This window comes from Phascolarctos cinereus, unplaced genomic scaffold, assembly GCF_003287225.1.
Source record: "Phascolarctos cinereus isolate Bilbo 61053 unplaced genomic scaffold, phaCin_HiC Scaffold_4;HRSCAF=312, whole genome shotgun sequence".
NCBI classification, from domain to species: Eukaryota; Metazoa; Chordata; class Mammalia; order Diprotodontia; family Phascolarctidae; genus Phascolarctos; species Phascolarctos cinereus.
The window spans coordinates 63511242-63964087 of record NW_027555847.1 but is presented as its reverse complement, the minus strand read 5'-3'; the positions used below and the strand labels follow the sequence as shown (position 1 = coordinate 63964087).

Below are 452846 nucleotides of genomic sequence, written 5' to 3'. Positions count from 1 at the left end.
CATTTACTAAGGACTTGTGCTAAGCACATTTTGCAAATATCATCTCATTTGAGACTCAAGAGGTAGGTACTACAATTATCCCATTTTACAGTTGAGACAGCTGAGGCAAGCAGAGGTTGGTGACTTTCAGGGTCACGCAGCTAATACGTATCTGAGGAAGGATCTGAATTCAGGTCTTTCTGATACCAAGCCCAGCACCACCTAGCCACCTCTAAATGTGAAGTGAAACCGGGCTGATCTGAACAGATCCAGGAAATCAATTTATTATTAAGTGTTGTAGATAAAATGAAAAAGTAAAAACTATCTCTGCCTTTAAAAAGCTTACATATTGATAATTTTCAAATGTCCCTTTTCTCTTCCCTCTCCCTCTCCCACACCCCACCAAGTTTTAACCAAGCAGTCCCTATCAAGGGTCACCAGGTGGTGGAATGAATACAGTGTTGAGCCTTTAGTCAGGAAAACTCATCTTCCTGAGTTCAAATCTGACCTCAGACAAGTAATTGTGTGACCCTGGGCAAGTCATTTAACCTATTTGCTTCCTTTTCCTCAACTGTAAAATGAGGATCATAATAGCACCTACTTCACAGGGTTGTAATGAGGATCAAAAGAGATAATATGTACCTGGCACATAGTAAGCACTATGTAAATGCTTACTCCATCCCCTTTTCCTTTTCAGGACCAGTCAGCTCTCTCCACTGCTGAGCAGTAAAATTGGGGATCAGCCAGCTTCCAAGGAATCCAAGTGAGGGGAAAGACCAAAGTCATCCACAGCTCTGGTCCTGCTGTTTGCCCAGCTGTGGGAAGCACAAGACCTTCCTGACTTCTCTTAGTACATCAAATGCTTTCCCTGCCACCACTCAAGGTGGCACTTTGCCCAGCCTACCTTGGTTTCCATGAAAGAGAGGAATGTAACATAGCTGGTTGTGAAAGAATCCATGATAAGAGCACCCTTTCAGAGGTGCTGGCTGGCACATACAATGTAATAAAGGAGTGACTCCCCCCCCCCTTTAGTTAATTGATTTGACATACACTTTCTCAGAAAAGTGCAGGGGAAACATTTTTTAAAAACTCATGTTGTATTTGGGAGAGATCAATGGAGTTAATGTGCCTAGCAGCCGAGGAGGGACTTTAGAATCAAGAATTCAGATCTCAATGACTGAACAAAATGTGGCACATGTAATAGAATATTACTATGCTATAAGAAATGACGCTGCTGGGAAAACTGGAAAAATGCATGGCAGAAACTAGGCATAGACCAACATCTTATACCCTATACTAAGATAAAGTCAAAATGGGTACACAATTTAGGTATAAAGACTGACACTATAAGCAAACCAGGACAGCAAGGAATAGTTTACCTCTCAGATCTAGAGAGAAGGGAAAAATTGATGACCAAACAAGAGATAGAGAACATTATGAAATGCAAAATGGACAATTTTCACTACATTAAATTGAAAAGTTTTTGCACAAATAAAGCTAATGCATCAAAGATAAGGAGGGAAGCAGAAAACTGGGAATGAATTTTTGCAACCAGGGTCTCTGATAAAGGCCTCATTTCTAAAATATGTAGAGAACTGAGTCAAATTTATAAGAATATAAGTCATTCCCCCAATTGGTAAATGGTCAAAGGATATGAACAGGCAGTTTTCAAGGGAAGAAACTAAAGCCATCTATAGTCACATGAAAAAATGCTCTAAATCACCACTGATTAGAGATACAAATTAAAATGACTCTGAGGTACCACATCATGCCTATCAGATTGACCAACATGACAATGCTGGAGAAGATGTGGGAAAATTGGAACACTAATACATTGTTGGTGGTGTTGTGAAATGATCCAACCATATTAGAGGGCAATTTAGAACTATGCCCAAAGGGCTATAAAAATGTTCATGCCTGTTGACATAGCAATACCACTTCTAGATCTATATCCCAAAGAGATCATAAAAATGGGGGGGGGGAACCTACATGTAAAAAAATATTTACAGCAGCTCTTTTTGTGGTGGCAAAGAATTAGAAATTGAAGGGATGTCCATCAATTGGGGAATGGCTGAGCAAGTTGTGGACTATGAATGTAATGGAATACTATTGTGTTATAAGAAATGATGAGCAGGCAGATTTCAAAAAAACTTGGAAAGACATTCATGAACTGGTGCAGAATGAAATGATCAGAACTAGGAGAACATTGTACACAATAACAGCCACATTATGGGATGACTGACTTTGACAAACTTGTCTCTTCACAGCAATGCAAAAATCTAAGACAACTCCAAAAGACTCATGATGAAAAATGTTATTCACACCCAGAGAAAGAACTCTGGAGTCTGAATGCAGATGGAAGCATACTATTTGCTCTCCTTCTCCTTTGTTGTTTTGTTTTATTGCTTCATTCTTGTGGTTTCCCCCCCCCCATTAGTTCTAATTGTTCTTTACATCATGACTAGTGGGAAAATATGTTTAATATGAGTGTAAATGTAGGGCCTATATCAGATGGTAAATTGTCTTGTGGTGGGGGAAGAAGTGAGAGAGAAAATTTTAAACTCAAAATCTTAAGGAAGTGAATGTTGAAAACTTAAAATAAATTAATACTTTTTTTAAAGATGTTTGTTGACTGATTGCCTGACCATGTATCTTATGAATATCTCTACCAATTGACTGGCCCTTCCACCTAGATCAGCTAGGAGGGTTCTCTCCCTCTCTCTCTCCCTCTCTCTCTCTCTCTCTCTCCCCCTCTCTCTCTGTCTCTCTCTCTCTCTCTCTCTCTCTCTCTCTCTCTCTCTCTCTCTCTCTCTCTCTCTCTCTCTCTCTCTCTCTCTCTCTTTCTCTCTCATCTTGCACAGCCCACTCTTCTGGCAGAGAATATTGTGCACAGGTGAGGTAGCCATGAGGCATCAACAGGTAAGTCAGCCTTTCGCCAATTGACTGCCCTGTTTCCCATGTGACCTCCTTTGTTAGTAAGTTCCCTAAAGCAATCTGTTTTTCCTCCCTCCCTCCCTCCCATAGTACATTGCCCAGGTAAATTAATTCAAGTACCCTCATTCAGACAAACAAAAAAGTATGCATGTCCCATTTCTAGAAATGAGAGATTCAACATGGCACCAGACTTTTCAAACTCTACTTATTTTCTGTGGTCACTCCCATAGACAAGCCAAGGTGGGTTGAAGCTGACTTCCCTCAGGCAGAGCTTGCTGGTCACGGGGCTTTTCATCCGTAGTGCTCATGGAGGTGGGGGCAGGATTGTTCTCTCCCGCTCTCCTCCCACGATGCTGACGGTGCTGTTTAACTTGTCTTGTGAGGGCTAACAAGCTGAACTCAGAGCTTGGACTGGCATCTTGGCCTCATCAACTCTCAGGCCTGGGCTGCTGTGAGTGGTTCTTGACTGGAGGACTGTGTTGTGAATTTCCTAAACCTCCTCTTAAACTCTAAGCTTGCTCATTCCCTAAGGCCAAATTAAGCTGGACTGAAATCTCTACTTCCATTGTTAAAAGCCAAGACCTCCCTTTCCGATGCTGGGCTTTATATTTTGTAAGGGTTTATTGCCCCCAGTACATTTTCCACCAATATCTTTCCAGCTCCCACCAAAAAAAATGGCAACAACAAAAACAAAACCCTAACCAGTATACACAATAAGATACTCAAGCTTTAAAATTCACTTGGCTATAGGAACCAAGGACTTATACCTTCCTGTACCTAGAATCTACAGACTAGCCCAATGTGCTCCTTGCCCTTAGAAGGATTTTTTAATGGGAGGAAAAGGTCATCCAGACCTGTGATAGAGGTAGTTATGTGACTCTGGTACTTACTAGCTGTGTGACCCTGGGCAAGTCACTTAACCTCTGCCTCAGTTTCCTCAATTGTAAAATGGAAATAATAATAGCGCCTACTCACAAGGTGATTGTGAGGATGACATGAGATAAAAATATACATAAAGCACTTTGCAAACCCTAAAATACAATATAAATAAACCTCCAGAGTAGAAACTCCCTTCGCTGATGCAGATCTGCACCTTGTCTTTGACTTACCATCTTAAGAGAATTATTTGGGATACCAAGAAATGATTTGCCCATAGTCATATGGAGAGCAGGAGTCAAAGGCAGGACTTGAACCCAGGACCCCTGGATTCCAAGTCTATCAGACTGATTTTTAAAAGACCACCTCCTATATAAGGCAACAGAATCTGTTCCCTGAGATCTCAGCCTTCATCCCCAGGAAGTTAGTTCAGTTTTACATTTCAAAGAGTAAAAACACAGCCTCATGCTACTTAAATTGAACTATAGGATTTAAGATACAAATTACTATAGCATTTCATAGACAAACCAATGGCTATACATATATATAAAGGAAACAAGCATTGATTAATCACTTAATATGTGTCAGGCTCTATGCTAATACAAATGCTTTTCTGCTTTACAAATATAATCAATTTGATCCTCACAACAACCCTGTCAGGTAGATGCTGTCATTATCCACATTTTTACAGATGAAGAAACAGGCAGATTGAGTAAGTACCTGAGGCTGGATCTCAACTCAAGTCTTCTTGACTCCAAGTCCAATGATCTATCTACTGTACCATCTACTAACCTACAAAAAGAATGCAATGATACATTCACTAATAAGCTCCAGCAGCTCTTCAGATCAGCTGGCTGTGGTCTATAAGAAGTGAAGTAGCATATGTAGCAGTTCCAGAAAGCCAATCCTTCCCAGTACTACAGATTTAGTCTTAGAGAGCCAAACACACACACACACACACACACACACACACACACACACACACACACACACACACACACACATTTGATGCTAGCCCTCTTTTATACACAGAGTTGGAACCTTTTTCAAAAGCACTGGTCTAGGGGAAATGGATGCCTTTCTACCATTTCCTTCTCCAGCTCATTTTACAGATGAGGAGACTGAGGCAAATAGGGTTAAGTGACTTGCCCAGGGTCACACAGCTAGTAAGTGTCTGAGGCCACATTTGAACCCAGTTCTTCTTTACTCCGGGCTTGGCACCCTACTGCATCACCTAGCAGCTCCTTTGAATATACCAATCATAGGTAAGCAAGTTAAAGATGCATATGAGGATGCTAGAGTCCATTTGGTGATAGGTTTCAAGGGCAATAATTACAGATTCAGCATCAGTCATTCTAGCTCTTTCTATCTGTCTGCCTTCTGAGGGAAGGTGCTTTGCCTGCATCAAATAGATAGTGAAAGAGAACATTTCCCTGAGACCTAAATCAATAGAGAGTGAGTTTGGAGAAGATAATGTGCAAAGAACACTTAATTGCTAGTCAAATGACTTTGCTCCTAACTAGGTGTGGAATCTTGGGTAAAATATTTCCCCCATGTGTGCCTCATTTTACCAATATGTAAAGTAATGGCATTAGACTACATGATCTCTAAGGTTCCTTCCAGATCTTTCCAAGTGAAAAAGGCTTGGAATTTGGCCCTAACTGTACACCATGTGTTGTCCATGAACGAGCTAAGATAAGTTAAGAGAAGTTCATCACTAAAAGGCTGACCACAAGGGAATTATTTCTTTAGCCATGAAAACCATTTATTAGATTTAAAGTAAAGGTTCTTAAACTGAGGGTCCACTGGTTTCATGTATAGATTTTGGGAGGCCTGCCTGTGAATTTGGATGCAAGAAAAATTACAACTTTATTTTTACTAAATTTAATTTTATTTATTTATTCTATTTTTAATGTGTGGAATAAAAGAAGCATTTTCATAAAAAGATTTAGCATTTCCTTTAAATATTTAAAAACATAATTCTGAGAAGGTATCACCAGCCTGCCAAAGGAGTCTATGACACAAAAGAAGGTTAAGAACTCTTGATTTTTAAGAATTTTAGGCTCCACCTGTGGAAGATAGCTGACAGGTTTTAAGTTAGAATATACTCTACAGATGAGCCTAATCCAATCCGATTGTGGCAAGAGGACACCTGTTTTATATTGACTGGGATGGTTTGTCTTTAAGAAGGCAGCAAGGCCCAAGGGACTACGGCTTGTTTTACTGACTTGACTTCCTCGCCCCACTGGCACATAAAAGATCCACCAGCATCAGAGAGTTGGTGCTCCGAAGCCTTTAGCAGAATGTGAGTGCAGAGGTAACTACCACTTTATTTTAATTTAAATCAAAATTGTATCCTTTTTAATCCTAGCACAAGCAGAATTGTATCTATTGCATTTCTGGTTCACAAGTGCCTCATTGCATCCTACTCCCGAGCCTGAATCACTGGACTAGCCCAGACTGGGCCTTCATAGAATACTCCTTATTTTATAGATGAGGAAACTGAGACAGGACAGACTAAGTGACTTATTCAAAGTCACACAGACAGTCAGCAGCAGAGCTAGGGTGTGAACCCATACCCTCTGACTCCAAACCCTGCAATTTTCCCCCTGCCCCAAATGCCCAGGCTATTCAAATTATGGGCCCTTAAAATAAGCCCTGTTTATAGGGCAGTAGGAAGGAAGTGCTTGGGGAAATCATTTTGCTGATTTAATGATGGGTTAGGGAGGAATTATAAATGTGCTACATGGAAACCTCTGCTTATAATAATAAAACCTTAGAGCTGAAAGTGCTTTGAATAGTTAAAAAGCACTATGCAAATGCAAGGTATTATTCTTCTTCATCAAGTAAATTGCTAGTCTGGCTTCCAGAAGGGGAACAAGAAAGGAATATTTTCTTGTTAAGAAGTAGAAGGCTGAAAAAAAGCAAAGCTAGTGCTCAGTAAGTCACATTTCTGTGGTCCTCTCAGTTTTGCAAAGGCTTTTCTCCCAACAACCCTGTGAGGCAGGAAGTACAAGTATCATTTTGTCCACTTTATTAACAGGCAGCTGTATAGCACTTTGAAGTATACACTGTGCTTTATATACATGAATTCATTTGATCCTCATAGCAGCCCTGTGAGAGGTAGAGAATAGATGCATAGATGGATGGAAGTATGGAGAGAGGGAGGAAGGCATGGAGGGAGGGAGGGAAAAACCTCTTTTAAAAGCTGTGTGCTAAGCACTGGAGATAAAAATAAATATAAGCAAACAAGACAATCCTTGACTTCCTGGTGCTTACAGTCTAATAGAGTAGGAGACATATAGAGAAGAAATGATAAGTAAGACATGTTTTGGACAAAGAAGTCAGCAGAAATAGTGAATGGAGTCATGGGGCAATTGACTGACACCTGAGATAGTGAATACATCCAAATAGGGAGGTGTAGCAGTCTTTTGCAGAGAAAGGAAATGGGGGTTAGAGGCTGAGTGATGTATGCCCAGGTTCACACAACTATTAAGTATCAAAGGTAGAATTTAACCCCAGGTATGATGAATGACAGTATTGCACCATGTAATCCAAGAGTAAGACACTTGAAAAAAGGGATTGTTTCATTCTTTCTATGTGTATCTCCAGGGCCTGGACATTGCTTCACTGAAAATTCAGATTGTATACATTCTTTATGTGTATCTCCAGTGCCTGGCACGTAGTAGGCACTTAGCAGATAATGGTTGGTTGATTGATAGTAGAAAGTTGTAACTTGTTTGGGGGTTTTTTTTGGGGGGGAGGGGAGCTGTCTGTGAAGAACATGGTGTTGGGTAGTTAAAAAGTAAAGCCCCTCCCCAACTTATAAATGGTCAAAGGATATGAATAAGCAGTTTCCAAAAGAAGAAATCAAGGCTATGTATAGCCATATGAAAAAAATGCTCTAAATCACTTGGCTAGAGAAATGCAAAATTAAAACAACTCTGAGGTACTACTTCACCCCTATTAGATTGGCAAATATCATAGAAAAGGAAAATGACAAATGTTGAAGAGGAGGTAGAAAAAATTGGGACACTAATATGCTTGTTGGTGGAGTTGAAAACTAGTCCAACCATTATTCAAAGGTCTGTAAAACTATGCATACCCTTCAGCCCAGTAATACCACTACTATGTCTGTATCCAAAAGAGATTAAAAAAAAAAAAGGAAAAGGATCTATGTGTACAAAAACATTTATACTAGCTCTTTTTGTGGTGGCAAGGAATTGAAATGGAAGGGATGCCCATCAACTGGGAAATGGTTGAACAAACTGTAGAATATGCTTGTAATGATACAATGCTATGAGAAATGACAGGCAGGAGGGTTTCTAAAAAACCTAGGAACACTTATATGAACTGATGCAGAGTGATGTGAGCAGAACCAGAATATTTTACACAGTAACAGCAATAGTGTAACAATGATCAACTGTGAATGACTTACCTACTCTGGGCAATACAATGACCTGAGATAACTCCAAAAAACCCATGATGAAAAATGCTATTCACCTCCAGAGAGAGAACTGATGACGTCTGTGTGCAGACTGAAGCATATTTTTTTCCACTTTCATTTTTTTAATTTTTCTGGGTTTATTTTGCAACATGGCTAATATGGAAATATGTTTTACATGATTTCACATTTATAATTGATATCACATTGCTTGCCTTTTCCATGGGTGGGGGACAGGAGAGAGGGAGAGAATTCAGAACTCGATTCTTAAAAAATGAAGGTTAAGAATAATTAAATACTAATTTAGAAATAAAAAATGGAAACTCCTATACCTCTTCTGAGAACAACAGGAAGGAAGGAAGAGAAGCCCCTCCAACACTGAATGAAGGCAGGACCAGTACACTTGCCCAGGGCAATTCAGTATTTGGACAGAGTTCTTTTGGTTCAGAGGAAGAGTTTGCAGTTTTAAGGGATGAAATAGAATATTTTGCAACATTCCTAGAAATAGTTAGTTAGATTCAGACAAGGAGATGTATCAGGATGGGAATGAAGAGAGCTGGAAAGAGGAGAGGTGGTGTTAATAAGGTCCATTGTAAGTATTGCCATCAAGTCACTGTCAGAACTCAAGATATTTCATTGAACCGAGGGGCCCGGACCTACCCAGAAAAACTGAGGAACCTTTAGGGCTTCTCCAGACTACTGGTACTATTGACTCCCAATTTCAAACAAGCAGGATAAACAGTCCTCTCCCCAAGTGGGAACTTCTTCTGCCCTTCTCTTTCATTCTACTATATTTATACGATATAAATTGTCACGAAAACAGAGATTATGTATTATTCACCTTTGCAGGGACCTAGCCTCTAACACAGTGTACACAAAAGGTACTTAATCAAAGTTTGTGGACTGTTGAATCAAAGCCAATTTCTCTGAATTCATATGTTAACATTTTTAGCGTCTTCTTTACTCTGCTGAACACAAGGACGGGTCAGTTCAGGTGGAGGTAGGAATGACCCTTTTTGATGTTTTATTACCTTTGGAGAAGGCCATAAAGTTTCCCCATTTGGGGTGTGGTTCCTATCTGCAAACAAAAGGTTTCTGAACATAGTGCAATCATGGCCACTATTCCAATACTTCAAGTATGCATGATATTGTCAGAGTAGATATTCCCTCCTCTGATACAAATCACAACTTTTTCATGCCTTACTGAATAGTTTCATAAGTGGCTGGGGCCAAGTTAAAAAGTAACTAGTGACAAATCTGGGCATGTGTTCTCTAACCTAGGTTCTTCCTTAGATAGCAGATATCACTGGACCCATGCTCAAAGGCATAACTAGGGCAGGGGCTTTGTTGCAAGGTGCTGGAGTTTAGAGGGAGGCTGACAGCACTTTTATTCCTTTAGCAGGTAGAAACAATTGAGCTTAACACTAAGTTAGCAAGAGTAATTCATTCAAATGAGAAGCTAACAAATGATACACTTCCCTCCTTCCCCAGACTGCATCACCACTTCTTTCCTACCTAGCCTTGCTTTGCTATTCTCCCCATAGTATCCTCCAACCATGGGATCAAAGTCCTAAAGTCTCTCCTTCCCCTAAGGGTCCTTGTGTTCCAGAGTTTATGTTCTCTCCTTAGGATTCTCTTTTGCCCTCACCAAACACTCACACACTCACACACTCACACACTCACACACTCACACACTCACACACTCACACACTCACACACTCACACACTCACACTCACACACTCACACACTCACACACTCACACACTCACACACTCACACACTCCACTCACACACTCACACACTCTCTACTGAATTTGTCTTAAAAGGTTGATTTAAGAATTCTTTTGCTGCCACCTGCAATGGAGTGAATTTTGAGATACTTGCTCTGGGCACCATAATTGCTAGTTGTAACTCTGCTCATGCTACAAGCTTTTCTAGCAGAGACCGTATTATATGCAATTCACAATATGTACACTATATTAGGGAAATAGGTAATCAGAATGTAGCTTTTGGTACGGTACCATTGCTTCTATTGACAGGCTCAAATACAATATTAGATAGAATAGTGCTTTGAAAATTATGCAGCCCTATGCAAATGTCAGATGGTACTCACTGTTATTACTCTTATCGCTACTCTGTACCAATATATGATTATATACCTGTGCTTATACTTAAAGGGGTGTGTGTGTGTGTGTGTGTGTGAGTGACAGAGACAAAGAAAGAAAAGGAGAGACAGAGACAAAGAGATATATATACAGAGTATAACTAGACTTGAGATTTCATTACTATGGAGAACTTCCTGTGAAGAAACTCCCTCTACCAATACCTACCGGCTCTAGCTTTGCAGCTCACAATCTTAGACACAGTTCCTGAGGCACTGAGAACTCAGATGACTTGCCCAGGGTCAGGTATGCAATATCAACCACTTCATTTTTTCAGGTAAGGAAACCAAGTCTCAGAAAAAATAACTTGACCCAAGTTACACAGCTTATAGGTGGCAGAACTGGGACTGGAGCTCAAGACTCCTGACTCTCAGACCAATGTTCCATCTACTATCTGACTTATCACACAATAAATCCCAATGTACTTTGGAGAATGGGATTTTCTGGCATTAAAAAAACATGCAATGCATACATACATCTATGTTGTTGAAGTATATACACACACACACACACACACACACACACACACACACACACACACACACACACACACATACAACCCTATCATTGCACCCTTCTCTGTGTTGTACTTGAGGGTGATACTTAAGTCAATTCAAGAAATGTTTTTAGAATGCCTAAGGTTTTCAGCTAAGCCCCTGGGGATACAAAGGTGACAAAGTGGCATAGCCTAGACCTCAAAAAGCTTGCAGTCTATCAGGGTAGGATTAGGGAGATAAAATATGTCCACACAAATAAAGGATGAATCCAGGCAGAGCAAGAAGGGTACAAAGGGGAGATTCAGACCGAGTCTGAACGATGTTTTGTGTTCTAATGTTTGAGGTTCTCAGGTCCCTTCCATTTGAAACATTCTGTGATCATTATTTGAGGAATAATTTACATTTCTACAGTTTTACAAAGTTTTTTTTTATTTTGAAGCTTTTTTAATTTTACGTTTTGAATTTTACAAAGCCTTTTCCTCAGAGCAGGCTTAGTATTCCAATTCCCATTTAACAGATAAGAAAAATGAGGCCCACAGAGCCTATATTCTGCCCAGAGAATATAAACTCCTTGAAGACAGGGATCATTTCATTTGGTCTACATATCCCCAGGACCTACTGGGCCTTACCCATAGTAGAAATTTAATAAACGTTTGTTAAACTAAATTAAATTGAACTAAATTGGTCATAGAGGTAGCATGTGTCAGAGCCAGAACACAAGACAATGTCTTGAAACTAGTGATAGAAGCCAAGTCCTCTGACTTCAAGACCAAGGCTTCTTCTACTACACTCAACTTCTTCATGGGTACATGATTGTGCAGGCGATAGATTCAGAGGAAGAAGGGACAGCTGAAGCCTAGAAAGGTCAGAGAACATTTTGTGGACAGGGCCCATATCTGCTTTCCTGTTGCTGACGGAAGGCTCCATGGCAGAGATTATAGCTCAGAGCCATTGAAGGTAATAATTACAATGGAGATGTTGATGAGAGGTGCACAACAACGTGGGGAAAAGACCAATGGATTTGGTGTTAGAGGACCTTAGTGATGTTTATGACCTTTAGGAGTCACTTTAACTGTCTGGGCCTCATTCATCCCATCTGTGAAATAAGCATGTTGTCTGGATATTCCATAAGTTCCTCCCAATTCTAAGTTCCATGATATCCAGAACTTTGGATTTTATTTGGATGGTTTTCTCCACTATGAGCGCCAACTCTTCAACTTTCAAATACATCCTCTTCATGATAACATTTGGCTGGTATGAATGGGGATGATTTTTGGTGGTGTTTATTTTGAGGAGAGATAAGTTTTTACTTTATATATTTTTACATTTATTGATTAGTGTATTGCAAGCAGTGTCATGACTTCACTTGGAAAATGTTGTCAAGGCCAGGTGTAGTTACATACACATGGAATCCTTGCCACAGGGAGGTTAAGGCTGGTAGATCAATAAAGCTCTGGATTTCCAAATTGTAGTAGAGCTAAAGTCTATGTGTGTCTGCACTGTCTGACACTAATGTGGTAAGTCTCCAACACTGAGGTGTAGTGGGAAGGTGGAGGTAGCAGGTTAAGTAGGGGCAAACAGGCGTTGGTTGGAAATAGAGCAGGTCAAAGTTACCTTGTCAATCAGCATTGACAAAAGAAGAAAGGAAGGAAGGAAGAGATCTTGAGCATAAGCAGATAAATCAACAGAGAAAATACTAATAACAGAAGGAAAATTGCCTTCCAGATCAGGTAAAGAATCCCAATATCTAAAAACAAATATCACAAGACAAAGGAAAATTAATCAACACAATGAGGCAGAGAACCCTATGGATCCCCAAGAGAGCATGGAACCACAGAAACATGTTCCTGAATGGTAACTGAAGATGAGCTGAGTTGTGTGATCTCATGAGGCTCTCAGGAAAGCCAAAGCCCAGAATAAGCCAAGGTTTCAATAAATGTTAAGACAATGATTATGGACTTTAAAACTATGTTGCAAACAAGAGAGGGTCAAAGAAGGAACAGTATTCTTGTTGGTGAATAGGCTGATGGCAATGTGACAAAAGGAAGGCTGAACCACTCAACTTTTATTTTGTTTTTTTTTCCTACCAAGTCAGTCAACAAACATTTATTAAGTGCTTACTATACAACAGACACTGTGCTGAGCACCAGGGATACAAAGAAATACAAAAATATGGTCCTTGCTTTCAAGAAACTCACATTCTAAAGGTGAAAACCACATGAAAAGTAGGCAACAGTGGGATGTGGCAGTCAAAAGAGTTAATGTGATTTTAGGCTACATGAAGAGAAGCAGAGTTTCCTGGAATAAAGAGGTGGGAGTCCCATTGTATTCTGCCCTGGTCAGGTTACATCTGGATAATTACATTCAGTTTTGATTGCTATACTTTAGGAAAGATATTAATAATCTGGAGAAAATCTCAAGGACAACTGGGGTGGTGAAAGGCCTTGAGCCGTAGGAACACCGGTTGAGGGAATTGGAAATGTTTAGCCTAAAGCAGAGAAAAAGCAGAGGAAACATGATAGATCTCATCAAGGACTTGAAAGGCTGTCAAGTGCAAGTGGGATTAGATTTGTTCTGTTGGGTCTGTTGGAAAAAAGTCAAAAAGGGTACACGATTTAGACATGAAGGGTGATGTCATAAGCAAATTAGAGGCACATGGAATAATTTACCTGGAAGATATATGGATAAGAGAAGAATTTATTACCAAACAAAAGGTAGAGCATTATGGGATATAAAATGGGTAATTTTGATTACATTATTTAAAAGTATTTTGCACAAACAAAACCAAATGCAGCCAAGATTAGAAGGAAAGCAAAAAGCTGGAGGGGGGATTTTTTTACAGCAAGTTTCTCTGATCAAGGCCTCATGACTCAAATGCATAGAGAACTGATTCAAATTTGTAAGAATATGAGTCATTTCCCAGTTGATAAATGGTCAAAGGATATGGACAGGCAGTTTTCAGATGAAGAAATCAAAGCTATCTATAGTAGCATTAAAAATGCTGTAAGTGAGTTGATTAGAAAAAGGCAAATTAAAACAACTCCAAAGTACAGCCTTATGTCTATTATATTGGTTAATATTACAGAAAAGGAAATGATAAATGTTGGAGGGGATGTGGGGAAAACTGAGACACTGATGCACTGTTAGTGGAGTTGCAAACTGATTCAACCATTCTGGAGAGCAATTTAAACTGCGCCCAAAGGACCATAAAACTGGGCATACCCTTTGACCCAGCATTACCAATACTAGGTCTGTATCCCAAAGATATCAGAAAAAGGAGAAAGGACATATATGTACAAAAATATTTATAGCAGCTTTTTTTGTGTTGGCAAAGAATTGGAAATTGATGAAATGTCCATCAACTGGGAAATGGCTGAACAAGTTGTAGTATGTGATTGTGCTGGGATACTTTTGTGCTATAAGGAATGATGAGCAGAATGATTTCAGGAAAATCTGGAAAGACTTACATGAACTGATACAAAGGGAATTGAGCAGAACCACGAGGACATTGTACACAATAGCAGCAATGTTTTAATGATGATCAATAGTAAATGGCTTAGCTATTCTCAGTAATACAATGATCCAAATAATTCTGAAGGACCTATGATGAAAAATGCCATCCACTTTCAGAGAAAGAAATAATGGAATCTGAATTCAGACTCAAGCATTCTTTTTTTTTTTACTTTTTAAATTTTTCTTGGGGATTTTTTTTTGTTTGCATTTTCTTCCACAGCAAAACTAACATGGAAACATGTGCATAACTGCACATGTAAAACCTATATCAAATTGCTTGACTTCTCAATAAGCGGGGAAGGGAGGAAAGGGGAGAAATAATTTGGAACCCAAAATCTTAAAAAAGAATGTTGAAAAATTTTACATGTAAGGGGAAAATATAAAGTGGGAGTGAAAAAATTAAAAAAAATTGTATAAATACATACACACATACATGCAATATATGTATGTATGCACAAACACAAAAGGTTTGTTTTGTTGGGCTCTAGCAGTGGAACCATAAGCAATGCATAAAAAGTTCAAGGAAGAAAATTTAGGGTTAAATTCAGAAAAAGAATTCCTAAAAACCAGAACCCGTTAAAAAATATTATAGGCTGCCTCAGGATGTAATGAGCTCCCCTGTCATTGCAGGATTTTAAATAAAGTCTAGATGTTCACTTTAGGAATGTTTTAGTGAAGATTCCTTTTTGGACACGGGTCAGATTGGATGACCCCTGAAGTCCCTTCCAATTTTGAAATTCTGTGATTCTTCAATTTTCCAAGTTGGAAAGCCAAATTAAAAATGAGAAATTGAAATCCAGGATAAGTCTAGTTATGGAAATAAAACAATTGTCTTGTTTTTCTATTGGTATCCCTAGCACACAGTAACTGCTTAATAATTGCTTCATTCATTCATCCATTCGTTTTCCTTGCTACTTACTTTTTTTTGTTTTGTTTTTTAGGCAATTGGGGTCAAGTGACTTGCCCAGGGTCACACAGCTAGTAAGTGTCAAGTGTTTGGTCTGAGGCCGGGTTTGAACTCAGGTCCTCCTGACTTCAGGGCCGGTGCTCTATCCACTGCGCCATCTAGCTGCCCCACTACTTACTTTTAATAAGTCAATTTCACCAGGCCAGGACAAACTTTACACTATGGTATCTAAAAAATCTTGTGGATATGATTGTGGGACTGTTACTAATGAATGGTCTCTGAGGGAGCAAAGTAAATGAGAAAGCTTGCTGTAGGATTAGAGATAGACAAATCATGACCTGATTATCAACAAAAGGGATGGTTCTTCAAACTATTAGCCATGATGTTTGACTTTGTTTTTTGGCAAAATTCTCAGATGCATTATTAAAAGATGGTTTGTGTAAGCATTTAGAGTGTGAAGTGGTAATCATTAGGAGTCAACATGGGTTAATTAAGAATGCCACTCCAGACTAATCTCCTTTTTTTCTTTTTTTCTCTTTTTGACAGGGATATTAGACTGGTATCATGAGAATACCATAGATAAAATATAATTGCATTTCAGTAAGGCATTTGACAAAGTCTCTATATACACTTATGGAAAAGATGAAGAGATGTGTACTATGTGATAGTACAATTAGGTCATTCAGTTACTTCCAAATATATCTATCTCCCCCTCCGCCCCTACCAAAAGTCATGATTAATATCTATCCAGACACAAAGCTTTACTCTGATGCTTCATTGTGGTATAGAGGTGGTCCTGGAATCTGTATGTAGAATACAGACTCTAGCCTATTCCATCATGCCAGAAAGATTTAGGACCATCAATGATACAATTTCTGCCTGTGAAGGACTATTCCTGGATAAAAATGGAAAGACTCATTACCAATAGGTTGGTACGAGGTGACTAACTAGGTGAGTATGACAGCTCATGAAACAGGACAGAATTCAAAATGGCTGCAGTCCTGTGCGGCCTCTTCTGCTTCTGCGGTGATGGTGGCAGTGGCAGGAAAGGGACCACAGAATAAAATGCAGTTTTCAGACTTCCCATAAGCATAAACTGAATTGTTGGCCCTCTAAATGTGAGATCCCTGCCCAGTGATGAGAATCGAACACGATACTGGGAAAATGAAGTATATCAGTATTTATAAGGGTAAATGGAAGACAAAAGGAAGTTGAAGCTAAATGGAAATATAATCAATCAATAAGCATTTGTTAAGTGCTTCCTCTGTGCCAGGCACTATGCTAAGCACTGGACAGCTCATAAGCTCTCTTTGGAGAGGTCAATAAAGGAATTGGTGAACTTGCATATCCAAAGGTAACCAGAAATTTCATTTCATGGGACATTTGGTCATTTCATAGTGCAGTGCTTATAATGAGCATTAGTAAAAAAAAAAAAAAAAAGGCTCCCAAGAGGTTAAATCCAGCTAATACCCCAATATCTGTTGCAGAATAAAAGGAGATAGAGAAATGCTCTAAAGAACTCAATGTTGTTGTTCGGTCATTTCAGTTGTATCCAACTCTTTATGGTAATTGGAGTTTTCTTGGCAAAGATACTAGAGTGGTTTGCCATTTCCTTCTCCAGCTCATTTTACAGATGAGGAAACTGAGGCAAACAGGGTTAAGTGACTGACCCAGGGTCACACAGCTAGTAAATGTCTGAGGCCAGATTGAACTCAGGAAGATGAGTCTTCCTGACTGAAGGCCTAGCACTCTATCGAATGCACTACCTAGCTGTCCCAAAGAACTTAACAGAGACTCTCAATTATATCAATATTCTTCAGTGAAAAATTTGGACATAAGGGAGGATGACAAAAAAGATATTGGTAAAAGTGATTCAGAAATAAAAAACAAGAATCTCAAGTCTGTGGGCTATACAACAGCCTAATGCCTATATATTTTGAGAACTTTCTACAAAAAGAGATTTAGGAAGTGCCGATCATGGCAAGTACCAAACGGCATCACATAAAATGAAATTGATTATATCGTTATAGGCAGGAAATGGCAGATTATCAATGAGTCATTTCAAATCATCTGTGAAACAGTCAGACCATTGATTTGTTATAGCAAAGACTAAAATCGACATTGTTAGAAGAAGTAATAAAAACAAAAATTTATTCTATGAGTAATTGAGGCAATGACAACATTACCCTTTTCAACAAAATGCTGAAACCAAAAATGGGAATTGGATACAAGAATAGACATTGACATAGACTCTTCCCCACTTCCTAAGAAAAATTATTAGATAAGTCAATTGCCTCAAAAAACCCTAAAAATCTAAAATTTTCCTTAGTCAACACACACTTTTTCTCACAAAAAAATAAGGTGCCAAGAGTAATGTTGTTTTAGAACATAAATTTGTTTGTAAAATCTTATGGAAGAGGATAGCTCAAGATTATGAGCAGTATCATCCCCATAAAACAGCAAGAGGCAGTGGAGGGAAAAATAAATTTACAGATACCTTGGCAGAAGATCCAATTAAGCCACATCATGCCAAGAGCATTTAAGGATAAAACTGGAAGGATGACAACAGATAAAAATGGAAATGATCTGTCAAGAATACTATAATAAACTATTCTTTTCATCAATGGCAATAGAACCACAACATTTGGACTCTAAGGATATTTATTCCTATATGTTCTTGCTGAATAAGGAAATAGAAATGACACTAAAGAAAACAAAGATGGGCAGAGCAACTGGATAGACCAATTATGTACAGAGAAGGTCTAAGCTGGTGACAATTTTGAGGGTGCTTAGGAATTTATTCTCAGGATATCTGAAAAAAGGGAAAATAACACTTGGGGAAGAAATCAGGGATCCTACTACTACCCAAGAATGTAATTATGAAAACATCAATAACTTCAACCTATATGCTTACTTTCCTGCCTCTATATAATTTTCTATAGCAGACCACATATGAAAAGTAGCACGGCTTATTAAAAAATAGAAGACAAGAATTCAAGTTTTGTGTGTGCTTAATGTTTGTTGGTTATAAAAAAAAATTGATATAATAGAACAAATGCCACCTTAAAGGGTTTCCTCAAACACCTCTTCAATGCAAATGTTCTAATACAAGGTATCTTGAAAGAGTCAACAATAGAGAACTGATGGCCTCTATATCAAGTAAGATATCAGACAAGGAGATATGTGTTTGCCACTGTCATGGCATATAGTTCCCAGTGTGGAAGCCAAATCAGAGAGATTCTGTTAGTAATGATATTCTTCAGATGGACTTGTTTGCAGATGAAATTATTCTTATGATATCAGGACCTGGACCATTGCAAAGCCTCCATAATCATTCAAAAGATCTTAACTACCCACATAAGAAAAACCAAATGGATGAAGCATACCTATCATCTGCACCATGATACACAGTTAGATTGAAAACCATAGGACTAGTCCTTTAGAACATGTTGAAAATGGATGATACACTAGGTCTAGAATTAAATTGCATAAGAGTGAGCTTCATTCCTCTCCAGACCGTAATCCTGACTTTCTCTGCCTTGCCACAGCTACACTTTGAAAGCTCACATCAGTGCTAGACTTCTGGTCCTGCACTCTCTCCCTCTGATTGGCTGGCTACTTCCAGAACCTCCATTTTAAGGAGGACACCTGGGTCAGCTGTGTCTTCATTCCTCTCCATGGTGCACTCTATACTCTCCAAACTTTCTCTAAGGTACCCCCTGCCATGTACCCATATCTCATTCCCCTTTTCATTTTCCTTTTATGTGTTGACTTCCCCTGTTAGAATGTAAAGCTGCTAGAGGTTAGGGACTGTTTTTACTTTGGTTGGCATTTGTATTCCCAGAGCTTAGTACCACATCTGGCCCATAGTAGGTACTTGATAAATGCTTGTTGGCTTGGCTTGACTTGATATGGATTACAGTAATGGATTATTTATTAACAATCAAAAGATTATTCCTTAAACAAAGAGCTATCTTTAAAAAAAAATCATCAGTACTCTTCTATTCATGCTAGAGAGCTGCAAAGCATGAAATATTACAGTCTCCAAAGAATTAAAGTTACAGGTTACCAAAGGTCATTGGAGTGACTTAAATTGGTTGTGAATAGACTGTGGCATACTACCAATCAAGCATCATGCAAGAAAGCAGCATAAAATTATTTGGTTTTGGCCCAGATCTGTGATGTCATGGGTATAGGGATTTCCAAGTGAAAATTAAGTTACAGTTGGGTTACACAGTCGGTATATTTCAGAAGTGGTCCTAGAATCCATGTCTTTCTGGCTCTGAGGCTGTTTTCTATCTACTCTGCCACGCTGTCTTTCAGTATAAAAGGCACTATCGAGGTGTATATATAAGCAAAAAAAGTGGATTGATCATGCAATGGATCTAGGGATAACTGATGGATGATGTATGCCATTTTGATGATAATAAAGATGATAGCATTTATATAGTGCTTTTAAGGTTTGCAAAGCTCTTTATATATGTTATCTCAATTCTCACAACAATCTTGAAAGGCAGCTGCTATTATTATGCCCAATATATGATGGGAAAACTGAGGCTGAGAGAGGTTAAATGACTAGCCAGGGTCACATAACTAATAAGTATCTAAGGCAGTGTTTGAACTGAGGTATTCTTGACTATTAAGTCCAGCACTCTATCCACTGTTCCACATAGCTACACAAAATCAAGAGAGGCAGAGAATGGCCTTCATCCCATATAATGAGTCTTTTGTGAAAGATTAGTGGGAAGATATAGACAAGAATCAGATGGAATTAAAAGGTATAGATTGCAATTTACACTGATTGAGAGTATACCCACATTGGTCAAATATAGATCCATCAAAATATTGAAGTCCACTTGGAAGAAGTTTGTCATTGGGATAACCCTTAGAGACTCTGTCCTTGGTTCTTTTTTGCTCAACATTTTTATGAATGGCTCGGATAAAGGGACACCATGCTTATCAAATTTTTGAATGGCATGAAGTTAAGAGGCATAGTTAATATGATAGATGATAGAATAGAACTTATAAAGGGTCCTGCAAGACTGGGACGACTGTAAAAAACACAATAATATATAATTTAATATGGGTGAATGAGAAGTCCTACACTTGGGGCAAAAAAAAGAGAATAACCATCACAGGTACAGGATAAGGAAGGTGTGGGTTGATAACAGATCACTGAAGAAGATCTGGGGATTTTAGTGGCATGCAAGCTCAATATGAGTGAACTGTGTGACATGGCAGTCAAAAAAAGATTTTGGGATACATTGATAGAGTCATATCATTCAGAGCTAGGCGGGCTATAGCAGCTTTGTACTGTTCTAACTAGACATTGGCAAATAGGAAGTGAGGGGGCCTAAAACCAGGCTATATGAGGGTCAGCTGAAGCAACTGATGATGTTCAGCCTGGAGAAAAGAAGACTTCAGTGAGACATGATAGCTGTCATCAAGGATCTGAAGATCCATTCTGTACAGGAATATTTGTTGTGATTGGTTGCAAAGGGCAGAGGGAGTAGAAGTGATAGTAGAGGCAGGGCAGGTTTCAGGTCTATGTAAAGAAAAACTGTGGTGGACAGTGCTATTCCACAGAGGGGTGAATCCAAATGTAGTATAGCCTTACCTGTAATCCCTGCTACCAGAGAGATGGAGGCTAGGGGTCACTTGAGCTAGGGAGTTCTGAGCTGCACTTGGCTAAGCTGATACTGTATCTGTACCAACTAGAGCACCAACATGACATGGCACCAGGGGGCCACCAGGCTGCCCAAGGAGGGGTGAAATGGCCAAGGTCAGAAACAGAATAAGTCAAAGCTCCCATGCTGATCAGCAATGGGCTTCAGCATGCAAGTGACCACTGCCCATCCAGACTAAGCAAGACGAGGAGACTTACTCTTTTTTTTGAGGCAATTTGAGTTAAGTGACTTGTCCAGGGTCACACAGCTAGTACATGTCTGAGGCAAGATTTGAACTCAGACCTTCCTGATTCTAGGACTGGTGCTCTATTCACTGCACCACCTACCTGCCCCAAGGAGACTTACTCTTAAATTAACCAAAACAACAACAACAATAAAAATCCAGAAATGGACACTTTGTAGAGACAATAGATGCCTCATGACATTAAAAGTCTTCATGCAGATGGGGGACTCTGGGTATGAAGCATCACATAAAATGTCCGAATTTTTCATTTTGTGGGTTAGTTTTGCTGAATTCCCCTCCCCCTCACATACACATTTTATTCTTTATTATAAGGAACAGCCCTAGGGGAGAAGCAGAAGAATATATTCAGAAATGATGATGTTAAAATAAAAGATAGAAATGAAATTTTATTTTAAAAATCTCTGTGCAGAGCCTGGATGATGATGATGATTTTTAGAGGAATTAGCATTCTAGAACCTTGTTCTATTCATTCTCAGTCTGGCATTCTCTGTCTTATAGTTATACTCTCTCCAATCAACCGCTTATTGCTAACAAGGTGCTAAATCAACTGATTTATATGTCTTCCTCTCACACCCTTGTAGAGCCTCTTAAACACATGGAGATGAATGAGAGGCAGAGATCAGCAAAGGGGCCTGGGTAATCCACAAACTAGACACTCATCAATCTCATAGTAAATGAAAATTGCCTGTATCCATTCAGACAGCATCAGTCACTATAACACTGACATACACTATTGCAAGTTCTAAGCTCAGTGTTCCATAGATGTGTCTTGTCTTCCTGAATAGTCTATAAGTTCTTAGAAGGCAGAAACTGTCACCTTCTATTTCCTTTACAATGCCAAGCTCAGTGTAAGCATAAAATAGAGCCTCAGCAAAGATTTGTTGAATTAATACATGATATCAAAGCCCAAAGCGGTCGATGTTCTATTCAAAATGTTGGTTGAGTACCTACTATGTGGTCCTGGCACATTATAAGCGCTTAATAAATACTTGTTGACTTGACTTACAAGGTTTTCCGCTCTGGGCTGTATAAAGAATAAAGAGATGGTGTCTGGCCTCAAGAAGACTTCTCTAGTGAGAGAGACAACACAAACCACAATAACAAAAACAATAGCTATCATTTTTATACACCTATTATGTCCTAGGCACTATGCTAAGTGCATTTCAAATATTATGTCATTTGAACCTAGCAACAGTCCAATGAGGTAGGTGCTTTTGTTATCCCCATTTTACAGTTGAGGAAACTGTGGCACACAAAGGTAAAGTGATTTGCCCAGGGCCCCATGGCTAGGAAGTGTCTAAGGTCAAATTTGAATTCAGATCCTCCTGACTCCAAGGCCAGAGCTCTATCCACTGCTCCATCTAGCTGCCCCCCTTTTTTTTTTCCTGTGGATACATTTTAAGGGATCTGTGGACCTGAATGGGGAAATACAATTCATTTTTTTATACAATTTTTTTATTACAATTCATTTCTTTATAATCCTATTTAAAAATTTTGTGCATTTAAGAACTTTATTCTGAGAAGAGGTCTATAGGCTAGTAAGTGTCTAAGGTCAAATTGGAATTCAGATCCTGCTGACTACAGGTCCAGCACTCTGTGCTCTATAGTGCCACCTAGAGGCCCATAAGCGCACACTACAAGTATAAGTAAGGTCTCTCTTAAGAACTTTGAAATTGAGTGTGTGACATGGGAGACACTAGCACAGGAGCGCTCAGCATGGTGTGCCCACATCAGAGAAGGTGCTGTGTTCTATGAGCAAAGCAGAATTGAAAAAGCTCAAAAGAAACACAAGATGTGCAAATTTAGAGAATCCACCCCAAATGTTCACATGGACTATTTGTGCCCGACCCGTGATAGAACATTCCCAGCTCATATTGGTCTGATCAGCCACAGTCAGACACACTGAAACTTGACTCTAGCATAGCGATGTCATTGTGGTCCTTTTCAAGAATGAAGGACAACCACCATGCAGATAAATATAATACTAAACAGAGAGTAATCAATCAGTGAGGTGTGAATAAGAGGTCTTGCAAGGTAGAATGTTCATTTGCCAAGGATGCTAGAGAGAGGATTCCTGTACAGACACAGTTTGGTCTAAACTTGTTGTTAAGTCTTTTTCAGTTGTGTCTAACTCTCTGTGACTCCATTTGGGGTTTTCTTGACAGAGATACTACAATGGTTTGCTATTTCCTTTCTCCAGCTCATTTTACAGGTAAGGAAACTGAGGCAAACATGGTTAAGTGACTTGCCCAGTGTCACAGAGATAGTAAGTGTCTGAGGCCAGATTTGAACTTAGGAAGATGAGTCTCCCTGATTCCAGGCCCAGCACTCTGTGCACTCTGGTGTCACGTAGCTGCCCTTGGTCTAGATTAGTGGTTCTTAATGTTTTCTGTGTCAGAGACCCCATAAGCAGGCATCTGATGAAGCCTATAGACCTCTTCTTGGAATAAAGTTTTTAAATGCACAAAATTTTTAAATAGGATTATAAGGAAAATGAATTATATTAAAATAAAGATGCAATTTCCCCCATTCAGGTCCACAGATCCCTTAAAATGTATCTGCAGGAAAAAAAAAAAGGGAGGCAGCTGGGTGGAACAATGGATAGAGCTCTGGCCTTGGAGTCAGGAGGACCTAAGTTCAAATCCAGCCTCAGACAGTTGACGCTTACTAGCTGTGTGACCCTGGGCAAGTCACTTAACCAGATTGCCTCATCAAAAAAAAAAATGTATCCACAGACCCTTGGTGGGTCCACTGACCTCAGGTTAAGAACCCTTACATTGAATGGTGTCTGAGATTCCTTCTAATACCTGATAACTCTGTGGAGATGCTGTGAGAATTCAGAGAAGAGATTGATCACTTCAGGCTAGGTTAGGGATGGGGAGAATCAAGGAAAGACTGCCTTCAGGTGGCATCTGAGTTGGGCCTGGGAGGATGGATGGGATTTCAACAGGTGGAGATTTCAGGAAACAGTATGGACAGCCTAAGTAAAAGTGTGGAGGTCATCAAGGAAAATAGCATGGGAGAAGAGCCGAGGAGCTTGGACAGAGTTCTGGGGGACACCTCCTATTAGCAGGCCTGGCCTGGATGACAATCCAGCAAAGAGAAGAAAGTTATGTCTGCTCTCAAAGAAGAGTTCTTCTCTAAGGGAAGATGGAAAGGCCCAGTAGTCAATAGGGTACACTTGAGAAAGGGAGATCGTGTGGGATCTGGGTGGACAGTGTTCAGGGTAACCACTAGGGACATGCTGTGCAATGGGCTCTCCCCTCTGGGGCTTTCAGGTTTATCTGTGTGTGGGTGGGGTGTGGGACAGGCCTAAAGTAGTATGGCCATGATGGGAATAGAAAGAAGATATAAATGTTCAGCATGGGTGTAACATACACGTATACATATACATATACGTACATGTACACAAACTCATACACATAACACACTTTCAAAATGTAACATTTACCATTACTTAATTGAACTAGATTTGCAAGTGTTCCTTCTACAACTTTTGACTTGAAAGTAGTCAGGGAAATGAAGAGGTAGAATTGAAGAGAGAGCATCTCAGGGATGGGAAACAGTCACTGCAAAGGCATAGGGGTAGGAGAGGGGGTGTCATGTATGAGGAACAATAAGAAGACTAATGTAGATAGATCCTGCCGCACATGGAAGGGAGGAAAGTATAAGACTGGAAAGGCAGGAAAGGGCCAGGGTGTGAAGAACATTAAATGCCAAGAAGAAGATTCTATACTTGATCCCACAGATAATAGGGAGCCCCTGGAGTTAATTGAGCAGGAAAGGGGCATGGACACACCTGTGCTTTGGGAAAATCCCTTTGACAACTGAGTAAAGATGGATTGAAGTGGGAAAGGACTTGAGTCAGCTGAAAGGTTATGGCAATAGTTTAGATGAAAGGTGATGAGGGGTGCACCAAGGTGGCAGCTATGTAAGTGGAAAGAAGAGGGTATATTTAAAATAAATCTAAAAAATTTCAAAAAGATGTGAGTGTAGAAATGGCAAGATCTGGCAAAGGGTTGGATGGATGGATGGATGGATAGATAGATAGATAGATAGATAGATAGATAGATAGATATAGATATAGATATACACACACATATACACATATAAACACATACATATATATATATACATATATATATATATATATATATATATATATATATATATATATATATATATATATGTAGTGTATGTGTGTGTATGAAATCAGGGCTGACACTGAGATTGCAAGCCTGAGTGACTGGAAGAATGGTAGTATCCTTAACAATAACAGGGAAGTTAGGAAGATGAGAAGGTTTTGGGGGAAAGATAATAAGTTATGTATTGGATATGTTGAATTTGAAAAGTTCAAAAGGCTTGACAGGCAGTTTGTACTGATAGACTGGAACTCAGGAGAGAGACTAGCACTAGATCTGTGGATCATTAGCATAGAGATTATAATCAGACCTATAGAATCTGAGATCACCAAGTGAGATAGCATAGAGTGAAAAGAGAAGAGGGCTCAGCACATAGCCTTGATAGACATCCATGGTTAGGTACCAGCAGATGAAGAATCAGCAAAGGAGTCTCAAGAGTGGTTAGATACACAGGAGAACCAGGAGAACAGTGCTGCAGAAAGCTAAGGAAGGAAGGAAGGAAGGAAGGAAGGAAGGAAGGAAGGAAGGAAGGAAGGAAGGAAGGAAGGAAGGAAGGAAGGAAGGAAGGAAGAAGGAAGGAAGGAAGGAAAGAAGAAAGGAAGGAAGGAAGCAAGGGAGGGAGGAAAGGAGAGAGGAAGGGAGAGAGGGAGTGGGGAGGGAGGAAGAACCAGGTGCTGTGCTAAGTGCTTTACAAATATAATCTCATTTGTTCCTCCCAACAACCCCTAAGAGGTAGGTACTATTATTACCCTCATTTTATATCTAAAGAAACTGAGGCACAGAAAGATTAAATGACTTGTCCAGAGCCCTACAGCTAAGGCTAGATTTGAACTCAGGTCTTCCTGGCTGCAGGACCAGAGCTCTATCCCCTATGTCACCTGGGAGGAAAAGGTGATTAGCAGTATCAATGCTGCAGAGATGATGAGGTTGAGACAGGGCCATTAGATTTGGCAATTAAGAGACCACTGGTATCTTTGAAGAGAACAATTTCAGTTGAATGATGAGGTTGGAAGCCACACTGCAGTTGCCTTAAAAGAGTACAAGAAGAAGTGTTACTAAGTGTGTAGGTAACTTTCTCAAAGAGGTGTGATCCCTTAAAAGAGGTTAGCTACATTGGGAGGAGAGTGTGGGATAACAGCTAGCACGGATGGTCAAGATCAAGTGAGGGCTTCGAAAGGATGAGAAAGAAATGGCCATGTTTATAGGCAATGGTGGTGGGATCAGTAGAAAGGGAGTGACTGCAGATAATGAGAGAATGTAGGAATGCCAGTAAGGATAATCTGCCGGAGAAGATGGGGAGGGGAGGTGAGATTTAAGAATGCACGTACAGCAATCATTCTTAATTCTGTTTGTGTCCTGGACACCTTTGACAGCCTGGTGAAGTCAATGGATCCCTTCTCAGAATGTTTTTTAAATGCATACATTGGTTTAAATGAAAAACTTAAAGCATATCATAGGCTTCGTATGTAATCCTATTTAATTTTGCATAGAATTATGTTGCAAACCAAATACTGTATTTTGAAATATGGTTATAAAACTTTTTTAAGTTCATAATTAAGAACCCTTAATGGATGGATTGGCCTTGGCAAGAGGAAGGGCCACTTCATTCCAGACCAGAATGGAGGAGTTTGGGGGTTTCTGCAGCTCTTTCTTTTTCAAATCTCTCTGCAGGCAAATCCTTACCTAGTTGTTTCTCCTTATCAGAGCTGAAGCAAGTCTAATAATCCCTACAGCCAACCTTCCTTGACAGCCATCTGCTCTTTTAATGATTTGAACAGAAAAACTCACTGTGCCCTTTAAAACCTCAGCGTGCCCTTTCCCCTTGTGGGCAGCCAAAGAAAGGACCTCAAATCACATGATGCTTTAAAATCAGGGTTTCTCAGGCTGTTGCCACGTCACTCACTCCCCTCACTCCTGATTCTTCTCACTCCATATCCTTTCTGATAAATAAGTCGTCTCTGTTTTAGCACCTCTATTTTCTTCTTGTGGCATTTTCCCCTTCGCCTTTCTGAATCCATTAGGGGAAAAATGCAATTTAAAGCAGGAGTATACTATGGTCTCTTCACATACACACATAGACACAAATAAATGTATACATGGACTCATAAAGAGGCATGCACAGAACAGAGTGGCATAGATAGCTACTGGGGGTGTGCTAAATCTGTGAGTGTTTTACATTGCTATTAATTATAATGGAACTAATTTGGATCTGCTCTGTCAAACACAAGGAAATTGAATAATCTCAATAAAAAAGAACAGATTAGAGTGTGTTTAGTGATCTTCTATTACTTTGTTCAGTTTTATGTTGTACATAATTAGCAAATAAAATTCTGTAGAGAATTTAATTACCAGTTACATCAGACAACAATTTTAATTTGGGGTGTATTTATTGAAAGGAGGGGGGGGAAGAAAATTTCCAAGATGCGAGAAGTTGTTGCTTAACAAACTCTCACAACCTAGGTAAATCACCACCATTATTTGGGATAGAGGAAAGAAGGTCCTTCTTAGATGAAGAATAAGTAAATTGCTTGAAATTATAGGACAGCCACAGCAGGAGGGGAATATTTCCTATTCACCCATACAAACTCTTGGACATTGAACCAAAACTTCATATTAAGAATTTATATCCCAAAGACTCAGAGATGTTGAGACTTGGAAGGAGTTAACGGAGTTTAAAGTTTTAAAGTTTAAATAAAGTCCAATCCCCTCCCTTTACTGCTGAGAAAACTGAAACTCAGAGACATTAAGTACTTACCTAGGATCACTCAATTCTTCCCATCCCATTCCACATGCCCTATTTAACAAAACTGGTCACTAGGAGCACATAGAAGAGAAATGATTTTCAAGATTCTATACAGTAAGTCAAGGCAGGGCCAAGCCTAGAATTGGGAACTCTAAGTGCAACAAATTCTTTGACCTATCTAAGCCTTCCCATATGACTCAAACTCCTGTATAAATGCTTATCTAGTCTCCATTTCCTGACTCCTCTCTGGTTTTTAATAGTATTTATACACAGCTCCCCTATTTTGACATTTTCCTTCCACCATCCTCACTCCTACCAATTTGGGATTTATTCAGGTCCCAATGGACCCAATCTATTTGATGATTTACAATCTCAAGCTAGCTCTCAGCCAATGAGAAACTCTCCTGGTTGCTGCCAGGCCGGTGATGCTATATTGATCCCCATTCCTATTTAATTACTTGCTAAACAAATCTTTTACTTCCCTCTACCTAAAGGGGGAAGGATAAAAAGAAATCCATAGAATATTACAGTTATGCCTAAATACATATGAAAAATGAAAACCAACACTTCACTCAACCCCCCCCAAATTCACAATTGATACCCCCATTTTTTCATAATCTTCATCCTTAGTTAATTTTAAAACAAAAAAATTGCCAATTAAGAGGATTCCACCTTTACTTCTCCCATACCACTGCCTAGATTTGTACCTACGGGCTTTGAGGGCTTGTGACTTTGTCCTGGTTTTGAGGGCATATTTTCAGAGGCAAGAGAGGTGCTCAGTCTCTCCTGCTCATTCCCTAACATTTAGCAGCAAATGTTCTCTAGATGGTTGGTGATGCGGTATTACTGTCAAACCATGCACTATCATACATTAAAAAGGGAAAGCAGGCTTGAGCTCTCCCCCAAACCCTGCCAAATGCCTATCAAAATGGCTCTAAACAAATTCCAAAACAGCAGACCCCACAAAAAGACAGAGTGAAACAAACTGCCAGCCCGAGACAGCCTGGATGGCTGATCAGAAAGGTGTATCATACTGTTTACATTCCCGCACGGAAAGATGAATTTGTAGCTCACGAGTTCTTTGTCAGTATTAGGGCAGCGGGAGAAAAAAAGGTGAGTTGAAGATGAAGGGGTGATATCTGGAAAATAAAATTAAGGGGTGAGAGAGGATTATACTGGGAGGAGAAAGGGAGAAGTAGAATGGGGTAAATTATCTCACATGAAATAGACAAGAAAAGGCTTTTACAGTGGAGGGGAAATGGGGGAAGGTGAGAGGGAATGAGTGAATCTTATTCTCATGGGATTTGGCTTCAGGAGGGAATAACATACACAATGGGGTATGGAAATCTATCTTACACTACAGGAAAATAAGGGGGGGAAGGGGACAAGAGGGCAGGAGGTTGATAGAGGGGAGGGCAGATTGGGGGAGGGGATAATCAGAAGCAAACACTTCTGAGGAGGGACAGGGTCAAAAGAGAGAATAGAATAAATGGGGGGTAGGATAGGATGAAGGGAAATACACTTAGTTTTTCACAACAGGACTACTATGGAAGTGTTTTGCATGACTACACCTCTATAACCTGTATTGAGATGCTTGCCTTTTCAATGAGGGTGGGTGGGGAGGGAGGAAGGGAGAAAATTTGTAACACAAAGTTTTAAAAGCATATGTTAAAATTAAAAAAATATAAATTTTTTTAAAAGTGAAAGCAGAACCCAACACATGACTTGTCAGTATGAGGAGCATTAATTATCACAAAGTATTGAGTTAAATATTGTCAAGAGAAAGGTATAACCATCTAATAGAGAAGAAGTTATAAAGTCTGCTTATTATTTCAGTCATGAGCTATTATGTATGTGTAAAATAGATTAATTTAAAAGTCTACTCAGTGTGTACAGGAATGGGAAAAAATTCACTGTGAACCAAATTATCCCTAATACTCTTCATAAGTATCAAGTAATGGGCAAGAAATGTCTCTGAGATATCAGTAGCTTCTTTAGTTGTAATGGTCATAATGGTAATTAGACAGAATGTCTGAAGAGCTTTTTTTCCTTTGAAATTCATTTAGGTTTCTTTTCTTTTTTTCCCCACTTTTTCTTAATGAACAACTCTATACTTTGGTAAATGAGTAAGGACTCTTCCTAAGGTACTTTCTGGCTTCCCAAGCAATTTCCTAGGTGGATTAAGTCTATCTAAACTTGTAAAAATAATGTTTATGGTTAGTTTTAGTTACTATTGGCAATTAGCTATTAGCTACTATTAGCAATTAGTAAACTGTGTATGAAGCCTTCATTTGGTTCTAAAAGGCCCATATCTAAATGTGGAAAGATATAAAGTTCATTTGTTGATGTCTGTGCTCAGCTGTAGGAACCACTGGTACTCTGGATTTTGCTGGCATAAGAGATGGTTTTTAGAGAGGATTGACAAGCTAGTCATTCTCTTAACAAGTTGTTGCAGTCTTATTTTGTCCTAGGGTTGGCTAGAAGTTACATTTCAATACACCCTCCCCCAAATAGATCTGCAAACTTCTCAATGCAGGTATCCTCTCCAATGGTGCAGATTGCAACCCACTCATGCCTACCCAGACTGTGAGACTCTTGTCTGCATCCTCTTACATATTCTCCATAGGAGGTTCATCCATCATGCTCATGGTCTTCCTTGAGTTCATTGGTGTTGAAGATTAAAACTAGAGACATTGATTATTTTAGGCTACCTGCTCTTAACCTGGCAAGCTACCCTCTGTCCTTAGATAAACAGCTAGTGTAGAAAATATTCTAGGGTAGTTAAAAACAAGGAAATCACTTCGTATTTGACTAGGAAGAGTTCTTGGAATGAACAGTGTCCATAGTTTCTGTAAAAGTCTTAGTTACAGGCTGTTATTTCATGGGGCTTTTTCAAAATAAATTTGCATCTGATAGAATGGATGTTACTTGAGCACAGGAACTATTTTTCTCATTCTCATTTCTCCTACACTTCCCTTCAATTCATTTTATTTTCTTTCCTCTGTTCTTTTTCTTTCTTTTCTACTTATACTTGTATCACCAACACCTAGCACGGTGCCCAGCATATAGTAGGTGATTAATAAATGCTCAGCAAATTAAACGTTCTAAAAATTTTATTGAAAACTATGTAGACAGTATTTCTAAATTTATGTTTAGTCTTTTGAGTAGCTAAGCCTTCGTATACTTTCAATACCCTCAGAAGCCTTATGCACAGGTGACTGTTATATTAAGGGGGGGATTTACTGGACAGTTTCTCATAATTAGCTAGAAGATAACACATTTCAGTAACTTTGGGAGGTGATTTTTCAGAAGGAAGAGAAAAAAAAGATGAGAAGTACATCAACCAAAGAGAAATTCATTAGCTATGGCAATGTTTAAGATGACAATTTCTTAATAAAAACTAAGAATGCATATTTTCAAATACTCTTCAACAATTCTAATGAGATATTCCAAGTTCTGGCTACTTTTTTCCATTTATGCATCTTAGCAAAGAATAGTAACAGACAAGACCATTTTCTTTCATACCTGCTCCTATTCCAGGTCAGCCAGGTCCACCTGCTCTCAGGTCTTAGCTTCTAAGCCTGGTAGAAATGATGTAAAATGCAAAATTGTGCTACTGATAGATGGACTATTAAATACTAGCCCGAGTCCTGCTGTACAGATGCACAGGGTACTGCTTGGGTCCCTTTGGTTGGGAGGACTTTTTACGGAAGCCTGTCCAATGTGGCCGATAATAATTATCCCAATATAAAAGGAGCAATAGACCCGGGCATGCGGACTAGCCTTTTGTTGAGGGACACATGCTTTACTTTGGGGTGACAAAGCGATCTCTTATTGATTCCTGTGATTGGGGACTGTTTCAAAGGCGATTGACGATTGAGTACAGGAGCCTGGTTCTCTCTGGGGAATGAGGAGAGATGGTTTCAGGTTTCTTTTCTGAGGTAGCCAGCCTCTTTGTTGTGATGCTTGGACTTCTAGCAAAGGGCTGTCGTGAATATCCCTCTTCAGCTTAGCTGGGAAATAAATAAATAGATACACATAGATACACGATGGGGTAATAAATGAATGGATAGATAGATAGATCTTCCCTTAACCCTTCTTCCCCACACCAGACTCCAATTTTCTCCTCTTAATTTGGCTCACATATTTTCAATGATCAAACAAGCTCTGACTGATAGCCATCCAGCTTTTATAACAGTTTCAAATAGCATAGAGAACAAAATTAAGCAGTAAAGAAATAACTTTTCCAAATGCTAGGCACATAGGGCCATAGTCCACAAGAGATAGAACTGACTTTTCTCCTTACCTCTTCCCTCATCCTCTCACTGCTCAGAGGGGAGCAATGGGAATTAGTTGTAACTGGTATGCAGAGTCTGACTTTGCCATTTAGGGATGAAGGAGAGACAGAAAGGTATTACAGACCAGGTGTGCACATCTCACTAGCCCCTCTACTGGCTTCACTCACTTGCAAGCTAGTCTAGTCTTCATCTCACTGCATTTCATGCCCATCAGCTTGGGGATGGCCAACAGTTATTATTACTCTGACAGTAGAATGGAGTCCCAACTGGGGCTCTGTCTAAATTCCCATCCTCTTCATCATGGCCACTATCATCTTTTCTTGGACATCCATTCTAGGTAAAAAAAAAGCCACAGGAATTTGAGGAATCTGGGTAATGTTTGACTGACATCTCAGCCTACCAAGTCTCCAACACAATGACTCTGAGGAAGGGGTGATCCTGGAGAATGTCCTTGGAAAATGTTATCATTATTGTGGGGGGAGGGTGGTTCATGCAGGCAAAGCCTGCACAGTGAAGTTTCTCACAAAAGTTACAAAGGGAATAATATATTATAAAGAATATAAATGCAACATGAAAGCAGAAAGGGCAACACTTATAATTAATATAAATGTTTCTTCTCCTTGAGAAAGGAAGCCTCCAAAAATTGGGATTATGCTAAAGGTTTCAGTATTCTATAAGTAATAAATGGACCCACCCACATAAAGGCTTTTTTTCATCACTCAGTCTTAATTCTACATGCAGAAATTCATACATTATTGGCACCTTGAACAATGAGATGAACTGAAGCATTTTCGCAAAGCGCTGACCAAGAAAAATATCACTTATGACACCCCTTCAGTATAATGAGAAGAAGACCCAGGTCAGGTTTAGGGGGAAAAACCCATGGTTATGTGTAGGGGTGGGGATTGGAGGGAGAAACTCAAATATGAGAAGGAGCAGGTGGCCAGAGAGGTAGTCGGAGACTCAGGAGAGGACTGTTACGAAAGTCAAGGGAGATGAGAGTGTCCAGGATGGGAAGAGAGGAAGGAATGGTCAACAGTGTCCAAATCTAGCCAGAAGTTGCAAAGGATGAAGACTGAGAAAACATCATCAGACTTAGCATTGAAGAGAGCATTCATTAGCTAGGGAGATAGCAATTTCAGTTAAATGGTAGGATTGGAAACCAGATTGAAAGAGATTGGGAAATTGAAGCTGAGAAAGTGAAGGTAACCAGTTTAGATGACTTTTTCTAGGATTTTGGCTGTGAGAGGGAGGAGAGATGGAGGTCAATACATGAAGAGGTATTGGAACTGAATGAAAGATTGGGGCTTTTTTTGTATTTTTTAAGGATGGAGAAATCTAGGCATGTCAACAGGCAGCAGGGAAGGAAGCAGTAGACAAGAGGAAATTGAAGAAGAATAAGAGTGTGGGGATGTACAAAGAATCAAACTCCTAGAGAGGATGGGAGAGGATGGGATCAAGGGATATAAGCAGAGGGATTAGTCTTGGAAAGGAATAAAACCACACTTTTTTACAGACTGGAGAGAATGGGGAATAATTTATAAGGACTTTGCCACGTGTTATAGGGGAGAATAGAGTTGCCAAATGATCTCCATGTTGGTTGTTTTGTTTTGTTTTTTTCAGTAAAGTAGGATGACATGCCTCCACCCAGAGGAAGAGGGAAGGGTGCTATGGGAGACTTACTGAAAGGAAAGAAGTTTAAGAATAGCCAATGTGGGAAAGGGGAAAGAGAATGTATCAGGGGAAAAAAATAAAAGGATTGCCAGACAGTTGTGAGGGTCTAGTTGAGATACCTTTGCAATGGCTGTCCTCTGTGCCTGGAATGCTCTCCCTCTTCACCTCTAACTCTTAAGAGCGTTTTGTTTCATTCAGGCCTCGGCTCCCTAATCATCTTCTACCATCCACTCCAAGCTAATAGTGTCCTTTCTCTCAAAACTATTTTATTTATGATTAGTACAGAATTATGCATATATATGAATTTATGTATATATAAAATATGTATAATGTCAGCCCATTGGTGACAGGAAGTGTTTAATTTTTCTCTTTCAAATCTCCAGTACCTAGACTAGTCAGCCAGTCAGTCTGTCAGTCATTCAGTGAACACGCGTTTATTAAGCATATGCCAGACGCTGTGCTAAGTGCTGGGAATACAAAGAAAAGCAAAAGAAGTCTCTGGCCTAAAGGATCATTTCCTCACGGAGGAGACAATGTGTAAATGACTAGGCACATGCAATATATAGGCAGTTCAAATGAAGGTAATCTGAGGGAGGAAGGAATTGCAGGGATGGGGAAGAGAACATTTCATCTGAGTTTTCCAAGAAGCCAGGGAAGCCAGGAAGTGGAGTGAAGAATATTCTAGGAGTGGGGAATAATCAGTGAAAGGGAAGGAGAGGGGAGGCGGAGTGTCACAGTCAAGGAACAGCTAGTAGACCAATGGGGCTTAATAAATACATGTTGATCAAGTGATTGCCTTGCACATAATAGGTGTTTAATAAATGCTTGTTGAATTAAGCTTTATTTTTATTATGTTGCCTCTCTTGGCAGCCAAGGTATGGATACCTGCAGTCGTTTCTGGGTGGGGCTTTACATTTTGCTTCTTGCGAACCTTCTATGCAAAGGCACCCAAACAATATTTGTTTAGTAAATTAATTGCATAGTAAAATGGACCCAGTATGGGGAGTCAGGAATCCTGGGTTTAAGCCTCAGCTTTGACACCTATGAGTTGTGTGACCATGAGGTAGTCATTTCACTTTCCACGAGACTTAGTTTTCTCATCTATTAAATGGGGATTATATGATTCTAAACTGGAAGGAACCCTAACCTCCATTCCAACCGTTCTCAGATGAGGAAACTCAGGCCTGAAAGGCGCAAATGATGCGCTCAAGGTCACACAGATGTTAAGTAGCAGAAGTAGGATTAGTAATGTTCTTGCCACTACCTGACACTCTAGTAGCGATGGCAGCATTACCTACTTCGCTGGGTTGTTAGAGAAAGTCCTCTGTAAATTACAATGTGATTATAGTGCTTTGTAAACTTCAAAATATGCATCATTACCCTAATAATAACAATAGGTATCATTATTAGCAATTTCAGTTTTATTTTAAAAGGTGGGAATGAGATAATAGCAATAATAATAATGGTGATGATGATGATAATATCATTATTATCAAGGGGAGTCTGAAGAGATCATTGGATCTAATTGATTTGACTTTTTAGGGGGGGGTGGGAAAGGAGGGATGGAACAAAGTGATGGAATATAAGCTTCTTTCCAGTAGAGATTATTTCATTTTTTGTGTTTGTATCCCCATCACAGAGCACAGTGCTGGCACAGAATAGGAACTTAATAATTATCTGTTGATTGAATGGTTGATTGACTGATTGATGGTGACAAGACTGATGATTATTAGTTTCAAAGGACCACAGCTTCCTTTCAAATGTTCTTACTTCCTCCCCAGCCTCCCAGGCTAAAGTCACTCTCCTTCTTTCCTCCTTAGCTAGAAGTTCCACCATGAGGTGACTACCACGAGATCAGGACCACTACGGCCTGGGGCCCCTCAGCTAATTGACTCCCTTGTCCCTCCTCCCCATCCCCCAAAGAGAGTACTTTCTGTAAACCTCTCTGACCTTGTAGGGCTGTTTCTTCCTCCATTGTATAAGGAGATTATGACTCACAGCTAAGCTGTGCTGTCACTCCTGAGGTCAGTGGGAGGGAGGAAAGGAGGCAGAGATACAGATCTTCCCCTGGGTACCTTTAGCTGCCAGCCTTTGTCATTTGTACCGTCCTCATTGTTCTGTTCCCCTCAAGACAGAGATAGCTCCCCTTCTTTGAGGACCCCTTGGATGTTTGAAACCATTTCAGGCCAGGCAGGGGAATAGTGGGTCAGTGGGTCTGGGTGACAGGTGGATGGAAGTGAGCTTGTGGGAGATTTTTCCCTGGCTGGAGAAGCAGTATGATGTAATGACAACTGGCATTCACATAGTACATTAAAGTTTTTACATGCATGATATAACTTCAGCCTCAAAACACAATCCAATAATGCATATACCAAAGGCACTTTAGGTTATCTCCTTTTTCCAGATGTAAAATCTCAGAGTGATTAAAAGCCTAGACCGTGGTCACACAGCCAGGATATATCAGATGCAGGTGAACCTGAGCTCCGAACAGTATCTACTACATCACGATATCTTTAGTATAAGGGAATGAACGTTGAAATCGGAGTTAGAGGATGTGGGATAGAAGACAGCTTTTCCTACTTATTACCTTGGGCAAGGCAACTCATCTCTGTTCAGCAGGACAGATCCATTTACTGTCTTGTGTCTTTGCACAGGCTGTCTCCTCCATGCCTGGAATGCTCTCCTTCCTCACCTCTGCCTCTTAATTTCCCTCATTTCCTTCATAATTCAGTTCAGATGTTACCTTCTGCAAGGAGGCCTTTGCAGGTCCTGTCAGATGCCAGGGCCTTCTCTTCCCAGATTCCCTTCCATCTACTCTGTATGTATCTAGTTATTCACATGCTGTCTTCCTCATCAGAAAGTAAGCTCCTTGAGGGAAGGGAGTATTTTTGCCTTTCTTTGTCTGGCTAGCACTTACCACAATGCCTGGCCGAGAGTAAATGTTGTTGACTGAATGACTCTCCAGTCTTGTGTCTTTCTGGATGTAATGAAGGGGTTGCTATTTGTTGTTGTTTAGTCATGACTCATTTTGACCCGATTTGACTCCTTTTGGGCTTGTTTTTTTTTTTTACAAAGATACTGGAGTTGTTTGCCATTTTTTTCTCCAGCTCATTTTGCAGAAGAGGAAACTAAGGCAAACAGGGTTAAGTGACTTGTCCAGGGTCACATAGTAAGTCTGAGGCCAGATTTGAACTCAGGAAAATAGTCTTCCTGGCTCTAGGCCCAGCACTCTATCCACTGTGCCACCTAACTGCCCTTTATATAGAGGTTAGACAAGATGATCTCCAAGTCATTCCAGCTCTAAATCTTTGATCTTGTGATTTACAACCTTCTGAGCTACTAGGCTGATATTCATGTTCCATATCTGAATCCTGGAAGAGCCTGGGGGAGCACATTTGGACCATTCCTCTGCTATTGAGAATGATCATATAATTACTTTAATTGGAGGGAGACAGTGAAGTTTTGCATTGTCTATAATATAACACAAATGCTAGGGTGGTTTTTTTCCCTGATGTATATACACAACAAAAGCAGGAATGTGAGTCTGGAGACTAAGAGCAACGGCCTCACCTCCTTTGCTCCTTTGCCTACCTCCTGCTCTTCCCAGACTCACCTTTGTCACCTTGGGCATCTTTCCTGTGTTCCTTGTCTCATCTTTCATACTGCTCTGGTGGGTTTATTTGACCAAGTTCCCTAAAATGGGTTTCAGAGGACGGGGGGGGGGGGGACCCTATAGGGATTATACTAGTATTACAAAGAATTTTTAAGTACCAATTCACATAGTTATCTAGGACAAAGGATTTTGACTCAGTCCCAAACACGGGGAGTTCAAAACACAGACATAATGTTAAACTGGGAAAATTCCACCAGCTTTTATTTGTCAGTATGATTGTTCTGAACCTCATCTATGACTAAGTTGGCCCACCTTTATCAGGGAGAGTCTTTCTAGTCTCTTCACTTTAGCATATGGAAGTCAAGATAGCCAGTAGGAAGCCCTAAGGACAAGAAGCCCAGAACCTGGTTGCCTAGAGAAGGTCATAGACCCCAAGACAGGAGGCAGTGTGGTATGGTGGATAGAGTTTAGGTTTGGAATCAGAAAGACATGGTTTAGAATCCTTCCTCTGCGTGTGTGAATCTAAACAACTCACTTAACTTTTCTGAGTTTCAGTTTCCTTATCTGTAAAATTACGGGGTCAGACTTGATGATTTTTAAGGTTCCTTCCAGCCCTAAACTTAAGACTCTATGATTCCATTAGACCAGCAAAGATGCCTAGAAGAAAGAAGGGATGCTCAGTGGAAAGTAGAGATAAAATGCCCATCAGCGAGCATCATGATGACATCACCAAAAGGCATCCTGAAATATTGAAGATGTGAGTTACCATGGCCACAGGTGTCCCTTTCTTGAGTGTCTTCCGTGAATGTGCCCTCGTTATCCAAATTCCCTTCATGTATATTTCCTGATCACATGCATTCTCTGTATGTGCATCTTCCCCCATTTGTTGATATGGCAACCAGTGTAAGTGTGTGGCAACCTTCATATGAGAGACTCATTCTTTTCTTTTTATTTGCTACATTGTTTGATTAAATGATTTTGTTTTTGAGTTAATGTGTCCTTTGGTTCACAAAAGTAAACGCATCAATGGAGGCTCACTCATTAACTATAGTTTTAAGTGGCTATTAACCCCCAGAGTTCCTAAAACTTGGGGTAGCTATTCTGGAGTCCACATGCAAGAAGGCGTACACCAAGGACTACATTTTACTATCAATATCCAACACCCTTATCTATTCGGTTAGTGTCTACCCCTCCCCCTTGGAGCAGCCAGATCACTGCTACTTTTCCTTTTGGTACCCAAGTGGTATTTCTTCCTGTCTGAGTTTAGGAAGAGATGGGAACAGGAATAATCACTTCATTTTAACTGATGCCAACTTATGGAAATTATTTCATTATTGAAAAATTGTAGCTGGAGGGCATTTCAAACATTTTGCATTTTCCTTTTTAGAGAGCTAATGGGTTTCCACCATCAATGAAGCCAATAATTTTCTAAGTAAGAAAGAATATGGAAATCTACCATGAAAGAAATACATGCTTCTGCCCTTAAAACTTAGTCTTTTCCCAGATGAGTGATAATCAACTAGGTTATAACAGCATCAATAGGATTTGCAGTGGTTATACCCATGTGGTTATGCCTATGCCAACAGGAGCAGATCATTGAGAAAAACAGTGAGACAGAGAGACAGAGAGAGAAAGCGTTAGAGAGAAAGGGAAGGAGACAGAGAGAGAGAGAGAGAGAGAGAGAGAGAGAGAGAGAGAGAGAGAGAGGGAGAGAGAGAGAGAGAGAGAGAGAGAGAGAGAGAGAGAGAGAGAGAGAGAGAGAGGAGAGAGAGAGAGAGAGGAGAGAGAGAGAGAGAGAGAGAGAGAGAGAGAGAGAGAGAGAGAGAGGGAGAGAGACTAGGGCTGGCTCCTCAATTCTACTTCCATCCCTAAGGCTCCACAGGAAATAATAGTGTCTTTTGTAGGAAAAAAAAGAAAAAGAAAAAAGACATATACAGATTTTTTTTTGTACGATCACAGAATCTCAAAGCTGGAAGGAATCTTGCTGTCTGTCAAACCTGTACCATCACCACTAGCCTCAATCGTTTCTTCTCCAGTTGAAACATTCCCATTTCCTTCAAGTGACCTTCCTATCCCATGGATTCAAGGCCCATCACCTTCTAGGCCCATCAGTCTTCTTCCTAAAATATGGCCCCCAGACCTAAATGCAATACTCCCGGTGTCATCTCCTCAGACCAGATAATAGACAGTCACTTCATTATTCCTGAACGTCAGGCCCCTCATAATCTAGGTTGAATTCTCTTCCCTGGCGGCCAAACATCCTTCTGTCTCCACATTTGCATGTAGAGCGTAGCACTGCTTGCACATGGTAGCTGCTCAGGATATATTCCTATGGCTCACGTTCATTGTTCCTTTTGATCCTCACCTGTCAGGTATGTAGGGCAGGGATTAGGATCCCCTTTTTACAGAAGAGAAAGCTGAGACCCAGAAAGCGACTTGCTTCAAGTTCCACAGAGTCAGCATGTGACCTGGGACTAGAATCTGGGTTCCTGAAATCTAGTCCAGGTTCTCTTTCAATAAGTCCTTGTTACCCAGTGTAGGAGAACCCCAAAGCCCGGGCAGCCCTGGGCAGGGAGTGAGAAGATAGAAAGAGTGGCCTAAGCAATTCTACTGACCCAGAGCTGTTGCCCTGACCTCACAGGGCCCAATTTCTCCTCAATTATCTGGAATCTTGAACAAAAGTTGTCATTAATCAATCTTTATTAAGCATCTACTATGTGTCAGGCACCATGCTAAGCACTGGGGATACAAAAAGAGGCAAAAGATAGCCCCTGCCCGCAAGGAGCTTCTAGTCTAGTGGAACCACAAGCTATGGATCCTTAGGCCCTAGAAAAGGAAAGAGAAGCCATTTTGTGGCATCATTCTCCTGACTCTGAGTGCCAGTTCATTCCACTAGAGCCCAATGTGCGATTGTAAGCAGCTTTCCATATACTTTCATATAGGAGCTGTGAGATAATTATTTAGATACATTTCATGCTGGGCTTTTTTGATCTTCATTTTGGCTGGTCCTACATCTTCTTTACCATCCACAACTACGTAGTGTGAAAACTGGTGCTTCTTATACTTTACTCTGTTGGTAACTGTATTTTAATATAATTAGAGGCAGCTAGGTGGTATAGTGGATAGAGTGATGGGCCTGGAGTCAGGAAGACCTAAGTTTATATCCCACTTCAGAAACTTACTAGCTGCGTGACCTTGGGCAAGTCACTTAACCTTAATTTGTCTCAGTTTCTTTAGTTGTAAAATAGGGATAATTACGGCGCCCGCCTCTCAGGGTTATTGTGAGGAACTAATGTGAGATAATATTTATAAAGTGCTTAGCACAGTGCCTGACACATACTAGGGGCTATCTAAATGCTGTTATTATTAATAATAGTCATTATTCTTATTAATAAGGATAGCTAACCATGTTAATAACAGTTAATATTATTCTTATTAACAATAGCTAACATTTATAATAGCTAACATTATTAATAATAGTTAACTTTATTCTTACTAACAACAGCTAAGATTTATAATAGTTAATACTAACATTATTAATTAGTATTAATAATAGCTAACCTTAATAATAGCTAATATAATTCTTATTAATAATTTATAATAAGTTATAATAGCTAACATTATTAATAATAGTTAATATTATTCTTATTAACAATAGGTGAGATGTATAATAGCTAATAATAATGTTATTAATTAATATTAATAATAGCTACCATTAGTAGTAATGATAGCTAATATAATTCTTATTAACAATAGTTAATACCAGTTAACATTATTATTAATATTAGTGTTAATGGCTCACATTATTGTTGATAATACTATTTATATATTCTATGCCACTGTGCTAAGAACTTTACAAATATTATCGCATTTAATATAACAAATTTTATCTCATTTTAAAACACTATTCTAAGAAAAGTGTACATAGGCTTCTCCAAGCTACCAAAGGGGTCTATGACATAACAAAGTCTAAGAATCCCTGGTGTAAAGTCTCTCTTAACTCTCTTGAATGAAAAAGACCACTCTTCCTTATTTATAAGTCAGGTCAATGCCTCTGCTCAAAATCCTTCAATGGCTCCCTATTGCCCAGGAAATGAAGTTCTATAGAACACAGATTGAGTAGAAAGGGTCTTTAGTTGTCATCATTTTACAGATGAGGAAAGAGGTCCAGAGAGGCTTCTTTAGGTCACACTGGGGGTAAATGGCAGAGCCAGGAGTTGAATTCAGCTCCTTTAGTCTAGCCCTCTTTCCACTGTCCCCAGAGGCTCCAAATTCCTTAGCCTGGTATTCAAACTCCTGGCATCTGGCAGTGCACTACCTTCACAGCCTCTTCTCATATTTGTCTTCACCTACTTTGTGCTCTAGTCAAACTGGTATATACACAGCATGCCACCATATTTACCCCATGCTTCTCCACCTTCACAGCTTTGCTCATGTTGTTCCTTATGCCTGGAAAGTCTTCTTCTTGCTGAATTTCTCCCCATCTTCTGAGCCTCCACTTATATACTGCTTCCTCTTGGAAGTCCAGGATCCCCTCCCCAACCCTCCCCCTAGGCAATAATGACCTTTCTCCCTTTGACCTTAATATGGTACCTGAGTTGTACCTCTTTTGCTTTCCTCATGGATTCTTTTATATTTTAGAGAAGAGGAATGATAGAGTGGGTAGAGGATTGGCCTTCATGTCAGGAAGGCCTGAGTTCAAGTACCATCCCCAATATATATTGGCTGTGTGACTCTGAGCAAGTCACAACCACTCAGAGCCCCCAGGCACCTCTGTAAGGCTAGTAGTCTCTAGAGATGGCATTGAACTTATTGGTATAGGAGGCTTCTTCACCAGCTCTCCTTACATGGATGAAATCCCATATCTTATGCAAATTATTTTTTTAAAAATCTGTGTATGGGTCATATTTCCTAAAGAGCCTATAGGTTCCATGAAGGTAGGAACTATAAATTATTTATCTTTGCATTCCTCCTAGTTTGTGGAATTGTTTAATTGAACTGCATACATGTGTGTGTGTGTGTGTGTGTGTGTGTGTGTGTGTGTGTGTGTGTGTGTGTGTGTAGGTGTGGGTGTGTAGGTGTGGGTGTGGGTGGAGGGGGAAGACTGAATCCAGATACAGGTACCGATTTGAGAGGTCTAGCCAGGAGGAACTGTCTCTCTCTTTACAGCTCTCACTTTCCATTTGACTTTGACACTTTCTGTGGGAGGATCTGGGTCATCTGGGCAATCACCTGGTAGACAAGCAGTCATCGATCTCCAGCACTTTAGTGCTTCCTCTGAGTTTACAGAGTTTGCTATTGTATCTCTGGATATTATTTGGTAGAGTTTTACAGAGAGATCAAATCACAGTGTAAATATCTTTGGTTGAATCAACAGATCCAGGAGCAGGAGGGTAATATACCCGCAAATACACTCACAGGGCCTGTCAAGTCTCTTCAACTCAAATTCGATATATATCAAATACTTATTAGCACAGCACTTGGCCCTTAGTAGGTGTTTTAGAAATCCTTATTGACTGACCAGCTGATTGTTCTCATCTGACAAGAGTATCGGTAGTAACATCTTGTCATTTACGTCAAGTAGGATGGATGTAATTGGTTGGCTCAATCAATCTCCACCTTTGAGGAGGAAAAAAAAGTCAAAAATGAAAGGGCTGTTTTCATTGTCTCTTTGGTGAACTCGATAACAGCTTCAGAACGTGATAAGAACAGCCCTTGACAAGCTACCACTTGACTGGTAAGAATTAAAGATGGACCATTAAGGGGAGAATGGGCTGAGTTGTCTTTAGGTCTTAGAAGCTTAAAGTGTCCCCAGAGTAGACTCATGCTCCTCAATATATTTTCAAAACTCAAAGATGCTGACAAAGCTTTCTAGGTACCAGAATGCAAATCAAGCTCACTGAGCATTCCATGAGAAACCAGGCATTTTTAACCCAAGAACACTAGAAAATTAGCTCTCCTGGGAGAATCAAGCCTCTACAGTGTCCTGACCTCCCAGACCTGACTCGAATTTACAAACTTTGAATAGGCCAGACTACACTCAAAAACAAGGCAGACCTACTGAATCCTACCCATCCATCAAGGCCGACATTCTTTATTAAGCCTTCCCTGACTACCTCAGTCTAAAGGGTAGGGAACCTGCAGCCTTGAGGCCAACGTGGCCTTCTAGGTCCTTGGGTGCAGCCTTTTGACTGAGTCCAAGTTTTACAGAACAAATCTTTTTATCAAGGGGATTTGTTCTGTGAAGTTTGGATTCAATCAAATGCCACACTTGAGGACCTAGAGGGCCATATGTGGCCTTGGGGCTGCAGGTTCCCCACTCCTGGGATTGACCTCTCCTTACTTTGAACTCCTAAAGTTTTGAAACTTTGAACTCCTAAAGAACTGAAGTTCATGGGATCCATAGAATCATAGACCTTAGAGCAGGAAGGGACCTCAGAGTCCAATACAGGTAAACTTGATGCACATTAGATCATAATGAGATTATACAATCATTATATATTATTATAATTAGGTTGTAATAAGAGGTATTTAAAGTGCCATGAGATCATATGAAGGATGAATTACTTCCATCTAGGAAGACTTTATGGAAAAGGTGGCATTTGAGTTGGACCTTTAAGAATGAGTAGGGTGCTAACAGGTAAAAAAAAATGAGGGGAAACCATTCATTTATACTTTTCTTGTAGGTCCCATTCACAAATCAATCAATAAACTATTTTTGTCTACCACGAAGATCATTTATAATGTTTTACCATCTTTCCAATTTCCCATTGGGCCAGTTGACTATCCACTTGGTGTAATAACAATAATTAATAACAGTCAGCATTTATATAGCTGACCCTTTGCTAAAGGTGAAAAAAAAAATTCCATCATTAGAGCTTCATTCTTTTGGCTTGAAAATAAAATCACCACTAAAATGTTTTTAAAAATACCTCTAAGATAGGTTCCTCTGTTATTAGCCACTTATACTTTCATGTGAATGAGTTTAATCATGTCTTTTCTTAAGTTAGTTATGAAAAGGGGTGTTAGGGAGGATCATCAGGTCACTGGGTAGGGTTGGAGGTAGAGAGGACAACCAGTATTCTAGAATCTTAGAGTTGTGAGAGAAAGGGCTATTTTTCTCTTATATTAATAACCAATTATTAAATTAAGATCAAAACTTTCCCTTCCTATTTACTCATTCAGAAGCCAGACTCTATAGGTTATTCAGCCAGTCTCTGAAGGACATTGCTGATAGATGAGATTGCTCAAATACTCAAGGTACATGCTTCTTGATCTTGGGTGGGACCCTGCCCAAATAGACGACCTTACAAACAGAATCCAATATAGGTGAGTTCTTGCCCTTAAGAAATAAGCCCTTGTTCTTGAAACCTTCCATTAGAATTTAGGGTGACCCGACTTAGGAAGGAGAAAACCAATCAGAGTGGTCTGGGTAGAGATGGATTCTTTTGTCCGGTTTGCTGGAGGCAGCTGAATCTCATGATCAGGTCACGTTCTCAGCAGGAGGAGCTGAAGTCTTTTTGGCCACTTCCTCATTAATATGTCCACCTTCTCATTAATTGTTAACCAATCAGAGTTGATTTCCACCCATCAGGGACAACCCCTTTTCCAAAGGTATTTAAACCATTCAATGTTCTCCAAGGTTTTTGACTTCGATTTACGGATCATCTGCTAGCTTAATCAATAAATTGATTATTAATTACCCAGAAACTGTGTATCTCAGGCTTCACTGATTTCTGATGAGTGGGACAGAATGAAAAGAGCGCTAGATTTGGTGTCAGTATATATCTAGGTCCAAATTCTGATTCTACTACTTGTTTAACAAGTATTAACAAGCTCATAGAACATATGAGACATTGTGCCTTGGATGCAAACACAAAGAAAGCAAACAAAAACAGGCATGGTCTTCAAGGAACTTGCCAGACACTCTTTTGAGCCTCAGTGTCCTCATTTTAACATGAAAAGGTTGTACTAGAAGATCTTTAAGTTCCTTTCAGGTCTGAACCCTGTGATTCTATAAGCATATTGAGAAGGCAGAAATCTGCCTGGTGAGGGTTTTGGAAATCATATCATATAAGGAACAGTGAGAGAAAATAAGAATAGTTAGCCTAGTAAAGAGAAAATTTAGAAGGAACCTGGGAATTGTCTTCACTTTTCCAAAGGGCTGTCACAGAGAACAGAGTGAACACTTTTTCTGTGCTATTTCAGAGGCAAAAATTAGGAGCAAAAAGGGAAAGTTACAGGGAAGGAGGTTTTATCTAAGCATGAGGAATAACTTTAGAATTACTATAGCTGCCCAACAATTGAATGAGCTATATTGGGAGGTAGTGAGCTTCCTTTTACTGGAAGTGTTTGAATAAAGCGGGGTCACCTCTGGTGAGAGATAGCCTGACGGAGGGAAAATTCATGTGGGACATCAAAAAGCATGTTTATCTACCGGCTCTCTGTCACTTAGTGGTATGTGCCCATGGGCAAATCATTTCATTTGATGACCTCTAAGATCCCTTCCCAGGCAAGAGACTGGCTCCATAAAATCCTATTAACACTCTAAGTCTATCACTCTGGGCCTCAGTTTCCTTATTTGAAAAATGAAGTAGTTGGATGAAATTATCTCTAAGATGTCTCCTAGCTTTAAGATTCAATGAAACTTTTGCAGATTTGGAATTTTCAGTGTCCCAGGGATATGTAGGCATTGGATTCGAGTGGGAAATGGGCATCTTGGTAGGATGGCTTTGGATTTGGAATTAAAATTCTATCTTCAAATTCTGCCTTTGTGTGGGACTTTGGGCAAAGTCATTAGCAGAAGTAGCAGTACTAGCAGTAGCAGCAGCAACAGCAGGAGCAGGAGCAGTAATAGCAGCAGCTGTGGCAGTTAATAGCAGCAGCAGTAGTATTAGTAGTAGTACTAGTACTAATAGCTAGCAATTATATAGCACTTTAAGATTTGTAAAGCACCTCACACTTCCTATCTCACAAAAACCCTGGGAGGTAAGTGCTATATCATACTTATTTTACAGATGAGGAAAATGAGTCAGAGATTTACCAAGAGTCACACAGCTAGTAAGTATTTAAGCCAGGATTAAAAATTATATCTTCTTGACTAAAAATCCAATATTCTATATACTGTGCCATCTAGCTGACTTATTGGGCCTCTCTTTCTTTTTTATAAAGTCAAATAGGTTGGACTAGATGGGCAACTGGGTGGTGCAGTGGATAGAGCACCAGGTCTCAAGGCAGAAAGATCTGAATTTAAATCTAGCTTCTAATATTTACTAGCTGTATGACCCTAGGCAAGTCACTTAAATCACTGTTTGCCTTAGTTTCCTCATCCATAAAATGGGGATGAGAGCTTCTACCTGACAGGGTTGTCATGAGGATTAAATGAGATATTTGAATAGTGGTTAACACAGTGACTGGCATATAGTAGGCACTATATAAACATTAGCTATTATTATTATTTCTAACCCTGCATCTGTGATCCTATGACTGCCAGATGTGATTGGCTTGATCAAATCATTAAACTGTGTACCAACTTTCTCAGATGTTTGAATTTAACCAAATTGACCAGTTGTTTGGGTCTCTTGGAGACATGACCCATAACAACTCATAAAGGTCTTTGCAAAGCCACTAGCCAGGAAGGTCTAGGCCCTGGAGTCAGGCTGGATCTCATTTGGTGACAGGTTCCCTCATATTCTCAGGCATCGAGTTGATCGTGGCAGAAGACTCACTGGGATGAGAAAAAGTTGGCTGGAGGCTGGATCCTTCAGTCAACCAAGTCCAGGTGAGGAGTAGGTGAAGCTTTATCAGCTTGAACTTATCCTAGTGAGAGAAAGCCTCAACTCAACTCAGCTCCTGCTGCTGACCTTCAGCTCCACAGGCAAGAAGATCCATTCATCTTCAGAGTAAATCTTGAGTCACTTTTTTAGGGCATCTGCCCAGGTCTGTGGTAGGGAGTGCAGGGATTGATCAAGAAGTGAAGAAATGATTCTTCCCCCCAGAAACATTCAGTCACTAATAGTCATCTTTTAGTGGTGGACAACTGGCATCAGAATCAATGCCAGGATCCAAGACCATCCCTGACAAAAATTGGCCCTGTGGCTTTGGGTAAATCTCTCCTCTGGTTAACATTGAAAGCTCTTTACAACCTGGATCCCAGCCCACCGGTCCAGCCTCGGTAGGCAAACTAACTTCCTCACTGTTCATCACACTAGACATACTACCCTCCATCTCCATACCTTTACACAGGCCCTCCTCAATGCCTGGAATTCCTTCCTTCCTTATCTTCTCCTCTTAGAAACCTTTGTTTTCTTTGAAACTCAGCTCAGGTACTGCCTACTCCTGATTCTTCCTTGTGGTTTTCTTAAGGGTGCTCCCCCTCCCAAAATTGCCTTGTATTTAATAGCTAATGCAGCTGACATTTAATAGAACTTTAATGTTTGCAAATACTTTACTAATATTACAAATATTATTTGATTCTCAAAACTCCAGGAGGTAGGTGCAACTATTAGCCCATTTTATAGATGAAGAAACTGAGGCCGAGGTTTAATGTCTTGCCAGGAGCACACAGCTAAGAAGCATCTGAGATAAGGTTTGAACTCAGGTCTTCCTGACTTCAGGTTCAGTGCTCTATCCATTGTACACCTGACATTTTGTCTCCTGAGAAAATATAATCTCTTTAGTGGCAGGAAACTTCTGTTTTTGTGTCTCCAGACCTCAACAGAGGGCCTGGCCTGTGGATGAGAAGTGGCGTGAAAGACCTCAGGAGGATATGTAGGACCAGGTAAGGATGTGGACCAGTCTTGCTCAAGGGCATGCTGGGACACAGGAAATATTAAAAGATCCAAAGGAAGGCTTCCAGCACACTGAGTGGATCTTAACCAGCAAATACGAGAGATGATAGGGAGGAGAATTTCATAGAATGAGAAGGTATAAATGGGCTTTGATCTGAGTGGATGAAAAGCATACCCATGGCAATAAGATGAGGCATCCATCAAAGTATCCACTGCATAGCTATATTATAAGAGGATCATCTAAAAGTCTTGCAGATAAACATTCTGAAAAAGAGAACATATAAGCAGAAGATGATCATTGCCTTAAAGGGATGCCACTTGGTAGAGACATTCAATTTATTCCACTTGACCTGGGAGGACAAAATTAAAACCAACAGGTAGAAGTTGCTGGGAGGAAGATTTCAGCTCAGCATTAAGAAGAGGTTTCAGACCATTAGCGTTGGCCAAAGATGGAATGGACTGCCTTGGTAGAAGGATGGTTGTAATGGTCCTCCAAGTGGATATTGGATGATCCTTTATTGGGTATGCTAGTGAGAGGATTCCTGCTTCCGGTAGAGGTTGGACCAAAGGGCCTCGGAAGTCTGTGTGAACAGACATTGAACTTAATGAACTTAGAAAAGTCTCTTTCCCATTCTGGACAGAAAGGAAAGAGGCACACAGCAGGAGAAATTAGATGATTCTTCATTTCCTGTGCTGAGGAAGGAATGTGCAAAGGGGAGACTGGGATTCTGAAAAGAGAGAATGAGTGAAATTTGCTGAACTCACTAATCTCTCAGTCTGGCATATCAGTTCAGAAAGCACTCCAGACTTGTATTAATCATAGATGCTGACATGCTAAATCAATACATAAATGGGTAAAATGTTTTTTCTTCTGGGCTCTTGATTTTCATATGGAAATCTAGAGAAATACTATCATCCTCAACTGGCAATCCTCTTAGCTGGGATGTGTTTGCTTATGAAGTGAACATTCACTATGGGAAGGGAAGGGGGAGTGGAGGGAAGGGAAAGGAGACAAGAGAGAGGAGGAGGAAAGGGAATGGAAGGGAAAAGGAAAGGAAGGAAGGGAAAGGAAATGCATATTACTTTGCTTTGTTAACTGTATTCTCTGTGTGTATCTTATCAATTCATTCAGACTGTGGAATCTTTATGGATAGAACCTATGTCTCATATAATCTTTGCATTCTCCAAAGCATTTCACAGCAAGGTCAGGCATGTAGAAAATATTAAAGGCTCACTGGATGAATGTTTGACTACCACCCTCCCAGAATCAATGGGGTATTTGCAAAGTTCCCTTGCCTTATACATTTGTGCAGAGGGAAGATGGAGAAATAAGGTCTGGACCTTTGATTTAAGTGGCATTGGGAATTCCCATTGTGATAATTCCCTCCCCTGCTATGGTGGGGTAATTCTTCTATAAATTACAGTCTTAGAAAGTTGCCCTTGGACACAGAATAGTTAAGTGATTTGCCTGTGAATCCACAGCTAATATATGTATCAGGAGCAGGATTTGAACTTAAGGGGCCAAAGCTGGCCCTTACACTATGATACCATGCTATCTCTCTATTACCATGCCATTGCATACAGAAAGCACTTAATACATTTGTTGACATTGTTGGTCAGTAACTTTTACTTTTATAAGGGGTGAGTATGGTATACAGAGGCATGAGTTTATCTGTGTGTCTGGAGGTAGGCAGGGGAAAGCTGTGGTATTCATTCATTCCTATATCACATATATGTTGAATACTTACTCCGTGTAAGACTCTGCACTACTCAGTAACCTGGAAACTGTGCAGAGAGTGTCTTTGTGAAATGAAAAGAAAGCTTGTGCTCCTTTCTAATGGAGGAAATAAGGAATGTTAATATGGTCCAAAGGAAAAACAGCATCAACAAGAAGAAATGAAGAAGGGGTCAACCCATCTGTCCTTGAATATTCCATCATCCTGGTGGCTGGAGCTGTGCTAACTTGGGGTATAGCAAGAGTGGTCCTGCTCAAGGTCCTGAGCCTGCTGACTGCAAGGGTCTTGTGCCATTTAACTTAGGCTAACCCAAGAGAACAGGGAAAGGTTCAGAGAGTCTTGTCAAGGATTCAGCTGTAGCCAACTTTGCCATAGTCATCGCCATCCAACTCTTTGGAATACTCTGTGTCTAACACTTCCGGGATCTTATAGGATTGCACATTGAATGAAACTTTTGAAGGGACATAGACGCACGAAGGAAGCCACTGAGGCAGGTAGTCTGTGCAAAGACGTGGCTCTTCTGTGAAAAGCTGTAACCTGGCTCCCCTACTCTTCTTCTTGTCAACATACTCTGGAGCCACAGCTTGATGGAGCCAGTTTAGACAAGTAATTTTTGCTTGTATGTGCTTTCTAAAAGGACTATCAATAGAAGAGAGGCTAGTGCCTTTATAGGGCTATTGGTGAAAGCTGCTGCTGTCCTCGTTCCCCTTTTCTCCACCAGATTCTGTTGCCCTGCTTCTGTGATAGTAATAAAATGGGGGGCATTTGAGGTGAAGATGTAGGGGTGACTGAGAGAGACAGAGGGGCAACAACATGCCAAGCTTCAGGCTGGCCAGCCTTTGCCTGCAGGGCCAGGTAGGAATGGAGTCCGTTACTCACGCTGTATGTCCAGCACCCTAATCAGTAAGGGCAATGGGGTCATGCCTGCTGTTGTGGATAATTGAATTTCCAAAAATAAGATGCCTCCCACCCACAGGCACGATGTAATTTCCAGCCTCCAAATGGCCAGTTCAGGGCAGAGTGAGGAGGCCAGCCGGTCTCTCTCCTTACTGGCAGCTCCCCTGCCGCTCCCTCTCTGCCTCTCTCCTTGGCAAAGGATGCCAGGGCAGCTGCTCAGTGCCAGGCATGGAGGGATGCGAGAACAGGGGCAGATGTCCACTGGGGCAGGGCCATTCAATTCATTCTCATTCGTGACCCATATCCAGCCAGCATTTGTTGGGTGATTGTTTGTTATCTGAAGTGGATCTTCAGAGGGGAGGAAGGCATTAACCAAAAACCTCCTGGATTTCTTCAGCATGCAGATTTGAATCATTGTGTATAATCACTCATTCATTCATTCATTCATTCATTCATTCATTCATTCATTCATCCTGTAACCTATCTATGGAGTCTGTACTTTGTTATGGCTACTGCACTAGCTATTGTGGGACACACAAAGATGACTAAGGCCCAGTCCCTGTCTTGAAATCAAGTCAAGTCAAATCAGCAAGCGTGTTAAGTGTTTACAATGTGCAAAGCACTGTGCTGAGCACTGAGAATACAAATGCAAACAAAAAGAAATACAGTCCCTGCCCTCAAGGAGCTTACATTCCAATGTAAGCTTATATTCTAACATTATGTCATGGAGGAAAGAACACACAGAGGTTAGGTGAAAGGGGAAGAAAGAGAGAGAAGTGGAACATAATGGAGAAGGAAGTCCAAAGAGAAAGAGGTTAGGTGAAAGGGGGAGAAAGAGAGAGAAGTGGAACATAATGGAGAAGGAAGTCCAAAGAGAAAGAAATGGCACCTGGAGAGGAAGGAAGGAGTGAACCTGGTTGGCCTGAAAACTTCCCTTAAAATGGAGTTTCTGGGAGAATTAATCAATCGGAAGAAGAAAACACAAGGGGCAAAGTGGTCTTTCAGAGTGAGAAGATAAGTCCAGAGAGTCAGGAACCTGTAGTGGTGTGAAGGAGTGAACCCTGAAGGGATTAGTCTAGTAGACAGATGACATGCACAAATAACTACAAAATAAGGTACGATGTGAAGGTATGTTAAGGGGAAGGGAGAAAGGGAATTAAGTACCTACTATGTGCCAGGCAATGTGCCAATAACTTTATAAATATTATCTCATGTAATCCTCACAACAACCCTGCAAGTTAGGTGCTATTGTGATCCTTACTTCACAATTGAGGAAACTGAGGCAGGCAGAGGCTTGCTCAAGGTCACACAGAAAGTGTCTGAGGCCAGATTTGAACTCAGGTCTTCCTGACCCCAGGCCCAGCATGCTATCATCTTTGCCACCTCCCTGCCTCCAAACATAATGTCATAGAATTCCAGAGGAAGGAGACATCAAATTTTTATTGGGTTTATTAGGAGAGGCTTCATAGCAGATTTGATTTGGGACTTGAAAGTGGGTAAGTAGTAAGAAATGGAGTGGATAGATATGCTAGGCCAAGAGATTAGTGTGAGCAAAGATGGGGAGGTGGGAAAGCATGTGTCAGTATTCAGGCAACACCATATAGTTTATTTTAATTGGAGTATCCAGTATGTTCCAAGGAGTGGGGGAAAATAGGGCTGGAAAGGTAAGTTGGGGCAAGAATATGGAGGGCTTTGAATGGCAGGTGAAGAAATCCAGACTTTATCCTACAGGCAAAGCTGATCCCTTGACGTTTTTTAAGCAGAAGTGACCTAGTGAGAACTATGCTTTAGGAGGATTTAATTTATAGAAGCACAGAATTTTTGAGCCAGGAGGGACTTCCACAACCACCTAGTCCAACCCAAACCCGAAAGGAATGTCAACTATAACACACCTGACAGATGCTCACCCAGCTTCTGCTCAAAGATCTCTAGTCTCGGGGAGCTCACTACTTTTCCAGGCAGAGCCCATCCCACTTTGGGCCAGCTCTAATTAGGAAGGAGTCTTATAAAGCTTAGATCTGCCTCTGCAGCTTCCTCCCATTGCCTCCTATTCTCTTCTGGGACCAAACAAAATCAACCCCTCCTCCAGGTGACATACTTTTCAGATACTTCAAAACAGTAATTCTTTTCCCACCAAGTCTTCTCTAAGCATCCTCGGTTCTTCAGCCTGTCCTCCTATGGCAGGGGCTCAAGGTCCTTCACCATCATTGTTGCCCACTTCTGCACACTCTCCAGTCTTTCTTAAACTCTGGCACCAAGAACTGAGATGGTATCTGACCAGGGCAGAGTACAGAGAATGTGGCTACTTTTGTCAGCATGAGCAAGAAGGATTGGAATGAGAAGGGACCAGCTAGGATACTGCTGGCATAGTCTGATGCTATTTAGATCCACCCACACTGGGACAGACATTCTCTCTTTTTTGTACCCTTTCCCCTAGAACTATGGCCTTGTCTCTTCTTTCCAGGAAGTCAGTGTCCTGTAGTCTGAACCCTTTTTCCACCAACCCCCATCCAAATGTGCTCTCAGGAAAAGCTCTTCCATCATTTACTTCTCAGTGTGAGTATAAACCACTCTGTTCCCTGAGGGCGAGCTAATAGCTGTCAACTTCTTGATTCCCAACATACACTGAGTTTGGCATACTGACTCCCAATATCGCTAGGTTACAACCTCCTGGCACCATTTCACTCGGGTGCATGCTGTCCCTCCTGACTGGTTTCCATCCAGACACCTGGTTAGGTGAAACTTTCAACAGCCTATCTAGGGGAAGTGGAGGCAGGCAGGGGCCATGGACAGCATGCTGAATTTTGGAGTTAGAAAACCTCAGTTCAAATCCTGCCTCTTCCACTTATGACCTGTTTGACCTTTGACAGCTCAGCCTTTCTGGGCCGCAATTTCTGCATCTGTAAAAAAGAGAAGTCAATAAAATGACTCTTAAGGTCCCTTCCAATACTAAAACTATGATCCTATTGTCCTATTAATTGGTTGTCTGTGGTCTCTGAAAGCTCTTTCTGACATCCTTAGCCTTGAGTCTGGCCTCTTCAGTCCTTTACAAACAATCTTTTGATATTTCATTGCACAATTATTTCTTCATTTTTCTTTTTAGGGACTTGATCTTTATCCTCCATATCCTCTTTATTATATGGTTTTTATAGATCCCCCTTTCTAATTTAGAAAATATGTTTCTTCTTCCTAATGGTGGCATAATATAATGGACAGAATACTTGGAATCAGTAACACCTGGCTTTGACTCTAGCCTGAGGCACTTACTAGCTGTGCAACACTGGGCAAGTCACTTTACCGCTGTCTGCCTCAGTTTCCTCAACTGTAAAATGGGGATAATTAAACGGATGTGAGGATCAAATGAGATAATGTATGGAAAGTACTTTGCAAGCTTTAAAGCATTGCCTAAATGTGATCTATGATTATTATGAAATAGCAGAGCAGTGAACATGGAATCTTTTCCCACCAGTCTTTCAACCAGAGAGATGAAAATTTGAAATCTCCCCTTCAGTGTTGCCATACCTTGCTTCTTTGATGCACACACCTGCACACGCGCATGTACACACACACGCACACACACACCCCATTAAGCTGTAAAAAAAACCCTATTCTTCATTGATCATGGCTACCCTGCCCACCCTACCTACATAAAAGCTTACTTCTAAGTCTGAACTGCTATTGCATATTATAGTTATCTGTATATTTGTCCCACCTCCTCCACTAGACCACAAACACCAGCAGAACAGGAACTATAACTTGTCTAAATTTCTATCTCCCCCAGTGCCTAATACAATGCCCCGCTCACAGTGGGCACTTTCAATACACTTTTGCTAAAGTTTGTTGAAGTTATTTTATAGGGTCATAAATGTGTTCTCCATCAGTGGGACGAAATGCACGGCCTGTTGGTAGGACATGTGTATAGCGGATGTGCAGAACTATGGGCACCAGAGACTGCTCAATTAGTCTTTCCCCATTTTCCAGTCATAAAGTAAAACATGGTGGGTTTGGGGACTCTTTCCTGTTGTTGTTTTTTAATGTCCACTTCCCATGTTCTGGCTGCATCTTTCTTACCTCCACAGGATCCACAAATCCTCACTAGCTTATCCTGTGGTTTTATACCTTCAGTGTTGCAATAGAGTACCTTCTCTCCTATTTCAGTCAATCAACAGGTGTATATTAAGTACTTACTATGTTTGCCTGGTATCCGAGCCAAACCCTAGGGATACAAAGAAAAGCAAAAAGATGGTTCCTGCTCTCAAGGAGTTTACATTTTGATGAAGGAGACAAGATGCAAAAAAATTTATATACGTAAAAGAGATACACAACGTATATGGGAGGTGATCTCAGTGCACTGTATTTACTGAGCTTTTCTGGTTGCCTCAGAGTTCTCTTCCACTGTTTCTAGTGTGAGATGATCTGTAGATGCTGAGTGGGCTATTTGTTTTCATATTTATGCCCTACTTTTACTCTTTGGGGGAGAGATAGAGAACAAAGGATCCAGTTGATGGAAAGGACCTCTGAGGCCGTCTGGTTCAATCTGTTCATTTTTACAAACAAGGAACTGAGGTACAAAGAAGTTAGACCTTGCCAACATCAATTTGCCTCTCTGGGAACTTGCTTTTCTCTTCTGTAAAATGAGGAAGACAGATTAGGTGACCTCTAACATCCATACCAGCTTAGACAGTCTATGATCTATGGTCACTCCTATTTCTGACACTCTATTTTCTGTGTCAGCTTCCCATCCCATCCAACTGCCAATCCCAGCTCTCTCACCATCTGCCTACTGCTTTGGATCTTCTCTTTATCTGGATCATCCTCTCTACCTTGGGCCTGAAACTTGGACCTCCACACCCAAGTCTTCCAGAATCCAGGCCCCAGTCCGGGGGAAGTACATACACTTCTACTTGGAACTCCTGCCACAGGAGCCAACCCAGTTGATTGATGACCAGATGGATACCCACTAGCTCACTTAGGTCACTGTCTCCACTGGCTGGCCCTAGACACCAGACTATGTTTCAGCCTCACTTCCTATCCGGCTGGGCCATCTCACCATCTGTTCCCACCTTTATACCTCTCCAGAGCAAAACAGTCCTCCTTGGTCATTTCTCCTTTGCATGTGTTGTGTCTTTTCCTACCATAATCCAAGCTCCCTGAGAACCGAAACTGTCACTCTTTGAAATATTTGTACCTACAGCACTTAACACAGTGCCTGGCCCATAGTAAGCACTTAATAAATGGGTTTTTTCCATTCATTCATTTAAAAGTCCCTTCCAGTTTTAACATCTCAAGTTCTTAGTTCCCTTTCAGCTCTCACATTTTATGTTCTGAAGTTCCTTCTAGTTCTAACATTCTGTGTTGTACGATCTCTTCTCATCAAAAGACAGCATGATATGGTGGGGAGAACACACGACATTGAATTAATCAGACCAGCTTCTGGTTGTGGCCTTGCCATTTACATTGTGTGACCATGAGTGAGTCATTTAATTTCTCTGAGACTGGATCCTTAATTGTAAAGTGCTCATGGTCCTTCCATCACAGGGTCATTGTGAGAAGAGTGCATTGTAAATCTTAAGGCGCTATAAAAATGCTAGCTTTATTATTCCAGATTGTACATCCTATGATTCTATTGCTTGAAAGAGTAAAAACTCCATGAGGACAGGGTCAATGTCTTACATAATCACTGCATCTTCTCCAATGAACTGTTCTAGTAGGTGCTTAAAAATATTTGTTGTTTGTCCTTCCTATTTTTTCTTAAGAGAAGATATATAGACTCCAAATATATTAAGAGACCACCTCCAATTGAATGGGGGAAAACTTACTGTCATCCTCACCCATTTCATGGCTGATCCACTCCAATCCTCTGTGTAGTTAAAGAGAAAATCATGTCTTGTCCAATCAATGGCCTTGTCCTGAACCAACTACAATGAATAGCCTTCCAATCCCTCTACTCTGACATGTGCTGCAATTTCTGTGAAATTGAACCGTCTAGCTATTTTCTGCCCCATTGTGGCCCACCACCATGCCTTTTTAATGCCACCCACACACCCCCTCCATTATTCTTGCCAGCCCCTGCAGGAGCAAACTTGAACAAACCCTAAAATCAGTGGTTTTCAATGCTAGTGGCCTCCAGTTTCTATCCACTTCTCCCTTTCTTTTCTAAAATGTCAGCGCAAATGTTCCTCATGTCATTTTTTTTTCTGATCATGTAACTTATGCCACTGAAAATAGCAACGGGCAGTTTGCTCAAGCTGCCCTCGACGATCTGGTATAGCTGGGCCCAATACCCAGGGAGTTAGAGGCAGGCAGATGGCAGGATTGAATGGAAGAACTTCACGACAAGAACAATCCAGAAGTCAAATAGGGTCACTCGTGAGGTTCTGACAGAAGGTGTCCCTGGAGCAGAGGCTGAGAAAGCACCAGTCGGGCTTCCCGTAGAGGGTTCATTCTGCAAACGGGAGGAAAGTAGGACAAGATGACTTATGGAGTCACTCTTGACTCTAAGGCTCTCAGATCAAGAAGCAATGTGTGGTGCTGGAGAGAGCACAGTATTAGGAAGCAGGAGACCTGAGTTTTAGCCCAGCCTTTGCCACAAATCGGTTATGTACAATCTCAGACAACTCTAGGTCATCTGTAAAATGACGAGGCTGGACAGGATCTAATGTCCCTTCTGTCTCTTACAGCTTATGTATGTACAGTTCTGTGAACTTCACCCCCGGCCCAGGGCGCCAAGAAAGACTTTCTTTGTTCACTCATTTCATGCTATTTTTCACGTGTCCAGCCATGATGTCTATTGATGAGTTATACATTCTTTCACTTCTGCTTGCTGCCCCAGCATCACATCAATTCCCATTTTCCCTCTTTCTCTCTTTCTTTTTCTATTTTTTCTTGTTCTTATAATAATGAGCTCCTTGATTACCTAAATTTTCTCTTTCAAAGTCATCATGACCCATCTTTTTATTTTAATTCCAACATCACTGTGCTCACTTCTCCTCTTTGTCTGGCACACTCTAAGTAATCATTTAATCACCAAGTGTTTGGACTGAAAGGAACTTTAGAAATCTTCTAGTCTAATATACTTCTGTTTCTCAAAGAAGAGGAAACTGAGGCTCAGAGTGGGAACTAACCTAAGAATACACAGCCAGTTAGTGACACCATTAAGAATAGACTGCAGAGGAGCAACTAGGTGGCGCAGTGGATAGAACACTGGCCCTGAAGTCAGGAGGACCTGAGTTCAAAACCTGCCTCAGACCAAACACTTGATACTTACTAGCTGTGTGACCCTGGGCAAGTCACTTAACCCCAATTGCCTAAAAAGCCCCCCCCCAAAAAAAGAATAGACTGCAGGTCTTGGATTTCTTTTCCTGTTCTTTTCACTGAAGAAGTTGCTTTCTTTTTTGTTTCCCTTCCTCTATAATTCACAGTAGTTCAAATTTTCCCTTTCTTTTCTTCATATTTCTGATGTATAGATGACAGGTGCCACACACTATACCTACACCTCTGAGCAAAGGTGGGGAAAATATGGCTCAGCAGGTCCCCTGAGCTCTTTTATCTCTAATGTTACCATTTTATTGCCCCATCGTGATCTGCGTGGTTTCTGCCCATACTAGAATTTCAGAGTAGAATGAGGAGTGATGGGTAAAAATCAGAGAGAGGCAGGTTTCAGTTCAGTATAAGAGCAAACTTCCTAACAATCAGAGCTATCAAAAAGTAGAATAGACTGACTGCCTCAGGAGGTAGTGAGCTCCCTGTCTCTGGAGGTCTTCAAGTGAGGACTGGGCAATCACTCATCTACAATGTTATGAAAAGGATTTGAAGGGATAGGAGGTAGACTGGCTGACCTCTGTGATTCCTTCTAATCCTAGTATTCCATGACCTAGGGTTCATGACCTACCGTCTAGTCTGCCTGTTTGAACTGCTCTGACACCTATCACTGTTCCTCTCTTTGTTGTAGGTGGCCATCTTGGCTAGGAGAAGCCCATTGGATCCCCCAACTTTCCTTGGATCCAGCCACAACTGATAAAGGAACTGAAGCCCAGGGAGATGACAGCATTGGCTCAACGTCGCACAATGTTTACAGTGAATCCAGGACTAAAAGAGAGGTCTCCCAATTCTCAGTCCAAAACCTCATGGAATGAATCCTTGGTTGGTATGTATGAATATGTGGCAGGGGGATTTTCCTCCCCCTTACCACAATGGATCAACACTGTCTCAGAAGGTAAAATATGGGCCAGATGGTAAATGATCATGCCCATTTTGCAAAATGCCAGTTCACTGGCACCATCTGAACACAAAAGGAGAATTTCTATTATAAACCATCCTATGTATTTATGTAGGATGATAGGGACAAGACCCGTGATTTAATTGACATAGAGAACTCTTCAGTAGCAAACTTTCTCTACCAATGCAAGCCAGCACCCTCTTTGCAACCTACAGTCTTAGAGAGATGCCTAGAGGTGCTAAGAGGTAGAGTGATTCTCCCAGGGTCACACAGTTAGTGTTTGTAAGAAGTAGGCTTTGATTCTAGGTCTTCCTTACACCATACTGTCTCTGTGTATTTGTCTGCAATTTAATAAAGGAACCTTTGGAAATGAATAGAAAGTTTCTCCAGTAAATAGAGAGGCAAGTTACTCTTAAAATTCAATTCGGCAAATTATGAGCATCTCCTATGTGTAGAACACTGGCAAGGTGCCAAAAGAGATGCAATGTGCTATGTTGAGATGAGACACAGGCTTTGACCTCAGGTGGCTTATAGTCTAGTTATTTGTCCTTCATTCTGGAAGAAGACCATGACATCAGGAAGGTGATGCCATGACTTGCAACTGAATTGGATTTAAGCGAGGAAGGGCCATGCATAGTCACCAGCCATACTCTCCTCCAGACTCATTTGGGTCCAGTGGCCAGATATAGATCAGGATGACTGGAGATGGCCCCGGATGCAGTGGGAGACCTCGACCTACTCTAGTAGGGGGGGTATGAAAAGTGATTGATAAATGGTTAAGGTCTTTGGAGAAAGAAATACATGCTATCAAGAGCCATATGAAAAAAATTCTCTAAATCATCAATAATTAGAGAAACACAAATTGAAACAACTCTGATGTACCACCCCATACCCATCAGATTGGCAAAGATGAAAAAAAAGGAAAGACATGCTTGAGGGGCTATGGGAAAATAGATACATTAAAGCACTGTTGGTGGAGCTGTGAACTAGCCCAGGCATTCTGGAGAGCAATTTGGAAGTGTGAATACCCTTTTATCTAGTGATACCACTATTAAGTATATTCCCAAAGAAATCAAAGAAAGAAGAAAATAACCCATATATAACCAAATAACCCATTTTAGCAGATCTTTTGGTTAATGGGAAAGAACAGGCACCTGAAGGAGTGCCTATAAATTGGGGAACGGTTGAACAAGTTATGGTCTATCAATGTGATGAAATACTATTATGCCGTAAGAAATGACAAAAGAGAATTTTTCAGAGAAACCTAGGAATACTTGTATAATTGATGCAATGTGAAGTGAGCAGAACCTGAAGAACAATTTCTGTAATGGTAATAACATTGTAAAGACAAACAACTTTGAAAGACTTGGGAACTGATCAACACAATGACCCATCACAATTCCAAAAGGCTTGTGATGAAACATATCATCCATCTTCAGACAGAGAGGTGATAGTCTGAGAGGGCAGATTAAAACATGTTTTGGGTAGGGAGGGGGTAGGGAACGCATGACTAAGGTGAGAATTTGTTTTTCTTGACTATATATATTTGCATTTTGTTTTTCTTGCTTTCTTAACCAGTGGGGGAAAGGAGGGGAAAATGAAAGAACTGGAACCTGAAATTAAAATAAAATTGAGCACTTTAAAAAGTAAAGTGCTTTGAAAATCTTTTAAAAAAAGGAAATAAGAAAGACTCAGTGTAAAATAATCCATAAGTACATTGAGAAAGTTCAAGCATAGTGTTGCATAAGATTCATGGTGGGGGGGAGTGGGAACAGAGTGAGCTAATAACTGAGCATAGAGACCAAAGCAAGCTTCAAGGAGCATGTGACATTTGAGAAGGATTTTAAAGAATGGGCAAGAATTCAATGAGCAAAGAAGGGCAGGGAGAGAGCATCGCAGCTGTGGAAAGCAGACTTAGCAAGGTCTCAGGGACGATTGAATGCAGAGCATGTTTCAGGGGTAGTAGTCCAGTTTGACTGGAGTGTAAAGAGCCTGGAGGGGACTGCAAAGAGAATGCAGATTATAGGGAGCCTTGAATATCAAGCAAAGGCACGTGAACTATGCTTGGTGGACATTAGGAATCCACTAAAGATTTTTGATCGGGGGCAGGACATGACTAGGTATGCATAAAGAAGATTAATTTGGCAGTGGTGCAAGGCATAGCTTGGAGGGCAGTAAGAATGGGGTTAGAAAGATCTATTAGCACCCTATGGAAATCATGTTATAATGAGAGACAGTATGGTCAGGGAGTTGTTATTGTTGTTCGGTCATGTCTGACTTATGGTCCCATTTGAGGTTTTCTTGGCAAGCATACCAGAGAGGTTTGCTATTTCCTTCTGTGGCTCATTTTACATATGAGGAACTGAGACAAATAGGGTTAAGTGACTTGCCTAGGTCACATAGCTAGCAAATGTCTGAAGCCAGATTTGAACGCATGAAGATGAGTCTTCCTGATTCCAAACCCAGTGCTCTATCCACTGCACCACAAGCTGCCCTCATAGTCCTGGAGACCATCATTCAAAACCTTCCTTGGGTATTTTCTAGGTCAAGGTCTCCCACCACATCTGGGGCCATCTCCAGTCATTCTAATCTATATCTTGCCACTGGCCCAGATGGCTCTAAAGGAAAGAATGAGGCTGATGACTTTGCAAAACCCTTCCTCACTTAAATCCAATTAATTTGCAAGTCATGACATCACCTTCCTGATGTTATGGTCCTCTTTTCCAGAAAGAAGGACAAACAACACAAGTATATAACCCTGGGCAAGTCAGTTCCACTCTCTGGGCCTGTTTCTTCATCTATAAAATGAGGAGATTGGAATAGGTTGCCTAAGAAATACATTCCAGGGGCAGCTAGGTGGCATAGTTGATAGAGCATATCTCTGGAGTCAGGAGGACCTCAGTTTAAATTGCTCCTCAGACACTTGACACTCAACTATCTTTGTGACCATGGGCAAGTCACTTAACCCAAATTGCCTTGCCAAGAAAGAAGGAAAGAAAGAAAGAAAGAAAGAAAGAAAGAAGAAAGAAAGAAAGAAAGAAAGAAAGAAAGAAAGAAAGAAAGAAAGAAAGAAGAAAGAAAGAAAGGAAGGAAGGAAGGAAGGAAGGAAGGAAGGAAGGAAGGAAGGAAGGAAGGAAGGAAGAAAGAAAGAAAGAAAGAAAGAAAGAAAGAAAGAAGAAAGAAAGAAAGAAAGAAAGAAAGAAAGAAAGAAAAAGGAAGGCCTTCCAGTTCTAAAATCTATGACTCTATGAGAGCTTGTACTGGAGTGGTGGCAATGGGACTAGGAAGAAGAGGACAACAGATCTGACATTTAAGGCTCTTCACAACATGGCCCCTCATAAAAAGTCCCCCGCCATTTTACTTCCCTCCATACTCTCTATGGACTAGCTGTATGTGTTCTTCCTTGAACTCAATTCTCCATCTCTTCTTTTGTTCTTTTGCACTAGCTATCAACCTGGAGTGCTCTCCTTCCTTGCCTTTGCCTATTGACACACCTGGCTTCCTTCAAGACTCAGTGTAAATATCACATTCCAAAGGCCTTCCCAATCCCAGTAAGTCACTTAATCTATCCCCTCAAAGATTACCTTTCCTCTACTCTGTATCTATTGTGTATGTGCCTATTTATATATTGTCTCCCCCATTAGAATGTGAGCTCTTCAGTCCTTAAAAAAGTATGATACGTAAGTTAATTGCTTAATAAGTACTCATCAATTGATAGATTGGTATAGCAAAGGTAGATGAGAAGAGAATGAGGAAGAGTCAAAGATAACACCAACCTTTTGCTCATGGAACACTAGATAAAGGGTAGTGCCAGTGATAGGAGGATCAGGGTTTTAAAGGAGAGATAATCAACTTTGGGACACCCAAGTGGATATGTCCTTTAGGCCATCTAGTTGGAGAAGTGACTCTGGAACAGGGGGGAGTGGTCAGGGCTAAATATTCAGGTAAGAGAATCATCTATGCAAGGATGATGTTTGAGGCTATGAAACTGAATGAGATTTCCAAGGGCAAGAGCATAGAAACAAAAGATGACTGAAATTTGGGGAACACCAACTTTAAGAGCTCTGGAAGAGGACAAGGGAAGTAGAAAGTGAACCAGGAGAGTGAGGTGTCTCTGGAGCCAAGGGAAAGGAGAGATGGTGTAAAATGTGCAGTCGACAGGTTGAGGAGAATGAGGACTGAAAAAAGGATCATGAATTTAAAGCTGGACAGGATCTCAGAGGCCATCAAGTTCAACCCTTTCATTTTACAGATGCGGAAAGTGAGGCTGAGAGAAGTAACTTGCCTCAGGTGACCCAGCTCATAAGAATGTGAGGCAGGTGATTAACGACAGTGTTCTACCCATTGTGTCAACTAGCTGTATCCATTGGCTCTCATAATTAGGTCATTGTGGGTGATCTTTAAGAGAGCAGTTCCAGTAACGGAGTGGATAGAAGTAAGCTCCAATGCGTTATGTAGACAGCAGGTGTACAAAACTTTGTTCAAGAAGTTTCCTAACAAAAGGGAGAAAGAGACAAGAGGCTGGTCCAGATGGGTCAAAGGGAGGCTTTTTTTTTTCACTTTTTAAGGACTAGCTAGACCAGAGTGTGCTTGAAGGCAGATGAAAAGGAGGTAGTATAGAGGGAGAGACAAAAGATGCATGGGATAGAGGGAATGAATTCTAAGCTAGGCCATTGATTCAATAAATGCCCATTAAGTGCCTTCAGGGTACCATCTTTGTATTGGACCAGGTCCTTGGGAGAGATGTAGTACATCAACACTATTTGTAGGAGCAGTGGTTTTTGTCAATGGGACCACTCCCTCTACTGACACAGCCCATACAACCCTTCTACAAACTAGCGGATGATCTTCCTGGAGTCACGGTGGCTGAAAGTTACCATGCCACCCAATGGCCATCTTTATGTTGATTCTCTCTTATGTCCAGGCTGATTCTCAATTGACAGACATATAGTCAGTCAACTACTGTACTTGTACTTGAATCCTTTACAACTTGATGGCAACTGCTAAAGATTTCCATCTGTTGGCATAGCATCTGAGATGCCATGGCCACGTCCATGCCATGCATCAGAGCAGAACTTGAATGGAGAAGTACAGAGATGATATAGACCACTATGGTCATTCAATGTAGGCTCATAGATCTAGAGCCAGAATCCATCTAGTCTAATCTTACCAATGGGGAAACTGAGGCTCATAGAGGTTAAGAAACTTGTCCAAGTTCACAAAGGAAGGAAATATGAGAGGTCAAATTTGAAACTAGCTTCTCTAACTTCCGGGACCAGCCCTCTTTCATTGTACCAATATAGCCTTTATCTTCTGCAGCCCCAACCCCACCCAACCCAGAAAGAGCTTGGAGACTCCCAACTAATTTCCTGTACTGTAAAATGGTTGGCCATGAGGCCTGAAAGTATTGGGGAAGGCTTCGTGGAAGAAAGAGGATTTCATCCTTGAAAGATGAGTGTTTATTTCTATAAATATTTTTATTCTCTCTATATATTCCTATAGGGAGAGAAGCTCCTAGATAGAAATTGTTATTCTTCTTGGTTCCCAAACGGGAAAGCTCTATAATAGTTAACAAAGGTAACAATGGTTGGGGTAGGGGTAGGAGGTGGAGAGAGACTGTTGGAAAGAGGTTTTGCTAAAAACCAATCTCTGTTTTATTCTGGGAAACAACACAATGCAACCAACTCTTCTGCTCTTGCAGCCAGTTTTATTCAAGTGCCTCACTCAAATGGAGCCAATTATAGTTGTGGGCAAAGAACTTAAATGAATTGCAGAAAATGGTGTTTTACAAAACAAAGAGGTGGGATCTGCACATTTCCTGGCCCAGGTTTAGGATTGAACAAGACTTTGTTCCTCTGCCCAGCCCCTTTCCTTCCTAGCCCTTGGTGTTGGTAACAGAGGAAGGTGACATTTTATTAAAAGTTAAACAAAAGTGGCATTTCCAAAGCTTCTCCCTAGCTGAAGTTTACACACGTTGATGTCAGGGACTACAGAGCCCACCTAAGCAAAACTAGAAGTTTAGTTATCTATACTGTTTTCTGTGCCCTCCTCATCTCGATTTAATTCAATTTATAAAAGACTTTAAAGCCCTTCACAGTGCTGTAGGAGAGATAAGGGCAAATACGACACAGTCTAGTGCTCATAGAGTTCAGAGCTGGGGGTGGGGTGGGAAGGTGGCCAGAGGAGATGCAATGAGATGGGTAAAGGGAAGGATGTTGTCAGTACAGGAACTGGTGCAAAGACAAGAAGTTAGGATAGAGTGGATTGTGTTTAAGAGGGAGTATAGTGTAATGGGACGTAGAATGAGATAAGGTATCAAATGTCAAGTATTACCCAACTGGGGATGGCTTTTAATGCCAGTCTATGGGGGTTTAGACCTCCCCTTCCAGTTTCCAGCATTCTCTTCTTAGCATCCTCATCAAATGCTTACTATTCTCATGCTGGTGTTTTCACTGTGATAGGAAACTCCTAGAGATTCGACGTCTACAGCCAAAGAAATAATTGCAAATGATGGAATTTCAGACACAATAATGGGATTAGAAAGGATAATATTTGAGGGGAAGGGTGCTTCACAGATAAGGACAGCCTTGAGTGAATTGCTGTCCTATTTGTGGACAAATTTGTGGATGATGAAGTTTTGCACCTAGGCCTCATTTTCTTTTTCTTCCCAAACTAAAATGGGCATTCTGCTTAGTTTCTTGGCCTCACCATTCCCATCTGTGATCTGGGAAGAATGACTATCACTATTCAGGGTGCTCTTCTCCTTATTGTTTTATCCATCCAAGAAGCTTTTTACAATAGGCATACCATAAATGTTGGCTGAAATAAATTTAATTGAATCTGTCTCCAAGGATAAACAGTTGAAAATTATCTGATTGTAGCATATCTATAGATAGTAAGACAACCTTTATATAACTAAGTCAATTTATGGAAGCTTAAGTGAAAGAGATACTACCCAACATGTTTTAAAAATTAGAATAAACAGATTTTACTAATTAGAAATGCAGTTGATGTTGCATGAATATGTAACACTCTTTGTTGAGTGCCTCATGAACAGGGCAGTAGGCCAAGGTCGAATACATAAATATTCATAAGCCAACTTGAAAATAATTTTTCTGTGGGGAACACTTATGTATCTAGGAGTCTGGGCAGTCATGAGCATGGATTCTGTTGCCTTGGGCATGGACAGGTCTAGGCAAAAAGTGGCACAAAAGCTTGGATCTTTCCTCTGGAACTCCCTGACCAATCAGCATAGGGCTTTCAGCAGCATCTTCCCAAGGCCTTGTTCACAGTACTTAGAAGCTAAAATAGCGAGTCACAACCATAGCTTTTATGTATTTATTTATTTGTTTTAGGCAATTTGGCTAAGTGTCAAGTGTTTGGTCTGAGGCTGGTTTTGAACTCAGGTCCTCCTGACTTAAAGGCCAGTGCTCTATCCACTGCACCACCTAGCAGTCCCACAACCATAGTTTTTAATGACGTGACTCCTCTCCCAGTTGCCCAAGTTCTAAACCTTAAGGTCCTTTTGATTCTTTCATCTCCTTCATTGCTCACAACCAAATCCTATTGACTCATCCTCTGCAATGTCCCTGGACTATAACCTTCCCTTACAATTCTCACTAAGACCAATATAAATCTAGTTCAGGCCATTTTTCACCTGATGCCTGTATTATTTTAATAGCTTTCAAAATGATCTCCATGCTTTAATATTCCCTCTTCCTCATCCCCCAATTCGTCCTACCCACTACCACCATATAAATCTTCTTAAAATACTACTTTTATTTTTTAAATAAATTTTATTGAGATTTTAGAACTCAACATTTTTTAAATGTTAAAAATTATTTTTACATGTAATTGGAAAAAAATTTTAATTTTATTGATATCTTTTGTTTTTAATTACAATTATTTCTGGAAATACTTCCCTCCTCTTTCCTCTCCCCCTCAAAACTGAACTTTCTCTAAAACAAAGAAAAACAGTAAAGCAAAAATATATGCCAAACAGTAACTGTGTCTTACAGTGTCTACAACTTTCTGCCCTCTCCTTCTCTGGGAAGAGAAAAAAAAAGAGAGAGAGAAGAGAGGTTTCATTATCTCTTCTTCAGGACTAGTGTCGTTAAACATGACTTTTATCCTATAACTCCCCTGGTTCCAAAGCCTTCAGTGGTACCCCATTGCTTATAGCGATATTTCCTCTAAACTATGTACCAGTGAGACATCTAACATTTTCTGCCATAGACTGCTCCTTTTGTGGAAGCCTCATGGCAGCCAGTTTGTGGAGTCTCAGGAACTATAGCAGAGGATATCCAATTTTCTCAGCTCATCTCAGCATCATGACTTTTTTCATGCCATTCCTAGGGCAAAATAAATACCTAGCAGTTCTGTTTATTAAGTGGTGAGATGGAAAATTTAAATACCTTGGGTGCCCCAGTAAGCCTGTTGCAGCACCCAGGGTGCTGAGGCACATGATTTGGGAATTGGAGAACAAGAGAAAATTAAGGCTATACTTGGGTGAAAGACGTAGTGTGTGGAGAGAAGGAGGAGGAGTCATTTTTATAAGCTTATCAACTGTAGGAAGGAAGAATCTTCCTTTGTAAAGGAAGTGGAAAAGTAGAAAGTTTATGGGTTCTATGATCAAGGGACCTGAATTCAAATCCTGTCTCTGATACTTCACTGTCCCACCTGGGCCAATTACTTAACCTCCTTTGGCCTGTTTCCTTATTGGTAAAGTGAAAGCGTTGAAGAAGATCGCTTCTGAGGTCCTTTCCAAATCTGTAATTCGTTAGTAAAAATTTTCCACAATTGCAAAAATCGGTCTGCAAGACAAGATCCATCCAAATTCCTTACCTTGATGTTCAAGGCCCTCCACAAATTTGGTCTACTTCCTATCTCTAGAGGCACTTTTCATTTTTTTTTACTGCCACACCTTTGCCCTGGAAGTTCCCTCTGCCTGGAAGGCCCTCCTGAACTGTTCTTCACCCATCCATACATTACTCTAGCCTCAAAATCAAGCTCAAGTACCACCTTCATACCTGGAAAGACTTACATGAACTGATGCAAAATGAAATGAACAGAACTAGGAGAACATTGTACATAGTAACAGCAATATTGTGTATGGTCTACTGTGAATAACAGCTATTCTCAGCAATGCAGTAATTTAAGACAATTCTGAAGGAATGATGATGAAAGGTGCTGTCCATTTCCAGAGAAAGAACTGGTACAGCCTGAATGCAGATCAAAGATATTTTTTCTGTACTTTCTTTATCTTTCTTGGGTTTTCATGTCTGTGTTTTCTTTCACAGCATGACATACATGGAAATACATTTTGTATGACTACACATGTATAACCTATATCAAATTTCTTGCCTTATCAATGGTGGGGGAGGGAAAGGAAGGAGAGAATTTGGAACTCAAATTTGAAAACAGAATGTTAAAATTGTTTTTACATGTAATTGGGAAAAATAAAATATTTAATTAAAAATAAGTGATTTTATTAAAAAAAAAAGTACCATTTTCATTATGAAAACTTTTCCTGACCCAATCCATGCTGCTTCTCTGTATTCCTACTGAAGTTATAGTCAGAACTACACTTATTAATGAGCAATTCCTTTACTCATGCAAGTTTTGTCTTGTGCTTAAATAGCCTCTATAGTGCTTTGCATAATGTTAGACACATGGCAGAGACTGTAAATGCTTTTTGATTGGTTGGATGTTTCTTCCTTTAAGTTGGGTAGCTAATCTACTGGGATACAGCCTGACTGATGTAGCCAAAGAATTTGTGGTCAAGTTTTAATCCTGCTGTTAAGGCCCTCTGCTCCAACATCATCTTTATGAGCCTCAGTTTCCTTATCTGAAAATTGAGATAGTATCTGTCCTAACAGCTCACAGGAATGAAGTGTGGTCTATTGGAAAAGCATGAGATTTGGGGGTCAGGACTTAGCACACTTCCTGGCACACAGTAAGCACATAATAAATGTTTATTGACTTATGAACTGGATCAGAAGACCTGGTTTGAGCCTGGGTTCTGCCAGTCACTAGCCCTGGACTTTGGGAAATTCACTGTAGCTCTCTGATTTTACTTCCTCCTATGTAAAATGGAGATGACGATAATATTTATGGAGTCTGCCTTGCTGGGCTGTGTTGAGAAGGGAGCTCTGTAAACCTTAATGCTCTCTCTACAGAAATGAGTTATTATTTTGAAGATAAAGTCAAATCATGTGAAACAGATGGGCCACCATGTTGAAAAATATAAAGTGCTAAACCGGTGTAAAATATAATTGTTATTTAAGTAGAGACAGCCGGGTGTCATGGGGACTAGTCAGGGAGATCTGAGTTCAAACAACACCTCTGATGTTAACTAGCTGTGTCACTTTGAGAGAGTCAGTTAGCCTTTAGGTGTCTCAGGGTACCCTAGTTATGCATCAGCCATAAGAGATGTATGAGGTGTTCAGAAAGGACTTGCGCCTCTAGGATGAGGGCTTGACGAGCCCTTTTCAGGGCTCTTCATCCATCTTTGGTGTCCACCTGTCATCCAACTCTCACCTGGGACTCCAAGAAGCTATAGCATGTGCAGCAGCCAAATTGGGGTGAAACCATCTCAGCATTCAGGCTAAACCAGACTGAGAGTAACTGACAATGAGTTAGGGAAATATCTTCCTCAAGCATGTGAAGACTTCCCCTGACAGAATGGGTAGATGAAAACAATTTGTTCCAATGGCCATGAAGGCAGCTGAAACAGGCACTGGGGGGTGCTTAGAGCTTGGTCAGATATCAAAGATGCTAAGGTCAGTCAACCTGACTTTTGTTTTGTTACTGGACTTAGATGACTTTGGAAGAAAAATGAGGCTGATGATTTTGTGTGATTTTGCCTCACTTAAATCCAGCTTCATGCACAAGTCAAGACATTACCCTGTGATGTCATTAGTTCTCTTGGAAAACAAAGGATGAGAAATGTCAGCTATAAGCGATGGTTAGCTTTTACACTGTTGGCAGATGGAGTTCTCATATGGGATACACTGATATCACAAGTTCTTTTAATTTTTTGAATGTGAGAGACAGAATTTCCCAGTGGATAGAGAGCTAGCCTTGGATCTATGAAGACCTGAGCTGGTGTCCCACCTCAGACACATATAGGTTGTGTGACCTCCACAGGTCATTTAGCTCTGGGCAACTCAAAGCCTATAAGTCCTAGAGGTCTGACCTGCATTGGTAGAAATGGCTTTCTCATCTGGGAGTTTCCTAGATCTACATCAATGAAATCACAGTTGTAAGCCTTCTCTCTAACATTCCTTGATAGATAGGCTGGGTGAAATGAGCTTACTAGCAGTAGCTACTTGACTACTTGACTTGGACTCTTCAGATTGGTTGATGAGTCTTGGTTAGAGGACTGTTCAATAAAGAAGGCTAAGGGATCCTTTCCATTTACCTTTCTCCATTGAAGAGAGTAACTAGGCAGCACTGCTCAGCTGCCTTCGTCAGGCAGCCCTGGAGATTCACTGCCCTTCACTAGCTGGACATATGGACCCAGGATATTCTTGGTAGTATTATCTTGAGTTACACTGGCTGCTCTTTGAGGAAAGCAACACCAAAACCTAAAGATGCATTTTCAGATTCTATGACCTAAAGATGTCTTGGAGGGATGAGGATGAAGATATCAATAAAGACGTGAATGGCCCTGATCAGTCCTTTATAAATGACAAAAAGTAGGTAATGTTGCCTTTTGATTTCTTCCCACCTTGGATTCTAGACTCTTCTCTGTTCTTTTGACCCTACCTTCCCAGTATGCTCAGAGTGTCTCACTAGAGACATAGACACAACTCCAAATCCTTTCATCAATCCCTTCCACTGCCATCAAACTCATCCATTCTGTGTCTCATTATCTTAGGCCACTGATTGGTAATGGAACCTAATTTTCCATTGATGACTGATGATTACTTTATACATTATCCATCCTATGGGTATTTGCCTTTTAATAGGGGGCAACCTAAAAGAGTGCTTTATTTGCAGAATATTATATGCCATAGCTAGACCTATGACCAACAGTGTTAGAGGGAGAGAGATTTGGGGGGAGTACCTTTTTCTCAATAATTCTCAGATCACACAACAATGATAACATCTAATTTGCCAATACGTAATAGAAGGTCATTCTTGAGTAGCCCTAGAATATTAGACATGAGACTGCCCAACTTTATTTGTGGTTGGAGCTTCAATCCTGCCACCAGGTGGCACTATCTTGGCTTTGTGTTCAGTTGTTCTCACATGTCTTAGAGCATAGGGCAGAAGGTGAAGTGTTTAGATCTCTTTGGAGGTAGACAGCAGTGCTTATTTGCAGATCCAAGTTTCTACATAGAGTTCAGAGGAGGCAGACAGCAGGGGAAAACTGAACCAAAGGCCTGAGTTCATGAACATACCTGTGTGTTCCTCCATCCAACCTTACTACCTATGAATAAAGAACATATCCACAACTATAGTTACAAAAATAAGCATGGACCCAATATAGTCCTGGAAGAGCAGGGCCTCATGAAGGAAATTTATATTAATGGGGGCTCAGAAATGGTGACACATGAAAATCTAAGTAGATTGGTGGGGAGAGGTGGAGTTGAATCCCAGTTGTCCCCAAAGAGGGCATTGTCTCCAAATATCCTCACAGGACTACAGCACTGTACCGGGTAGGTATTTCCCAAAGGGGTCACCTGATTTAGTGACTGAAATCATAAAATCCTAAACTATTAGAGCTAGAAGGGTGTAGGTCCTTGACAAAATGGTGGGATCATATAGATCATGAGTCCCCACCAATATGGTTGCCCCCATAATTTGCTATCTATTAACATCAATAGGTGGGATTAGTCTTTGGTGCCCTCCAATATTCATTTCTGGACACACAAACACACACACTTCATTTTGGTCCTACTTTCCTCCTTTTGCTCATAGCCTCTCTTTTTTTTCTTTTCTTTTTCTTTTTCTTTTTCTTTTTTAGGCAATTGAGTTTAAGTGACTTATCCAGGGTCACACAGCTAGTAAGTGTCTGAGGCCAGATTTGAACTCAGGTCCTCCTGTCTCCAGAGTTGGTGCTCTATCCACTGCACCACCTAGATGCCTCCAGAGCCTCTCTTAAAACAACCTTTTGAGAATGAAATGCCAACCATCTAGTCTGGCACCCTCATTTTATAGACAAAGAAACTAAAATCTAAAGAGAAGAAATGACCTGGCAGGATTCTAACGCAGAGTCTCAGTTCAGTTTTACCTTAGTTTATATTCTCCCTTCAGATCTTAGAAAATCCTTTTTTCATCTCTACAAAGCATTACTAAGTATAGCAAAGGTGATCTACTATGAAATGGAATAAGCATTGATTCGGGGCCAGATGACCTGGATTTGAATTTTGGCTCTGAACTTTACTAGAGCGTGACCTTAAACAAAGTTACTTCACCTGTCTGGATGGGAGCTGCTTCTTCTGTAACATGAGAGGTTTAAACCAGATGATATAGACATTCCCTCCCCTAAGTTTTCTTTCCCATTCTCTTTTATTATCTTTATCTGAGTATGTAAACTCTCAGAGTAGAGGACAGGGAACAAGAAGATTACATCTTTTCTAACCTCTGGATATAACCCCATTGACTACCAATGTGCTTTATACAAAATAGACACTTTAGAAATTTTGTGTGTGTGTGTGTGTGTGTGTGTGTGTGTGTGTGTGTGTGTGTGTGTGTGTGTGTGTAACTCTCACCCCATCCTAGGATCATAGATTTAGAGTCTTAGAGGTCAATATCACTGTAAGGGTGGGGCTGATTGAGAAAATCAAGGACCCCATCCCACTTAAAGTGAATGATGAGATGTCATCCCCTGGTATCTTAACCAGGTGTCTCAACAAAACCGAAACAATCTAAGGCTTTCCAAGTAAGTATGAAAAGGCCTTGATCAATCCGGTTGTCTCTGATGAGCTATTGGATGAAGGGGGAATGAAGTTTCATAGAAGGAGCATTCAAATGGACTGAGGAAACTTGGTAACACTCTGTGTGGGTCTCTATAAAATGAGGGAGCTGAGCTAGTGCAGAAGCTGAGAGATTTGGGGTTCAATAAGCATCTGTTGGGGGGGAGAGAAGAGGGATGCCTCTGAGAAGGGACCACTGGCTGGGAGTGAAACACTTTAGCTCCATTGGCCCTGGACTCCCCCTGCCCCCATCTTAGCTTGAGAAGGCCCTGATGAACTTTGCAGGTCTGGAGAACTTCCCATCTTCCCATCAGTGTTCTAGCAGAGTTCCTGGAACAGCTAAGGACAGTGGCTATATCAGGAGCCAAGGACAAAATAGACACACAGTCACAGCTTCACAAAGAGCCCAGCAGAAAAATAGACCACATGTAAGATCCAGCAATGGGACTTCTTGGAGTTTTGACTTACCCCCTTCATGAATATATTCTCTAAGCTTGGGCACATTTGCCCCTGGATTCTGTATGTATTAGTGGGAAATTATATTTCAGACTTAGGGGAAAATATTTTATGGAAATTGATCTACTGAAAAAAAAAAAGAAGCATTTCCCTTCCCCCAACCTTTCAGGGTTATTGCTAGAGCTCTGAAAGGACCCAGTAGCTACACTTTAGTGACCTGACTTGCCAGTGCAAAGGGAAGTTGGGATGTTCATTCCATTGCATGCAATACATATAGTTGAGGAAACTGAGGTTGAGAAAGTTGAAGTGACTGGTCCAGGGTCATAAAGCTAGTAAGTGTCTGAAGTGGAATACAAATCCAAGTATTGCCAACTCCAAGTCTAGTACTGTAACTCAGAACTGCCAAATTCAGCACCACAGAATTCCCCTTCAACTAGATTAATATATAATTGGGAAATGTTTAACAAAAGAAATTAAAATACAATTCAACACTGATAATGTTAATTTATGGTTTTCTAAGTCAATATGGCCCACAGAAATCTGTTTCTATTAGAATTTGACACCACTGTGCTCTCTCATACATTAGGCTACCTCACATACCATCCCACCTCCTGGACCCTGGAAGAAAAGTGCCCTGGCCACTGGCAAACCAAGAACTTTCTAATAAAGTTGTGTCCTCCCATGCCAGCTTCACAATCTTCTGCGGGAGAGAGATCAGAAGACCTGCGGGGGAGGGGAGGTAATGCTGGCATCCCTTGCTGAACTGTAGAAAGTAGGTGATGAGAAAGCAACTGTGAAATAACCAGAAAAATACCCCAAGCGACCCAGCTGGCACCAGCGCTGCCATTGCCACGTGAAGCTTCTCTCCTGCTGGACTGGAGAACAAAAGCCCGGACAGGCATTAATCTACCCAGTAGCTCTGAGAGCTGGTCAGTCGGTCAGTAAAAGTAGCCTATTGGAGGTGAGGACCCCTCCCTTCCCTTCCATAGGCACCAGAAATAAAAACTGGAAGAGATACTAGCTCTGCATTGCTTTCCTTAGTGCTGACAAACCACCCTGCACAATGATTTGGGAGGGTGGCACCTCGTCTGGCTTGGGCATACCCAGTGACTTCGGTGCTTCTTTGAGCAGGAGCCAGAGAGAACTGAGGAAAACAATGCGTGTGGTGGAAGTGAGAATATCCTGGAAGGAAAGAAAAGAAGAAAGTTTATGGTGAGCAAGGGGCCTTAAATCTCTTTTGATTTATAGATTTATATATTATATTATTTTATATATTTATGTGTATATACATATATATATAAATTCTTTAAATGTTTCTTAGCACAGAAAGCTGGCATCCCTAAGCATTAGGCAGGGGAATATAACCTAAGAAAAAGATTTTGCAAAACTTAAAGCACCATATAAATACCAGCCATTATCATTATTGGTGTTGTCATAGCAATTAGGAATCAGACTCTGTAAAGGGCAAAGATCCATGCTTGCAAAGCACAGAGAATGCATGGATTTAGTCCTGAAATTTAACTCTGGAAACAATACTTGTTTCAGAGGAGATAAATATGTATTTAAGTTGTGATGTGTCTTGTTGTCCATCCTACTTTTTCAAAGAGGATCAGTGACATCTTAGGTGATGTCTTGACTTGCAGGTAAATTGGATTTAAGTGAGGCAGAGTTGAGCAAAGTTGTCAGCCTGGGGTCTTGTTTTGACTTCTGACTTCTCATCCTCTAATTCTCTCTCTCTTTCTCTGTCTCTTTCTCTCTCTGTCTCTCTCTCTCTCTCTTTTCTCTTTCTCCACCTGTGAAATGGAGGTGGAGGTGTGATTCTGGCTTTCCTTACAGAGTTGTAGTCTGGGGGTTAATTAACAAATTTTGAAAACCGAAATGCATTCCTGTCAACAGATGCTCTCTACTAAAGCAATCTGAGAATCTGTGTGATGGGGGCTGGAGAGGGAGATCTAGATGGTTTTTCTCACCCTGGTGCTTGCCTGATATTTTTTATGTTAGATTCAGTGATTGAGGGCCAAGGATGTGACTCATGGTGCCTTTCTTAACTCCACTTTTTTTTTGCTCTGGGTTTTTACCTTAATGTTTCTTCATTATCATTTATAATATAAACTGATGGTCCAAGATCAGCACCTGGAAAGGAAGGTGCTCAAAGCACTAGGAGGATGTGGGGCTCCTGGTGGGAAGTTTCTGTAGACAGGATCAACATAGCTGATGGTATGACTTGAAGATCCAGTGTTGGCCTGACACCCCAAAATATTTTCTCTTCTCCCATGAATTAAGTGCAATCAATAAATATAAGTGTTCTCTGGGAGACAAAGCATATCCAACTGGGACCAGTTACCAAAAAACACTTCAGGGTGACTTTGCTTCTCAAATTTTCTTGCAGAATGGGATTCTGATACCAGGCAGCTAAGTTTCAGTTAGGACAAAGAGAGCACCCAAGCTTCTGCCTAGACTAGTAAGATGAAGCAGGGAGGCATGGGTCACTATGTGGGGGGAGGAGGGGAAAGAAGAGGCGAGGTACAGCTGACCATGAAATTAGTCTACATCTTTGTGTTTTCAACGGCTGTTCCAGAGAAGAGGTCAAATATGGAATTGTCCTAAAGCTAGAAACGCTCCATGTGCTCTCCTCACTTTTGACTGGGCATGTGGGAGTGGGGGGAGGGTGACTCTTCTTGGCTCCCTAAGTCAAGCATGAAAATTGATGCTTTAGATGAGACAGGGAAAGCACTCACATTTGTGATCCTCACAGTATAATTTATACTTTTGACTGGGTAGCTTCACACTTCACCCCTTCCTCCACCAGTCTTGGAAAAGTAAGAGGAAGTTCATTAAGGTGTTTGCATAAAATCCTTTTTGAAAACAAATATTTGAATAAATCATAGGTAAGAGCCAGAAGGTACTTTAGGGACTGTCTAGTTCAATACGATTTTTTATAGTGTGACTTGACATTTTCAGATTGAACATTCATTTTGAGCTTATTGTGGTGTTTGGTGTAAGATATTGATTTAAACCTAATTTCTGCCAGTCCATTTTCCAATTTTCCAGTAGTTGTCAAAAGAAGTCCTTTCAATTCTCTTATTTTACAGACAAGGAAGTAGAAACCTGGAAAAGTGAATTATCTTCCCATGGCCACCCAGCTAATTCTTATCAAAGCAGGTACTGGAACCTAGAGGAAAGCTGGTATAAAAGAGTCAATATTTGTGGTAGAAAGAGTATCATAACTGCAATCACAGTCAGAAGGCTCTATGTGACTGTGAACAAGTTATTTCAGCTTAGTTTCCTTATCTGTGAAATGAGGGCAGCAATATCTGTCCTATATACCTAATAGCATAGTTGTGAAGAAAATACTTAGTAACCTATAAAACACTATATAAATGTGGCCTATCGTTACTTTTAAACAAGCCTTTAGCCCATTCTCTAGGAAGAGCAACAAGAGATATTGGGCAAGAAAAGAATGTTCCTTCATTTTTGCTAGTGCCTAGAGTAAAATCAAGTAAGGATATTTGTGATGATTTGGAGTGAAATTACTAAGGTTTGAATCCCAGCTCTTCTACTTATTGCTTCTGTGATAGGGTGGGATGGGATGGGATGGGATGGGATGGGATGGGATGGGATGGAATGAAATGGGATAAAATGGGATGGGATAGGATGGGATAGGATTGGGTAGGATAAGAAAGGAAAGGATAGGACAGGACAGGCTAGGATGGGATGGGATGGGATGAGATAGGATGGGATAATATAGGATAGGGACTGAACCTATGATTTGATTGATGTCAGGATCAAAGATAAGGAAGTTCCTTTGACCTATGCTCTTTGGTACATTTCTGCAATAGAATGTTAGGGAGTTGCCTAGCATACTCGGAGGGTAAGTGAATTATTTGCCTGGGGTAATAGCCAGTATGTGTCAGAGGCAAGCCTTTTATGAGGTCTTTAGATTTGTTCTCTATCCACTACATCAAGCTGTCTTTCTATTCCCTGTGTGATGTTGGATAAATCATTCAACCTCTGGCCTCAGTTTCCTCACTTGTAAGATGTGTTTAGGCTTTCAGCTCTCACTCTGAAGATGCTATGATCTGTGTCCCTGTTTGCAAGGTTATTTTAAAAGTCACAACCAGGTCTACAACTCTGCCCTCCTTGTCAGGGATGAGCTGTTCTTTTCAAGTATTGTTATAATAGATTTTGTGTTGAAAATCACAACTCTATGTACCAAAAAGATGATCTGCTCTTCTAAAGCCTTGGTAGCCCCTGGGTTTGTGTGTTGTGCAGAAAGGTGGGTCACATGCTTGACAGAACAGTTTCCTAATATAGTGTAAGCTTGGCAGGGAAGGAGCACGTCACAGGAGCATACAGAAAAAAAATTTAAAAGAGGGTATTTGTAAAGTCTGATATGATAGTTTTCATAGTTGCTTCAGAGGGAAAATTAGAAGGCAGAGATAAGCTAAACTATTTCTTTAAATCCTAGTGAACTTTTATCTTCTCTCTGACACTGCTTGGGAGTTGATACGTGCATGTGGTGTATTTACTGGTTCCCTTTGATAGCCATCCTCCCGTCCCTGGACATGGTTCTTTGACTCAGCCCTATCTACCTGGAATAACGCACGGACTTCTGTGGGACTTAGCTCTGCCCAGGGAATTTGTACCAGCAGACCCAGATGAATGTCCCTGGGAATCTTCCTGCCAAAACCTTAATTCCAGACTTGATTAACAGCAGGATGGAAAATGTTATTCTGCTTGTAGTAGTAGATGAGCTGGCTCCTGAGGAGCAGAGGGAATTGGCTCTCCTGGGAGGTGGGAGTGTTAAGCCCTCACACCTCCAGAGGAGAGTTTTATTGTTCGAAGAGAAGATACTAATTGTTTGCTCTCTTTATGGAGCTTCTCAGTTAAATTCTCACTCGCTATCATTGCCTGAATGTCCTGCTTGTTCCCACCAGTATACAACAGTCTTTCTCTTCCCTCCGGACCTTTTCATAGCCTCCCCTCCACCATTGCCTCTGTGTCTGAAATGTTGTCTCTCCTTACTTATGACTCTTGGAAGTCCTAACTCTTTTCAAGATTCTGCTCAAATATGAAACAAGGACTTTTCTGATGTCCCTCCTCTCCCAGTAGGTAGTGCTCCCGCTACCCTCAAATTTAATATGTGTGTATGCATATGTATATATGTATATGTATATATGCATATATATACACACATACACACTTAAATGTTAATTATGTTATGTAATCTATATTATATGTAACAATATTATATTACATCACACACACACACACACACACACACACACACACACACATATTGCATCTTCATATTGTTGTTTTCCCCCAGTAGAATGTAAGCACCCAGAGGGCAGGGACAAAGTTCTTTCAAATAATAGTGTCTCCCTCACAGCAGGCACTTAAATGCTTAAAAAGAAATTGGAATGACACTCTATCCCCTATTCTCTGCACACCTGGTTCCCCATTCCCCATTCAGAGAAAAGAAGTCTAAAATAATCAGATTCCTTTGTTATCTCCTTCAGAATTTAATCATTGGCACAAGGATAACTCTAGCACAAGAAAGGGTGATGCAAGAAGCCCAGGACATCTCCTATAGGCAAGAGACCATGGCAAAGAATCCATCAGCATCTTGCTAGTTGTATATGAGGTTCAAGGGGATGGGTAAGGGGCCTAGAGTTGGAACCAATGGAAAGACAGAAGAGTGAGCACAAACTAAGAGAAGATCCTTTGCCACTGACTGGAGTAATCCAATTCTTTATTAACCAGGAGTACGATCATCCCATAGACATCAGGGAGGCAATTTGGTGTACTAAGAAGATGTACATAGGAGCAGGCATGTATTCCTCTTTGGACTCTCTGTGTGACCTTCAGTGAGTCATTTCTCTTTTTTACTACAATTTCTGCCTCTGTAAAAATTTGGAGGTTGTCTATGTGACTTCTTAGATCTTATTCAGCCTCCAAATTCTGTGCTCTGTTTCAGCAGGTATATTCAGGGTTTGTTTTGTTGTTAGAAGATGAAATAACAAAAAGAAAAATTTTAAACAACTATATCAAAATGTCTACTGTTAGCCTCTCAAATTGGTACTACAAGGTCCATTCACATAAAGGGAACAAACTACTATCAGTTAGATGAAAATGAATTTTCTTTTGAATTGAAAAACTCTGGGTTATGTATGATTTTTTTTTTAAAGCACAGATGAATGTGAGGGGTCATAGGAAGCGGAACTCTAACTAGGGCTGGGCAAACAGGGCTTTGCCTCAAGGCAACAAATTATAGAGTGGCGAGAGCATCATCCCTGAGCTTGCTTCCTCCTCTCCTCTCATCCACAGCAGCTTTGCCCCACGTAAGCTCTTCCCCTATGCGCTACACTTCTGAGTCACTCCAGACTTCTTCTATTCCCTTCCTCCCTGTGGTTCTAACTGTCCCAGTTACTCTCGTTACCTTTACTCAGCCGCATTTTCATCCTATAACCTCCCTCACTCCCTGGGGCCCTACTCACTCTGGGACATCCCTCCACCAAATGTTCTTTCTCTCTGACTGGTAAGTTCCGACAGGAGGGCCTATTTTTTGAGAACAGACCAAAGGCCATGCTTCATTCCCCTTCAGGCTGTGGTCTTCACTACTGTGGCCCACAAGGATTTGTGTGTTATCTTCCTGCATTAGAATGTAAACTCTTTGAGAACCAAAGCTATCTTTCTTTGTCCTTGTAATTCCATCTCTCAGCACAGTGCCTGGCACATAGCAGGCCTTATTAAATCCTTCTTTCCTTGCCCAATTCTCTATCCCAGGCAACAGCTAGTCCTTCAGCCACATACATCATACCAGGGCATAAATCCAGCCCTTTGGGGCTGCACCTCGGGTGAGTTCCTCATTAGCACCAACCTCCTAACCCTTCCCTCCCTTGCTTCAGATATAAAAAAGTTCCTAGTTATTTAATTAGTCTTCTCTCGGAAGTGACTACTTAAAGGCAGAAGGAAGGACCCTAGTTATTTATCAGTAGACAATGGTACACAATCGCTCCTTGTTGAATGAGCAGATGAAGCCATTTAGTTTAGCCTGTAGAAGGGCATGAGGCAAAGTAATCATATTAGCTAACATTTATCAATTGCTTTATGACTTATAAAGCGCTTTCTTCATAGTGATCATAAGGTTTGTAGCAGAAGTACCATTATAGATCCATTTTAATAATAATCATTGACATTTATATAACACTTTAAACTTTGTAAATCACTTTATACATATTACCTCATTTGAGTCATAAAAACCCTACGAGGTAAGCTCTACCCTTATTATTATTGATTGTGATAATTAATGTTATTTTTTGGTCCAGACCTGATTTCATCAGTGTGAGAACTCCCAGTGTGGAAACTCCCTCCACAGATGTGGCACAGCTACTCATCAGTAATTCATGATCTTAGAGGTGAAATGACTTGCCCATTCCATAATCACAGAGCTAATATGTGGACAGGACTCCCTGAATCCTAGACTAGCCCTCTGTTCATGCCTCACACTCCCTCTCATCTCCAATTTGTGGAGATAGTCAGGGAGACTAGAAAGATTGAATGATCTTTTCATTGTTACCTAGCTTGTAGTTGTCAGAAGTAGAATTCAGACGTAGGTCTGTCTGATTCCAAAGCCAACACTTGATTCCCCCATGGCCACAGTGCCTGTCTCCAGATACACCCATCTGTTTCCTCTTGTATCGGGAGAGGGTTTAATACTAATCTTTATCACCATATGAATTTCTTCCTAATCTACCACACAGAATGATATATGCTAATGGCCAAATACTAATTATTTCACAGGGTTATTGGGAGAAAATTGGTTTTAAAAAACCACAAACCACTATACAAAACCTAAGCTGTTATTATTTTCAGTAGGTACAAGGGCCCTTTGCATCTTATCTGGGTTTATTTCAGATCTTAATATAATACCATAAGCAGGACTAAATTGCTCACAGAATCTGAACTGTGGCCAGATTATTATGGGGTATAACCAGCTGCCCAGTTGTATTGTGATCATTTTAGGTTTTACCCTTTCTAGCACCAGGAGGATCCTTTGGTTGTGATACTTTAGCAAATCTTTTTTCTAAGAACTACTTTACAAATAAAGAAACAAGGGCTCATTGAGGTGAAGAGATTCACCAAAGCCACATAGCTAGTAAGTAGTATTAAAGCTAGGACTCTCAGGCCAGACCTTCTGACTACAAGGTCTGTGATCCTTTCTCCACTTCTGTAGTTTGCTTCTTTAAGACTCTGAGCAAATCACTTAGCCATTCTAGGCCATGGACAAAACAAACACATTTTTTTAAAGCTTGAACAAAGGGAGATTGAAGATTCTGTGTGCTGTGAACTTCTAAGAAAAGTACTGGGGAGAGTCCGATCACATGGTCCCTGAGTGTTCAGCTCTCACATTCCAGGAGCTGGTTTTGCTGTTTTATTACTTGTTCTGGGTTTGCTCATTCCCTCAACAAATATTAACCAGATGTTTAAAGTGCACAGCAATATGTAATGTGGTCTGAACAGCCACACTTACTGGTGCCATACTGGTAAACAAGTCCTTTTTCCATTAGGTTTTCCCATGTTGACTGCTTGAGTGGGGAACTCTTCTTTCACCTCTGTCTGTGCATAGGGCAATACAACTGGGGTTGCTTATGGATAGGTTTCCACCTGACTCTGAAGCAGGTGGAAGTGAGTTGTGGGGAACCGCATTATTTCTTCTTTTAAAACCACAAACAATTTATACCCCAAAGACTATACTCTGCTTTTTTCCCCTCAATAAGTTGCTGTGGCTACAGATCTTTGACTCCTGACATCATTATGCAAGCCTGTTAGGGCCTTCACAATCAAGATATTACTTCTCTTTGATTGTACACATAGATATATATGTACGTATGTGTATATATATATATATATATGTATATATATATGTATATGCATGCACATACATATACATGTGTACAATGCATGCATATACATGTTAAATATGTCTATACATACATATACATATAATCGTCTATCTCTGTATCTATCTATATTAATATCTGTCTATCTATATCTATCTATCTATCTATCTATCTATCTATCTATCTATCTATCTATATCAGGGCATTTGGCCCCAAGAAATGTCGAGGGGTCCTGGCTGAGGACCAAACATTGCCCACAAAAGGAACCAGGGCTTCTAAGTTCAGTCATCTGGCCAGTGATTTTCCTTTTACATGTGAAACTCCCTTTAATTCTGGAATCTGATCTCCTTTTTAAAGTTCAGACAATCAGAGATTTGTTTAATTTATTAAAGAACTGGAAGACAATACTGGTCAGTGTCAAGAGTCCTGGATTTGGAATCCAGGGACATAGATTCAAATCCTGGCATTGTCCATTGTTTTTCTTACAACCCCGGGCAAGTCGTTTCATTTCTGTGGGTGTCAGTTGGACTAGATGACCTCTAAAAGATCCTTCTATATCTAGTTCTTGTGAGTCAAAAGAACTCTCATAAACCATCTCAGAAGGCTGTATTGGATTGGGGTGGTTAGAGCTGCTGTCCTTAAGAATCTGTGGTCCATCTCTGAGTCATGGCTGAGGATCAAAACAAGCTAATATCCACAGCAGAGAATAACAACCTCACTAAATAGAATTTGGTTTCTTCTTCCTTTACGAAGGGCAATCATTTAGTTTAGACATTTTTGCTTATAAGGAAATACAATGTGTTAATTATAACAATAGCTATAATTACAATACAATTAATTGTATGCCATATTAATTGTATAATACATACTATACCAATATACCAATATAACTAGTGAGAACCTATGTGTAGAAGTGGATAGAGGGTGACCCCAATGGAGAAGACATGGATTCAAGCCCTGCATTTGACAGATACTAGCTGTGTGACGCTGGGCCAGTCACCAGTGCTTAGCACAGTGCCTGGAATATTATAGGTGCTTAATAAATGTCTATTGACTGACTGACATAATATCTCAGTGTCCCAGGAAATACTCCAAAACTCTATGTTACAGCCAAGTTGCTTATATTAATAATGAAGAGTATTTCAACAATGTGAATTTCCCCATTCTGATGAAAATAACCATTTCAGACCTTCATATATGTATATGTAATAGCTAATGATAATAGCTAACATTTATGTAGCACTTACCATGTGCCAGGAACTGGGCTAAGGTCTATATAATTACTACCCCCTTGATCCTCACAATAACCCTAGGAAGTGGGTGCTATTATTATCCCCATTTTACAGATGAGAAAACTGAAGCAAATAGATGATTAAATGATTTTCCCAGGATCACCAAGCTAGTAAATGGGTCAGGTTGGATTTGAATTCAGGTTTTCCTGATTGCAGGCCCGGTATACTATCCACTGTGCCACACACACACACACACACACACACACACACACACACACACACACGTATATGTGTGTATATACATGCATGCACACACATATACACATACACACATGTATATGCATGTATATATACACACATACACATAGCTTAATAATTATAAGTGCTAGTAATACAGCACTTCAAGGTGTGCAAAGTTATTTAAATGTAATCTGTGTTGAATTCCCCTAAGTATCTTTGAATTTCACTTTTGCATTTAGAATAATAAAATCTCACTTGGAAGGAATTTTGCGTGTCACCTAATCCAACCTCTTATCTGTTGTAGGAATCCCTTCTACAGAGTCTCAGACTTTGAGGCAGCTGGTGTGGATAGAAGGCTGTGTCTAGGGGTAGAATGACCTGAGCTCAAATCTAACCTCAGACACTTACTAGCTTTGTGACCTTGGGCAAATTGATTAATATCTGTTTGCCTCAGTTTCCTTAACTGCAAAATGGGGATAATAATAACATTTACCTCCCAGAGTTGTTATGTGGATGAAATGAGATAATATTTGTAAAGTGCTTAGCACAGTGCCTGGCACATAGTAGGTGCTATATAAATGCTAGTTCTTCTTCTTATTATAGTCTCTGCTTGAATACTTTCAGTGACAGTGTACTCACCACATCAGGAGGTAATTCATTCCTTTTCTGTCTTTGAATGCAAATCAACCTCCCTATAGCTTTCACCCTTAGCCCTGGTTCTGTCCCCTGAAACAACAGACAACTAACTGCCTGCTCCTTCTTCCGCAGGACGAGCCTCCTGATGTATAGAGACAACTATCAGACATGCCCTTAATTTTCTCTTCTCCATGCTAAGTATGCTTGAACTATATGACAAGGTTTCCAGAGTCCTCTGACTTTTGGCCACTCTCCTCAAAACATTCTCTAGTTTGTTAATGGTTTTGTGGAACCCCAGAATGAATGCATTATTTTAAATGTGATCTGCTCAGCACAGAACACAATAGGAATATTATCTCTCTTCATCTGAACAGCAGCCTGCTGCTAGTATAGGATTCCTCCAGTTCTGTCCCAATCTGGTGCAATCAAGGTGACCCTGGGTTTTTGAACACCATACCAGTAGAATTCAAGCTCTGGCAGGAAATATCTAGCTGAAAAGGTAACTTGGGAAAGGAAACAAAACCAGGCAACTAGGGAGCCCTCTGCTAGATAATGCAGTGGATAGAGCAATGGGCTTGGAATCAGGAAGGTTCATCTTCCTGAGTTCAAATCTGGCCTGAGACACTAGCTATGTGACCCTGGGTAAGTCACTTAATCTTGTTTGCCTCAGTTTCCTCATCTGTAAAAACAAGCTAGAGAAGGAAATGACAAACCACTCCAATATCTCCACCAAGAAAACCCCAAGAGTTATGTTGTCCATGACTGGACAACAACAAAAAGTAGCCTGGTGGGTAGAGAGCTGGGCCTGAAGTCAGGAAGACCTGAATTCAAACCTAACCACATGCACTTGCTAGCTCGGGGACTCATATACCCATATCTATAAAATGGGGATAACAACAGCATCTACCCCTCAGGGTTACTGTGAAAATCACATGAGATAATATTTGTAAAGTTTGCTTGGCCAACCTTAAAGCACTATATGAATACTAGCTCATGGTAGTATATATGGTAGTCCACTTTGAAACCAGACCTTTTCCGGCAAGTCTAGGGCTTTTTCTGCTATACTATGTTAAACCTGGAGAGGCGTGTTAGCAGAAAATTGACTGTGAAGAATTTTTTTTTTGCAGTTAACAGCTAATAAAGCCATTTACTAAGGCATAGAAAAGTTACCATCTCCACTGATAGAAAGAATATTTAACTTAAAGGAAAGATATCTTGTGAAGTAAGATTTTATTAGCCTTTTTTAAAAAAATCTATGTTACTGTTGGTGCATACTAAGCTTATGGTTAAGTCTCCAGGAGTTTTTCTTGTGAACTAGGAACAAGTTAAGTCTCCCCATCCTACAATTGAGCAATTGATTTTTTTGAACCTAAATAGTGGATTTTACCTTTATCCCTGTTCATTTTCCTAGTGACCCATCATCTCTTCGTGTCAAAATAATTTTTTTGACTCTGCCAATTGGCACATTACCTCCCTCCCCTCTTTTGGAAGTTTTGAAAGAATTTCATATAAATATGCACACATTTGACAAGAAAGCCTCCCATATATTCCTCCAAATTATTAGTAAAAACATGGAAGAGGACAGAACCAAGGATGAGGCACTGTGTCATACAGAGAGACCTCTTTCTTGGTTGACAATGAGTCATTAATCAAAACTGGTTGGTATTGATTCACAGCAGGGACCCCAGGCTCAGTCAATACTCTAATGGCACCTGTAATCAAAGCATAGGGTCTGACTCATGTTAACAAATCAAACTAGAATTGTAAACAGGATATCCAACTCTTTTTTTCCCCTTGCTGAGGATAGTTGCTAGCATTTGGCTGTTAGCAACAGTGATGGCTGTTCTAAGTCTATAGTTTATAAATATTAACTGGCGTTATTAAAACCCCAAAGCCAACTCCTATCCATGTTTGTTTCTTCCTAGTGCCCAAGAAAGCTCTTTCCTTCTTAAGAAGATAAACTTTGGATGTAAAGGGTGAAGGTGAGAGTGAGGGTGGGATGGCAAAAGGAAAGGTGATTTGTTTGGCTTCCTGTTAGGTCAGTTTTGCTTTTTACCTAAAACCCTGGGGAATCTGGAAATAATTGGAACACAACAGAATGACTATAATGGAGGTCAAGGAAAATCAGTTAGGCAGGAGGCAGATGGTGAGCCTTGGATTCTTTCTTCATTACCACTTCCCTCACCTTTCCCATTGCCCAAAGGGGTGGAGGGACTGAAATGTCTGATCGTGGGGAAGGGGGAGTGAACTGGGAAATGGGTCATAAAACTTGAAGACATTCAAACACCCACTGGCTACAAAAGCCACCTTATGCTTAATTCTAATTGTCACAGAGGCATCGTGATTCATTCCCTGCTGGTTTCTTCTCTGCTCATGAGATTAGGTGGTGCCTGGGAGGAAGGGATTGGAAAGGGCAGATCTCCTACCTTTTTTTCATCCTTCACCTCCCAAGTCTCAGATTGGGAGGGAGAGGAGCCAGTGCCTTATTTCTCTGTGTTCACACTCAAATCTGATAATAAATAAATCAAGTCTGATTTATGAGTCTTGGGGTGGGAAGAGAGAAGATAGTATGAGGAGCAAAAAAACACAGGACTGAAAGGAAATGCCACAAGTCTCAAACAGGGATTTATTCTCTGTCGCGTCTGGAATTATCTCCAGAGGATTCAGTTGAGTCCTAGAGAGATGATGCTCTGGGTCATATGGCAATGGAGCCCTATGTGAGGGCTGCTTGCTGGATTCCTGCATCAAGAGGATGGGGACAGAGTGAAGAAACCCCGAGGTCCAAACATGACACACTTCCTGCTGGTCAGACCTTGATAGGCAACCTGTTGTAGTCCAGAAATATCACTGAACTTGGAGCTGGAAATCTGGGTTTGAAGTCCATCCTTTCCACTTACTATGTGACAAGCTCCTAGGCCTACTGAGCCTCAGTTTTCCCATCTGTAAAATGGAGATAATAACTGTTGTTGTACCTACCTCTAGTGTAAAAACACTAGACAAATGTAAACTAGTACTATTCCAGACTCTCTAGCGTCTTCTCACCTTTTGTTTCCAGCTAGTTGGAGGAAAATAGGTCCTTTGGTTAAGGCAGATCCAGGCTGCGCACGCTCGCGCTCTCTCTCTCTCTCTCTCTCTCTCTCTCTCTCTCTCTCTCTCTCTCTCTCTCTCTCTCTCTCTCTCTCCTTGAGCAGCCCAAGGCTTTGGGGTTGGCTGAAGGGGAGCTAAGCAGAATGCCACGATAGTAGACTGCCAGGGTTGGAGTGTTAAATCTTTCCAGACTCACAGCTCGGCTCCCTCTCTGGTGGTCCTTTCTCCCTGGTCCCGCAGCATGCCTTCCTTCACTTAGTCCTTTCCAGGCCCCAGGAGCAGGCCCCAGGCGCTGTCCGAAAGCTGAAAGACACAAACACTGGAGTCTCGAGGGAGGAGAATATCTCGGTCCCAGGGCGCTGCCCCACCCCGCCCCACCTCCTGTCCAGTAGGAGTTGCCCAGCCTACCAGGCTGAAAGCTCAGCCTTTCCCGGTTTCCAACCTTGGCCTGATTACTGACCGCCCCAGGGAGTGAGAAAGAAATCTGGGACCCCAGCTGCCCGCCCTATTCCCTCCCCCGACCCCAGGTCTTTGCTCCCGCCGGGCTGCTGTGACGCTACCCAGAGAGGGTCCCGCCCGAGTCTTGACCCCCAGGCCCGGGAAAGGTGCGCAGCGCTGGGACTGGTGGCGCTGCTGACAAAACCGTCCCGATCCTGGGGCCCTAGGCTCTTGCCCGGGTCTCTAGCTAGACCGGGCAGCGGCGGGCGGGGGAGGGACGGCGCGCGCGCGCACACACACACACACACACACACACACACACACACACACACACACAGGCGCGCACACATACAGACACATATCAAACCACACACGCTCGTGCGCGCACACACAGATACATACATACACTCGCTTTCTCGCTCTCCACACTCACATTCGCTATCCACCTCTCGCCCTCACACCCACAGATACAGAAACTGGCACTTTGCAAAACTCCACTCCGCGCCAGGTGGAAGAGCCAGCGGCGGCGGCGACGCGTTCCGGGCGCTGCTGGCCGCGGTGGGTGCACGCGACGGTCCGGTCTGGAGCTCCTTCTGCCTCCGCCTCGCTCTTCGCTGCCCCCTATGTCCCACTCCCGCTGACAGGCTCACGCCGCTCCCGGGGCTGCCTGCAGCGGCGGCGGCAGTAGCAGCAGCAGCAGCAGCAGCACAGGCAGTGGTGTTGCCTTGATGGGGGCTTCTGCAGGCTAGGCGCTTAGCCCCAGTCTCCGGGAGGAGGAAGGAAGAAGGAAGGAAGGAAGCCAGTGGGAGAGGAGAGAGGGGCGAAGGAGCGAGCGCGCTGAAGAGCGGAGCCGCGGGCAGGCGGGCGGGGAGCGAGCCGCGCAGCCGGACTCCTCCCTCCCTACCGCCGCGGCGGAGGCAGCAGCAGTAGTTGCCTCCTCCCTGGACCAAGGGACCGAAGCTCAGCGTCGAGCAATGGCGGCCCGGAGCCGGAGCCAGAGCCCCAGCGCCCTGGCGCCTTCGCCGCCGCCCCTGCCGCCGCCCCGGCCCCTGAGCGCCCTAGCTTGAGGGACAGCCAGGGCAACCGGAGGGCTCCCCTGGGGAGGGGCGGCTTTAGCCCAGGCTGGACTCTCCTCTCCTCAGTCCTCTCCACCTCCACCCCCCGCAAGTTCCTTCTAGCTCCCCGACGCGTGGCCTCCCTCCCCGAGGGCAGAAGGTGGAGAACCGCCTAGCCCCTAGTGGCTCGCCCGCCCCAAGTCCCAAGCCTTCCGCCAACCCTCTGGCCCCTGGGCAGTCAGTGCAGGAGGGGTGGGGCGGCGGCGGCGAGGCCATGGAGAGCCCCGTGGAGAACCCGAGCAAGGCGGCGGAGTATCTGAAGGAGCTGAACCGAATCATCGAGGCGCAGCAGGAGCTGCTGGAGCGGCAGCGGCGGCGGATCGAGGAGCTGGAGCAGCAAGTGGCGCGGCTGTACCGAGAAAACGCCTGCCTGCAGGACGAGCACCAGCGGCACCTGGCCTCCTGCCGCCTCGGGGCCACAACACAGCCCGGACCCCCTTCATCGCACCCTCCCGCGCCGCCCCTTGGGGCCATCCTGGAGAACGTCCGCCACGAAAAGTAAGCGGGGCTGGGACCTGCGCGACCACGGGCACCAGGGAGGTCGGCGCCTGGGTTTGCGGGGCAGGGCGGCGGCGGGATGGTGGAGGGAGGAGGCCGAGAGGCGCTCATGGTCGCCACTCCACCGCCCGGGTGGCGCACCGGAGAGTTTGCGCCCGCGAAGTTAGCAGAGGGTTCTGAGATTTGTCCAGAGTATTTGCACAGGATGGAGAAGGTGACGAGGCATGAGAGGCATTAATGGGCTAGATTAGCGATTTGGGGCAAAGAGATGAGAGACTTTTGGGGAATCCTGAGATTCCTCCCTTGGTTGTACCAGACAAAGAGGGTTGCTGTCCCGACTGATCTCGGAGCTCGCTCCCCAGCCTCGGCGGGCGGGTTGTGAAGGGAACGTACCAAGATCCTTTTTCCTCGGTAGGGTGAAGATGGAGATGTGGAAGGACAGGGTTGAGGATGGGCTGGGAGAAGGAGGTGTTTTTGTGTCTGTGGTGGCTCTCTCTCTCTCCCCACTCCCCCGCCCCCACTCATATTGCCTACCCAGGTGGGATTTTGGGTGCGTGACTCTCCAGGGGCTGGTCTGGAATTCAGCTGGAGGGAGTTGAGATTTTTCCTCCTTCTCCCAAAATACTGTACATGCCCCAAATTTCTAACGCTACTGGCGTGGACTGTCTTGGTACCCAGGTTGTCTTGAAGAGCCCTTCTGCGTTGAGGGGGAGGGGTGGAGTAGAGAAAGGTAAGTTGATTGGACAGGTCCCAGTACCTCTTTCCCCTTAAGAGTCGGCAGAGTGCTTCTGTTCTGTTCCATTAACACTAAGCCAAGGCCACTTCTCCAACACTCCTTGTCTGCTACCTCTCTGATATTGGGCGAGGTGTTTTGGGGGGGGCGGTGAGTGGGTCTGCAACCTTCCAACTCTCCAGACCCCACCTGGCCAGGTTAATCTTTTCGTGTACTACGGGGTTGCTGTTATCAGAAAACAGCCTGGATCTAGGCTGAGGAAAGAGCCCCTGCCCCTCACTCCACAGTCAAAGACCTTATTGCACCTTCATCCCTCCACCCCACCACTGACTGCCGGGATAAGTCACCCCTCTCTGGTAAACTGAGAATGGAAAGGGGATTTACAAGCGTTATCCCCCTTCTCTGAAGGTCCTAGGGGACTGCGTGCTGAGGCCACAGCTTTGTCCCAAACCTCCTTCTTTCCTGGCGTCCAGTCTACACTCTACTACCCCACTGAAAGTCAAGGGTATTGGTTTTTCTTCTGTTTCCCCGAACCAAGAGCGCTTCCTAATCCGAGACTGAGACCAGGTTTGCTGTCACTCAGAAATCGAGAGGGGTGTGTGTGTGTGTGTGTGTGTGTGTGTGTGTGTGTGTGTGTGTGTGTGTGTGTGTGTATTCAGAACGCAAAATGACTGCCGTTTCCCGAGGCAAGCAATCTGTCCTGGTTGGGCCCCCTTGGCGTGTAGAAATAACAGCAGAAGAGCTGAATTCCAAAGCAAGTCCTGGTGTAGCCTCTCACCTCATCTCCCACCTCCCCCACCTCAATTTCTTGGTTCCTATAGCTGCAGCAACTATTTCTCTGCCTCCTTGCCCATTCTCCTTAGCACTCCTAGGCCGAGCCTGAGGCTGGACAAAACTCCTGCCATAATTCAATGCCAGATCTTCTTCAGTGAGACCTTCCTCTTGTATTGGAGCAAGTGAGAACCAGGAATCAGGCTGGCTAAGGTCTGGGAAAGTCAGGTAGGACTAGAGATGCAATCCCCTTCCCTGAGTAATATGGGCCTAGCCCAAAGCAGTTAGGAGAACAGAGCCATACTTGATCCTGAAATGTGGAGCCCTTTACTCACTTTGTGTGGGGCCACCAGAGTTCTTCCCTTCTGCCAGGCTTTCTTCTTCTTTTTCTCTTTCTTTTCTTTCCCTTCTCAGCACCAAGTTCCTGTTATTACTTGGGACAGATTTAAAAAGAAATGAAGGATGGATGGGACAGAAACTATCCCTGTATTCTCCTTGACACCCAGCTTCCAGTTTAGCAAGGAGCTTAGGACCTTCCAGCCTACTGCCCAGTTCTTGTTACATGGCTCTATGTCTACAAAGCAGTGATCTTTCCCTCCATTGCTTCCCATTTTCTTCTTGCTAGTGCTGAAATCCTAGTCTGAATTATTTCCTTTTCCTCCATTCTGGTTCTTCCCCCTGTAGTTTTTAAAAGGAATTGGGTTCTCATGCTTCAGTACCCTAAAGCCTGTAATTATTCCTCAGGCCTGAGTTCTTAGAGGGGGGGCTGCCACCCATGCTTCCTTCTGAGTTGGGGACAGAGATCCTTGAGGTAAGACCTCAGCTTGCCCCAGCCCAGACAGACTTTTGCTGTGCCTCAATCTTTCTTTATGTCAAGTGAAACAGTGTGGGCCCAACTCCTCAGCTAGCTGAGATGGGAGCTGAGACAGGGGGAAACACAAGAGCTGGAGGGGGGAGCCTGAGGTGGAGGTGAGGTGATTAGGTGACTCCTCCAAGAGAGGCACTCTCACTGAAGAAGTTTCCTTCAGGCTCAAGATCTCTGAGCAGATTTTTCCAGGAAAGAAACTACTTTCTGAGAGGTTATAGGAACTTGGAGAAGACCACATTTCCTTCCAAATACTTCTTTCTAAGCTTGATTCAGTCACCTGAGAGATGACAGAGTAAGAATCCTAGAATTTAGGTACTGGAAGGGCCTTTAGAAATCACCTAGGCCATGTGGATAAAATGCCAGGCCTGGAGTCAAGAAGACCCGAGTTCAAATCTGGCCTCAGACACTTACTAGCTGTATGATCCTGGGCAAATCACTTAACCCTGTTTGCCTCAGTTTCCTCATCTCTAAAATGAACTGGAGAAGGAAATGGCAAACTACTCCAGTATCTTTGCCAAGAAAACCCCAGAAGAGTCACAGTGTCAGACATGACTGAAAGGAGTGAACAACATGTCCTATCTCCTTATTTTACACATGAGAAAACAGAGAAACACACAGAGAATATGTGACCAGACCAGTGTTATGTTGTATTGGCAGATCCAAACCAGAACCAAGGCCTCCCAACTCCTAATTCAGGGCTTTTTCCACATCACCATGCTGCCTCAAGGTGGAGTGCTTCAAGTGTGGGTCATGGAGGCAGAAGACCATGCCTCAGTTTCTCTTTATGTAAATTAGGGGTAATAATAATTGCACCTATTCACCTCAGGAAAGCATTTTGTAAAACTTAAAGTGAAATGTAAATAGGAGATATTGTTGCTGTTTTTATTAATTCCACTCCCCACTTTCTTCCCTTTCCCTCAATCTTTCTTATCAAGCCAGATCTAGAGGATAGGGAGCCAGTTCTGGCTTATTTTGATTAAGCACAGGAAGGCTCTGATGCAGGAAAGGACACCTACCCCTAAGTTACCTTAAATCCGACCAGGAATCACACCTGCTCTCAAGGAAGGGATGGCATGTGTTCAGATAAGCTATTAGGAGGGACATCTCTGTTTGTCATATATTGTGGCATTTCATAGAGTGTTGTAACTCCTAGTGAAGGTGGGATAGAGAGCAAAACCCTCTGTTAATCAAGGGAGCCAGGACACTGGAAAGAAAAATCTGTGAAAAAAAAGTAGTAGGTTCCTGACCTTCATGTAGGAAGAACTTGTTACCACATGGAGAAATACTTAGCAGAGCAGTGCAGAGGTCATCACTCTCCTGGGTGGGTACTTTTGCTTCTTCTCAGCCCTTTCCCATAACCCTTTTCACAACCTACCTTCTATAGCCTCCAGAGAGATTGGCAGGCACCTTTGTGTGCCCAAGGCCCTTTCTCCATACTGCCAGATGAAAAAAAAATAGGATTTCCAGATGAAAAAAAAATAGGATTTCCAGAAGAAAAAAAAACTAAGTTCCTAGTTGCTTAGAGCCTGCCCAGGAGATGAAATCGGCATTACAGGAAAACCACCTTTTTTGTTTTCATAGGAAACAGTGACACATGTTGGTCGGCAAATGCCTCGCAATGCAATCTTCAGGGATCGATTTTTCTTCAAAAATCACCCTTGGTAACCAAGTGGCCAACTTTGCTGAGGAAAAGGAGTCAATAATTTCCAAATAGAATTTATATCTGTTATCATCAATAACTAATTGCTTTTACCATATTTAGTCCAGATATTTTGCCCCTGGTGAGGCTAGGACTAGGGGTGGGGAGATGTGAAAATTGCGTTTCTTTTTTTTTCCACAAACATTGCATTTCTGAAGCAACCTGGGAATCCATTGAGTCCCCCAGACTGTAGCCTGCTTCACTTGGCTCAGCAACAGCCAATGATGATAAAATCAGGCTTAGAATAAAGAAAATTCGGCTGCTAGTTTATTGTCAGGTTTTCTATGAGGTGTAATGAACCAGTATATTAACAATAACAATTGGTGCTCATCAAGGGGAAAAAAAGCACTAGTCTCATTTCCAGTGGTTCTGTTTCATTTAACATCTCACTGCTGAAAGGCCCCCCTAAAATTCACGATACTGAGCCTTCAGCTTCTGGGAAACTGTCAAGAGTTGGACAGCAACAACTGAGCCCCAGGCTAGACCCCTAGTGTTTTGCCTCCAAGCCAGGTATTCCTGAAGAGTTCTTGCAACAAATGGACTTGGATGAGAGGCTATGCCCTGCACCCTGATTGACTATTAAGATCCTTTGCCTCCTGGCTTGCTGTACTGATGGTTTGAAGCATCCACCATTGCTCCAGTGCTGGAGTAGAGTGTTGGACTTGGAATCACAAGAGACCTGAGTTCCAGTTTCACTCCTGACACTTCCCAGCTATGTGACTTTGGGCAAGTAACAGAACTTCAATGAGTCTCAGTTTCCTCATTTTTAAAATGAGCATTAAAAAAAAAAAACAGCCTAGCACCTATCTCTCTGACTTCTTGTGATGATCAAAGGAGCTAAGACAGGAAAGTGCTTTACAAACCTTAAAAACCTGTAGAAATGGCAGCTATTTTTACTACTACTAATAAATACTAACAAATGGGATTTTGGCTAAAGCCAATGATCTGATAATTGAGCTCTAAACACTAGGCATCTTGGTGAATGAGCAAGATGAGTTTTTTAAATTGCAATTGATATACATGTCACATGTTTTTTGTCCATATATACTTTAATGAAGTGTTGCAGAATGTGATCCAACTTCCTTATTTGAAAAATGAGTCAGATTAGATGATCTCTAAGGTTCCTTCTACCTCAAAATATAATGATCCAATCATCTTACTACCCTGGAAGTTCAAAGTAACCAGATTCCTTAGTTGAGTTCATCAACAACGTTGAATGATTATTGTGTATAGAGCCTAGTACTAGAAGCTGTGAGGGAGGACGAAATGAATAGAAGGCAAGACCCCTTCCCCTAAAGTGCTTACCATCTAGTTGGGTTGACTGAATACCATAAGCACTGCCCCATCTCCCATCTACGAGATGACTGAGATATGCTTCTACAGACCAGTTTATGATTGATAAAGTTCGGTATAGTACAACCTAATAAGATTGTTACAGTACAACCAAACTACATAGCCAAGAAGAGAACTGAGGTCCATGTCTCCCTCCATTGCAAGAACATCTGTACCTAACCTTCATGAGGGTAATAAGAACATTCACCATGGATGGTGTCTGAATTCACCCTTCCTTTGATGACTTAGCAAGATGATCAGAAGTCACTACTTAATGCCAATTCTGAATATGTATACTCTCTCCACCCTTCCTTAGGAGAATTGTCATTGTAGGAGTAAATATGAATTGCCTAGTTGGATCCAATGGTGTGGTCCAGGGCTGGGGAACCTGTGGAGAGGCCACATGTGGCCCTCTACGTCTTTAAGCGGGGCGTTTGACTGAATCCAAACAACAGTTTTTGGTTAAGAGGCCACAGGTTCCTGTGTAGTCATTCCTCAGATTCCTGTTTGTGTTAAAGATTGTAGAGGGGGAAATGTCCCTCCTGGGGCTATAGATAGTGAGATAGTGATCTCATCTTAGGGTAAGAATGGAAGGAGGGTTTGAAAAGTTAGATTTTTTTTTTACTCACTTAACTTCCTATATTTCAAGGCTCTTAATCCAGGAGCAATCAGTTAACAAGCTTTCAATGCCTCTTATGTGCTAAGGACTAACTTAGGCACTGGTGATATAAATGCAAATAAAAACAATCCTTATCCAGTTTCTTATGAATAGGCAAAATCCACAACTTTTTGGGACCACAGTGTCCTTATGGAGAAGTCCAACTAATATGTAGCTTTTCATTGTCTCATTCCATTCTTAGCATGGTTCATAGACCATCCACTGACATTCCTTGGGAGAAGCATTCCTGTGAAAGAGAAATTACTGGGTCAACTGGAAATTTGTAGATATGGCAAATCCACTTTAAAAAAAGAAGAAGAAGAAGATCATCTTCCTAGAGGAGTAAGAAGTAGATCTCCCAACTCCAGGGCTCCCTTTAGGGGTGCATTTCTCTTTCATTAGCTTTTACATGAACTAACAAGGAAGTAACCTCAAAGGCAGATCAGATCCTTGGTGTATTTAGTAACTTTGTTCTGAAAGTTGAGCAAAGGTAACCTCGAAAAAGCCAAAAACCTGAAAGGCAGAGTTGTGATGGACTAAACTGGTACCATCATGGCCCCTGATGGCTGAACAGGAAATGAGCCTGGGGCATTGGACTAGGTGACAGGCAAGAACATTTTGGCTCAGCTTTTGTCAATCCTTCACCTCTCTGAACCTCAGTTTCCATTTTGGAAAAGTGAGGGAGTTAAACTAAGTTATCTTTAAGGGCCCTGGCAAGCAATAATATTCTATGAGTCTACAAAATTTCTCTTAGGCAATAATAATAACTAACATTCACGTAACACTTTTCATACATTATCTCCTTTGAGGAAACTAGACAAACTCCCAGGCAAACCTTTTAATTTTGTTATGTCTCCTGCATCTGGGTTCATTCCCATAGACTTGGAGAAAAGCCAGAATTTGCTAATTTCTTTTTCTTTTAAAGTAAGTGTTTCATTGATAGTCTTTTAAAATACAGAACTGTCACTTCCAAATGCCAACTCCCTTACCCCCCAGAAGAAACCTCTTCACTCGTAAGGAAGTGTGATTAAAGTAAAACAAATCGACACTGGGCATCTCTGGAAATGTGTACCACATTCTTTACCTATATTCTACCACCTCTCTGTCAAGAGGTCAGAGGCACGTCTCGCTATTAGCCCATTCGAATCACAATTGGCCCTCCCGTTAACTAGAATTCTGATATTTGCAGTGTTGATTTCCTTTACATCATCATGGACATTGGTTAAATTGTTCTGGTTCTGCATCCTTCACTCTGTAGTAGGATATCTAAGTCTTCCCAAGTTTCTCCGAATTGTTCTATGCATCATTTCTTTTATCACAGTAGTTCCATTGCATTCACATCACAGTTTGTTCAGCCTTTTCTCAGTCAATGGGTAACCCACTTTCATCCTAGTTCTTTATTACTTAAAAAAATTCTGCCATAAACATTTTCATACATGTGAGACCTTTGCTTCTGTCTTTGATGCCCTTGGATTATATCACACTATTATTGTTGTTGATGATGATGATTTTGATTCATAGGATACATGGGTGGAGAGGGAATGTGGAGAAATAACACCAAAACTTCATCATTAGCAAACATCATTTTGAAGAGGAGATAGAGGAAAGAGAAACAAAGGGGGGGAGAGGGGAGGGGGAAAAAGAGGGAGGGAGGGAGGGAGAGAGGGAGAGACAGAGAGAGAGACAGCTCTTTGTTTAAAAAAAAACTTAGTCCTGGCCCCACCTTGGTTTTGTGCAGATGCCTTTCAAACTTCTGCCTTCCTGTTCCCTCCATTGTCTATTCCCATTGTCTATTCAATCTCTCAGACCTCCCCAATTAGAATTCTTACCTAGACCCTTTTCCCAACCCCCTTCTCTGGCCACCCAAAGTTACTTTAGCATTTAAGATCCACCTTGGCCCTCATTCAGATGCTGAGAACCTCTCATGCCCTCTCGTCTTTACAGGTGTCACCGGGTCAATGTGATTTATCACTAATAAACTTTTCCTCTGGCTGAAAAAAAAAAACTTAGTTCAGGTGGAAAGACAAGACATATTTTAGACCCTGACCAAAATGATCTCTGAGGTTCTGTACAGTGCAACCCTTTCTGTGCTTCCATGCTACTTCCAAGGCAGATTTGAACATCAATCTAAAGGAGTTGTTTATAGTCTGGAGTGGACTTTGTTCCCTCTTCCTTCTTTCTTCTAGTCCTCAAGCACTGTCAAGTAATTCAGAAGAGTCGAATATTCTGAAGATCAAAATTTATGACTCATCCTGTGGGAGGATTCCAATGGAATGCAAATATCTGTTTAGTTAACAAACAAGCTCCATTCCTAGGTCTTCGGTGACATTCAGGATAAAGATGGAGCATAAATTAGGGAGGAAACCCAGTAGCTATTGTGAGCTTGGGAGGGAATGATTTCATAGAAGAGCTTACGTTGTCAAGGTAGCCATAGACATCATTCAGATGAAGGTACACATTGGAGGGTCTCTGTAAAGAACCCATCAGGTGTGTAGCTCACTCTTTAAAGAACAGTACTTAATACTAGAATTGTGATTTAATGATTGTGAGGATTTTGAAAGCTTTTGAATTATGGGTACAGATTTATAAGGGATAAAGATTAGACCTGTGTTTTCATTCATATGGGGCATTCCTAGTTGAGGAAATACCCTCTACCAAGACAGATTGGCATCTACTATGTGATTTCTAGTTGTTATAGGGTCACCTAGATCATTGAGAAAGTAAGTGACTTGTCCAGAATCCTTTAGCCAGTATGGGTCAGAGGCAAGACTTCATTCCAGGTCTTCCTGGCACCAGGACCAGCTCTTTATTCACTGTGCTGTGAAGACACTAGGTACAGGATGATAGTAATAATTATAATAAGGGTTGTGGGGTTTAGAACGGAAGGGACCTTAGAGGTCATCTAATCCAGGCTCCTCATTTTTAAGAGAAAGAAACTGAGGCTCAGGCACATGAATTGATTTGCTCAGTCATATAGGTGGTAAGGAGCAGATTTAGGCTCCCAGTTCATGTCCTGTGACTCCAATCCCATTGTCTTTTCTGTTGGGTCATGAGCCAAGGTTACCAAACACTTTATCTGTATTATCTTATTAGATCTTAAGGTCCCTTTCAACTCAACTTTTGTGATTCATCTTGATCCTTGTAATAACCATGGACGGTGAGAGTATTATTATAACCATTTGACAGATGAAGAAACCGTGGCTTGGGAAGATGACAAGACTTGCCCAATAACTACCCAGTTCATGGCAATGGCAAGATTTGAACCCAGGCCTTTGCATCCCAAGTCCAGTGCTCCTTCCAGAAGTGCAGTGTTACATTGTACTATGTTTGTTGAATGAGGAATATTTGAGTAGCTATGTTTTGAATCAAATATCGATCTTCAAGTGTAGGGGAATTGAGGTTTTGTCTGCCGAAGTGAGTGCCGATAGATGAGGCCAAGAATCACAGTATCATGGGATTGAAGCTGGGAAGGATCATTTTACAGATGGGAAAATTGAGGTACAAAGAATTCAGGTGATTTTCCCCATTTATCTGTATTTATTATTAATGATAATAGTAGCTGTCATTTATGTGGTGCTTTAAAGTTTATAAAATTTTCCAGTAAGGAAACAAGCATTTATTAAGCACCTACTATGAGGCAAGCACCGTGCAAATATCTCATTTATTTGATCCTTGAAACAACCTTCTGAGGCAGGTGCTTATTATTTATATATTTATTATTACGATTGAGGAAATTGAGGCATTCAGAAATTAAGTGACTTGCCTTGCATCACATTCCAAGTAAATATCTGAGGCTAGGTTTGAACTCAGGTCTTCCTGACTCCAGGCTCAGTGTTCTATCCATTGCACTCTTCTATCCAGCTGCCTTTGACTTGATCTTCACAACAATCCTGGGAGGTAGGTGCTATTTATATTTACTTTAAAGATGAGGAAACTGAGACTAGGAAAGGTTAGTTAACTTGCCCAAGGTCACACAGCTGCTAAGTGTTACAGTTGGAACTCAAGGTTACAATGGCTCCAAAGTTGCCAGGTTGTGATTCTGATTCACATCTTTCTTCAAATCCAGGGTTCTTTGAGGCTGCTCACTGTGTTACGAAATTAAAACATTTAATTTAGGTAAATGGGCCCCTTTCATGCTGGCAGAACACCCTAGCTGATTAGTAAAAACCCCCCCCAAAACTCTCTTCCCCCCAGTTCCCCATCCCCATCCCTTCTTTGTGCATTCTAACTTTCATAGTCCAGCTCTTCCTGCTTCCTTTCACTACACTCCCCTCCTCTGCACTCCTCTTCCTGTATCCAGTGTATCTCTGAAAGAATTAAACTCTGAAGGGTTTTATTATCACTCTTCCCTTGGCCTTGGACACTCATTTCTTGAGAATTGTTCTTTCTCAGCTCTTCTTGATTCAGTGCACTGTCCTTAATTGCCCAGGTTGGGGATGGGGAATGGGGACACCCAGCCTCAGGGTTTAGCAGTCAGGTAATTAGGAACAGAAAGAACTCTATATATCCACATGTATGTATACACACACACACACACACACACACACACACACACACACACACACACACACATATATATCTGGATAGCCATAGGTATCTCCCTACACCTAGATTCCATGCAACTCAATTTAACATACATTTAATAATCACCAGGCACTCTGCTAGTACTAGGATTGTTTTTGTTGAATCATTTCAGCCATGTCTGACTTTGTGACCCCATTTGGGGTTTTCTTGGCAAAGTCACTCGAGTAGTTTGTCATTTCTTTCTCCAGTTCATTTTACAGATGGGGAAACTGTGGCAGAGTTAAGTGACTTGCCCAGTGTCATATAGCTAGTAAGTGTCCGAAGCCAGAATTGAACTCATGAAGATGAGTCCTCCTGACTCCAGTTCAGGACCTCTATCCACTGCACCACCTAGCTATTCTGTACTAGGATTACAAAGACAAAATTAACTGTCCCTGCTATCAAGGAACTTACATTCTGCTGGAGGGTATGAGCCAACAAATATTTAACATCTTTCTGGGAATGGGGCGGGGGATGTAAGAAAGATACATTGTAAAACTGAATCTGCATTCTTAACATTTTCTCCATCACTTTCTTAAGTTTAGACAATCAACAAAAAGATAAACAAGCTCAGATTTGTAGTGTTTACCAATTTCCAGAGTGTAAACGCTCACACCAAATGGCTACAGCGTTGTCCTCGATAGAACTGATATACAGACAGGTAAATATAAAGTCATTTTGCTAGACAGGACTGAGTACTAATGACTGGGGTGGGAGAATCAGGGGAGATCTCACATAAGAGATCTGAATTGAGTCATGAGGATAGCTTGAGATCCCAAGAGGCAGTGCTGATGAGGGCAAGTATTTCAAGCATAAGGAAAAGCCCATGCAAAGGCTTGAATTTGGAAGAGGGAATTTCACACACGGAGAGTCGCCAGCAGACCAGTTTGACTCATGTGTCTTTGTGGAGGGGAGTTGGAAAGGTAGTGGGAGGCAGACTGACTGCCAGACTGAGGATTTTGTATTTGGCAGCCGTGTGGAGATTGGAGTAGAAAGGGGAGAAGCTGGAAGCCAGGAAACCAATTAGGAGTCTGTTGCCATAGTCTAAGAGGTGATTAGGACCTGAACTATGGTGGTAGCTGTGTGAGCTTAAAGAAGATACATTGTGGAGACAGGGTCAACAAAACTTGGCATCAGATTTAATATAGGGGTGGGGAAAAAGGAAGGGTCAAAAATTATTCCACAGTTAGGAACCTGAGTAACTAGAAGACTGGTAGTACTTTCAACAGAAATAGGGATGTTAGATCTGGGGAAGGTTCTGTTTTGGACATGTTGAGTCTGAGATGCCTATGGATCATCCAGGTGAAGATGTGCAGGAGGAATGGAATTCAGGAGAGAGATTGGGTCTAGACTTAGATCTGAGAGGAATCTGGCTAGATTAAGAAGCTGATTAGATCACTTAGGGAGAAAAACTGGGAGGCCAGAATCTGCCTCTGGGGAAGCCTACACTTAGTGGGTGGGAGCAAGATTGGTAGACCAGCAAAGGAGAGCGAGAAGGAGAAGTCAGACCACAAGGAGAGCCAAGAGATACTGGAAGTGGGAAGAGGGGAGAGGCCATGAGGGCCTGAATTAGGGTGGGGGCTGTGTGCGTGAATAGAGAGGAGAAGGATAGAAGAGAATTAGTATTGACAAGACTTGATTGGACGTGCTAAAATAGGACTCAGAAGGACTCTGGATCTCAAGTCAGAGGACAATTGCAGCCCAATCACTAACTAGTTATGTGACTTTGGGCAAAGAGTTTCCCTTCTCTGGGTTCACATTTTCTCCTCTGTAACATAAAAAAGGTAGGGGGTTGAACTCGATTGTTCTCCATGATTTGTCCCGCTTAAATTTTTAGGATCAATAAGTAGAGAGGATGCCCCTTGGCCGACAATTAGCTCCAGTTTCTTCTTGAAAACTTGCCTTGAGAGGATAAAATGTATTTCCCTCCCAGGAATTCATCAGTAATAGGTGATTAATTTTTTTTTTTTACTAACACATAGTGAAGACAATGTGAAGACGAGGAGGGACATTTCTTTGTAAGCAGTCTCTTTGGATTCTGACAAGTTAGGTAAATTATAATATTTAAAACTTTCTGGTTGAAATCTAGAAAAAAAGTCTTGTTGTAATGCATGTGAAATAAAATGAAGACCTTTCTTTCCCCTCCCCTCATTTTTCATTTACTCTTCCCTAATTTATGCATTCTTCACATGTGGGAAGATTTGGATGCCAGGAGGGAAGCATTGTACATGTGGCAATTTCATAGCCTCACTGGATTTAGAGACAAAAGGAAACTTTTGAGATCTTTGAGGTTAAACTAGGTACTCAAACCTTTTGTTTTCAGGATCCCTTCATTCTCTTAAAAATTATTGAGGACCCCAAAGAGCTTTTGTGTTATATCTATCAGTATTTGCTATATTAGAAATAAAAACAATATTGTCAAAATATTTATTTATTCATTTGCAAAAAGCAATAAACTCTTTACATGGTAACATAAATGGCATGTTTTATGGAAAATAACTATATTTTCCAAAACAAAAAAATTAGTGAGAAGAATGGCATTATTTTTTATATTTTTTTGCAAATCTCTTTAATGCCTGGCTTAAAAGAAGATGGCTGGATTCTCATATCTGCTTCTGCATTTAATCTGTTGTGTTATGTTGTTTTAGGTGAAGTAATCACTAATAGTGATGCCATCAACTGCTAACTAAACAAATTTTATCTATATGAAGAAAATCTGACCTCACATTACATATAGTTGGAAAAGAGATAAGTATTTTAATAAGCAAATAACATCTTAAGTATTATTATGAAAATAGTTTTGACCTTTCAGACTCCCCGAAAGGGTATGTGAAACCCAGGGGTCCATGGACCACATTGTGAGAATTGCTGATCTAGTTCAGTTATTTCATTTTATAGATGAAGAAGCAGAAGGCCAGAATAGAGGAATGTCACTCAGGAATCAGGGTTACTTAGGGAATTAGTACTAGAGCCACAATTTGAACTCAGGCCCTCTGACTCCTAAACTTAGCCCTCATAATACTAAGCTACCCTGCCTTTTAAAATACACTCTTTTAAAGCAAAGGAAGTCATCATTTTGGCCAGGTTTGCATGTGACTGCACTGGAGTGGCTCTTTGGAATAACTTGGATGGAGTTTTAGATTAAATTGTGCAGACTGCTGATCCAGCAATTGTTTGTTGCTTTTTTTTTTTAAGGAATCCCTAAGATTTATTTGGAAAGAGCTCTAGACTTAGCTTGTCAGGGTAAATGCTGTCCTTATAATTGTGAAACTGGGAATTTGTCAGGAGAGAATAAATATGTAACAATAATAAGACAGGTGGTTTGGGAAGAGGTTAGTGCAATAAAAATCAGCTAATTGAATGTAGTATAACAATAATAATTGTAGCCCATGTTTATATAGCATTTTATCACATATAAAGGACATGGCACTGGGAGGAGGGGGACATATGACTCTGAGCTAGACATTTTTCCTGTATGAATCAAAGGTTCTCCACCTCTAAAACCTAGGGGTTGAGTTCGGTGATCCCCAAGGTTCCAGCCAGAAATCGTGTTCTGAGATTCGGTGAGTCTATGAAGTGGCTGAATGGTCCAGTGAATACAGTCTCAGATTGGGGATCTCATCAGAAAAATATGAGATTGACTTTTGCCTGTCACACTTATTAGCTATATGCCCGTGGTCATCTACTTTATCTGTACCTCAATTTCCTCATTTATAAAATGGCAATAATAAGATAAGCTACTTTACAGAGTAGTTGCAAAGATAAAATGAGAGACAGAGAGACAGAGACAGATAGACAGACACAGAGACAGAGAGAGACAGAGACACAGACACAGAGAGAGACAGAGAGACAGAAAGAGAGATAGAGACAGAAACAGAAAGAGGCAGACAGAGAGAGTTAAATTCACAAGCATTGAAGTGGTAGATATTATTATTCTATGGTTGCAGTGATTCCCTTGTATTTACTTATCCACATGCTTCTAATACAATGTAAATTCTTTGAGGGTATGGCCTGCTTCATTTTTTAGTCTTTCTATCTCCCTGTGCCTAGCCTAAAGCTTTGTGAATAGTCAGTACTATGAGTATTCTAGAATTTTCTTTCCTCTAACTCAGACTCAGCTCCCTGAGTGACTCCCAATTACTGAGATTCTGCTCTAGCTTCACAAACCATACTGGGAATCTTTTCTTTCTTCAGGTTGGCACTTCCCTGATGCGTAGTCACCAATACAAACAGTGGGGCACCAGCTTATTTGTTTAATGCCTAGATTGGCTTGTGGGTCTCTGGCATCGAGAGTTGCTAGGGATAGGTTTTTTTTTTCTCTTTTGTTGAAAATGTCACAGCATCTCTTGGCCACTTTGGAGCTGACGGTGTCACTGAGACTGAGTTTCTCTCTTTGTGACAAGTGGCTTTATCTGCCTGCTGCTACGAATGACTAAGTTCATTTAGCTATCCTGCTGCCCTCCAGATTCCAGGAGCATATGAGAGTGACTCAGAGAGCTTGCTGTGACTTCAGATTTTCGCCTTTGTAGTGGTGTGTAAAGGGCTGCTTGGTTCTTCTCAGCTGTGCTTTGGCCAAGCTCTGTCTCTGTAGGTAGAGGGCCAAACTGGTCTAGTCACTTGAAAATGCCCATCTCCTCCTGTGGGAGAAGGTGTGATCTTCTGCATAGGGATATGCGTAGGAAACGAATGTTAATTTCTACCTATGTGGAATCACAGGTTGTCAGAACCAGAGGGGCCTTAGATCTAACCTCATCCAATACTTCATTGTACAGATGAGGGAAATGAGAAGCAAATTCACTTGGCAACTAACCATATAAAGTTAGGCTTCGGATCAAGGACTGTCAGATCTTTGGAGTCCTAGTTCAATATTGCTTTTCACTGTTTCACATTGCCTCATGTAATGGTTCACATTTATATAGCATTGTTTAAAAGGTTTGCAAAATTCTTGAGAGGCAATCTGCCAGAGTGAATAGAGGACCATCCTCAGTGTTGGAAGTCCCAAGGTTATGTTCTAATTCTGATGTGTACTAGCTGTGTGATCATGGGCAAGTGACTTACCCTCTCAAGTTCCCAGGCTACCATCTAGGACTGTTAATTACAGATGAATGGTTGAATGATTTCTCCAATGGCATGTAGCTGGTAACATCAGTGCTAGGACTGGAACCCACATCTCCTGATTTCAAGACCAGCATTCCTTCTGTTACATCTCTCTATCTCACTGAGGATATTTGGTGGAATAGAATAGAATAGAATTAATATAATATATACATACATACATATGCATATATATGTATATATACTCACCTATATACAATATACAATACACATACTATATATGTGTATAGTATATGTGTGTGTGTATATATATGTATAGTATATGTATGTGTATTATGTATAGTATATGTATGTGTATTATATATAGTATATGTGTATATATGTGTGTATATATATATACATATATGTATATGTACATATATACACATACAGTATACAAGGAGCAGCCAGGTTGTGCAGTGGATACAGCATTGGCCCAGAGTCAAGAAGACTCATCTTCCTGAATTCAAATCTGGCCTCAGACACTTCCTAGCTGTATGACCATGGGTAAGTCACTTCACCCTGTTTACCTCAATTTCCCCATCTGTAAAATGAGCTGGAGAAGGAAATGGCAAACCACTCAAGTATTTTTGCCAAGAAAACTCCAGAAGTGGTCATGGAGAGTCAGAAATGACTGAAATAATTGAACAACAACAAAAATGTCCATATGTGTGTTTCATAAAAATTCTCTCAAGGAGCCTTCAGAGAGATTTCAGATGATGATATGACAGTCACCCAATCTGATGTTCTTTATACCAATTGGCTTCAGTAATCAGGCTCTTGAAACAAAAAACAACTTTATTGCCAGTTATTATCATCATTTGGATTTGTGCATCTTCTCTTTTGCAAATATTTGAGGTTTTTTTACATTAATCTCTTAGGAAACTGCTGGGAAATCTGTACTTAGATACCATACTATGTGTATTAGGATGTATTATATTACATATATTTTATATCATACATAAAAAATGATCATTTCTGTTTACTCCCTCTGCTGGCTCTTGGACACTTATCAGAACTAGCCCTATGTCTGTTTGGACATCCCACTCAGGCTTTGGCCAGCCACTGGTAAGGAGTTTAAAGCCTGATCCAAATCGGTTTTGTTTGAAAACTAGGGGGAAAAGCAATCAGTCTAATGACAAAGGATTGGAAGAGCCTCCTGTGGAGGAAATTTGCCTGTGAGCTGAGCCAGTCTCTGGTGGGCTCTCTGGAATGGAGTGGTACACAGTTTATACATAAATGTTCCCGTTTAAAAGCATTATTCCAGCTTAAAATGCCAGAATTTTCCTGAATTGGACCAAAGGGCAGGAGTGTAAAAATAAACAGTTAGTCAATAGTAAACTTAAACAAGCAAACAAACGAACAGACCCCAAACACTATACAGAGGTATGAGAAGGCCAGCTCGAATGGCCTCCTCAGTGGGGAAAAGACAGAAGGTCAAACATGGGAGTCATCTGAAGTAGCTCTGCTCAAAAATATGAATGATCCATGGTGGAGGGGGACCTTGAGTAAAAATCTGTGAATCAAATGCATTTTAAAGGTATATCTACAAATGCTTTTTTTTGGGGGGGGGAGTCAGGAGGAGATCAGACCCATGATTTTAACAGGGTATATGACACCCTCTAAAGATGCAGATCAGCAACACTTTGAACCTCTGAGTCTTGGACAATTTGAGCAGGGGCATCAAGAGGTTTAGAGCCGGAAGGGGACCTTTGAAACCATGTACCCTCTCAGTTTATAGCTGAGGAAACGACGCAAAGAGAAGTTAAGTGATTTACCCATAGTCATACAACTGAGTCTCTGGAGCAGGACCTGAACCAAAATCTTCCTTGCTCTAAATCCAGCATCTCATTGGCAATCAATACTGCCTTTCTTTGTTTTCATTAATATTATCAATCCCCCAGACTTGTCTTTGTTAGCAAATATGCACATTTATGTTATACTTTAGAGTTTGGAAAGCTCGTTCCTCACAGCTACGTGTGAAGCAGAGTGTGTGAATATTATTTTTCCCATTTTACAGATGAGGAAACTAAGGCCCAGGGACAAGAAGCAATTTGCCCAAAGTCATCCAGCTAGTACATCCAGAGTAAGGACTTAAGATATGGGTCACCTGACTCCAACAAGTTGTTAATTAGTCATTTTTCAGTTGTGTCTGATTCTTTGTGATCCCATTTGGGGTTTCCTTGGCAAAGATACTGGAGTAGTTTGCTGTTTCCTTCTCCAGTTCATTTTACAGATGAGGAAACTAAGGCAAATAGGATTAAGTGACTTGCTCAGGGTCACACAGCTGGTAAGTGGCTGAGGCTGGATTTGAACTCAGATCTTGACTCCAGGTCCAGCGGTCTATCCACTGTGCAACCTAGTTGCAAGCTTTCTACTGTAAACCAAAGGTTGTGGAAGGGTACAAAATAATTGCCAGATCACAATTCTTTCCCATTTAGGCTACCCCAAATGGAAAATTAACCAGAATAATTTTCTACCTGCTTAGAATTGATTAGAATTTGTGCTAATTAGGACGACAGTGTTAGAAAGTGGCAGGAAACGTGCGCGTTAGTCTTAGCTCTGTTGGTAACTAGTTTTGTGACTTTGGGCAATGGATTTCCACTCTCTGGACCTCAGTTTTCCCATCTGTAAAATGAAAGAGTTGGATCCAGTTTAGTCAAATGAATATTTATTAAGCCTCTGCTCTGTGCAAAGCACTTGGCACAAAAAGATGAACAATTGCACAGTCCTTTGCTTCAATCCAGTCTCAGATGGTAGCTATATGACTCTTGGCAAGACCACTTAACCACTCTCTGCCTCAGTTTCCATAGTTTTAAAAAGAGATAATAATAGCAGCTATGTCCCATGGCTGTTGTGAGGATCAAATGAGATGATCTTTGTAAATATTTAGTACAGTGCCTGGCATATAGTAGGCACTTAATAAATATTTGGGTTTTTTTCTTTCTCTTCCTCTCTCCCTCCCTTCCTCTCCTTCCCTTTCTCTCTTCCTTTCTTCCTCCCTCCTGTCCTCCTTCCCTTCTTCCCTGGGAGTGGTTAAGAGGCAAATCTAGAGGCAAAGAGAGTGCAGTGAGCCAGATAAGGAGGCTGAAGTTAAGAGAGGCAGGAAAAAACCAGGACAGAGTGACAGGGAATCTAAAAGGCGAGAGAATATCAGCAAGTGGGCATCGTCCACATCAAATGCTGTGGAAAGTAAAGAAAGATGGGGATAATATCAAAGGTTCTTACTAATTCCAACATTCTAGCTCAGGTTCTATTTTCTCCTGGGTTGTTGAATTAAAGGTAATGACTTTTTCCTGGCTCCTCCTACCAACAGTAATTGATGCTAAATGGGATCTCCAAACAAAGATGGGCTGGGATTGGTCAAAAAGAAGGAGGTTTCTGGATAGATGGAAAGTGTCCTGTAGACTCTAGTTCCTTGTTGTCTCCCTTGGGGGCACTGTTAGGAGGACCTGGTTAGCTGGTATCTAGTGGTATGAAATCATTTCCCAGAGTTCCTAGGGCACAATGAAATCATCCTTTTCTTATTGTGCATAGAAATTATCTGCACTATGGCTGTGTGTGTAAGGCTTTGTGAGAGTCTCCAAATTGTAAGACAAGGCTTTTGATAGTAGGGAAATGAGTCATGGGATCATAGATTTGAGTAGAAGGGATTGTTAGGGAACATCTCATTCAACACCCTTATAATACAGTTGGGGAAACTGAGATCCAGAGAGGTTAAGGAATTTTCTCAAGGTCACATAGGCACCAAACAGCAAAGTCAAGATTCAGACCCAAGTCCTACAACTCCAGAAATCCAAGGCTTTTACCTACATGTCACCGGTCATTCCAGACATTGGGAAGAGTGCTGTGCTGGGAAAAGCTATAGAGCATTTGTTGGACTTGGGTTTAAGTCTCTCCTGTTTTGCCAGTGGGTTAAGAGGTAAGGGCCTTCAGGTCACAAACTGGAACTTGGTGAGAACTGGGAGGATTTCAGTTTTGAAACTAGGGAAGGTAAAGGCAATTCTTCCTGAATCCTGAAAACCAACCAACCAACTAACCAACCCGAGGATTAGTTGGGGCACATGGCTTAAAGTAGCAAAGCCTGTAGGTCCATGTGGACCAAAGCCAGGTTGGCCTGAAATGCTAGCTAGAGGTCAAGTGGTTGAGTTTCACCTGAGAGAAGATCCATCCTTTCATAGCAGGCTAGCAAAATGACTGTAGACATGGAGGTGGGTTGGGAGCAAGACCAGAATTTCCTGGGCCAAGTCAAATAGGTTAATTGGAGAATATCTAGGCCTTTGTAAAGCTCAGCCTTAGGTCTCTACCACATTTTGTTTTCTTTCACAGTTCTTTTTTTTATTGTCTAGAAAAGCTTTTAAATCCTGATTTCTTCCACTGAAGTAAGATACATCCCCACATCCATACTTTTGCTCATATCCTCTGTCTGTCTATCTGTCAACCAACCAGTATTTATTCTGTGTCTGGAGAGGGCAGCGAGGTGGCACAGTGAATAGATGGAGGCCAAGTCTGGAGTCAGGAAGAGGTGAGTTCAAATCCAGCCTCATACATTTACTATACTGGGCAAGTCATTTAACCCTGTTTGCCTCAGTTTCCCCATCTGTAAAATGAGCTGGAGAAAGAAATGGCCAACCACTCCAGTAGCTTTGCCAAGAAAATCCCAAATCAGATCACAAGGAATCAAACATGACTGAACTGATTCAACAGCAAATGTGCCTGGTGCTGTTCTTATGTGGAGATACAAGGAAAGGCAAAAACAGTCTTTCTCCTTAAGGAGGTCACATTCTAATGAATGCCTAAGAGGTGCCCCATCTGCCTCTCCCCTCCTCCTCATGGAATTCCAACCCATCCTCTTTAAAACCAAGATTAAATGGCACCATCTACTCGAAGTCTTTCTTGATCTCTCCAATCAGTAATGATTTCCCGCCTTACATCTCACATAGTACTTTATTATTCTGTATCGTAGTTACTTAAGTATGTGGCATAGTCTTCTGCCAAATTGTAAACTCAAGGAGGGCAGAGATCTTGTTTTATCTAAATTTCGTATACCTACCACCCACCCAGCCACATCCCCCAGTTTCTAGCCCTGAACAGATAAGGAATTTAATACATGTTTGTTGACTTGAGTTGCTCCTCAGGATTATGTATTGATTCTGATCATATGCTCCATATCTTTTATCTTCCAAGTAGCCCTGTTGACACCTATTTTCGGTTGTCATGTGCTTTTAAGCAATTATCAATCTACTGAAGACAACTTTAAAATGATGGTGTTTGTATTCAAATGGCTCTCTCTCTCTCTCTCCCCCCCCTTCTTCTCTGTTCTCCTCTCCCCCTTCCCCCTCTCCCCCTTTCCCCCCTCCACCTCTCTCTGATTTCTTAAGAAGAGCTGTAAGTGCTTCACAGACCCAAATGCCCAATGGGAGAATTGGAACAGGCAAATGCCAGTCCAGGGCTCAAATTCCAGAGTCTCTCATTTGACTGGTTGGCAATGCTTGAACAGCTGTTACTCAGGCCAGGCATGGTGGTAGCAGCTGCTGTCCCAGTTCACTGGACCCAGTTGGAGCAGTAGGGCTGCTTGAGAGGTAAAATCCCAGCAGAGAAAGAATGGGAGGAGGGTTGGGGTGGGGATGGTGGGGATCGCTGCTGATCTTTCACTTGGGCCTTTCCTGAACAATTTCTCCTAAAAAAATGACAGCAACAGCAACAATAACGATGAAAGAAGAAACAAAGCAAACTAGAGAACTCACATATAGCAAACCATTTGAATCCCCCTTACTCTGAGCTGTATTTTTAACTTCTGCCATATGGCAGAGCAACCAAAACATTCAGGGAGAGGAAAGGAGAGCAGTGGAAATCTTCATCGCTAATATGTTTTTAATAACTACAGTAATTAAGAGTGCTGCAGTTACATCCCAATCTTTCACCAAGACATTTTGCCTAGTGATTGATCAAACATGAGAAAACTATTCCATTCTTTTTTTTGCCCTGATGGAAAGAGGTGAAAAGATAGGAACTGAATTTCCATTGCTTTTCTTCCTAATATCTCACTTTCTTACAACTAGTGCATTGTCTCACTGAAGTACAGATGAAACCAGTAAGCCATCTGATGTTCAGTTTCACCAACAATCCATCTCTGATAGAGCTACCAAGTTATAGAGGCAAAATCATGGACGAGAAATTGTTATGATGGGAGCCTGTTGTTGCCTTGTGCCTCTGGAGAGATAGTGTCACCCTAATAGCAATATGAACATGGCATCTGGTAACCATCTGCCCATCTTTTGAGATTTCTTCCTCTAAATTCACCAAGCCCTTCTTACTTTCTGATAAAAACATCAACCAAACAAATAACCCCTCCATCTTGTTCAACCAATAATTATAGAATCATAGGATGTTTGAGATAGAAGAAGCCTTAGAGTCATGTGACCTAGCCCCTGTCGTTGAACAGATTAGGAAAGCAGGGAATCTGGAAGCCCAAGCCCCCATATAACAGATAACTGGACCTGCTGGAAAGTGTGTAAACATCTGGATAAACATCTTGAGTGTGGTTTGCATCTGAAGTAAGCCAGGAGTCTAAGGGTAAACGGCATCTTCCCATGGTGGCTCACCCACTAAGAAATACACTGTTTGTGACAATAAACTGTGGAACTTTAATATTCCCAAGAGATTACCAATGAAGGGAGAAAGCTGATTTATGAGCCTATAGTCTTAAAACTTCATTCAGCAAGTGTCCAAAACAAAATGACCCCAAGCTTCTAGCAGTCTGCTCAGAAATGAAAAGCTGTTATTTTCATTGCCATTGCACTCTATGCAGAGAGCCACTGCTGAGTTTTTCCGGGCATTATCCTATTCTCATAATGACAATGAAAATAAAAGATGGTGTCTTATTATCTGTACCCGGTTTATACTTCAAGTTAAGAAAACATAAAGGGGACACATATTTTTATTTGTCACTGGAGGAAAAACGCCTTCAAAGCCCAAATATTCAGAATATCCCCCTGAACTATATGATTAAAGATTCTTCATGTGTTGGGTCCTGATTATATACAGCATAATAGTGACACATTTTTATATTCCTCTCAAAATGGAAGTTTGAAGCAAAACCTAAAGAGTTTGTATTGATGTTTTCTTTTCCTATCCTAAATTAAATGGATTTTTAAAAACCCAGCTCTCTACTCAGGTAACATGGTCATGGTAGATTGAAAAGTGCACTGCATTTGCAGTCAAAAGACTTGGGTTTGAGTCTTGGCTTGGCAGGGATGTTATTTACCTTTGGGGACCCCCAGTTTCCTTATAGTATGAGAAAGTTGAATATAACTTGAGAAGGTGGATATGTTAATAATATGAGAAGGCTGAACTAGGTGACCTATGATCTTTTGATCACAGTGACTTTTCCGTCATGTCTACCACAAATGCATCATGCCATTTATTTCTGAAATTGTCTTGTGGTGCTGTTATGTTCTGCATGGAGTGAATTGGTCTTCCTTGAAAAAATGTCAATGGGGATAGTAGATTTCCTTAAAAATATTAAATACAAAATTAGGTAAATGTCAAAAATATTTATTACATTCATCATTTGAAGGGGAATAGGAAAATAGATTAGATTTCTTCTATTTTACTCCTGGTTTTCTCAACCTCCTTTATCCTAGGGATTTTCCATGCAGCCCCTTTGGATTAGCCTTGTTGTTGTTGATGATGATGATGCTGATGCTGCTGCTGCTGATGATGATAAGGCTGTTAATATATTTCGAGCCTAGAAGTGTTCTATGAGCAAATTAGTATAGGAAGCTTGCCACTTACGTCCAGGGCTCCACCATCCTTTCAGTTACCCATGTTCAACCTCAGAATTATCCTTGACTTTTCCTTCTACCTCACCCAACATCAGTTGTCAAATCTTGTTGTTTCTCCCTCTAAAGCATCTCTTTCCTCTGTTCCCTTCTCTCCAACTACATGGCAGTTGCCCTCATTCAGGGGCTCATTAACCCTTGCCCAGGCTACTGTAGTCATTTTCTTTCTGATTGGTCTCCTTGACTACATTCTCTCTCCCCTCCAATCCATCTTCCACAGAGCTGCCATATTGGTATTCTTAAAACATGGATGTGACCATGTCACTCTGTTGCTTAAGAAGCTTTAGTAGCTCCCTATTGCTGCTAGGATACAATTCAGACTCCTTTATTTATCATTTGAAGCCTTTCACAGACAAGTCCAACTTATGTTTTTTTCGTGTCACTTATTCTGATGGACTTCACATCCTGGCCAAAATGGCCTACCTTGGTGTCCTTTGTATAGGCTTTCCCTGCTCCCTGGAATGCTGTCTCTTTTTATTTCTAGCTCTCAGAATTTCCACCTCCATCCAGGCCTCAGCTTAAATGGCTCTTCTCACCCAAGCCCTTTTCTGATTCCTTCCTTACCCATTATTTTCCTTCAGTAGAATGTAAGTTCTTTGAAGGCAACGGTGGTTTTCATCTTTGTCTTTACAAAGACAAAAATAGCTGGTATGGTGCTCTGGCACTTAGTAGGTACTTAATAATGCTTGTTCAGTTGAGTTCATTTGAATAGTTTAAATTAGAAAATGAAAAATATAAGAGGGAAAACAAAAGGGGCTATGAGATCAGACTGTGAGCTGAGCTGGCTTGGGAAATATCTCCAAGCTACACAGAAGCTTTGCCAAGTCTGCATGACCCCTTTTAAGCTGATATGCTGGGAAGCTGGTCCCCAAATCACACTGATGGAACGGTGGAATATAAACTCTTGTACAAATTAAATTGGAAAGTGGAAAAATCTTGAGAACTGATTGGGGAGGAGAGGGATTGGGAGGGTCAGCCTAGTTTTGATGGATGGGAGGTAGAAAGAGGGTGTATGAGGCCAGAGAGGAGAGGAACAAGTAGGAGAGGGGAAGAACATTGGCCCTGAATCCTGTGAAACATGGGGCTGTTTTCTGGACATGGTTTAGCATATGTACAGATGACTCTTTTGGATCGAGGGCAAGGAGAAAAAGAAGAGGGCAGAGAAACAGAGAGGGAAAGAAGGAGAAAAACCAGGAAACAGGGCCCTTAGTAAAGGAAAAAATGAAGAACTTTGTGAGGTAACATTGAAGGAAAGGAGATCACTAAGCAGTGGTATGCAAGTCTACCTCATTGGCTGAGCTTCAGCTAAGAGTCCTTCCTTTGGGGGCAGCTAGGTGGCGCAGTGCATAGAGTACTGGCCCTGGATTCAGGAGGACCTGAGTTCAAATGTGACCTCAGACACATAACACGCACTAGCTGTGTGACCCTGGGCAAGTCACTTAACCCCACTGCCTAAAACCAAAAAAAAAAAAAAGTCCTTCCTTTGCCCTGGCTAACTCATATGTTTAGGCTCTGAAAACTATATTGGGGCCCTGAAAATACCAAAGTTATATCTGAAGGCCTCTCCTCTGGTAACCTTGCTGAAGCAAAATGCTTATTTCTCCTCAGGGTTTGGATTGGCTGCTCCTGCCCACCAATCCACAGGAGAGGCAGAATTATCATGGCCGTAATACATCCACTGGGTATTTTCTCTACCTACAGCCACTCCTTCCCTTTGGAGGGTGTGTGTGTGTGTGTGTGTGTGTGTGTGTGTGTGTGTGTGTGTGTGTATGTGTGTGTACACATGCACACAAGTGCACATGTATATGTGCTATACATATATGTATGCATGTGTGTGTTTCTGTGTGCATATGTGGTGTATGCATGCACGTGTATTTGGTGTGTATGTGTAGAGCTAGATGTTATTTCCCTTCTCTTACTTACCACTCTTCTTTCTTAGCAATCTGGTCTGAAATTTGAGAAATTGTGGGAACAATTCTGTGAGTCTGTACTGTCTCTCAGGATATTATGATAGAATGCTGAGATGCTTCTAGGTTGTAAGCTCTGTGAAAGACTGAAATGTGTCTTCTTTCATCTTTATGAAAGCACCTAGCACAGGTCCCTGCCCTATACATAGTAGGTGCTTAATAAATGTTTGTTGGTGCTATAAAAATATGGGGTGTCTCTGCTGTCATCCTTGTTATGAGGTAAATTGAATGTTTTAATTTTACTGAGTCTAGTGAAATCTCCTTTGACTTGAAAATTGAATCAAGTATAGAAGGGGAAAAGAGGAGGGGGACTGAGAGGAGAGAAGAGGGAGGCAGAAAAGATACATAAAGAAGGGAGAGAAACACAGGCAATGGGGAGATGGAGATGGAGATGGAGGGGAAGAAAGACAGAGAAAAGAGAGAGGGAGAGTGATAGAGGAGGCAGAAAAAAAGAAAAACAGGCAAGTGAGAAGGGGAGGGGAGGGGAGGGAAGGCGAGAAAGAGAGAGAGAGAGAGTGATAGAGAAGGCAGAAAGGAAGAGAAAGGCAAGTTAGAAGGGGAGAGGAGAGGAGAGAGAGACAATAGGGAAGGAGAGAGGGACAAAGAAAAGAGAGAGGGAGAGTGATAGAGAAGGCAGAAAGGAAGAGAGACAGGCAAGTGAGAAGGGGAGAGGGAGGGAGAGAAGGAGAGAGAGAGAGAGACAATAGGGAGGTAGAGATGGAGGAAGAGAGAGACAGAGAAAAGAGAGAGGGAGAGTGATAGAGGAGGCAGAAAGGAAGAGAAAGACAGACAAGTGAGAAGGGGAGGGGGAGGAGAGAGAAAGAGAGAGACAACAGAGGGGGAGAGAGACAGAGAAAAGAGAGAGAAAGAGTGATAGAGGGGGCAGAAAGGAAGAGAAAGATACACAAGTGACAAGGGGAGAGGTAGAGGAGAGAAAGAGAGAGAGACAGAGAGAGGGGAGAGAGAAGATAGATAAAAGGAAGAGGGAAATGGAAACAGATATGAAGAGTGATAAGGAGGGAAAGAGGTGGGAGAGAAACAGAGGAGAATGAAGAAAGAGAGAGGAGGGGAAAGGAGAGAAGAGGGAGGAAACAGAGAGACTGATAACTCAGTATTTTTTTCATTTTTTGGAAAGCTCTGTTCTGCCTCCTAAGCACATATCATCAGCCCTTTCTGAGAGCTGTGGTCTGTATGACCTTTGGGCCTGTGAGATGTCATTCGGACTGAAGAGAAGATGGTTCGTTTTTAAGCTGGACTCCAAGGGCTTCAGCTGCCTCATCCTGCCACATCTCAGGGCTGGCCTGTCTTTGAGGAAGGACCGGGGGAGCTGTACTGTAGCTGGGCTATTTTTATCCACCTCAGCAAAGCTTTTGACCTCTCTAATCCTGTACACAGACTGGGTGGCCTTGGATCTCTGTGAGATGGGTGGATGTGTTGAGATTGTCTTCCATTTTACTCAAAACTTAACTGGGACTCATTTGTCCATATTTTCCCTATTGCCCGGATAGTACTTTACATATGGTGGGTGTGAAATAAAGGCTTGTGGAGTTGAGTTGAGCTGACACAGTTATGTTTGAATTGTATGTGTATGTGGTGGGGGGGGAGGAATTGGAGATCAGCTGATTGAGCATGAACATGAAACATCAGCCCTCTATGTATAAAACAGTTATGTCTGGCAGCATGCATAGTAAGCATTTTGTGGTGAGACCCCATAGGTGATGTTTTAGAAACCTGTTTTTATTGACACAGATCCACTGTCTTCAACACTGCTGTCATCTTAGGGTCTGCAAGTAAGAAAATCAACTGAAGAGGACTCTGAACCCTTGCCTACCTAGCAGGCACATATAATATAAAATCTCTCTTCTCAAGGGTCATACAGTTGGCACTCAAGATGAATCAGAAGATCTTGAATTTAGTGCTGGAAGGAACCTTGCAGATCATCTACTCCAATCTTGTCATTTTATAGGTAAGGAATATGAGGCCCAGAGCAGTTAAGACTTCCCCAAGACAAGATCTAGCAACTTAATGGCAGAGCACAGATTCAACCCAGCTTCTTGGACTCCAGATCCCACACTTTTTGCACTGCACCATTTGGCCTCTCAAGTGGTCCTTTCCTCCTTTCCTCTTTCCCTCCATCACTTCTTCCTTCCCTCTCTGCCTCCCTCTCTCTCTTCCTCCTTCACCCTTTCTACTCTCTCTCCTTTCCTCTATCACTTCCTCCTTCCTTCTCTGCTTTCCTCTCCCCCCTTCCCTCTCTTCCTCCTTCCCTCTCTTCATCCCTCCCACTCTCAATAATGAATTGACATTGATATTGCATTTCATAGTTTTCAAAACACTTTCATATAGACAGATACAGATAAAATTGCATTTGATTCTTACAGTAGTCCTGTAAGGTAGACAGGGCAGGTGGTATCAACTCCTTTTACAGATGAAGAAACTAAGGCTTAGAATGATTGAGTGACTTATCCAAGAACAGAAGAGCATTGATATCACCCTGGGCCTGGAATACAGGCCATCTTTTGACTTCTATTGTACCATGTTATCTGGTAGTACTGGTATAATTTAGAATTCCTCTCCAAAGAAAATTTAGTAAGGACATCCTCCTCTTCCTTCCCAAGCCCCCAACCCCCACACACACAAAATGCCCCAACTTTGTAATGCCCCAGGCCCTGTATTACCCCCTTCACTAGTAGTTACACCAGTACTAAGTAATCAGCCATGGGTTCTCTCCCATGAAACACCAGTGGTATAGAATCCCAAGTCTTTCCCCCCTACTCCTAGTTGAGGTTAGGTGGCTTAGTATAAAGATCTGTGGACTTGGAATCAGAAAACTTGGGTTCAAATCCAGGCCCTGCCTCCTATTAGCTATGTGATCTATGGTAAACCTCTCCCTTCTTTGGGCCTCAGCTTCCTCATCTGCAAAAATGAGGAGAGGTCTCTCGATGCCCTCTAAGGTGCTTTCCAGCTGCAGCACCCTACGATCTCATCCCACTAACTCCAAGATGTTGGAGGCAGATGGACATCCTATCCTTATCATTTTCTTCTGGGAATGAGGTCTTACTCATTCTGAGAATGAGTAACAAACTTACTGTTTTTGTTTCTCCCACCCTCCCCTATCATTCCCACTCCTTGAAAAGGAGATGGAGATGAGGGGAAGGAAGGCAAGGACATCATGAATGTGAAGTAGAAGGACTCCGTGGGGTATGGGAAAGCCAGAACCCCAAACTCTGGCCCAGCAGGTGAAGGAAGCTCTCTAGCCCCCAAGCTTCTCAGTGCTCCATGATCAGCATTAACACGACAGCCCTGTCAGACTCCAGGCTTGTGAGTAGGACAACGGCAAGGAAATCAAAGCTCTTTTTAAAAATGTTTTATTTTTTCTCCTCCCATAGTCTGAAGGAGACAAAGTAGCCAGCCTTACAAGGTCCCTGCCAGATACTCCTCCCTGGCAGAGAAAGCCGCCTGCATCCAGGGAGCTGTTACTAAAGTTGGTCCAGCATTGATTGGTTACACTGTTTTTCTCTTTTGCTCGTCCCTTTGCTCCAGAATAGATGACAGTGATGAACTTGCTATGACTTCCCAGGTTATTAGCTTGGTTTTCTGAGGGGAATCTTGGTGCTTCATGCTCTGGATTGTCTATTTTTTATTCTTCCTAGTTTTTGAAACACCATGGGCATTGCTTTGCAAAATCGCAATGACCAAAAAAAAAAAAGAAGAAGTTGGTGTATCATGCACCCAAACCTTTTTCCTGATTTTCCTCATCTCCAGATGAACAATAGGGAAATGACTACTTAACTGTTCCCCTTTTAGCCTCTCTGGTTTTTTTTCTTTTTAAGTTTAAGGGTTTAGATTTGGAAGGAACCTTGGAAATCTGTTTATCCAGCCCCATTATTTGACACCTCAGAAATTTCATTTGTGCTGTTGGATGGTGTAATAAGTGGCTCATCCAGGAACTGGGGGGGTCTGGGGTGTGGTTTCATTGCCCTTCCTCTCACACAAGTGTGGCATGGTGGAGAGCTCTGCACTGAGAGGTAGAAGACCTGGGGAACAGTCCCACCAGCTTTGCCACTGACTTGTTCGTTTATTTTGAACACTGTTTTACTCATACATTGTGCTTTTATACCAGTCTTTTCCTGACATATCTGGCCCCCAATATCATTCCTCCCCCAATAAATCCTCCTTTGTAATAGTTAAACAAAACCAACCAACACAGTGACTATATCTGTGAAGGTATATACCATTCCACACCCATAGGCCCTACCTGAGTCCTTTCCCACTAAGCCCTCCTTTGTTACAAAGAGTTAAGCAAAACCAATTGACACTGTAATCACATGACAGTGTATGGCCCACTCTCCCTTCCCATCTCCCAGGCTCATGAATGGTGGATAGTGCAAAGCCACCGTCACTTTAGACAATACACCTCAAACCACCATGCAGATTCCACCTTTTCCAGGAAGTGTTCGCTGAGGTCCCCATTTGGGAATGACCTTCTCCCTTGTGTCAAAGGATCATCGATGGAAAGCTAAGACTTTGTAGGTTATTGAGTCTAAATCCTGGTCCTATAGATTATAAGTGATAGGTCTAGGGGCAGCTAGGTGGTGCAGTGGATAGAGCACCAACCCTGAAATTAGGAGGACCTGAGTTCAAATCCAGCCTCAGACACATAACACTCATTAGCTGTGTGACTCTGGGCAAGTCACTCAACCCCAATTGCCTTACCAAAAAAAAATTTTAAAAGTGATAGATCTAATATTTGATCCTTGGGTATAATTTCTAGCCATGTCAATCACTTGGTTTTGACAATTCTGTAAAGTACTTATGTATTATTGCATATAGTTATTTTGACATCTCATAGTTGTCTCTATACCATATTCTACTATTTGACTATAACTCTAAGAGAGCAGGGATTGCACACTTTGGGAGTTTATATATTTATATTTCCCATCATTAGGGCAGGAAAGTGGCACCATGGATCCAGTTCTGGGCCTGAAGTCAGGGAGATGAGTCTTCCTGAAGTCAAGTCTGGCCTCAGACACGTACTGGCTGTGTGGCCCCGGGCAAGTCACTTAATCTTGTTTGCCTCGGTTCCTCATGTGTAAAATGAGCTGGAGAAGGAAATGGCAAACCAGTCCAATACCCTTGCCAAGAAAACCCCAAATGGGGTTATGAAGAATTGGACACAATGATTGAACAACAGCTTCCCATCATGCCTAGCCTAGTTTTCTATATATTGTAGGTGCTTAATAAATTTCATAAGTAAAAAATGTATGAAAGGCTGAATGAACATACTACTGCTAAGTTCTATTATTTTCATATCCAAAGGATTGACATCACAATAAAATACCTACCTAGAATGCCAGCAGTCCCATCCAAACAATTACCAGTGTTTTTCAGTGACTATCTCCTTTTAAAAGAATAATTTTAGAGAATTCTGTCATCTTAACAGGCCAAAGTTAGTATTGAGGCAATATGGTGTGATAGAATGGGTACTACATTTGGGGACAGAAGACCTTGCTTCCAACCCATCTCTGCTGGTTGTTCACTGCTATGACCTTGGACAAGTAACTTTATTTCTTTGGGCCTTTTTTTTTTAATCTGTAAAGTGACGAGTTAAGACAGGATAGTCTATATCTTCCAGCCTCGACATTCTATGACTCACAAATTAGCTTTACCATAGGTAGATGAGTTTGCCAAAGGCTTAAAGTAGCCTTAGAACATAGAACAGAATTGTAATAATAGCTCACATTTGCATATTCATTTATAGGATGTAAAAGTGTTTTCCTACAGAATCTCATTTGGTTCTTACAGGAGCCCTTGAGTTAGGTAAGGTAATTATTACCATCCCCATTTTTCAGATTATAAAACTGAGTCTAGGAAAAGTTAAGCACCTTAGCCAAAGTCACACAGCTAGCCCATGGCAGATCTTGGACTCAACCCAGGTCTTTTGACTCCCAGTCCAGAGCACATTCCACCATGTCCCAGTTGGGTGAAAGGAGGCAAGCCAGTGGTCATTTTGGACACCTCGGTAATGGCAGTTTCCTAGCTCTTGAGTGGGATTGCAATTTACCAATTGATTTGCAAAGCAGGTACAAAGAATGGGCAGTAAAAATATTGGTTTCCCTTTTTGCTCCCTTTATCTGTTATTATCTCACCTCACCTCCCCTTTTCAACCACCCAACTGTCTGTCATACTGAAGTTTGTACAGATATTTTCATATCATCCCTCCCATTAGACTGTGAACTTCACATAATAGGTGCTTAATAAATGCTTATTGACTAAATGACTGACTGATGGGAATAGCATCTTCTTAGCACTGACTTCACGCCCACTTAAAAAGGTACAGATCCCAAAGTCTGAGTTTACAACCTAAAATAAAATACGGAAGCTGCTTGATATTATAATAAAAGCTGCCAGACTTTGAGCGGTATAAAATTTGCATGATTTATCTAATTGGTATAGGGAAAAATCCTATAAATGTTTTACAAATTCATAAAACCCTGAAGCTTGAATTTTTCACATTTGCTTCTAGATAATTTAGCTGGCTCTCAATAGCCAGAGAGGGCCCTGCCTAATCAGACTTCTAGAATTTGAGCTCTGTAAATCACTTAAAGAAAGTGAATCTTTGTGTGTTAAGATTAAACTCAGAAGATTTAAGTTCAGTCCTCAATTCCTTAAGCCTTTCAAGTGTCAATGCTTCCAAAGTTAAGGCAAAAAAAGGTTTTGCTAATAAGGGTTGTGTTCAAATTGTATCTTGTTCTGGTATCTTCCTTCTCCTCCCTTCAGTCAGGATAGTAAGGGTAGTGAGTAAAAGGGGCAGTAGCAGGAAATAAGATTGCCCAGAAGAACCTGGAAGTTACGTACAAACTGTCCCAAAGATCAAAGATGCATAATTTACGAAGTGGATCATATATTAACCAAAATTCACATCCTGATAATATGTGCTGAGTCAGGGGAAGGCATCTAGGAGCTGCTGTCGAGGTTTCTGGTCCTATGATATGTAAATCTCAGACAAATTCCAAACCTCCATGGTTCCAGGCCAGCAGAACATCAAAAAGGTGCTGATAACTTTGAGATGACAACTTTGAAGTTTGATTTGGTTATAATAATGAACTAACCCCAAGATGGCACAGATAGGAGTTGGTCTGTTTTCTCAAAAAGAAAAAAAAACTATCAGAATAAGACTTCAAACTCCTGCCCTCCCAAGCCCTCTTCTATCTCCATTGGGTCCATGCTGTTTAGAGGCTCCTGATTCTAATGTATGTGAATAGGAGTGATACTTCTGCCTCTCCCCCTCCCCATCCTTCTCCTCACACTGACTGCTTTCCTCCACCATCCCCTTTCCTTTGCCTGAGCCACTTTGTCTATCTCTGTACCCTTCCATCACTTGTCTCTGAACCTTCTGTGCCTTATTAAAGTGTGGTTACCACCCCATTTCCCACTGCCAATCATGGTCTTTCCCAGTGATTAACTAAAGAGCTGGGTGTGCCTGCACTCATTCCATAATTCATAAATTAATTATCAATTCAAGGAGTGACTCTTCACATTCTGTATTAGTTTTCAAAAGGGCAATGTCTCTAAATGTCAAAGTGAGTGTGTGTCCAACGTCTCCTTTTCTGATGAAAAAGGCGGTCCTTCTTTATGTCACAGCCAATCTCTCTATTTGTGCCCTATTTGATCCCATCTCCTTCAGCATCCAAGAACATGCCCCTTCAGTGGTTTCTTCTCTCATTTTCAATCTTTCCTTACCTCCTGGATCCTCCCCTGTTGCCTGCAAACGTTCCTAGGTCATTCTCATTGTTTTCAAAAAACAAACAAACCTTCACTTAACTCTGCCAGCTCCCTCAAGCTATAGTGCTGTATGTCTCCTTGCTTTAATTGCTGACCTCCCATTAGAAGTCATCTACACTTGTTGCCTCCTATTTCTCACCTCCCACTCACTTCTCAACTGCTTGCAATATGGTCATCACTCAAATGAAACTGCTGTCCCAAAGGTTACTAAGGATCTCTATACTGTTCAGTCCCATGGCCTTTTTCACACTTCTCATCCTTCTCTACCCCATGCATCTCTGGACATAACCAACAGCTCTGTCCTTCTCATTCTTTGACCCCTGTAACACTGCTCTGTCATGTTCTCCTCTCACATATCATACTTCTCTCCAATATCCTTTCTGGATCATTCTCTTTCTCTCACCTGCTAAATGCAGGCATCCTCCAATGCTCTTTCCTGTCTTTCTCTCTATTTTCTCAATGGTGGCCTCATCAGCAGCTTCCCTGGTTCCAGTTGTCATCTCTATGCAGATGACTCCTCTATCTACACGTGCAAGTCAAATCTCCTAAATCCTTATCTTCGTCATCCACTGCTTGCTTAACGTGTATATCACAGTTTCAACACTCAGTTTCAACCAGCCTAAAACAGAAGTCATTGTCTTTTCTCCAAAACCTGCTTCTTCAAAGTGAATCATTTTAATAGGAACCACCACCATCCTTCTAGTCACTTGAGTTCACAGCCTTGTACTCATCCTCGGGCAACCAAGTGGTCCAATGGGTAGCGTGAGACCTGCATTCAGGAAGACCTGAGTTCAAAATCTAGCCCCAGATGCCAGTTTTATGACTCTGGACAGATCACTTAACCTGTTTTCTCAGTCATCCTCATTAATAATAACCATCTATCTTCCAGGGTTATTATGAGGATTAAATGAGATAGTCTTTGTAAAGTTCTTTGTAAGCCTTAAAATGACATATAAAGCTCTCATGATGATGATGATGATGTTATTGTTGTGGTTGTGATTGTTATTATTATCCTTAACTTTTCCCTCTCTTGCAGTGTCCACATTTCATCAGTTACTAAGATTTGTTGATTCCACCTCAGTCATATCTTTTATCACCACCCATGTTCATATCCTCCTCACCTTTTTCCTGGATTATTGGAGGAGTCTACTCATTTTCTTCCCTTCTTGCAGGCTCTGCCTTCTCCAGCCCACCTTCCACACACCTGCTAAAATAATCTTCCTAATGCACAGGTCTGAGCCTGGCACTCCCTAGTCAAAAGTCATCAGTGACTCTCTCTAGGAGAATTTTATCTTTCAAAATTTATTTTATTTTTTTAGGCAATTGGGGTTAAGTGATTTGCCCAGGGTCACACAGCTAAGAAGTGTCAAGTGTTTGGTCTGAGGTCAGATCTGAACTCAGGTCCTCCTGGAGGGCTGGTGCTCTATCCATTGCGCCACCTATAACTGCCCTCTCTAGGAAAATTTTACAAAATGAAAACTAACCCTCAGTCTCGGTTTTAAAATGCTACCATTCTGGCTCCAGCTAATCTTTCCAGACTGATCTTGTCATATATTCCCTTTCATGCATTCTTCATTCCACCAAAGGAGCCTATTTGCGGTTCTCCACTCAGCATCCCATCTCCCACCTGTGTGCCTCTGCACAAGCTGTGATTGGAATATGTCTTCCCTTCTTACCGTTATGTCTTAAAATTCTTAGCTTCTTTAAAAGCTCAGCTCGTATGCCACCTCCTTTATAAAGCCTTTCCTGATTCATCTAATTTGTTAATGGTCTCTTAGAGCTCAAAATCTATTGTGTTTATTTATCAATGTTCCATGTGCTTCTGTCTCCCCCTTGAGAGCAGAGAATTTTCTTATTTTATCTTTAATTCTCAGGCTAACACAGTACTTTAGCATAGGTCCTTGGTAAATGTTTGTTGAATTAAAGTAAATGGAAGGAATCGTCTGCATGTTCTTCCAAGTTCTTCCTTCTGGATAGCTAGCTACATGAATTCAGGCAAGTCAGATGATCTCTCTGGGCCTCAGTAAAAATTGAATTGGGCACAATCACCTGTAGTGTCAAAAGATCATAGGACTTAGAGCTTGAAGAGACTTGGGGGACCTCATTTTACTGAGGAAAGTGAGGTCTAGAGGGGTTGAAATGGCTTGCCCCAAGTCACACAGCAGAGCTAGGATTTGGATCTAGGTCTTCTGGGTTCTCACTCGTACATTTTATGAACTATAATGATCATGTCCATAGGGTAGATAGCTTGGGGTTGGGGAGAGGGGATGATTGTTTGACAAATAATGGATAGAAAGAATAACCCTTTTTAAGACAGAAGGAAATGGTGTGGTCCAGGGAAAATCTGTAGACTGTCAAATTGTCCCTTGGTCAATGGCCAAATTCAGGAAATCAGGAGAAGTTGACTTAGGCTTATTACTCCCTCACTGCTACTTCAGAATTTTTTCTGCTGCCACTGTCCTCCCTCCCCCACTCTCCAAAGAAATATCAGAATTGTAGATTATGTTGTCAGTTTGCCCTGGAGTCTTATTCCTAGGTTTTAAGAATCCATTGGCTGGGGATCTCAGCTCACTATCCCAATACAAATGACACATCGTGGTCCTGTTCCTGTTGCTCCTCATCTCCCTCCCTTGCCTGCTTACACTCACCCTGGCCTCAGCCACAACGCTCTTAGGTATTGAAATATGCAGGAGGTGAGCTACTTCCTGTCACTGCGCATCTGGCTTCTGTGTTGGCAGGGGCAATCTCTGTGCCAATGATTTGCGTTCTGTGCTGAAGCTTTAATGCCGACACAACCCGTCTAATTAGTCATATTTTGAAAGCAGAGCTGCTTAATTGCAAGCAGTACTAAATATTGGTATATAAATACAATCATTAATAACTGTACACACAGGAACTTTTCTTCCACCTGACAAACACAAAAATGAGGCACAACTGAGGGTCTGTTTGGAGTTCTAACAGCGAACCTCCTGAAGGGCATGCTGGTGCTTGGGTAAGAGCTGAGCGTGAAAGCAGAGGGAGAATGATTCTAGCCCACACAGGTTGTTCGGAAAGGGCCTGCTTTAAAAAACCCAGAATGGAGTAATGGGCCTTCTGTGATTAGGAAGCTAATTTACATGGCATTGAAAACATTTATGGTTTTAACCACTCATTGCATTAATCAAACCGTCTCCCTGAAAGTGGTGGCTGGATTGATTGCATTTTACGAGGTATCCCAGTTTCTTCATTTGGAAGAAAACATAATGGTAACTCCCCAGCCCCCTCTTTATGACACTATATTCCCAGCTTGACCTTGATTATAAAAGTAGAGAATCAGAGAGCCTCAGATTCAGAAGGGAAGTTAGAGGTCATCCAGTCTTCCCATACCAGTGGTAACAGCTGTAATAAAGCCATTACATAATCTTCTGATGGGCAAACTATTATCAGGTTCTTCAGTCTTGAATAAAATCAAGGCTCTGAATCTGTTGTTGTTTAGTCATTTTCAGTCATGTTCAATTCTTCTGTGACTCCATTTGGGGTTTTCTTGGCAAAGATATTAGAGTGGTTTAACATCTCCTTTTCCAGCTCATTTTACAGATGATGAAACTGAGGCAAACAGGGTTAAGTGACTCGCCCAGGGTCACATAACTAGTAAATGTCTGAGGCCACCTCTGAACTCAGGAAGACTCGTCTTCCTGACTCTAGGCCTCACACACTGTCCACTGCTCCACCTAGCTGCTCTGAATACAATGCCTTCATGTGTGATACAACCAGACTTCCCAGAATGAGAAGAATTCTGAATCTCAGTGGTGGCAGAGACTTTAGGGACAATTTAATCCAGCCCTTCACTTTGCAGCTGCAGAAATGGAGGCTCAGAAAGGTAAGGTGATCTATCTAAAGTCACAATTGTCAGAGCAATTGTAGTTTAGTGGAGAGGATGCTGGGTATGGATTCAGGGGAGCCTGGGTTCAAATCCTGCCTTGGATGCTTAGTGACTTGAGGAAAGTCACTGTGCTTCCCTGGGACCCAGATTCCTCATCTCTGTAAAGAAGAAGTTGGACTGGATCCCCTGTGCAGTCCCTTCCAACTTCAGAGCTGTTATCCTATGACTGACTATTCCAATGAGATGAGAGAATTTTGAAGATCTGCTAAGAATGGGAACTGCATAATACCAAAGTGATTGATAACTGTCACTTTGATTGTTTGAACCTTCCTACCTCCACTTTCCAGCCCATGCCCAGTCTTTATATGATTGAACATATTTGTTCCATGTCCTGTAACCTGTCATTAGGTAGGTAAACAAGGTGGTGAAGCTTTTCCTGTAAATCTCTTATACAATTTGAAAATATGCTCCATTAGGCTGATATAATTGCTCCTGAAAATAACCCAACCTAATCATAATTTGGATAGAGAAATGTCATAGGTAGAAATTCTGGGCTATCAACTTAGAAAAAAGAATTAGGAAAAACCCTTTACAAAAGACAAAAGTGCTAAGCACAGAGTAATATACATAGTAGTTCTGCATGGAAGTCCTGTACAGGTGGTACAGATGTTCCTGCAATTTGTTGCTGACACATCTAGCAATCTTTATTTACCTAATCCCAAAATCTGAGGGAATGCTGTTTTCACCACTAGTCCCAGAGAATCATAGCCCTCAACACTTGTATTGCAGAAGAACTTTAACTTCCTTCATTTTCCTGCTCCACATGACACCCCCTTCTTATTATTCTGTCTTCTGAAATAGTGCATACACTCCACCTAGCCCCAGCGGAACTTTCCCTACAATTTTAGAAAAACTTAATCCAAATTGTCTAGATTGACTTTTGAATTGGCCTCCTTTGAACTTAGAGGGCGAGGGAAGAGGCAAGATTTTGAGAGGGTGGCAAGGGGCATGGCATCCTCAGGGGAAAACCAGCTGCTGGGTAGGGAGAGGAGGTGGAGGAAATGTAGGAAGAGCTCCTTATTGAAAGTGATTTGTTGGCAATGGATGATGGGGGTGGGGAAATCAGGGCTTCCAGGGGGCACAGTGGAAGGGGGGCAGAGGGAAATGGGAACTGGGGAAAGTTAAGATTGAAATGAATAGGTATATTCATAGCTGACATTTCTATAGCATTTCAAGGCTTGCAAAGCACCTTACATACTTTAGACCTCATTTGAACGGCACAACAGCATTACTGGCATTATTATAGCCATTTCACACATGGTGAAACTGAGATCTTGAGAAATTAAGTGACTTACCCATAATCACAGAACTATTAAATGCCAGAAGTGGGATTTGAACCCAGGTTTCTGCTGATTTCAAGTATAGTACACTTTACACGGTAACAATACCCTCTCAATCAATCAACACACATTTATTAAGTACCTACTATGTGTCCTCACATCCACCTCGATTTTGCTTTCTGGTAATCAAAAACCTGCTCATTCTTTGCCTAATACTTTGAGGGATGGAACTTTTTAAAAATTAAATTACTATAAACTGTATTCTTTCAAATCTGTCATTATAATCTTTAAGAATTTCTCTCTTCCAGCAACACCATTGAGGTATAACATTTTGCTAGGGGCTAGGGAAAGAAATACAAAGAATGAAACAATCTTTACTCTCAAAGAGTTTACATTGCAATGGGGGTAGATGAGTGCCTATATAAATACGTGAGAATAAATATGAAGAGAATAAATCCAGGGAGTTGAGGAAAGCAGGGCAAAAGCAATCGGGAGTATCAGGAATGACTTCATGTACAAAGTGATACTTGAGGTGTGATTTGTGGAAAGAAACAGATGCGTGGAGATGAGTGTGAAGAGCATTCCAGGCATGGGGGTCAGCTAGTGGAAAGGCAGGATATATGAGAGAGGTCTCAACACAATGGGGAGGGAAAGGGAAGGCAGGTTTGTGCTGAGAGCAGTTGTTAAGAATGCCAGGGATCAGGAGATTAAGTTGGGAGGGCAGTTCACGTTAGAGAGAGACTTGATCGCTTTGTGTTTGGGATAGTTCCAAGTAGGTAGGAGTGTATCGAGTTAGTGAACGCTATGGTTCTAAGTGGTGTCAGCAATATAAATATAGACTGGGGTGCGACTCATTGGTTCAGATAATCTAGTTTTAGACAGATACACATAGATTTCCCCCCTCCCTGAAAGTTTTCCATTGGGTAGATAAGATGAGTGGGAGGAATATTAAGAAAGGGGATTTTAAGACCTGGTGTTGCCACGTTTTTGTTAAAATAGTTCAAATCTGTATGCACTATTGTTTAGAAATGATGATTACCCTGGAGAATAATGAAGGTGATAGTAGCCATCCAGATACAACACACCTAGAGATATCTGGAAGGTAGCTTTACATGGACAGGCATAGAAACCCATAGAAAGTTGAGCATGGTAAAGTTCCTTATCCTTGTTCTGTCATTTTTTTCAGTTGTGTCCAACTCTTCATCACCCCATTTGGGGTTTTCTTGGCAAAGATGGTTTGCCATTTCCTTTTCCAGCTCATTTTACTGATGAGGAAACAGAGACCAACAGGATTAAGTGACTTGTCACACAGTCGGTAAATGTCTGTGGCTAGATTTGAACTCAGGAAGATGAGTCTTCCTGATTCCAGGCCTAGTGCTCTGTGCACTGTGGCACCACTTAGCCGCTCCCCTGGTAAATTCAGGAAATGCTTTATTAAACTTAGACATTGTTGTTCACCTCCTTATAGAACTTGCATTCTGACCCCAGGCTATGTCTTTTCCTTTACTCTATCAAATTCTATTCTTGATCTTGATCTTGACCCTGCGTTTTTTCTGGACATGATGATTTTCTCTCTTTTGCATCTTAGCCTAAACAATCATATCCTGATTACAAGTTCTTACAATTTAGGAACTTCCCCAGCCACAGTCTTTTCTTCTACCTGGACTAGGGAGACTTCAACCTGCAAATAATAATAATAGTAACAACACTAATAATAATTTATATAGGCTTTAAAATTTGTAAAACTCTTTACATATATTACCTCCCCGAACTTGTCACAGATCAGAACACTAGTCCTGCCCAGGGATGGAGCCAAGAAGATTAGTACCCTGTTATCCTGGTAAATAAAGTCTTTCACGTTCTGTCAATTAGCAATAAAGTAGAGTTTTCAACTGCAGTTGTGTTCAGAAGATGATAATCTGATTGCGAAATTATCCATTGGTGGAGAATTTTCAAAGTTCCCCAGTGGAGTATGTTTCTATTTCTAATACAGGAAATGCAGTTTCTGTTTGATTACTTCCATTTAATCGCTTGCCAAATTCTGCAGAAGATCCCAGCATATGCATTTTAATTGATGTGCATTTTGCTTCTGTAATGTTGTGCCATTTACTTGAGGGCTCTGAATAACTACAGTCATTCAACATCATAATTTTAGTGCCCTTGGAAGAGCATGAGATTGTGTGATGCCTTTTTAGCCAAATAAGCCCAACCCTTTCACGGTAATATTTGTTTTTCCCAGATTTAGATGCAATTGACTGGCCTCCAGAGAAACTCCTTATTTTCTCCCCTACTCCATGTTCTCCCAGGAAAATTAGTCAATGGAGACTTCAAAAATAGAGTTACATTGATTGCCTCCGCTTCCACCTACATTTTGTACTCTGGCAATCAAATGCTTGTTCTTCCTTGCCTAATGCTTTGAGGGATGGAACTGTGTTTTTTTTTTTTAATTAAATTGCTGTAAATTGTTTTCTTCCAAATCTGTCACTATATACTTTAAGGATTCATCTCTTCTAACAATAATACTGAAATAAAGTATAAAATATCATTTTGAAAAGGGCACAGATTTTTTTCCCCATGCAGTTGGATAGAATTGTTCTTGAACCCTCTTCCAGTGGGTTGTTTGTCATTCCTTTTCTTTTTTTTTCTTTTGGCTAGGCAATGGGGTTAAGTGACTTGCCCAGGGTAACACAGCTATTAAGTGTTATGTGTCTGAGGCTGGATTTGAACTCAGATCCTCCTGAATCCAGGACCGATACCCTATCCACTGCGCCACCTACCTGCCCATTGTCATTACTTTTCATCATAACACTGGGGATGTGTTCGAATGAATGAGCAAAGTTCTCTGCAGGAGGGCAGAAGTCTTGGAACCCTTGTTATATCCTCACACACATCCCATGTTTAGTGTCTGCTCCAGGTAACAGCATTAGAGAAATGCTGCTTATCATCTCTAAGTTGAAGGTCTGGACTAGGAGTAAGAAGGTCTTTGTTCAAGTCCCAGTTTAATCACTTTGTATGTGATGCTGGACGAGTCACTTAGCCTCTGAGGGACTAATTTTCCTCATCTGTAAAATGAGTTCAACCAGATGGTCTCAAAGGTCCCTTTCATCCCTAAAATTCAGTGTTTATGTGATTATAATAGACTGATCAAGTGTCATTTGCAATGGTCTGTTATAAGGGCCTGTCAGAACTGACAAATCACAAGGAAAATGGTACCCTGCTTTTGAAACATTATAGTACAATACTGTCATGCTAATGACTTTCTGTCATATTCCAAAATTTAAAAATCCACAAATAAATTAGGGATGCTACTGTTTTATAAAAGCAAGAACATTCTAAAGACCCCACGTTCTAGCCACAGCTCTGCCACTACTTTTTTGTGTGATTTTTTCATATTATTTCTCTGGCCTTCAGTTTCTGTATGTATAACATAAAAAGGTTAGACTAGATGAGTGATAAGATACTTTCTGTTCTTCAAGTCTATTTAAGTAATATAGCTAAGATAATAAAGCTCTGTCTGCTGAATGACCTGAGTGAAGATATACTAAAATAATTAATTAATGTATGCAGTTAATTTTGTTTATGCATATGAAATTTTTTTTGGTTCAAAATTTTGATTTCATCTATGTTGATGAGCTCTTGGTATGCAAAGTATCTTCATTAACTCATCTGTAATTTTCAGTCGCAATGATTTGCCAGGACATGGACACGTTAAGTAATTTGCCCAAGGTCACACAAATGTCATGTGTCAGAGACAGGATTTGAACCCAGGGCTTCCTGTGCTACCTCCCAAGGAAACCTCTAATCCATTACCTCAGTGCCAGGAATTGGGAAGTGGGTTTCATTATCAGTCTTTCAAAATTTAGCATGGTCACTGCTTTGGGTAGAGTTCTCAGGTCTTTTAAATTGTTTCCCCTCACATTTTTGTTGTGATCATCTCCCGGTTGTGCTCATTGCAGTCTGCGTCAGTTCATAGGAGTCTTTATATATTTCTCTGAATCCGTAGTATTCACAGTTTCTTAAGGTGTAGTAATATTGCATTGCATTCTTACACCACAATTTGTTCAGCTATTATGCAATTGTGGAGTACCTATTTTGTCTCCAGTTCTATGCTATAACAAAAACAATGTTACTATAGTCTTGCATAGATGAATCCTTTTCTTCTGTCCTTGAGCTCTGTGGAATACATTCCTAATAGCATTATCTCTGTGTGAAAGGGTATGTACAGCTTAGTGGCATTTGGAGTATAGTTTCAGATTAGTTTTCAGAATGGTGGAACAGTTCACAGATCCACCAACCATACGTAATCCTTCCAATAATTGCAATTTTCCACTTTTGTCATCTTTGTCTATCTGATGTGTATAAAGGAGAATATCAAAGTTGTTTTAATTTGCATTTCTCTTTTTAGAGATTTGGAGCATTTTTATAGAAATGTTGATGACTTGAATTTCTTTATTTTGAGACCTGCTTGTTCATATCATTTGACTTTCTACTGGGGAATAGTACACACACACACACACACACACACACACACGCATAATGTGTGCGTATATATATATATATATATATATATATATTACACGTACACATATATCTCAACCAAATCTATATCCGTCTTGGATATTAGATTTTTATCAGAGAAATTTGGTAGGAAGATTTTTTTCCCCAATTGTTTCCTTTCTGAATCTATCTTTTCTTGTGCAAATGAGTTAACATGTAAAAGTGCTTTGAAAACCTTAAAATGCTATATAAATGTGCAAATTCTTTTTAATTCCATGCAATTGAATTTTCCATCTTATTTTTTATGATCATCTTTATTGCTTGTTTTAGTAGGAATTATGTCCCTAGTCATAGTTGTGATTACCTCATTCCTTTGTCCTTTAATTTTTAATCATGACATCATCTTTTATATTTAGCTCACGTGTGCATTTGGAGTTTATTGTGACATGGCCTAAACCTGCTTTCTACCCCACTGTTTCCCAGAAGTTTTCCTAGAAATTTTTGGGAGTTCTTCTCCCAGTGGTGGGTATCCTTAAGCTTATGGAACGCTACACTTCTATCTCTTCCGTTGCTTCCAGTGTTCCATTACTTTTGTTTTTTTACTTAATCTTATCCATTGATCAACTTTTTTTATTTTTGACAAGTATTAAATTGTCTTCATAATTATTGCTTTATAATTCTGCTTGGTCTCCTTTATACCTACTTTTCAAAACAATATTTCTCTTGAGACTCTGAACTTTTTTCTCTTCCATATGAATTTTGTTATTAGTCTGTCCAGTTGTCTTAAAATAGAGCTTTGATAGTTTATTTGAATGGAACTAGATCTGTAAATTAATTTAGGTAATGTGATTCTTGGCATAGCCCAATTGTGAGCACTTAGTATCTTTCCAGTTGTTTGTTTTCTTTTAGTTTCGCAAAAGTATTTTGCAAAAATACTTTGCTTGAAATCACAGGCTTACAACCCTCTCCATTGTGGCCTGAACTAAAGTCTAATAGGGAAATATTTAACAAGATATGGAAAAATACAAGAAGGCATAGATAATATTACATTTTAACACTAAGTCATTATGCAACTAATAGGGATCCTTATGTATGGATTAGTGGACATCAATATAAATTATGAGTGTGTCTTGGTAGGTGAAGTCTAAGATATTTCATATGTTCTGTATTTATTTTGAATGGAATTTCTTCATCTATTTCATCCTGTTGGGTTTTGTTAACATTATAGAAAGGCTGATGATTTTTGTGGGTTTATTTTGAATGCTGCAACTTTTTGAAATTATTCATATTTCTTTTAATTTTCATTGAAACTGGGGTTCTCTATTGTTAAGTCTGCAGATAATGATAATTCTGTTTCCTCTTTGACTACATTTATTTCCTCAATCTATGTTTTGTCTTATTGCTAGAACTAGCATTTCTAGAACTGCACTGAATGGTTATGGTAACAATGAAAATCCTTGCTTTACCCCTGATCTTTTTTTTAACTTATTTTTTAGGCAACTGGGGTTAAATGACTTACCCAGGGTCACACAGCTAGTAAGTGTCAGTGTTTGGTCTGAGGCCAGATTTGAACTCAGGTCCTCCTGACTTCAGGGCTGGTGCTCTATACTCTGTGCCGCCTAGCTGCCTTTTACCCCTAATCTTATTGGAAAGACCTCTAGTGTTTTTCCATTACAGATAATGTTTAGTTTTTGGATAGATACTGTTTAAAATTTAAGGAAAGGCTCATTTATTATTATGTATTCTAATATTTTCAACAAAAATGGATGCTGTGTTGTCAAGAGCTTTTGCTTTATCTACTGATATTATCACGCAGTTTTTATTATTTTTGTAATTAATAGGGTTGGTTATGATTATAATTTTCCCAGTGTTCAAATGGCCCTGAATTCTTGATATAAATCTCTGGGCAGAGAGCTGCTTGGTTCCAGGCTCTGCCTTCTTCCATAGCACTTACCTGAGATCTCAGTTCTGGCCCGGAACCAGGAGCTGGACTCAGTGTTGGAATCAAGCCCAACTCATTGTTGCAATCTGCAGCTTCCATCTGTATTCTAGGGATTAGTCTATCACTGGTCACGCTTGCCTTCTTCTTCTCCTTGTTGAGTCACTTACTGGAAGTTCTTGGCTTCTGGACCCTGGGTCAGACTAATTTCAGGCTAGGATTAATGGATATCCCATGGTGTAACCTCTTTGTACCTCCTTTCTAGTATTTTCCAAATTTAATCACCTTCTGGTGCCTTCGGGCTCTTGCTTCGGACGTAGGCCCATACAGTGAAACATGGCTCCCCATTGGGGAGACACCAGGGGAAATGGCTACAATCTCAGGCTAATCTCTTAAGGTGTCCTCAGATTCTCAGGAGTGTTGGCATTTGCCTAGGCTCTTAGTGTTATCATATGTTGGGAGTCCCCAACCACCGCCGTAGTCTTTGCTTTGGATGTAAGATCTTTGTGATGTCTTTTATATGACAGAGGTGCTCAATGGTATTTTTTCTTTGAATCTGTTCCATGTGGTGTCCTTCATTGTTAAGAAGTATTTCTCAGGAGAGTTGGGTTTGCCAAGAACAGAGGTCCTTTTTGGGTATGTCATGACCTCTTTGGCAGTGAAATTTATAGACCTCTTCTCAGAATGTGTTTTTCAAAATCATTATTGAAGGAAATGCTAAATTTCAGTCTGAAGTTGGTGAAACTAAAGATTTTTTTCCCCATCCAAATTCATGTACCCTCTGAAGTCTGCCTGTCTTATCTGTGACAAGGTGGCTGGTATCATACTGGTAACTAGATCAGGAGTCAAGAAGACCCGGGTTTAAATACAGTCTCAAACACTTATTTAAATCTAGCTCAGGTTTCTAATCTTTTGGATTAAAAAACATGACATTGTCATCCAGTGTGTTAGCTTTCCTTCCTATTTTTATGCCATCCGCCAATTTGATAAGCGTACATCGTCTGTGGCTTCATGGCATGCATTTGATAGCAGTGTTGAACAACACAGGTCCAAGGACAAATTTCTAGAACATTTCCCTAGAGACCTGCCTCCCAGTTGACTCTGACACATTAATGATGATTCTGTGGTCATTTAGTCAGTATGAGTTGACCTAACTGTGCAGAGCATCAAAAAGGATTGAGGTAGATGCTGGTTTTAGAATCAGAGAATTTCAAAAGACAGATAGTATGAGTTATTTTTAATGGGCTGCTAGTAACACAGTGAATAGAGACCCAACCTGAAGTCAGGAAGACCCAAGTTAAAATCTAGCCTCAGACACTTATTCTCTGTGTGACCCTGGACAAGTCACTTAACCCCAGTTGCCTCAAAAAAAATGTATGATACTGTGAGCTGATGCAGTATATCCTTATGCATGTGGACTGGAATGATAAGTGTGTGTGTGTGTGTGTGTGTGTGTGTGTGTATATTTGTATCTCACAATGTACATATACACATATCATGTATATATGTATTTATATATGCATATTTCTGTATTCATACATTCATTTATATATGCACGCACACCATTATATACATATGTGCACATGCATACACGTATACACATATACTACATATATGTATACATATAGGTATGCATATATGTGTACATGCTCGCTCTTAATTGAAATCATTTTTATTGGTGACACAGAGGAAGACATAGAAGGTATGCTCATCAAATTTGTAGGTGTCCCTAAGCTAAGAGGGATAATTGATATGATAGATGACAGAACTGAGATTCAAAACAATCTTGACAGACTGAAACGCTGAGTCAAAACCAATAAGGTGAAATTAAATAGCAATAGACTTAAAATCTTGTGTTTAGGCTAAAAAAATCAATTTCCTAAATATACTGTGGGAGAAACATGATTTAACTAAAGTTCATGTGAAAAGACCTGAACTCTTTGAGGGTCAGAGTCATGCTTTCTTTAGTTCTGCATCTCTCCTAGCATCCAGCATACTTCGTTGCACGTAGTTAGCAGCTAGGTGCTTGGAGTATTTAAAGTAGTAGGGGAAAGAACTAGGAGATGCTGAAATTGACAGAAGGTAAATGTGTCTGGAAGAAAGAGTTGTTCAAAAGTGTCAAAGGTTGTGTATAAGTCAAGGTAAATGAGCACTGGGAAAACCCAGATCCACTGGCAATCCCAAGGTCATTGTCAACTCTGGAGAGCAGCTACCACTGCCCTGGTGGGGCCAGAAGCCTAGGTTACAGAGGTTTAGGGAGAGAGTTGATGGTGAAGATGGAAAGCTTTAAGAAGAAGAACCAAAAGTAGGCTGGGGGCTAGGGTGGCAGGCTTGCAAAATGGTAGATTTCAAATGTGTATATGGAAGCAAGATCTTCATAGTATCTAGAGCTATTCCAACAGTGAGATAGGGATAGGCTGTCTCCAGCAGCTGTAAGCAATGTGTCAGTGGAAATGTTTAAGTAGAAACTCAATAACTATACATCAATGATTCCTGTACTGGGTGGGATATTGGATCAGATGACTGATGTAGTCTAGTTAGATCAGGGAGGAGGGTGAACTTGTAGACAGAAGTGGGCTGAATGAATGATGGGTCCATTAAATGCAGCCCCTGACAGTGAAGAAATTCTCCCAGCTCCTGTGTTTAACCTTATCTAGCCTGTTCACAGGATTAATATATTCAGAGGTGGTTGAGGATATATTTACCATAGTTTAGTGTGACTATAAAGGACTATAGCTCTCTTTGTCTTTCTGAGTATAAAGCCACCCATTGAGCTAACCACACTGAGCTATTCAGACCTTCTGGAAGGTCTCCAATGGAGTACCTCAGGGATTTGTGCTAGGTCTTGTGCCATTAAATATTTTAAATAATACTTTAAAGTCATAGATGACATGATTTTCAAATCTGCAGATGACATAAAGCTCCAAAGGATTGTTAACACATTGCATGAAAAACAGAATCCAAAAGCTTCTTGATAGGTTAGAACACTGGGCAGAATTGAATATGTTAAGCTTTAACAGGGATAAATTTTGGTCTTACAATTAGGTTAAAAAAAATCAACTTCACGAGTTACAAGATGGGAGAGAGATCACTAGTCATGTGTCTGAAAAAGATCTGAAGGTCCTATGAGACAGCAAGTTCATAATGTGTCAATGATATGATACGGCCAAAAAGTTGTTGCCATCTTAAGTTGCATTATGAGAGGCAAGAGGATCCAGAAATAAGAATGTGATCGTGCTGCTGCAGTGATCTCCCTTGGACAAACCACATCTGGGATATAATATTCAGTTCCAGTTACCATCTTGGAGGAAGAACATTGATTAGCGAGAGAATACCCTAGAGAAAAAGACACTGGTATCGTGAAAGACCTCTGGCTCATAACATGTGAGGACTAATTAAAGGAATTCAGGATGTTGAGCCCAGAGGGGACAAGACAGACTAGGGGAATATATGTGATAGCTGGCTTCCAGTATTTCAGAACCATCCTCATGGAAGAGGGAATAGATTCGTTCTGCTTGGCTCTAGAAGAGAGAACTAGAAGCAAAGGGGTGAAAGTTAAAAAGAGGCAGATGTAGGCTTGATGTGAGGAAGTACTTGAAAATTTTGATTTTGTACAATTGTGTCTGACTCTTTGTGACCCCATTTGGGGTTTTCTTGGCAAAGCTACTGGGGTGGTTGGCCATTTCCTTCTCCAGCTCATTTTACAGATGAGGAAACTGAGGCAAACAGAGTTAAGGGACTTGTTCAAGGTCACACAGCTAGTAAGTGTCTGAGGCTGGATTTGAACTCAAGAAGATGAGTCTTCCTGATTCCAGGCTCAGTGCTCTACCCACCGCGCCACCTAGAGGCTTCTCCTAACAGTGAACACCATCAAAAAGTGTGATTGACTCCTTCAAAAGGTGGTTGGTTACCCTTCACCAGAGCTCTTTGAAATAAGGTTGGATAGGGGCAGCTAGGTGGCACAGTGGATAGAGCACCAGCCCTGGATTCAGGAGGACCTGAGTTCACATCCGGCCTCAGACACATAACACTTACTAGCTGTGTGACCCTGAGCAAATCACTTAACCCAGTTGCCTAGCCAAAAAAAAAAAAAAAGAAAAGAAAAGAAAGAAGGTTGGGTAACCACTTATCAAGGGTGTTAGAAAGGAATTCTTATTCAGCTACAGGTTGGTCTAGGAGACCCCCCTGAAGTTGCTTCCAACTCAGAGATTCGGTGATCCTTTAACTCTGTGTGCTAGCCTGCAGAATTCTGGGGAAGGCTACTTTCCTGGGACTGTTGCTTTGTCTCTTCAAAATAGAACTAACTCTGAGACTAAGTTGGTAAGGCAGATGCTATGTGGGAACAGCTGATGGCTCAGAAGATAAAGCACTGGGCTTGGAGTCAGGAAGCCCTGAGTTCATATCCAGCCTCAGAGATTTACTAGCTCTGTGACCTGGGCAAGTCACTTAACCTTTATCTGCCTCAGTGCCCTTACCTGTAAAATGGGAATCGTGATAAACACGTGCCTCCTAGGGTTGTTATGAGAATCAAATGAGTTAACATTTATATTTATAAAGTGCTACGTAGATGATAGTTAATATATGCACATATTCACACAACACATATACATATATCCACATATTCTATATACATGTGTGTGCACACACATACTAATTTCTACAGACTGATTCCTGTAGTTAGCTAACCTGGGTATAGAACCGTGTCTCTTGCAATCCTAGGTCAAACAGGTACAAATTCCTCTATGTCTATCACCTCTGTGATTTTATAGAAATAGTTATGCAGCTGTGCAAACTCCTAAATGCTATGGGCTAATTAGAGATAGAAGACTGGAGGAGCAAAGAGGGCCCACAGGACTGAAGAAGGGAACTCAGTGCTTTGGGGAACACCAAGTACTAAGGTAAGACAGGAAAGGAATAGGGATAAATGAGATGAGACATTTCTGTCTCATTTGGGGAAAAGGGGATTGGAAGTATTAGCTGGAAAATCCAGATGCTATGTGGGGTGTACTTTGGTCAGAAATGGAGTTAGGACCCAAGGGAACCAAGGAGATGACAGCTTTCTCAGTTATGAGAGAGTAAGGGGGAGACGCTTCTAGCTTAGGCTGGGGGTTGAAATAGAATGCACCTAGGAAAAATACTCGTAGGACTTTGTCAACCTTCTCCTTTGCAGTATCTCAGTTATTTATTTTCATCTTCCTGACTGCAATTACATCATAATAACTGACATTTATAAAATGCTTGAACGTTTGCAATATGCTTTACAAAAATTATCTTATTTGATTCTCCTACTAACCCTGTGAAGTAGGTGGTATTATTATCCATATTTTGCAGATAAAGAAACTGAGATTAAGAGAGGACAAGCAACTTGCCTAGGGTCACACAGCAAATGAGTGCCTGAGCCAGAATGCTAATTCATGGCTTCCTACCTCCAGGTATAGTGCAGCCTAGCTGTGGGGCTTACCTCCTTGAAAGCAGTCTGTGTTAGAGCTATCTTGGAATCTCCAGCACCTAACACAGCATCCTGCACATAGCAGGTGCATAAGAAATGAGGAGCCAGGTTTCTAGGCAGTTTGGAATGACCTGGACTTGAGTGACAGGGAGGTCAGAAGAAATTATTTCATTTTCTGCCCAACAGCTGTTCTATGTCCCTGTAATTGAGATGGAGTTTTTTTCTTGGAAAATACTCACACCTGGAGTAAAGTTAATTCTGAGGTACTTAAATCCATTGGCTACAGAGAGTTCTGATGATTCACAGTAGAAGTGAATAGAGGAGCTCGAAGGGATGGGGAACCTGAGGCTTTGAAGGTACCTGTGGCCCTCTAGGTCATCAAGTGTGGCAGGGCATTTCTCCTGATAGGGGAAGACACCTTTACACAGGTGGTAGCAATGAAGGAAAGATACCTGGTGCTTTCCTATTGTATTTCCTGACTTGTGATCTTCCATTCCAAATTCCATTTGTATATCATCATTAAAGTTCTTAGTAATATTCAGTAGTTTAGGGAGCTGTATTTTGAAGTTGACGAAAGCTTCAGATCTTCCATCTACAGCAGCTGCCTGGAGACATGATGATGGTGGTCATTCTTACGTTGCATCTTAAAGTCACCAGGGATGTTTAGATTTCTATGTTGTGGATTCAGTGCAAGAAGGTGTGGAGAGGACTGACTGAATCTCCCTGAGATTTGCTTAAGATTTGAGTTTAAATAGATTTATTTTGATTCTGCAATTCTTATTCTCCACCCTGTCCCCCTCCCAATTTCATTGTAACATAGGAAATAGCATGCTTTGGGCTGGGTGTCAGGAGACTTAGTCTTGACCCAGCTCTGCTACTCAGTACCCATGTACCATGGGAGACTCCCTTTTCTCTCTGAACCTCCGGGGCCACCTCTCAAGAACAGCAGTGACAGTGAATGTCCTCCCTAGCTCAGAGGGTCATTGTAAGCATGAAGCATTATGTAAATGTGCAGGGGGGCAGGGGGCTCTAAATAGCTTCAGCTAGTATTATGCTAGGTGGTTTTCCAATTACTTGTCACATGCTTCCAAAAACTGACAAAGAATCATTTTTAAAAACTTGCCTAATCTCTATAAAAATGATTAGGGGGCTGAGTCTAAGGTTTTTTGCTAGAATCAATGTAATTCATTTGCTACTTTAATTGGCAATAATTTTGTTATTCATGCAATCATTCAGTCACTCGGTACACTTTAATTACCTCCTATGTGCTAAGAAGTGTAGGAGACGAAAAGATAAATGAGATATTCTACTCATTGAGAGTAGAGTTAAATCTTCTTTGTTTAAGCCCATCTTTTCTAATTCATCCTTTATTTCTTTGCTACTTTTATGGAGCAGTGATCTCTCCAGATGTCCAGATCCCAACTGATCCATGTCCCATGTCTTCCCAGCCCATGTGATTCTTGTCCACACCTTCCCATGAACCTATCACAAGGGGTTGGCCAGATGTGCAGTAGGCCTTCCTCAAGATCTCTTGATTTTGTGTGGATACCAGTGGAGTACTTGGGGTGGTCATTGGTTATCCCTCCCTCTTGATATGTGACTAGCCCATGTGTCTCTGCTGATAGATTTTACTCCTACTATATGATTCGTCATTGTTAATATGTTATAATGGATTCACTCTCGCCATGTGCCACGTTTGAACCCTAGTCACAGACTTCAATGTGCTGCTTGAGAGAGCAGAAATAGTACAAACAGAAAGCAAAACAAAAAAATTGGAAGTTGATGGAGTAGACTAGGTGTCTGCAAATTCTTTGGCTTACTGTTAGTGAGCTAAGAATGTTTTTGACATTTAAAAATTAAGTTTTAGTGTAGTTAAAAATGTAAAAAAAAACCATTCTGCTGACCTCTGGACTATGCCAAGTATATAAGTCTACACTGTGGACAAGACAGTTTTGAGACATCAATTTTCAAAGTAACTGGAGGAGGGAAGATGACTAAACACATAAAAATCATGGGCTTTATTCTTATCAACAATAACAACAACAATGAGGTGGCCTAGAAAATATCAATAACTACCCGTTGATATGCCTACTTTCCCATCTCTAGCAAGTCTTTATGAGAATAAACTATATACATACCAAGGCATCATTGATAAAGGGGTGAAAAAGGCTTTTTGTAAAATGATATATTATATCAGATATCGTTTTTTACAGACAGATTGAAAAGTGTGAAGAATATAGTAGCCTGCCATGCTTATTATCTGTTGAATGGAAGCTATTAGGTGCTTAATTTGCCAAGAACTCTGCTAAATGCTGGGGGGACTTTTTTTCTTTAAAGAGAACATTTCCTGCTTTCAAGGAATTTACAATGGAGAGATGGGTGTGGTTACTAGGGAGGGGTGTTTTGTTCTAGGGAAGTGAAAAGCTAAGGAAGGAGGGTAAAGGGATGGTGAGAGGGTATACAGAGGGTGAGACGGCCTCGGTGGTAGATGGATAGGATGTGAAACTGCCATGAAGTCTTCGGTCCTCTTCAAAAAATGAAGTAGAGTAACAACATTGTCTACTGTGTGTAGCGTGGTCTGATGTTGCAGCGGTTTGTGTGGAAGGATAAATATAAGGCCAGTGTTAGGTTAGGTCTGCCTTCAAAGAACACACTTAATTACTACCATCACCAGTAGGTTGTTCCCTTGGTGATGAATTCTTTGGCTATGTCAACCCATTAAACGAAGAAAAATATGCAGTCAATCTCAGTCCAGTGTGACCTCCCATCACTTCTGCAGGAATGGTGGAAAGAGGATACAGATAGTCACACATTTTTAGACCACCTATAAGCATTGACTTAATGGCTGGTTCTCTGAAAATGAGATCCTTGTCCAGTGGTTAATGAGTCAGGATACGCACTAGCAGGAAAATCAAATCATATCAGTCTCCACATTCTTGCTGTAAGTGAAACTAGAAGATCAAAGAGATTGGGGCTAAAGGGAAGGATGGCTTTGTGAGTCTCCTTGGCGAATGAAATAAAGACATCCGCAGAATTTACTTTATAGTCCAAGTGAAGCCAAGAAGCAGCACCATCTCGTAATAATTTGGTCGTCTCTTATGGTGAAAAGCATTTAAAAAAAGATCACTATGGAGCTTATTGATGTTTGTGTACCAACATCTGTTGACTAGAGTAAGGAAGCAAGGACATTTTTGGAAGAACTCAATTAAAGTCCTTCACATTAATTCAACATGAACTGAACACCCAGTGTGACTTTAATGGCAAAGGTTGTCTTCAGAGAGGATGGCAAAAGCCATATTGGACATGAGAGTTCATGAATGAAAATGGAAAGACTCCAAAGGCTTATAGATCATCCAAAAGTCTCATAAGAAAGAATATTTTCTACAAGAAGAGAGTTAGCACAGGCGGGAACACTAGACTTTTGCTTTGGTGCTCCTCCTAGTAACAGCATCAAAAGCACTAGGCCCCTATTTCTACCTGTAGATTCATAGTGGTCTCTCCATTGGAGGCCCCTCCTACAGTCAGACCAGTAAGGTTTGGAAAAGTTCGCTCCATATCCCTTCCTCAATCCCTTAGAGATTCTATCTCATAACAGCAGCAGAGATGAGAGGCTAGAGACTGATGGGCTCCCTCACCATAAGCAGCCCCCTTGCATAAGATGGCCAACCAAGGGCAGGTGCTCTAAGAGGGGATCTGTGGATTGGAGCTGGCCAAAGGGATAAAGTTGTCATCACTTAACCTCTGTATAGGAAGTCACTCTGCAAAGCAACCTAAATAATGTTTTTGGAGTTAATAGTAAAAAGAGGAAGGTGGGAAGAAGGAGAAAGAAAGAAGAGAGAGGGAGAGAGTCAGAGGGAGAAGGAGAGAGAGATGAGGAGGGAGGGGAGAGAGAGAGATATGGGGGGAGAGAGACAGAGAGAAAGAGAGAGAGAGAGAGAGAGAGAGAGAGAGAGAGAGAGAGAGAGAGAGAGAGAGAGAGAGAGAGAGAGGGAGAGGGAGAGAGAGCCAGCAGCAACTAGACGTGACAAGCACTGAGTAACATAACAAATGAAATTGATTATATTCTAACATATGGGAAATGACTAGTTACTTATGAGGAAGTCACTTTTAAATTCACTCTCCATATACAGTTGAATATCTGCTTCTTAGAGCAGAGATAAAAATCAATAGTAAACTAGAAAAAAGAGTAAACTGTAAAGAAGTGGTTGCAATGAGGCAACTAGAAACTGACCTATTTTAAAAAACATTTTGATAGAAAAATAAGCTATGAATAAAAGTATGGACACTGACACAGACCATCATCATTTTCTAGGAAAGTTTAAATTAAGACTGTTTAACTGATGCAAATCCCTTACTACATTGAGGAGAATTTTTTTTAAAAGCCGTTCTAGGAATCTTCTATGACTTTGACATACTTATGGGAAACACCACATCTGAGCAGAGACCTTAAGATGACATTGTGCTCTCTTGAATCAAAATTTTTTAATGCCTTCCTCCTTTCCTAATCTTGAACCTCTAGTTAACCAATTCAACTTTATACTATCATTTGGTCCCTTGTCCTGTAGCCATTCAATAGTTTAATATCCTATCTAGTCATTGACCCAAGTCATCTCACCATCTACCCATCACCTATGACCTTTTCCTTCCCAACTGAGCCAGGCACCCTCCATACTAGACCTGAAAGTTGGATCCTCACATATAGGGCTTCTAGAATCTTGGTTCTAGTCCCATGAGAAATTAATCCACTCAGCTTTGGAGTGCTGGCCCTAAGCCCAGTTGAGATGATTGGAGACCTGAGTGTGTGCAAGCTTGCCCACTATATCTACTAGTTGCACAGTCTGTCTTCAGACTGCCTTTCCAGCTTTATTTCACATTAATCTACTTTTTTATTAATTAATTTATTTATTTTTAGTTTTCAACATTCATTTCCACAAGATTTTGAGTTCCAAATATCAGGGCAGTTTTCCTTGATAATTATCTTGGAAGATGATGTATAGACTCTTTTTTTGATCATGGCTTTCAGGTAGTCCAATAATTTTAAAATTATCTCTCCTGAATCTATTTTCCAGGTCAGTTGTTTTTCCAATGAGATATTTCACATTGTCTTCTATTTTTCATTCTTTTGGTTCTGTTTTATAATTTCTTGATTTATAATAGAGTCATTACCTTCCATTTGCTCCATTCTAATTTTTAAGGAATTATTTTCTTCAATGAGCTTTTGGACCTCCTTTTCCATTTGGCCAATTCTGCTTTTTAAGACATTCTTCACCTCATTGGGTTTTTGGACCTCTTTTGCCATTTGGGTTAGTTTATTTTTTAAGTTGTTATTTTCTTCAGTATTTTTTTGGGTCTCCTTTAGCAAGCTGTTGACTCATTTTTCATGATTTTCTTGCATCACTCTCATTTCTCTTCCCAATTTTTTCCTCTACTTTTCTTACTTGATTTTCAAAATCCTTTTTAAGATCTCCATGGCCTGAGAACAATTCATATTTTTCTTGAAGGCTTTGGATGTAGGAATTTTGACTTTGCTGTCTCCTTCTGATTCTATGTTTTAATCTTCTTTGTCACCCAAGATTCTATAGTCTGAGTTTTTCCCACTGTTTGCTCATGTTCCCAGCCAGTTACTTGACTTTTCAACTCTTTGTTAAGGTAGGGTTTTGTTTCCAGAGTGGAAGTTGTACTGTCCCAAGCTTTAGGAGTTTTGTGCAGCAGTTTTCAGAAATACTTCTAGGGACTTGAAAATGTTCAGTTCTTCCAAGGTGGTAAGATCAAAGGAGAGGTGTTTACTCCTTTCCTGGCCTGTACCGTGTTCTATGAGTGAGCACAAGCACTCTTTTCTGCCTTGGAACTGTGAGGAGGATTCTCTCTTCACTGCCACCACAAGCTCTGCCATGCCAGTGCTCCTCCTCACCCCAGGACTGCTACTCAGAACTGTGACCCAGATCCAAGCACGGGCAAAGCAAGAGATTCCTGCCTCAGCTCCAGCAAGAGATCCCTGCAGTCCCCCTCTGATCAGCCACTCCATCCCCACACTGTCTGTGGTCCCAGAGCTCTGGAAGCAGCTGCCACTACCCTGGGGCTGCTCCAGGGCTGAGGCCTGACTGTATTCCTCTCTCACCCAGATCCGACTGACTCCTCCCACTGACCTGCTACGTTGTCCCTGTAGTCTGTGGGTTGAGAAGTCTGGAAACCACCACAGCTGCCACTAATTCAGTCCCCGACGGCCTGCTCCAGGTTTGTTGGGGCCTCATCTTTTTCTGCATGGCCCATGCTGAACTGTGCTCCTGTCTCAGTCTGGCACAACAGACTTTTCCCATCAACCATCCAGGTTGTCTTGGGCTGGAAATTTGTTTTACTCTGTCTTTTTGTGGGTTCTGCTGATCTAGAATTTGTTTAGAGTCATTTTTTTACAGGTATTTAGAGGGATTTGGGGGAGAGCTCAAGCAAGTCACTGCTTTTACTCTGCCATCTTGGCTCCGTTATGCTACACTACTATATACCAACTATATTACATCAATTCATTGAAACTGACATTCCATCTCTTTCCTTTGTACATTTACCCCCATGCCTAGAGCACACACTTGCCTCCAGTGACATTTCTTCAAGGCTCAGCTCAGCTACCTCCTCCATGAAGCCTTACCTCACCATCCTGCATTGACGCTTTCTCCCACCCTGGTTTTCCTGGAACATTTTGATTGGATGTCTTTTATCTCCATCACTTTATACCTTTTAATAGACATCTATATACATGGGTCACCGAGTACAGCATATGTTCTTGGAGGGTAAGCACTGTCTAATTTTCTTTGTCAATGTCCAGGTTTCTTAATATGGGGGTCCAGAGACTCCCAAGAGGTCTGTGGGTACATTTGAGGGACTTTGTGAATTTGGATGGGAAAAATTACATCCTTGTTTTCACTAATCTCTACTTGAAATTTAATAGGGCCTTCAAATATTTAATATAATTCGGAGGTGTATGTAGACTTCACCACGCTGCTAAAGGACTGTTGTTGTTAAGTCATTTCAGTTGTGTTCAACTCTTTGTGACCCCATTTGGGGCTTTCTTGGTAAAGATACTAGAGTGGTTTGCCATTTCTTTGTCCAACTCATTTTACAGATGAGGAAACTGAGGCAAACAGGGTTAAGTGATTTGACCAGGGTCACACAACTAGTAAGTATCCTAGGCTAGATTGAACTCAGGAAGATGAGTCTTCCTGACTCCAGGCCCAGGTCTCTGTCCAGTGCACCACCTAACTGCCCCTGCTAAAAGAGGGCCCATGACATCAAGAAAATGAACTCTTAGTCTATGTATTTCCAGTACCTTACTAGGCTATAATGTCTTGAACATTGTTACTTTAAAAAAAAAATTTCAAAACATTATCAAGTTTTTATTTTTTTTCCTTCCTACCTCCATTCCCCCATTGGAAAAAAAAGAGAAAAAAATCCTTTTAACAAATAAGTGTATTTATGCAAAACAGATTCTCATGTTGACTATCCAAAAATGTGTTATATTCTGCATATTTAGTCTATCTCCTCTGTCAGGAGGTGGGTGGTATTCTTCATCTTTAGTCTTTTGGAATCATGATTGGTCATGGAGCTGATCAGTGTTCTTAAATCTTTCAAAATGAACATAGAGCAATTTCATCTTGAATCAAATTGAGCTGTAGATAGTTGATGATGATGATAATAATAATAATAGCAGTTATAAAGTGCTTTAAGATTTGCAAAGGAAAGCATTTTAGAAATGGTACCTTGTGTGATCCTGGCAACAACCCTGAGAAATAGGTACTATTATCATCTCGATTTGACATATGAGGAAACTGAGGCACATAGAAGTTAAGTGACTTACCAAGAGTCTCACAGCTAGTAAGGACCTGAGGCTGGATTTGAACACTCACCTTCCTGATTCTAGGTCCAACTCTACATCCACTGCATGACCTTGCTTTCTGTAGCTAGTAGTAACCAACATAGGTAGCTATATTGTGTACTTGATACAGTGTGAGATATTTCTGTCTCTTTGTGAGAAATAAGTAGCTGTTTCCACATATCAAAAAATTAGATGTCAGTGTTTTTACTCACATCCTTCACCCCTTTTAAAAGATAATATTTAGCTGCTAAAATGGAGATGGGGAAGGGTAAGGAGTATCCAACAGGGATAAAGATTGCTCTAGACAGCCACTGCTGGTAGAAACCTTCTCCTCCCCTCCTCCCTTTTCTGCCCCTCTCTGAGAAGCTTCTGAGGGCTTAACCCAAGTGGTAGATAGTTGTCAACATCCCATTAAGCCTTTAGCTTCCAGCAAATGCCTTCTTGACTGCTCTGATCCAGTCTTTTTAGCAATTCTGTCCCCTGTTGCAAAATTAAGATATTCTACTATGGGGGACAAAGAATAAAAAGAAAAATCTATGTTTCCTTCCTAGTCAAATGCTTTCCTTCCTGTATATCTTCTATAAGGGTGATTATAATCTGTGTGAGCCAGACACTTAAAATGACAAGACTTTACACCATCAAAACTTGGGGAAGAGCTACTATAACTTACATGAAAATATATAGGTTTCTACATGTTGGTAGAAAGGTGACTGAGTAGAAGTACAGAATGAGATAGATGTTTTCAAATGTGGTCAGTGTAGGAGAAGGGGATAAGGACTTATTAAGTGCCTAATATGTACCACGTATGATGTTAAGTTCTTTACCAGTATTATCTTGTTTGATCTTCACAACAACCCTGGGAGGTAGGTACTATTATTACCTCCATTTTACAATTGAAGAAACCTAGGCAGACAAGAGTTAAATAACTTGCCCAAGGTCATGATCAAGGAAGTGTCTGAGTCTGATTTCCAGGCCCAGTGTGCCTATGTATTCACTGTGCCATCTAGCTGTTTCTGTTGCCTCAATGTATTGATTTATTTTGCTTCACTATACATATTTGATACAAGGAATGGTGTCTACTGAAATCAGGGAAGTGGATTAGACGTATTTTAAAGAGCATCAATAAAGCATTTTAAAACATGAAAAAAAATACTGGTGTTGAAATGACAGATGCAGATTTCAAAGGAAAAACACATGTCATGGCACTTACCTGCATAATTTTATGCTAGATTAGGAAGAAAATAAGTCTTTTTTGGAAAGAAGTTGGTTTCGAAATAGTCAAATCATTTCAACTGGTTTTTAGCCTTAAGGGACTTGTAACATCCATGAATGAAGACGTTCCACGCATCTGTTTAATTGGGCATTCTTCAAAGGAGCAAATCTGCTTCTCAGAGATGCAAAGACAAAGATGGGAGAGAGACTAGAAAAAAAAAATCCAATCAGAAAAGATTTATCCACAGAAGGAAAACATCTGTCTGAAAATCTGGGAGGCCCTTCTTTAAAATGAAAGTCTTTGTATGACCCTTTATAAATGGACATCTACATGGGTCTGGTTGATTTTGTCCTTTCTGTGCTCCATTTATTTAGGATGGTACCTAGCATCAATTAATTTTTGAACCTTCAATGAGAATTTCTTTTGGTGAGTGATGGTTAGAAATATATCTCATTAGTATGGAGACTTAATATCTCTTTTTGCTTTCCTATAGATAATGGATCTCTGGGAAGGCCACTACCCTGTTAAGGATCTGTGGGGGTTTTCGGGTGACCTGATTTGATCAATGGAGTCAGTCTTAATAATTGATGTCTGTCCCATCCCATCAGCTCTGCCAATTAAAGTGAATTGTCTTCCCTTAGTTCAGGGAGACAAAGCAATAGAAACTGTATTAGGAAGAGGTGCTCATTGGCTCTCTGTCAAGTTATCTGCCGTTCATTTTCACTGTTCCATTTGCCAGAAAGAGACACAAAACTGACCATATGCACAGAAACCATTCCCTTCCTAAGAAAAGATAAAAGTAGAAAGCTTCTCTCTTGTTTCTATTAAACTCTGAAGGTATTCAGATTCTCCCTAGCTTTTGAGATCTACTTGTAGACAAATACTTCATTCCTTTAGTAAGTCAATAAGCATTTATTAAGCACCTTTTATGTGCCAACCATTGTGTTAAATTCTGGGGATAAAAAGAAAGGTAAAAACTCAGTCTCAGCCCTAAAGGAGCTTACGTTCTAATGAGAGAGACAACATTAAAACAACTTGTACATGCATGACATATACAGTGTAAATAGGAGGTTATCTCATAAGGAAAGTCCTTTGTTGGGGGAAAGGGTGAACCAGAAAATGGTTTCCCCTGTAGAAGGGAGGATTTGAGCTGTGTCTTGGAGGGCTTTTTGAATTTTTGCCTTAAAAAAAAGTACACAAGGCTTTCTCTCCCCCACCCCAACCCCCACAGTCTATAGCTAGTTAATTGCTTTCCTCCATAAAGTATTGCTTCAGCCTGTCTTTAGGGAGCGAGCTGGGTATAAGGGAAAGAACACTGATTTTTGAGGTAGAGGACCTGCTTCCAGCCCCATCTTGGCCGTCTATAAGCTGTCTGCGCATGGGAAAATTACTCAACCTCTCTCACCCTCATGTACCACCTTTGTAAAAGTAGAAAGAATAACATTTGCCATACATGCCTACCAGAGTTATCACGAGGAATGGGTGAGATAGTTTTGTGCGTAGAAATGTAAAGCACTGTATGAAAGTTAGCATTATGATTAACTTCCTGACCCTATGAGACAATCCCATTGTGGATCATTTCCAGGCCCCAGTCCAGACTGGAAAGAAGCAGCTTGTTTCACTGAATACTAGTCATGGAAGGTCTTTGTCAATCTAAGTACATCAGCCATCTAAGAAATGTCCCAGGGACCACATTTGGGGAAGTTTTACTTCATTTATTTCATTCCCCTGTAAGCTTCTTGAGGGCAGGGACTATTTTTTCTTTGTTTTCTTTTTTATCTTTGGATCTCCAGCTCAGAAAGACAACATGGCATTGTAGCCAGAAAGCTGACCTAGAAGCCAGGAAGACACAGGTTCAAGTTAAGCTGAAGACATGCTGGGAAACTCACCATGACTTGTAGATAGGGCTTTCTTCATCTGGGAGTTCCCTGTGCTAATGAATCAATACAACTAGTCCTTATTCCAGTCTTCACAGTGCCTAGTGCATACTGGGCACTCATTAAGTGATTGCTGACTGATTGGATTCACAACATATGACAGTGTTGAATCCTTTAGAACAATGGTGATATTCTGGGCTTAGCATTTGAAATAGATTGGGTTTGTGGCCATAACAGTTTCTGTTGTAGACAGATTTATGGTCAAAACTTTTTTATTAAATTAGTATTCTTAGGTAGAATTATTGTTATAATAATTAGAGCTCATGGAAATCTCAGAGAAGGTGTCTATCTGCATTGATGAAGGGAGTTTCTTCATCTGAGACTACCCTAAATCACTGAAATTATAGGTAAGTCCCTAACCCTTCTGGGGCAGCCAGGTGTTACAGTGAATAGAGTACTGGGTCTGGAGTGAAAAAGGCTCACCTTCCTAATTTCAAATCTGGCCTTAAATACTTACTAGTTGTGTGACCCTGGGCAAGTCACTTAACTCTGTTTGCTTCTGTTTCCTTGTCTATAAAATGAACTGGAGAGGCGGAGCCAAGATGGCGAGTGAAAGCAGTGCCTTGCTTCAGCTCTCCCCCAAACACCTCCAAATACTCATAAAAAATGGCTCTAAACAAATTCTGAAGCAGCAGAACCCACAAAAAGACAGAGTGAAACAAATTTCCAACCCAAGACAACCTGGATGATTGATTAGAAAGGTGTATGGTGCAGGGCTGGGAGTGGAGTGCAGCACAGCCTGGGCACGCAGGCCACAGCAAACCTGGAGCAGGCCTCAGAGGACTGAATCGCAGGCAGCTGTGGAGGCTTCCAGACTCCTCAACCCACGAATGCCAAAGACAACTTAGAAGGTCAATGGGAAAAGTCTGTTTCTGTCAGTGCTGAGAGAGGAAGGTGGGGTCTCAGCTCCATTCCCCAAGAGCATGGCCCTGGGGCAGGGGGCGGGGCAGCTGCTTCCCGAGCTTCCAGCCCACAGACTGAGGGGGAATCCAGTGGCTGATCAGAGAGGGATTGCAGGGATCTCTTTGCCAGTGCTGAGGCAGGAATCTCTTGTTTTGCCCTCGTGTGGATCTGGGTCACAGTTCTGGGCGGCAGTGCTGGGGTGAGGAGGAGTGCTATGGAGGTGGAGCTTATAGTGGCTGTGGAAAGGAATCCCTCCTCACAGTTACAGAACAGAAAGGAATACTTGTGGTTACAGGCCAGGAAAGGAGTAAACACCTCACCCCTTATCATACTACCTTGGAAGAAGTGAAAATTTACAGATCCCTACAAGTATCTCTGAAAACAGCTGTACAAACCCCTGAAGCTTGGGACAGTATGTTCTCAGAGTTTAAAACTCAAGTAATTGGCCAGGATCATGAGCAAACAGCGCAAAAAGAGTCAGACTATATTATCTTACTTTGGTGACAAAGAAGATCAAAACATACAACCAGAAGAAGACAACAAAGTCAGAGCTCCTACATCCAAAGCCTCCAAGAAAAATATGAATCAGTCCTAGGCCTTGGAAGAGCTCAAAAGGGATTTTGAGAAGTACGTAATGGAAGTAGAGGAAAAACTGGGAAGAGAAATGAGAGTGATGCAAGAAAATCATGAAAAACAAGTCAATAGCTTGCTAAAGGAGACCCAAAAAAATGCTGAAGAAAATAACACCTTAAAAATAGCCTAACCCAAATGGCAAAAGAGGTCCAAAAAGCCAATGAGGAGAAAAATGCCCTAAAAAGAAAAATTGGCCCAATGGAAAAGGAAGTCCAAAAGATTACTGAAGAAAATACTTCCTTAAAAATTAGAATAGAGCAATTGGAAGCTCATGACTTTATGAGAAATAAGTCTTCTATGGAAGTGTTTTGCATAACTGCACATGTACAACCTATATTGAGTTGCTTGCCTTTTCAATGAGGGTGGGTGGGGAGGGAGGAAGAAAGAAAATCTGAAACCTAAAGTTTTAAAAACATGTTTAAAAAAATGTTTTCACATGCTACTGGGAAGTAAGAAATACAGGAAATGGGGTACAGAAGTCTATCCTGCCCTACAGGAAAATAGAAGGGGAAAAGGGTAAGAGAAGGGGGGGGAAGAGATAGAAGAGAGGACAGACTAGGGGAAGGGATATTCAGAATGCATGCCACCTTGGGGTGGCGGGAGGGGTGAGATGGGGTGAAAATTTGCAACGCAAAAACTTGTGGGAGTGAATGTTGAAGACCAAAAATAAATAAATTTATATTTTAAAAAAATGCACTGGAGAAGGAAATGGCAAACTACTCCAGTATCTTTGCCAAGAAAATCCCCAATGGGGTCATGAAGAATAGAACATGACTGAAACAACTGAATAATAACAACAAAAACTCTAATCCTACTTCTGAAAAGAACTCTGCCCTACATGCCTCATTGTGGAGTAGAAGTCATCCTGAGTTCTTAGGGTGTGTCAGCACAGTGCAAGTCTTCAGGTCCTCTCTAGCTGGAGCCCTATTGACTTCAGGATTGGTGGTGGCTTGTGTATCATTTCTCAGAGCATCATTTAGCTCATCACCAGGCTGACCTAAGGGTGATGAATCTTTGGCTGCAATAGCCCTATGAGAACATCTTCTAAACTGTAGAAGGTCTGCAGTCAGCTTCAGCAGAGGGAGGTACCCACACTGCTAAATCACAGATCCTTGAAGTATCATAGACTTTGTGAATGCAGCTCTCCTCCCAACAATCCCATGAGGTATTGCTTCAAGTACTCTAGTCCCTTTCACAGATGATGAGACTGAGGTTCAGAGAGACCCCTGACAATTATATGATTCAACTGACTTGTCCAGGAATCTAGAATATGTACTTCAAGTGATTGCACAAACAGCTCATTAGAGGCAGAGTCAGGGCCCCTGAATCAGGCTCTGATCCTCTTCCGACTATACATAATCTCCTCTTAGTTCTTTTATATACATTGATTGCACCATAGCTCACACAACTATGGCTCAATTTGAAGGGGAATCTGCAATTTCAATTTAATGCAAATAAAGGAAACATACAACTTACTCTAATACTCCTTTGAGAAATTAATTCAGTTGCCTTTCTTTGCCCCCAGCAGGATCACCATGGAATTAGCTGCATTATCTTGAAGAAACTTATCCTAGGATGAAAGCGTAAATGGGCAAAATTGATCTTGTAGGCTTGTTTGCACTCACAAATTATGGGGACTAGTAAAAGATGTTATTTTTTTTTCTTTTCCATTCCCTGCGATGGAACCAGAGTTAATGTGATGTTTGGGATTATCATCCCCCTAACATTTTTAAACAAGCTCAATCCTGGCTGGGGCTTTGCAATTACGTAGCTCAGGGTAATTTCTAGTCCTCCTCAAGTCTGCTCTGTCCAAAATGAAGATAACTGCATCAGATCCCCCTCCCCTCTCTCATTGATGGGCTCCACCTGGTACCTCACTGGGGAGACACGTGCTTCAAGAGGAAACAGCCGAGAGATAGTGAGATGCTGATACCGATTGTGGCTTTCAGCCCAGAGGAAGCAGCTGCTGTGCTCCATCCAGCTGGGATGCTGGGCCTGCAGACATCGTTCAGCTCGTCCTTGCCCATAGCACTTCAAGTGTCCTAGTGGGAAGGACACTGGGCTTGAAGTCAGGAGACCTGGATTGGAGTCCCAGGGCTGCTGCTTACTAGATAGACACACACTAGGCAAGGGGTTTAACCTCAAGGAGGCCCCATCATTTTGTCATCTATAAAAGTGTGATCACAATATTTATACTGTGCCAGGTCCTTCTAAAGAAAGTGCTTTTTAGCATGCTTGTAATCCTTGCTATGGGAGAGACTAAGGCTGTTGGATCACCTGAGCTCAGGACTACTGAGCCTCAGTAGGACTAATGCCAATTGGATGTCCACACTAAACCTGGCACCGATATGGTAAGCTTTAGGGAGTGGGGGGAAGGGACTACCAGACTGTCTAAGGAGATTAGAATTGGCCTAAGTCAGAAATGGAGCAGGTCAAAGCTTTTGTGCTGACCATTATTGGCATCTGGCCCATAGGTGGTCACTGAACTTTCAGCCTGGGAGACCCAATCTCAACAAAAATGCTTTTTAACCTGTAAGATGCTACATAAATGTGAGCAAGTATGCAATAATGATGATGACGATGATAATGATAATAATAAAAGTAGTTGGAGACTATATGACCCTGGACAAGTCACTTAACTTCTTAGAGTTGCAGGCAATTCCCTAAGACTGTGAGTTGCAAAAAAATGCTGATCTGCATTGGAAGAAGGAGTTTCCTCTCCAAGGAGCTCCATATCATAGCAAAATCACAGGTCTAGTCTTTGCTTTCTACCTACCTACATTGCTCAGCAATGGGAAATACTGATTAGTATGCTAATTCCTTTTGTTCCCTCTCTCCTACCACCACCAGTAGCTCTCTAGAAGAGCATGGAAACTGGAAATCATTTTTGGGACTGAATAATAATTAACCACACATTATACCACCCAATCAAAATCCTGGTAGCTGTTGTCTACAGACTTCCAGGACACTCCCCTTCCTTCCTCAATGAATTCAGAACTTGGCTTGCAACCTTTCTCTTTTCCCCAATTCTTCTCTTCATCCTAGGGGTCTTCCACGTATATATTGATACTTCTTCACATTTCCTAACTTCTCAGGTCATCAACCTACTCGTTTCACATGACTTATTCCTCCACCTGACCTCTGCCACACACAAAGATGGTTATATCCTTATCTTACCAGCTCCCATGAATGCACCACCTCCATGTTCATGAAAACAGAAATTCCCTTGCCTTTATCACAATCTGTTGGCTTTCTCTGACTTCCTCTGCCTTCTAATATGAAATCCTGCTTTTCATTCATGTTGGGACCTCCAATATCTTACCTCCTCAGCTCTCTCCCAGGTCATCACTCCTGAACTAGTCACATTCTCTTCCTTTCCCCATAGTGGTCCCTGATGGACCAGGTCAGTATTATGCTATCTTCTTCTCTTGAGTTCTTTGCTCCTTTATCATATTGCTAACTGTTTCCTGCCTTGGATTACTCCCACCAGCCTCTGGCTTTGTTCGCATACATGAACTGTTGAACGAAGATGGAGAAAATCACATAACCATCCTAACTGGGTTTGGTATGGATTTATATTACATAACTTCAACTGGGCCCTCACTACACCTCCCTAATTAATTCACTATCCTACTCTCCACAACAGCTCTTCAAAGTCTTTTGATCCCTCCAAAAACCTCTCATAGCCCCCCCCACCTTCTCACCTGAGAACCTTGCCTCATATTTTACAGAAAAAAGAGGCTATTCACCAAGAGTTCCCTCTTCTCCCTTCCTTCTTATCTTACATCATCTAAATGCCTTCTGCCACTATTTATTTCTTCACCCCTGTCTCAGATGGTGAAGTGGCTCTTCTCCTTGCCAGGGCCTCTGCAGGCTGAAGTGATCCCATTCCATCCTGTCTCCAACATTTGTCTCCTCACTTATCTTCAGTCTTTCCCTTTGTACTGATTGCTTCCCTACTTCCTACAAACATGCACGCCTGTTTCCCCTATCCACAAAAAACTCCCACTTGATCCTGCCATCCCCACTAACCATTGTCCAATGTGTCTCTTGCCTTTTGTAGGTAAACTTCTTGAAAAGGCCATCTACAATAAATGTTTCCACTTCTTCTCCTCTCACTCTCTTTTTAACTCTATAGTCTGTCTTCCAACCTCATCATTCATCTAAAACTCCTTTCTCCAAAATTACCAATGATTTCTTTTTTGGGAGGGTATGTGTGTGGAATTAATCTAATCTTAAATTTTTATTTTCAGTTCCCAAGTCTCTCGTTCCCTCCATCCATCCCCCATTCAATGAGAAAGCAAGAAATTCAATATCCATTATACATATGAAGTCATGTAAAATATTTCCACATTAATCACATTGAGGAAAAAAAGCAGGAAAATTAATTAAAATATGCTTTAATCTGTACTAGGACTTTATCAGTTTTCTCTCTGGAGATGGATTGCATTTGAATTGGATGGACTGGAACTGTTGTGGATTATTGTATTGATCAGAGTAGCTCAGTCTTTCACAGTTGATTATTGTTAAAATATAGCTATTACTGTATATAATATACTGTGTATATTACTGTGTATACTGTGTATAATATACTGTGTATAATTTCTATTACTATGTTCTCCTAATTCTGCTCACTTCACTTTGCATCAGTTCATATAAGTCTTCCCAGGTTTTTCTGAAACTATTCCCTTTATCTTTCTTACAGCATAATAGTATTCCATCATGATCATATACCACAATTTGTTCAGTCATTCCCCAATTGATAGACATCCCCTCAATTTCCAATTGTTTGCTGCCACAAAAAGAGCTGCTATAAATCCAATGAATTCTTATTTGCCAAATCCAATGTCCTTTTCTCAGTCGTTATCCCTCTTGACCTCTCTCCAGCCTTTGTCACTGTCAATCACCCTCTTCCCCTTGATACTATCTTCTTTCTAGAATTTCTCAACACTGTCCTCTCTTGATTCTCCTTCTATCTATCTAACCACTCCTCAGTCTCCTTTGCTGCATCTTTATCTAGGACTAGGTCATGCCTACAAACCATGGGTTTTCCACAGGGCTCTGTCCTGGGCTTTCTTCTCTCCTCTCCTCTTTCTCCTATTTCACTTGATCATCTCATCAGCTTCCATGGATTCAGTTTTCATCTCTATGCTGATCAAATCTACTTATCTAGCCCTACCCTCCCTCTCTGCTTACCTCCAATCTCACATCTCCAACTGCCTATTAGACATCTCAAACTGGATGTCTTCTAGACACCTTAAATTTAACTTGTCCAAAACTAAACTTAGGATCTTTTCCCCAAAACCTCCCCCATTCCAAATTCCCCTATCAATGTGGAGAGCACCACTAGTCTCCCAGTCCCCTAGGCTTATAACTTAGGTGTCATCCTTGATATCTCACTCTCACCCATATATCTGGGGAAAGGCTTTTGCTGGTGAACTGGACCTATCTAAGGCATGGTTTTTTTAACCTGTTCACCATACTGACAAAGGGCTCCATGGCACACACAAAAAATAAAGATTAAGAACTCTTGGTCTAAGACGAGAGCCATATTTGGAACTGAGTAAGAGATGGTCTATGCTGACCTTTTGCTTGAGCTGATGTCATTGGGTAGAGAACAATCTTGAACCAGAGAGGAGCCATGTGTCCTACCCCACCCCCAACCTGCAAGTGAGACAAAGAAAGACTGCCCCTCTGAAGCACTGGGTTGAAAGTGATAGGAAAATGGGGAGATGAGGATGTTAAGGGGAGTAGAGAAAGTAGGGAGGGGAGGAATAAGTGGAATTCCCATATGGAACTCAGTCCTATGCTTCCTGTAGTGCTAGCACTAAGGCTTCTGACAATGGTAACATTGGACCAGATTTCCTTTAATAGAAGAGCTTTACTGCTATAATTGAGGAGACAAAACCAAGCCAGAGAACAATTAGAGAATACAAGACAGCATACAATTAGGTGCTAAATTATGTGGAAGATTTTCATGGCTGTAGGGGTCCAGAGGAAAGGAAAATCAATGAGAGTTGGAATAGTCATTGAAGGCTTCCAGAAAGAGGTGGGTATTGATTTGATTCCCACTGATATGCAGCAAAAAATCTGAAACTCCACTAATTTCCCTGAAAACAACTTCACAAATTGCTTTTAAAAATTAGTCTCCACTTCCCCTCCCTTCCCTACCCTCACTCCCATTTCAGCTTGCTATGAGATTTCCATTAGAAGCCTATAGCTCCCCACCTTCTGTTCTTCCATATCCTGGGCTGGAAATATATGAGTATATATATGGATGTATGCCATCAACATGAATTTCTATGCAAACCCTTGGCATGGAAATGGGTAGAATGAGTAGAATGTGGTCAGTCTCTTGAAAGCCAGCTACCAGAGTTGTATCTGACCCACCTCATTTCTCTGAGACTTTTGTTTCAGTTAAAATCCTACCTTCTGCAAGAAGCTTTCCCCCTGCCCTTCGATGTTAGTGTTGTCCGTCTGAGATTAACTATAACATGTCCTGCATATAGTATTTTATTTGAACATATTTGTTTGCATGTTAGATTAGATTTTAAGTGAGATTAGATTAGATTGGACTGTGAGCTCCTTAAGGGAAAGGGCTGTTGGGGCAGCTAGGTGGTGCAATGGTTAGAGCACTGGCCCTGGATTCAGGAGGACCTGAGTTCAAATGCGACCTCAGACACATAACACTTACTAGCTGTGTGACTCTGGGCAAGTCACTTAACCCCATTGCCTAGCCAAAAAAAGGGGGGGAGGGGCTATTTTTGCTGTTTATTGTATCCTCAGTGCTTTAGCACAGTGCCTGGCACATAGTAGGCACTTAATAAAAGCCTATTGATGACTTCACTGGACATATGTACTTCCTATTATTCCAGGAGCAAAAAAAAAAAGCCAGCCTGGCTCTGTACCCCCACCCCACCCCAGGAGCAAGTCCCATAGAGCTGCTGGGGCTCCCAAAACATGTCTGCATCTCAGTGTGAAAGAAAGGGTTTCCAAGAGAAATAAAGGGGATGTCATTCCTGCCCAGGAAATCCATCCTTTTCACCCTTTCCTGCACACTGGTCACTAATTTTCTCTAAATGAATTTCCCTCTCTATGTTATTTTCCCCCTCTGTTCTGTCAGCGGGGAATACTCAATGAGGTACAATTGGGATGACTCTGGGCAGCCCCGAAATCATCATCATTTCTAAGGTCTGCCAGTTTGGAGGGAAAAAAAATTGTTTCCAGTGGCTTCTGTTTGTTGCAGGTACAGGAGTAAAGTGAAATGCCCAGCAGGCATCTTCTGGGTGTTTAATTGCTGAAATATAAAGGAAGTCATCTCATTAATCGCCTCCCAGATGTGAAACTTGCTTTCCTTTTTTTTTTTCTCTTTTTTCCCCCTGCCCTCCACAATTCTTATGCTTGGTTAAGGGCAGAAAACATAAATGCTCTTTAATTCATCCCTTGCATTTCCAACTAATGAGAAATGTATCGTATTCTTCTGGTCCTTGCTGTTTCTCGCTCCATGAAAGCTAATGAATCTCTCCTCCTTTTTCTTCTTCATTTTGTTCCCTCCAGAGCTTCACTCCATTTATTTTGAAATGTGACTTGAGTTTGTCAGCCATCACCTATCCAAGAGCTGCTTCTTCAGGCTTTAGCAAAGCTGTGGGAGAAATATTAGAGGCGATATAAATATCAGAGCAAACAGGTTATTAATGACTTTCTTTGCTTGCTGGATCATTGCTCCTGTTGACTCAGTGCCGTATTATGCTTTGTATCTTGAAGGCATCAGGTGGTAACAGATGAGAAATCAAAAGGTGCCTCATGCCACTAGGTGGTGTTTTCATTAATGATTCTCCCCTCCACCCCTACCTTAAAATTCTATCTTCTGTTCATATGCTTTAATTTCTGCACCTCTTTGAAGATGGATCTTTGTATTGGCAGACAAATATAGGACAGAGACTGGAGCTTATGAACTTCTGGCATGAAAGTTTTGCAAATGTCACACCTGCTTTCTGTAAAATGAAAGGGGTTGGACAAGAGGATCTCTAAGCTCTTCTCCACCTCTGAATCCCATAATCCTTTGATTGGGGGTTGGGAGTTCATTCATAAGAACTAGGAAGTCTGGGAGTATGTGAACACCAGGCCTGTGGTGCAAAAATAGCACTTTGGGCTGGGGGAGGGTGGGCGCCGAGCACATCCTTGAGCTCATTATGACTAACTGGGGAAATTAACACTAACCTGACACTGTGGATTTGCAAGTCACTCTGGGAAATCTGGAACACAGAGTGACTTTTAAATGAGACTGTTTGGACTCCTATTTTGCCCAGCTGACGATTTTACAGTCTGAACCTCCACTTTGGGGCATGGCCTTAGTGCTTTCTGCCTTCTCATTCATGGAGAAGCTGTTAGGCCTAGATTATTCTGTGGCAGGGGATGAGAGCAGGTGAGCATGAAGACTGGTTCCTGGAGAGAAGGAGGAGGTGACGATGAGGGGCTGTGTCCTCCAGTCCAGACTCTGTTTTGCTTCTCAGCTAGTCTTTCAAATACCTGAGAACATATAAGAAGCATTAGTGGGTAGAATGGAGGAGAGATCCCAAAGGGTTTGGGCCTTCGAGTAGATTATTATTCTGCAACCAAGAGAATGACCCTTGAATCTTCTGACAGTATCTGTGATTTGCTTGGGCTGAATTCTTGACTAAAAGAGAGACACTATTTTTCAGTCATAAGTGTTGGATTATATTGAGTCTTCATAGCCACAATGTTGATGGGACTTCACAGAGAGAGACATCGTATTCTTCACTCATCATCTTCAAGAGATATTCACATGGCACCTACTCTGTGTAAGCCCAGGAGATGAAAAGAAGTATAAGGCAATGCCTTCCCCAATGAAGCTTTCAAACTAATTAGGGAAATGAGATTTATGTATTATAACGCTGGCATTAGAAGCCTGACACAACTGGTGCTCCTGGTATGTCTTCTCTGGTCTGTTACCCCACCCAAGTTGAACCCAACTGTGGGCGTCAACATCTGGCACTCAGCCAAGACCTTAGCGTCATAGATTGAGAAATGGAAGGGCCCTCGAAGGCCAGCTAATCCAGCCCCCTCCTTCTACAGACAAGCACCCTGAGGCCTGGAGGCTAAGTAACTGCCTGGTATGTAGTAAATACTTAATAAATGCTTGCCCATTGATTGCCCAAGCTTATATAGCAGTAAAGATCACAGGTGGGGTTTGAACATATGTATTTGTATATGGCCTGAGAGCTTTTCTCTTCCCTGAGGTGAGATGAATTCCCCTAGTCTACAAGACTCCTTTTCTCTAGAGGACAGTTCCTCAGGAAATTTGTTCCTTGAGATTTCACTGAATAGTATATCCTTCACACTTTTCTTGTATCAGCACTTAGAATGTACTGCTGTTTTCTTGTAGCTACCAATGTTTTTCTGTACTAGGTACCTCGGTATTTAGACACCCCCACTCTCAACAGTATTCTCAGTCATACCTAGGTAACAATTACATGAAATGTGGCTTGGCATAGCGGACATGAAATATACCTCTTTTATGACAAACTCTGTGTGTGTGTGTGTGTGTGTGTGTGTGTGTGTGTGTGTGTGTGTTTGGGAAAACCTGGGATACCCATGAGGATAAACTGAGAAAGTGTTTAACTACCATTTAGTAGTTTCATGTTTTAACTAATCATTCTCTTTTTAAATTCAATTTCGTTTTCAGTTCCAAATTCTTTCCCTCCACATCTAGAAGACAAGAAAAAGAAAACACATTGCTACTATGAAGCCATGCAAAACAAGTTTCTGCATTTAATCATTCTTGATAAATTCATGCTAAGATTAGTTGTTTCTCTGTCATCAAAGGACTATAAGTGTGTCTGGCACCCTTTAAATCTTGGGCAATGCCCTGACTGTCTTACCCTAGTTATGGCTCTGCTGTCACTGGAGGTGATCAGTAAGTCCCTTATCTATAGGAATGGTTCCATTTTGGTCTTTTTATCTGCAGTGCCTTGCCTTTAGTATGACACTCATTAAATGTCTGAGGGATCAAATTGTATGAAATCAGTTCATGTGTTTTTTCTTTTGTATAATTTGATATAGAAGTCCCCTCTTTTTAGAGCCCAGAGGCACTGAGCTGAGAGTGGTTTGATACACATTAATAAAGCTCTTTTTAGCATGTCAAGATGTTCAAGGATGTTGTCTTATTTCAGTAAAGTTGTGACAGACTGTGGTTCGTAGCTCAGGGATCCAGTCAGAAACAAAGGAAAAAACAAAACAGCCCTACAAGTCTGGATTTCTGGGTTGTCCAGGACAAGCCTTGTCAGTCAATTTAACCAGAGGTTGTTTCCTGCCAGCTTCTGACAGTAATGACTGCGAATTTCAGACTCATAATGATAAATGACAGGAAAATCTTGGCAAGGATTGTGGATCATAGAGTTAACTGGTTACGTTCAGTTGAGAGCTCATGTTTCATTGTTTGGATGTAAGATTTCATGGCATAAAAGTATTTGAATGGCCCCTGCAGAGTCAAAGCTGGAATTTGTCCAAAGTTAAAAAGACAATCGTAAAGCTATTTGAGCAATGGAGGATAATAAATCTCTCCATCTCAGGATAAAGAGGGGTTCAGCGTTCTGCAGTGGGTTTTCAAGTCAGAAGATTCGGGTTCCAATTCTAACTGTCACTTATGTCTCTTATGTGGGACTTTGGAGCAAGTCACTTCAACCACTGAGTCTCACTTGCCTCTGTTGAGGAGGTTGAACTGGATGACTTTCAAGTTCACCTCTAGCTATAAGTTGAGGGTGCTATTCTTTGCTTCTCTGAAAGGGTGGCTAAGGTCTGGCTTTGTTGGAGGTGGAAACTGAGGGGGAAAGTCTTATTTACTGAGAACAATAAAGCTCTACTTCTATGTCACTTCTGGCAATTGTTGTATCTGGGAAAATAAGAGTGAGATGTGTGTTTGCAAAGGAAATGGATCATCTTGGTCTTTAATAGAAGGACCAGAATTTAAGAACGCCTTGAAGGGCCAAGCACATTTTTACATCAATTGAAGGTCCTGGTCTTTCTCTAGTATTAACCACACTGTTCAGGTAATTATAATGGTACAGTCTAGAATGAGGGTTAAAGAACTCAAAGTTTTAAAAACACATGTTTTAAAAAAAAATGTTTTCACATGCAACTGCGAAATAAGAAATACAGGAAATAGGGTACAGAAGTCTATCCTGCTCTACAGGAAAATAGAAGGGGAAGGGGATAAGAGAAGGGAGGGGGGAGAGATAGAAGAGAAGGCAGATTAAGGGAAGGGGTATTCAGAATGCATGCCATCTTGGGGTGGGGGAGGGGTGAGAAATTTGGAACTTGAAAACTTGTGGGGGTGAATGTTGAAAACTAAAAATAAATAAATTTATATTTAGAATGAGGGTTAAATACCTAGCCTTAGGCTTTAAGATGAAATGTATATTATACATCTTAGATAACTGAAAAGGATTAGTCCAAGTTAAAAAGACTGAAATATTAACAGGGCAGTCCTGGGTTCTTACAAGATACAGTTCCTTCGCTTGTGTGTGGATCTGGTTTTGACATTTAAAAAAAGGAAGAATGAGGGATTTGGAATATATATATGGAAATCACATATGTATATATGGAAATTATGAAACAATTTGGAGTTATATGGAATATATGGAAAATATAGAAATTACACATACACACACACACAAACACATACATATTAACTGTTTTTGTTTCTTATGATAGGCAGTATGGCAGAATGAAAAGAGTACTAAATTTGTGTTTAGGTAGACTCAGTTTCAGATCCCTTCTCTTGACACTTACTAGCTGTGTGACCCTTTTCGAGCCACTTGAAATTTCTGAACCTCAGTTTCCTCATCTGTAAATTGGGAGATAATAATACGTGTAGCATCTACCTCACAATCTTCTTATGAAGATCAAATAAAAATTATATGTAAAGTACTTTGTAAACTTTAAAGAAAGAGGTAAATATTAATTAATAAGGGGATGGAAACAATTACAAATAATAATAGCTAGCATTTATTTAGTACTTTAAGGTTTGCAAAAATACTTTATATATATATATATATATAATATATATATAATATATATATATATATATATATATATATATATATATATATATATATATATATAATTTGATTTTCACAGCAACCCTGGAAGGCAGGTGCTATTATTATCCCCAAAATCCAGATGAGGAAACTGAGCAGTTCTAGGCTATCTTACTATAATTTAGTAGGTAGCTTATATGTTACCAGTAGAAGTAGAGAGAAAGAACAATCATCAAATTAAGGAATTATCCTTTCTGACTTTATCCAGAATGTTCTGGTACCCAGTCTGTTCACCCAACAATGGTTATTCATTCGTATGTGAAATCATTAAAGAAATGAAACTGTTGGGGCAGCTAGGTGGCACAGTGGATAGAGCACTGGCCCTGGACTCAGAAGGACCTGAGTTCAAATCTGGCCTCAGACACAGAACACTCACTAGCTGTGTGACCCTGGGCAAGTCACTTAACCCCATTGCCTAGCAAAAAAAAGAAAAAAAGAAAAAGAAAAAGAAAGAAAGAAAAAAGGGGGAAAAGAAAGAAAAGAAATGAAACTGTTTTTCTTTCCACAAGTCCTTTGGAATTTCTTACCAAGAAGCTCAGTCATCCCTGGCATTTGGAAATATCTTTGGTTAAGGTACAAAGTTTGACTTTCTCATGAGAAAAAATACAAATTCAAGCAAAATTCATGAACTCTCTCATTGTTAGACCTTGGTATGGAGCTTTCCAGCTACTGCCACTACTTTTGTTAACATCCATAGCAACAGACTTTACATCTTGGCATGATGGGTCATCACAAACCTCCCTGAAGCTCCCTTCCGGAACCTATTTGTATTTTTGACCACTGTCATCTCTCAGAGTAACAAGTTCCATCCATTTACTACCTACTGTGTAAAAAAGGACTTTCTTTTATTTGTCCTAAAACTACCTATTTCATGCTTCAGGAAACCTTGACTCATCTCCCTAGTTGTCAATATTCTCTCCTTTCCAAATTATATGTTTAAGTGTATCCAGTGTCTCTTCCCCACCCTACCTTCTCTCATGTAAGCTTTGTGCAGGCAGGCTCTGTTTTGGTTCTGTCTTTGTTTTCCTAACTCCTAGCATCATGTATAATTCAGAGTGGGCAACTCAGTAAAAGCCATTCCAAATGAAGCAAATTCAGGAAGCACCCCCAAGTTCAGTTATTCTGGGAAGTAGTCGATTAGTTTATGTTTTCTCCATCCAGAAGCTTTGTAATTTTATAGACCTGGGCCTTGATCCTTCTTAGTCTTTTTTTTTTCTTGACTAAAGAATGCTTTCTATCTGCACTTTTATCTTTTGCTTTGCCCTAGAGAAATGTAGAAGATAAGCAATCTTTTAGGCAAAGATTAGAAGTTGTCTGACTCTTAGTGACCCCATTTGGGGTTTTCTTGGCAGGGATACTGGAGTGGCTTGCCATTTCCTTCTCCAGGTCATTTTACAGATGAGAGAACTAAGGCAAACACAATTAAGTGACTTTCCTGAAGTCACACAGTTATTAAGTGTCTGAGGTCAAATTTGAACTCATGTCCTCCTGAATCCAGGCCCAGCACTCTATTCACTGTGCTACCTCACTGCCTAATGTTGATAGCTCATATTATTAAATATTTCCCTCCTTTTCCCCATTAGATAAAGAGCAGAGTTAGAAATAACTAGGCTTATCTATGTTCCTAAAATGGTCAATAGAGCTCTTTTTTTAAATTGACAAAAGATAAAGTATTTACTTTGTTCTCTGAGTCTTTCCAACAATATCTTTTAGACGTCAGTGTCTTCCTGAGCTAGGTAAACCCCAGAAGATCTTTTGGGCTTTAAAAACATACACGCAGAGCAGAGATTAGGTCATTCTTTCTGGTCAGCATCTTCAAAATCCAAGCTGAAAGTCTCTAGAGCATTGTAGAACAATTGAGCTGAACTTTTCTACCCAGAAAAATAATTACTTTTTCAGAGCCATAGCTCTGTCCCATGCTTAACAAATTGGCTTCATGAAGAACTGACTGAACCCAGTTTACTCTGGTAGGAAGATGGATGCTAGCTTGAACTCTTTGGGCACTCTTAAAATAAGCCACATGTGGCTCTCAGCCTCCTAGTGTCCTAGTCCTGATGTGACCTCCTCGAGGCTTAGCTCTCTGATGTTCCAAAGAGAAGAGTTCAGGTTATTCATGGCCCCTTTACCTCCTCTTGTCCATCTCACCTCCTCCTTACTCTGCTCCTCCTCTCTCAAAGATACCTCATCTCATATCACAAAACCATTTCATCCTCGAAACCCTTTCCCTACATCCTCTGGCTTCCTCTTGGCAGCTCTGGAGAGGATCCAGAACCCTGCCAGAGGCAGATCGGAGCCAGCTGCCGGGTGAGGGCAGAAGGAGCTGCCAGCAAAAAGAAGCATTCCTTTTAATTACATTAAAAAGCATGTGGCAGACACCCTCTCCATTCTTGCCAGCTGTGGCTGTCAGCCTTACCCAAGCACATGCAAAAAGCCTGCTTGGCTCTGGAAGGCCAGCAGTGTCTTCCAAGGGGACTGAGACTATTGGGTGAAGGTTAGAGGTGAATGCTGAGGGAAGATGGCCAATTCCCTTTGGCCCTGTGCAAAGTCATTATCAGTGCAACTATTTATTAAGCACTTATAATATTCCATTCACTGGGATAGGCATCGTAGGAGATGGGCAAAAAGAGATAATAAGATAATCTATGCTCTCAAGGAGCCGACATGGAACAGATACAAATATTCACTACAATTACACAGTAATGCCACCAATTCTCCATGGAGGATTTATGGGAAATCACAGGCAAGACTTGCCCAAGATGAAAAAATAAGTACAAATTCTCTTACCTGAGTCTTGGACTATATATAGTAATGCTCAGAACCAGATGTGTGAATCCAGCTTTTCTCACTTTGAGTCAGTAAACCACAGCTTTAGCCTCTTGAAAGAAGTTAATGTGGTCTTGGAAAGCATTGAAGAGCTTCATGTCCAGGACTAGAGCTGTGATGGCTCTACTCTACTCTGACCTGGTCTGACCATATCTGGAGTACTGAGTTGGCTTCTGGGTGCCCCATTTTAGAAAGACCATTAATAAGATGGAGATTCTTTAATGGAGGGCCATCAGGATGGTGAAGGAACTTGAGTTCATGTCCTATGAGGAGCAACTGAAAAAAAAATAACGTCTTTGTTTATCCTGGAGAAGAAAAGACTTGGGGAATGAGGCAGTCAAGATATGATCTTAAAGACTGTCATGTAGAAGAAGGAAGGAAGGAAATAAACATTTATTAAGCACCAGCTATGCTCCAGGCACTATGTTGAACACTTTGCAAATATTATATCGTTTGATCCTTACAGCCCTGGGAGTTAGATGCTACTGATATCCCCAATTTATAGTTGAGAAACCTGAGGCAGGCAGAGATTAAGTGATTTGTCTAGGGTCACACAGCTAGTGAGTATCTGAGGCCAGATTTAAACTCAGGTCTTCCTGGCACTCTAACCACTGCACCACTTTCATGCCTTGTTTTGCTTGGCCCACAGACCAGAACTAGGAGCCCCAAACTAAGAGGCAGTTGTGAGTTTGATGTCAGGAAAAACTTCATAAAAATTAGCACTATCCAGAAGTGGCGGGCAGAAGTGGCTTCCCCCTAGCAGGGGTGGTCTTTGATCCAAGGTTGCAGGACCAGTTTGGGGGTAAGCTGTAGAGGAGATGGGTTAGAGTGGATGGCAGCTGAGGGTCTTTCCTATCCTGAAGTTCTGTGAACTGGCTATTTTGAGTGGATGGATCTGCACCAAGGGACTCATCGATAAAATCACAGATTCATGGAAGTGTTGAAATATATACACATTAAGTTCTCACAGTCAGATGCAACAATTTAACTTTTCTCATTTTTGAATTGTGAGCAATAATGTTGATATCTTCATAAGCAAGAGGTCTGTGGCATTGTCCTTGCTGCTTCCAAAGCCTACTTCATTCTGTAGAGGTTGAGGACTCCGTGGATACAAAACCCAGTGCAGGAACAAAGCCAAGCTTGCTGTGGAATGATACTCAATACTCCTGGGGCAATCGTTCCCCACAGACTGAGTAAGGAGTCTACTTAAAATGGTTATGATGGCTTTAACTGAGAAGAGGAAGAGAAAATTGTACCTTCCAGCAACATTTTGTGCTGCTCCCCATTTATTTCTCTCCCAGGTGCCACTGAGTTGGAAGATAACCTCGTCGTGTAAGAAGATGAAGCTTTCTCAGTATTATGCCTGTTAGCAAGTTGGAGGCATCATGACTTGTTTGTTTGCAAGTACCAGGTCCTAATCCCCATGGGCTTTGACTTTTCTTATTCATCATCTTCTCAGGGAAGCCAGCCCCTCCTCCAGTGGCTGAAGCTTACGCTTTGGGCTCCTTTTGTTCTCCTCCCCACCTCCTCCAGGACTTTGATTTCCATACTTTAGCTCCCTCCACCTATCCAGATTCTGCCCATCTTTCAATGTCCTTCAAATATTCCCTCTTCCATGAAGCTTTTCCAGACCACCTCTACCCCTAAGAACTTCTCCTTCCTCTGAATTCCTCTAGTGTTTACTATTTGTACTAGTCATGGGAGAATTGATTAACCAATAAATAAATGCTGTTATGTGACATCTCTCTTATCATCTTAAACTTTTCATTAATTCATTTCCCCAGTCAGAATGAAACTTCCTTGAGGGAATACCCTGCAGCCCTCCTTAGCTGTAGGCTTCACATTCTTCACATGGGAAGAAGCTTCACCAAGTGTTTGTTGATTGGCTGGCTGAGTCAATGCCTCACATTTCAGTGTCAATTTCAGGCTTGCCCATTGCTGTCCCCACAAATGATTGCAAAGGTTCTTATCTGTAATTTTACGGATGAGGAAGCTGATGGCCAGTGATTCAAACTGACTGGGTTTCCCACTCTAAATCTGGCGCTCTTTCCATGACACTGAACTACCCCTGAGTAATTTATTTTATTGTGTATTTTCTTCTTCACCATTTTGCCAAAGTGAAGTCACACTTCCTGCCCATGAAAATTTCTTCATTTCAATTCAATTCAACAAGGATTTATTTAATTAATGGTATTAATATTAATAAAAATTAGTAATTGGTATTATCATTAGTAACTAACATGTAGATAGCACTTTCAAGGTTGCAAAGCACTTTACAAATATTATCTCATTTCATCCTTTCAACAGTCCTGGGAGCTAGGTGCTACTATTATCCCCATGAAATATTTGAAATAATATTTGAAAAGAGCTTAGCAAAAGGTCTGGTACATAGCGAACATTGAATAAATACTTGTTTTGTTCCTTAAATGAGGAGACTGAGACAGACAGAGGTTAAGTGACTTGCCACACAGAGTCACACAGTGTCAGAGATTAGATTTGAACTCATATCTTCCCAACTCCAAGTCCAACATTCTATCTTACAATTAGAAACCTCATATTAAGTGCTTACTATGTGCCAGGCATTGTCCTAATTGCTGAGAATACAAAGAAGTAAAAATTCCTACCTTTAAGAAGTTACATTCTTATGGAGGCTAGAACATCAAGATAAATAGGCAAAAATTAGATGCATTCAGACTGTGCTCTCAAGGAGCCAAGAGATTTAGAGAGAAAGACACAAATAGTTGAAGAAACCAAGAAAGGCCTCCTCTAGAATGGGGCATTTGAGCTGAGACTCAAAGGAAGCCATGGATGAGTATAGACAAAAATTTATTGAGTAATACACAGCAATTTTGAATGTGGTCTTAAGAGTTCCAATGACTGGGAGGTAGAGAGATCAGGAAAAATCTCCCAGAGAGAGTGACCCATGTGAGCCTCTGCAGTGACCTGGTCATCTACAGCTTTTATGATTGATGCTAGTCAATGAGAAGGCCCTCTTTTCTTCTAAAGAGAGAAGGCATTTGGTTTCAGAAAATCAACTTCTTAAGCACAGGATGGGGGAGAGATGGCTAGACAACTGTTTACTGGAAAAAGATATGGGAGTTTTGGTAGATTTCAAATAAATACGAGTTAGCAGAAGAAGTTATATGGCAGCCAAAATTAAACTGTATTGTGATTTTGGACTGCTGTAAGGGAGACATCACTTCCAGGAATAAAGAGGTGACAGTCCCTCTGTATTCTGCTCTAGTCAGATGATATCTGGAGTACTGTATTGAGCTCTGGGTACCTTATTTTAGAGAGTAGATTGCTAAGTTCAAGACCATCTACAAAAAACTATCCAGGATAATAAAAGGGCTTTGAGTCTATGCCATGAGAAGATCACTTGAAGGAAATGGACAGGATTAGCCTAGAGAAGAGAAGACTTAGGTGGGAACATGATAGCTGTCTACAAGTATTTAAAGGACTGTCATGAGAAGAGTTTATTATTTAAATTTGTTCTGTTTTGCCTTAAAGACAGAATTAGCAGCAATCAGTGGGTATTGCAAAGTAACAGATTTGGGCTTGATATATGGGGAAGAAAGCTTTCTGAAAATTAAGACTGTCCCCAGCTGGAGTTGAATGCCTCAAGAGCTAGTAGGTTCCATCCTTAGAGATCTACAGGTAGAGGCTAGATGACCACTCCTTACAGTGGGCATTCCTTTTGGGTATGGCTGGCACTAGATGGTGTTGAATTTCCTTGTAATTCTTAGATTCTGACGTGGAAAGAGAAAGTACCTATGACTCTATCTTCAGGGGTCATATTTACAGAACTAATCACTCTCATCTTGCTTTACATCTTATATACTGGTTGCAGCCCTTTGAAAAGGTCTGAATCAGTAGTCTATTTCATGGTGAGAAACTCAAATCCTTCCTTGTGTGGAGTTGTTACAGTGGAGAGAGAACACTGGTTCTAGAATCAAGAGGACATGGGCTCGTATTCTGCCTCTAATATTTCTTGCCTGTGAGACCTAAGCAAATTACTTAAGCTTTCTGGGCTTGAGCTTCCTCATCTTTATAATGATGAGGTTGGGCTGGGTGGCTTCTGAAGTACCTTTCAGTTCTAGAATTAGAATCCTAAGGGTCTATGACACCCAAGGTATATTCATCTATGGGCTTCAGAGCTGTCCTGTTGTATTGGGGGGGTTGGGGTTCAGAGTTTTACAAACATGGTTCTGGCCTTTCCCTGGTGGGTTGAAGGCTTTCCAGGTGCCTCTGATTCATAGAACCGATATAAAGGAAGCAAGATATGTCTCACTGGAGGTTACTCAGCAAACTCAGTTCAGGGAAGGCATACAAACTGCTCACCCTTCCTACAGTGCCACCTCAGGTACTACTGATTCTGGGCATACATGATAGATAGAGTTGTTGAAGGAACTGGGTATTGTGAGAGAAAGTATTCCAAATGTATCACCCTGTATTTAGGGGCTTTTATGGCACCAGACATAAATGTGTTGGATTAAACTGACTTCCCTGCTGCTGCCATTTTCACAGAGATTTAGTGGGTCTGAATAGCCTAGTAAAGTCTTTTTAGGATTAGAGTCTAAGGTACTTCAGACCTTCAACTGAATCTGCATTGCAGGACTGGGAAGATGGGAAGTTGCTTGTACCATCAAATAGTCTGTGACAGACACTATTTCAGCCTCCATGCCGGACCTCTAGGGATCAGGAGAGAGCTAAGCCACTCAAACTTCCTTGAACCGTGGATCTGTCCTTGTCTTTTCATGGGCCATTTACTGCTCTTTTATCACCTGTGTGCCTCACTCCCACCATCAACTCCCTTTTCGCACTTCCTGCTTTGAGAAATATAACCAAATCAGCACTAACATTGTCTTTGGAAAAGAATGTGCCACTGGGCTTCCCTATGGTTCAGCTCGCCATAGCTGACTTCCTAAACCAAGATACCTTTTCTTTGGGTCCCACTCTCTTAACGTCTCTTTTGGCTTTCCTAGTTACAGTGTGAGCTCTCTGAGGGAAGGGACTGTCTTGATTTTGCGTTTGCTTAGTATTCAGTGTTTGGCACACAGTAAACACTTAATGCAGCTAGGTGGAAAGAGTGCTTCAGTCAGGAGTCAGGAAGACTCATCTTCCTGAGTTCAAATCTGGTCTCAGACATTAACTAGTTGTGTGACCCTGGGCAAGTCACTGTTTGCCTCAGTTTCCTCATCTGTAAAATGAAATGGGAAAGGAAATGGCAAACCACTTCAATATCTTTGCCAAGAAAATACCTATGGGGTCATAAAGAATCAGACACAACTGAAATGACTGAACAACAACAAAAGCACTTATTGATTATTTTTATTAATTCATTCACTCATTCATTCAGTCATTCATTTACTTGGGATTCTTACTTACTCTTCCTCTTCACCCCGTGGATTTGTGTCCCTTTGCAGAATAGAAGTGTTTCCAAAAACATTGTCTGTCAGGTGAATTTATATGTGTTGAAGTCTATTTTTTCATTAACTTGCCTTATAAAGCAGACTTGTGCATCCTACTAAGAAAGAATTTGGCAACAATCCATAATGAAATCATATTTAATAATGTGGTGAACTTGTGAGTCATGTTTGGAGGGGAAAAGAACATTTTTTCTCATAAACTTTTAGTAATAATAAACCATAAAATATAATGCTGAGAAATGAGGGTCCTTTTGATGTGAGGCAAATTAGCTCAGGTGTCTAAAAGAAAAATAAATTAACTGCACTGAACACAAGACAGAAAGGCCCCTCGACTTCTGTCAAACATCCTCTCTTCTAGTTGATGGCTTCAGATCACGCAGCTTTCTTAGGTGGCTCAGTCTCTACTACCTAGCTCTGTGCAGAAGACACCAGGTTTTGTAAATAATAGGTTTAGCTCAGCTGAAGGGAAGAGGAAATACAGAAGCTTGGGCAAGACAGGAGTAAATGGTCAGATGGGAGCACTTTGGGGCTGATGACAGACAATAAATGGGGAGGTGCATTTATTGAAACACATGGCCTACAGTGCCTCAAAGTCAGCGAGGGCATGCTCATCTCACCGTCTACTCTCTAGGCTTATGTTCATGCAGACCCCAGGAGTTGTGTAACTTGTGTTGGGGGAATTATCTTGTTGAATAATCCTTCCACTTAACTGTAGATTAGGAAAGCTATTTCAAAAAGGGGGGAAATAATCCAGAATTATTTTCAAGGGCCAATGAGAAGAGCTCAGGGTCTCAGCCCCTAAATGAGTTGCCAAAGAGATGGGACCTACAATGATGAGGCTTCTCAGAGGCAGGCGCAGGCCTCCCCTCCCACTAAGAGATGTATTAGAGAGCTGGCTCCCCAAATTATAAATTCTGCCTAGCAGATTTCTATATAATGTTGCAGAATTGCCCCTCCTTTCCTCTCTAGCTCCCCAGCCAGACCCAGTGTCCCTAATCAGCTAATAAAATGCTGGGATGGACCAGGGAAGTTATGTAAATGAGCATAGGCTTAAGACCTAAAATAATTAAGCTTTCTTTCTTCTCTCTTAATTCTTTCTGTTTTGGCTTCTTTTACAGACACAGCTCCCCTATATGCTCTAAGTATATCTTCAGCAGGCAGAAGCCTTAAATCATATAGCTTCACGAGATGGGCAGAAGGCAAGAGTAGAGTACTACTGGGGTACTACTTAGGTGGCTAGATGCAATGCAAAATTTGTAGTTTGGTTAGCATGTTAGATGGCAACTACGTAATACACTAGATAAAGCACTCGGCCTGGAGTCAGGAAGACTTCAGTTCAAATTTGGCCTCAGACAATTAGTAGCTGTGTGACCCTGTTTAAGTCACTTAACCCTGTTTGCCTCAGTTTCCTCATCTGTAAAAAAGCTGGAGAAAAAAATGGCAAACCACTTCAGTATCTTTGCCAAGAAAACCCCAAATGGGGTCATAAAGAGTCAGAGGTGACTGAAAATGATTGAACAGTAAACAACAGCATGTGAGAGGTCCTGGCAGGAAGTAGGTCATCGGTTCCTGGCCTTTCTGCAAAATTGGGTTTTGAGATATGAACGCTTCCTTCAACTTTCTTCCATTATTCCCAAATTCTAACCACCTTCTCATGTAGGTCTGCCTGCAACCAAAGTCCTTCTCATTCTCATCCTAAGCATCAGGAGATGAGGATGAGGAGAAGATGGGGAGGGATTATCCAAGATCCCTGTCTCTTAGACACTGCCAAATCATGAGTCCGCTACCTCCTTTATTGTGCCTCACTTCCCTTACCTTTAAACTGTGCACAATAATATTGTTGCAGCCTATTTCACAGAGCTGTACCTGGGGATGTGTTTTAGAAAGCAGTGTAGGAAAATGTAGATTTGGACTTAGAAGACCTGGATTTGAATCCCAGCTCTGCTATTTACCATCTGCATGACCTTGGCAAGGTCATTTCCATTCTGGACAGCTTCTTCATCTGTTTTGTGCACCTTAAAGAACAATATAAATCCAATCCAACAGTGTTTCTTGAGAAAACACTGCATATGAGCAACTAGGTTAGCAAAAAATAAAGCAAAAAATAGTCTCTGTGCTTCAACACCTTACATTCTAGTGCAGGGATACAATATATAAGGGAGAGAATAATAATAACTAGGAACAGGAAAGGCCTCCCATCTCCAGAGGCTGGAGATGAATTGTCAAGTCCAGGAGAAAGCTAAAATGGAGTGTGTGCCAAGAATCCAGGAAGGTTGGCTATGAAGGACTCTGAATGCTCAACTCCACAAGTCAACAAGGATTTATTAAGCACCTGCTGTGTGCCGGGAGCTATACACTGGAGATACTCCCCCAAACCCCAAAACCTGCTCTTGCTCTCAATGAACTCACAGTCTTCAGGGGAGACAACATGCAAACAACTATGTGCAAACAAGATGTTTACAGGAGAAGCTGGAGACAATCCACAGAGGGAAGGCACCAGTAATAAGGAGGATTGGGAACAGCTTCATGTAGAGGGTACAGTTCTACCTGGGACTTGAAGGAAGCCAGGGAAGCCAAGAGAAAGAGATAGGGGAAAGAGTTCCTGAGATGTCGGACAGCCAGCAAACACACCCAAAGTTGAGAGATGGACTGCTTTGCGTGCGGAACAGGAAGGAGGCCAATGTCTTTGGGTTTAAGAGTATGTGCAGGAGATTAAGAAAACTGGAAAGGTAGAGAAGGCCTGAATCCAAGGGACCTTAAGTCGCCAACAGGATTTTGTATTTAATTCTGAAGGTAGGAAGAAGCCACTGGAGTTTATTGAATGGAGTGGAATGACATGGTCAGACTTGCATTTTAGGAAGATCAATTTGACAAGCCTAGTGGAAGATGGACTGGAACAGGAAGATACTTGAGACAGGAGAGACCAGCCAAGAGTGTATTAGAGTAGTCTGGGAGTGAGATGATGAAGACCTGAGCCAGGGCAGTGACAGTGGCAGAAAAAGGAAGGCGACATATGCAAGAGATGTTAGGAAAGTAGAATAGGTTGTGATCTTGGGGGACTGACTGGGGAGTTGGTGGGAAGGTTTGGGGGGGTTTGTTTTGAACATGTTGAGTTTAATATGTCTATTAGGCATCCAGGCCATGATGTTTAATAGACAGAGACACAAGACTGGAGGGAATGGCTATATAAATAACTTACCAGCATAGACATGATAATTTTTTAAAATTTTTTTAAAAATTTTATTAATTTATTTTGATTTATCAACAAGCACCTCCATATGCTTTTGAGTTTAAAATTTTTCTCCCCCTTCCTCCCCCCCACCTTCCCCAAGACGGCGCACAATCTGATATAGGCTATACATTTACATTCCTATTAAACATATTTTCACATTAGTGATGTTGTAAGTAAAAATTAAAACCAATAGGAGGAACCATCAGAAATAGGAAACAAAACTCAACAGAAGAGAAAAAAATAGCAATTCAACTTCTGTGGTTCTTTCTTTGGATGTGGATAGCATTTTCCATCATGAGGCCTCTGGAGATGTCTTAGATCCTTATAATGCTGAGAAGGGTTAAGTTTATCAATATTAGTCATCTCACAATATGGCTGTTATTGTGTACAATGTTCTCTTGGTTCTGATCACTTCACTCAGCATCAGACCATACAAGTCTTTCCAGGTTTTTCTGAAGTCAGCCTGTTCATCATTTCTTATAGCACAATAGTATTCCATTACATTCATATACCACAAGTTGTTCAGCCATTCCCCAATTGATGGACATCCTCTCAATTTCCAATTCTTTGCCACCACAAAAAGAGCTGCTATGAATATTTTTGTACATGGGGGTCCTTTTCCCGTTTATATGATCTCTTTGGGATATAGCCCTAGAAGTGCCATTGCTGGGCCAAAGAGTATGCACATTTTTATAGCCCTTTGGGCATAGTTCCAAATTGTTTTCCAAAAGGGTTGGATCATTTCACAACTCCACCAACAATGCATTAGTGTTCCAATTTTCCCACATCTTCTCCAACATTTGTCATTTTCCTGTTTTAGACATGATAATTGAATTCATGGGAGTTGATGAGATCACCAAGTCAAACAGTGTAGAAGAAGAAAGCATTGGATAGATACTTGGGGTACACCCATGTTTAGTGAATGTGATCTGGATAAAGATCCAGCAAAGGAGATGGAGAAGGAGCAGTCAGACAGAGACATCATGGGAAGCTGCTGAAGATTCTGAAGCAGGAGAATGCCACAGTCAGACCTGTGGTTTTGGAAAACCATTTTGACAGTTTTGTGGAGGATGGCTCAGAGAATCTGAAAACAAGGAGTCTGCGTCTGAGTTACAGTTAGTACTTTTGCCCCATTTCTGCTCCATACCATGGTGGAGAGTTACACTAAGGTAATAAGCAGGAAGACTTTCTTGCTCTTCTTTGCACAAAACACTCCATGTCCTGACTTCAGGCATCTTCACTGGCTATCCCCCATACCTAGAACTCTCTCATTTCCAACTCTTGCGCTACCTGGCTTCCTTTCAAGTGTCAGCTAAAGAAAGGCCCACCTTCTTTCCTACTTAATCTTGGCACCTTCCCTGTGAGACTACCCCCAATTTGTTCCTGCTTGTGTCGAGTTAGTACGTAGTTGTTTGCACACTATCTCCCCCATTAGAATCTGAGCTACTGAAGACCAGGGCCACTTTTTTGCCTTTGTTTGCATCCCTAGTACTTAATATAGTATCTGCTATGTAGTAGGCTCCTAAAAAGTGCTTGTTAACTGACTGAATAAACAGAAAAAGGACACTTTACTTCTCTGGTTATTTATTCTAAGAGAATTTCTTCTCATGTAAAATAGGTTCATCTTTTTTTGTTTGCTGTTCAGGGCTCATTTCTGCTACTTGTGAGAAAACAAGGGGGTTGGAGTCTTTCACATATCACCCTCAGCACCTGCCACAGGGTCATGCATGTACTAGATAATGGACATTTGTTAAAAATCTGAATGAATGAAACCATATAATCTGAATGAATGAATGAAAAATACATTGTCCAAGGCACTGGGATGAAATCTTTGCAATTTAGAAAGGGCAGTAAGAAAACTATAGGCCTGGTAGTAACTACAGGAAACTACAGCCCTAGTAGTCCCTATAGCCAGGTTCTCACTAGACCTCTTTGCTCAGGATGTTGTATTATCATCAGCATGCATGCATGCCTTGTCATGTTCTTGTCAATCAAATTTTTTTTTAACTTAAGAGCAAGTTCCCCTAAATTATGGACAAAAGCCAGTTGTAGCCATAGAGGCCTCAAATCCTGAGCAGGCTGAACTGGAAAGATAAAGAAACATCCTCTGGGCTTATGGAATTGTTTTTGTTTTGTTTTTTTGTAAATCTGTAAATTACAGGCACTGTGCCTCATTTTCCAGATCACTAATTGCACGCGAAACTTTCTGAGTTTGTAGCAGATGCTTGTAACACCAACGGCTCACTGAGAAGGAAAGGGGGTGCTTTAATGTAGTCACTGTGAGAATGGACCATATGCTTTATCACTTGCCGTCACATTAAACTCTCTGCTGAGGACATGCTAGCCTCATTCTACACTTTCTAGGCGTATGTTCATGCAAACCCTGGGAGTTCCATGATTTGTGTGTTGGGGGAAGTCATCTTCTCAAATAATCTTCCTGCATAGTTGTAGGAGTGTTCAAAAAAGAAAAAAACAAGGAGAATTAATTCAGGATTATTCATGGAAATTGGTAGGAAAAGCTCGGGGTCATTATCGACCATTAAGAAGGTATGACTGTCCACAACAGCAGAATCACATCACACTCCTGAAGAATTTTGTGATTAGGAGAAGCTATCAGAGATACTCAGACACTGGCAGAATGATGGAGGTTGTTGGGCCCTAGAGACTGCCATTTGGAGATCAATGAAAGGAATTGGGATTATTCATACTGAAGAAGAGAAGAAATGAGGAAGGGTAGGAATCTAAAGAATGTGATATATATCTTTAAGTATTTGTAGGTTGGCATGGGAAAATGGGGTGAGATTTGTTCTCCTTCATCGAGGGCAAGCCTTGAAGCAAAGAGTGATAATTCTAGAGAGGCAGAGTCCCTACCTTGATGTAGGGAAACATTTCCTACTTGTCCCAAAGTGAAATAGACCATCATTGGAAGTAGTGATTTCCCATAACAGTAGGGGTGGGAAGGGGGGTTCTTTGAGCTGAGGTTTGATAAATATTCAGTTGATTTTCAACATTTGCTTGTTTAACTTTCATGTCTTCAAGCATTCACAGTTGCACGTGGCTATTCACAGTAGAAAAAAATGAGAGTCACAATATGTGTAAATTTTTGCTACTAAGAATCTCAAGGTTAAATGTCAACTGGTCTGTGCTATACTTCCATACTCCAAGACCCTTAAGGATCTCAAATGGTGCATGAATCAGAAGTCACTGACTGATTATTTCAAGCTGATGGATCTTTCATGGTCCAATACCATCCACCAGCTGTGAAGAACAGATTTTCAGAGTCTTCAGACAACAGCCACTAACATCCCAGCAATGTCTCCCTTGGTTTTCAGAGGATACCCAAGGAAGAGTAGTTAACAGCAGTATAGTATACAGTACAACACTATGACATAGACCTCTAATGTAATCGAAGGTAAGATTTAGTTTCAAAAATCATTTAGTTTTAAGAATTTTATTTGCTGTACAGTATTTGTGGTGCTGTAGATTTCATGTGTTATATAAAAAGTAAATATTTTCTGAAATCAATGTTTTTGTTTTTGAGATGTTAGCACAAATGGTCACAGAATACTAGGGAATTACCTGCAAGAAAATATGTTTTGCATGTTACCAATTTCATTTTTTTGTACTGAATTTTATGAGTTTCCTGGTTACTGTGCTAGGAAAAAAGCATATCATCAAAAATTAAATGATTTGCTATAAAGAATTGTATGTAGAAAAATGTATTTTTAGCAACCTCTAACAAAAGATTACAGTTTTTGCTGCTATCGCAATTTAACCCCCTACTTACTACAGGTTCAGTGTATCAGCATTTGCATTTTTTTACTTTTGTTCCATTTTCTGAGGAACATTACCCGTGTGAAAGTTGAGGACTGACTATATGTTGGGGATCCCACAGAGACAATTCCTATCTGGCTATAGTTTGACTCAGTGCCCTCTGAAATCCTTTCTTCGAGCCTTTGGTGAAACAGTAAATAATTGATGATGGTGATGGTGATAATAGTTAACATTTATATAGCCCTTTAAGTTTTTCATGATGTTTTACATTTATAATGTCCCAAAGGTCTTAGTGCAGTTTTAAGCTCTTAGAGCTAAAAAAAAAAGCACTAAGACTTTTGGGACACCTTACATCATCTTACTTTTGTTTTCCCAATGATATTGGGAGGTAAGTCCTATTATTATCCCCATTTTACAGATGGGGAAACTGAGGTTGAGGGAGGTTAACTAACTTGCTCAAGGCCACACAACCACTAAGTTTTGATCTGATTTAGATTTGAACTCACATCTTCCTGACTCCAAGTCCAGCATTCTATCTATTACGCAACTTAGCTGCCTAGTTTTGGGACAGTTAAAACAACTGAATTGAAAACTAGGGAAGAAGTTATCAGTTTGTTTTTTCCCCAGTGATTGTTATGTACCTGAATTACCCTCTTGAACTGGTCAAGAGGTAGCAGCTCTGGCTCCAAAGGGCCTGTGAAGCAAGAATTAAGAAAGGATTTCCTTAACAGAAAAGAAAGAAGAAGAGAAGGAGGAAGGGAGGAAGTAAGAAAGAATGAAAGGAGGAAGGAAGGAAGGAAGGAAGGAAGGAAGGAAGGAAGGAAGGAAGGAAGGAAGGAAGGAAGGAAGGAAGGAAGGAAGGAAGGAAGGAAGGAAAAATGAGAAGAAAAGAAATGGAGAAAGGAAGAAAAAAAGGTGAGGAATGGAGAAAGGAAGAAAGGAAGGAAGGAAAGGAAGGAAGGAAGGAAGGAAGGAAGGAAGGAAGGAAGAAAGGAAGGAAGGAAGGAAGGAAGGAAGAGAAAGAAAGAAAGAAAGAAAGAAAGAAAGAAAGAAAGAAAGAAAGAAAGAAAAGAGAAAAAAAGTAAAGAAGCAGAGCCATTACTTTGTTTCTGGAGGGGAAAACACATATTCTAAACCTTCAAATGAAAAAAAAATTCTTTTAAGGAAATCAACAGGTAGTTTTGAACATTTTGAAGGAGTTTTTTAAAAGTACCTCAGAAGCCAGGGAAGAAATTATTTTTTAAAAAGTGCTATTTGATGAATGATCACAATTAACTACATGGATATGATGGGAAACTGATGTGAAAGTCAAATGTAAAATATCTCATCCTATCAACGAACTTGAATTGTCTGCTAGTTTGCACCTATCCCCTGATGAAACAATTGGATTGGAGAGAAAATGTGAGAGCCATTTTAGAGCAAAGTCAAGTGAAAGCTAACTTGCCCCCTCCTACTGGAAGACCTTTCCTGATCTAGCTATTAGTACTGTTCCCCTTATCACCACTTCCTTCCTCTAAAATTACTTTGTATTTTCCCCTTATTTATTTTATTAATTCTTATCTGTGTACATACAGTTGTTTCCCGTGATAGAATGTAGCCTCTTTGAAGACAGGAACAGTTTCATGCTTGCCTATTCCACAACCACCCAGACAGTGTTCTGCTATTTATTGTATTGAGGAAACCTTAGAGGGAGGGCTAGTAACTTGGCAAAGTCTCTGCTAATTTCTGACCATCTCCAGACAGGTACCAGGAGTTCAGGAGACAGACATTTGAGGATAGAGATGTTTAGTGTATAGAGGGTTGGACCTGGAGTCTGGAAGACCTAGGTTAAAATTTGTCCCCCCAAAATTTCTAACCACGTGACCCTAGACACATTACTTGACCTTTTGTCTCCCTCAGTTTCCCCTCCCCTTGTAAAACAAGGATAATAATACCTCACTGGGTTATTGTGAGGCTCAAATGAGGTCATATTTGTAAAAGCTGCTTAGCACAGTAGGCGCTTAATGAATATTTCTTTTTTAATTTTTTATTAATTTATTTTGATTTATCAACAATCACTTCCTTAAGCTTTTGAGTTTTAAATTTTTCTTCCCCTCCTTCCCCAAGAAGGAGCACAGTTGGATATAGGCTATACATATACACTCCTATTAAACATATTTTCACATTAATGATGTTGTAAGGAAGAATTAGAACAGTAGAAGGAACCACAAGAAAGAGGAAACAAAACAAAACAGAAAGAAAAAATAGCAAATAGTATGCTTCGATCTGCTTTCAAACTCCATAGTTCTTTCTTTGGATGTGGATAACATTTTCCATCATGAGACCTTTGGAGATGTCTTAGATCCTTGTATTGCTGAGAAGGGTTAAGTTTATCAATATTAGTCATCACAAACATGGCTGTTATTGTGTACAACGTTCTCTTGCTGTTATTGTGTACAACGTTCTCTTGGTTCTGCTCACTTCACTCAGCATCAGTCCACACAAGTCTTTCCAGGTTTTTCTGAAGTTGCCTGCTCATCATTTCTTATAGCACAATAGTATTCCATTATATTCATATACCACAACTTGTTCAGCTATTCCCCAACTGATGGGCATCCCCTCAATTTACAATTCTTGGCCACCACAAAAGAGCTGCTATAAATATTTTTGTACATGGGGGTCCTTTTCCCATTTGTATGATCTCTTTGGGATACAGCCCTAGATGTGCTATTGCTGGGTCAAAGGATATGGACATTTTTATAGCCCTTTGGGCATAGTTCCAAATTATTCTTCAAAATGGTTGGATCATTTCACAACTCCACCAACAATGCATTAGTGTTCCAATTTTCCCACATCTTCTTCAACATTTATCATTTTCCTGTTTTGTCATGTTGGCCAATCTTACAGGTGTGATGTGGTACCTCAGAGTTGTTTTGATTTGCATTTCTCTAATCAATAATGATTTAGAGCATTTTTTCATATGACTATAGATGGCTTTAATTTCTTCATCTGAGAACTGCCTGTTCATATCCTTTGACCATTTATCAACTGGGGAATGACTTGTATTCTTATAAATTTGTATTTTAGAAATGTATTACTATATGTTTTATGTATTTTAGAAATGGGGCCCTTATCAGAGACACTGGTTATAAAAATTCTTTCCCAGTTTCCTACTTCCCTCCTAATCTTGGTTGCATTGGCTTTGTTTGTGCAAAAACTTTTCAATTTAATGTAATCAAAATTATCCATTTTGCATTTCATAATGTTCTCTATCTCCTGTTTGATCATGAATTTTGCTATTCTGCACAAATCTGACAGGCAAACTATTCCTTGCTCTCCCAGTTTGCTTATAGTATCAGCCTTTACATTTAAATCATGGCCCCCCAAAATTAATAGCAAAGTGACCCTAGACATGTTGCTTGACCTTATGTCTTCTTCAGTTTCCCCCCACCCTGTAAAATAAGGATAATAATAATAATACCTGCCTCACTGGGTTGTTGTGAAGCTCAAATCAGATATATGTAAAAGCTGCTTAGCATGGTAGGCACTTAATAAATGAATATTTCTTTCTCTCTTCTCCTCCCCATAACTATTGGTGTACTAAATGGCATGCTGGAACATAGAAGCCATGGGTTCTTAGAAACCACGTACCTGCTGTGAGATCCCAATAGGCCTCAAGTGAGAACCTTTCCCCGTAGGATCAAGGCAGCTAAAGCATCTTCAAGCCTAGATTGGCAAAGAGGAGCTGGTAAGGTGGAAAGAACACTAACCTTTGAGGGGGAAGATGAGCTCAAGGCCTGCTCTGCTACTTTTAACTTGTGTGACCTTGAGTGACAACCTCTCTAGGTCTGTTTTCACACCTCTAAAATTAGGGGTTAGATTAGATAAGGGCAAGCTGAGTGGCACAGTAGATACAGCACTGGGCTTGGAATCAGGAGTACCTGAGTTTAAATCCAGTCTCAGACACTCACTAGTTATGTGACCCTGAGCAAGTCACTTAAGCCTGTTTGCCTCAGTTTCCTCATCTGTAAAATGAGCTGGAGAAGGAAATGGCAAATCGCTCTAGTATCTTTGCCAAGAAAACCCCAAATGGGGTCATGGAGAGTTGGACATGACTGAAACCACTGAACAACAGCAGAGTAGATAACCTCTGATGTATGTACTCATGTAAACACACATTTTCCCCCCACAAATATAGAATTTTTACTTCTAATTGAATGTCGTCCCTTTCAGTATAGTCACTCTGGAAGATTATTAAACATAGCCCTTTCATGGGTTACAGTTTCATACAATGTCAGACTTATGGGAACATTAAGTGATGATATAGAGATGATAGATATAAGCAGTTCATAGAAACATTAGAAAATTTGCATGCTGCAGAGTGAAGTCAGCAGAACCAGGGGAATAATGTATACCATCACTATAATAACATAAATGAAAACAATATTCAAAGGCAGTTAAACTCAGATGAATTGCAAAGGTCAACTTTGGAATGGGACAATAGGTAGTGAAACAAACTTCCTTCCTCTTGGTAGAGAGGTGGGGAAATTAGGGAAGCAAAATGCTGCAAAAAGGGGCAGGTAGGTGGTGCAATGGATGGAGCACCAGGCCTGGAGCCAAGAGGACCTGAGTTCAAATCCAGCCTCAGACCAGACACTTGACACTTATTAGCTATGTGACCCTGGGCAAGTCACTTAACCCCATTGCCTCACACAAAATAAATAAATAATGTGGCATGTGATCTCAGATGTCACTATTTTGTCATTTGGTTTTGTTTAACTGTTTGGTTGGTTGTTGTTATTACCAGGGAAGAAATAGTAGAAACTATATCAAGAAATGACTGTAATATATAAAAAGCTATAAATAAAATGTTTTTTTGCAGTATCTTTGCTAAGAAAAGCCCAAATGGGGTCATGAAGAGTGGGACATGACTGAAATGAGCCAACAACAACAACAGGAAGAACTTTAAGAATAAGTCACCTTAGTCTGTCCCTTATTTTATAGAAGAAAAAACCAGGACATTGCTCAAAGGCAGCATGGTGATATGGAAAGATAACTGGATTTGGAGTTGGGGAGCCTGGGTTTGAATCCAGACTCTGACTCTAATTAGTTGTATGATAACGGATAAATCCCATTCCCCATCCCTTTCCAGACTTCAATTTCCTCATCTATTAGATGAGACAGTTGAGACAGATGACCTCTAATACATCTTCCAGCACTAAATCTATGATCTCTGAGACTCTTGGAAATGGCTTTTGAAGTTAATTTCAGAGTCCCCCAAGAAAGGTAGGTTTCCTCCTTTGGTGTCACACCATTTCAAATCAATCACCTATCTTCTCCCACCTTACTTTTCAAGCTTGATGTCACCAGACTGTCTCTGAAATTACTTTTGGTAGTTTTGTGAATAAAGTGGCAGGCCTGGAGTGAGGAAGACTCATCTTCCTTAGTTCAAATCTGGCCTGAGACCCGGATCAGCTGTGTGACCCTGGGCAAATCACTTAACCTTGTTTGTCTCAGTTTCCTCACCTGTAAAATGAGCTGGAGAAGGAAATGCAAACCACTCTGGTATCTTTGCCAAAAAACAAAAAACAAACAAACAAACAAAAAAACAAATGGGGTCACAAAGAGTTGGATATGACTGAACAAGTTCCTAAAAATTAAATCTAATTTACCCTATGGATGCTACCTTTTTAATATGCTGCAGACCCTGAAGACAGCTCCCAAAGAGCAATCCAGAAATGTTCTCACAATAGTAGCTTCCTTGACTGCTGGGGGTTGAAGGATGAAAAGGGTGTCAGTGGGTGGAAATAAGTTGAGTAGATGGAAGAGATTCCTACAAATAGAGGATGGCATGAGCAAAAGCAAGGATGTGGAGAAGGATAGGATGAATTTGAAAAATGGTTAAGAAAATAGAAGAAATGCAGCATGAATTATGTGAGAATTAAGACTTGGGATAAATGTTTGACCTCCCAAGGCATCTACTTTGAAGTGCACCTTATTCATTTCCTTGAATAACTTGTGGTCTCTTTGTAGCGGGGAGAGGACAGTCCTATCACTGTATTGCTACATCTCATATATATCTGGTTCTATTTATTCACAAGACTTGGAAATTGAGAAACTAGGTTTCTCCCCACCTGGTAGCTGAGTCAGAAATGGTATGAGCAGTTTAACAAAACTTAGAGACTAAGACTGAAGTGGCAAACAAGCAGAATTTTTGGTGGGGGCTGTGCCAATTGAATTATTCATCATTTTAATATGCCCTTTTTACAGAATCTATTATAGTGTTCTGATACTTACTAGTATAGGGCAGTATGTAGCTGATTTAATAAATATTAATTATTTATGTAACATGTTATTTGGGGAGCACTTTATGCTCATACTTAATATTCCTCTTAATCATTTAGAGAATATTACTATTATCTTTGATGTTATAAAATAATAATAGTTAATTAGTATAAGTTCTGTGTAACAGTAATGTTAACACATTTATAATGGATTTAAGATATCCAAAGCACTTTTCTCATAGTAGCCTTGTAAGATATGTTGTTCAAGTGTTCCCCATTTTATAAATAAGAACACTGAGGCACTGAGAAGGAAATGATTTGTCCAAGGTCACACAGGTCATAAATGTTAGAGCCAGGACTTGAACCCAGGCCTTCTGACTCCCAACACCAGTATACTTTCCTTTGTCAAGCAAGACATTCGATGGAGGGCTACAAACTGCTGGTATGAATGTAGGGAAACCATTTCATAAACTTTGGACAAGAAGTATGAACAACATGTTATAAGCAATGTTATAACTCTAACTCTAACCATGAAATAGATAGGTGCATGAAGTGGGGGCACCATAGCTGAGCACTGGTAAAATGACAAAAATGGTACAGTAAGTAGAACTTGCATCTAGGAAGACTGAAGGTCAAAGTAAGGAAAAACTTCCTAACAATTCAAGCTGTCCAAAAGGGTAATGGGCTGACCCCAAGAGGTAGTGAGTTCCCTTCACTGGAGGCCCTTAATCAAATGCTTTGTTGTTCAGTAGTTTTTCAGTTGTGTCCAACTCTTTATGACCCCGTTTGGAGTTTTATTGGCAAAGATACAGGAGTGGTCTGCCATTTCCTTCTCCAGCTCATTTTACCAATGAGGAAACCAAGGCAAGCAGGTGACTTGCCCAGGGCCACGCAGCTAGTAAGTGTCTGAGGCCATATTTGAATTCAGGAAGACTCTTCCTCACTCCAAGCCAGTACTCTACCCACTGTGTGACCTGGCTATCCCTACTGATTTTGTATTGTTATTAATAACTTTATTTCTATCTTTATTAGTAATAGAAAAACTATGGGTTTGGATAGGAACTTAAGTGATCCCCAGATAGGTTAATCAATGGTGGAGAACCTGGGTTAATCAGCCCCAAATAAACAAGTAGCAAGGATGGGGAAGAAGAGAAGAAAGAGACAAGGGCCAAAGTGGACCCAGGATATGCTAATTAAGAGGAGTGGTCAGTCAGATAATGCTAGGTTGAGTACCTGTGACTTGGGATCCTGTTCTCTGCCTGAGCTTTGACTCCCAATCAATCAATTAACTAAACAAAAAATAAAACCACACAGCAAGTAATGGAGTGCATCTTAGAGGTCACATTGGCCAACTCCAACAATTTGCAGAGGAAACTGAAGCTTAGAAAAGGAAAGGATTTAGCTAAAGTCACACAGGTCCAGTCATGAGGCCAGCTGGGATTCAGACCCAGATCTTTTTCAACTTTAAACTCTGTGCTCTTTCCACTGATATTAGCACTGAGGCTAATTAGATAATCAAATTCATTCTATGTTGTAAATGACTAATAATGTCTTAATGTGATATTCCCTTTCAAAGAGCAGTTGCATTTTGATGGGATTCTCTAATCGTAACCTAAAGGAATGATTTTCTCGTGATGTAGAATAAGGTATAGTGAGAAGACTCTTTCTGGGGGATATATGTAGGCATCACAGGACAGGCAGGACCAATGCCCTTCATCTTGTACCACATGGGTGGCCATCTCCTTTACCTATAAGAAAAGGTGCTAGAACATTTAGGGACCCCCATTTCTGGTCCTGACCTGTGAAAATGGCCCTAGAGGCAGATTGAAGTTTTAGCACTGATTGCAGCCACATCTATATGTGGTCCAGAAGGACATGGGTTGAACTCTCACCCTTGGTTGGACCATATGGTTCTTTCAGCTCTAGATCTATGATCCTATCCATGCCAACACAACCACACGCATGGATAGAATTTGACAGCCAAAGATCCTAAGGAAGGAATTAATCTATGATTCAATGAAACACAAATGCTAGAATTTTAAGGCTAATAGGGAACTTAGAAATTAACCCTCCCCCCATCCCATCACCACTTTACAGATTAGGAAACTGAGACCCAGAGAAGACAAGTTGATCTTCCCAAGGCTACACAGTGGGTTAAGGGTTCACAGCTGCTAAAGTAGTCTCTGAAGACATAAGATTGATTATATCACACTCCTGCCAATTTAGTGACTCCCTATCACATTCTTCTACTTGGCATTTAAAGCTCCGCAGTCTGTCTCCAAACTTCCTTTCCAGAGGTATTTCCCATTTTTCTCCAGGCACTCTGTCTTCCAGCCAGATTGGTCTACTTGGGATTCTCCAACCTTCACCTTCCTCCCTCTATTTGTAGGAATCTCTTCCATCTACTCAACTTATTTCCACCCACTGACACCCTTTTCATCCTTCAACCCCCAGCAGTCAAGGAAGCTACTATTGTGAGAACATTTCTGGATTGCTCTTTGGGAGCTGTCTTCAGGGTCTGCAGCATATTAAAAAGGTAGCATCCATAGGGTAAGTTAGATTTAATTTTTAGGAACGTGTTCAGTCATATCCAACTCTTTGTGACCCCATTTGTTTTTTTGTTTGTTTGTTTGTTTTTTGTTTTTTGGCAAAGATACCAGAGTGGTTTGCATTTCTTTCTCCAGCTCATTTTACAGGTGAGGAAACCGAGGCAAACATTCCTGGAACACGTTTTATCCTCATCTCCATCCCTTGAAAGTTTTTTCTTCCTTTAGAGTTCAGCTTGTATGCCACCTCCTCACTGAAGCCTTTCCTAAGCTCACTCCCAGCCCTAGTCCCCATTGTTAATATTCTCCCAGCCTCCAATTACCTTGTATTCATTTACCTGTATGTTGTATCCCCCAGTAGAACATGATTAGTTTGAGGACAGGGACTATTTCAGTTCTGTTTGGTTATCCCCAGCACCTAATGCAATGCTTTGTGCATATTAGGTGTTTTGTAAATGTTTGTCAAATGATAGCAGTAATAATGCCTTATGTTCTATAATGCTCCACCAAACCTCATTTACTCCCAAGCTCCTAATTTGGCACAGCAATCCAAAAGGAGAGGCCAGGAGCTTTGTCATCATAGCTAAAGTCATCAATAGGCAATCAACAAAGCTAGATATTATTAACTCTTTTTAATTATAATTTAAATTATTTTTTCAATTACCAAGAATTTATTTTATCTTTCCTATCAAGAGGGAAAATAAAATAAAAACCTTTGTAACAAATATACATAGTAGTCCACCAAAAAAAAATTCCTACATTGACCATGTCCAAAAAGATATGCCCCATTCCATACCCTTAGTCTATCTCCATCACCTTTTAACCAGGAGGTGGGTAGCACTCTTAATCATAGTTGCAAACATAGTTGGCCAAGTATTGTTCAGAGATTTTAAATCTTTCAGAGTTATTCATATTTAAAGTGTCATTATTATGTAAATTGCTCTTTTAGTTCTGTCACTCCACACTGTATCAGTTCATGCAAGTCTTTCTAGATTTCTCTGAACCTGTCCCTTTCATCATTTCATAGCACAACAGTTTTCTACTATATTCATATACCATATTTTGTTTCGCCATTCTCCAGTTGATGGGCATCCCATTAGTTTCCAGTTTTTTGCCCCTGCAAGAAGAGACATGATTGACTCTTCATCTGGTATAAAGGAAAAATCACTGGACAAAAGAGAAAGAAAGGATGGAAGGAAGGAAGGGAGGAAGGGAGGAGGGAAGGAAGGAAGGAAGGAAGGAAGGAAGGAAGGAAGGAAGGAAGGAAGGAAGGAAGGAAGGAAGGAAGGAAGGAAGGAAAAAAGGGAGGAAGGAAGGAAGAAAGAGAAGAAGGGAAGAAGGAAGGAAAGAAGGAAGGAAAAAAGGGAGGAAGGAAGGAAAGAAGGAAGGAAGGAAGGAAGGAAGGAAGGAAAGAAGGAAGGAAGGAAGGAAGGAAGGGAAGAAAAGAAGGGAATTGTGCCAATTACATAAAACTTTATAGCCTCAAATTTTTGGGTGGGCGGGGTCTATCTTTCCTTGCCCTTGCTGGAAAAATCCACATAGGCCCCAAGGGCAGGGAAAGTGAGGACTGGTACAATGTGATTTGAAAATGAGTGACCTTTTAAAGTTTCCTTCTGCTTCTGTTTATTCACCTGTAAAATGAGAAGAGTTATACTTAGACGCCTCCTAGGGATGTTCTGAGACTTGCTTAATTAATGTTGAAATTGCTTTGACGGATTCAGATGAAGGGAGGGAGCAATAGAACTGCTGGGTGGCTATTTTACCATTTGTTGTGTCATTTCTTTCCTGCACGTTCCCCACGAGCCGGATGCGCCAGGCACCCTGTGGGTCATATCCCCGATCCTGTGCTGTCGGAAGTCTCTAGGCTTGCTGAGTTGGGTGATTGGCTGAAGGCTTCGTATTTCAGCCTGCAGTTATTCTTGGCTTTGCTTCCTTTCCCAACGAAGTTTGGAAGGGGAAGTGGTGGAGGCTCCAGCGAATGTCATGAGCTCCAGAGGAATAAAAGAAGCCTCCTATTCAAAGCTGTTGAAGCAGAGGCTTTCAAGTGGGATGCTGGTGGAGGAAAGAAGAGAATTTGTACTCTCTTCTGGTTCCCGAGCTGCAGGGAATGGAGCCTTCTTCATGACTTGTTGTAGTGAAAGGGGCAGCAACTTGACAGAGAGGCACAACAAAGTTTTTGGTTTTTCATCATGAATGTTAAAAATGGAAGGCTTTTATAAGCTGATCTCATTTAGGTACATAGAATCCTAAACGTAGAGTTGTAAGAAACCTCAGATTCTCTGATTCCAAAGGAGCTAGCCCTCTTCCCATTGTATCATGTTGTCTATTAATTAATTAACTAGTTAATAAATTTATCTGTCAATGTATTTACCTCTAGTTTGTGAATTTAAAGAATGCCAACAAAAAGAATGTTTTCATATACCAAGTAGAACAGGAAAAAAAGGATTATATGTGGAACCATGACTCCCTCTAATTTATGGCTTGTTTTTTAGAAGCATATCATAAATTCAATGTATTGCTTTGAAAGCTATCCTGCCTGTGATTCCTTCTGAACCTTGAGACAGGCATTTGTTGGCATTTTGTTGATATGAAGGTAGTTTGACTCTGAGCACACAGGAAAGGGCTTCCTTGACTAGGATAGCATGTTTGCCTATATTAAATAAAGGCCATTGTCTACCATAGGACAGATGGTAGAGGAAGAGATGCTGAGCTCCCAGATTAGAGTCTTTGGTTTGGCAAGAAAATATATGAAATTTTTTGGGTAATAAGGGGGAAATGTTATGTATTTTTAAAATCTCATCTCCAAGTCTGAACCAAATTTTGCCTCAAAATGTGGTCCATCTCCTAATTCAATGTATGGTGATGTATATATGGCTGTATGGAGACATTTCTGAGTATTCTTCATTATTGATAGGACTCATCCTACCTCCTAAGGTTGTTGTGAAGATCAGTGATATAATATGTAGCTAGCTATATCAATGCTAGCTACTATCATATGCTGCACCACACAGGTTATGGAGTTGTTGTGGAGTCATTTCAGTCATGTCCAACTCTTTGTGACCCCATTTGGGCTTTTCTGGCATCACTCATTTCTCATCCTGGTTTTTCCTCTACTTTTCTTACTTGCTTCTCAAAATCCTTTTCAAGCTCTTCCACAGCCTGGGACTGATTCATATTTTTCTTGGAGGCTTTGGATGTAGGAGCTTTGGCTTTGTTGTCTTCTGGTTGTATGTTTTGATCTTCTTTGTCACCAAAGAAATATTCTATGGTCTGACTTTTTTTTGTGCAGTTTGCTCATGTTCCTAGCCAATTACTTGAGTTATGAACTCTTTATTAAGGTAGGGGTCTGCTTCTAGTGTGGAGAATGTACTGTCCCAAGTTCAGGGCTTTTGTGCAGCTGTTTTCAGAGATACTTCCAGGAACCTGTAAATTTTCAGTTCTTTCAAGGTAGTATGATCAAGGGTGAGGTGTTTACTCATTTCCTGGCCTGTACTCTGGTCTATTCTTTTCTGCCTTGGAACTGTGAGGAGGATTCTCTCTATACCACTACTACAAGCTCCACCACACCTGTGCTCCTCCTTGCCCCAGAACCACCATCTATAACTATGTCCCAGATCCAAGTACAGGCAAAGCAAGAGATTCCTGCCTCAGCATCAGTAAAGAGATCCCTGTAATCCCCCTCTGATCAGCCACTCGATTCCCCTTCTGTCTATGGGCCAGGAGCTCTGGAAGCAGCTACCACCTTGGCGCTATGCCGGGACTGGGGCTGGGACTAAGTTTCTCTCTCACCTAAGTCACAGACCTTTCCTACTGACCTTCTAAGTTGTCTTTGGCCTTTGTGGGTTGAGAAGTCTGGAAACCGCCACAGCTGCCAGTGATTCAGTCCTCTGAGATCTGCTCCAGGTTCACTGAGGCCTAGTCTTTGCCTGCACACCGATGCTGAACTGTGTTCCTCTCCCAGCCTGGTGCAATAGACCTTTCCAATCAACCACCCAGGTTTTCTTTGGCTGGAGATTTGTTTCACCCTGTCTTTTTGTGGTTTCTGCTGCTCTAGAATTTGTTTAGAGCCATTTTTTACAGGTATTTGGAGGGGTTTGGGGGAGAGCTCAAGCAAGTCACTGCTTTCACTCTGCCATCTTGGCTCTGTCCCTCGTTTGGGGTTTTCTTGGCAAAGATATTGGAGTGGTTTGGCATTTCCTGCTTCAGCTCATTTTACAGATGAGGAAACTAAGGCAACAGGGTTAGGTGACTTGCCCAAGGCTATATAGCTAGTAAGTGTCTGAGGCTGGATTTGAACTCGGGAAGATGAATCTTCCTGACTCCAGGTCCAGTGCTATATCTTCATATAATTACTGGGATAACTCAGGCTCATAAATAGCTATTAGAAGGAAAAGCAGAGTTTAAGGGATGGAGAATAGAGTTTGGCCTGGGGTGGAGGGAGAAGGCCAAAGGAGGTACAAGTTCTTCAGATTGGCTTTCTCATGCCAATTAGTTGTGGTTTCCAACCTCCTGTGTCCCAATTCTTTGGGGGGAAAATGCACTTGGGAAATCATAGTGGACAAAACATTGGTTTTAGAGTCAGAGAATTTGTGTGCAAATCGCAGCTCTGTCACTTCCTACTTCTGTGACCCTCTCTGAACCTCTCTGAGCAAGTTCCTGAAACTCTGAGCCTCAGTTTCTTCTCTGTAAAAGGAGGGAGCTAGATTAGATGACTTATAGAGTCTCCATCTGTGATCCTTTGATCAGATACATAGTGTATGACCGTGGCTTATAAATTGGGAAAGGCTGGATAACCCTATGGAGATGACTTATATCAAAAAGTGGAAAATATGCCACTCCTGGGAATCTCCTAGGAAATATGCTCACTCAAAGGAATGAGGCTTGTACACATAGGAATGAAGGCCCCAGAAGGATCTCTTTTTGTGGTTGGTATCCATTCTCTGGTTTTTCACAACTCATTTTACTGCTTATTTATTCCAGATTCAAAGCCTAAAGTCAAAGCACTGCCAGATATGTGGGTCTGTGCATTGGCCATTTTGTGCCCCACACTCAAACACTTGCCTCTAACATAGTCCCAATAGGATGTTCTAATATGGTTGGCTATGCGATGATATTCCCAGATATTCTCTTAAAGAACCAAGCTGGTGTGGCAAGAATGGGAGAAAACACGGTTACTTCCAAGAAGTATGGCTGGTTGTGCTATGTGTTGTGGTGACATGCTTTAAATGATTCCAAATTGAATTTGTTTAGTCATGAAACATTTTTGAGAAAAATCTGGTAAAGCCAAGTGCCAATAATAAATGCTAAATCCATAATGCCTTCTCTCGCCATCTGAATCCAAAGAGATTGCTATGAGGAGACTAGGCTGGGAATCAAGGTACTAAAGTTTTGGTTCTAAATACATCACTTATTAGCTGAATGACCTTAAGCAAGTCACTTCACCATTTCTACCTTAGTTCCATCATCTGTGAATTAATTATAATGGAATCATTGATTTAGAGTGATATCTGGTTCAACCCCCTTATTTAACACATGAGGAAATAGGTCCAGAGAAGTTAAGTAAGTTGCCGAAGGCCATTTTTGTAAGTGTCAGAGGTGATATTGAAATCTCTGGCTTTTGACTCCCAATCTTCATCTGTAAAATGAGGTGCTTGAGCTCCATGGTCTCTTCTAGTTCTAGATCTATGATATTATAATGAAATCCGGCGTTCTTTTCACTGTACTCTGTGGTCTAGCTCCCTCTGTTTTACAGATGAAGATACTGAGGCTCAGTGAAAGCAACTTTCCTCAAATCACACAAATGGCTGAACAGGACGTGAGCCCAGGTTGATTCCTAATTCAACATCCTTTCCACAGGACCACCCATCTAACTTACCAGACGGGGCTATTGCAAAGAGCAAATGAGCTTATGCATGTGAGAGAGCTATGTAAGCTGCAAAATGCTAGAAAATCTGAGATATTAATATTATTATAGCACTTTTAATCAGCAATGCACGATTTAACACTTCATTACATGCTATCTTCTTTTCCAGCTGCTTCCTAGATGTGAGTTTTGCTTTCCCAAACAAGAAGGTTAAACTTCCCAAGCACAGGAAACATATGACAATGGCAATAAATATTTATTGATTCCTTCTACTCAACAGCCATGCAACCTTGGGCAAGTCAGTCTCTGTGAGGCACAGTTTCCTCATTTGGACTCATTTTTATCATCTGTTTTTCTTTTTTTCCCTCCTCTTCTACCTTATAATTGTTGCTAAGGCTGTTTGAGTCTGATTAATCCAGTCTCTCCACTTCAGATCAGCTTATCCCCAGATCTCTTAAGCTCTTCTCTGAATATATAGTTTTTCTATTATTAGCCACAATAATAATAACAAACAAATAAACAAACTAGTAAGAGGTAATGGGATTATTGATTGATGTAATGCTGGAAGAGTCCCTAGAGATCAGTAATCCAGGAGTTCTCTTTTATGTCATGGACCCCTTTGGCAGTCTGTTGAAGCCTATTCTTCCCTTCTGAGAACAATGTTCTTAAAAGCGTAAAATAAAATACATACGACTACAAAAAAAGTTGTGAAATAAAGATGTTATTTTTTCCCTCTTCAAAGTTCATGGAACCACTAAAATCTATCTGTGAGTGCCTTGGAGGTCTAAGAATCTCAGGTTCAGAAGACCTGATCTAGGTCAGCTCCCCGATTTTATAGATCATAGAATGGTTGATCTAGTACTAGAAAGTACCTCAGAAGCCATCTAGTCTGACACCCTCATTTTAAAGATGATGAAAATTAGGGCACAGAGAAAATAAGTATTTTTCTTCCCTAACTTACATTTGTATAGAATTTGTTTTTATTTTGTCTTTATTTATTCTGTATGTATTTATATCTGTACCATTTGTCTCCCCCTGTAGAATATAAGCTCCACAAGATTGGGACTCTAATTGTATCCTCAGTGCCTAGTATATAGTAGGTGCTTAATAAATGCTTGTTGCTGGATTGCTTGTTTGATTAAGTGACTTCCCCAAGGTCACCTAGGTACTGTAGCAAGTAGTTGATCCAAAGTTTGAATCTATGACCTCCAACCAGCTTCAACTGGCTTTCCACTATATGCCACTATCAGAAGCATTGCCTTTCTCACTGGACTGTTATGAAGTTCATTTTCAACCACATATATGGCAGTTCTTTGTAGTGGCAAACCAACATATAAGCATAGGTTCTATTACCATTCATCCAATCAACATATACTAATTGAGTGCCTTCTAAGTATAAGGCAAAGTGCTAGACTAATTCTGACTTACGAAGTCATTCAAAATAAAAATGGAAAGCAAAATCCTGGTAGTGTTTGCCTTTAAATTCCTGAATGGGTCTGAAGGTGCTCTTTGGAACTCTTGTAAAACTATTGTGAGTGGGATATCACAGATGGCCAGGCTGCTCACTGCAGAAACCTGGGAATTCGACATTGTTCCCGCTCATGTTCATGGAGCGCAGACCTCGAGGCAATTATTTCAGATGCAAACTTAGATACTTTAATTGGTGTGTCATTCCTGATTTTATTAGGCGCTAAGCATGCAGCTCTCAGGTCTTCTGGGAATGGTCATGTGTCAGTTTCATTGTTCTTGAGTTGAAAAGGTTTGGATGCTTTTATGTTCTTTTATATCTTAAAGTTATTGGGTATTTTTTAAAAAATCATCTCTGGCTCCATGGACTGTTTTGTGTGTGCATGTGGGCATCAGGGTTCATCTTTCTAAGCTACCTAAATAATGAGGCCGACATAACACAGAATGGCTTTAGAAGGAGCAGTGGAGATAGACATGTCGAAAACCACTTTTCACTTGCTGGATGAGAAACACATTTTGACACAGAAGTCAGCAATTTGAACAGCTCAGGCCCTGCCATAGATACTCAGCCTCCTGTTATTGTCAGAGAGGTGGGAATCTTTGTGGAAGTTTCATGCTGGAGACCACAAACACCTCCACTCATTAAGCATCTGCTGACTTCCAATTCAACCCAAGGTTGGGTCTGTCATGGCCGCTTCCCTGTGTGCTTAGTGCTTATAGAAGAGGGCTTTTCATACATGGCTGTGTTCATCCCATTCTTTGGAACAGGATGGGGAAGTGTGGTCTTGGTCTTAACTGACTGAAAGGTCATTTTCACTTAGGTGTAGATAACCTTGGCCTCCAAGGCTGAGAGAGGCAATTTAGTATAATGGAAAGAGTCAGATTTGGAATGAGATAACACTGGGGTGATGGGAGAAAGTCAAAGCCAGTAGTGGAATCCAGTTGTCCTTGATTCCTACCACAGAATTCTCAAGCTCCTCCCATTTCCTATTCATGAGCTTCAGTTTCTCCCCCTGTGGATACAATATGGCACAGTGGGAAAAGCTCAGAAGTCCTGGGGGTCAAATCCCAGCTCCTAGCTCAAGTACCACCTCATACTTGAAGCCATTCCTGACCCCCTAAACCTCCCAATGGCTAGTGCCCTCTTGCCCTAACTAATTTGTTTTATTCTCTTTCTATTTATTCCGTGCATACTTATCCATCTACTTGTTATCTTGTTCATTAGGCTATAAGTTCATTGAGAGCAAGTCTTGTTCTATTATTTTTAAAATTTATTTCCCCAGTGCCTTGCACAATGCCTGACATATTTTAAGTACCTGTGTGATCTTAGTTTTACCCATATGTAAAATGGGGGTGGGGTCAGACAAACTTGTCTCTGAGATCCCTTTCAGCCTGAAATCTATGATCTTAAGACTAAATAATGTCTGAAATAAATAAATAATGTCTTCCAGCTCCAGATCTGATATCCTGTGATTAATGATCTCCCTTCTAGCTCTAACATTCCATATTTCTTTCAGTTCCTAGTCTACCATTGATGAGCTAGGTGACTGTAATCAAATCATTTCATACACCCCCAAGACCCAGTTTTTTTATCTGTAAATGGGGATGATGATATTTATAGCATAGAATAATGGAAAGGTACTGGGCTTAGAGTCAGGAAGACTAGGCTTAAAACCTGCCCATGATAGTTACTAGCTATGTCCCTGGGCAAGTTTTTTAATTTCTCTTGGCATCAGTTTTCTTATCTGTAAAATGGGTATAATAAAAACAGCTTCTTCATAGGGTTGTTGTGAGGCTCAATAATAATAGCTAACATTTATATAGAGCTTTAATGCTTACAAAGTGCTTTACATGTATTATCTCATTTAATCGTCCTAACAATCCTGTGAGGTAGGTACTATTATCCCCAGTTTACCAATGAGAACACTAAGGCTCAGAGATGGGAAGTTACTGACCCTGGGTCACACAGCTAGTAAGTGTCTGAACTCCCGAGTTCCTGCCTCCAACCCCAGTGCTCTGGATCCCCTGAGTTACCTAGCTACTTTTCAAAAAAGTTGATGTACGTAAGGTACTTTACAATTCTTTTGTTGTTGTTCAGTGGTTATTCAGTCCTGTTCAACTCTGTGACCCTATTTGGGGTTTCTTGGCAAAGATACTGAAGTGGTTTACCATTTCCTTCTCCAGCTCATTTACAGATGAGGAAACTGAGGCAAACAGGGCTAAGTGACCTGCCCAGGGTCCACACAGCTAGTAAGTGTCTGAGGCCTGATGTGAACTCAGGAAGATGAGTCTTCCTGGCTTCCAGATTCTATCCACTGCATCACCTAGCTGCCCCCTTGCAATTCTTAACTTACAATTCTGAAAATGCTATGTAAATGTGAAAAATTAACAGGGGTGTGCTGGAGCCAGCTCCAGTTGGTGGAGCTGAATGTTAGGTTGTCAGTGTGAGCATTTATCCCTCAGAAACAAGCAATGCCAAAATCAGGGCTTCATTGATTGTTTTGTTGACGGTCCAAATTTTCAAAAGTGATGGAGAAAATGTTAGTAATGCATAGGTTTAACTGAAGAGTGTGTCCTGTGCACAGTTAGGTCCCCTCCCCCACCCAGAGAGACAGTTGTTAAACATTTATCCTGCTCCTAAGCATTCATGTTATTAACCACCTTGTAGAGCACTTGGCAGGCTCAAACGAGATAGTATATGTCAAACATTTTGTAACTACTTATGGAAATGTCAGTTATTATCCTATCCGATGCTTGCATTTTGTGGTTGGTAAGGACGGGGGTCCTGCAGAATATTCCTGAGCCTTGGCAGACCAAGAGAAACCTTCTGGGACTACTCATGGATAAAACTCGCCTGCTTTTCGAGGAACAGAATGAGCAGAAAGCAAGAAAGGTTTATTGCTCAATAGCAGGACCCTTTGCTGATCTTGGTGATTGCTGGCAGGGCTAGGTTTGTAGGGAGTGAAGAAGGATGTCCTAACTGGCGCGGCTGTCTATTTCCCCCACTGACCCCCCTTACGCTTTCTCCCTTCCTCCCTATAGGAGAGTAGCTGTTAAGCATCAATCTGTCATGGCCCACGCTAATAAAATCCATCATCAAGACAGCACTCCTGCCAGCCTGCTCCTTGGCTGTGGCCCTATTGAATACTAATAGCTCCCATTTCTATAGCTCTTTACCATTTTCAAAACACTTGCCTCCCGTCACATTGACCCAGCGAGGTAGGTTGTGCAAGTTTTATTATCCCCGTTTCACAGATGAGGAAGCTGTACTCAAAGAGGTTAAGTGACTTGTCCAAGGTCACACAGACCCAGGTCATTGGATTCCAAAAGCCACGGCTCTTTCTTCTATCGTACAACACCTGTCCAAAAGCTTAGGAGCCATCCGAAGCTTAACACTTGGCTGGGCACAGGCTGGTTTGAGCTGTTCTCAAACCTAGGTGTACCTAAATCTGTCTTCTAGTAACTTCTGCACGTTGGTCTTTGTTCTGACCTCTGGAGCAATACAGAACATTGTTCCCTTTGCCACATGACAGGGATTCCCATATTTTAAAGATGCCAGTTACCTCCTCCTTTAGGCCTTCTCTTCTCCAGGTTAAATGATGCCAGTTTGTAGGAATACTTTCACAGGACCAAGCGAAAGTAAAGTGTCAGTTAATGTTCCTGGCCCTTCTGGTCTTAATGCTTCTGCAATGTGCTGTGTTTTCTGAAGCTCACTCTATTCTGACTGGTCTTCTCTGGACACACTCCAAGTCCAACTCTCTCTCAAAATGTGGTGCCCAGAACTAGATATGGTGCTCCAGCTGTGATCTGACCAGTATGGAGGAGGATGGAATGCTTACCTTCCTTGATCTAGACACTATGCTCTATGATGAATGCATGATTGAATGACTGACTCTAGGGTTAGAAGAGGGGAAATTTAACAGACTTGAGAGGAACGCCTTCCCCTCACCCCCATTACTCCCTGTGCCTGGTTCTTCTCCTCAGGACTCATGGGGGCTCCAACGGATGGGATCCTGTTGGATGCACTGTTACCCATAGCTCTCACATCCTCCCTGAGCTTGGGTAAGTCACTGCAGGATTTTCAAGGACAGCAGTGCCTATGATTCCCACAATTCAATCCTTCCAACTAGGCTTCCAACCCTGACTAGAAAACAATCCCCAGAAATCTTGCAGTTGCAGAGATCCATGAAGCAGAACATTTTTTCAGTGTTCTCCCAGCATCCCATTCCTGCTTCCCCAAAATAACAACCTCCTCCTCTGTTTCTCTTGCTTCCCATCCCACCGGGCTCAGAGGCAACCAGACTTTCTGCCAATGGCAAACAAATATTCCCATGAAAAAATGGGATACAAAGAATGGGTGGCAGATACATACATGTGCTTTCCATACCTTTTAAATTATTTACTTAATTCCCTTTAATCCTCCTCTGGGGTTTTTAAAAACCCTGGGCCAGGGGGTCCAAATCACAATTCTAGTTTCTCCAGGTTTCCCTGCAATGGTGTTGGCTTCATTCTACAGTATCAGAAAACTTGAGTTCCTAAGGAAGAGAATAAGGCTTTTGTTTTTCAAAAATCTTTCTTTTCCTTGTTCAAATGAAGCAAGGTAAGTAAGAGCTGAGTCTCCTGGAGGAAACCAGTGTTAGCACCTCTTCCTGGGGGGTGGGGAGGCTAAGGGTGGAGTCTATAGGCTGTCCAAAGTTGATTCCATTAACATGGTCTGTTGAATATGAGAAAGGAAAGAAGGAAAAGAAGAAGGAAGAAAAAGGAGAAGGAAGGAAGGAAGGAAGGAAGGAAGGAAGGAAGGAAGGAAGGAAGGAAGGAAGGAAGGAAGGAAGGAAGGAAGGAAGGGAGGGAGAGAGGAGGGGAAGGAGGAAGGGAGGGAGGGAGGGAGAGAGGAGGGGAAGGAGGAAGGAAGGGAGGGAGGGAAAAAGGAAGGGAGAGAGGAAGGGAGAGAGGGAGGAATGAAGGAAGGAAAGGAGGGAGGGAAGAAAGGAGGGAATGAGGCTGAAATTAGGCAGGTGGGATTTCTGTCCATGAGCTTTCTTTTGGATGGATGCTTGCAAGATTATTTCCAGACCTTCACTTTCAACTCAGCTCTGCCACTAGTTTTGACTGTGGGAACCCAGGTCTCTTGGTTACCAGGGCCCTGGTGGGATTCACTGAACAAATGGAAACAGAATAATGGGAACAGGGAACAAATCACAACTCTGTGCTGCCTCTCTACCTCTTTTCCCTAGAGCTGCCATTAATATGCACCTAATGAAGACTCTTTATCATGGGTTGCGGATGTGGAGAACATATGAGGATGTCAATGGAAGAAGCTTTCTAGTAAAGAAAGATACTCAGAATTTTGTATTTTAGTCACAGTGATGACAAGGAAGGCAGTAGACAGTCTGCAGTCTGTCTCTCTACTATTTTTTTCCCCATCATCAGCAAACCTAGGCCTCCAGTGACTGGTATCGCCTTCAAATTCCAAGCCACCATCACTTTTCCTTGTGAGAAGACCACATGGCTTCCTTCACCTTACTTCTTTGCCTATTCCAACAGCACAGCAAATTCTTAGGTATTTAAAGGGGATTTAGTATGAAACACTATAGAGGAACATACCTGGAAGTAGAAGGGTATTATATGAACAGATCACAGTTTATAAAGGCTATTCAAGTTTAATCCTGGTCCACCACCAGTTATAAGGTGCATAGCACTCTTTTTAGTTCTCTCCTGCCTGTTTCTTTTTCTAGGTCTGAGCCTTGATTTTTTTTTAATAATTTATTTATTTTTAGTTTTCAACATTCACTTCCATAAGATTTGAGTTTTAAATTCCCCCCCCTCCTCCGTCCTCCCCAAGGTGGTGTGCAATCTGATATAGACTCTACTTATACGTTCATATTAAGCATATTTTCACATGAGTCATGATGTAAAGAATTAGAACTAATGGGAAGAACCACGAGAATGAAGCAATAAAACAAAACAACAAAAGAAAAGGAGAGCAAATAGTATGCTTCCATCTGCATTCAGACTCCATGGTTCTTTTTCTGGATGCGAGTAGCATTTCCTATCCTGAGTCTTTTGGAGTAGTCTTCGATCCTTGCTGAGAAGAGCTGAGTCTCTCAAAGTCATTCATCGCACAATGTAGCTGTTACTGTGTACAGTGTTCTGGTTCTTGAGCCTTGATTTTAAAAACTTAAAATGTGTAATCTTAGTAACTATCAAGAAAACAAATACATTATAAAATACAGAATAAAATCCTATATAATACATATAGCAGTAACCAGGTGGAAATGAATGAACTAGCAATAAACTAACTAAAAATGTTATTTGGTTCTATGTTCCATTTCTGGTCTGTCTGGAGTTTAACTGACCCTTATTTTTTCCTTCCTTCCTTCCTTCCTTCCTTCCTTCCTTCCTTCCTTCCTTCCTTCCTTCCTTCCTTTCTTCCTTCCTTCTTACTTTCTTCTTCCCTTCTTTCCTTCCTTCCTTATTTCCTTCCTTTCTTCCTTCTTTCTTTCCCTCCTTCCTTCTTTCTTTTCCTTTTTCCTTCCTCTCTTCCCTCCCTCCTTCCTCTTTCTTTACCCTCCTTCCTCTCTTCCTCCCTCCCTCTTTCCTTTCTTCCTTCCTTCTTTTCTTCTGTCATTAAAAACTCAACTTATATTACTTTGTAAAAATCCATTTCACATCTCCTTTTATGCTTTTTTATTTATCCTTTATGGTAACATCATAATATTCCATTACATTGATAGATCATACTTTATATAGACATTTTCAGTTGTTGAACGTATAAGTCTTCTGGAGAAAGGTCTGGAATACTCTTGACAAGAATGGGCAGCATCAAATAATGGTCTCCATTTTGGGGAAAAGGACAGGATCCTGAATAGTGTCAAGGAAGTGGTGGTGACAGCAGCAGTGGTGGGCCAGGACCTGCTGGCCAAAGAGACTACAGATTACTACTCTGGTTTCTGGTTCAAGAAGCAATTTCTTTGCTATTACAAATAGAATAGCTATGAATATTTTGGGGCGGATATGTCATTTTTTAAATTTTATGATGTTTTGGGGACAAAAATCCTAGCAAAAGGATTACTGCATTGAAAGGTATGATCATTTTGGTGACTCATTGCATATTTAGGTCTTGATTTTAGTTCATTTCTAGTTCTATGTGGTGGATTTGGCTAACCCTAGCTGACCTCAGCCTTCTAGAACTTGGCTTATTTAATTCATCATATAACCCATGGAAGTCTAGCCTATTCAAATCATAGGGGATGAGGAAAGGACTGCAAGATTAGAGAAGCCTGGGTATAGTCCTGATTTTCCAAAAAAGGAAGGAGAGCAGAATGTGCAAACCATGGGTTAGTGAGCTTGACTTTTATTGTTAAAGGGTAGGTTCAAGGACTTCTAGAAAAGGAAGCATTAACCACACAGATTAAGCAGGACTTCATCAAAAACAGATCATGCCAGGTAATCTCATTTCCTTGTTTGATAAGGTTATTAACAAATAGATCAAGGACATGTTATAGATGTGTTTTACTTATATTTTATTTTCTTTATTTCAATTTTCTTTTTAAAAGACTTTTATCAGCACTTTAAAAAAAACAAAACTTAAAAATGTTTCCCAGTACTCTACCTCTTCCCAGCTAACGCTGGTTGCATTTTGCCATTGGAGTCCCCTACTTCTTTACTAAGCAGAAAGAAGTGTGTTTCATCATCTATCCATTAGGACCAAGATTGGTCCTTGCATCTTGAAGTCCTTGTAAAGGCATTAGGAGGCATGATTGTCAAAATTACTGATGACATAAAAGTAGGAGTAATATCTAACATATTGAAAGACAGAGTCAAAATCCAAAAAGGTCTTACCAGGTTAGAACATTGACTGAATCTAATTAGATGAAATTTAATTGGAATAAATATAAAATTTAATGCTTGGATTCAAAAAAATCAGTTTTACAAATACAAGATGGGAGGGATTTACAAGTAGACAACAGCCATTTGAAAAAGATCTGAGGGTTTTTAGCAGATTGTATTCTTAATATGAAGCTACTGCATGATATATCTGGCTACTTTTAGCTAATCTGGAGGCTATATTCCCTTCTGTTATTAGTGTCTTTTGTATTGGCTTACCTGCTTCCACTCAAGGCATTTAACTGAGTTTTGTTCCTTCTGAGACCTTTGCTAATTTTGGTCTTTTTTATTTTTTTTTCCTGGTGTTTTGTTTTTGTTTTGTTTGTTTTTCCGCTATTGCTCACTTTCTAACTCCTCCTTTGATTTCAGTTTCCCTTGGGGCTAGACCTCAAAGCTAGCTTAGCTTCCTCCCATGCTGGGCAATTTACATTTCACTGACTTCAGTCTCAGCCTCAAGTGATTTCTGGGGTGACATAACAAGTCCCGCCCCTCCCCACAGGAAGCTGGACTCTTTCCCTCAGGCTTAGTGGCGTGCCATACAGCTCCTCCCCCATCCCAAGTGTCATGCCACCATTCCCTCTGATCCTCAGTTCCATGACTTAGCTCACTGTTGCATCATGGAGCACTGCTGTGCTGCTTGTCCCAGACAGACAAATCTTTTGGTTTTCCCTGGATATGAGAGGAGGGAGTGGTAAAGTTGTGTTCTTTTGCAAACTCAGGGGCTGGCTCATGTAAACCTGTCAGTGAGGGAGTTAGGGGTTAGAGATTAGCCTTTTCTGCTATTAGTTAATTGAGTTATTATCTTATTTGGGTCCTTGGTGTCTTAGATCTCAGAGATAGCTGAAATTCCTTTATCTCTTGTGTTCCTATTTTGGAGAGGTTTGAGAGGTTGTGAAAATTGGAGAAAATGTCTATTCCTCCATTCAGTTGGTCATGTGACTCAGAAGTCATCAGCTGTGTGATACGGCAGCCAAGAAATCCAGTACAACATTTGCCAAGAAAACCCTAAATGGGGTCTCAAAGAGTAGGACACGACTGAAAATGGCTGAACAACAGAACTGTGCTAAGTTCTGGGGATGCAAAAAAAAAAAAAAAGACAATCCCTAGTGTCATGGAGATCACAGGCTAGAGGGGGAGGCAACATGCAAATAACTGTACAAACAAGCTTTGTATAGGATAAGATGATGTGACTTAACAGAGGAAAGGCATTAGAATTAAGAGGGATCTGAAAAAGTTTCCTTTGTAATCTTGTGATTTTGTTTTATTTGTTTAAAAGTATTAGTCTGGCTTTCCCAGACTACCCAAGGGGGCCAGGGCACACAAAAATGGTTATGGACCCTCAAATTTAGAGCCAGCCCATACTAGAGTGGACTTCCTCAGAAGGCAATGAGGCTCCCCTTGATCCTCAGTGAAAGACTAGATGACCATTTGTCCACCTTCTAATAGAGGAGATTCTTTTGTACTAGATAGCCACTGAGTCCCCTTCCCACTTGGTGATTCTATGAATTTGTGACTGAAGTTGCCTTTTCTGTGTATAGTATGTAAGCAGGGACCCATGAGACCTGGACAACCAGGGCATCCTCATTTTATGGCTAATCCCCCCAGAGAAACTTGCTCTCTGAAGATAAATAGTAGAATTCATAGGAAGAAAAATGTAGATTGGACTTTCCAAACTGTGTATGTGATTTTGTGGTCATGTACAGGGAATTATTGAGGACCATTGAATCTGAGTGCCATCCCCATCTGGCAATTGACCAGATGAAAATTTGCATTGTGGGAGTCCATCAGCTGTCTGTTGTTGAAACCAATTCTAACTTCAAGGTTATCTTTGCTATACAAAGCTGAAGAGCTGGATTTCTGCCTGGGAGTAGCCGTGTGTGTGTGTGTGTGTGTGTGTGTGCGTGTGTGTGTGTGTGTTGGCAAATATATTACCTGCCATGGTTAATTTCAGCTTACTACTAGGACTATAAAATATGAAATCCACATAATTTTCCTTCATTAGCTTCTATGTTTGTCTCTGTGGAGGTGCTCCTTTACTTAGCTTCAAAGAAATTGTAGCATGTCAGTGCTTGATTAAAATAATGCGTATATCCTGGTAGGGAGGAGGGTATTGAAGTAAATAATATGCGGTAGATACCACTTTCTTTTCAGGGCAATAAACATAATGGGACATGGAAAGATTTTCTGATATACTGAGCCAGCTCCTGTACAAAGCATCATAGGCAAAGCAAAGTCAAATAAAAAATGGTTTCTACCCTGAAAAAGCTAAGAATTTAATTGGGCAGATAGGGCATAAGCACATTCAGTTAAAAATAATATAAGAAATATAGCTCACATAATTGTTAATTGTAGAATTATTAACAACTGAAATTTATATACTGTTTTAAAGGTTCTAAAGTACTTTAAATAGGGACCAGATCCATTATTTCATTGGCATAGGGAACTCCAAGATAAGGCAACTCTCTCTACCAAGGTTGGTCGGTACCTTCTTTTTATCTTATAGTCTTAGCAGGTTGCCCAGGATGCTGAGAATCTAAATGACTTCCCTAGTTATACAACCAGTATGTGTCAGAGATTGGGTCTGAACCCAGGTCTTCCTATATATCTATCTACTATATCATGCTACATTTAAATAAAATAAGTGAAGTTTCACCATAACCTTGGGAGGTAAGTACTGAAAGTGTTATCCCCGTATTATAGATGAAGGAAACCATGAAGCATTCCTCTTAAGGCCATACAGGTAGAAAAGTATCCTCTCTTGTAAACAACAACTCCTTGGGCTAGTATTGGGGATGAGAAGGAACCACACCTGTGCATTTATGAACATTACCCCACGTTACAAAGTGCAGGTCCCATGTGGAAGATGGTCCTCATCATTATTCTCTTTTTATTTTTTTGGGTCCCAGACTTAATTCTAGGGCCCTGGACACAGAGCCTGCCTAAGGCCCTGTCCATTTTACAGAGGGACATGGATGCTACCCACAGCACCCAGATAATAGGCTGGAATTGAGTGTGCAGGAGACATGAAGCTTCAGACAATCCCAGATGTTGCTTCACCACTGAATCATTCTCTACTCCCTTTAACTTTAGCCATCATTACTCGCAGACCATGGAACCTCGCTTGACCCCTTAGTTGTGAGTGTCCTCCTCCATTGATAATTTAATGTATAGATTTATCTGCTTACATGTTACAGCCTTCCAGGAAAGTATAAGCTCCCTGAGGGCAGAGGTGATTATTTTGTCTTTTTTATCTCTAGTTTCTAGCACCTTGCCTAGCAAAGAGCAGGAGCTTCAGCAAATGCTTGCTGGGTGGGGATTAGATTGCTAGGGAAATAGAAAACATGAATAGGGACAGGGAAACTCAAAGTGACATTGTCCCAGTGGCAATTTATTGACCTCAAGAAAGTCATTCAGAAAGAAAGCAGAGTTTTATTTAAGAAGAAGCTCATGGTAGTCTGCTGCCTGGGAGATTTTTTTCGCTTTTGACTGCAGGCTTCCAGCTCGTGTGCTGTGATTGATACAGCTCCTCATTATCTCTGCCATTTCATTCCCCTCTTCCTGGGGACTTCAGCCAGCTGCGGGGATCCATCTGGAACAGGCACCTGCTAATCTCACTCTTTCACCCCTCCCTCCTTCCCTTCCTCCTCCCACCCTTCACTCTTCACCTTAGTAACTGGGAATCTGTCTCACATCAATGACCATAATGCTTTTTGTTTTATTTTTAACCTGGGAAAATGTTGGACAAAGAAGGTTCAGTGGCTGAAATTTGCAAAATGGCATGTGTGTGTGTGTGTATGTGTGTGTGTGTGTGTGTGTGTGTGTGTGTGTGTGTTGGAAAAAGAAGGTTCAGTGGCTGAAATTTACAAAATGGATGTGTGTGTGTATGTGTGTGTGTGTGTGTGGTGTGTGAGAAAGGCTCACTTATAACCTTTACCAGGTTTAATCGTCAACTTTTGTAGGCTTGCCATTCTGTATATGATTAAAATGTGGGATATTGTCTCCCTAGGACGTGTGACCTGGACCACTAACTGACCACCTAGGGAGGGTGCTCTGCAGTCCACACAGTAGAGCCCACTGGTGATGATCACACTGCTCAGATTGATCCTCAGGGCTCCCTATCTGTAGACCCATATCTGGGGCTCCTACAAAAGCAGCTACAATCAGCCTGGGCTCTTCCCTTTGCAAGATAGGAGGATTAACAAAGTCTTTCTCATTTCTCCTAGAACCTGACTTGTCACAGGTTTAAGATAGCAAAGGAAGATTCTTATCATAGAAACTTAAAGTCAATTAATGAACTCCTTGCTAAGGAAATTCCTTCTACAAATGCAGGTAGTCTTAGAGTCAAAACTGGCTTTAGAAGTCATCTGGTTTAACTTGTCACTGAAGGATGAAACCTCTGGATAAGATCCCTGAGAGGGAGGGGGAAGAGGAGAGGAGGGAGAGAATTTGGAACTCAAAATTTTAAAAAAGAATGTTAAAAATTGTTTTTACATGTAATTGGAAAATATATCATAAAAAACCCAAGATTTTCAAAAAAATGGTCACATAGCCTACACTCAAAGAATTGGGAACTCAGCACCTTCCTAAACAGTCTACAGTTTTAATTTATTATTGTATTTACAATGAGCTGAAGTATGCTTCAGTCAGTACTAAGCACCAAGACAGTGCTAAACATTGGAGATACAAAGAAAAGTCCCCCCTCCCCAAAAAGAAAATGTCTCAACAAAACTTCAGTCCCTGATTTCAAGGAGCTCACAACCTAAAGAGAGAAAAAACATGCAAATAGTTAAGTATAAACAAGATATATACAGGATAGATTAGAAGTGAAAGGCACCAGCATTGAGGTTTCTGGAGAAAGAAGTATTTTAGCAGAGACTTGAAGGAAGCCAGGAAAGGTAGGAGATGGAGACAGAGTGAGAGAGATTTCCAGGCATTAGAGATGACCAGTGAAAATGCACAGAGTAAAGAGGTGGAGTAGCAAGGAGGCTTCCTCTTGGCAACTCCATAACTATGGCACATGGGACTGAGGAGAATAAATCTAATCCTGCTCCCATGCAGTGGGTCTCTGAGCTTGGCAACACATATTCCCTGTAATGATGGAGATTGATGCCCATCCACCCCTGCTCATCTTGTGCAACTTATGGCAATGTTCCCCCATAAGTCTACCTCGGGACGTCCATATAAGTGTCAACCCAATGAATTCATGTTGTAACCCTTCTAATATTTGATGGCATCTATCAAACCCTCCCCTAAGTAATCTTTTCTTCAGGACAAACATTCCTAGTTCCTTTAATTAATCCTGATGTGATATGATTTCTATTCCCCTAATCATCCTGATTACTGTGCTTGGAAGAGTTCCTGAAATCTGATTCCCTGAACCAAATGCATTATTCCAGATATGATCCAACCAAGGCAGAATCTAGATATTATAAGAAGAATGCATTGGAGGAGGGAAGGATGAGATTAGGACTGGGGTCAGATTTCACTCTAAGAGATTAGGTGGATTAGGGAAAGACCCTAAAATACATTGTCTACAAGGAACAAACACACATTCACCTCTTCCCTCACCCCTAGAGGAAAAGAAGCTCTTTTGGGAGTACATCTCTCATCATACTAAAATATTAAAACGTAGTAAAATGAAAGATGACCAAATATTTGCCCAATGCGACATATACCCCACCTCTCTTCTCTCTCAATGATCTCATGAGCTCCCATGGATTCAATTATCATCTCTATGCAGATGACTCCCAAATCTATATATCTAGCTCTACTTTACCTCCTGAGTTTCATTTCCATATCACCAAATACCTATTGGAATTGCCACCTGAATGATCTGTTGGCATCTGAAACCCAACACATCCAAGACAGAACTCTAAAACCTACCCCTCCTCCAAGATTCCATTTTTATCGAGGACGCCACCATCCTTCTAGTTATAACCAATTCTGATTCAGCCTCGACTGCCCCCTCTCCTTCAGCCTCCATGTATAACAAGCTGGAAAGTCTTGCTGAGTCTACCTTCACACCTTTTGCATGAATCACCACCTCTCCACTCACACAGTTCATTGCTAGGTCATGGCTCTATTACCTCTTGCCAAGACTATTATAAGAGTTTCCTAATTGGTTTACCTTCATCCATTCTTTTCCTTCTCCAAGCCATACTCCACATAACTGCCAAATTGATATTCTGAAAGCCCAGATCTGACCATTTCACTTCTGTACTCAAAAGTCTTCAATGATTTCCTATGGTGTCTTGGATAAAGTACAAAATCTTCAGTCTAGGATTTAGGATCCACTGTGTGGATTCTATTAAAATTTCCGGTTTTATTTAATTTTACTTCTCTCTGTGGATTCTATTCTAGTCAGATTACCCTACTAGCCATTTCATCTGCACAACATTCCCTTTCTTGCCTCCTTGTCTTTGTATAGGTGGTCCTCCATCCCTAGAATACACTCCTTCCTCACCTCCAACTTTGACTCCCCAGCTGCCCTCAAAACACAGCTCCTACATGAACCCTTTCTTGATATTCCCAATTATCAGTGCTTTCTACCTCTTGAAATTATTGTGTTATGTATTTATTTGTATTTATTTATACATATTATGTGTATTATTTGTATTTATTTATACGTGTACATGTTATATTCTCCCAGTAGAATGGAAGGACTTTGAGGAAAAGCAATGTTTTGTGTTTGTTTTCTTATCTCTAGTGACTAACATAGTCACATTGTACATAGTAAGTGCTTTAAAAATGTTCATTGAATTCAATTGGATTGAATATGTAGAAGGTAATAGTACATTACCAAAACCACACTGTTGTTCAGCCCGAAATAGAAAGATCCAACACCCTGTTCCCACATAGGTGGGAACACAGTAGGGAGTTTATGTTGCTTTTAATTCTTCCAGCTTTATGAAAATTAACTATCCCATGTCTAAGAAAGGCATATTCTGTTATTCCAGTAGATTTACCCCCCTCAACTACAACCCCCCACCATCAAATATTATTAATTAAAGAAGCAGAATTCTAGTTCAATGCAGTATGATGCCGGCTGTGTAAATTAGCATTAATTTAAAGGTTGGGTGAATTTCTTGGCATCTCCAGGAAATTTTTGGTCTTTCCTTTCCACCCCAGGAGGGTTTAAAGCAGATGGGTAGATAAGAGCTCACTGAGAAACTGAGAAAGGCATCTGAAATACCAAAGACTCAGCTTCCAAAGGTGTGAGTCTGATGTCCTCTTAACTGTTTGCAACTAAGTGCAGAGAGTGGAAAAATCAAAACAGAAATGCCCAGCAGCCGCCTCACTCACAGGATTGCATGATTGTTGCACAGACCAGCCGGCCGAGCTGCTGCTGCTTCTGCGCTGGCAAGAGTCGTAGAACGTCTACTCTGTGGCCTCATGGTGTTAATCCAGTCAAACCAAAAATTAACCTCCTCCTCCTCTTCCCAAGCCAATGAAGGGCATAATAAAATTATTGTTAGTGATTAGCAAAATGCTCCTGTTGGGTCAGAGCTGCTGGGGGGTGAAAAGGGGATGTGTTTGGGTTTTTCTTTTCCTGGGCACCCCAGTGAGGTGCAAATTACTGGTAAGTTTTTGGAATCACCTCTCCAAGTGGCAGTAAGAGTTGGTAAATGTGTTAGATTAAGTTAGCCAATGATGCAGATATATTAATTATATGGGGGTGGAAATAGATTTTCAATTTAGCAAACATTAGCTAAGAGAAAAGGGACTGGGTATTATATTCAGGACACTAGGCCAGGTGCTGGGGATTGGAAGATGATATAAGATAGTCTTTGGCCTCAAGGAACCTACAGTCTAGTACGAAAATTATTGTTCTTTTTTTGGGAAGTGGAGTGCTCACCTCACTGCCAAGAGTTGGATTTGGGCCAGTGGGGTTCTATTCTGCCATGATGATTGATCCTCAGAGCTACCTGCCCACTTTAGGACAAAGTGACCTTCTTGTTATTAACCTTCCACTAATTAAGGAACATCCATCTACCCCCTATCCCCCCCAAAAAAATAGCCTAGAGGTAGAAATGGATCGAATTATTATTGCTATTTGCTATTTTGTTGTTGGGATAGGGATAGGGAAAGGAATGGAAATAGAGAAGAGATCTGTGATTTCACTAGTATAGGGAACTCCCTGGTGAAGAAACCCCCAACTAATGCAGGTCAGCACCTTCTCTGTAACTTATAACAAAAACACTGAAAGTTTAAATAACTGATCCAGGGACATGAAGCCAGTTTGTATCAGAGGCAAGATATAGTGTTGTTGTTATTATTATTTTTACTAAAAATAATAGCAATAATCTGATACATGTATACTGACTTAAATTTCACCAAGTACTTTAGATACTTTACTATTTGCTACTCAGGTTCTTTAATCCTCATTTTGCTTATGGAAAATCTCAGGCTCAGAAAATAATGACTTGCTCATAGCTGTTAAAATTCCATAAGCAACATTCGAACCCAGGTTTCTCCTGACTCCTAGTCTAGCGGTCTTCCCAGTATAACACTGAGATATGATGTATACAATTACAAATGAGAATGTATTACATATATATGAAGAGTCTAAAAGGGCAATGAGAAACTTTATCAAGGAAAGATCCCCTTTAGCTGGGGGGACCAGGGAAGGCTTCATGTGGGAGGCAGCATTTGAGCAGGTACTTGAAGAAAGGACAAGATTTCAACAGGGCAAAGGTGGGAGGCACTCCATTCTGGGTGTGGGGGAAATGAATTCACAAAACTAGGAAAGAGCAAGGTAAGAATTATGGACAACAGTAGTCCTGTTTTATTGGTCCATGGTGTCCATGAAGAGAAGTTAGAGATAAGAGTAGAATCCTCATTGAAATATATGCTTTTCTGCAGATTGAAGGGGTGAATGTAAGACTCATATAGTTACAACGAGTTTTATCAGTGATGATTTTTATCTTATTTATGAAAGTAATCACTAATGCAGCTAATGTGACAATGTCAAAAACTCCATCATCTTCCTTGAGGTGAATTTACATTTGACGGTTTTGACTGTTCCAGAAGAGCTCCTGAGTTTTTTGAAATGGCATTTAGCCAAATGGTTCCCAGTAATTTAGTATGAAATGTCCATTAAGGATTCAAAGTCAAGACTAATGGGGAATCCATCGGGTAAGGTCATCAAAGAGGAAAAATTCAGCCAGTGGTGCATTTCCCACTTGCTCCAATGTCATTTTATGTGCCCCAATTCCCACTCATGCATGCATGCTTTCCTCCCTTCATCAATATTTATTAAACACCTACTATGAACCTTGTTAGGCAATAGGGGGAATTTGGACTACTGCAGAGGTGGAGTGTGCTGAGGTCACATGGATTGTAGGTGTCAGAGGCCAGATTTGAACTCAGAACTTCCTAACTCCAAATCCAGTGCTGTTTTCATTTGCTACCTAGCTGTTTCCCCTTCCATTATAATGTAAGCTCCTTGAGGGCAGGGATTGTTTTGGGGTTTCTTTGTATTGCCAGCTCTTAGCACAGCACATAATGCATAGTAAGTGTTTCTAAATGTTTGCTGGCTGGCTGAAAAATAAAGTTAATTTATAAATGGCCTTTGCTATCATGAAACTGAGAGGATATGCTATGTACCCAAATACATAAAACTATAAATATACAGTAACTATATTGTAAAGTAAGATATAAAAAGAGCACTAGATAGGCACAAAAGGCCATTAGAAATCTGGAGAAAGAAAGATAATTTCTGACTAGGGTGGATTGGATAAAAAAAAGAAGAAGAAGAAGAAGAAGAGTCTGCCCAGTGCCCTGAATTGGTGAATTATGATCTAATCATCCCAGTCCAGTCCCCCAGTCTGATGAAATCTGGATGGGAGTTCCAGTCACCATACTTGGATATGGAATTGGGCAAATATGCAAAACCCGTGAAAATTGGCTTTGCATCTGGTCAGAAAATATCAGCCAGACATTTCTCTGCCTCAGGGAAAGGGATAGCAGTTTGTGTCTGGCCCCCATTCTCCCTCTGATGATATTAAACTGCATAGAAGAGATGAAGATTCAGGCCCTGGAGAAGCTAGCTCCTGCAGATTTATTTGCTGGTCTGGCCACATCCTTGGGAAGGACCAGTGGGTTCTAACTCTGGTGGGATTTAGTGTGTTAATAATTTTACTAGAGGCATGAGAGTGGAAAACAAGTATTCAGTGACCACACAGGTCAACACGCAATCTCAGCAACCAAAAAGGCAATTTTGGAAACAAGACTGAGCACTGGGTAGAATGCTTCAATGCCCAGTGAATGCTGTGCACATAGTAGGCATTTAGTAAATAGCTGTTAAATTGAACTGAACATATTCACATCCTCTAGATAATTGAGAAGAAAAGAGAAGGATTGAAAGGGTCAGTGAAGTTGATTAAACAGACAGATTAACTTTGCCTTAAAGGTTGCAAGAAAAGACAATGATTTGATATTCCATGAAAAAGATATTACCGTATTTCCTTACACAACTTCTGCCCTCTGCCTCTAAATGACCTTGTCGAAGTGTTATGTACTTATACATGCATACACTTTCCCCTCAATAGAATATAAGCTACATGAGGACAAACTCTTTTATTTTTATCTTTTTATCTCTAGTGCCCAGCACAGTGCTTGACATATATATTTAATAAATGCTCATTGATTGATTGATTCTCCACACACATTCCCCTCCAATTTTTTTTTTCAGTCTCAAATCCAGGAGGAATTATCCAAGCCCTGGGTCCCCACTCAGAGTGAGGAATCAAAGTGAACATTCCAAAGTGTGGACATGTCACTGTGTTCAGACATGGCAAGGTGTTTGCAAGATGGAAGAGGATGCAAAATGATTTTTTGGTGTGATTGAAAGCTGGTATTTACATGTGCATGGCATCCTTTCCTTTCAAGTTTCAGATAAGGAGCTTTGATATAAAGAAGAAGGACTAGGCAGTTGTTGCAGCCCCATATCCCTACTTCATTGTTATTCTTCCAGACTGTAGTTACACTGAAAATAACCCTTACATCACCAACCCAGGAGACAGGAGACAATAGGAAGAGAAAAGAGGAAAGAAGAGAGGGAGAAACAGTTGAGCTCAGGTAGATAAATGTGTGTTCACTGCCTCTCATCTTCCACCATTCCCTGTCATTGGTAAGCCACTGAGTTCAGAGACAGGAATGGCTTTTGTTTAATGGGAAGCTTTGGTGGAAGGCAGGGATCTCAGCAAATATTTGCTTTCTGTAAAATGAGGTACTCATTTCTACCCAATCATTGCTAATAACTTGAGAGTTAGTGGGCAATCCCTTTTCTCCCCAGTCTGGGTTCACTTCTTGTCAGCTAAAAAGTTATTAAATCAGATGCTCTTGAGAACATGCCCTTTCAAAGCAGAGTGTTCAGTGACTATTAGAGGCAGAACTCTGCTGTTTGACAATTTCTGGAGTAGTTATTGCTCCACAGAGGCACAGGGAGGAGGGAAAAGTGGTGGTGGGAGATTAGATCACCTGAACTTTAAATTTGGAGTTGGCCAGTAACACAGAGCGGAGAAGTGATCCTGGGCAGGCTAAAGTAAGGAAGAGAATGACCAGTTTATTTTTCCCCCTCTCTATCAGGAATTATGTCCTAGCAACTTTACAAGATATCTATCTGACATTGTTGTAATTATGTCCTGACTTTCAAAGTACTCCACAATCTGATCCCACAGGAGAGAATTTATCCAAGATTGTATTCCACTGCTCCCCAAAGCCTTATTACTAATGTGTTTTACTAGTCTGTTTTTATAGATCTAGGTAGACTTCTACTTAGATCTTTTCTAAATGATCACAAATTCTGAATCAGGGATCTGAATTCATACGATTTTTCTGTCGTCAACAAAAATTCTTCAAAATACCTGTTAGCCTTATAAGTAAGATTGAATTTCATGGTCAGTCAGTTACTTAGTTCGCTACTGTTTCCCAGACTCCCAATCCCTGTCCGGGACATTATATACATTATTCTAATGTATGTACCAATGTAAATAACTAGATTTACCAGTCAGAGAGTATATGGAAGGCATTCTCAAGATGGGAAAGCACTCACTGTTGGAGGAGTGGAGGGAAAGAAAGGGGTAGGAAAGGCCTTTAGAAGGTGAGATTTAATCATAAACTTTGAGTTCCTTTTCCAGACTTTTCATCCCTAGATTTTAAGTCCAGATATTGCATTTAAATAGCATTAAATGTTCAGATAGAGACAATAATGCATTTCTTTCCATGTGCATGTGTGCATATATGTATTATGAATATAGATAGATAGATAGATAGATAGATAGATAGATAGATAGATAGATAGATAGATAGATAGATAGATAGATATAGATATGTGTCTCTACTTTTGGACCAGTAATTGACACCAATGGTGCTTTTCAACTGTGTGCTTGAAATGTCTGATGAAGTTGAAATTGGGGAGAAAGCAAGCTTGTGTGGAGCAGTAAGCAGCTGTTAGAACTAACGGACCTGACAAACACCTTCCTGATTTTGTCTCCCTGTGCGTTCCATAAATAATTAACAGTGGAGGTGGTAGCTACATGCTTTTCTCCTCATCCTATAAAGCAGATCTCCAGAGTCCTTCATTGTTTATCCCCCATAAGAATTCCCAATAGATTGTGTTGTTGCTATTAAAGGTAATAAAAATAACCCGGGGTTCCACCCTGAAGAATCCAAGGCATGTTTGCATTTCTCTTATTTATTCTCTTATCATTATTGGGTGACAGTTTAAAAAACAGGTATGAGCCCCATTTTCCAGGTGAAGTAACTGAGATGTACAGAAAAAAATCACCTGCCCGAGACCACAGCAGAGGGTTGGAGTGGAGCCAAAGTGAGACCTCTGATGACCTAACATCAGAGTTGAGGCTAGGGTGAGGCTGTTGAAGCTTTGCCCCAGGGTGCCAAAATGTGGATGGCTCTGACAGCGCTTATACACCAACAGATAGGTACAACTGAGCTTAGTACCTAGGACAGCAAAATAATTAAAATAAGCTACCAAATGACAATATATTCCTCCAAGTGCCAAGCTAGCTCCACCCTCGCCACTTCCCATCTTGTTCCCTCCCACAGTGGTAGCTTCCTAAGCAGGCGTGAACTTTACATGTCCCTAGGTCTCCACATCCAAAGGTCTCCGTTTAACTTTCAAGGAGTCAGTGGCCAGAGGATTCTTCTCTCTATGTCCCAAAGTCAAGGGCTTACCTCCAAGAGTCTCCCTTTCACCTCTGCCAAATTTCTCTTTAAAAGTCACTTGAAGAGGCTTTTCTGCTGCTGGCCTGGAGAACATTTTGTGATTCTTGCTCCAGGTACAATTCCAACTATATAGCTCTGCCTACTGTTCTTTTCCTTTATTCCGTATCCTTTAGAAACTACTTGTAGCTAAATTCATGTTGGTAACACCAGCCCACTTCCCTAGATGCCTCTGGCTCCACCCTTCCACAGTAAGTTAGAACAGCTCCACATGTGTATGCCTACAGACAAAACTTAGGGATTGGTTTGGGGGCCAATTTTCTGCACTAAATTTGCTTTAAAGGTATGATGCAAATTCATTTACTAGGATTCCCAACAAATTGGAGTTTGAAATCCTTTAACCCTAGGAAAATTTATCTTTGTATTATCTTAGGGCTTAAAAAGGGAATTGCAAAGAAAATAATGATGTAAACAAGATTTCAGTGCATGGTGAATAGTTAATCCCTAAAATCTCTTCCAGCTTTGAAGTTCATAGGATTTTAGGATATTAAGCTAGGAGGCACATTATAAGGTCCAACATACTCATTTTGCAGAAGAGAAAACTGAGATCTACAGGGCCCAAAATAATAATTTGTCTAAGGTCACACAAGGAGTAAGGAGTAGTAGATCTAGGATTTGAAACCAGGTCTTATGACTCCGAATCCAAGCTTCTTTCTATCATACCACATTGCTGTTCTTATTCCTGAGTGTTATTCTTAACAGATAGTCGCTAGCATTGATAGAGTGCTTCAAAGTTTGCAAAACACTTTGAAGATTTTATCTCCTTTGATCCTTACAATAGCCCTGAGAATTATTATCCCCATCATAGATATGAAGAAACTGAGGCAGAGATGTTAAGTGACTGGCCTAGGACCACACAGCTAGCAAATTGTCTGAGGCAGGATTTGAACTCATGTCTTCCTGGCTCCAAATCCAATGCTCTATCCACTGCATCTGTGAAAATGCCAGGGCCAATTTCAAACAATTTTTGGTGTTCAGTTCTTCAGACCCTATTTGACATTTTCTTGGCAAAGATACTGGAGTGGTTTCCTCATTTTACAGATGAGGAAACTGAGGCAAACAGGGTTAAGTGATTTGCCCAACAGCTAGTATCTGAGGCTGGATTAGAATTCATGAAGATGAGTCTTCCTGACTTCAGGCCCTATCCACTGTGCCAACTAGTTGCCCCAATAAGCCATGGGATGACAAGGAGTTAGTTCCCTCTTCAGACCTTGACCTTACCTCTGTAGTCCAGCTCTTAAGAGGAAGATAATTCTGTGACTGCCCTCCACTGAGAAGGAGTGTTTACCTTTCACAATGATGTAAGCAATAGTACATTCTATGTGCACAGCCTACTTACTGAAATCAGCTCTGTCGAGGTTAACGAAAACATTGGCTCTCTTGGTTCTTGCTGCCTCAACCCACTCCCCCCCAACACCAAACACATCCTTGCACTACACAGTTAGGCTCCATCCTCCTGCATCTCTAATTCTTAAGGAAAATAAGGTTCTTTCTGACTGATTCCCGGGTTCACCCTCCCAGTTCAGTTTGAAATGGCTCTCCCTGGACCCCTAACAGATGAAGTGGTTGCTCTGGTCTCTCACTAGTCTCTCATTCCAACTTCCAGACTTTGTCTTTTCCCCAGGACTCTGGCTTCGGTCCAATTCCATAAACTGCTACTCTGTCAGATCCTGCTCTTGAGTGCTTAAAGAAGTCCCCAGCTTTATTTTAGCTCTCTTCCCAGATATCTCCTTTCCTCCTCTCTGACTCATCTTTACTTCCCCCAAATATCCAAGGGTTTGCACATTTTTAATCCCCCTTTCGTGCTTGGTGAGTCAGTCTCTTACCCATTACACACATCTATTTACAAAAGAACTATATTCTCATAAGGGAGCTGTTGGATGGCCAAAAAAAGAGAGATGCATAGATACATATTTAATAGGAGAGCAACTCATGGGAAGCTTAACAATGAAAGAACATTGAAGCACTTTATTGATAATAATAAAAGTTTCTATTTATAAAGTGCTCTATGGCTTACAAAATGTTTTCGACACAATAACTTTGTGAGAAAAGTAGCACAAGTATTCTTATCCAGAATATAGATGGGGAAACTGAGTTTCAGAGAAATTACAACATTTACCCAAGGTCTATGAGTATCAGTGTTGACTTTAGCCCTTCAATTCAGATCCTTTTAATCCAATTCTGGTGATCTTTCCACCAATCTAGATACTTATTAGCCAAGTGCTAACTAAAAATGCTCATTGACACATAACATAAAGAAGTAGACAGAGGCCTTAGAGTCAAGATGACCCAGATTCTAGTCCTGCTAATGCGCAGATGTTATGTGATCATGGGTAAATCATGTAACTTCTTAGTGTCCCAGGCAACTCTCTTAAGACTACAGTACTCCAAGTTACCAAAAAAAAAAATCTTTATTTGCATCAGTGGAGGGAGTTCACATGCCAGGAGTTTCCTATATTGATCTGGATTTCATTAAAAACTATGTTCACTAGCAGAATTCTCTGACCTCACTTTTGTGAGCTTTGGTTATTGATATTATATACTGAGGAGTAATACAATTGCATTTCTTTTTTAAATTTTTTATTAATTTATTTTGATTTATCAACAATCATTTCCATAAGCTTTTGAGTTTTACATTTTTCTCCCCCTCCCTTCCCAAAACGGCATGCAATCTGATATAGTCTTTATGTACACATTCCTATTAAACATTTTCACATTAGTCATGTTGTAAGGAAGAATTAGAACCAATAGGAGGAATCACAAGAAAAAGAAAACAAAACAAAACAGAAGGAAAAAAAGAGCAAATAGTATGCTTTGATCTGCATTCAAACTCCATAAATCTTTCTTTGGATGTGGATAGAATTTTCCATCATGAGACTTTTGGAGATGTCTTAGATCCTTGTATTGCTGAGAATGGCTAAGTCTATCAAAGTTAGTCATCACACAGCATGTTCTCCTGGTTCTGCTCTCTTCGTTCAGCAATAGTCCATACAAGTGTTTCCAGATTTTTCTGAAGTCTGCTTGCTCATCATTTCTTATAACACAATAGTATTCCATTATGTTCATATACCACAACTCGTTCAGCCATTCCCCAATTGATGGGCATCCTCTCAATTTCCAATTCTTGGCCATCACAAAAAGAGCTGCTATAAATATTTTTGTACATGTGGGTACAATTGCATTTCTTTAAAAAATATTCCATAATCTAACCGTTCTTTTTCTTTTTGTCTGAATTAATGAATTGAATGTATTAGACCTATTCTGAAAGCACGGTGTTCATCACTGAAAATGAACTCCTAATGTAGAGGGGCAGATACATTGTACTGAAGTTGAATTAATTGATTGATGTACTGTGCTGTTGACATGCTAGAAAGGACGCCATCTTAATGGAATTTTGAAAACTTACATGCTGTTGCCTCTGTAGACACAACTCTGGCCTTTAAACACTTGGGAAAATAATCATGGTTGAATCCTGAATGCTGGATTATCTGTATGTCTAACCATCTGTATCTCCTGGGAAGTTTGCTTAGCAGAAAGAGTTGGGAGGTATTCTTCTTATTATCATTTTTATTGTTACTACAGATGTCTGATGGAGTAAAGCTCGGATCCCAGGTTTCCTAACTATAAGGTACTTTCATTAACAAGCAAACACAGCCTTCTTGTGTCTTTGTTTTACAGGGTAAAGTGTGGGACAGGGGAAAATTCGTTAGGGAGTTTAATATGAAAATCATAGTCCCAGCTCAATATATTCAGGGCATTCAGCTGGGCCTATCTTTTAAAAATTAAATTCCCTTATGATTCTCATCCTCCTTCCCCCTTATTTCCCAATCACTATGCTAAACAAAGCCACAAGAAGGCTGTGTTTGCTCCTTAATGAAGCCCTGAGGAGTCAGAAGACATGAAATCCAGTCTTGATTCTACCAATGAGTCCCATCACTTGCTGTTATAATAAGACTTTAATCACAATGGAAGGACTCTCCATGGTGCATATATGAGAGAATGCAACCAACAATTGCGCAGGCTTAGGAGTCATGGGTGGGTTATGGTCTCCATCGAGAGAGGACACAGTCACAAATATAAGATCACAGATCCATTTGCTTTTTAAAAATTTAATTGATTCCCCTCCCCCAATTATTTGGGTAACAGGCCAATATAACACATAGAGGTTCAGCTTTAGAGTCAGGAAGACATACTAGGTGTATGATTAACACAAAACAATTGGCCTAAACTCTTGGAGTCCTAGGGAACTCCCTCTAAATCACAGGCATGTTGCACCCCTGAATAAACGGCAGTTTCTATACCTAGAGTTGCCCTACACTGATGAAATTGCAGGTCTAAATCAATCAATCAATAAGCGTTTGTTAAGAGACTGTCACCTTCCCGTCACTTACTGTACTAGGCACTGGGGACACAAAGACAAAACCTGAACAGTTCTGCCCTCAAGGAGCTTACATTCAATTTGGGGAAACAAAGTATGCATGTATGATAAGTATATACAAAATGGATGCAGTCATGTCAATGGAGAGGGCCTAGCACTTAGGGATATCACAAAAGGCCTCACATGGCATCTTAGCTGTTAAAGAAGCAAGGGAGCAACAAGGGGTGTGTGTATGTGTATGTGTGTGTGTATGTAGTAATAATGTATAATAAACCTGAAAAGGTAGGTTGGAGCCGGGTTATGAAGGGTTTTAAATGCTGAAGAGTTTGTATATAATTCTAAATGCATTATGGAACCACTAGATATGGTAGGGGACTGATATGGTAGGGATTCCTACAGTACACTGTAGGAATATTACTTTGACAGCTGTGAGGACAGATTGGGTAGGGGAAAGACTTGAAGAAGAGAACTCAAGTAGAAGGCAAGTATAATGGCCAAGGTGAGGAGTAATGGAGGCCAGTGCTAGGGCAGGGACTGTACATGTAGACAGAACGGAGGAAATGCAAGAGATGTTGGAGAGACCAACTCCTCCAGAGGCGGCAACCAATTGGATGTGAAGGGTAAGGAAGAGTGAAGATTCAGGATGATGCCATTGTTGTGAATAAATAAAGGATTTTTTTTCTTTTTTTTTCTTTTTTGTATCCCCAGTGCCTAGCAAGTGACTAGCACATAGTAGCAACTTAACAAATGCTTATTGATCAATGGATTGGTACTTTTGACAGAAAAGGGAAATTTGAAAGAAGTGTGGGTTTGGGCGGAAGGGGTAATAAGTTCTCTTTTGGATGTTCCATTTGAGATGCCTATAGAAGTCCAGTTGGAAATGTAAAAAGAACAGTTGGTGATGCAGGACCAGAGCTTGGGAGAAAAGACTGAAAAGAATTGCCCTAATGCTCAATAAATGCTTGTCCTTATCTGATCTTTTTAATGTCCTTAAGATGTGAGCTCCCTTCTATCAATTGAGGAATGACTTGTATTCTTATAAATTTGACTCAGTTCTCTATATTTTAGAAATGAGGCCTTTATCAGAGACACTAGTTGTAAAAATTGGTCCTCATCTTTCTGCTTCCCTTCTAATCTTGGTTGCATTGGCTTTGTTTGTGCAAAAACTTTTCAATTTGATGTAATCAAAATGATCCATTTTGCATTTCATAGTGTTCTCTATCTCTTGTTAGGTCATGAATTCTTCTGTTCTCCACAGATCTGACAGGTAAACAATTCCTTGCTCTCCTAGTTTGCTTAGAGTATCAGCCTTTATATCTAAATTGAGTCCCCATTTCTATTTTATCTTGGTATATGGTCTAAGATGTTGGCCTATGCCTTGTTTCTGTCATACTATTTTCCAGTTTTCCCAGCAGGGGGAGAAAATTTAGAGCTCAAAATCTTATGGAAGTGAATGTTGAAAACAAAAAAATAATTAATTAGTTAAAAAAAAGATGTGAACTTCCTGTAAGCTAGAGCTGTTGATCATAAATATTTTGAGGATAACCTTTAGTAGATATCATCCCAAGAGCCAACATATTTTGTCCTGGCTTTTAAAATATATACATATACATATAAATACAGATATATACATATACATGTATATACATGCATACATACATGTATGTGTATATATGTGTATGTACATATGTGACTATGTTATATGATATGTAATATAGCATATATAGCTAGGCTAGTATTTATATAGCATGTAGTGGTTTGCAAAACACTTTATAAATGTTATCTTATTTGACCATCACAATAACCCTGGGAGGTAGGTGCTATTATTATTATTACCCTCATCTTACAGATGAGGAAGCTGAGGCAAGCAAAAGTTAAGTAACTTCTCTAGATTCACACAGCTAGTATGTGTTTGAGGTTAGATTTGAACTCAGGTCTTCCTGACTCCAGATCTAACACTCTATCCATTGTGTTACCTAGTTGCCTACCATTTATTCGTTCAATAGACGGAAGTAACATAATATTAACAATGATGATAAGTTCTCATTATAAAATGCTTTATAGTTTGTAAAGTGTTTTCCTCACACAAGGCGATAGGTGATAGAATTATTTTTATTTCCATTGTATAAATGAGGAAACTGAGGCTCCCTGAGGTCACACAGACTAACTGTTGGAGCTAGGAATTTGAACCAAGATCTTTGGACTTCAAGCTATCACTTTTTTCTGTTGTACCATGGCTTGTTAAAATTATGATAATAAAAACCTGCCTTCCACCCACCACTTAGGTTATCATGAGAACCTTTGAAAGGGTAGAAAGTGCTATAAGGTGTTAATATCCATCTGGCTTCTGGAGCTAAGCCAGCCCCATGAACTTTGACTTTTCTCCTGGTCATTATTTCCATCATTGAGATACTTTTTCCCCGACTCCCTTCAGAAAATTCTCTGTTGTGTGTTATGGCTCTTCAACAAAACTCCTCTACACTGTGCCTGGGGAGAGGGTGTCATCTGCCTAGCTTTTCTCTAAACGGAAGGAAAACACCAGTGAGTGGAACTTTTTTCCTGAGGATTTTTCCAAACAGTCAGCCCTTGCCTGGTCGATCTGTAGCTGGGCTAACAGTAAAAATGATACTTGGAATCAGCCCTTTTCAAACTGCCTGGTACAGGAATGAGGATATGAACCCCTCTGGGTGGTTCATAAAATCAGAGCATCTCAGCAACAGTAAGGGCTTCGGAAGTCATTTCATCTAAAAGTCAGGAAGTCCTGGGTTAGAATCCCAAGCCGGACACTTACTGGCTGCATTACCCTGGGCAAGTCACTTAACCTCCTAGGCCTCAGTTTCCTCATCTGTAAAATGAGGAGGTTGGACTAAACGACCTCTCAGGTCCCTTCCAGGTCTAACTCTCTATTTCTATGATCTTAGGAAACATAAGTCTTCCTTGCACTCTGCCTAGCCTAGCATAGAGCTTTTTACCTAGTAGGCAATCAACGTTTGCTGTCTGGAATGGAATGGAATTAAATGATTGAGCACTTCCAGTGACAGAGAACTCACTCTTTCCTAGGCCAGTCCGCTTCATCATCGCTCAGTCAACCTTATTAGGCAATCCTTTCTGTTGTTGTTGTTCAGTCATGTCCTGCTCTTCATGACCCCATTTGGGGCTTTGGGGGGTTTTTTTGCTTTATTTGCTGAGGCAATGGGGTTAAGTGACTTGCCCAAGGTCTTGCAGCTAGTAAGTGTCAAGTGTCTGAGGTCGGATTTGAACTCAGGTCCTCCTGACTCCAAGGCCAGAGCTCTATCCACTGCATTTGAGGTTTTCTTGGCAGAGATACTGGAGTGGTTTGCCATTTCCTTCTGCAGCTCATTTTGCAGATGAGGAAACTGAGGCAATCAGGGTTCAGTGACTTGCCAAGGGTCACACAGCTAGTGTCTGAAGCCAGATTTGAACTCATTAAGATGAGAAGCCTGACTTCAGACCCAGCACTCTGCCTACTGCACCACCTAGCTGCCCTGATAATTCCTTTAACCGAGTCTAAATCTGCTTCCTAGTACTTTCCTGCCATTGGTTCTACACATCCCCTCTGCAGCCAAGCAAAACAAGGCATATCCTACACCAACTATCTGACAAGAGCAGTCACGCCTCACTTCTCACCCTGACCTCCCCAATCCTTGCCAAGGCTCTTACCACAAAGGATGCAGGTGATGTTGCAGCTGCCCCCAGTGAGCCCTCCTCCCAGGTAATGTGTCCTCTTGTTGACAGCTCAAGTCAAAAAAGGAAGCTGAAGAGGGAAGGTGTCCAAGGCAGATGTTACAGTTTGAGGAGGGGCTAAAAGTGATAGAGGGATGAGGAATGAAGGAAAAGGTGGTGTGGTGAAAGCTGCTGGTGGGGCCCTTTGTTTTACTGCTGTGTGTGACAATGAGTGGCCCCTGGTGGCTATCTTGGGTGCGGGTAGGGGATCCAGTCTCCCTTTCCTGGGAGTATCTGTACATCGTAAAGGAGGGAGAACAGAGGATGAGCTTTCGTTTTGTTCCCTTTCCCCCTCAGAGGTGAATGATGCTTCTGCAATGTTAATAGCCTCAAAATGTGCTTGTGTTTGTGTCCAGACCCAGTACATGATGCTCTGGGAAAGTGGGAATTCTTTGGATTGATTGACCCAGGCTTCAGAGGATCCAACCTGAGCCCTGTGTAGAGGAGGAGGGCTGCCTTTGGAAATACTTGACTTGCCCAGCTTTCTGAGCATTTCACATGGCATTGGCTTTCCCTGACATTCCTTTCTGTGTGTTATTGCTTAATATAATTAATGATATAATTAATATAATTATGATATAATTAATAATCATTTATTCAGCAAACATACAATAAGTACCAGAAACCCATACACTTTGGAGCTCCATCTTAAGGATGCCATTAGCCAGAAGTTTTGTCAACAGTCTCAGCATCCACTTAGCAATCATAGCAAAAATTACCAATCCACTCTGCTCCTTAATTTTCCATCTTTAACTACATCATGAACGATCATAAAGTATCAGAGCTAGAAGAGACCTTGGGGCCATCTAATCCACTTCCCTGCAAGATGCGTGAATGTTGGCTTCGTCCGTCTCAGGCAGCATGATAATGGAATGAGTGCTGAATGTGAAAGTGGGACATTTGGCTTCAAATCTGGGCTCCACCACTTACTGTGTAAACAAAGGTAAGGCTTCTCTGAACCTCAGTTTCCTCATCTATAAAATTTGCTTGTCTGACTGTACCTATCTGACAGAATTATTATAAGAAAGTGCTTTGGAGAACTCCAAGCCCTCAGTAAGCCATGAGATCACAGATTTAGGTCTAGAAGGGACATCAGAGGTCAGCTAATCCAACCACCTCATTTGACACAGGAGGAAACTGAGGGACAGAAGCATAAAAATTCACTCCAAGACACACATGTAGAAAGTGACAGCTGGGACTTGATCCCATGTCTTTCCTATTGAGGTATGCTCTGGGATTGTTGTGATGTAAATGTGCTTTTGCTGTTGTGATGATCACAAACAGCTATCCAACTTCTTCTGAATACCCCTCAGTAACCAGGAGTTTACTACCTCAAAAATAGTGCTACATCAAAGATAATTTGATGTTCAGGCAGCTCTCCTTTTCGGGAAGTTCCTACTAATTCCTCTGTAGCCAAATTTCACTTGGCCACCTAAGGAGAGAGCCTTCCTCTGTTACATTTATTTTAAATTATTCTATAGTAAGAGAGACCATCTGCAAGCCTGCAGTAGGAACTGCTTCCCTTGGATTTACTTGCCAAACTACGTTATCGTTTATCTATTGTTATTATGTGTGATCGCCTGTAGGTGTGGGGTGATTTGTGGTTGGGATTTCTTGGCAGCCCCAAAGCCAAGGCTCATCAATGGGGAATATGTTTGCCATAAGCTCCAGGCTGAATGATATGGAAACATTCGTTAAAGTTCCATTGTTTGCAAAGGAAGAATCCTCCAAGTTCCTCATCACCCCCTCAAAAGGGCAAATATGAATTTGGATTTTTGAACAATATGAAGTAATGGTGGGTGCTTTATTGCTCTTTTTTACATAGGTTGGAAATCTGGGGATTGAAATGTAGCTTTCCGGATTTGAAAAAAGCAATATTAAAACACTAATGAAATTCTGATTAGTTAAAAAAAAAATCCAGTGTTCTCCTCCTGACTAACCAGTGTTTGGACATGAACTGAAGTTTACTTTTCCAGTTGTAGGGACAGAGAGAGCCATCACTGTGCTCTTGCCCAGTGCTCCTTATGACCAATGGTACATATGCATAATATGAAGGATGGCTAAGGAATGTCAGGAGTATCAGTCTGTAGTTGGGGTCAAAGTTCATTCTGGGATCATGGCTAAGACTCAGTCAATAGCTGGGGTTAGGAACAAACCTATAGTTGGTATTAAAGGTCAAACTGTGGTTGGTATTATGGGTTCAGTAATAGGTTCATAGAGCTAGATCTGGCAGGGACCTCAGAGGACATCCCGCCTAGTCACCTCATTTTACAATGAAGGAAACTGAAGTTAAAAGAGGTTAAGAGATTTGCCTGAAGTCATATACATAGTAAGTGGAAGAGCTGGGATTTGAAATCAGGCCTTCTGAATCCAAGCCCAGTGCTTCAAGACGTGGGACTGAACATCCGACATTAGCATCCTTGTCAGCTAAGATCAACCAATTAATCAATAAACAGGCATTTATGAAGTACCTGCTATATGCCAAGCATAGTACTAGGCTCTAGGAATACAAATCCAAAAATGAAAGTCTCTGCCCTCAAGAAGCTTCCATTCTATAATAGGAGACAACATGTTTAATATATATGTGCATGTGTGTTATATATGTGTGTGTGTACATATGTATTTATATACATACATATAAACATGTAAAGTATATATGCATATATACATATATCAAATAGATATATAAAGTATATATAAAAATATAACTTTTATCAAAAAACATGCAAAACAGATACAAGGTAACCTTGGATGGGAAGCCCCTAGTGGCAGGGAGACCAAGAAGGGCCTTCTGCAGAGGCTGGTGCTTCAGTTGAATCTCAAAGAAAGCCATGTACTGCAGGAGATGCAGGGAAAGAGGCAAACCATCTTTGCACAGTATAAAGGCAAAGAGATTGGAGAGAAAGCATCATGTGAAGAACAGCTAGGTCAGAATGACTAGACTAGTGTGTGGAGAAGAGTACTGTATGTTAGAGGCTGAAGAAATAGGGAAGGGCTAGGAAAAAGTGCTTTGGCAGTTTTGTGGAATGTGAATTGGAGTGGGGAGAGGCTTGAAGTAGAAATACTATTTAGAAGGTCATTGCAATAGTCTAGGCAAGAGGCGGGTGATGATTTGAAGTAGGAAGATGCTCAAAGACTATTCAGTAATGATTATAAGAATTGATTCTAAGAGAAGCAGCTTGGCACAGTGGATAAAGAGCCATGCTTGAGATCAAGAAAACCTGGGTTCAAGTCTCCCCTCTGACACATACTGACCGTGTGAATCTGGGCAAATGGCTTAACCTCTCAGAGCTCTGGACAAGTCTGTAAGATATTAAGTTGTAGTTGTCTGGGGCAGGGAAGTGGGGAGGTTGGGTCCTCATCTGGGAGCTCCCTCCATCAATGAAATCACAGGTTCAGTTGCTAACTAACTTGTATAGGGACATATATAATCCAAGTACTTCATATGTTAGCAGATTTGAGCCTTGCAACAACGCTATGACATTATCCCTATTTTACAGATAAGGAAACTGAGACTTGCATTATAGGATCATAAACCTAGAGCTAACAGGGACCTTGGAGGTCATCTAGTACACCCCACTCATTTTACAGTCAAGAAAACTGAGGTCCTGATGAGTGACGCTACTTGTCCAAAGTCACACAAGTAGCAAGGGAAAAAAAAAAGCAGAATTGAGATTTGAACTGAAGTCCTTTTTTATTTCCTTTTTATCCTGCACCATCTGCTTGCCCATGATTGCAGAGCCAGTAATTGTTAAGAGGCACAGAATTGGGTCCTGGATTTTAACTCGTGTTACCTTCTACAGAAGGCCTTTTCTGGTCCCCTCAATGATGGTAACTTCCTATCCAATGTTACATTGTATCTGTTTTGTAGGTTTATCTCACACACATAGCTATATCTATAGATATATACATATGTGACTATACATACATATTACACATCTCCTCTGATATAATGTTAAAAAAAAAAAGGTACATTCTATCCATTCTGTGACATTGCTTCCATCTCTCTGGGTCATGTGATGCTTCCAGTCCCTTTTGCTCCATGATGCAAAGGCCCATCCCATTCTAATTCTGGAGAAGACAAATTTCCACATCTTATTATTTGAAATGCTTCAGCTGCTCTCACCTTTCCTCCTCGTCTTTACATGGTTTTTGAAAATAGCGTCATAGGTTGCTGGAGATGAGGAGCACCTCTGGTCTCTCTCCCACCTTGCAATTGCTCTTTTCAATTTTTTATATTCATGGGGGCATAGGGCTTGTGCTTTGCGGGGGGAAAAACCACAAACTAATAATAATAGGCAGCAGAAGCGGAGACTAAATTAACTTTTAATGTCCAGATAAGCTTGCTGACCCAAGAACTAAATTATATAAGCCCTCCAAGGGGAAATGATTTGAAATCTTTTAAAATTAGAGGGAATGGAGATGGGAGTTGACCCTTGGTTCACCTGCTCTGTGTTCTGTAATTCTCTCCACTGCCCTTGTGATCACATCCATCATAAGCATTGTTTAATAATTCGCATGTTCTCCAAACAGAGAAAATGCTCCCTAGGGGGCATGTCAAGAGCCCTTCCCTCTTAGAATAGTAGCTAGCAAATATTTGAGGGCCCACAGTGAGGGCCCTAGTGTGTATGGGCAGGGTAGAGGAAAGTGCGCAGTGAGAGGTCTCCCTTCCATCACTCCCCTGGGCATGGTCCTAAGGGTTGCTCGCTTCCCTATTCCCCAGCCCTGTATTCTGAGAAGCAGATTAATGCCAGCTGATGTTCTCAACAAGAGACCACTGCTGGGTCACAGCTGGAAAAATGGGGATGATAGTGAAAGGCACAGAGCATGCAAACTTGCAGATGCCCATGTCTTGGTTCCTGTTTGATAGAAGTGTTATAACGTTTGACAAAAGTTAGTCAGTCAGGAAGTATTTATCAAATCCTTGCACTATCCTAGGCACATGCAAAGAGCTTATATAATGTATAAATGTATGTGTTTATGTACGTATTTATTATATATTTATGTAATTCATTATGTACATATCATATGATTTATATGTGTGTGTCTGTATATATATATGTATATATAGACACACATATATAGTGTGTCCCCAAAGTCTACTTACAGTTTTAACTTCACTAAGACTTTTAGAACACTATATCAAATCATGTGTATGTCCATATAGCTGTCCTAAATTGTGTACAACAAATAATTAGCAAATGGAACATTTAGGTTTCCCAAAACCTTATTCCAACAGGACTCATTATCTTTCTCTTCTCCCTCCTCTTGTGTGACCTCCAACCCTTTGAAAAAGCAGGCAGTTGCATGCAACTTTTCATACTCTAAATCCAATTACTCTGATGGCATCATTACATCAGCACCTCCCAGTGTCCCTTAGGTACCAGTGAAATCCTAGGGGCTACATATAAGCTAATGGAAACGGTAGGTGGGTTCTGCCCTCCCATGCATACACATTTGCACTCGGTCTCTGATTATTACTCCCAACCTCTGCCCTCCACCCCACCCCCACCCCATTCCCCACGAACTTAGGCATTTGAGGCTATTTGTTTTGTTTTGTTTTGTTTACCTTATCTCCTTTATTTTCATAAACTCTGATTTACCTGGCTAAGTTACCTAGTTCGTTGGTTCTCCCTGCCCCTCTCCTGCTTGCTTCTGCTTCCTTTATTTGGTTTTAAACAATTTGTTTCAACCCTTAGTAGCATCCACAAATTGCAGAGCTGAGCAGAAGCTTGCAAATACAACCTTTCTATCTTATGCTATTTACTGCTGTGAGGTGGCCAAGGAGCTGATTAATTCTGGCCTGAAGCCAACTGCTTCAGTCTGGGGAGGTGGGTCAGAGGAAGACGAGGAGTATTGTATTTATCATTGAGTACTGAGAAGACTGGTGGAGAGTTGATGCTACTTAGAGCAGAATGTGAAAACACTGGGTGAAAAGGGTGGGCAGTGCAGCAGTGGCACCTCGATGGGCCAACCTGGGAGAGATGCCTTCCTCGAGATGTTCATGGCAGTATCATAGGGCCTTTTCTCTACTATGCCAAATAGAGTGAGCTCTCTTTGAGAGCAGGGACTGTTTCCTTTTTGTTTTTGTATTATTGGTGCCTAACATGGTACTTGGAACATAGTAGGCACTAAATAAATGCTTGTTTAGTTGAATACCACATACCTAAACTGTATTAGAATTTTAACATTTTTAAATTGTATTTGAATTTTTGGAATAAAACAAGCATTTCCATAACATAGTATGACTTAAAAAATGATTGAAAATGAAATTGGAATTTTTTGCAGAGATGTGTAAGCACCTCCAAGAAAAGGCACTATGTCATCATTCATCTTTTAATTCCTAAATATATAGCACAAAACTTACATATGGTAGGTACTTTTAATAAATGTCAGATGAATGAATGGATTGGAGGGAAATAATCTTGTATTAACTAAACACAGCTGACTCCTTGGAGGGGCAGAGGGAAGACAGGAATGCTGTGTATCAATGGAGCATGGGCATTCTATAATGGAATTTCCATAGCTAGAGAATTCCTGGAATCTTAATGCCCACCCTGAGAAGCCCCCAACAGAGTAGAAGTCCTTCAGACCAGGGATTGGTTTTCATTTTGTCTTTGTATGTCTAGCACCTAGGACAGTATCTTGCAGATGTTTGATAAATGCTTGTTGGATTGAATTGGAAACTTGGTGGAGAAAATGAGCATCATAGCCGAGTAAACCCTCAATCTGAGAAGGTCATCACTCACCAGTCTAGGTTTTTTGAGGACAGGGTGACATAATAACAGTAAGGAATCAATTAAGAGTGCAGCAAGTGGCCATTTATTCCAGCCAGGCGAGGCAGATTGGAAGGTGGATGACAATCTACCCCCAGTATGACATGTCTCTTTATATAGAGATTTTTAGGGCAGCATTCATAAGTTAAACATTATTCAAGGTAATACTGTGTGAAACAAAACAAAGAAAGATGGCCATTTATAAAATACAAGTGGTTAAGAACAAAAAGAATAGTATACTTGTTAGAGAAAAATATGTATTCTTAGCTATAGGAGACATACATAAGAGAGTTGTCGTCTGAGTATAGCTCGTCTCACTTAAATCAAAGAAATCTTGCCATCTGGCCAGAGAGGGAAGAGAACTTTCCCAGGACTCTGGAATCCTCCAGCTTCAGTTAGCTAAGTCTTTTGGTTCTGATAAGAGGTGAGAATGAGACACTGACAGACAGTAGCTGTTCCAGCTGTCCTTCCTTCACTAACAATAAAATAGCTAAAGTCAGTATGCCTTTAAACATGGCTGTTCCTAAGGAGGAGAGAGCAGAAGAGGGGGTCTTTGTGTTACACAGACATGTCAGGGAAATTCATGGTGCAATATGAAGAGGATTTGGTATGGGACAAAGGCAATGAGAGGTCATTACTTACTTCAGGATTCTTGCTGAGGTCAGTCTCTGAGGTTCATTGGGGAGGGGGTATCTTTATCCATTTCTGCACCTAAAAAAGAGTCAAAGAATGAAGCATTCCAGTCCAGACTCCACAGAAGTAGCAGATGGGCAATGGTGTTGGTTAACCTGGATATCTTATCCTTTTTCTGGATGACAACATGTCAAAGATGCTATGGAACAGAATTTTTTAACCTAGGTTCTACAGACCCCCAAGCAGTCCATGAACTTAGGTGGGAAGAAAAATATCTTTCATTTTCCTAACTTCTAGCTGGAATTGAGCATTTCTATTAATTATAACTTTTAAAAAACCTTCATTCTGAGAATTGGTCCTTAGGCTTCATCAGACTTACAAAGGGGTCTGAAGACACAAAGTAATATTTTTTTGCTGTAGAGCAATGGTAGCAAACTCAAATAGAAATGGGGGTTACTAAGAATCCCTATGGGCCACATATAGACTTAGAAAATAACATATTAATATTATCAATGTTCTATTATTTTCTTGGCAGGTAGACTCCCAACTGCATTTAAAATTTTTTAAATTTATTTTGTTAAATATTTCCTAATTATCATCCTAACAATATTGTTGTTACTGGTTGTTAGGATGGTTGACCTTGAAAGACTTAGCTACTCTGATCAAGACAATGATCCAAAACAATTCCAAATCACCTGTGATGAAAAATGTTATCCACCTCCAGAGAAAGAACTGATGAATTCTGAATGCAAACAGAAGCATACTTTTTTAAGTTTTATTTTAATTTTTTAAATTTCATTTGTGTTTTATTTTGTGCCATGGCTAATATGGAAATATTTTGCATAACTCCACATGTGTAATTGATATAAAGTTGTTTCCCTTTTCAAGGAGTGGGAGAGGCAAGAGAGAAGGAGAGAATTTTGAATTCAATTTAAAGAAATTATTTAAAATTGCTTTACGTAATTGTTCTTCCAGATGAATTTTGTTATTTTTTTCTAGCTCTATAAAACAATTCTCTGGAGTTTGATTTCTATGGCACTGAATGAGTGAATTAGTTTAGATGGAATTGTCATTTTTACTATAATGTCCTGGCCTATCCATGAGCAACTAATATTTCTTCAAGCATTTAGATCTGTCTTTATTTGTGTGGGAAAAAAAATGTTTTGTAATTGTGTTCATATAATCCCTGGGTTTTCTTGGCATGTAGACCTCCAAGTATTTTATGTTGACTGCAGTTATTTTAAATGCAATTTCTCTGTCTCTTCCTGACATGTTTTCTTGGTAGTGTATAGAAAAGCTGATGATTTATGTGGTTTCATTTTATGTCCTACTAGTTTGCTGAAGTTATAATTGTTTCAACTAGTTTTTAGTTGATGCTCTAGGATCCTCTAAGTACAGTATTGAATAATAGTGGTGATAATGACATCCTTGCTACACCCTTGATCTTAATGGGAAGGTTTCAAGTTTATTTCCATTATAGATAATGTTTACTTTAGGTTTTAGATAAATACTATTTATCATTTTAAGAAAAGCTTCACTGATTCTTATCCTTTCTAGTATTTAAATATTTTGTCAAAGTCTTTCTGCATCTATTAATTATGTGATTTTTTTGTTGTTTTTGTTGTTATAGTCATTATGCTGATAAGTTTTCTAATAGTGAAGCACCCTTGCATTCCTGATACAGATCCCACCTGGTCATACTCTATGATCTTTGTGATATGTTACTATAATCTCCTTGCTTGTATTTCATTTAAAATTGTTGCTTGGATATTTATTAAGGTAATTGGTCTGTAGTTTTCTTTCTCTGCTTTTGAGCTTCCTGGTTTAAGTATCAGAACTATATTTTTGTCATTAAAGGAATTTGGTAGCACTCCTTCTTTGCCTGTTTTTTCAAATAGTTTATATAATTTTCTGATTAATCGTTCCTTAAATGTTTGGTAGAATTTGTTTGTTGGGGCAGCTAGGTGGTGCAGTGGATAGAGCACCAGCCCTGGATTCAGGAGGACCTGAGTTCAAATCTGGCCTCAGACACATAGCACTTACTAGCTGTGTGACCCTGGGCAAGTCACTTAACCCCATTGCCTATCCAAAAAAAAAAAAAGCATTCACTTGTAAATCCATCTGGTCCTGGGAATCTTTTTTATTAAGGAGCTCATTGATGGCTTGCTGAATTTATTTTTCTAAGATATAGCCATTTAAATATTCTATTTCTTCTTCTTAATCTTTTATTAATGGTTTATTTTTGTAGATATTCATCTGTTTCACTTAGGTTGTCAGTTTTATTGGCACATGATTGGGTAAAATCACTCCTAATAATTACTTTAATTTTATCTTCATTGTAGTGCATTTGCTCTTCACATTTTTGATGCTAGTAATGTGGGGGGGTTGTCTTTTTTAAATCAAATTAATCAATGGTTTATTTTATTTTTTCATAAAGCCATCTCCTATTTGTATTTATTAGTTCAATTTTTTTTATTTCAATTTTATTAATCTCTCCTTTGATTTTCAGGATTTACACGTTAGTATTTAATTAGGAATTTTAATTTGTTCTTTAAGTTTCTTTTTAAGTTGCATGCCCAATTCATAGATTTGCTCTTTCTCTCTTTTATTGATGTACATGTTTAGAGACATAAATTTTCCGCTATGTACTGGTTTGGCTGCATCCCACAAATTTTGGAATGTTGTATCATGGTCGTCATTCTCTTTAATGAAATTATTGATTGTTTCTATGATTTGTTCTTTGACCCACTCATTCTTTAGAATTAGATTATTTTGTTTCCAATTTAATCTATGCTTCTATGGTCCTTTATTAAATGTAGTTTTTATTGCATTATACACTGAAAGGGATACAGTTACTATTTCTGCTTTTCTGCATTTGGTTGTGAGGATTTTATGCTCTAATATATGATTAATATTTGTGAAGGTGCCATGTACAGCTGAGAAAAAGGCATATTACTTTCTATTCCCATTCAGCTTTCTCCAAAGGTCTATCATATCTACCTTTTCTAGGATTCTATTCATCTCCTTGACTTCTTTCTTATTTATTTTGTGATTAGATTTATCTAGCTCTGAGAGGGAAAAGTTGAGGTTCCCAACTAGTATAGTTTTACTGTCTATTTCCTCCCATACTTCATTTAATATTTCCTTTAAAATTTGGATGCTATTCCATGTAGTACATATATATTTAGTATTGATATTTCTTCATTCTCTATAGTTCCTTTTAGCAAGATATGTTTCTCCTACTTATCCCTTCCAATTAGATCTGTTTTTGCTTTTGCTTTATCTGAGATCATGATTGCAACCCCTGTCTCTTGTATTTCACCTGAAACATAATAGATTCTGCTGCAGACCCTTATCAAGTGTGTTTCTTGTAGACAACATATTGTTGGATTCTGGTTTCTAATACATTCTGCTATCTGTTTTCATTTTATGAGTTCATCCCATTCACATTTATGATAACTATGCATTTTCCTCTATCTTATTTTCTTCTGTTTATCCTTCTCTCTCTCTTTTTTTTTATCATGTCCTGCTTTTGAAGTCTGTTTTGCTTCTGACCACTGCCTTCTTTTATCTGCCCTCTTCTTATCATCTCTCTCCCCATTGCCTTTATCCCTTTCCTCTACTACTTCCCTGTTGGATAAGATGGATTTCTATTACCAATTGAGTGTGTGTGTGTGTGTGTGTGTGTGTGTGTGTGTGTGTGTGTGTGGTGTATGTTTCCATTTCCCCTTCACTCCCCTCTCCCCCCACCATCATTTTTCTCTCTACTGTTAAAGCTCTTCCTTGTGTGCATCTTTTATGTGAGATAATTTTCCCCCTTCTTCCCCTCCTTCTCCCATTCTCCAAGGATGTCCCTCTTTCTCACCTATCCATTTTATTTTATACGTCAGACCAACATAATCAATTCATTCTCATGCCCTCTTTCTATGCAGAATTCTTTTACCTTCCTTAATAATGGTAAAGTTCTTAGAAGATACATGTATAATCTTCCCACATAGAAAGGTAAATAGTTTTACCTTATTGAGTACCTTATGATTTATCTTTCATATTTACAATTTTATGCCTCTCTTGAGTCTTGTATTTGAAAGTCAGTTTTTCTATTCAGCTCTGGTCTTTTCATCAAGAATGCTTGAATGTCCTCTATTTCATTAAATTATCCATACTTTCCCTTGAAGGATTATACTCAGTTTTGCTGGGTAGATTCTTCTTGGTTGGAATCCTAGCTCTTTTGCCTTCCAGAATGTCATATTCTAAGCCCTCCTTTACTTTTAAATCATAGCTGTAAAATCTTATTTGATCCTTACTGGGGCTTCATAGTATTTGAATGGTTTCTTTCTGGCTGCTTGGAATATTTTTTCTTTTTGATCTGGGAGCTCTGGAATTTGAATACAATATTGCTGGGAGTTTTCATTTTCAAATCTTCTTCAGGTGGTGACTGGTAGATTCTTTCAATTTCTATTTTACTTTCTGGTCCTAGAAATTCTAGCCAATTTTCCTTGGCAATTTCTTGGAATATTATGTCTAGTCTCTTTCTTTGATCATAGCTTTCAGGTAGTCCAAAAATCCTGTTTTTTAACATTTAATTTTTATTTTTTCTCAATTACACATACACAGAAATTTTAAGCATTCTTTTCTTAAAATTTATAATTCTAAATTCTCTCCCTGCCTCCCTCCTCCTTTAGGAGGCAAGCAGTTTGATATAGTTTACACATGTATAGTCATGGAAAACATGTTACAGAATAAAACAGACCAAAAAAAAAAAAGAACACAAAGAAAGCAAGAATAATAAAGTTTAAAAAGTATGCTTCAATCTGCATTCATGCTCCATTAGTTCTTTCTCTGGAGGTGGATAGCATTTTTCCTCATAAGTCCTTTAGAATTATCTTATAGTCTAATAATTCTTAAATTATCTCTCCTTAATCTATTTTCCAGGTCAGTTGTTTTTCAGATGAGATATTTTATATTTTCTTCTATTTTTTCATTCTTTTTGCTTTTTGAATTGGGTTTTTTTTTCATATCTCATGGAATCATCAGCTTCCACTTTCCTGATTCTGATTTTTAGGGAATTATTTTCTTCCATGAGCTTCTGTACCTCTTTTTCATTTGGCCAATATTGTTTGTGCCTCTTTTACCAAGCTGTTGTCTTTTTCATAATTTTCTTCCTTCTCTTTCATTTATTTACCTAATTTTTCCTATGCAATTCTTATTTGATTTTGAAAATAATTTTTAGCTCTTTTAGGAAGTTTTGTTGGTCTTGTGTCAAATTCACATTTTTTTTCTTTGAGACTTTGCTTGTAGCTGTTTTGACTTCACTATCTTCTGAATTTGTGTCTTGATTTCCCTGTTACCGTAGTATTTTTTTTATCACCAAGGTTTTTGTTGTTGTTGTTGTTGTTATTGTTTGTTAATTTTCACACCCTACTTCTTTATTTGGAACTTTATTTTAATATTGGGGGGAGAGGCATTATTTCAAGCTGCAGGCTTTTTTGCCCTGCTGCTTTCAGAGCTAGTTCTGAGGATTTGGAAGTTTCCAGTGCTTCCAAGGTGGTATGATCTGAGGTTGAGCCTGGCTATTGCTCTTCTGGTCTGCACTCTGGTCTTTGCCCAGAAAGGGCTCCTGATCCCTTGGGTTTGCAATCAATACTTCTCCTCACCCTGATACCTTGGTTCCAAAAGCAATACTATGCCTCAGGATGTTCATTCCCTTTTCTCTGCCCTTGAACTATGACATAGAAGTGTTTATAGACAATGGAGTTGCCAAACAGTGTCTGGTCCTGTATCCAATGTTAGCACAGGGGTCCCCAATAATCTCTTTCTAACAAGTTCCCAGGTCCCCTTGCAGTCTCTGGCTTCAGAGTTCCCATTGCTGTTGCCACCACCAGCTCCTCCCCACTGGTGTTTCCTTCACATGGGCTCCAGACCAGCCTCCTCCCCCATGTCACAGATCTTTCTCTTCCCAACCTTCTATGTTATCTTGGGCTGGAAGAATGTCTCATTTTTTATTTTTTTTTTGTTGGCTCTGCCACTGCAGAATTCAATTTGAGGCATTCTTTTAAAGCTGTTTGGAGGAGAATGTTGGGACAACTCAGCTAAGTGCTTTCTTTACTTTACCATCTTGGTTCTGCCCCTGAAAGTTGGCCCTCAACTACATTTTAATTTTGTTGGACAGAACTAGGGAGTGTGAACCACTGCATGTCACCACTTCTGCTATAGAGAGACTCCTACACTGGGGAGGAGATTGTTCTAGATACCAAGAATGTTACCTTCCAACTCTTCCAACTTTCCAACTCTATCCAAGAATGCTTCATTTCTTCACTTAAGTAATAAACAGTGGGGCAGATAATCCACTCAGCCTTGATGTGAGTCAGGGTGCAAAGGTTAGTTGAGCTGTCTGAAATTGAGTACCTCAAACATGCTTCACTCCTCTAAGTTAGTCTGACCCCAGGACTCCACTGACCTTGCTTTGATTGTCACACAGGACCAGGGATTTGAATGCTGGTCTGCTGCTGGACATATTACCACCCTTCCCCACTCCCCATTTTGCTTCTGACATGTCCTTTGGCTAGGACAAAGCTCCCTTTCCTGACCATTAATCGCTGCTCCCTCATAGCCATCCAAATCAACCCCCATCTTCACACTATTCTTTACCCTTCTTGTACTTATTTATAGGTGGACATGTCCTTCCCCTTCCCCAACTAGCAATAGGAAAGCAGAGACTTTTCAATTTAGTCTTTAGATCTCCAGCACCTCATATAGTGCCTGGCACATACATAGGAAACATTTTAATAAATGTTCATTAAAGAGACTGGAATTGATGAATGTTTCCATATAAGATATATATATATATATATATATATATATATAAAATTTTTGCCAATATATAATTAGTATAAAATGGCATACAATAGAATATACCTGCAACCCGGAAATACTAAACCCTAAAACTCTGTTAAATATAATTGAATCTTTGGCAATTTAGAAATCATTCACTTGGGGAGATGCTTCTTACCCTCTGTGGTACTGTGGACTAGAGACTTAACCTCTCCTTAAGAGAGGTTTCTCTATTTGTAAAATAAGGCAGTTGGACTAGATGGTCTCTACATTGGCTCATCTTTCAGCTTGATGACTCTGTGAGCTTTCAGATATTCAGTACAGCCTCTATTGATCACTGGCTGGTACCAGAAGCAAAATGTAATCATTTGAATTTTCTCGTTACTTAGATTGTAGATAAATGTGGGTCTTCTCTAGCAATAATCAGTTCATTGGCTGGAGGCAGTTCTTGGGAAAATATAGAGGTGGAGACCATTTCTGCCAAAGCATCTTTAATTGGAGAGACATGCTAACTGGCCAGAATAGTTTCTTACTCTGTCATCAGCTTTGGTGATTGGCTCTTCCCCTGTCATGAGTTCAGTTGTCTCTCTTAGTGCCTAAAAGTAGCCCAGAATGTCTTGATTCTTAGACAACCAAGAGGCTTGTCTGTCACATAAATAGCTGAGTTCTCCTTTCTTTGGGCAAGGTCATTTAGGCATATTTCAGGGAGGCCTTGGGTAGAGGAAGGATTGCGTCCTAGAGTCTGTGAAGAGGACATATGTACTTTGCTTACTGACATATATACCTATGACATCTTACATTTCTATGGCACCTTAAGGATCATAAAAGTTTCCTTATAACAACCCTACAATAAAGGTAGTCCAAGAATTCTTATCATAGTATGATAAATGAGGAAACTGAGGTTTCCAAAGATTATGACTTCCCCAAGGTCATACAAGGACCACAGTCCATACAGGTCCAAGCTAGGATCTGAATGTAAATTTTCTGCCTCTGAAAGGTCCTCCCTTTCCCTATAAAATATGGCCTCTGGTTACAACTAAAGCCATCAAAAGATAAGCATATTAATAAATTTTGCCTTTGTTGAAACATCTGTTCTCCAAAATTTTTTGAGAATTCAATTTCAAGTCCCCGCTAAAATCCCATCTTCTAGACTGCCCTGACCTCTCTTATTTCTAGAGCTTTCCCTCAGTTAATTATTTCCTATATGAAGCTTGTTTGTACAAATTTGTTCACTTGTCTCCCCTATTAGATTATGAGCTCTCTCTCCCTGAGAGCAGGGACTATCTTTGGCCTCTTTTCATATCATTAGCACTTAGCACAGTGTAGCTACTTAATCAATGCTTACTGACTGACAGACTGATGGCTATAAGTACATTTAAAAAACCTTGTTTGTTTAACTTGATATTTGGACATTTCCATACTTCTGTGGATATGTCATCTCACCAATGTAGGTACTCCTTCCATCACCCATCTTTTCCTTCTGCTTGGTTTTGAATGTCCTTCATAATCAAGCCCAATCTGCTTTTCCAGTCTGTTTACACATTACTCCTCTATACATACTCGGGGATCTAATGACATCAGCTTCCTCACTATTCCTTGAACACAATACTGTATCTCCACACTCCAGGCATTTTCACTGACTGTCCCTCATGCCTATCATTCTCTTCCCCTTTATCACTATCTCCTGGTTTCCCTGCATTCTTTCAAGTCTCAACTAAAATCCCACCTTCTATAAGAGGCCTTTTTCAGTCTCTCACAGTTCCTCTATGATTATCTTCTCCCTATTGTATATATAAATATATATGTGTGTGTGTATGTGTACATAGTTGTTTGCATGTTGTCTCTGCCATTAATAATAATAGCTATCATTCATATAGTGCTTACTATGTGCCAGGCACTGTGCTAAGCACTTTACAGTTGAGGATAGGGACTGATATTTTGCCTTTCTTTTCATCCCCAGAGCTTATCACATGCCTAGTATATGCTCCACTTTTAGCAAATGCTTGTTGACTTAACTAGTTGTCTTTTCATTCTGGGAAACTTTTGTCTACGACCTTCCATAAATTCTCTCCTGAGAGTTCATCCATTGTGCTGGGGACCTTCCTCTAAATTATTTGAAATTCTGGATTTGTAAAGCATACCTGCCTGGTATAGATAGATACTTCATAAATTCTTGTTTCTTTCCCTTCCCCTTTTGCCTCATGGTAAGTATACCATCTTTACTGGTCTTGTATTTCTCTGGTGCTACCTTTTATGAGATTTCTCTTGCAAGTCTCCATTGCTAATATTTTGCAGCCTACTCATTGCCTCTTGGATGACTTTGGTGTTTCAATGATTCATAGCCATATAGTATCACTGGAAGTATATTGATGAAAAGATGGAGCTTTGTTTCAGAGATCTTGATAAAGTAATAGACTATGCTTTTCTTTACTCTTTTGTTTCAGAGACTAACTTTAAAAGAAACAATTCTCGTTAGTGTGCTGAGTCTCTGATGAGTTTCAGTTCAATAAGCAATCATAGAATGGATATATCGACTAATGGTGACATTTTTAAGTGATTGACAAACCTATTGAAAGCCAAAAAAATTAAAATCTCCAGCTGTTGCTCAGAGAATCTCCCCCAAAAAAGCTCATGCCCTCCAGCAAGGAGTAGTTTCAGAAGTGTGAGTAAAAGGTCTGCCATTGAGGTCTCCATTTTTTAAATTGTATCTGATTCTGTTGCTCATATAATATAGAAAGACTGCATATCCATGACTGGAAAGACAGTAGGACTTGGAGTCAAGATTGCCAGGCCCCAAATGACATGCCAACATTTTCTAGCTATGTGAACATGGACATATTCCTTACTATAATGCTCATGGCCACAAATTCCTTGTCTGTAAAATGGGAATAATATCTTATGAAGGATGTTGTGAGGAAAACTCTATCCCCCTAAAATTCACTCTGTACCTACAAACTTTTATAGGTCTTGTTGCATTCAATAGGAGAAACTAAAGTAAGCTGGCTTAAGTGAAACCACTGTGGAAAAAAAAACCCACTAAACTGGGAGTCACAAGAACTGGATTATAGGCCTGGTTCTGGCAACACCTAGCAATTCAGCCTTGGTTAAATGTTGTGGCTCATTTTCTACTGCTGTGATATTATCATCATCATTGACATTTATAGAGCATCTTAAAGTTTGCAAAGCATTTTTCATTTGTGGTAATAATAATCAGCTATTCATTTTGGTAGTAATTTAAAGTTTGTGAAGCACTACAGAGAAATTTTGTCATTTCATCCTCATGACAACCCTGTAAGACAAATACTACAGGTGTTATCAACCTTATTTTATAGAGGAGGAGGAGAAGAAAACAGGTTCAGAGATGTTGGGTCACTTGCCCATGAATGCATAGCTATTAAGTGTCAAAGGCAGGATGTAAACTTAGGCTGTGGTGACAGTATGGGAATGTCTGACCTGCCCACCTGCTATGTTCCTGTGAGGGTTAAATAAAGATTTTAAATGGATAGCTTAAAGAGAATAAATGTATTATTCTTATTTCTTGGGTCTGTTGAATGTGTTATTAAATGCTCATGTTTGAAGTGGTCCCAGCAAAGGCAGTAGCCAGACCCTGGAGCAGATTTAGGGGAAGGGGAAAGACTCCAGTCAGCCAGCCCCAGCTCCATTGTCTGTCTCCCACTTCTTTGAGAGTGCAAAGAGTATCCCAAACAGAGAGGAAGATGAATAAACCTCCCAGGTATTTTTTGAGATGCAGCTGAGTGAGACACTGTTATTTTAGACCCTAATTAATTCTAAAGCCAGTGGCATTTAAGGATCATTGTTGTTGTTGTTGTTGTTGTTTCTAATGACATTTTTAGAATTGGGGCCCTAAATTGGCAGTGTATGCTGCCAGATTTGAATTACGTCCTCGGTATTCTCAGCAAAAAAAAAATGCACCTAAGTTGGCAGGAGCTAGCAGAATCAGTGTTAAGCTCTTGAAATAAGGCACCTTCTCATGGATTGAACTCATTCCCTGAAGGAAACACTAGCAAGAACAATCTCTTTTGATCTGCTACACTGGGTCTTGTATTTCCTTAGCCGGCTTATATGGAGAGAGCTGTCTTCTACCAGCTGAAGGGTTTCATTTGGTCTGCACTAATAGAATCTGCCAGTCCCATTAAACACACTGTGGCATTTTAACAGTTTTGTCTTGTTTGGTGTTTTGTTCTTTTTTTGTGTGAAGATGGTTTTCATGGTACTATGTTCTATCTCATGTCGGAAAAGTTGATTTTAATAAAAGTACCACGGGGGGGGGCAATTATCTCACATTTGAACAAAGGAGCTACTGACTCTTTTGTATCAGCAACCTTATCTCTTTCAGAGAAGCCTCATAAGGCCTTTTAAGGCTCCTAAGAAGAGACAGGACCCTTGTAATATTAAATGTTACTGAAGAAAGAACACTGAACAGGGAGTCAGAGACCTCAGGTTCCAGTCCTGGTTCTGCCATTGCCTGGCTATGCAAACTTAGACAACTTACTCCTTCCTGGACATCACTTGTCCCCTCTGAGGAATGGGTGAGGTGGAGGTAGGGAGGGATTGGATTAGCTGACCTCAGAGCTCCCTTCTATCTCTGACATAATACAATTCTGGGAAGAGGATGATGTTTGTTTTGTTTTTCTTTCATCATACTGTGAGATAAGAGGCATCCTGGCATAGTGGATAGAGGTAAAGACTGAAGTCAAGAAAATCTAGGATAAAGTACTGCCCTTGCCAGGGGCAAGCCAGTTCTAACTGTTAAATTTTCAGCTTGAGCATTAATACCTCAGAAATCAGCAATCAACACAAATTAGTGCTTGATTCATTGTTTTTTGATTGTCTAAATGTAAGATGCAGACTAATGCAAATTAAACTTAAATGTGCATACCTATATTTGTCACTCCACACTGTCCCCCAGCCTAGGCATCGAACATTTCCCAGCCCAACTTGGTATCACTGTATAAATGTGCTTTATCTGTCTGAGGAATGATGTCATCACCAGATTGGTGGACTGATGACTATTGGATAATAGTATTAATAAATGTAATTTATATAGTACCATAGGGTCCCATTCATTATCTCATTTGAGCCTCACAACATTCCTGCCTCTGCCACATACTGGCTTTGTGATCATGGGAAGTCATTCAACTTTCAGTACCCTGGACAGTTCTCTAAAGCTATAAGATACAGGTCAGTTGTTGAATTACTAGAGGAAGTTTCCATACCAGGAGCACATATACTTATATTTTTGGATCTGCAACCAAAAAAGTAAATGATAGCTATTCAAGGTCAGGGCATTGCTACCTGAAATTGTTGTTGTTCAGTCATTTTCGAGTCATTTTCAACTCTTTGTGAGCCCATCTGGGGTTTTCTTGGCAACGATACTGGAGTGGTTTGCTGTTTCATTCTCTAGCTCATTTTACAGATGAGGAAACTGGGGAAAGTGACTTGCCCAGGGTCACACAGATAGTAAGTATCTGAGGCTGGACTTGAACTTAAGTCCTCTTGACTTGAGGCTCAGGTCTCTGTCCACTGTACCACCTAGCTGCCTAAAATTACGGAAAGGTTATTCTTAAAGAGACCAGACATTCATCAATGCTGACTTTGCAATTCAGTGATAGAAACTATACCATAAACCACACATACTTAATAAAAGGCTTATTGACTGACCACAGGCCACAAAAATTTCGAATCTATCATATATCTAACAAGACACAAGCTGGTGGATAGAATTATACATCAGAAGGTCCCTAACTTTTTAAAACTAACAAATGACAAACATTTGCACTATAGAGATCTCAAAATGTGCTTGAGAATTCAACAAACAAATTTCAGTAGAACCAGAGCATCATCTCAGACCCAAGAGTTGCCCACAATCACCTGAACAACATGATCCATAAAAAATTTAAGAACAATGTTTTAAATCTCCAAGTTACATGGAATAAGAGGCTTTTAGAATATAGAGACAGAGAAGGAGAAACCAAAACCATATGGGAACAGGATGAGGTGCATGTTATCCTATCTTCCACCAGAGTTGTCTCACAGTTATTTAAGTGAACCTAGAGGGGATGAGCTTATGCCCCAAAACTTTTATTCAGCTACAAAAGTAGTCATTTTATCTAGCTGTTCAGTGGTCCTTAGAATATTAAATATAAAAGAAAAAGAAGAGACTGACCTGTCCTAGGATCATTTCTATCTAAACTCCATCAAATTACAAATGAGAACAAAATGACAACAGCAACAATAATAATAGCAATAAAAATAATAATTGATAGATGTCTCATGGGGCAGCTAGGTGGTATAGTGGGTAGAGTGCTCAGCTTGGAGTCAGGGAGAGCTGAGTTCAAATCCAGCCTCAGGTATTTACTAGCTGTGTGATCCTGGGAAAGTCACTTAACCCTGTTTGCCTGAGTTTCCTCATCTGAAAATGATCTGGAGAAGGAAATTGCAAACTACTCCAGTACCTTTGCCTAGAAAACCCCAAATGGGGTCACAAAGAGTCAGGACTGAAAGGATTCAACAACAACAATCCCTCTTCTATATGACAGCCTTTCAGACATTTTAGGACTGTCCTCATGTCCCTCTAGTCTGCAGATATAAAAAAGAAGAAAGGAAGAAGGAGGTTAATAAAGAGCTCTTTTCTTTTAATGGGATATAGTGAGGTGGCCTTGTAATGATACAGGAACTCAACTGTGAATCTGTATTCTGCTCACATCTATCTCCTCCTAGCTTCATGGGCTCCTATAGTGAAGGAAGTGAATTACAGGCCACAGCTGAAACCCAGGGCACTGAGTGGACCAGGGAATGTAGTTTGCAGTGATGAGCTGAGCATCTGAATGAAAATGGGGATAAACCAATGAGAGAAATGAGTGAGAGGCAGCAAAAACAGCAGATTAAGGCACTAATTTATGAGTTCTAATAGGGAAGGAAATAAGCCCCAAAACAGAGTTATTAAAATGCCAGTAAACAAATTGCCTGCACACACAAATGAAGCACTAGTAAATAGGATGGAATCGAGCAAAACAAAAATCAAAGTGATTTGAGTAGATTAGGCTTATGGGTAGATAAGTGCCTCATGTAATTCAATGAAGCATAGTCTAAAGCAGTGTTGCTGAGGAATGAATGCAGACCTGGGAGGAGAGAAGCTTGCTTACCTACACAATGCAAAATCCTTGGTGGTTACAGTTTTTAGGTTAAAGCTTAGGAGATGCTGTTGAATAGCTCTGTGTACCATATCCCTCTGGGTGCATGATATGGGTGCAACATAGCTCCCTGGACTTCAGGTTTCTCTTCTGCAAAGGGAGAGGGTGAAACTAAAAAACCTAGTAGGTCCCTTACAAATCTATCATTCTATAGTTCTGTGAGATGGCGGAAGGCTGGCCCAACTGTTTCATGAATAGTTGTTGTCTTTCAGTATTTAAGTTGGAACCATGGATAGAGCACTGACCTTGGAGTCCGAAAGTTCAAATCCTGCTTCAGACACCTAGCTAGGTGTGTGATTCAATTACTATCTATATTGTGTGTAGGAGGATGGTGTATTAGGTATTATGGAAGATACCAACAAGAATAATAATATAATACCTGCCCTCAAGGAGCTTCTAGTCTAGAAGGAAAGATAAGAAAGTTTTACAAATAAATATATTATGTGTTGCCAAGTATAGGATCATTCTGGCCTCAGTTTCTACATCAGTAAACTAGGGATAAAAATTAGTGCCCTCCCCAGCTGCTAGCAGCATCTTCTCCTCATGGGTTACCTTCCATCTATGCTGTATTTCGCATATACCTATTTATGTATAGGTCATCTATTTACTTGGGGCAGCTAGGTGGCACAGTGGTTAGAGTGCTGATCCTGGAATCAGGAAGACTTTTCTTCCTGAGTTCAAATCTGGCCTCAGAGATGCTGAGATTGGACTAGTCAATTAACCCTGTTTGCCTCAGTTCTTCATCTGTAAAATGAGCTAGAGAAGGAAATGGTGAAGCACTCAAGTGTCTTTACCAAGAAAACCCCAAATGTGGTCATGAAGAGTCCGACACAGTTGAACATTTATTCTCATTGAAATGTGTTCTCCTTAAGAGCAGTGATTTTTTTTTTGCCTTTTCATTGTGTCCCCAGTGCTTAGCACAATGCCTGGCACATAGTAACCACTTTATAAATGTTTGTTCATTCATGAATTAAGTGATACCTCTCTTTCCTATCACACTTGATTTATTGTGGGAAATCAAATGAAATAATAGATACTAAAATGTCTTTAAAAGAGTGATATTTCATATATACATAAAATAAATGTTTTTATATACAAGCAAAAGTAAAATCTAACATTTATATAACACCCTAAGGTTGCCAATATACTTTTTACAAGTTATCTCATATGATTTCATTTTATATACGCACAGGTATGTTTTTAAAATAAACAGAGGCTCTAATGTATCCAGTGTTCAGAATGCTTTCCCTACCTCCCTTTTCCATGTGTTGAAATAGTACACATTCTTTTTTTTTAAATTCAATTTTATTTTATTTCCATTTCCAAATTCTCTCTCTCTCTCCCACCCATTGAGAAGGCAAGAAACACAAAACCCATTACAAACATGAAGTCATGCAAAACACATTTCTGTATTAGCCGTGGTATAAAAAAAAAAAAAGAAAGAGGAAAAAATATGCTTCAATTTGCACTATGAGTTGATCAGCTCTCTGTCTGGAAGTGGATAGCATCTTTTGTCATGCATTCTTTGGAATTATGGCAGATCATTGTGTTGATCAGCTACCAAGTTTTTCACTGTTTATTATCTTTACAAAGTACTCATCTTTTCAAGCCCAGGTCATGTTCCTCCTCCTCCATGAAGCCTTCCTAGATCCCCACGGTCAATAATCCTCTGTGCCCTGTCAAACTTCACTTTGCCCCTAGTACAACCTTTATACACTGAACAGTCATTCCGTGTCATAGTTAGTAGGGTGTGTGTCATGTTCCACTAAAGTCATACCCTAATGCCTGGCATCATGACCTAGAGGTGACTCTGGGTTCTCGAGAGCTAGGACAGCAGAATAAAATCTCTGGCAAGACCCACCAAACTGGAAAAACTTCAAGCATAGATGGGGTAAACACTGTTGCCCAGGGGCTAGCTTAGAAGCAATATAGTTGATATTAGCCCCATGTCATCTGTCCTATGGATAGACATGAATAAATATAAAAAGAATGAATACAAAGCAATTAAATAGAAGGCAATTTGATAGGGAGGTCATTAGCCATTGAAGGGTCAGAAAAGGCTTAATGGAAAAGATGGTGTTTGAGCCATGTCTTGAAAGAGAGATACTTTATGAGGTGGTGAGGAGGCACTGCATCCCAGCCATGAGGGATAGCTAGTCCAAAGGCACAGAGATGGAAGATAGAGTGCTGTGGGTGAGAAACAGAGAAAAAACCAGTTTAGCTAAATTGCAGAGTAGGGGAGAAATTGAAATGTCCATTGAGGCTGGAAAGGTATCCAAGACCAAGCATAATGCCTTGCAGGTACTTAAATAATTGTTGAATAAATCTGATCTTCCAGACTCACCGTAAAACAAAGGTATTGGACTATATGATCTCCAAGGTCTCTTTAAGGTGTAGTGTTCTCTAATGCTATGATACTCATTTGAGAGTTATCAGGTGTGTTTGAGTCTGGGTGTGCAATCCATTCTTATGTTTCAGTATCCTGCCCTCACACATTGACAACTTACAAAATTTTCCTCAAAAATTCAGCCCAATGTGTTTTACCTTTTCTCTTGTTTTAGACTTTTTAGGAGATGGCATTTGCAGGCTTCATGGGAGATTCTGTGGGTTAGGGTGGCTTCTTTAACATAAATCTGATGGGAACAACACAGCTCTCTCCTGTAATAGTAACGTCTGTTCCATGGACAGAAATTAAATGCAATCTGATGATCACATAATGGGGAAAATAGAATATCTGAGGCAGCCCCCTGAAATGAATCATCATGAATCAAACACTGCTGATGCCAGATACAAACATAGGGCCACGCTAAACCATTACTTCCTCTTAATGTTCTTTTTGAGGTAAATGCAATTAATGGTGATGAAAAGTGTTAGGGTTCTGCAGCTCTTTAGTGTGGAATTAAATGTGTTTATGAATATTGCATCAAAGGAGGAGACATCAGAATTTAAGGAACTGCTCTCTGCCTGTCATGGCAGCCTAATGAAATTATGCTTGCTGTGTGTCAATCATAGACAAATACTTAGGCAAGTAGGAAATTTCTCATCTTATCCTCTTTGGAGGCATGCTTTCTCTTTGAGGTAGGGTGTAGGGATTTCCTTTCTAGGCAATGACATCGCATTGTCCTTTTCAATCAGTGTATGAAATGTAGGCTTGCCTGTTTTTTCTCTGCTTCTCAGTAAGTGGCACGTTGACTTTTCCAGCACTCAGATGAGATTTTAAAAGCAATGCTAAGTGGGATAGTTTTCTAAGTGCCTATAATCATTCAGCTCCTGTTGCTTTTATAGAACAGTAAAACGTCTTCCCAGGTATAATCCTATCCACAAACTCTAATGTCACTGCAAAATCACCAGGAAACCTCCTTTCCTAGCTCTCCCCACCCAAAATCTGGTCCATACTGTGCTGCCTGCAGTGTAGACTCTACTGTCTCACACTGTTGACTTCCAGTTCATGAAAACTACCTACATGTTAGGAGCTAACAGGAGGATTTTATCCCTAGAACACTGTAGGTTATGAGGTTTTTGCTGTTTTTCTGCTAGTCTCCATCTCCTTCTGCCCTTACTCCCATCCAAATTACTTTGTCTCTACTTTTCTTATATTTTATTTATTTATTTATATACATGCTGTTTCTTCTGGGAGAACAGAAGGTTCTTGACAGCAGGAATAGTTTGTCATTTTATCATTCTATCCTCAGGACCTAGTATAGAGCCTGACACGTAGTAGGTAGGTACTTCATAAATTCTTGGGTTTTTTTGGTTTGTTTGGTTTTTTTACTTTTTTATTGATTTATTTTGATTTATCAACAATCACTTTCATAAGCTCAAAAGCTCAAAAGTTTTAATATTTTTCTCCCCTTCCTTTCCCACCTCCCTCCCCAAGATGGCACGCAATCTGATATAGGCTATAAATATACATTATTATTAAACATATTTTCATATTAGTCATGTTGTAAAGAAGAATTAGAACCAATATGAGGAACCACATATTGAAGAGAAAACAAAACAAAACAAAAGGAAAAAATAGCAAATAGTATGCTTTAATCTGCATTCAAACTCCATAGATCTTTCTTTGGATATGGATAACATTTTCCATCATGAGGCCTTTGGAGATGTCTTGGATCCTTGCATTGCTGAGAAGGGCTAAGTCTATCAATGTTAGTCATCTTACAATGTGGCTGTTACTATGTACAATGTTCTCCTGGTTCTGCTCACTTCACTCAAGCATCAGTCCATACAAGTCTTTCCAGGTTTTTCTGAAGTCTGCCTGCTCATCATTTCTTATAACACAATAGTATTCCATTATATTCATATACCACAACTTGTTCAGCCATTTCCCAATTGATGGGCATCCTCTCAATTTCCAATTCTTTGCTACCACAAAAAGAGCTGCTATAAATATTTTTGTACATGTGGGTCGTTTTCCAGTTTTTATGATCTCTTTGGGATACAGCCCTAGAAGTGCTATTGCTGGGTATGGGCATTTTATAGCCCTTTGGGCATAGTTCCAAATTGCTTTCCAAAATGGTTGGATCATTTCACAACTCTACCAACAATGCATTAGTGTTCCAATTTTCCCACATCTTCTCCAACATTTATCATTTTCCTGTTTTGTCATGTTGGCTAATCTGATAGGTGTGGTGTGGTACCTCAGAGTTGTTTGGATTTGCATTTCTCTAATCAATAGTGATTTAGAGCATTTTTTCATGTGACTATAGATGGCTTTAATTTTTTCAACTGAAAACTGCCTGTTCATATCCTTTAACCATTTATCAATTGGGGAATGACTTGCATTCTTATAAATTTGACTTAATTCTCTATATATTTTAGAAATAAGGCCCTTATCAGAGACACTGGTTGTAAAAATTCTTTCCCAATTTTCTACTTTCCTTCCATTCTTGGATACATTGGCTTTGCGCAAAAACTTTTCAATTTAATGTAATCAAAGTTATCCATTTTGCTTTTCGTAATGTTCTCTATTTCCTGTTTGGTCATGAATTCTTCTGTTCTTCATAAATCTATTAGGTGAACTATTCCTTGCTCTCCCAGTTTGCTTATAGTATCAACCTTTATATCTAAATCATGAACAATTTTGACTTTATTTTGGTATATGGTGTGACATTTTGGTCTATGCCTAGTTTCTGCCATACTCTTTTCCAGTTTTACCAACAGTTTTTGTCAAATAGTAAGTTCTTATCCCAGAAGCTGGGGTCTTTGGGTTTATCAAATAGTAGATTACTATAGTCATTAATTACTGTTTCTTGCACACCTAACCTATTCCACTGATCCACCACTCTATTTCTTAGCCAGTACCAAGCGGTTTTGATGATGGCTGCTTTATAGTACAATTTAAGTCTAGAATGGCTAGGCCACCTTCGCCTGCATTTCTTTTCATTAGTTCCCTTGATATTCTGGACTTTTTGTTATTCCAAATGAATCTCATTATTCACAAATGTTTGTTGATGGGTTTAGCATTCAGTATATGTGTGTGTATTCAGTATATATGTAGACAGATAGATATATACATATATATACATATTTGACATATATGTGTCAAATCACAATTAAAATTACAAAATCATACAGTTTCAGAGTTGGAAGGGACTTCATTGCCTATAAAGTATCCAACCCATACCTAAGCGGGGTTGCCCTCTATAAGATATCCAGCCTTTTTCTTGAAGACTACTGGAGGGGGATCGCCATCCTCTCTGGGCAGTCCTTAGCTCCCCCAGGTAGCCATGACACATTGGAACAGCTGTAATCATGGAAGGATGTGAGGTTTTGAGGTCACATGATTCTTCTCAAGAGTGATTCTTCTCCCTCTCACCCCTTGGCAAGGGCAGATGGCTTCAATACATTTGAGGATTTTTCTCTATTTAGTTGGGTTGGGTTTTTTTTTCTCATTGATGGGGATGGATTTGCACAGAATTATCCAAACTCTCTCCCCTTATGGCCAAGTGCATATTATTTTTAAAAGATGTATCCAAAAGTTAGGGATTCAGTCATTGGTTGGTGAAAAGAATGACAATTAGTTTATTTGAGAATCAAATATATGATCACACACACACACACACACACACACACACAACACACACACACACACACTTCATTAGGGCCGTGCTTTAGCCAGTTGAACTAAAATTACAGAGCCTTCCTGAGATTGAATTACTCCTTTATTATGAAGACTCTTAAACTTTACAGTCAGTTCATCATAAAAGCTGCTGTTGTCTTTTCATGTGCGTAGGCTTCTAAATTAGCTGATTGAACTCAGAAGTAGAGGTCAGAAGTCCCTGTTTCTCCTATTAGCAGCTCAGAGTAGGGCTATGACTTTCACAATTCTCAGGCTGGTAGTTCAACAACTTTGAGACCTCAGCACTGGTAAATCCTTAGCATCTTAAGGGAACAAAGGATTGCAAGGTAGTAATGAACTGAGGACCTAAAACAAAATAAAACAAAACCAGACTGGTGAAAAGATGCCCTGGGATTACATAGGGATTATTTAGAAAGAGTGAATTTCTGCTCCAGCCCATGGGTTTGGGAAAGGGAATTATAAGTAATATTTATACAAGGTGCAGGCTTTTGAAGAATAACATTCCAAAGCTCCTAAGACATATATACGCTTTAGGAAGGCTTTTGCTCCAATTTCAGAAATGCAAAGTATTAGATCACTCGTAACAGGAACAGAAAAGGCAATTGGGCAGTCATCAGCAAAGTTGAGAACAAATTGTCACAGAGGCTTTTGATGTCAAGTTGACCTGAACATGCAAGCTCTAGAGACAATCCCAAGGAGACATCTGACTCTGAGGTAGAAATTCAGGATGAACTTAAAGATGGACTTGATTCAAACCTGGGGAGAAAATCAGGGCAAAATTAACTAGAGTTCAATGACCGCTACGGATTACTATACTATATCCAAATACAGGAGACAACATCACAGGGCTTGACAGAAAGCACTTGGACTAGACAGAGAGAGCTTAGAAGGTATCATCAGATAAATGAATGATTGAGTCCTGAAGGAGACAGGTATGGAAGGCTCAGGATGATATAAAAGTTCCACCTAGATGGTTCAACAAAAGGTTGACCTAGAGGAGTCTTCCAGTACTAAAAGAATTTGCTAAATACTGTAAGGCCCAAAAGGTAGGGTCCAAGAGACCACGATGTGGGTACTGGTGAATAAGGAAGGCTGCAGTAATCTCTGTTCCTCAACTAGATTTTAAGCTCTTGGAAATAAAATATTATGTCTTTGATTCCCAACATACTACCCATCACTGTGCCTATATTGAATAGTTGCTTAGTAAGCATTTCTTGATTATCCTAAGGCATCTCTTTGTTCTTTCTCATTTTTGTGCTGTCTACTGGGTGTGGGCAGCCCTAAGCTCAGCTCATGTATTGTTTATGCCAAGAAGAAAATCAGAAGTTTGAAGGTGAGCTCTCACCCTGAATGAGACAGGATCCAGGAGTCTAGGATTTCTTTACTTTGAGAAATGCTCTGTTCTGGGCAGGCCAGTAATATCCCAGGTCACAGATGTATGGATTGTTAGAACTGAAAGGGACTTCAAGTCATTTAGTCCAGAAGTCAACCTTCTTTCTTTCTTTCTTTCTTTCTTTCTTTCTTTCTTTCTTTCTTTCTTTCTTTCTTTCTTTCTTTTGTTGTGGACTCCTTTGGCAGTCTGGTGAAAGTTGTGGACTCTGAATAATATTTTTAAATGCATAATTTAATACATTGAATTATAAAGGAAACCAATTATATTGAAATACAGTTATCAAAATCTTTTTTTTAAATAAGTTCACAGACCCCAGGCTAAGATCCCCTGATTAGTGCCACTCCTTCATTTTATATATGGGGAAACTGAGGGCCAGAGAGAGTGGGTGACTTTTTCAAAGTTACACAGCATGTCAGTGGGGTCAGAAGCTGAGGAACTTTCCTGGCGCCATGGTGGTTTGTGATTGGTGGTCAGAGGCACTGTCAATTTTTCAGACCACAATCAAGGCATCCTCACTGCCTCTGAGCCCTTCAGGTGTGATTTCAGGGTTCCATTGACAGATACTGACTGATGGACATGGCTTCATCTGAGCACAAAGGGTGCAGTTTCAGGTGGACATCTCAGGCTGTGCCTGTGCTGTCAAGCTCCAAGGCACCCCTTTGCTGCCTCTGTTGTCTGTGGCACAAACCTGGAACTACTGAAACTGGCTCAGGAAAGGGGGAGAGGAGCAGCAAACAACTGTTGATCAAAACTGAAACTGAATTTGGTGGCAATGTTGAAATGCCAAAAGGAAATCAAGGAATAGATTTTTTAAAAAAGAAATTGACCACAGTCTTGCTTTCTCTCTGCTTGTCTTTTTGTTGGGTCTCTCTGGCAATCTCCATCAGGGAACAGGCTTCTGACGAAAGTTATTCTTTTGTATTCTCAGCCTGTTGACAAGAGGGTAAAGAAGGTAGGAGAGGGAGAAAAAAGAAAGGAATGGGCACAATGCTTTGGAGCTAGGAATGGCTTTGATGAGTGGGCTAGAAATCATTGATGATCAGAAGCAGTGTCACAGAGTAGCTATAGTGCTAGACCTAGACACCAAGAAGTCCTGGGTTCAAATCTCCCCACTAATACTTGCCATATGAACATAGTTGAGTCACTTCACTTCTCTGAGCCTCAGTTTCCCCCTCTGTAAAATGGGGATAATAAACCTCAATCTTCTTTATTCCCATAGCAGTTCTCAATGGTTGGATTCTTTCTCCTTTGCCTATGAATTTTTAAAATAATTTAGTTTTTATAATCACCTATAGTCCTGGGGTATGGGGGATGGTACCTCTAATCCTTTTCAGTTCACCCTTCTGACCTTGAACTCAAACCAAGACTTCCAGCCTCCTGTAAGTACCCACAGCAGAGGCATCCCCCACCCCACTGCTTCTGCACTCACCAGGAGTGTGCCGGTTCCATCTTGCCCAGACTGCTCTGAAGCACAACTGGGTCTGGCGTTCCTTGTCAGAAGAGGTCTCCTCTATCTTCTCCAGGTCAGATGCCCAGCTCCTCTCACTGTACTGGGGCTAAAAGTTCTTGTGGCTGGAATCAGAAAGCATCCCAAACTAGCTAACCCCAGGGCTTGTCTCATTGTTTAAGCAACTTGCGGCTGTAGTCAAAGTCGATCCTAGGTGTTTGCTATTCACAGGGAGGAAATCTTGTACAGGATTTTTCTTCAGATCTTCTCCAATTGTCCCAAGAGGACCCCTCTTCTGCCCTTACTCTTATTTGTTTTCATGGCTCTATGTTCACCCAGAGGTGCTATTTTATCTCTTTTGTGGAGGAAAATCTTGAGAGCTTGAAATTTTCTGACCTACTCTGCCATCTTCACAGAATTCTCTCCCCATCCTGCCTCCTTTTTTCAGAATTTAGCACCTGGCTCATCTTCTTTCCTCCCTCAACTCCTACCCTTAATGGATTTGAACATTCACATTGACGCTCTTGTCAAATTATCTGGTCTCTCAATTTCTCACCCTCCTCAGATCTCATGACCTTCTCCTTCACTCCACCTCAGCCATATGTAGCAATGACCCCACATTGAATCTAAACTCTTACCTTCCCCTTTTACATTCTCCCTCATGGCAACCTCAGCTGCTCTGATGCTATTTCTAGGCAGATGATTCCCATAAATACACATCCAGCCCCAATCTCTCTCCTGAGTTTCAGTCCAAGATCATCCATCAGCCTTTTGGATGTTTCAGACTGGTTGTTCCAGGGATTTCTTAAACTCAACATGTTCAAAGTTGGATTCAATCTCCCCTCTCCCCAACGCTTTCACTCTTCCAAGTTTCCCTACTTCTGTTAAAGTACCACAAAATACCACTGTCCTTCCATTCTCCAGGTTCATAATATTGGCACCATCCTGGACTCCTCACTTTCCCTCATTTCTCCCATATTCAATTAATATTTGCCAAATCTTGTTTTTGCTGCCCCCACAACATTCCGTATCTGACCCTTTCTCTCTACTCACATAGCTACCACATAAGTTTGGACTCTCATCCCATCTCACCTAGGTTGTTGCAACAGCCTCTGAATTAGTCTCCCTGCCTCAAGTCTTTCCCCACATCAGTCCATTATCTCCCCTGCTACGGAGGGGATTTTCCTTGAGCACAAATCAGATCATGTCCTTCCCCTACCCAACCAACTGCAGTGGCTTCCGATTGCCTCTAAGATAAAACACAAACTCTTCCGTTGAGCTTTCAAAACCCTTCACAATGTGCCCTCAATTGAGCTTTCCAGTCCCATTGGACATTACTTCCCTTCCTGCACTCTATGATCCAGCCAAACTGGCCTCCTCTCTGTTGATCACTCACAACACTCTATCACAACTTTCACCCATCTCTGTCCCTTTGCACTGGCTGTCCCCTGTAACTGGAGTGCCTTCTTACCTCCACCTGACAGAATCTCTCTCTTAAGTACCAGCTTCTATATGAAGACTTTTCTAGTCTCCCCAATTGCCATTGTTTGCTTGATTTCTCTCTCCTCTCTCTCTCTCTCTCTCTCTCTCTCTCTCTCTCTCTCTCTCTCTCTCTCTCTCTCTCTCTCTCTCTCTCTCTGTCTCTCCCCCGTCTCTCAAAATTTAGTCTGTCTATGCTTATTTGTATATTTGTTGTCTCCTCTGTTACAATAACACAGTCTCTGGCACATAGGAAGAGCTTACTAAATACTTGGTGATTAATTTTATTGATCCTGAATATCTCTGTAAGGTTGCCAGGATATTTGATGTACAAAGGTAGGCTTGTCTAATCTCCAGAATCCTGAGCAAATCTTCCTAATCAGGCATCATCTATAAATCCTGGTATCTCCTTAATCTCATGGAGATACAAATGCTATTGTAACTGGACTTTAAAACTTTGCAATGCTATGAGTTCTCTATTTGCCACATATGTTTGGTTTTTTGCCCAACATGTTGATCTGAGAGCAGAATAGGCTTCAGCAAACACAAGATCCCATTGTCTATCTTTGCAAATGACAGGAGTAAATATTGCCGATTCCCACATGATTAATTTTGTCATACCTTTTATGGTCTTGTATTTCACATTCATATGTTTCCCATCATAGAACAGACTCTTCCCCTCTCTCCACACATACAAATCCCACTAGTCTCCAGGGGAAGTGATAACAGGCGGTCCTCTTCCACAAACATTTATTAAGTACCTACTCTATGGAGGTATGTATGGAGGATGCAAAGATGAATAAGACACAGTTCATACCCTTGCAGAGTCTATAGCCTAGCCCAGGTGGTAATCTATATTAGCAGATGAGTACATGTACAAATTAGAATCCAACCAATTTTCAAGAAGAAGTGTGGTAAGGGATGGAGGGCCTGCATTAAAGTTAGGAAGACCTGGGTTTAGGTCCTTGCTTTGTGAACACATACTGGTTTAATGATCACAGGCAAGGCACTTAACAGCTCAATTTCATGCTCAGTATCCCCAGGGAGCCCTCAAAGACAACACTATAGATAAATCTCTATATGAGTCACATCTATGAAGTCACAGGTCCAAATCTTCTTCCCTCCCTCCCTGAAAAAAAATGGAAACAGGAGAAATCCCAATTGCTATCATGAATAATAATAATGGCTAACATCTGTGTAGCACTTTAGGATTTGCAAAGTGCTTTACAAATTATATTATCAAAGATTTAGAGTTGGAAAAGAACTTAGAATTGATCTAGTCCAGACCCTTCATTTTACATATAAAGAAACTAAATCCCAGAGAGGGGAAGGAGGTCTCTTTGTTCATGGTCATATCAGTACTAAGGACAGAGATGGGATCGTAATTTAGGTTCTTTGACACTTTTCCATGGTACACATTACTGCTTTGAGAGTGTTGAAGAGTGTTTACATAGTTACACAGAATCTGAGATGGTTCTGTGGGAGTTGCATCTTAAAGAAAGAGAAGCATGTCAACAGGCGTAGATACAGTGTACAGTTCTTGGGAAGACAGGAGTCCATTCCAGATATGGGAGGGAGGGGGTACATGAGCAAAGGCACAGAGAGGGATGAGTAATATCTTATGTTAACCATAGCACTTGGCAGTGTAAAGGCTAAGTACAAGACAGGGCCAGTGTTACTATCCCCAGTTGACAAATGAGAAAAACAGAGGCCCAGAGAAACAAATGTACTTGTCTGAGGCCAGACAGTTGGCAAAATGGCAGAACTAGTCATGAAACCAATGATTGCTAATCTTGGATCCAATGTTCCTCTCACTATACGAAATCATAGAAATCTAGAGTAGGAAGAAGTCTCAGCAGCCATCTAGTCCTATCCATACTTTCAAAATAATCCTTATTATAAAGCACCTGACAAATGGTTATCCAACCTGTGTTTGAAGATTTCCAGTGTGGGGAAACCTCCCAAACCTCACAGCAACTCATTCCCCTTTTGGAGAGCTTTCATCATTAGGAAGTTTTTCCTGACAATTTCCGAGTATAAACCATCTCTGGGATTACACCCAGCTCTCTTAGTTCTGATTTCTGTGGCTAACCAGCACAATGTATTCTTCTATCTGAAAGCTCTTGAAATATTTGAAGACAGCTATCCTGTCCCTACTAAGCCCTCTCTTCTCCAGGCTAAATGCCTCTACCCTTTGGCCCATCTTCACAGCACATGACCCAAGGTCCCCCACTCTCCTGGCTGTTCATCTCTCCCTAGCTCATCAATGTCCTTCTTAGACAAGTCCAAGTACAATACTCCTTTTGTGGTGTGCCCAGGGTAGAATACAGTGGGGCTGTCACTGCCTTCTTCCTTCCTCTCTTCAAGAAGACCAAGATCACATTTGTTTTTTGGTGTTGGTTTGCTTTGGTTGTCTTTATGCTACACGTTGTTGTTGTTAAGTCATTCAGTCATGTCTAACTCTTCATGACCTCATGGACAATAGTGTCCATGGGGTTTTCTTGGCAAAGATATTGGAATGGTTTGACATTTCCTGCCTCCATCAAAACCTTAAGGAGATGACGTACTTACTCCTAGCCTCAGCAGTTTTACTTATGTGTCCTTTTTATGGGGAAATAAAAAGTTTCTAAATCTTCAGTTAAGAATAATTTTATAGAAGGGCATAAGCCTAAGGGCACCTAATTGTGTGCTCAAAGTTCTGTGGTATGGCTCACCAAACATCATTTAAACATCTCCCTGGTCGCCGTGCTGTGTTTCTCATTGCCATGATAAACCCTAATTACTCTTTCAATGTTCAGCTCAGTTGTGTCCATAGGTAATTAGAGAACTGTAAGTCCAAATCCTCAAGCATACACATTAACCTTGCATTTTAAAATACCTTATGACATTTTTAACTCAACAGATAAATGAATTCTTTTGGCACTTACCTTGTTGACTGTGTGTTTATGTACATATGTATATGTCTCTCTGTGTATGTGTGTGTATTTTAAAAGTAAATATAAGCAGCATAGCCTTGGGAATTTACAGGGATTTAATTGTTCCCAGATGCTTTCTCCCCAGGGACCTTTCTATCCAGGTACAGCACTTGAAACAGCATTAGAATTCCAACTTGCATTTGTGATATTGATCAGCTTTGTGAAGCCTGTCTCTGGGCCTTCCTTGATCAAATCTCATATTGTTCTCAATATCTATACTCCAAGATCTCTGATCATCCTGCCTGGAGGTTTCTGTTTTGTTTCTTTGCAGATGGGAACTTGATCAGGAATGTTTTGCTTGAAGAATAGAGAATTTATGGGCAGGTTAGTCTCTGTCCTCATAAATCTTAAAGGTTGCCATATGAGATCAGGGATCATGCATTATCTTGACTTTGTACCTTCTCCTAGATTTAGCACAGATTTCTGTTTGCAGTAGGCATTTAACATATATTTGCAGTTGTTGTTAGACTTATGCTGTTTGGTCCTAGAAGGCAGAGATAGAACCAGCCAGTGGAAGTTACAGGGAGGCAACAGATTTAATGTAAGGAAGACTTCTTCCTTGCTGGTTCATAAGCTCTTTCCATTCACAGAGGTATGGAAGCAGAGTCTAGGTGACCCTTTGTTGGTGCTGTTGTAGAGACTGGATTAAATTCTTCCAGAGGGCCAGGCAAAGTGCCACAGATCTCTTGTCCCTCCTGCTGAGGAGGCTGAGGCTTCAGGTGCATCACCTGAGTTGAGGAGGTCTGGGCTAACACAAGAGGGCATTAATACGGTGAGCCCTGGTGGAAGCCCCTAGGCTGTGTAATGAGGAGTGAACTGGCCCAGGCACAAAAGTGAGCAGGTTAAAAGATTCCATATTGGTCAGTATTGGGATTAGGTCCAGGAATGCGTGTTGCACTTGGAGATTTTGTTTTACTTATCTCACTGGGTGAAATAAGGAAACTACTCTCAAAAAAAAATGACTTTGGGGACTCCTTTCAGTTCTGTGATTCTGTTATCTATATCTTTACTTTCAGTCCGAGCAAATCTTAAAGGCTTTGAGGGTCCATAAAAGAAAGGGACACATTGATGTCATCTCTGTAATGGAAAGAGTGCTGAGTTCAAATCTTACCTAGCTGTGTTACCTCCAGTAATTCACTTCCCCTTTCTAGGCTTCCATTTCCTCATCTATAAAACAGGGGGGTTAAATTAGGTCATCTCTAAGCTACCTTCCACTTCTAAAGCCTGTCATCCTTTGTGCATGACCAAGGTGGTTCTGGGAGCAGAGTCTGGACTGGGATGGGGGGCAGGGAGTCTTTTGCAAGACTGGAATAGAGTAGGAAATTTAAATTGCCAACCCTGCATCCACAGGCTTAACATCTTTCTGTTCACAATCAATTTGTAGATGGGATCTCTTGACAACAATTCAGGGAATAGTAAATGGTTCTGCACCTGCAGGTAGCTCCTAAGGCCAGCTACCCATTGAATCTGAGTGAGGATTAAGTCTGTTTCACAAACTCACTTATTGATGGTCCACTGTTTAAGCCTCCCTCCAGACTTCAGGAGTTCTGTGGCTGTGGGGAATGGGGCCAAATGACTCTCAAAGATGCATTTAGCTCTCATTGCTGGCACGTGCTCCCCAGGGAGGCAAGTGGGCCCCCAGAGTCACATTTTATCCAGGTATTTTGGAGTTTTGTGTGTGTTTGGAAAATCCACAGATTCCTTTCCTCTGGCTATCAGCATTCTCCTCTGTGTTGGTCACATGCCCAGGTGTCAAAGGACTCTGCCATTTTTGACCTGTGTGACCCTAGGAAAATCACTTGACCTTTCTGGAGCTCAGTCTTCTCATCTGTTTAATGGGGGAGTTGTTCTAGCCCTAAATCTATGATCCCATGAATATTTAGTTCCTCTCATTTAGAGACAGCTTCCAAATCATCAAGAACCTCTCTCTGAGAGAGACAGAGACAGAGATAGAAACTTACATCATGACTTTATTTAGAGTACTGAACTTGGAGACAGAAGATCTGTTTTTTGACAATTACTAGTTACGTGACCTTGGGTAAGTTGTTTCCCCTTGCTGAGTCTGTTTTCTCATCTATAAAACAGGGATAAAAATAACTTGTGCCAAATCACAGGATTGTTATGCAGAAAAGCCACTTATAAATTTCAAAATGCTACGCAAAGTGTGCACTATTATTGCTATTGTATTGATATTTATATGACACCTTTATTTTTTTCAAAGTACCTTCCTTTTATTGTCTAATTTTCTCCTCACACCATCCTCGGAACATTGTTAAATCAAACATTCTTATCCTCAATTTACAGACAGAAGAAATGGAGACATAAAATAACTTGTCCAAGTACCCCACTATGCTCTTTGGGAATTCCTTCTATCTTAGATGTGTGTATCTTGCTCATATGTGCCTCTTTTCTTCCAAATCAAGTTCAAAGTGTTCTCATGGGAAGAAGATAACAATCACTGACATGGGGCCCTTTGGAGTTGAACAGATCATCTTGTTTGGATGTACAGTAAGCCTGTGTGCCATTGGTCCTACGGATATTATCATCCCCCTTGTACAGAAGGGAAATGGAGGCTGAGAAAGGTGAGAGGACTTCTCCAAGGTCACACAGCCGGTCATAGGATTCAAACCCAGGCCCTTATGGCTTCAAGTCCAACACTCGATACATGACCTTACACTGCCTCCCTTGCACCAAAAGACAGCTGTTCTGGGTGACTTGGATCATGCACTCAAGTCTAGGTTTATTTGTGCCTTACTGCTGAGGCCCTGAGTTAACCTGGATTCTAAGGTTAGAAGAAACAAGAAAGCAAACTTCAATGACCTCTTCCTCATAGCCACTTTTACCAAATGGGTTACTTGGAATGGAAACTATTATTATTAATCACAGCATAGACTTAGAACAAGTAAGGGTCTTAGGACTCCTCCAGTCTAGTGGTCTTATTTTACTGAGATAGAAACTGAGACCCATAGAGGTGAATTGTCTGAGTTTGTACAGGTGTTAAGTGACAGAAGTGGCATTTGAACCCAGGCCCTCTCCTTCTGAATCTAGCCTCTTCTCCTTTCCACCATACACATACCTCTCTCTCCCGCCTCTCTTGACAATCATCTACCATTGCAGATCCGGGAATCCCAACATACCACAAGATTACTGTTCAGCTGGGGGTGAAATAACCCTTATCAGCTCTAATGATGAAACATCAAGATAAAAGAGAGAGAACGCTAGACTGGGAGTTGGTTAGCCTGGGTTCTCATGCTAACTCTAGGACAAATCGCTTTATTGGGAAACAGTTTCCCCTTCTATAATCCCAGAATCTCGGATCTGGAAGAGAGCAACCATTACAGAATTCTCTTCTCCTAGGCTCCTAGGCCAAGAGCTGTACAGGACCTCCCCTCATTTAACAGACAGGGAACCTGAGGCTCAGGTGGGTTATTTGTCCAAGGTCAAACAGGTGGTAAGCATTTCTCATATCTTACAGATCCCAGTATTGGTCACTAGAATGTCAAAGATCCCACCAAGTTTATAAGGTGATCAAGAAAGAAGGAAAATATAAACAGAATCTTAAGACCCAATCTTAAACTGACTTAGCAATATAGAAACTTAATTGGGCTTCCCTTCCTCAACCCCATATTGTTGTACTTTTATCAGCATTCTGGACTTACCCAGTTCCACGGCATGGAGCAGTTCTGACGATGGTGGTAGGAAAGCAGGTTAAGAGGAGCCATGGGGCCTAGACTAGGGCAAGCCTTGGTGGGGATGTTTTAAAGCCCAGTCATTTCCATACTTTATCTCACTCTAATGCAGGAGACAAATGTACTCTACTCTTTGTAAAAGAAGGTACTACCAGCTCAGGAAATAGTAATGGCAGCTCACATTGGTGGACTTCAATCCTCGTGTACCTTCGTGTTCACATCCATGTGGGGGTTCTCTATAGCTGAAGGATCCTTCCATGCGACTTAGAAGGATGACCTATGCACCGTGTCTTCACATGCTTTGTGGTTCCTGCCCATAAGGTCCTCCTCGGAGGGTCTACCCAAAGTATGGCAGCACTTCTCCTAAATCCTTTTACATTCACGAAATCACTGCAACACAAAGACCAAGTTGTGCCTAGAATGTTCTCCCTCTTCACCACCACCTCTTGACTTCCATGGCCTCCTTGCAGATTCAGTTCAAAACCCACAATCCACAAGAGGCCTTTCCTGGTCTCCTTCAACGCTAGTGCCTCCCCTCTGAGAGTATCCTCAATTTACTCTATGTGCATCTTATCCATAATAGATTGTATGTTGTCTCCCCCATTATACTGTAAGTTCCTTGAGGACAGGAAATGGTTTTGGTTTTTGTTTTTTGCTTTTCTTTCTATCCTTACTGCTTAGTACAGTTCCTAACTATACATACAGTAAGTGCTTAATAATTGCTTCTTAACTTTACTTGACATGACTGCGTATCTTATATGTATATGTTATTACTATATTGTCTAACTATACATACAGTAAGTGCTCAGTAATTGCTTCTTAACTTTACTTGACATGACTACATATTTTATGTGTATATAGTTATTTGCATATCATCTCTCCTAATAAACTGTGAACTCTTTGAGGAAAGGGATTATGTTTTTGCTTCTTTTTTTATCCTCAGCTTTTAGCTCACTTCCTGGCATGTGATAAGTGTTTAATAAATGCCTCATGATTGACTCTCATTACATGACTAATCTATCATCTTTTTATGTGGTCTGTCTAGCAGTCAGTATCCTTATGGCACTTTGAAAAAACAGTTTCATGGACTTCTCATTCAGTCACTGCAGTACTCCAGTGAAGTGAGGTAGGCAGTAAAAACATTGTGATCCCACTTCCACAAGTAAGGCAATAGATGGTACAATGTAGAGTGCTGAATTTGGAGTCAGAAGACCAGGGTTCAAATTCTGCCTCCCCCACCTACAAATTGTACTGCATTTGACAAAGCTACTCTGGGCCTCAGTGTGTTCATCTGTAAAATGACAGAGTTGGACTCTAAGACCTCTTCCAACTATGAACGTATAAAATAGACTTGCAGAGGCAGATGACTCACACAAGGACACATAGTTAGTAAGTGGAAAATCTGGGACTGGAGCCCAGGTCTTCTGATTCTTGGTTCAGTGCTGCACTTTCTGCAATGCTGGGCTTCCTGTCAGCATCGTTAAGGCTTGTTTTTTGAGTTGTCCCAATAGCAAGGTCACTACAGCCAATTGATTCCCTTTATGAGATTGGGCACTCTTTTGTAAGAAGGATGTCTAGAGAGAGATGGGAGGTCATTCTGCAGTCACAGAATGGAATGAAACCAGTTGGCCACAGGGGGATTGAACCTGGGACCTTGGACCCATGAGTCCTGCATGATAACCAGCTGAACTAAAGGCCCTTCATCTCAGAATTAACTCACACTCTAAGGAGGAAAAACCTCCCTCCTGCCTGATCAGCATCCTGCAGTGAGCTAGTTTGGGAGACCCCACATCACCTTTTAGCCACTATCTCTGAATGCAATAAAAAGCTATCTTGCAAACAGGAGGGGAAAAAAAAAACTTTGGGATAGAGGAGAGATTTTAGGAAGGCCGCTTAGGGTTTGGAGAGAGAGAAAATATGATGAAGCAGGACAAATATTGCCAGTTGAAGAGTGAATCATAAATTTTAATCAAAAACAGCAAGTGTTGGAAGAGTGGGGTCCAGTAGGGAGATGCTTGGACAGCACACCTTGCATTTTGAGTACGTTATATAATCTCAGTGTATCAGATAAGTGTTACTGCTCTGATGGTGGTATCATTAAAACTGACTCAAAGGACCAAGTAAAGACTATCACGCAATACTTGATGTCTTTGAGTTTTTAGAAGTTACACCATCTCAGCATAGTAATACTGCGACTGAATTCCGGCTTCCCCATCTGAAGATGTTCTATCAATTTTTCCTTCCTCCATCCCCATCCCTCACATATTCCAGGCCCCTAGCAAGGAGGCATCTTTTTTCTCAATCATTGTGGAAACCATCATACCCACAGCTAGTTTCTCTCTTTTCACTTTCTAACCCTTTCACCACTCGAATACTTTCAATATCAAAGGAATCAATGAAAAAGAATGAAGGAAGATGGCCTAGTAGTACTAGATTTCAAACTATATTACAAAGTGGTAATCATCAAAACAATATGGTACTGGCTAAGAAATAAAGTGGTGGATCAGTGGAATAGATTAGGTACACAATACGTAGCAGCAAATGACCATCGTAATCCAGTGTTTAATAAATCCAAAGATCCAGGCTTTTGGGGTAAGAGTTCAGCATTTGAAAAAAAAAAAATTTCCTGGGAAAATTGGAAAACAGTTTGGCAGAAACTAGCCGTAGACCAGCATCTCATACTACATGCCAAGTTAAGGTCAAAATGAATAAATGATTTTTGACATAAAAGGTGATATCATAAGTAAATTAGGGGAACATGGAAAAGCATGTTTTTTTGATGTATGATAAGGCAAAAGTTTATGACCAAGCAAGAGATAGAGAGAATTATAGGAAGTAAAACAGATAATTTAGATCATATGAAATTAAAAAGCTTTTGCACAAACAAAACGAATGCAGTCAAAATTAGAAGGAAAATAGGAAACTGGAGGAAAATTTTATGCAATTTTCTTTAATAAAGGCCTGATTTCTTAAATGTATAGGGAAGTGAACCAAATTTATAAAAATAAGAATAATTCCCCAGTTGATGAATGGTCAAAGGACATGAACAGACAGTTTTCAGAAGGACAACTCAAAACTATTAATAGTCACATGAAAAAAAAATTCTAAATCACTACTGATTAGAAAATGTACATTAAAAGAAGTTTGACATATCACCTCGTGCCTATCAGATTGGCCAGTGTGGCTGAAAAGGAAAATGACAAATGCTGGAAATGACGTGGAAAAATTGCGACACTAAGGCACTATTGGTAGAGTTGAGAACTAGTCCAACCATTCCAAAGAATAATTTGGAAGTGTGCCTGAAAGGTTATAAAACTGTGCATACCCTTTGACCCAGAAATACAACTACTAGGTTTGTATCCCAAAAAGATTAAAAAAAAAAAAACGGAAAAGAATCTGTGCATACAAAAATAGTTATAGCAGCTCTTTTTGTGGTGGCAAACAACTGAAAATTGATGGGATACCCATCCATTAGGGAATGGCTGAGCAAGTTGTGGCATATATGTGATTGTAATGGAATATTCCTGTGCCATAAGAAATGATGAGCAGGATTCTTTCAGAAAAATCTGGAAAGACTTACAGGAACTTATGAAAAGTGAAGTAAGCCAGGATAATGTTGTACATTTTAACAATATTTTAAGGATGATCAGCCATGAGAGGCTTAGGTACTATGGTCTAGAAGACAATGATCCAAGACAATTCCCAAGGACCCTTGATGAAAAATGCTATCCACTTCTAGAGAGAGAACTGATGAATTCTGAGTGCAGATTGAAGCATACTTTCTCTATTTTTATTATTGAATTTTGTTTGTGTTTTCTTTTGCAAATGGCTAATATAAAAATATATTTTGCATGATTTCACACATATAATTGAAATCAAATTGCTGACCTTCTCAATGATGGGGGAGGGTTAGGAGAGAGGGAAAGAATTGGGAACTCAAAATTTTAAAAAATGATTGTCCAAATTTTTTTAACATGTATTTGGAAATAATGAAATAAAAATAATTTTAGAAACTTGAGGAAGGGCTGTAGAAATACAAGCAGAAAATTAAAGATAAGTAGTAAAGAAATAAAAATATTAACAGGTTTAATTTGACCTTTTCACAGTGATGGACTCAGGGTCAATTCCCATGCCACGTACTTACTGTGGTGTAGTATACTAAATGTGTCACTCATTTGTATTGACTGCATTTAATCAATCAATAAAGAAAGTGGGATATGATTTTGGCCATGTGCAAGCACATACTCACTAACAGATATATCATACTTTATGGAAGAGGTATGTTCCTAGAAAGCAATTTGCTAAAAATGGTGATATCTTTTCTCTTTTACTTTCACTATGAAATCTGCTATGGGAGTCCCCCACCTCACCCATAGGGAGAGTTAACTCTAAGATTCAATCAAAGTTATATTTTAAAAACTCAGCCTACCTTTTAAAAATACATTTAATGAAAATATTATATGATTTTCTTTTAAAAATGATTTTATTGATAAATTGCTTATTGTTTTGGCGTCAGTTACATTTCCCAGCACATTACTTCTCCCTCCCACTCCCAAAGAGCCATAAGTTATAACAAAGAATAAAAGGAATAAACCAGTTAAGTAACGAACAGTGGGGATAAGTGTGACATTATGATATTCACCACCCATAGGCCAACCATCTCTGCAAAGAAGGGGGTGGGGAGGTGCCTTCTCCTATCTCTACCTTGCAGTTATTTTTTTTCAAATATGACGCTTAATAGTCAGTCACAGAGAACAGAAAGCACTTTGAAAAGTGAATTGTCTTATTAGAAAGGGTGGATAGATGGGTCTCTGAAAGGGTGGAGATGGGTCCTTTCTCTTTAAATGTAGTCAATGGCACTTCCTCTTTCTCTTTGATGTCACCACCTAACAAGGAGACAGTTCAGGTGCAGGCCCTCCTTCTCAGGTTAATACTGCTTACAGGAACCCTTCCAGAAGCTCCAGAATTATTCTCACTGATGTCATTGAGCAAGACCAGTACAGAGTACTCAACTTCCTATTGTCAAAGCCTAACAAGACCTGCTGATCCATTTATCTCCTTTATAGCCTGCTGCACACTCAAACTCTCCAGAACAGGGCGTCTCATTGAAGAACCACGTCTGTCTACGAAGTACATCCATGGGAAGGAGGTGGTGTGGAGCATAAACTCACTTGGCCCACCTCTCGAGCTCTCTGGGTCAATAATGACCAGTGCTGTTAACAAATATGTGAAGGGAAGAAGAGCATGTACATGGCAGGAGAATAACCAGGCATGACTTCTTGCTGCACAGACGTCACATAAACTTTTCTTTCAACCTGTCCTATTCATGTGTCACATTCTAATTTGGGTACCTTTGGAAGCTGTAAGATCTTTGAAAGCATGGATTCTGTCTTACTTATATTTGCATCTCTCCAATCCGTAAACTCAGGAAATAGCACAGTGCTTTATGCATAATGTGCATTTATTAAATGCCTGCTGAATGTGTCCCTGTCTTATTACCCTGTCCTAGATTGTAACCTGGGCAGGAAACTGTAATTCCATTGCTTTAGCATTGGGCCTCTTGAAGATTTAAGCATTTCAGTCATGTTGATTCAGTTTAACAAACATCTATTAAGCATTGTGTTAACCCAATCAGTCAATATTTATTAGATGCCTACTATGTGCCAGGCACTGTATCATGTGCTAGGGATACAAAAAAGAGGCATACAGTCCCTGATGTCAAGTGGCTTACAATTCAATAAGGGAGACAGTATGCAAACAAATATATACAAAGCAAGCAATATATAAGATAAATAGGAAATAATTAATCAAGGGAAGGCATTGGAATTAAGGGGGTTGGGGAAGGCTTTCTGGAGAAGGTGGGATTTTAGTCAAGACTTAAAGGAAGCCAGAGAGGTCAGTAGTTAGAGCCAGGAAAGGTACAGAGTTTCTATCAAAAGACAAATACATGACCTAAAGGAAGTGGGAGCTGGGTAAGGGGTAATATACTTTAGAAAACTATAAAACTGTTGGATTAGAAAAATATAAGACAAAGTGCTATCATGTGTCCAGTAGGAAAATAGGAAAAGGAGGGAGGGAAGCCTTCTTGGAGGAAGTAGCTCTTGAGTTAAATATTAAAGGATGAGTCAGTAGGAGAAGGAGGAAGAGAAGGTATAAGAAACTGGTATAAGAAACTGCATGAACAAAGGCAAGGAGATAGGAAAACTCAGCTCAGAGGCAGAATGCAGAGTCTGACTGAAGAGTAGAATCATAGGAAACAAAGCTGAAAAGGTATGACAGAGGGAGGAAGAATGGCTTGAGAATAAATGAATTATCCCAGACTGCCAGGATCTTCGGGCCTGATTGAAAAAAAGTTCTCTGATCTCTTCCTGGTCATGAAGCAGAAAGGGACCTGTGAGGAGACAGCGCCATTGACAAGTTTCTATAGAATTTTAATTTTTTTTCTCAGCAGTGTGTCCAGTTTGTGGTGCAGGGAAAGTCTCCATAGCAGGGTAGCTCCCTTTCTGATTCCAGGCACATCCCCGTAGTGGCTGGCCCAAAGCCCTGATGCAGCAACAGAACTGGACTTAGGTCAAACTGAATTCTTGTGTATTTTCCCCAAATGCACTACTGCCATCAACCCAGAGAAGCAGCAAGATCCAGTGTTGGACAGGTAGTTAGGGTACTTCACTCTAGTCCCAGCACCACAACTGATTTGAAACAAGTCAATCCCTCAATTTCCTAGAAAGCCATTGTGTGGTATAGTGGGAAGGGCAGTGGACCTGAAGCCAGGAGGTGCTTAATCTCCAGTCTTGGTTCAGAATCTAAATATATAGCCCCAGGAAGGTTAACTAACCTCTCTAAGCTTCAGGTTTATCATCTGCATCCAGAGAAAGAATTGATAAATAGAAGTATGTATAGAATTATTTTACATATGTGTGTGTGTGTGTGTGTGTGTATACACATATTTGTGTCTAACAGTAGCCATCTCTAGGGCAGGGGATGGGAGATTGGGGGGATGGAAGAAAAAAAGGAAAAAAAAACAAGTTGCATGATAATTTTATTATATATTTAAAAGGAATAGCAAGTTGAACATAGCAGATATGCAGTTTCATGTGCAGTCATCTTTTTTTCTATTCTAATATGTTATGGAAATGTTTATTTTATTTCTCAAGTTCAGAATAAAATAAATAAATTTGTTTTAAGTTTATAATAAAATATAAATATATAATAAAAATTTTAATGAGAGGAATAATACTTACAATACCTAACTGACTGTTGTTTTGAGGCTCATGGAGGACAATGTATGTGAAACACTTTGAACATTTTAAAATTCTGTATAAATTTTAATTATTATAATTATTATTGGACTGGACCATTGATTTCAATGACAGTGGGTACTCCCACTAAGGAAACTCCTTCTGTTAAAGGAATTTGGCATTCAGTATGCATCTTGTAGTCTTAATGACCTGAAGCAATGCCAGATTAGATGATTTACCCCGAGTCACACTTCCTGTATGTTATCTGATGCAAGACCTGAACCCAAGTCTTTCATCTTGCCTTCTCCCCAATTGGGATGTGAGCTCCTCCAAGGTAGAGACTGTGTTTTAGCTTCTCTTTATATTCCCTGTCCTTAGCAAAGTGCCTGAAGTATATTAAGCACTTAATAAATGCTTCTTCGCTGACTAATTGACTTGAAGACAAGCTTTCTATGCAGTATCCCATGCTGCCTGTAATATAATAGTCATTCATGCTATAAACTTGGGAACTATTTTTATTTCTTCCTTTGTGAAATGAGGAAGTTGATTTAGGTAATTTCTCTTAGGTCGTTTCCCATTCTGAGGTTCGATGCCTATACTTATGTCTGCCAGTCTTTTCAGATTCAGCCTAACTTTCTGTGCAAATGTATTCTCATTTCACACAGCTGCCACTCTCTTAGTAATGATACTGCCACACAGAGCACTTTAAGGGGTGCAAAGTACTTTACATATGTGATCTATATGAACTTACAACAACCCTATGAACTAGATCCTTTGGGGTTTTATCTTCATTTTACAGATGAGGAATCTGAGGCTAGGAGAATGTTTAAGTTGCCCATGGTCACTTAGCTAAGCAAATGTCCAGCCAGGATTTGAACTCATGTCCTCATGACTCTAGGTACAACATCTTATTTTATATTCCTCTGCTTCTAAAATTCAAATAGGGCTTTAGAGCTGGGACTTGGCTAGTCCATTTATCTAGTCTAGGGATTCTTCTCAGCTCATGGATGAAAACCTGGATCCCAGTAATGGAAGCTGTACTCCCAACACAAAAGAAATTTAAGCTTTTGAGCTATGTTCCCAGAAAGGCTAGAGTAAATTGGAAAGAACTCTTGTTTACCTTGCAGTCAGAGGACCCAAGTTAGAACCCGGACTGCATACTGGCTTCCTTTAAGCAGAGCAGGGTGCCTTGCACATTGAAAGTGCTGCATAAATGCCTCGGGACTGAGTATATGACCTTGGACTAGTCACTTAACCTCTTTCAACCTCAGTTTCCTCATCTGTGAAATGAGGGACTTGAATTAGATGGTCTCCAAGGTCCTTTGCAGCTTGAAATCGATGATCTTCTAATTACTTCGTAATACCTGCCGACGGTGGCCCTCTCTTGGACAGGTGCCTCAAGGACAGTGCCATCCTCCTGTCCCTTCCTTCCCTCCACCCTACTCCACAGTAAAGTCACACATAAACTGAAGAGTTAATCCATCCTACCTAATGGTATCAAATTCATTATGTGTCTCTAGAAGATACTTAAAGCCAGACCTCAGAGGGCAGCTGTTGGCTAAGCAATCTATATATTGAGTAGCAAACAAATGTTATCAGTCATTAGCTTGATGCAGCAACATTCATCGACACCGTTTAAACTTCAATGTCAGCTCAAAGCATTTTCTAAAAATAAAATCTTTTTACAAAAGGCCTTTGACTGGAGCCAAATTAAAGCCATCTTCCTTGCCCTCCAGGGAGAGGTGGAGACAGAACCAGGCTAAATACAGACTATTAGTACAAACTGAACTTGACTTTGGTATTTGACCAAGGAGTGGTCTGGTGTGGACCTGCTGGGTCCCGGGTGCCACTCTTCACAGAAGCTTTCAATGACAACAACGTGCCAGAGCTGGAAGGGGCTAGAGAGATCATCTAGTACATTTTACATATGGGGAAATGCTGAAAGTCAAGAGAAAACTGACTGGCTCAAAGTCACATAGCTAGGAATTGGCAGAGTTTGGTCTCTTTTCTCTTTGCCCTTGTCCCTTCCTTATGTCTGGGATCCAGGAAGCCTGAGTTCTAGTCCTAGCTCTGACACTCATGAGCTATGTGACCTTGGGTAAATTGTATGCATTCATTCAACAATTAAGCATCTGCTAAGGAGAGGATGCCAAGCTAGTGCTAGGAATACAAAGATGACAACAAAACAACACTTACCCTCAAGGGGCTTTTGTTCTACTGATGTGATATAACATATACATATACATATACATATACATATACATATACATATACATACACATACACACACACACACACACACACACACACATATATATATATAGTCAAGGTAATCCAAAAAGAGAGAACACTAAAATTACTTCATCATAATATTTATATATTGCTTTGTGGTTATGAAGTGCTTTCATTTTTTAATTTAATTCATAAAACTACTCTGTGAGATACATCATAAAGGTATTCTTTAAAAAAGAAATTGATCTTTTTAAATTTTACTCACATTTCCTAATATATTCCATCCCTTCCCAGAGTCCCATTTCTTGAAATGAAGAAAAAAAAGAGAAAAAAATATTTTAGAAGAATTAACCAATACATCAATGAAGTCCCACAGCATACGTAGTGTTCCTTACCTATAGTCCCAGAGATCTGAGAAGGGGAGAAGGCACAGCCTCATGTCTCTTCTTTGAGACCAATGTGGGTTATTATGGTTTCCTAGCATTCAGTATTTTTTTTTATTGTTTTGTGGCCATTGTAGTCATTGTGCAGATTGTTTTCCTGAATCGCTCTGCATCAGTTCATTTAAGTCTTCCTCTGCTTCTCTGTGGGGGCAGCTAGGCGGCAGAGTGAATGCAGTGCTAGCCCTAGAATCAGAAGGACTTGAGTTCAAATCTGCCCTCAGACACTGACTAGCTGTGTTACTCTGGGCAATTCACAGTAACTATTTGCCTCAGTTTCCTCATCTGTAAAAGGAGCTAGAGAAGGAAATGGCAAACCACTCCAGTATCTTTGCCAGGCAAACCCCAAACGGGGTCATAGAGAGTCAGAGGTGACTGAAACGACTCAACAACAACAATATGCTCTTCTATATTCATCATTTCTTATACTATGGCAATAGATGTTCCATTACATTCATGTACCACAAGTTGGTGAGCTGTTCCCAAATTGGTGGGCCCCCACTTTTTTCTCCCAGTTCTTTACCACTTGGAAAAGCACTGCTGTATTCCTTGCAGTGAAATCAGTGACTAGAGTAATTTAGTCCCTGTGTTCTCATAATTCCATATATCTTTGCAGAATGACTGTGACCATACCCAACTGCACCGATAGTGCACACACAAGTCACGCGACCACCTTTTTTACAACACCTTGAATATTGTCTGTTCTCATCTTTTATCTTTGCCATTTGCAAGGAGGGAGGTGAAACCTTACAATTGTCTTGATTTATGTTTTTCTTATTATTAATGATTTGTAGCATTTTATATGGATTTTAACATATTGCAATTTCTCTTTGAGAACTGTTAATATCCTTGGATCACCATCTAATGGGCAATGGACTTTCACCTCATATATTTGTTAGGGTTTTTTTTTTGTATATCTAGGATATTAGACCCTTATCAGAAATATTTGTTGCAAAGATTTTCCTCCCAGTCAACCACTTCTCTTTTCATTATAGTTGCATTATTTTTATTGCTGCAAAAGCTTTTCAATTTCATATGATCAAAATTATCAATTTTATCTTTTGTGATTGCATCCATCCCATGTTTAGTTAAGAATTCGCCTCTTTTTTATACCTCTGAAAGGTATGTGATCCGTTTCTCTTATGATTTTTGTAATAGCATAATCTTTAATATCTAGGACATGTTTCCATTTTGAACAGTACAAGCATTCTTGGCCCCATTTTACAAATGAGGACACTGAGAACTAGGGAGATGGTTAGCTCATGGTCACAGTGCTTGGACTGAAGTCTAGGTCTCCTGAGGCCACCTACTTATTATGGGAATAATCTTGGGCAAAATATGTCCTGTCTCAGTTTCCTTTTCTGTAAAATCAAGGTATTAGACTAGAACAGATGATGTCTAAGCTTCCTTCCATCTCTATAGCTCTGATCCTACAGCCTACCATCCCTCTCAAGGGGTTTTCATTTCCTGTATAAGAACTGTGGTGTGCTCAATGATAGTCAATGATTCAGTGAAGTGTAGCCAATTTACCTATACATGAGGCATGTACTGTGTGACTGTAAGCCAGCTGCACAAGCAGTGTTTTGATATTTGGGGTTTTTTTGTAACTTGGCAGCTGCCCTATTGTCCTTTGCTATAACACACAGTGGGTGAGGAGCTGTCTTCAAGGTGGCCACCTCTCTGCTTATTGATACATCTCACCTCCTGCAAAATCATACTTCAAGTTTATCCCCTCACTAGGTCCCTTCTTTAAAAAAAAAAAAATTATTCTCTGTTTTATTACCCAAAGGAAAAAAGATTCTAAATCTATCATTAATTTTGCCTTTTAAGAGTATATAATAAACTCAGCATATAAAATTTTAAGCCAGCATTATTGCTAACCTCTTCTTTCCCCCAAATGAAAAAGAAACAAAACTCTTGTAACAAATAAGTATAGTCATGCAAAACATGAGTCCCTTTTTATTGACCTAATGATTGTCTGTTAAAAGACAAAGTCTCCCACTGAGCATATAGTTCTTCAGTGGTAATGCTAAGCAGTCTTCTGTGTGTGTGTGTGTGTGTGTGTGTGTGTGTGTGTTTTGTGGTTTTTGTGAGGCAATCGGGGTTAAGTGACTTGCCCAGAGTCACACAGCTAAGTGTCAAGTGTCTGAGGTCAAATTTGAACTCAGGTTCTCCTGACTCCAGGGATGGTGCTCTATCCACTGCCACCTAGCTGCCCCAGTAATGCTAAGTGCTTGATGGAAAAGATTCTCAAACTCATGTTAGACAAAGATTACTATCATATGACCACAGGCAAGTCCCTTTACCTCTCAGATCCTTCAGCTCCAAAATGTACATAATACACTATTTACTTCCAGGAGAGTTGTGAGAAAGAATCTCTCTCTCTCTCTCTGTTTCAGTCTCTCTCTGTTTCAGTCTCTCTCTGTTTCAGAGTTCTTTGTGGGGCACTTAGGTGGCCCAGTGGGCCTGGAGTGAGGAAAACTTGAGTTCAAAGCAGACATATACTAGTTGTGTGACTGTGAATAAGTCACTTAACCTCTGTCTGTATCAGTTTCCTTATCTGTAAAATGGGAATAATAAGAGCACCTACTTCTCAGGGTTATTTTGAGGATCATATTGGTAATAGTACTTACCACAGTGCCTGGCACTTTCTTCCTTTCCTTTTGCAAAATCGAAGGAGCCATGTAAATGTGAGTTATTGTTATTATCAGTTGGGTATAACTCTTGTCAAAGAAAAAAAAAGTGAAGAATGATTATAATAGAGACTTGGCCAATGAGTCAGTAAATCCTGGACAGTGACTGCAAGTGGAGTATGAGCTTGGCCCAGAATGGAACAGGAAAATGAGAACAGGCTGGCTTTGATTGGGGAAACTGCACAGGTTCTTTTAATTACTCCAGGCTTCTTCTGGAAACAAAGGCCTGACTTTTTGATGCCAATGTTTAACTAGGGATGTGGGATGGCTCTAAGTCATGGAATATCACAGTCTCTGAAGAACTGAAGTTCTCCCAAAGGGTAGTGGGGAAATGGATGGTAGATGTGAACAAGTCTCAGTTCCATACAAATGTGGAGCTGCATGGGAGAATCACAGTACAAGGTATTGTCAGAGAAACACATGTGAAGAGAAAAAAAAAAAAGATGGACCTATCATACAGAGTGAATGAGGAATGCCCCTGCATTCTATCAGTATCCCTGTGTGCCGAGAGATCTAGAGAACAGCCCAAGAATCTTGGGTGCACCCCCCTGCGGTGGATTTATGGGAGAACATAGCCAAGAACTTCACCAGACAGGCAGACGTAAGTGGGATGGATCTGCATCATTGGAGGGAGTCCTCACATTGAGGACATAGATCGACCCAAGTATCAAAGTAGGTATTAGCATCGATCATTATAATGTATATCCCACTCAGTGAAATTATAGCTCTCTCTCTTCTTTCTTCCTGCGTTTCTAAACTGGAAACCACCAGTTCACTTCCCTTCCTACTCTTGGCAGGTTAGGTTGTTAATAGCACCATAATTCAGGGATAGAAATAATACATGAGCCCTGATGCCTCAGTATGGGACAAAATAAAAGAGTATGGAGCACTGTCAGCGCAGAGAGGGATCTTATAAGTCATCTCTTCTAGCTCCTTCATCTTAGAGACGAAGCATCTGAAGTCCGGAGAGGAGAAGTAAACATAATTTACTGGGGGTCACATAGCTAATAAATGGGTCTGCTTCAAACCAAAATTTCTTCATTTCTCCTCTGGTACTCATTCCATTTCACCCCATCTGCCTCCTACTGGTTACAAAAACACTGCAAATAATTCTGATGAAACTGCATCTAAGGGAGTCTTAATTACATGTGTGTCTTGTTGGATTTGAGAGAACGCAGCTTTGTTTATTTTGAGATCTTGTTCAAAAAGAAATTATTACTTTGTTTTTCAAATGAAAATGTGCTGTCAGCGTTGAGTTGTCTGGAGAGCCTCCTATTTTTATAATGGCCTATTAGATCAAGTTTCCTAATTTGTCAAGAGAGGGTAATAATTCCTGCTCTCCCCTGCCCTGGCTACCTCACAGGACCTGTGCCTAAGTGTTCTTTATGGGATGGTCTTGTGTCTTTAATTAGATTGCAAACTTCTCAAGAGCAATGATTTTGCCTTCGGCTAGCAGCACCTAGCACACGGTTATACCCAGGAGGAAGAAAGTACAGTGTAACTCTATAAATTACAGGGCAAAGAAAAAAAAAATCCAGTCCAATATGACTACTCTAAGTGTGGAGAAAATTTCATCTGTTTTTTTTTTTTACGTATGATCATAGAAACCTAAGAGTTAGAAAGAACTGTGGGGCCAGCTGGTCTAACCTGTACCCCCAAAAGGATCACCTCTATGATATGCCTGCTTAAGAGGTCTACTCAGTCCTTGCTTGTAGAGAGAGCCTCCACAGCTCTAATTGTTAGGAAGCTTTAATTTTTGTAAACAATTGCCTATCTATAACTTTCACCCCTTGCTCTTAGCTCTGTCCTCTGGATCCAAGTAGGGCAAGTCTACTCTGTCTTCCACATGACCATCCCTAAAAAACTTGAAGACAGCTATTTCAGCCCTGATCTTCTTCAGGTCAACCATCCTCAATTCCTTCAACCAATCTCCATCCTGGTTGCCCTCCACTAAATAGTCTCCAGTTTATCAATGTCCTTCCTAAAATACAGTACCTAGGACTAGAAACAATACTCCAGATGTGACCTGTCCAGGGCAGAGTAGAAGAGGATTATCATTTCCCTAGTCAATCAATCAATAGACTAGCACTTTTTAAGTGGTTACTATGTGCCAGGCACTGTGCTAAGTTCTGGGAATACAAAGGAAAGCAAGAAAAAAGTCCCTGCCCTCAAAAAGCTTACAGTCTAATGGGGAAGGATTGAATGTAAATAACTGGATACAAACAAGATATATGGAGGATAAATTGGGGGTGGTGTCCGAGGGAAAAAACTGAGATTAAGGATGATAAGGAAAGGCTTTTCGCAGCAGGTGAGACTTGAAGGAAGCCTGGACAATGTACTGCTCTTAATGTAACCTAAAATCATAGGATTCTAAGCATTAGGGTACCTTAGAGGAACATCATCAGCTAGCTCAAAGGAACATGGAGTCAGAGGCCATAGGATCCAACCCCTCCTTTTACAGATGAGGAAACTGAGACCCAGCACGGACTGATGATTTACCCAAGGTCACAGGTAGTAAGTATGAAGAAATTAGTGACCAGATGTGCTGATTGTGGGGCAGCAACACATTCTATAAGAAAAACCAAGTACTAAGATACCAAATTAAAATGAGCTATACTCACTATCCCTGAGAGATTTACTGATCGATAATAGTAATAAAAAGAGATCTAGGATTCTCTCAGCTCTAAATCCTCTACCAAATAGGATATTACAGCTTGCTGAGCACTTTCTGCATGTTAAACAAGTGGTTTGTATTTCATTTTATTGATAAAGAAACAATTGAGCCTCAGAGGTTAAGTGACTTTTCCAAGGCCATGAAGTTATTTAATTACTGAATCCAGGACTTGAACCCAGGTCCTCTGGTGGTTTTGGATTGTGCCCCTAAGCTATCAGATGTCTACTGCATAATGATTAAAGTAAGACATTGTAAGAAAAGTCACTCAATCCAAATTTTACAAAACCTGCTTTGATACTTTATTCTTTCTTTCTCTCTGACAGTCACCTACCCCTAAAGGTTTATGACTCACCCAAAAGACAACAAAGATACTTAAGGATGAAAAATGGAATTGGATTTTTATCATTTTTGAGGTTTCAGGCTGCTGATTACTTCATATCTCAGAATACAGTGATGTTGAGCTATAAATATCTTTGAAAGTTTATAAAAAGAAACGGTCTGGATTTTCTTGCCTTTAGAGAAGGTGTGGCACAGTGGATTGGAGTCAGGATGACTCATCTGCATCTTCAGAGACAGAGGTGAAGTACCACTTGGGTTCCGGAGTTCTGAGCTCAGTGAACAAAAGCAGATTAAGTGTTCACACTAGGTCTGTCACCAGGATGGTGAGCCCCAGGAGCAAAGGGCCACCAGGCTGCCTAGGGGTGGTTAAAGCTCCCATGAGGATCAGTATTCGAATTAGTCTGTAAGCAGCTGGTGGGAGATAGGTTGGCTAAGTCTCAAACAAACAAACAGACAGACAAAAATCCCAAGAGTCCTATACAGCTTCTCAGATTTGCTAATTTGATTCTCTCAACTGGGCCATAAGGGGAAAGTATGGACAGGTAAAGAATTTGGGTGAGGAATTTATGGAGACTGGTTTTTCATCCAAGCTAAATCTATCTACAAGAGTCCATACTAGCTTATGCCCAAGACCTTTCTAAGATGCTGCAAAATAGGAATGGATAGAAGAAATACTGTCTGAGAAAGGACTAAGCAACTTTTTGGTAAATAATTTTTCTTCATTCTATCACTGAATTTGCCTTATGTATCTTAGGGCAGTTAAATGGCACAGTGGATAGGGTGGTGGACCTGGAGTCAGGAAGAGTCATCTTCATGAGTACAAATCTGGCCTCAGACATTAGCTGTGTGACATAGGGAAAGTCATTTAATTCTGTTTGCCTCAGTTCTCTCATCTGTAAAATGAACCAGAAAAGGAAATGACAAACCACTCCAGTATCTTTGCCAAGAAAATCCCAAATGGGGTCATGAAGAGTTGAATGCAACTGAACAACTAACAAAATCTTAAAGAGATTCTTTATTTGCTAGCCCTATTAGGGTAGTTCTGTTAGTATCACCTATTCTGCAATGAGTTCTCTGTCCTATAAAGGGACCTGGAACTATTCCCAATTTGGATGATAAAGATAGTATAGGACTTAGCTTTCTCAGTCCTCTTTACATTTAGTGCCTTCTCTCTGAATGACCTCTACTTTATCTTGTCTGTATCTCATTTATATATTGGTAGTTTGCATGTTGTCTCTTCATTAGACTGTGAGTTCCTTGAAGGCAGAGACTGGTTTTTTTTTTGTTTTTCTTGGGTTTCTTTTGCTTTTCTTTGTATATCCAGCATTTAGCACAGTGCCTGCATATAGCAGGTGCTTAATAAATGCCTTTTGACTTGACTTAGGAATCAGATTGTTGAATGAGGCGGCTAGGTGTCAAAGTGGATGGATTGCTAGACAGGAGTCAGGAAGACCTGAGTTCAAATGTGACCTCTGCTATATGACCCTAGGCAAGTCACTTAACCACTGTGTGCCTCAGTTTTGTCAACTGTGAAATGTGAGTAATAGTACCACTACCTCCCAGGGTTGTTGTAAAGATCAAACAAGATAGTATCTATAAAGTACTTGGCATAGTAGATGGTTAATAAATGTTAGTTTCTTACCTTCCTTCTGTATGTGATTTAGGGTCTTTGAGATCCTTAGTGATCTTTGAGAAATCATGGAGAAGAAGAAAGGTGCTAGAAGACTGGAGATGGACAAATATTGTCCCAGTTTTCAAAAAGGAAGAATAGATGATTCCAGAAACTACAGATTATTAAACTTAACATTGATCCTTGTCAGAATTCTACAATTGATTCTCAAGTAGCTTGTAGATATTAAAAAAAAAAAAGAATTTGGTAATCACCATGAACCAGCCTTGGTTCACTAAGAACAAGAAAAATTTGATTTTTTTGTGTATGTGTGTGACACAGAATTAGCTTGACATGTGGGGGAAATGCTTGATATCAGTCTCAGTTATTAGTGTGATGTAGCTTTTTTTTCTTATTTTTTTGCTTGGCAATGGGGTTAAGTGACTTGCCTAGGATGTATGATGTAGCTTTTAAAAAATAAAAAAAGATAATGTACAATCTAAGATCCTTTACTTTTATGTATATTGTTGTTTGTGATGATAGTGGTAGTTGGTATTGTTTTTTCAATATTTTCAAGCTTCTGAGTTATTCCCATAGTCAATAGATCTATTGGTTCAGTCCTGACTTCAGTTTCGGAGCTTGGTCAAATCAATAATATTTTAGAGACAATGTAGTGTAGTGGAAAGAAGGCCTGCATTTGAGCCTTTTCTTCAATACTTAGTAGCTGTGCGAATCTGCATGAGTCACTTAACTTTTGTGCCTTGATTTCCCCATTTTAAAAATGGGGATAATAATATTTGCAACATAGGGTTGTTGTGATAGAAGTACTTTGTAAACCTTAAAGATCAGTAGAGGTGTGAGTTTTTGCTGTTATTCCTTACAAATTCATTGATAACCCTGAGAGCAAGCAATCTGGGTCAAGAGAAAAATCCATTAGGCTGATAGCCCATGGAAAGCTGGGGTGTTTTTTGCTTCTCTTTGAATCCCCAGTGCTTAGCACAATGCCTGGCATAGAGTAGGTGCTTATTAAATGTTTGTTGCCTTGACTTAAAAATTAAAGAAGGGGCATTCACAAGTACTCTCTGCCCCTGTTATCCCTTGGAGAGCTCGGCAATCATTTATTTTGATGATTTCTCTGTCTCTGGGCATCCAGTGCTGCTATCAGCAAAAACTGCCCCAGATGGTTTATCTTTGGTTTTGTTTATAGAAGAACCAGGGAGAGACCAGGCTATGCTGGGTTGCTTGGAAAGCAATGAGGGGAAGTAGGACAAATGGGACAAAGGTCAGCAGCCTAATCAGCCTTCTCTAGCCAGCACAGATGTTTGCTGTTTCTATAGAACTGAGGAGCACGAGAGGAGGAGTTTCAGAGTTTCCTTACCAGCTCATTTTCTGTTCGAGAAGGCAGACCTCGGAAAGGTGAAGTGATTTCCCCAAGGTCATACACTAAGGAATTACAGAAACAGGACTTGGTGCCAGGTCTTCTGACTTCAAATTCAATAATAACACCAAGAAGAACCACGGCAATGATGATACCTGACATTTATCTAGAATTGTAAGATTTATTAATCACTTTACAAATATTATCTCATGTGATCCTCTTAAAAACCCTGTGAGGTAGGTGTAGGAGATATTATCATCCTCATTTTATAGATGAGGAAATTGTGACAAAAAGACATTGAGTGACTTGCCCAGGGTCACACAGTTAAGTAAGTGCCTCTGGCTGTATTTGAACTCAGATGATCCTGACTCTAGGCCCAGTATTCTATCCACTATGCTAGGTATTATTGTTATCCTCATTTTACAAAAAAAAAAAAAAGAAAATGAAGCTTAGAGACATTAAATAATTTGCCCAGGATAAAACAGCTAGTAAATTTGGAGCCAAGATTTCAACCCAAGTTTCATGCATTTATTTATTCAAAACCATTTGCTAAGTACCTATCATATTCAGATTTTTTCCAATGTAGCTTGCTGTTTTCTCCCAAAATTATCTTTTTATTAATTTTATGAGACAAGCTGATTGTGTACTTTCTTATTTAAAATAACAATAACTGACATTTATATAGAACTTTAAGATGAGCAAAACCTTATAAATATTATTTCATTTGATCCTCATGACAACCCTATGAAGTAGGTGCTGTTATTACCCCCATTTTACAGATGACAACATGGAGGTTCAACAAGGTTCAGCAATGTGCCCAGTGTCACACAGCTAGTTATTGGCTACCAGGGCATGCAGACCCAGATTTTCCTGACTCTGAGTCCAATACTTTGCCTCCTCTGTCAGTCTAGTTCCAAACCTATTCATGGTGTTAAAGTTCACATTGAGTATGTTTTTAAGAGTTGTTGCTACAAGTCAGATGGGAAACATTTTTGGTAGCAGGTAGTGGGGAGGGAGGAGGGAGCTGCTTGGGTGTTCCTTAGGAACCTCTGGAATGACTAGTGTTAGTATGCAAAGTAGTCAGCAACAAGGAGAGGGAATTTGTTAGGCATTAGGATTGCTCAGGCTCTAAATAAAACTTCTGAGAAATGTCTATTAGCATAGAAGATTTGTATTCTGGGTTGGATATTTTGCTTATGCATAATTCTTGCACACTCTTTATACCTTCCCTTCATTTCAATCTGGCTACTGTTTTCCTGTGTATTCATGGTCTCCACCACTGATTTATGGTGAAGCGTCTTGTCATGGTCTTATTGGAAACAATCTAATTCTTTTGAACTGAAGGCTTTGGCTAAATTATCCCCAAGACATTCATTCCTCTTTATCCAAAGGTGTCTGTTTCTTCCCTTTCTACTCACATTCCAGTAATTAATTCTGACACTGATTAGAGATCATCAGAGAGGGATGTTTTTTCCCATTTTTTTGACCTCTTTTGCAAGTTAATGCTGTCAAATATGAAGTGGTAGGGGGAAAAAAAGCTTAACAATTGAAGGAGAGCAGTATGGGTTTTCATTTCTTCCTTACCTAAAGTTCAGTCTCAAACTCTGGGCAGGGGATCAGAGGTCATCATGCTTCAGAAGTCTTTAATTGCTCTGCCACCTTTGCCTTTGGAAATCAGCTAGTTTCTACCTTGGGAACGTTGAAGGCAAAAAGTACTTGTGAGAATGGCCACCAGAAGCAGTCCTCTTCCCTTTGAAAGTCTCAAGACCCAGAGATGGATGGAGGACTAGAGAGGGATTGGTCTGGAGAGCTCTTAATGAATACCATCTCACTGGTAACATTTTTATTTTTAATGACGAGTTGGGGGGTAGCTTTATTTTATTTTTTTCTAGTGAGGTACAAATGGTTTGTAAGATGGAATGGATTTTAGAGGGGAAAAAGGACATAAGAATTTCCCAAGAGGGCACAATGTTGGTAGAGGAGATCAGATGTGGCCCTTCTCAGGGGCTGATTGATGTGTCTGGGACTGAGGCAAATGAATTGTTGCATTGAGTGGTTTAGAGGATCTTTATTCACCAGTCAGTGGGAATTTCCGTCTAGATTATTTTGGAGGGAAAAAAAAAAGTATAGCAAACATGAGAGAAGTGACTGAGCACAGGCTGGACCAGGCTGGAGAGGAATAGAGATGGTGTTGTGTTGATGCCTTTTTTTTTTTTACCAAAAAACCTCTAAAGAGAGCTGTAAGTGTTTGACTGGATGAGTCTCTATAGTTGCTGTTTGTGTGGTAAGCTTTTAAATCACCTGTAATGGTTGCAAAAGAAATTGCAAATGAGGACAAGGGGAGAGATTATAGAAGTTTGGAGCTACACAGATCTATTTAAAGTTTTTTGGCATGCCTTCGCATTTGAGGTAATATAAAAACAACAGTTTAAGCTGGGAACATAATTTCCTTGCCAGTGAATCTCAGCTCTGATATTTATGAGCTATGTGATCTTAGAAAAGTCACAATTTCTCTGAGCCTCAGAGTTTCTTCGTATGTCAAGTAGAGGGGTTGGAGTAGATGCTTCCTAAGGTAAATGGTTTTCAAAATGTGGTCCACAATTGCAAGGGATGCATAAGGTCAAAACTATTTTCAAAATAATACATTTTAATTTATAATTTAGTAAATATAGTAGACATAACCTACATATACAAAAATTCTTGGGAGGGGTCTTCAATAATTTTTAAGAGTGTAAAGTGGTCAGGGGTGAAGCCAAGATTGTGAAGTAGAAAAAGTGCTCAGCTTTCCCCTCCCAACATTCCCCTCCAAACAACTCTAAAATAATGCCTGAAATCAAATTCTGGAGTGGCAGACCCAACAGAGGGTCAGAGTGAGACATTCTGCCAGCCCAAGACAACTTAGGAGTTCAGAGAGATCTGTTATATGAGATGGGAAGCTGGCTCAGAACCAACACGGAGAAAAAAACAATGGTAGAATGAGGCGGTGGCAGTAAAAGCAGTGACAGGTTTAGGAGCTCCCAAGCCAGAGACAGTAAGGGGTCTTGGCAACTGAGCAGAAAGACACCATAGGGGACAGCTGTGTTAGCACTGGACAAAAGATCAGATACTATTTGGCAACTCCGTTTTCTATATTCACTTCTGGGTCATAGTTCAAGGGCAGGGAAGGGCATTTTTGGTCAAGCAGGAGTGGAAATCCTGAGGGAAAGTACAATTTTTGGTCCCAAGGGATAAGGAAACTTGAGAAGCAGTATCAATTGCAATCCCAAGGGATCAGGGATCATTCCTGGATAAGGACCAGAGTGGTTACCAGGAGACAGTGACTATACCTCTCACCAGATCACACCACCTCAGAAGGACTGAAAACTTTGAAACCCCTGGAACTGGCTCTGAAAATGTCAGTGTGAAAAAGCCTGAAGTTAGAGATAGGGTCCCTCACCTCCCCCCCCAACTTCCCCCCACACACACACTGGGAACAGAGTCCAACATTAACATAAAATTCCAAATCAAGAAATAAGGGTGGGGAAATGAGAAAAAAAAAAAACCTGACCATAAAAAGCTTCTATGGTGACAGGGAAGATCAAGATACAAATTCAGAAGACAGTGAAGTCAAAACAGCTACAAACAAAGCATCAAAGAAAAATGTGAATTGGATACAAACCTCATTTCTCAAATATTTAAGTAACTGAGTCAAATGTATAAAAAATAAGAGTCATTCCCCAGTTGATAAATGTTCAAAGGACATGAATGGGCAGTTTTCAGAAGAAATCAACACTTCAATAGTCAGATGTAAAAATGCTCTGAATCAGTACTTATTAGTGAAATGCACAAATTCTGAGATATCACTTCACACTTATCACATTGGCTAATATGACATAAAAGGAAAATGACAAATGTTGAAGGGGATGTGGAAAAATTCAGATACTAACTGAACTGTTGGTGGTGTGAATTAGGGCAGCTAGGTGGCACAGTAGATAGAGTGCCAGGACCAGAGTCAGACAGACTGCTCTTCCTGAGTTCAAATATGGCCTCAGAAACTTACTAGCTATATGACCCTAGGCAAATCACTTAACCATATTTGCCTTAGTTTCCTCATCAGTAAAATGATCTGGAGAGGGAAATGGCAAAGCATTCCAATATCTCTGCCAAGAAAACCCCAAATGGGGTCTGATATGACTAAAAGGGACTGAACAAGAACAATACTCCTACCAACAATGGAGTTATGAACTGGTCCAACCATTCTGGAGAATAATTTGGAACTGTGCTCAAAGGTGTTTAAAACTATGTATACTCTTTGATCCAGCAATGCCACTACTAGACCTGTACCCCAAAGTGATCAAAGAAAAAGGAAATGTGTACAAAATATTTCTAGCAGCTCTTTTTGTGGTGGCAAAGAATTGAAAATTAAGAGGATGCTCTTCAATTGGGAAATGGACGAACAAGCTGTGGTATATGATTGTGATGGAACACTACTGTGCTGTAAGAAATGATGAACAGGTTGGTTTCAGAAAAACCTGGAATATTTACATGAACTGATGCAAAGTGAAATGCAGAACCAGAAAAACATTTTACACAGTAATAGCAGTATTGTTCAATGATAAACTATGAAAGACTTAGGAACTCTGATCAAAACAATAATCCATGACAATTCCAAAGGACCATGATGAAAAATGCTATCTCCAGAGAGAGAAATGATGAACTCTGAGTGCATATTGAAGAATACCTCTTTTAACTTTCTTTATTTTTATTGTTTTATTTTGTTTGTGCTTTCTTTTGCAGCATAGTTAATATGGAAACATGTTTTGCATAACTTCATATGTATAATCAATATCAAATTGTTTGTGTTCTCAAAGAGAGGTGATGGGTAGGAGAGAGGGAGAGAATTTGAAACTCAATATTTTTGAAAAGGAGCGTTTAAAAATGTACATGTAATTGGGAAATATTTAATGAAATAAAAATAAAATTTAAAAATGTTTAAGATTCTAAAGTGGTCCTGAGACCAAGTAGTTTAAGAAATACTTCTTGCTATAAGTTTCTCAGTTAGTCTATGATCCTATGAATATCCGTTTTTTAGACATTTCTATGCGGCTTCTTGCTGGGTAAGACATTTAAGAGGGGAAAAAGGCACAAAACATGTTGTTGCACTATATTTAAAGCTGTTTTGACTGATTTTCACATTAAGCTACTTAATAACTAGGTATTGTTTCTGTAATTTTTAAATCCTTATTTCGATGCTAATTGTACATTGTACCAAGATGCTAATAGTGGGAAAGGAACCCTAGTGAAATCAGAGCTGTGAGTTTCTCCTTGTTATACCCACATCTCTGAGCTATATTCATTGTTCTAGCCCAGATGCTGGAATTTGGCAGAAAATATAGCTAATGGAGTGTGTATTGGGGATTTTTCCTCCAGCCTTTAGAATCTCACTCCCTTTCCTAATCAGCTTTGTAGATGGCACATGTGAGTATGGCAAACCAAAGCTGGCTTTTTTCTAGAGCTTTTTTTCCTCTCCTGATTAAGTTTCTGAGGTATAGTGAGCTAAGCAATCGGCACACAGTCTCTGGGCTAGCTATAGGGCTTTTTATCTCCTGCCAAATGGGAGAAAGAGTTTATTTCTATTTTTCATCTTTAGCATTAGAATTATAGAACTTTAAAGCAGGAAGGGCCCTTAGAAAGAAAGTATCTAGTCCAACTTCCTTATTCTGCAGATGAGGAAAGTGAGGCCTGTAGAGGCCATGTAACTTTCACATAGTCACACAGCTGACTAGGGCATAACCAAGGCTAGAACTCAGGCTTGTTTCTCCCCTAGGTCCTCTGACTTCAAATCTCATACCAGAGTGCCTTCTAATTTTAGGGAGTAAGAGACCCTAGAAAGCTTTCCAATTCCAGGCTCCCCCTACAAGAAGAATACATTTTTTTCTCTCCCACTTTATGCTCAGGAACTTTATTTTGTATGTGTCAGGGCCGAGGGTATAGGCAATGGTAAATACTGTTAAGTGACTACTGTCCTTGGGCAGTAGGAAACTTTTCATTGTGTAAATGCTGAGAATACCCTTGAACCTCATTTTTTATTTCCTATTTTAAAATGTTTCCCTTTCTTTTACATTAATACGTATTTATGGAATAAAACAAATATTTCTGTAACATGATACAATAAAAAAGATGACTGTACATGAAATTGTAAATCTTCTAAACACAACTTGCTTTTCCTTTCAAATATACAAGAAAATTATGTAAATTTCTTTCCTTTCCTTTTTTTTTTGTCTGGGTAATGGGGTTGAGTGACTTACCCAGGGTCACATAGCTAGTAAGTGTCAAGTGTCTGAGACCAGATTTGGACTCTGGTCCTCCTAACTCCAGGGCCAGTGCTCTATCCACTGTGCCATCTATCTGCCCTTTTTTTTTCCTTTTTTCCTACCCTCCCCTCACTCTGCCCTAGAGATCTCTACCATTAGACACAAATGTATATACCCACATGTAGGTGTATATATATATATAATAGGTGCACACATATGTATATATGTTACACATATATATATTAACATATAATATATGTATATTATATATACATATATTTAGATATATAATATATGTAAAATTATTCTCTACATACTTCTATTTATTAGTTCTTTCTTTGGACGCAGATAGCATCTTTCTTCATATGCACCTCAATTTCTTTACAATAGTGACCAGGTTTTAGTAGTGTTAGCTACGTTCTGTCTATCCATAACTACAACTAAGGCAAGGTGATTGGGCCTGAGATCCAGGAGTCCAAAATCCAGAGGCATACTTCCCGGTATTTTGCAGTCTGACACCAGTTCCACTCAAACTCAGTGTAAATACCTCTGTTTCCTAACCCAGTCCCACCCCCCACACAGGACTGCTTCACCCCCTCCCAGGCCATTTCATCCTCTTCTGCTATGCACCCTGCTCTCCTCTAACCTCCTGCCACTTTATCTTATCTGTCCTTCTCTCAGTTTCATGACAACAGCTGAGCCAGAATGTTGAACATGCTGGAACAAAAGTTCCAATGACTATAGCTTCAGACTAAGGATCAATCCTTGCTATAAGGATCCATTAAAATTCATTGATTTCTCTGGCTACTGGAAAGCTGACCAAGCTGTTTGGTGCTACCATTTCTAAGAGCTGCCTGAATCAGATTAAATGGAATCAGGAAGCATTTGACAAAATAAATAACAATACAAAAGAACATAGATAATGTTAATATGTGGTTTTCAAGGTCCATATACTGTAGGAATCCTGATTTAAGGTTTATTAGCCCCTGGTTCTATGTGAGTTTGCCACCACTACTATAAAGGACATAGAAGGAAACTCTCTTCCCTGCTGGTGGCCTGCCTTCTGACAACTGAGCCCCTCAAGGTCCTCCATCATTCCTCCTTGTCACCTCTAGAAGACTCTGTACCTTCATCTTCCTTCTCTTCTTTCCTTTCCTGACTCAGAGGAAGCAGTATTTTTGTCTATGCTCTCAGTCCCTTCTTTCCCTGCCTTTCTAGGACCTTGCTTCATCAGTAATCTCTCTTTCACATCTCTGTCTTTCTCAGTCCCCCAGCTGAAAGTGGTTTCTCCCTGTATTCCAATCCCTCCTCTTATACTACCTTTGTAACCTTGGATGTGGTCACTTAACCTGCCTGGGCCTTAGTTTCTTATTTCGTAAAAGGAAGGGGCTAGATTAAATGGTCTCAGAGGTTTCTTCCAGCTCTAGAGACATGATTCCATGGCCCCATATCTTTATCTGTTCACCTCTCTTATGCCACATGTATGTAACTTTAACTTCTTTTGGCCTGTTTCCTTGCCTGCAAAATGTTAAGGCTGGACTAGATGGTAACATGGATTAGATGGAAGGACTCTTCAGGTCTCTTCCCATTGTAAAACCCATGGTCCAATGATCTTATGATCCTGTGTACATATGTCATCCTCCCTGCTACACTGTGAGCTCTGAGGGCAAGGGCTGGGTCATATACATTTCGTACTCCTCCCCCTGCCCCTTTACCCTCCTTTGTGCTTAGCACAGTGGCTTGTCCTTCATAGGTACTCATTAGAAATCTGATAAATGACTGAATGCCTTGAAATGTATTTAGGTCTCCTTGGATAGAAAAACTACTGCTTATCTCCTCATCTGCTTATCTCCTTCCTTTCCCCTTGCCATTGGAAGCTGATGGCTATGCTTTGGCAGTGGGGGAAGCAGTCCAGCTCTCGGTCTTTAATCATGTTAGTAATGGTCACCCAGATTAACATCCATAGGGAGATGAGGCAAGATGGCGGTGATCATGGGCTGCAAGGATTGTGAACCAGCCATCCAGAGGGGTCAGAGACATAAGACAGGAGCTCTCAATTGAGCTTACAGGCCTATGCCAAAGTATTGCTCTCTCAACTTTATGCTGCCCAAAGGTTACTGTTTTCACACGAGCTAATGATTTGTTGCATGTTAAGAAGCCTCACAGCCTGCCTACCCAAGCCTCAGTGTTAACTCACTCCTGAACCTGGTGAGGTTGTCTCCAGCAATTCAATTTAATGAGAATTTTTTAAACTCTTATTATATGCAGTGCACCATGCTTGGCCCCAAAGACACAAAAGTGAAGCATCACCTGTCTTCAAGGAGTTTGCAGTCTAATAGGAGCATAGGACATTCATGATACATGGTAGAATGTGATGCCACATAGGATAGATTGGGGCAAATTTCTCTAAGATAATTTGAGAATGGAAAATTTACTTTTTAGATCAGAAAGAACCAGGAAGACTTTTTGGAACAGATGGCAAGGTTCTGAGCTGGGCCTTGAAGGAAGAGAAAAACAATCTTTGTTTTTCTTATGTAACCTTTATTTTATTTTACTTTTTATCAATTACCAAGTGTTTTTTATTTCCCTCTCACCTCCCAATTGAATAAAAAACAAACAATAACAAAAATACCCCTGTAACAAATACGTGTACATAAAACAAATTCCCACGTTGGCCATGTCCAGAAATGTCTTGTGCTGAATCTTGAGTCTGTCACCTATCAGGGAATGAATAGCATGCTTCCTTATCTGTCCTCTGGAATCCTGGTTGGTGATTGCGTTGATCAAAGTTCTTAAGTCTTTCAAATTGTTTGTCTCTTCAATGATGCAATTGTAGAAATTGTCGGAAAAGAACAATTTCAAAAGGCAAAGAGCTTTTCAGGAATGGAGCATGTCCCCAGCAAATGCAGGGAAGAGTATAAACTGAGAGTCAAGAACAGAAGCAGGTCAGTTCAACTGGACTGAATTGGGGCAGGACGACCAGGACCTTCAGCCAGGGCTGAAATTTAGAGGGGCTATCACACATGCACCCTAGAAGCTAGGAACACCTAGGCTTGGTGCTTATTTAGCAAGAATAATTAGTTGAAATAGAAACTACCAAATTCCCATTTTCTCCCCCTTGCAGCTGTAGCCTAGATTTACTCCTTCCTGACCAGTTTTCTTCCCTTTTTCCTCCTACTAAGGAAGTGGCCTACTCAGAACCACTGTCTCAGTATCCTGGGGTCTCTTCACACAGACCAGACTCTGAAGTTTCTATTTGCTCCCTCCACTATGGACCATTGCCCAGGGTTTCTTCCTCCATAGGTCCTGGTGTTATACATTCATTTGGGTCCCTTTCCAAGATCTCCCTATTTTCTTTTTTTTTCCTTTTCTTTTTCTTAGATTTTTTTTGTCATAATTAATTTGTTTATTTTTAGTTTTCAACATTCACTTCCACAAGATTTTGAGTTCCAAATTTTCTCCCCATCTCTCCACTCCCCCTACCCCAAGATGGCATGTATTCTGAATACCCCTACCCCAGTCTGCCCTCCATTCTATCACCCCCCCTTCCCTTATCCTCTTCCCCTTCTAATTTCCTGTAGGGCAGGATAGATTTCTATACTACATTGCCTATATATCTTATTTCCCAGTTGCATGTAAAAACAATTTTTAACATTCATTTTCAAAGCTTTGAGTTCCAAATTCTCTCCCTTCCTCCCTGACCACCCACCTTCATTGAAAAGGCAAACAATTCAATATAGGTTATACATATGTAGTCACGCAAAACACTTCCATGATAGTCATGTTTTGAAAGACTAACTATATTTCCCTCCATCCTATTCCACCTCCCATTTATTGTATTCTCTCCTTTCACCCTGTCCTTTCTCAAAAGTGTTTACTTCTGATTACCCTTCTGCCCTCCCTTCTATCATCCCCCTGTCTCTTATTCCCTTCCCCTATGTTTTCCTGTAGAGTGAGATAGATTTCCATACCCAATTGAATGTGTATGCTATTCCCTCTGTGAGCCAAATCTGACGAGAGTAAGATTCACTCATTCCCTCCTCCCCCTTTTCCCTCTCCACTGTAAAAGCTTTTTCTTATCTCTTTTATGTGAGATAATTGTCAAATTTTCTATTCAGCTCTGGTCTTTTCATCAAGAATGCTTGAAAGTCCTCAATTTCATTGAATATCAATTTTTTCCCCTGAAGGATTATGCTCAGTTTTTCTGATTAGGTAATTCTTGGTTTTAATTGTAGCTCTTTTGACCTCTGGAATATCATATTCCAAGCCCTCTGATCCTTTAATTTGGCTATAATATTCCTAGGAGTTTCCCTTTTTGGATCTCGTTCAGGAGGTAATTGGTGGATTCTTTCCATTTCTATTTTGTCCTCTTGTTCTAGAATATCAGGGCAGTTTTCCTTCATCATTTCTTGGAAGATGATGTCTATATTCTTTTTTTTTTTTCATGGCTTTCAGATAGTCCAATAATTTTAAAATTGTCTCTCCTAGATCTATTTTCCAGGTCAGTTATTTTTCCAATGAGATATTTCACATTGTCTTCTATTTTTTTCATTCTTTTGGTTTTGTTTTATAATTTCTTGATTTCTCATAGAGTCATTAGCTTCCATTTGCTCCATTCTACTTTTTTGAGGAATTCTTTTCTTCAATGAGCTTTTTGACTTCCTTTTCCATTTGCCAGTTCTGCTTTTTAAGGCTTATTAGATCTCTTTTGCCATTTAGGTTAGTCTATTTTTAAGATGTTATTTTCTTCAGTATTTTTGGGTCTCCTTTAGCAACTTGTTTTTCATGATTTTCTTACATCTCATTTCTCTTCCCAATTTTTCCTCTACTTCTCTTACTTGCTTTTCAGAATCTTTTTTGAGCTCTTCCATGGCCTAAGACCAATTCATATTTTTCTTGGAGGCTTTGGATGTAGGAGCTTTGACTTTGTTGTCTTCTTCTGGTTGTATGTTTTGATCTTCTTTGTCATCAAAGTAAGATTCTATAATCTGAGTTTTTCCACTGTTTGCTCATGTTTCTAGCAAATTACTTGACTTTTTAACTCTTTGTTAAGGTAGAGCTCTGTTTCCAGTGTGGAAGGTGTACTGTCCCAAGCTTCAGGGGTTTTGAGCAGCTGTTTTTACAGATACGTCTAGGGACCTGTACATTTTCAGTTCTTCCAAGGTGGTAAGATCAAAGGAGAAGTGTTTACTCCTTTCCTGGCCTGTGCTCTGGTCTATGAGTGACCACAAGCAATCTTTTCTGCCTTGGAACTATGAGGAGGATTCTCTCTTCACTGCCACCACAAGCTCTACCACACCAGTGCTCATCCTCAACCTAGGACTACCACCTAGAACTGTGACTCAAATCCAAGCATGGGCAAAACAAGAGAATCCTGCCTCAGTTCCAGCAAAGAGATCCCTGAAATCCCCCTCTGATCAGCTACTCGATCCCCCCACTGTCTGTGGGCTGAGAGCTCCAGAAGCAGCTACTTCCACTGCCACCCTAGGGCTGTGCCAGGGCTGGGACCTAACCACACTCCTCTCTCATCCAGATCCGACAGATCTTTCTTACTGACCTTCTAAGTTGTCTTTGATATTTGTGGGTTGAGAAGTCTGGAAACCACCACAGCTGCTAGTGTTTCAGTCTCCTGAGGCCTGCTCCTGGTTTGTTGAGGCATCGTCTTTGCCTGCACAGCCCACACTGAACTGTGCTGCTGTCCCAGCCCAGCACAACAGACCTTTCCCATCAACCTTCCAGCTTGTCTTGGGCTGGAAATTTGTTTCATTCTTTCTTTTCATAGGTTCTTCTGCTCTAGAATTTGTTTAGAGACATTTTTACAGTTATTTGGAGGAGTTTGGGGGACAGCTCAAGCAAGTCACTGCTTTTACTCCACCATCTTGGCTCTGTCTCTAGGTCTCTCTGTTTTCCAACAGAATTTGCCTTAAAAATAGTTAACTGGAGGGCACTTTTCAAGCTACTTCCCATTACATCAAAGTTACTAGTTCCAGCCCTGCTTCCCATCAACTCCCTCCTCTGAACTCTTTAAATTTTATTGATGTTTTCTTTTTAAATTACAAAGATTTGTAGATTGCTCCTGTTTCATGAGAAGTCTCTTGTAGCAAAGTAAAACTGCTAAGTAGAACCAAAATACATTGCCCTTAGCTGAAAGTGCATACAGCATTTCACATCTGTAGGAACTTCCACTTGTCCATTTTTTATAAAATAACAGAATTCTACTTTCTTTCCTTACTGCCTTCTATCCCATTTGGGAATAAACAGAAAGAAAAGCAAATTTCTTGTAACAAATACATATTGTCAAGCAAAAAAAAAAATTCCCTCAATGTCTGTGGACACCTACACACATGCACACAGATATGTACGTATAGAATACATGTATGTTTATGTACATTTTATGTGTATGTGTTTATGTGGACAGACATATAGTAACATTGTGCCTTCAAACCATCATCTCCTTCTCATGGGTAGCATGTTTCATCATTATTCCTTTGGATACTTGGATGGTTATTGTATCATAGTTCTTTCAGTTTTCAAGTTGTTTGTTTTTACAATGTTGTTGCTATTGTATAAATTGTTCTGATTTTGCTCATTTCATTCTTAAAAAGTTTATAAAAGTCCTCAAAATTGTCCATTTTTGTAGTAATAGTGATGTTATAAATCAAAATTCTTCTGGTTCTGCTCACTTCATGCTGCCTCAGTTCACACAAGTCTTTCCATGTCTTTTTGTAGTTTTTCCCTGTGTCTTTATTTCCTCATTCCTTATAGCCCAATAATATTCCATCATATTCACATTATTCCATTTAGCCTTTCTGCAGTGGATGGGCACTTCTCTCAGGTGTGTCTAACTTCTCTGCAGATGACTCCAAGCGCCCATTGGTGGTGTTCATCCAAGTTTAGGGGGTGGTGCCCTGCCCTCCCATTCTATTTAGGCACTAACAGATTAACTTTACACAGAAATATTTCCATCAGGAGGCTAATCACAGATATATGGACATACTTCTCAACATGTGGGAGCCATAATCCTCTTCCCCAAATTTGTACCACCTCAGTCTCTGGGCAGGGGAAAGGATTGCGTTTATAGTTTAGTTTCATTCTTATAGAGCACAGTCCCAGCTCCAAATCCAAAACCCCACGAGGCTCGATTCCAAGACGCCCTGGCTTCTCAGGACTTCCCGGTGAGCTAGCTGACCACACTATCCTGCCTGCAAAGCCATGGTTTGAATTCCAAACCCTATGGGAATCACTGATGATACCTGAAACTGAAAAGGACAGATGACACAGAACAGAAACAAACACCGCTGGGCTCATTTCTTGGTGTAAAGGTGAAAAAGAGAGTAGGGAAAGAAGTCCTTCACTTCTCACCAGTTAGGTTCATGACATCTGGGCTGAATGATCTGCAACCTTTATACTTCCAGCCAGAAAAAGAACAACTATCTCAATCTCACAGTTCTAAAGATGTGGGCAGCCAATCAAAGGAGCCCACATTCACCATCGGCGGAGGACACAGAGGCCTCCGTGTTAGGCAATCTAGGTATGTTCCAAAAGCCCCTCAGGATGCCATGTTAGGAAGACTGGGCATGCCCAGACAAGCTTGGATTAAATCAGATTGTAAACTATACCTTCGTATGTGGTGGTCTTCTCAACCAAATTGTGAGCCCCTTGAGAGGTATCCCCTGTACCACCTAGCATTCAGCCTTGGACATAGCAGTACCTCAGTGAAGAAGACTCCTTGGTTGGTGAACATTTCTTGGGACAAGCTAAGTGCCTGGTGTTTCCTGGAGACCAGTGATGTCTCTAAGGAGTGACAAACGAGTCACCCTGCCTCTCCCTGCTTCCTGTTTGATGAGCATTTGTTCAGAGACTAAAGGAGCTGTTCAATTTTCATACTCTTTCTACAAAATACTTATTTTCTCTGACTTTCTGAGATCCTTCTGCCCCTCTCTCTTGTGACATGCCCGCTGTAAATCATAGTAAATCAGTCAAACAGACATACTTTGGGGAATTCTCTGACAAGAAACAGAGAAAAGAAAATGCTGATTTCTTCCTCTAAGCTAATTCAGGACCACTGTTCTCCCTTTTAGAGATCACCCTGCGTCCTCTGAGAATTAGAGAATCTTAGATTTATGGTGGGAAGGGCCCTCAAGGGTCTTTGAGAAGAAATTGAAGCAGAGACAGATTAATTGATTTGCCCAAAGTCACTAAGGTTGTAATATCAGAGTCAGAATTTGAACCAAGGCTTTCTAATTCTAGGGAAGAGAAGATATTCTCATATAATGGCAAGAGAACTGAATTTGTTGTCAGAAGATCTAGATTCAGATCTCAACCCTACTGCTTACTGCTGTCTGTATGATCTTAGAGAAGTCAATTCATACACAATGCAACAAGAAATTAAGTGGCACATAGTAAGCTATGTGCCAGGCATTATGGTGGTCCCTGGGGAGTCAAAGACAAAAACAAAACAATCCCAAAGAGCTTACATTGTATTGATGGACAATGATGTACACAGATAAGGAATAATAAAATATATAAAAATTTCTTATGAGAGTGGGAGGATGGGGAATTGGGGGGGGGGGAGACACTGCATCGTGAAAGGCCTCCAGTAGGAGATGACTCATAGAGAGTTTTGACAGCTTCTTCATCTACAAGAATGCAGCCCTTGAATTCTATAACCTCTTTCAGCTTTAAAGCCCATGATCCAGTAAGGATTATTATTCAAGTGAGCTACACCACAGCCCATTTTGGAGAGTCAGGGGCTGTATACTATGACCCTTTCCATCAAGCCAAGGATTCTGAAAGTGAATAAAAAGTTCCCCATCAGGAAGCCAGAGACTTCACAATAGAACCTATAGCATCAGAGCAGAAATCCTGTCCCTGGCCAGATCCCCCTCCCCCCGCCTTGCCTTTGGTTAAACTCTTCTTAAGGGATGATTTTTAGGGTATTTGGGTTGACTCTTTCACAGCTGGCCCAGATACTTTTGTTTTCCTCCCTCTCTTTATGCCTATTCTTGTATCCTGCTGTGGCCAGAGAGATTCATGCTGGGAGAATAGTCATTCTGTGCCGTCTCTATTGGTTGTTCTAATCTTAAAAATGACATCTTGGTGGCCAAATCCAACACCTAATGGTGTTACCCATGCTGCTCTCTTGGATTCCTACCTGGAGTTGGAAGAGCATTAATCCAATTTTTTTAAGAACAAAGAATTTGTAGTTGGTCATTTGGAAAGCTCACCCTAGGTGCTAACTGCTTTTTGCCTCATTTACTGCTGGAAGGAAGGAAGGAAGAAGCCAGAGCATGAGTGAAAGCAACTGAACTGGAGAATTATGTTAAATAGAACCCCACTCTCAAGAGTGTTGACTAAGGCTAAGCTGTTCCAGGGTGTTGGAGAAGGACCTACTTTATTACTTTTTAAATAATTGTCATCTTTCCATTGTACTGGTTTCCCTCCCCACCCCCCAACCCCAATCAATGCCTTTCCACATCAGAGATATTAGCTTTTTCTTAACTTAAACAGATTTTTAAAAATAGGTTGACATTAGTATGGTATAAAGATTACCAATTACTACCAGTTACTACCAACAGAAATTTGGACAAGTCCTTTCACCTCACAGTTCCTCAGTTTCATTGGGAAAAAGGGGGAGGGGTCCCTTTGTTCCATTGCCTTCCAGATATCTTTTGTGATATGACTGTTCTTGATCCTTCTCCATTGGCCTGAGGGTGACTCATCATGTATTTGACAAGTCTGTGATAATAAAGTATTCCTTAGTTCCTAGAGCTGTGGTTCTGTGTGAAATTTTGCCCCATAAATCTCAGGGGTTTAAGAACCCTTGGTTCTTCAATTGATAATTGATAACACCTTTCCTGAAACATGGAAAACTGTCAGTGAACACAGCATTAGATCGCATTTGCCCAATCGTCTCATTATCACTTACTCCCTCCCCACCTCTCCTCCATCAGTTTTGCCATATGTTATTAGTGGATCTAAGCTGCAACCCTGGGCCAATACAGACGTCTATGAATGTTCCCACATGCCACAGATACTGCTCATAATAGGGGACCAAGGTCCAAGCTCAACCTGCCCCTCTCCTAAACTAGTAGGTCACCCACATACACACGTTTCATTAGCCCTCACCAATGTTCCATCTTATGTCACACTCTCTCAAACTGACAGGGGGGCCGGTTTCCATGTACCACTAAATTACTATTCACCTGTTCCCTCCCTGCTTATTGACATCATTAAATGCCCCGCCAGAAACATTCAGAGTCAGCTATTCCTCACTTCGTCTGTACCTGGAGTAGGAGCATCCCAACCCAGCTGCCTGCCTACAGTATTTCCTGTGTTTGCTTTGGCATCGCAGCCCTGAAGCACCCCCAGCTCCTGACTCCATGAGATCAAGTATTTGGCTTTCAAGGGCTTCCTTGCTGGCCTGTAGAACGGATATCAAATAAGGCCATTTGGGGGAAGAGGGATGAAAGTCATCCCATTTACTCTGGAATACAGAACTAGAAGCAGAGTCAAAGTTGCAGAGAGACCAGTTTAGTCGTGATATAAGGAAAACTTTCCTAATAATGTTATTATCATATCTTTTTTACAGATGAAGAAACTGAGGCAGACAGAGGTTAAATGACATTTGCAAGGTCATATGGTTAGTAAGTGTCAGAGGTCAAATTGGAACTCAGATCTTCCTGACTTCAATGCTCTGTGCCCCCCTAGCTGCTTCTGATCCAATGAATTCATTTTAATTGGGGGGGGTGCTGATAATCTTTCTCTCTGTCCAGCCTTGAAGCATTATCAATTGATTTAGTAAGGATTTATGTGACACCTTACAAATGTAATGTTGGAATCAGTGGGTTGTGTTCCGTGGACTCAACCCACCAGAGGTGATGCCTTGGCTCACTTACCAACTCCATTAATAAATCACTGTGGCTGAAACAGCTCCGGCTTTCCATGCGCAACTGGAAAATGAAGAACCAATAAACAAGTTCGAGACTTGCTTTCACAACTGAGACCCACAGCATCTGCCACTTTTGATAAATGAAGCTACTTCCCTTCTGCCCCTTCTCAGAGCCAACCCAAAATGCACTGGGGATATCTAAGGCTGCAGCAGTTGCAGGGGACAGGGTGTCCTGGCTGCCTATTTCCATTTGTCATAGGTTTGTTCGAAGGTAACTTCCTGCTACATTCCTATTAGAATTTTTACATTTTTTTTTATTCTGGGAAAACAACACTAGAAATTGGTATTGATCATTGCCACAAATAAGGTACTGTGGTGCTGTGGACAGAGTGGAAGCCTTGGAGTCAGAAAGACCTGGTTTCAGTCAACAAGCATTTATTAAGTACCTACCATGTACCAGGAACTGTAACTAAATGCTGGCAATGCAGAGAAAGACCAGAATATCCTCTTCTCTCGAGAAGCTCACATTCTAACGCCGGAGACAATGTACTAAGATAGAAACGTATTTGGAAGGGTAGATGAAAGGTAAGCCCAGAAGAAAAGCACTAGCATTGAGGGGCACTAGGAAAGGAGGCTTCTTACAGATGGTAGGATTTTAGCTGAGACTTGAAGGAAGCCACGGAAGCCTGGAAGCAGAGAGAAGGAAAAAGAGCACTTTAGGCATGGGGGGCAGAAATGAAAATAAATAGTCTCAAAATGGGGTATTTTTTTTTAAGAAAAAGGAAGAAAGCCAGTGTTACTATATCATTGAGTATGTAGAAGAGAGTAAGATGTGAGAAAACTAGAAAGGTAGCCAGAGGCTAGGGTATAAAGGGCTTTCAAAGCCAAACAGTGAGATTTTTTAGTTGATCTTTGATATAATAGGGAGCCATATTGAGCAGAAGGGTAACTTATAGAGACCAATGTTTTAGGAAGATCACTTTGTTAGCTGAGGGATGATAGACTAGAATGGGGAAAGACTTTAGCCAGGGAGAGCAACCAAAAGGCTATTGCAATAGTCCAGGTGTGAAGGGATGAGGGCTTGCACCAGGATGATAATAGTGTCAAGAGTAGGGAAGGGAGATGTGTTTGAGTGATTTTACAAAGATAGAATTGATGGGATTTATCAACGGACAAGTTGAGAGGTGAGGTTGTGAGAGATCTAGTCAATTAATAAAGATTTATTAAGAGCCTATTAGGTACCAGGTACTGTGCTAAGCACCGAGGATACAAAAAGGAGGTAAAAGGCAGTCTCTGCCTCCAAGGAGCTTCCAATCTAATAGAGGAGACAACATGCAAACAAATATGTAAAAAGTAAGTCATATACAGAATAAGTAGGAAATAATTAAGAGAGGAAAGGCACTGAAATTAAGAGGGGTTGGGGAAGGCTTCCTGTAGAAAGTGGGCTTTTAGGAAGTCAGAGTTCCAGGCACGGGAGACAGCCAGAGAAAATGCTCAGAGCTGAATGGCTCATAGCCTACCTCAATTAATTACCATTTGTGGAACCCTGGGCTAGTCACTGAAAAACATAGGATCACAGGAATAGAGTTGAAAGGGACCTTTGACCCCATCTGGTCCAATCTCCTCATTTTCTAGAAGAAACTGAGGCTGAGGAGGATGAAGTGATTTGCCCAGTCACCTGAGTAATAATAAATGTCAGAGATGGGAGTTGAATACAAGTCCCTGACTCCACACCCAGTGCTCTATCCACTGTACCAAGATATTTCTGGGCCTCAGTTTCCTCATCTGTAAAATGAAGGGGTTGGACTCATGGATTTCTAAGGGCCTTTCCAGCTTCAAATCCCGATCCTATGATCACACACTCCATTAATTCCTGTTGTTGAAGCCTAAAATGAAACATTCTGAGGCTGGATTATCCAATAAAGAGTTACAGCTTCATAACATGGGCTCAGCCATGCAGAGAGAAATATGAATGGCCATTTTAGGTGGAAAAAAATTGCAGAGCTGAAGCATGTACATAGATTCTAATCTTGCCCAAGGATAATTCTGGCTCCTGCTGCAGACCAATAGCTTACAGTGGGCTGGATTCTCAGGAGAAGTTGGTAAATTAAAAAATCAGATTGTTTCAGGAGAAACACTGCTGGGAGGCTGCTATCTGAGTCCTTGCTTTACCATTTACAAGCCACGGGCCCTTGAGCAGGTTCCCCTCACACATTGGTCATGCGCCCAGTGTGCTGCCCCTTCCCTCATGTACTTAGAAGCTAAAGGAATGGATTCTGAAGCCAGAGGCCTTTGTTTATACCTTCCTACAATGAGTCACAGCACAGCTCAGAGAATTGAGCCTGAGAGAATCTAGGTGACCCACCTTAATACTCGACCGAACCTAAATAGAGATTTCTTTTGCCATCTCAATAATTTTTGGCTTTTGAATAACTTTCTGTGTTCATGACCTGTATGTTAGAGAAAAAAAATCAAAGAATTTCAGAGGTGTAAGGCAGAGGTGTCAAACTTGCAGTTGAATTAGATTAAAATGTAATTGGAAAACATTTAACAAAATAAATAAAATACAATAAAACATTTATTATTGTTCAAACATGTTCAACTCCTCATGACCCTGTATGGGGTTTTCTTGGCAAAGATACTGGAGTGGTTTGCCATTTTTTTCTCCACATGATTTTGCAGATGAAGAAACTGAGGCAAACAGGATGAAGTGTTTTGCCCAGGTCACGCGGTGTCTGATGCTGGATTTGAATTTGGGTTTTCCTGATTCCAGAACCAGTGCTTTCAAGGAAGGCAGAACCCACTACCTCCCAAGGGAGCCCATTTTATTTGAGGTGTTAGGAAGGTTTTCCTTGCATCAAGATTAAGTCTGCCTCTGTGCAGTTTTGGCTTTGCTTTGGGTTCTACCTTCTAGGGCCAAATGGAGCAAATTTTATCCTTCTTCTTTTCCTGCAAGTCTTATTTGACATCCAGCGATAGCCCAGCAGAGAAGCCCTTGGAAACCAACAGATATGGCCCAGTTGGCTTCATGTGATGAGGGTGGGCTGCAAGGCACACAGTAACACAAGTGGCACCATAGTTCAGTGGCCTGGCAACATTTCCTCGGGAAACTGTTATTTCTGTACATTCTGACTAGGGGCCCTGAAGGGCCCTAGGATCATAAATATAGAGCTGTAAAGGATCTCAGAGAATCATCATAGTCCAAAGGTCTCCTTTTACAGATGAGGAAATGGAAGCAATAAGGAGGTCACGTACCTTGCCCAAGATCACAAAGATCAGGCAGAGGTGAGACTGGAAACCAGGTGTTCTCATTGTTATTTCATATCTGTTAGTGCAAGGCCCTGGGGAGACAGGTACTGTCTTGATTCTATCACTGAGCTCAAGGACTTGTTATTAGTACTAGGGGAAACAAAATGGACACCAACAGGTCAACAAATATGTGTGTGTGCACATACATACATACATACACATAGACAGTAATTTGGGGAGGTCTCTGTAATAGCAGAGAATCAGGACAGCCTCTTGTAGAAGGTGCACTTGAGACCAATTTTGAAGGAAATTAAGGGTTCCAACAAAAGGATACAAGAAGAGAGTGAATTTCAGTCATGGGGGGAGGGGGAATAACCCATTCAAAGGCACAAAGAGCTGGAATTTTATGTCCAGGAAATAATAAGTAGGTTGGTTTGACTGAAATGTAGAGTATGCGATGGGGAGTAATATCTAATGAGCTTCAAGAGGTAGGTTGGAGGCTGATTGTGAAGGCCCTCAGATTTATGAGTAATAGAAGCCATTGAAGCTTCTGGGGCAGAGAAATGACAGGGTCAGACCTGCCATTTATTATAGTTTTGATTTTTTGTCAATAGTGATGGTGCAGAGAATCCTCAAGTATAGAAGGTCATTCATTATAGGAAGGACCAAGAGGGTTTAGTACTGGCATGTGAGGCTGTGTGGGGGTGTAGGCATTCTATAAAGGAGGTTGCCCAGGGCACCATCTCATCATTTGCCCTCTGGCTGGATCAGGACCCTTCCTCAGTTACCTTCCCCATACCTTTTCAGCTTCTGTTTTATGTGTTCTCTTCCTTGGATTGTGAATTTCTTGATGGCAGGGACTCTCTTTTGCCTTTCTTTGTATCCCTAGTGCTAAGCACCATGGCTGGCACATAATAGGCCTTTAATTAATATTTAGGGCATCTAGGTGGCACAGTGGATAGAGTACTGGGCCTGGAGTCAGGAAGACCTGAGTTTAAGTTCAGACTCAGACACTTACGGGCTGTGTGACATTTCACAAGTCACTTAACTCTGTTTACCTCAGTTTCCTCATCTGTAAAATGAGCTGGAGAAGGAAATGGCAAACCACTCCAGTATCTTTACCAAGAAAACCCCAAATGAGGTCACAAAGAGTTAAACTTGACTGAAAACTGACTGAGCAACAGCAGTAAATGTTTATTGACTCATGATCAACATACCTCATCATAGCAAAACTTAATATGCACAAATTAGAATTGTAGAATTTTAAATGCATAGACCTGATTCTATGTGCTATACCTGGCAATTCAATTCACTTTGCAGAATTTTCAATGGCAGAGGTAGCATTAGATGCCAGCAATGTCTTTTTGCATTTAGGGTTAACCAAATAGTAGGTAGTTAATAAATGTTGAATAAATGGTTGGATAAATGGGTGAATGAATTCTGAGCTAAATCAATAATAAAGAATAGTCAGTTGTGCTTTCTCTTAAAGTCAGTATTAGAAATATGTCAGAATCAATGGATTTGTCTCCAGATGAGCTGAAGGGAAGAGGTATTATCAATTACTTCTCTATTACTATTCATTCTCAAATCTGGTTTCTATAAAACCACAAGTGCTGCCAACGACCATGCTTTAGTCCCATTGACCAGCTTGGGCCTTGATGGACTCCCTAACAGCAGCAAAAACCTGGAAGTCTGCATAACAGATGAAGGATCATGTACCCATTGCCTCTGTTGCTGGTGCCGAAAATAGAAAATCCAGATCCCTTTCACCTGCGGTCAGCCTCTACCTGCAACCTTTGCTTGCACTCTCTTAGGGAGAGGGAAATAGCTCACTACAGAGCTCATTAATTCTTCCTCCCACTCTTAATTCTTCCTCCCTCTCTCCCCTGTGTCCAGAGACTTACTCTGGGGCTAGTGGTTGGAAGGATCTTGAGGAGTCCTTTCCCCAAAGAGTTTATATTTTGCCCTTCTGGGGCATAGCTTCCTGTTTATTAGACAGTTACCTCTGGGTCTGCAGATGGAAGCTCAGTTTATTATTCACTGTTATGAAGTGGAAAAAGTAGAGGGATGATGGTGAGTCAGTCACTCAAGCAACACATTTATTAAGCACCTCCTATGCCAGGTGTTATCCTTGGTGCTAGAGACACAAAGACCAGAATGAAATAAAAGGGTCTCTACCCTTAAGGAGCATATGTTTAGTCAAGATATACATATGTGTGTGTGTGTGTGTGTGTGTGTGTGTGTGTGTGTGTGTGTGTAATGTAGAGTTGAGTAGCAGGATTTCCAGACTTTGCAACCAAACCAAAAACTTCCCTAAAGTGGATTCAGGGTAGAATGGTGTATGCACAGGAAGCCGGACAAGTGGAAAGAGGGGTTAAAGGCTGCCTTTGAGGTGCAGGGGTCTCTATCTCTAAAACTGGACAATGGCAGAGAGTTTTTAATGAATCAAAGAAATGATAAAACAAACTCAACAACAGCACATTTATACGGTGCTTAAATGATTGCAAAGTGTTTTCTTAACAATAATCACATAAGGTAAAGTGTGGAAGAAAGTCTATATTCTTAATTGAACTTAATATTCTCCAAAAACCTGGATCCTACCCTGAGGTAAGGGTGGGGGGAGGCTTAGAGGCCAATGACATCACCCTTCTCATTTTCCAGATTAGGAAATTGGAGCCCAGAGAAGTCGGGTGATTTGCCTGAGGTCACAAGAGCTAGTAAGTATCTTGGCAGGATTGGAACCAAGGTCTTCCTGGTATAGTTCAGCTCTATCTACTGCCACAGGCTACCTCACCAGGTGCCTCTGCACCTATTCAGAGCCCTGAGGTGTCTGCTGAAATGGCAGGATGACCATGGCAGAGCAATGCAAGAATGTGCAGTAGGACCATAGATAAACAGGAAGACAGTGAAGAATTAACATATGCCTTCACCACCGCCATTGACAAGGGAAATCAGGGGGAGAGAAGAGCTGGCAAGATAGTTCTTCCCAGGAGCAGCTAGGTGGCACAGTGGATAGAGCACTGGCCCTGAAGTCAGGAGGACCTGAGTTCAAATCTGGCCTCAGACCGAACACTTGACACTTACTAGTTGTGTGACCCTGGGCAAGTCACTTAACCCCAACTGCATAAAAAGAAAAAAAAAAGACATTTCTTTCCAAAGCTCATTTCCTTTCCCTCTTCTGGTTCTTAATATAATATAATTTATTTAATCTCGATGGGATGGGAGCATTAGGGAAGGTCATCAATACAGGCAGAGATAGAAGATATGAATTGCAATTGCAAAGAAATGACTACCAAGAGTTCATCTCTGGCCTATAAAAAGTGACTTGGAGCACTCTTAAAATCTGCATGGTTAGGTGAGTTGTTACATATACTCAAATTTATTTATTTATTTATTTTGGTGAGGTAATCAGGGTTAAGGGACTTGCCCAGGGTCATACTTACTAAAGTGTCAACTGTCTGATTTTTTTTTTTTAGGATGCTCAAATTTAGAGCAGGTGTTATACCTTAGAGACTCATTTCACAGATAGGAAACTGAGGCCTGATGAGGTGATATGACTTGTTTAAGGTTACACAGAGTCATCAGCAGGGCTAGGACCCAAACCTAGTCGCTCTGACTCCAATTTGAAATCCACACACCCCACGTCTTCATTTGCGAGGATTACTGCCGCTGATTCTTGGCTTGCAGCAGTTCTGATCACATCTGGTTGCAGTGCAGTAAAAGGGGGTAGAATCTGAGAATCCCCAAATCACTAGTGCCTGAGGCTCTAACTAGTCTAGTCAGAGAGAAAGCAAACAACCACTGTTCCATACAGGAGGCTGTACTGAATGCATTGATTAAATTTTAAAATGTTTTGCATACTCTCTGCATGCCATGCTTTATTAGAAGCTTAAATGTTCATAATTAGAAAACAAATGACTTTCCTATTCTCAAGCTTATTTCTCATTTCTAAATTTCCCACTTGGAGAGGTTTGCTTTAACTAGGTATAGTGTTCTGAAATTGTTGGCTTTATGTTTACTTTTGGGAATTTCCTAAGATGTGGTCACTTCGCACAGTTAACTTCTAGGAGTCAAGTCTGGTTTGACTTAAATCCAGCATCAGACACTTGACACTTACTAGCTGTGTGACCTTGGGCAAGTCACTTAACCTGGATTGCCTCACCAAAAAAAAAAAGATCTGAGTTGAAGCCCCACTTTTGGATAAGTCTCTTAACTTCTTGCCTGGGGTAACTAAGATTAGAAATTGTAAAACAGTTGATGAGCTATGTTGATAAAGGGAGTTTCTTCACCAGGAATTTCCTATATTGATGAAATCATAGGTTTTCACCAAAAAGAAATAATAATAAATTGCTACTTATAGGTGTGTGGATTTTTTTTCCTTTTCAGATAGATCTCATTCTAAGTTCACAGCTTTTATTTGAAGGTAGCTAATACTCTAATCAAATACTGTAGGGATTAAGTTTTGTTTACCAGAGCAGATGGCATTTGGGGCTAGCCAAATAGCAGCTACTTAATACTTGTTTGTCCAATGAATGAGCAAGTGAATGATGAATGGATGGATGCATAATGGACTCATGAATGAAGAACTGAATCTTGGGTTGAATCAATAGTGAAAAATAATAATAATAATAATAATAATAATAATAATAATAATAATGCAGTCTCTTTTATTTATTCCAAACTTAACAAACACCAAATAAAAAGAGCATTTCCATATACCATAGTAGAACAGATAAAAACAATTGTACACAAAACTGTAAATATCTTTTATGTAGAGCTTCTTTATTTTTAAATATGGTAACTTTCAAAACTGTTCTGCCTGTATATGATTCTTTCTGGGCTTTTCTTGCATCTTCTATGCATTTTTTAAATGCTGAAATAATGCTCTTTTCTTTTTCCTTTTTTTTTTGTTTTGTCCAACTTACTCCTATCTCTCCCCTACCCCACATTCCCCAGGTAGTCATACTTAAAGTCTCTGCTCAAACTATGGAATCCTAGAGTTAGAAGGGAGTTAATCTAGTACAATCCCTTCATTGTACAGATGAGAAAATTTAAGCCTAGACAAGAGGGAATGCGTGTTGCCTAGGTTTCATAGGATTATAGATCCATAGCTTGAAGTGGCTTGAAATATCGTAGTCAAATCCCTCCATTATACACATGAAGAAAAGGGACCAGAGAGGACAAAGCACACACCTGTAATTCTGCTTTTGATGTTTGCAGACCTAAGATTTTATCTGAATATCTCTCCTCCACAAGCTAGGGATTTTGGAGAAACTTCTCTTTTGAATCACCAACATCATTGTCTACTGGGTGGTTCATGTTACACTTCTCCCTTCCACTTGGCCAGATTAAGGGTGTGGTACCATCCCCTCCTCCAAATCTGGAAAATCTGCATTAAGTTTTTTGGCTCTCCCTTCATACCAGAGGAGTCTAAATTTTGTCTTTTTGTTTTATGGGGTGTTTACAGTACCTTATTATAAAATTTGGGTTAAGTATTTGGTCATAGGCTATATATAGGTCAATGCTAAGTAAAAATACTTTTTCTGTATTGTCTGCTGGCCTTTGCATGTCATCTGTGGCTTCCACAAAACTCCCCAAAATTCGCATTTAATTTCTTATGCCAACCTGCAAAATATCAAAACTGCAATGGGGAAAGTCACAACGTGGAAGGAATAACTATTTCCAAAGGAAGATTCACCTCTGCCAACTGCTTTGTGTTACCAGGGTTTGTTTGTTGGTGCCTGTAAGCCCCTAGGGTGTGACTGACAGTATCACCACATTCCTGCCATCCAGGTGGTCCTACCACTAGAACTAGAAATTCTAGTGCAGTGGAGAGAGCCCTGAACCTGAAGTGAAGGAGACTTGAGTTCAAATCCAGCCTCAAACACCATGGCATGTTACTTAACCTGTGACTATCTCAGTTTCCTCATCTGTAAAATGAGGATAATAATAATAGCACCTGCTTCCCAAGATTGTTGTGAGGATAAAATGAAATATTTGTAAAGCCCTTTACAAACCTTTAAAATCTACATAAGTTCTAGTTTTTGTTATTATTAGGTAAAGTGTCATCACTGCCCATAGTTACAACAGTGTAGTGTTAGAGTGAACTGATTTCTGAATGTAGTATCAGGAGACCTCAGTTCAAATTTTAACACAGATACACAGCATGTGACCTTGATGAGTCATTCACCTTCTGGGGGTATCCATTTCCTCACTCGTAAAATAAAAAGGCTGTACTAGATATCCTTTCTGACTTTAAATCCTGTGATAGAGGATGATCTGTAAAGTAGGGGTAAGTAATACTTGTAGCTTTTGACCACAAGTGACTGTGAGAAACCCATAAACATTGAAGTGCCATGTGAATTAATACGTGACCCTCCACACAAAGCGAATGCTCCCTCCCCAGAACTCTCCCACAATTTTTTTGTCTTTCCCTTATTTATTTAATGCATTCTACTTCATGTTGTAGTTATTTGTATAGATAGTGAAATAAAACATTTAAAGGCTTAATGTGTGCCAAGATTTGTGCTAAGTTTTGGGATTACAAACCCAAGCAAACAAGATGGTCCCTACTCTCAAAGTGTTTCTATTCTAATAGGAAAATGCAAAACAGATTGAAGCTAGAAGGCAGAAGGAGAGGGTATCACATGCATGGTATGTCTTCCGTATTGGACCATAAGATCCTTGAGAACAGGAAAGAAGGGAAGGAAAGAGGAAAAAGGGGAAGGAAAGGCAAGAGAGAGGAAAGGAGGTATGCAGGGAGAGAGGGAAAGAGGGGTAGAGGGAGGGAAGGAAGGAAAAAGAGAGGGAAAGAGGGAGGAAGGGAGGGAAATAATCAGGCCAGAAATTCCATGCTGCTCTTTCAAAGTATCTCTTCCTACAATAAGACAATGAATACAATTGAAGCAGCCACATTCCATTCCAGAGGTGATCCATTTTCCTTCACAGTGAGATAATTTAATAAAGGAATACTATCAGAAAGTTGCCAAGTAATTGTTTCTACAAGTTTGGTCAGATACTTGATTTTCTCAGAACAGACAACGTTGCCATATTGGAAGAAATTAAATGGGAATTTTGGGGAGTTTTGTGGAAGCCACAGATGACATGCAAAGGCCAGCAGACAATACAGAAAAAGTATTTTTACTTAGCATTTTCTCAGAACGTTGCCATATTGGAAGTGAAAAGCCCAGAAAGGAGAATATATTTTATAAAGATGGCTTTGATTACTTCCAAGGATTGTCTGCTCTGGGTTTACATGGACAAAGTTCAATCATAGAAATCCTTGTGTAATCATACTGCTGGGCTCATGCTTTCACCCTGCTTGTGCTCTGGGGATACCAGATTTTGACTCCTTGCAACAAAAAAGAAAATGTCTCTCAGCTTCCATACAGGCACTCAGGCTAACAAAATATCAAATATAGGACAGGGTTTATTTCACCTGACAGAAAAATTCAAAGGACTCATGCTCATAAACCATGAAGAAAAGCCCTCCTTTCCTCCATTGAGAGCCCCATATCCTCAGAGGCCTATACATCTTCATAATTTATGGTAGTACCCTCAGTAAATCCTCCCTCCCTTATACTAAAAGTGGGGGGGGGGAAGGACTTGGGTTTCTAGAGAATTAAGCAGCCCCCTTCTGAATGGATCAACCTCCTCAAGGGCCTACATCCCTAGGGACCGCTAGGCATTTTGGTACTCCCCTGGATGTGGAGAAAGGATTCAAGACTCTTCCAGTGACAGACCGTGCCTCCCCTCCCCAACCCCATAAATGAGCTTACTCTGCCAATTAAGTGTTTTCCCCCTTCCCCCCTCAGCTGTGAAATAATACCACAGTACTCGGCTTGACTTTCTATCAGTCTTTACAAGCATTTAGCTCTTCCGTAGATTTTTAGTTTGTTTCAGCAATGAGCCAAAATCTCTTATTCTTGTTTCTTCTGAGATTGGGATTTTTAAATATTAGACATTAACAAGACAGCATTTAAACAGACTTTCAAATTTAAGAGAGAAGGGGAGGAAACAGTGCTATCTCAGAACATTATTAATTCCAATCCCTCTTAGTGGAGAAAACTTTACCCTAGCTCTTTAACTGCTAATGGTACTGATACTCTTTACAGCAGCCCTTACATGGCTAGAGTTATCCAGCTAGACATATGCTTCAAGAGAGCCCATTTTATGTTGAGGCAGCTGTAGGGATGTCTTGGAACCAGCTCTGGGGGGACTCAGAAATGATTGTTGAATTTTCAGTGTGAGCATTTACACCTTAGAAATGAGAAATGCTACAAACCAAAGCTTGATTTATCGTTTTGTTGATTTTCAATACTTAAGAAAGTGATGGAGAAAGTTATAATAATGAAAATTCAACTTGAAAGTATGCCACACATTTTTTTTGAAATCTGGTTGTTAAATATTTACTAGCAGCTCTAATTATTAGAAGGGGTTTCCTTCTGTTGAATGGAAATCTGCCTCTCTGCAACTTTGGCCATTTGCTCCAAGGCTCTGCCTTCTTGTCAAACAGAATAAAATGAATCCCAAATCCCTCCACATTTTACTTCCAATACTTGAAGATGGCCAGCATGTCTTCTCTTTTCTACTATAAATATAAACAGTTCCTTCAACTGAGCTTCCTATGGCATGATTTCCAGCCACAGAGGACTCTTTTAATTACCCAACTCTGGCTTAAGTATGTTTGTATTTGGCAATAAACTCACATTTAGAAAATCCAAGGATTAGATTCCTGAACCTGTTTGCACATGGCCTTTTAATCCAGTCAACTGAGCGAAGGAAGGCTAATCACCATTAAACTAATCCTCTTGCCTCTGGTGCGGTCAGTACTGAGAGCATATAGTTTGGTTTGCAGAATGTGAAGTCTTCATCTTTGTTTCTGTGTATTTTCCCCAGCCTTTGAGAAAGTTCAAGTGGGTGATAACAATCCTATTTCTTGACTTTTGCAGCTGTCTTCTTTTTAAAATGGTGTAATTGATTTTTTGGTATTTGAAAATTGAACTTACAGTTCGGAAATGCTTGAGAAATACCAAATAGGTAATAAATGAAGCTACCCTTCATTTCCTCACTCCTTCCCCTCACCTCCCCTTTCCCACCAGCATAGGAATGTTGTAGTTCTCGATAGAGAGGATGAATGTCTGCATTTTTTCTTTTTTTTCCCCTAATCTATTTTAATATTTTATTTTTTCCAATCCCATGTAAAAAAAAAACATTTTTAACCTTTGCTTTTTACAATTTTGAGTTCCAAATTCTCTTCCAACCTCCCTCTCCTCCCCCCTCACTGAGAAAGCAAGCAATTTGATAAAGGTTATACATGTGCAGTCATGCACAACATATTTCCATATTAGTCATGTTGGGGGAAAAAAGACAATAAAACCAAGAAAAATAAAGTAAAAAAAACCAACAACCCAATAAAGTAAAAAAAAACCAACAATCTGCATTCAGATTCCATTAGTTCTCTCTCTAGAGGTGGATAGCATTTTTCATCATGGGTCTTTCAGAACTGTCTTGGATCACTGTATTGATCAGAATAGCTCAGTCATTCACTGTTGATGATCATAATCTGTGCATTTTTTCAAGAGAAAGTGTCAACAGCATTCTAAGTGTCTCTATGTTCTGTTTCCTTGCAGGTCTGAAGGAGAAGGCTCTCGGAGTGTCAGGTACATGTTTAATTGGCCCCCCTGTTTGTGTCACTGTGATCCCCAGGAGTTTGTTGTTGTAATGAAGCCATGTGCTTTGATTTCTGTCTGACTAGTGGTCTTATTAGGTCAGAGCCACTGAAGCAAGGAACTGAGTGCTTCGCATTTAAATGGATTTGTTTAGAAGTGCAGCTCTCCAAAACCATGGCTCCTTTTTCTTCCTCCAAGCAACTCCAACAAGGGGCTTCACTCAGGAGAAACAAAGTAAAGAACAAGGGGCTAGTTTTTTTTTAATTGCTTTCAGTCCATGTCCCTCATTTGTCCCCTCCTCTCAATCACATTTGATCAAATTAAGCAAAGTAATGGACTCCATTTCAAGGCCTGTCTTGATTTCAAGTGGCATAATAAGCTTGACTCCTTGAGTGACAGAATATATCTAGTCTTGGTGTAAAAGTATTCCATTCCAATGGTAGCAGGAATTCTACCATGCTATCCGTGGCTTTCTTACCCTTCCCTGAAAACATCCCTAATCATCCATGGCTGCCTTGTTGGGTCAGGGCACAAAGGACCTGGAATGTGGCTTTACAAAGAGGGCTGAGACTGATAAAACAGAAAAAAAAAAAAACCAGAACTGCAACGGTTTTTCACTGTTGGCATTTTGAAATGGCTACATGGTTTGAAGGAGAGAAAAGAAACCAACCAATGTTGGTGGAATATCCATTGCAGGCTGTCACCATTAACAGGAGTTTCCTGACTTTTTCTTCAGCTAATGCTGCTACTCTGTATAGGATGTAGATCCTGCCTGGCTAGAGAAGGTCCGGGAAGAGGGTCTGACCAGAACATTACATTTGTCTTTGCTGTTTCTGTTAATCTTGTATAGCGGGCTAGAGTTGAGACTATTTAAGTTCTGTGAGCTACCCAGCAGAAGGACATGTGCATATGTTGTGTCTGTCTGTCTATCTATCTGTATCTACTTGTAGATAGACATAGATAGAGAAATAGAGAGACAGATATGGAAGAAGCGTAGCATTAAGGAAGTAAGAGGCAATTGTCCCACTCTGCTCTGGTCAGACCTCATCTGGAATGTTGTGTTCATTTCTGGGTGCTATACTTAAGGAAGAAGAGCAATAAAGTGGTACATATCCCATAGAATGAGACCAGAAAGGTAAAGAGCCTCATATTTCTTCCCCATGGGGATCAATTGAAAAAACTGTATTGTTTGGTCTAGAAAAGAGATATTATGGAGGTGGGACGTGATTGATATTTCTAAGTATTTGAAAGGCTATTCTGTAGAAGAGGAATTAAGCTTGTTCTGCTACAAGGCTGATCTAGGAACCATGGGATGGAAATTACTGAAGGATTGATTTAGGCTCAAGATAAGAAAAAATTTCATAATAATTGGAGTTATTAAAAAATGAAACAGGAAGTTGCAAGAGGCAGTGGGTTCCTTCTCACTGGAATTCTTTTTTTTAATAGTATTTTTTTTAATTTTTTTACAATGTCAAAACAATTTTTAGCATTCATTTTTACATGATTTTGAGTTCCAAATTTTTCTTCCTCCCTCTCTCCCCCTCCCCCAAGACAGCAAGCAATCTGATATAGGTTACACATGTAATACATGTGTATACATGTATACATATAGGCAATCATGTAAAACATATTTCCATATTAGTCACAGTTTTGAAAGAAGAAACAGATCAAAAAAACACGAAAAAGAATAAAGTAAGTGAAAAAAATGTGCTTTGATCTGCATTCAGAGTCCATCAGTTCTTTATCTGGATATGGACACCATTTTCCTTCATGAGTCCTTTGTACTTGTCTTGGATCATTGTGTTGCTGAGAAGTTCATTCATAGTTGATCATCACACAATGTTACTGATACTATGTACAGTGTTTTCCTGATTCTGCTCATTTCACTTTGTATCAATTCATACAAGTCTTTCCAGATTTTTCTGAAATCTGCCTGTTCATCATTTCTTATTGCACAATAGTATTCCATTATATTTATATACCATAGATTGTTCAGCCATTCCCCAATTCATGGGCATCCCCTCAATTTCCAATATTTTGCCACCACAAAAAGGGCTTCAATAAATATTTTTGCACATGTAGGACCTTTCCCCTTTTCTTGTGATCTCTTTGGGATACAGAGATAGTAGTAGTATTGCTGGATCGAAGGGTAAGCACACTTTGGTTGCCCTTTGGGCATAGTTCCAAATTGCTCTCCAGAATGTTTGGATCAGTTCACAACTCCACCAACAGTGCATTAGTGCCCCAATTTTCCCACATCCTCTCCAACATTTATCATTTTCCTTTTCTGTCATATTAGCCAATCTGATAGGTATGAGGTAGTACCTCAGAGTTGTTTTAATCTGCATTTCTCTGATAAAAAGTGATTTAGAGTACTTCTTCATATGCCTAGAGATAGCTTTGATTTCTTCATCTGAAAAGTTCCTGTTCATACCCTTTAACCATTTATCAATTGGGAAACCTCACTGGAATTCTCCAGTCAGTGACCAGATGACTGTTTACTGGGGTGGCTCCAGGGGCTCCATATTACCTCTGGGATCAAAAATAAACTCCTGTGATTGGCACCCAAAGTCCTTAACAACCTAGCCTTTTCCTACCTTTCCAGTCTTCTTTTACTTTATTCCCCTGTCTATACTCTAATGATCCAGCTACCCCTCATCCATTTGCTATTCCTCTCACAGGACAACATACTATCTCCTGTCTCCACACCTCCATTTCCAGTTCCCCTACCAAGCTTGGAATGTTTTTCCCCTCCTGTTTACCTCCTCGATTTCCTGGTTTCTTTCACAACCCAGGTGAAATCCCATCTTCTGCAGGAGGCTTTTCCCACTCTTGCCATCTCTCTCATCCCCCATTATATTTCCTTTCCTCTAATTTCATCTTCCACTTACGCCATATCAATCATGTGTGAATGTAGTTGTTTACATGCTCTCTCCCCTTCAGAATATGAGTTTCTCAAAGGCAGATTTTTGTCTTTCTTTGTATTGCCAGCACTTGGCACAGTGCCTGGCTTTTTGATTGCCAATCGCTGTTGTAGGGTGGGATTCATCACCTTCCATAAGTTACAAGTCTTCCCAAAGAGCAGCCGTAGTTACTTATTAATTTTACAGGCAGGCACATTTCAAAGAAAAAATTATACCTTCAGCACCTGCTTCTCTAAGTTTCCAGTTTCATACATCCCCCTGGCAGCCCATGGCTCTTCATCAGGGTGATCTGCTTGGGTCTGTACTCAGATTGAATTTTGTTTGCCATCAGAAACTACCCATCCTTAGCATGGGTACCTTACAAGTCTCTAACTTAAGCCTTACCTTGAACATTTACATGGCTATCATATACTGGACACTAGATGCTGGGTATTCCACAACCAAAAATAAAATAAAATAGTCCCTGTCCTCAAAAAGCTTACTTTCTACTGGGAAACAATATATGCATAAATAAATATAAACAATAAGCAAATTAAATATAAACACATTTCAGAGGGATCGAAGAGCAATGATGTCTATGGTTTGTGAGGGAAGAAGCACCTGAACTAAGCCCTGAAGGGACCTAGGGATTTGTAGGAGAGGAAAAAAAATGAAGAGGAAGGGGACTCTTGGCACAGGCACAGAGCCAGGCAATGGAATGTCATGTTCAGGAAACCACAAGTAGGCCAGTTCAGCTGGTGCATAAAGTACGGGAGGGGGAGTGATATGAAATCAGTCTGGAAAGAGAGCTTGCAGCTAGATTGTGAAGGGCTTTAAATGTCAGAGGAATTCGTATTTTATCATAGAGAAAATAAGTTGTTGAGGTTCCACGAATGGAGGGTGCCATGGTCAGATCTGTCCCTTAGATGATCACCATTTTGGCATCTTAGAGAAGGAAAAGGCTGGATCCAGGGAGAAGAATTATGAGGGAAGAGAAGGGAACAAACATTAATTAAATGCCCACTATATGCCAGAAACTATACTAAATGCTTTACAAATCTTATCTCATTTGATTTTCACAAGCACCTTGGCTGGTAGGTGCTATTATTATCACCATTTTATAGCTGAGGAAACTGAAGCAGGCAGGAGGCAAACGACACACATATTATAAATGTCTGAAGCTGGATTTGAACTCAAGTTTTCCTGACTCCATGCCTAGTACTCTACTGACTGTGCCACCAAGGGCAGTAGTCAGGTGAGAAGTGAAAAAGTCTTGAACGAAGTGATGGGTGGGGGCATAGAGAGAATGGAATGAATGTAAGAGAAGTCTTGGAGATAGATTAGACATGTCTCAGTGACTGCTCTGAATTGGACATAAAAGAGAGTGTAGACTCCAGGATGACTCGGAGGTTATGAAACTTGGAGGTTGGGATAAGTGTTGATTAGAAGCATGGTGGTAACCTTGGCACAGTAGGGAAGTTAGAAGGAGTGATGGGGTTTTTCCTTTCTCTAATCTCTCTGAGTGATCTGACCTGATCCCATAGATTCACTTTTTTCTTGAAACAGATGACTCCAAAATCTCCATATGTATACTTCTTTCCCAGCTGCCTGTTGGATGTGTCCTGGATGTCCTGTGGATGTCTCAAAATCAACATGTCCAAAAAGAGATCTGACCACCCAACCACAAAATCTAACCTTTCCCTAAACTTCCCTGTGTCTATTGAGGACATCACCATTCTCGAAGCCACTGAAGTTCATAACTTCATTGATTCTGAATTCTTTTCTCACTCTTCCACCTTCCATATTCAATCTGTTGCCAAGACAGGATTTCTCTGGGTGCCCAAGTGTAATGACTTAAATGCTGAAATCTTTTTTTATTTTCAATATTTTTGAAGGAAATATTTCTAACGTGTTATATACTTCCTATCTTGGGAAACAGAGCATATGGAGCATAATGTAACCTTTTCTTGATGACTCAAGGTCACCATTATGACCATGAGGGCAGAGCTGGTGTCGTATTTATTTTTGTCTCCCCCAGGGAACACTATGGAACATAGTGCCTTGAACCTAAGAGACCCTTCATACTGTTTATTGAATGAATTTTACTGTTCTTTAGATGTTGTAGGGCATTGGATATAATCTTGTAAAATACTTCTAGGATGGTTAGTCTTTGATGTCCTATAACCTGTCTTTCTCAGCTGAATACTTCCATTCAACATGTTTTCTTAATAAATGTTTGTTGGCTTGAACTGGGTTATTTTCAGTTTCTTTCTGGTAAGAATGAAAGAAACTCCTTTCCTTGGAGAGGTGGGGGACTGTGAGTGTGGAATGTTACATATGCTGTCAGATATGGTTGATTTTGCTAAACTGTTTTGTTTTTTATTGTTGATGCAAAAGAAGGTTTACTGGGTAGAAGAGGGAGAAGAATATATTCAGAGTTTGATGTAATATAAAAACAAAAGGCACCATTAACAGTTTTACAATTAAGGAAAGAATAAAGGGCAGAATGTTCAGCTGCATGAGCTTGTCGACAGCGCAATTCAAATATTCCTGGGAAATCAACCATTGAATCAAAAATAGAAGCAGCTTTTCCTCAGTTGTTTTCTCACCCTCAATATGGGGTCCATGCTTTATCCTTCCACTGTTCAACCAAATACAAAGCATTCTCTGAAATTTCAATCTCTTTGTCACTTTCAGGTCACTTCGAGTTAGGTTCCATCTTGCTCTTTTTCCCTGGGGGCACCCCATCTTTATCCTGTAGTCCTGCAGGCTGTCACACTAACAACCTTAAAACCAGGTTACATTTTGACAACTAACTGCAGACATCAGTGCCGGCTTTATGAGCTTGGTGTTATGAGTTCTTTTATCAGATACCTGATTTGGGCATGCCAAATAATCGGATCTTTGCCCTCTTTCCCATGCAAGCTTTGACAATAGAAAAAAGGAAGCAATTATTATAGCTGCTGAGACCTCTGGATGCTATTGATTCTCCTTCTCTGCCACTGTTTGTGCTGTTTACAGGTGTGACCCACTTGGTAAAAACTGTGAAAAATCCAGCCTCACAAAACAAATTAAGGGTGATTTATTTGTATCGTATGAGGACTCCTTGCTTTACCAAAGGATTCTCCTAAGTATGCCTGTAAATATTGAACTCTCCTAGCATATTCAAAATTGGATTTAACTGACAAACATTTGATGTATGTGCCCCGTTCCAAAAATATATCTAGAACAAAAATAATAGCTCAAGGTCACATGGTGTTTTATGGTTTACTAAATACTTTCCTCACAATAACCCTATAAGGTGATAAAGTATGGGCATGTTTAATCTCATTTTACAAATAATGGAACTGAGACTTATGGAGGTTGGTGACTTAGCTAGTTACATATCTAATGAGTGATAAAGCTAGAAAGAAAATGAAGTCATTTAGTTTTAGAACTGTAAGGGACCTTAGGGACCACTTAGAGCCATACGGGAGCTCAGTGATAGCTAAGTAAGGTAGTGACTAGAGTACTGGACCCGAAGTCAGCAAGACCTGAGTTCAAATCCTACCTCAGACACTAAATAAGCAAATTACTTTGAATCTGTCTGCCTCAATTTCCTCGTCTATAAATGGGAATAATAACAACTTCCTAGGGTGACTGTGAGGATCATATAAGATAAAATACCTGAAGTGTTTTGCAGACCTAGCCATTCTCTCATTTTACAGATGAGGAAACCGAGGCCCAGAGAAATTAAATGACTTGCTCAAGATCACCCACTGACAAAGTTAGAACTTGAATCCAGGGCCTCTGACTCTAAATCCAGCACTCTTTCCACTGTATCATACTGACTTCCTGAGGTCAGTGTTCCTGTTCACTCTCTTGCACCAATCCTGAATTCTCTTGTACTACAACGTGAAGGCAGAGTGGTAGAGCAGACTGGGAGCCAGAAAACCTTATGCAAGTCAATTTCCCTCTGTGTACCTCAGTTTCCTCATCAGGAAAAGGAGAGGAGCATAACCAGTGATCTCAAAGGTCCCTTCCAGCTCTGGCATTCTATCATTCTCACGTTGTGTTGGACTTCAGAAAGACTGGCATCGTTAGAGAAAATCACCCTGTGAGTGCAGGAAAGATGACATGACATGATGAGCTGTTGGTGGGTCGGATTGAAGGGATCATTTCTCTGCTTGGCTTCTCCAGATGTTGAGCCCTGCCTACATTGCCCAGCAGAAAGTGGTCTCTGTCCAGTGGTCACATCAGGGAGAGATTCGTCGATGCCCCAGGGAAAAATCACTGTGTTCTTCCCATCCCTGGACAGCCCTCTGCCTGGTTGTGGATCTTTTGTTGCTGTCTCAGCTCTTCTGGCTTATCTTTCCACTGCCTCTCTCTTTTCTCCCTTGCTAACTTTATGACCTTGTCTCTGATTTGTTCCCATGATGGTTTTTGCCTTTATTACCTCGGTACAAGATTTCAGCAGGAGGCATCGACGTGACCACAACTTCATCATCTACAGGGAGAGGGCAGGAAGCCACGTGGAGAGTGTGACAAAGGGCAGCAGCATCACTCTGCACAGTAAGGGATGGCATCAGAGAATGTACAAATACCTGGGAGATTAGTATGCAGAGTGTAACATATGTCAGCAGCTTCCAGCCAAATTGTTCTCAGTGGGATGCATGAAGAGGAGGAGTCACCAGCATTGATCAAACTGGGGGGAAGGCCAGCAAGAAAATACTGTGTTTAAATATTTATGTCCTAATGAATTAGGTTACGTCCCGTAATGACTTCTGGTATGACCTGCTGTGGAGGATTGTGGGCTGGCAGCAAGAGTCATGACAGGGCTTGGTACAGAAAGTACTGATAAGACAGGTGCTACTCTCAGGGAAGGAAACAGCCAGCTGGTGGTTGGACAGAAAGAGAAGTGGTTTTGCTGCAAAGGAACCAGAGGAGAGTTGAAATCTTGGAGAACCTTTCAGAAATGAATACCCATTTCTCTTTATAGATTTGACTCAAACAACACTTGAGCCAGTGTATCAGGATACATCTAAATCAGATCGTGCTATATTCAAAAATGTTTATTCAGTACCTCGTAGGTCTAGTGGAGTGCTTGGTACCGTAAGGGCACCCAGAACAAAGATAAGATTCAGTCTTTGCCCATAAGAATTTACAATCTAGTTGGGGAAACAAGTCATAAATATATAAACAGGGAAACAAGACAGCATATAATCAAATACTACACTGCTCTTGCTAAATTGCTCTAGGAGGTCAGAGAAAGGAGAGATCAGCATAGTCTGGAAGGTCCATGGGAAGCTTTGGGGGGGAAGGTAGGATTTGACTTGGATCTTAAACGATGAACATAATTAAGAGAGGCCAAATGAAAGGCAAACAAATTCCAAAGCGGGGAGCATTATGAACAAATAGAGGGAAGCCCCAGTGAGTGTGGCTTGAAAGGGAGTCTGAGAAAATGAAATGGGCTCAGAGCTATGAGCCAGCCTCTGCTCTGAGCCAATGCATGGGCTGTGGGTTGATTCTTCTGCATGGTGCTAAGCACTGGCTTCTCTTTGTACTGCTACAGAGTGGGCTGGACTGGCACTCATCAGCAGCCCCCTGCATTTCCTCTGAATGCTGCCACTTGTCAAAATTTATGGGCAGTGGAAGGGAAACAGAATCCTGAACCTGAGTACCGAAGTCTTTGCCTCTGAAGTCAGAATGTAATTAACCTACTCCTTAGGATAGTGGTAAAGACTAGCTTACATCAGTCACTTGCAGCCATTTCCAGTCCATAAACTACTTTGTCAGGGCAAAGGACTAGCAGACAAACCTCCTAACAATAGAATTTGTCAAATCTGGAATGAGTTGTGTTATGATATAGTGACTTTCCCAACATACGTGTTCCAACAAAGATGGATGTCCAGGTATTAGGAATGTGGTAGAAGGCATCTATGTTTTGAGTAGGGCATGGGACTAGATCAGGAGGTCTTTACCTTGTTTGTATCATGGATCCTTTTGGCAACAGGCTGAAGAAGTCTATGGACCCTTTCTCTAAATCAAGTTCTAAACGTGTAAAAAAAATGCATTGGAAATCAATCATATTGAAATAAAGTGAACAGAATTTTTTATAACCAATTTATGGATCTCAGCTTAAAAACCCCTGCCCTAGATGATCTCCCAGCTCAGGCTCTATAAGCTTACAAGTCTATGATGACTTGGCACTCAACAATGGGAGAAGTGGGAAAACCATTAACAGGGTGAATGGGAAAGAGTGGCTCTGCTTCTAATGGGCAACCCATGAAGTCAGTCAATCAACAGGCATATACTACTACTGCTACTACTGCTACCACTAGTATACTAGTAATACTAGTATTACTACTAGTAGTAGTACTAGTATTTCTAGTACTGCTATTGATGATGATGATGATGATGGAAGGGAATAAGCATTTATTAAGTGTCTACTATGTACCAGGCACTACACTAAGTGCTTTTTAAAAACGTTAGCTCATTTGATCCTCACCACAACCCTGGGAGGTAGGTGCTGTTATTATCCCCATTTTACAGGTGAGGAAACTAGGACAGATAGAAGTTAAATGATTTGCCAAGGGTAACACAGCTAACAACAGCTTGCATTTATATAGTGCTTTAAGGTTGGCAAAGGGCAGCTATATGGTGCGGTGGATAGAGTGCCAAGACTAGAGTTGAGAAGACTCATCTTCCTGAGTTCAAATCTGACCTTACACACTTACTAGCTGTGTGACGCTGAGCAAGTCAATTAACCCTTTTTTGCCCCAGTTTTCTCATCTGTAAAATGAGCTGGAGAAGGAAATGGCAAAACCGTTCCAGTATCTTTTCCAAAAAAACCCTAAGAATCAGACACAGCTAAACAACAACTTACCTAAGGTTTGCGAAGCACATTACATGTTATTTCATTTATTAAGCTCTTGCTATGTGCCAGATACAGTGCTAGGTGCAATGAATATAAGCAAGTTATGTCAAGTGAACAAGCATTTATTAAATACCTACTATATGCCCAGCACTGTGCTAAGCAAAGCGCACATACACACAAACACACACACACACAGAGCAGCCCCTTCCCTCAGGGAGCTTACAGTCAGATCATATTTTGCTTTTCTTACCCATAAGTATATGAGAGCAAAAGATGGACTCTGCAGCATTTTAAGAACGAAAACCCCAAGAGACCATCTCAAGGAACCTAATTGGAGAATCATGGACTTGGATGCAAAGCTTTATGCAGATCCATGTTTGCTTGGGTTTTGTTGCTCCTCAAAGTGCATCAGTAAAGAAGTACAACTCTCTGATTCGCCTTTGAAGGACTCCTAGGCTGGGCCTGCATTTACCAGGAAGCAGCCGGTGCAGAATTAGCATGCGCTGCTTTCCCCCATGGTGGATTGCTTATTTTCCATTCTGTGTTGCTTCGCTGCCTTGTTTCTGACCATTTTGCCAGCACAGGACTTTTTAATTGTGGCTCATTGTTCCTAAAGAAATGGTGTCTCCAATTTTCTTTTGGCTCTTTTCAAGTGGAGTGCCACCAGGTCACGCTGGTTGTGACTCTGGATGATTCAGGCTTGGGGGTGGGCGGGGAGGGGAGCCTGTCGCAGAATAGAGATGAGGGAGAGCAATAAAGACTGTTGGCTGGTATTTAAAATGCAAGGCCTTTCTAGAGTAGTAACAACTCCGCCTTCCCTCCTGGATTTACAGCAAAACAATAGAAAGAAATGCGACCGTGGTGTGATTGAAATATGATTGCGCTCTGTGTTTTCTGGGAACAATTCATTTTCCAATGTCAGATTATGCTAATGTTCCAGAAACGAGGGCTGATCGGTGCTTTGCAAATCTGATTCTGTTTAGAAAATATTGCAAGAGAATGCTCTGAGTGCATCTCTTGACCTGTCTTTGAGGCCAGAATGTTCACTGAAGTTTTCTGAAGTAATCATTAAGCTCACTTAGCATCAGCCTGGTGAGTGTGACTAAGGAGGGGTGCTCTGCTTAGGAGAAGTGATGCTGGCAGAGCCAAACTCAGTTACAAATATTGTATTAAATGGAAGCGAGTTGTTTAAGCTAAAGTAATTAGTTAAAATTAATTCACTTTTCTGTGAACATGGGTCCTGCTGACATGGAGCCAAGGCACAATGCATGAGTGTTGCAGCTGTCATAATTAACTGTGCTTTTTTACAAACTCAAAGTGAGAAAATGCAATTTATTTTGTGTGCAAGGAGGTATGAAGATTGCCTAATTCAGCAATCAAAGCTGGGGAAGTGGGCTCTGCCAAGCCAATGGCATCTGGCCCATCCCCTCTTTAGGACCAGCAGTCAGAGTGGGCAACAACCCCTCACGGTGGAGAGAAATTAGTCCAGTTGGGAGTTATGCCAGAAAGTTATTGGATAATCATGATATACCCCAGGAAGAGAAAAGTCTAAAGCAAATCGAGATAATTAATTTCCTGATGAGATAGGAACTTTGGGAAAATTTCCCAGTTTACCTTCAAGTCTGCAAAAGGAATCCTAGAGATTGGACACTGTTTTCAAAATAATGATGCTGAGAGTGATGGCTCTTTCAATCTGTTATCCTTGACACCTTCTGTCAATATAGATTGCAACCCTTCCTCTCCATAGTAGCTTTCTTTGTAAATTACTTCAAGTAAGTAGATCATCTTTATAAGTTGCTATAACCAAAAAAAAAAAAAAGTATTACCCAGAAGCCAATCTTCCAATGAGCAGTCACTCCATGCTTAGTTAAACTGATCCTGGAAAGGCAGGCATGCCTGACCCCCTGCTTGAAACCTTTCCATCTTAAAAGGATCAGCCAGAGCTTGAACCTTTCTGCACAGCCTGGGATGTTGGCATGGCCTTTGAGAACCCATGGTCATCCCCACTCCTTGATGAGGTATCAAAGCAGGATTTCCCAAGGAGAATGATAATAATAACTTGCATTCGTATAGGGCTTTATGGAAGCGAAGTAATTTACATCTATTGTCTCATCTGATCCTCACACAATCCTGGGAAATGGGTCAGTTATGATTTCATTTATGTGAGTGGTTCTTCCACCAAATTGGAATTATCTACAACTCAGTAACTAGCCTTAGAAAAGCATTAGCTGGAGTGCTAGTAAACAAAGTAACTTAGTAAAGTATCAGAAGCAGAACTGAAACCCAGATCTTCCTGACTCCAACACTTTATCCGCTATGCTAGGAATTCTTAACCTTTTTTTTAAAGTAATAACCTCTTCGGGCACGTTGTCAGAATAATATTTTAAATGCTCAAAATAAAATACATAGGATTACGAAGGATTCCAATTATATTGAAATATAGCTACTAAAAATTATTTTTTAAAAAAAGTTAATGGGCCCCAGCTTAAGAATTCATCCACTGTGCCATGGAATTTTTATCCTCATTTTATAGATGAGAAAATTGAGTCTCAAAGAGATAGCATGATTGGGGGGGGGGGCGGGAACATCAGGCTAAAAGTCAAGAGACCCGCATTCCCTAGTCAATGTCCTGTCACTAACCATCCGCATGACCTTGGGCAAGTCACTCCAACTCCCTGCTGGGCCTCAGCTTCCTCACTTTTAAAATGAGGCCTTGGAATAGATGATAACTAAAATGCAATCCAACTTTAAAATTCATGATTCAGTGGATTGCCCCAAGTCACATAGCTACTGGGTGTTGGAAGTAAAACTGGAACCCAGGTCATTTGACTCTGGTCCACAGCTTTTTCTATGATCCCACATGGCCTCTCATCCAAAATAATAATAATAATAATAATAAAGAAAATGTGGCATTGCTTAACAATAGGATTAGAATAGTGGTTACTTAAAGAGAGCTTTTTTTTTTTTAAGAAATTGCTAGAAAAGACAATCTAATGTTTCCTTTAAAGACAAAGTGATTTGATTCCTCAGAGAATGTGCATGTGCAAGGAACTTTTGAATGGAATAGACTGGGATGGGATGGAATAGAAATGTGTTGGGGGCAGATCCTTCATTGGCTCCATCATTCAATCAGGCTCCTAGAGAAGGTCAACAACATTTGCATAACACTTACTATGTAGCAGGCACTGTGCTAAGTTCTTTATGAATGTTATCAGGTTAGAGTTTCACAACAACCCCAGGTGGATGTTATTATTATCCCCATTTTACGGATGAGAGAACTGAGGCAGACAGAGGGTAAATGCCTTGATCCTGGTTATACAGTAGTAAGTATCTGAAACTGGATTTGAACTCAGCTCTTCCTGATTCCAGGCCAAGCATTTTATCTACTGTGCTACCTACTAGATCCTAGATTCTTGACTTTGTCAAGGATCTACAATTTTACTCATATGGAAAGTCCCCTGAAGTGGTAGGTAGAGTTCTGGGCTTGGAATCAGGAAGACCTGGTTCAAATCTTACCTCAGACACTCTGTGTGTGTGTGTGTGTGTGTGTGTGTGTGTGTGTGTGTGTGTGTATGTAAAACTGTGCAAATCACTTAATGTGACATTTGGTTATTATGATAATCAAATAAAGTGATGTTCATAAAGCACTTTGGAAATATTAAAAGTACACTATAAATGCATGCTTTGCTATTATTAGTGAAGGCTCTTGGACACAGCTTCAGGAGCCTCCTTGAGGCAGCTAGAGATGTCATATGCCTGCAGTCAGGAAGACCTGAATTCAGATCCAGCCTCTGACACTTCCTAACTGTGTGACCCTGGGCAAATCACTTAATCTCTGCCTCAGTTTCCTGTAAAATGTAAAATTGGGATAATAATAGTACCTATCTCCCAGAGTTATTGTGAGACTCAAATGAGATAATATTTGTTTTTTAAAAAAGCACCTAGCACAGTGCCTGGCACAGTAGGTCCTATATCCCTTCTCTTTCTTTTGTCCTCCCCTCCTTTCCTGGACATTCCAGCTTACAGGGTGAACTCAGAACATGAAAAGAGATACTAAGAGCTCTGGTATTTACTGTCACCATGTGTGAGACCTTTGCATGAGACCAGACAACAGGATCCCATCTGCTCTAACCTTCCTTAACAAAATAAAATAATTGGTCTTGTCCAGTTTCCTATTTGAGTTGTTTGGATCGCTTTGAATTTCTGTTTCTGTTCATTTAAATTTCACACTTCTAACACTTCAAAAGCTCTTGTTTTAAGCAGCCAACCTTGCCAGGACTCAGGTATCACATTCACAGTCATGTCTCTCTGTCTACAACCGAGAAGTAAACATTCAGCTCTCCTTGGCCGCAGGTCACTGGCCCCAGTCATAGGTCACTGCCCCAGCCATTGGGGGAGCTCTGTCAGCTGTTGGTTACTTTTTCTTTTATTTTACAACATTTAGTTAAAACTGTAAGTGTGAGCTTGTGGAAAGCAATCCCTTCAATGGGAGTCGGTAGAGTTATCCATTCAATTATTCAATTTAATAAGCATTTATCTAGTACCTACCAAATGCCAGGCACTATGCTGAGTATACAAATACAGACTCAAAACAGCCCCTTCTTTGATTTGCTTACAGTTTCCTGTGGGGTTGGAATATCACAGAATCATAGAAGTTTAGAACTAGAAGGGACTACGAGTGGCCATCTAGTTTGACACGTAAAAGGAATCCCCATCAAAACAGTCAAGAAAAGACAACGGATTCCATTTTTGGACAGCCACATATTTTATCTCATCCCTACCCTCACCCCCACCCCCATCAGTCTTCTTTAGACTATGCCCAGTCTTTCAACCAAGATGACATGATTTGAAGGCCTTTTCACCATCTTGGTTGTCCTCCTATGGACATCTCCAGCTAATCAATAGCCTTCTTAAACCAAGGTACGCAGAATTGAAACATGATCCTATAGATGAGTTTGGCAAAGGCAGAGTGTACCAGAACTATGACTTCCCTCTTGCCTCTCTTGACACAGCTCATCATGATAAGACCCTCCCTGGCTGCCATATCAGATCATTCATATGGATCTTACAGTCCCCTAAGACATCCAGATCTTTCTCAGTATAACTGTTCTCTAACTGTAACTCCCTCATCTCCACTAGTCTACATCTTAAAAAAAAACAAGTGTGAGGTCCTTAGAACTCTCTTTAAGAGAGGAATAAAAATTAATGTATTTTGTTTATCTTGGCACTAAGGGAAAAGTACCCATACTACCAGAGATATAACTAAGGGCAAATTCACCTGGGGTGGTAGGTGGCAGTGGACAGCCTTATCTCAGCACAGTGAGTGTGATGAGGAAGGAAAAAGCCTATCCCACAGAGATACTAATCCTGAAACTTCTCAACCTCTGAGAGGCAGGGTCAAGACAGAAAGATGGTAGCAGCTTTGCTCTGTGGGGTAGAACCTGGGGAGAGAGGGTGGGATAGTTACCCTGCACATGTGGGATGGTACCTGGGGAGGAAAGACACTGAGACAGCAGACCAGGACAGAGAGGAAGCATGAGCTTCCCCTCTCCCCTTCATGTCACTGCCCTACTGCAAAGCCCTCCTTAATCTGATCTCCATCCTCCATCCCAGGAACTATTTGTTCTGAAGTCAGTGGGGTCACCTTCCAACATTTTTCTTAGCAGGCCCCCAAATTGTAAACATCTAGGACTTAAAGAAAGAAAATAGCTTGGCTTCATAGAGGACTTCGCAATTTACAAGACGTATTCCTTATATCATCCTGGTGAGTGAAGTAGGGTAAGACTATTAGCCTTAGTTTACAGATAAGGAAACTGAGGTTCACCTTTTTCAGAGACGTTGAGTGACTCACTGAAGGTCACACTGACAAACAAAAGGTATGCCTAGGGCTTAAGTGCTGGGCCTCTAAGTCCTGTGTTCTTTCCATGCTGCCACCTGCCTCTCAGAAGGAAAAAGATAAGAAAGAAGTGATTAATCTTTTAGATTTAGCATCAAATAAGACATTTTCTTTTGTGGGCTTTTTAAGCAGCATGGTACTTGGGTCAGGTGTTAGGCTGACCCCTGTCTCTCTCATTATTTGCAGTCAATGGGAAATGTTCAAACCCATGAACAGTAAAATATGGCAATGATCTCTGTTAATTTATTTGACAATTTTACTGCTAGAGTCAGGGGACTGTAGCACACCGAGTCAATGCCTTCTTCAAAGACATTTTTGGCTCTGAGATTTGGAGGAAGCAAAACCTGCAAAAGCTATGAAATGGACAGACCATTAGAATACATTTAATGTGGAATATTGCTGTCATTGCTGCCTTTTAGGCTGTTAGACCTTTAGGAGAAGAGAACAATCATACTTTCTATTACAGCATTAGCCTGAGTACACTGGGGCTGTCTCTGGGAAAATGGAGAATGTTTTGAAGTGGTTTGAGCCCAAAATCAGCAGGTTGACTAAAGGATAAAAGGATGAAAAAGCTGGCCTTATAAACCAGATTTGAAAATGTGTTTTAGGCCTGGGAGCAATTGAGACTACTTCAGCTCACTATGCATTTATTAATTGCCTACTGTTTTCATAGCTGTGTTCAATGCTGAGTGGGAGATACGAAGATAAATGAGCCCTGGTCCTGGGATCTGTGATCTTGTAGCAGGGTAGAACGTATCAATACAAAATAGAGTGATAGGTGCAGAAAAGAGCTACAAATGGAATCTTATTGGAAGTTCAGTTTGTCAAGAAATTGTCAAGAGAGGGAAGGGAGTATATATGGAGATCATAATAACACCTACCTCCTAGGGTTGATGTGAGCATCAAATGAGATAATATTTGTAAAGGACTTTGCAAAACTTCAAAATGTTATATAAATGTTAGCTATTATTATAAATTTAGCTATTAAGGGGACACAGAGAAGCAGGACAGTTTTATTACCATATCAAATTTAATATATACTATATTAAAAATAAACCCTAGATAACAGAAATTTATATATACAAATCTGCAAAGTTTTATATGCAATCCTTTTTATGTTCTTTGTATATTGATATAATAAATGTAAAAGACAAACTTTGAATGCTAGCTTTTATTATTGCTACTTTTATTTAAATGTTCATATTTGTTAAGTTCATAAAGAAGAAAAAATTTAAAAAGCAAACACTGAAAAGTTCTCTGAAATTATTTCCTTGCTGTGGCAAGCTCAATGTAGAATCAAATTTTCCCCATTTCTCTCCAATACAGAAGTGACTAGTTTTCTGGGAAAGGACTTCCTATGCTAAAATGGTCTAATATGGTTTTTTAGCATAGATTTCCCAATTTCCTTGGAGCTAAAAGGATATCTTTGTGGCTTTGTAATCTAAGGTCAACAAGCATTTATTAAGTGTTTGCCATGTGTAAAGCACTCTTCTAAGTGCTGGGGACACAAATATAAGCAAAAAAGAAAGGTAGACTGTGCCCTCAGAGAGCTTACATTCTAATGTGGGAAAACAACATAAATGTGGAATGACAAATGGAACTGAAAAAGAGGCAGGCAGGAATAAAGTGCCCACATGGTTGCCTAGTGGTAAAGTCTAGAAGGACAGAAGCATGGATGGCTAGGAGAAGAATGAAGAATAGCTGGGCTGGAATTTTTTCTCAAAATGGAAGTTCTGAGAGGAACTCATCAATTAGAGATGGGGTCCCAAGGGTGGAAGAATGTACCAGAGTGTGACAGAAGATGAGGCATGGTGACATTTTGAAGAATCAAAAGCAGAACTGGGAGAGGAATGTCACTGCACTAAGCCTCTAATTGGCTTTACTGAGCATAGCATCCAGTTTTAGGAACTGAAAGAGCACCTATTATAGTAATAAGCTTCTTGTAAAACCAATTTGTCATGGCAACAAGTTTGTAAAACATGTTTGTAGGGGCCATAGCCAGCCATAAGATGGCAGCAGCTAGAGGCAATGATAGACTAGCAAGAACCTTTGGGCCCAGCCTTCTATAGAGAAAAGGGAGAGTTCCACCACATCCTTCCACCCTTATGGTTCCCTCTCCCTTGTGTCCATGTGATCCTCCCTTCACTTTGCCTTCCAGGAAAGGTTCCCTGGGTTGGACTGTGTAGAGAAGCTGACCCTCCATTTCCAAGGACCCAGGTCAACCCAGGTTTCTACTCTTTATCTAGAATGTGTGTGTGGGGGGGGGTCCTAAAGCAACCTCTCACATCCCTTCCAACTCTAAAGATCTGCAAGTCTTACTGCCATGAAGAAATAAACGACAAGATTTAATGACAGATTAGACATAAGGATAGGGATTGGCTGTGATTTCCTTCATAATAGGAATTCCCAGATGGGTAAAGTCCTGCTAATTCAGATCAGTATATTCTCAGGTACAGAATTATAGTCAGAGAGTTACCTAGAGCACTGAGAAGCTGTGATTTGCGGAGGGTCACACAGGCAGCAATGTTAGAGGTGAGATTTAAACTCGGGACTTCTTGGCTACAAGGCTGGGGACCTAGCCACAATTCTACAGCTGCCTCTGTTAGCTATAGGAGATGGATCTGTTTTAAGCTCTGTCCAACTTGGCCATAGAGTTTTTATTCAAAAAGATACCTAACTATCTTCTTAAGGATTTTAGTAGTTACCTGTGATTTCCCAAAGTCTGGATAAAAGCAGCATGAATACCCCAGTCCTATACTAAAAATAAATAAATAAATACCATTTTTGAAAAGATTGTGTGGGGAGATATATATTGTCTGGTTGTTTTTTATAAGTTTGGCTTGTCTTCTCAATTACATTGTAGTCATATTTTATATTTTCTTTGAATACCCTGTAAAACTTGTGGCTGTATTTTACTTGCTGTCAGTCTCAAAGGCGTGCTGGAATGAATGAATGAATGAAAATAATATAGGCCTAGCCAATATGTCTTTTTATTTGTAATTCCTACGGAACCTTTTTGTTTTCAGTAATAGAAGAATCCGACTACTAGTGCCTTCCCTCCCTAAAATACTTGCATGTATTTTGTATTTATTCTCTCCCCATTTATTTATATACATGTTTTCTCTCTCCAAAAGGATGTAAATTCCTCATGGAAAGGGACTATTTTTATCTTTGTATTACTTTCAGCTGGCAAAATATCTGGTATACAGTAGGCACTTAATGAATGCTTGTTGATTGATTAGTTGATGGCAACTTTGGCATTACCACTACCATATTCTAATGGCACTTTTGAAGTTGTATAGTATCTATTAATCTAGTAGAAAGAACTGTTGAGCTGGGGTCAAGAACCTCAGTATGAATTCATCTATGTAATAATTGCATAACCTTGGATAAGTCACCTCAGCTCTTTAAGCCTCAGTTTGCTCATTTGTAAATGGAGATAATAATGTTTGCACCAACATCCTCACATGACTATTGTGATGAAATTGGTATATAAATGAGTTATTAGTAGTGGCAGAATCATAAGATCATACACATATTATACATATACGTTATATATGTGTAATATGTATTGTGTATGTGATCATTATATTATGATCATGTGAGATCATTCATAAGATCATCCACATACAATCATTAAGATCTTATGGAAGGGACCTTAACAAGGTGACCTTAAAAATCTATCTAGTCTAATGCCCTGATTTTACAAATAAGGAGTCTGAGTCCCAGAGAATTTAGTTGACTTGCCCCAGGTCACAAAGAGATTAAGTGACAGAGACAATATTTGGACCCACATTCTCTGCCTCCAAAGTCAGTGATCTTTCTAACTTATTAGACAAAAAAACCCTCCTGGAAAAACTGGAAAGTAGTTTGGCAAAAACTCGGTATAGACAACTGGTGCCATATGCTAGGAGAAGTTTGAAAATGTATATATGGCTTCGACATAAAGGTGACTATCATAAACTAATTAGAAGAATAAAGAAGAAATTGCCTTTCAAATCTATAGCTAGGGGCACAATTCATGACCAAATAAGAGATAGGCAGGTTCACAGAAAATAAAATGGACAATTTTGTTTACATAAAATTTAAAAGTCTTTTCATTTAAAAAGAAAACAATGTGGCTACAATTTGAAGAGAAACAATAACTGAGAAAAATGTTTGCAGCAAGTTCTTTGACAAAGGCCTTCTTTCCAACACATACAGGGAACTGATTCAATTTCACAGAATGAAAATACTTTCTCAAATTGATAAATGATTAAAAGATATGAATAGGCATTTTTGGAAGAAATCCAAGCAATCAATAGCCACATGAAAAAAATACTCTAAATCGCTAATGACTAAAGAAGCATAAATTAAAGCAACTCTGAGATTCCATCTCACACCCATCAGATTGTCAAAGCCGACAAAAAAGGAAAATGATAAATCTCTGTGTGGCTATAGAAGAACAGGTATATTAATGAACAATTAGTGGAACTGTGAGTTGATCCAGCTATTCTGGAAAGCAAATTGGAATCATGCCCCCAAAGTTATTAAAATGTGCATACTCTTTGGCCTACTGATATTAAATCTATAGCACAGAGAAATCAATGGAAGAGGAAAGGGACCTGAATAAACAAAATATTTATAGTAGCTTTTTGAGGTGACAAGGAACTGGAAACTTAAGGGGGTACCCAATAATTGGAGAATAGCTTAACAAATTATGACATATAAATATAATGTCATACTGAGAGTCCTTGATTTGTGCATGGTCATACTTCTAGTAAGCATAAGAGCCAGGACTTGAACCCAGGCCTTCCTGACTCAACTGACAGTCCTCAATCCAGTATATCAGGCTGTCTCCCATTGCTATTATAATAATATGCTGATACTGCTAACTATTGTTCCATTTAAAGAGTTGTTTTTATCATGATGACAATAATATAATAATTAAAAACTGAATATTAAAGGACAGGAGTTGGATAGGATGGGAAGTTATAAATGGGTCGTGATCTACATTGTTAGAAGTTGTACTAACACTGATGAGATCACAGACTCATTGCAGTATTGGAAAATAATGGCTCTTTATATCCCAACACTGGACTCTTTTTCATCTTCATATCACCAATGCCCAGCATAGTACCTTGTACATAGTTTATGCTTAAGAAAAAGTTTTTCTGAACTGAACTGAATTGAATTCCATTCAATTGCCTTGAAGTTAAAATGTATGTCCACCTTTTTCTGTTACTACAATAAGGTACATGGTGATCTAGTCACTTTTCACACAAAGAAGCATGTCTACAAATCACAGTTTTTCCCTGTTTATACAGCTTAGTATCTACCTCCAGGAAATAAGATAGGTCACTTAAATTGGCCTCAGTCTGCTGGTTAAGCCTAATATTCAGTGGTGTGCTCTGCAGCTGAATATGAAGGAAGGAATGGGTTGGCACTGAAGTTTATCCACCTAATGTGTGTAATCTCTAGAACCAGAAAAAATAGGACTTCAGTAGTAGCCCTACTCAGATGACTCTTAGGTAAATGGTGGGCTTTTTTCCTGCTAACCCAGCAGAAGGTAAACACAGTGTGAGTTTGTGTCATTCTAGTATTACTTATTGTAACTGGGATGAAGAGAAGCCTTGTTGGGTGGTGGAAGGCCATGGTAGTGATCTGAAAGTATTTGAAGGGCTGTGTTATGGAAGCAAAGTGAGATTTGTTTAGCTTGACCCCAAGGTGCTAAACCAGGAAAAATAGATGGATGTTACACAGAGGAAAATTCAAGATTGATGTCAGAAGAGACTTCCTGACAATGAACACCATCTGAAAATGAAATAGGATGCCTTAAGAAGTGGTGAGTTCCTCTTCATTGGAGGTCTTCAAGCAACAGCAGGTTGACTATTTACTGGGCATTTTGAGGGATCCTCATTCAAATATGATTAGACTAAATAACCAGAGGTCCCTTCCAACTCTGAGGTTCTGTGATCCTGTGAAAAAAAGGAAGAAATCAAACATTAAGTTATTCAAGGGGCTGAACAGGGTTCCACAATGTTTGGATAACTTCCTTTGAAATAAGGGGTTTTTTTGTTGGTATGTACCAGGGCTTAGGTTAATACTCACACTAGTGTCTTCTCTTTAAGATAGACCACATTTGATTTGGAATTCATCACTAAGTAACACTCATTCTATAGCTGCTGTGTGATGTTAAATCCCTATAAGAGAAGGTTAGAGAGAATAAAAATTATATAGCCAGGATGAGGTAAATTTTACTCACTAATGTCCTTCATATCTAGCCTTCATGTGCACCTTAGTGTTGGAATAGAGAACCTCTGACTCAGGTATCAATGTGAACCTTGATTTCATTTAATCTGGCCCCTAGATCAAAAAGTAGTATTTTATTTATGCCTATAATTGTGAAAACAATAGAACATGTTAGGTTGTAACAAGCTCTATGATTGTAATGTTACTTCTTTGAAGTCTTTCTGCCTGTCTGTGCCCATCTGTCTTTCTTTTCATCTCTGTGAGTACGTGCGTGTGTGTGTGTGTGTGTGTGTGTGTGTGTGTATGCACACACATGCACCATTGCTTCTAGCTTTATCTTTTTTTTCTGCATTGGGGAAATCTATACAAACTCATCCATGTTTTTATGTATTTCTTGTATTTTTCTTTGTTTAAAAAAGGCACGTGTGTGCATGTGCCTTTCTAATTCTGCTTGTCCCATCTCCTTACTTCTTCTTCATCTCCCTGTTTTCTTTTCCTTCTTTCCCCATCAATAGTCCAACCTCAATCCCCCACTGTCAATTTAGAAGTAGAGAACCCAAAAGGATCTTGGAGCTCCTTTAGGCTACCCTCCTTAGTTTACAAATAAGAAAGCTGAGGGGCAGCTAGGTGGTGCAGTGGATAGAGCACTGGCCCTGAAGTCAGGAGGACCTGAGTTCAAATCTGGCCTCAGACCAAACACTTGACACTAGCTGTGTGACCCTGGGCAAGTCATTTAACCCCAGTTGCCTTAAAAATATATATATAAGAAAGCTGAAGTCCAGAGAAGTCAGGTGATTTGGCCTTGGATTGGATCCCTCTCTTTCTCAATTGGCTTTCTGTGGAATATTATCACAATAATCATAAAAATAACTCACATTTCTATAGTCTTTTAAGGTTTACAAAGTACTTTCTTCACCACAACTCTGAGTCAAGCAGGGCACATATTATTATTCCCATTTTAGAAGAGGAAACTGAAGCTCACAGAGGTTAAAATAATTCAGCTTGTGATCACATAGTTCTTTAGTGTGCAATTCCAACCTAGGTCACCCAAGTCCAATGTTCTAGCTGGTATAGTGTTACCAGGAGCTCTCCATGGTCCTGACATGGACAACTGCTCCAGCTCTGTCTTCAGCACTGATTTTTCTTCAGGCTGCTTCCTGCCTTAGTGACTGACCCTGCATTGACCTGGGTTCATGGCCAAGTCTTTAGCTTCTTTGTTGACAGTGATGCTTTTTGTCCAGACTTCATCTGCCAGGCCACACCTCTTGGCTAAGCCTCCTAGTGCCACACCCAGTCATCCTTATTATGCCTGACTAATCTCCTAGTTGAGTACACACTGACCTGATCCCCTAGCAGGAGGGCATTCTCAAAAAAAAAAAAACAAACACCTGGATCTAGTCTCAATTTTGCCTCTGACTTTGAACTACATCATGACTCTAGGGATTACTTTTCCTCACTTATAAAATGTAGAGGGGGTGAACTAGATGGCCTTGAAAAGTCCCAATTCTAACATGCTGTCCTCTATAAGTCTACTATAGCACCCTTTCCTGGCTTCTCTGCAGAGGATGGCTGCTAGTCTCTGGACCAAGGTTCAAAAGGCACTTTGTGGGTACCCACTCTTACTACTATAGCTTAATTAGCTTGAAGGGAAGGTCATTTATTAAGATGACATAATAATAAAAGTACCTTACTTCATTAAACTAGAAAACAACCTCCACATAAACACCTACACCCTATTTCCCCTTTCCCCCTTTCCCCCTCCCACTCGCACACTTAACCAGGGTATATCTGACAAAAACTGGATTCTGTGAGTATCTATGCGCCTGGTCCCAAGTCTCCTACCTGTACCTTTTCCCTCCCACAAAAGAATTCCCATCTGTGCATTCTCTCTAAGAAAGCAGAATCACTTGGTCTCCCCATAATTAGACAAAGAAGGCATTCTGAAGCCCAGTGTCCATGAACATGCCATTTTCCTTGGTCACCTGCTTTCTGGCTTTTGACTTTTTGACTTGACTTTAACTCAGAGGCAACAACACTGACCAGGCGGTCAGTGAAGCTATGAATTGGCTCTCAAGAAGCTCACTGGTATTGGCAACTTAATGAGAACAGAAGTGCTCAGAAAAGGGGACTTCAGGTAGCACACATTCCTTTTGCCAGAGAATAGCTCCCTGCAAGATCATAGAATCCTAGAGTTAGAAATGGAAGGAACCAGAAGATCATCTTGTACAGCCCCATCATTTTATAGATGTAACTGAAACTGTTCTCTCCTTAATTACCAGTGAGCTCTACTTTGCCAAATCCAATGGCCTTTTCTCAATTCTTGTTCTTCTTGACTTCTCTGTAGTCTTGGATACTGTCAGTCACCCTCTTCTTGATACTCTTTTCTCTCAGAGTTTTCCAGACGCTACTCTCTCCTGGTTCTTCTTCTACCTATCTAACTGCTCCTTTCTCAATCTTCTTTGCTGGATCTTCTTCTAGCTCATAACCACTAACCAGGGATTTCCCATAGGGCTCTTTCCTGAGCCTTCTTACCTTCTCCCTCTATACTGCTTCACTCGTTTATATTATCAGCTCCCATAGATTTAATTATTTTCTCCTTGCTGACGGTAGTGAAATCTACGTAACGTCTTTACTGACCTCCAATCTCATATCTCCAGCTGTATTTCAGACATCTCAACCTGGATGTCCAATAGACATCTGAAACTCAAGACATCCAAAACATAACTCATCATCTTCCCCCTCAATCCTATCCCCTCCAAATTTCCCCGTTACTGATGAGAGCAACCACTATCCCTCGGTCCCCAAGGCTTGCAACCCAGATGTCATCCTCGATGCCTCACGATTTCATACCCCATAGCCAATTTGTTACCAAGGCCTGTCAGTTTTACCTTTGTAATCTCTCTTGAATACTCCCCAACTTCCTTCCTCTGACACTGCCACCACACTGATGCAGCACCTCATCACCTCACACCTAGACTATTAAAGTAGACTGCAGGTAGGGCTGTCTGTCCTCCATTCAGCCACCAAAGTGATTTTCTTAAAGTGCCCATCTGACCATGTCACATACACACCCCCAAAAAACTCCATTGTCTCCATATCACTACCGGGATCAAATACAGAATCCTCTCTTTGGCATTCAAAGCCCCTCATAACCCCTTCCTGCCTTTCCAGTCTTCTTACACCTTGTGGTGGTGGTGTTGTTCAGTTGTTTCAGTTGTGTCTGACTGTCTGTGACCCCATTTTGGGGTTTTCTTGGCAAAGATACTGGAATGGTTTGCCATTTCCTTCTCTAGCTCATTTTACAGATGAGGAAACTGAGGCAAAGAGGGTTAAGTCACTTGCCCAGGTTCACAAAACTAGTAAGAGTCTGAGGCCAGATTTGAAATCAGGAAGATGAGTCTTCCTGATTCCAAACCCAGTGCTCTATCCATGGCACCATGGCCCTACACCTTGTACCTTCCCATATACTCTTCAATCCAGTGACACTGGACTCCTTGCCATTTCTTGAACAAGACACTCCATATTTTGGCCCCAGACATTTTCTCTGGCTATCCTCCTTTGCTGAATATTTCCCACTTGTCCTTTATAGAGTTTGTTTGTCCATATTTGTTTACTTGTTGTCTCCCAATCATTAAACTGTGAACTCCTTGAGGGCAGGAACTATTTTTTGCCTTTCTTTGTATCTCCAGAACTTAACACAGTGCCTGGCACATAGTAGGCACTTAATAAATGCTTATTGACTAACAGCTGAAGAAACCAAGGCCAGGAGATGTTAGATAACTGCCCAGCATCACACACATTAGAAACAGCAAAGATTCAAACTCAGGTCTTCCGATTTCAAATCCACTGATCCTTCTACTGTGTCTGAGAGCAAAGTTCCAACATCATCATATAGTAGCTCTGGTCCTCTTCTGCTTTTAGATCTGCCCAAATGCTTTGACAGTTGAGAGATTTTGTTCACAACCCTGAATGGCACCATGGTGTAGTTGAAAGAGCTTTGGCCTTAGAGTGGGAATACCTGAATTCAAGTCTTCACTCTAATATTTACAAGCTATAGATCCTGGATAAATCAATTCAGTTCTCTGAGACTTTGTTTCCTCATCTCTACAACAGGAATAGTAATTCCTATACTTCACCTCCATTTTAAGAACCATAATGTCTTTTATAACAGTGAGTTATTACTTTTCTTGATTCTCAGGTGCTAGATCATATTTTGAACATATTTTGAAAGTCACTTTCAGTTAAAACTAAATTTTTTACACAGACGCATATTGGCCTGGTGTTGTAAGTACCAACTTGCACAGGAAGAATTCTATCTCCTTTTAAATATCATTGGTAGAAAAAAGTGGCCTCATTCTAGGCACCAAAGGGGTTATGAAGATCAGTATTACATTGCCTGTTTCATTCCTGGAATTTATGGACTAAGATGGCATGAGACATGTACATGAACATAGCAATGCTTCCATCCCAGTGTCAACGATCATCATCCTGGGAAGCAACCACTATGGCAGTATAGCCATAATAGCCACTTCTATTGAAGACCCAGAAAAAAGTTATTGTTCTCTTTGTATCCCCAGCACTTGAGTGTGTTTTGCTCATATTCAAGACTTAATAAATCTTTTCTTTATTAATTCATTCATGAACTAAGGCATATCCTTATACTAATGACATATAATAATAATAATAATAATAATAATAATAATAATAATAACAGCAATAGCTAGCATTTATAGTGATTTAAAGTTTGCAAAGTGCTTTACAAATCGATTGTTTTACCCTTACAACCTTGGAAAGTAGGTGCTATTATTGCTTAGGGTCACAAAGCTAATAAGCAATAATAATAAATGTAAGATCAGATTTGAATTCAGCTCTTCCTGACTTCAGGTTTAGCACTCTGTCTACTGCTCTACCAGCTACCAATATTGTACACAAATAAATGACTGTAATTGAAGCTAATAGTTTAAAGTTTGGTTGTTTTACAAGTTTGCTCTAAAGAAACACCATTAGATTTAGTGATTGCTTATTTTCAATTACATAAATGAAGAAACTTTTAGTACAAAAAAAAAAAAGATGAAGCCTTATAGCTTAAGCCATACTACATAGCTATGGCAAAATGCCACCACCTGGCAGAAGCATACTTTTGTTGTAGGAGCAATACCAAAAGTTATCATAGAGCATCAGGAGTCATTCAGTCTAACCTCCCCATTTTACAAATGAGGAAACTGAGGAACAGAGAAGTAAAGATAACTTGCCCATAGTCTCAAGAGTTGCTATAATACATTGCAGAGTTAAAATTATTTTCAGATCCATCATTTCATCTGATCCTCACAGCAAGCTTAAGGACAGATATTTTTATCCACAATTATAGATGATAAAACCAAGAAGTGAAGTCACTTGCCTAGAGGCATATGGCTGGTAATTCCTGGAGCTGGACTCAAACACAGGTTCCATGTCCACCAGGCTGTCTGATTGCTCTCCTTTCCTTGAGTCTCTTTCCACTCCAACCCATCCACCATTAGCTGACAAAATGTTGTCTGATCATGTCACCTCTCTGCAGTAAATTCCAGTGGTTTCCTATTACCTCCAGGATCAAATAGAAACTCCTTGGTTTGGCATGTAAAGCTCATAACAACTTGACCTTTCCCTACTTTTCCAGGCTTCTTCCACTTTACGTTCTTCCATGCAGTCCTCTCACCCTTGCCTGCTTAAGGTTCCTCACAGAAGACGTGGCGTCTCCCATCTCTCTATCTTTGGACCGCATGTAGCCCAGAACTAGAGTGCCCCCCTCTTCACACTCACCTCTTAGTTTCTCTGGCTTCTTTCAACTCTCAATTCAAATCTTACTTTCTATCAAAGGCCTTTTCCCATCCCTTTCTTTCTTCCCACCCAACCTTTCCCTCATAGATTACCTTTCATCTAGTCTGCATGGATCTTGAGTGCACCTCATTATTTACATGTTGTCCTCTCCCCAATTAGAACATGAGCTCCTTGACATCAAGGACTGATTTTGATTTTTCTTTGTAGCTCCTGCACCTGGCCCAATAACCAGCACATAGTAAATACCTAATAAATGCTTGCCAGTTGATTGATAGAGCATAGTTGCTGCCTCTCCATTACTAGATAGGTACAGAAAGGGATTTCCATGAGGCTAAGGGACTGGGAAGGACAGCTAAGGAATGCAGTAGATAGAGCGCCAGGCCTGGATTCAAGGAAGATTCATCTTCCCGAGTTCAAATCTGGCCTTGGACACTTACTAGCTGTATGACCCTGGGCAACTCACTTAACCCTATTTGCCTTAGTCTCTTTATCCATAAAAAATAATCTGGAGAAGGAAATGGCAAACCACTCCAGTATGTTTGCCAAGAAAACCCCAAATGGAGTCACAAAGAGGTGGACATGGCTGAAACGACGGAACAACAACAAGATCAAGGCATGGGAAGGAAAAACAAGTCATTAAATAGAGGCAGAGGGATGTTTATTAACTTAAGTGCTAACACAGATGCAATAGTATATCCTCAAGCAGAATAAATAGATCATTTTGAAGGCTGGTTTAGATTCTTGCAATACTGGGGCCAAAGGTTGTTTGCAGGCTTGACCCTTGTGTGGGCCAGTAACTTTCCTCTATTTTATGGCCATAAAGTCTCCATTTTCATCCCAGCTGTGGCCAGTTATCTTCAACAGGTGTGCCCTGAGTCACCTAGAAGGTCACCTGGAAGACTCTCTTCTACATATTGTTGTTCAGTCCTGTCCAACTTCATGGCTCCTTCATGACTTCATGTGACCTTGGGCAAGTCACTTAACCAGAACTCAAGTTTCGTTATGTATAAAATGGAGGTAATAATACTTACAACATCTACTTTCCAGGATTGGTATGAGGGAATCACTTTGAAAAGCTTAAAGTGCAGTGGCAATTCAAGAAGGTATTATTATGATCTCCAAGTTCCAGCTATTCTTCCCTCTCCTCCTCCTCCCCATCCATGTACTTTGGCCCTTATTTTATTCATGAGCTTCTCTCTTAGCACCTTCTCTACTCCTCCACCCCAGCTCAACAATTCTAACACTTGGGTGAGATAAAAAGCTCCTTCTCTTCATGACAAGTTTGGGGACCCCTTCTATCCACTGTGAGTCATCCAAGCACAAAACATCACTGGAAAGTCCTGGCGTTTTGTGTAATTTGGAAGTAATGTAAATGTCAGTGACTCAGCGGAGGCAATTCTTCTGCCTTTCTCCCATTGTGACTCATGGTCAGATGCCCCCTCCCTTCTATGAGTGAATTTAAATATGTTTTTCCTTCCCTTCAATCATCTCTTGCCAAAGCTATTCCCAATGGGAGACTTCAATTTTGGTTTCTTTTTTTTAACTTTATCTTTACTGAGAGCATTTAATAAGTGTGTAGTTCAGTAATGAGCAACTTAATTATCACTTCAAGGACAATGATCCTTCAGTTGTGCCTGAGCCAAGGCAGGACAATATGGAAGAGTCTTGATTAAAGTAGAGATAATCATTCTTTCACTACCTATCTTATAGGAGTTTAGAGGGGAAAGTATTTTTAAAAACCTATAAGTACTAGCAATCAATCATTTAACAGTCATTTAATTAAGCACCTGCTATATGTAAGGAGCTGTAGTGGGCACTTGAAATACAAGGAAAAAAATAAAACAGTCTCTACTCTGAAGGTGCTGGCATTCTGTCTAATAAGACAATGTATGTGTCATCATCATAGCTAGCATTTATATACCTCTTGAAGGTTTGCAAAGTGCTTTACAAGTATTGTCTCATTTGATTCCCACAACAGCCCTGAAAGGTAGGTGCTATTATTATCCCTATTTTACAGATGAGGAAACTGATACAGACAGCAGTTAAGTGACTTGCCCAAGGTCATACAGCTAAGTTTCTGAGGTTGGAATTGAAATCAGATCTTCCTAACTCCAGGCCAGTCCCCTAACTTCTGTGCCACCTAGCTATCTATTTCTATATATCTATATCTGTATCTAGAGAACAGACAAGGCGGACTAGAGATGTAATGAAAACTCCCTCCCTATAATGCAGACCATAAAAGCATGGTAATTGTAGAATTGTAGATTTGAAACTGCAAGGGACTTTGGAGGTCATCTAGTCCAACCTACTTATTTTACAGATGAGGTAACTGAGGCCCAGAGAAGTAAAGTGATTTGCCCAATGTCATACAAGTAGTAAGTGGAGGAAAAGTTTGATCTCCTGACTCCAAACCCAAAGTTCAGAGTTGTCTGGGGCACCATAAGGACAAGTGACCTGCCCTTGGTCATACAATTAGCATGTGTCAGAACCTAGGTCTTCTTGACTCCCAGGTTGGCCCTCCATTAATTATACCATGTTGCCTTTCAAAGAAAGTATACGAGTTACTGTTGCTGTTGCTATTATTATTATAATTGAAGTAAAAAGGAGTAGACTCTCTTGCAAGCGAAGTACTAGCAGAGATCTTTGGTAGGGAAAAGCTTGAAACTCACAACATATTCTTAGCACAATTTTCCTTTGGAGAAATAAGCTATTATCAGCCCGAATGGTGTAGGTTAAGTCTCTGATTTCCTTTGCATCGATAGCTTCTCGTATCCTGAGCCCTGTGCTACTTTGGTGCTCTTCTCTTGATGCATTTCTCTGGCTTACTTCTAGTTAAGTTAGTCATTTCATAGACAGCAGGGCTGCTCCAGTACCAACTGAAAACTAATTTGGAGTTAGTCATAACTAACTAACACCCTGTGAAATGAGCAGGGTGGACTAAATAATCTTTAAGGTCCCAGCCAACTTTAAATCTCTGGTCATGTGATCTTATGATTATAGGGAGCTAAGGCAATTCACCTCAACTACTGAGATTGTGGTGAAATTGATGTGAACTTGAGAAAGGAAGTGGGGAAATGGATAAAGCTGAAACAATGGGGTATTGAAAATAAAAGAATTCATAATAGGAGAATGATGTAATATAGTTGGATTCTGTGTGTGTGTGTATGTATGTGTGTCTCTGTCTCTCTCCCTCTCCTTCTTTTCCACCACCCCCACCTTTCTCTCTCTCTGTCTTTTTGTCTCTTGTTCTGTCTCTCCTCCCTCCTCCTCCTCCTCCTCCTCCTCCTTCTTCTTCTTCCTCCTCTTCCCCTTCCTCCTCCTCCCCATCTCTCTCTGTCTCTATCTCTCTCTGTGTCTGTCTCTCTCTGTGTCTGTCTCTCTCTCTCTCCTCTCTGTCTTTCTCCCTCTCTTTCTTTCCCCCTTTCTCTCTCTCACTCTATCTCTCAGTCTTTCTGTCTCTCATTCACACACACACACACACACACACACACACACACACACACACACACACACACATACACACACACACACACCTGCAAAGGCAAAATGGATAGAGAACTGACTTTAGGGCCAAGAATATCCGGGTTCAAGTATCACCTCTGACACATTGGCTATAAAGTCAGTGTGACACTAAACAAGTCCCTTACCTCCTCAAAGTTCTAGGCAACTCTGTAAGACTAAACCTTGAAAAGAAGATACCTATTTGAACCAGTCATAAGAAATTCCTCACCTGCAAGTACCAGCTAAATCACAGATCCAGCTCCCATACCTATCCCATATCTGCAATTCAGTATCACTACCAAGTGCCTATGATGTTCTTAGGGATCATAGATCTACAGCAGAAAGTGACCTCAGAAGGCTAATCCCTTTAATTTACAGGTGAGATAGTAAGTTTTAGAAGGCTGATTTGAATCCAAGTCCTTTGACTCCAAAGCTGGTGATATTTTTCCTACTATACTGCTCTTCCACAGGAAACAAATTTGGGTATCTCCTTCTGGATATAATAAAAAATAGTTATTGTTGTTGTTCAGTCATTCCAATCATGTCTAACTCTTTGTGACCCCATTTGGGGTTTTCGTGGCAAAGATACTGGAGTTATTTACCATTTTCTTCTCCAGCTCATTTTACAGATGAGGAAACTGAGGCAAACAGGGTTAAGTGACTTGCCCAAGTGTCTGAGGCTGGATTTGAACTCACAAAGATGAGTCTTGACTGATGCCCTGTGCACTATGGTGCCACCTAGCTGCCCACGCACATGAAAATAGTGCTGGACTTGAAAACCAAAGACCCAGATTCTAGTCTTGGGTCTACCATTCACTAGCCTTGTGACCTTACGCATTTCACTTAACCTTTCCATGCTGTCAATTTTTTTTATCTGTAGAATGGGGATAATCACTTCCCCCAGGATTGTTTGTGGGGAAAATGCTTTAAGACAATGTGTCCCAAAAGTCTTAATACAGTTTTTAGTTATTAAAGCTTAAATAGCTTTTAATAGTTTTCAACTGAAATAGCTTAAAACTGTACTAAGACTTCTAAGATGCCCAGGATGTGGAAATCAGCAGCAGCAGCATTATTACATGCCAGTGATGCGACTTTGGTACAGTCAATTATCCTCTCTGACTTTCAGTTCCTTTAACTGTACATTGGGACTCACAGTGCTTATGCATCTTACCTCGCCCTTAAATATACGTAAAAATGTGAATATTACTATCACTGTTACACAAAAACAGAAGTTTATTTGCACATTACCAGGTGGAATCTGCTGCACTGCCTTGAAAAAGCTTAATGCAGGGCCCGTTAGAAAACAATGCACTTAATTTTAAAACACTTGTATTGACTTGGAAAACAACCAAATGAATTCAAAAGAAATTTCATCAAACTTGCCCATCACAGAGCCAAAATCCTCAATATCAGTTCATTGCTTTTTCCACTAGAATTCTTTATGTTTATATAGGTTTTTTTTCCCCCTTTCTTTAATTTAAGAAGAATAATAATGGAGATTTTTCCTGCTGACCCCAATGCTACTAGAGTATAAGGATCTTGAAGGCAGGAAATATACGTGATTTATTTCTTTACCTCTGCCTTCATTTCCCCACAATGTGTAGTACAGTGCATTGTACATAGTAGGTGCATTATAAATGTTGGAGGGGAGGAGAAAGAAAGGTAGGAGTAAAGAGAAAAGTCAGGGATGAAGGAGGACTCTTAGAATTCAGCCATTTTGGTAAGAAATGCCTGACCACCCCCTGCCTATAGGAAGTATTTTCTTTCCAAACATAACTAACCCAACCATGTAGAATTATGAAGAGTTGTGTGCTATTATGTGCTTCTGGAATTTTAAGGCATTCGTTGTGAGACTTTAAAATTTTGAGGGGAAGTCATTACCTTTCAATTGCTTTGCAACAGATGGCACCAGTGCTGGCATACACAGGCTCTGTCATCTCAGACTCAGTGTGTGTTAATTAATCCCTAAATGAACTTTAGCAAACTTGGTTTGCACCCTGACATTTTGAATAGACAGGAGATAAATTTGCTGTTTGCCTATTAGAAGCACAGGGACCACGGGGATAAATCAGGTACGTCATTTTACGTCATAAATAAGATGGGTAGTGCCCTGTGTTTGATCTGACAGTCCTCAAAAGAGTCCTTCATTGATGGCCAAACAGTCCAGTATAGTAGAAAGTATACTGGAACAAGAATCAGGAGACCAGAATTCTGGATATAAGGGGGCTGCCTGCTGGCTATGTGACCTTGGACAAGTCACTTATCCTCTCAGGGCTTCCATTTCTTCACCTGCAAAATAAGGGGGTTGGACTAGGTAATTGCTTTTGAAGTTCTAGGATTCAATGACCTGTTTTGTCCCTAACTAAAATGCATGTTCTTCCTTCATTTTGCTGTCCCCCATTCCTGGAGTGCTTTCCTTGTGGCCACTCCCCCAGCTTCCTCTAAGACTGAGATCAAAATCTTTACTGGATCCCACCAGCCATTTCCTCTCTGAAGCTACTTTCTATTTATTCTGTAGGTGTCTTGTGTGTCCCTATTTATGTACATGTTGTTGACCATGAGCTCCCTGAAGGCAGGAACCACTTTTACCTTCCTTTGCATCCCTAGCACTTTGCAAAATGCCTGGCACATAGTAAGCACTTAATAAATGCTTGCTGCTGCCTGATTGATTCTCCCTGATTTCTTTCCTCTCTTTCATCCTCTTCCTCTTTCTTCAGCTGGTGGTGCAGTGGATAAAGCTCTGGCTCTGGAGTCAGGAAAGCCCAAGTTTAAATCTGGCCTCAGACCCTCATTAGCTGTGTGACCCTGGGCAAATCACTAGTTTCTTCAACTATAAAATGGGGATAATAATAGCACCTACCTCAGAGGGTTGTCATGAGGATCAATTAAGATGATAGTTGTAAAAAGCACTTAGCATGGTGCTTGGCACACAGTAGGTACTGTATGAATGCTTACTCTCTTCCCCTCCTTTGCTTATTTGTATGTTGTAGAACTTAAAAGAAAAAGTCTGCTGCATCATTGGCAGCCTCCAATGTATAGACTTTTCCTCTTGGAGAGGGCTCTGAGCCTCCACCCAACGCTAGCTCCTTTCAGGTCTGGGGGCTTAACAAATATTTCTACAATATTTTTATGGTTTGACTTTCCAGAGTTGTTTTGCTTGGTCCCATAAGCCTCTTCTAGCTGGCAGCATCCCTCTCCATGTGTGCTGATCACTGGCTCCTGCTATCTTTTCAGAGATGGATCCTTTGATCATAACTGTGCCCAAAATCTTGGGTGAACAACAGGATTCATCCTCAGCACCCTCTAATCCAAAGGTTCACTAATCTCACGGTCCCCCCAATGTCTTCTACTGTCTTGTACAGACCTAAAATCTAACCGTAGGAAAGGCTAATAGTTTCAGGCAGCGTCCTTGCTTATACACACAGGTGGGTCCTGTGACTGACATTAAGCAGTAGACTCATTTAGAAGTTTAGGGCACATTGGACAGCTGTGCATGAGATCTGAGGCTTTTGGGAGAAGTTCCTCAATTTCTTCTTTCTTCAAATCCACTACTCAGTCTTCTCACTCACTGTCTTCTTTGCATTTAGAGCAGAGCTTAGTGTCCGTGAATTTGTGTTTTAAAAATATGTATGTATATATATTTTGATAACTGTATTTCATCACAATTGGTTGCCTTTGCATTTATTTTATGCACTTAAAAACATTATGAGAAGGGGCCCATAGATTTTACTAGAATGCCATAGGGGTCTGTGACACACACACATACAAAATTTAAAATCCCTTATTTAGATTATTCAACTAATTTATTAAAGTGTCTACTATGAGTCAGGAACTGAACTAAGCCTTGGGAATGCAAATGAAGGCAAAAGACGGCCCAGACCCTTGAGGAGTTCACAGTCAAATGGGAGAGAAGACATGAAAAAACTGTACAGAAAGATAGACCGGAGGAATTGGGGGCAATCGCAAAGGGAAGGTGCTAAGGTTAAGAAAGACTGGGAAAGGCTTCTTACATAAAGTGAGACTTTAGCCAGGAGAAAGGAATGGGAGGGAGAGAGTTCCTGGCATGGGGGACAGCCAAGGAAAACATTCAGAGTTGGGATTTGGAGTGTAGGGAAACAACAAGGCCAGGGGAGGGAAGGGGAGTCAAGTGTAGTCATGCCATTGTCAACTAGGTTTTTTAGTAAGCACCTACTATGTGTCTGACACTGCTAAATGCCGGAAAGAAGACTGGAAGGGGTAGGGTTAGAAACAGCTTTAAAAACCAAACACTACTGGAATTCATTTAATGATCATTCACATGTATATAACAATTTAATATTCATAAAGTTCTGCCATCACTATAACCCTGTGAGCTATGTGCTGCGAGCATGATTTTCTCTGTTTTGTGAATGCAGAAAATGAGATTAAGGCAGAAAATGCCAATCAATTGGTCAATCAATAAACACTTATTAAGCACCTACTATGTTCCAAGCATGGTGATAAGCACTGGGGATACAACAAGAGACAGAAGACAGCCTCTGCCCTCAAGGAGCTTACAGCCTAATGGGGGAGATAATATGTAAGCAAATATATACAAAGCAAGCTATATACAGGACAAATAGGAAATGATTAACAGAGAAAAGGCACTGGAATTAAGAGGGGTTGGGGAAGCCTTAACTTGAAGGAAACCAGGGAGGTCAGTAGACAGAGTGGAGGAGAGAGAAAGCATGCCAGGCATGGGGGACAGCCAAAGAAAATGCCCTATGCAGACGGATGGAGTGTCTTGTTCATGGAACAGTCAGGAGGCTAGTGTCACTAGATTAAAGAGTAGGTGGTAGGCAGTAAGTTACAAGAAAATTGGAAAGGTAGGAGGAGGATGAATTATGCAGAGCTTTGAATGCCAAACATTGTATTTGCTCCTTGAGGCAACAGGGAGCCTTTGGAGTTTATTGAGAATGTGGAGAGAGGGCTGGCACGGGAATGATTGGACCTGTCTTTTAGGCTAATTACTTTAGTGGCTACACGGAAGATGGTTTAGAGTAGGGAAACAACTGAGGCAGGCAGACCCACCAGCAGGCTATTGCAATCACACAGGCTTGAGGTGATGAGGGTCTGTACCATGGTCGGAACAATGTAAGAAAAAAGGTAGAGGAGTATTTGAGAAATGTTGCAAGGTGACATTGGCAGGCCTTGGCAACAGCTTGGATATGGCAGGAGTAGAGACAGTGAAGAATCCAGGATGACTTCTAGGTTGTGAGCCTGAAAGCCTGGGAGGATGGTATTGTTCTCTGTGGTAATAGGGAAAGTAGGAGTGAGGGAGGGTTTAGGGGGAAAGATAATCAATTTCATTTTAGCCATATTGAATTTAAGATGTCTACTGGATATCCAGTTCAAGATGTCTGAAAAGCAGGTGGAAATATGAGATTGCAGGTCAGCAGAGAGATTGAGGCAGAAAAGGTAGATTTAAGAATCATCAGCATAGAGATGGTAATTAAATCCATGAGAGCTGATGAGGTCACTGAGTGAAGTAAGATAGAAGGAAAAGAGAAGATGGCTCAAGACAGAACCCTGAGAGTCACCTGCAGTTAGAGGACATGATCTGAAGGAAGATCCAGCAAAGGAGACAGAGAAGGAACAGTGAGATAGTTAAGAGAAAAAGCAAGAGAATGGTGTCCTGAAAACCTACAGAGAAGAGAGTGAACAACAGTGTCAAAGGCTGCAGAGAGGTCAGCGAAAATGAGGATTGAGAAGAGATCATGACTAACTTTGGAGAAAGCAGTTTCAGTAGACTGATAAGGTCAGAAGCCAGCTTGTAAAAAGATAAGAAGAGAATGAGAGGAAAGGAAGTGGAGGCTCCTATTGTAAATGGCCTTTTGGGGGAGTTTAGCTACAAAGAGCAGAAGAGATCTAGAATGATAGTTACCAGGGATACCAAGGGAAGGGTTTGGGGTTTTTTCTGGATAGGGGAAACATGAGCATGTTTGTAGGCAGTAGGAAAGGAGCCATTAGACAGGGAGATATTAAAAATAAGTGAAAGTGGTAGTGACAGAAAGGGCTATCTGTTTGAGGAGGCAGGATGGAATGGGTTCACTTGAATAAGTAGTAAGCTCACCTCATCATGGGAGACAGGGGTGAAGGAGGAGAAAGTGACAGAAGGTATCTGAGTGATAGAATGTGAGGAAGAGGGGAGAAGAGGGAGCTCTCAATGAATGACCTCAATAGTTTTCCATAAAATGTGATGCAAAGTTCTCCACTGAGAGAGTGGGGGGAAGGAAGAGCCATGAGAGGTTTGAAGAGAGATAAAAAAAAGAAGAGCCACTGTGGAGAGTAGGACAGGGAGTTGATAAGAGAGGTATAGTAAGACTGCCTAGCAGTGGTGAGGGCTCAGTTGAGGTTACGTGATATAAATTTATAGCAGACTCAATCAAAGCAACTGAATGATTTTCTCCACCTTCATTCAGCAGCATGTGTATAGAAGTGAAAACAATAAATGGTGGGAGTGGTCCAAGGCTGAGTCTTGTGGGTGTAATCATCAATATGATAAAGGGGCTAGGGATTCAAGAGAAGAGGACAGTATAGAGTTAAATTGGTTCACCAAGGAGTCACGATAGGGAAAAGAGGTGAGAGTGACTAATGCCTGAGAGAGAATTGAGGGGTCAAGGGATTAGAGGTTATGGTGCAGATGAAGAGCAGGGTTATGTAAAGGAAGGTATAGGAGAGGTAAAAAGCCAATAGATTGTGGTCAAATAAGGGGATTTTTGAATTCTTGAACAGAGAGGTGGTACACCAGTGGGTGATGGTAAGATGAAGGGTATGAGTATCTTTGTGTGTGACTGGAGTGGGGTGGATGAATAGCTCATAGGAGATGAGTAGGTTGTGGAACTGAGTGTTTAGGAAATTTGAGGGAAAATCAATATGTATGTTAGTATGGGGACAGGAATTGGGGAGGGAAAACAATTGTGGGCTATGTTTTAAACTCACTGAGGAAGGAAGGGCACTGACCTGGGGTTCTGCAGATAAGATATTAAGTGGCAGAGTCAGGATTTGAACCCAGCTTCTCCTAATAAGTGGGTTTTTTTATTCATTTATTCATTCAATCATGCATACATTCCTGACAATTAATGGGAGAGGGAAGGGAATGAGCACAAATACACACACAGAGCCTATGTTAAACATTTTACAAATGTCATCTCATTTGGTCCTCACAACAATCCTGGGAGGTAGGTGCTATTAATATCTTTACTTTGCAGTGGAGGAAACTGAGGCAAACACAGTGACTTCCCTAGGGTCACATAGCCAGAGTTGGAGACCAGAATCTGAACTTGTCTTCCTGACTTCAAGGCCAATGCTTTCACTTGTTTACCCCTACGTCAACTTGCCTCCCAATTAACGCTGACAACCTCGTGTAATAGATGTCTTGATAACAACAGAAATCCATTGTACTTTACAAAAATGTGCCCTGGTCTTCAGGTAGTGCCCTTCAAATACTCAACATCATTGCGCAGTAGAGCTGGATGGGGTCTGAGCTTGTCCACTAAAGTACTTATAATGATGTAGTTATTAATTTTTTTTTAAAAGATCATGAACCTCAAGTAAAGAATTCCTGCCTTAAAATCTTATAGAAATATCAGATATTGTTTTGTTGTTGATCTCAAGATGGGGCTTAGAAGTTTCCAACCTTTAGATTTGATCCATCAGGAACTATTGGTAGATCCACTAGAGTGAACCTTTTTGTAACTGAAAATGCCCAAATTCCAAGAAAACTGTACAAAGCTGAATCTATGAAAGAAGTGGTCCTTTCCCCAAAGACCTTCCTCACTCAGAGGATACGGCCACCACAAGGTGTGCACTGCATTTATTTCACTTACAGAATATTGTGTCAAACAACTCGGGATCTAGAGAGAATTGGTCACTTTAATATTCTTATGATGAATAAATAATCTCTCTAGGGTGTGGGAAAAGCCAGCTGAGCAGAAAGATGAAAACAGGCTTGTCTCTATTAGCAGCTCTTTTCTCAGGAGATTCCTTGGAGAGCTCCAAGCATCAGCTACCAAGTAGAGCACCATGATTCGGTTTTATGCCCATGTTTAAGCTTTCTAATGAGAAGCCAAATGCACAGAAGAAGACGGATGATGGTACTGGTGTACTCTGCCCTGGTCAGATCCCATCCTGTCATGAGAAAGTAGGATTAACCTAGATGGTAGATCTAAAACCAATTAATATAAAATTTAAAGGAAAATTGCATTTTGACCTTATATATTAAGAATTGTATGCCCACTGGAGCTTTTTTTCAAATACAGAATGGATTATTCCCATAGGTAAAGAGCTCCCCAGCACAAGGGATATTTACGCAGAGTCAGGATGACTATTGGTGGGCTATCTCATCAGTAGGATCCACGATCTACATAGGAGCTCAACTAGATAACTTCAAAGAATCTCAGAAGTTGGAAAGGACCTCCGAAGTCACCTAGTCCCACTCATACCTGAACAAGAATCCCCTCTGCCATGGACCTGGCTTAATAGAAGAATAGCTAGCATTTGTAGAGAGCCTACTGTGTGCCAGGCAATGTGCTAAGAGCTTTACAAATATCTCATTTTATCCTCACAACAACCCTTGAAGGTAGGTGCTATTATTACCTCATTTTATATTTGAGGAAATGGAGGCAAATACAAATTAAGTGATTTACCCAAGGTCACAAAGCCTATAAATAAATGTGTGAGGCTGGATTTGAACTAAGGTGTTCCTAACTCCAGGGGCACTCTGTCCACTGCACCACCTAGTTGCCTCATCAAGCGAGGAATGTGGAGCCCAGAGAGGCTAAGGAACCCCAGTTCCTATAGACAAGGTATGAGAAACTTGGGTGTTTAACCCAGGCTCTCTGAACCAAATCCAGTCCTCCTTTCTATACCATATGGTACCATATGGCCTGTAAGGCCCCCTTCCAAGTTGGTGGTCTAACCACAAGGATTCTTTTTATACTCTGACTGTCTCATGACGCTGATAGCCTTCCAACTGCTTCTACCACTTTCACACAACAGATACATAGAATATGTTGTGCTGGATCTTTGCTCAGTTCATTAAATACTAGAAAATGGCCTCCTGAAAGGCAACTTTTTATGACCTGTCAATCTGAAAGATAGACTGAGAAGAACATCTATTATTCTTCTACTGGAGTGATTGTATCATGTTCTTATAGCGCTTTAGATGATGAGTAGGAAGGCGAATATAACCAATGGGTTTAGCTCACTGATAATAAGCATTTATTAAGTGCCTACTCTGTGCTAAGTGCTTAAATACAAATACAAACAGCAAAACAAAATACTTTTCTCCCCTCCTCACCATCCTCCACAACATAAGCACCTGGAGAGAAAGAATTATTTTGTTCTTTGTATCTGTATTTATATGCAAGGTTGTATTTATGTACAATTGAATGTGAATGAAAGAAGTGGTCCTTTCCCCCAAAATACTTCCTCATTCAGAGAACATGGCTACCACATTATGCACTTCACCTTGTGCATTGTGTATTTATGTGTAGATAGATGGATGGATGGATGGGTAGATGATAGACAGATAGATAGATAGATAGATAGATAGATAGATAGATAGATAGATAGATTAGATAGATAGATGGAGATACATGCATATATATATATATATATATATATATATATATACACAGAGTAAATATAAATAGAATAAATACAAGGTAATAGATATCTTTATTTCCAAAATGATTGTACTGATTCACAGTTCCACCAGTGTGCCCATCTTACCACAATCCTATCAGCATTGATCATTCTCATCTTTTGTTATCTTTGCCAATTTGCAGGGTATGAGATTCTTGATCAAGGTTATTTTGATTTGCATTTTTCTTATTATTAATAATTGGGTATATCCTTTCACATGGTTGCTAATAGTTTGCATTTCTCTTATTATTAATAATTTGGTATATTCTTTCACATGATTGCTAATAGTTTGCATTTTTTTCTTTTGAGAACTGTTTGTTCATTTGACCTCTTATTTATGGGGAATGGCTTTTGATGTCATATAGAGATATATAGATATAAATATGTGCATACACACACACACATATATACATTTGTGTATACAGATCTGTTAATTGTTTATAAACCTTTGATACCAAACTCTTATCAAGGAAATTTGATACAAGGATTATTTCTATATTCAAATGTTTCCCTTCTTACCTAAGGTACATTAGTTTTGTTTGTACAGAAGTCTTTCAGTTTCGTGCAAAGTTTTCTATTTTATCTTTTTCTAATTGCTTCTATCCCTTGTTTGCTTAAGAAAACATCTCCTGCCCATAGCTGTGAGAGGTATAGCATTTGTTTCTCTTCTAATTTTTTTTTGTAGTATGAACTGCAAAATTAAGGTCCTGTATCCATTTAGAATGTATTGTAGAATATGGTGTAAGTTGTTGGTCTAAGCCTATTTTCTGCCAGAATGCTTTCCAATTTTCCCTGCAGATTTTATCAAATAGGGAGTTCTTTATGTTTTCTGGCTTATTGAACACTGAGTTTTTAAGCTTCTTTCAGGAGAAGGAGTTAAGTACAATGAGATAGGTTGCAGCTATAATATAAAAGACTTTAGAAACTAAATAAAGACATTTATCCTAGAGTCAGTAGGAATTTCCTGATAAGGGAATAGCATGGTCAGATCTAAAGGAAAACCATTTAGGGAGTTGTCTAGAAGATGGCCTGGGAAAAGGAGAAATTTGAGAGAGGGATACCAACATCTCCTAGTTTTTATATCTAATAATAACAAGTCAATTAAAGCAGGTCTCAACTTTTCAGGTTGTGCTGAATTTTAATCACTTCTGCTCATTTGCTGTTAATTTAATGCATACAATAAATTTGTCAGAAAATGATGGTAAAGAAACCAACTCTATCACATTATTTCTATGATATGCCTCAAAGGTAATTTTCTGTTAACGAGGAACCAGACTGAGCAGATTGTTATATAAATTGTGTTCTTTCTTACAATAATAACAACATGATGGAGTTTTCTGTTAGTGGTCCAACTTTGCAATACGTCAAAGAATTCAGAGTGGAGAGAATGGAATGAGTGGAAATGGCTTTCTCCTGGAGCAGACCAGAGAATTCCCACAGGACAGAAACATCTGTTGCAGTCACATTAGCCTATCTGACCTTGCTTGTCCATGACACTGCTTTCACCTGTGTACCTTTACCTTGGCTGTCTCTCATGCTTCACATGTCCTCCTTTGTTCTAACCTTTTAGATTCTCATCCCTTCAGCGCTTTGTTCAGGTGTCACTTCCTCCTGGACACCTTTCCTAATTCCTTCACTTGGTTGTGCCCTCTTCTTCCCCAAATTACTTTGTGTCTAATCGGTCAGTCACCTAAAGGAGCAGAGTGAGTGAGGATTCAATTCAATTGAACAGATATTTTTCTGTTGTCTGTCATCTAGAAGGGTTTGTGCTGGGCACTGGGAATAAAGGGGGGGGGGAAGAATTCCTGCTCTCAAGGAGTTTCCATTTTAGGGGAAGGATACAACATATACGCAGAGAAGTAAATACCAAATCAGATTTCTTCAGGGACAGGGAGAGAGGAGGCTAGAGAAGAGAACTGGCAAAGATCTGGTGTAAGATGAGACTCTTGAGTTGAGCCTTGAAGGATGGGAAGGATTCCAAGAGGTAGAGGTGAGAAGGGAGAAGAATAGGATGTGACAACCAGCTGCTCAGATCACACTCAGTGTAGCCACCACAGGTCCCTGAGTTTCCGATTGGAATTTTCATTTCAGGAACTCCTGTCATAACAGATGGCCAACATAATAGCTTATGTTTATCTAGCACATTCCCATATACTCTCTCCTTTGAACCTCACGATAACTCTGTGAAGTAGCAAGTGCCCCCCTTTAAATAAGTGAAGAAACCGAGACATAGGAAGGCAAAGAGTCACATGGCTGATAAATGCCAAGACCCTGTGAAAAGTCACATGCTAGTGAAAGCCAGGGTCAGAACTTGATGAAAGGCTCAAGATCAGAGGAGTTTTAGCTCTAGATCTGGTCAAGTCCAATGTTCTACCCCATGTTACAGATGAGGAAACTGAGGCCTAGAGAGGTAGACAGACTTGGTAGGTAGGGGCAGAAGCAAGACTAGAATCCAGCTCTAAGGCTCTTTCCAGGATACCACACTCACTCTCTTTAGCAATAAAAGGGCAGCAGGGTTAAAATGTTAATCTACTTAATTCAAAACCGGCTCAAAGAGTGTCTTTTGCTTGAAACATCTCTTTGCCGCTCTGTGTCTCAAATGGCTAATGTTTTATAGATGAGCTCATCATTTCCCCTGTCTGCTGTGTTTTTGCATTGGCAGTTCTCTTTTAACTCTATTATCTCAATTGTTACCTCATAAATCTGTAAGACATTAAAGGTCTATCCCTGCCTAATGCAGAGGAGATGACATGGTAGAGGACGCTGAGTTGTTGGTGGACCTTTTTATTGGAGTTGACACTTGGAAAGGACAGTGTTTATGCCCATAATAAGATTCAATTTGAGGCTAAGTACTCCTTCCCAGAGCCAAATGGTCAACCGGAAAAATGCTGTGGGCCCAAAAGAGAGAGACAAATGGTGATTGACTATTGGTTTTTAAAACAAATCAACTCCCCAAACAATAACCATTTACTATTTAGAGCAGCCTCTTCTAAGCCTCTTGTCAATGACTGCTCAAGCTTTTTCCTTGGCCAAGCATTTAAATGTTTAACCATTGATGTAACCCGCTTAATTAGCTGGCCAGCCCTGCATTTGGAGGTCAAAGTTACCTAATTGCTAATATAATTATGCTACATGCACACACATGCGCACACACATTCTACAACTGCCCCCTGCAGGTGCAAGCCAATACCATGTGGCTTTTTGTTGCCTTGGCTGGCAGCCAGGTGCTGACCAAGGCAGTTTTATATTGAAAGTCATCAGGTCACTCTTGTTCAAGTTAAGTACCTCATACGACAGACCCTGAGGTAGATTGCCTGAACCTGAGCTTAGAGGCACCTTCTAATTTACATATATTTGCATATGTTTGCATATATACATATACACATACATACTTATATGGTGGTGAGTGCAGCCACGTGGCTTAGTGATTAGAGTACCAGGCCTGGAATCAAGAAGACTCATCTTCCTGAGTTCAAGTCTGGCCTCAGATATTATTAGCTGTGTGACCCTGGGCAAGTCACTTCCCCCTGTTTGCCTCAGTTTCTCATCTGTAAAATGAGCTAGAAAAGGAAAAAGGAAACTACTCTAGTATCTCTGCCAAGAAAATCCCAGATGGGGTCATGAAGAGTTGGATACAACTGAAACAACTTAAACAGCAACAATGAAAATATATACTTACAAACACATAGACATCCACACATACATGTATACTATATACATATTTTATATAATAAATTACATATGTAAATACATATACACAGGGACTGTAAAACATGGATTCAGGGTGTTGGGAGAGGAATCCCCATCAGTACAGTGAAACATCCATATTCTATTTTGAAACACAGTTTTATTAGAATGAGAGTCTTTGGGAATTAAGATAGACCTTAGAGGTCACCTGCTCTACCTCACTCCCCTTCATTTTCCAGAGAAGGAAATTGAGGAGTAGAGAAGGGGAGTGACTTATCCAAGGTCACATAACTCATTACTGGCCAAGCCAGGGCTAAAACCTAGATTTCTTGATTCCAGGGCCTGGACTCTTTCCACTGTGCCAAGCTTCCCCTCTAGGAAATGCTGTGTCTAATAGGGAAGTTTTCTATTCCCCTCAATACCATCATAATGAATTGCAGGCAATAGGGAAGGAATATATGTTGTTGAATGAGTGACTGAATGAAGGTGTTTCTTTTTTTAATTTAAGCTAGGCAACGGGGTTAAGTGACTTGCCCAGGGTCACACAGCTAGTAAGTGTTATGGGTCAGATTTGAACTCAGGTCCTCCTGAATCCAGGGCCGGCTCTCTATCCACTGCACCACATAGCTGCCCCTGAATGAAGGTTTAAATAACTTACTGCCATTAGACCCCATGCTTGGTTGTGCACTGCCTTACAAATCCAACTTCCAGAGAGAGATTGAAAGCTGCTTAGGAGTACAGTGGGAGCCGGCCACATGGGAAGGCTGGGCAGGGGGTGGTAAAAGGAATGCTAAAGTCATCATGATCTCCATCTTCTTATGTCCTAAATGTGCTGGATTGCATGGTTTATGTAACTGCCATACACCCCAGTACAGTGGAAAGGGGGCTGGATTTGGAGTCTTAAAGTCGAGGTTTGATTCCTGGCTTTGCAACTTACAACTGACCTTAAGCAAATGGCTTCTTCATCTCCACAGTGCTGAGTTTCCACATGTGTAAAATGAGGCAGCTGAACTAAATTATCTCTAAGGTCCTTTCGAGTTCTATATCCGGTGCCTAAAGACAGAATTAGAGCTAATGTCTATAAATAGGTAATAGCTATTAGCAAATTCACTAATGAGGACCATGTTTACACTTTTGTTGTCAATTATAATTATTTGTTTGAGCTGAGGGTCCTTTAGTGTATTAACATCATTACTGCTTGTCAGTGAAACTCAGTGTGCTTGAATTTTAAAATTCAGGTTGTACATTCTTAGCTTCTAAAGCGAGTATGCTCAGAGCAGAAGACTGAGGACTTCCAGATGGCCTACAGCCAGGTCCTCTAGTCACAGGGCATGGGGGTTGGTCTCCCTTGAATAGAAGCAAGATAGTTTCTGGCTTCACTATTTTAAGATGATCTAGGGCTCACCTATGACCTGAAGTGGAGAGAGTAGGGCGCTCATATCAGTGGATCTTGGGCTATAGACTTAGGGCTGGAAGGGACCTCCTAGATCAGTTAGTCCAACCTCTTTGATTTTCAAAAGAGAAAATTAAGGCCCAGAGAAGTTAAGTCTAGGTCTGTTGTGCCTGCTCCTAGGGAAGCCACGGCTGGTAGATCCCTGGATTCTAGCCTACCAAGTGTCTCCACGAAGTTTGGCATCATTATGCTGAACCCCTGGGGCTAGGGAGCCACTAGGCTGCCTGAGGAGGGGCCAACCCTACCAGGAATGAAATGGATATATCTGATTGTTCAGAAAGGGGAGAGGGATAGAATTTCGAACTCAAAACTTTAAAAAATGTTAAAAATTGTTTTAGTATGTAATTGGGGAAAAACAAAATATATTAATTTTTTTTTAAAAAAAAGAATCAGGTCTTTTAAAAAATGAAAATGAGCAGGTTAAAACTGCTGTGTAGATTAGCAATGAGGTGAGTCTATGAGTGACTAATGAATCTGAAGCCTTGGCTGTATAGGGAGACCCAATCTCCAAAAAAGTACAGCCCCAAAAAAAGAACAGACAAAAAGAGTTAAGTGATTTGTTCAAGGTGAGTTGTTAGCACTGTGCAGAAGAAAGAGCATTGTATTTCAAATGAGAAAAACTTTATTCTGATCCTTCTTCTATTACTTACTGTCATTGTGACCTTCTTCATCTGCAAAATGGGTATCATAAGATTTGACCTGCATATCTCACAGGGTTGTGAGAAAAGCATTTTATAAAGTGTAAAGTACAACACAAATGTGCAGTATTTTAGCATGACTGGACAACATAGATTTAAGACCAAAATTGATTTATTAGGCTCCAAGTAACATCATAATAATTTTTTTTCCGCAGGAAAGCTATAGTTTTACATCACTGCAATGAGAAATATTTAAAACACACTCTCTTTCCTCTAGGATAACATACACACTTCTCTGGCTTTCAAAGCCTCCTTAATAATAATACTTTCCCTCTCTTAATTATCTTCTGTATATAGCACATCTGTACATAGTTGTTTACATTTTGTCTCCCCCATTAGAATGTGAGCACCTTGAGAGCAGGTACTGATTTTTGCCTTTCTTTGTGTCCCCAGTGCTTAGCAACACATCCTGGCACATAGTAGGCACTTAATAAATGCATATTGCTTTTAGGTTACTCCTACCTCTTGTACTCTGTATTCTGGCCAACCTGGCTTCCCTATTGTTCTTCACACATTTTATTCTCTCTCCTGCCTAGTGCCTTTGCACCTGGGTGTGGCTGTCCCCTCCACCTAGAATGTGGTCCTCCCTCACCTGTGACTCTGGGAATCCTCAGGTCCTGTCAAGGCTCATCTCAAATAGTCCTGGATCAGAGCTGGACAATATATCATTCAGAAACTTTGCAAATATCCTTGTCTGTTAAATGAGGGCATTGGAGTAGATCATCTACAAATTCTCTGCCAGATTTGAACTTCTGGCTTTGATCATTACTTATTGTCAGGTCTCTGATAGGCTAGGTTCTGACATAGCACATCTAAGTTTTCTCTCCCAGTTCTGACATTTTATGCTGTAAGGTCCCTTCCAGCTCTGTCAGTCCATTATTATATAAGATCCTTCCCAGCTATAATAGTCCTGTTTGACACTAAGAATACTAAGGTCTCTTCTAGGTTTGAAATTTTTTGTTCTAAGGCTCCTCCCAACCCAATCCAACAAGTATTTTTTAAGTTCATTCTATACTCAAGATGCTAGAGATACAAAGACAAAACAAAAAATAGCCCATAGAATCAAGGAGTTAACTTTCCTCAGGCACCAGTGACATATTGATGTCACAGCAGCATATAGACCCAGGAAAAGGGAGTCACTTACCCAAGGTCACACCAGTAGTAAATGGCTGAGCTGGGCTGTGAACCCTGTTCCTCTGACTCTATGACCAGCCTTCTTTCCATGGTATCCTTCTGCTTCCCTAGGAAAGAGGTATGGTTCTGTGACCTTACTGGTTTGCATTTTCCATCCAATGATACAGAACATCCATGCCTATTCATCCTACGTGACTATGTGACTTGATGCCCAAAACCATGGGAAGAAGGATGTAGAAGATGAAATCCAAAAACCTGGTCTCTAATTCTGACTCTAACTAATATGTTTAATTGTGGCAAAAGTCATTTACACTCTCACTTTTGGTTTCCTCAGTAAAACACGGATAATAATGTTAATAACAGGCATAATAATGTTAACACTACTTATCTTACAGAATTGGGTAAACTATAGAACATAATAGAAATGTAAGCTGTTGTTGTTTATGTTATTATTCCCTTAATGGTCCTCTATTGCTAATACAATCCTAGGTTAAATTAATGGAAATATGGTGTCCTTGACAAGAGAGGAAAAATGCCACTAGTATACCTTTCAGAGTACACATGAAATATTGTGTTCAGTTGTGGAAAACACATTTCAAGAAGGACATTGACAAACTGGGCTGGATCCAGAAGAGGGTGACTTAGATGAGGAGGGATTTATCAGTCATGTCATACAAGGTGTCTCCCATCCACATGTCAAATTTAGTTAAGATACCTTGAAAGATAGAACAACCAAGATAAGCTTATTTGGCAATGCTGTGATCATAAATATTAGGTGAGGCATAGAACAGAGAAATGTATGCTCACCAAAGCTTTCCCTGACTTGCATGGAAGCAATCCAGTGTTGAGTGTGAGTTGAAGAGAGATGTCCTATGGACAATAAAGTCTTCCATGTGCTCCTGTATGCAGATGCCATTGTTGGGTTTCATCAAGCTCTGGAACATGGCCAAGGCTCCTGGAAAAGATCCATGAGTGCTCCAGAGTTTGCCCTGACCATCCACACAGGAAAAGCCAAGTAGGCAGAGAATATCTTTTGTCCATATGATGACATGCAGCTGTATGGCCAATATTTAGAACTTGCCCATCCGTATCTGTAGTTTGGATAGATGATACAAATAGACTAGTTGGGCCTAGAATTAAACAGGAGAAAGTAGGGTGCCTGGATTGCTTTCAGGAAGTTGCAAAGTTCCTTTAATGATCCCAAACTTCTCTCTGAAACAAAAGTCCATCTTTTTTAATGCCAGAGTCTATTGGTGTGGTATGGCTGTGACTCATGGAACACTACAGTCTTTTTTTTTTCTTATTAATATTTTATTTTTCCCATTGACACAGAAAAACAATTTTAACATTTTTTTCCAAATTTCAAGCTCTAAATTCTCTGCCTCCTGCCCCTCCCCACCCAATTGAGAAGGCAAGCAATTTAGCATAGGTTGTACGTGAACACTGCAGGCTTTCAATAATTAAAGGTAACTACCACATGGAAGGCAGCGGAGAGATGCATGGGGGAATGAGCAGTGTATCATGACATGCAATAAATGACGCACTTCGGAGAAAAACGTAAGTCAAGGATGTCATTAGAGAAATGCATGGTTGAGAAAACTAATGATGAATGCTACTACTTACCTTCTGAGAGGCAGGTGACAGACTCAGGGTGCAGAATGTAACATACATTTTTATTTAGTATTTTATTTTCCACAGTTACATGTAAAAACAATTTTAACCTTCATTTTTAAGACTTGGAGTTCCAAATTCTCTCCCTTCCTCCCTCCCTGACCTCCCTCATTGAGAATGAAAGCAATTAGATACAGGTTATATATGTGAAGTCATACAAGACACATCCATAATAGCCATGTTGTAAAAGAAAACATAGACAAAAAACTGAAGAAAAATAAAGTTTAAAAAAAGTATGCTTTTTCTGTTTTCAGATACCATCAGTTCTTTCTCTAGGGATGGACAGCATTTTTCATCATAAGTCCTTCACAGCTGTCTGAGATCATTGTATTGCTGAGAAAAGCCAAGTCATTCACAGCTGATCATCTTAAAATATTGCTGTTACTTTGTACACAGTACATTTCATTTTGTATTAGCCCATGCGAGTGTTTCCAGGTTGTTCTGAAAGCATCCTGCTCATCATTTCTTATAGTACAATAGTATGGAAAATACATTTTTATGGACACAATCAATGCTGGAATTTGTTTTGCTTGACCATGTATATTTGATTTTTTTTTCTTTTTTTCCCCAATGGGGAACATTGAGGTGGGAGGGGAAAAAATAGATTTTTATTCATTAAAAACATTAAATTGAGTTCAGAAAAGAAGATTAACTGCTCATGTAGCAAGAGTGTGGATAACTGGTGAATAGTATGTGTTCCATTGGTATACTTGAGATGTCAGGAGAAATTTAGGAGGCTCCCAGCACATTGGATGGAACCTCTGTGGAGAACTCATAGGAAAGCATGGACAAGGGTCACATAGGATGAGTAGGCATGGGTGGACTGAAATCTGTATCATTGGATGGAACATGCAAACCAGTGAAGTCACAGAACCATTTGAGTATTTGCATACAGTTGAAGAAACTGGGAGTATTTAGTTTGTAGAAGACACAGCATTCATCTTCCAATAAAGGCAAAACTAGCCTGTGAAAAACAGTGATGCTGTGTTGTTCTAGCAAGCAGAACAAGTACCAATGAGTAGAAGCTACAGGGAGGCAGATTGTTTGCTCAGTATAGGGAAGAGTTTTCTAATTCTTAGAACTATTTGAAAATGGAAAGCGTTTCTTTTTAAGGCTGTAAGCTTTCCTTTACTGGAGGTGCTGAAGAAGACAGTGGTTGACTACCTATAAAGATTCCTACATTGAAGAGTATGCTAGTCTGCCTAACCTCCAAGGTCCTTTTAAAGATGATGATGATGATGATAACTTGATGACACCATGACATCTATCTAGCACTTTCAAATTTGAAAAGTGTTTTTCCTAAGCCGACGCTCCACTGATTAATCAACATAGATCATTGTCTGGGAATTAACTGGTCAGATAAGGTAAAAGAGCCCAAATCCAAAGCTTGACCTTTACTCCCTCCATTATACCTCAAATCTTCCCTTTCTTTTCCATCCCATCCCATCCCACCAGAATCACAGAATTTCAGAGCTCGAAAGTACTTCAGAGCCTATCTCATCCAACCTGTACCTATATAGGAAACCTCTTACCTACAACATCTCTGATGAGTATTCATCCATCCTTCTTCTGAGTCATCCCATTCCACTTTTGAATAGCTCTAATTGTCTGGAAGGTTTTTTGTTAGGTCAGGCAGAAATCTTCCTTTCTTGCTTCTCCCCTTTGCTCTTAGTTCTAACTGTTGAGGCCAAATGGAAAATGTCCAATCTCTTTTCAATCATGGTACTTGGAAAGAATATTGAATCAGGAGAGATCTCATCACTGGAGCCCAGAGTCTCCCTTAGGGACCCACCCAGTTTCTTTTTTATTTGTAGAATGTAGGTTCCCAACATGGAGACTGGGGAATAAAAGGCAGAGGTTATTGAATTTTCTGAAAGTTTGTTTCTTTTAAACCTTGGGCATGTGTCCACTTCCAGGGCAACTTTAAAATAAATTCTATGAAGGCTTATCTTGGTCTTTGGGTCTTTTAGAGATTCTAGATGTCTTTGGGACAAGATGTATTTCCAAATCTTGGCAATTTCTTTTTTTTAACAGGGCAAGTGAGGAGAGGGTTCATTTACTCCCTTACACTGGACATTTTGCAGCCACTTCCTTCATAGCCCTGGACAGAATGCAAGGGCTCTTGTAAGAAGTGTTTTAAAGCTGTTGAAAGTAGTCTCCTTTATGCTATAAAATGCTGAGTTGTTTGATTTATTTCTGGCATGACTCCTCACGCTAAGATGGCAAGAAGTAGGGATACTCAAATAGAAATTTATTAGATGAGTTCTAAAGGTGTCATGTTGTGTCAATGTGCTATTATGGCTAGTCCCTGGTACATTATGTGTGGTCCATTCTCTGCAAGCTTTAGTAAATTACCCTCTGAGCAGGGAGAAAGAAGTGACATAAAGTGAAGCCACACGGTAATAGGATGTCTGTGGAGATGACCCAAGGGTGGCAGAACTTAAAGATGCCCCAGCCTGAGGGCGGGATACTGGCAGTAAGTGTTCCGGGAGCAGCCAAATGAGTGGTTGAGCCTAAACAAAACAATATTCCAGTTCATCCTCTGGGGCAAGGTTGATGCAGAACAGAAAAATGCTGGCCAAGAATCAGGGCCATACTGGTAAATGTTTAGCAACCAGCTTTCTGGGGCTGGGGGCAAGGATATGTGTACAGTACACTTTTAAAAGTTTAACCTGTAGGGGCCACTAGGTGGTGCAGTGGATAAAGCTCTGGCCTTGGAGTCAGGAGGACCTGAGTTCAAATCCAGCCTCACTAGCTGTGTGACCTTAGGCAAGTCACTTAACCCCAATTGCCTCATCAAAAAGAAAAAAAAAGTTCAACCTGTGTTATCAACATTTCCTCCATCACTTTCTTAAGTCTAGAGAATCAACAAAATGATAAATCAAGCCCTGATTTGTAGGTTTGCCAATTTTCAAGGTGGATGTACTCACACTTACACCTCCACAAGCTGAGACGGCTCCAGCACATCCCTGTGTGGGGAGCCAAAGTGCTGGACCTGATTCTGCCACCACCGGGCTTGTGACTCTGGTCCCTTTGCCTGATTTCTTTTAGACCCTGGACAGGTGTTTATTTCCAGGGCGAGTTTATTACTGGTTCCCGTGGTGAACATTTCATATCCACCCTGCCCAGAAGCCCTGGGACATTGAGTTTCTCTGCCTAGTGTTTATGACCTTGTGTGTGGCTGTAAATAAAAAAGGGGGGCAATGTGGCATAGTGGGAAAAGTCCCAGATAGGAGACCTAGTTTCTAGTCCTGATTGCTACTAACTTGCTAAGTGTCTTTAGGTAAGTTACTCCCCTTCTCTGAGCCTCAGTCTCCTCATCTGTAAAACGAGGAGGACCAAACTAATTTGTCTCTGAGATCTCTCCAAGCTCTAAAACTATGTAATCTATGAAAAGGAACATGATGAAATGTCATTGGGAAGTCATAGCCCCAGCTCTCTCTCCCTATGAGTAGAAAAAGAAATTCCATTGCAAATGTGAAGGAGGGACAGCCCTGAAAAGAAGGACCTACACCAATAAATGGAAGTTACTGGGAGGCCAGAATTGAAGGAAAAACTACCAATGAGTCCAGTAGTGAAAGGGGTAGTATCTGGAGTGAGGATCTTATCACTAGAGACATTCTTAGCTTCAGATAAGGCTCAATAACTATTTTTGGAAGATATTGCAGGCCTGAACCTCCTCCTAATTTTACACGTCTGTGAAATTTGCCACCCAATGCCAACTGAAGAGGAATGTCCCTGACTGGGCTGCTGGGTCCCAGAAAACAGGACAAGCTAGCAGCTTCTGGAGTTCCTTAGTAATGTCCTACGCAAAGGCTTTTATTTGAATTTCTTCTCCACAAGGAAAAAGAAGATTGACTTTATCTAAACCTTTGCATTGTGGTGTGAGGAAGAATGCCCTGGTCTGGGAATCAGGAGACCTGGTTTCTACTCCAGGCAGCTCTGTGACTTTGGCCCAATTGCTTTCCCTCTCTGGACCTCAGTTCCTCCGCTTTAAAATGAGGGGTTTAGATTAGACAGGATCTCGGGTCCTTGGCTGTTCTTTCTTTCAATGTTTCTATGAATCCAAACCCTTCTCTGCCAGGGAGGGCATAAATGCCACTCCTTTATGCACCATCTGTCATGCCTCTTGCCTCCATGTGAAAGGCAAAAGGCCAAGCAGGGGTTCCAGAATGTGCTCATTTCCTGTGTTTCTCTGGGCTTTTTATCTGTTGCTCCCCAATGGCAATGGAGCTGACCTCCTCATTTTCTCTCATTGCATTTGGCTGCTGAAATAGCTGGAGGGCTCTAAGTCCCCCTTTCAGCTGAAGAACTGGTAGCATTGTAGCAAGGATGGAATCCACCAAGGGGAGCCCATCCCAGTGGCTAGCAATGAAGTGCTCCCTCCACAGAACATTAAATGGTGGTTGAATTGTTTGTGGGGTTTTTTTTCCTTTTTGCTGTATCTTTGAAAGTAGAAAATGCAGTGCCTTGCCTGATTCTGTCTATGGGTTTTGATGATAATTACAGAGTTAAGGCAGACAGGGACATCATGGGCAAAGCCCCTTCATCTGCTTCTCAACAAAATTCCACAATGGAACCAGGCTCCATTGTTTTTGCTTTTCTTTTATTTCTTGCTTTTTTTTCCAATTGTGTGCACTAGCAGAGGCAGATTTCTTTTCTTAATCCCAACCAGAGGGAGGCATCTTTGTCTCCAGACTTTTCCTTTGTGATGCAGAAATCCCTCGATTTTTCTTGCTTTCTATTCTAACTTATCACAGCCCTTTCTAGTAAATTGGAGTTTTAGGTGGGCAAAAAAAAAAAATCAGTATTCATTTAAAATTTGCATAAGATGAAGAAAGCAGAGCTGATATGAATCACCAAATTAGGAAGCCTCTGGTGATATATCTCCTGTTATAACCTTGTTATTAAATTAATCCCGAAGAAAAAGAAGAAAAATGATACATTCCTACCTTACTGTTGTTTAATGTTTGGGAAATGAGGACAAAGCATGGCATATGGCTTTCCTCCAGCCCAGGGTTTGTGAATGGCTATCTTGGCCTCATAGCAAGGCCCAGCAGGCAGCCAGAGGCTACAACTTTGCGTTACATTTTTGCTTCTTAGAATCACATGTCTTTGGCCCTGCAGGGTCCAAGCCGAGATGTTTTCAACCTTTTTAAAGAATGAAGAAATGAAGGCTATTAGGAAGGGTTTGAATACCTATAGGGGTCCCTTTTTGGAGTCTGCAGGGATGCTTTTTGGCTGGGGCAGGGCAGTGACATGGAGGGAAGTATTTTGAAAGTGAAGTGGATGGAAGGTTGGCTATCGATTCAGGCTCATGAAGAGACGGCTGCTCTAGTGTCTGTGTGAAGCTTGCCCATCTCCCTTCAGTAAGGAGCCAGTTGAAAAATTGATCCCTCCCTCAGCCCCCGGTGCTTTAGGAGCACAGGTCCTATTAAGCCACACAGACACAAAAACCAGAGCTCTACCAACTGCACTTTCTACCAGTTGGTAGAAAACAAGCAACAGGGAAGAGACTCTGAGCTGCAGAGGGAGAGTGTCTCTCACACTCCTATCTATGGAAGCCAGGTCAGTGGCCTAACAGATCCAAAGGACTTTTTACTGATACAAGTGTTCAGGAAACTGCATAATGGCATTTGTAAATATTAGAAGGGGATAGGCCTAGGAACCAAGTTAGCTGAGGGAAATGGATATATTTATCCTGGAGAAAAGAATACTTAGGAAGAAGGGAAGGGGGAGAGGGGAGATTGATCTGTCACAAATATCTTAAAGGACACCAAATGGAAGAAGGAGAAAACTCAGTGATGATCATAATAACAGCTAGCATTTCTAGGACATTTTAAAGTTTGCAAAGCACGTTACATATGTTAATTCATTCGATCCTCTTAACAACGCTGGTAGGTAGGCACGAGTATCCCCATTTTACAGATTTGGAAACTGGGTCAAAGAGAGACAAAGTGACTTGCCCAGGGTCGCAAAGTTAGTAAGTGTCTGACAGAATTTGAAGTCAAGTCTTGACCTCTATCACCTGCACCACAGAGCTGCCTTTAAGATTTGTTCTACTTGACTCGAGGGCATAACTGAAAACACAATGAAGAAATATATGATGTAGATGAAAGAGCATTGGATTGACTCCTATAGGGTTGTTATCAGGCTCAAATGACACAATATGTTGTCAAGCACTCTGACAACTTAAAACCACTATGTAAATGTCAATTATAATTTTTTCAAGTGAGAGGACCTGAGTTCAAATCCTAGTTCTTCCACTTACTACATGGGTAACTTTTCTGAATCTCAGTTTCCTTCTCTAAAGACCTAAAGTGGTAGGGTATGACTAGATCACCTCTGAAGTGATCTTCTAAATCCTGTGATCCCAACGTGTACAGGGAGGCAGGTTGCAGCCAGATAGAAGGAAAACTAGAAACACTGTTCAGCACTAACCTGGAATGGAGTTCCCTATGCCAGGTGATGTCCAGGCCGAGTCTGGATGCCCTGTTCAGCTTCAGAGAAAGCAACCATGAAAGTGCTGTGTTTGAATTGCTGATCGGGAAATAATCAAGATGCCCCTATCTGTGAGCACCCATGGAGTGTCCCGGGTGAGGCACAGTGCTAAGCACAATGATGGAGTGGGAAGCAAAGGTGAGAGGACCTCAAGTGACAGGCTTATGGCCAAGGTTCCATTTGAGTTCCCTCTGACTATTGAGAACCTAATTTTGTGAGTCAAAATAAAACGATAGACCAGGAAACAAGAAAACTTTGGTGCTTGTTTCAGCTCTACCTCTTGGCAACCATGTGAACTTGGGCAAACCATGTGACCTCTCAGTGTCTTGTTTTCCCCATCAATAAATTGGGGGGGGGGGAATGATAATAGCAATCCCTTAAAGTTTACAAAGTACTTTATATTTTATTTCATTATTCAATTCAGTGTGTGTGTGTGTGTGTGTGTGTGTGTGTGTGTGTGTATTTTGGTGAAGCAGAGTTAAGTGACTTGCCCAGGGTCACACAGCTAGTAAGTGTCAAGCGTCTGAGGTCAGATTTGAACTCAGGTCCTCCTGACTCCAGAGGCAGTGCTCTATCCACTGCACCACCGAGCTGCCCCAATTTTCTATTTTGTTCAGTCTTCACAAAAATCCTGTGAGCTAGGTGGTGTTGTTACTGTTGTTATTCATTATATCCATTTTATAAATGGGGAAACAGGCTCAAGCAAATTAAGTGACTTCCCCAGGTTCGCATAGCTAGTAAATAGCTGAATGAGGATTCGAACTCAGGTCCTCCCAATGCTATAGCTAGCGCTCTATCCACTGTGCTGCCTTGCTGCTAGCCCTTCCTAATGATATCTCACTTTTCTGTAGCAATCTCAGGTTTTCACAGCTCTTTCCATAACGACCCTAGGAGATACTAAGTATGAGAAAACTGAGGCTCAGACAGTAAAAGTGACTTCTCCAAGGTCATGTAAGTGCTGAGAGTCAGAACTGTGACTCAAATTCAGATCTCTTTGTTTTAAAATCAGTGTTCCTTCCTGCCAGAGGGTCAACCAATCAACTATCATTTATTAAGCACCTACTATGTGCCTGACACTGTGCTAAGCACTAGAGATACAAAGAAAGAGAAGGGTGAGGAGGAGAACAAGCGTTTGTTTAGCACCAGTTATATAGCAGGCACTGGGCAAAGCTCTGGGAATAGAAAGAAAGGAAACAGGAAGGAAGGGAACAAGCATTTATTAAGCACCTACTATGTGCCAGTAACTGTGCTAAGCACTTTACAAGTGTTATCTCATTGGAGAAAGGCAACAAACAGTCCCGGATGTCAGGGAGCTCACTGTGTAATGGGGGAGGCAACATATAAACAACTATGTGCAAACAAGGTATAAGGCAAGCTAAATAGGAGGTAAGAACAGCAAGGAGGCACCATGGATACAGCGCCAGGCCCGGAGTCAGGAAGACTCATCTTCCTGAGTTCAAATCCGACCTCAGACACTTACTAGCTGTGTGACCTTGAACAAGTCACTTCATCCTGTTTGCCTCAGTTTCCTCATCTGTAAAATGAACTGGAGAAGGAAATGGCAAATCCCTCCAGTATCTCTGCCAAGAAAACCCCAGAATGGAGTCATGAAGCATTTGGCACGACTGAAACAACTGAACAACAACAAAAAGGTTAAGAGACTTGTCTATGGTTACCTAGCTAGCAGATAGCTGAGGTGGATTGTGAACCCAGATTCTCTTGACTCTAGGTCTAATGCTTTATCCACTCTGCCAAGTTCTGTCTCCATGGGGAGATTTCCAGGGCCTTGGCATAAATAGGAGAGCCCTGGTGGTCAGAAGTGACTCATGGAGAGTGAAAGCAGCCTTAATTAGTAACCATCGGACCTGGGTTTGAATCCTAATTGCCAGTTAAAGAATGTCCGACCTTGGGCAAGCAAAGCTCTTGGTCTCTCCGGGCCTCAATCACCTCTCTTGTAAAATGAGGGGATCTAGCTAGGTGCTTCCAGCTCTAAACCTTCTTTCCTATGATCCTCTGCCTGAGCATCAGCAAGGCTTCATCTCCATTTCTTCACTTTCTACATCTGCGCCTATACAGTCCTAACTAGTATGCATGATGAAGACTCCTCCAGGCGCAGCAAGATCCCCAAGTGCCTTCTGAATCATCAAAGGAAGATCTAATTTTAGTTTCAGCCAGTACTGATGCACAACCACGGAGGCTGAAAAGAAACTGGAAATCTCCTTTAAGACCGCAAGCTTCCCTTGGAGGAAAAAAAAGACCCATCTCCCCAAACTACCTTGGGCCCATTTTAAATAGATATTATGTGTCTACTTATATACATATGCATACGTAAATAAACAGGCTGCCTCCTCCCTCATTAAAATGCAAGCACCCTGAGAGTAGGGATTATATTTGTATCTCCAGCTCCAAGAATAGGGCTCCATACATAGTAGCTACTTAGGAAATACTTGATGATTGGCTGATTAATAACAACATTGTAACAATATCTTATATGGAATATAACAACCTCTGAAGAAATAATTATGAACACTGAACAGAGGGAAATGGAAAGGATTTTGGTGGGTGTCAACAGGCCTCGATCTATCAGTCAGCAAGCATTTCTTAAGCATCTCTCTGTTTCAGGCACCATGTCATTGTGTGTTGGGAATATTGAGACAAAATGAAATAGTTACTGCCCTCGAGGGGCTTACATTCTAATGAGAGAAGAAGCATGTTTATATCTATGTGTATTCTATATATACACATGTATATATATACATACCCAACGTACAAATATGTATATATGTACATGTGGAATTGTATATTTATATTGATATAAATATAATTTATATGTAAATTATGTATCTATTTATAAATATAATCTCTATATGCATATGTACATATTTGTGTATGAACATTTCTCACACACACAAATGAAATTAATCTAAGGTAGTTTGAGAAAGGAGTATATCAGTAGCTTGGAGGTTGGGTGGGGATCAGGAGAGGCTTCATGGAGAAGGTGCCAATTGAGATGAGTCGTGAAGAAAGCAAGGGAATCTCAGACGCAGAGGTGAGGAAGCAGTACATCCCAAGTATGAAGGGTCAGCCAGTGAAAAGGCAGAGATGGAAAATGGTGGGTAGTGTTAGAAAAACAGCAAGGAAGCCACTCTCACTGGTCTGCAGAGAGCATGGAGGGGTGTAATATAATAGGATAGGATAGGATAGGATGGGATGGGATGGGATGGGATGGGATGGGATGGGATGGGATGGGATGGGATGGGATGGGATGGGATGGGATGGGATAGGATAGGATGGGATGGGATTTGATAGGATAGGATAGGATAGGATAGGATAGGATAGGATAGGATAGGATAGGATAGGATAGGATGGGATAGGATATAAAGGTTGGAAGTGTAGGAAGGAGCCAGGTTGTGAAGACATTTAAAAGTCAGACAGAGGAGTTTAGATTTGATCTTAGGGGTAATGATGAGAAGAAAGAGAAAGAAGAAAGAAGAAGAGAAAGACAAGAAAAAAAAACAAGCATTTATTAAATGTTTCCTATGTGCCAGCACTGTGCGAAGCGCTTTATAAATATCTTGTTTGATCATCTCAACAATTCTGGGAAGTAGATGTTATTGTTACTTCCATTTTACAGTTGGGGAAACTGAGACAGCCAGTATTTAAGGCCTTCCCCAGGGTCACAGAGCTAGTAAGTGTCCTGGGCTGGATTCAAACTCAGGTCTTCCTGATTCTAGTCCAGTGTGCTATTTGTTGTGCCCCCTGGGAGGGGTGATATGCGTGGACTTACATGTTTAGGAAAATCATATTAGCAGCTGTGTGGAGGATGGACAGGAGTAGGGGGAGACTTGAGGTAGGAAGACCAAAGTAAGAGGCTACTGCTATGATTCAGTCAAGAGGTGATGAGTGTCTGAATTAGGGTAGTGGCTTTGTGAATGGAAAGGAGAGGATAAATAAGAGATACATGGAGATGAAAATAACAACATTTGGTGCAACTGCCTGGATATGAGAGGTGAGTGAATGAAGAGGAGAGGATGATGATGTGGCTGTGAAGGGGAGTGAATCTCCTGGGTAGTGCCCTCAGTAGCAATAAGGAGGTTCAGAAGAAGACAAGTGGGTTTGGGGAGAAGATAATGGGTTCTCTTCTTGACATGTTGAGTTTTAGATGTCTGTGGGACATCCAGCTTGAGATGTCCAATAAGAGGCAGTTTGGGATGTGGACCTGGGGCTCTCAAAGAAGGATGAGAATAAGAGAATTAATCAAGAAAAAGCATGTGAGAGAGAAGACAGGCTGGTCACATGACAAGGACAAGGGATGATACATAGACACAGGGGACTGAGTGCTCTCCTGGTGCCCTCTCTTTGTCCAAAGAAAGCACACTGTTGGGGGGGGGAATCTCCTAGGAGGACCCTATCAGGGGATATGGCCAAGAGCTGCATGGGATGGGCAGGCAGGGATGGGTTGTGATCTGTGTTATTGAAGGGCACTTCCAAACTGATAAAATCAAGAGAAATGAGCCCTTACAAACAGATAGTTTAAGTACAATACAATCAGAACCTCGATCAGCCAGAGTATGTCATCAAGCAGAACACTGTTATCCAGGTATTCCAGATGAATTGTTGTTTTCATTCAGTTGTTCAGTTGTTCTGTTGTGTCTAACTCTTCGTTATCCCATGGACCATCACACACTAATACTGTTCATGGGGTTTTCTTGACAAAGATACTGCAATGGTTGGCCATTTCCTTCTCCAGTGGATTAAGGCAGAGGTTAAGTGATTTACCTAGGATCACGCATCTAGTAAATGTCTAAGGCCAGATTTGAACTTAGGTCTTCCTGACTCTAGGCCCTGCATACTATCCATGTAGCTGTCTCTATTCTAGCTGAATAGGGCTTGTCATAGTTGGTGGAACAAAGCTCATACACATACACACACACACACACACACACACACACACAAAACCACAGAATAAGTATCACTGTGTCCATAACTATACAACAGAGTGGTTAACTGAAGCTATGTGGGAATAGAAAATGAAGGAGTGATTCAAATTTAGCAATATGAGTCCAAAAAACCTAGAAAAGAACTCATGGTTTGATCACAAAACAGTAGAATTTCATAGTATCACAGATTAAGAAATGGAAGAGACCTCAAAGGCTATTAGATATAACCTCTTTATTTTGCAAATGAGAAAACTGAGTGCCAGAGAAATAAAGTGCCTTGCCCAATGTCATCCAGCTAGTAAGTGACAAGAGGCAGGATTTGAACCCTTGTCCTTTGACTTTAAAGCCAGTACTCTTACAGTCTCTTCCAGAGGATGCTATCTCTGAAAGATACCTTTGTCAAGGGCAGGGAAAGTACAAAGCCTCATAGGGATTAGAAAACGCAGAGAATTCCATCTTCTGGTATCCAGGAGCTCTTTGTACTTCCTCTTTTTTAGATGTGATTCATTGAACATAGAAAGAATTGGTGAGCTAGTCTGGTTCAACCTCTCTTTTTGAAAAATGAGGAAACTGAGGCTGTGTTGTTTGACTTTGGAAAAGTCTACTTTTCTGGACTGCAGTCTTTAAAATGAGGGTGTTAGCCTAGATTGGAAGTGCTTTATCTGGGGTCTCTGAACTTGCTTTTAAAAAATATACTGATAAGGGGACTTCAGAAAAACCTGCAAAGACTTGTACAGACTGATGCTGAGTGAAGTGAGCAGCACCAGGAGAATGTTGTACACAGTAACAGCTATGTTGTGTGATGACTCACTTTGATAGACTTGGCCCTTCTCAGCAATGCAAGGATCTGAGACATCTCTAAATGTCTCATGATGGAAAATGCTATCCATGTCCAGAGAAAGAACTTTGGAGTTTGAATGCAGATTGAAACATACTATTTGCTTTTTATTTTTCTTCTGTTTTGTTTTGTTTCCTCTTTCTTGTGGTTCCTCTTATTGGCTCTAATTCTTCCTTACAACATGATTAATGTGAAAATACGTTTAATAGGAATATATATATATATATATATATATATATATATTATATATATATATGTGTGTGTGCAGAGAGAGAGAGAGAGACTATATCAAATTGTGCGCCATCTTGGAGAGAGGGGGAGAAAAATTTAAAACTCAAAAGCATATGGAAGTGATTGTTGAAAACTAAAAATACATTAACGTAAAATATACAAATATATACCTATATTTCAATATGATTGGTTTCCTTTGTAATTCCATGCATTTTGTTTGATGCATTTAAAAACAGTTTTCTGAGAAGGGATCCATGGGCTTCATCAAGCTATCCAAGGGGCTCATGACACCAAAAAAATCAGGAACTCTTGGCCCACATTTAGACAGATCCTCCCAGCTCTAACCAGATGGAAAATTGACTCAAAATGGCAGGCTCTATCTGCTGTTAGCGCAATGTCATGTGTGACTTCATTATTTTTGGCCTTTGGATTATTTTAAAGACTCAATTCAACTAGAAAGTCAGGGGCAGAGTAAGGGCCAGAACTCGGGTCTATTGGCATTCAGTTCAGTGGCTTTTTCACGGTGCTTTAAAGCCAAGTAAATGAATGCTAATGGTGCATTTTAGCCACCAAAGACTGGTAGGGGAGATACATCCTTTGAGGCAGCAGGGCCTTTCTGGTGTTCTAGTCACACCACAAAGTTAGGCACACTCTAACTACACGCAACATTGGCTCCCCTGGCTACGTTCAATTGCCCATCCTAGAGGGAGCATGGAGTCTGTAAAATCTGAGTGTTTTACCAGTCCTTTACCTTTATCCTTCAGGATAAAGACTTGCACTCATCCTCCCACAGCCTGTCCTAAAGCGGCCTGCAGAAGTCTCCATGCTTGCACAGCTCAGCCAGCCCTCATGGCCTGGCCTCTGCAGTATGGTCTGGCTTGTCCTCTCCCCACAGTCCATCTGTTCCACTGGGAACACAGCCACTCAGCAGGTTTCAAGTCTGCTGACTTGGCAGAAGCCCCTTCCGCTTTCTCTGTGCTCCTGAAGGCTCTGTTCAGTTGCCAGCCTCTGTTCTCAGTCATGCCACTTGGCTCCTGCTCAGGGCAGGGCTCTATCTAGCAGCTCTCAGGGCAAAGGGTTGGGAATCAGGAGCCCATGGTTATCATCCTGATTCTGTTACTAATGAGCTCTGTGACCATGGGCAAGCTGCTTCTCTCTGCTCCTCAGGCACTTCATCTAGATAGCGAGTTGGTCCTGATGACCTCCAAGGTCTCTCCCAGCTCTAGGGCTCGAGGATACTGAGTGATTTATTGAGAGGAAAAGTGGAGAAAGTTGAGTTGCGCTCCTAGCTGTTCTCCCAGACTAGCTCTGCCACCTTAGGCAAGTCATGTGAATTCTCAGGGCCTCACTTTCCTCCTTTATAAAAAATAGATTTGACCAGATGACCTCCAAGTTCCTACCCAGGTCTGACATTAATGATCAGGGTCTTCTCGAGAAGGTCACCTCTTGATTTGAATGGGTCCTTCAGTGACTGATCCTGAAAGCTTCTCTTCTATGTGAAATAAACCTGTAAGTAATGCTTAGGGCTGAGTGGGTAGAAAAGAAAGTGAATACTGTGGGCAGGTCAGTTTTCCATGTTTGTTTATATTTGTGGTTCAGTCATTTCAGACTCTTCGTGATTCCATTCAGGGTTTTCTTGGCAAAGATACTGGAGTGGTATGCCATTTCCTTCTTCAGCTCATTTTACATACGAGGAAACTGAGGCAAACAGGGTTAAGTGACTTGCCCAAGGTCATATAGTAATAAGTGTCTGTGGCCAGATTTGAACTCAGGTCTTCCCGACTCTAAGCCTGGTTCTCTGTCTGCTGTGCCACCTAGTTGTCCATTTGTTTACGTAGGTAGCTATAAATTTTCTCTTGAAGTGGGATCATTTGTCATCGAGGAGGGTGTCTTATGTTCAGGACAGGCAGTGAAATATAGCGGAAAAAGCCTTGGCTCTGGAATAAAGGAATTGGGTTCAAATCTCATTTCTAACATTAACTACTTTTGTGACCTGATATACATCATTTCACTTCCCTGGACCTCAGTTTCCTCACCTGTAAAACAATGGGATTGGATGAGGTGGCCTCTGAGGACCTTTCTACCTCTAGTCTATGATACTATGAACTTGGGCAGTCATTTTACCTCCTGTGTGACCCTGGCCAAGTCACTCCACCTCTGTCTCAATTTCCTCATCTGTAAAATGGAGATAATATTAGCATCAGTCTCCCAGGGCTGTCATGAGGGTCCAATGACATAACATTTGTTAAGACTTAGCACAGTACCTGGAATATAGTAGGTGCTTAATAAATGCTTGTTCCCTTCCCCCTTTCCTTTTTTCCTTCAGCCTCAGTTTCCTCATATGTAAAATGGGGAAAATACTTAAATATTCTTCCTGCCCACAACACTCTTACAGGGTTTTCAGCTCTGAATACTATGATCCTACCACTCAAGGAGAGGCTAAATATGGGGGTTTTAAAGCACCCCAAAGCAAAGGAAAATATCCTATATACAGGAGACTAACACAGCGCATGTGTTTTACCAATGATGTTTTACCTACAGTCCCTGTCACCCCAGCAAGAGTATGGGGGAATTGGAGGGGAGACGTGGAAAGACTTCCCAGGGATTCTAGAATAGATTCTGTATGGCAAACCCTAGTAAGAGCCAGAAGGTTTGGCCTGTGAGATAATGAAAATCAAGCTGCTCTCTCAGACACAAAACAAGGAGATCGATGAAGTGAGTTCTGGACGAGACCTTTCTATCATTAATCATTACTTGCTCTTATATGCCATTAAGAAAAAGTTTTCCAAAAACTTTCATATCAGCTATCTCATGTTATCCTCATAACATCACATGAGCATGCTGTGTCTCCCCTTTGTTGATTTTATTGAGTCACGTCAGACTCTTCGTGACCCCATTTGGGGTTTTCTTGGCAGAAACACTGGAGTGGTTTGCCATTTCTTTCTCCAGCTCATTTTGCAGATGAGGAAACTGAGGCAAATAGGGTGAAGTGACTTGCCCAGGCTCACACAGCTAGGAAGTGTCTGAGGCCAGATTTGAGTCTTCCTGACTCCTGCCCAGCGCTCTATCCACTGTGCCACTCAGCTGTTGCTGATTATCTCCTATTTAGCCTGTCTTATACCTTGTACCTACCTTACCACATTCTTCCTTAAGAGTAAAAACCGTGACTTCTCTTTCTTTGTACCCTCCACCGTGCTATACATACAATAGGTACTTAATAAATCTTTTAAAAACAAAACTAATTCTCTCCTCAGCTCATTTCATCTATTCCATCTTGGGCCTCTGCTAAAATAGGACAATGGAGAATTAGAGCTTAGGTTTCTTTCTCTTTCATATTAAGGGGCCCGAATGTGCCACACCTGTTTCCTGAAGCCTGTCCTCATCACTCCAAATCTCATTTTAAAGACAAATCACCTGAGTTTTCATATACCGTCTTCCTTTGTTCTCCATGCTACTGCCTTGACTGTTCTAATGGCAGAAGAATTGTTTAGTGTTCTTCTGTTATTGTGGGGAGACTTTGGAGGGATGTTTCCCCTTTGTTCCAAGGACTTCATCTTCTCCATGGTAAAATTCCTCTGTCACTGAGATGAGTAGTGATTATTTCTTCTTTAGAGTTGTTTTTTTCTGCCTCATACTTGTCGAGTTCTAAATCATTTTGAATCTGTCAGAGGCTGATTGGCTCTTTACCCGGATGTGGTTCCTATATCTCTGTGGTAGGATCAATTTAATTCAACAAGCATTTATTAAGTGCCTACCATTTTCAAGGCATTGTACTGAGCTCTGGGGACACCAAAACAGAAGAGAAATACATTTCCTGTCCTCATGGAGCTTATATTCAACTGGCACAGATGTTGTACCTGCTCTAGTCTATATTGTTTTCCCCTTGTACCAGCTGTGGGTAGGTGTCCTGGTCCATAAGGGTCTTCTGCCTTGAGCTCCTGATGCCCCTCAGGTACAGATGCCTTTCCTCCCAAAACTACCTTGGAGTCGTGTATATATATGCATGTGTATCTATCTATGTATGTATTCATATATACATACATACAGTGTTTACATGTACATATATACATATGTTTACATACCTATACATGTGTGTGAATCTTCAGGGATTGGGCAAGAGTGAGAGGGAGGCACAGAGAGTAGTACCATAATTCTGTCTGCATGTAATTGATGATGCCATTCTGAATCCTTGAAATCTGTGTTATGATTTTCCTATAGTAGATTCTACAATTCCTAGCATTTTAATGCAAACTTGTCTTAGTATTGGTCCCCTGCTGTACCATGACTTCCTCAGAAGGGGGTGAAGTGAGGGCCTGGTGAGGGGGGCTGCTAGCACACTGGGGATAGATAGCAAAATAGTCTGACCTCTCCAAATGTCTAGTCATGTTGTTATGTCTCTGCCAAAGATCCTCGGGTAGAGAAGAAAGACATGAATCAGGGGAATACCCCAAAGGATCACCTAATATTGAGTAGATTATAACATGGCATAATCAGTTGGTCAATATGCATTTCTTAAGCACCTACTATGTGCCAGGCATTTTACGAAGAGCTGGAGATACAAAGAAAGACAAAAGACAGTCCCTACTTTCAGGCAATCAACATCAGAGCTGGGAAGACCCTGTCCCTGGCTGTGTGATCCTGGCAAGAATTTAACCTCTCAGTGCGCCAAGCAAGTCTTTAAGATTGTAAGCAGTGATCTACATTGGTAGAGGGTGTATCCACATTAAGAGATCCCTAGACCAACGAAAGCATAGTTCCTGTTGGGGAACAACCATTTGAAAAAGGGGTTGGAAGTGAGCTTTAAGGTCCCTTATGGCACTACGATTTTACGATCCAGTGATTTCCCATCAATGAGCCTTTTGGGGCATTGTTTCTTATGTACGTTTCTTATGCTCAGGGTGTGAATCATTAACATCTCTTTGCCCAGGTCCCTGAGGGTGGGAAACGTGCATGCTAGACAGCAACAGGATGGGACTGGGAGACACTGGGATCACTCACATTTCTCTACCTCCATAGAGGAGGGGTTTTTAACCTGGGGTCCATAAATGTATTTCCATGATAGGGAAAAAATTACATCTTTATTTCAATCTAACTGATTTCCTTCATAATCCTGTATATTTTGTTTCTTGTATTTTACAAAAATTATTCTAAGACAGGGTCCATAGGTGTCACCAGATTGCCAAAAGTGTCCCAAGACATAAAAAAGGTTAAGGTCCCTTGGCCTAGAGCCAGAATGTTCTGTACTGTTTGGGCCACCCAAGATGCTCTGATTTGGGCTCAACATCACTAGGGTTCACTGGGGAGTCTAAGCCAAGAGCAGAACCATCTGGGAAGGGATCTGGTGTCAAGTTTGCTGGCTGGGGCTTTGGCAAGCAGCACATTGCACACAGACACAAACTGTTTATAACTGGGATGGACAGATTAGGCAAGGCTGCTCTAGGAACTGCTGTCTCCAGTCTTCCTGACCACCCACAGCACTGATTGTACTATAGATGTTAGACCTTAGTGATAATCAATTTATAAACAGTTAGGATCATAGGGTTTAGAGCTGGAAGCAAATTATCTAGTCTGGCACTCTAATTTTGCAATTGAGGAAAGTGAGGCCCCATGAGGTTAAGTGACATCCAATGTTACACAGGTAATAAGTATTCTGTCATGTTGTACTATTGTCTGGCTTTTTCACATATGTAAATCTGGGTTCCTACTGACAACTCCAAGCTCTTTGTGATGGGAGACTGTGTCTTCAACTCATATCTTCATAGTACCTAGTACAGGGCTAGGCACACATCGGTCACTTTGTAAATATTGCATGAATTCAATAGAAGATTAATGGACTGAGAGGGAAAGATGGAAACAATCAAAAGCGAATATTTGTCAAAATTAAAGAATGAGCATGGCTTTAGAAAAGAGAGGTGAGTGGATACCCCAACCCCATTCCTATGGAGGAGGGAGATCCAAATATCCACATATACATATATGTATGTATATAAATATATGTATATACACATATGTATACATGTATGTATATATAATATGTTGCATATACAGGGTATCTCAAAAGTCTTAGTGCCATTTTAAGTTTTAATAGCCTAAATAAATAATAGCTTAAAATTACACTAAGGCATTTTGGTACATTCTGTATTTTCAGGCTTTTTCAATGTATTTATCAGTTTCACTGATTTTTTTTGTCTCCTCTTTCTCTTTTTTTCTTTAAAAATATTATTTATTATATGAGATGACTCTGAATGGGGAAAGAGAGGAATACTGAGTAAAACTCAGGTTAAAAAGAAAACAAGCAAAAGATATTGATAAAACAATTTTTAGAAGAAAAAAAAGAGAAAAGAAAATTAATGAACCTATGTGCTTGCCCTTGACCCAGGTGCTATGTTTTCTTATTTGCTATTATGTCGCATAATAATAGCACCTAACTCTCTACTTTGTTGAGGGGATCAAATGAGAGATAATATCTGTTTTTACAAACCTTAAAGTGCTATACAAATGCTATTACTACACTACCACTACTACTACTACTACTACTACTACTACTACTACTATACCACTACCACTACTACCACCACAACCACCCCTACTACTACTACTACTACTACTACTACTACTACTACTACTACTACTACTACTACTACTACTGCTGCTGCTGCTGCTGCTGCTGCTGCTGCTGCTGCTGCTACTACTACTACTACTACTACATAGGAAGACCCCATGGTATAGTAGGGGGAAAAAAAACACAGGACTAGGAAGTAGGAGACCAGAGTTCTAACTCAGGCAATTCACTTCATGTCTCAGCATCCATTTTCTCATGTGTAAAATTGGGGGCGGAGGGGTACAATACTCCTGCAACCTACATCAAAAGAGCTCATGGACATGATGCTTCAGTGATCTATGCTCTTCATCAGTATGTGTAATATCCACACCAACTCCAACCCAACCCCTCTGTGCCTTAGTAAACCATCTTGGTGGTCTTCTGTGGTGGTCAAACATGTCACTCTTTAAATACTTTCAGGATACTCCTCTCCAAACAAGGCCAGGCTGGACCTGGGATGAGGGACATTGCGCTATCCTTACTTGAAGCCTGTCCAGTTTGGTAGGACCTCTTCCAGCTTGGGCTGTGCTGACATTGAGACTGGGCTGGCATTGAGTCAGCTAGGTCCTGACTAGTTCTAAGAATAATAAATCCCTGAAGTACTTGCATTATTTGAAATTGTGCTGCATATTTCCACTGGGCTGGAACCAATGACCATTGTTGTTTAATCATTTTTTCGTCATGTCCAACTCTTCATGACCCCATTTGGGGTTTTTTTGGTGAAGGTATTGGAATGGTTTGCCATTTCCTTCTCCAGCTCATTTTACAAATGAGGAAACTGAGGCAAACAGGGTTAAGGGACATTCCCAAGGTCACACAGCTAGTAAATGTCCAAGGTCAGATTTGAACTCACAAAGGTGAGTCTTCCTGACTCCAGGCCTAAAACTCTATCCCCTAGCTGCCCATATTTTAACATAAGTATAACTTAAAATAATGAAAACTGGGTGCATACAGCCATTTAGGGATTCATTATTTGCACTAATCAGGACCTAACTATAGGTCTTTAGTAGCAAAGTGTACCCAGCTCCAAATGCTATGTAAATGTGAGTTAGTGTTATCTCTACTGACCCCAGGGTAGGATGGGATTGAACAAGCAAGAGCAGCTGTCCTGACATTATTTCAGACATGGAATACATTGTGTGCTTAGCCACCCAAAAATTTCAACCATTGAGACTTGTTTTAGAAAGTCCTCAGGAGTACAAAGAAATGGACTTTGACAAGAAACAGGGAGTGGCATCAGTCAACAAATTAGAAATAAAATCTCTAAAATCCAGGGTGCCAAAGTCCTCAACTTCTTAGGAACTGTAAGGCCTTACCAGGAAGGTAAATCATTGACTTCAATGGTCAGCTGGTGACACGGGAACTCTTTCAAATATTGGGCCATGATGGCTAAGCAGCATGAAAATGAACAATAAAATCTTGATCAATACCAAATTTTATTAGATAGCAATGTAAAGATCGTGAGATTTGTAGAGCCTGCTCCCAGGACAAGGCTCTGGAGGAGTATGCCCAGGATAGCAACTTTAGAGCCAGAAGGGACCTTAGAGGGCATATCGTGCAACTTGCTCATTTAACAAAGGAGGAAACTGAGGTGCATGGTGAGGAAGGGTTTTTTCCCAAGGTCATATGGATAATAAGTGACAGAGCTGGCATTCAAACCTGGTCTTTTCTTTCTGAATCCAGCCCTTTTTTCAATGAGCCATGTTCATGCACATAATAGAATGTTCATGATTTCAGCAGGGAAATAAAGTCTCCTGGATCTATCAGTAATTTCTATTTGGTTTTTTTTCCTTGCCGAAAGGTAATAGAATTATAGGCTCTTGGAGTAAGAAGGGGTCTCAGAAATCACCTAGTCCCCCTTACAGCATAGGAGCATAGATTTATAGCTGGAATAAACCTCAGAGGCCATAGATTTCAACCCTCTCATTTTATAAATGAGGAAACCGAGAGTAAATAAATGAGTGAGTGCATGAATGGATGAAATATATTCATTAAGCACTGGAGATACAAATAGAAATAAATGAGAGTCCTACCTCTCTTTGAAGGAGCTCACATTCTAATTGGGGAAGATAATATATAAAAGAGTTCAGTCACAGGACAGATGGAAAGACCTGGCAGTTCTAAGGGAGTAGTTGTAGGGTAGATTAAAAGGTCCAGGACTTCTTAGGGGAATTTACTAGGTCAGATAATGATGCCGGGCATCTTGAGGGTATAGAAGCAGGATAGATGGTAAGGCCCAGATGTCTTTAGAATGCAGCAGTGGGGCAGGCGGCAAGGCCTGGTAAGTTTCTAGAGAGGTGAAGGTTGCTTAAGGTCACACCTTAACGGTGAGCCCCAGAGTCAGACAGATGGTCATCCAGGCTGCAGTGAAAAACCTCCACCAGTTCCAGGACCTCATCCTTATGTCCTATGGTGACAAGTTCTATTGTTGGACATCTTAGATAATTGGATCTTCTTCCTATTTCACTGAAATCTCCTTCCCTAGATCTCCTACACACTGGTCCTCACTTTGTCCTATTTTAGACCAATGAGCCATCCAGCAGTAATTCAGAAATTTCCATCACAGAGGGAATGGCAGAGATAAACAAGAGCAGGTTCCCTTGTCCTGACACCTGGAGCACCACCTGAAGGTGTCCTAGAAGGTGGACTCAGAGCATTCATCTTTTAAAAGCCTCAATGAAATATGTGCTTGAGAAAGTGTCTAGGGACTATGGAAGGTATAAAGAAGAAAAAAAAAGGTTACGTGACCTCTCTTACATACTTACTTAGCTCCTGCACTATTTCCTAGTGATTTGTGTATGTTTTAGCTTCCCCAACGCTATGCCTGCCTGTCTGTCACCCTCAACTAAACAGTAAGCTCCATGAGAGCAGACCCTATGTCTTATTCATTCAATTTAACAAACTTTATTAAGCACTCATCTAATATATGCAAGGCAGTGTGCTAGATACTGAGGATATAAAGAGGAACAAAGACACAGTCCCTGCCGTCAAAGAGCTTATAATCTATTGGGTAAAATATGTTGATTGGGGGTTTGTTGGTCTGTTTTATGAAAGACCTGTCATTTCAATGTTGTAGGGAGTTCTCAGTAAGGACTTCCTCTACCCATACACAAATACACCTTCTCAAGACCACCACTGCATGACTGCTCCCAGTCCTCTCTTGCTCTACTACTGGCTCTGCTCATTCTCTGGACTTCATCTCCTCACCAGCAGCCTTGCCTTCTCTATACAAGTTGTCTTCCTCCATTAGGATGGGAATTTTTTGAGGACAGGAACTGGATTGGTTTTTTTTTTAATAATTAATTTCTTTTTTTAGTTTTAAACATTCACTTTCATAAAATTTTGAGTTTCAAATTTTCTTTCCCTCCTTCTCCTCCCCCTCCCCAAGATGGCATGCAGTCTGATATAGGCTCTACTTATACATTCATATTGAGCATATTTTCACATTATTCATGATGTAAAGAATTAGAACTAATGGGAGGAACCAGGAGAAAGAAGAAACAAAACAAAACAAAACAAAAAAGAGAGCAAATGGTCTGCTTCCATCTGCACTCAGACTCCAGAGTTCTTTCTCTCGATGTGGACAGCATTTTCCATTGTGAGTCTTCTGGAACTCTTGGATCCTTGCATTGCTGAAAAGAGCTAAGTGTATCAAAGTCAGACATCGCACAACATGGCTGTTACTGTGTACAATGTTCTCCTGGTTCTGCTCACTTCACTCAGCATCAGTCCACACGAGTCTTTCCAAGTTTTCTGAAGTCTTCCTGTTCATCATTTCCTATAGCACAATAGTATTCCATTACGTTCATATACCACAACTTGCTCAGCCATTCCCTAATTGTTGGGCATTGTCTCAATTTCCAATTCTTTGCCACCACAAAAAGAGCTGCTATAAATATTTTTGTACATGTGGGTCCTTTTCCCATTTGTGTGATCTCTCTGGGATATTGCCCTAGAAGTGCTATCACTTCTGTCAAAGGGTATGCACAATTTTATAACTCTTTAGGCATAGTTCCAAACTGCTCTCCAGAGTGGTTGGATCAGTGAGGAACTGGATTGTTTGCTACATTTGTATTCCCAATGCTTACCACATAGACGTTCATAAGTATTCTCTCTCTCTCTCTCTCTCTCTCTCTCTCTCTCTCTCTCTCTCTCTCTCTCTCTCTCTCTCTCTCTCTCTCTCTCTCTCTGTCCCCCCCCCCCGTGGGACCGTAAATTGGCCTTAGAGTCAGGAAGACCTAAGTTCAAATTGAGCCTCAGACATTTAATAGCTGTATGACCCTGGGCAAATCACTTAATTTCTCCCAGCCTTGCTTTCCTCATTTATAAAATGGCAATAATAATAGCATCTAACTCACAGAGTTACTGTGAGGATCAAATAAAATAACAACACACAAAGCATTTTGCAAATCTGTGAGCACTACATAAATGTTAGCTAATATTATTATTATTATCTACTTATTCAGTCATTTCAGCCATGTCTGACTCTTTGTGGCCCCATTTGGGGTTTTCTTGCCAAAGATACTGGAGAGGTTTGCCATTTCCTTCTCCAGCTCATTTTACAGATGAAGAAACTGAGGCAAACAGGGTGAAATGACTTGCCCAGGGTCACACAGCTAATAAGTGTCTGAGGCTGGATTTGAACCCTGTTCTTTCTGACTACAGACCTAGTGCTCTATCTTAAAAATCTTAGAAAGTTACCTGGGGAACTGAGAGGTTAAGTCACTTGCCTAGGGTCTCAATATGTATCAGGGGTGAGTCCTGAGCCCAAGTGTTCCTAACTCTAAGGCCAGCTTCCTATCCACTATGATGTGCTGCTTCTCAAGCGAGGTATGATGTGCACACGCATAAGTATAATACAAGGTAGAAAGTGAGAAGAGCACGGGGTCATACAAAGCACTTTGGAAAATTTGCCGGGGGGAAAGATCATTTTCAGCTGGGGAGATCAGAGAAGGCTTTTATGAAAGGCATGCTAGCCTTTTATGAAAGAAAAGGATTTCAGGAAGCAGAGAGGAGGGGGTGGTGCATGGACTATGTGAATGCAAGAGTTGAAAGAAAGTAGGACAGGAACAGGAAACCTCAGCTCGTGTCCACCTTGTCTGAAACAAAGGGCATGGGGGCGGGGGAGAGGGGAGAGAATTTTTTTTAGTATTTTTGTTTTATTGCGGAAAAGAAAGAACAGGATTATTTTAATTATTCCAATTTAAGTATGAAATCCTTTGATAGTTAATTATAGTATTACCCATGAGACATTCATTCTCAATAGTTGTGAACAACGGCTGGAAAGGTAGGTTGATTCAGATTATGTTGGGCCTTAAATGTCAGGCTGGGGAGTTGGTAATTTATCTTAGAGGCAACACAAAGCTGCTGCAGTTTTATAAGGAAAGAAAATTACATGGTCAAACCTATGCCTGAGGGAGATTATTTTGGTAGTTGGGTAGGAAACAGACTGGAGGAAGGAATGAGTAAAGGTAGAAAAACCAGTCAGGTCTGTGTATTATCCATAACTCCTAGTGCAGGGCTGGATACTGACCAATATGGCATTTTTCATCTTTGTATCTCCAATGATACCTACAATTCCTTTGTATATAGCAGTGATGTGTTTTTTTAAAACTGTTGGGAGTCAGGGAACTTGGGTTCAAATCCTGTTTCTCATACTTCTTGCCTATATGACCTTGGGCAAATCATTTCACCCTGAGCCTCAGTTTCCTGATCTGTAAAATTATCTAATACAAAAAATTGCATTAGATGGTCTGAGCTTTAGAGCTATGATCCCATGGGCAGTTCAACTGAATTGAGGTATAGATTTAGGAGTCATTATCATAGAAGAGTCAGAGGGATAGCATGGCATGGTGGATTAGGCACTGGATTTGGAGTCAGGAGGACATAAGTTCAAATCCTGCCTCACATACTAACTAGTGTATGAACGTTTTCTCTGGATATCAGTTTCAAATAGTAGGATTTAGGTGAGGGGGAGACCTCTAAGGTCATTTATAGCTTTGAATCTATGACCCTGTAGGACTAGATGAGCTCTGGAAAGAACAGGAGAGTCACAAGTTTGGAAAAGAGATAGTCTTTAGCATTAGCCATGACCTAGCGACCAAAATCCAAGGTCATGGCTGTAGAAAAGGCTCCCTTGTCCCTTTAGCCTTTAATCTGTGCATTCAGATGAAAATGTAGCTCAGGTTGTTGAAATTCTGAACATGACACTTTCTGAAGGTATCCTGGTTCTTCTTTGAAATTCCTTTCTTTTACAGCCAATTTAATTATAATAGCCAACATTTACCAAGAGTACTTTCCTCCCAACCAACCTGTAGAGTGGGTAGGGTGGGTATTATTATCCTCAGATGAGGAGACTAGCAGGGAAAGGTTAAATAACTTCTCTGAGGCCAAACAGCTGAAAAGTAGCAGAACCAGCACTCAGATCCATGTCTTCTGACTTCAGGTCTGGACTCTTTCCTCTCCACCAGTGTTTATGTCCTTTGGCCCCAATAACGGCCATTGGAAGTGGATAGAGAAGTCTGGATTTTGTCTTCCCCACCTTGGTTTGGGTCACAGAGGGTCCATCTCTTCATGATGCAACATTTCCCAAATGGGGCCTGATTGACTGAAGCATCAATGTCGAGAGATTTTTACTGAGTGAATTTAAGGAAAAGTCTCTCCATGGGGAGAGGCCCAATCATTTTCTTTCTTGCAAGCTCCAGTAATTCTAAACTGCAGTGAACTTCAGGAAGTGGCACTCAATTATAAGACACAGTGGCAATGCCAATGAGTAAAGATGCAAATTCTCCCCTATAGATCCTTCTGACTCTTTACTTGGAGATACTTTACTTGACTTATAAATCCTTACCAGAGCAGCATGGCTTAAAGGTATTTTTGACAAAATATGTGTCAACATTAGACTTGTAAGCAATTATGCTGTAGACATAAATCAGGGAACATGCTCTCGTTAGCTACCTGTTCCCAAATCAGGCTAAGTGATGCTCCCAAGGCGATAGAATACCAAGGCTAACTCCAGGCAGTCACTGGGGACATGGGCAATGATGATCATACCTACTGTCTCCTTGGAGTTTTTCTTTGCAGACTTTTAGGGCCCATGTACATATTGTTTCCTTCTACCTCGTCTGCTTCCTCCAAGTCAAATTAAGTTTTTGGGGGCAGGTACTGTTTTACTTTTGTCTTTTCATCCTCTACACCTAGCAAAATGTCTTGAAAAATCAACAAGCACTTATTAAGCACTTACTATATGTAGTACTACGATATACTATAGAACTACTATATACAGTGGGTGCTTCATAACTATGAAGCACCCACTGTTTAGTACTACTATAATATAGCACCTATTGTATATAGTATTACCGTACTATACTATATTAAGTACCTACTGTATATAGTACTATATATACTGTAGTACAATACTACTCTATACAATAGATGTTTAATAAATGCTCTCAGTTGTGCTTAATGAATGCTCATTGACTGATTATTTGGCACTACCTAGCTGCGAGGGATGTAAGGAGGAAAGCTAAGCATAGGAGTAGGTGCTTAACAAATGTTATTGTATTATATTGATGTATGCATAAGGGCTCATTGAATTGAATGATGCTACCCTTGTTTCTGCACTTCTGAGTGTGGCATCAATGGACTATGTTCCTTTCAGAACAAAGGTCATTCCTCTGCTATAGAACCCATGGTAGCTCCCCAATGTCTCAAGTTCAATGCCTCTTCCTGGCATTCTAGCCTCTCCCCGATCTTTTCCTTTATGCCTGGAGGATGTCATCTACTGCAATGCCCCAAAACCAAAGTTAACTCTTGTCAGGCCAGTCTCTTCACTGTCCCTTTCATGATCTATGCTCAATGTGACCTTTGCTCAGGCTATTTCCAACCCCTCTTCCTGCCTTATTCAAATTCTGCTCATCCTTCAAGGCCCAGTTCAAGCCTCCCCTCTGCTAGGAGGCTGGTGCTGACCATTGTCCATCCCAGTGAGCCCTCCTTTGAATTTTTGTTCCTTTTCCTATTATGTATAATTCATTTCCAGGCAGTCAGATGGTGCAGTAGATAGAGCATCAGCCCTGGAATCAGGAAGACCTGAGTTCAAATACGGCCTCAGACGCTTACTAGCTGTGTGACCCTGGGCAAGTCACTGAAACCTATTTGTCTCAGTTTCGTCATCTGTAAAAATAAGCTGGAGAAGGAAATGGCAAACCACCCCACTATCTTTGTCAACAAAACCCCAAATGGGGTCATGAAGAGTCAGACATGACTGAACAAGAACAAATGATTCATTTCACAATCGTTAATATTATCTCCCCGGTTAGAGTGGGAGTTGTTTGACAGACTTATGCTGACAATTAGGTATGGGGGTTAGACTGTGGTAGATAATAATGTGTGACCCTGGGAAAGTCACTTATCCCTTGCTTGCCTCAGTTTCCTTGTCTGTAAAATGGGGATAATAATATTACCTTGGGTTGTTGTGAGAATGAAAGGAAATAGTAATTGTAAAGTGCTTAGCACAGTGACTAGCACACAGTAAGTGCTATATAAAAGTTAAGTACTATTAGTATTATTTGTATGGCATTTTAAAGCTTGCAAAGCACTTTACACATAGCTCATTCAATCCTTATAATAATCCTGGGAGGTTGTTGCTATTATTATCCCCATTTTACAGATGAGGAAACTAAGTCCCAATCCCTGCTATTTAACATGAGTCTGCATGGTATGGTAGAAATTACCCTGGACCAGGAGTCAGGAGACTTGAGACCTAGTTGCTGTTCTACCTTTATGGTCATGTAAGGACAAGTCACTCACTCCCCAAAGCCTCGATTTTCCCCTTGGTAAACTGAGTCATTTGGACTAAATGACCTGCAAACTCCCTTGTGGCTCTGAATCCTGTGATTTTCTTACAAAGTGTTACACACACACACACACACACACACACACACACACACACACACACACACACACACACGTCTAGAGCCCAATAAATACTTGTGGAATTTGAATTGTAGTCATTTTGCTTTCTAACCTCACGGCCTGCCTGCCATTTCTTGGTGATTAGGCTGTAGAGGTCAGAGTCTGAAGCTTTGAAGTTAAGAGAAAGGACCTGGAGCCTGGAAGGTAGGGCCAGCCTTCCCTCTTGAGATGAAGACTCCTTGCCTCCCTAACCAATTACTGAATGCAGCGCAGCTGATAAAGCCCATGCAGCAGGATGTCTGCCCTCCCTTGAGGAGTCACTGTTGTCCTTGGAGTTGGGGAGGTAGAGGACCACCCCCTCCATGAAGCTTCCTCTCTTCCTCCTAGTTAGAAGTTACAACAACAATAACAACAGTAACAGTAACAACAGTAGCTGGCACTTAGAAGCACAAGCAAAAAGTATCTCATTTGATCTTCCTAACAAGCTAGGAAGTAGGTAACACTAGGATTGTTGTCCTCATTTTACTATTGAGAAAACTGTTTCAGAAAGGGTATGTGACTTAACCAAGATGACACAACTAGTAAGTGGGAGAACAGAGATTTGAACCCAGGTCTCCCCACTCCAAAATCCCCCTCATCTACTCTCACAGCACATTGTTTGGCCTTCTTAGGCACTGCCTGATCTCAGTATTCTACTGGGTCTGTGAACATGCATACACTCTTTCCTCAGACATAGGTCACAACTCATCTATACCTTCTCACTCTGGCCACTTCTTCCTGGTATGTCTTTCCATAAATCCCTCACGGTGAGTTTACCAATTCATGGAAGCCTTCCCCTAGTTCTTTTAATATTTCATGAATACCACAGCCACACTAAGGCAGTTCACCTGATAACCCTCACTTTTTATATTCTGCTCATTCATTCATTCAAAAGCCATTTATTTATTAAGGATCTACTATGAGCCACCCCACTGTACTTGGCAATGAAGATGCGAAGACAAAAGGAAAATACAGTTATCCCTTCCATATCGCTGGGGTTAGGAGCACAGCGCCTCCCCACAATCTGGAAAATCTGCCTAAAATTTTTTGGCCCTCCCTCTGAAGAAGTCTGAATTTTTTCCTTTTCTTTTATAGGGTGCTTACAATATCTTACTGCAAAATTTGGGTTAAGTATTTGGTCAGAGGCTCTGTGTCATCTTCTGGCCTTCACATGTCATCTGTAGCTTCTGCAAAACTCCCCCAAAATTCACATTTAATTGCTATGCCTACCAGTGATATATTGAAACTGCAATGGAGAAAGTCAAAATGAGGAAGGTATAACTAGTCCCTGGCCTCAAGCAGCTTACATCATGGAGGATTTGGGGGTGGAGAAGAAGGGACTACAATATGTACACAGGTAAGAAAACTGAAAACATATACTAAGTAATTTGGGGTAGAGTATAGCATTAACAGCTAGGAGGAGATGGTCAGGAAAGAGTGTCTGCAAGAGAGGGCACTTGAGCTGAGCCTTGAAAGGACCAAAGGACTCCAAGAAGTGGAGGAAAGGAAGAAGGACATCATAAGCATGGGGGAAAGCCCATGCAAAGGCATGGGGGGTGGGAGATGGATGGTTGTATACAGGACACAGACATGGAGAGCAGTTTGACTGGGATGCAGAGTACATGATGAAGGAAAATTGTAAAATCCAACTTGAAAATCTGTTTGGAGCCAGACTATAAAGGGCTTTAAATGACAGACATAGGAGCTTATATTTAATCCTGGAGACAAGAGAGAACCATTGAAGCTTCTTGAGCAGTGGAATGAATGTTCAGAGCTCTGGTTTAGGAATGTGAGTTTGGCAGCTGAATGAAGGGTGTATTGGAAGGAATCTGGTTCCAGTTATTCATCTATGCATTCTATCGTCTCTAGCAGACCATAAAGTCCTTAACGCCAGGGCACTGAGCCTTATTTATTACTGCCTGCCCTTCAGGGTCTAGCATTAGACATTATGTATGTAGCAGGCACTTAGTACATATCTATTGAATGAATGAATGGTGAGGCATTGCATGACAACTTTCCTCAGTGACATTTGCATACCCTTGTTCTTTCCTGCCTTCTTTTCCCTCTAAATTTGATGATCACTTTTGTCTTTAAAAACAAAACGATCTGCCTAGAAAAAATGTTTGCTGAATTTAACTCTCTTTGATGGTGAGAGGAGCTATTGAGTTTAAATTAGCCACTGCAGTCTTAAACTTCATGGTTTACATTGTATTTCAACCTTGTAAACTCCCATGTGCAGTTTATTTGCTTCAAGTTAAATGATCTAATAATTCATCACTCCTCAGGGGTGCTGGAAATTTAAAAAAAAAAAAGCATGGAGATCACGTCAAGGCTTTACACTGATTCCAAGACCAGGGTTTGTCAAACACAATCTTCTCGGAGCTAAGAATTCTGTTTTGATGTAGTTGGAAAACCCCACAGGTAGATGCATATCGGCCCCTGCTAGTGTATCTCTGAACAACTCATTCTCTATGATACTCTTTATTTATTTATTTTTGTTTGTGACTTGCCCAAGGTCACACACCTAGTAAGTGTTATGTGTCTGAGGTCAGATTTGAACTCAGGTCCTCCTGAATCCAGGGCTGGTGCTCTATCCACTGCACCACCTAGCTGCTCCGTATGATACTCTTTATGAAAGGGAGCTTCAGAGACTAAATTAGAAAGTCTTCATGGCCCTCTGGAGGATGCTATATAGCTTTCATAACTTCCATTGGCATTCTTTACATTGTAGGAATTGGAAGGGTACCCCATCCAAAGGAACCCACAAGTCCCTCTCCATGTCTCCCAGCAGCTGTGAGAGTGACCCAAGCTCCTCTTTTGTCCTAATTATTGGAGGGTCTTCTCAGTTGACCATGTCCATCCATTGTCTGCCCCTTCAATCTAATACCTTTGTTTCCCAGTCCTCTGTAACTTGCTCAGGTGTCCAGGATTGAGCTAATGTACTTTCCTCATCCAGGCTGGCCTTTCCCTAATTGGCCCTGCTGAGAGCTCCAGGTTCAGTAGGAAGATCACCAGGTCTGGAATCAGAGGACCTGGGTCTGCATTCTGGTTCTGCCGCCTATTAGATGTATGTTCTTAGGCAAATTATTCAACCTCTCTGGGCCTCAGCATCTTCATTTATGAAAGGAGGAACTTTGAGGTCAAGCATTGTACTGAATGATCACTGAGGTCCCTTCCAGCTCTGAAATCCTAGGATCCCCTGACCAGATAATCTCCAAGATCCCTTCTAGAACTCAATTCGAGAAATCTATGAATCCTGCTCACTTGAGATTAGGCGGCCCTCTGCTGGTTTCTGTGGCAATTACAGACCAGGTTACCCTCCTTGCCTCCCAATGAAAGCCCTATGGCCAGTCTCTGACACAATTCATCAAACATTTATTAAGCACCAGACTTATACACCAGGCACTGAAAATACAAAGATAAATAGATAAAGCAATTCCACCGCCCTCAAGGAGCTTACACTCTACTTCTTTGAAACATGTAGAAATAAGTAAATACAAAATATGTACAAAATAATTTGGGAAAGGGGTTTTATTAACTGGGGGGATCAGAAAAGGCCTTTTGTAGGAGGAAATACTTGAACTAAGCCTTGAAGGGAGCAGAGAATTCTAAGAGACTAAGATGAGGAGGGTGAGCATCATAAACATGGAGGACAGCCCATTCAAGGCATCAGGTCAGGAAATGAATGTCATGTATAGGGAACGGCAAGTGTGCCAATCTGGCTATAAGTTAGAGTACATGAAGAGGCGGAATGGCCAAGATGGAAAGATGGGTCTGAGCCAGATTATGAAAGGTATTAAAGGGCCAGAAAGAAGTATTTGTGCTTTATTTTAGAGGCCACAGAGTGCCACTAAAGCTTCTTCAGGTGCAGTGACATTTTTATAGCTCTTTAAGGTTTATAAAGCACATTACGAACATGATTTTATTTGATTACTAGAGAGGAACGCTGGAGTCTAAGACTTCAATGGGATCTCTGGGACTGGACTGACTGGCCAAAACTAAATAATACAGGTTCACGTTCTAAAGATTAACTGAGGCTATGAGAAGGGTGGCCCACATAATCAGGAGCCCTGTGACTTAGGGAAGGCCAAAGATAGTATCCAAGCAAATGGGACATCTAGACTCACTCATTTCATCCATCCATCCATTCATTCATTCAAAAAAGTGTTTGCAGGCTAGCTGCTAAATTGAAAACACTAGGGGGGGGGCAGCTAGGTTGCACAGTGGATAGAGCATCGGCGCTGAAGTCAGGAGGACCCGAGTTTAAACCCAGTCTCAGACCAAACACTTGACACTTACTAGCTGCATGACCCTGGGCAAGTCACTTAACCCCAATTACCCCCAAAAAAATTAATTAATTATAAATAAATAAATAAATTGAAAACACTGTACTCAGTGTTTTCCATGGAAGATACAAAGAAAGGATCCAACTTTGGCACTCATGGATCTCACAACCTATCCTAGGGGAGCCAGAAGATCCGAGTTCAAATTCTACTTCTGGCACTTTACTAACAGTATGATCTAACTATGGCATAGGCTGGGGCTGTGTCTGTGCACTGCACAGAGTATTTCATAGATGTTTGCCTAATTAAATTGGATTGAATGGAAGAGGTAGCACTTGGAGTTGGGCCTTGAAGGATGGGTGGCATTCCATAGGTGGGGAATGCTTTCTGGACAAAGGGCTTCTTCTCCATTGTACTAAAATAGCCATATTCTACCTATTGGAAATTAAATGTATTTTGAGGGGAAATTTTTAAAGATAAAATTCTCCAATTGTATTGTATTTAAACATGCCAACAACCATCAAATATCATAAATAACCTTGAACTAGTTTTCAAACCCTGCCTGTCTCTATTCAAAATATTTTGGTCCTGGACTTAAATGGTATTTTATTATAGAATCTGATTTTCAAGATGCAAAATAATCCTGCTAGCTACTCTTACTCACTAGTAAATAAAGCCATGTGCAACAGCCTGGAACACAGATACTTTACAAAGGTAACCCTGGCCTGGAGAGACCCAGCATCAGGGAAATGTGTATTCATTCAATGTACTTTTTGCATAGCCAACATTTTCCCATGTAAACTCATGCTGATTGAAAATGGTGAATATTTATAATTTGGTGAGACAGACTTTTGGAGTGTAACCACTATGCAGGATATCTGTAGACATGGCCTCTACCTCTTAGTTAATGCAATTCAGAAGCCTGCAGCAACCTAGGCTTCAGACCTCCTAAGAATCCAACCTCTTATCCTTCAAAACAAAGGTATTTCTGATACCTCTTGTTTTTACCAGCCCATCATCCCTGACTATCTTTTATTTCTTTCTCCCTCTCTCCTTCTCTCACTCCTCTCTTTCTTTCTGTCTTTCCTTCCCTCCTTTATTCTCTTCTTTCCCTCCCTCCCTTCCTTCTTTCCATCCTTCCTTCTTTCTTTGCTTTTTCTTCCACCCTTCCTTTCTTTCCTCTCTCCCTTCTTTCCTTCCTTCATCCTTCCCTTCCTTCTCTCCTTCCTTCCCTTTCTTTCCTTCCTTCCTTCTTTACTTTTTTCTTTTCTTCCTTCCTTCCCTCCCTTGTTAATGAATTCATTTATTCATTTGATAGCATTTTTAAAGTAGCTACTGCATATAGAGTTCCATTGTTGATGTCAGACGAGTGAAAATAAATAAGACCTGGCCCCTGCCTCAGTAAGCTTAAAATCTAGTAGAAAAAAATTTTAAAAGCACATAAATAAATAGCAAAGGAGTTAGAATGAGAAGTATATAAGAAAATCATAACTTACTATGTGGTTATATCAGGGCAGAATCCCTTCCATCTGGGGAGAGAAAAAATTTCACTTGCTTTCCTACCAAGTTTTGACCTAATGGTAAGTCATGTCAGTGATGCCCTGTCCTCCATTCCTGAACCCCTTGTCCTCTTGCCCTTCATGCTCTTCTCATCCTCAGTCTTGGCTAACTTCTACACCTACCTGTTCTGCTTCTACTTCAGAGCTGCCAGAAGAAATCACAAAATGATACTAACTAGATCCATTACAAATGGATGCTACCTAATCTTAAGCATGCCCTTGCCTCTGTGCAGCAATCTTTTTATTCATTGCATATTGATTTTCTATCACATTCCCTGCAGTGGATGCTTCAAATCTCTTCTTGCCTCAAGCTCCCCCCCTCAGCTCTGCCCCTCTTCTCTCACTCTCAGCAAATGATCTCCTCCTCCATTAATGAGCAGAAGGGGACTACTGTACATAAATTGTCTTAACTTCCCTTCTCCATTCCTCTTAAAACACTCATTTCCCTCCAGTCTCAGAGAGAAGGATGGCCCTCCTCCGTGCCAAAGCAGCCCCATTCACCAGTGCCTTCCACATTATCCTCTTCTGTGTCTCTGCTATTCCAATGAAGCTAATTCTATTAACAACAACAACAACAACAACAACAATAATAATAATAATAGATCGTTAGCATTTATATCGTGCCAGGCACCGGTTTTAAAACCAGATTTATATGATCCAGGGACTACACTAAGCACTTTACAAATAGATTTCATTCAGCACTCACAAGGGGTAAGTGCTATAATTATCCCCATTTTACAGTTGTGGAAACAGACAGAAGTTAAGTGATTTGCCCAATGTCACACAGCCAGTAAATGTCTGAGGCTGGATTTGAATTCAGATCTTCCTGACTCCAGGTCCATTTTGTCACCTAGCTGTGTCAGCCTGCTCCCATTCACTCCTACTTCCTGCAGGACCTCACATCATCGATCATCTCCCCCTCTTTCTCATGTATTTTCAATCTCTCCATCTCTACTGGCGCTTTTCTTTCAGCCTATGAACATGCCCACATTTCTCCTCACCTATACTGCTGAAAGAGCCTCCTAATTCCTTTTCATACTTCCAGTTCATATTTAATACATCCTTCACACTGCTTCCCAAGAAATCTTCTTTGTATACTCCTCAGTACATGTTGCACCCCCACCGAGTGTAACAAATATTAAGTAAAATATTAATTCCAGAACCTGACATTAAAGGCTCACCATAATCTGATTACAACCTACCTTTCTAGCCTTATCTCTTTCTAGGACTTCCCTTCATCTGTTCTACATCCCAGCAAAACTGGACAGTTCTCAACCACCCATTCTCATCTTAATCACCCTGTCTCTGCATATTCCATCTCCTCTGTTGGAATGGGACATCCTATTTCCATCTCTGTCTATTGATGTCTCTCCTCTAAGGACAAATTCAGGTGCCATCCTCTTCAGGAAGCTTTCCCTGATCCCACTCTCCTTAATTCCCCTAATGAATGTGATCTCCTTTCTCAAATTTCTTGTAGCATTTTCTAGATCCTTACCTCATTCCCTGTTTCATAATTATCTATCTATATACGTATAACTATCCATACATGTGATAACCATCCATCTGTATACATTTCTTTTTCCACATTAGGATTTTAGGATCACAGATTGAGAACTGAAAGGTCATCTAGTCCAACATTGTAATTTTACTCAAGTTAGGATTGTGTTGAGGCTAAGAGCTGTCCAGATACTATGTGGCAGTCCCAGAATACTAACTTGTCTCCAGTTCTAGTATTCTTCCCACTTTATTATACTGCCTTCTCCATTTTATTAAAAACTTCTTCTCATCTTTGTATCTCTAGCACCATCCACAAAATAAGCTCTTAAATATTAGCAGAATGGAGTGGAATCAGTGGCATTAGAGCTGTCAACAGGTAGAGCTTTAGGCATAGGAATGGCCCAAGAGAAAGTTCAAAGATGGGAAAGCCTGGGAGTGGTGGGCACTCCAATTTAACTGGTACATAGAGTACACAAAAAGGAGTAACCTGAGAAAAGATTAAAAAGCAGTCAATCAAGAAATGTTTCTTAAAGCACCTACTATGTGCCAGGCATTGTGGTAGGTGCCAGGGAGACAAAGACAAAGAATGAAATAATCCCTGCTCTCAAAGAGCTTACATTCTAATGGGGGAGGGAAAACACATATATGTATATGTATGTATATATTCACAGATATGTATATATACTTAATACATATAAAAAGAATAGATTACATAAAATATATTTTAAAAGAATTAATAGATAAGGAGGGTCCCATTTGAGGAGATCGAAAAAGGCTTTATGTAGAAGGGGATCCTTGAGCTGCATCTTGAAGAAAGATAAGGGTTCACTGAGGTAGAGGTAAGTGCATTCCAGGTAGGGGGATGGCCAGTACAAAGACAGAGAGATGGGAAAGTGAAGTGCTTTATGGGAAGAACAGAAAAGTCCATTTGACTGGATTGTGGAATGTAGGCCAAAATAAGTAGGGGCCAAATTATTCAAGTCTTTTGAATACCGGGCTAAAAATTCTGGACTGTTTCAAAGCAGATATCCAGTGATTTAGAGAGCAAGAGGGAACAGTCAACTCAGTGCTCGCTCGCGCTCTCTCTCTCTCTCTCTCTCTCTCTCTCTCTCTCACTCTCGCTCTTTCGCTCTCTCGCTCTCTCTCGCTCTCTCACACACACACACGCGCACACACACACACACACACACACTCCGATTGTGATAGCGAATACAAATTCCAGAACAAGAGCTAATGGGATTGACCTAGTTGATCAAACCAGCTGTCTGATGCCTGAATGACCATGCTTGAAATTGATCTGAGATGTGCCAGTTTTTTCACTAAAAAGACCTCAATTTAAAATTTTCATATCTAGCTACTGAAAAGAGAAACATTTAACATTTCCTTGCCTCAGAGTAGAACTTCAATCTCTATTCCCCTGAGCTCTCCTTATGAGGAGAGATCGCTTCTCCATTCTCAACAGTGATTCAAGGTAGTTTAGGGAGGTACTTTTCACAATGCAGTAGCTTCCAGACTCGATATCTTCCATTTCCTCCAAAACTACATGCTGTAGGAGGATAGCAAATGAACGTCCAAAACACTAGTAGAATTTTTCACTTTAATCTTTAAAATCCCAATTCTCTTTCAAATCACAGCTTGCATTTGATGGACTCTGGTGATGGAGAAACGCTGATGGTTTTTTTGCCTAGAATGGTGCAATAGAGGGAGGTTAGAGTCATATTATTGAAAGTGATTACACTTTGTCAAAGAGGAAATCATAGTAGCAGAAAGGATGGTGAGTGTCACTGCACTAAACCATGGTCTAGGGCAATTGAGAAATTATGAGTTCTAAGCCCAGCTCTGACCCTATGACCTTTAAATATTGTTTCTTCCAGTATAAGTCTACGGAATGAATCGCTTACTTTTCTGAATCCCTTTTGAATAGATCAAAGGAGGTGGTAGCAATGGACTGCTATCCCTGAGAAATTCTACTCAGTAGCCTGGCATTATAGATATTTGCATCAGATGCTGTCTATTGATTCATTTAATGTTTATTCAACACTAATAATCATGCTGGAGCAGAATCTATTATGTTTCAGCTGAATTAAAAAAGATGGGGGTAGCAATCATGATTTCAGACAAAGAAAAAGCAAAAAAAAAATCTAATTAAAAGAGGTTATCAGGGAAACTACATTTTGCTTAAAAGATACCATAGACAGTGAAGTAATATCAATCTTAACATATTTATACACCAAATAGCATAGCATCCAAATCTTTAAAGGAAAAGTGAAATGAACCACAGGAGGAAATAGACAGTAAAACTGTACTAGTGAAGACCTCAGCTTTCCCCTGTCAGAACTAAGTAAGTCCAAACATAAAATAAATATGAAAGACACCAAGAAGATGAATAGAATCTTAGAAAAAATTAAATATGATAGACCTCTGGAGAATATGGAATGGAAATAGAAAGGAGTATACATTTTTATTAGCTCTCTACAACACCTTCACAAAAACTGACCATGTATTAGGGCATAAAAACCTCATAAACAAATTCAGAAAAGCAGAAACATTAAATGCACTCTTTCCAGAACATAACGCAACACTGATGACGATGGTGATGATAATGATGATGATGGTTTAAAGTAACCAAGTAAACATTAGCATCTACCAACCCATATGCCTACCTGCTTTCCTTTATAAAATCCAATTCAATACCATATGCATTTATGAATGTCTATGATGTACAAGGTAGTGTGCCAGCAGCCAGGGACATAAAAGTATAAAACTATATTAGGGTTCAGATCTGGCACAAGTTAAGTACTTGGAGTCTAGGTACATAAGCAGATGGTTGTTTGCCTGAAGTACAAAGGACATAACTCTTAGGTAGTGAAACAAAGATATGTGATAAACACAGATTCTAACAGTCTTCCCATTCCCCTACAAAGACAGGTATAGTGAGACCATTTGCAGGTGCCTGGAGGTATGGTTTTCATCATGTTTGAGAAGTCAGCCAGCAGTGGTCTTTACACTCCTCAAGAGGATTCTCCCTATCTGACGGTCACATACTCAAAGGCTACATTGTGTGTCACATCCCACTGAGAAGATCCTAATTGGCTCCTTCCTTCTGTCCTACGTTTGTTGTTTAACCATGCCATAGCTTACCATGTTAGTCAAAAGTGGAGGCCCTCCCCTCAAAAATCCTATATTTTACTGACAGATACAGATCAGTGTAATACAATGGAAAGAGAACTAGTACTGGCCTCAGAAGACCTGGAATCAAATCCCATCTCTAACACTTACTACCTGTTTGATGTTGGCCAATTCATTTAACCTCCATGGCCTTCTGTTTCCTCATCTGTAGAATGAATAGAGCTGGATGATGTAAGCTTCTTAGCTCTCCTCCTCTAGATCTATGAACTAAGAAAGGAATGATGAACATGTACGCAAGTGAGCAAGAATAAAATAAATGCAAATTAACACCAGTGTTCTCCAGAGATGTTGTTTGGCTTTGAATCATGAAATATCACAATCTCTGAAGAATTAAAGTTGTCAGTGAAAGGTGGAGAGCTGCATGGTGAATGCTGAGCAGGCTTCCAGCATACTACCAACAATTATTGGCATGAAAGGAACAACTTAAAATTCATCATTAATAATAATTTACATTTATATAATGTTTCAATGTTTGTAAAGCATTTTATATACATACCTCACTTGATCTTCACAATAAGAATCCTTAGAGCTAATCACTGTTGTCTTCCACATTTTACAAATGAGAAAACCAAGGCTCAGAAATGATAAGTGACTTTCTCATGAGCAAATAGTGGGTATGTCTCTGAGGTAGTATTTGAATCCAGGTCTTCCAGCTCCAGATTTCACACTCTCACCATCAGAGTTCATGCACCAACTAGAAAATACGATTTGAATGGGACGTGGAGAAGTTAGGCAATTAGGGTTAGGGATAACAGATGGCAACTAGATGGCTCTGTGCATAGAACACTGGGCCTAGAGTTAGCAAGACCTGAGTTCAAATTTGACCCAGACACATTATCTGTGTGGCCCTGGACAAGTCGCTTAAGCTCTGTTTGCCTTAATCCACTGGAGAAGGAAATGACAAACCACTCCAGTATCTTTGCCAAGAAAACCCCATAATGGAGTAACAAAGAGTCAGATGTGACTGAAGAACAACAACAAATACCAGACGGAGCATTCCAGTGTGGCATTGGTACCCAAGGCATTTTCAAAGAAGTAGAGGAAAGACCTGCCGTGTATTGGGTAGCTCCTCACTGACTAAACTAGATGGTGGTAGAGACTGTATCTCTTTCTCTGAACTTCCTTTCAATGCCCAGCACAGGATTCAGGGCTCTGTGCCTATTTATTGACTGAGTGAGTGACAGTATAGCAGGAATCTCAGTTCAAGTCAGTACTTTCTTTGATTTTTAAGGCTTGTCAGCTCTTTCCACAGACTTTGGGTCCCTAATTGGCCCCACCAAAGTTTACCATACATGACATTTTTTCCTTGGAGTGTTTTCATCTCAATGGCTGAAGTCAAACCCTCTACTCCCTCCTCCCCTATGAGATCATTCATCCATTGTTTTAATCAGCCCCATCTCCTAAGAGTGGAAAGCAGAAAAAAAATCCAAGTTAATCAAGATTTCTGTCTCTGAACCTACCAAAGAGATGAATCAGGGGATTGTTCCCATTATGTAAGGACTCTGATTTACAGAAGGATTCAGGAGAGGGTTCCTTTAAATAGTAAGCTCCCTTACTGCATTCATTTTGGATTTACAGATCATGAGTTATTTGTCAGAGCGACTGGGTTGGGAGGAGAAGAGATTTCAAGTGAAGCCAATTGAAAATCAATCGGGAATGAAGATTAAATAGTTCTGAAAATATAATGTAAAGTCAATGGGGAAAATAGGAATTTATTTACAAAAACTATTGATTTTCATGATGTAGATGAAATCTGAATCCTAGCTCTGCTGTGCTTCTATGTAGTTGTGTGAACTTGGCTCTCTCTGGGCCTTGAATGCCTCATGTTCAAAATGAGGAGCTGAGATTAGAAGAACTCCAATGTTCCTTCCAACTCTGATATTGCTCATCTTTAGATCATGTGGTCATGTGCAAAGGTAGGGACACTGCCATGGCCAGTCTCATCAAATCCATTCACTTTGCTTCCTGAACAATGTGGATTGACTCTGAGACATCTCTCACTAGGCGTTTCTGTCTTTGTCCAGATCTTAGTCACCACAGAGATCTTTCCAGGTGAGCTCCCTTAGATTCTCACACACAGTGTACTTTGCTTAGCTGATCCAAAGTTTCAATCAAGCTTGCCTTAAAAAAAAAAACTCCTAGGAGCAAAATCCAAATCTTTGTGAGCTTTTAGCATGGCCTTTCTGCAGTGGGCCACTGGGAAGAAGGCAACTGTGAATTAACCATGCTGAGTGCCGAGGAGAAATCCCAGATTGGGAACAAGAGAGCTCTGCATTTGATTTACAGATTTCTTTTAAATTAAAATCTGTGCTTGCAGTGAACACTGAGTGAGTACATCAGATAAGATTCTCACGTGGCAGATGTCAGTCCTTGTTAATTACTAGAGCCCCATTGCACAGAATGTGCCCCCCCCACCTCTCGAAATCTAGGAAAGTCATTAGCCTATGAGCATGCAGCCACCTGGTGCTTAATGGTGTGGGACGGACCTAAGTGTGCCACAGTTGGCAGGCTGAATATGAAGAGAGCTTAGAAGATGTGGAACTTCACTCGGCAAATTGTGCCCAGAGCATCCCTGTCACTGTAATTTCAGGAATGCCAATCACTCCTCCATCAGAGCCTGTAACCAATCTCAGGGGTGCTCTGTGTTTGCATGATTCTACTGGGTGGAGGGGAGGCTCTGAAGTTTCAGCCTCTCTGGAAGCCTGGGGGTAGGGGTGGGAAGAGAGAGACAGTTTACAAGGTAATAAAGGAACATACTGAAGAAGGCCAGGGGCATTTCCTCAAGCAACAACAGGCATCCCAATGGCCTCCCACCTCCCTTTGCTGCTAAGGGCTTTCTTTGATAACTGCATCATGATAGTTAAATGTTACATCAAAGCATCGTGAATACCACAGTGGCAATTCCCCACCTCTGCCATGCCTGCCAATACCACCAGCCCCTGTGCTGATGGGAATCTCCTGATTCTCCAGGCCATCCAAAGAAGGATCCCAGAAAGACCTGGAGCTGTCAGGATGGCGCTCATTGGCACCATATGCCAGCCTGTAATTGATGTTTTCTTTTGTATGCCCTTTCCAAAAAACTCCTCTACCAAAGGAATGATCATTAGGCAGTCACGAAAAAAGAAATGGGGCTAGAGCCACAGGAAGATGGCGTCACACATTAGAGCAGGGGTGCTTAACCCTTTTTGTGTCCTAGGCCTCCTTTGGCAGTCTGGGAAAGCTTGTGGATTCCTCAAAATAATATTTGTAAATGCATACATAAGATTACAAAGGAAACAAAAGGTGAGTATAATAAAGATGCCATTTTTCCCCATTTATGTTCACAGGTCCCCTGAAATCTATCCAGGGACCCTAGGCGAAGAACCCTTGCATTAGAACAACCCTTGCACTAGAACAACTTAACAGAAATAGTGAAGAAAGAAAGAATTCTCTTTCTAGCATGGTTTGGGTATAGTCGTTCTCAGGCATAAGAAATTGAGTAAGTGGCCTACTGAGATCACCAAGAATCTTGTGTCATGGAACCAGCCCCTACCAGGGAGGCCATGAAGGGAAGACATGCTGTCAAGTACTGAGCTTCCACTGACCTTAACAACACAGAATCAGCCCAGCCCAGCTAGCCAATTCTGTCAACTGGGCCTAAAACCCCAAGAAACACAAGAGCAAAGCCTCAGATGTAGCAGCCCACTCCCACCCCCCTTAGAGAAACACACAGTGCATATACCCTGCTGATTGCCTCCCTGACTTGGATAGCTCCCTAGTAGGACACAACATATACAGGAAAGAAAGTAGCCAAGGACTGAAAACCATCCAATACCTGCTGTCTCAAGAATCTGGCCTGCCCTGACTCTTCTCTCACCCTGCAATGGCTCACTCTGAATCCACAAAATTGCAAGAACCAATGTCAATATCAGCCTTGGTTATGATGCCATTGACATTTAAAAGGGGACCTCCACATAACCTTTGTGTGAGAGGAGACGTCTATGTACTAAATGAACATGCATGCTCTTTTCCTGCCCTCCTAGTTATGCTATGATGCCTTCCACATTATCCTAAAACTCTGAAAAGAATATCAATCCTCCCCAAAACTTTGATTCACCAGGCCTTTTCTTCCCAGGAATGCTTGAAGAAGGCAAGTTGATCAAGGTCCAGTGTGGGAACCCCCTTAGCAACATCGAAGTTGGAAGGAATGTTTGACTTAATCTAATCTCAGCCCCTCCTCCTTTTGTAGACAGGCATCCTAAGCTCAGAGAGAACCAAGTTCACACAACTACACAGAAGCACAGCAGAGACAGGCAATTGCAGTTCGGCTATACCTTAGTTAGTAAGTCCTAGGGAATTGCCCGAAGAATTATGAAGAAGTGTCTTGCCCAGATTCATGCATTTAGTGAGAGTTACGAGCAGGATTTTAACTCGGGTTTTCTTTATTCCTGGTCAAGTACTCTATCCACTACACCATATTGCCTCTTCATCTAATCAGCAATCTATAATTAGAAAAAGACCAACCTCATTGTAGCTCAGAAATGACTGGAACCTTCACAGACAATATCAGATTTTTAAGGCTAAATTTATATTTTCTATTTCTAGTAAAGCACACAGGACTAGGGCACTGTTCAACTGACTGATTTAAAAACGGCATGGGTATGGCAAGGTTTTAGAATGGTTACAAGTTTAATTAAAAGGCAAAGTGAGCTCAATAGATTCCATTAGAATGCTGGTGTTATCTATTGGTAGAGCTATGAATTGGTCCAACCATTTTGGAAAGCAATTTAGAATTATGCTAAGGATGTGATTGTTATAGCCATACTCTTTGAGCCAGAGATATCACTGCTAGGTACATACCCGAAGAAAGTCAAAGATTGAAAGGAAGATTCCCACATACACCAAAATATTAATATAACTATGCTTTTTGAAGTAGAAGAGAACTAAAAACAAAGCAACTGCCCATTTATAACAGAATTAAAGCACTGTAAAAAAAACACAACTGCTAACTTAAAGAATTTAGAAAGTTATGAGAAGACACGTGAAATGATACAAAATGAAATAAATAGAACCAGTAAAATAATATGTAGAATGATGACAGTTATCTATATGGAAACAAAAACAACAAAAGCAAAATAAAATTGAATGATATATGATTATAATGATCACGCTTTTTCCTCCCAAAGAAGAGTTGAGAAAATAAGACTCCCTCCCTTCTTTTGCAGTGATGGTGGACTGTGAGTGTGGAGTATTGCAGCTACTGCTAGACTTGGTGTATTGGTTAGTTTCGCTAAACTGCCTTTTCCCCCTTCCTTTTCTATTTTCTTTTTTTTTACAAGGAGTGGCTCTCTAGACAGGGGAGGCTAATGGATATATTGGGATGGAAAGGTGATATAAGGACAAAAAATACCAACAGATTTTTAAAAGAATTTTGGTGTTAGGAAGACAAAAGTAAACCTACATCCTAGGTTTTTGGTATTAACATGAGACAAATACCATTCCTGTTCACTTAATAATTATAATAATAGCTAGCATTTATATAGTGCTTACCGTGTGCTAAGTGCTTTATAAGCATTATCTCATTTGATCCTCCGGACAACTCTGGGGGATAGGTGCTATTATTTATCCTTATTTTACAGATGAAGAAACTGCAGTAAACAGATTAAATGACTTGCCCAGGGTAACACAGCTAGTGTCTGAGGTTGAGTTTGAACCCAGTTCTTATTTCATGCACTGTATAGTCCAGCCATAAATGGAACTACTCTCCAACCCCTATTCTTATGTTCCTTTCTTCATGCACTGGCTCAAGCAGACCAATTCCTGGAATGGACTCTTCAACCATCTCCCCTTGTGAAAAATCTTGCTTCTGAAATTTTCCAGCATTATTTTCAGGTTTCTTACAATTTGTTTGGGTCTACATGACATTGCTCATGAGCCCTCATAGTCTAAATCTCCCCGTAACAAGCCAGAATTAATCACGTGAAATCCCAGTGGTAAAAAAGTACATGCATTATGGTAAAAGGTAAACAACAAAGACTTAAATTTCAAGTAGTAAGCATGCTCATCACCCAGTTTCCAAACTGCAAGACACTGCCTTACAGTCAATGAAACATAGTAGTCCTCCTGCAAAAGGAAATGGGGCACCATCTGCACCAGTGTACCAACAATAACCTAGGGGAGAGAGAGGGGGTGTTAGCAACAAGCCCAGGAGGCTCAAAGTCTGCAGTTTGGAAGTCTGCAGCCATTGCTTCTCAGGCTGGAAACCACAGCTAGAAGCGTGTCTGCTGCCTTGGCAACCCTAGAGCAAAGTATCACCCCCTGAACATCCAAAAGGCTAGCGTTGTCATGGGATGTAGCTGCCTCAGTACCTTGAAAAGCATTCTTGAAACAATATTCAAAAATTAGCAGCAGTTCGACCAAGAGAAAGCAGTTGGAGTTAGATATAGTGGCCTGGCAGCTTCCTGGTTCCCCATCATTTTTCTTTCTTGCTCTTTCCTGTCTTTCTTCAGCGCTGGGATTAGGAAGGATTGTAAAGAGTATTGTTTCTTCTCAGTACTGGACCGGACACACAGTAGGTGAAGGTCAGGTCCTGGCTGTCATTTCTCTCCCATCTCTCTGACTCTGTCTCTTTCTCCTCTTCCTTTTTCCTACCTTTGGCTCTCTGGGGGGCAAGAAGCCCATTTCTCATATATGCCTTCCTTTCAGGAGCTCACACTTCAGTAAAGGAAAGAGTAATCTCCACCCCACGATTCTACTTCCTACAAGAACGACTTCATGTACCAATCACCCCATCTGGAAATGGTAGCAGCTTTAGAAAAGAAACAGGAAAGGTCCAAACCAGAGACAACCAAACATCCAGATTTTCCAAAAGAGGAAGGAGGCAGATTCTTCACCTCTAGGCTACCGACACTATCATTCCTGACAAAATTCTGGGATGCATTATTAAAAGGATAGCTGGAAGCAATGATCACTACAAGCCAGAATGGTTTCATCAAAATGGAGTCAAGCCAGATCAAGCTCATTTCCTTTATGACAGGGTCACTAGACTGATAGATGATAGAATGCCACAGACATGGTATGCCTAGATTATAGTGAAGAAACTGACAGAGCTTCTCCTGATATTCTTGTGGACAAACTGTAGCTCTTTGAGCTAAGTGATCCGCTAACAAGTGCATCGAGAAGCAGTTGAAGACAAGAGTGGTGATTAATGATGAATCGATGTCAAGTTGGAAAAATATCTCTAGTGAAGAGTCCAAGGATTCTGTCCTTGGCTCTTGTCTGTCAACAGTTTTATTGACAACTTTGAAGAAGCCCTAGGTGGTGAGCTTAATGCATTTTCACACAGCACAGAACTAGAAAGGGTTATAAGGTAATATATTGGATGAAAAAAAAATTAGCTGTTATAGAATCCCAGAAGATTTTGATAGACTGGTTACAATAGATCCAATCTAATAAAATGAAATTTTAAAATTTAATGTGTCTTACTGATGCCTTTTTTCTTTATAGTACAATATTTTTCTGGGAGAGAGGGGAAAAAAATCCTCCCCACCCTCCAGATTGAACCCTTCCTTGTATAGTGAATAAAAGCAATTAAGCAAAAACACCTGATATGACATTTTTCTCCAGTTATTCCTCTCTTTGACATGAAGATGTAGGTATGTTTCATTAACTGTTCCCCAGGAAAGTCATTGGTTTTCCAGTTACTTTGGCTTCCTTTTAGCAATCATCTCATTCACATCATTGTAATTGTTGTGTCTATTTTTCTTTTGGGTCTGATTGTTTTATTCTGTATCAGTTCATTCACATCTTCCTAAGTTTCTCCAAATTCTCCATATTTGTCATTTATAAAATGAAAATTTAAAAGAATAAATGTAAATTCCTTCTCTTAGTTCCCCCCAAAAAATAAATCAATTGTACATGTACTAAGTTGGGGAAAATGGTTAGATAATAGTTCATGTGAATAACACCTGGAAATTTTAGCAAATTTTAAACTCTGTGCGAGTCTTTGTGTCACCAGCACAGAGCCTGGTAGGTGCTTAATACATGTTTATTGTCTGATTGACAGTGCCATGATGTGGCAGCCAAAAGCATTGATACAATCTTAAATTGCATTCATAGAAGTGAAATACTGGAAATGCATGAGATTATAGGCTTTTGAAAATTCTGCTACCCTGGCTACACATCTGGATTAATGAGTTCACTTCTCAGCATCTCATATTAGGAAGGACATGGATAAGCCGGAGCTTGTCCCAACAAGGATTACCAGGCTAATGAGGAAACTGGGGAGTGGGGGTGGGGAAGCTCCCCATGCTTCAGCTGAACTGAAGGGACTGCAGCTGGTTAGCCTAGGGAAGAAAAGGCTTAACTGGGAATGTGATCTTCAAGTTTTTAAAGGGCTGTCTCATAGAAAAGAAAATAGACTTTTTCTGCCTAGCCATAGAGAGTGGAGCTAGGAGCAAAAGGTATTGATTTCAGAGGCAGGAAAAAAAAGAGCTGAAAAGTTCGCTCTAAGGAATATTGCAGTTGTTGTCCATTCATTTCAGCCATGACCAACTCTTCATGATCCCTTTTGGGGTTTTCTTGGCAGAGATACTGGAGTGGTTTGCTATTTCCTTTTCCAGGTCTTTTTTTTTTTTACAGATGAGGAACTGAGGCAAACAGGGTTAAGTGACTTGCACAGGGTCACACAACTATTGTCTGAGGCCAGATTTGCACTTGGGAAGACTATCCTCCTAACTTCAGTCACCCCACTGTCCCCACTAAGGAATAGCCTAACAGAACTGCAGAATGAACAGCCTCAAGCAGTGGGGAGTTCCTTATCACTGGAGTATTAACCTTCTGACTGACCACTTAGAAGCCATGTTGTAGAGAATATTTTTGCTTAAATACGGGTGTTATTAAATGATTCTGTAAGTCTATTTTCACCTCTGAAATTCTGTGATTTTATAAGAGCTCCCTTATTCCTTGAATTTCTCGGTACATTTTGTTGGGACCTCTTGTTCATGAGAGGCAGGGTGGGATAGTGGAGAGAAAGAGTCAACCATGGACCAGGATTGTTCCTGTTGTTTGTCCTTTGTTCTCGAAGAGCATCATGGCATCAAGGAGGTGATGCCATTAAGTGCAAGTGAATTGGATGTAAGTGAGGGAGGGCTGTGCAAAGTCACCAGCCTCACTTTCTCCTCCTGAGCCATCTGGGTCCAGTGGCCACATAAAGATTAAGACGACTGGAGATGGCCCAGGATGCAGTGGGAGACCTTGGCCTTTTCAAGCTAAGGTCTTTAACAGGTCTCAGTTTGACTAAAGCCCGGGTTTAAGTCCTATCTCTGGCATATACTAGTTATGAAACCCTGGGCACTTGTCCTCTTATTGCTATGGGCAACTATTTAAGACTTTGTGGTAGAGCAGGTACCGACCTGCATTGATCCAGGGGATTTCCTCATCCAGGGAGTTCACTATGTGAATAAAATCACAGATCTAGCCCCTATCCCTTCACGATTACTTTCTAACATCATATTATAGTATTTCATATACGTGTCAAATCTGTGTCATTCATTTGTAAGTTCCTTGAGGGAACTCTGTCAGAGTTCAACTTTTTATTCTTTGTCCCTATACATAATAGGAGCTTAAGTGTTTGCTGAATACAATTGCTGAATCATAGGATCCTAGATTTAATGCTGGAAGAGAGTCAGAAATGTTCTAGGCCAACACCCTCATTTTACAGATGAGGACACTGAGAACCTGAGAAGCTACGTGGCCTGCTCAAGCTCACACATACACTAAGTATCAGAGATGGAATTTTTATTCAGGCCTTCTGACTCCAAAAACAGTGTTCTTTCCACTGTACGCAGACTGTCTCCCCAACATAATCTTACCTGTCTCCTGTCCTCTCGTATCGAGGGCACCCCGTACAGCTTTGCTACAAGTCACTAGCAATATTCACTTGGGATTGATATTGAGAAGATTACATTTAAATGTAAAAAAGGTATAAATTGCTAGCATCACTAGCTCCCATTGGCCAGTACCACGTTCCATCTATCTGCCTCCTGTGGTGCAGCTATTGCCACAAAATAACAGTCCATTTAGTAGAATCATTTTAGAGCTGGAAGGGATGTCAGAGATTTCATGGGCCGACCCTCTCATGTTATAGAAGAGAAGAGGCATTGAAAATGGAAATGACTAGTCACAGCTAGTGGCCACACTAGAATTAGGACCTAGGTCTCTTGACACTATATCTGGTAGGGGGTTTTCTATCACCACATCCTGTTTAACCAAAACATTGGGGTTTTCCTTCTATTTTCTGTGAAAGGAGACCATGAGAATTTTTATTAATTACGAGAAGCTTTTCTTCACCCTTTATCTCTTGAGGATTGACAGAAGAACTCCAGGTTAACCATCATGGATGTGTATTCAGTTGGGTGGGTGGCCCTCAGTTATTTCTCCAGCCTTTGTTCACTATCCCTCGGCCAGTCTCTTTGAACTGAAATTCAAGAGCCTACATTTAAAGTTCTTTAAAGAATGTCCAGTTTATTTAAAAATTGAAGTTCTGTGCTTGGCTTCCAATAGCAGAGAAGTGTTAAAGACTCACATGCCTCTTCATTAAAGCCTCTATCACCCTGCAGGTATGCTACTTCTGATTACATGTTTTTGTGCTGAAAGCATTTTGAATTGGGTACTTGGAAGCACAGACTGCCATATTAAATGGGTTGTTATTTCATAGCAATAGCTGCACCAGAGGGGGGAGGGGTCATGAGGGGAATATGGCACCGGGTTATTAAAACTGGAAATGCCAGTGATTCATACCCTTTCCCATTTAAATGCGACCTTCTCAATGTCAATTCCAAGCAACTGCTACTGATAACTTGCAGTAAAGCTAGACATGGTGCCATGAGTTCTGGAGGTCAGGAAGGAGCTAGAGAGAAATGTGTAGCAGCTGTCAGAGCACAGGACATCAGAAGTCAGGAAGGGAGGTGGGTTCCTAGAATTTAGAGATGGATCAATGAACAAGTCTGGTTAAGCCTTTTTATAGATGAGGCAACAGAAGTTCACAGAAGTTAAATCACTTTCCTGAGGTCGCAGAGATAGTAAGGATCAGGACTAAAACTTGAATCAAAGTTCCCCTCGTTCTGAATCCAGACTACTTTGTTACAGTCAATCCAATTGACAAACAAGTCTTCATTGAGAGCATAATATTTTCTAGATACTTTGTTACACAATGGGAAATGAAGACTAGAATAAAACAGTTCCTGCCTTCAAGGAGCTTACATTTTATGGGGGAAACAATATGTACACAGAAAGTAGATACAAAGTACATAGGAAGCAAATCCAATGGAGTTTGGGGGAGGAGGTGAAGAGTGAACCACTAACAGTTCATCTCAGGAAGAAGGCAACCCTGAAACTACTTCCAGAAGGAAGCAACTGGGTAACTTGTTGTGAAAGGTTCTGAAGAGAGATCCCTGGACAGAAAGAAAAGCTGAGAAGAGGAAGTGTGTCTGGTTGGCCAGGAGCACCCACATGTATCTGTTGGGTTATTTAAGATCAGCCAGGAATAAACAGGTGACTTAGAACCAGAGCTGAAATCAAAGTTCAAGTCAGTGTCCAGATCCCAGGTTGTCAGGGTCAGAGCAGGGCAGGGCATGACATGGGCAAACTGCATCATCAAAGGTGGGTTTGACTCAGCCTCCTTTAGAAGCTGCAGGAATTAAATGGCCCTTCTCCCAAATGGGAAGTGGTGCCTAGAACACATGGGACTTGACACTACTGTCTCTTTCAAGAATTATACAACTAAAATAAAAACAAGTGAAATGTAAGTAATTGCAAAAACCAAATGTGAACAGCAGGAGTATCACTTTATTAAGAGATAAAACAGGAAGGCTTTCCAATAGTTGTCATTGGTAGGCCTTATGTAAAATATGATGGAAAACAAATATTAAAAACTGATTCTTTCTCACCGATTGAACATTTATGTTCATTACAGCATCATAATAACTTTTGAAGACAGTTCTGTCAGGCTCTGCTATCAGAAAATCAACTCATGGAAAGTCTTTTAACTAGATTTTATCTTAATTATTTGCTCAGTGTGTATATTATTTGACGTGTAATTTTGGTCCTAAGGGAAATTAATTTTTGTGACTCAGAATGGTCTTTATTAAAAATGGAGCAAGCAGTGAATTTCAACCATGCCCCCAAGTTACCCTGCAATCATATTTAGCACATCTCACCAAGGGAAAATTAATAAAGGGAAAGGGGGAGGATGGAGTCAGTGGTGAGGTATGTTAAACCCTGGAAATGATCAGAGACTTTTCTCCTTGGAGTTCAGATACAGATTGGTCAAATTAGGATGCCTGGAGTGTTCCTGAAGCTGTTGTGCTCCTCATCCCAGAATTGCTTCAGAATTTGGAGAAAGGGTTACTTACTGACCATCTAACTCAACCCTCTCATTTAATAGATGAGAAAAGTGTAGTGACAGCCCCACGTGAATGGCCTTCCATTTGCTCTTCTGACCTATTTTGCTATTGACTCATTGGTGCTGCTGCAGACTAGCCTTGGTAGGAATTGGCCTTTGGTGCAGAAAGAGAGATCATTTGCAATGTCTGTTTCTGACTCAACAAGCCAGCTCTCATCTGTGTGAAGGATTCGGTTTAGAAGCAAGTAATTCAACCCATAGCTCCACTCGTAAGGATGTGTCTGCAGCTTAGTAACTTACTTCATTAGAACATAGCGCTAATGAGATCAAGGTCACAGCTTCCAACTCCTTCTGTACAGTCAAATTCAAATGAAGAAAAATTATTCCCCAGATACAGTCTGTAGGCCTGGCTCCTCCAGTGCCATCTGTAGCCAAGGATATGCAATTGATCACAAAGGGGAATGAATGGAAGTTAGTGAAGTTAGGAAAGGAATGGACTGTGAATATCTATAAATTCAGTATATTCAAGCAGTTCATCTCAGAAAGCAGTTAAGTGCCTACTATGTGTCAGACAGTTACTTGGAGCAAGCATGGTTCCAAAAGGAACAAGTCTTGCTTGTTGTAATATCATTTCAACTTGCTCTTGCTTCATTTCCTTTCTTAACAAGATTGCTAGACTGGTAGATCAAAGGAATTTTGGAGATCAAGGTTTATTTTTTTCTATTTTGTTTTGTTTATTGATATAGACTCCTTTGGTAGCCTGGTAAGCCTATGGGCCCCTTCTAAGAATAATTTTGTTAAAAATTCCTAACTGAATGAAATACTAAATTATGGATAAAGGTTAATTTAAAAAAAGGCAATTTATTTAACCAAGCCAAGTTCACCGATCTCCCTGAACTCTGTCCATAGACCCTTTGGGTTTCAGATTAAGAACCCCAGCTATAAATGTTCACACAACTGTTGTTCAATTGTTCAGTCGTGTCCAACTCTTCATGACCCCATTTGTGGTTTTCTTGGCAAAGATCCATTTCCTTCTCTGGCTCATTTTGCCGATGAGAAAACTGAGGCAGACAAAGTTAAGTGACTAGCCCAGGGTCACACAGCTAGTAAGTGTCTGAGGCTGGATTTGAACCTGGGTCTTCCTGACTCTCTGACAATGTTCTATATACTAAACCACCTAGCTTCACCGATTCATACAATTAGCCAGTAATATAAGCATATTGGGAGCAGGATCTATTTTTCACTTTCTCTTTCTATCCCTAGTGCCTAACACAGTGCCTTGCACAGAGTAGATACTTCACAAATGTTTATTTGACAGACTAGATTAGATTGAAGTAGATTTAGAAGTGGCTGAATAGTCAAACCCACTATATACAGCCAACCCCTGATAATGCTTTACCTCCTAGACAGAAGGACAATCATCCTCCCTGGACATCTTGCCATTTGTTTGCCCATTGTCTGTTTCCCTTCTCCCTTATTCTGCACTAGAACAGCATGATCCAGACCCAATCTGCAGAGACTGTGCCTTGACTCCCAGCCAGAGTCCTGCCTTGAAACTAAGCTGCTCTTAGGTAAATGAGGGTACAAACTCACTTAAGCCACTATATCTAGCCAGCCCTGAGGGACTTTACACCCATCACCCTGAGCATCTTGCCATGTACTCTGCTTCTGTATATATTAATCTCCATCACACTGCAACCCCCCTGTTGCTCTGAGGACATCTATCAGGAATCAGATAAATACTGCCATTGTTTCAGGAAAGGGTATGACAGTTAACTGCCCCATGGCCACACTCACCATTCCTGTGACTTTCCATTCCAAAACCTTGGCCATCACTCTCCAATTACATCTACTAGTAGAATTAAAAAACTACTTTAGGGTAGAGACTGTCTCATATATCTGTAGCCTCAGTGCCTGGAACATAGTAGGTATTTGATAAATGCTTTTTAATTGTTTATTCATTCATCATCTTGCTCATTCCGTTTTCTGATAGCTCCATGAAGAGAAAAATTCTTCCTTTCCCTGAGCCAAAATTTGTTTCCTTGTTACTTCTACTCATTGGCCCTACAATCACTCTTCCTTCTGAAGCCATGTAGAGAATAATTTTAATCCCTGTTCCATATGACAACCCTTCAAGTACTTGAAATTTTCATGCCTTTCCTAAATCTTCATTTCTCCAGGCTAAACGTCTCCAGTTTCTTCAATCAATCATCACAGAACATGTTTTTCAGTGTTCCTGCCATCCCTAGTCACTTTGCTATGGTTAGGCATTAGCTTATCAATGTACCTCCTAACACGTAATGCCCTGAACTCCACATAGCCCTCTCCCCCCTTTCTTTTATTGTGGCCTAAGTATCCATTAGAGGTTTTTTTTTCCTCCCTTTTGGCAATTAAGTCACACTGTTGACTGCCATTAAATTTGCAGTCCCCTAAGGCCCCCGAGGTCATCTTCTTATGGACTGCTATTAGATCATATTTCTCTATCCTATATTTAGGCAGTTTTTTGAAAAATCTAACTATAAGAATTTCCATTTTCTCTCTATTAGTCACAAAAGTGACAGCAGAGGCCCCTGACTCACCTTTCTCAGTCTTTATATATTTAAATGTCCTCCACCGGGCCCAACCCCCATCCCTTTGAAACTCTCAGATTGAGATTGTACTTTGGAATGTGATTTTATATACATTTTATATACATATATGTGTAGATACATATATATATATATATATATATATACACACACACTTATGTGTGTAAATAGCTGCGTGCATGTGTGTATGCATATGTATACACACATCTCTTCACCCAATGCCCACAGATTAAGAACAGGAACATAAGAACGCTTGTCATTCCACTCACAGAATGGAGAAGTGCGTGCTGACAAGGACAACAAAATGAAGTGGACTTAAGATCCAAGAGAGATTTAAGTTTGCCATTTGGAGAACTTTCCTGAGAGTAGGCAGCTGAGATAGCAATGTCTCCTACTTTGGGAGTTTTGGGGAAAGGAGAGACCCAGCTAGCATGATGTAAAAGTAGAAACCGTGGCTGACTTGAAGTCAGAAGGCCTGGGTTTGAATGTGGACTCTTCCACTTCCTACATGCGTAACTTTGAGCAAGTCACTAAATAATAACTCAAACATATGTGCCAAGTTTTTAAAGTTTTGCAAAGTGCTTTTCTAAAATGAACTCTAGATAATGAAGGTAGTATTATCCCCATTTTACTGATGAGGAAATGGAGTCTCTGAAGGGCAAAGCAATTTATCAGTTATATAGCTTTTAAGTGTCCTGAGCAGTTAGATGGTACAGTAGATTGATTGCTAGATTGGGAGTTCAGGAAGACTTGAGTGCAAATCCTGCCTCAGACACTTACTAGCAGTGTAATATTAGGCAAGACCCTTACTTTTTCAGTCTCAGTTTCTTTACTTGTAAAATAAGGATAATAATAGTACCTATCCAAAGGGTTGTTGTGAGGAATAAATGAGATAACATAGCATAGCTATTATCATCATCTTAGGTGGAATTTGAACTCAACTGGTATTTGAACTCCAAAGTTAGTACTCTTTCTACTATATCATGTTATCTCTTGCTTAACCTCTCTGGGTCTCAGTCTTCTCTTTACAATGAGAGGACAGGCCCAGATGTGCTTTCAGGTTCTTTCTAGTTCTGAATTCTATAGTCAGAGATCAGTGCAATCTTGTCTGGAGGCTGGTTGTTGAACTAGTTCCCTATCACTCCAGGCTTCTGTTTCCAATGTTTCCCTATTTTGAGATACTCCAAGATTCCACTCATTTGAATAGTTCCTACATCCATAACCTTCTTATCCTGTACAAATTTGGTCCGTGTGTTCCCATGAGTTCTCTATAGAGGATCCACCCAACACATTGGAGTTTTCCTCCTTGACCTTCTTCATGTTTCATGGATCCCAGAGAAGTATTTAGAGCATCTGTCTGTTATCTATCAGTTCTGCCATCTTTTCCAGATGTACTTGTCTGGAAATACTCATATTCAGTCATAGTTTTTTACATTTCATGTTCATATAATCATGGGCACTCTACTACAACTTACCTGTGTTTGTCATTCATTTTTCCACTGCCCTTTGGGTCACTTGTAATTTTGGTACTTCTTAGAGTCTCACTTATATGTTGTTTCCCTCTCCTCCACCCGCTCCTACACCTCCTACCTCTAGTAAAATGAAAATTCCTTCCTGATTAATTTTTTGTCTTTGAATTCTGGCACCAGTCATAGCATCCATCCATAGGAGGCACTTAAAAATGTTTGTAGAACTGTGGAATTATAATGATTGAGCTTTTCCCTATAGAAGAAATAAGCAAATGCACATTCCTCCATTCTTTGCAGAAGGATTGCTGCCCAAGTCTCCTTTGACCACAAATCTCTTATAGGAAGCCCTGTGGTATTCCAGGACTCAGTACTGTCTCTGATGTACTCCACCAGTAGAAGCTTCAGGAAAACCATAAAATCTCTTGTATGGTACCTGCCCCTGTACAAATATAAGACTGCTAAAGAGATATAAAAATAGCCAGGCATACCATGGGCTACTGGACAGGTGTCTACCTCCATTGCCTTCTAGGGGAGCTCCACCTCCCCTCCCCCCCAATCTCGCCTGCTTATACAGAAAATCTGGGCAAATATCTACAGCCTTAAAAAAACTACAAGAAGAGGCCTGTACAAATGGGACATTGCATACTCAGTTCAGACTCGACTGACCTACTGATATGTTATACTGGATTGTTTTTTCCTCTTTCTTTTCAAGTACTTGGTTATATGGGATGTCTCACTGGGTAGGGAAGGTGGAAGGCTATAGTCAGATCCAACAGTAACGTAAAAGATAAAAATATCAATAAATATAGTTTTAAAAAATTTTATTGAATTGAATTATTGAGTATCATATAATGTCCCCAGAAATTTCTGGGCGTTACAAGGTTGAGCATCTGTAGGTCAGGAGCTGCTTGGATCATTGTTAGCTCTATGCAGTTTCCCAAAATTGGTCCAGCCTAATCTCCTCTTATCTAACTCTAGGCCATCTCTCCAAAGTGTCCATCTACCATCTCTCCAAAGTGTCTGTCCAGTGTATATATACTGGGAAACTGGTTCAAAGTACTATCAATCCTACAGAGTGTCATAATCCAGGAAGTATACAGCCTTTATCCACTTGGTTTTTCCTATGTGAATTGCCACCCCAGTCTCCTTTAAATGACAATGAATCTCTTATAGAAGGCCCTATGATATTCTAGGACTCAGTGCAATCTTTGATGCTGTCCACCAGCAGGAGCATCAGGAAAACCTTGACACCTCTAGAGATCCTTCTCGTACAGTATCTGTACTTATACAAATATAAGGCAACTGAAGAGTTTAAGAATGGTCAGGCATACCATAGGCTACTGGCCAGGTGGCTGCATCCAGTGCCTTCCAGGGGAGCTCTGCCCCACCCCATCTCACCTACACATACAGGAAACGTGGGGAAATGTCTGCAGCCTAAAATCACTGCAAAGGAGAGGCCTAGAGACTATCCCAGCAGCCCTGGTGGCTTACAATGCCAGGGTCTCTCAGGCAGTGTTTGGAGAGGATGCCCAGGGCTCTCTGTAAGTGGGCTTGCTTGCCAATGCTTTTTCTTTTCCTGTGTATGTGTGTGTATGGGGAGGGGGCAAAGGGAGTTCCCCTAAGACCAGCTCTTTGGCTTGTCCCTAGGAAGTCTGAAGGTCACAAATGCTGCAAAGTAAATGGGGGTGAAAAACACAGTCTTCTGATCCTTGAATTGAAAGTAACTTGTCAGCAAGCTAAATAATTTACTTATCTCCATTCAGTTCATACTGTGTCAAAGCAATGCCTTATAAGGATCCAGGGCAATGAAGCCAATAAAAGCCGTCCTATAAAACTGTGTTTTCTACTTAAATGCTTACCTCTGATGGTAATTACACTCTCCATCCATAACTAAATTATTGGCTACCTCCTATACATAGCAACAGTGAATTAAGTAAGATCATACAAGAGGTGATGGTGGATTGCCTTTGATTTTTATTAAGTGGTTAACAGGGATGCCATCCTATACTGTAAAAATGTAAGTTGCATTATATTAAAAGCCTCACTTAATTGCTTTTGGGGTCTCAGGGAATCTATATTTAATCTCCATGTGACAAAGAGGAAAATGTAAGTGTTTGGGTGTTCTGTTCTACCTGCCTATCCGTCACAGTTCTTCTTGTGCTTGTTAGTGGGAGAAACTTGTAGGAAAATTAAGAAGAAATGAATGGAGACATCATTCTGTATTGATTTGGCAGGAGAAAGAAATCTGCAGCACAGGAATGCTGTGACTAGACAGCAGTGTTTATGTGATGGAAACTTCCTTAGGCAACAGTAAAACGGTAGGGTAATTCCGCCAAGCAGATAGCTGCCGAAGCAGCTGCCAGCCTGCCCCAATGTCTGCCCCATCACCCCTCCCTGCAGCTTCTCCCCTGCTGTTTCAGGGGGTGAACAAAGCCTCCAAAGGATGGCACAAGTGCTGTTGGGCTCTTCTTTCCATTTTTATCTTTTCTGGAAGCCGGCTGCTACTTAGGCCTGTACTGATCTGCACGGGAAGACTCCTTTCCCCAATGGGGTTTTTTACAAACCTAGGGTTTCCTTACCACTAGCCACCCCTACCTTAACTTCTACCGAAGGAGGAAGAGTAAAGGCTGGTGCCATCAGCACCAATCTTCCCCATTTGATAGAAGGATAAAAATAACTTTCTGGGTCTGTGGAAGTGGGACATGATGCCGGTTGGGGGAATTATCCCCCAGTATGGCTGTAATCCAAAGTGCCTGATCTCCCTAATCTCATTGGAACCATTTAATCCCTGGTGGGCTCACATGCTTGCTGAAGAACATAATAAACAAACACAGCAGCTGAGGTTTGTGGGCCTCCCAGCATATGCTGCTTGTCATAAGGAACGGCGGCCTTGCACGGTACTCATATGGTCTCTGACGCCACCTTCCACGGACTAATGATTTGTCTTCTCACCTCCCTTTGGAGGAGACCCTGAGAAAAGATATTTACTTGGGAGGAGATGGATCATAGAACTAAAACTGGCCTCCCAAGCCATTTTTGTCCAACCCTTTCATTGTACAGATGAAGAGCCAAGTCTACAGAGGGGAAATGACTTGCCCAAGGTCACAGAGGATGAAAGAGAATTTGAACCAAGGTCCTCCAACTATACAACTTTTTCCTCTCTACCAACCTGCCTCTGAACATAGGATACAAGTTTACTGTCAACAGTAAAGACTGTCAGGAATGAAAATAAAATAAAAATTTTAAAAAAAGCATTTATAGAATAGCTTCATTTATAGATTGCTTTCAGGTTTGCAAAATACTTTACAAATATTATCTCATTTGATCCTCACAAAAGCCCTGGGAGGTAGGTGCTATTATCCTGATTTTACAAATGAGGAAACTGAGGCCAAAAAAGTGACTTGCCCAGGGTCACACAGGTAATAAGTATCTAAGTAAGGATTAGAACTCAGGTCTTCCTGACTCTAACAGCTAGGGAGCACAACAGATAGAGCACTGGACTTGGAATCAGGAAAGCTCTTCTTCCTGAGTTCAAATCCGGCCTCAGATACATAGCAGCTGTATGACCCTGAACAAGTCACTTAACTGTTTGCCTCAGTTTCCTCATCTATAAAATGAACTGGAGAAGGAAATGACAAACCACTCTGCCAAGAAAACCCCCAGTGAGTCATGCAGAGTGTGACACGACTGATCAGCAGCAGCAAAAACAAACTTCTTGACTTGAAATCTAATACTCGGTCCACTGCGACCCCTGGCTCCTCTCATGCAAGCACCAAGAAGAGATCATCGGAGGATGGCAGTAGGTCCTTTTACAATGCCTGCCTGCTTGCATCAGGACAAACAGTGGCTGAAGTCCTACTGCCATAGAAGGAAAGTAGAATTCAGTCAGAGGACCTGGAATTGAATCCCAGCTCTGGTACTGAGTGACCCTGGCAAAATCACTTCCACTCTCTGGGCCGCAGTTTCCTCCTTGGCATAATGGGGGTTAGACTAGATGACTCCTACTACTGCAATGGTCTTTTGGTTGTTTTCTCTGTCTCAGGTCTCTCCCCCCACCCCTACAATCCATCCTCTGCTCAGCTACCGAGATGATTTTCTAAGAGTAGGCTTATCATCCCTCTGCTCAAGAAACTCCCTTGGCTCCCTATTACCTCCAGGATCCAATAAAACTTCCTTTGTCACTTAAATTTCTTCCTGCCTTTCTACCTTTTAAACATTTTACTCCCCTTCATTCCTTCCACAAGACAATGTATTTCTCATCTCTTTAGCTATTCATTGGCTGCCTTCTTCCCTCTGCCTCTAAGTTCCTCTGGTTTCCTTCTAGATTTATCTCAAATCTTATGTTTTTCAGAGGCCTTTGCCCATCTTTCCAGCTGCTATAAGATGACCTGCTCTGAGATAATAGATATGAAAGATACTTTGAGGGCCACAGAGTTCCATTAGAGATGAGTTTTGGGGGTGCAGAAATGTCATTCCTAGAATACATATATGTTTGTATATGCATGTTTATGTACATGTGTCTCAATTTTCCCTCTGACTCTATCATCTCTCCATCTAGAGGTAGAAGCATATTTCGTTGTGAATCCTCTGGAACTCTGAGTGGTCACTGTAAGCGACTAGAGTTCCTAAGTCTTTCAGATGACCTTCATTTACTTTGTATGTAGCTTTTTAAGCAGGTGTCCCCCATTAGAATATAAACTCCTTGAGGGCAGGGACTGTATTTGTTTTGAGGGATTTTTTTTGTAGGGTTTAGTGTTTCGTTTTTTGTTTGTTTTTGCCTTTCTTTGTATCCTTCAAACTTAGCACAATGCCTGACACATAGTAAGCGCTTTATAAATACATGTTAACTGATTGACTCTAAGGTCCCTTCCAACTTTAAGGGAGCAAGGAGAAAGCTCTAGGTCTGAGCATGCCTCACTCACCTGTCCTCCCCTCCCCTCCCCTCACTCAGCACATAAAATCAGCTCTAAAATGGTAAATTTCATAGCTATTGAGAATGGTCTGGAAGCAGGGTGGAGGGAAGGAAGGGAAGGGGAGAAAAATACCCATCGAGTTTTATGGCCAGTAGAATAACAAATATATTTTTATAGCCACATAATATGATCCAGAATACACAAAGGTAAACATCCCACTCACTTCTGGGGCTGGTAGAGATGGGAGATTGCTTGCCATAAATTTGACAGGAGAGCCTGCCTAGGCAATGAAAAGTTAAATTTCTAGCATATTGGGAGCAGCACAAAATAAACGCCTGACTTCTCTGTACAGACACCAGTACAGCCAATACGTTGCTGATTTGTCGAAATACTAGGCTTGGAAATATCCTAATTCCATCCAAACAAGCAAGATGGAAGCTATGAATGAGATCCAACCTAGCCACATGCCTTTACCCAGGGCATGGAGCCCTGTCCCACCCCCTCGCCCCCACCAGCACCAGCCGTCCCAGCCCCTACTGAGAGCTAAACTCAGCCAGGCTGGAGCCATTTGAGCTCTGGGTGCTGCTGCAGGCTCTCTGGGCAGTTGCCTCCCCAGCTGCTTGTGAATTCATGAAACGCAGTGGTACCATCTGGGGAAGTTGTATATCTCTCTGCAGTGCCCTGAGTGGAAGGCCTGACCAATGGCAGAGCACGTCTTCAAGCAGTCAGCTCCCCTTGCCAGCCGAGGGTCCCCGGGTGTGTCTTTAAAATCCTCCCAAAGGAAATTAAATAAGATTTAGTGACTTTGGAAGCAGTTTGTTTTTGCTTTTCGTAAAGTCAATATGTGAGAAGCAACAACAGTGTGGCAGAAGGGGCTAGGAATGGAAAGGCCTTCATTCTAGTCTTGCATCAGGAGCTGTGCAGCCTTGAAAAAAAGCATGTTGTTTCCCCGGACCTCAGTTTGCTCATTTGTAAAATGGGAGTAAGATGACCTGCTCTGAGATAATAGATATGAAAGATACTTTGAGGGCCACAGAGTTCCATTAGAGATGAGTTTTGGGGGTGCAGAAATGTCATTCCTAGATATTATAAGTGGAGAAGGGAGTTCATTGTTCTATTGATTGTTTGAACGAACATGAATCCTGTTGCAGGAAACACAGGGGTTAGTGGGAAACCAGGTCTTTCTGACTCCTAGTCCATTTCTCTTTCCAGTATTTTTTTCTTTTTAAATTCAATTTTATTTTATTTTATGTCTATAGTCTCTCCCTCCCACATTCCTCTTCCCCCATTGAGAAAGCAAGAAAAATAAAACATATTGCAAACATTTTTTAAAAAAAATTTTTGCAAGGCAATCAGGATTAAGTGACTTGCCTAGGGTCACACAGCTAGTAAGTGTTAGGTGTCTGAGGCCAGATTTAAACTCAGGTCCTCTTGACTCCAGGGTCACTGCTGTATCCATTGCAACACCTAGTTGCCCCAGGCTATTGCAAATATTTATAATCAAGCACAACAAATTCCTCCAGTGGCCCAGTCATATGTGGGGGGTGGGGGTTGTACATGTGCAGAGTGGAAGGCAGCTGAAGCAGGTTGGTCAGACATGGATGATGCCAAGGTCATCCACCGGATCCTGGGCCATCACCAGTCATCTTGACTTTTGTCCTGCCCGTGGACTTTGATGACTCTGGAAGAAAGAGTGAGGCTGATGATTTTATGCAACTCTGACTTACTTAAATCCAATTCAGTGCAAGTCAAGAGATCACCTCATGATGTTATTAGTTCAAAGGATGAACAATGACAACACCCACGTACATATTTATATAAGCGCATTTACATATGAATACATATATGTTTGCATATGCATGTTTATGTACATGTGTCTCAATTTGCCCTCTGACTCTATCATCTCTCTATCTAGAGGTAGAAGCATATTTCGTTGTGAATCCTCTGGAACTCTGAGTGGTCATTGTAAGTGACTAGAGTTCCTAAGTCTTTCAAAGTTATTTATCTTCCCAATATTGTTGTCATCATATAAATTGTTCTCCTGGTTCTGCTTACTTCATTTTGCATCATGTTCATGCAAGGCTTCCCAGATTTCTCTCAAAACATCCTCTTCATGATTTCTTATAGCACAATAATATTCCAGCACATTCATATACCATAATTGTTCAACCATTCTCCAATTGTCAGGCATCCCCTTTTAGTATCTATTCTTTGCCAATTCCTTGAATTTCATTTGCTATTTCAGCAGTGGAGATGGACTCCTCCAGACCATTCTCTTGGCCAATCTCTCCACTCCCCCTTCCAATCCCATCCATACTTGGGGACCGACCTTGTGTGCACTGGCCAAAATTAGGAGCCCAGAACAGAACGGAGCTGACTGGCTCAAAGGACTAAGCCTACAACTTTAGCCAGCTTGCCAAACCAGGCCATGATGAGGAGAATCCAAGAGAACTGTGTCAGAGCAATAACTTTCATTTAAAATCCTAGTTGCAAGTCACAAATAATTGTATAGGTGTAGTAGCAAGAACCCTGGGCTGACAGTTAAGGAGACGTTGAATTTAGTCCTGGCTACAACTAATGATGTAACCCCAAACAAATTACTTTGTTTCTCTGTGTTTCGTTCTCTTCAAGCTCTGTCGTTCTGCATGGGCTCTTGCCAGATACAGCCATAGCAAGAACCTTTTCTCATCTTTCCTTGTCTTGATCCTTGTAATCAACTCTCTTGATGATTTGTGTTTGTGCAGGAGAGGGAGAGTGCAAAAAAATGAAAGCCACAAATACGCCACAGACTTCACTAGATTGGGTACCTTTGTACTTCGGCCACACCTAATGTTTTACCAGATCTGTTCTATGCCCTGTCGGCAGAGTCACCTCTTCTTTTTTAGTCACCTCTCTACCCTCTCCTGGAATTGTCATAGATTATAGAAGGTCAGAGCTAGAAGAGACCAGAGAGTTCATCCCTTTGGACCTTGTCATTTTATAGATGAAGACTCTGGGCCCAGAGAAGTTAAGTAGCTTGTCCCCAGGAGACACAGTGAGCCAGTGCTAATCTTCCTGTCTCACGATCCTAGTTGCTTTTCTCCACACCACTGCTACCTCTAGTCCAGTTGGCTAAAAAGGCAGTCAGCAGGAAGGAAAGAAGAGACAAAAGGCCCAAGTAGTCCACACAATCCTAGAGATGTCTAACTTAGCCACTTGAGAGCAGAGTGTTGTGGAGAATTCTTTGAGAGCAGTCTTGACACAACTCTGTGTTTTTCTGTTAGAAATCCTGGACCTCTGCCTCTCATTGACTGCCATGTTTAATATTCAGTGACAGCAGCTGAAAGTCAGAATGAGTTTATGATGAGCTGACTGCTTTTTAATCACATCAAGATGAAATCTGGCAGATTCAGATGCTGATCCATTTGATGATACTGTTTGGCTTTTTATTTAAATGCACTTACTTATGGCACTGGGCTTTATTTGGGTTCTCAGATACTGAATGCTGTTAAACAAAATCTGTTTCAAGTGCAAGCATACATTTTCCCTTTACCTGTCACCAAATGGATGCAGCATTTGGAACAGCAGTACAAGAAATACTTCTGGTGCTAGGTCATTACTTTCAATAAATATGATATGCACCAACCATCTGCTCGGCACTAGGAAGACAAAGACAAGAAATGAAACAGTTCCTGGCCTCAAAGAGGCATACTTTCCACTTAAGACAGTTAGGTGGTACTGAAGTGAGGAAGACCTGTGTTCAAATCCTACCTCAGACACTTCCTAGCTGTGTGACCCTAGACAAATCACTTCACCTCTATTTGCCTGTTTCCTCATCTGGAAAATGGGAATAATAATAACGCCCACTCCCTTCCAAAATTGTTGTGAGGATCAAATGAGACAATTGTAAAGTGCTTAGTACAGTACCCCAGTACATAATAAGAGCTATATAAAAAATAGCTCTTATTAAGGGTTACAACAGATACATGAATGTTTACCAATATACACAAAATAATGTAAATTGATTTCAAGAGGGAGAAAACTATAGCTGAGGAAAGGCCTCAGCAAGAATGTGGTGTCAGATTTGTGCTTTGAAGGAGTCTATGGAAATGAAGGGATGGATGTGAGGAAGGAGTGTATTCCAGACCTGTGAAGTCACCTGTGCAAAAATGTGTGGGCAGGAGATAGAATATTCCATATGAAGAATGGCTGGTTGTCCAATTGGACTGGAATAGAGAGTGTATGAAGGGGGAATAATAAATATGAAATAAGACTTGAAAGGCATTTGAGAGTCAGATTGTGGGAGAATGTAAATGACAAGCTGAAAAGATTATCTTTTATTCAAAAGGCTATAGGGAGCCAATAGAGACATTGTGAAATATGTGCTTTAGGAGGATCCATTGGACAGTTATGTGGAGAATGGATTATAGAGGGGAGAAACTGGAAACAAAAAGACCAATTAGAAGGCTGTTGCAATAAACCAAATCACCAACAGGTGATGAGGGGCTGAACAGGGAACAGGAGTGGCATTAATTAAAGGAAGGGGATAGATACAAAAGATGCTTTGGATGTGGGATCTATAAGGCTTGGCAACTCTGGACATGGTGGGTAAGCTCATTGAGGGCAGGGTCTGTTTCTGTTTTGACTTTGCATTCCAACCAACAGTCGATATGAATAAATGCTTGTTAAATAAAATAGTGCTTAACAAATGCTTTTTTAAATTCATTCATTCATTCATGTATACTTAGAAGTGATCTTATCATTGTGGGCCCTTCCTCCACACTTACTTCTCCTATATAATTCTTCTTTCACCTGCAAGGGAGCTGTAAGGTAGCTGTAAGAGAACTTGGAGGTTCCCTCTTTGATAAGTGATTATCCCACCTCTGCTCGAATACTTATAGTGACAGAGAACTTATTACCTAACAAGGACAGTCCATACCACTTTAGATAGATCTAGTTGTTAGAAAGTTGTTTCTCATAATAAGCCAAAATTTGTCTTCTTTTACCCCACTGATGTTAATTCTTTCCTCTGGAATGTCACAGAATAAGGCTGCATAATTTTCCACTTAATGCCCTGGAGACATCTGAAGAGAGGAATCATGGGCTTGTGGACTACAAAAGCCTTGGTGAAAACAATGATGGCACTGAATGAATTACATGATAGAGACAGAGATGAACATCCAGGGTGTTTTGATTTAATTGAGAAGATAAATACTGGATTAAAGGGAGAAACCAAGTTTCTTCCATAGCTGTTCAGCTATGCTGTCATGACAGGAGCATTGGATTTAGAATTAGAGGAGCTGCAGTGAATTCTGGCTCTGCTACTTCTTACCCATGTAACACTGGGCAAGACATGTCTTCTCTCTGGGTCTCAGTTTGCTCATCTGTAAAATGAAAAGGTTGAGGGATCTCTGTGGTCCTTTTCAATTCTAAATCCTAGAATTCTATAAGTGGAGCTGCAGGAATCTTCAGAAAGAACACTTGACATAGCCTCAGAAGGCATCAGATCAAGACCTAGCTCCATTGTTCACTAGGTATATGGCAGTAGCTGATTTTTCTGAGCCTCAGTTCCCCCACTTGTATAATTAGGTTGCTGTTATTTATGTTGGGTGGCTAGGTAGTGCTGTAGATGGACTGCTGGCCCTGGAATCAGAAGGACCTGAGTTCAAATGGGGCCTTACTAGCTATGTGACCCTGGGCAAGTCACTTAATCCTGTTCGCTTCAGTTTCCTCATCAGTAAAATGAGCTGGAGAAGGAATGGCAAACCACTCACTGGAGTCTTTGCCAGGAAAACACCAAATGGAGTCACAAAGAGTCAGACATGACTGAACAAATTATTTATTTGCTGTTCCTAAAACATGAAATAACTATGAGAAAAATGCTTCATAAACAATGAAGTACTATATAAATGCTCTTATAAGTAGATTTTTAATCTTATTTTTATTGATAATTTATGTTTTTTTACATCACCTTTATTTCCAAATACATCCTCCTCTTATCCCCACTGACCCCCAAAATCCCTAGGAGTCAGTCAATAAACACTTATTAATCACTTATTGTATTCCAGGCACTTATGCTGAGTTTGGGCGATACAAAGAAAGACAAAAAAAAATACTCCCTGCCTTCAAGGAGCTCACATTCTTTTTTTAAAAAAGTTTTTTTAACATTTTCATTTAAAATTCTGAGTCCCAAATTCTATACCTCTTTCTCTCTTTCCTCTTCCCCCTCCCTGAAATGGTAATCAATCAGACATAGGATATACATGTGCGATTATGTAAAACATTTCCTTATTAGTCATTTTGTACAAGAAGACTGGAATAAAAGAAAAAATGTAATAAAGTGAAAAGTAGTATGTTTCCATCTGTATTCAATCAGTATCAGTTCTTTCTCTGGAGGTGGACAGCATGCTTCATCATGAGTCCTTTGAGATTGTCTTGAATCATTGTGTTGCTGAGAAGAGCCAAGTAATTCACAGTTCTTCATCATATAATATTGCTGTTACTGTGTCCAGCCTTCTCCTAGTTCTGTTTTCTTCACTATGCATCAGTTCATATAAGTCTTTCCAGGCTTTTCTGAAATCATCCTGCTTGCCATTTCTTATAGCACAATAATATTCCCTCATAATCATATACCACAGCTTGTTTAGCCATAGGAGTTCACATTCTAATTGAGGGGATAACATGCAAACAACTATGTATATACTATATATATACATTGCAAAAATAAAGATTGTAACAGAAAATTTAGCAAAAGCAGCCAACAGATCAACAGAATCTGACAATCTATGTAATATTATTCCACACCCAAGTCCAGAAACATTTATTAAGCCCTTCCTAGGGACCACCCCACCCCCATACCTCTACCAAAAAAAAAGTGGAGGCAGACGATAACTTTATCTGTTCTTCTCCAGGGCCAAGAGTAAGCAGGTTTTTAATTAGATTCCTCAAACATTCAGCATGTTTTCTTGGAGCATAATGACTGGATTAAATAATATGCACCTAAACCCACAATCAGTCTCACCTGCCATCATTACTGTTTACTATTTAGTAAGTCTACGATGACCATAAGCTCTTTAAGTCAGGGTCATTTCAGATGTCACCTTAATTATCCTAATATCCTGTGTGTCTCCAGGAGGACATTGGGGTGTGCACATCAATCTTAAGGGTGATAGCAAGCACGTGGAATAAATGGCATATGGGTTGGTGGGCATATGATGCTAAATCTATTTCAGTAGTTAAGTCAATTAAATTTTACAGCTTGACAAGCCTTAAGTAGCCATTACGATGTCTGTAAAAACTGCCTGCTGGGAGCACTGCACGAATAGTCAGCTTTTCCCTTTGCTACAGTCAGTGAGCATGCCTGCACGTCTGTGACAACAACTTTGATGGCCCAGCAGAGCTGCCCCCAAAATTACAATCCTAGCGGCAAACAGTATCTCCCTCGTCACCCGTCCAGCCCTCTGCTCAGACAGCAGAGCTGGAGGGAGAAAAGGGGGGAGTCGAGAAGTAGAACTAGAAATGACAGGATTTCACAGGCACGTAGGACTGGTGACAACGTTTTAGGAGGCTTGGGAGGGTCTGTCTTGCCCTCAGTTTAAATACGTTCTGGAAATTTTCATCAGCAGTGATGTCCAGAAATTTGTACATATCTGGTGCTGAGTTAAACCCCTTTTTCTTACAGATAAGGACATTAGGATTCCAAAGAACTTCAGAGACTTGCCCAAGGTCATGTAATCATATAGCTCCACTTGCCAAGTCTCCAGTCTTCCTACCCTGTCGCATAACCTTTCTCTCCCCACCCCACCCCCATTCAAGCAATTCTAATAGTTCCTTATTGCCGTGGACATCAAATGTATAATCCTCTGTTTTGATTTTAAACCCTTATGTCACTTGGAGACAAAGACAGCTGGGTCACTCATTGGATAGAGCACTGGCCCCAGAGTCAGGAAGATCTGAATGCAAATCTGGCTTCAGACACTCACTAGATGTGTGACCTTGGACAAGTCACTTAACCTTTGTTTGCCTTAATCCATTGGAGAAGGAAAGGGCAAACTACAGCAATATTTTTGCCAAGAAAACCCAATACAGGTTCATGAAGACTCAGACACTACTGAGCAGCAACAGCAAAGCTGGCTCTTTCCAACCTTTGCAAGTCTTCTCAGCCTACGCCTCCTGCCCCCTCCCTTCCCCCACCCCAGTCTGTGATCCAGTGATACCTGGACTCCTTGCTATTCCTCAAATTAGACATTCCATCTCCAGTCTCAGGCATTTTCATTGGCTGATTCCCTCCCCCATCATGCCTAGAACTCTCCCCCTCCTCATCTCAGCCTCCTGGCTTCCCTGGCTTCCTTCTAGTCTCAGCTAAAACCCATCTTCTTCAAGAAGCTGCCTGATCCCCTTTAATATCTTTAAAACCTTTCTTCTGTTGATTGTATCCAATACACATGTGTGCGTGTGTGTTATGTGTGTGTGTATGTATATGTATATATGTGTGTATATGTGTATATGTGCTAGAAAGAATCTATTAAGCACTTACTGTCTTACTATGTGCCAAGCATTCATTTGACAAGCATTTATTCATAACTACTATTGGTTGGAATGCAAAGTCAAAATAAAAATAGACCTTGCCTTCAATGAGCTTACCTGCCATATCCAAAGAGTTGCCAGGCCTTATAGATCCCACATCCAAAGCATCTTTTGTATCTATCACCTTCCTTTAATTAATGCTACTCCTGTTCCCAGTTCAACCCCTCATCACCTGTTGGTGATTTGGATTATTGCAACAGCCTTCTAATTCATCTTTTTGTTTCCCTTCTCTACATAAGTGTCCAATGGACTAAAGCACATATTTCACAATGTCTCCATTGGCTCCCTTTTTTGAATAAAAGATAATCTTTTCAGCCTGTCATTTACAGTTTCCCATTATCTGGCTCTCAAATGCTTTTCAAGTCTTATTTCATATTTATTAATTCTCCTTTATTTATATATGTATGTGTGTGCATGTATCTGTATACATCTTGTTTTGTACATAGTTGTTTTCCTGTTGAAACTGTGAGCTGTGATCTCCTTGGTATCAGGGATTGTTTTTGGAATTTCTTTGCCCTTGCCCAGATTAGCACAGTGCCTGGCACATAGTAGGTGCTTAATAAATGCTAGTTAACTGACACCTCAGCTGCCTCTATTTTCTTGCATATGCTATATTAGAACACACACACACACACACACACACACACACACACACACACACACACACTGGTATTCAACAGTCATTACAGCCTTCAAATCATTTTGGGGGTGGAGTAGAGGAAGACTTGGTCAGGATCTATGATTTCATCAGTTTTGGGATCTCCCATTACGGAAACATGCAGATTGGGGGGAGGGGAAAGGGAGCATCTGTAAACTTAGAGTCTTAGAGACTTGCTGGGGAAACTGAGAGGGTGAGTGACTCACCCAGGGTCACAGGGCCAGTATGTGACAGAGGCAGGATTTGAACCCAGGTCTTTCTGAGTCCAAGTCTAGTGAGCTGTACTGCCTTAAAAGGGTGACTATAGCAAAGTAAATAAGACAACCAACATAAAAAAAGGTTTAAATACTCTGAAAAGTTACTAATTGATAAGCAAATACAAAAATCAAACATTAAGTTTATGTTAATTGTTTATATCTATCAGTTTATGTTTTTCATTAAAGTTTAAGTCTTTCAATTAAAGCCATTCAAGCGTTTTATGGTTTTAATCATTCTTGGGTTTGTTTATTTTTTGCATAATCAGTTCAAAGTGTCAGAAATCATATTTTTGGTTCTATTTCAGCATTTCATCTGTTTTATGTGTATGAGGGGGCTAGAAGGGGAAGGTGGAGGAGAAGAGAAAACTCTTTCAAACCTCAGTTTCCTTTGTTGATGGTAGTGAGTCGTGTCCAAATCTTCATGACCCCATTTGGGGTTTTCTTGGCAAAGATACTGGAATGGTTTGCCATTTCCTTCTCCGGCTCACTTTACAGCTGAGGAAACTGAGGCAAACAGGGTTAAGTGACTTGCCCAGGAGCATACATCTAGTAAGTGTCTGGGTCTGGATTTGAACTCAGGAGGATGTCTTCCTGATTCCAGGCCCAGCACTCTGTGCACTATGGTACCACCTAGAGGCCCAGTTTCCTTACCTAGAAAAGTGAGAGAGATTGGACTAGATGACCTTTAAGGTCCCTTCGAGCTCTATGATTCTCTGATCTTGTGAGTTCTAGTATGGAAACTCCTTTCCTCCAGTGCAAAACAGCTATTCGTGCGTAACAGAAAGATCTAAAGAGTTACCTCGGGAACAGGAAAGTTGGTTAAGTAAGCGCCTGTGGTCCTACGGCTAGTATATATATGTACCAGAGGAAGCATTTGAACTTAGACTTTTGGGATTCACCAGGCTCTATCCACTCTGCCAATCTGGCCCTCGACATTTCCTGTACACCTTGGGAAATAGATTTTTTGTACAAATTTGAACCAGTACCAGGAAATGTTTTTACTTTTCAGTTGTTGAGTTTTACCTAGATATTGGCCGCCCCTGGGGCTGAGCATTCTCTTTAAAGTTTTGTTGATTTTGAACTCAATTTCTTGAGTTTCTCCTTGAAGATCATCCATTTCAACCTCTCCTCATTTTATGTATGATTGAAGTACTGAGAGCAACTAGGTGGCACCATAGTGGATAGAGCACCTGGCTGAAGTCAGGCAGACCTGAGTTCAAATCCAACCTCAGATACTTATCCTGGAAAAGTCACTTATCCTCTGCCTCAATTTCCTCATCTAAAAATGGGGACAAAATAACTCCCAGGGTTATTATGAGGATCAAATGAGATCATATTTATTAAGTGCTTTGCAGACCTTACAGCACCATATAAATGCTGGCTATGACTCTTATTATGTTAAAAATAGTGAAGCCTGGAGAGATGAAGTCCTTTGTCCAAGGTCGCAGAGGGAATAAGTGGTAAAACTGGGATTCAAACCCAGGCCTTCTGATTTCAAATAATTATAATAGCTGACATTCATACAGCCCTTTAAGGGTTACAAAGCACTCCATATTCATTATCTCCTTGTATCTTCACGATGGCCCTGGGAGGTAAGTCCTGTCATGAGACCCATTTTACAAATGAGAAAAGTAAAGCTCAGAGTTCCTTTACTTGCCCAGGGTCACTCAGCAATAAATAATGAGGGTTAGATTCAAACCTAGAACTTCCCAATGCCAAGCCCCATACACTATATATTCTGCCATACTGTCTGTTTTTAAAATATTTTTTCTCAACTCAATTAAGTAGTTAAAAAGTTGAGTTTAATCAATAGTTACAGATCAAATTAACATTCACATAGTTTCTACCATGTGCCAGGCTAAATGCTTTATAAATACCATCCCATTTGGTCCTCACAACAACCCTGAGAGGGAGACACTGTTATTCTCTCCCATTCTACAGTTGAGAAAACTAAGAGATAAGTGACTTACCCAGAGCTACACAGCCAGGAAGTGTCTAAGGTCACATTTGAACTCAGATCCTCTTGGCTCCAGGCCCACTGCTCTATCTACTTCGCCACCTACCTGCATAACAGGGAGACGTCCAGCTAGGTTCCAGTTAGCAGGATCCTATGCCTGAGTCAAGCTTCACCAAGGACAGGACACCTTGATTTGAAGGGCTTCCATCTTGAAGACCAAAGACAATTAGATCACCTTCTCATGGGACATGATGCTGGTGCCTACTAGTGATCCTGGGACAACGAGTGAGAGAAGCCTCTTAAGGAAAGATGGTAGACCTAAGTCATGATCCCAGAGGATAAACAGGATACTATGCAAGAGGTTATAGGATGGACTCCAAAGTCTAGGCCAGAGCCATCAAAGGAGTTTATAGGCTTGGTTCAAAGCTGGAAAGGCCAAGAGGGGTTAGGTTAGAGATAATACGCTAAGCACCTGGCAAAATGGCAGCCCACTCCATACAACAACCTAGATTCATAGGATTTTTCATTGGAAAGACCTTTAGGGATCATCTAGTGCAAATCCCTCCTTTTACAGATGAGAATACAGAGGCCCAGGTAAAATAACTGGTCCAAGTTCACACAGGTAGGGAGCAGAAAAACCAGGATTCAAATCCAATACTCTCTTTACTCTCCCATGTTCCTTTTCTCCATTAAAGCCAGTCTTCTTTAATGGAGGCACTGTATTAGCCCCAGATATGCCCCTTCCTTACTTGGTTGCATCAATAGGATCAAATATACCTGCCCAACTGGTATGTATATTTCAGATTTTATTTTCAATGAAAAAGGGTCAGCCAGTGCAAATGTGTGAATTGGGGTGGGGAGTTGGTGGGTCCTCTGACAAATGACAGATGCAGCTGACTGGGTCAGGAAGGTCTTTGAACAGGTGAGGCCCATGTCTTGGTCCACACAAGCTCTATCGCCCTCACACTGGCTTCTGAAGCACCTCTGAAGCATCACTTTTCCCTAGGCCCTTTCAGAACCCGTCAGAGTTTTCCTTCCAAAGATGAAAGTTCAAATTAATTTACTTCCTACTCGTAATGAGTTCGTATTCAGATTAACATCTGTGAACAATCTTTTGCCAGGCATTATGAATGGCTGCTGAGCCAGCATTTTTAGATTGCTCCTGCAAGAAGGATTGTAATCTGCACAGGCAGCAAACATTCACAGACACTTTAAGAAAGCTTTTCCTGCTGCCAAGAACAGGGAGCACCCAGCATCCATCCAACCCTTGTGTGGTCTCTGGGGAAGTGAGTCCTGGGGTAGCTAGCTCTAACATTCTCTCTTAGATTTCTCCATCATTGTCACAGACTCACAAGTCCACTGTGGGCTTGAATTTCCATGTGGGTCACTGAAGAATGTATGCAGAGACCTTGAGCATAGTCCTATCCCCTCCCCCTCAACCTCCTAGTTTTCCTGGCACCCTTCAAGACTTAGCTCAAAGGCCACCTTAAGCAAGAAGGCCTTCACCAGGCTCCCCAGATGCTAATTCCTCCTCTTTTACATAACCTTCCATCTGCTCTGTATATGCCTTGTATGTGCCTGATTGTTGACATGTTCTGTCCCCCATTAAAATGCGAGCTTGTTAAGAACTTTTCATTGCTCTTCAGTTATTTCAGTCATGTCTGACTCTTCATGATCTCATTTGGGGTTTTCTTGGCAAAGATACTGTAGTAGTTTTCCATTTCCTTCTCCAGCTCATTATACAAATGAGGAAACTGAGGCAGAATTAAGTGACTTGCCCAGGGTCACATAGCTAGTTAGTGTCTGAAACCAGATTTGAACTCGGGAAGATGAGTCTTGCTGGTTCAAAGCCCAACACTCAACCCACTAGGCCATCCAGCTGCCCTTATTTGAGAGTAGGGAGTTGTTTTTCTGTTTGTTTTTGTTTTCTTTTTGTTTTGCCTTTCTTTGTATCCTGAGCACTTAGAACAGTGCCTGGTACATAGTAAGTGTTTGATAAATGCTTGTTGACCAACTGACTGTTTGGGAATACTCCTTCACATCTACTTACCCCTTGCCACTCCCACTGCCACCATCCTATCAATCCATCCATCCATCAACAAGTATTTATTGGGGCAGCTAAGTGGCACAGTAGATAGAGTACCAGTCCTGAAGTCAGGAGGACCTGAGTTCAAATCTGGCCTCAGACCAAACACTTGACATTTACTAGCTGTGTGACCCTGGGCAAGTCACTTAACCCCAATTGCCTTTAAAAAAAACAGTATTTATTAAGCATCAATTATGTGAAGGCACTGGACAAGCCAATGAAGATACAGCTACAAAGAATGAAAGGATCCCTATTCACAATGAGCTTACACTCTAATGAGGGAGACAGCAGCTATGGCATGAATATAAAGTTATAATAAATACATAGAGTTTACATGCATAGAGTGATTAAATATAAGACACTGTGGGAGGATGGGCACTCACAATTGAGGGGATCAGGAAAAGGTTCATGTAGAAGGTGCTATTTGAGCTGCCTTTTAAAGGAAGAGAAACAAAGCTGGGCTAGCATGGAACAGAAAGAAGGCTAGTTCAACTAGATTGCAGAGTATAGGAGGGGAATTAGTGTCTACTGTCTAGTGGAGCTGGAAAGGTAGACTGGGCCCAGCTTGTCTAAAAGCCAAACAAGGGAATTTGTGTTTTAATTCCAAGGCACTAGAAAGCCAATGAGGTTTTGAGTAGGGGGCTCACTTGGTCTGATTCTTGTTCCCACGTCTTCTCTGGACTTCTAGGTGGTCTCTTACTCAGGCTCACTGTGTCCATGCTCTCCTCTCTGTAAGCCATTTTCCCACAGCTCCCAAAGCAATATTCCTAATGCCCCAAGTCAGATCTCTTTACTCCACTAATCAAAAGCATTCATGCTCTTCTCTGCCAAGTGAACAGAAGATAAATTTCTGAACATGGCACATGAGGCCTCCCATAGTCTGGCTCCAATTAAACTTCCTAGCCTTACTTCACATTGTAACCATTCCCATACTTTACATTCTAGGAAAAAAGGGAATACTTTCTCTTCCCCAGCCTGCCCTCTCCTTTCTCTACACTGTTTGTTGTTTGTCCTTCATTCTTGAAGAGGACCATGATATCAGAGAGGTGATGCCATGATATGCAAGTGAATTGGATTTAAGTGAGGGAGGGCTGTGCAAAGTCACCAGCCTCATTTTCTCCTCTGGAGCCCTCTGGGTCCAGTGGCAAGATATAGATCAGGACGAGTGGAGATGGACCTGGATGCAGTGGGAGACCTTGGCCTTTTTAAGCATGCACTTACACAAGCTATCTTGGACCTCTGTCAGATTCTATCTCTTTCCTTAAACCTTCCCTTATTACCCCCAACACACCTCAGTCAAAAATAATCCTGCCTTTTCTGAATCTCTCATGCCACTCATGTTGATCTGTCCTATGCACTGATCACACTCTTATTTGTGTTATGGTTTTCAGTGGGTATCTCATCCCTCTACTAGATTGTAAGATCCTTGAGGGCAGGGGCTATGTTAGATTATATCTTTCTAACTGCAGAGCCTTGTACACGGTAGGCATTTAATAAATGTCTATTGAATTGAATTAAATTTTGGAAGGAGATTTAATTCTTAATCTTAAAAAAACTCACTTTCTAATGGGGAGATAAAGAAAACAAAGTTATCTTTGCACAATAGAATGTAAGCCTCTTGAAGGTGGATACTGTTTTTTTTTAATCTTTTCATCTCTAGTACCTAGCACAGAGCCTTGCACACAGTAGGTAATTAATGTTCTTAATGGAATTGACTTAATAGCAACAAGAATTGTACAGTCAAAATAGCAACAGTAATCAATGCCCCCTTGATATTTGCATTGCACTTTATATATTGTCCAAAGTGTCTTCACATCCATTATTGTATCATAGTCTCACAATTTTAGGAGCTCAGAGAACAAGTATTACTGTGCTCATTTCAAAAATGCGGAAACAGAAGCATGGAAAATTTCAGTGAACTGTCCAAGGTCCCAGGGTGGCTCAGTAGTGGCATTACTTTGTGGACATTACTTTCTTCTCTTTCTACTCTACTGAAAGGTCAGCCATTTATTAGGAGCCTAGTGTGTACAAGAACTAGTGCTATGCAAAGAACAGATTCGATCCTAAAGAAGAGATAGGAGAAAATACCCCCACATACACACTCCTTTGTAGGGTGGGGGATGGCATGGGAGACAGGGGAGGGGTCTATAGGTACGAAGCATTGCATATATTGTCAGGTTGGGGTTTTTGCTTTTTGAAGTATTGACCAGTTTTGCTGATTTTTGTCTCTACTTTTTTTTTTAACATGGAATAGCTTTTGTGAAGGTAGAGAGGAGAAGATATATAAAGGGAAATCTAGTTGATGTAAAAAAATCGATAAAAAAAATATATATATATAAAAATCTACTTTATATAACGCCCTGTGCTATGTGCTGGTAGAAACAAGGGATGACCCCAATCCTTAAGAAATTACAATCTAGTTACAATTGAATTTGTTTTAAACCCCAGGATGGGTATGTCTAGGAGTAGCAAGGTTGTGCAGTGGGTAGAGTGCAGGGCTTAGGGTCAAGAAGATGTTAGTTCAAATCCAGCCTCAGACACTTACTAGCTATATGAGCCTGGGCAAGTCACTTAACCCTGTTTTCCTCAGTTTCCTCATCTGTAAAATGAGCTGGAGAAGGAAATGGCAAACCACTCCAGTATTTCTGCTAAGAAAACCCCAAATGGGGTCACGAAGAACGGGACATGACTGAAAAACAGCTAACCAACAATAGGAATGGCTCAGGTACAGTAAAAGGAGCAGGGGATGTGAGGGAAGGGTGCAGTGAGGATCCCTTGGCACTCCAGGAGGGTCAGTTTGCAGCCTGGGCTTTGCTCCACCATCAAGCATCCGCCTCCTTTTCACCTGCAGCTAGGTGCTGAATTTCCTTCAAGGCCACCATTCCACACTGGCCACCATTCCACACTGGCCACTGTTCCTACTAGGCTCAATGGCCAAAGAGTGTAAGCAACCATCCACACCTCGAGCTGTGCTTAAACTTTCCTAGGATACTCTTCACATCTCTGCCAGCCAACAGGGTGGGGAAAGGGTGATGTATATAGGCTGCAGTGTGTTGGGAGGGGGTTAATTAAAAAGGTGGCTGGGAGATGGATTTCTGGAAACAAAAATTGGAAAACAGTGGAAGCTATTGATCTGCTTAATGGGAAGCCGATGGTATCAGTGAGAGCAGACAGTTTGGGCATTATGTAGGTGGCATAAGATAAATGCTGAGTTTTCTTCCCCCAGGATGAACTGGGTGGGGGGAAGGAGGGAGAGATGGGAAGAATTATGCTCAACAAAGGGATTTTGCTTCGGCTTTGCCAGACCTTTCATAAGTTGAACTTTGGGTTCAAACTCTAGCTGTGGCTTTGGGACAGTCGGCAGAATAAATTACTTTCCTGATTGGAAGCAAAATCCTTATTGTATCTGATGCATCAACCTGATAAACTGTCCAGGGAGGATACCATTAATCAGGTATTTCACAGCGAAACTGATTAGATCACACTTCTTCACTGCGGTGTTGTTTCAGAACTTAAAGTGCCAATTCCCAGAAATATGGGGAGAAGGAGACACACTCCTCGCGATGGGACGCAGGAAGCTGGAATCAAGGAAAGAGAAAACCGGGCTTGCCTTGGCAAGCAGGAAAGGGAAATTCAGTTATATTGAATAAATATTCCTTAAGCACCTGCTTCCAGGCACATAGGAATATTAATAGGATCAAAATCTGGGCCTTGTCCTTAAGGAGTTCATAATAGTGGAGGGCGGGGATTCTGAACTTGGTCCCTGTATGGACCCCTTTGGCAGCCTGCTAAAGCCTAGGGAAACCTCATAATAATTTATTAAGATGAATGAAACAAAATATATTGGTTTACAAAGGAAACCACTTATATTGGAATGCAATTGTCCAAATAATTTTAAAAATTCACAGATCCCAGGTTAAGAACCCATGGGGGATTACAGCAAGTTCACAGATAAATAAATACAGCAAAGGGTGGGATTTCAGCAATCCTCACAACCTGATTCTGTCCTGCCTTTCCAAAATTATCACACATCACTCCCCTTCATGCATTCCACAATCCAGCCAAGCTAGCTTTCTTGCTGTCACTTCTTTGCCACATTATGTCTCCTGTCTCCAGACCTTTGCACAAGCTGTGCCTCATGCCTGGCACACACTCTCTTCTTATCTTTGTTTCTTAAAATCCTTTTATTGTTGGGTCATTTTATTCATGACCCCATTTGGGGTTTTTGTAGCAAAGATACTGAGGTAGTTTGACATTTCCCTCTCCAGTTTATTTTACAGATAAGGAACGGAGGCAAATAGGGGTAAGTGACTTGCCCAGGGTGACACAGCTAGTAAGTATCTGAGGCCTGATTTAAACTCAGGTCCTCCTGACTCCATGCCATGCTATGTCCACTGCACCACCTAGCTCAGCTTCTAGAACCGAGTATGGTGTATACATGTATATATGTATACATATATACATACACATATGTGCGTATATGTGCACATATACACCATACGTATGTCACATACATGTCAGAGAGAATACAGTATTTAAATATGTGTTGTATGTTCTCCCACCCAGCAAGGTTTCTTAACCTGGATTCCATGAGCTGATTTTTTTATATTAATAACTATATTTCAGCATAATTGGCTTCCTTTATAGTCCAATATATTTTATTTTATGCATTTAAGAACATTATTTTGAGGAGTCTAAAGAAGGATGCAAACCAAGGTTAAAAACCCCTGTCCTAAAGGATTTTCTGTGTCCGTGTATGTATGTATATACATACAAACACACATATATGTACCATGTACACTTATATACATGTGTACATGCATATACATGTGTGTATATATATACCTGGAAACAAGCTCAGAAACCATCTAGCCAACCCCTTCATTTTACATTTGAGGAAACTGAGGCCCAGGGAAGTTACGTGACTTGCCTAAGATCACAGTATAGAATTTGAACCCGGCTCCTCTGACACCAGGGCCAGTGATGTCACTGCTCACTATATACCAAGCCGCCTCTCTAATGGACTGTGAAATAAAAAGCTCCTTGAGAGCAGAAAATATTTCATCTATGTGTTTTGTATCTCCAGGATCAGAGATGTGCTGGTAAATATTCAACTATCAGATCTCCAGGGAGGAAAATGTATTAACATTTTCTCCATCACTTTCTTAAGTCTAGATAATCAGTAAAACCATAAATCCAGCTCTGATTTATCATTTTTGCTGACTTCCAAGTAGTAAATGCTCACACTGATAATTTAACACCTGGCTCTCTAACTGTGGGAGTTAGCTGCCAAAACTTAGCAAAGAGTAAGTGCTTTGTAAATGCTGTCAGTTTGTTGATTTATTGATGAAATATACAAGAAAAAGGTCTGTGGTATTTGGAAGAGGGAGAAAACATAAAATTTTAAGATGTTAGAGTTGAAAAATTACATAAAACCATGTAGCCTAACCCTCTTATTTTACAGATGAGGAAACTGAGGTCGAGAGTGGTGTAATGGAAAGAACTCTAGATTTAGAGTCAGAGGAGCTGGGTTCAAATGCTGGCTCAGCTGCTTGCTACTACTATAGCCTTGAACAAATCATTTCATCTTCCTGGGCATCCAGTTTCTTCATCTGTAAAACACAATGGTTGGATGAGAAGATCTCTAAAGTCACATCTCTGTTTTCTTGGCTCCTGTTCTGAATCTCATGACTTGGCCTCAATCACCTTGGGAACAATGGAGCTGAGTGAGGCTTTGAACCCTGGTCTTCTCATTCCATATCCAATACTCCTGTGATCTGCCATACTAGAGAATTCAGGCAAAGGACAAGATCGTAGAGGTAGGGTGGTAAGAGATAGTAGAGGCTTGCTTATCCAGCCCCTCGGTTTTACAGAAGGGCAACTGAGACCCAGAGAGGTGAAGAACGTCCCCAAGGTCATACAGAGAATGCATTTCCACTGTGCCATGCTGCATTCCTTACTGGAAGAGGTGGCCTTTAGAAAGACGAGGGGGGATTTCAGCAGGCAGAGATGAAGGGGAGGCATCCGCAGGTTCTCCTCGCCACCTTGGGTCACGTTGTTTTCTGAAATGCATCCGCTTCTGGGAAATGGAGTGATGGCCTCTAGTTCTGACCTGGTGATCAAGAATGGAGGGGAAGTTTAAAAACTAAAGGGCCCCTTGTCTGCCAGAAGGGGATGTTTTCTGGCTTGAGTTCACGAGGGCTGTTTTCTCCTGAACAAAGACAGCTTCACTGACTATGCATTCTTGTTTTAGTGTTTCTCTCTCAGCTGTGTTCAGTCACAGCCTCTCAAGGGATGGGTGACACCAGACCCATGACCCGAGACCTACAGCCAGGGGATGCTTCCTGTGGTCCTGGGTTTTGTTACCTGTCTGTTGAACAGGGAGGATATCCTTAGGGATGGTCTGGCTTCACCATTCCCCTGGCAAAAATCCACATACATACATAGCTTCAGGCAGTATGGCCAAGTAGAAAGAGCCCTGAATATGGGGGCAGGTAGGTGGCACAGTAGATAGAGCACCGGCCCTGGAGTCAGGAGGACCTGAGTTCAAATCCGGCCTCAGACACTTACTAGCTGTGTGACTCTGGACAAGTCACTTAACCCAGATTGCCTAAAAAAAAATAAAAAAACAGGAAGAGACCTGAATTTGGAGCCAGACAGTCTGGGTTCAGAATACTAGCTGTGTGACTTTGTGCAATCTACATAACTCTTGAGATTTCAGTTTCCTCATTTGTAAAGTGAAGGGCCCAGACTAGATAAACTTCAAGGGCCCTTCAGCTCCGGATCCATGATCTAGATCCTAGGATAAAAGCTGGCTGTCTCCAGCAGTCACTGGCCCCTTCTCCCTTTGAATTTCCAGGGGACCCTAGCCAGAGAGAACATTACTCCAGACAAGAGCACCGTCTCCGGAGCTCTGTGGCAGGCCACAATATTGCTGGGTCTCAGTCTGTCTGCTCTGAGCAGCCCTGAGGAAATAGGAGAAGCCATATTGACTTTTCTGTTGTTTCTCTCCTGGCTACTGCAGTCCTGTGTCTGTTACTGAGTCTAGAGTCTTAAGTCGTCAGGATTTTAAGCATCGTAGAATCTAAGATTAAATCTTGGCTATGCTATGTGTTCTTGGACAAAACCTATCCTGTCCTCAGTTTCCTCATCTGTATAATGAGGGGGTTGGACTATATGAAGGCAGCTGGGTAGCTCAGTAGATAAAGTGCTGGGCCTGGAGTCAGAAAGACTCATTTTCCTGAGTTCAAATCTGACCTCAGATACTTACTAGCTGTGTGACCCTGGGCAAGTCACTTAACCCTGTTTGCCTCAGTTTCCTCATCTGTAAAAATGAGCTGAAGAAGGAAATGGTAAACCACTCTGCCAAAAAAAAAACCCAACAGGGTCACAAAGAGTTGGACACAACTAACTGACAAAACAACATGAACTATATAGCCTCTGAGGACCCTTCCATCCATAAATCTGCAATCTCACTTTTTCATTTCCTACAATTGCTTTAGCTAAAAGGACTACTTTAGAAACCTCAAAGATAAATAAAGTCAGCTTTGGAGTAGCTAGCCTCAGAGTCAAGAAGTTCTGGGTTCAAGTCCCTGCTCTGACAGATCCTGGTGTGTGACCCTGGATAAGTCACTTAATTTTTCAGTATCCTGGGCATCTCTCTAAAGCTATCTGTTGTAGAGCAGGCTCCGATCTGCATTAGTGAAGGGAATTTCCTCACTGGAATATCCCTACATAGAGGTAATCACAGACGTGGTCTAAAAAAAAAAATAAGTCCCAGCCTCCCTAATCTGTGTATATTTATAATGTCAGTTGCTCACGTGTGTTTCGTGAAAGCTGAGACTAAAAGGACCCTTGACAGAAAGAGGCAAACAGCTCCCTTCCTTTCCTTAGCTCAGGAAACAGAAGATGGGTGTCTCCAAGGGCTAAACAATTGAGAGGAAACTAAAAAAGATGTGTGGAGTACAAAGTGGCCAAGTTACCAGACACATGAATCTTCTTCCAAATTAAGTTCAAGTCCAGCCATACCTGGACAGCACCACTGCCAAAGAGAACTAGCCTGGCGGCCGTCATAATTAGTCTCTTACCTTAATCATCTGGATTTCCCAGCACTCATTAAACAAAACATTTGTTAAATGCTCTGGGCAGATAGATGGTGCCACAGTGCACAGAACCCTGGGCCTGGAATTGGGAAGACTCATCTTCATAAATTCAAATTTGGCCTCAGATATTTAGTGACCCTGGGCAAATCACTTAAGCCTGTTTGCCTCAGTTTCCTCATCTGTAAAATGAGCTGGAGAAGGAAATGGCAGACGACTCCAGTATCTTTGCCAAGAAAACCCCAAATGGGGTCACAAAGAGTCAGACACAACTGAACTGTAACCATTATGTGCATAACAGCTCTTAGGGTAAAAATACAAGTAAGCTAAATAGCCCCTGCCCTCAAGGGGCTTACCTTCTAAAAGGGGAAAACAACACATAAAGAGGTGCTGGAAAAGGACAGAGAGGAGAGCAGGGATGCATTTCAAGTTTCTGGTAGGGTTAAGATGATTGGAGAGATCAAACTGTAATGAGGAGCTTGATTGATAACCCTTCCGAATCCCATCCATCCGTTGAGTTCTTGACTTAGCACTTGGAGGCACCTTCAGCAGCCCATATTATCAAGGCTTTCTCAGATGTATGAGTCTTGACTCAGGTTGTCCTCCTGGGCTTGTGTTTATCTACAGACTGCACAGTCTCACCCACATACAAGTCCTACCAACACCAGGGAAGGATCATTCCTTCTCACTGTTAAGAAAAAGGGTAGTAATATGGACTCTATCTGTGATTTCATTCACCTAGGGAACTGCTAGGTTCTCCCTACCAATGCAGGTTGGCACCCTCTCTACAACTTTTAATCTGAGAGTGTTGCCCAGAACACTAAGAGGTTAAATCACTCAGCCCAGAGTCACCCAGATGTAATGTGGCAATGAAGGAATATGAACCTAAGTCTTCTTGACTTCTAGAATGGTTCTCCAGCTACTAGGCCACCATATTGTCTCAGTGCTATATTCTTACTCAGTGTGGTTTCCTAGAAATTTCCCTCAAAGCTCTCCATTGATGAACTGGCAAAGAAGAGAGACAGCCAGCTTTGGTTCTTGTCGTCGGGGCTTTCGTGGAACTTGAACCGGCAGACTGCCCATTGTCTCCGGGGTAATGAGGAGCATCCAGGGCCTTCAGCAGTCCAGTCCCGTCATACTTATCCAAACTCATTCACCATTGTTTCGTGACACTACCTTCTCCACTCCAAACAAGAGAGGTCTCTTTACCATCCCTGGAGCGTGCTGTAATCATTCCTGCCTCCCTGCCTTTGCTTGTACTCTTCCTTGATCTTTTTTTTTCTTTCCACCTACCTAAATCCTTCAAGCCCCACCTCTCCCATGAGCCTAGACCCAGCCGCAGTGCTTTACATATGAGAGCTTAGTAAATGTTCATTCATTCATTCCAGATCAATCTAATCTTCCCCCTTCACTGAACTGCTCAAACATCTGGTGTTTGTACCACGCCTGTTGTCATTCCTATTGTTTGTACCGCATACTGTCTCCTTTGTAAACTATTCCCATGTAGGAGGCTTGGCTTTCCAACTGGGAGGTAGATACTTACTACCTGTGTGACCTTCAGTAAGCTACATAGCCCTGGGTTTCAGCTTCCATGTTGATAAAAGGAGAGGGTTGGACTTCATCTCCTCCGTCCCTTCTAGCTATAACTCGGTAATCTATGATCCTATGACCATCATTTTATACTTCTTCAGTTCAGCTTGATTAAATTCAACAAACATTGATTAAGCACCTGCCATAGGCGAGACTCTGCAATACTCTAGAGCAGAGAGGTCAAACCAGCTCACTGTGCTGCAGAATCCGATTAAAACGTAATTGGGAAATATTTAACAAACTAAATGAAAGTACAATGAAACACAGATATTACCTTTTGAAACTAAGTCAACAACTTTAATACTTTTAATAATTTTGAAACTAAGCCTGCAGGGATCTTTTTGTATGGAAGAGTGACCCTCTTTTCTATTTGAGTTTGAAACTACTGCTCTGAAAGATATAGACATCAGCAAGACATGGTACCTGCTCTCAAGGAGCTTACCATCAAATAAAGAGTAGACAAATAACTCAGCAAATGGTACAAATAGCTTAGCACCAGCAGAATTGGACACATAGTTAAAACTCAGTAAATGTTTCAAGAATTTAATTGGTTGGGGCGGCTAGGTGGCGCAGTGGATAGAGCACCAGCCCTGAAGTCAGGAGGACCTGAGTTCAAATCCGGCCTCAGACCAAACACTTGACATGTACTAGCTGTGTGACCTTGGGCAAGTCACTTAACCCCAATTGCCTCACTAAAAAAAAAAAAGAAAGAAAAGAATTTAATTGGTCATAGAATCATAGATTTACAGCTGGAAGTAATCTTACATGTTATCTAATACAATCCCTCTCATTTTATAAATGAGGAAACTGAGGCCCTGAGAGGTTGAATGACTTGTCCTAGGTCACACAAGTAATTAGGGGCAGAGCTAGAGTTCAAATCAATATCCTTTAATTCCGTATACCACATCCTACACTACCTCTATACAAATGCTCGCCAATTTCATTGATGTAAGTGGCTGAATTTTCTCTGAAATTTTTTTGAAGAATGGGGCAGGGTTAAAAATCAAATCAGATATTCATTGGTATCTGTTATCCAGATAAAATCAAACCCAGCAGCACTCATTTAGTACCCAGATGTATTTTGGCAGGTCACTTGTATCAGTGCGTATCCTAGAAGGCTAAGATCATTTAGAAACTGCTCACTCATGAAATACTCATTTTATAGGAATACATTTTTTTATTCACAATGCATATTGATTCACAGCCATTGGGCTTAACTTTAGAATAATAGAAAACAGGAGGAGAAAGACTGCATTTCAAGAAATCAGTGGAAAAATAGTTAACAAGTCATTTTATTTAAGTGAGGGAGAGAATGTGGGTAAATCAAGGATAAGCTGATCAATTTGATGTGTTGATGTTATTAGGAATTTAGGTGCCTAGTCCAGCCCAGCTGGTATGAGGTTGAGTTAATGCACATCAGTTAGCTTGACAGAAGACAATTCCATTCAATTCTAGTGCCTACATATTGTGATGTGTTAGCAGCTATGTGGTGCAGTGGATAGCAGACAGTAATTGGAGACAGGAAGACTCCAAGTGTCTTAAACATTTACTAGCTGTGTGACCTTGGGCAAGTCATGTAACCTCTACTTGCCTCAGTTTTCTCAACTGTAAAATGAGGGTAATAACAGCACCTAAATCATATGGTTGTCGTGAGGATTCAATGAGACAATATTTGTAAAGCACTTAGAACACCAGGCATGTAAGAGATACTGTAAAAATGCTAGCCATTATTATTGTTGTTATTAATAATGATTACATCCGATATTTATAAGCTGTATTATCCTAGGTAAGTAATTTAACTTTTCAGCCTCAGTTTCCTCATTTGCAAATGAGCTAAGACTTCAAGGAAGATAAAAATTCTGAGAAGCGGAAATGAGAAAGGAATACTGTGAGGGAATAGAGGACAATTTGTGCAAATGGATAGAACCAGGAGAAGGGCTGTCAAGTTCAGATTGCAGCTAGTGGCCCACAGAGTAGGTGAAGAAGGGAAATGATGTGAAATACGGCTGGAAAAGTAGATTGGAGCCAGAATATAGAGGCTCTTGTATACTATGAAGAGTTTGTATCTTATCTTCAAAACCACAGAGAGCCACTGAAAGCTTTTGAGAAGGGGAATGGCGTAGTCCATTACACTGACAGGGAAAAGACTGGAAGGAGAAACACCAGTTAGAAGGTTATTACAAGAGTCTAGTTGAGAGGTCATGAAGACCTAAGCTAATGTGGTGACCATATGAATAGAAAGAAAGGAACAGATATTAGGGAGGTAGAATCAACAAGAGTTGGCAATTGATTGGATATGAGGCATGAGGGAGAGAGAAGAGTGAAAGATGGACCTGAAGATACAACCTGGGTAACAGAGAGAATGGTGGGACCCTCAACAGAAATTTGGAGTAGGGACAGGTTTAGGGAAGAAGATGGTGAGCTCTATTTTGGACTTGCTGAGTTGGAAATGCTGACGGGACATTCAGAAGATGTCTAGCAGGCAATGTAGTGCTAGAGAGTAGGGGTCAGGTTAGATCTATGCAGAGATTTGGGGGGTCCTGTATATAAATAACCATTGAATTCATGGGAAGAGATGAGATCACTGAGTCACCGGGTGAGAGTATGAAGAAGAGAGATGAGGCCAGATGGAGCCTTAAAGGACAGCCATGATTAAGGCATAATAAAAAAGACAATAGACAACAGTGAAAATTAAAAGGCAACAGTCAGACAGATATGAGGAGGTCCTGGAAAGATCTATATCATGAAAGCTATAAAGGGAGTAACCAACAGGGCAAAAGCAACAGAAAGGTTAAGGAACAGGAGGAGTGGAAAAAGGACATTGGATGTACCAGTTAAGGCATTTTGTCCATAACTTATGAGAAAGGAGTTTCTGTTGAATGAAGATGGGTAGAGACAGTCAGAAGCTAGATTGCAATGGGTTGAGTAATCAATAAGTGGTGAGCGATGGAAGCCACAATTATATACAACTCATTTTAGGATAATAAGGTCTTTGAACTGACATTGAGATAGTCTGGTGCATTCCTTCATTTATTGAAAAAAAAAAGAGCAAATTGAGCCCAAAGGCATTGAGTGATTTGCTCAAGGTCATACAGGTGCCAGATCTGAGACTAAACAACAGGATCAATGATGACCAGTCCAGTACTCCTGCTTTCTAGACAAGATATAAGAACAATAGCAGAGTCAAGTAAAGATTATTTCAAGGTGGAATAAATCTTTAGCATGTTTTTAGACATCTCAGAAGGAATCAATAGTTAGGGAGACATTGAAGGTAAGAAGTCAGGAGGAACAATGGAAGGTAAATGCTAAAACTATTCAGAGGAGACTGGAGGATGTTATGAGGCAATGGATTGGTCTCCTCAAGGAGAAACATCTTATTTTATGAACAAAAGAAGGAATTGATTTAAAAAAATAGAAAAGATTCAAAGTGTGGGAAAGGGTATCTGAAGAAGCTGATGACATATAGTCTTGATTTTCTCTGTAAATTTGCTAAGAAGATTGGGTGAGAAAGGGTGATATTAGAGACCTGAGGAAAGAATGGAGAGTTTAGAACACTGGCTACCTGAAGTGATCCAGAGAGTCAATCAGAGAAGGATAAAAAGGATTGCTATGAAGCCGTGAGAATCCCATTGAGTTTAGATAACATAAATGTGTAGCAGACCCCAATTGGCTTGGCTGCATGACATAACTTTCTCCCTGATCACTCAGCAACACACTTGTAGGAGAGGGTCTGGTATGAGTGGTGATAAGGCAAAGGGCTAAAGGATTCAAGGGTAGAAGGTATCATACAAGGTATCCTAAAAGCTTAGTTTCAAGCATTAAGACCTTTAAAAATGAACTAAGATTTTTGGGACACCTCATGTAATTGAACTGGTCAACTATGGCATCAAGATTGAGAAGAGAAGTAAGTCAAGTCAGACCAAAGGTGATGTACTGGGAGAATGAGAGGAAATGAGAGAACTGGAGGTCTTGTGAGAATACAGAATCGGCTTAGGAGGAGTGAGGCAGAGAGGGAGATGGAAGGACAGGACATTATGATCAGAAAGTGGAATTTCAGAGTTCAAGGTCATAAAGATGGCCAGAGGTGGATGCTTTTCTTTGTGTACCCAATGCATAGGGCGGTACATGCACAATATATGCTTCATAAAAACTCGTTGCTTTGGCTTACGAACAAAAGAATGCTCATTAAGCTCATGTCAAGTTCTTTCATTCTTTGACATGCTTTGACACCCACAAATCGGTGGAATCTACTTTGAGCTGGCAGAGTACAGGAAGGTGTGTCTTGGTGGTGAGATAGTTTATGTACTTCCTAGAGATTATCCCATCATCCAACAGGGTAATGTGTCTTGTAAAAATAGTCTGAGTGCTTATCAAGCAAGCCAGAAGGAAAGGGTTCCTGGGTATCCAGGTGTTAGCCTCTGCCTCTACAGAGAGGATAGCTCAAATGACAGGGTTTGTCTCTTTTTAACTTGTTACTGCTGAAAGAAAAATAGGCATGACATCATCTTAATACAATGCTTTCTTGATAAGCATGCTTTGATATTAATGTGAAGTCCATGTCAGTTGACATTCAGGGAACATTCCTAATAGTTGACTTTTTATTTAGTGGTCAATAAAAAAAAAGTAAGAGAAAGTGGACCAATGAGGCATGCTTGCCTCCACCTAAAGGAACAACCAGCCATGGTGTCCTCTGAAAACATGGCAGTGACTGAGTAGCACAATTGGAGCAGCTGGGCTGGAAAATCTTCTGCTCTCCAAGGATTAATCAGGCTGCGCTTTTAGGATGACGATGACACGTTAGCATCTTGTCCCAAACAGAGCCTTTCCTTCCATGGATCTCTACCCTCCCTATTCTCTCCTACAAAGGTTATTGAAGAAAGACATTGTCAGGGCTGACTGAGACCATCTCGTCCTTGGAGAGGTGGTATTTTGTAGGAATCAGGAGACCCAGCATCTAGTCCCAGCTGTGTGACCCGGGGAAATCACTTTTCCTGTCTGACTCAGTTTCCTCATCTAGAAAATGGGGGAGTGAGATTAGAGGAGCTCTGAGATCTCTTCCAATTTTTACCAAAGGATTTTCTCTGCAATCTAAATCCCTTCAACGTGAAAACAATATGTAGTATGAGGCCTCTTAGAAAGATAGTAGGCTGAGTAATATTGGTAATTTTTTTCTATATAAGTCATTTATAAAACATGATAGCCTAGCAAAAACTTTAATAAATGGCAAATGCTGATATCAGTCCTTCTTTAGACAGGGAAATATATGATGATCACATTAGTTATAGGAAACAGAGGAACATAAGGCCTCAGATTTTGTGACTTAGCTTCAGCCTTCCAGCAAAATATTAGTGCAGAGCACGTGTGATCAGAGTCCCATGAGTTTGTGTGCTTGCTCTGAGTGGTAAGAGTCGCCTCCAGCATCGGAGCAAGCTGAATAATGGGTGCTAGGTTAGCTATGAAAAATGTATCTTTTTTTTAAAAAATTGAAGCTTTTCACATTCATTTCCATATACGTCCCTTCCCTCCCTCCTTTGTAAGGAGCCAACTCTTGGAACAAGAGAAAAAGGCAAAAGGAGTTCATCAAAACAGCCATCAATTTCAATATATGCAACTTTCCACTCTCCTGGTCTCCTACCTCTGCAATAAAGGGAGGACAGGTGCATTTTCTCAACTCTTCTCCAAGGTCAGCTGTGATTATTATAATTAAGTAGCATTTAGTTTGTGGGTTCTGTTGTTTCTATCTGTGTCGTCATAGTCCTTGTGGCTATTATTTTCCTGGTTCTCCTTACTTCACTTTGTTTCTAGTGCATAGATCTTCCAAGGCTCCGCTGACTTCTTCCCACTTGTTTCTTATAGTGCAATAATATTCCATTACCTTCATGTATCACAAATTATTTAGCCACCTCCAGTTAGTGGGCATATACCTAGTTTCCTGCTCTTTCCAATCACAACTAGGGATGGAATATTTTTGTCTTCTCAGTTCTACTTTTCCAATATAGTAGCAAAAATATGCCTGAGTTCCCAAAGGACCTCATTTCAGCTCCCACCTGTGGTTCTGGCTACCAACTCTCTGTCCTAGGAGTAAATTAGCTCATTACCAGACTTATGAGGGGCTTTTTATGCATACAAGTGGGGCAGAGAAACAATTTTGGGTACCATAGGAAGGCAGGATTATTGAACACCTAAAAAAAATATTTCCCATGTTTTGTATAGCCCAAGGCACAGACCACATTTGTATATTTGCTCTCCCCCAGTACTGAGTATGGACTAAGAGAAAAGAACTGGGGTATAATGGAAAGAGTGCTAACCTTAGACCTGAGTTCAAATCCTGACCTGGCCACTCACCTGTGTGACTTACGGCAGCTATTTAATCTCTCTAAGCCTCAGTTTTCTTATATATAAAATGAGAAGGTTGGACCAGATGACCTCTAAGACCTATGGTGCTATGACCTATGGCCCTATGGGGCAGAGATGGGGGACAGGAGGTCCTCGGCACATTCTCTAGATAGGCCTAGCTCTTGAGCGACTTTCTTCCTAAGAATTTCTAACTCATATAACTTCCTAAGAACTAGAGCTCATCTAACATCATACCTTCCATTCTAGGTAACAGCTAGTCACTCTCTCAAACTACCAAGGTGCCATTTAAGAAATTGCTGTTCTAGTATAGTGTGTGTTATCACAGTGACCTGGAGGAGTAATGTTCCTATCAGTACCTCATGGACATTCTTGGGTCTCGCTCCTTCTCTTTCTTAGATTCCTACCGCCTCAAGGAAGTGACAATTCCTCAATCAATATGCATTTTATTAAAGGACCTGACAGGAAAGAAATGGCAATCCTGATAAGTGGGCAGTCTTAAATTTAGGGCTCAGTTTTGCTTTTAAAAAACCTTCCAACAGACGTCGCCTTCTAAATCCAGACAACTGCCTTGAAAATGTAAGGAGATTATGGCCCTATAGGAAAGAAACGTTACAGAGAATTCAGGGAAATTTGAGATGCCACAGGAACAAAATGCAGAACAAAGTGACTAAAACCAATTTATACAGTAGCCGTAATAATGTACAGGAAAATAGCCCTGAAAGACAGCAGAACTTTGATGAATTGAAGGGACAACTCTGATTCTTGGCCCAACGGTGAAGCATGCCTCCCTCATCTCTGCAGAGAGGCGATGCATCGTAGTGCCGAGTGAGGCTTGCATTGTCAGATCCAATGGATTGGTTTGTTTTGTTTAACTATGATTTTTTATAAGAGGAGGGGGAATTAGAAAGTGACAGTGAGGTTTGGGTTGTTTGGGTTTTTTTTAAGAATAAGATTTTTTTTAAATATATAATTAATTAGTTAATT

At 40.7% G+C, this 452846-nt stretch overlaps 1 protein-coding gene and 1 long non-coding RNA gene across 3 annotated transcripts; one reads left to right on the top strand and one right to left on the bottom strand.

Moving 5' to 3' along the window:
• Positions 1–87357: 87357 nt before the first annotated feature.
• On the bottom strand, positions 87358–88797 carry LOC110204965 (uncharacterized). Of its 2 annotated transcripts, none has more exons than XR_002323469.2 (3): positions 88708–88797; positions 87792–88139; positions 87358–87689 (listed from the first exon to the last, which is right to left on the bottom strand). It is a non-coding gene; the product is annotated as an uncharacterized LOC110204965 (long non-coding RNA). The 2 variants fall into 2 exon arrangements; XR_002323470.2 differs by lacking the exon at positions 88708–88797 and adding an exon at positions 88397–88604.
• Positions 88798–89431: 634 nt separating this feature from the next.
• Positions 89432–408395, top strand: LOC110204964 (IQ motif and SEC7 domain-containing protein 3-like). Its single transcript, XM_020981242.2, has 3 exons — positions 89432–89887; positions 312799–312828; positions 407626–408395. The coding sequence occupies exons 1-3, from the start codon at positions 89604–89606 to the stop codon at positions 407723–407725; spliced, it is 414 nt and encodes a 137-aa protein (XP_020836901.1). The 5' UTR covers positions 89432–89603; the 3' UTR covers positions 407726–408395.
• The last annotated feature ends 44451 nt before the right edge of the window (positions 408396–452846 follow it).

What these genes read in the sequence shown, in the direction of transcription:
- LOC110204964 (XM_020981242.2), top strand. Translation starts at nt 89,604, where the DNA reads ATGGAGAGCCCCGTGGAGAACCCGAGCAAGGCGGCGGAGTATCTGAAG. An exon ending in GAGAACGTCCGCCACGAAAA is followed by an intron (nt 89,888 to 312,798) that starts GTAAGCGGGGCT and finishes GTTTCCTTGCAG; the next exon opens with GTCTGAAGGAGAAGGCTCTC. An exon ending in GAAGGCTCTCGGAGTGTCAG is followed by an intron (nt 312,829 to 407,625) that starts GTACATGTTTAA and finishes CCTTCCTTTCAG; the next exon opens with GAGCTCACACTTCAGTAAAG.